This window comes from Pelodiscus sinensis, chromosome 7, assembly GCF_052426305.1.
Source record: "Pelodiscus sinensis isolate ZL-2025 chromosome 7, ASM5242630v1, whole genome shotgun sequence".
Taxonomy (NCBI): Eukaryota; Metazoa; Chordata; order Testudines; family Trionychidae; genus Pelodiscus; species Pelodiscus sinensis.
In genome coordinates this window covers 65,800,961-66,344,605 of record NC_143058.1, presented here as the reverse complement: position 1 = coordinate 66,344,605, position 543,645 = coordinate 65,800,961, and the positions used below count along the sequence as shown (strand labels likewise).

The window sequence follows — 543,645 nt, the reverse complement described above, 5'->3', positions numbered from 1 at the left end:
TATAGTACTCAGCTCTGGGCACCACCTAATGGGAAAATGTTTTTTCTTGTAACTTTCTCCATTTTGCCTGAGTGATTAGGGAGCTGGTGGAACTCACTTGTTCAGAAAGCGAGTTATTTAATTTGTTTTAATTTTTTCTAAGGTCTCTTTTTGGTGGTTACTTACATTGCACACATTTGAAGGAGCTAAACTTCACGAGGAGAGAGAAATTAGGGTAGCACTGGGACAAATGTGTGGCAACGTTGAGAGAACAAATTTGGGCTCGATTCAGAAGAAACTTCGTGCCAATATAGATAATGTGACAGTGAAGTCCTGAATTAGGGGATGGATGGATTTCAGAGTAAGGGTCGAATGGGTCTGATTTCCAGTAGCTCCGTGAGCTGGTAATTTTCGGAGGCTTCCATCATACTTGCCTTCTGTGCCGCTCCCCTCACCTGAGCCTCAAGACTTTCTAAACAACTAGCTGGTCCAAGATTTTGGTCTAAATGCCTATGAAGGGTTTATTAAAAGGAAATCACCTATGTAATTTTATTTCAGTTTCTTAAATTCTTCCAAAAGGTTAGTGTCATTTCTGTTCAAAAGCACTTGAAGAACTTTTTCAGTGGCTGCTGTTTGTTAGCATTCTGCAGCATGTCAAAAGTGCCTTATAATGTAATCGATTCTTTTTTTTCTTTCCGTTTTTGTGTATTACTACTGCTTCAGCCTGGCAGGACTTCCTAACTGACAGTGCTGTTAAGCATAGTAACAAATTGCTCTGGGTAGTTGGGAATCTCCATCACTGGAGATTGTTAAGAGCAGGCTAGGCAAACATCTGTTAGAGATGGTCTGGATCAGATTTAGTCCTGCGGGGGCCTGGACTTGATGCCCTCTCGAGGTTCTTTCCCGTCCTATGTTTCTGTGATTTTATGACTGAATTATGGTAGAATGGCTAACTCCCTACATCAGCCTGATTGGCTCTCGGTAAACTTTCAGAAGTACTGTAGATTGTGAGAATAGTGTGTGGAAAGCATCTGGCCTCTCTTGACATCCAGCGTAACCCTTTAGACCAGCTATCCAGGCTGCTCACAATGTACTTGCGTTTACAAAAGCTTTAGCTTAAGGTTCTTCAGAAGAGATTAACAGGTAAGGAAAATAAGAAACCGCAATGTAAATGGCAAAGGTCTGTTGTGAATTTGAACCATGGTGAAGTAATAGGAAGAAGAGGTATAATAAAAGAGATTCTTAAGGGACACAGCAGTAAACGAATGAGAGTTTAGATGGTAGTACCAAGATTAGGGAGACAGTACAAATTGGGGGTCTTGTAACATCATAAGCTACAACCGAGGGAGTCATCCACCATTCCCCCTCGCATAGGATGACAACCCCACCACCTCCTCCTACTGTGACCTAGTGCTAAAGGAATTAGCACAGGTTGCAAGAAACCATTCAGGGTGATGTGGGCAGTTAAAGCCTCTGATGGTTACAGATTGTTTTAATGAACCATAATGGACTAAAAACCAAGTCTTAACTGAGTTGCATATTTTTCGTGTTCAGCCAGGTGGTAAAGTTAAATTCCTTATGCTTAACAATCTTGTCTGCATTTTAGCTGTGACACTCTGAGTACATTTCCCAGAACTGGCAAAGAGTTCTGTGTAAGCTCGAAAGGTTGCCTCCTCCACCAACAGAATAAAAGATGTTCAATATCCAATAGAAGATATTCCTTTCCGCACCTTGCCTCTCAATGAGGAGAGAACAGATTCAGAGAAAGACAATAGCTGGAGGCTTGTTGTAACATGTTCCTTCACTAGATATAATAGGAACCGCTTCTCCTGATTGTACAAGCAGATTTGTTTCATCTACACTCAATAGTTTACAAAGTCCATTTAATTTGAGTCAAGAGAATAAAACAAACAAGATTTTCTATTGACATTCAATGGTGTATACGTTTGACAACACAAAGGCTGGTTATCACAGTTTTGGTCTTATTCAGAGCTACCAAACGCTGATAAGGCAGCCAGAGTTGTATGAGGGGTCAGACTAGCCTCGTCTAGTCAATAGATTGAGCAGACAAATGTTAAAAGAGAAACAATAAGTTTTTAAATGCTTGCTACAGAAATGGAACATAAATGACCAAAAGGAACAGGAAGATGTTCAATATCTAATAGAAAACTGGAAAACTGAAAGGATGATCTAAACAGGTACTTTCATATCTGGAAAACAACCCACAATGGCAACTTACACACTTTCTTGGTTTCTACCTAGAGCAAAAACAGTGGCAATAGTTTTTTTATCTTGGGGGGGAGGGGGAGGGGAGGAAAAATCAGCTTTGCTTGAAAGATTTATAGATCATAAGCTTTCATGGGCAAAGATCCACTTCGTCAGATGCATGTAGTAGAAATTCCAGAGGTGGGTATAAATAGGCACATGAAAAGAAGGGAGTACCAATCAAGAGGAAGGCCAGAGAGGTCAATTTAGTCAAGGAGGATGAGGCTCACTTCTAGCAGCTGATAAGGAGGAGAAACTGCTTTTGTAGTTGGCTAGACATTCAGTTTTTGTTCAATCCTAAATTGATAGTGTCAAATTTGCAAATGAATTGTAGTACTGCAGAAGTACAATTCATTTAGGGTCTGACCTCTCAGCGTCTGAAAGTTTGATAAAACAAATCTTCAGGCAGGAGCTGCCAAACAAATATGTTGAGTGTGTGCAGAGCCATAGTCTATGTTGTTTAAAATAATGGACTAAAAACCAAGTTCCATGCGGAATAGCAATCATAGAATCATAGGACTGGAAGGGACCTCGAGAGGTCATCGAGTCCAGCCCCCCGCCCTCAAGGCAGGACCAAGCTCCGTCTACACCCTCCCTGACAGATGTCTATCTAACCTGTTCTTAAATATCTCCAGAGAGGGAGATTCCACAACCTCCCTTGGCAATTTATTCCAATATTTGACCACCCTGACAGTTAGGAATTTTTTCCTAATGTCCAATCTAAACCTCCCTTGCTGCACTTTTAGCCCATTACTCCTTGTCCTGTCCTCAGAAACCAAGAGGAACACATTTTCTCCTTCCTCCTTGTGACACCCTTTTAGATATTTGAAAACCGTTATCATGTCCCCCCTTAATCTTCTTTTTTCCAAACTAAACAAGCCCAGTTCATGAAGCCTGGCTTCATAGGTCATGTTCTCTAGACCTTTAATCATTCTTGTCGCTCTTCCCTGTACCCTTTCCAATTTCTCCACATCTTTCTTGAAATGTGGCGCCCAGAACTGGACACAGTACTCCAGCTGAGGCCTAACTAATGCAGAGTAGAGCGGCAGAATGACTTCACGAGTTTTGCTTACAACACACCTGTTGATACAACCTAGAATCATATTTGCTTTTTTTGCAACAGCATCACACTGTTGACTCGTATTCAACTTGTGGTCCACTATGACCCCTAGATCCTTTTCCGCCGTGCTCCTTCCTAGACAGTCGTTTCCCATCTTGTATGTATGGAACTGATTGTTCCTTCCTAAGTGGAGCACTTTGCATTTCTCTTTATTAAACTTCATCCTGTTTACCTCTGACCATTTCTCTAACTTGCTAAGGTCATTTTGAATTATGTCCCTATCCTCCAAAGAAGTTGCAACCCCACCCAGTTTGGTATCATCTGCAAACTTAATAAGCGTACTCTCTATCCCAATATCTACATCATTGATGAAGATATTGAACAGTACGGGTCCCAAAACAGACCCTTGAGGAACTCCACTTGTTATCCCTTTCCAGGAGGATTTAGTACCGTTAACAACAACTCTCTGACTACGGTTATCCAGCCAATTATGCACCCACCTTATCGTGGCCCTATCTAAGTTATATTTGCCTAGTTTATCAATAAGAATATCGTGGACATCCATGTCTTCTGGGCAGTTTGACCCTTAAGGAGTAATAGTTATTTTTAAAATATTGAATATCAGCAGTTCACAAGAATGTTCCAAGAAAGTCTGTTCCCTAGCACATGCCAATTCTCTTCTAGTGCTACATTTTCTTGGAGCACTTGGCTTGGTTATGTCTCTCAATTTTGACTTGATTTTACTGTTCCTAGACATATCTATTTAGCTGTATTAAAATGCATTTGTCTGCTTAACAATCCAGATAACACTGTAGCAGTGACCTGTCCTTTTCATTATTGACCACTGCACCAATTCCACATTTTTTGCTTCCAGAAAATATCTCCTCTCTCCTTTGGAATGTTCCTGGAAACTGAATGGAAATACTTTGCTCAGCTGTGTACTCCACGGATAAGAAGTCTCTAGTCTTCATATTTCTCCCCTTTTCACAGATCCCACTGCTAACACCATGTCACAACTTCCTACCATAATGTGGTGAGATTGAATGGAGCTCCCACTCAGTGCAAGTTCTAGCCAGGGCACCTAAAATAGAGACCAAACCTCCTCTGTGTCATTAATCCAGGACACTTCCTTCAATTCCAAGTGCTTCTCTGTGGGCCCAGAGGGATGTCCACAGTCTGTGGGCTGTTTAGCCTTTGACTCTAGCTAAACCAATCCACCCTTTCTCAGCATACCAACTCGCCATCCAAATAAACAGTGAAGTTCACATTTAACAACCCGAGGACTCTCCCTCCCAGTCTCTCAGGCATCATAGATACTTCATGGAGAGCTAGTGGCAGAAGTCCAAATGAACCAGACCATTCCAAAATAAACACAGTTCCTCCCCAGCTTCTTCTTCCCACTCCTCTGGATTCCTAACAAGACTTCTTACAAAGTCCTTGACTGTAGGAAAGTGTCAACACCTCCTCTTCCCAGGCTCCTCAGTTCCCCTGAGGCAGAGTTAGTCTGGGAATCTCGTCAATTTCAGATTGTCTCAAAGGGAGAGGAAAGAGGCAAACTACTTCCTTTGAGCTCTTTGTGCTGAAGTACCTTCTATCAGGTGTCCAGAGGCAAACTTGCCTGAACTAATGTGAATTTGTGCCTCTCTCCCCCACCCCCTAATTTGTTTCTGAAGCAGTTTCTGAGAGTCCTGATCAGTTAGTCTCACTCGGCCTCTCAGCTGTCCCCCAGCACTTGGACTTGAGTTTGTCTGAGGAAATACTAATGTTTGGGGAAAGGAAAGTTGGGAGGGATACCAGTCAACCTGTAACAATTCCTGCTTTAGTGCTGGGAGCTTGGGCTGATAAAGGTGTATAGGTATATGGGCTCAGCGAGTGCTCCACAGACTTTTGAAGAGTCTACATCTGCCTGCACTAGAAGAAGCTGGGGTTTGTGTCTCCTTGTCATCTCTGGGGTGCCTGAGCAGTGAGTCAGGGCTTGGGGTCAGGGTCTGGGAAGACAGATAGCTGAGACCCAGACTTGCCCACCATGGGAAAGCTCAAGGTTTTGCCCTTCTGTCACGTGGGACTCATGCTGACCACAGAGCTCCCAGCTTGGCATGAAATCATTAGCTTAGTGGGAAGTGCAGAGAGCCCCCAAGAGACCTGCTGGAATGGGAGCCAGGCCAGCTCGGGCCTCTGGGGAGAGAGAACTTGGGGTGGCCCTCGGGCAGGGCCAGACTCAGCCCACAGGCACCATAGGTACAGCCAGGTGAGGTGTATAGCCCTGTGGGGAGATGAAGGGTGGCAGGGAGCTGCTGGGCCCAAGTGCGCCCCACAGGCATCCCTATTGCCCCATACGCAGCCCTGTGCCCCAATTGCCCCATAGGCAGCCCTATTGCCCCATAGGCAGCCCTGTGCCCCAATTGCCCCACAGGCATCCCTATTGCCCCACGGGCAGCCCTGTGCCCCAATTGCCCCACGGGCAGCCCTATTGCCCCACGGGCAGCCCTGTGCCCCAATTGCCCCACGGGCAGCCCTGTGCCCCAATTGCCCCGTGGACGCCCCTGTGCTCCAAGAGCATCCCTATTTGCCCCCGCCCCGCGCGCCAGCTCTGCCGCCCGGACGCCCCGCCAGGGAGCGCGGCAGCGCCATTGGCTCCTGCGCGGCGGGGCGGGGGCGGGGCGGGGCCGAAGCAGGCGCCTTCGGCCCGTTGCTAGGGCCGCGGTGGGCAGCGAGCGGCCGGGGCGCTGCGCCTGCGCACGGCGGGGGCGAGGTGCATGCCGGGAGGGCGCAGCCGGAGCCGGCCCGGCCGGTGCCGCCATGGACGGGGCCGTGGTGCGGCGCACGCAGGAGTCGCTGGGGCGCGTGATCCGCAAACCGCCGCTCACCGAGCGCCTGCTCAGCAAGCCGCCCTTCCGCTACCTGCACGACGTCATCGGCGAGGTGGGGGCGCCGCGCGGCCGGTTGCTAGGCGGGGCCCGGGGGTGGGGCGCTGGGGGGCGGGGCTCGAAGGGTTCTGGGGGGCTCTGGTAGGGCGGGGCTCCCTAGGGGGCGCTGGGGGGTGGGGGCGGGGCTCAGGGAGTGCTGTGGGTTCTGTGGGGCAGACCTCACGGGGTGCTGGGGGTTCTGGGGGGGGGGTGGGGCGCTGGGGGGGGGGCGGGGCCCGGGGGTGGGGCGGGGCTCTGGGGGGGGGCGGGGCTAGGGGGCGCTGGGGGGCTCTTGAGGGCGGGGCTCCCCAGGGGTGCTGGGGGTTCTGTGGGGCAGACCTCAGGGGGTGCTGGGGGGCTCTGGTAGGGCGGGGCTCCCCAGGGGTGCTGGGGGTCCTGGGGGCGGGGCTCAGGGAGTGCTGTGGGCTCTGGGGGGCAGAGCTTAGGGGGTGCTGGGGGATTCTGGTAGGGCGGGGCTCCCCGGGGGCACTGTGGGCGGGGCTCGGGGTGCTGGGGGACTCTGGAGGGCAGAGCTCCCCAGGGGGTTGGACGCAGGACCCCACTGGCCTGGGACCTTGGTGAGCCCCCCCCCCCCCCCCGTGGTGCCCTCCCATCTGCCTGGAGGAGGGCGTGCAGCAGTAGGGGGAGGGGTAGCTATTTACCTACCTACCAGCAGCTAGGGATGTGAATGGGTAACTGGTTACCTGGTAAGCATCACCCTTATGCTTCTGCTGCCACTTCCCCTTCCCCTTCACTCAGGGGTGCAGGAGCAGAAGCTGGCTCCCCTGAGCACAGAGGGGACAGAACCCTGAGTTGGAGGGTGGGCACATGCAGGAGCAGGAGCCCGTTTGTTTGGTTAAACCAGAGGTGTAACTAATTAACAGATTACCTGGGATTTTACATCCTGACCAGCAACCCTTCTATTGCTTTGGTTTCTCTCACTCTTTTGCCTTTTCCAATGTGTGAAATGGAGGCAAGAATTTTTGCTCCACTTAAATAAAAAACAACACCCACCCCCATCTCCCAAACCTTACAGCTGCAGGTGAAAGATATTACCAAAGTAGAAAACATTTGTGGTCGTTAGTACTACAGTAGGTGCTTGTTTACAGCAACACCTTATAAAAGCAACCACTGCTTATGAACATTTCTCATGGGAATGCTTTCCCCACCCACCATGACCTGGCAGCAAGCCCTAGAATTGCAATAGGTGTTTAGAAGCTAAGTAGCAAAAGGCGCCCCTGTGTGGCTACTAATGAACATCTACTATAGAATAAAAGGTGACCACTCCTACACTCTGAAAGATATTTACAAAGCTTATCCTTTTTTGCCTTCCTTTAGTCAAAGGAAGGTCGAAATGGATTATTCATTAGAAGATGTTAAATTCCCTGAACTCAAGTATGTGCATGTCTATTAAGAAATCAGCCACCACGTGTTAGGCAGTAACAGAATACATCAGGACTGTCGTTAAAGTATATGGCCTTTGGGTGTATTAACTGTAATTTTCTGCGTAAAACAAAAAGGCTTCATCTACACTGCAGGCTATTCTTGCACAAAAACTTGCAGAGCGTCTATGCTGCACGCGCGTTCTTGCGCAAGTAAATTTACAGTACAGCGTTGGAAAACAGGGCTTCTTCCAGAAGAGTTATTCCTCTTCCCATGAGGAATAAGCCCTCTTGCGCAAGAGCTCTTCCACAAGAAGGCAGTGTAGACAGGCAATAGCGGTTTCTTGTGCAAGAAAGCCCTATGGCTAAAATGGCCATCAGAGCTTTCTTGCACAAGAGAGCATCCACACTGCCATGGACACTCTTGCGCAAAAGCACATCTCTTCCACAAAAGCACATGGCAGTATGGACACACTCTTGTAGAAGACCTTTTGCACAAGAACTCTTGTGTAAAACAGTTCTTGCACAAGAAGTCTGCAGTGTAGACGTAGCCTTTAAAGTGAATCTTCTGTACTACAGAGATATAATGATTCAAAGGAAGGAGACTTTAAAAAAAAAAAAAGAGCAAGCTTCAAATGACTTATTGAAACCCATGACAGAAGAGATCATTGCAATAGAAAGGATCTTTAAAACTGCACCACCAAAATAGTTCAGCATGAAATAGCATCCCTCCAAGTGATTGCAGAAAGTTTGTAAAAGATGGGGTTTTTTGGAAGCTTTCTAGGTTTTTTTTTATTATTATTAATTTACTGTGTTTGCTTTGAAGGTAATTAGAGTGACTGGTTTTATGAACGGGCTTTACACAGACTTTGAGATGAAATCTGATAATGTGAAGGTGGGTTTGAAATTTCCTTATTTAATGTTGGAATTCTTTATAACTGGTCACTAGCTATTGCCACTTTGTTTCACTGAATTCTATTTACTATGATAAACCTACACTCATCTGAAGCTAATGCCCAGGAATATGCTTAAATGCTGCCTTTTTAAAAGTGTGGTGGTGGTGGTGTGTTGTGGTTGTGCATAGGCAAATAACTCTAACTTTTTGTGTATTGTTTACTTACATAAAAAACGTTGAGATTTTTACAGAATCTGTTGGTGTTGTTTGATATCTTGAGAACTGTTTATTAAACACCTTTTGTGCATATTCTTACCAAGTTAGGTGCTTGTACATGGAGCGGTAAAGTGAATGAGTTTTCATGTCTGGGTGTTTGAGTAATGAAGTGGAGCTCTGGGCCCTTTGGAAAGATTGTCATGTGCAGGAGCTCTGTAATGGACTGTCAATGTCATGAGCTGCATAAAAAGCTCCAACACTTGTGTTAGTAGTTAACAGGTATTTTATTGTTTGCAGAAGTGTACTCCTGAGTCGTTAATTGTACAGGGGAGACTACCTTGATCAGTGTATGTTCTGTCTTGATCTGAAAAGGGGGTGACTTTTACTCCTTTGAAGCTTGAAAAGATGCCGGAAAAATTGTAGTAACTCTTCACTTCTATTGTCCTAACCAATGCTATTTTAGCACTGAATGAGGAGGGTTATGGTTTATGTTGTAAAGGGAAGTACATCATATTAAGCTCCACTACAATTGGAATAAACAGTGGTACCCAGTGGCTTTTAAGGACATATTTGCTCCTTTCTGTTGGTAACACTGTCAGTTGGAGGAGCTCTCCAGTCTCTCAGCCTGGGTGGATGTAGGTGTGATGCAGAACCAACACTGCCACAATGCAGGTGCTTTTCTTTAATGAAATCGATTAATTCTCATAGTTACTATAACTGAACTTTTCAGCACTGTCAACTTTTTATTGAACATACTTCTGTTAAAACAACGTATACAGTTCTCACCAGGGATATTCTCTGTCATTAAAACCTGGGTTAGTGAAATAGTTTTTAGCTTTCAGACGTCACAGGAAAGGGTAGATTAATAAGATTTTTGTGCCTGTGCTGTGAAAGTTTCATGATGGCTTTAGAAGGCTGTATTAATAGACTGATCAGTGAGTTTGAAAATTTCTGAGGAATTCTGTGGGTGTAAGAATTACAAGTCATAATTTTACCCAGTGTACTGTGAATCCCACCTTTTCCCTCTTTTTGGATTGTTACTTATTCTGCATAAAGATAAAAAGAAATCAGACTACTTAGGGGAAGATGGAAAAAGTTCATTATTGATGTAATTTACAAAAGAAAAGTGTGTGCATTTGGTACTTGTGTATGTAACGTGCATTTGATTTTCCCTTTCCTACATTCTTCATATATTACTTGTTTTCTTACGGGCTCTTGCAAAGACATATACTTTACTCCGTCTTAATTCTATCAATCTATTCACAACGTGTACAGTTTGGTGTGCGTGTGTGTATCTTTGAGGGGACTCCAGGACCTCAAAAATCTTGATGCTGGGACTGTGTCGATTTTTGTTTGTTGTATAGTGCCTAGCATGAGAAGCGCCTGATCCTGACTGGAGCCTAGAAGTGTTACTCTAACATGAAAAATAGTTACTCATAGTTCTCAATGTCGTTTTATTTTTATTATTGTAGCCAATATATTTAATCACAAGCCTCTCAGATTAGCTGCATGAAAGTCAAAGCTTTATTGGCATTTGTTTAAAAGATGTTTATCTCTATGTATTAAATAATCTGTTTAATATTTAGCTCAAGAAAATAGAACTCAGTCTCTGCACATCTTATAGGGCTCGTCTACATTGGCCCCTTTTCCGGAAGGGGCATGGTAATTTTTGAGATCGTAATAGGGAAATCCGCGGGGGATTTAAATATCCCCCGCTTCATTTAAATAAAAATGTCCGCCGCTTTTTTCCGGCTTTTAAAAAAGCCGGAAAAGAGCGTCTACACTGGCCCCGATCCTCCGGAAAAAGCGCCCTCCTCCGGAATAAGATCCTCCAGAAAAGGGTGCTTTTTCCGGAGGATCTGGGCCAGTGTAGACGCTCTTTTCTGGCTTTTTTAAAAGCCGGAAAAAAGCGGCGGACATTTTTATTTAAATGCCGCGGGGGATATTTAAATCCCCCGCGGATTTCCCTATTAACGATCTCAAAAATTACCATGCCCCTTCCGGAAAAGGGGCCAATGTAGACGTAGCCATAATGTATGAGAGAAGAACAGTGATTTGCAGTGTTGTAGCCAGGTAGATCTCAGGCTGACACATAAAAGTGAGGGAGGTAGTAACTGTTATTGATCCACTTCTGATAGTGGAAGGCAGAAGCTTTTGAGCTTCCTCAGAAGGTGACCAGTGTGTCCAGGCTAACTGTCCTCTTCATTTTAAGCAGTCTCCTGCACTGTGTGAATCTTTGTTTCTTTGGTCCTCAATAATCTGTTCCACCTTCTTAGCTGTGACACCATTAGCCTTCTCCAGACCTGAGGAACAGCTCTGCAAAACTCCAATGCTTGTCCCTTCCCTTCACCAAGTAAAGATGGTCCAGTAAAGTGTATTACTTCACCAATCTTGTGTGCCTCAGAAAAAGTGATTGTAATTAAAGCACTGGAACTTCATATTTTAATTTTTTAATTTTGATTACAATAACTATCCATGATTGAAACACTTATTCTTACCCTAAAATGCTTTGTAATGATAATAGATAAGTTCACATAGGAAATTGTCTGTGCTGCACACCAGAGGTTAAATAGACTTTTAATAACATATCAAATTACTTTTTCCAGGATAAAGATGCCAAAATCAGCTTTCTCCAGAAGGCTATTGATGTGGTCATAATGGTAACAGGGGAGCCATTGGCAGTGAAGCCGGCCCGTGTGGTAGCTGGACATGAACCGGAAAGAACCAATGAGTTTCTCCAAGCAATTGGGAAGTGCTGTCTAAATAAGGTCTGGTCTTACTGTCAGTGCTTTAGACGTGAATGGTTCCCAACTTTTTCGGTTCCCTGGGTGTCTTTTTTTTAATATAACCGCTGTGACCCATAGACTTCAAGGCCAGAAGGGACCATCATAGTCATCTAGTCCAGGGGTGACCAAACTGGTTCATGAGCCTCATGCGGCTCTCTTCAGTTGAAGCCTCCCACAACCTCCGATCTTCACCTGCCAGACTGTGGCAGGGGCACTCAGGGCTTCTGCCCTGTGGTGGGGTAGTGGGGCCAGGGGCTTCTGCCTGCTGAAAGTGGGGGAGCACAATTTAAAGGCTCAACCCTCCCCAGTAGTTTGTCACACCCCCTTTCTTTGCATCTTTGGAGTGGCTCCACCTGCAGTTCCCTGCTGTTGGCTGCTGCATCTGCCCAAGGTGCAGCTCCTGGCTTGTTGGCTCCAGCAGCTGCTGTGCAGAGAGGTGGCCCAGCAGGACTGAGTGGGGCCAGAAACCCATTGCAGAAATCGGGGGATGGATATGACCCCTCCATACCTCCTCCCACATTGCCTCTGACTTCTGCTTCGTGGGGGGATGTCTCAGGGCTTCAGCCCAGGGAGGCGCCTATGGGGTCTTCAGTCCCATGAGGTGTACCTGCCAGAGCTCAGGACCTCAGAAGGTCCTGACGCTCCAGGACCTCGTTCTCTGCAGGAATGAAGCCCTAAGCCCTGGCAGACACCTCCCCTGGAGCTGGAGTGCTGAGCCCCAGAAGGCTCGCCCCAGCTTGAATGTCTGCAGATGGTTGTATGCAGGCTGAAGAGTCAGTAAGTTTGGCAACTCCTGATCTACTTTGACGTGCACAGCACAGGCCCTGGGACTCACCCACCCGGTTCTACAGATAACTTCTGGCTGAATTAGTGACATCCTCATACTATGGATTAAAGACTTCCAGATACAGAGACTCCACTCTTTACTGTAGTTCAAACCAGCCACCTACCTGTGCCCCACGCTGCAAAGGAAGGCAAAAAATCCCAAACCCGTGGTCTCTGCCAATCTGCCCTGGGAGAAAATTCATTCCCAGCCCCAGATATGACTGTACCTCGCTGGTCCAGCACCCTCAGGACCTTACCCGTGCTGGACCAGAGCAAGTCAGTGCCAGCCCCTCTGCTGTTGCTTGGGACTGCACTCCTGGCCGCGTGGATCTGCAGCTACCCTGCCTGTTCTCCCGAGCTTCCCCCCTCCAGTTTTCTCCCTCCCTCCTTGAGCTCGAGTGTTGCCAATGAGCTCTTTGTGGTGTCCTGGAAGGTTGGGGAGGAGTTACTGAGCCCAGCATTCCCTCTAAGCTCAATTCTGGTGGCAGTGCTCTTCAGAACAGGCTTCCTAGAATTTGTAAAAGGTGTATCTTGAATATGAAAGCCTGATAGTTACAATGGAGCCGCATCACCGTCTATCTAAATACGGCATTGTGGGATTGAAGATGTGTAACCACTGCAGCAGTCACAGCATGATAGATGCTTCCAAAATAATCCATGTTACCATTACAGGTAAAAGATATAGTAGGAGAAGCATTGGAAACATGCACTATAATAGAAAAAAATCAGCATTGAAGGGTAGCTTTTGTGGATACAGGCAAATTATTTAAAAAAACCCAACAACATCACCACAGAGTGGTTAATTTAAATCTTATTGTCTCCGAATGAAAGGAGTAGCATAAAACACATACAGCTTCATAAAAATCAGCATGGGAACTGCAGAGTTGGAAATGCAGATTGCATTTAATAGAGTAACACAGGTTAATTTTCATTGGATTTAATCTCTTCAGTTGTCCAGTGACGACGCTGTGAAGAGGGTCCTTGCTGGGGAGAGAGCTGATATCAAAGGAAAGCCTCCATCTACTTCTAAATCGCAAGATAAAGAAAACAGAGAGTCCAGGGCAGAAGAACAAAAAAGCCATAAGGATAAAGAGGTGGGCTTTGTCGCATGTGAATGGGGGAGGGAGAACAGACAACAATTAGAAATATTTCAGGGTGAAAAATAGTGTGTAATGGATCTGGCTTGTGCTGTAGTTTAATATTACTTGCCACTCTGTTTTTAGGGTAGAGGGGACAATGAAATAAAAGACAGAAGTTCAAGTCATGACCGAAAACCTAGAGAAGAGTTGAAAGAAGGGAAGAAGCAAAGAGAAAAGGAAAGAGACAAGCATAAAGATAATGAGGACAGGCACAAAGACCTGGATGGGGATAATCTTGGAGAAGGTGAAAAACATGCAAGAGAGAAAAGCAAGAACAGAACATCCAAACAAGGAAGAGAATTGGAAAAAAGCAGAGAGAAAGAAAAAGGTGTGGAACGAGAAAAAGATCTGGAACATGATAAAGGACGAGAGAAGGAAAGAAGAAATGAAGGAGGAAAAGAAAAGGAAAAATTGAAAGAAAGAGACAAAGAGAAGGGCAGAGACAAAGACCGAGAGAGAGGAAAAGATAGAGAGAGGGACAGACGAAGGGAACGAGGCAAAGATGAGCAACGCTCGAAAGAACAAGCAACGGATAAAGCAGAAAAAAAGGTAAAACAAACCATCTATTGGGGGAAAAGGTCCCTTAGTAATGTGTGCTCTTCACGCTGTGGTTCACTCTCTGACAAGGGGCACATTCCCAATCGTTGCTCCCTGTGTTGCTCTTCTCTTGTCTGGAACCCACAACTGCCTTCAGATCCATCTTGTTGTGTTTCACTTCATCACTCAAGCTGTGGCTGGTTTTGGATGCTGTATCCTGCTGACGTTCTCTAAATCTCTCCTAGCCTCTGTTTCTCTTCCGCTGTTTGCCAGTGGTGACTACAGAGTAAGGGACACCTGAAGTGTGAAAACAGGTTAATTTTTGTGAGAAAGATAATGTACAGATACATCTTCCCCCGTCTGGAGGCTTCCTTTCCCCAAGGGTTGCTCAGAAAAGGTGTCGTGCAAAAGTTAGTTTTGCTTATGTATTATCAGCGGAAGTATACGTGGGTGTGTGGAGCCCTCTGGGTTTATATACAGACACTGCACTCCACCAAAACCTCCATGAGAGCACTCCCTTTGGCCTAAGGGGGACCCTCATGCCAGTAAGTGCTGGCAGGTATCAGTTAAAAGAAGAAAGATAAAAAGAAACTTGCCTTATGATATTCAGAATTACCATACATGGATTTTTATCGTCAAGGCCTTTTCCTTTAAATGACGTAATGTAGGTCATTCATTGATACTAGGTAACTCTGGTTGGGTATAAAGCAACTGTCTTTTTCTTCAGTCTGCAGGGTCTGAGGAAACTTTAGCTAAGAAAACAGAGAGATCTTCTAAAGACACCAAGACTGAGCCAGATAAAGAGGTAACTATTGCAAAGTGATACAAAAGCTTTATCAAGCTGGCTATTTTAAGTGTCACATTTACAAAATATTAATTCAGACTGGGCTCTGGGAGTCTGTCACCTGAGGATTGCTGTAGTTCTTAAAATTGTTTTAAATTAAAATACAATTGTAAGATTCTAAAGCAGATGTATTAAAAGTGAGTTCAGCAACTTTAAACCAGATACTGTACACAGGTTTCTTACGTTACCCACAGCACTCATCTAGTTGTGATACTTGCTATTTGTGTACTTTTAAGAAACCTTCTCTGCACTTACACAGGAAAAATCAGTGAGATCAGTGTCACTTGGATTTTTTAGCCCTACAGTATTTGGGGTTTCAGACTCTGCAGAGGAATGTCTGTCTGTCCCACATTTTTTTATCTGAAACTTTTCTATTGGCTTTAAATTTTATAAAATCTTATTTTGCAGAGCGCAGAGGAAGACCTTGAAAAAGGTCATTGACAAAGGATTTTCATAAAGTCCCTTGCATTAAACAATCTCATGAAAGTAGAGGCTGACTAGCATTGCTCATCTGGATCAGAAGAGGGATTTAAAAGCAAACTGGCAGAGTATCTCTCCAGAGCATAGTCTCCTGTTGATTGGCTAGATCTCCAAAAATCAACATGACTTTTGTGCCTCTTATCACATAAATGCAGTTGTCAGAGGAGTGTGACTGCTGATACCAGAGGCCTGAGTAGCAGATTTAGATGTAGCACAGTTTTTTTTTTAAACAAACACAAATAAGACCTCGCAAAATGTGCAAGTATTTGTACGTACTTCTTGGGCATAATCTTAAATTAATGTTTCCAGATTAATTTGACTGTAAAGTAAAAACTGTGATAACAGTTAGCTATTATTTTGTATCTGTTACCATGGTGCATGCGTTATACAAAAATAGAAAACCATGTTTTCATTCCTTACCTGACATAAACAAATCACTAAACTAGCTCTCTTAGAAGCCTCTGCACCTATTTTCAGCTTCTTTCCCACCTGTGCTAATAAACATATCACCAAAAGTCTGGAGAGAATACTTGAGCAGACCAGATGTGCCTCAAAAGCTTTCAGCCCAGATTTTGCTGGAATGCTAGTTTTATTTTGCCTGTTGCATAATGTTTGGAATGTAAAACGATGGTAGTAAGTAAAATAAGCTACTTCATTATCACCCTCACTTTTGTTTGTAGTAGTTTTACTTTTCAGTAAATCGTAGCGCTTCTAAAGAGAATGAAACCAAAACATTTCCTATCTTGTTGCAGGTAAAATAACAGCAAAAATCTAATGAATAAATTTATCAAAACCAGTTGCTTTATTTAATATCATCTGTTGTTCATTTGTGTAGTGACTTTTCTGACCATAATGTCTGTATGTTCTTTTATTTCAAGACATCTGAAATTCTGATGGCAGAGGTATGGACCTTAGTATTTTTGGTGCATACTTTACTCCCAGTTTTTAATGGCTCAAACTAGTTCTTAAATCTGACTTGCCCATAGATTGCTTGCTTGCCTGCCTGTGGATGCTTATAGTGACAAATGGCTCCTGCAAATAGTAGAAACAATCACATAATTGCAACCACAGTTTTAAAATAGTTATTTTTCAGTTTTGTTTTAGGACAGAATCAATAAGGTCTCTCCGCTGTCTGCATTTTTAAACCCCATTATGCTTGTGAACATTACTAGCACAGTTTCCCCATTCTGTGCCTCCTAAATGCAGATTTACAGGCCCTCCACCGGCATGTGATCTTTGCCTTCTTAACGTTAACAGTGTCTCAAATTATTACCAGAAGGGTGCACTGCTTTTTGAGATTCTAGCTGTATTGCAAATAAGAAGATGATTTCCTTGCTTCCTTTTTTTCTCTTGTATATTTCATTTTTATCTCAAATGGTGTGGTGGGTGTTTTCTTAAGGCATGGGTAGAGTGGGATAGTCATGTATTTCAGATATCGCAGATGCAGGAAATACTGTGCTGTTTAGCTTGGAGCAATTTTCAGTTCTACGTTTTTTATCTATTTTTTTTAAAGGGTGAAAGTCCTGCGAGAATACCAAGGCAGTCTTCAACAAAGGGACCCCGGCAACGAATCAAAGCTGGAGGAGAAGGTAACTGGAAAGCATTTTTGTCTATTAAATAGGCTTGCAAGATGAATAGAAATCTCATATATTTATAAAGTATCTTTATTATTTCCTGTCCATATTATATACACAAAACCTTATATTTATAGCTGAGTATCTAGAATTTCCCTTTCAATGACATATTTTTGGCTAGATTGTGTGCGTAAATATATCTATTCCCAATTTAACATGCAAAACAAAAACTACTAATAAAAAAAGCCCTCCAAAACCCACAGAAAAGCTGCACATGCAAAATTGCAGACACAAACTTAGAAGCTAATGTTGAAAATTTGGTACTGTAGATTAGATGACCTTTAAAAAGTCTGAAAACTTTATTTTTTCTTTTACAAAGGATCTTGATGCTCAATAAGCTATCAGGACTAGACAAATATTTCCTTTAAAACTTTGTCTGGGTGTGGGTGGGTGCATACTGTGGCATTGCTAAAGAATTGACTGCTTATATTCATAGCTAAGTGTCTATAATTTCCTTTTCAATATGCAACTCTTGAGGGCAAAAGATTTTGGAAGATTTAAACTTGATATACCTTATTATAGGGCACTCTTTACCATGGTATCTGGGTGCCTTTGCAAAGATCTCAATAATGAGACAAAACATGATGATGTCCTGCAACTTTGAAACTGATCGCTTGACCAGGAACCCAGCATTTCATAATTTATCAGTTGGCAAGACTGTGGCATAGACGTGTATTTTAAAATTCTTTCTGCTAGCAGTCCTGGACATACATTTATTTTGAGAGAGTGTAAATTCTAGAAGTGTGGGCCTGCTCTTAAGAATGTCTTTTTTTTTTTCTCCTCCGGCTCCTACAAGTTTTCACCTCGAGAGCATGAAGTTTCAGATTTGTGCATACAAATCAGTTATGTGCTTTCTTGGCAATGGCAAGGTGGTTCATCAGGGCATAATCTCTAGTATCCAATAACTTAATTTCACCTTGCATCAGTTGGAAAAGCCAGAAAGTAAAAACCAGGTCTGATATGCTTTTATGAGCGCCACACATTCAGCAGATGGTTGGGTGAACTCCGGCCTGGACGGGAGTTTTGGGATAGCTTTTGCTTACGGTTTCTGTCCTTCTGCAATAATCCAGTTGAGAGGTCAAAGCAGGGTTGACGGTCACACATCCTGTATCTGACAGGATGGGACACAAGGGATCATTGGTGATCAGCGTAACCTGCACGTTTAGCAATAACAAGAAGTCAAGTAGGATTCCTAGATGATAGCCGTCTTGATGATTCGGGAGGATGCCCCCAGTGATGGGAACAGATCTGTTTTGGTGGGTTCTCTGTGCTTTCCTCAAGCTCTCTGCAGAGGCTCAGGCATTCCGGATTGCACTTCACCTAGCTTTTTCCATCCTGGTCTGTTTCTGCCTAGGGAGTCCGAGTTGGAGAAGGACAGGGAGCAAGGTTTTGTCAGGACATGGCTGACTTTGTAGCCCCTGTTGCTTCCCCCGGTGGCATCACTGAGATGCTGATGAATAAAAGGGCTGATGAATGGACACAAGCAGGGTCAATCTGAGGCCATTCTGCCCAGGCCCACTAGGGTTTGCAGTCCTAGCAGAAAAATTGAGCACGGCATCATGTGCCTAGCATCTGCCCCATCCTGAGAGGAGGGGGAGAGGAGAGGAGAGTCTGGCAACAATGGGACGTAGTTTGCACTTGTGGCAGGCTTACGGGAGGATGCTGTTGCCCCACTAACTGCACCGGGGCTTTCCTTGGTTTAAATAGCTCTGTGCAGAAAGCCAGGTGCGCTCTAGGGTTCTCGAGTTTCACCGGATTTGAAGTAGAGCTTCAGCACGTGCCATTATATCTTTCACATTTGTGCACTAGTTTGTCATTTGATTAAATACAAATACTGGCAGATGCCATTATTCAGACACAGATCTAGTCTGAATCAGAGAATTTTCACGTTGCAAGCATGGTAGGCCAGGCTATAGTGGCATATGTGGGAAGAAGCTAGATCTCTGTGCCACAGAAGCTTGACCTATACAAAACCAGTTTAAACCAAAGTTTCAAAAGTCTTGTGTTTCTTGTTTCTGTTCCTTTTCTCATTTTTGCTAGTTCTCTTAACCAAAGTGGCTGTAATATCGTGATGAGTGGCAACTAGCTGTGTACACCAAGGTGAAATACAGAAAAAAGAAAATTAGGTTCCCATTGGTATTAGACTCTTACTTCTGCACTACCTCCAAACTTCCCCCTCTCCCCCCTCCCCCCCAAAAAACCCGAACCCAATACCAACCCTTGAGTAAACCAAGAAGAAAATCTGTCTAAGAGACTCTCTGGGGTTTCCTGCTTTAGTGTAATGTTGGGCTCAGGTGTAGCTAAGAAAACTTTGCTGTGGTTTGGGTTCCTACCTAACTCCCCGTTAACAAGAAAACAAAAGGAGGACATGTGGAAAGTGCCCACTTTGACAGCATGCAGACCGGAGTCAGCTCTAGGACTGATACGGGTGGGACAGGCAGCACTCTGAACTTTCTCTTCCCACCCTGCCAGCGTACCACAGCTGTGTTTGAAAAGATCAGTGAGTGACCATGTAGTTGTCTCCAAGCCCATTCAGTCCTTGGCCTCTGTCCCAAGACTGTCCAAGTTATTTCCTGTGGCAATGGTTCTGGTAGGGCCACACTTGCCTTTTAGGTAGTGGGCAGAGACCACCAATCCATTCCTTTGAGCAGGCAATTTAACAGTTAGGAGATGAGAATCTATTTGAGTCCACACAGAGCACAGTAGACCCGAGCTGGATACCAACTCTCAGTCTCTGTTGCAACATACCCCTGCCAGGAATTTCTCTTTAGTGTCTTAGGCCATGGTTAAGTGAGGATTTTAGCCTCTTGTTCATTCTAGCTAACTCTCAGAACTGCTGTCCTGTACGTTGTGAAAATGTAACATATCTTATTTATCTTCCAAGGTTCTTCATTACAGCTGATTAGGTCGCCACCTGCAGTTAGTAAGTGCATTAGTTATGGTATTTGTACACCAATTGAGTCTATACAGTTTCCTTTCAAATATCCTAAATGCTTATCTCATAACTTTCATGTCAGGAAGAAAGGAATCTAAAAACAGTACAGCTAGTGCCACAACTGAGAAAAAGCTTAGCCCTTCATATATGAAAGCCAGGAAGAACATTCTAGTGAAACAGCTAGGTAAGAAGCAAACTTGTCTGTTAACCATGGCTCATATTTTTTTGGTTCTCGAGTTGGTGTTTCCATATTCCAAGCTTTTTCCTCATTGCTACATTCATTTTAACTGTTTAATGTGACGCATACTTTCCTCACCATGTCACACTATGCACATTGGTCGCACCAGCAGTAATTCTGATTCTTACATGAATTCAGATAGTGCTTTTAAATCAAGGCAAGTTTCTCCTCTATTTGGCTTTTACAAAGGTAAGAAATACCACTGAGAGACTTTGTTTGGCAAAGGAGATGTTTGGGTCTTCATGTCCCTTATTCTTGGCCTGGAACGTTCCTGCTATTCCAGCTTTTTTTCCAGATTGCTAATCATGGTGCATTATTCAAACCACTTCATGTACTAGATTCAAATCCCTGATGTCCAGGAATTGCTCCCAAGCTAGCTTGATTCCCAGGTGTCTGAGGCGAAAGGCTAACGTGTTATGTCAGACCATGGGAACAATACTGAAAAGAAGATAGGGCCCCACTTTTGAAAAGGGTCTAGAGTACCTGGTAGGATTTCCACAAGTGCCCATGTGCCTTGGAGGCATTCATTTCCTGTCTTAATGCCTACTGCAAACACTTCTGTGGCTGCTGGACGTTTGTCAGGGGGCTGTGAGCTTTGAATGTTCTTTTTAATGTTAAATCTGAAAGAAATATTGCCAGGAAGAGAAGAGGCTTGCATTACAAGACCTGCAAATGCAGTTGTTGTGTCCATAAAACTGAAATGGAAACTGCAGGGATCTTTCCAGATTAATGAATTTGCAGTAATTAGAACCAGTTAGAAACCACCCTTTTTATTAAGAATAGTTTTTCAATATTGCAATTTTATTTTTAATTATCCTCTATAGTTACATATTAAATCTATTGTCATTCAAGTTACCAGTGAGTAGCTATTTTCACTGTTGTGTGTCCTGTAGTAAAACTCATTGCATAGCAATGCAAATATTAAGTTAATCTGTAAATTTTATATTGCAATTGTCAGTGATTTTTATAACACAAAAGCTGATTTACTCCTTCCATTAAATCAGTTGTGATTTTTGGTCCGTAGTTGTGCTTGACAGAGCATGTGAGCAGCTTTCCTTTTAAAAGAATGAATATTTTTGTGGCATGATATTGTTTCACCAGAGCATTTAGACCTTATGTAAAGAAAATACCAGATTGTGCGTATGTTCGGAGTGCAGCCTCTTTAGAGGTGTCTCACACAGGCTTTTGTAAAGTAATACAGATATGCAGGTGTCATGCTGGCGGACCAGGGAAGAGGAAAGCTTGGGTTTTACATTAAAACACTCTTGACGTGCCAGTAAATCCACAGTCACAAGTACGTAGTAGTGAGGAGCTCCATTGTGCATAGGGATGTAAGTGACGAGTGGAGTGAGTGCTCGACTACTTGCTTCTCTCCACCCACCCGATGCCTCTCTACCAGAGGCAGCATGCAGGGAAGGGGAGGAAGCAGGAGCTGGTGCTGGGGAGAGCTGGCTTAAAAGCTTGTCCCAGCCCAGGAGCTAACCCTGTTGTGACTCTGCCCAGGAGCTCTTACGTCATTTAAACTGCAGCGCTGCAGTGGCAGCAGCAAGTGCCCCCCCCATCAACTAATTGAGCAGTGGATGGAAATTCCATCAACTACTCGGTTAGCTAATTAACCATTACAGAGTGCAGCAAAAGTACTTCCCCTTGTGCGGTGTGAAAATCCAAAGAGTGCATGCTTGGGTAGGCTGCTCCTAACAACGGCGATGCACCCTAGACCAGTGTTTCTCAACCTTTTTTATAACGTACCCCTTTTCAAAAATAACTGTAAGTACCCCCAGTACCTACACTTTTCAGACACGCACAGTTTTTTTTCTACCATTGCAACACATTTGCTTAAACAACTTAATCGTAGCCAGGCAGGTGATGACATTTTTGGGTGTAAAAAGTACAAAAATAATTAAGCGCTGTAAAACGTACAACAAAAATTCAGTTTTCTCCAAATTTCAGTTGTGTTGACATACCCCCCCCTCTAGACTTCTCTCGAGTACTCCTAAGGGTACTTTTACCACTGGTTGAGAAACACTGCCCTAGGCACCTTGTGCATATATTACATAATTTAGCAGCTGACTCTGAAATGTTTGGGAGTATGTCCCTGATGTGTGAGGTTCCTATCTCATTGTAAACTATTTTATGTCAGGAAGAAAGGAAGCTAGTAAAACTGCTGCTAGTGTCTTGGTTGAGAAGGCAGCTAGTATATTAAAAGAGAAAGCTGAGTCAGTCACAACAATGCAAGAACCAGGTAAGAGCAAACAATGCTTGGTATGTCATAACTGAATAGTGTTTACTTTTTATTAAACACTGGCCATAGCAGTGTCTTCATTGTTTACCTTGTTGGATAGTCCCATGTAATATAGGAATTACTACACCAGAATAGCTCAATAGTCCAGTTTGTGACTGTTGCTCCTTGCAAGTGCTTCAAAGGAAGGTGCTAGAAATCCTCTAGTGGACAATTATGAAATAACATACCAACAAGCCATCTTGATTCCTAAAATCATTAGTGGTTGGCTTATATTCTGATGTATGAGGGCTCATATCCCTTGTGCATATTAATATTCTTTTCTGATATACCTGGGTCTTTTCACCAGCTGTACAAACATCTCTTCCTACTAAGCTCTTGGCCTTGGGGCAGAGTTATAAAGCTTGATTATGTGTAGTGGTCCACATTTAACAGTTTTAAATGGGTTGACTTTCATATTCTGTGAATGTCTCTGTGCTCTTCTCTTACGAGCAAAGCTAAATAAGGGCACCTGGTTTTACCTTCTCTGTACCACGCATTACATTGTGTACTTCTATCATGTCCCCTCTTGTTTTTCCTCTTAATAGTCCTTCTCTTTCCAGACTCTCCCATGCGTGTCATCTTCTTCACCACCTCTCTCTGGGCCCATTCTAGTTCTGCTGCAGTGTTGGGGCAAAGCCAATGAGCTGAGCACATTGTTCCATACTATTGATTTCTATAATGGTCTGTTAATACGTCGGGTAGTATTTTCTGTTCCATTCTTTACACGGCCTAGTAGCGTGTTTGCTTTTTCCACCATTGATGCTCAGTGAGCTGCCACAGTGGTGTGGTGAATGTAGAGCCCAACAATGTGCATGAGTAGTTCACGTTATTCTTTCCAATATGCATTATCTTGCATGTGCCCTTGCGTTACACAGACAACAGGGAAATTAGTTTAAGGTAGTGGGCATATGAAATTCTCTCCTCATTTTAGATAGACCGTAGCAAAAATAATTGTTCTTCCAGCATTAAAAAGCTGACTAATAACCATAGATTAGGCATTTTGTGATGTGATTAAATTAAAGTTTTACAGTGCATGTTGTGGAAGTAGTTCCTTGATAACATGCCATGATCTTATTACTGAACACAAGTTATTGAAACTAAGTCAGTTATGTGCCATGTAATCCACAGGTTTCACTAGGTAAATACAGCATCAGTTACATTCTTACCCTGCTAGTAGATGATACTGGATATTTATTGATTTGTAAACTGTTCTTAAATAGAATAAACTCTGTGTTTGTAGCTCAGACAGTCAACATAGTTTTGCTGCTTGGGATGAAAAACTTGCTGTGGTGGGGTGGTTTTATTTTATTTTTTTAAGTGTGTACTTCACAATCTACGTAAAAAAAAAAAACCTATCGCACATTTGTAGCTTTCCTTATTTGCACTCAAGATTCTTCCCTAAACCAGAACAATCCATAAACAGGTAGTGAAGTGGACTAAATATGTAGCACAGCAACTTATTCTAAATTTCTATTATATCATTAATTTCTTCCTCTTGTAAATTCTGTTATGCTAGGAATAGTGGAGACTAATAGTCCTGCAGATAGCATGTCAGATGAAAAAGCAGCTAGCATATTGCATGCAAAAGCTGACCCCAAACCTGCAATAAAACACCAAGGTAAGAATGAAATCTTGTTCAGTATCCTTCTGAATTCTCTGGATTCTTCATTTGGGTCCATGCTCCTAAGGGCATGTACCAAGTTCAGATGTGTTTTCTTCTCTCCAGTTCAAATGCTGCCCTGTAACTATTAGTGAGCACCTTGCCTACTGAGGACTTGACTTCCTATTGAAGCACAAGACCTTTCAAGTAAAAGCTTGAGGCTAGTAGGTGCTACTCTGATATTTGCCAGTGAGTGGTAGTGACAAGTCACTCCACAACTGAGATCCAGTTGTTTTCATGAATAACGCTAGGGAAGATCTGAGACCCTGTTAGACACCATAAAGGTTATTTCCCAGTGCTATGGTGACCAGAAACTATTATTTTTCTCCAGCAACGAAGTATGGTTTGGGGTGTGCTGTGCGAGGGATAGAACCAGGACAGCATGTGAGCAGGGAAGGGAGAAGGAAGTGCGATAACAGACTTTGTTGTTGCACTTACACTTGAGTGCAGGCAGAACTGCCAAGCATGTGACTGTATCTCAGGGGAGAGCCAGGCCAGCTCCACCTCCTGTCAAATGATTGAATGACTTCAGGGTGTTCCCATTTGTTCAAGTGGTTGGGTTTTCCCCAGCATATCTACAGACTGTTGCTAACCGGCACAAGAGTTTAGAGCAAATTTCATCTCCTCCTCCTTATTTCACTATTTTTAAGGCCCACTTAAGGTGTTCAAAGAATTGCAATGTGAGAATATCTAATTAACAGGGTAAGTGGATATTGTCACCAAATAGAAACAAATCAAGAGCGTAGGCTGAAAGCTGAACCAGTTTATTCTCCAGATCCAGACACATGAACTTATGGGAAAGTTACCCTAGCTGTTGCCTTCCTATGGGGCTGGCCAGATCCAGCATGGAACTGCAGCTGTACACTGGTGGGTGTACTGGCTGGGGGCTTGGCAGCTTGTTGCAGCAGCACCACGTGAAAGTGAGCCCAGGCTGGTGGGACTGGGGGTAGTGGTCTCAGAGGTACCACGTTCCAGGTGGCACTCCAAGGGGAACCCATCCCAGGGAGGTGATTGGTCTGTGGAAGTTTGGCCTTGAGGAAGGAAGACATCACTATGGTAGCAGTCCAGTTGTCAAGGGTTAGAGTGTTTTCCAGGTTATCTTTGCATGGGGCATGATGCTTGTAATGAAGGGAAAACAAAGTGTTGCCTATTCTGCTCCCGGGGTGGCCTCTGTCTGGGCTCCCTCTCTGCTTTCCACTGCAACTGGCATCAGCTCTTCTCTGTGCTCTCTTCTCCCCATTCTGGTAATCCTGCAGGTCATCCTCCTGTCTATTGTCCCAGCATGGCTGAGACACTGCTGGTCCTCAGATCTCCATGCTGTCAGCTGTGCTTCCTGTATTGCTTCCCCTCTCTCCTGATCGGCTTGGCTCCCTGCACCTTAGTCATGGCTGAGGGAAGAGGAAGAGCAGTGCTCTGCAGCTGTCCAGCAAGTCCTGCTCAGTCACAGGAAGTTCTCCATTAGAACTGTCAGCTTTGTGACTTAGCTCCTAGGCTCGCTCTCCTGAGCTCCATGACAGAAATGTCTGTTGTGCTAAGGAGAGTTAAGGTTAAATGATTTCCATCCCTTTTCTGGCAATGGTCAGTTTCTTAACTTTGGTAGTTAGTGATGTAGGTTCAGCTGTACGGTCACATGGAGTATTTTGCCCCTTTTGAGTTTTAGGCGTTACCATTCAGAGAGAATCTATTGCACTCAGGTAATTAGCATGGAATCCAAGGCAGCTGTCTGCGGTATTCGCATCAGCAGCAGTGCATAAGAATTAGACCTAGCTCTCCCTATAATATATGTAGTTCTTTAAAGCGTTTATAGGGTGGCTGTGAAGACTGCTTCTAAATATTCCAATATCTGTTTTTCTGTAGACCTTTCATTTGTTAGAGTACTTGTGGATTATGCTACATTTACATGCAAGGGAAACAGCTCCTTATGGTCTGGTCAGCAGAAAGTGTCAGGAGTTTCTTGTCTGTGGTTAAAATTGTTTCAGCCCACAGTTAAGAGACTGCTTTGTGTTCTGTGACCCTGTGGCTATCGTGCAGAACAGACTGGGATTCTGTGCCAGCAGTACTCCACAAAGTGATTTGCTCTTCATGCTAACGAGTTGATCCCTTTTTCAGTTGTAGATTTCTGTAGTTCTGTTCTAGTGCTAGATATCTAGCTTGATCACTGTTTTCTTTAGCAAGATACAAAATCTCTATCTAAAGACTGATTAATGTGTTTTATTTTTTCAGGAGAATCTGCCAGTGATGCAGGTATAGTAAGGATTATGTTGAACGATAAATAGCACTCAGAAAATACCTATCAGCAGTTAAAAATAAATGTGGTGTAGTAGTAACAGTAGTAGTAAATAATGTTTATAGTTTTAGTAGTATTTTTCACACACTAGTATACCTCAAGTAATGTTTATAAACAAAAATGAAATGTAAATCATTTCTGTTTTCACACTTTTTGATACATTTTATTCAAGTAGTTCTAGGTCAGAAATAATAAAAAGCCACCTCAGGAGTTGGTCTGTACTTAGGGTTAAGTAGCGTTTCTGTAACATTTTTGTTTTAGTACAACAGTTTAATATATTAATAAGCAGACGCAGCATGAAACTTGCCTTGCAAAATATTGTAGGTAATTACTTCAGCATCTTCTTCAGTGACATTTCCATCTTCTGCTTTCCTAATGTCAGCAAAAGCATAGAACGACCTTGCTTCTCCCTCCCCCTCACCCTAATGTATGCCTTTATGGCTTCAATTTATGTTCAAGGTGAGCTGCAAAATTTACTACCCCAAATTGCATGTGGGATGGACAGTTCTGCTAGGAGGGGGCTGTAAATATGCCTTTTAGAAAAATGAAATTTGCTGACAAAGTCCGTGGCATTTTGCTGTGATGTTCTACAAGCTTTCACGGTGTGATGTTGCAGCCCTTGTTGCCCCCCATGGCACTTACAAGCCCAGAAGAGTTCACTCAAGTTTTATGTGCAGTATGGTTTTCATCTCAAGGTTAAATCATATTTTAAAGACTCTGTAACTGCTCATGTATGTGAGATACTAGATTCCTGGCTATCTTTAGGCCAGCCCTGCACTCCAGCAGAGTTTATTGGTAGCTGCTATATCAAAGAAGGATGCATTTTGAGAGATCTGGTTTCCCTCTGCAGCTGATTTGAGTACAGTTGATTCTGTTTCAAAGGATAAATTCAGTTAGCAGCCTGCACCTCCTCACTTAATTTTAAAGTCTTGCAGGGAACCTTTTAATGAGAGTTAGGTATTCTAGGAAGCGAGCACACCCTGCCCCCAGGGTTAGAAAAAACCATCCTGATGCAAAGTGCTGACTTTACAGTGTGAGTAGGAAAACTGCCATTCTCAAACCAGCTAAAACGCATGTACGAGAGAAGGGCCTGGTCTTCGCACTAATCATAACAGAGGACTTTGAGTTAAGGCTGCCAAATAATCTTATTTCATCTTAATTTCTGACGCTCCATTACTGTAGTGCGTAACTGCTTACAGAAGTAGGAGGGAGATCTTTGGAAAGCACATGATAGTATGCATCAAGGCCTAGTGTTGTCAGAAAGACTGCACACATGCCCAAGACTAAGTAATCTGTGGTAGTCTTCACCAAAGTCTGAGTGGCTCACGTCATTCTTGTGGCATATATAAAATAGGCAAAATATTTCTCCATGAGGAAACTGAGGAAAAGGAAGGCTTATATGATTTGCCAGGCCCACAAAAAGCCCATGGCAGAGTCAGCAATAAGAACCAGGTTTTCTGATTCTTAGTTCAGTGTTGTACTGTCTAGGCTCTCTGTCCTCCCTTGCCACAGGGTGATATGGCTTGTTAACTCCTAATTGTCTTACCCATTAGTCTGTGCCATCAACTTAATGTTAAAGCAGAATTTCTGTACGTTACTAGTGTTTATGCCTATTCCTTTACTCTAACAAAGTAACGTAATGCTGGGCCCACGCATTTTGAATACATAGTCTACTGACATTCTACCTAATTTAATTTTAACTTAAAATCCTTAGTCTCCATCAATTAAAAAAGAAAGGGGGTGTCCTGCTGGTTTAAAAAAATATGTTCAGGGCTCAGAATAAAAATAAATAGAAGTTAGGGAAATGGGACAGCTGAGATCAGTCAGTAAAGTATTTAGATGTGTGTGTAGCCTCATGGACCACAGTGGTGGTACATGTGCTCTAGGCTAGTGTAACAGCAGCTGTAAATATATAATGGGGAGAAGCTTGCAATTGCAATAGATTTTAAGTCATAATGTTCTTCAATATGAACCTCCTGTCCCTTCCCATACGTATCATACGTACAGCTAAGAAGAGACCGTTGCCATGCCACTTTGGGCGAATGGGGGTGAGCTTGGCTAGCACATTAAAGCTGGAGAATTTTTCCTACCAGTACCTATAGGGATAGTGTTTGCATCCTTTCCCTCCTACCCCCTTCTGGGCTACGTAAGTGCAGCATCACCATGGCCCTCCTTAGTTCCGTCTCGCTGCATGCATCAAGAATCTGAGTATTGTGACTTGCCTTCACACTTGTGTAGTGGAAGTGTTCTCCATATTCTCTCTCTCCCCCCCCCCCCCCCCACAACTTTGACTGGTTAAGGGACTGAGGAACCTCTTCTTTGCATGAAAGTCCCTACCCCAGTCTATGATCTTCATTTAGTTCTTGGAGCCCTCATGGAGCCTCCTTGTGATTTGAGGTGGCCTGCTTGCTATTCTGCTTGTCCACAAAGACCACCTGGAAGAGTTGGGGAAATCAGAGGGCCTTTTGGTGGATCCTTCCTTTACAGTATTTTTCAGTGATACAATATCCATATGTTCACGTCCCAGAGTCCTTCAGCTGAGTTTTATCTGACCTAGACTATACATTTGCTGATCTCTCTGTGGCCAGAGACATTGGCTTTCTACCTCAGTGGAAGCAAACCATTCTGGAAGTCTCTTGAGACAAATATTTCTACACTGTAGACAAATGTAAGTATTCTTCTGGTTCTACTTAGAGACCATCCAGGGTGGTTGGACTTTCTAGGAGACTGTCAGTGCCTAGCCGCCTGCTCAGATTCTGGCTCACTCTACTAAGGTGCAGTCAACATCCTGGCCTTATTAGGGACTTCCAGGACCTGAAATCTGCCGGGCTACTACATGGACTTCAACACATACTTTCTCCAAATGCTATGCCTTGGTTCGTGCCTCTAGATCTGATGTGGCAGTGGACAATGCAACTCTGTCATCTGAGCCAGACTCTTCGGAAACTCCCTCCTCTTGCGGTACTGCTCACAAGTTACCTGAAGTGGCGCACGTGTAGGGACGCTCTTTGAAGAAGAGTGAAAGGTTACTCTGTGCAGTAACTAATTCTTCGACAGGTGGCTCCTTATGGGAGATGCGATGTTCACCCTCTTTTCCCTTTGCTTCAGAATTTTCTTGGAGGGATTTTGCAGTAGACAAGGAATTGAGAACAGTTCACCTATGCTGTCTTCTATGGCTTCAGCAAGGCATAGGCATCTGTGGGGCCTGTGCACATGCCCAACAATCTGCTCAAAAGGGGACACACTTGAAGCATTACATCCCATCTGTCTTGGAGTGTCCAGCCTGGCTTGCTGCGGAGGAACTAAGAGAGGTTGGGGTGGTGCTGGCCATATGTAGCCATGGTAGAGTTTGAAAGAAAGGGCCCCACCTCCTCCCTTTTACATATTACGAGGCAAAGTTCTCGGGCTTTGGTGTCTGGGTGTGCATACACCTGAGTGGAATACACGTCTGCACCCAAAAGAATACCAATTATGAGACAGGTAAGTTACTATCTTTTTCCAGATGGCAAAGGTTGCACTATTGTGAATGAATGTAAATGGAGTAGACATTTATTTCCTAATGTCCAATTGGACTATAAGTTCAATATGTAAATAGCTTTAAATGTTTTAGGAGAAAGCTTCAATGACTTAAAAGTTCTTTTGAGTTGACTTAAAAGGCTTTGGTTTACAAAGAAATTTAAAAAATAAACTTGGTGTTTGTCATAGTGGATTTAGTTAACTGGCACACTGAGTTTTTCTGATAAACTAAAATACTGGGGTACAACAGCTTAGATTTCCACTACAAACTTGTAATAATGACTAAGATGTGATGTTTTTTTCCTTGTAATAGAAGGAGAAGCTGGAAACCAAACCTCTGAGAAGCCAGTGGTGTCTGAGAATGGAGAAGTATCTAATGATCTCCCACCTCCCATCATCCAAAGGTCAGTTCCTATCTTTCTGTTCCTTCCTAACCTAACTAGAACAGGTCTGAAGAAAGGCAAATTAACTTGAGACTAAATAAGGGCCCTTATAATAATACATTGCTGCTAATGATAATCTGCATTGATAAGATGTGTCAAATGATGCTACCTTGTAGTAGGTATGGTTGACTTCACTGACTTAATGAACAGTTATTTCCAGTTTACAATTTGTGTTGAATTTAATGTTTGTTTTGGTACCTAGTGTGCTTTGATATAAATGGTGCTATTTTAAATGACAGTGCACAGGTTGAGAATAAAATAATGAGATGTATGTTGCAATGATGCATTTCCCAAGTTTGATACTTCTGAGGTGGAGAACTCTCCTTTTCAATGGCTTGGTTTTTCCACTCGAAGGAAAAACTGGTTTACTTATCCCATAACTGTTCTTCTTCAAGATATGTTGCATATGTTCTTTCTGTGACCCAGCCTCCTATTTCTCTGCATTGGAGTTTTTTCTGTCAAGAAGGAACTGAGAAGGATCAGGGCAGCTCTGTTTTTCATGTAGAAGCAGAGGGCCTTTGAGCTGCCACTTAAGGCTAAATTTCCAATAGCTGTGCTCAGGACATGCACACACCAAGAAAGCAATGGGTGTGTGCTGCATATCTTGAAGAAAAACAGTCCTGGAATAGTTTGGTAACTCTGTTCTTGCAGTTGGAGCCAAACCCAAACTTTCCCTTTTACACTGAGATTTGTATTGGTAATGCTGAACTCAGTCCAGCTCTTTCAGTTCAATTTCAAGATAAACACAGTGAAACCGAACATAGCTGTGTTATTGAAGAGTGCACCAGGCACTCATCTGGTGCAAAACATTTTGGTTGTGCAAAGGATCACTGTGTAGAGATTTATGGAACACAGGCTCTGTTGCTTCATAGTCTGATCACAACACTTACTACTGCTGTAATATCAGGAGGTAAGTTTGATAGCCACAGTGCTTTAAGATTTGTAAAGTTCAGTTTGTGTTTTCCTGTAAATCAGTAATTTCCATGGACATGTAGTAGAAGTTTGCTTTACAGCTAAAATGAAAAATCTTGTCTTTGTTGTAGAAGACCACCACGTCCCAACAGTGCCAGGCCAGCTCCCCCCCGAATAAAAAGGCAAGAAAGTGCAGAGGTTTTACTTCCAGAGAGGTAAGAAAGGGTGTCTGAGAGAGAATAAACATTCACAGTTATCCCATTGCATCATTCTGCAATGTGCCATGTCTCCCATAAGTGACACTAAAATATATATACTGCTTGGAAAATCTACAGATTTAGTAGAGAGGAGGAAGGAAAACTGAGCTCCCAGCCAAATGAGCCTTCGTGGCACTAAAATCTAGGCCCGGAGAGGTCAAATGCAGCAAGTGATTCAAAACAGAATTCAAGCCGATATGGATTTAATTTGCTTAGATGTTGCCCAAATCAAAAATTGTTTCTGTTTAGACACATTCGTGGACCTTGTAGCTGGTTTTCTGTTACTAAACAGAGTTTCCCTTACGACTTCCAGGAATTGTTCCTTCTTCTCTAGCCATTCACAGTCTTTGTTTAATCATAGAATCAGAATACTAGGACTAGAAGGGACCTCGAAGTCATTGAATCCAGTCCCCTGCCCTCATGGCAGGACCAAGCACTGTCTAGACCATCCCTGATAGACATTTATCTAACCTACTCTGAAATATCTCCAGAGATGGAGATTCCACAACCTCCCTGGGCAATTTATTCCAGTGTTTGACTACCCTGACAGATTGGAACTTTTTCTTAATGTCCAACTTAAACCTCCCTTGCTGCAGTTTACGCCCATTGCTTCTTGCTCTATCCTCAGAGGCCAAGATGAACAAGCTTTCTCCCTCCTCCTTATGACACCCTTTTAGATACCTGAAAATTGCTATCATGTCCCCCCTCAATCTTTTCTTTTCTAAACTAAACAAACCCAGTTCTTTCAGCCTTTCTTCAGAGGTCATGTTCTCTAGACCTTTCAATCATTCTTGTTGCTCTTCTCTGGACCCTCTCCAGATGAGCTACAGTTCATCTGCAAATTTGACACCATCAGTTTAGGATTAAACAAAGACTGTGAATGGCTAGTCATCTACAAAAGCAGTTTCTCCTTCTTGGTGTTCACACCTCCAGATCAGCTGCTAGAAGTGGGCCTCACCCTCCCTGACTGAATTGACCTCATTATCTCTAGCCTTATTCTGGCCTGCATGTTTATACCTGCCTCTGGAAATTTCAACTACATGCATCTGACAAAGTGGGTCTTTGCCCATGAAAGCTTATGCTCCAGTAAATCTGTTAGTCTGTAAGGTGCCACGGGACTCCTTGTCGCTTTTGCAGATCCCGACTAACATGGCTACTCCTCTGATACTTTAAAGGTAGGGTTTCCTGTCCTGTACCTCTAGTGCCTGGCTCTGCGGGAAGGGGATTTGGTTAAGGTGGGAGCCGGGGCTGCCTAGCTCTGGAGGAGGGGCGGGTGCATTGGTATGGGGAGGCTGGGGGTGCCTGACTCTGGGGGAGGGGTGGGTGCGTGCATTTGGGATAGAGCAGTGGGTTGGGGGTGCCTGGCTCTGGGGGAGGGGTGGAGCATTGGGTTAGAGCAGTGGGCTGAGGGTGCCTGGCTCTGGGGAAAGGGTGGTGCATTGGAATGGGGGGCACTAGGGATACCTGGCTCTGGGGGAGGGGTGGGTGCATTTGGAATAGAGCAGTGGGCTGAGGGTGTCTGGCTTTAGGGGAAGGGGTGCATTGGGGGTACTTAAACATTTTTTTAAGGTACTTTATTAAAAAAAGAAATACTTAAACAACAACAAATAGTCTGGTAGTTTTTAAAGTGCTAACAAAACATTTGGATGGGATCACGAGCTTTCATGGGGACAGCCCCCTTCTGCCAATGAAAGCTCATGATACCATCTACATGTTTTGTTAGTTTTTAAAGTGCTTCTAGACTATTTTGTTGTGTGTGAAGTTTTTCCTGGTATAAACTAACTCAGCTAACCCTCTGAAGCTTATAAAAAAAGGTTGAGAAACAATGCTCGGTACCATTCCTTTTGGTGTTCCTGTTTCCTTTCTCCGTTGGCGAGTTGGGCAGGCAGGAGTTTTGGTAAAAATATATCAGAAGTGTCCACTCCTCCTCAGCTAGTGCTGGATAATCAGAGCCTCAGTTCTAAAGGAGTTGCCATTACTGAGGTGATAGATCCTTCCATGTTTTGTTGCGGATTTTCCAAAGAAAATGCCGGTGTTTTCTATAGGTCACCCCATCTCCCAGTCATAGCAGAGACTTGGGATTAACATGGTGCTCTCAACTAAAAGTCTTATAAGTGTTTGGATGTTGTGATTGTGAAACCTGGCGAGGCACTCTGCTCATGGCAAGGCTGGCCTTGAATCTTGGTATCTGTGGCTTCAGTAGAATGGCTTGTGTGAAATTTGGAAGAGCAGCTCAGAGAGACCTCTCTCCTTTACTTAAGGATAGCATCTCACGGTAACCTGAAGGAAAAAGTCCTCATGGCAGACAGACAGCCACGTTTGCAGTGTAACCTCAACCTTAGGCTACGCATTGCTTCAAGTGCCTTCAAGAAAAAGAGGGCAATGCGCTCGTGTTGTGTGTTAGTTTTATTTAAAAGTTTTTCTGAGTGTTATTTAAACAGGCAAGTTAATCTCTTACATTCATAACTAGATGTAGTTTATCACTGTGAGAGAATATGAAAAACAACTAAGTTAACTAGGTAAGTAACTTGGCAGTTAGGAAGCATTACAGATTGCTTAAAATAAATTTGATACTCTCAACATCTTTTTCCATTTAATTAAAACAATGAGTTACTCATTTGCTGTAACACTGGTTTTAAATGCTTGATTGAAATATAATGATGACATTCATATTTAGGTTGTATAAAATTTATTTCTTTTGTGTTTTATAAAGCTTACATATTTTAAGTATTTGACATTTTTTATGTAAAAGACATGAACCTAATGAAAACAGGATACGAACAAATTACAGAGAAATTATTTAACAGAATGTAAACCACAAAAATTATAATTTATATTTGTCTGTAGTTAGTAAAATAAGTAATTAATTAAACGATAAATATCCTAAGAGGTCAATTATTTACAGTGGTGTGGCATGGGGGGAAGTTGCCCCTGGGTGCCATTCTAGGGGAGTGCCAATTTAGTCCCCCTCCATTCCCCTATCATCCTTCGACACGCCTGTTCCTCCTCCGTGCCGGCTGGAGCCACCTCCTCGCCTGCCCCTGCTCCACCTCCACTGGCAGGTTAGTGTGTGCAGGGGGCCCCACCTGAAACTGGAGGGGGCGGGGGAAGACCTAGTACAAGCTCTCTCCCCCCTAAGCTCCCTTCAGGGTCAGGCTCAGCTGTGCACCGGAGGGGGGCGGGGGGAAGGGCAAATTTTGCCTTTGCCTCCGGGTGCGAAACACCCTCACTATGCCTCTAGTGTGATCAGAAGGCAGTAGGAAGGAACAGAGCGGGGGCCATGACAAAAAGAGCAGAAGTTCCTGACAGAGTTCTCTAGTTTTGATGGGCTGGGCATGCGTGCCCCGGCGAGAATGTCTCCAGCCATTTGAAGCAGAACCAGAATGCCTGGCCAGTGCCCTCTCTCCAGAGATGCTTGCGTTCCATGGCTCCGAGGAAGCGTGCTCTCTACGGTGGAAAGCTTGTCTTTCTCTCCAGTCGAAGTTGGTGCAATAAAGGCTATTACCTCACCCACCTTGTGCCTTTCTGATGTCCTGGGACCAACCTGTCTACCACAGCACTGGGTGGAATAAGTTCCCCAAACAGCTCTTAGAGCAGATCTTTTAGAAAAACACCCAGTCTTGCTTTATAATTTGTCAGTCGTGGGGAATCCCCAACGACGCTTGGTCAGTTGTTCCAATGGTTAATTGTTCTCAGTGGTAAGAACTTTTACCTTGCTTCCAGCCTGTATTTATCTAGTTTCAACATCCAGCCTTTGGATCTTTCTCTGCAAGGTTGAAGAGCCTGGTATTAACTATTTGTTTCCTGTGGAAATTACTTAGACTGCAAATTAACGTTGGGCTACATTTGACAATGGCAGTAGAACTTCACAATTACAAACGCTGGTGTTACAGATTGACTGTGCACCTCATTTGGAAGCAGAAGTATATAATCGGGCAGCAGTGGGGGTGGGGGAGCAAATAAGGTACATTACTGCGTTCAGTGTAAGCCACTAACAGAATTAAGGCAAAGCTTTTAAAAACATTGACTAGGTAAGGAAACTCTTGCTGTGTTTGTTTCATTTAAATTAAGATGGTTAAATCAGCATTTTTCTTCTACATGGTACATTTCAAAGCTCTCTATTCCTTTCAGATCTTTACAACTGAACATTGTCCTCAAACATAACATTTTATTCAGAGTTACAAACATTTCAGAATTATGAATAACCTCCATTCCCAAGGTGTTCACAACTCTGAGGTTCTACTGTATTTGAGAGAGGTGTGGTTTTTTTGGGTTTGGACATTTGGCCAAAATGTCCATGTACTTTAAATGTCCATTGTCTGTCTTTCAGGAATGGTAGTGATAAAGCCGCCACAAGTGTGATCAGAGACACGCAGAATTCTGACGATGAGGACGATCAGTTTGTGGTGGAGGCAGCACCCCAGCTCCCTGAAATGCCAGAAATGGAAGCGGTCTGTTAATATAACACACGCCCAGCATGTTTGTTCAGACGTGCTCAGAGTTCCCTCAGTGCTGCGCAGTGTTTTGTTTGCGCTGTTTGTATACGAGACACGCTTTAGATCATAGCAAGGGACGCTTCCTTGGAACTAAAAGCTTTTACTTTTTCTTTTGCAGGAGCCAGTAACGGAGCTGGATGGTGATGAGACGCATGGTAAGTTCCCTGCTCTTCTCCGTTCGTCTACGATTCAGACCCTACGTAGGATTTAAAAGAATCTTAAGTAGATAACGAGAGTAACAGTTCTTGATCCTGTCTTGATCTTGCATCCTGAGAGTACGTACTTCTGACTTATGCAACAACTTTACAAAAACAAACACACAGAAATGAGCTATTTAGCAAAAGCCATCTGTTCTTACTGTGAGAGAGTAGCAGGATCCACAGTCTGGTGGGGATACATGTATATTAATGCATCCTGTTTGCAAGAGTTTAGAACCCTGAATATATTTTACTGAGTATTACGGTAAGTGCAGCTTGTAAATTCCATGAAGAACCATCAGAACAAAGTGAAACTCTACTGTGGTTTCAGTATGTGTTTGTCAAGTTTAAAGAAGATCAAACCACTGAACTGGCAGAAGTCAGTGGCTAAACACCATGAACCAAAGTTGGTTGAAGTGCTCAACCAGCTTTTTACAGCAGTAGCCTTAGGTGAAGAAAGACTATTTTCTTCATTTCAGTTTATTCAGCTGGTTCACTTCAGTGATTAGATTAGATATATCATTCATAGCTGAGAAACTGATTGAGTTGAAAAATCAGCAAAGTTTGTTCTCCTTCCCTAATCTATGAATAAAAACTACAGATGAGAGGCTGAATGAAATCTGCTAGTCCTAAAATCTTGACAGCAGCAGCGTGGGGCAGCAGGCAGCTCCTCAGGAGCTGGTGCGCACCGGCAGCCAGCTTTTGAGCCAGCTCCCTGCGTGTTTCGGGAGCCTGCACGTAACCGTGAAGGTTAACCCATGAGCCCAGGCTCATCAGTTAACTCTTACACAGTTATGCTTGTGCATCTTTATTTAATAAAATACACTTCCACATACTTTTGTGTTGATTTAAAGAAATTTGAAAAAATTAAAACTAAAACCACCTTTTATCTTTGATATTTTTGCAGAAGAAAGGTTTCCCTTTAACTACCTACTTTGTCTAGTCCAGGTTGTGTTTAGGTCAGCAGTTCAAGTGCTAGAATGGTTATAACCTGAGGTTGTTTATTGACAGAAGGAGTTAGTTTGGGGATGGTGTCCTTTGGACTGCTCAGATTTTATCCTTCTCCTATCCGTTACCCTCTGACCAAGCAGATCTGTATGTGGCTCCTCCCATAAAGCCTTTGTCTTTGATCACCAGTCAAATGGGTTCAGTTTAGAAATGTAGGTCCTGCCTCTTCGGCTGCTCAAGTCACAGAAGCAAAAGACTGACCGAGCTTGGTAGGTGCCTCAGGAAGATGAACAAAGCCCAGTAGGCCACTATTAAGATTCTATGACTTGACTTGATTTCCTTTCTTCTCTCCCAACTCCTCTCTGGTTATACAGTGCAGTGTACTTGCCCATACGCCATCATATAAGAGGAGAGACTTGTTTACTAGAATACACTTGAAGATGGTCTAAAATCAGTTTCATTGAACAGAATCAAGTGCTCAGATTATTTACAACAGAGTTTTAGCATCAGCCACCAGCACTAAGAGAAATATTGATTTTCAACAGGTGGTCTTGTAAAAAGAATCTTGGAAACAAAGAGAGATTACGAGACATCGCATCAGTCAAAGCCTACAGAGAAGGTAATGTGATAATGGGCTCCAAAGATTTGTGACTGGCATGTGTTTCAATAGTGACCTGTCTTGGCCGTGCACTGCTTTTTTACCTTCTCAGTTTTCATTTCCTTGCTTATGTTGTTGTTACCCTTGATTTTTTTCTTTAAATTTGACTTCATGCTTCTCAAATTCTGTCTAGTTTCCGTATCGCTCTCTGCCTTCTTCCCTTTTTTCATTCTGCTTTTGTATGTTTCCATGCTCCCTTTTCATGTCCTTGATTTTCATCATTAGCTGGAAAATGCAAAAAAGACAGGGCAGAGAAGGAGAAGAATAGTGACTCTCAGAAGACAGTGAGAGATGTCACTATCAATGTACCTGACTGCTCGTGATCAGAGCCCTACAACTGACGTTCCTATTTACAAACTATAGAGGTCCTCTTGAAGCAGTAAGGCTGTTAATTCAATATCTGCTGGCAGGAATGAGCTGTCTGTATACAAATGCTTAGAGCAGTGGTGAGCGACCTGACACACGTGGGCTGCATGTGGCTCGTTGGGGTAAGCCACTGGCAGGCTGCCAGACAGGTTGTTTACCTTGTGTCCACAGGCACAGGGGCCCACGGTGCCCATTGGCCGTGGTTTGCACGGGGGCCTGGCCACCCTGTCACTGGCTGGGAATGGCAAACGGTAGTCTGGCAGCCTGCCAGTGGCTTCCACTGGCGAGCAGCGTGCGGCCCAAGGTCTGCAGGTTTGCCACCACTGAAGAGAACGGAAGGGCTGAGCAATGGGACAGGCTGCCAGCAGCACACTCTGGACTTGATTGGGTGTCTGTGCAGGTGGCCTTTCCTAGGCCTGTAACTAGATGGTGCTGTTCAGTCATCCAATCTGAGAAACTAGATGTGGGGGACTATCCCGCCATCCAGCTCATTCCTCTGCCGGGGGCGGATGGGGGAGGTTCTGCCGAGCTAAGCCACAAGGCTCTAGCCATTTCCTATGGGAAGCTGTACAACACTAATCGTAGATTGCCCCCAAAAGAAGAGTCTCCAGCCAGGGCAATCCGCCTCAATCTGCTTTTCAATCTTTTCATTCCGTTTCTCCTTCACCCTCAGAGCACTCGTGCTCCCTTCTGCCCACTGACGTTTCCCAAACACCAATGGGAGGTGTAGTTTCTGTGTCTGTCGTGGGACTGCTAAGCAGCTGCTGTGCTGGGTCTGCGGCTGCTTTTCACGTGACGGCAGAGACATCTTTGTGACCCAGCGAGAAGCGGCTGTTCTGACCGTAGGGAAGATGAAGGGTGCTTGCTAGCCATGCTAATTCAAGGGTGGGGTTCGCTCGCAGCAGTCTGAGAGGATATTGGATTGTAGGAAAGCATTTGCCTTACTTTGAGGAATGAAGACATTGTACGTGTGTGCCAAAAGCCACAGTGTGAAAGATGCCTTCGCTCAGGCACTGTCAGTAGGGAAGTTGCAGGCCGCTGTGGTGAAGGTGATGCAGCTGTGTAGCTGACACGCTGGCGGCATAGGAACCAAGGGGGGCGCTTCTCTCAGCACACAGCTGAACTCTCTAGGTAACGTGGTGATTGCAAACATTTAGCTGTGGCTGGCAATCAGAAAGTTGGGTTCCCCCCCATAAACGTCCATGTCTTCCTTAGACATATTGCTAGAGCTCCTCAAGCTGCGAGAAGAACGTTTCTTCTTTTCATCTTCAATTCTTTGAGCCTTTGAAGCCTAGAGCTGTTAGCAGAGCTCAGAACGTGTCTGTCTGTATTTGCAGAGCTGTTTCTTATGTTCATCGAGGTATGAGTAGATGTTTGATTTTAAAAATCCAGTCTGTAAAGTGGGTAAAAATGGCAAATGAATGCAGAGGGGTCAGCAGTGTTCTGTTTTGACTCGTGGATAGTACACACCGTAACTGTGACTGCTATGTAGCAGTTAGTCATAGCTTTATGTGAATTACTTTCCATGGCATTCCTCACAAGCATACCTACACTTTCTTGAAACACTGATGTTAGAAAAGGAAGGTTAAATCTACAAATGCCAAAGCTATGTAGTGAAAGTACTTAAAATAATATACCAACTTTTCAGGTCAAACAAAGAGGTCACCTTGAAAATACATAAGGGTTTTGCTGCCTTGATTAGTTGCATTCAGCCTAACAAATTCCTGAAAAGACTTCCTAAATATATTTGGTTAGAACCTGACTCCCATATTAAGCAGTTAGGCAAAGAAACAGATGGTTTGTTTTGTATTCCACTTCATTTATTTGAGGCCTGGCAAAAGTAGACAAGTTATGAAATCGTTTTTGCTAAGTAGGGTCACATACTAAAAACAGTCCCATCTTCATATATCACAAAAGTTCATTGGCTCTGAAAAAGAAGCAATTCTGCAAAGTTTTTGCTAGAAACAAATTTATCAAATAGTTACATGACTTGGATAAAGTTACCTTTTATCAGAAACGGCGTAGAAACAAAAATCTCACCACTTCAAGACCAAATCAGTCATGATGATTATTTTGCTGGAGTTCCTCAGAACAGAGCTAGTGCAGTCTGTGCTTACCATATCCAGTGGGACAGTCATGTCAGTCCCAGGATACTAGAGAGAGAAGAGGAGATAATAGTTTTTAGCTGAAGAAGTGCTCTGTGTAGTTCAAAAGCTTGTGTGTCTCACCAACAGAGATTGGTTCCATAAAGGATGTTCTCATTAGTAAAACGTATGGCTGATAAAATAGCTGTTTGTTTAAACCATCCTCAGCTCAGCTGTTATAACACAGTTTGTGCTTTGGGAATCCAAGCTTCTCTCTAGCCTACTAGTTTGTATCTCAAGGAAATCCCTACAGTAGGATTAACTCTTCATATGCAGCAACCCTAGGGCCCTAGTGGGAGCATTTGTATTATCAGTGCTTTGTCATTACGCTGCAAGAAAATACAGTGAGGAACTTTCGATACAGGCATAAGAAATATGTTTCTGCATGTAGACAACTGTACTGAAGAGCCTGGATATGGCTGAGTAACCTTTCATTTAACACCACAGCGGGGCAATTAACACAGGCTACTGGAATGCTCAAATCCAGCTTGTCTTTTATCCTAGTCCCAGGTTCAGGTCACCGTGAGCACAGTTCTCAGAAAGATGGTTGCATGTAGTGGGCACGAGAACCAGGATTTTGTGAATTTTATTTATTACTAGAAGATTGACCTGGCGCTGCTCAGGTCCTTAACTCAATTCATTTTTCTTCATTGGACAATACAATGAAAATGTCCACAGCAATGCTTTACATGGGATGGGGTTGGGGAGGAGGGGTCAATAGCAGCTTGTCCCCCGAAGAGAGGACAGCCCCCCAAACCTCTCACCACAGCAGCTCGGGGCCAGGTGAGAAGTGCCTCTCCATGGCTGCTGTAGCTCCAGCAGGCACAGCCAACGGAGGGGCGCATGTCCCCCCAGCTGGGGCAGTCCAGGTTCATCTGTCCTCTTCTCCCCAGCCAGAGAGAAATGCAGCAAACTGGGCACTTCCCCTTGCTCGCTGATGAAGGGGAACAGCCGACAATGTCCCCATATGAATCAGGAGTGTGTGTGTGTGGGAGGGGAGCTTTGTCTTCCCTGAAGGGTGCCAAGAGGGTGGGAGGCTCAGGCTGGGCAGTCCCTTTCACTTGCCTGGGGTCTCTCTTTTTTCTGATTGATTTTATGAGACGCAATCCCATCCCTGGCACAGCCCAACCCTTCCCTTGCTTTAAGTTATGATCAGAGGAATCTGTATCCCGGATGTGGTGGTCCTAGCTCTTACCATCGAGGAGGAGTTCTTGAACAGAGAAACTCTCAAATATGTAGCCGATAAAAAATCCAAACCGTTCATTGGAGTCAGACTGACAGAGAAAACAAAACTTGTCCAAAATGGCTCCTGTGCTCTAGGAAAGAGGGGAAACAAATACATTAACGTGACTGTTTTGCTCTACTTGGATAGCAGGACATACTACGTCCTACATGCCCTTTTACTGAACTGTTAACCATTTATAGTGTGCATGGTCTATAATTCAATCCATATTCTACTGCTGTTCATTTTAAAATAAGCAATATCTGTGATAATAAATAGAATGAAAACCTCTGTCAATTCATAGAAATACTGACTCCAGAAATACCCTTTCAAAATATTGCACAATTGCATCATCTTTCCTACTTTCTTTAGGACACCTGGCAATTCAAATGTATCAAACCAAGTGAATATTAGAACTGGGTGTTGTGTGATTAAGCCATTTGCAGTACTAGGTACACCCTAACCTTCCGCTAGTTGCTGAAGGCGGAATACGGAGAGGCTACGTCTACACTGCAGGCTTCTTGTGCAAGAACTGTTTTGCAGAAGAGTTCTTGTGCAAAAAATCTTCCACAAGAGCGCGTCCACGCTGCCATGACTTTTGTGCAAGAGCATCCATAGCAGTGTGGACGCCCTCTTGCGCAAGAAAGTTCTGATGGCCATTTTAACCATAGGGACTTCTTGCACAAGAAATTAGTGTTGCCTGTCTACACTGGCCTCTTGTGGAAGAGCTCTTGCGCAAGAGGGCTTATTCCTTGTGGGGAGAGAAATAACTCTTCCAGAAGAAGCCCTGTTTTCTGACGCTGTACTGTAAATTTACTTGTGCAAGAACGCGCATGCAGCATAGATAGCCAGCAAGTTTTTGCACAAGGATGGCTGTTATTGCGCAAGAAGCGTGCAATGTAGACACAGCCTGAAAGTAAATCCTGTAGGTTGGTAGTTTATTTTGGGTTCCCCTTCCCTCTGACATCAATGGTACCTTTTCCCTCATTGATTTAAAAGAGTGGGTTGTTTGAGACGTATGACCAACTTGAAATGATTCTGGCATTTGTCTGAAAATGGAATATCTCCTTTCATATTTGTGCAAAATGAGCAAAGCTGACGTAGGATTTACCACCCACACTGCTTGTTGTAATGCACCATCTGCCAGTATTCTTTGTGATTTAAAGCGAAATGATCCAAGTAAATATTAACCCATAAATGGTCAGGAACTGTTCTTTTTTTAACAACTGCCTTTCTTTCTTACTAGGCACTCTTGCAAAGTTTTCCATATTCGCTCTGTAGAAACAGTAGCGCCTCTTCAAGGAGTGTCTCTGGGTGCTCTGCTGTTCATGTGTCTGCGCCTGACTGGAGCTTTGAGAGAGCCGTGTCCGTTCCACTCAGACGTGCACTCTCCCTCCCGTGTGCTCTTCTTCGTCCTCAGTTCTTTGTCACTGCCCCAGTCGGGGCTCTTTACCTCAGCGTTTGAGTTCAATGTCTTGGCTCCTGCTAGAGGTTCCATTTGTCTTTTCTTAGCTTTATAGGAATCTCTTTATTCCCCCCATGATTTAAAAAAAAATCCTTTCCCCTGTTCTCTCTCCTACCTCTTTTTCCCTGTCTGCAGAGTGCCCTGTACAGAGTTACCTGGCTCCCCTACATTGCATAGGTTTAAACAATGCAATACCAGTTATAGATGACACCCTGGCTATGTTCAGTGCCTCATCCCTATGTACCTTGTGCCAGTAAGTGAAGGCTAAATCCCAAAAAGTCAGAGTTAAAGCTGAAACTAGTCCTCCTGGAAAGTGCTCTTAAACAGTCATCTGACCCTGGTCCCAAATCCCCTCCCTGGCAAAGACAGTCCCTGGAGCTTTCAGCCTCTAAGGGGGGAGAGCCAAGCAGGAAATCTTAAGGAGTCTCCAAGCTGAAAAGTTCCAGTCTGATTGAAGAGAAGACTAGGTAGGGTGATGGAATAGAGGTCTATAAAATCGTGATTGGCGTGGAGAAAGTAAATAAAGAAAACTTATTTTACTCCTTCACATAACTCAAGAACTAAGGGGTCACCAAATGAAATTAGTAGGTAGCAGGATTAAAACAAACAAAAGGAAGTTTTTCTTCACGTAGCGCATAGTCAACTTGTGGAACTCCTTGCCAGAGGATGTTGAGAAGGCCAGGACTTAAACAGGGTTCAAAAAAGAACTAGTTACATTCATTGAGGATGGGTCCATCAATGGCTATTAGCCAGGCTGGGCAGGGATGGTGTTCCTAGTCTGTTTGTCAGAGGCTGGGAATGGGCAACAAGGGAGGGATCATGTGATGATTCCCTGTCTGTTCACTCCTTCTGAGGCACCTGATTTTGGCAGCTGTCGGCAGATAGGACACTGGGCTAGATGGGCCTTTGGTCTGACCCAGTCTGGCCACTCTGATGTCCTCACCCAAAGAGGTGAAAGAAATATTGTACATCTCCTCCTCCGCTCAAATCGCCCACCCACTCAATTCGTTGTTTCCCGACCCTGCTAAGATCAGTTGGCAAACCCCAGCCTCTAGTGCACCAGAATGCAAAAAGGACTGATTAAAAACAAGATTGTGTGCCCTCTGAGGAAGCAGAGATTTTTTGTGTGTGCGCGTGCGTGTGCGCACGCATCCTCCACCCAGGTCTATTGTTGTGGACACTGTGAACAAAAGCAACATAGTAAGTCCATTCCTTCTGGCAGCGACTGGAAAAGACTTGATTTATTTGGTAGGGAGGCATAGTTCTCAGCTATTTTGCTGTTCAGGTTTGCACATTTCCAATCCCTAATGGCGAAGTATGACCACATGAACAATGCTAAACTTAAGGTATTTGTTGACCACTTACCAGAAGCACGATGAGAACTGTTTTGAGCAGTGAGTCATCTAGGAGGGCTGCTGAGCTGTGAGTGGCACTTTCGCCCACACGAGAGTTGGCAGGAACAGCAGCCTGCGCCATAAGCAGTGGTGGTGCGACAGGCCTCAGTTACACTCCTCCTTGGGTTCAAATGTATAAACCATCAGCCACTGACTCCTCACCCTTTTAGGGCTCTGTCTCAAAATACCGAAATACTGGAGTTGAGGTCTTGGTCGATTTGGGTGTAACTGACGTGTGATGCGATGCTGCCTGCCACTGTGAAGGAATTTAAAAAAAAAAAAGAGGATGAGCATAAGGTGCTCAGAGACTGAGCTTGTAGTCATCCAGGCCAAAGGGTGTCAGATGCAGGGAGACAGTCTGTGGCTCTCAGGAGAGAGATGATGTCTAGAGGTGAATGTATGGAGAGTAGTGTGGGATGTGGAACAAATGGACACTTATTACTGACTTAATCTGTGTTAACTTGGTTATCTCCCCAAGAGCCTGCCAAGGCGGTGAAGCATCAGAGTAGCTCTCTGTGGAACACTCCCTCTAACACTATTGGCGTTCTGTGAGTGGAAATGCTTCCTAGATCACGAATGAGAAGAGAGACACGTTTGAAGTTTGTATTACCAATGAGCACAAGTACCTGAGTAATGCCCTTGTTAATGGGTACTGCGGTACGGTATAATGAAACACCTGCCTTGGAGAAAGTAATAATGGCCAAACAGAGGAAGGAAAATGAGCATTTCTTTTGCTGGTCTAACCATCGAGCCCATAACACTCAAGACCTGACTTTGGGAGCTAAGATCACAATGTTCACCAGTGTTCACTGCCTTGCCCGATTCCTAATTAAACAAATGTGAAGTTCTAAAATCCCTGAAAACTCAGAAGGCCCATAGTTTTCATACAGAATGTGTGTGGTAAACTACAAGCATCAAAAGTAAGTAAATCTGCCTTAAAATCTTAGAAGTGTTTTTCTAAAATATATATCTGAGTTGCTCAGTAATTCAAAGGCTGCTGAAATGTGGTTGGCAGGCATCCCTGGTGCCTGCAGGTGCAGCTGAGCAAACAATCCACAGCTTGTGTAGGAAGAAAGGCCCATCAGGTAGGGGACAGTAGGGCATATTGTGGCCCAGTGAGGCACACCCACGCTACCACCTCTGGATTTATATAGGCGGCAGGACCTGCTTTTAGTAACAGATCAGTCCTGGGGCTAGGCTGCTAAATAAAGACCTTTCTAGTTTTCCTGCATCCGTTACATTGCTGCAAGGAATTTATATAATCTTCAAAGGGCACCGATTTTGCACTAAAGGAAAACTCAGGTTTGGAACCCATGCCCTCTGGCTGCTGGCTATTTTTTTTTTTTTAAATAGACAGAAAAATGAATCCAGAAAGGAGGGAGGTAGGATGGGGATGGCAATTTCTCTTGCAGCAAATGGTGCACTGAAGAAAAGTTCATTGGAATGGGTTTGTTATAGAATGTTAATGATGTATCCACTCAGACCAGATTGGTCCATACAGAAACGGCCACACCGGCTGAGACCAAAGTCCACCTAGCTCAGTGTTCCATCTTTCGATGTTCCCAGCTTCTGACAGACATACCAGGGACCCCATCCCTGCCCATCTTGGCTATTCGACCTAACCTCCAGGAATCAATCTAGCTCTTTTTTGAACCCTGTAAGTCCCGGTCTTCACAACCTCCTCTGTCAAGGAGTCCCACAGTTTGACTCTGAGCTGCGTGAAGAAGTATTTCCTTTTGTTTGTTTTAAACTGGCTGCCTATTAATTTCAAGTAGTGACCCATAGTGCTTATGTGACGGGAACAAGTCAATAACTTTTCCTTACTCGCTTTCTCCACACCTGTCATGGTTTTATAGACCTCTGATGGTTTTATAGAACAATCATTTAGTGTTTTCACAGGGAGGAACCTGCCTTTTCTCAGTTCTTATAGAACCTGTCCAAGTCAGCTGATTTTGGATTGAAGCTGGTCCAGGACCCTACAAGTACACGGTTAAGTTCCTGGGGCAGCAGCTTTTGTTCAGTGAGGGATGCATTGTTTTGGGCCCACTGGTTAAGGAGATGGAGCAGACTTCTCACGTAGCTTCCTTATCTTAAGACAGTCAAGTATATTTGTCCCAAGAGCTCAAACTAACGTCGTCCTCCTGAGGAGCCAGTGGTAAGAGGGCCCTAGCCGGAAAGAAGACTGGCCCCAGGTATGGTTCTGCAGCCCAGGATCCTGAGTTGCTTTTGCTTCTCTCCTCCTGTCCGAGTCTGACATTAGCCTTGTTCTAGATTTTCTCTTGCACACTGCTGATCGACTGATCCTTTCAAATGGGCTTTTCTTGCTGCCCAATTGCCACTCATGCAGTTGAAGGCCCAGATAGGAATGTTTGGGCAACTTATGCCCTGTAGAGGGCTGCCTGATTTGTACTCACCCTGTACATCGACCTCAGGGGTTACAGAACGCGTCTGTATGGAGGAGAGAGCTCTGCCAGTGGTGAGAGTCCTGGGGGAGATGTGGAGGCAGCAGAGCTGTTGCTGCTTGGTTTCCAGCTTCGTTCAACAGTTAGATTAATGGGAGCTTTTTTTGTTTGATCTTTGTCTTTGCTTGATGTCATGGAAGCTGTGTGCTGTCAGACTTGTTAATGTAACTTGCACTTTCTGCCTTGCCGGAGCGGGAAAGCATTCTGTTTTAATATTGCTGCGATTGTCCCAACACGCTCTCTGACGAGCACTTTTCAATAAAGTGGTGATACTCCTGACCTCTTGTAGACCAGGTTTAGAAATGTTATTAGCACTATGGTTAAATGTACATAAGGCACAGGGTTAGCAAAGTGTGTCTGTACATCTGAGTTATGTGCACATACAAAGCGTGTTTTAAGTCATAAGATACGTATAGTACATCATTAGCAATAACCCACATTTAGGCAAATAAAATTAACAATAAAGTTGAGTGAAGAGTGACCTTTAGTAATTGAGAATTTAGGGTAGATTGTCCATTATCAAATAAAAACATAGTATTTTCTAGCCTTTTTGCAGTCTGCTTTAGAAATTTCCTTTACAATGTACAACTTCCTTATTTATCTTTTTATTTCACCTCTAAACATTGTTCAGGATCTTTCTTGACTTCATGCTGTCCCCCTTTGTTGTTGTTGTAATCAATGAAATTAGGAGAAGCCGCTTTTGTCAGAAGCCACTAGAAGAAAGGAGAAGGACCTGGTTTCCAAAGAAATAGAGAAGTTTCGTGCATCTATTCAGACGCTGTGCCGGAGTGCGCTGCCTCTTGGGAAAATCATGGACTACATTCAGGAAGATATGGACTCCATGAAGAATGAACTGCAAATGTGGCAGCATGAGACCAAGCGGCATGCAGAGGCTCTGCAGAAGGAGCAGAGGTGAGGATAATGAAAGCATGTCCCGTGCTTTGCAGCCTGGGACAGGCTGGATTGCAGTTTGCTCTTTCGGCAGTTCTGCAGGCAGAGCCACGCTGCCTGTTGTTTAAGGCGGGGGAAGAGGGGGTTTACATGCGTTCTATCAAGGGTCTGCTTTAACTCAGGCTTGAAAGTCCCTTTTCAGCTCTTCTGTTCTGCGAAGAAATAATGTCAAATGAGTTACATGGCAGACAGATGGACTTCTGAAATGCTGATGATTTTCCAAAGCCTTTCCAAAAGCTTTCATTGTGCGCAGGTGCGATCGCTTGTGTGCGCGTGTGATGCAAACAAAATGATGTTTTTGGCTAATGTCTATAAAGGAGTTATTTGAACGAGTACTTCATAGTAGTGTCCGTGCTAGTTGGCAGAGCAGTTTCATCTGTAAAACCCTACCACACTACTCCTCGCTGGCCTGCTTGCACTTATACCTCAGTGGTATATTAAAACTGGAGGGGTGGGGGTTGTGCATAATAAATCCTTACTACGGGGGGGGAGGGGGGGAAGGCTTAAATTGAACGAAACTTTTAAATACACGAGATTAATTGAATAGAAAAAATGATCTGAAGAGTGTAGATTTAAAAAAGATTGGAAGGCAGGAGAGTAAAGCGATGCTTACACTTAGCTAAAGGATTAAGGAAGCTGCATGGTCCGTTGTCTGTGAGCCCCCATTAAGTGTATTGTTGTTTTAGAACAATAGAGACGTAGGGCTGGAAGGGACTCTAGAGATCTAGTGCAGCCTCCTGTGCTGATAGAGCCAAGTAACCCTAGACCATCCTGACAGATGTCTGTCCAACCTGTTGTTAATCTTCTCCTCTCTCTAACAATGTTCCCCAGTATGAGTGCGAACGCTCCCTTGTGACAGATGAAGCCCACTGCTACTTGTCCTTGGAATGGTTTAAATCAGGTAACACAGATCCATTTTCCTGGCATCCTCATAAACTTGGGTAGCTGGGGCTATGTTACACCCTGGTGCATGCACTCTCTCTCTAGAGACAGGTATGGTAATTGGCATGGCACTGTGTACGTAGCCTCAGTGGAAGGCTTGGTTTTAGGATGCTCTGGAGTGGGAGAAGCCCCATCACACTACAGTTGAGGGTTAAACCTGTGAATTTCTGACTTCTGGCACAGGAGTTGAATGGTTGAGATGGGAATAAGTTAGGGTTTTGGTTTGCATGTGAAGTATAATGATGTTAGTATCTTGCATTTACATAGCACCTTCTATCCGAGCATCTCGGCTCGCTTTTCAACGCTACACCACGTACCTGTGAAGGGAAATGGTGTTAACTATATATTCTGCATCCCGAAACTGAGGCCCAGAGGTTAGTTGACTCACCCAGACTTACCAAGAATGTGAAAGCTAACAATAGGACTCAGAGATCTGGACTCCTCAGGTCTGTGCTTATCTAGTGGAAGAACATTGTTCATGCATGCCTGTCATCTACCCTCGCTGGGGTCTCCCAGGATGTCTGTACACTACACCTGCCTCATGGGTCTCTTAGATGCCTCTTCACTTATCCAGAAAATGATCATGGGACCAGACTGCACCTTTTGCACTTTGGGAGGCCTGAGTATGTTTTGGTGGATTCGGGGGCATTAGGACATTTTCAGGATCAATAAAAATGAGTATTTTAAATTTAAATTAAATACAGGTTTGTATTCTTAAAACATGAACCCATTTAAAATATAATTTTAAAATGTCTACCTATGCTAAGGCCTAAAATTATCCATTAAAATAATTTAAATTAAAAAAATCCTAACTAGCACATATTTACTGCCAAGTTTTAAAGAAAGTTTCACTATTTTTAGTGATTTGCATTACTGCCTAAGCATCTGGAACCAGAATGTGTGTAAGTGCTAAGCCAAGAAACAGTGGTAGCCTCCTTTTGCAGGTAAAGGGTTTTTTTTTTCATTTGCTTTTATTCAGCTAACTTAGTTCAGTGACTGTTCCTAGTTACCATGTCTGTCTTTCAGAGTTTTAGAACTAACAGATTTCACCTTCTCTCACATAAATTTTATTCATAGATTGTGAGAGGAAAACAAACTTTCCTACTTTTTCAATGCCCAGTCACAGTTAAGAAACCAGTTGAACCAATCAGTTCACTTTGCTAACTGCAGATTCTTTCGGTATCAGATAATGTTTTGCCTTTATTAAACTTTTTGATGTTTTTCTTATTTAAAATAGCTCTGTGTGTGTGTGTGTGTGTGTGTGCGCGCGCACAAAATAAAATAAAGTGGAAGAAAATTCAATTAAATGCATGAAAATATGCACACATGTATGCTTTCATGCATTTTTAATTTAAATTCAAACCTAATACTGTTTGACATAAAGTAAAACATTAATCATCTAGTAAATAAGAAATGCAGCACTACCTATTCCTAGCGTACTAAAAATGTAGAAGCTAGGAATTTAAACTATATAATTGCTTAAATAGAATTATATCCTCCTGGCTAACAAAGAAGAAACCAACTTTAGTGTGATCCTTATATTTAATTGTAAATCAACATGTTTCAATGGTTACCAGCTAATGAGAATCAACTTTTTTTCTTTAGGAAAATAAAGAAAAGACTCAAATGCAAAACACAGATTAAATTGAAGATTTCAAGCCAGGTTTTCTGCTTGCGGGTTTAACTCAGATTAAAATAGGCGATTTAAATTGTTTGTTTAAAATCAACCCACCCTGCAGGCTTCAACCTTACTGATGGAGAGACTAACATCTCCTTGTAATAGCTGCTCCGTTGTCTCACACAGAAACATTAAAAAATCGAAAACTCTGCAGCCACACATTCTTTGGCAGAGTCATCGTGAAAGCTTAATAAGACCATCATCAACTCCATAGCAGTGCAGAGCTTTCAGAAAAAATGACTCGGCATCAGACATGAAGACAATGTTTCCCATATGTAGTATTACTTGAATGCACAGTGGTGTTTTCTTTCCTTCTGTGGAAGATAATTAATGGGTCCCATTGGGGAAATCCAAGTGCAATTTTCATTGATAATTTTTTGTGATTTGTGGATGGGAAGAACTGAAAGATTATGAAATGGAGACTTCTAAATGACGACTCCAGGGAGTGCATGTGTAATTCTGAACTGCTGCAGGGCACTTCCCTTAGCTGCAGGACCCTAAGTAAAACAAATATGCATCCTTCCAAAATGCTTAAAAGTAAAACATCTCAATTCACATAAGGTTCTTCCTCCATCCCCACCCCCCTTACTCATGAGTCGGTTTATGAAGATAGGAGTCTGTGTCCAGGGTGTGATCCCTGTCCTGGTTTGCAGCAGCTCTGAGGCCTGCACAGTCCCATGTATGGGATGTGTGACCTGCTGCTGCTGAACTTCATGAGCCCTCCAGGAAGCAAATCTGGAGCTGTGCAAGTGACCCTGTGCACTGGCCAGTTGAGGCTGAGGTTACAGGGAGGCCATGTGGTCCCCAACTGCCGGAGTTCCTTCCTTTCCAAGATTAGCTGCTGATGGAAAGACTGGCCTTGCCAGGAAACTTTTCTTTTCCTGCCACTAGTGGTTTGCTGCAGTTAGTCTCCCAGCGGGAGCTGGGTTAGTCTGTATCTGCAAAACCAAGGAGTCCTGTGGCACCTTAGACAAAGGTCACCAGGAGCCACTGAACTGTGCAGTGAAACTTTAGGGTCGCTCTTTGACAATCTGCTGCTGTCTGTTTTCATTTCCTTCAGCTGTCTCGCTAACCCTGCCTGTCTGCTTCAGGAAGGGCGGGTTTCTTTTCAAAATTCTTTGCAAATTCCAAGTATTTCATGTACTGTCTCAGAGGCATGAGCAATGCAACACAGTTTAATGTTTCCCTAACATGTAATGTGCTGCTTATCTTTCAGCATCACAGACAGCGCTGTGGAGCCCTTAAAAGCAGAACTGGCTGAATTGGAACAGTTGATTAGAGACCAGCAAGACAAGATTTGTGCTGTAAAGGCCAATATTTTGAAGAAGGAAGAAAAAATCCAGAAGATGGTTCTTAATATTAACTTATCTACGAGAAGGTGAAAAGAAGGATGAAGTGTGTGGGCAGACTTATATTCCTACCAAACAAAAACAAAAAGGAAAAGAATGAGAAACTGTGTACAAATAAAGAACAATGGCCTATACAATTTCATATTAGTGTAAACACACTACATTCACTATTCTTGTGAGGTTGGTATCAAATGTAAAATTACATGAGTTCAGATATCGTCTAAAGCTTTTAAATATTGAAGTGTCATTAGGTGTAAGCTGCTAGGATACAGTTGTTTGCTATTTTGAACCCATTTGCCCTCCCTGACTTTTTTTATGACTATTTACAGTACAGGGTTGCCCCTTTTTTCCATCCGTGTACCCAGTTTGGGTACTTTTGGCCAAAAATGGGCTATGCTGATGCCATGAAAAGTGGTACTAAAGACCTTTTTTGCAGTAAGTTGTGACATTGCAACAGTGCAGAATGGGCTGCAGTACCTTCCACAATTTACGGGTCCAGAAATAAAACCTAGTTTAGCATTGGCTCCTTACATTGTCACAAAGGTGATGTCACATTTCATTAGCTCTCAAGAAATTTTATGGTGGGGCCTATAAAATTCTGTACAGGCATCACCATGGATGCGACCTAAAGTATTTTATATGCACAGGTGTTAATTCCATCTTTATTGCATCCATTTGGTTGGAAGAGATTCATTCAAATTCCTGTTTCCTCCCAAATGTATGTTCATGTATGTTTTTGTACATGAACGATTCCAGCTATGTTAGTTATTGGCAGCTTGTTTCGTGCTGACTTCTCCAGCGTATTGGGTGGAAGATCCAACTGCTGAAGATCCAGCCTTACATGTTCACAAATCTGAAAAATATATTCAAATGCTTCACAAATTAGAGCCCTGAGACCTGATCAGGCCCAAGCACGTGTCAGGTGCAGGTTGGGTAGGGGACCGGTCAGGCCCTCCTGGGGTCAGGTCTGTTCGCCGGCTCCCCTGCCTGTGGGTGTAGGCCGTGTGCCCTCTTGCAGGCTGCTCTGACCGTGTGCCTGCTGGGAGTGGCAGAACCTCTTGCTGCAGGGCGCGTCCAGCAGTAGGTTCTGTGGATGGCAAGAGTGGGCCATGCCGCCACAGAGCACACAGGCAGGAGGTGGCCATGACAACTTGGGTTCGGGGAAGGGGTGGAGTGGGGCTGGGATGGAAAACAAATCAACCCTCATAGGGGTGGGTTTTGCTTCAGGCCCGATGAGAGCTGGGCTCAATCACAAGTGCAGAGAATTCTAGCCTCCTCCATAGTTCAGGCCAGTCTGTCAAGGTTTTCTACTGTCTGCACACCTCTGCTCATCTGGTTTTTTTTCATTGCATGTAAACTCGAAAACACTGGTCTGTTCATTAGCAAATCCAGCTTGTGTGGCAGCTTCACCTTGTCAGACATGTTCCTCAAAATGACAACGTGACCTTTTCACGCTGTTTATGGGGGAGAGATGACTAGCTGGCTCTCCGTTTTCCACTCTGGTATGACACTGTTGATAGGAATGTCAGCGCTGCATCGAGGACTTAGAGGTAGTTCAGTGCAGCATTTCGGTTAATTCTGGACTAGCCTGTAGCTGATCTGATCGATCTAAATTGGCTGTAGTACAAGGTTTATACCATATGTGTGCACACTTGCTGGCTTTAAGTTATTCTTCACTCATTTTTCCTAGCTAGGTTCCTCACTAATGAGAGTTTTGGGGTAACAGTCTTAGCACAGTTTAGTTTTCTGAGCAGAACGTTCATTCTTTAAGGAGTGAGCTATCGCTTCAAGTGTGTTTGTGTGTATTATAAGCAAAAGAATCCCTTTGATTTAGGAGGTCGTGTTACTTGCCTGAAAAGGTTTTATGAAAAGACTACCAAGTCTTCTGGTACAGCAGCGTTAAGGCCTTTCTGTGTAGTCGACCAAAAATGTTAAGCTAAAAGATTAGATTCAAGTTTGTGTTTATGCTAGGACTAAGCCACCTGTGTTGATTGGCACTTGGAAGTTAGTCTTAATTATACTCTCTCAACATGGCACACTGTCAGAAATCAATCTTCAGGGTCATATGTAAGCCTTGCATAAATCTGCAAATACGACGACGACTGTTTGTGTAGGAAACCTAACAAATATAGGATGTGTGAGCAAATATTTGTACAAAGTAGAATATCAAATTAACAATTATTTTTTTTATATAAAAATAATTAAAAATGATCGCCTATTTTTTTATGAAGTGGAGTGTTTGAATTGTGACCTTCCAGTTTGAAGTAGTAGTTGAATTACCTCTTTGGAAATGAGTCTACTTCCAAACATCCGTGCATACAAGCCAGAGCTCACCTGCAGCCTGAGGTGGGACCGTCCTTAGGGGCATCAGTTTAATAGTTCTGTGCACGGCCCTCTAACTCCTATGTCCAGCAGCAGCCTGGGGGAGGCAAGGGGCGGATGATTTTTATACTCTGCAGCAACATACTAATGAAATGTTTTAAACGAGATGGGAGTGTGGGCATGTTCCACTAGGCCAGAATTGCGTGGGTGACTATCTTGCTGTCCCTCACTTCCCTCAGTCATGGAAACCTGCTCTCTCTCCAGTAATGAGGCTTGTTGGAGGGTAGGGGGAATTCTGCATCCTCAGTAACGCATTTGTGAAGCTGGGTCAGTCTTTGAGCATCAGCAGGTACCTACTGCTCAGGATGCTCTAGCCCTTTCCAAGTCAGAGGGGGTCCTTGCCCGTGTTTTTTCCAGGCCTCCTGGTCCTCCGCATTAACCTTTTAACATCCAAGATCATTCCAGTGAGCTTCTCTGGGCAGCAGGAGGGAGCTGGACTCTGTTTGTGTGTTAGTACAACAGCTAGTCCAGGGGGGCTTGGCTGTTGGCTAGGAGTCTGGACACTACCACAATAGAAATTCATAACAATGCTAACAGTTTCCCAGTTTTTCCATTCTGTAAAGGGGACAGGCTCACCGCCACCAGCCGTCGGTCTGGGGAACTGGCTCTTTCGGCTGGTGGCGTCTCCCTTCTCAGCTCCCGGTCATGTGGTCCTCTTTGGGACACTGCCCACATCCATCTGTGAGCCCCCCTTCCGGGGGTGCACCCGTCCCACTGTGCGGCCCCTTTCAATAGTCCCCAAGTCTCTAGTCCCATAGTCAGGCCTTGCCCAGGACAGGTAGACGGGGTCAATAGTTCCACTTGTGGCCTTACTTCGGGGTGAAGGGCAACCAGTTCGAGTGCCCGGCCTTACTTCAGGCCTGGGTCACTAGGAAGGGATTCAGTCCTCCTAGAAAGTCCGGGCCCTGGAACAGGGCGGGGCAACTGACACAGCCTCAGTTGTAATGGCAGCCCAGCCCTAGCTCAGGTCGGGGCAGCAAAATGACGGCCAGGCCCTGGTGCAAGGCATGGCCGCAAAGTAAAACAGTAGGCGCTGGCCTGGAGCAGGGCGGAGCAGCACCCAAACAATACATACGCAGGGCGGGGTAACACACACAGTATAAGGAGTGGCCAGGCCCTTGGCTCAGGGCGTGGCGGCAACAAACAAGTGAGGGTTTGTAGAGCTCCTGGCCCAGGAGCGGGGCAAGTATCTCACCTGCACTGGTGGGGAGGGGGCAGACTGCCACTCTGCAGGTGGGTGGCAGGGGAGGGGAGGGCACAGGCCCACCCACTTCACTGCGCCCCGGCCCAGGGCCCTAGGAGCAGCAATGTAGGCTGCTATGGCGCAGCAGGGCTCCAGCCCGCAACTCGCTGGCCCAGGGCTTTTGCCAGCCCTTGCTATTCCCTGGGCCACTTCCTTTCTCCCCCTCCGCGGGTACCTGAGTCTCTAGCTGGTCCCTTGGGGAAGTCGGGGAGGGTCTCCTCCGGCTTCCAGGTCCTCTGACTCGAGCTGACAGGCAGGTCGCAGTTGGCCGGGGTGTCTGGGCTGGTCGTCTGCCGATCCTTTCTAGGCTAGAGGGAAAAGCCCATTGTCAAATATTTGTTCCCCATGTAGACACTTAGAGACTGGAATCAAGTTGCCATGTAACCTTGCCTTTAGTAAGCTAACTAGCTCTACGAGTCTACCCCATAGGACTTGTTTTCTAATCATTCCTGCAGCCCTTCTCCGAATCCTCTCCAATGGATCAACGTCCTTCCTGAGCCGTGGCACCAGAATTGGACCCAGCAGGCAGGCAGCAGGTGCACCAATGCCAAATACAGAAGTAAAACAAGCTCTTTCCTCCTGCTCGAACACCCGGTTATGCATGCGAGGTTTGCCGTAGCACTTCTGGCTGCAGCATCCAACCTGCCAGAGGCCTTGCTTTTAATGTGGTTATGCCGATCATTTCGGCCCAGTTCCTCAAAGGTAGGGGTTCTCCAGGAACTGGAGAGATGATCAGTCTGGCCCGCTGCTTTAACCCCTCAGTTGGAGGCACAAGGTGAGCCAGGCACATCCATGGGCTCTGTGACATTCCACTGTGGACTACAGACCCCATCTCTGGAAGAATCTCTAATTAGAAGTAACCAACCTCCTCTTACCCCTTCACCCAACACGGGTCCTACAATTCACAGCTACTTCTTCTGCTCTTTATAGCTGTTTCTGAAGTGGTTTCTGTTATTTCCACCTCAACTCATATGAGAAAGGAGCTTTTACCCACAAAAGCGCCCGATTTTATATATTTTGGTTAGCCTCTAAGGTGCCACAGGATTGCTTGTTGTTTTTTCCCCACCGAGTGACTAACTTGCAGCAGGAAAGGACTGCAAGAATGACGGTTGACTCCAAGTTGCCCGGACATAGAAGGAGAAAGTTCTTCCCTGCAATGACTTGGAAAGATGCACTCTACTACAATCTGTTTTGTGTTGAAACAGGTTTGGCAGTGCAGGAAACAGACGGGAAACCAGGCAGTGTGAGTTCAAGAAGCTGGATCCTGGCTGATGGAAGTCGGAGAGGAAGGTTTTGGATACACAACGCTGGAAGGCCACCTGTAGGGAGGAAACTATTTGGATAAGGCCGCTTAAGCAGGTCAAGTATCAACTTTCTAGGTTCCAAACTGGCCTGGCTCTGAGCTACATAGGTGGAGGCAGAGTCTTCATCCAACTCAAATAGTCTGAGCTGTAGGAAACGTAGCTAAAACATCAGAAAAAGATGGTGGCTTATCCTAGCTCTCTACAATAAGGTGGGGGAGGGGGACAAATGAAAGCAATGGAAGATGAGGAAAAGAACCAAGCCAGCTTTATCCACAGATCTATGCCAGAGATATGAATTACCACCCATGGAGCCTGCTTTGAAAAGGCTACAACAGACGGCTGAAAAGAGCTGGCAAAGGCCAGCCCCACAGAGCAGCCTTGGCATGGAACTCCAGCCATCAACAGACTCCCGCGCCATCGGCCTGCAGAACATATTAACGATGACTCCGTAAGCACAGTGATGTTCAACTGGCTCATTAGCCTGGGCAGGGACAGAGGGGTGAGTGGGACAAGATAAAAATGTGTGTGCTAGTGTGGCTGGAGGGGGAAGAGCAACCCTTTGGGCAAGGCCCGGCAAACCAAGGGAGGTGCAACAAGCAAGGGGGAAGACAAGCTCCAGACACCTGAGAAAGGAGAGATCCTACACGAGGCACGGATGTTCCACCTCACAACAAAAGCCTGGCCATGAAAGGGAGAGGGCACATCTTCGCTGGGGCGTTATTTCGAAACAAGCAGCGGCGCGCCCACGCTACCAAGCCCGTCCTTTCCAAACATGGGGCTGGTTATTTTGAGATAACTCCTGCTTTCCTCGGGGAATAAGCTTATTTTGAAATAGTTCTTCTGGGAGTTATTATTCCAAGTAAGTTATTTGCAACGATTTCCTAGTGTCCACATGCTCTCAGAGGGCTTTCCCCTCTCCCTCTCCCTGGGTTCTCGTCATGCAGACTGCAAGTCTGATGTGCAGGTTATTGGGGTGAGGTTCCAGCAAGCATGTAACCGATAGCTCTCACACTGCAGAGCCTTGTTCCCAGGGTCTCATCCCTGCCTCTTCAGCAGGACTAATTGTACCGGAAATTTGTCCACCCACAGTCCCACCCCTCCCAAGCTCTTTGGGGCTGAGGCCTTCGTCCCACCTCCTTCATACCCCGTGGAGGGTACGGAGCGAGGTTGTGCTGCAGTCTGGGACAGGCAGCTCTTTGGCCTTAAGTGTATTGGCGTGCTCCCCATCTCCCCCCCACAACGGGTTGCTTGGTCTTGCCGTATGGTAGGAGTGGAGGCAGTCTCCAAGTGCCCGCTGCGCGCTGTTTCTGTGGGTGATTCTTGGGTGGAGGGCTGTGTCCTTAGGCCACATTCGTGGGATATTGCCTTTGAGCCAAAGCACAGAGGGGAGGGAGAGCGGGGGGGGGGGGTGCGGAGGAGGCGAGGGCATTGACTCCTGGAGCTACATACTGTTCTATTGTGCCGCGTTTCCTAGCCGCTGTGCTGGAACGCGTATGGAATGTGCGATTCAGCGGGACTGTCACCTTCTCGGGTATCCTGGCCTCTGCTTGCACTGGGGAGTGATTTCAGGGTCGACCACCCGAGAGCCTCCAGCTGGTTCCAATGTTCGGTGCTTAGGGGAGATAGCACAGGCCACAGTGGAGCACAAGAGAAAGTCCAAAAAGCATCCGCTGTTGGCTAAGCCCGTCTGTCTGCTGCTTTGCTGCTGCCTGGGTTGGCAGTTTCTCCCCGAGGGGAGGGAGCAGGGCTGGAGGCCAGTCTATGTGCGAGCGAGGAACAGTGGCAGTGCAGGGAGAGGGGCGCTGCGTACGGCCCCAGTTTCTGGCTGAACAGGCCACATCTCAATCCTCTGCTGCTGCTTGCAGGAGGGAAGAGTTGGAGGAAGGCAGTTTCTCCCCCCCGCTAACATGCACCATCATCTCTGAGACGCCGTCTGTCCGCGAACTGCCAGTTTCAATGCGATGGGCACCAGAGATGTTAAGGCAGAGATTTTACATGGAACCTAAGGGAGTTAGGTGCCTAGTACATTTCAGTGGGGTTTGGGCACCAAACCCATGTGCTGCTCTGAAAGATCCAGACTACATGATTTCTGACAAGCTGAGCAGACCCAGGCCTAGACTGCATGCTGCTGGAGCCAGGAAAGAGGTGATAGACCAGGGATGGGCAAGATACAGCCTGTGGCCCGAACCCAGCCCCCCAAGCTGTGATCCAGCCTACAGGCCCCTCAGACCTGGGGGCGGGGGAGCGTGCCGAGTCATTTGCTATTCAAAGCAGCTATTGGCTCCCCCCCGCCGCCAAATGCACACGGCACCTAGAGGGAGTCATCAGCCTTTTTCAACCATGAATGACTTTGTGTGCGCCACCACCCTCGGCTCCGATTGGCCGGGGGAAGCGTGTGACGTCTCCTCCCCCCCAGGAGTGCAGTGCCTAATGGGAACATCCCCTTCCGCCCAAGGCCACACCCCTTCTGGGGCGGAGCCAGCCTGCGACCACGAACCTAAGTTCATAAAGTGGCTCCCCGGCAAAAATTATTGCCCACCCCGGGAACAGATCAATTTCACCCACCAGCTGCAACTAAAGGGGCCACATGGAGATAAAGGGGATAAAAGGCTGTCCCTTACTCCGTGCCCCTTATCTCCCCACCTGTGAAACAGGACCAACAGGTCAGCCTCTGCCTGCCGTGTCCTGCATTAGCCCGTCGTGGGCAGGGGCCTCGTTCTTACACTGTTTTCTACAGTAACAAACAGGCCCTTCTTTGGTGTGCTGAAGTGCAGCGGTAACACACCCGGCACTAATGTACGGGACAGGGTAATAACAACAAAAATGCTCTTTTTGCACAAGGCATTCACCTTGCAGGAGAAGAGTGTGTGGAAAGAAGAAGCCAACATGCTTTAACGGCTGTCGCTCCAGGGGGTGCTACCCCGAACCTGGGCTCCGTCCTTGCGGGCACGCGGCTGGAAAGGCTGCACTCATGCACTGACCAGCAATCTGAACCAAGACCCAACCCACAGGCAGTTCCAGACTCGAAAAGCAGCCAAACCAAACTGGAGGCTCTCCAGAAGGTCAGCCAGCGAGCCGGACAGGGCCTCAGAGTCCTTTAAAAATGACACCCCAGTGACTGCTGTGGGGCTGGGGCAAAGCCCATCCCTAGGGCCTGATCCCAAGCTGGCTCCACTCAATGGCTTCTCTTTTGACTCCAGTGGACTGCGGATAATAGCCTTCTTAATGTGGAGCCAGAGGAGAAGCAGGAGCCTTTGCTACAGAAAGGCAGAGGACAAGTCAGTACGAAGTGAGAGAAAGATTCGTGGGAACCAATTGCCCTTTGAAGGTGAAAATATTCTGTTGGAGAAAGCAGAGTGGTGCGTTGGTGCAAGCGTAAAAATGGATAGGATGAATATGTGCTGAATTCACGCGATGTTAGAGCCGTTGATTCCAAAGCCAGAGGGAATAAGTAACTTCTGTACTCCTATTCCTGGCTCCAGGCTAATGCATCCCATGAGGACACGCCCCCTTCTGGCTACAGCGTCCCACCGGGAGTGTGCGGCCCCTTCTGGCTACAGCGTCCCACCGGGAGTGCGCGGCCCCTTCTGGCTACAGCGTCCCACCGGGAGTGCGCGGCCCCTTCTGGCTACAGCGTCCCACCGGGAGTGCGCGGCCCCTTCTGGCTACAGCGTCCCACCGGGAGTGTGCGGCCCCTTCTGGCTACAGCGTCCCACCGGGAGTGTGCGGCCCCTTCTGGCTACAGCGTCCCACCGGGAGTGCGCAGCCCCTTCTAGCTACAGTGTCACACCAGGAGTGCACGGCCCCTTCTGGCTACAGCGTCACACGGGGAGCTCATGGTCAGTTGCTCATGATGCCCAAATATTTTTCAGAGACCTTGCTCCCCAGGACAGAGTCTCCCATCCTGTATGTGTGACCAACATGCTCTGTCCCTAGGTGTACTCACATTGTTTGCTTGAGCCCAGCTTACCAAGCAAGCCAGCTTGTTCTGAAGTATTGACCTGTCCTCTTGTTTACCACACCCTCAATGTCTAATTCACCTGCAGACGTTACCAGCGATTTTACATCGTCTTCCAGGTAACCCGATAAAAATGTTAACTAGCACAGAGCCAAGAACTACTCCCTGGAGGACCCCACAAGAAACACACCCAGTCTGGCAAATCACCATTCATCAGTTGCTTCCAATTGTAACCGTTCGCCCTACAAAATGTTCCCAGAAAACTATCAACCTCAGCATCACTGTGAGGTCAGTGAGAAACCCAACGGGTGGGACGAAACTTGGGTGTTCAGGTCCAAGAGAAGGAATCGAAGGTTCCACTTCAGTGCTGGACTTCACATTCCGCTGTGACTCCGGCAGGTTCCTTGGCCTCGCGCTCAGATTTTCCTTCTAGCAAGTGCGGCTGGAAAGTCTGAAGAAACCAGTTGCCTTTCTCCCTTCCCTTGTTCAGGGCGATACGTTCTGTCCTCTCTTCCTGTGAGGCGCCCTGGGGTAAATCGATGCTCTTTGGCCTTGGCCGTAACCTCCGCACCCTAGGTTGGTAAGGGAGCACAAACCGGTGCAGCGGCTTTGAGTTTACAGCTGTTTTTCTTTGACTCATGACAAGTGGCGGAGGCCTTTTATGTTTGGCTGCTCTATGGGTGCAGCTGATTCCGTGATACACTCTGCTCAGGCCTCAAATCCAGCCAGAGCCCTATAGGTCAAAGCAAGATGAGTGTTGGCTTGCGAGTGTAGGACTTTTCAAAGGCTGCGCAGCGCAGGACACAGGGCCTGGCCTGAGAGCCATGGGCGCAGGGTTCTGTTCCTACTGCTCTCACTAACGCACTAGATCATCTAACGTAAGAAACCGTGTCCCAGAGGCTGTTAGACAAGACATGGCGTGAGAGGACAGAGTGTAACATCTACAGTGCAGGGCCGGCTCTCTCACTACGTGCACCGGGCACAGCGGGGCTTCCATCTCGGCGGAGCCCTCTAGTTGCACCTGCAGTACAAAGAACCAGGCGCTCTAACCTTCCTGTTCACGGCTTCCTCATTCGGCAAAGAACTTCCCAGCTCAGCTGCCCCCTGCTTGTTCTCCAGCAGCTTCCAGAACCTTCCAAAAAGGTTGCAACCATGTTTCAAACAACCTGCCGCACTGACCCATGAAACCCCACTCAGCGTTTTCAGACGGCTGCAGACTCAGGCCACTGGGAGGAGTAGTAAAGGCAGAATAATTTGTGGTAACAGCGCTAGCTCTGTAAATAACTCGTCAGCACACAAGGCCGTGCCTTGTAAAGAGCTGCCCTTTGAAAAGAGCTGCCCTTTGAAAGAACCACCTGCCTTTCTGTTCTCCGTTCCCTTTGCTCGGGCTGGTACATCGTATCTTGTGTGCCATGAAACTTCCCCTAGCGGTGCAGGGAAAGCCTCGGAGGAACAAAGCCCTCCAGGATGTCCTTTATAGACCACGATGTGGATTGAAAACACTATTGTTAGTGCTGCTGCTTCTTTGCATCACAGCATCCCTGAGCCGCCCTAGCTGATATCAGGCAGACCCGATTGTGCTCGGTGCTGTACACGCACACAGCGAGAGGCAGCCCTGGCCCCAAAGAGCTGGTGGTCCCACCTGACAAAGGTACCAACCGCATCCGACTGCCCCCGGCAGGAGTAACTCTGGAGCTGATTGGCGATGGGTGCGCTGTCCAAATGACGTGGGAGCAGACTCACAGGCGGGAGAGGATTTTGATTTCAGACTAGAAGTTCCGGCTCTCTGAGCTGCTGAACTCCTAAGCTAAAGCAAACCTCTCCCAGGAGCAGCGCGGTTCCTGGGAACGCTCTCGCTTTGTTCGCTCGAAATCCATAAAGCTGTCCTTGTCGGAGCTGGGAAAGCTCTGCAAAGTACCCAAGGGGGGGGGGGGAGAAGCCTGCCTTACTTAAATAAATAAAATTAAACATAATGAACAAGATGGAGCTCTAGCACGCAGAGGTCGGACTGCTCCCGGCGTTGCACTGTGTGGCGAGGCCGTGGAAGATGGCTCCAGTTTTTGGTTGTGGAGGGGAGCAAAAGAAACGAACTGAGGTCCCACCACAGTCTGTCTCGCAAATCCATCAGCAATTTAATTTCGGAAGAGATACTGGGGCTTTCCACAGCCGTCAGCAGCATTCTCCAGGTTCCATAGCTGTCTAAAGGGAAGTGTTGGAATCTGGGACTTAAACTAAACAGATTTCCTAGAGGAAACACACACAAAATTACATTGCTTCTAAAGTTACTTTTATAGACATTTTCCCTGAGAAATATTTCTCCCTGGAAAAATAAATTCACAGGATGCAATTAAACCAGTTCTATGCGTGCATGGGAGTGGCCCCTGCTCTTAAGTGCTTCACCAAATGCACCACTCCATAAAGGAATGAAAGCCAGCTTTGTTTAAATCTGTTAATAACAATGTTTATTAATTATAACACCGGGCATTGTTCAGTTAGTTTATGGGTACAAAAATAGTCTTTAATAAGACTCAGGCTGGAGGTATTGAACATGGCGGTTTTTTTGCAGTATTAAATGGCTTTGAAAGTCCACAAGCAAAAGCTGTAAATAGTGGTAGGATGTTGACTTGATAAGCGTAGTGTATATCAAATTCCATGCACCATGGACTCAATTAATAGACCGGGTGCTTACGTCTGCCTTGCTTGCTCTTTTCCTTATTTCTTAAAAAAATTGTAATTAGCACTGTACTAATTTTGACGCTCCACGTCAGGAAGAAAAGCATGATAGTTTTTTCTAGGCCCTGCTGCTGTAGGTAGGGCACATTTTGGTGTGCTAAGTATGCTTCCACATCATGGGAAGAAAAGAGAGACACCATACCAAAAAAAATCAGCATAAATGCAAAAGAAATTTACTCACCATTTTCACCAGTGGCTGGCAAACTGGTTGGGATTAAAATAAGAATTTTGTGCCCATAAAACTTTTACTTGAGGTTTCCAAAATCGCAGCGAAAAATACCAACTTTTCAGCCGTGACTGTCGGGCTTTGGACGCACCGTGGCGGAGAAGCACTGAAGTAGCAAATGGGAAAGCGCTGTATTTATAGCCCTGACAAAAGATCCCTCGGAGGTTACTCTCTTTTCCTTCCCATTTCTCACCCCATGAGAACATGCAACATGACGCTTCTGGCCTATGGATGGGTTGTCACTGATCTGAAGCACAGGGGCTGTGATCTGGCTGTTTGTAAACCGGCTCTGTGCAGCACAGCACGGGATGATGTTTCGCGGCAGGGTCTGGGGCCCTGGAGGACTTGGCGTAGCTTCACTGCCGAAACGCACTTGTCAACCATGCAGGAATCTAGCTGGAACCGAGCTGGGCTCACGTTCGCATGACTGACAGTATCAGCTGTTCAGCACAGCGGGGCCCAGCTGTGACTAGTCCCACTGCCCTGCCACTCAGCCAAGCTCGCCTCCCCTCCCTGTCTATGCAGGCACCAGAGTCTAAACAACTCCAAGCGGGGATACTCCTGTGGAGAGCAATGAGATCTGGGCTGCTGACTCAGGGCCTTCTGGCAAGCCCAGGCACCAAATGTCCTTTGGCTAGACACAAGAGAGGCTCCCACTACTTAGAACCCCAGGGCAGGCAGAGGCCTCAGGAGCCATCGAGTCCAGCTCCCTGCCCAAAGCAGGACCAACCCCTACTCAATCATCCCAGCCAGGGCTTGGTCAAAGACTTCAACACCTCTAGGGATGAGATTCCCCCCCTCCCTAGGGAACCCAGCCCAGCTCTTCCCGCCGGCCTAGGGAAACAGTTTTTCCTAATGTCCCATCTAGACCTCCCCCACTGCAACTTGAGACCATTGCGCCTTGTTCTGCCCCCATTGAGACCAGCCTCTCTCCAGCCTCCTTGCGATTTTGTTAGGCGATTCCGGGAGAGGGCCCCAAGCATCCTGCCCCTGAAATGGGGGTGAATACAGAGAGCTTGTAGGGAGAGGGCTGCTGAAGGGGGGTAGAAAGAAGCCCAGGCAGAGCTCCAGCCAGCTGGGGCCACGTTAGGCACCTCGTCTTGTTCATCCTGCCCCCAGGGGCCATCTCCACAGAATGGTCCCTTCAGCTAATGCCTCAGGCTTGAGGGACCCAGGCCCGACTCCTGGCTCTGAGCATGGCCTGTCCCATCAGGCAGCGGCTGGGGACGCCGGATGCTCTAGGGCATCTCGCCGGGCTGATGGGACCTGCTGTGGCTGCGTCCATAGTGCCTGGTTCTCTCTGAGACGGCCTCTCTCGGGGATCCTGGCTGCCAGCCCTTGGAAGGGGAGGGATGGTTTGTGTGGGCAGCAGAGGGGAAACCCAGAAGTCCAAAGCCAATCGAGGGCCAGCTGAGGGCTGCCCTTGGTGCGGTGGGGTGGGGTGGGGTGGCTTCCCCATTCCCCCGTCCCCCTGCTTCTGGCAAACTTTTTCTTTACAAATTTTCTAACTTGTGTTGAAACCCCCCAAAATGTGGGTCCCCCCCCCCAAACCCAGGAAAACTTTCCAGGAACAGTGACAATTTCCCGTTTACCCTTGAAACACAAGCTTGGCTCCCCTTCATCTCTGGACAGTTTTCTAGCGTGCGCTAAGTGTGCCCTACAGTTACGGCTACAACCTGGTGCTCCCCCCATTTTTAAAGAGCTGTCTGCCTGGGAGGCTGGTGCCGAAGCAGCGACGTGCTCAGCTCTCCATAATGCAGCCTGGTTTTGCGCTGCAGTTGGGCCCGTGGGAGAGCTGGCAGGTGGTAATCTTCATGCAGCACCACTAGTCAATAGCGGCCCAGAGCAGTCAAGGAGCAAAGTGTCCAAGGGGCGCGTGGGGGACGCAGCCACCCAGAAACATGGGAGAGGCACGTTTCCAGCCTCGCCCTTCCACTGCAGGCTCCAGCCCTAAATGCACGTGCTGGCGTCCCTGCAGGACGCTAAAGCAGCGTCGGCTCCTGGTCCTTCGCGCTGGCGCCGGGGAGCCCAGCGTTAGCCCTTTGCAGCCGTTAAGCGGCTGTGTCGTGTCACCATTCTCCGGGGGGTCCGCTGGCCTCACCAGCAGCAACGTGCGAAACCGCTGCCCTCGTGCCCAGGGTTTCTCGATGCCTGGGCCAGACCCCAAACTGGGTCGCCAGAATGTTTCCACGGGGCGTACGGCAGCGGCATGGCGCCGAACCCGAATGGGGCTGCAGCCACGGACATTGCAACGCCCGCGACGGGCAGCCACGCCCAGCGGCACAGGCGCTGTGGGGTGAGTGCCAGACCGGACCCATTGCCCCAGGGGGCAGGAGCCAGCGCAGCCCACCTCCAGGCCTCCACCCCAGACCAGTTACTGGCTGCCACAGGACAGAGACAGTGACACGTGGGCTGAGAGCCCCCAAGGTTGATGCTTGTGTAACACCTGCGGGGGGCTAGCCACAGCCACGTGCGCGCTGGCCAGCCAGGGCTGTAGCATCCAGGCAGGTCCGCGGAGGCGCGTCCTCCGGCCCTACAGCCACCCCCTTGCGTAGTGGCACCGGCCACAGCCCCACGACACCCTGCTGCCACCGCGGCTGCTGGAGCAGTGTGGCTGCGGGCTGCCTCCAGCCCCCACGGGAGGGGGGGGACGCCGTGGTGAGCCGGGAGGCTGGGCTGCAGCCCTTTGGGGCAGGGCGCTCGGTGACAGACGGCGGGGGCATTGGAAGAACGTAAGAGCGGCCAGACGGGGTCAGAGCAAAGGCCCATCCCGCTCAGCCCTGCCCCGCAAAGGAGGACTTGCTCCCCCGCGCTGGCTCACCGCTGACAGCCCAAACCACCTTAACTAGAAGCAGGAAGCCGGGCGCCTCACCAATCGGATCCGGGGAGGGTGGGACAGCTCTGCAGCGTTCCCAGGCCAGGGACATGACAGGCCAGCTCCAGCCGGCCTGGGGTTCCTCTGCTCAGCCTAGGAGAGCCGGGGGCAGCCCCTGGCAGATGGCAGGGGGCAGCTGGGGGGCCGCCGTGTAGCAGAGAGGGGCAGATGGCTGAAGCAAGCTGCCCCGGCGATGCTAGCTCCCTGCAAAGAGACGCTGGGGCTGGGCTGGACACACACAGCAGCGAGAGCCGGGGTGCCACCGATGGAAACGCAGGTACTGTAAGGAAAGGCAAGCCAGCAGCCTCCCCCTGCAGCATCCCTCCCTCCCTGGGGGCGGGCGATTGCTCGGGGGGCCCTGGGGAGGCTGGGGCAGCGGGCTGCATTCTTGCTCTGTGCGCTAAGGGGCGCGGGAGCTGTGGCGGGTTTCCCAGAGCCCTGTGTGAGCAGCGCCACAAGCCGGGCTTGGCCAGCGGGGGTGCGTGTGTCTGCTCTGCTGCCAGGCAGCTGTCATGCTCTTAAGGCAGCACAAGGCCAGGGGGCGGGGGTGGGGGGGTGTGTGGGGCAGGCGGAGGAGGTGGGAGTGGGGTGGGGAGGGTGTGAGAGAGCGAGAGCAGGAGCGCAGTCCCTGGGCGTGTGCGTGGCTGGTGCATGGGGCTTTGGGCCGGGCTCCAAACCATTTTGTACATTTATAACTTACGCAGCAAAATCTAATACTGGCCCTGCTAGCGCTGGCCCCCCTTCCACGGCGACTGTCTGCTAGCGCCACCCCGCGTGGTGCCAGGGCGGGCAGAGTGTGACGGGGAGGGATCCCTGCAGGGTTCCTTGTTCTGGTCACTCTCTCCGGGCACCTGGCATCGGCCACTGAGGGCAGACGGGCCCCCGGGTGGCAGGTTGCCAGGCGCTGCTTCTTGGTCAGGTTCCTGGCGGCAATGCTTAGCGACCCGGGACCCCCGCGTGTCGCCGTGGGCCCGCCTCAGAGGAGCTAGCTGTCCGGAGCGTGCGACGCTGGGCTGCAACCCGGGGGAACAGCCTCCGGCAGCACGGCTGGGTCCGCCTGTCCGGGCCGGCGCAGGGAAGCGCGGTGCTGCTAGGGCCAGCACAGCGGCCCTGGGTGGGTGGGGCGGGTGCAAAGGCTGGATCGGGTGGGGCAATGCTTGTGGGTTCCAAACCTACCACCTTTCCTGGGCCAGGCGGGGCAGTTTGCAGCCGGGGTTGCCAGGGACCGGTGCTGCACCTGTGCCCTTCCAGCCTGGCTGGGGAGGGCTCCGTGGGCAGGCCCGTCCTGGAGCAGGGCAGGGGGGCAGGGTGTGGGGCACGGGGCTGCTGAATAAAGCAGGAATCGCTGTCTAGGAGAAAGGTCAAGAGGGAAGCGCTGGGGGGGGGGGGGGGGGGGAGGGCGATGATGAGGAGGGGCCTGGTTGGGCATCTGGGGCACGGTGACCACAGACCCATGCCAAGCAGGACTCCCTGTTCCAGGACACTTGGGTCTCCGAGCTCTGTAACACAGCTACACCGACAGCCAACTGCTGCCCCTGGTACCCCCTCCTGCCCACCTTAACTCAGCTGCAAAGGGCTCAGGGGGCGCCTCCCCCTCGTGGCAGGAAAGCTGGGGGGGGGGTAGACCTGGGGGAGGGAGCGGTGAGGGGGAGGAGGAGGCATGGTCAAACAACAACAGGAAACAACACGGCAAACCCCAGAGCTGCTTAGTCCTAGCACAACTGGGTACTGGATGCCCCAGAACATCCTGCCTTGCCCACTGGTCCCGGTCCTCAGCCTGCTCCTGTCAGCACATGGCAGCTCTTCCCTGCTTCCCCCGTGCGGCCTGGCGCGTTGGCTCCCCCAGCAGACAGCCCTCCTGGTCTGACAGCCCTCCAAGCTAGGGAGGATGTGCTGCCCCGCTGCCGTAGGGCTCCGAGGTCCTCACGCTGCCAGGGGCCATGTCTGCAGACCCCGCGGGGAGGCAGCGCCAGGTGAGCAGCCTGGCTCGGGCCGCTCGAGAGGCAGCCGGTGCCGTGCGCTGCCCATCGTGCGCGAGACAGGTCCCGACGCCGGGGCTCTGCTGGGCTGATGCCGCGCCCCTCTCTCCAGCGCAGGTCGCAATCTGAAGGAGTGGCTGCAGGAGCAGTTCTGCGACCATCCCCTTGAGCACTGCGAGGACACCAGGCTGCACGATGCGGCCTACGTCGGGGACCTGCAGACGCTGCGCCGCCTGCTGCAGGACGAAGGCTTCCACAGGTGAACCTTGTCTGCTGGCCACGGCACCCATGCCGGGGCGCTGCCTGTTAGCCATGGGGCGCAGCCCCACTCCGGGGTCACTGGGGTAGTTAATGGATTTCCCTGCTCTGCACCAAACAATGACAACGGGCCTCAAACTGCCCGTTCAGCAGGCATGAGAACGAGCCAGCCCTTCTAAGAACGAGCCGCTTTGTCCACAGCACATTTCCGGGGCATTCCTTTTGTGCCCCGGCCGAACGAGCTTTAGAAAGGTCCCACCTGCACGTGTCCATCAGCCACACTGGATTAGTTTTTCTGTTCCAGCGGGGCTTACAGGCCCAGCTGTCCAGGTTCCATGCAAACCTCTGGCGCAAAACACCGCCTGCCTCTGAAGAATGTGCAGTGCGAACAGAGCCCCTGGAATAAGGCTGGGAACTAACGTGGTGCGGGTGCTGCTGTTACCCACTGCACAGTGCAAGCACTGCCCCTGGAATGGGGAACTGCCGGGGGAGCTATGCCATCGGTACGGAGTGCCGAGTACTTTCTCGGGGCTTGCTTACACCACGTCAGTGTGTGACAGCCGTGCCTTGAGGCCTGGATCACAGCATAGCCCGCTTGCCAGTTAACACCTCGCCCCTCCAAGTTGGCGCGAGAAGGGGGAGAGGTGGGAAAACCTGCCTGACAGTGAGAGGCTCCCGGCGTTTCGTTAGCGGGCGATGTGACTAGGGCTGCCAGGGGTCTGGTTCTCGACTGGCACGCTTGGTCGAAAAGGGACCCTGGGGGCTCCGGTCAGGCCGCTCCTCCCTGCCGGTACCGCCCGAGCTGTCCTTGGCACTGTCGCGCCTGGCCAGGCAGTGGGGAGAAGCCTACCAGGGACGTGATGGCACGAGGCAAGCTGGTTTGCACAGGACAGCTTCGCTAGTGGGGCCACACGCCCATTGCACCCTGGAAAAAGAGAATCTTGCTCTATAAGCAGTGACAGTTCTCTGAAAACTACCACACAGTGTGCAGCGGCGGTCAAAAAGAAAAATAGGATGCTAGGAATTATTAAGAAAGGGATAGAAAATAAGACCCAGAATATCTTACTGCCCCTGTATAAAACTATGGTACGCCCACATCTTGAATACTGTGTGCAGATGTGGTCTCCTCACCTCAAAAAAGATATTTTGGCCTTGGAAAGGGTTCAGAAAAGGGCAACTAAAATGATTAGGGGTTTGGAACGGGTCCCATATAAGGAGAGGTTAAAGAGACTGGGACTTTTCAGTTTAGAAAAGAGGAGACTGAGGGGGGATATGATAGAGGTCTATAAAATCATGAATGGTGTGGAGAGGGTGAATAAAGAAAAGTTATTTATTAGTTCCCTAAATAGAATGTTATGTTCTTATGTTCTATGTTCTAAGAACTAGAAGACACCAAATGAAATTAATGGGTAGCAGGTTTAAAACTAATAAAAGAAAGTTCTTCACACAGCGTGTAGTCAACCTGTGGAACTCCTTGCCAGAGGAGGCTGTGAAGGCTGGGACTATAAGGGTATGTCTACACTGCCACCCTAGTTCGAACTAGGGTGGCTAATGTAGGCATTTGAAGTTGCAAATGAAGCCTGAGATTTAAATATCCCGGGCTTCATTTGCATCTTGCCGGGCGCCGCCATTTTTAAATCCCCGTTAGTGCGGACTCCGTGCCCGCGGCTATACGCGGCACGGAGTAGGTAGTTCAAATTAGGCTCTCTAACTACCGTACGAGGAGTAATGGGAGTTTGAATTACAGAGCCTAATTCGAACTACCTACTCCGTGCCGCGTGTAGCCGCGGGCACGGAGTCCGCACTAACGGGGATTTAAAAATGGCAGCGCCCGGCAAGATGCAAATGAAGCCCGGGATATTTAAATCTCAGGCTTCATTTGCAACTTCGAATGCCTACATTAGCCACCCTAGTTCGAACTAGGGTGGCAGTGTAGGCATACCCTTATAGAGTTTAAAGAGAAGCTAGATAATTTCATGGAGGTGAGGCCCATAAAAGGCTATTAGCCAGGGCAGTGGTCCCCAACCTTTCAAGGTTGTCGGGCGCCAGGGGGCGGGGCCGTTTGCGCCCCGGGGGCGGCCCCCCCCATAGCCGCATGCCCGGGGGCGGCCCCCCCCATAGCCGCATGCCCGGGGCCGGCACTCCCCCTGCCATGCGCCGCGTGCTCGGGGCCGGCGCTCCCCCTGCCCAGCGCCGCGCGCCCGGGGCCGGCGCTCCCCCCGCCATGTGCCCGGTGCCAGGCCAGCCCCGAGCACCTGGCGGGCGCATGGAAATGCCCCCGCGGGCGCCATGGCACCCGCGGGCACCGTGTTGGGGACCACGGAGCCAGGGGATAAAATGGTGTCCTTGGCCTTTGTTTGTCAGAGGCTGGAGAAGGATGGCAGGAGACAAATCGCTTGATCATTGTCTTCGGTCCACCCTCTCTGGGGCACCTGGTGCTGGCCACTGTCGGCAGACAGGAGACTGGGCTAGATGGACCTTTGGTCTGACCCAGTATGGCTGTTCGTATGTTCTTAAATACTAGGCGGGTGGGAAGCGCTGGGCTGGGTTCCCTAGGGAGGGGGTGGAGTCTCCATCCCTAGAGGTGTTTAAGTCCTGGCTTGAGCAAGCCCTGGCTGGGACGATTGAGCTAGGATTGGTCCTGCTTCGGGCAGGGGGCTGGACTCGATGGCTCCTGAGGTCTCTGCCCGCCCTAGGACTCTGGGATTCCAAGCAGACATGCAAAATCCACGTTGTTGAGGCAGATCTGTGCTCCTTGTTCCAGCGGCATGGAGCGCATGAGGGTAGAGTGTGAAGTTGTCAGATCTGTCTTCAGCTCCCAGCTCTGGTGGCCACATCTCCGCCCTGCGCCTCGCCTCCCCATCAGTACGATGAGGCTAACAGTCCTTCCTTAGTCTGCTCCAGGTGTAAGCGCCTCTGTCATTGGCTGCCCCTTGCCATGTGTGCCTACCCTGCGCGGGGGCCAGCAAGGGGGACCATAGTAAAGGTGAATCTTCCAGAGACCAGGGGATGAGCCGTCCCTCTGGCTTGCCCATGTTGTGCCTTCCAGGCCTGGGGGAGGCGGGTCTGTCTCCTGGCAGAAGCTGGGCACACTCACAGCTGACTCTGCTCTCTCCCCCCCTCGCTCAGCCGAATCAACGAGAAGTCGGTGTGGTGCTGCGGCTGGCTGCCCTGCACCCCGCTGCGCATCGCGGCCACTGCCGGCCATGGCCACTGCGTGGATTTCCTCCTCCAGAAAGGGGCGGAGATCGACCTGGTGGACGTGAAGGGGCAGACGGCCCTCTACGTGGCCGTGGTGAACGGGCACCTGGAATGCGCCCAAATCCTGCTGGAAGCCGGCGCCGACCCCAACGGGAGCCATCACCATCGCAGCACCCCGGTTTACCACACCTCCCGCGTGGGCCGGGCTGACATCCTCAGGGAGCTGATAAGGCAAGTACCGAAACTCCCCCGCACGGGGCAGTATGGGGGCTGCTGCCCCAGCCAGGGAGGAAAGAGAGTGACCTGTCTCCTAACCTCTCCTCTCTCCTTCACCGCCCCTCAACTCCCCCTGGGTCCTTCCCCTCACTATGGAAACACGGCCTCTCCCCGCACACTCCCCCTAAGTCCTCCCTGCCTGTCGCCCTCCCCCACTTATCCTCAAACTCATGGAGCACACTACACCGGTCCTCTCCCCTCATCTACCCCTTTGCTTCCCTTCTGCTGCAACTGCAGCATGATCCCCCCCACCTGTCGTCACACTACATTTGAACTTCACCTCCCGGCCTTCAAAGCGCTTCCCCTTCTTTCTTTGGCTTGCCACTGGCCTCCAGCACCCCCAAGGCTCAGCGGTTTGGTCCCCCTGGGTCAAGTCCCACCTGCGTCTGAGACGAGATTTCAACAGGCGGTTTGCACCGGGTGCTCCGAGCAGGTGCGTAGCTGAGACTCACACGTTTCCCAACACAGATGCTGGTCTGACAGCTAGTTTGCGACCAGATCGAATGCAAAGTGCCGGCACAGAACGTTGCAGAACAGCGTGTCAGCTGAGAAATTAGCTACTGACACCTATTTCCGGGGGGAGGTGGAAGTTTCTTTTGTAAGCTCAGCAAAACCAAGTTAAACTGCTGGCCCATGTGCAAAGGGTTTCAGTAAGAAAACCAGCTCACCTAAGAATGACGGATGAAGGCCTTCGATTTTGCCAGACAATTCTAGGCCCAACGCACTAGGCCCAAACTGTCCATGCCCAGGCCCCCTGGTTAGGCCCCGTAGCCTGGATTCAGACCCCTGCAGGAGCGGTCGGATTGTCCAAGGCGTCCCCAGGAGCTCCTGCTGACATGTAGGTGCTCGGTGCTTGCCAAGGACATGGGGTCTGCCTTTGCAACCCGTAAATTGAGCATAATGGGGGCGTTAGGGATGGGCTCTGGGCTCGTTGAGCCGCCCTCGGATGAGCCGTTCTGATTTTCCCGTGACTTGAGAGAGAACGTCTCTATTCCTCTGGCCAGGCGAAGGGATGCATGGGAGGGCACAGGGGGGCTATCAGCACTTACCGAACATCGCCCGCCCTTTCCCGGCAAAGCGGGTTGGGTATAACCCCAGGGAGAGCCTCCTGCGGGCTGGTTGAGCCCTGTAGCTCCAGGACAAGACCCCTAGTCTGTGCTGAAGGGGTCTGTATGTGTCAGGAAAGAGGGGTGGGAAGCCTTGGAAAAAGCATTGGCAAAAGGTCAGAAAAGGGCAACCACCATGCTGAGGGGTTTGGAACGGGTCCCATATGAGGAGAGATTAACAAGCCTGGGACTTTTCAGCTTGGAAAAGAGGAGACTAAGGGGGGGGGGATAAGATAGAGGTCTATAAAATCGTGACAGGTGTGGAAAAAGTGAATAAGGAAACATTATGTACTTGTTCCCGTCACATACAAACTAGCGGTCACCAAATGAAATTAATAGGCAGCAGGTTTAAAACAAACAAAAGGAAGGCTTTCTTTATGCAGAACAGTCAACCTGTGGAACTCCTTGCCAGAGGATGTTGAACCTTTAACAGGGTTCAAAAAAGAACTACTGGTACTTACAGTCATGGAGGATGGGTCCATCAATGGCTATTAGCCAGGATGGGTATAAATGGTGTCCCTAGCCTCTGTTTGTCAGAGGCTGGGAATGGGAGACAGGGGAGGGATCATGTGATGATTCCCTGTTCTGTTCGCTCCCTCTGGGGCACCTGGCACTGGCCGCTGTCAGAAGACAGGACACTGGCTGGATGGGCCTTTGATCTGACCCTGCCTGGCCGCTCTTAGGAGAGCAATACCTGAGTTAACTCTGCAGTGAAGGGGGTTTGGGAGCCCACTGGTGTCATTAGGGCAAAAGATCTCTGGGCTGTTCTTGTCCAATATCCTGGCTCCAGTGGTGGCCAATCCCAGCTGCTTCTGAGCAAGGTGCAGGAAACCCCAGACTAGGTTGCCGCGGAGTTCCCTCTGCTCCCCAGCGCTTAGAGGCTGGCTTAACCCCTCAAACGAGAGGGCTGAGAGCCTCTGAATGCAGTGCACTGAGGCCCTATGAACTTGGACTTTCTCCTCCACTGCACGTGGACATGTCCGTATAACCCCACTCGCCACATTCCTAGGAATCTCGCCCCCAGGTTTGCTAGCACCGTACAAAACACAGCAAATGATATTTCAGCACAGGGACTTGATGTATTGATTTATACGTCTAACCCTAAAGACGCCTTGCCAGCAATATTAAAAACCAGAGTTTGGAAAACGTTCAGGATTAGAAATTAACTGGAGTTTGTCCAATATCTTTTTATTAGGCGGTGTTTCTCCCGGGCAGCAGAGTTAATACCAAATTGTCATTTTGCCCAACATTTTCAAGTCTCTTGGAATAGAGATTTCATACACTTATTCAGAATTGCTTACTTTAAAACATAATCCCCTTATACTCAGCTCAGTGGAAGGGTAAAAATATTGCTCTAAGTTACTGCTTTCCTGGACAGCGTAAATGTAGTAAAATGACATTTTACTGAGATGTAATTATGCATTTCAATACGCTTCAGAAAACCCCAAGCCCAACCATTCCCAATTCATTATCAGTGGACAAGAATCTTCCTGAGTTTGTTGCTACTGATTCTGCTGGTTTTGGTTTTTGAAATCATAGGCTAGCACAATTACAATTTCTGAAGTCCTGTGATCTGCGACAATTGCTGAACCAGAATACCAAGGAAAAAGCAGAAGCTGATAGGACATGAGACGTCATTTTTAGCCACTAATAGTAAACACACACCTAGCTGGGGGACGGTGATCCATTTAACAGTCAGACTCCGGTGGAAATATTGACAATTATACAGCTGGCGGATAGATCATTTTCCTAACAGCCTGTTACATAATCATCCTGTGATGGGAATATAGCATCATGCTTCTAGTCTAATCGAGGGCAGAGCCAGGATATTAGGAGATGTATATTCTGCTTATTCCATTAAGAGCAGTGTAAAACTGACAAAGTCATGGGGAACTGTATCCGCACCTACAAACTTTTTGAAAAGCGAGATTCATTTTGGTTTTAAAAGCGTACCTTTGCAGAGCTGGTCAGAAAATGACACTCTCACGAAAAATTGTGCCCTTCCCTTAGCGCGGTGCATTATGGGAAACTCTGGTCCTGGTGCATCCTGGGAGATGTAACCTGGCAGGGTTTCTGGCCTATAGAAGAAAACAGGGCATGAGCAAGCTGAACTCCAGCTGCGAAGGGGCACTGTGACAGCAAATCCAAATGGAAATATTTCTGGGTTTGACCGGAAGAGTTTTGGTTTTCAGCCAGGTGGGTTTTTGGCAAAAAACAAACGCTTCTGTAGAACACAGAGATTTTTTTGCAAAAAATTTCTGTTAATTGAACCCTCAATTTTCTGCTGAGAACCCACTTCACGGGAGAATTTTTGACCCATCCTACCACCGAACCTCACTCCTGCAGCCCTTACTCATGGGATGCGTCCCACTGCCTGGCCACTTTCCGAAAAACCCGATTTAAATGTAAACTTTCTAGGCCAAAGCCATTACATGCAATTTGGTCTTCATTCAGCAGAGAGCACTGAACCCCTGTCGGAGAGAGGAACATCTAGAGAGCTGTTGCTCCCTGAGGCTTATGTCTTGGCTAAGTCAAGCTGGGCTAACGTGCTGTGATTATGGAAGAGACAGGGACCCCTTGGCAGCGTGCCTTTGGGAAAGCTATCACGGAGCGTCCTGTCCTCTCCAGTCAGGCCCGCAGCCACCCCCTGTCATCCTCTGAGAGCTCTGTGTCTGTGCCAGGTGGAGAGGAGCATGGATCACAACGCATGAAAGAGCCAAATTCAGCACTTAGTTGTGCTTGAATGCCCCTGATCTTGCAAACAGACTGTAGTGGGACTCCTCCCCTCTTTAGATTTAAAGCACATGGCTAAGCATTTACAGCAGCAGGGCCAGAAACCCACTGGCTTTAGTGAAACTTCATCAAGTTCAAGACAGAATTTGGCCCAAAACATTTTAATAACGGGAAATATCCAGGAAAGCAGAAAAGCCCCTTTTCCGAGTGCCTGGATTACAAATCCAAGAGTGATCGCTGATTGGAAGAGCATTTTATTACTCCAAAGGGACAGCATAACACTTCTACTCCATCCCTCCTTGGATGTTGCAGAGGAACAACTCAACATGACAAAAGGAGGCTGGATCAGTCTTCCCCCATATTTTAACATTTATGGCAACATTTATTTGCAAAAGCATGTGCTCCCTACAATATTGGCTGTGGACAATGCTGTATAGAGCACACATTGCTACTGTTATATGCAGTGTTAAAGTGTTTCAAATTAAATATTTGTAAAGGGAGTAAATATTCTTTGTGCTATTCTTATTCTCCAGCAGTTTTTTCTAACAGGAAACCCCCCCACCCTTCATATTTTATGTTCATTCCATATTTGATCCATAGGCTACACAAGTAAAAGAGTTCTCTACCTTGTACAATCAAATAAGTATCTAGAGCATCACAACATAGATTCTAAACACTCCGGGTTTGATTTTCAAAAGCGCTCTGTATTAGATTATCTGATCCTTTGAAACCTGCCCGTTAAATCATAATGCAGTGTACCACCATGCCTGAAGATGGATGGAAGGTTTTGGTAGAAAACCTTCCTTTGGAAAGTTGAGACGTTTTGAGAGTTAGTGTCAAATTCACCAAATTGGTTTGGTCAAACACAAACAGGAACCCCCCTCCCCCCCCCCGAAATAATAAAAACTTCGAACATTTCTAAACCAATCCGTTCGATTCTAAATGATTTTGTATTTTACTTTAAAACGGGTTTTAAAAACCCTTAAACTAAACAACATTTTGGTTTGGGTTGTTTAACCAAAAGTGACTGTACTATTACTCAGCTTGCTGAAAAATTGAAAACATTGAATCCAAATGATCACTTAAAAACTGCAGGGGCATAGCTGGTGAACCAAAAAATCAGCCATTTGCATAGCAAGCGGGTGCTCTGGGTCACACTCGCTTTCTGATCCACAGGATGCGAGTCGGGCACAGCCCTCCCGAGAAAACGTTAGCAGCTGAGCCCACGCAGTAGTAGCTTGTGTTATTCACTTGGAAGGTCCCATTGTCCAACCCTAGTGAATTGGCCAAGATGGCAGCTGTCAAACCAGAACAAAAAATCCCAGCTATGTGAATCGATGTGAAATGTAATCTCCAATTCAATAGCTCATAACATTTAAGTCTAGGTAATACAATACAGATGGTTCTCAGGGGACGGCAGCCTGACCGACATAATTATTTTATGTGTTCCCAACTCGCGAGGAGCTTGGAATGTGGTGTGCCTATTCGGCATAAACTGCTGCGTCTCGGGAAAACTCTTGCATCTGACAGGCTTACTGGATTCCCCCTCTTCAGGTTCCCACTGAATAACTGGTGACATGCCTCCGTTTTGCACAGACTGGCGTTTTCGTTTCCTTCCTTGCTTGCATGCGTCGGAGTGGCTGCTCGAAGGCATTACCTACACATCTCCTGGCAGGGATGTTGCTTTAGTGTCTCTCCGGCCCCCGTTCCCTGAGGCGCTAAGTGATTGGCACATCCCCCACTGAGCCGAGAGTGCTGGGCTTTATGCACAGGCCACGCTGGGCAAAGTATTCAGCTGCGGCAGGATGACGCTGAGCCCGGGTGTTGCAGAAGGGAGAGGAAAGTGTCTCTAAGTCACGTCTCCGCTCTCCTGACCCTAGGGAGCAACACCTCCTGGAGTGGCCGTAGCTCACTCAGGGTGAGCCGTGGAGAGAATAGCGTCACACACAGAGCTCAGCTCCGCAAGGCAGTTGGCTGCAGCATGCCAGGGCAGGGCTGGGAGGGTCAGCGGGCAATCCTGAATACCCTGACGTTCAGGGGCTGAGAGGAGACCCTGTAATTTAAACCACCATTTTGCACATGCTGCCTGGTCTCTCCCTGCAATTCATGAATCGTCCACAGGGCAGAGTCCTCTCTAGGCCCCTGCCAAATTCCCGCCTGCCCAGGCTCACCAGTGAACAGGGTGCATGGGTACACGTTCCCGTCCCTACCCTGCATGGCTAGTAAATCGTGTCCGCCTGCAGGGAGGAGGGGGCGCGCTCCTGCCTGCCCAGGGATCACCCACGTAAGCCCCAGAGCCCGGCAGCAGCTGTGCTGTTGCTTTCAAGCGTTTCCCTCCAGAGGCCCTGCACCCGCCCACCGCTGGCTGCCCACGACGGCTTTTGTGTTTTCATGCACAGGTACGGCGCAGACGTGGATGTCAACCACCACGTGCCCTCGCGGCTCGCCAGCCCCTCCTCGCGCCCGCTCACTTCCCTGGTGGTCTGCCCTCTGTACATCAGCGCCGCCTACCACAACCTCCCGTGCTTCAGGCTGCTGCTGCAGGCCGGCGCCAACCCCGACTTCAACTGCTGCGGGCCCGTCAACATCCAGGGCTTCTCCCGGGGCTCCCCGGTCTGCGTGATGGAGGCGGTCTTGAGGCACGGCTGCGAGCCGGCCTTTGTCCAGCTCTTGATTGACTTTGGAGCCAACTTGAACCTGGTGAAGGTGGAGGTCCTGGGGGCCGAGTCGGCAGGAAGGGTCAAAGTCAACCCAGAAGCCCTGCAGGTGTTCAAAGAAGCCAGGAGTAAGTGGCCAAGTCCTCGGCATTGGTCTGCTAGCACTGACAAGCACCGCAAACGGCCTCTCTCTGGCTGTCGTGCCCATAGCTGGAGTCCAGCGCCCTAGGCCCAACCCCAAGCTGTGGTTCTGTCCCGGGGAGTGGGAGCAGGGTGAGCGGAGCCAGCGCGTGGCCCTGGGGGAAGAGAAGACAGGGCCCTCTAGAAACGCAGCCGCTAACGGGTGAGGAACAAAGCCCCAGGCTGCACCTGGGCTTCAACCCAGCAGGAGCCCCAGACACTCTGCAAGCTGGCCTGGTGGGGAGGGAGTTCTCCAGGCCAGATTCAGGCTCCAGGGAAGCTTTTCTGGGCTGCACGTTCCTTCCCCAGGTTGGAGCGGAGACGCCCACAGGTGAGAGAGCGGAAGGGCAGCTCCCTGCCCTGGGTGATGCCCTGCAACCCCTGTGGGGCAGGCAGAGGGCAGGGTGCCGTGCTGAGCTCGTGTGCTAGGAGAGGCCAGGGAAGGGGGCCGGTCTGCAGGGCTTCCTTGTGGAAAGGCCAACAGCAGGGTTCCCAGCTGCACCCCGTGTTAACTGCTCTTTGCATTGGGGGATGGTTCATGCAAACAAAACATGTGGGTAGCTTAGACCCAGGCTGACTTGAGGGGTGCTAAGCATTCAGGGGAGCTGGAAATTTCCCCTTGGAAATGGGATGTAAATTGGCAAAATTTCTCCCCATAAACAGGGAGTAAATTGTCAAAATTTCCCTGTGTAAATGGGGTGTAAATTGGTGACATTTCCCCCTGTAAATAGGGTGCAAATTGTCAAAATTTCCCCGTGCAAACAGGGTGTAAACTGGCATCGCTCTGCAGACTTTGCTGGAGTCACGCCGCTTTATCACCTTGGAGGATCCATCTCTGCTGCACCTGCTGTGCAGGGGGTACTGCAAAGGGCACCCCCTGATCACTGCCAGAAGGAGCAGTGACTGTTTATTGAGGTGCAGGACAAAGGGGAGGGGAGGGAGCTGGTCCCCAGAGGCGTAAATCAGCAAAGCCCCACTGAAGCGGTTACACTACGGCAGTTTACACCAGCGGGAGATCTGGCCCCGGCAATTCACATCTGCTGGTTTATCCCTTTCTCTCTTCCCCTTTGTTGCTTTGGCTGCAGGTTGCCCCCGGAGCTTGCTGTCTCTGTGCCGCGTGGCCGTGAGGCAGATACTTGGCAAACACCATCTGGATCTGATCCAGGATCTTCCCGTCCCAGAAGCTATCAAACAATTTTTACTTCATGAACAGAGCTAGAAGGCAACCAGCTGCTTTGAGGCCAGTTTGCTGGGGCAGTCTGCTGGACGAAATGAGTGAGCAGATGAAACCAGGTGCCAATCCCCTCTCTGTGCAGATTTGAAATAGATCCCATTTGCATATTTGCATAAGGCTATTTGTTATGACACTACCTCTGTTACCACTTCTTGTAACTCGTTTGGGGTTTTAGCAACATGGCCGTAGATTGGATTTGTACATACTCAAGCCATGGGTCCTTTTCTGGCTACAACATGCAAATGACAGTCCCTCACCTCATCAGAAATAGGCATGTTACAACAGTACTGTCCTGCCATCGTCTCATGCTCTGGCTGGCCTTACTTTGACCTCACTCCCGTGAGGAGCTGACTTGCTGTGATGTATACGGCACTTTGATGTGTTTTTATGTCTCCTTCTGGTGTGAATGTGCTGGGTTCTTCTCCGGTGCCGGGTGGTCCTTGGAGGCTACAAAATTGCTCTGAAAGAGTCAGGTTAGAGCGGGGAACCAAGAGGAGAGGTCTGCAGTGAAACTGGGGATATGGCCACCAAATAAAGCTGGTTAATAGAGAAAGGCGGTTCTGCAGCACTCTCATTTGGGGACGGTGGCACTGCCCCCTTGGAGAAGGTGCGGGTATAACGCGCACACCCACTGGGATTAACTCCACCACTGGAAAAAGCCATTGTGTGGCGGGAAGAAGCATGTATGCGACAGTGATATGGCAGCAACACTATAGCTGTGCTGCAGGAGAGAAGCCATGCCCTTCCCAATGGCTCCTTGCTGAAATGTTTGCATGCTCTCTAATGAGCCTGTGACCCTCTCAAGCCGCGCTACAAAATTGTGTAGCCTTCCAAAATGCAAAGCCTACACACAATGGCTTGGACAGTTTCCCCAGGAAGGAACAAGACACTGTCCAAGCAATCGAGATTGTCGCTGGTGCGCAAGGAGAAAAGAAGGACGGGACGGATCCTAGTGCCTCTGATAGGTATTGTCACTGATGAATTGTTTCGGCAGTGGAAGCAAAGGTACCAGGGTGACGTATGACTTAGGCACGATGCTCTCCCAGAGCGTCATACCAGGCATACCAGGGTGAGGTAATGTTCAGGGCATTTGCTCCATGCGATTCTTCCCACGACAGTTTGAAAGCTTCCAGGGGAACACAGACGTTGATTTCCAGCCATGATTCGCTTGGCTGATGCTGCGCTCTCCTTCAGTTTTAATAATTGAGTGACCCCTTCATCTGTTTTTTTTAAAGCAATTGCCCAGAGAAGCTATAGAGAAGAGCTAATGAAAAGCTTTTATAAAAGGGAAATAGAAATTAAATGACAATTATTTAAATGAGTAGCATCAAGTCAGAGCGATATATGTACTACTCACAAGACTAAATCTAGGGCCAGGTCAGGGCCTGTATGAGCTACATTCCAAGGGGGTACGGAAGCCTACGGAGTCCACAGAAGTGGGGAGGGAGTTGGACACACCAGTGCAGTGAGGGACATTCGCACCATGTATGGAGCCAGGGCAAAGCTCATTGCCTTACTCCATTGGGCCTACAGAGGGGAAACTGAGTCATGACCATCTTCTGGGACAGTATCCTGAAGCCAATGCTGCTTACACAGGGCTCCTGGCAAAGCCATGATGGAGCAGCTAGTAATAGAGAGGTTTAATTCAGGTTTATTAGGGGATGGGGTTTTATGGTCCTTGTGTTGCCCCAAACCCTTCCCATATCTGCAGTCAATTGCTCCTGAGTGGCTAAAGTCTACGGAGCTATGCTGGTATCCACTGGCTGATGCTCTGGGTGCATAAAAAAAAATTAATCATGGTTAATCATGCAAATAAAAATATAATATCATTTATTTAAATATTTGAATATGTTGATTTCAATTACAACACCAAATACAAAGTGAAAAGTGCTCATTTTCTATTTATGTTTGATTACATATACTTTTATTTTAAAAATCCCAAAGAGAATTTTCAATTCACCTATTCCAATACAGTAGTGCACTTTATCACAAAAGTTGCATTTACAAATGAAGAATTATGTACAAAAATAACAGCACTCCAAAATAAAACAAACAATGTAGGACTTTATAGCCTACAAGTCCAGTCAGTCCTATTTCTTGTTCAGACAATCTCTCAGCCAGAAATGTTTGTTTGCATTTGCAGGCAATAAAGCTGCCTGCTTTTTGTTTACAGTGTCACCTAAATGGAGAACAGGCGTTCACAGAGCACTGTCGTAGCCGGCGTTACAAGGTATCAGTGCGCCGTACACGCTAAATATGTTATGTCCCTTCAGTGCTTCAACCACCATCCCAGAGGACATGCGTCCATACAGTTGATGATGGTCCCCTCCAATGCTTTATAAATCTGCATATGAATTGGCCTATGAATATAAATATGCATAACTCGAAGATACTTTGGACAAAATACTTCACATGACATCAATTTTAATGTGACAATTTGCTGAATCCTATTATGGTGCCTGTATCATTCTTATATGTAAAGTTTAGAAATATGATGTATGAGACTGTTTATAGTTTTAAATGTGCTAATGAGAGCTATTACTGATGCCCCGGAAGCCTTAACAATCGGGTGATCAACGTAACAACTTATAAACAGTCTTGTTTGTCCTGTAAGTCCAAAGGCGATTGGACTAGTAAGACAACATCTGGTACTGGGATTCCATTTTGACCAGGTAATTTTCCGTGGAAGGGGAAATGGAGAACAAAGGATTCCCATCCAAGGGGAATATTAGTTAAGCAAGGGGAAGTTATCAGGTATCAGGTCTTTGTCTTTGGCTGGTGTGACACACCCAAAAAGAGATTTGGGGACCCTGGTCAGGGTAAAAGAGTCCCTGATCTGAAGATTACGGCTAGGACAAGAACAGCTTTTTAGGGTAAGAATCTGTTTGCAGTACGTTTTAGCGAATTAGAACTAGCTATGGATTTTCTTTTCATTTTAATATTGTAACTTTGATCTCTGTTTTCACTGCAACCATTTAAATCCATTTGTACTTCATAAAATCAGTTTTGTTTACTACCAAGCCAAGTATAAATAATTATCTGGGGAGGAACAAACAGTGTGCATCTCTTTCTTTCATTGATAAAGGCGGCTTATCTGAATAAGCTTTCACTTTGTAAAGTTTTACGCAGAGGCTTTGTCTACACTACAGGGCTTTTGTGCAAGAAGCTTTTTGCGGAAGAGATCTTTCACAAAAACTTCTTGTGCAAAACTGCATCCACAACTCAAAAGCACAACACAAAAGTGATGTGCTTTTGTGCAAGAGAGCGTCCACACGGCATGGGCACTCTTGCACAAGAAAGTTCTGATTGCCATTCACAGAATGGCCATCAGAGCACTTGTGCTTTTTGTGATAGGCTCTTTTTGCGCAAGAAACACAACTTTTGGCACAAGAACTCTTGCGCAAAAAGGAGTTATGCCTTGTATGCACCGCAAAAAGCCCTCTCTTCTGTCGACTGACTGTAAATTTTCTTGCGCAAAAACGCGCTTAAGGTGTGGATGCTCTGCAAGTTTTTATGCAAAAACCCTGTAATGTAGACACAGCCAGAGAGAGAGATTTATTTGGAGGTTTTGACCCTTTTTGTGTGTTGGTTTCCTGAGTGCTGTGCCCTAGAATTGCATCCTTCCGAGCTGAAATGGTTCAGTGTCTATGGTGCTCTGCAGGGGGCAACTCTGAGCCTTGTTGAGGGAAGACCAGAGGATCTGGCCCAGCATGACAGGGTCATGGGGAGCCACAAAGAGCAAGGAGGCGGGTGTCAATGGCATAATCAGCATACAGTACTTGTAAGAGGTAAACTGAAAAAAGCTGTTTCTTTTGTTTATCATTGTTGCAGTGCAGATATTTGTAATAAAAATAATATAAAGTGAGCACTGTACACTTTGAAGTCTGTGTTGTATGGAAATCAATATATTTGAAAATGTAGAAAAGCATCCAAAATATTTAATAAATTTCATTTGGCATTCAATTGCTTAAGAGTGCAATTAATCACAATTATTTTTTTAATTGCAATAAATATTTGGAGCTAATTGCATGAGTTAACTGCAATTAGTCAACAGCCCTAATTTAAATATTTTACTAATCCCCAGTTTAAAAGGATAAACACTACATTACCACTCAGCCATTAACTACAGTAGGACTGTTTCATCTTGCACACTCGTAAAAGACTTGTGCTTCATAATAAATGTATTGCATGCATTTCTGTAGTTTAAAAAAAGTTAAAGTCATTGCATTCATCAAAGAAGTCAAGTAAAGCAAGTTATAAATATTTAGCAAAGCAGAAGTTTTCAATTATCCAAACTCCCTTCCTAACGTCAGTTTCTATAATTACCAATCTCCATTAGTTACAACTTTCTTAAAGCCAAAACATCAAAGCGAATGTTCTCTTTTACTTTAGGCCTTGTCTACACTAACCCATCCTCCACTGATCCAATCTACGCAATAGATTAGAATAGCATAGCTGAAGTCAACCTACTTATTGCAGTTTCCTCTGTGCTGTAAAGTCAGCGAGGGCTGCTCTCCTGTTCACTTCAGCTACTCTTTTGTTCCTGGTGGAGCACCCCAGTCAATGGGAGAGCACTCAGAGATTGATTTATCGTGTCTAAGCAGATGCGCTAAATCGATGGCCAATGGATTGATGATTGCAGCATCGATCCTCCGTGTAGTGAAGACAAGCCCTTAATTGGCTACCAACTTGCCTTCAGATTTAACCCATCTGTTTGTGTGGGTGTCTTAGTTTCACGGTCCCTGTTTTAAATTGCCACGTTGACCCCCAGGCTACTGCTGCTGTGATGTTTCAACACTGCACCGTGTTATCGTGCTCCTGTGTGATTCAACTGCATTCCAACGCATGAAGCTACCCATGAGAGCCATCCATTGAGCTTAGTTTCCTGGTAAGGCTCTGCCACGCAAACACAGCCACGCCCCAGTGACGATGATAAGCATCTTCCCACTGAGTTCCGTGGGCTTTGGCTCCATAATCCTCGTCATGGAAGGTCCCTCAACATTCAGGGAATCATAGAAAAATTAACCTGCCACGAGCCAGCACAGTCACTTGCGCCCACTCAGGCGGGTTTAAGAAGGGTTATTGTTCTCGTTTCTGGTGCATTCCAGTCACAGTGGCTGTGATTGTGTGGTGTGGGAGGAGCCCACAGGAAACGAGTTATAAAAGGTATCTAAATCCTGTAAGGGCACAGTTGTGACAGAAAAGTTGGTAACTTAAAACATATTGACGTCTGTAGGCTATTGAGTGATTTTCAGATGATTTCTGTTGCAGCCCCACCCCCTGCAAGCTGCCTTCTCCATTGGCTTTAGGAGAGTCAGGTTTCTTCATTAGTATCTGAGCACATTCCTGCTAGACTGACCAGGACTCAAAGTGTTATTGCAGAACCACGCTTAGCGTCCATCTCTCAACAGCGAACCTTCTGGCCAACCTGCCTATCCTGTCTAAAAGACTTCAACATGGGGTTTGGAGGGAGGGAAGGTAAACACGATTCCTTCCCTGCTCTGCCAGCCTCTGCTAGAAGTTGAGAAGACGCTGCGCTGCCAGAGAAGAAGTGAGTTAATTGGGGTTACTTTCATTGCCATGACCATATGTCTATAAAATGTAAATCAGCTTGCAAAGGCAGCCTACCGGCGTATTGGTTCTACTGCTGTTACTCCCTTTCATGTGGTATGAGGGATGAGTCAAATGGCTTTGAAGTACCAAGTCTTGTTCGCGTGGGTCAGATGTTTGAAGGTATAGAAGGATATTATACGGGCTAATGAAGGCCAGGCCTCTGGTGTGCCTGTCATTCTGCAGCTAGATTTTAAAGGGAAATAGTTTATCTGCAATGCATATTATTTGGGGGTTGGCTTATAAATCAACGAGCTCCTGTGCATGGCGAGAGCCCATCTCGCTCTGTAAAGTGACTTTTTGGCTAGCGAATGGAACCGGTTAATCAGTCCTGCCTACTGGTGGGCTCTGGTTAGCCACAGGATAGTGAGAGCCTGAATGTAAGCTGCCCCTAGAGACAGCACATTGATCGGTGGGCCTAGCGCTTCCCACTCTCGAGGAAATTGACTCACGGACAGACGGAAGGACAGACATACGCATGTTTCCCATTTGGCCTTCCTTAGGGCAGAGCAGTGCTCTCCTGACGTCCCCCCGCCTAGTATACTGCGGGTCTGAATCGGCACAGACCCAAGCTGTCCCATGGTCCGACTGCACCGTTTGGTTTTCAGATGACTAACTGGAACTCCCGGTGGCTTTGGAATGCACCAGTCTGGCCATGCAGAGGTCCAGTTGGTTATCTTTGGGAAACAGCAGCTCTCGTGGAAAAACGATGCAGCTGAAACAGCCACTTGCTGCTTTCGGCAGTCTGGAATGCTCATGTTTTTATGGGGGTATAAACTGCAAACGGGAATTGCAGGGGATGGGTAAAGCTGCCGTTTTAAGGACCCGCTGGTGATGACGACACCAAGAGAGGCACCGAAATTCCTCAGCAGCTACTGCTGTAGTGACGGGAGCATCCAGGGTGCCCCTGGAGAGTGCAGGCCCCCCCCCCCACTCACAGAGAGCACTGGCCCCATTGGCTGCAGAGCTGCCCCACCCCCGGTCTCAACCCACAGAGTATGGGGCAATGCCCACCTCTTGGCGCCTGCGGCTTTTATGCCCAAATTGATTGTTACAGCTCACTATTCCTGGCAAGACCCAGGCATGAAATTAAAGGCAAGACAATGGTCACTGTGGGGAAGGCCGCTAAATAAATTCTCACGCTGCAGACAAGGAAACAGTGAACTGAGACTCCTCTAGGAGAAACCAGGGTCCTTCCTTCTCAGCCTGGAGGACTGACACAGCCCGTATGCGCCTCCATAGGTCAGTAGTTTGCAGAGACAATTGGGGAGAGCCACTGCCTCTGGAAGGCCTGAAGCTTTTTTGATATAAACAGAGGGACTTTGAATGTGAGCGGGGCTCTTTGGCTCGTCACAGAGTTGCATAGTTAGAAGAGGAGAAAGCACGGTATTTTTCTCTCGCTCCCTCCATGCCGATAACTGAGACAGAATATGACAAAGCACAGGGAAATATAGTTTATCACTGTGGAGGATTAAAAAAGAATTGAGGTATTCCTGGCATACTTCCAAGGTTTGAAAGATCACTTACGGGGTAAAGTCCACACAGGGTGCATAGTGATAAGAAAATGGCTTTTGGGGTTTTTTTTGGGGGGGGGGTTACATCAGCTGTTGTCATTCCAGCAATTGCACTGAAACCAGAGAGAGAGAGAAATCTTCAAACACTAGCGTTGTTCCTGATGCTTTACTCACAGCTAATCAGCGGATAATCACCGATGTCTGGCTTCACTCTGGAAACAGTTTCAGGGGTTGTTTGGGTTTTTTAAACAATACCCGTGTTCCCCTTCCCCCCGGATTTTCTTAGAATGAATTTCAAGTTCTCATGGAAGTTGGCAGCACTGCCTAGCACCTGACGGAGCAGCAGCACGAACGCTACAGAACTCCTTGCTGTGCACCTCTGTCTTGACCCCGGTGATGGCCCAACTTCAGACTTTTGTGAACTGAACTGTGCTTCTTCTACACTGCTGTTAGAACTGAGTCCCCACTACATAAGTTGGTGACAATCCCAGGTCTGATTACAACACGGTTAACATCTGTAATGGAGACAGGATCCTAACCAAACCCCCAGCCTTGATTTAAGCCTTGGAAAGCCCAGGCTGTAACTTGGTTAACGGGACAAAGCTGACTCCTGTCTGTATTACTGCTTTTAACAATGCTTCAGGGGGTGGCCGAGTTAGTCTGTACAGGATAAATATAAAAAACAACAAATGGTCTGGTAGCACTTCAAAGACTAACAAAACATGTAGATGGGATCATGAGAGTTCGTGGGCACAACCCACTTCTTCAGATCACCAGAGTTTTGAGTTTAGGATGTGTAGACCCCAAATAAATAGGGGAGAAGGGAGAGGGAAAAAAATGGAAGGGGGGGCAGGAAACAAGGAGCACAGGGTACGAAAATATCAAAGGGAAAACCAAATAGGCAGAACTGGTAATCTATAAGCAAGTAAAGACTAGATAGTTAAAAGAAGCAGATAAGGATCATAGGATAGCAATTAGTACCATTCCTATCTAACTCAAGAATCTACACAAAGAGCTGTTGGCACCTTCATTGAATATTAGGCTGATAATGTCCCAGCCATCCGTTATCTTGATTGAGGAGGCCATCAGTGCGAGAACTGAATTTATGGATTAATTGCAATTCCAACACTTCTTGGTGTATTTGGCTTGTAAAATTGGTTTGTGACAAGACAGCCACCTGGAGATCTTTTAAAGAGTGATTAGGTAGATGGAAATGTTCTATAACTTGGTTCCTGACTTGATTGTACTTCTGCACAAAACTAGTATGGATACAGACTTGCGCGAAAAGATCAGTGGTTTTGATTCTGATGAGTTCAAGGAGACACATTTTTAGGTTCAGTTTGCATGGGTTTCATATGCCCTGAATCTAGCTTTACCGTCTACACTCCCAAGTCAAAGGAAAATTCAGCCAAGTTTTGCGTCGCAGAGAAAGCAACTGGGTTTCATCCCTGCAGTGATAGATCTGCACAGAGCCCCCGTCAATGCAGCTTAGCTCCAAGGAAAGTCCAGAGAACGTTTTGGTGGGTCTGCCCCACATTTCAGAAGTAAAATGGGACCCTCAACCGGTGAATTGCACCTGATTTCACACGCCATCCAAACCGAACCGTGGACTTGTCCTCATGACTGTTTGTTGCACTGACAGCCCAGGGCTGCGAACGCTACGGCGCCCATGTTCCGATCGTTAGCACAGCGATACTCATTGGCTCTTCACATGTTCGTCATCTGGCTTCTCACAGAAAAGGTGTTGCAAAGATGGGCTGCGCTATTTCACCACTGACATCTTTATTGCACTGCTCTTTCAAAAGCGGCGGGAAAAGCCGCTGAGGCTGCTTCCAAGGGAAACGTTTAAAGACCTCCATCTCAATAGCCTCCTTTTTTCCCTTCAGTCCCCTTCTCTGGCTATTCTAGCCTCTTGGGAATACCTGGCTGGATCAGCTCTTTCTCCTTTGGCAGGCATTTTGTTTCCCTGTCTCTCTTTTTCTAAAGCCTGTTTACTAACATTTCACAAGAATATCTGTAGCTAGGAGCAAAGGTAGAGATCTATATTAGCACATCCAGTGGGAGCAGGAACAAAACGGAAAGGAAGAAATAAAACCAGTGAACATGCTCCAGCAGGCAGGTATGTAGAGTACAGGAGCTTTGCAAAGCATTGCATTGCAGTTAGAAGCCAGGACTTGGGAAAGCAGGGGTCATGACCAGTCTGCCCACAGCTTTCTTGTGTGCCTGTGGGCAAGTCATTTAACTGCTCAATGCCTCAGTTTCCCCATTGTAATATAGGGAGAATACAACTGGTTGGAAACTTTTCAGTCACTTTTCGGGGGAGGGGGAGGAGAGTGGCAGGTAATGCCAATTTGCTGAAACCACAACTTTTCGCCATAACGTAGGATAACCTGAAATTGTCTCAGCCGCAGACGGGTCGGAAATGGGGTTGGGGGAGAGAGAGAGACAAGTCAACAGTGCCATGATAAAGGTACTTAGCTGGGACACGAGAGACCCAGAGGAATATTCCCTGCTCCGACGCAGGCACAGTAAGGACACGCACAGAAGCATCATTCTCCATGGTATGGAGTGCCCAGGACATCACAAATGTTGGCGGGGAGGAGTGGGGGGGTGTCTTTTAGTCTGTGGACGGGACCTGCCAACTATCAAGCTCCCTCTTTCTCCTGTTTTGACAAAACTTTTCCAGAGGTCTTGATTTCGTTCGGCACTGGAATGAACTCTATGGAGCTTTCTGGGTCTCTGGCCAGCCTCGGGGCCAGCCATCCTTCTCTCCTCCCTTTTGGCTGCAAGATCTCTGGAGCAGGGATAACAGGCTGCCTGCTTTTGCGGATGGCTCTGTTACTGAAGTGCTGCATACTCCCAATCACCTGCATAGAGGAAGGGGATGTGGATTTTGTGTGGTCCATCGGAGTTCAAATCGGCAAGACGGCAGGAGCCATTGAGCACAGGGGTAGCCTCCCGCAGTACCCGGGATAAGGTTGGCTAGCTATTTGTATTGGTTGTACTGCGGTGTTCTGAGGCACCCCATGTGCTAAGCATGGTAAATACACACAACAAGGGAGAGTCCCTTCCCCAAAAGATCTTGCCGCCTACGCAAACCTTATCCCCATTTGACTGCTGGGGCGTTGAGCCACAGGTCCCAGAGGGAGTGTGGTAGAGACACGGGTCTCCTGATTGCCTTACCACATGGCTGTTTTTAGATCGAGCAGCTGCAGGGTCCGCTCACAGGGGTAGGAGCCAAATCACCCCAAAACAGTGGCTCTCTGTGTGTGTTCCTTGTGCCACATTGTTTTGGAAAGGTTGATAGGGAGATTTGGAATCGGGAAGGTATTCCCTTTTAGACGGCAACAGTTCAGAGTTGGATGAAAAAAAGTTGACTGTAAACTACTCGATATAGAGGGGATGGCAAAGACGAGATGGGAAATACCCTTTAATTTCAACCTCTGTGTAGCCAATGTGGCCCAAAGCTGGATTTGTGCAATTTGCCGACGCTCTTACCAGTTGCTTTCCACAGTGAGGTCAGTGGCTGCAGATCCCAGTCTAAGGTCCGAGATTAGATGGGTATTCTGTTTGCAGCAGGAATATTGGGTTTTCTTTTGTGCTTGTCTTTGGCCGTCTCAAGATCAGTTGTCTGACCAGCTGCTCCCAGATGTTTACTCAGCGGGGACATGCGGCTTTCCTTTGACTCTGTGCACAACAGAATTTGCTGTCAATACACACACCAACATCGGTGCTTTCTTTCGTTTCATTTGTCTCTGAATCTGGGCTGTACTAGTGTACTTCCATCGACATTAATGGGCTTACGCCTGCAGAGAACTTGGCCCATTTCTTCATGCAAAGTAAAGAACTGAAGTTAGTATCCTCTAGCCGGTGGCGCGCCTGAGACTGGACCAATTCCTGAATTCCGCTCCGGCACCATCGGGCACCCCAGGCACATGGTTACCTGAGCTCTTTACAAGGAGTGGAAGGCTGGGCCCCTTGTCTCAGAAGACGACTGAACATTGATCGTTACAGAAAGAAGCAAGAGTTCCCTGTAGGACAACCAATAAAGTTACTGTTGTGGGATGAACTCCCACCTCTCGGCTTTAAGACGGGGGCTTCCCCAGGCTTCACCTGGGTCAAAGGACTCTACGAACCAATGTGGTTCCAGGGCCCAGTGCTCAGCTCATGGCACTGGCAGAGCTCCGTGGAAATCCATCAGCCTTCAAGTGCTCCTCCACAGAAGTGGCGCCGTCCCAGGGGACAGACCTAGAAGTCCGGCCCCTTCGGGGTAGAAACACTATTGGGGGCAGACGCAGGCTTGTGGCTGCCTGCTGAGTGCTGTCATGGCAACGAAGGTCCTTAGCTTCCAGGAAGAAGGATGCAAAAAACCCCCAAAAAATCTAGTCAGCCTTGCTGAAGTATTTCTGTAATTGCTGCTTGGTCCATAGGGGGCGGGTGCAGAAGGCATGATGGGACAGGGCAGTCTTTTAGGAAGAGCTCCACAGTTCACGTAGGAACCAGTTTGTCCCCCATGCATGTCAGTGAAACCTCTCGCCCGCAACACAGATGTATCAAGTGATCGGTGTGTTACGTAAAGGCCTCTCCTGACTCCCGGGGTGCTTGACCACTGATTTCACTATGGCCAGTGGTGCACTCAATGGACTTTGAAGAGGCTAAGGAGGGGCAGGGCTTGAGGGAAGAGGTGGATGGTGTGTGGGGCCTGGGGCAGTGGGGAATTGAGCCCCTCTCAGCTAGTAGGGAAGTTGGTACCTCTGGGGCCCAGGTTCCCAAAGGGGCCATTCCCATAGGATAAATACTGGCCACTAATAGAGACTGTCAGAGCAGAGGCGGGGCAGGTGTTGAACGGAGCGTATCCAGAGGGCTCTCAGCTCGTGTCCCTCTATGCAAGGTCTGTGTGCTGGGGCTGCCCCTCTCTGAGCGCTTGCTCTTCTCCCATTAAGTGATTTCATGCCTTCTGCCGTGCGCCAGACCAGCTGGCCGCCGGGCCCCTCTTGACCACTTGCCTGTGAACAGTCTTTTGATGGCCTGACGCTGGGCCCCAGCTGTCTCCCTGGAAAGCCACTTACTTAGAGGCCTGGATGTGGATTTAGGTGCCAACCTGCCTTAGCTTTAGTCCCCGCCCCTCCCTTCAAAGCCTGAGCCCACCCGGCTCCCGGGACGAGAGGCGTGGGCACCACAGGAGCACCACAGGAGGGGACTGGAATTGCCCCCTGCTAGTAACCCGAGTGCCACGCTAGAGGGGCCAAGGAAGCGTTCAAGGACGCCGAGAGAGGCAGAACTCCAAACGGAAGAGTGGCAGCCCAGCCCATGTCCAACCAGAGCTGCACCCCAGAAATCAATTTCTCATTCTGCTCTGGCATTTGACTAGGCCAATTATTTTGCTCGCCCTGGAGGCCCATCGAAGGCAGCCAAGGAAAAGCTCCCTTAAGTACTAAAGCAGACCAAGTGAGGAAAACCCCTGGGAGCTATATGGGGGGGGAGAGACTGGCAGGCAATTTTGTTTTCAAAATCTGCCCCAAGGCTTTTCCTTTCTGAGCCCAGCGAAGGAATGATTCCAACTCCAGACGTCCCCGCTCCACACCAATTTCACGGGAACTATTTCTCCCCCTCGGGGCGGGAAGCAGGCAGCAGGCGTGCAGATTTCAAGGAGAAAGGAAAAGGATTTTAGTCCCTGTCCTTGGCCACACGCGAGGGACAATGTCTCCTGGCTTCCAGCACAGAAGGTGAAAGAATGCAAATGCGGAAACATGGTTCAGTTTGTCCCGATTGTCTCCCTGCCGGCCATTGGTATTTTATTTGGCTAATCAATTCATTCTTGGCGCGCATTCGTTTGCCATGCAATTTAACCCCAGAGTTTGCCATTGCATGAATGTGTGTGCTGTCCTTTCCATCCAAGGGCAGCTTACAGTTAGACTCAGAGACCGGGGTGGGGGGCCGCGTTAACCCCTCAGTGCCCTTTCCCCCGCGGCCAGGGGGCCATGCACGCCCAGGCGTGGTCCGCCCAGGTGGCCCCAGGCTGTGCGCCAGCGGTGGTGGCTGGGCAGCGCATGCACCATGTGCTCGCCCTGGGGGCAGGCTCGCGCATGCGCCGTGTGCCCAGAGGCAGGCCCACGCACCCTGGGGGCGGCCCCACGCATGTACCGTGTGCCCGGGGCGGCGCCGCCCACCTGGGGCCTGGGCCACCAAAAGAGCTCAGGTCGGCCCAGCATCCAACCCAGCAGAAAATTCCTTCCTGACCATCAATATAATGATCAGTTAGACCCTGAGCACGTGGGCAAGGCCCACAAGCCAGATACCCGGAAAAGGATCCTCTCTTAATTCTGAGCCCTCCCCGTCGAGTATCCCACCACTGGCTATTTGCTGGAGATATTTGCTACTAGTAGATGCGTAGCAGTGACGTGCAATTATATGGCTTCCTGTCATGTCACATCCCCTTCTGTCAAGCTCTGTCGCAAAGCCACTTAGCTTTTTGGCTCCACTTCTCCCTGTGGGCGGCGGTTAGAAACCTTCGTCTAATTTCAAGATTACATTGACGGAGGGCCAGGCTACAGCTATGCGTTCTTGGGGTCACACTGGTGTTTAAATAGTGCCTCTCACTCACTGGTATGGATCTCTTTCAGATATTTACAGAGAGCAATCTTATCCCCTCTGCCATCGTCTGGTTAGGCTCTACGAGCCAAGTTCTCCCAGTCTCCTTTCATAAGGGAGAGGCTCCACTTCCACGAGCCCTTCTCTGCAACTGATCAAGACTGTATTCCTCATTCTTAAGCAGGGGAGACCAGAACCACACACCGGGCGTCAGAGAAGGTTTCACTACAGCCAGGAGTAATGACAACAGCACTTCTCATTCTCTCCCGGAAACACCTCCCCTATCCGAGGCTCACCTTAGCCACAGCACATTGGCAGGTTAAAATCCCCCTGTGACTGACCAACATACCCAGATCTTTTCCTGTGGCATGCCCAACTGATACCAGCTTGGAACAAAAATTCTTCTTGTTAGTCCCTAGAAGCATGATCTTGCACTATTGAATTGTGCCCCATTTCCATTACTCCAGTTTCTAAAGCCCTCCAGATCTTCTTGTATGATATTTGAGTCCTCCTTTGTACTGGCAATGCCTCCCAACTGTGTCAGCTTTTATTAGCACACTCCCACTTTTTCTGCCAAGGCCATTAATAAAAAGGTTAGCCTGATCACTGAGGAACTCCACTGCAGGTTGAACCTCTCTAGGTCGGCACTCACTGGTCTGACAACATCCATGATCCAGCAGGATTTGAGTTAGCCACCTAGCATGAGTGTGGCCAAGTTTCCTGTAGCCCCGTAAAGTTTGTTCACAGCTGCCAGTCCTGGCTCTCAGGGTTGTGCGCTGTGATTTAGTTCTAATTTACTCTCAATGTCTTCTAAGAGCCCAGTGAGCAGTGGAAGCGTTGGCAATGCTGCTAGACACTATTGACCTCCTCTGGTCCAGCAAATTCTCTGGTTCGGCACCGGCCAGGTCCTGATGGTGCCAGACTAGAAAGGTTCAACCTGTAGTAACCTCCCTCCAGTTGGACAGGCCACCTTTCAGAATGACCCATTATAGTTTCCCCTTCACCCAGTCCCATACCCACTGTTTTGTATTATTTCCCCTCTTCTGCAATTTAACTAATGATTCCCCATGTGGAACTGTGTCACGTGACTTACTGACGTCCAGGTAGATGAGCAGGAGCGGCTCAAGGCTGGCTGCGGTAGCTGGTGCCCCAGGCGGAAGGCGCGATCGGCGCCCCCGCCTGCACGGCCGTCAATGGCCGTGATGTAATCACGGGGTACCCCGTGACGTCATCATTGGGCGCCCGCGCCGGCGGTGCCCTAGGCAACCGCCTAGTTTGCCTAAGCTCATGGGCCGCTCCTGGAGATGAGCTTTACTGCAATTCCTTTGTCTAGAAATCATCTGTCTTCTCAGGTCTGGCATGATTCGCCCTTTGTAAAACCATGTTGTATTGTATCCGAGTTACCATTTACCTCTATGTCCTTAACGACTCTCTGTTTAAAAATGTGCTCTGAGAACTTGCATACAACTGAGGTCAAACTAACGGCCTGTTGTTTCCTAGACCACTTGCCTTCCCCTTTCTTAAAAATAGCTACCATGGCAACAATTCTCCAGCTAGAGGGCATGAACCTCCAGAATTTACCAATTCCTTACAAATCTGAGTTATTGGGCTTATTGCTTCATGAGCCAGTTTCTCTAATATTCTTGGATGGAGATTTCCTAGGCCTCTGGACTTGGTCCCATTAAACTGTTTGAGTGTGACTTCTGCTGCAGGTGTGGTCATTTCTGCTTCCATATCCTTGTTGCCATTAGCCACCCAGCCTTTGTCCCCAGGTTCCTCATGATGCTAATTAAAATTGAGCCTAAGTATTTGGTTAGGTGTTGGGGCAGGGTCTAGATTTTCTTTGATATCCAACCCATCCTCAGAACTTAGTAGCACCATTTCTTTCCTTGCGGTTTTTACTTTTCCTTGTTTTCTTTTCTTTTTTATATGGCTACAGAACCTTTCACTGTTGCTTTTCATTTCCTTTGCAGGACCCCACTTTACATGGCTTTTGGCAGCTCTCACATTGGTTTCCCAGAGGCAGCCTTCCTGGCAGATCCCGCCCATCTTTCATTCCTTTTAGGCACTCTGCTGTCTCTTACCTGCCGGAGATGCTGGGGACCTATTGCTGCAATGGGTATGCTGTGGGGTGACCTATTATTTCAGTCAAGAAGTCTCTCCCTGTAACAAAAGAGAAAACGGTATACAATGGGCTATTATAGGTAAGACTCATACTATTAGCTTCAGGAACTCTAAGCACAAGTGTAGTTAAGCTAAGTTCAGGGCCCTATAAGGGGGATCAGAACATCTTCCAGATGAGGAGAGGTTAAAAAACCTTGGAACTATTTAGCTTAAAAAAAAAAAAGAGAGATGTCTAAACAGGGGTGCGGGGTGTGTATGACAGGGAATATGATAGAGGTCTAAACAATAGTGAATGGTGTTGCGAAATTGAGTAAGGAAGTGTCATTTACTCCTTCCCATAACACAAGAACCAGGGGTCACACAATGAAATGAATAGGCAGCAGGTTTAAAGCAACCATAAGGAAGTACTTCTACACACAACATGCAGTCAGCATGTTGAACGCATTGCCAGAGGAGGCGGGGAAGGCCATACGTGTAACCAGGGATGTTCGTGGAGGATAGGTCCAGCAATGGCTATTTGCTAAGATGCCAGGGACACAACCCTGTTGATTACCCCGTTCTGTTCATTTCCTCGGAGGCATCTGGCACGAGCCAGTGTCAGACGACAGGCGGCTGGACCTTTAATCTGACTTGGCCTGGCCAGTTTTATGTAAACGCCCTGTCTCAATCTGCCACACTAAAGCGGAGCAAGGCAGTATTGTCCTCGCCGGCTGAGCAGAGACACTGAGATGCAAAATGCAGGACAATGTAGCATTTTAAAGACTAACAAGATGGTTTATTAGATGATGAGCTTTCGTGGGCCAGACTCACTTCCTCAGATCAAATAGTGGAAGAAAATAGTCACAACCATATATACCAAAGGATACAATTAAAAAAAATGAACACATATGAAAAGGACAAATCACATTTCAGAACAGGAGGGGGATGCAGTGGGGGGGGAAGGAAGGAAGGTAAGTGTCTCTGAATTGATGATATTAGAGGTGGGGAGAGTGGGATGTCTGTAAGCTAATGGTATTAGAGGTGATAATTGGGGAAGCTATCTTGGTAATGGGTAAGATAGTTTGAGTGTTTGTTCATTCCTTCTCGGAGAGTGTCGAATTTTAACATGAATGACAGTTCAGAGGATTCCCTTTCAAGTGCAGATGTAAAAGGTCTTTGTAGCAGAATGCAGGTGGTTAAGTCATTGAGAGAGTGTCCTTTCTGGTTAAAATGGCAAGAAACTGTTTTTTCTTTGTGATCTTGTCTGATATCTGTTTTGTGGGCATTAATCCTTTGGCGAAGTGTCTGAGATGTTTGTCCAATGTACATAGCAGACGGACACTTTTGGCACGATAGCATAAATTATATTTCTGGATGCGCAGGAATATGTGTTCTTGATCTTATAACTCACTTGGTTAGGTCCAATAATGGTATCAGCAGAATGAATATGTGGACAAAGCTGGCAACGGGGTTTGTTGCAAGGGAAGGTACCAGGGTTGGTATTAGTGTGGTATGTCCTGTGGTTGTTGGTAAGAATCATCTTGAGGTTAGGTGGTTGTCTATAGGAGACTATGGGTCTGTGTCCCAGAGCCTCTTGGAGTATGGTATCCTGTTCCAGTATAGGCTGTAGTTTCTTGATAATGTGTTGGACAGGTTTAAGTTGGGGGCTGTAGGTGATGACAAGTGGTGTTCTATTGTTGGTTTTCTTGGGTCTGTCTTGAAGTAGATGGTTTCTAGGTATTCGTCTGGCTCTTTCAATTTGCTTTTTTATTTCTCCGGGTGGGTAGTTGAGGTTTATAAATGCTTGGTAGAGATCCTTAAGCTTCTGGTCTCTGTCGGTGGGATTAGAGCAGATGCGGTTGTATCGAAGGGCTTGGCTATAGATGATGGATCGTATGGTGTGTGCTGGATGGGAGCTGGAAGCATGTAGGTAACTGTATGAGTCGGTGGGTTTTCTGTAGAGAGTGGTGTCTAATTTTCCATTGTTGATTTGTACTGTGGTGTCCAGGAAGTGGATCTCTCGTGTAGAATGGTCCAGGCTGAGGTTGATGGTGGGGTGTAGGTTGTTGAAATCTCTGTGGAATATCTCCAGTGTTTCTTGGCCATGCGTCCAGATCATAAAGATGTCATCGATGTACCGTAGGTAGAGAAGGGGTGAAAGGGGACGGGAGTTGAGGAAACGTTGTTCTAGGTCAGCCATAAAGATGTTAGCATACTGTGGGGCCATGCGTGTACCCATGGCTGTGCCGCTGCTCTGGAGGTATAAGTTGTTCTCAAACTGGAAATAATTGTGGGTGAGAACAAAGTTACATAGGTCTGCTATCAGGTTGGCAGTGGTGTCCTCTGGGATAGTGTTTCTAATTGCTTGTAATCCGTCTTCATGTGGGATGTTGGTATATAGAGCTTCTACATCCATGGTGGCAAGGATGGTGTTATTGGGGAGGTTATCGATGTTTTGTAGTTTCCTTAGGAAGTCAGTAGTGTCTCGGAGATAGCTGGGGGTGTTGGTTGCGAAGGGTTTGAGAAGAGAGTCTACATAACTGGATAGACCAGTAGTGAGCGTGCCAATAACCAGAGATGATGGGACATCCGGGGTGCCCAGGTTTATGGATCTTGGGAAGCAGATAGAACAATCCTGGTCGGGGGTCAGAAGGTGTTTCTGTGTGGATTTGTTCCCGAGTAGCTGTGGGGAGGTTTTTAAGGAGACAGTGTAGTTTCTTTTGGTATTCCAAGGTGGGATCAGAGGGGAGAGGTTTGTAAAATGTGGTATTCGAGAGTTGTCTGGTTGCCTCCTGGTTATAGTCGGCCTTATTCATAATGACCACAGCACCCCCTTTGTCAGCTGGTTTGATTATAATGTCCAGGTTGTTTTTGAGACTCTAGATGGCATGGTATTCAGCGCGGCTAAGATTGTGTGTCGCTTGTTGTCGTTTGCGAATAATGTCAGTCTGTGCGTTGTTGCGGAAGCTTTGTATATAGAAATCCAGATTGTAATTCCGACCGTCAGGGGGAGTCCATATAGAATTATTTTTCCTTTGGTGCTGATAGGGGGGATCTGGTAGGTCAGATTGATGTTCATTGGGGGTTTGGAAATATTCTCGGAGGCGGCGAAAAAAAGCCTCAAGGTCACCACAAAATTGTATCCAGTTTGTGGGGGACGTGGGGCAGAAAGAGATGCAGAGAGAGAAGGGAGACCACCCTGCACTCGGGGAAGTCTGTGGTCTAGTTGTGATGGTGACTCAGTTCTCCGGAAGCACTAACCAATCTGTCCGCCTCAGCCTTCATTTTTCAAACTGTGTGAAATGTTCCCATCAAATCTTGAAACCATCAAAACACTGCCTGCCATGGGGCTTGCACACACAATGAAACTGAACCAAATGAGGTGTTTAGATTTCAAAGATGTTGAAAACACTAAATTCTTTGAAGCCAGGCCCACACCTTCCTCTCCTGCACAGGGCAGAGTATTTTCTCCATATGTCACTAAAAGCAGACTCTGACTCCATCCCGGCTCATGACAAGTACATTCAATTCATGCGCATTTGTACAATGGTAGGCGGAAGAATGCTTGTTCGGTTTATTTTGCTTTCCCCATGAGCTGCCTGTCAGTTATTTGACAGTAAGGGTTCTAGTGAAAAATGCAGATTTGGTGACGCTGAAACATTTTGTGAGTGTTTGTCGAATTGTTTTGCTCAACCCCCCCCTTCCCTCGCAAAGAAAATATATGAAAAAAAAATCCCCAGACAATTCAGTTTGATATTTTCTAAATGAAACATTTCATTTTCCATTTCAAACGGTGAAAACTTCAACTTCGACCACAAGGTCGAAACAAAAATGTTTCATTCAGCCTGAAATTATTCCTCCTGCTCCCAACTTTTGGATTTGCCAAACACGATGAAAAGTTTCTTTTTTTGTTTGACCCTAACTAATGTGTTTGGAACAGCCAGTGAACCAAACTCATCCATTATTTGCCCACTTCTAACTGACCAGCTAAGCACGAAGGTGAAGACACTGGAGCCAGGATGTCCAGGGTCAGTCCCAGGCTAACCTTGGACAAACCACTGAATCTCTCTTAGTACTTCCTGCGTTCCAACTCTTTTTCCATCCTGTCTCTTTAAATTATGAACTCTTGGCACAAAGACGGCCTCTGACAATGTATTTGTACAGCAGTCAGGGCAGTGAGGCCTGGATCTCATTTGGGGCATGACTGATATAATTTTGCAGTGAAATCAACCAGTGCAATTAATAATATGGTGGTGAACAAGACTCTACACCAGAGTTACTCAACTTTGGAAGCTCCAGGGGCTACACTGACACTCACAGCACATGCCGAGGGCTGCAACTTAAGTGTTGTTACATATACATGCAAATATATGCAAATAGCTTTTCACACTGACCGGCAAGAATTCAAAGATTAAGGCAAGACTACACAACGCACAGGCCCCATTTAAGTCAGTCTGCTGATATTAATACAATGCAACATTTACCTGATTTCCACTCGTATGGCAGCACTTTTACTGAGCAATGACAGTCCAGGGATTTACCTACTAAACAGCCTATCAACAGGAGACCATTCTATCGACAACGTCTTTGTTTTGGCTCCCACCTGCAGGCCACAAACAAACAGGCCGGGGGCCGTATGTGGCCCGTGTGTTGAGTAGCCATGCTCTATATCCAAGGAATTTCAGCGTGAGCAGTCACAGTACAGCAGCAGAGCAGGCTAAAGCCTTTTTGCGAGTAACCGGTACGGGAGCAATAGCCCTTTTGGCACATGCATTTCCTCTCCACACGCCAAAACATGGCTACTACCGCCAGGCCACCCTGGAAAGCACAGTGTAGTAGGAACCTGGTAAACCAATAACCGTTGAGCCACAGCTCTGTTCTTCCAGCCACACCAGTCCCTTCAGAGGGCCATGCTGTTCAATGCAATAGTTGATGGCCCGTATTCATTTATCCTCTGTCAATTCCATCCCGCTTTCCTGTGTGGTGGGAGCGGATCCTATCCCAGGTGTATTCCTGCCTATGAGCGACACCTATGAATGGGCTTTGCCCAGTTCCTGTCTCCCCCAGAAACCTAGCGAGCTGGGGGATGTGTGGGCAGGGGCTCGCCTGGTTCATTGCTCCCGATTTCTCCAGCTGCACGCTGCACCTGCACAAGGCTCCTGGGGCCAGCTGGTTTGCACTGCAGCCACACGTTCCGCAGTGCTCTCCCCCTTTGCATTGGCCCGGATTCCCGGCGGCACAGCTCCCACAGAGCAGTGTTGTCCATGTGTGGGTCCTGGAAGTGGCCAGCAGCAGGGGCACGGGGCTCCCCACGCTACCCCGGCCCGGAGCGCCAGCTCCGTACTCCCATTGGCCAGAAACCAGCCGACGGGAGCTGGGGAGGGCCAGTACCTGCAGGGGAGAGCCATGTGCAGCTGCTCACATGCCTCCGCCTAGGAGCCGGACCCGTTGCCGGCCACTTCTGGGGCCCAGCGCTGTCCTATGCCAAGACAAGCAGGAGGCTGCCTTCGCACCCTGCTGGCAAGAAGCCATAGGAGGTAAGCCAATGCCGTAACTCTGCTCCCCCCAAACCCAGAGTCTCCTGCACCCTAAATCCCTCACCCACGCTCCATCTCATAGCCTACCTCTCCAGCCCCGACCAAGTCCTGCACTCCGATCCCCTGCCCCAGCCCAGAGATCCTCCCACACCATGAACCCCCCAGCCCCACCTCATGCCCTCCCCTTCGCACCCCAGCATTATAAACACAGCCTGGCAGCAGCTCCCTCCCTGCCCCGCTCGCCAGCACACGGCGCACACACCCCTTGCCTGGGCCAAGGCCGCTGGTTGCTCACACACGCAATGACCAAAGTACCACACTGGCAGCTGCTAGTCATCCCTCTGTGCTAAGAGCGCCGAGTCACCTCAGACCAGGCCAGTGCGCCCACGGGCGAAGGCAGCCGAACGCTCAGTCACTGCTCTCTCTGCGAAGGGCTGCCACTCAGCCAGGGCGCCATTCCACATCCACACTGCCCTGACCTGGGGCTGGGCTTTCCCAAGAGAGTTAGGCACCCAAGTGTGACAGTCGGGCACCTGCTTCCTCTAGACTTCACCCCCACTGTCTGCCCAGGGCGCAAGGCAGCGGCGGAACAGGCCTTCCGTTTTACCAGTGTCTCTTGCGAGCCCATGAGCGGTTATAGCAGCGTAATGCACAGGAGAATGTGATGTGATGTCAGACCAACCTCACTGGCTGGAAAGAAAGAGGGAAGAGAAATTCACCACAACAGCATCTATCCTGCAAGTGACATCGTTTTGAAGCAAATCATGTACCTTTTCCTAACATTCCCATCAGGCACCAGTGCCTCTCCAAAAATATGTAAGAGAGGCAAATTCTTGATAGTCTGGGATTGAACTTTGCCCTCTGACCCTCAACACCGAAATAAACATAGTAATATTCCTGCAGCTACTGAAAGTAGAGGTGGGGTTGCTGGGTGGTCTTCATTATACTCGCTTATTTTTGTTTTCTTTCTGCTAATTCCTGAATTGGGAATCTACAGTCCCAAAAATCCAGCTAGGGGAGACAAAGGAGTCCATTGGAAAGGAGATGCATTGCTCTCAATCTGATCTGCTTGCAGGGTGCGAGAACGCCGGGCGAGGCGAGCTCTGTGATCGTGCCTGCATGTTACTTGCATTATAGCCCTGGTTTCACAACGAGTGCCGGAGGGCACCTCTAGAAGCTTTGCCGAGGAAAACAGCCAGGAGACTCAATGCTCCCCCTGGAAGATCTGTGTGGAAATAGATAAGAAACACCTGTTCAAAGGGTGCTGAAATTGACTAGCCATGGTTTGCATTTCCCAGCAAACGATTCCATAGGCTGCAATGGATTGGAAGTGCACTCACGCGTCTAATGCCAGCAAAACTGACCTGGACAGGGTGTGGGCTGGGGAATATTTAACAGCAAGGATGCCTTTGGCTCCTGGCCAGTGCTGTAGCTCACTGCACAATGGAAGCAGTGTGTCTAGAGGGCCCCCACTATGCTTAGAAGAATAATAGCCGCGACAGCATGTTTCCACATTGCACGGCACCTGGGGATTGGATCAAGGCCATGCCAAAAGGGGTCAGGGCCATTCCCTCTGGGGGACAGGAATGGCCAAGGGGGACGAACCTGCTGAAGGCTTATTGCGCGGCTGCCAATATCATCTAAGTGGAGCCTGCCTGGCATCCCCCCCGGGGGGGGGGGGGGACACAATGTGGTGAAGGTGTCCAAGATCACGAGGGGGATGGGCCCAGTGGGAAGTAGCGGAGGGAGAACAAACAGGAAACGAAGTCGGGAAGTGAGGGAGATCCAACACTAACGCAAATGTTTTACCTCCTAAATCACCATGCCCTCACAGCGCCACTGCCCCAGGGGCTTTCGGGAGACCCAGGCGAGTCTCAGTGTCAGAGGTAACAAGGCGTAGCTAACTGCTCGGTGGCACAATGGGCCGGGTCTGCCAAAGCTGGGCTGTAACATTTGCCCCTGTCCTAGCATGGTTTTAGATCACTGCAGCACGTATCACCTCCAGGAGACCCAGGGCTGGGTGTCTCCCAGTGGAGCCGGGTACTCCCATCAGGCAGCACTGCACGCTGCGAGTGCAGAATCCAGGGGGCTAGCAGCGGGATAAGGCGCCGTTCAACATCAGTAAAGGCGTCCCTGCAGCAGAGGCCACTCCCAGAGTAAGGCACTACTCAGCACAAGTAAGGGTGTGTCTAGACTACCTAGTTTTGTCGACAAAAGTGGACTTTTGTCGACAAAACTATACCAGCGTCTACACTACCTCTGAGTTCTGTCGACATAACGTCGACAGAACTCAGCAGTTTTGTCGACGCTGGTATACCTCATTTTACGAGGCATAACACCTTCTGTCGACAGAACTCTGTCGACAGAAGGTGTTATTGCCTGTAATGTTGCGACCAGACTACGGAGTTCTGTCGACAAAGCAGCTTGCTTTGTCGACAGAACTCAATGTGTCTGGACGCTCTTTGTCGACGGAAGTTTTGTCGACAGTATCTGTCGACAAAACTTCCGTCGACAAAACGCAGTAGTCTAGACGTACCCTAAGGGGGGCAGATCTGGGCTATGGGGAGCACTTCCGCTGCACAGAGCTGTGTGGAATATCTGCCGTGTTCCTGAACGACGGGGGATGACTTCAAAGCCTCCGAAGGGAGTTATGTGGCCAAATCTGACGAATTCCATGGCAGCTGGGGCCACACCTGCAGGCACCTAAATACCTTTGGGGTCTCAACCTGAGTGCCTAGTTCTCTTAGGCTGCCTTGTAAATCCCAGACTAATGACAGACCCAAGCTTTTACGAATTGCAAGTGAAGCCCACACAACTCATGAGGGCCTTTGGAAAAGCTCATGCTTTTCAAGCCAAAATGAGATTTTCTTTATTTTTTTTTTAAATTTGCCTTGTGGGTTTTAACCACCAGAGGTCACACTTTGAAGGTTTTCTCCAGAGGCGCAAGAACGAGGAATGCTCTTTTATTTTATTTTTTTAACGGAAGCCTAGGCTGCCACTTACCAACTTTCTCCGGGGAGTAGGGCCACTGACAAACACACCAAACACTCTCAGATTAGTGGTAAGCTTGTAAGCCGTGGCAACACCATAATGATATCTGAGCTATTACAGGGACTGGCTAACATCCCTGAAATGTAGGCGTATGGCGGAGCACAATGCGTTGTATCTGAATGGTCACAGCAGGTCAGAAATCAGTGGGAAGCGAGTTGACAGAGCGCTTTACTGGACCACCAGGACAGCTACGTCTGATTTGTAGAGTAAGACGTCTGTGCAGTGGCTTTCCCCCACAGAAACTGGGTTCTCAGTGCAGAATACAGGAGGCCCCCGAGATACGACCGCCCAAGTTCCAACCCCCTGCACTTACAACCATTTTTGTACATGGGGAAGGGGCCGGAACCTCTGCCCGCATTTATGAGGCGCACGGTGGTTCGAGTTACAACGCCCCCGACTTGCGACCCTTCCTCTAGAACCAATCGCGTCATAAATTGGGGGCCTCCAGTGACAGCAGGTCAGCTCATGATGTTGGTGCCTTTTAAAGAGCTGCTTTGTGCCAGTTTAATTAATACAGCCACTAAGAGCTCCCTAGCAGTAGGAGGAGTTTCCCTTGTCATAGCACGTGCAGAACCAGGGCATCCCGGGGCCAGACGCTCACTCCCCCGGGGCTGCAGGGAAGAGTGAAAAACATGAACCCATCCTTAAGGACGTAGTTTGCCAACATTGCTCGTTGGCTGGCGGAGTGGCAGGAGAAGGAAGAGGCAAAGATTTCTCTTTGCATTCATGAACGCTGATGAGATTGCTATTGACCTTATGCAACACCAGCGGTAGATCCAGGAAATGCATTGTGATTTTTTAAAAAGTAGCCTTAAATCAGGAAGACGGGAACACTGCCACATGGTATTCTGCTTCGGCTGTTTGGAAACAGGATGGGTGAAACAGGCCAGACATCCCTGCAAGTTCATTCATCTACCTTTTCATCCATGCCCATCTTCGATCAGCCCGGCATAGCCCTGGGCTACCAGACTGACTCTACGCCCTGGAGGCTGGAGAACGTGAGGAGCGGGGGTGAGAGGGATGAGCCGTGAGGGCCTTCCAAGCCCTGTCTAATTTAAAGCATCTTTCACTGAGTGGCGCGGAGAAAAGGATGTGGGTAAAACAAATTCTAAGAAAGCCAGAGCAGGGATCAAAGTGGGTGTGCAAATTCATTCCGTGTGGAGGGAGCTAGGCGTGTTTGCGCTTTCCAAAGATGGGTGATTCTTTGGCGGCTGACACACAAGACTCAGAGCCTCCTCTGGATTTCATCTCCGTTTCAGCTCTGATTGATGGCTGGGCTGACACCGGAGACCGTATATTCCGAAAGAGATCTAAAGCACAGCCCCCGATTCCATGGGATACGCATGCCACAGTTGCCTCAAACTGCTCTATATATAAGTGGTTCAAAGATGCTACAAATGCCGGTGGATGTTGTATGGAAACACCAGGCCCCCAGGAAGTCTGTAATGATCTCAGGAACCTGCCATTTCCCAATGCTTTCTTATGCTGTGTGGACTGTTAAGACTCCCTCCAAGCAGAGCACCTACATCGCAATTAGAGGACAAGCTGACTGACCTGGGAGTTGTGTTGTGTGGAAGCCAGGTCCGAACTCAGTAAAAGGCTCTTATGAGCAGAACAATCATTTATGGCGAGCTTCCGTACCAACGCACCGCTCCGCCTTGGGACAGGAGGCGTCAGAACGAGGAATCACAAAACATTTGTTCTAGAAACATTTCTGACAAACTCCCAGGTAAAAAATTGGAGTGCAACTTGCAGGCTTCTGTAATGTCTAAAATAGCTTGTAGGAGAGTGCAAGGTCATTGGAAGAAGAGCGGGTCAGATCTTTTCCCCTTTATTCGGCTCTGGTGAGGCCACATCTGGAGCATTGTGTCCAGTTCTGGGCCCCACTACAGAAAGGATGTGGATGCATTGGGGAGGGTCCAGTGGAGGGCAACAAAAATGATGAGAGGGCTGGAGCGTATGACCTATGAGGAGAAACTGAGGGAGTTGGGTTTGTTTAGTCTGCAGAAGAGAAGAGCGAGGGGGGATTTGGTAGAAGCCTTCAACTTATGGAAGGGAGGTTCCAAAGAGGATGGAGAAAGGCTGTTCTCAGTAGGGGCAGATGGCAGAACAAGGAGCAATGGTCTCAAGTTACAGCGCGGAAGGTGTACATTGGCTATTAGGAGAAACTATTTCCTTAGGCGGGTGGGGAAGTGCTGGGCTGGGTTCCCTAGGGAGGTGGTGGAATCTCCATCCCTAGAGGTTTTTAAGTCTCAGCTTGACAAAGCCCTGGCTGGGATGATTGAGTTGGGGTTGGTCCTGCTTTGGGCAGGGGGCTGGACTCAATGACTCCTAAGGGCTCTTCCAGCTCTAGGATTCTATGGTCTGTACCAACACAGCCCACATTTTCTACTTTGGGCTGGAGCCAGGAGCAGAGGGGCAAGATATTCTGTCTTTAGAATTCTGTCCACATCTCGCATCCTAACTTTGCATTCTCTTATATATTGGTGCCATTTATTGCTGTAAGAGGGAGCGTCCCATGAGGCCAGTCAAATGACAGACTTGCCAGGGCTCTGAGGAATGTTGAAATCAAGGCTGATTGGAATACTGTGGAGGAGTGTGAGATCTTCAACTGTGAAAAAAGACTTGGACTTTTCTGTTTAGAAAAGAGGAGACTAAGGAGGCATATGAGAGAGGTCTATAAAATCATGACTGGTGTGGAGAAAATGAATAAGGATAGGTTATTTACTAGTTCTCATAGCACAAGAACTAGGGGCCACCACATGAAATAAATAGGTAGAAGGCTTAAAACAAACAAAATGAAGTATTTCTTCCTGCAACACACAGTCAACCAGTGGAACTCCTTGCCAGAGGATGTTGTGAAGACCAGGACTTTAACAGGGTTCAAAAAAGAACTAGATAAATTCCTGGAGATTAGGTCCATCAATGCCTGCTAGCCAGGATGGGCAGAGTTGGTGTCCCTGGCCTCTGTTTGAATATGGCTGAATATGGGAGACAGGAGAGGGATCACGCGATGATTTCCTGTTCTGTTCACTCCCTCTAGGGCATCTGGCATTGGCCACTGTTGGAAGACAGGATGCTGGGCTTGATGGAGCTTTGGTCTGACCATGTCTGGCCATTCTTGTGTTATGAAAAACAGAAACAGTGGCTAAACTGGGTCTTTTTCTGTCTGATTTGCAAGTCCTTACTTCAGAAAAATTCCCACTGAAGTTTGGGGAAAACAGGTATGGCCCACAGAATGGTATGGCCTACAGATTCCTTGAGTTGAATCTTATTTAGGGATCCACCACTCTATATGTGTTCAAGTAAACAATTAAAAAATACAGGTTGAACTTCTCTAGTCTGGCACCCTCGGGGCCTGATTGGTGCTGAACAGAGAATTTTCCAGATCACAGGAGGTCAGTGTTGTCTAGCAGAATCACCAGCACTTCCACTGCTCACTGGGCTCTTAGGAGACATTGAGGGGTGAATGAGAACTAACTAATAGCACAGGACACTGAGAGCCGGGACTGGTGTCTGTAAACAAACTTTATGGGACCCTGGGAATCTTGGCCATTCTAAGTAGACATCCGGCAAACTCAAATCCTGCCAGACCATGGATGTTGCCAGACCAGCGAGTGCCAGATTAGAGAGGTTCAACCTGTAGTTCATAAGTACTAAATAATTAATTACTATTATTATTTCTTTTAAAATAGCACCTAGAGACAACATCTGACATCAGGGCCCCAATGTCCTGTATAGACACGTAAAAGACAGCCCCATCCTCAAGCACTGAACAGAGGTCATCTTCTGAATCATCAGCCAGCGCTTTAAGTGTAAGAGCATCCTACACTTTTAAAGACTCTTAACTTCTTGGCAGTACTATGCAACTTCTGTGCTTTTCTCTACGTGCTCTGGGGCTTGCCTACTAGAAAAGCATCTGAGGTTTTATGGATTTTATGTGCCTTGATAAATCTAGCACCAGAAAAGAATAATTTTAGGAATGAATAAGAGCATCTTTACAAATTCCATGGCATTTACTCTGAACAAAAAATGTCCACTTGCAGTTGCTCAAAGAATAAATTAAAATCCAAACCACAAAGCCTTGTTCTTCAATTCTAGGAATTCTGTCTGTTCAAGATTGTCAAATATTGCATGCCGACACCTGAGAAAATGACAACAGCTTCTCTAAGTGCAATGAATCAAAGCAGAAGAATAAGTTTTTATGGAATGCATTGCTATTCTCAGAAGTTATCCAGAATCAAAAAATAAACAATTCACTGGGAGGAAAAAAAATAAAAGTGTTCAAACTCACAAGGAAGATTAGATCTCATTTGAACTACAGCAAAACCTCAAATGCGCCCCGGAGTTATTCCCATGTGGTTGGATAATGGAGGAGTAGTTCCAGGGGCTGGAAATTCACAGAAGTAGCTCCGTACACGTTTTTCTAAAATTGGTAGATTTTCATCCCTCTAAGTAATTTTGTTTTGCCCAAGGTCAGTGTTGTACGGTGTCGGACGGACTATGCCACATCCAATCAACAACCTCCATCCAGACTATGAAAACAAAGGTGAGTTTTTTCATCCAAGACAATGGGCTTAGATTCTGCCCAGAAAGCGAGGTCATGGATTCAGTTAGAAGTTAAAAGATGCAGCTTCAGTTAGTATGTGTGACTAAGAACACATTATAAGCTGTATCTAGACCGAGTGCTGGGTCCCCTCCTCATGTCCACTGTCCAAAAAGGATGTTGAAAAATTGGAAAGGGGTCATAAAAGAGCAACAAAAGCAATTTGAGGTCTGAAAACTCTGCCTTACTGCAAAAGATGTACGAACTTTCATCTAGTCAGGGAAATGTGCAGCCCTCAATTGATATGGACTGCAATTGAAAATATAAGGCCCAGTTTTCACAAGTGTCCACTTTCCATCTTCCTGGCAATCCTTAAAGGGACGTAATGGGACAGTGCCTACTTTAAGAGCCCTTCCACTGTCAAAGTGGCCTTCGCATAAAGAAGAATCCGGCCCAGAATTTCCCTCTTTCCACTCCCGGACAGTGACGCTCTTGCTAGAGAGAGGAAGGTCCTTGCACTAGGGATAGTCATCATCCTGCTTGAGCTTTGAATCTGTTATTCTCAGCAGTCCGCTCGCTCCTCTCCCTCTGTCTTGCTTTCCCTCCTAGTGAGCTTCGCAAGAGCTCCTGCTGCTGGAGTGGAATCTGCTCATGAGAATACTGCAAAGACAGAGCGGCTGTGATTTTTATTGTCCCCTTGCCTAAGCAACAGCTATGTCAGAAGGCTTCTCTCTCCAAGAAATGACCCTATTTAGGAGTAGAAAGCATTGCAGCTCGGCAGCCATGCATTTCATTTCACCTTTCAGGAGAGACAGGCCCATATAAATGATGATTGGCCATTCGTTGTGACAGCAATTTCCCACTTCTAGGTTTTCTTGCTGTAAATGCATGAGCCTGCCAGACAGAGCGACCACAGTGGTTTCCAGCATATAAGGTCAACCTGAGTTTATGCATGAACTTGGCAGGAGTCCATCTATATTTCTGGCTTTTCTGTGTCATGAGCCACACCTAGATCATTTTACTAGTCTACAGCCAACACGGAGAATGTAACCTGGATTCAGTCTCAGTGAATTAATCAGGCTGTGCTTATGATTACTTAAACAAAAACCCAATTTATTGTACCCTAATTAAAATGAAAATACACCCAAGGCAGCTAAGAGTAAAGGAGAGAGCCAAGGGCAGCCTTTTGATTTTTAAATCAGTTTGTCCATGTGCATCTGCACAGGGAGATGGGAAGCAGGGAAAATGTTTAAACGATGGGAAAATCCTTCCTATCCAGGTGTAGTCGGGACCCTGTTGTACTTAGTGCTGTACAAAATCCCGTTCAGCAGAGTCACAAGTGATCTGGAGGAAGGAGTAAACAGTAAGGTGGCAAAATCTGCAGCAGACACAAAACTGCTCAGGATAGTTAAGTTCAAAGCAGACTGTGAAGAGCTTCAAAAGGATCTCAGCAAAACTAGGTGACTGGGCAATAAAATGGGAAATTCAATGTTGATATATGCAAAGTCATGCACATTGGAAAACATCATCCCAAATAGACATAAAAAACGATGGGGGCTAAATTAGCTGTAACCACTCAAGAGAGAGATCTGTCCACAATGACTCCAAGTTCTCTGAAAACATCCACTCAGTGCGCAGCGGCAGTCAAAAAAGCAAACAATGTTTGGAATAATTAAAAAGGGATAGAGAATAAGACAGAGAATATCTTATTGCCTCTATATAAATCCATGGTACGCCCACAGCTTGAATACTGCGTACAGATGTGGTCACCTCATTTCTAAAAAGATAACTTGGCATTGGAAAAGGCAACAAAAATGATGAGGGGTTTGGAACAGGTCCCATATGAAGAGAGATTAAAAAGACTTGGACTTTTAAGTTTAGAAAAGAGAAGACTAAGGGGGGATAGGATAGAGGTCTATAAAATCTCACTGGTGTGGAAAAATGAATAAAGGAAAGTTATTTACTCCTTCCCAGAACACAAGAACTAGGGGTCACCAAACGAAATGAATAGACAGGTTAAAAACAAACAAAAGGAAGTTTTGCTTCATACAACACTAAATCAACTGCTGGAACTCCTTGGCAGAGGATCTTGGAAAGTCCAAGACTACAACAGGGTTCAAAATAGAGCTAGATAAATTCATGGAGGTGAGAGTCCATCAATGGCTGTGAGCCAGGATGGGTAGGGATGGTGTCCCAAGTCTCAGTCAGAAATGGGTGACAGGAGAAGGATCACTTGATCATAGAATCATAGAATCCTAGGACTGGAAGGGACCTCGAGAGGTCATCAAGTCCAGTCCCTGCCCTATGGCAGGACACAGTACTGACTAGACCAGTGGTCCCCAACATGGCGCCTGCGGGGGCATTTGTGTGCGCCCGCCAAGTGCTCGGGGCTGGCCTGGCCCCGGGCACGTGGAGCATGCATGGTGCCGGAGCCAGCCCTGGCCCTAGGCACACGGTGAGCGCCAGCCCCAGGAGCACCGTGGATTGGCCTTCCGCGCTCTGGGCGCGCGGCGCTTGGAGGGGGCGCCGGCCCCGGGCGCGTGGCACTTGCGGGGGAACTCCGGCCCCGGGCGCACGACACTTGGTGGGGGAGGGGCGCCGGCCCTGGGTGCGCAGCGTTTGGGGTGGGGTGCCGGCCCCGGGTGCGCAGTGCTGTGGGGGGCCTGCCCCCGCCCTCGGGCATACAAGTGTCCCCACCCTCTGGCGCCCGGCGGGCAAACGGCCACGCCCCCTGGTGCCCGGCAACCTCCAATGGTTGGGGACCACTGGACTAGACCATCCCTGACAGACATTTATCTAACCTACTCTTAAATATCTTCACAGACGGAGATTCCACAACCTCCCTGGGCAATTTATTCCAGTGTTTGACCACCCTGACAGTTAGGAACTTTTTCCTCATGTCCAACCTAAACCTCCCTTGCTGCAGTTTAAGCCCATTGCTTCTTGTTCTATCCTCAGAGGCCAAGATGAACAAGTTTTCTCCCTCCTCCTCATGACACCCTTTTAGATACCTGAAAACGGCTCTCATGTCCCCCCTCAGTCTTCTCTTTTCTAAACTAAACAAGCCCAGTTCTTTCAGTCTTCCTTCATAGGTCATGTTCTCTAGACCTTTAATCATTCTTGTTGCTCTTCTCTGGACCCTCTCCAATTTCTCCACATCTTTCTTGAAATGCGGTGCCCAGAACTGAACACAATACTCCAACTGAGGCCTAACCAGCGCAGAGTAGAACAGAAGAATGACTTCTCGTGTCTTGCTCACAACACACCTGTTAATGCATCCCAGAATCATGTTTGCTTTTTTTGCAACAGCATTACACTGCTGACTCATATTCAGCTTGTGATCCACTATAACCCCTAGATCCCTTTCTGCCGTATTCCTTCCTAGACAGTTGCTTCCCATTCTGTATGTGTGAAACGGATTGTTCCTTCCTATGTGGAGCACTTTACATTTGTCATCCTGTTTACCTCAGACCATTTCTCCAATTTGTCCAGGTCATTTTGAATTATTACCCTATCCTCCAGATTAGTCGCAACCCCTTCCAGCTTGGTATCATCTACAAACTTAATAAGTGCACTTTCTATGCCAATATCTAAATCGCTGATGAAGATATTGAATAGAGTTAATCCCAAAACAGACTCCTATGGACCCCCACTTGTTATACCTTTCCAGCAGGATTGAGAACCATTAATAACTCTCTCTGAGTACGGTTATCCAGCCAGTTATGCACCCACCTTATAGTAGCCCCATCTAAGTTGTATTTGCCTAGTTTATTGATAAGAATATCATGCGAGATCGTATCAAATGCCTTACTAAAGTCTAGGTATACCACATCCACCGCTTCTCCCTTATCCACAAGACCCGTTATCCTATTAAAGAAAGCTATCAGATTGGTTTGACATGCTTTGTTCTTTACAAATGCATGCTGGCTGTTCCCTGTCACCTTACCACCTTCCAAGTGTTTGAAGATGATTTCCTTAATTACTTGCTCCATTATCTTCCCTGGCACAGAAGTTAAACTAACTGGTCTGTAGTTTCCTGGGTTGTTCTTATTTCCCTTTTTATAGATAGGCTAGATAGGCACTTGATTTGCCCTTTTCCAGTCTTCTGGAATATCTCCTGTCTCCCATGATTTTTCAAAGATGATAGCTAGAGGCTCAGATACCTGATGATTCCCTCTGGGGCATCTGGTATTGGCCACTGTTGGCCGACAGGCCTTTGGTTTGACCCAGTCTGTATGTTCTTATGTACATTACAATCCAGGTTCCAGAGAACTTACAGGCTAAATACGCAAGAATAATCAAAGGATTGCTATCACTATTGTTCTGTGGGAAAATGAAACAGAGCGATTAAGGCCTTTTAGTCCAAGTCAGAGAAGGAGTCTGTGGGAGAGTTGGAAGCAAATTCTGATCTGCTGAGGTCTACTCCATGATCTGAGCTGCAAAAAACATCCTTCCTCTCTAACGGGTGTGACACCCCCCCCCCCCCCCCCCAATAAAAACATTAGCTGCCAAATTCAGAGTGAGCACTAAGAAATGAGAGGGCTGCTTTGTGATGCCTGTTCAGCAGCTCCCCCTCAGCATGCTGGACATCAAACATTCAGAGCACAGGTCCGGCTCCGACAAGTAGCCAAGAATTCAGCTGCATCTTGAGGAAGTTGGCTTGAGGAAATTGGATTTTTTTTCCAGACAACCATTTTTTTTTAATTAGGAAAACGATCCATTTTAGTTTTTATAGGAAGGGTGCCATTTTTATTTTTGTTGAAATATTTCATGGACACGTTTTGCTTTTGCAACTAGTTTTTTGTTGTGAAAATGGATTTTCTGGGGGAACGGTGTGTGTGAACATTTCTGTTTAGTCAGAAATGCCACTTTTCCCTGAAAAAAACCACATCAATGGAACATTTTTCCCACCAGACTTAATCCTCCATGTGCAGCACTGCCGGGTACCTGTTTGCAAGAACAAACTTTCCCATCATGAGATTTCCAGCACTGGCTCGACCCATGAAGTGCAGAGCCATACCAAAAGGAGAAACAACAAGTGGGGAAAAACGTCGTCAGCCTTTCTCCGTAGGCTGGAAGGGTTTGGATCCAGGTTCCATTCACACGGCAGATGGTTGATCAGAGGGGTTTCCTATTTCATGTGAACTATTTGCCCGTTCCTGATTTACACTACAGACATATGGTCTGCTTCCTTTTCAGCTTCGCAGTGGAGCACCCCTTGGCTTCCCTATTCATCACAAGCCTGGCATGGCATGCACGTGGAAGGAAAAATAAATAACTAACAAGCAATGTTAGGGATGACAGACCCTCCTGCACTGCCAGTTGCGTTTTATTTGAAGAAATGAGGAGAGTTTATTTTACTGCTAGGAAAGCTTGCCAGCCTTCATGAGGATAACACTGCGGCGTTTCCCAGGAGGTTTATTTACAGAGGGCTTGAAAGACGGGCCTGACTAGGAGACACACCACACGTGATTGTTTCTTCTTCTCTCCCTCCCAGAGCTGGTCCGCCCATAGGATGAATCGGGGAGCCACCCCAGGCCCTGTGCTTTTGGGGGCCCTGCAGGAGGGACCTGGGGGATTATGGGAGTCTGTCCCGGTGGCAGCAGGGGTCCCCCTCCGCTCACCCCTGCTGACACACACCGTGCCGCCCTCCCAGCCCCCTGCGCTTGGCTTCTTAGCGGCAGTGGGAAGCAGTGGGCGACATGGGGATGGGGATGAGGCGGGGTCAAGGCTTGCTCAGGATACAGGAAGTGCAGGGAATTTGCCCAAGCTGCCCACCGCCCAGGCGAGCCTCCGACAGGAGCCAAACTCACGGTTGCGACTCTGATCTGAAAAATGTGCCTGAGCCAGAGAGGTACTGCGCCCGATCACTGCCTCGCCTGACACTGCTCCCGGCCCTGACCCATGGAAATAAGCCCCCAACACACTGCCGGAGGAAGGCCCTTACTTCATGATACCCAGCAACACACAGGGGTTATGTCTACACTGGCGGCTTCTTGCACAAGAACATCTTGCGCAAGGGTTCATGTGTAAGAGGTCTTGCGCAAGAAAACATCCACACTGCCATGTGCGAGCTGTGCTTTTGCGCAAGAGCGCCCATGGCAGTGTGGATGCTCTCTTACGCAAGAAAGCTCTGATGGCCATTTTAGCCATAGGGCTTTCTTGCACAAGAAATCCCTGCTGAGCATCCACATGGCCCTCTTGCGCAAGAGCTCCTGCGCAAGAAGGCTTACACCTGTTAAAAAAGAGTGTAGTTCTTGTGCAAGGAGCCGTCTCTTACCGCGCCGTACTGTACATTTCCTTGCACAAGAGCGGGCGGGCAGTGTAGACACTCTGCGGAGTCTTGCGCAAGAATGGCCGTACTTGCGCAATAACCTGCCAGTGTAGACATAGCCAGGGAGGCCACATGTAGCAACCCACCACACAGCCCCAGAGACGCGGTTTCTCTCTTCCTGTTTTGCGGCTGCCAATGGAAACGGCTCCCAGGTGGCCCTGACACTGAAGACTGGCTCCAAAGCAGCCAGTGTGGGAAGCCAGCTGGGCACCAAAGCTCCTGGCTCCAACCCACCTCCAGTTACTTCTGGCTTCTGCTGAGAAAAACGGCCTGGCAGGGTGGATTCTGGGCACACCGTGCCATTAGCCACAGGAGCCATAAAACATACGAGTGCCATTAGCAGGCTGCGTATGCAACTGTGATGGTCAAGCAATGGCATCTGGAGGGAAACTATTCTATTTCCGTGGGACGAGGTTAATCGGTGCCAAAGTCCAGCCAGGAGTCACCAAAAGGCTGAGACAGGTGCAGACTGCAGGTCTCTCTCCACCGCAGCTGGAAGGTGGGATTCGCCACCCAAACGCAATCTCACCCCCTTAGCATGCATCTGGGCACTCAATCTGTGCTGTCATGACCAGAGTGTCGTGAGCAGGGCTCTAGCTCCAATGGAGGTGTGTGTGTATGTTGGCCTGCGCTGGGAATTACACCCCCTCTTCTGATAGCTAAGTGCGGTGCAGACATATCTTAAGGGAGCCCATTTTCCCGGGCACTCCCTTTGGGGGTGGGAACTGGCACGTGTCTCTAGAGCTCACGGAGCTGCGCTTCCAATGGTTCCATACAAACGCGTCTAGTAAAGAGCTAGCGGCATAGGAAAACATGGAAGGCGCGATGTTGGTTGTATCACAAGGTGAATCCCAGCCTGCTAGCACGTGTGTGAACACAGGCAGCCCTGGCCATTCAAAGTCACATGAAGTAACATTTCCGTATGTGCCACGTTTTCCTAAGAGAGACACGCCCTGTAGCTGGGAAACCCAGGCGGAGCCAGTTGACACTGCTGGTTCTCGGTACGGAGACAAGAGGCATAACGTCAAATCTCTTACCCAACATCTGCTGGTGAGAGACACACGTTTCTGAGCTGACACAGTGCTCTTCCCCCCGTCTCCTTCCAGTGAAGTATCCCATAAGCACAGATGCCTTCAAGCTGGCCAGGAAGCTGTAATCTATGTCTCTTTGAGCCATCTTCAGGGAATGTCTCTCAACAGACTTTCCTTTATTTTGGAGCTTTAGGGCGCTTTGTAGCCAAAGCCAACAAATCCCGGCACAGTTTCCTCCACCCTACTTTAGTGGCACTAACCCTCCCCCCTCCCCTTGAAATTACGCATGCAGCCTTCTGATCCCTGGAAGTGCTGGGCTGGGATGAATAGCATTTGAGAGCAGTCCTGTGCGGTGTGGTGTGGGGAGATTTATTTCCTGATCTTTTGCCCATCAAATCTTTTTCTGATCTTAATTGTCAATCACGTCTTCGGATTTCCCCAGAGAAATGAAAATAGCAGCTAGTTGTCTCGGAAATCTGTCCTTTGAAGTCAGCATTCCAGGAAATAAAACACCTTGCTAGTTATGGAATCCAGACCCATCGCACTGGGATGCACTTTCATCAAGACTCATGTGGGTTTGTGGACTCAGCGTTTAAGACGCTCTTCATCTTTTATGGCGATTCACAATGGGGTGTTCCCTGCACACCAGGCTGGTAAGACAAAAGGTATCCACAGCTGGCTATTTCATATTGCACGAGGAACTCCGGACGAGGATTCATGGGGAAGATAATTACTCCCCATAGAAAACTGTGTCTGCAAGCTGGTGGAAATATGGAGCAGAATGTTCTGGTTTTTTAGCTCAGACACGAGGGGCCAGATTTTTCAAGGGGGTGAGGCACCTCACTGCCTAGGCCCGAATTTTCCACAGACACATTTCCCACAGAGGTACCAAAATAAAGGGCCCGAATCTCCAAGAGTTCTCCTCCCATTGTCATACTGAGGCCAGATTTTCCAAAGAACTCACTTTCAGAAAGCTGGCCCCTCATGTAAGTGCCTGCATAGAAAAAGGGGGATCTAACTAGCTGCCTTAGGTTGTGGGTGCTGATCCCTTCCAAAAATCCAGGCCTCGCCCACTGGCCAACCGAAGTGTATCACTGCCGTGAGAGTCAATGTGGGGCAGAAGGTAACGGAAAGCAGAATCCACCCCGTTTACTTTCTGATGGGAGCACAAGGAAATGTTTGAAATTTCAAACTAAATACTGAGGGTCAAGCATGGCCGGTATAAGCCCACAGACATGAGGTAGGGAAATATGTCTGGCTCGCTAGAGCAAATTGTGCGCTTCCCATTCCATAATGTCTTAAATCACCTCTCAGTCCGACTTCAGGGCCGCCGTAGGAGAGGCTGAAAACTCAGACCTATCTTAAAAACGTCAGGCTCTGGGAAGGAGTGCCCCTCCTGGAACGTTAAATCTGCAGCAACAGAAATAAAAATGGCCACTGAGATGGCAGGGAAGGTAAACGGCGTTCATGAAATTCACGATTTGAAGACCCTTTGCCTCCCCTTCTGTGCACTTCAAGGTGCATTCACAGGTATTCATTGAAAGGCCCTCGCTGCTCAGCAGCTGTTCGGCATGGTGCAGCCAAACCCTACGTGTGCACACAGGGTAAAAGTATCCTTTTCACAGCCGCGATGTTCTCTAGCGTTTCATTAGCAGATCTGCTGAGCAATATTGTTGGTTGAGGAGGAGCAAGGGGGGGGGGGGACAGAAGTCAATGAGAGGCATTTTGTTACTGCAGCCCCTTTACCCCATGGGAACAAGCTCCGATAGCCTGATGCCTGTGCGCAGAGTAGTTCCATGGATTTTGCTGCTGTTCTTTGTGAAGTCCGTTACTGGCCAATGGAAGGGTGAGAGTCTGGCGCTCAGGCGTTACGGTAGATTCCCAGCACAGATCCACTGTGCAGAAGTGGGGCTTTTCATATGGAAGATACCAGACTGTTTGCCGCTCCATTTGTCCTTCCAAGTGGGGGCGACACATCTACTCCCCCAGAGGAGCCAGGGTGTGTGTCCTTCCACATGGTGTTTTCTGTATTCAGCTGGTTTTATTGTAGTTACAGAGCTGTGCTCTGCCTCTCCTGCACCCCTCAGCTTGCTGTACATCCAGGTACAGTTGACTTTACACTCAATGCAGACGTGTTAACATTGTAGGGTGCACACCCATTGGGGTACAGGTGTTTTCTAACTACATGTTAGCTAACACACCATGACTAACCTGAGGTAAAATCCCAGTAAAGTCAAAGCTGTAAGTGCAGGGGTGTCCCGAGACTAGCTGCCAGCAACTGGTGCCCTAGGCGAACCATGCAATCAGCGCCCCCACCTCCAAACCCCTCAATGATATTGGGCCACCATTTAGCGCCCCATTTAACTTGGCACCCTAGGCGACCGCCTAGTTCGCCTATATGGATGGGCCATATAGGTAAGTGTAACCCACACACCTAGTGGGGGTGGTTCACTGTTCCATGTAGTGGCACTTAGACCACGTACAGCGAGAGATAAGAAAGAGTGAGCTCTACAGCCTAAACTGAGAACCAGCTGGCTTCATAGCTCAAGTGGTAGCAGTGCCTACAGTAAAATCCAGAGGTCCCAGGTTCAGTTCTGCCTGATGCTGGTTACCTAAGCATTAAGGGAGATGGTAGGGCTTGCTCATGCATAGGCAAACTACAGCTCTCCTTTGCCACACTGGTAGTTTAAGAGGTGTTTGTTGCCCACCTGTGATCCCAACACAACTTTCTTTCCACTGAAGACACTATCTCGGTTCTCATCCCAAGGCATCAGAGCTTACTTCCCTGGGCCACAATTTCAGCCTCTGCTTTAATGGCTTGATTTGCAGGAGCTTTTTCCCAAGCAGATCTTCTGACAGGTACCCTGTTGGTCTCTTTTCTAAACAGGGCCCGGGGCTTAAACGTTTCTGCTCCTGAGGAAATACTTCCTGCCCAAAGGCAACAAAACTGCTCCCCATCATGGTTGTGGATACAATGCGGGGGTCCGAGGCCCTCCGTCTGCACCAGCGCGGTATGTCAGCCCCTCAGAGATGCTGTCCCGTCTGAGTAGCTTCACAGGCAGAGGCCTGTTGGGCTCAGTAGCTCGGCTTCCTTTTCTTTCTCTCTCCGAGCTCACTAGCTGCCCTTGACCAGTTCTAAGGGTTTGCTCTTCCCCAAGAGCACTCCTTCTGCGTTGGCTGCAGCCCAGCCCCTCTTGTCTATCTTTTCTTCTGACATCCATCTTTCCCGTCCAGCACAAACTTTCAGCCTTCATTTGATTCCTCTCTAACGCACCAGCCCTGACTGGGGTTTCTCACTCTGTTTCTTTTGGCTGTCAGCAGTGCATCTCATGCTTCTTCACCCTTCTCTTGGCCTCTGACAACTCCGGCATCTCTAGTTTTAAGAAAATATACGTACAGGTCCAATCTTCTTGACTGTGCTGTGGAATGCCTCTCACCTTCCCCTCTCCCCCTCTTTGAATCCCTCTGGTATCTTCTCACACTCTCCTCTCCTCCTTCCATTGTCACCAACCTCACCACATGGGGCCCATCCAAGAGAAGGAGCCGAAGAAGAAACCCTCCCCCTTATGCCCCTGTTCTCATGAACAGACTGTATGGCACTCAGAACCTTCCACATGCAAAGGTCTCTGGAAACCGTAACGTTCAGAAGCAAGCCATTTTGTCTTTGCTTCCTTGCAGGTTGTTGGGGGGTCGACCTCCTCATTCCCAAATAATAGTTTCCAAAGTGGAGACTTTGCAGAGCAGGAATGGGATGCACTGGCTTAGGGAAAGCCAGAAGAGTCATTAGTACTATATAACTACCTGCGCTATGCTTATTTTGGTGCATCAGCATTGGTGGCTGCTGGGGCTACATCTAGGGTACAGCTAGACCAAAAAAAAAACCTCTCCTGCATCCAGGGAACGCGTTTGCTCTTCTGCTTTTTTTGCAGAAGACCCAACGCACTCTTTCAGAAGTCCCTCTATTCCACGTTCTATGAGAAAGAAGGGGGCTTCCAAAAGAGGGTTTTTCCCCCCAACATTTGGCCTAGTCTAGACAGGCCAAATGTCGGAAAAGCCTCTTCCAACAAAAGAATCGGAAAGAGGTACGCAAAACGTGGAGCGCATTTTGCAAACCTTTTTCCAACGAAAACTTGTAGTCTAGCTGTACCCCTAGACTGCAGGCCGCTTTCAGAAGAAGCCTTTCTGGAAGAGATCTTTTTTCAAAAGAGAGCACCCACACAGCAAAAGCGCAACAAAAAAGCAATGTGCTTTTTCGAAAGATAGCATCCATATTGGTTGGACGCACTCTCGCATTTCAGTTATGATTACTGTGCATGGAGTGGCCACGAGGGCACCTGTGCTTTTTCCTGGAGGCCTCTTCTTTCAAAAAACACACTCTCTTCCACGTCCACACACGCCTTTTTCTGAAAAAGCTTTCTGTTGAAAAAACACAATAGCAGTGTAGATGTAAGTGTAGTTTTTCCAGAAAAGCTCTGCAGTGTAGACATACCATGGGAGTTGTAGTACACCTTAATACCTACTGGGTAGAGCACAGGCCAGGTAATTCCTTCTAGGGACTGCTGCACTGCGCCCAACAAGTTGTGGTTGGTTGAACACAAGCACGTCTCTGAGGAACAACGGCTAACCTTGACTGAAAGACTCCAAGTGAGGAGGGACCTACCATACCCTTTGATCCAAACTCATCATTCACTTTCCCTCACGGTTAAAAATCTGTTTTCTTTCTATGTAGAACTTTTCAGATTTCAGCCTCCATCTAGACCCCTTCTAATGCCTTTGGCCACCAGATTTGTGAGCCCTGTTCCCTCTGCACACTTAGGTCCAAATCCTGGTTCAACCCACAGATAGAAGCCGTGTACCAGAGTAACATCTTTTGTGGGCCTGCCGCAAAGCCCTCATTCCCTATGGCACAATTGTCCTGCTTAGCCTCAGCAGCAGTGTAGTGGGTTGGGACCAAGGCATGTTGGGAAGGCTGCCCAGGATACGTGCACCCTGTATGGAACTCTAGCAAACGGCGGGAGATCTTTTCCCTGTTCGACAAAGAGCTTTGAGGTTTCAACCATTTTCTTGTTTTGCACTGGGACAAAAATGGAAGTGTTTTGAAGTTTCCTCCCCACAAAGCCCCCAGAGAATGCTCCAGAATAGCCAGGGCCCCAGTGACTAGGTCATTTGGGATGCGAGCAACTCAACTTCAAGCCTTTACAGGGCCCAAGCCAGAGCAGAGTCTAGAACTTAGGTCTTTTGTACGGAAGGGGATTGCCCTGAATGCTAAAGTGACAAACTGTTGGCTGGGAAGCACGTCCCCTACTCAACCTTTGACCAGAAATTCCATCCTGGACCATGGGCACATTTTCTTGACAAATGTTTAGTTAAAACTGGTACATTATGAAGTATTTCGATTTGGATGAATCAGCATTTTCTGATGAGAAACCAGGTCATTGCCAAATCCTGCCAATGTGCACTTTCTTTTATGAGCATTAAAGTCACACGCACGTGCGCACGTGCTATAAAGGATTAAAGGCAGACAGGGCCCAGAATAAATGGAGAAGAGGAGGAGAAAAGGTAGGCCCAAACTGAAAACCTGTAATCCAGCTCTGAGCTCTACAAAAGTCCGGAGTGTGTTCAGATCCGGGGGTTGGATTCACTCCATTACCGGGAGAGATGCCAGCTGCAATGCCTGCACTGGCTCTCCTCTAAGTGAGGGGACACACAGATCCAGGGCTGGGCACACAAGCAAAAGCCAAAGCAAAGCAATGGAACAACAGGCAGGCCTTTGCCTCCTATTCTCACAATGGAAAGACTGAAGAGGTTAAATTCTATGCTTGCAGCTGCATGTCAGGACAGAGCCAGTATCTGAAACCTGGGAATAGCTGATTTGCTTTTCCAGAATCTTTTTTATTGGGGGAAAAACTGCAAAAATGTTATTAAAAAATTAAACCCACCAAGCCCGGAGCATCTGTTTAAATTGGCAGTGGAGGTCGGCCTTCCATGTGATGTCATTTATTGTGCTCTGCCATCAGCATGTCGCCAGGCAGCCGGCTACGGGCCAGGCCCAGCCAACAGCAAATGCAGGAGGAATAGATTTGCAGCCTGGGTGGGAGAGGGATGAGGGCAGGTTAGAAAGAGGCTTTCCAAAACCAAAGCAGCATTAATTAAAGGGCTTTTCAAGAGTCCACGCGAGCAGACAAAGTGCAGGCTGGGCTTTACGTCTTTGCATGCTCCTTGGCGAGAAATGCACCCACTTTATGTAAAGAGAAAGAAAAACACACTGGAAACGCAGGACTCCCGGTTTCATGACGGAGAGCTACTCTTAAAAGGGAGCACAATCACCCTGCTAGTCATCAGACATTTACCTCCCCCCTTTGCCCCCACATACCCCTTCTGTTCTGAAATTTGATTAGTCCTTTTCATGTGTGTTCATTTTTTTTTAATTGTATCCTTTGGTATATATGGTTGTGACAATTTTCTTCCACTATTTGATCTGAGGAAGTGGGTCTAGCCCACGAAAGCTCATCACCTATTAAACCATCTTGTTAGTCTTTAAAGTGCTACACAGACCTGTTTTTTGTTTCAGCTACAGCGGACTAACAGGGCTACATTTCTATCACTGGGTCACTGAGTCTTCCTGAATTGTTAAAATGGGTCCCCAACTGGAAAAGGTTGGGAACCAGCTGATGGGAAATCAACATGATTTCCTTGAAACAGGAGCAGACTCATCCAATGTGCAGTGTTTGGGGGCCCCTCCAGCCCAACTCTCCAGAGCTATGTAGGTTTCTAACGTCTACTGAAAGCTGTGGCATTTATGACACTAAATAGCTTTGTGAACTTCGGCTCCCATGCTTAAGATGCACGCGAGAGCTCTGCTTCGGTCTAGGTCTGCTTCCCATTGGCTGTGCATGACACCCAGAGCTTCACAAGGCCTCGCCTGGACGTACAGCCCCCATGTACCATGCCCTGTGACTCTTTAATGGAGCTTTTGTGATTTACACAAGCCAGGCCTGCTGCCAGAGGAGGGCGGGCGGGCGGGCGGGAGGTTCAAAGGGGCCGAGGGCTGCTGCTACTACAGCAGTGGCTGTGTGGCTCTGATGACTGGAGGGGGCTGCACCGTGGCATGGGCAGCACTAAGGACCGACTGCCCAAAGCCCCGCCCCTGCCAGGGCCGCCACCACGTAACATGACCTCACACGTGTGGTGAGTACAAGGTGGCACTGAGGAGGATGCGATTTTGCTCTTCAGAACCGTGTCCTCCACATGGGCTGGGAGCAAATGAGCTACTCAAATGGGGCCCTGCCAGAAAAATATGTGGGGCGCCCTGCTACAGGCATTTGATTTAGCCAGACTGCACAAACTACTGTGGTCACTCAGCGGTGTTCAGACACGGATTAACCCCTGACCTTGGAACGCCCTGGTGCCGTGTCTGCAGGTGAGGGACTAGCTGGATGTTTTCATGCCATTTAGATCATCTTCTTCTCAGACCGGGGCTGTTTTGGCTCCGTGCATCCCACTGAGAGACAATTTCCGCCCTATCACTGCAACATTAGCACTGCACTTGACTGCAAGCCATTTGGGCCATTAAAGGGAGTTGTGAAATGTGGAATGGTTAGCAAGTAATTAGGACCATATTTCCCTTCTTCTCCTGCCCAGAGCCCAAAAGCTTTGCCGTGGGACGTCAGTGCAAGTCTGACCGGGCCCTCGTCTTCCTGCCCCCCTCAGCTTTTAGACCCTGACGTGAGTCAGCATGCGCCGTGTGTGAAGAGCTGATCTCCCCTCGCCACCTCTCTCTGCTGAGGCTTAACCCTCCATTCAGGTTAGCCAGACTCCAAGGGGACCAAGTCAGGAGAACAAGGATGGCTTTTTACTTAAGGTCCTAGTGTAGGACTCAGGACGACTGAGTGTGTAACTCCAACGGTCGGACCTCAGAGGTCAACCACAAACAATCCCAATTTTCTTCGTGTCTGTGAACCTCCTGAGTTAGAAGCCAGTCTCCTCCTCCACACGAGTCGCACGGACTCCGCGGGTAAGGCCAGAAGTGCCCACCAGATCACTTAGTCTGACCTCCTCGAGAGCACAGAGCACCCAATACCACCCTGCCATCTCCACCCCAAAACCCCAGGGTCAGACCAAAGTGCTAGACACCAGCCTACGATGTGCTACCGCCCAAGGGCGGGAGGAACCACGGTGCACCCAGTTCTTGCAGCCCCCACAACGGCAGGGATTGATTAAGTGAGATCTACCCAGGTAATCCCAGCCAGTGACCTGTGACCTGCAGAGCAAGAGAAACCCCACCAAGAGCTAAGTCAATCTGATGTGGGCGGAATCCCTTCTTGACCCCACATGCTCCTGGGGTCTTGGCAGGGAAGAGAACCCCAAGTTCTAGGGCTCTGAAGTCCCCCCAGGCAGGGTAGTGATGGGTGTAGAGAGTATGGGGAAATACTGAATCATGGGGCAACAAAGCAGAGGTCCTGCTGCACAAACAACGCTCGGGGGAATGAATTGCCTGGGTTTTATTTCACGCAGCTGTCTCTGAAACAGGAGCATTTGATCACAGACTTTTGTCAGCAAAAACACAAAACCACCCCCTCAAAACACAACAAAATCTGGGAAAAACCATCTCTGTTCCCTGGAAATTGCCTTTTTATCATTGTAATAAGCTTCTCTTTCAACTCCTAGGTTGAAGAGCAAACCGTCATTAATACGAAATGATTCTGGGGGCTGTTGCACTCGGGCGTGTGGAAAAGGCTGGTTAGAGAGCCATGTTTTTTGGATTATAACATCTTTGATTTTTCAAAAAAATTTTTTACAATAGCCAGTAACTGCCCTGTCTTCCGCGCGGCCGGGAATCCGGGCTACAGCGTTGGATGGCTGCGGCCCAGCCTGTGCTTTGAAGATTAACAGAACAAAGCCTCTTGAAGTGGTGCTGCTCAGAGCTATTGTGCAACCGCTTGTGTGTGAACATGCAGCGCCACGTTCCCTGGGCTCGAAGAGGAGAGCCGGGCCTGGTTCGGTTCCTCCAGGAAGCTCTGGGGCTGGAGCTTCTGCGAAATAGGTCCTGGCAATGTAGGCTTCCTTGTCTGGGCCGACCCATGGGCCTCCAGACAGACCGGTGGGGGAGGAGGCCACTGCCGAGAGCCAGAGGTTTGCAGTTATTTGCCATACGAGCCTGAATCTTGTCTGGGGATGCCGAAATGGGGCCCCATTCCTGGCACTGACATCAGAATGGTTCCATCAGCCACGCTCTCTGCAAAGAGGAAACCCGAGGAAGGCGTGGCCTGGTTCTTGCGCGCTCTGAGATCTGACCAGTCAAAACAGAAGTCTCTCTGATTCTCACCTACCACCGCCATGCGCCAATGGACACCTGAGCGGTCCAACGTATGCTGGCTGACTGAGCCGGAGGGACCATCCTCCAGCTGTGAGCTGGGACAGCATCTCCCGGCTCCTTTCCTGCCCTCGTCACGCACCTCCCTTGCACCAACACGCATATGATGCGGGAGTGCACGTGGGTGGGTAGACTGCACCAGAACTGGCTATCCTGCCTCTAGGCCATGGGTGTGTGTGTGTGTGGGGAGATTCTCCAACTTGACAGCTGCAGACATATTCCATTCCTCTTGCACCAGTTTGGTGACACAAAGCCGCACGCTGGCCCATGGCGGTACAACAATGCCATGCCTAGGCTGCAAGGAACACCCCCAACAAGCAACACCGCTTTCGAGGCATCCCGTACCGGCCCCGGATGGGCCATGGTACGCTCAGTGCACTTACCTTCCATACACCTTCGTAGCAGGCACCTACACATTTAGTAACCACTTCGGGGAGCGAATTGGAGTCATTTGGGTGTGAGGGGTCTTGTGCGTATTTTGGGTGGGGGTTCTGCATTCTTGGGTCTTATATGTTCCGTTTGGGTTATGGCATGAGAGCTTATTAATAGTGGGCCAAACTCACATGGGGTGTAATTTTGGGATGTTAACGGTTAACCAACAAGCCTCACCCTTTGTGGGTGTGTGCACACACCTCTAGCTGAGTTCCATGTGACTAGGGCTTCACCATTAGCCTATGAGCCCCTGGAGGAAGAACGCTCTTCTTGCCTTCTTGAGAGGGTCTTTCAAAAAAAATACACGAATAAATAACATTCCCCTTTTCTGTCTCAACACATACGGGTGAGAGATTAATAAGAGCAGCGAAAAAAACCCTCTTAAACCTTCTGAAGCATTTTGTCGCCCTTTGTTATGGCAACAAGATCTGTTATTGCTTGATTCCTTTTGGCCTTTTGCGTGCATCATGGTTATCAAGGCTACAGTCCAAAAGCAGAGCAACATTTGAAAACCTCAGCACTTTCCAACTCCTGTGCTGAGCAATGGGTAATATAGCATTAAAAAGCAAACAAACCACCCTAAAGCCACTCCAACAGCCAGCTCAGAGACTGAAAGAGAACAAGAAGAATCCTGCTCCACGATAGAGCGGCGATAATGCAGGAACTCCAGGAAAACCCAGCCCAAGCCATAGAAGGCTGGTGGCTCTGGAGGTGAATTTGTTGAACTCTGTGTGGTTGCTGTCCAAACCTATAAAACCCTCCCTCCGGAGGCTGCTCGGCGCTTGGCCCAGGCTCACGGAAAGGTTTGCCAAGGTTCACAAACCTTTTTGGCAAACCTGGGCCAAGTGACAGGTTCACAGCAAAGGCTGAAATCAGTCATGTGCCGGCTGGATGGGGGGATGTTATGAAAGGTTCACTTAGCTCTAATGGAGGCCGTGCACCCCGAGGGGAGAGTCCCACCGGCTCAGGAGCGACACGGGAAGGACTCGTTTACAAGGCAGCGGAGACGCCTGTGCTAACGTTCTGTTTGCTGTACCTGTTAAATGACTAATTAGGGGACTCCATTTTCAAGGGCTGTCTGTGCCATGTCCTTCCCAAAGGTAACGAAGCCCTGGAGAAAGACAGACAATACGATAGCTCTTTGGGGCAGGGCGAGTCTCTCTCTTGCGTTTGTACAGCAACCTGCGCAAAGGGACTTGGTTTGTAAGCGAGGCTCCTCCAATAACGATTCCATTCTCCCATTCTTGGTCTGTCTTGGCTATTTAGGCCCTGCTCCCACAGAGACTTCCATGCATGTTTCGCTCTGGACACGGCTGTACATACACTACAAATAATGGCAGGTCATAATAATGCATGGAGTTGGGGGTTGGGCAGGAGGGGGTGGGAATTAACAAGAGGAAAAATAGAATGAAGTTTTTTCTCCTCAGTGACTGTGGTTACATTCTAAATATGTGAAATCCCGAACAGGAGGTGTGTTCATAACTCAGCATTGGAGTGTTCTCCTCTTAGGCTCATAAATACCAATACGAGAGTGTGTCATAGCACTTATAAACTAAAAATGTTTATTTTGTTCCAAACAAACTAAACAGCTGCATTTAATCTGATTCTGCCCAAGAAAGGGCTCCATAGCATCCCACAAAAACCCCTGGGCTTCTGCCTGAAGAGGAGCATTTCATGTCCCATTTTTAAGATCTCTCTGGATTCCTACATTTTCCTCCCTCCTGCTGGCTATTAGTTATTATTGGACCCAGGTAGAGCTGAGGCCCCATTGTGCTAGGGCCCGTACATACATACAATCTTCTCAGGCTCCATGTGCTTTCCTACACTGCTTTACACAAGAGTAATGCAGATTTTGCAAGTTGGGATAGTTAAAAGCTTCCCTTCAGAGCTGGGTTTTTTCCTAACTAGGAAACCAGGGATTTTGATTAACCAACATTTTCCCTAGAAAGCATCATGATTTTGCATGGAAAACTGAGATTTTGTTGAAAAAACAAAACTCCCAAGACTGACATTTTGTAGCTCAAACCCAGCACAGTTTGCTGCAGTGCCTCTTGAGAGTTATTCAATTGCCTCATGTCCCTCCCTATTCTTCTTTGTGGGCTGGGCTCCCTGGCCAGGACAAATCTCCCAAAAGGCACCACACAAAGTGTTCCCCATAATGCACTCTCTCCTCTCTCCAAGCAGGGAGACAGTGGTGCATCAAGGGAAATGCGGTCCAACCACAGAACCCGATCTATAGGAGGGAACATAAGAATGGCCAATGAAAATTAACGTGGATGAATGTAAAATAATGCACACTGGAAAAAATAACCCCAGTTACACATACAATATGATGGGGGCTAATTTAGCTACAACTAATCAGGAAAGAGATCTTGACATCTTTAGAGAACTATCCACGATGACTCTCCCACAGCGTGCAGCAGCAGTCAAAAAAGCAAACGGGATGTTAGGAATCATTAAAAAAGGGATAAAGACTAAGACAGAATATCTTATTGGCCTTATATAAATCCATGGTACGCCCACATCTTGAATACTGTGTACTGATGTGGTCTCCTCATCTCAAAAAAGATATACTGGCATTAGAAAAGGTTCAGAGAAGAGCAACTAAAAAGATTAGAGGTTTGGAACGGGTCCCATATGAAGAGAGATTCAAGAGACTAGGATTTTTCAGCTTGGAAAAGAGGAGACTAAGAGGGGATAGGATAGAGGTCTATAAAATCATGAGTGATGTGGAGAAAGCGAATAAGGAAAAGTTATTTACTTGTTCCTATAATATAAGAACTAGGGGCCACCAAATGAAACTAATGGGCAGCAGGTTTAAAACAACTCAAAGGAAGTTCTTCTTCACACAGCACATAGTCAACCTGTGGAACTCCTTGCCAGAGGAGGTTGTGAAGGCTAGGACTATACCAGGGTTTAAAAGAGAACTAGATTAATTCATGGAGGTTAAGTCCATTAATGGCTATTAGCCAGGATGGGTAAGGAATGGTGTCCCTGGCCTCTGATTGTCAGAGGGCGGAGATGGATGGCAGGAGAGAGATCGCTTGATCATTACCTGTTTGGTTCACTCCCTCTGGGGCACCTGGCATTGGCCACTGTGGGCAGACAGGATACTGGGCTGGATGGACCTTTAGTCTGACCCAGTGTGGCCGTTCTTACGCCATACTGAGTCAGAACAGAGGTCCATGAAGCCAGTCTCCTGCCTTCTGACAAGTGGCCAATGTCGAGTGTCCCAGAGGGAATGAACAGAACAGAGCATAATCTGGAATGGAATGCAGTATGCAATGCTTTCAGGGAAAAAAAACGTAAAAGAAAACGGGAGGAATTCTGTCCACTCTACTTTTGACACCCACCACTTCTCTCTCTCTAGTGCATTTAGTCTCACAGTCCCCTGCAAATAAGGGAAGAACTGTAATCCCTGTTTTACATGCGGGGAACTGACTTGCCGTACCCCAAAGGGCTTATGCTAGAACAAGGAATGCCACTTAAACCCCGTGACTAAGGACAGCTCCTCTGCTAAGTCACCTGGCTGTTCCTTCCTGTGGCCCAAAACCTTGTAAGCGTTTCCTGGTACACTAGCTAGCCGGGGAGCTGTGCAAGTAGGTTTGGCTGGGGGGAGAGCATGTGAACGGGCTGCCGGGAACTGCTGGGGCACTCTGTTTATTTCTGAACATGCAATAGCCTTAGCAAATCCAACCATGGCTGCTCTGCTCAATGAAATCAATGAAAAAAAATTGTTAGTTTCAGTTTCCTGGCAGTATTCCTTCCCTCCCATTTCACCAAAGGAGTGGCATCAAATGGTTTTAATAGGCCTCTCTCTTTTATATATCAAAGTTCAAATAAATCTTTACTGTAACAGAAGAATGCAGAGAACTGTAAAAGTTTATAGACAGGGTCACATCTGATTGGCCAATACTCAGTAAAGTTGGAGGTCTGCACTTTAAAAGGATACAAAACCAAGCTCTTGTGCTTTCTGATAGGCTGCTAATGATGCAATGATATTTAATTGCTGACAAATGGACTACAGGTGGAGAGCTCAGACACCATTTAAGTCAAGGACTCATTCAAGTAAAAAAAAAAAATCTGTCATTTTTATTTGGGTAATAGATTACAAGGCCAGAAGAGACCATAGCGATCACCTAATCTGACCTCGTGTATAACACAGGGGAGAAAAGTCCCACAAAATAATTCCTAGAGCAGATCTTTTAGAAAAAACACCCCATCCAACCTCGATCCAAAAATCGGCAGTGATGAGGACTCCACCACAAGCCGTGGTACAGTTTTCCAATGGTTAATTCCTCTCCCTGATAAAAATATACAAGCCTTCTTTCTGGTCTGAATTTGTCTAGCTTCAGTTTCCAGCCATTAGATTGCGTTAGACCGTTCGCTGCTTTTCTCGGATGTCTTTTCAATTTATCAACGTCTTTTTGAGTTGCGGGCACTGGACCTAGCCGTACTTTGCCGGCAGCGATCACACGACTGCCCCCCTTTCTATTCCTACTCAATACTGCCTGGTTTCGGCAGCCCAGAATCACACTAGCCCTTTTGGCCCCCGAGTCGCACTGGGAGCGCCTGATCAGCTGATTGTCCAGACCCACCCCAAATCTCTGTCAGAGTCGCTGCCTCCTAAGACAAAGTCCTCCCTTCTGTAAATGCGTCTGACATCTGTGTCCCTAGCTGCTTACATGTACATTGAGCCATAGTCAAAGACAGCTGGTCTTCTTGCACCAGGCCTGCTCGCTATGTACCACTTCCCCAACAGTCGTGTCCTCTGCAAATCGCATGAGGGATGATTCTGTGTTTTATTCCAGACCATCCATTTTGAGAGCTAGCAATTAACCAGGTTTTAATCTATCCAGTGTGCGCCATGTTCATTTTGTATCTTTCTAATTTTGTAATCAAAATTTCATAGTTAGTTACTTTTATTTGTTTTGTTTTTTTAAACTCCCCCAAGTGAACATGTGAAGGAACATCCTGGTCTGGCAAGCTGTGTACGTGGTAAAAAACACACCAAGTCCTTTGATGTGTCTATCATATGTCACGTGGGGAGGAAAGAGTTTCTTTCACTTGTCAAGCAGCTTTTTATTTTTTGCCACTAATTACAGAATTCCTCATTAAAATCACAAGCAGCATGGCTGGCCGGGGCCCTGGCACATGTTTTCACTTTTCAAAACCAATGGGAACCGCATGCATCTTCCCTTTCCTTCCCTAATGCAGAAATGGAAGCTTGGTGCTCAGCGCCGGTCTCCCTGCTTAGCGTGGCGCTATGGAGCAAAGACAACTTCTCCAGTGCAGGCCCAATGAACGTTGGAGGACTAGATGCGTGCGACTCTTGCAGGCTCATTTCTACCCTTTACACATCTGGTTTCCCAGGTTTCTTTGGAGAGCAGATTTTCCCCTCCACCGTGGGTGCAGGTCTCTCCTGGCACAAGTCACTCATGCCGACCTGTCGCCGTTATTTATAAACGCTCCTTGGATGCCAAAGCGCATGAACAATCACTTCCCCCCCTTTACAGGAACATTCTAAGTGCTCCGAAACATACTTTCGGCATAACTCATCCCTTTGAAGACCCATCCAAGCTTTTGTTCCTGTTTACTGACAGGAAGTTGCTTTTCATTGCTGAGATCAGGCGGGTTAAGCAGCTAAGCAGTACCCTTGAAATCCGGATCCTGCATTCTTGGCTCATGTGTTCAACTCACCCACTCACTCGCTCATTCCCAGCCTCCTTTCCTGTTGCCTGTGGGGGGCTAGAACTAACTTTCCCCCGCCTCTCCTTTAAAGTTTCTTTCAACAGAGTCAAAGAAGAGCGAGATTGTAACCTATGCAGTTGGGCGGGGAGGGAGGCAAAGACTGTCTCTCTGAACTGCCCCAACCCACGATCGATCTTCCCCAGTTCAATTTAGTGAGTCTAGTTGAGACTTCCATCAACTTCCCCGTGTGGAGCCGACACCCAGCTCAGCTTAAGGTAGGCCAACTCCAGCTATGTATTCTATGTAGCTGGAGTTGTGTACCTTACATCGACCTTCCAGGTCTAGGATAGTCCTGGCCTTAGAGTGAGAAAGATTAGATATTAGGAAAAACCTACATTTCCCTGGCTGCAGGTTAAGCCAATTACTTCTTGTGTTACCTCCAGTGAACATGTGTAACAAATGATCACCAACTTGTTTATAAAAGCCCTTGATATATTTGGAAATTGTTACCAGTCTTCTTTTCTCAAGACTAAACTTGCCCATTAGGGTTGGAGTCCCACCCACCATGGGGGCAGCCACCACCAGATTCCAGAGGGCTGGAGCTGGCACCATTGGATGGTAGGAAGGATAAGGAGGGCTGGGCAGGATGAATCTTGTATCATCTTGACTCCGGGGCACTCACCCAAATTGAACCAACTCCCAAACTCCTGAGGTTTGCCCATCTCTTGCACTAAATAGCCCTCACTTCAATACATGCCCACAAAGGATCCAGTCTGTTATCTCCCCTAGTGCCTCAATGTTCCTTCCCATCTCATGTGGATGGACAAACTAAAGAGTCCAGAGGAGGAAAGAGGGGAGAGCAGTGCCTGCGTCTGGCTAGGGCATGGCCCACCATGAAAAGAACCCAGAAGAGCAAAAGTTCAAGATCTAGAGCAACCACAAGAGAAATGGTGGAGAGAACTTGGTTCTTCGATCTTACAGAACCTCTGAAGCCTCTGAGCAACACTGGCACTCAACTCTGTGGCACACTGTTTAGCATGGGAAAGGGAGGTTTGATATAAGGCCATAGCTCCCTTTTTATATCGCAGTTGGGACTGGTTATTATGCACTTCATGCCTGAGACGGACTCCAAGAAGCCTGCAGTGCAGTACTAGGGGTAATTCTTGATCCTCCACTTACTTGCAATAATAATTACCTCTTGGCTTCTTGCTGCACTAGCTAGTGTAACATGATTGCTTGGATTGGTAGGTTAACTTCGTTTTTACTGATACCATGTGTTTCCTTCTTTTATCCCAGTAGCGTGGCCAGCAATGGTGTTCTAAGGACAGGCAAGGGAATATGGTTCTAATATTACTGGGGAGGATATAAAGTTTTATAGACAGTATTCCCCGTTTGAACCATGAGCCCAATTTTCAAACTTGGCGGCCTAATGAGACTTTTGACCCCACGTTTGAACAATGAAATTGGCCAGCTGAGTAGAAAAGGCACTTACGTGATTAAACGGGCTATGCCAATTTATCAACTGGCAGGCTTCTCACCTCTTCTTCAGTCTCTCATATTTAAAAACGGGGCACGTGGTAGACAATTTCAGGCCTCCTTGTGCTCCAGAAAACACAGTTTAAAACCCTCAGACTACACCAGTCCGTGTGCCTGACTGGCTTGTGTGTTCGCCCAGGAAACCGAGTCTATTTAGGTGTCTGCCCACATCATGGCCAACGCACAAGGGACCTCTAAAACGAAGACCACGAGCACATGCTGAGCAGCCCGGGCCCGTGTTCCCTTTTGTCTAATGCATCTGGCGCCAAGGAGAGTAGCAGGGAGAAGAGCTCCCTCTACTGACCTGAACAGCTGAACCAGGCCTGCCCTGCCCTTGTGCTGAGCAGCCCTGACAGCAAATGGGAAGGGAAGAGGCGAGGATTCAACAGGGAACCCAGATCAGTAGCCGGGGTCGCACGATGGGTGTGAGGGATGGTTAGTGGGGCTAGCCGGGTGGTGGGAACGCTCTCTGTGGGGCAGGCAGGGAGTCGCGACTCAGGGAGATGGTGCAGTTCATGTGCCATCTCTTACTCAGGGCAGCGCCTCCTGGCACTATGTCTCCATGCATAGTCCTGGCTCAGTGATTCCAGGGTAAGGGGCCTGCGCTGAAAAGGAGCCACCCTGATGCTCTCAGGAACCCACCTGCCATGCTGCTTCTCCCCAGTTCCATCATCAAAACAACTTCTGCTCCCTTGTATCGCTCCCTGTTTCATCGGCACCAGAGGAAGCCCCAGCTGTGAAAGGGGAATTTTGACCCAGATACCAAACCGTTGGCCGAGTTTCCCAACCACGCTGGACTTTACGAGCTGCTCCTATCATGGCCAGGCAAAGGCTCGGCCACCCCCGCAACGCCAGCTGGCACCTTGCCCATCATAATCTGCTTCCCATTTGAAAACAACCCTGCGCTGTTTATGACAGGTGATTACATGCACACGGGCCCAGCGTGTCTGGACATTCCAACACGGCGGCGCTAGCCGCCAGCGCATTTCCGCTCTCCGACACTGTGTTTGTTATGGTCGCTGGCAGAGGCACCGCAGCATGCTAATTTCATGGGTCACACTGCCGCACTGAAACGCTACCTACAAGGACGCTGATGGCTTTTCTATGGGGCACGAGGGGAGGCCCCTGAGCATGGCATGCCCTTGCCTGGAAGGCTCAAGAACTGGGAGGCGCTAGGAAGAGATGTTTAACTTAACATAGGGTAGAGCTGTGGAGAGCCAGTCTGTACTTACCCCCATAACTTTAGATCACAGAGACTATGCGATTGCGTAAAAGGGGGATGAGGTCTGCTGTAGCCAGGGGAGGGCAGCTCTAGTAATTGGGTAGGACATGTTCACCCTAGCGGTAACTCAGGATACAGTGGGAATAGGTCCTCCCTTTGGAGAGGGATCAATCACACAGGACCTAACCACATTAGCTTTTCTACCAGCAAGGGGACTCCCACACAGACCAAATGGGAAATGTGCCAGCCCGATGGGACCAGAAGCCTGGCTGTGTGCATCAGAATTAGATCTAGGGTGAGGAAACAGGACAAACCCATCCATGTGTGTCAGATCCTCTCCCATTCTGAAATGGGGCCAGGACAGCCAAACTCGATAAACTCCCCCGCACTGTACTGGGGTTCTAACTCCCCCTGCGACTTATGGCACCATTGTTCCCTATCGCTACAAAAGCTTCAAGCTTTGCAGCTTTCCCAACTTCTCCAATCGCACAGGTGTAAGCGCTAGAAAGCAAGCCGGGGTGAGCACAGAAGGAAAGAAAACGGGGGGGGAGGGGGGAGAGGAGGAAGCTGGGCCTGGAATTGCAAACATCTGCTTTCTGACTGATTCCGTGTTGGCACACCTGTAGGGCTCCCTTTTATTGCTAACATTCCTTATGAGTTAGCAACATTTTTTCCCCCCTCTTCCTCCAAGCTTCACATGCCCCGTAGGAACGATTAAATTCTTATGGAATCCCAAAGGAGTTTGCTGCTTCCCTTTTTAATTTACTCCAGGTCTCTCTCTTTACAGCAATGCCCAGCTTACTCATTCGTCAAGGCAGTCCCGTCACTCCCCAATCTACAGCAGCTCGGGCTCTGACCCAGAAGTCATTGTCAGCATGTTCCCCACCCCGAGGGCATCAGAGCATGGCAGAGACAATCCTCTTTATGCTGAAATCTGGGGTCACATAACTTGGGTATAAAAGTACCCGGCCTGGCACAGAGCTGCACGTTCAACCCCCGCACGAGGCTGCAGCTACGCTACGGAGTTGGCAGCAGCACAGAGGCGGTTGTCACCTTGCTAGTCCAGACGCTTTCAGCCAACAAGAGTGCGCTTTCCCATCGACTTCATTACTCCAGCCCCCGGGAGCGGCGGCCGCTCGGTCAACAGGAGACACTGGCCTCTCTCTGGCCAACCTCGTGCCGCCCATGCCTATAACTTACATCGCTCGAGGGGGAGGGGCTAGCCACACTCTGGAGAGGTGCAAGTTATCCCAACATACCCAGCCATACTGTTTTCAGGATCGAAGCCCAAACAGACAGGGGCTGAATTTACAACAACAAAACAGTGGTAAGAGAGAAAAGCAGAAAAAAAAGGAAGGAAAGAGGGAAACTCAGAATGGTCCTGTCCCTTTGATTGCTTCAAAATATGAAGACCCTGCTTAGCAAGGCATTTGGGCAGGAGAATAATTCATAATCCCTTCCCTCTTCAGCAGAGCATTTCAACACCTACTTAAAATAAAGCCTGTGTATAAGCGCAGTCCCACCTGGTGGTGCTTTTCTGAATCAGAAACCACGTCACTGGCACTACGCGTGCTTAAACAGTTAGGCTCGCCTGTAAATACCTTGTTGACTTGGGACCGAAGGGCTTTGCTAAATAAGCACAGGATTGCTCATGCTCTTGGCCTGTGGGCTGTAGTTTGCCCACCCCTGACTGTGTCCAGCCCATCAGACCTTTTAAACTGGCCTGCCAACATCTGCCGGGGAGCAGAGTTGCCTGGATGTGGGTCCCTTCTTGTCCTCCTGGAGCAACTGGGGGTGCAAGTCCTCTTGGAGGGTCCTGTCCATATACCTTTGTCCAGGACCCCTTGGGGGCAGAAGGAACTGAGGGGCTAGGCTTAGCTCCTCTCCCGCAGTATTTCCGGCAGAGGGAGTCAGGGGAGGAGGACTCCTGGCCCAGGGGAGATTGGGAGCTGATGGAGCCCCCTCTCTTCCCTTCCACTAGAACTCAGCATAATTCCCCAAACTAGGGAACTTGGTGGCTTAGCTGCGAGTGCCCATCAGTGACCCAACCATGGACATTACCCAGAGGGAAGGAAACCCAGCCAGGAAATGGGACCCAAGAGAAAAGTGAAACTGACAGACGCCAGGCACGGGGACCCTGAAGAAATGATCCACCTCCCATCTGAGACTGTCCCCCATTGGGTAATGGGAGCCCTGTTGAACCTCGCCACCTCCTCAGAGACTGACCCCAGCTGTCTGCCACCAGCAGCAGGGCCTCCCCTCCTGTGCCACTGCAGGGCAGCCCTGCTTTCCATGCTGCACAGCTAGTGTGGGGCGGCTGCTGGCAGGACACCCAGCTCAGAAGCCAATGCAGCTGCCATGCAGAAGGCAGAGGGGCATGGTATGGGAGGGCCCCCTTTCCTTCTGCACTGCCGCCTTCTGAGCAGGGTGGCCTCAGAGCAATGGCCCCTTGTGTCTGTGCCCAGCTCGGAGGGCAGCCCAGCTGCCAGCAGCAGCAGAGAAGGAAGGGGAGGCGGGTATCAAGGAATTGCCACCCCCCTTCTGAGCCGCTGCTGGCAGTGCCAATGCTCGCCAGGCAGGCCGGCTGAGAGCCGCTGCCGCTCCAGCCACCCAGCTCGCAAGGCAGGAGGAATCATGGACATTTCTTCCGGTTTCCACCTGGCCAGCAATCGGAGGATTAAGGAAGGGGTCATGCCTGGGAAAAGCCAAATGTCTGGTGACCCTACAAGCGACCCGCCTGCCCTCGCCTTACCACCCCCTTTCGGGCTGGGACTCCCAGTGAGAGAAACGCTGCCCTAGGACATTCCTCTAGACCGCCAGGAGTTCTCGGCGGCCCCTGTCCCACAACTTCCACGGAAGCTGTTGTAGAGTCTCAGGGAAGTTTCAAATATTTGTCCGGATGGAGACGGGAAAACAAAAAGGAGGTTCTGGCCTGGAAAACCCAGATGGTGCCAGTCATCAGCATCCCTTGTATTAACTGGCCCTACACTTCTTTGTACAAAGAACCCTGTTTCTTACCCAAGAACAAAAACAGTGAGTCTACATGCTACTTGTGTCAGCCAGAACGTATACAACCTTCTAACTCCGCTGTCTCCTGCGCCCCTCCTTAATTCCTTGAAACCGCCTCAGAGATGCTACATCAAGGCAAATTTCTTCATCCTGGGAGTACGGCCAACCTTAGGCAGACCAACCTCAGGAGCCAAATAAAAGAGAGTCATGAGGCTGGCTTAAAATAATGAAATTAAAGAGAAATAAATAATTCATTCTGTGCCTTTGCTTTCTGGGCCTTGAGGTCACACTTGGGTCGTGTTTTCAGCCTTTCCTCTGCAAACTTGAGGCCTTCAACCTCTTTTTCCATGAAAGGCGAGGGTGCACCAACGCTCCAGAGCCGATGCCGACATAGGTGTGCCAGCACAGCCCCCGAGCTCACATGCAGCCCTTACACACAGAAGGAGTTTTTCTGTTGGCCAACACCACCGGCTCCCCAAACAATGCCCCCTTAGACTCATAGCTGGGGCAGTCATGCCTAGCAGTCAGAGCACTGCCGGTCAGAAACCAGCCAGGGGTCAGGAGTCTGAGAGGAAGACAAAAGGCAGGCCTTAGACTCAGACTTTCAGAGCAGAAGGGACCATCATGATCATCTGGCCTGAAACTCCTGCACGTTGCAGGCCACAGAGCCTCATCCATCCACTCCTGTCATGGACCCACCATTGCCGGCTGAGTTACTGAAATCCTCAAACGGTGCTTTGAAGATGTCAAGTTATGGAGAAACCACCATTTACACCAGCAAGTGACCCCAGACGAAGGCAGCCTGTCCCACCTCTGCTCATCTAACCCTCTGAAAATTCCCACTCCCCCACAAGCATGGGGTCAGCCAGACCTTGGGCATTTTGACTTAGGAAGAAATTTTCTGGGGCGGCTCTTAGAGTGTGCTAAACACCGCCCTTCTCCTGGTAAGCCCCTCACTCAGCCGCAGGAAGCAGGGTGCGAGGAGATCAGCATTTGGGACCGCAACACCGTAGGATGGACGGTATGTCACCAGGGCGCTCCCCAAAAACTAACCAGAGGTGCTGCTCCTCACCCATAACTGTGCTGCGTCCACCCTCTGGACATGGGCAATACCGCCAATACAGAGCAGCCAGGAGGTGACCGCTCCAGCAGCTGTGACTCCGGCCGGGGGGGCCAAAAGGAACTGAAGAGACTCAGGGTGGGGTCGTTATGCAGTCTCGGGCCAGGCTGTGAGCAGACAACCGAGGTGTCATGGGAAACTCTTCGGCACCAGGCAGGTGCACACCTGGCGGGAGCAGAATCCTGCCTTCTCCTCCAGGGGCTAAGCAGGGTCACAACCCTGCGTAAAGCCCTCTGGGTCGGCACTCAGGTTCTCACTTGGGGCAGCGATGCCAGGGCAGTTCTCCGCAATGCTTTGCAGAACTGCGTACTTTCCCAAGGAACCCAGGAGAGCGCTGCAGGTTCTAGTCACACCATGAAACCCACATTCCCCCGCTCCTGCCCCAGCCTGCTTTTAAAGGAGCACTGGGTTGAGCAAGTTTAGGAGTGAATAAAAGCTCCCAAGCCTGTGCCTGGTCTCTGGAGAGTATGCCACGCCTTGTGAACGCAGCCCTTGCCCGCCCACCCACCCACCCACCCACAGTTAAGTCGATTACACAGAGAGGTCACCCCCTAGATACAAACAGGATCAGCGCAGCTTTTGATGTTCCCAGACTCCAGCTGAAGGAACGGGGCGGTGGGGGTAGCTCCAGCTGGCAGAAAGGACCCAGGGCAGCTGCACCTAGTGGGAATAGCGACTGGAGTGAATGTTCTGTTCTGAGCGCTGGCTGGGCAGCAGCTGTTTTCACAGTGGGACTCGGAAGCCCCAATCCAAGTTGAGGCCCATGCTGCAACTCCCTCTGCATGAGCACCACTTGCTCCCCAGCCGCCAGCTGCCTATTCCTCGAGTGTCGCTGTATGTAAGCTGCACAAAGGGAGCCATGTGGCCCACGGAACCCAGTGTGATGCTGTGCGCTGTTGAATGCCAGCTGGTCTGTTAGCTCAAGGGGCAGACTGGAAACCAGGCATTCCTCTTTGCCAGAAATAACGTCGCGGCTTAGAAATCTGCTTCCTTTCCCCCCCACCGTGAGGCCTCAAAGCCACATGCGAGGGAGAGGCTCGGGGACTTGGGTGCAGGGGGTGTCCTCACCCCTGGGCTGTCTGTGGCCTCCATTTTTCACTTCCTAGCCCAATCAGGATGTATTGACACAGCAGAAGAGCTCCCGTCTGTGGGGCAGGCAACGCCCAGTGATTACACCTCTCCCCTAGGACGAAAGGGGCCCCAATTCAAGCCCTGGCTCTGAGGCTAGTGACTCTCCCAACCCCTGAGCTCCGTTGCTCTGGTTCTGACCAGAAATCCCACCCTGGACCTGAAACCCCTGGCAAGTCACGGAACAAGAGGCGGGCAACTGGGACTCAGGCAGATTGTGCTACGGATGCGAACACAGCTTCTGCTGAGCTCTGCACGGGGCCCTCGTGGTCCGCAGAACACAAGCCGCATGCTACCTCAGCGCATGTCTGTGCCGCAGCTGGCAGGGGTTGCCCGGCATGGGTGGACAGCCACACCGGAGCTCTGCGTGAGCTAGTGTGCTGGGAATAGCAGTGGCGCCGGGGTAGTACGAGGAATGGCTTGGGCTAGCCACGCAGCTGCATACGGCAGGCAGACTTGTGCTCAAGTGCTGCCTAGACTGCCCTAGCCCCAGCCGATCCGAGGCGAGATGAGACTCTAACCCCATAGAAACACGGTCCCAGCAGCAGGACCTGCAACGAGCTTTTCTGGGACCGGGCAGCACAGCTTCACGGAGCATATTTTTGTCTGGTGCTTTCCAAAACAGAGGCACATTTTCATGCTACAGAATCTCAGCTCCTCTCTCAGGATCGTATTTGCTCAAGTACCAAGCTGAGAACAACAGTACCAAGCCCGACCTCCCTTCGCTCTTTGCCAGGGTCCAGAAAAAATGAGTCATTAGCCGAGGCTGTTGAAAGTCAAAGCAGCGAAAATAAACAGATGCCTTGGAGGAAAAGCAAGCTGGGATTGTTTCAATAAGGGAGGCACAGACGAAAGGCAGCAAAGGCAAAGAGATCTAAAGACAGTCAAAGACAAGCTCCAAATTAACCTCTCGGATTCCAACTTGTACCCCTTGCGACCAGGCACATTGTTGTAGGGACACGGACACAGACAAACACACACGTGGTGTTAAAGGAACATTTCGGAGGTGGCAACGTCAAGCCCTCAGAAGCTAGAAAATGTCAGAATTAGGCCGTGGCTGCAAGTCCTATTGGCTTCCCTCGGGCGCGCGTATTAGGACAGTCTTTAGTTACAGGATCGCATTCCATTTTCCCGGCAGGACCCTGCCTCATTCCATGCACAGGATGGCTGGTATCGCTTACTGAGCAGCTGTTCAGAGTTGTGTTTACCCTCATGGTCCAGCGCGTGGCCATGGGCTGTCCATACAGCACCCTGTCCAAAGCCTGCTCTGAACAGAAAGTTACTGATTTCCTCCTGCACCCTGCAGGGCTGCCAGTCCCTACGGCCTCTAAGTGCAGCATGGGCATTAACGGCTCTTCCCACAGCATCCCCGCAAGGTGCAGGAGAGGAACTATCACAGGAGAGGTCCAGTGTCATCCCCACTTGCCTAGGTGCTCAGAGGCCGGGACCCATAGCCCTAGCCTGTGGTTATGCTGTGAACAGGTTTCAGCTAGTGGGCAGAGGGAGAAAAGAAATCACTGAACAGAGATCAGCGTGAACCTGACACGGCCAGAGTATTTCCGTCACCCTTGAGATCCTCACTTGCCTGCCCGGATTGATTTCCGTGACAGCGCCAGCCACAGCTTCTGAGCCGGCTTTAGAGATGGGAACAGGAAAATGACCTCTCCTCCCGCCCACTGTCTCTATGCCACGAGCTTGCCAAGGTACGAAAACGGCTCTGTGACTGAAGTGTCTCACCATCTTCAAAGTGCTTGTCTTCAAATGGCCCCGTGAAGGAGCCAAGTGCTACTGGTCCCATCACACAGGTGGGGAGCTTGGAGGCAGTGTCTTGTCGAAGGTCACCCAGGGTGTATGTGGCAAAACAAGGCTCCCTCAGCCCCACACTAAACCCCTAGCCCCTGGTATAAAGTGACAACTTCTGGCCCCTGATGTGGGCTCTTTGCATGGACCCAGGCCTCCGTGGAGCTCATGGGACAAGTGAGTCATATGCCGGTGAGAGCGCTCTGTGCAGGGGACAACTCGGAAAAGAATTGTGCGTGCCCTTCCAGCCCACTGTAGAAAAGAGGAGAAGACAATTCCAAAAGACGCCGGACTACTTAGGAAGCACAGCACATCTTCTAGAACTTATCACAGAGAGCGAGCACAGAAGGGAATATACGCAGCATGCATCCTTCATAAGGCTGGCCAAAAATGCTCCAGTCAAAAAAAAAAAAATTTTTTTTTTTCATTGAAAAATGACTGCAAAAAGCTTTTCACTGTCAAGAACAATTTCTTCAAATTGTGTTGATTTTCATGGACTTTTTCTTATGAGGGAACAAAAATCATGTATTTTCCAACCAGTAGTACATTGTAATGTATTCAGCGAATTAGCCCAGACATTTTCCATGCCGCTGACAACTATTTCTGTGAGAATTACAGGGGTACCAGAAGACTGGAAAAAAACACAACAACAAATATAGATGGTCTCTCTCAAAAAAAGAGAAGGATGGAACAGACAATTACTGCCCCAGAAATGTAATTTCTGCCCCCTAGTAAAGTGTTGGAACAATGACAGAGAAACACCAGGGAACGTGTAGCGGGAAACGCTCCTGCTTAGGTAAATAGAAGGCATAATGACCTGATTGGTCTTTTCCACATGTAGATTCTAGAGCATCACGTGCTATCGTCCAGGAACGGGGGATGCTCCCATGGGGAGAGCGCCCCCTCTGGCTCTAAGAAGATCTAGTTCAATTGCCACCTCTGGCCAAGCCTCCTGTGTGACCTTAGTCAAGTCACATAGAAAAATCTCCACACTGCTAAGCCCAAAACCAACCAACCCATCCTGCAGCAGTGTGAATGCCAAGATGGTAGGCAGTCATTCTGGCTGGAGTGGCAGCTATTTTTAGCTCTATAATACAAACCCCACAAGCCTGAGTCAGTTGCCCCAGGCTCCAAGACTCACTCCCAGGGGGCGGGGGTATTTTGCTGTGTAGACACCCCCCCCCACCTCAATGCCTCGTCTTGAGAACATGTGGCAAGTCTTGCTATAGGACAAGGTTGGGGTTTTTTTGTTGTTTTTTTTAAGCAGGAAGAGAGAAGGCTGAGGGGGGACATGATTGCACTCTTTAAATATATTAGAGGAATAAATACCAGGGAGGGAGAGGAATTATTTAAGCTTAATACCAGTGTGGACACAAGAACAAATGGATATAAGCTGGCTAGAAGAAAGTTTAGACTTGAGATTAGACAAAGGTTTCTAACCATTAGAGGAGTGAGGTTCTGGAACGGCCTTCCAAGGGAAGTAGAGGGGGCAAAAGATCTATCTGGTTTCAAGATTAAACTAGATGGGTTTATGAAGGGGATGGTTTGATGAGATAACATGATCTTGGTAACTAATCGACCATTCATTATCAGTGGGAAATAGGTCAATGGAGGGATGATAGGAGTTTGCCCACATGCTCAGGGTTCAGTTGATCACCATATTTGGGGTCGGGAAGGAATTTTCCTCAAGGGTAGATTGGCAGAGGCCCTGGAGGTTTTTCACCTTCCTCTGTAGCATGGGGTACAGATCACAGCTGGAGGATTCTCTGTATCTTGGGGTCTTCAAAGTATTTGAAGGCTTCAATATCTGAGATATAGGTAAGAGGATTATTCTAGGAGGGGTGGGTGAGATTTTGTGGCCTGCACTGTGCAGGGGGTCAGACTAAATGATCATAATGGTCCCTTCTGACCTTAAAGTCTATGAGTCTATGAGAGAATAGTCTTTAGAACTGGCCTATCATATCTTATCCTGCCTGCAGTTAGCTCTGAGGAGCTTTTGAAGTCCTGCTTTCAACTAGAGGGCGTGACTGTTCCCACTGGCATGTCCACAGCTGTATTTCTTGCTCCCTGTGGCCCTGGGACTGATTTGGAAACGAGTCCAGCTGTCCCGACTGAGTCATCTCGGTAAGGACCAGATGTGCGGAGCGCCTGGGGCACACAACTGATTTCCAGAACCTGCGTGCCCCGGAAGTGCCCAGCTCCTTTGGAAACCTGGCCAATTCTTTTTGCGCCTCATAGGAGCGGAGTGCTTTGGAAATCTGACTCGGACAGTGGGCGCTGAGCGGTCTTGAAAATCCCAGCCCCTCACTACATCAGCAAGGCAGTCGCATGCACTCACCCGCCAACAGACGTCTCCTGTGAGCACGAAGGACAGAATGCACTGGATTTCTCAATCCAGACCACGCGTCTTCCAACTCCTCCCCGCTGAGCAACAGCTGTCTGGGAGGCATCTTTGTTTAAACAGAGTAGCCTATGACCCTGCCAGTAATAGGCCTAATTGAGTAGGTTTCACCAATTATTTAATTTTTTTCCAGGGCCAAGGACTATCGCAGCAGATGACTGAGAAATTGTGTCCCCCAGCAGAGAGATATTTAACAAACGCTTATTTCAGGATTCCAGCTTTTCAAAGACTCTGCAACACAGAGCTAGGTGCTCAGCACTAGAAATCAAGAACTCCGAACGCCAGTTCCTCTGTGCAAATGGAGCAGACCCCATTCACACACTCCAGGGTTACCACGGCAGAGTGGTTAACTTCACCACTTTGAAAGCCACATGACAGACTGCATCTAGCGTTGGGAGAAATATTTCTACCACCATCTAAAACCATGTGCCACTTCCACCGCGTAATGAAACATGAAAGCAAGTAATAGCTCAGGCTTAGTCTACCTGCACTTTTCGATGGAATCTGCTCCAACTGATGGCCTTGAAATCATGTGACTCCCCCTCTTCTTTTTTGAAATGTTTCGGTTTCTTAGCAATCAGCATGCAAAGCGCAATGGGGGGGGGGGGGGGGGGGGGGAGGGCAACGAATGGGAAACAAAGGCCATTCCAAGCCCTGTGAAGTCAGGCTGAGCTCTTTTATGGCTAAAATTTATTTGCTACTTTCCATTTCTATATGTGGTATCCATGTTGTTTCAATTTTTTTTCTGTGACAAAATGTATTATTGATAGGAACCAGACCGGGGGCTGCTTTAGTACTTAGATATCTAAATAGTTGCTTGCAAGTACAGTCTATCACTAAAGTGAAAAACCATGTCACTCAACTGCATCCTTTGGGGAGGAAAAAACCCCCCACACAATTCTTTCAAGATTTGCCAGTTACTTTACAAGTTAAGTCTGTCAGTTTAGCACTAAATCTCAGGGTTAAAATGGGTAAAAAAGAGAGCCCTTGTTTTAAAGCTGGAAAATTGAGTTTGTCTGAAATATTTCAGGCTTGTGTTTTGGACGTGTGATGATTGATTTATTGGCTTAGAAAGTGACTATGCTGACAGCTCCCAGCGTTCTGCCTAGGCTTCCCTGTGGGCTGCTGGCCAAATGTGAATTATTATTATTTTTACCAAAACAGCTTCACAGGAAGGGACTGACAAATAAATAACAATATTTTGCAGTTCTCTGGCTCCCTTCCATCAGAGGAGCACAGGGTGTATTACAGACACCCATGAATTAAATATCACACTATCCCTGGGAGGTCAGGCCAATCCTGATTTTACAGCTAGGGCAGCCGAGATCCAGAGAAATTGAGTAACTCTCCCAGGAACGTATGAACAGCCAAGCTCACAGCTAGCAACAATGGCCAAGTCCCTTTGCTGCCGAGTTTGAAAGGCTCTTAGGCGAGGCCGCACTCAGTTCAACTCCACCAGCGCCTCGCTGCCCCCGAGACCGCTCAGCGTGACTGCGAGCCGCTTGTGCTGGGGCGGGCTCGTACACTCTGCACAGTTCAGCCACTAGTGTGGGGCAGAGCCGTCCCTGCTCAGCGCAGGACAGACTCTGGGGAGAACGGCAAACCTGCTCCGACCGGCTGGGCATGGCAGTTACTTCTCAGGTGCAGCTGGGCTTTAACCCGGTGCTTTACAATGTTAGGAGGCTTGGGACAAAGCAGGCGGCTAGCCGTCCAAAGTGATTCTCAAAGCGGCGCTGCACCCCCATGGAACACAGGAACAGTAGCACAGAACGGCACAAAACTTCTTTCCTGCCCTTTCCAAAGGAGCCTGGAAGAGCAGGATGTGGGGTGTCTAAACCAACCCGTTTTCTGGCAACCAAACCTGAAGGCTCCCTCTGGCCCTCCTCTAAAAAACTGAAGAATGATTTGGATGAAACTGGAGGGAAAAAAATCATTTGTGGCAAACTTTTTCCCTAGAGGAAAAAATTATTTCCTAGCCTTTGTACCCTGTTTGTAAAAGGAAAGCTAATCAGTGGAGTGTGTGTCTCTTCGCATGATTAGAAAAAGGCTTTGGGTCTAAGTCATGCTCTGCTTTGCGAAGCAGGGCAGAAAGCAATCGATTCTGGCTGTGGGTTGCCATCATCCGCTCTTTCCTTTCATCTTAATATAAACTGGAGAGGAGAAACCCCTGCGATCCCGCTGCCATCACCACCTGACAGCTTGAATGCAGCTCCGGAGACGGAATCGGTGGGGCTGTTGGGGAGCGGATAGCCAGGGCTGTCAGAACCAGACACAGCCTTGAGAGGGAGGTGGTACAGTTCTATTTCTAGCCAGACAAAGAACTGAGACTGCTCCTGCGAAAACCGTGGGCTCTAGTGCTGGGGCAAGGACACAAACACCATCCAGCACGTTCTACAGCTGGTCCTCTTTCTACTACCAAAAAGTTTGGCAAGCAGCGTGCGTGGAGCGTAAGGGAAAAAAGATAATGCAGCAAGGGGTTTTGGCAAGGATGTATTCTTCCCCAATATGCAGATAACAATTAATAGCCACCCCAAGTGACTGCAAGAGCTCAGGTTTTAAAACCACAGTTGTGTTGAAGTAGATTCCTGATTAAGGGCAAGATTGGACTCTCAGAAGATATTTGGGGGGGGGGGGGGTGTAAATTAGAGCTACACAGAACACAGAGCCAGGATTGATGGAAGTAAACTCATTTTATGGGAATCTTGGTGCCCCCCATGCTAAGTGGACATCCAGATAATTAAAATCATGCCGGACCATGGACGTTGCTGGACCAGAGAATGCCGGACTAGAGAGGTTCAAGGGTGTCACAAGGAGGAAGGAGAAAATTTGTTCCTCTTGTTTCTGAGGACAGGACAAGGAGTAATGGGCTTAAAGTGCAGCAGGGGAGGTTTAGATTGGACATTAGAAAAAATTCCTAACTGTCAGGGTGGTCAAATATTGGAATAAATTGCCAAGGGAGGTGGTGGAATCTCCCTCTCTGGAGATATTTAAGAACAGGTTAGATAGACATCTGTCAGGGATGGTGTAGACGGAGCTTGATCCTGCCTTGAGGGCAGGGGGCTGGACTCGATGACCTCTCGAGGTCCCTTCCACCTCTATGATTCTATGAACCTGTAGCCCCCTTTCCTTCAGCCTGTGATGGAACATTGAAAAATGAATTCTAAGCAGTTCTGGGTTTAAGGGCACACTGGGTCACCCTGAAAAAAAATCTGGTTTCCCCCGAGGAATTAGGCACAACAGAGTAACCTTTCCCCCTCAAAACTGATTATTGATTTTGGATGTTCAGGACTCTTAAATAACCCCCACCAAGCCCCTCTGCCATTTCGCCATGTCCCCTGAAAGCACAGGCCAATGCTCAGGAGTGGGAGATTACCACTGTACAAAATGTCATTAACCAAAGATCTAAACAGCAGGATATTCCAGTCAGGGTTCTAGGCCTAACGCGCCGTGGCAGGCCACCAGATCTGTTTGCCTTTTCCCTTTTCGTATGTGTCACGCAGAGCGAGTCCTTGTTGGGTCTCTCTGCAGAGCAATGGCGGCAGGACCCATCCACGTTGCTCAGCAGCGAACGGGCCTGCAGTCGGTCGGCTCGAGCCCCACTAATTAACTGCTATTACGGTTAAGTGCTTTGTGGGATCACGGAGACCGTCCAGGCAGCCCGCTGACGAGGCCCGGAGCCTCCACCACAAAGGGAGCGCTAACCAAACAGCACAGCATTCCCTGGCACACAGCTGGAGGAGCTTTCTTTCTTTAACGGCATCTTTACAAAAGTTATTAGAACTAAAAACCCATCCAGAGACACAAGAGCAGAGCATTTCCAGGTGCCGGGGGGTTTTGTTAGCTCCCTAACTCACTGAGGTGCTTTTGAAAATGTGAGCGGCTGCCCAATTTTTGAAGGCAACAAAGGGAGTTAGGCACTTAGCCAATTCAATAGGAGACAGGCTGCTCTAGGATCTTTGGGAGACCCCTGCCTCAGGTGCATTTTAACGGGCGTTAGTGGTTGGCCTTGCAATCCCCTCATTGATCCACAGCACACACTCCAGATATGCCTCGGCACCGTTTGCCCTTCTCATCAGTGTCTTGTGACTACAGAGAGTGGGGCCCAAACCAAGCCGGCAGAGTCACCTCTCCCCCCGTTTTAGTCTCTGCAGAGCTGGATCAAAGCTTCCCAGTCCTGGCCTACCTATATCCAGCGCAGTGCGTGGTACCCCCAGCAGTGCAGTGCAGGGCCAAGGGTGTGTTAACATCTACAGGACTGCTCTAATAACCCCACCTCAGCCAATCCTGCAACTTAGCTTGGTTTCTTGAATACAAGGCTAACCCCACAGGAAAGCAGCCCTTTGGCCAAAGGCAGCAAAATGGGACAGGATACTTGGGATACTTCAGAGCACTTAAAAACTTCGGCTAAGACCCCCTCCTCCCCGAGATCCGGGAAACTAGCGCTATCTCCCCGGGGGCCCTTGGCAGGCAACACGTCCCCTCGTGGAAGCACGGTGTCCAGGAGCTACAACAAAAAGAACTTTATGGGAATGGGGTGGGGGAGGAGGAAAAGCGGAGAACCAAAGGCACTTGGGAAGGCAGGGCTCAGAGGGCACACAGGGCATCAGTGGCAGAGCCCTCACTACTAGCCCCACTCCCAGCTCCAAACAGGAACCTTTCTTTCTCCTCTAGCCCTCTGGCCAGGGCTTTCTTGCCCGATTGTGCCCGACTGCCGTCTAGGCCATGGTGACCCCTCGCCCCAGGAACATGGGGTGCTCTTCTCCCAGCCCTTCAGGTTCCAACAGGAGCAACAGCATTTTCTTGCCCCCAAGCCCAACACTTAGTTGCACGGTAACGCAAACGCTGCCAAACGGTAATGCAAATGAGGCGCGGCGCAGTCATTTCCCCTTGCTCCCCACAGATGGCAGCAGAGAGCTCACTCAGTACAGCCCCGGCCCATGAGGCATTCCCCAGCCCCTCGGGGCTGCTCCCAACAGGTGTTACACCCGCGAGCTGCCTGCTCTCCCGGGCTTCCGGCCACAGGGCTCCGAGGCGCGGAAGAGACCGGCCTGCCTGGGAAGCTGAGCGCTCGTTCTGTGTGCGTCCCTCGCTGCACTCACCATCCCTTTGGCCTCTTTTCCCCAGATTCTGTCCTCCTGCTCGGCACGGCCGGCTCTGCAAGCCCTCGCTGCCTGCGGGAGCCATCCAGCATGGAGTGCAGCGAGGAGGGGCTGCTCTCGTCGGCGGAGCCGCGTCTCTGCCAGATGTGTGCCAATGCTTTCACCATTTAGGTCCCATTGATTTCACTGGACTGGTAACGTGTCAGAGCCTTCCTGAACCAGGCCAAGTGTCCAGAAGGGAGCCGCTACCCCAAGATCCACCCTGCCCCCCTACTTGGGAAGATACAGGAGAACATGGGGGTGTCTCTTTGGAAGCAAATTCCAGGGAAGGAAGCGGGGTTCTGAGTCTGGAGGAGGGAACCGCTAAGACAAAAGCATTACCCCAAGTCCGTGAGCATTCGTGGACTTGGCTTGCTGTTTATAAATCACCCCTCACGCACCCCAGCTCCAGAGAAGCTCAGATTTCCACTTTCAAGCCACGTCTGCCTTCCAGGCGGGAGTTCTGGCGTCTTCAGAAGTGCACATGCCACACAAGAAGGGGAGGCTCACGTGGAAAAGGCAGACACTGATTTAGAAAGGGCAAACACTCGCTTGAAATCAGGATGGTCTTCAAGTGACCATTGCTAAAGGAGCCTCGTGCTTGTGGTCAGCCCTGTGGAAAAATGCACTGAAGAGTTTCTGCACAAAAATCAATAGGCCCAGTAAGCGCACGCTTTTAAAAGTCAGCGGGAATTCATTCTTAGTTGGTCGCTGGAAAGCCTGAGCACGAGAAAGCCACCAAAGACGGGGGCTTCTCTCCGGTTCCTACAGGCTCAAAGGTTTTCCGTCGCAGCCCATACAGAGCAACGCTGGGCTTGTGTCGAAGGCCTCAGGAAGCAGAGCCAAGCTTTGAAGAGGATACATGGAGCTTAATGCAGTAACACGTCCCTGCACCAGGCAGGGGGAGGGAAACGCAGCAATCCGTACCCACCTGCCAGTAACACTCACGCTGTGTTCAGCAGCAGGAAGCGGGTCGAGCTTGGCAAATGCGCTGAGGGTGCCGAGGATTCATAGGAAGTTTTATGCATTTGACTTTTGCTATTTGTTTCCACATGTTTTAGAAGAACCGCTCCTTTCTCGTCGTGTGGAGGCTCCCTGTGTTTCCCTGCTCGTGGCTCTGGAAGAGGCGGCCAGGCATCCAAACGACTGCAGGCCAAATGTTCCTTTTGGAGTGAAGAGAAGCAAGGCATCTGTCCCAGAGTGTGCATGTCTACCATGCACCGGCAGCTCAGCCCTCCGAGTCCGGGTTAAGTCCAAGCTCCGCTTCCATCCCCACACAAGTCAGCCTGTCCGGGAAGAGCCTGAACCTTCCCTCTGCAGCTCGGGTCTAAGCTGTGTCCTTCTGCAAGGTGGGCATGGTTCAAGCCGCAGACCTGAAGCCAAAGGCCTGCGTAGTGCAGTGTGGATGCTCCAACATGGGATGCAGCCCCTGTGCATCCACAATGCAGCCTGGTCTGCCAAGGGCAGGCTTAGCGACACCGACTCCACAACCCAGGGCTCACAGCACCGTGGAGACGTGCTCAAAGGACCTCAGCAGTAGCCTGGGTCCGATTCAGGGCTGCCGAGTGCCTAGCATCTCACGCACGACACGACACGCATCCCACCCATCAGTGGGGCTGAGAGCAACTGTAGTTCCCCCTAAGGCCAGGAGAGGGCACTGTGGTACCTGGTGTCAGCAGGACCCAGGGTCAGGCGCACGCGCAGGGCGGCAGTGGCCTAGAAAGAGCCCTCTCTGGACCTCCCATCGACTCGGGGCCAAACTCATGGCCCATAGTTCATGGGATAAGCGTGAGCACATGAGATCGTGCACGAGCCTCACACTTCGGGTGTGACACTTGACTTGAGAGTGTTTCTGGGGGGGAAGCTCTGTAAGGAACGAGTGGGTCCTAGGTGCAATGTCCAATGGCTGTGTACGGAACACGCGGGTACCACGGCCACTGTCACCCCATTCCTGTGTCTGGCTGCCAGGCCTAGATTTCCCCACCCCGGCGGGCTCCTCTGATGAAGCAACTGGGCTTATCCCTGAGCACTACTGAAGCCAATGGGACCTCTCAGAGGAGGAAGGACACGAGCAGCCCCAAGGGAACCACTGGCAGTGCACAGCCGCAAAGGAACTGGATTGCTCCTGCAAAATCTGGGCAATTCCTCTATGCCCTAGTCCCACCGCAGGCGTACCTCCCTGCAGCCCAGCCAGAACCCCCGGCCGGGTTATGGGGGTGTCTGTGCATGCTGTGAGAACACTGTCAGAGAGGCAAGTTAATGGTTTCTCTTAATTAATGGGCTTCAATTTTACCCAGCTGTAACGCTGGCCTAATTTAAAATCTTTCCACGTGGGTGCAGCGACATTTTAACAGGAACCATTGTGTCTGGCTGAGTGGGAGATCTGCAGGGCTCCCTCCCATCAGTGCTAGTGAGAGTCATGTGTTTGCAGAAGGGTTCAATTCAAGAAGTGGGACGAGAAAGAAAACAGGAGGGTTGGGCGCAGGTAAGGGCTGGAAGAGCCCCGTTAAGAGAAACAAGAAACTCTCCAGACGAGGCCATCAACCTCAGACTAGTCAAGAGGTGCCCACCACTTCAGATAACAGTGGCTCTATTGATGCTCCTTCTGCATGTCTGAACACCAGCCTATTGCACTGGGGGAGCACTTAGTGGCCGCAGTCCTAAACCTCTGTGCAAGGCGCTGTACACACAAACACTCACACAGAGAGTCCTGCCCTCAACAACCTCACAATCTAAATGTAAGGCCGGAGACAAGAGATGGATGCAACAGAAAGATGGGCAAATACAAGACGGAAATGAGGCAAACCCGGTCATGAGCAGCAGTGGTCTCAGCACACCAGCTGCCTGGCCTCTCAAGTTTTTCGTAAGCATCACAGCAAAGGAGAGTGTTAAAAGAAGGACAGTGAAGTTAGCACCTGAGGTGCAGTCTCGCACCATTTCTGACCCACATGGAAGCAGGCCAGGCCAGGTGTCTCCGATAAACGCAATACCATGTTTCCTACAGATTCCCAATGACAACATTTTAGAGCTAAAAAGTCTCAGAGGGGCTCTGTTGGGCCAGGCACTGCACCGGCACAGCAACACACAACCTATGTGACAAAGAGCTGGCGCGCTACTAGCTGCAACAGCGCAAGGGCATGCTTAGACGGGAACGACGGCTCCGAGACACGACTAGTGGGATTTTCAAAAGCACGAGCCATGTCACACCAAGGGGAGGTGCTTTGGAAAACCCCATGCAAAGTGGCTTGCCCACGATCACGTAGAAAATTTTCAGCAGAGGCAAGAGCTGATCTCAGACTTCCTGAGACCTAGTTCACGGCCTTAACTGCAAGATCACCCTTCCTCTCCATGTCCGAGTAAGGTCCAACTAGGCATTCAGGCTTAGGTCCTGCCTCCGGCACACAAAGTACAGTTCAGACAAATCCAATTGCTAGGTAAGATTTTGATCAAAAAGGGTCGCAATGCAATTCCTGACCCAGCCATGAGAGACCGTCCTTCAAGATTATCCTCCTCCTGCCTCTTCCACGAGTTTCTTTATATTCAGCCAGAGGAGCTGCACTGCCTCTGGGTTCAAGCCTGCATTGGGGAGGGATCCCCAAGTCCAAATCCTCACCATGGAAGTCAAGTTGGCCCTCTGCAGCTAACATTCAGCTAAAGGACTTGTAACCTGGGTTCCCCTGGTTCCCTCTTTTCATAGAATCCTAGAACTGGCCCTCGAGGGGTCATGAAGTCAAGTCCAGTCCCCTGCCCTCATGGCAGGACCAAACATTGTCTAGATCATCCCTAACAGGTGTCTGTCCAACCTGCTCTGAAATTTCTCTGGAGATGGAGATTCCACAACCCCCCTGGCAATTTATCCCAGTGTTTCACCACCCTGACAGCCAGGAAGTTTTTGCTCATGCTCAGCCTAAACCTCCCTTGCTGGAATTTAAGCCCATTGCTTCTTGGGCTATCCTCAGAGGTTCATTTTTCTCCCTCCTCTTTGTAATACCCTTTCAGGCATTTGAAAGTAGCTATCATGTCCCTCCTCAGTTTTCTCTTTTTTCTAAACTAAACAAGCCCCATTCTTTCTGTTTTCCCTCATGGGTCATGTTCTCTAGACCTTTTATATGGAGATATACCATCTCCCAGAACTGGAGGGGACCTTCAGAGATCATTGAGTTCAGTCCCCTACCCTCACAGCAGGACCAAAGACCATCCCTGACAGATTTGCCCAAGATCTCTAAATGGCCCCCTCAAGGACTGAACTCACAACCATGGGGTTAGCAAGCCAATGCTCAAACCACTGAGCTATCCTTCCCTGACAGGTTTGATGCTCCTCTCCAGACCTTCTCCAGTTTCTCCACATCCTTACTGAAGCACAGTGCCCAGAACTGGACACAAAACTCCAGCTGAGGCCTACTCCACTCAGAGTAGAGAGGAAGAATTATTTTTTGTGTCTTGCTCACAACACTCGTGTTAATGCAGCCCAGGGCCAGGTTTGCTTTCTTTGCAACAGCATCACACTGTTGACTTATATTTAACTTATGGCCCACTCTGACCCCTAGATCCTTTCCTAGACAGTCGATTCCCTTTCTGCGTGCGTGAAACCGTTCCTCCTGACGTGGGGCACTTTGCATTTCTCCTTACTGAATTTTGTCCTATTTATCTCAGACCATTTCTCCAGGTTTGGAAGGCATACATTACAGCAAGAGAACATGAGAAGGCCAGTAGGCCCAGAGAGAGCTATTATTTGGGTTACTGCACTCTAAGGCCTGTAAGTGTCTAGGAGAACCAGGCACATAGCCCCGTAGAAGCCTTGGCTTTCTTATCACTTTAGTTTAATCTAAGAAAGTGCCAGCTCATAGTGTATTCAAACTCACACTCAAACTGGCTCATTCCTGAAATAAAATCTAGCTAGTGCACCCCATGCCACAAACTTTTGCCTTGCAAGAGGGGCCACAAAACAAGACAAACTGGGAAATGGAGATGTCGACAGCCAAATGAATTAATCCACCCCAAGAACAAATTCCTAGCAAATGCTGTAACAAGCCAGCTAAGCATGTTGTCTACAGAGGAAGTCATTAAAAAAAGTTACAAAACAGACTGTCTTGCAAAGTCCTTGCTCAAGAGCTCTAAGACTGTGATAACTGCTGGCTTGTACAAGAAGAAACGTACCTCTGGATTTATCTTTCAACCAACACTTCCCTTGCTGCCAAGTATTTTCAAACCTCACAGCAATATCCTTCAGATGTCTCCCAGATTCCTGATTCTGCCCCCCTCCCTGCTCTACAATCAGGCAGGCAGAAACCTATGTTCCCCTCACCCTGGAGCAAGGCTCCATCTGACAGCTTCTCCATCTGTTTGCATCTATGAGTTCCCCAGTGGAGAAACCAGGTGTCCTATCTGAGAGCACACATGCAGTCAGCCACTAGGCTTTTAAACCCAAATAGAAAATAAAACCAACGCCGTGAGCGGCAATCCATCAGGTGTGGTGTACCTCATCGCCTGTGGAAAATGGATTCAGTATGTCCAACGGACAGGAAGCTGTCTGCACTCAAAGTCTATGAAAAGCACTGGCCCCCACCCGCCAAACAAGGGATGCCCCATTTTCAATTCGCTTCAACATGCCTGACCTTTCACTGCAGACGGCGTCACTTGCTCTCGTCGTCGAAAGAGACTGGCAAAGCCGGGGCTGCAGAATGAAAAAAGTAGGACTCATCGGGGAGTCAAACTGGAACCATATGGACAAAACGTGGAACAGACAGCGTACAAAAAACTCCAATTAGTTTCACTGCAGTGCAAGGGTGAACCGTAACCTCTCTTTTCATGTGTCTCAGTCTTTTTCTCTATTGCTCTATCATATTGTTCCTCCGACTGTGAGCTCTTTTCCTGCTGGACGTAATACGCCTTTGGCCAGAGATTCCTTAGAGATGCTTCAAGTTCCTAAGCCCAGTGGTACTTTGAGGTGACAAATGCCAATCTCCCCTCTGTGAGAGGTCACGGGCATTTGATTTCTTCTCCCCTCCTAATTGCTAGTTTGAGTCTTAACGTTACAAAGGGAAAGAAACATGGGAAGACCAGTTTCCTCACTCCAAATGTTCCTTTCCAGTACAGTGCAGCTACCTGGATGTTTTCTTACTTGTGTAACCCACGCACTTTCTGGGTGTGGCGTACTATCCCATCTTTATTCAAGTCCAAGCGGATACAAATTCAACACTATCAACTTGAATAAAGATATTAACTGCTTAACTCACTACAAAGGCAATTTCCCCTGCCTTTGATATTCGCATTTATACATCAAATGCTACGAATGGGCCACATCCAGCCTGACTCAATTAGCATCTTTAACATGGGTTCTACACTTGACAGCTGCGTTTGCTTTTACATATACTCTGGACTCTGTCATTTCCACTCCAACTTATCTGAAGAAGTGGGCTTTACCCACGAAAGCTCATGATCTAATATATTTGTTGTCTCTAAGGTGCCACAGGACTATGAGTTGTTTTTAAAGTTACAGGCTCACATGGCAACCTCCCACAGTCAATCCATTGAGGTTAACAAAGATGACTCAGGGAAGATTGCATTACACGTGTACCAAGACGGGAAACAAATCTTTAATAACGGGCTCTTTAGGCTTGCAGAGAAACGTAGAACGCACTCCAATGGCTAGAAGTTGAAGCTTGCAATGAAGGTGTCAATTTTTAACCATGAGCATCATTAACCATTGAAACAGCTCCCCAAGGTTCATGACAGATTTTCTCTCCATCACTGACCATTTGTAAATCAAGAGGGGCTGTTTCTTTAACAGCTCTGCTCTCAGAATGACTGTGGGCAAGTCTGAGTCCTGTGCTATATGCAAGGTCAGATTAGAGGGTCACAGTGGTTCCTTCTGGCTTTGGAATGTCTGTCAAGTCAATGGAACTATTCCCCCTTGAATCAACCATGATTCTGCTCAGCTGGACATCACTGTGTAAAACTGCTGTCGAGTTCAGAGACGTTACTCCTGATTTAAATGGATTTGAGTGAGAACAGAATTAGTTCCATAATGTGAGAGGGACCTTCGTTCTCTCCTTTCAGGTTTGCTCTTCATGCTGAGCTAAAATAGCTGCACTTAATATGAATGGCATTCATCAAAGCCCTCTTGGAGATCAGAAGGTTATTTTATTATGTGCAAACTATCAATATCGGTAACATCCACATCTACAGAAATATGCCATCTCCCCTCACATCTGCTAGCACGACTCAGAAGAAACACTGTGCTATTTAGCTCCAGATTCCAGTCGATGGCCTACAGCAGATTTCAGTTTAAACAGCTGCACAGGTATAATTGACAACACTCCGTGCAGAATATTGACATAAGAACAGCCAGACTGGGTCAGATCCAAGGTCCATCTAGCCCAGTGTCCTGTGGCCAGTGCCAGGTGCCCCAGAGGGAGGGAACAGAACAGGAAACTATCACGTGATCCATCCCGTCACCCATTCTGGGGTTCTGACAAACAGAAGCTTGGGACACCATCCCAGCTAACAGCTATTTATGGATCGATCCGCCTTGAATTTATCTAGCTCTTTTTTGAACCTTATTATAGTCTTAGACATCACAACATCCTCTGGCAAGGAGTTCCCCAGGCTGACTGTGCATTGTGTGAAGAAAAAAAACTTCCTTTTATTTGTTTTAAACCTGCTATCTACTAAGTTCATTTGGTGACCCCGTAGCAATATGGTGAAAGCTGTAAGGAATCCAGCTTGATTCTCAAATCCAAAGGTTAGTTGTAGGGCTGGCAGTTACAAAAATCACCCCTTTCCTCAGAAACTCAGCAAATATGAGGGGGCATCCTGAGAAGCCATTTTTGGAGACTTGTTGAAGCTGTTTGGGGTGGGGGAAGCATTCAGAGAGTATTGCTATCGCAAATCACCACCAGTGTCCAGAACCCTGGAAACTTAATGTTGAGGTTACACTTTAATAAAAGCGAAAGGATGGAACACACACAGTGTGGACTCATTTACTGGGCTTCGGTTCCAGCAACAGATGAGAAACTTACCAGGACTGTGTGGCTCCATTTGGGGCTCCCAGCTGACTGGGAAGGCATAACATACAGATAGTCCCAGACATCTTTCTATCGAGCTATGACAAAAAGAAGCAGGCAAACAGCCCAGGGCAGGCGCTTCTGCTTTCTTAGGTGCCAGGTGGATGGGATTACATTGGACAAATGTAACTCTGTCACAATGCTACACTTTCACGATGCGAACCCAGGCACTAAGGGGGCCTGGTTGTAGAGAGGTCTATACAATCATGACCTGTGTGGAGAAAGTAGATAAGGAAGTGCTATTTACTCCTTCCCATAACACAAGAATGAGGGGTCACCCAATGACATTAATAGACAAAGGATTTAAAACAAACAAAAGAAAGTATTTCTCCATACAACAGACAATCAAGGTGGGGACCTCCTTGCCAGAGGATGTTGTGAAATCCAAGACTATAACAGTATCCAAAAAAGAACTAGATAACTAGAACCTCTCCTCCAGGAAGTTATTAGGTTGGGCAGGGATGGCGTCCTTAGCCTCCGTTTGTCAGAGGCTGGGAACGGGCGACAGGGGTGTGATTACATGATGATTCCCTGTTCTGTTCATTCCCTCTGGAGCACCTGGCATTGGCCACTGTTGGAAGACAGGACACTGGGCTCGAAGGACCTTTTAGTCTTACCCTATATGACTGTATTTACGTTCTCATGTTCATGTGGATGAGACAGACAAGCTAGCCAGTGTGATATCCGGATTGAACAGCATACCACAGAAAGCACTTCATGATGTATATTTTCATTTTTTAATTGGGGAGGCTATTCTATCTGCTTTCCCCCACCTGCCTTTTATTTTATTTCTGGTTCTTTATGGCCTCTCCTCCCAGCTGCTGACTATTATCACCTTCCATTCTAAGCCTCTCTTTAACTGCTCACATAATCACCCCTTTATTTGGGAACCTGGAGGTGTACCCTTTGCTCCACCGATTGTCTTTGTACCTCTTGATCATGTCTTATCCTTCGATATTCAACTCCATCCTCTATTGCCAGCTTACTTTTGTCTTCTCCACATGGCGTTCCTAGAGCAGAAAGGAGCGAATAATTAGCAACAAATCGTATGCATATTGATAGCGCCTCATTCTGTCTAGACACTGTCTACGGGGCGATCACCATTGCCTTCAACTATGTGTTTCCGAGATGCGAGAGCTAACTTCTATATGGAAAAACAACGAGGAGTCCTGTGGCACTTTAAAGACTCAATTTATTTGTGCATCAGCTTTCAGTACACAGCTAGTGACATTTAACGATACTGACTGGGCCATCTTCCCCCCCCTTTCTGTGGAAGATGTCTACAAGGAGAGGCTGGATTTGGTTTCTGGCAGGGATTTATTTTTGTTTGATAAAGCGGCGATCGCCTGCAGTGGAAAGGATTCAATGAGGAGTTGAAAGAAATGATCGAGCTGCTTTGCCATAAGCTGATGGATGATCTCATGAACAAAAGGACGTTAAGGTGGTGGGTGGACAAAGCAAGGAATGGGCCTGACTCTCTTGGGGAGCTTTTCAAAGCCCTGCAGATCAGTGGCTGCCTTCTCTCAGGCGGACATAGCACGTGTATTACATAAATGGCTTAGTTAAGGGATCCGTTTTAAGTTCATTTCAAAAGGATTAAGGTTGTTAGACCATCGCTTGAGTCTTTGGAAAATCCCACTTGGAATTCAGATATTTTCAAATGCCAACGTTGTTCTAAATCCCTGGAAACTGTTATTCAGCAACCGCCCTGAGAACTTCCAAACATTTGCACATTTAAGTTTTGTAACACACAGCTGTTTTCTGTAAGTGGGGAGTAATTTAACAGCCTTTAATGTTAATAAAGCTTTTGTGAGATGAGGTCAGCAACCTGGTTATTCAACCCTCTGGCTCTAACACAAGGCCAGACCAGCTTCAGTTGATCATTAGTGCAGTTTGAGCGTAATGAGTGTTTCTTCAAGAATCAGATGGTATTTTGACCACTGTGTGAATAAGTCGTGATTCATTTGGCTGTTTCAGTCCCACGTTCCAATTCCTTAAATTGCTGAAATGTGCTTCCCCGACCAGCAAATAAAGGTCATTTCTCCTTTCAAAGGATGTGAATCAGCCCACCTTATCATGGGCATCTTCTCCTGCAAATGACTAATGAACGCCCGGCATCCGGAGCTTTCGTTCTCTTTCCATCTCAGAATAAATCCCACCTAAATGATCGCTGACGAGGCTGCAAAGGGGAATATGGATGGATAATACAACAAAAATCATCCAGTCTGTCCTGGTTCCCTGGCTACACGCTCGACTGTGCTCCTTGCTTCTGGAGATCGATGGTCTTGGATTGTGGCATTGGGAAGACATTTCTCAGCCACACGAAGGATCCTGGAATTCTGATTTGACAGCATGAGGGAATTAAAGGGGGTGGAAATGGAGCCTCCAGGCATGAGGGCTCTACACGAGCCATGCTCACAGTCTCCCTGTGCAGGGAAGGCTGGAGGGAAAGGTCATCATTGGAAAATATTGCTCAATGGCAATATTCTGCTTCACAGGGCCTTGGGAAGGCGACCCTAACCTAGGGCAACCTTGGGAAGCCTGCCACTGAGGCCTCAAACGTGGGCCTTCAGTATCCTTTCACCGAGGCCACACATGATCTCTTGGCCGCTATTTGACCCAGGATTACCGTACCCATCTTGTCCTGATGCCATCGCTGCTCATGGGCACCCTGCTGAGGTTTCCGGTGGTGGTGAGAGGAAGGTGTCCACCCCTAGGTGGCTCAGGCGCATCTGCCTTGTGTTGACTTGCAGTATAAGGGGCCAGATTCCATTCTCTCTTACCCCTGAGTAGGCAACCAATCAGGAGTACCCCATGCAACAGGAGAACCCGTCTGACCCGGGAGGAGCATTCCCCCTAGCAGTGCCTTCATTAGCAGCTGTGTTAGTCAATGGAAACAGCTTGAAACTGTTCCTTTGTAAATATAGTGGATGGTCAAATCAAGCTCCAACAGAACAAGTCAGTCTGTGGGGTGCCCGTGGGTTTCTTTGACACTGGTGTGTGCTGCAGGGTACTCACATGCTTTATGGGAAAGTGGAGGCGGGTTGGAAGTTGCAAGCTCTAACAAGGTAACTTTTGAAAAGCTCCCAGAGGAAACCGGACACCCTGGTCCCATTAATTGGGCTCCAAATCCTTTTGGATGATCTGAAAAATCCCCAGTAAGCAGTTTTGACACCTTGCAACCAACAGGTGCTTATTTCATTGCACAACTAACATTTGACAGCACTGAGAAATGTGCACCAATTAAACAAATCTGAATTTCATGCCCAATCTGTTGGGCTTGCATTTTTTTAAAGGAGTGTAAAGTAGGAGAGGAATGTTCACGAGTTAGGTTTTCATATGCACATGCCAGCTTCCCTTCGTGTGCCTTGGGAGACCCGCACGTCAAAGGCCTTGGGAAATGCAAAAATGAATTAGTTAATAGGTCTGGGACAATTTTTCTGTATATAAACAAACATTCTCCCAATGTTCCACAGGCAGATTGTTAAGCGGCTAGAAAGCACTTGAAATGGTTTGTCCCAAGGCAGGGCACTCTGCTTGCCTTCCCCGGACCTGAAGAAGAGCTCTGTGAAACTCGGAAGGCTGGCTCTCTCACCAACACTAATCACTCCAATAAGAGATATCACCTCCCCCTCCTTGTGTCTAATCTCTGGATGAGTCTACACTGCACCCATAGCTCGAAATAAGATACGCAATTTGACCTACACAAATTGCGTCGCTTATTTCGAGTGTATTTCGAAATACAGCGTGATTCCGAAACATCCCTTAATCCTCATGGAATTAAGGGACATTGGCAGAGCAGGCCCGTTACTTCAAAAGCTATTTCGAAATAATGGGCTTGTTTAAAAGATGTGGAATAGCTATTTCGGGATACCGGAAGTATCCCGAACGAGCGCCGCAGTGTTAGACTCTGGGGCCAACCTAATTACCACAACATTGCGCACAGTTTAAGAACTAAGCAGGCAAAAACTCACTCCCAGAAAAAAACAAACCCAGGGGACCTTCAAAGTAGGGGTGAGGTCCAAACCGACACAGCTGCCCCTATGGCAAATACCAGGTTTTACTCCCGCCCTCTCAGGTTGGGTTTGTAGAACTGGCCCTTCCAGGAACAGCTTGAGATTTGCAGATTGCACACAGCTGCTGTGCCAACCTCACAGCATGATGACACCTTTACGGCGCACGAGAGGAAAACGGTTCTTTTAAGAAAGATGGGGCAGGACACAGCCAGCACTCACACCCCACCCCAACAGGAGGCAGCGTGGCCTAGCAGCTACAGCATTGCCTTCGCATCAGCAGCCCTAGACAGCATGCTTGGCTGAGCCACTGACCCAATATTGACCGTAATATTCGTCATCTCTTTGTGCTGCGCACCGCTTTCCCGATCTCGCACCCTATCTTGTCCACGTTAGCCTGGACTCTCTCCTACGCTTCATTGTAAGCATTCGTGTGCTACAGCTCAGAAGGGAAGGGAGTCTTCGCTGTACATATCACTCCCTACAACACCCACCTCTGCCCACCTTCCTATTCTCGCTGTTACACGCAGCTGTTTATTTAACAATCATCTCTTCAGAGCGGCGCTCACTCCAACTGCAGCTAGATTTCCATCCATTCATATGGGACGGAGCGAGACCATGTGCTATGCACAGCTTAATGAACTAGCCAACGAGCCCTGGAAAGCCAACAAAGGATACAGGGCAGTAAACATGTGTGGCACCACGTTGGCTGTCTTTTCCAGATGACCATTTTTATGTGCTTCCAAAGCTTTTATTCTTCCGCTGCTCTTGTTCTCGGTGGTTTGGAAGCAGAGCGAGGGGGAAGAGTTTCACAGGGACTGGTTTTCATTTCCTACATGGGGCCAGCTGTAAATTGCGACTTCACAGCTCGGACTGCTCCAAGCAGTTCCAGTTAGATTTGTGTAGTGACGAGAACTGTCTTGATTTTCCCTTTTTCCTCCTGAGGAAGCAGTTAGCAGAGCTGTGAGGTGAGAAACACGGCTAGGAGGTTGGTTTGTTTTTTTAAACAGCAGGAGTGGCTGTTTGGGAATAGCCCCGCAGGGCAGTCACACCTGTTTCCTTGGGCTGATTATGCCATTGAGATGATTTTATGGAGCTCTGGAGCCCGTGCAGCACCTCGCCATAATTACAAACGGACAGTCCTTCTTGTGTTGGATTGGGATTTCACCACGCTAAGATCGAGGTGCTGTAAGGGCGCAAAACGAGAGACCCTCTCTCCCCCATGATGTCCTGGCAGGAGTGAGCATAAATAGCTATAAACTCAGCACAGGATGCTTACCTCAATCCAGAGCAGATGCCCAACTGCACCATGGGATGAATGGTGCGGACATGAGATCGTGCGAGTTTTACCACTGTCTTAGAAAGATCAGTTCAGCTGGTAGAAGTTACCACAGAGGAAAACTGGGCCAGTGGTCAGGACGTTTGAACTTTGGAGACCCAGGTTCAAAACCCTACTCTGCCACAAATTTCCTGTATGAACTTGGGTGAGTCACTTAGCCTCTGCGTGCCTCAATTCCCTGTGTGTACAATAAGGACCATAGCCCTGCCCAATTTCTCAAGGGTGCTGTGAGGTTCAATTCATTAATAACTGATGTGCTGTGAGCTCCACGGACAAAAAACTCTATTTGAAAGCTTGGTACAGGCTGAACCTCTCTCGTCCAGCAACATCCGTGGTCCCCAGGATTTTAGCGAGCTAGATGTCCGCTTATCATGGGTGTGGCCAAGTGTCCCATAAAGTCTATTTACAGCCACCAGACCTGACTCAGGGTACGTCTAGATTACATGCCTCTGTCGCCAGAGGCATGTAGATTAGGCTACCAGACGTAGTAAAATGAAGCGGCGATTTAAATAATCGCCGCTGCATTTAAATTTACATGGCTGCCGCGCTGAGCCGACAAACAGCTGATCAGCTGTTTGTCGGCTCAGCGCGGCAGCCATGTAAATTTAAATGCAGCGGCGATTATTTAAATCGCCGCTTCATTTTACTACGTCAGGTAGCCTAATCTACATGCCTCTGGCGACAGAGGCATGTAGTCTAGATGTACCCTCAGTGTTTTGTGCTGCTGTTTAACTCTAATGTTCCCCTAAGCGTCTTCTAACAGCCTAGTGAGCAGGGGCAGTGTTGGTCATGCTGCTAGACAATACTGACCTCCCATGCTCTGGCAAATCCTCTGGTTTAACACCGGTCAGGTCCCAAGGGTGTCAGACTAGAGAGGTTCAATCTGTATTATCCCAATAGGGATGGCATGGTTTTCAGGCAGTCAAGCAAAACCACTTTTAACTCTCTCTCTTATAAACAGATGTATAGAAAAGCGCATGCGCGCGCGCGCACACACACGCACACACACACACACCCACCCCTCCAAAAAACAGTTAAAAAAACAGCAAAAAAACCCTCCTCCCCACAAACAAAACACCCAAAACTCCACAAACAAAAGACCAAACCAAAACACGCAGCCTCCACGCGGAGGAACTCAGTCATGTGTATTACAGGGATCCGTACATTTTTAAGAATCAGCCCCCCAGGAGTAAATCAGTGTAGCTCCATTGACTGTGCTGGAATGACACCAGTTCACACCAACAGGGTCTGGCTCTTAGTTTGTAAAATGTCAAGGTCCGAGCCGCACGGGGGGGGGGGGGGGGGGGGGGCCATATCTGGGGATTACGAGGAGAAATTCCGGTGTCACTCTTGGTCACTATGCCCCAGTGGGAACCTGGAGGTGCTGACCATTGGCTTTAGCCTGCAGCGTCCAGTGCACACCTGCTCCCTTGCTCAAGTAACAGATAGCTGTAAGGCTGGGGTCATGACGGAGAATGAGGTACCCAAATCCTCTTGACTAACTCCGGCCCTCAAGTTCCTTTGCAGGCTGAAGCCGTGTGTTCTTACCACCTAGCAGTGCAGCTCTTCTGAACTGAGACTACAGTCCTGTGCCCTTGCTTCCTCCCGCTCGCCTCCTTCCATCCGAACACTGAGCCTGTCCCCTCCCAGGAGACAGCCCAGGCCACAGGGACTCAAGCCGGGTTATTTTTAAGCCCCAAAGGGAAGGCTCTCCAGTCACCTATGGATGTACAGCTGGCTGGTTTTAAAACTCAGGGGAGTCCATGTACGATGCGCAGTTAATAGCCACAGGCATGACTTCACAAAGCTCTCACCTCTTCATATACACCCCACGAGCCCCGCTCTTGCTGTCTGCGCGGGTGGAACAAACTGAAAGACAAAAGGAGAGCAATCAAATCAATACAGCAAAAGCAGGTGCCGCAACTGATGGTGAATGGTCATAAACATCCCCCAGAGAGGGAGGAATATCCAAGCTTTAGCGGCTCTTTGGCTGATTTCTATTTAGATTCATACACGTCTTTTGGGAGTATGTTGCTGCAAAGCTACTGCTCTGTTTTCTTGTAACTGTGCAAACTTGTAGGTCACTCTTCTCCCCGTGTTACTGCAGTAGCTGGGGATTATTATCAGGAATCAAAAATAATCTACGCCTTCCCCAGAGGAAGGAAATCGGACTCGTTGAGCACAAAGCAAGCCAAGATCCCTGTCTTGACAAAATCACAGAGGAAGAAGTGCTAATCTGCTTGCCTTTTACAGGGAAATTGTTCTCTCGAGCTACCTGCTCCTCTCCTACTGCCCCTCACCTCTGGAGAAGCTCCCTATATGCTTCTGCCAAACTAACTCACCATTCTCCTCTGAAACCCTCCTTAAAATTTCCTACGTTATTGATCTGATTCACTGCTGCCTTGTTCCAGTGTGATGCCAATGTAACCCTATCAGCATGAAAGCAGAGTAAAGGAGTAGTGAATCCAACCCTATATTTTCATGAAGCTGTATACCTAAGTGGTTATCTGAAGAAATATGCCAGAAACATCTAGGATATAACCAAACTACATGGACATTTGCAGACACAAGTACCCAAACCAAGCCACTGCACCTGGGCTAAAAGGGAGTTAAGTTTAAGAATATTTGTAAAATTTAGGAATAAAAACATTGCAGGGATACTATAACTATCCCTAACCAAGTGTTATAAAACCAAGACATTCAGGGTTGAGATTATATTTCAAAACATTCATAACGTTTTAAGAGAAGAAGTGCTCAGGTAAGATCCCTGAGTATCCTTAATTCTGCCCTGAACTGAAACAATGCAATAAACGCAAGGACTAGAGTGAAGGTAGTTTAGTGTGTTTGAAATCAGATTAGACTACTTAACTGATTTACACATTCAGTTTTTTCAGATTGTCCTCTCCTTGTGACATCACAGTGAAAACCATTGACACGTGTTTCATCTCCACACCACTAAATCATTTTAACCAAAAGAGTGTGTTGTTAAAGTAAATAATAATAACGATTAACAAGAATAAACTTGTCAATACATATTTGTTATGATGTAGCTTTACTTTTATAACTTACTTTCTTCAAATATAGCCTGTGCACAAGATTTCAATTAATTTTAACTATATGGAAAGTTCGAAAAGTTTGCATTATTCTTAAATTCACTTGAGACAAAGAAGATACTTACACTGCCCCTGCCCTCCTTGCCCCTTGTGCCCATCCCCTCACACTGCCCCAGTTCTCCTCAAGGCCCTCTGCGCCCTCACCCATGACTTGCTCCATCCCCTGCCTTCCTCAGCCCACCCTTCCTTTCAACCCCTCTTCTCCCCGCAGCCACTACTCCTCTTTCCCCTTCCCTCCCTCTTGCCCCATGACTCCTCCCCTCTCCTTTCCCAGCATCACCCTGTCCCCTCCCCCTTTTCACCCCCACCAACACCTTCCCTCCTGTCCCTTTCCTCATTGTCTCCCTTGGCTCCCTGGCATTTCGTCTCTCCTCCACTTTGCTCCTTGCTGCCAGCCCCTTTCTTCTCCTGCCCTGGACTCCCTCCCCCCTCAGCATAAGCCTCTTCCTCTCCTCACCCTTCTTCCCCTTAGTTCTCCCCTGTCCCTTCTCCAACTTTCTGCCGGACGTGGAAAGCAGTTTGCAGGGGCTGGAGCTGGGGCCACGGTGCTATTTTTAGTACCATGGTATGGCCCCAGAAGCCCCCTCAGCCCCAGCCCTAGCCCAGCCACTCCAAGGGTGGGACCACATGCCAGGACTGGAGCAGAGGCCGTGTTATTTTTAGTCCTGGTCCCCACGGGTGGCCCTGGCTCCAGCTAGAGTCAAGCAGCAGCTGCACAGGCCCGTTCCAGCTGGGGCAGCCTCACCTCACGTGCCCTGGCCTCAGGTGGAGCAGAAGGGCAGCTGCCTGATGCCAGGAACCCACCGGGCTGCTGGCATCACCACTCTCCTTCCGTTCCAGCAGAAAAGGGAGCAGTGAGTACTGTTGCGTGGCTCTGAAAATGACGTGGGAGGACCAAAATTGTTAGTGCGTGGCCGCACAGATCAGAGGAAACACTGGCCTCTGGCCCCGAAAGCTTATGTTCTAAATACACACTGGGAGGAAGGGGAAACCCATGTTAAGTGACTCATCCATGGCCACACAATAGGCTCATGGCAAAGCCAGGGTCTCTGGCCAGCCATCCCAGTATCTCAGCTACTAAATTTCATTGCCTCTGATGAAGGAAGGGCACACAGGTCTGCTGCCCCAAACCTGACCACAGAGAGTTTAAGGAGCTCATGTTTGCCCGATGACACCGCTGTGCAACGTTGTGACATTGTCTCACACTCGTGATGTTTTGCGCCGTGAACATCACGTGGCATGTTGCGGGGGAGAGGAAGGGCGCCATACTCTCCGTGGCCCTAGGAATGGCGTGTGAACTCGGGCCCATGAGGCTCAACCACAGTCCAGAGAGAGAGCCTCTAAGAGAAATACATTCAGTGTCCAGCCCAGAGATTCTGCCGGCGTAGCTCTAATGAATTTAATGGAACTACATCCGTTTGCAGCAGTTGTGGATCCGGCCCTTTGAGTACCACTAATTCCTTGGCCTTTCCACTAAAACCACAAATGATTTGCCTCTGTGATAGGAACGTTTGCCAAGCCCTAAACGGGTTAGGATCACTCATCGATTTTACAAAACAGCTTTTACTCATTAGGAGCCTGCCTGAGATGCAGAACAATGACCGGGAGATGGGAAACGTTTTAGCACATGGTCCGTCCAGTCATGGCCAGAATTAGTTCAGACATTAAAGACTGTTCTTCTGCCTCCACAAAGAACAAACGGGACAGCAGACTTAATGGTGGACTTTTCAGCTAACTAAACAGAACCCTTGGTGGTGAGCTATCAACGGCTGTAGTCCATCCCCAACCAGCTCATGATGGGTACAGAGCAACAGTTCTTAACGACGGTCCCCTAAATGACATAACCGAGAGTGGGAAGGTCAATGAGTTTCATAGCAGAAGTCCTGGAAAACCCATCCCTGTTAGGTTTTGACTCAAGTCATTGCTTTAACTTGAGTAGATTTGACTTAGACTGCGGCGCTGCTGTTTACCGAAAGGCTTCGTCATGGTAACACTATGGCTCATTGCTCTGGCTTGCCAGAGGCTGTAAACAAACACAAATACATGCGTATGAAAAAGAATTAATCGTTTCAACCTGGAGCCAACCTAGCCTGTCAGTTTCAGAGCTGAATGAAAAGGCCGGGGCATACTCCCATATCAATCCTATTAGTTAAAATATGGCCAGAGTAGCAGGACCAGCCTTTTTTTTTATAGCAATGTCCCTCTGGGTCTTTGGTTTAAGAAACAAACGCCCCATAAATCACATCATAAAAATATCCAGATTGTTGGCTGAAGAGTAAAGCTCAGCCCTAGAAGTGTATTTCTTGTGACAATCTGGTTTATGAGAGAACTGGCTGCTTTGTGTTGACATCACATTGCCACCTCCGGTATGCGATGTGGAGAGAGGCCTGTCTATCCCACATGTGTTCAAAGTAGTATTTTGGCTCCTTGTTTGGTGTTTCAACTTCTACCAACCCCCACCCATGCTAATCCTTTGTAGAACCATTGCTCTTTGTTCTCTTTGAGACCGGCAATCAGAGGGTTTTGTTGGGCACTACTAGCCACATCTTCCTCCGTAGGAGTCCAGGTACATGGCGAAACAACCTGATGAAGTAGACACTGCATGGGACAGGAAATGAAGATCTGATTTCTATGCCTGGCTCTATGTTGAAATCCCGCTGTGGCCTTGGGTCAGTAAAGAACTTTCCCTGCATCAATTTCTCCATCTTCCAAATGTGGATTAATGGTACCAATTCCCTTCTTTGTAGAGTTTCTGGTGTCAAGGAAAGTCACAGATGGGAAGGGGAGAGAAATCCAAAATTAGGTCCTAATCTCAGAGCAAATCCCTCCCTGTTGAGTACCGAGCACCCAGACACACTCAAACCAAGCCATTCTCAACCACTCCTACTCACCCTACTGTGGAACCCAAAGGCACTTCGGACGAGGCAGGCTATGCCAGGCGATAGAGGAAGGAGGAGACAAAGACATTTCAGCAGAGGCACCTGGCTGCTACGGGGCCCCGAGGAAAAGGTCAGACAACTGCCCATGGCAGGACAGGGCAGAAGTAAGCCTGGCGTCTGGCTTGCTCAGTTCCTGTGGCGGCTCTTCTGGCTGTTCAGCAATTCTGGCTGAACATTTGGAAGGGGATTGGAATGGCCTAGTCCTATGCGTTTCCTATGCATCTTCACACATCTCAGCCATACACTCCCCAACAGGGCACCCTGCAGTCTGGACTAGCAGCATCGCAGTCCCCGGCTGCTCCGTTTGCCTGTGCATGAAGGACACATTGGATACCTTCGGGAGGCAGGCAATAGCTGCAGGGAGATACTATCGTGCATGCAGCTTTTTAACCATTCCTCAGGCCTGGCTTGGAATGCATTCTCCTTATCTACATCCCGCTGGCATGCATGGCACACCAGCACCCAACAGTGATCCATGCTTAGCTAGACTACCCAACCCTCGCAGAGCTGCTCTGGCCATGTCACCAGGAGTGGCGCTCTCATGAGACTCCAGGCACATCAGCTTTCTGTCGGGCTGGAAACTCCAGAAGAAAAGCCTCTCGATGCTTTTAGGTATTTTCCAGGCTGGCCAGTCAACAGAAGTGAGCAAAACCTCCCCAAGAATCCCAGAAGCCTAATGAACAAAATGATTTCTTGTCAACGTGGTTTTAAAAACAGGCACAGACCTGTGAGAGAGGAGGAAGAGGCGTTTAATGGGCTTGTCTGCCACTACTGAGTTTACCAAGAGAAGCGTTGCATCTGTCACGTGCTTAGCATCCAGGAACCGTCTGCGGAAAGAAGAAAGCACCCAGGCTGCAGGTGGCAAGAGGCCCTCAGGAAGTTTCGTGGGGGATGCCTGAGGGGAGTCAGGGATGGATGTGGCTGCATGAGTCAGCTGACAGCGTGCAGAGGGCAAGAACAGGCTTGTGATGTCAGGAAAGCTGCATTCGAGCCCTGGTTCTGCCGTGGGTTTGCTTCGTGACTTTGGGTAAATCACTTACCCGGCCTGAGCTTCATTCATCTCATACCCCTCGCATCAGCTGGTTGGCTTGTAAACACTCCAGGGCAGGGCTGGTCTCTTATTACGGCTCATGAAGCCCGTAACAGGCTTTCCTTGCTCTCTCTCAGATTCTCACAGGTAGATGATTCGGCCAGGCTGAGGCTGCAGGATCTGCCAGGAGATTTGATGGTGCTGATCATGAGATGATGCTGTGGACACATTAGTGTGCCCAGAGGCTCCAGCAGGCCTGGATGGAACTGCCTAGATGCAACTCAGTTTCCTTTTCCACAAGATGCTTAGGGGCAGTAGAACTCTGCATGTAAGAAATGATTTGGTTGGCTGGCATAGGACAGAATACAAAACAAATCATTTAGGTCACACAAAAGACATGCAAACTTTACAGCAAATTGAAAAAAAAAAAAAAAACATTTCAGGTTGAAGAATGACCTAGACAAACTGGGAGATTGGGCCAAAAGAAATGTGATAAGGTTCAACAAAGCCACGTGCAGAGTCCTGCAGTGGGACGGAAGAATCCCAAGCATTGTTACAGGCCGACTGGCTAGGCAGCAGTTCAGCGGAAAAGGAGCTGGGGATTACAGTGGATGAGAAACTGAATCTGAGTCAACAGGGCGCCCTTGCAGCCAAGAAGGTTAACGGCATAGTGGGCTGCATAAGTAGGAATGGTGCCGGCTGATCTCAGGAAGTGATTATTCCCCTCCATTTGGCACTGGTGAGGCCACGTCTGGAACGTTGCGGCCAGTTTTAGGCACCCCCCCCCCCCCCCCATGACAGAAAGGAGGTGGACTAACTGGAAAGAGTCCTGCGGAAGACAACAAAAATGATTACAAGGCTGAGGCATGTGACTTAAGAGGAAAGGCTGAGGGAACTGGGCTTATGTAAGCTGCAGAAGAGAAGAGTGAGGGGGGATTTGATAGCAGCCTTCAGCTACCTGAAGGGGGGTTCCAAAGCGGATGGCGTTCAGCTGTTCTCATGGGTGGAATAAGGGATGTTCTGAAGATCAATTAACAGGTGATGTTTACAAAACCAGAATCCGATGACTCTCTCAATAGCCTAATGCACAGTAGGAATGAAGGAATTCGGCTCATTTTTTTACTGCCTCAGTTATTATGGTGTTGCTATTATTCATTATTGTCTATTATTGTCTATTATTCATTTTGTCAAGAAGCATTGAAGAGTTGCTTCAAATATGTGCCTCATTATTTAATCCATCTAAATAAATACTAGTCCTTCCCACCTCATGCCTCAAAAATCTTTTGCCATGATAACGTTATTTTACCTTTATACACAAAGTTAATCGGGACTTTTAACCAGTATGCTAATTGCTAAGGCAGTCCCACAGCATCCCCATGTGAACGTTCCAAACTGACACGAGGCTTTCAGCTGATCCATGGCTCTTGGGTCTAGAGAGAAAGCAATGTGTGCGCTCAGACGCTCTACGATGTGGCGGCGTTTGCTCAGCACAGACGCCAGCTCTAGGGACAAATTAAGACCCTCCTATTCCCAGATGCTCTGCCGGCCTTGTTGCGACACCTCTTACCTAGTTTCACACTGACCTTGTGCCGGGATTGAGAATGTTCATGAGTTTTTTAGTCATGGGTAAGAAGGAAAAAGAAACAAACATCTGGTTAGCAGTGCTGCCAAGCGAGCATTCTTTCATTGTTTTGCAACCTCTCAAGCCCTTTGTTTTCCGCCTGAAATTCTATTTGATAAATGTACAAAGAGCAACAGGGCCTGATTAAAAGGAATGCCCGGCGTGATTCAGTCCGGCACAGCGCTGCACTGGGAGAACTCTCCTGACAGCCACCGAGTCACTCTGGCATGCGGCCAAGCCTGGAGGAAGGCTGTCATGAATCAGGCCCACTGCATTCATACGCAGGGGCTTCATCCAATTTCCACTGAAGAAAATGGGAGTTTTGCCACCAACTTCAACGGGAATGGGATGGGGCGCTGGCTACATTCCTGCACGGCAATGGCGCTCATGTGCATCTTCTGCCAAACGCTGCACTTCCCCATTTCAATAAATCTAGTGGGTTTTAATTCAAAACAATAACTGTACTGATACTCGGTTCAGAATACTGGTGCACCCTCGGCCAGCCTGGAGGGGCTCCCTCAGCAAGAGCTAAGGAGTGTTTCTAAATGGTCAAACGCAAGCGGGACAGGAGCCCTGTACTTCCCTTTTATACGTTCTGGAGCTCTGTTCTCCCTCTCATCTGAAGTGGATGTTCTGTTCGGGTATATATAGATCTAGGCATGTCTACACTAGGACATTTTTTTAAATAACTAAATTCAAAATAACTCCCGAAATATCATCAAAATAGTGTGTCCCCACTACAGAGGAGCCTCGAAATGAGTCCGAGGCAGGCTGTAATTGTGGATGCGCTACCTTGACTTAGGGCCCCAGGAAACACTGGGGAGTAATTACTTGGAATGACTTAACAACAAATGGTCTGGTAGCATGTTAGAGACTAACAAAGCATGTTGATGGGATCATGAGCTTGTTTGGGCACAGCCCACTTCTTCAGATGACTGGAGTATAATAAGTCCACTCTGGGGAGGAGCTATTTCGAAATAGCAGCACGGTACATCCACACTACTGCTATTTCGAAATAACTATTTTGAAACAAGTGTTATTCCCTGAGGAAAGCAGGAGGACAGATTTTGAAATAACCAGCCCCTTATTGTGAAACAACAGGCTTGGTAGCATGGATGCTCCGCTTATTATTTCAAAATAACTCCCTAGTGTAGACCAGGGCTCGCTGTTTTTAAAGTTGCAGAGTAACACGCGACCCCTCTGAGATTGTCTTTGCAGTCCATTCCTGGCCCCATTCGGCCTGGCACTATTTTCTTCACACTGCAGCTATCCAGAACACTGAGTTCTAAGGGTGAAAGGTGTAGAATCACCAAATCATAGAATCCTAGGGCGGGCAGAGACCTCAGGAATCATCGAGTCAAGCCCCCTTCCCAAAGCAGGATCTACCCCAGCTCAATCGTCCCAGACAGGATGGTATCAGGTATTTTGGCAACTAACTCATGTTGATGTAAATGAGCATTGGGCACCTACTTGCTTAACACCCCGGCCTCACAGACCCATGTGAGAAGCAATTTGGATAATGGTACCAATGAGAAGCACTAGGCTTGGTGCGTGTTCAGGGAGGTTTCTCAATTGGCTTTTGCACTGGTAGCTGCTTAGAAGGCAAGACTTTGATGCTTTACAACACTTCGATCCACTTTTCCCTGTACGTGAGAGAATTTGTAGTTTGGAAAGTCAGGAGTGCTGCAGGTGGGCCTTGTGCAATGCCTGCCCATGCAGCTCTGCCACCCCCCATCCGCCCTGAGCAGTCATGCCCTGCGAGTGCATTCCCCAGTCCAGCTTGCCTGCAGCCTGCTGTTTCGGGAACCCCATCTAGAGCCACGGGGAAATCACAGCCCACCATGCATTTTATAGCTGCAGGTCCACAGGGGATATTTCAAGTCCATTGTTTGGCCAACTTGCAGATTTGCAAAACAAACAAAAAGTGTGAGGGCCACAGCTACAACAAAAGTCGTTACGGGGTTAACTAGTAACGTTGGGGGGTTGAAATTCTGCTGCTCTGCAAGCGAAGGGTTTATGTGCCAGTGAACACTTGCAGGGCAGAGGTAGGTCGCTTCCCTCAGTTAATAAAGTGCTAGAAAGGGGAAAGCAGAGGCTGGGGGGCCAAGAACACTGGGGGGAAGGAGCTAGGAAGCTGGCAGGATGAGACTGGGGGGTTGGGCCTGGGGACAGGTGCATGGGAAAGTGAGGGAGGGGAGGCCTGCTCCCATTGGGGGAGGAGAAAGGCGCACGTTGTACATGGGCAACAGGATTAGCATGAAGGGAACGTGTGCATGGGGGTGACATGGCGCTGCAGCCATGGGGAGCTAGGCCCAATGCCTGGGACAGAGGAGTCACCGCTGGAGTGCAAGGCAGGCTTGCTCTGCAGCCCAGCCCCAGGTCCTGCCCCCCAGGCTCCCTCCCCCAGGGGATGAGACACACCCCACCAGGTCTTAACTGAAAACCCATTTTTGTCCAATTTTTTTTTTTTTTTTTTTTTGCAAGACAAGTGACTGCTTGCCTTCAATTTGGTTTTTTTGTTCAAACAAGCCAAATGCCTAAAACCAGAAACATTTTGATTCAGAACGGTCCTTGTGGTGTTGGGAATGGTACTTTGGGTTGCTTCTTCATACAAGTTGGGCTCCTGGATTGGACTGCATCTACCAGGATGCATAATGCCTTGGGATTCCTATAATGCATACCCTCCTCCCCACTTCACCAAGAAGGGAGAATGTAATGCATTATGGAATCTAAATTTCAGGAACCTGCAGCAGTGGGTTGATTTCCAGCTGAAATAGGTCAGGTTATGGTGGGGTTTGCAAGGGAAAGCTACTCTGTTTTATACTACACTAGGTGGAACTGTACACAAAATACCTTATTTAAGCTCTCCTCGGCCATACCTCTCCATCCCTAGAGGTTTTATGTCCCAGCTTGACAAAGCCCTGGCTGGGATGATTGAGTTGGGGCTGGGTCCTGCCTTGGACAGGGGGCTGGACTCGATGACTCCTGAGGTCTCTGCTAGCCCTAGGATTCTGGAACTGCAAAACATGAAAATATCAGAGACAGGCTGGCTGGTTATTGGGTTAACAGATAAATTTTTTTTACTGCAGCTGAGAAGAAACTGAAAAAAATAAAACCAGAAATGAACTTAGAAATGGACACAAGTGCTAAAATTCATTATAATAAAAACTTCTGATGCCAGGAAAGAGAATTCCTAGGCTAAGGGACTAATTCCAGCCCTCATGTAGACGGTGTGAAAAGTCATATTTTAAGAGATTATGCTTGTCCAGCCGAAGTCACAAGGTGTAAATACATGCACACAATACCGACAATTTGCATGTGTGCGCCATGCCAAAAGCAGTCAGAGAGCTAGTTGATTCATATTACAATCTAGAGCCATTGCCATTTGTGCCAACGCAGAACTTGCCAAGAGAGTGAAGCTGAATCTTCACAGTAAGGCTGTTGACTTAAAATTGACTCAGAAGCTGATGTTACAGTCATCTCAGAAGGAATTTATAATCGTATCCAACCCTTCCTAGAGCTGAAGTCCCCTGATGCAGCCCTGACTAGCCTTGCAGATATTCTGAACTGCATGGGCTGGTTCATCACAGAAACTATTTAAAAAGACAAAATACCTTAAATTCAGAGTGCATGAGACCCAAGGGCCCCAGACCAATCAACTTCTCAGCTGCACTCTGGTAGCCATGATGGGCATAATTAGAAAGGTGCAAGAACTCGACTGAGGATTTGATTGATTGGATTTATGAAATGAGATCTAGTACAAATCAACTTAAAAGACAATGCTGAGCCATACAGTGTACAAACACCCTACCAGACAGACCTCGGACGAGACTAGCTTCAGATTCATGCTAATTCAGAGGATAGCGCTAAATGGTCGTAACAGACCATTTTTCCAGGTGGATATAAATAAATAATGTATGTGAAGTACATCACATAGTAGTGAGAAACAGAAGTGCACTTTTGCTCATTTTGGTATTCCAGAAGAGTGAGTGACAGAGACCACAATTCACTGCAGCAGAATTTAAGACATTCTGAACTAAATATGATTTTGATTACTCACAGCCCACATTACCCACATGTGAACGGAGAGGCTTTGAAAAGCTGTAGAGGCAGCCAAGAAAATCCTACAGCAGGAAGATCCATTCCTTATTCTTCTGAGGTGCAGAGCAAGCCCAACAGTAGTTACTGGATACTGTCCACCACAACTTCTGATGGCCTACTGTTCCAACTTTGCAAAAGAATCCTCTCCAAAGTGGTCAGGTATGCTGAGAGTAGCCAAACTGGCTATAAAGGCAAAAACAGCTTATAAACCCTTTTACAACACACGACAAAACTGCTGGATCTAGAACCTGCTGACTATGTTCATGTCAGATTGGATGGAGAATCCTGGAGGACTCCAACTGTGGTCGAGAAAAGGAATTCAGTGCCCAGATACCAGACTGACAGAAAGTGTTGGCCTCTATTGTTTTTTCCTCAGAAGGAATAACGAAAAGAGCAAACTCCATGCATCATGCAGAATAGAATAAAACTCAAGGACTCCAGACTGACCACAACCAGTTGTTTGTTAAATCATCTGCCTGATAGGAAGACACCTCTTGAAAAGACCCATGGTGTGGAGAGAGGAGTGAGTTGTGTGGGGGTCATTGCTGCGAGGCAGATCTAGCACGCCACACACTTCTGGATTTCGGGGGTGGTAGTTTTGGGTCTGCTCCAATAGATTCCTTCTGGCTTGTGTCAGACTCTATGGGGCCAGGCCGGGCAGCTGCTTTTCAAAAGGCCATGTGCCCTCTGAGTTCGGAGAAGCTGTAAATTCAGAAATGGAGAGAATATACTGGCCTTGGCAAATGCCCATTCAATGGCTTCATTACCACTTGAATGGCTCTTTCATGGGTTCAGTGTTTGCTAATAGCTCTGGCAGCCTTTTTTGATTGTAAGTGCACTAGATCCTCTCCGGAGGAAGCAGGGCCACAGAACAGAGATAGGAAGAGGCCAGTGAGTGGAGATTACGGCCCAGTGGTGCTCCAAATTTTTGGGTGCCCTACTCAACTGCATGTTCTGCGTATGGGTAAAGACAGCTCTAGATTTGGCGATCAATGACTAACAGACGCAGATGAACTCAACATAAGCTTTGGGAACTCTGAGCTCTCTTTCATGGTTTCGTTCAGGTCTGACCTCTTTAGATTTAATTTGTTCTCTATTTATGTTTATGTGTAACTGTATAGTGTAAGTGGAATACTGTAATTATTACGTCATTGTTTATCATAAGATTTTATAAAGTTGTTAATTAAATTTGTGACTTTAGTAGTTGTTTTTTTGGGGGGGAGGGGGGAGATGGAGGGGGACTGGAAAGTGAGGAGGTTGACACTGTAATTCTTGATGAAAATCCTTAGCAACTGAATTCTAGGTCTCCAGGTACTTTTCTATGGGAGTTGGGCATTTTTTAACCACTGGAAAAGGACAATGAAACAAACTCTAGGCCAGCCAAAGGCTACACTTACAACCAAGGTGTCATGCATTCAGATTGTGTACTAGAAAATGAGAAACACTTAACAGACTGATATGTACTGAACTTCCAAGAGTGGGCGTAGCACTAAAGCAGGGAGAAGTAATGGAATGTCAAACTACACTGCACTGTTCAGCCACTAGGTACCGCTGTGTGTAAAATACTATTTAATTACCTGCTTGGCAGAGCAGTAAAGAATCTCACTGCAGACATATAAGATGTGTATCTCACTCAAAAGGTAGCTTTGTGACCCACAAATATCTGGTACAGGGTTGGTTGGGCCAAAAGGTCAGAATAGTTTGTTGGACGGGGTCTTCCCAGCCAGCTATGCCCAAGTATTTTTGCTTCTGGGGTGGGGATCTGTCCCGCCTATAGTGAAAATTCACATCCTCTCCATGATGCTCTTACTATAACAATGTGGAGGAAGAGAAAGAAGTACAGCGGCCTGTGACTCCCAGGAGCAGAATTTCTGCCCCCCCTCACACACACGCTATAGTTATACACAAAGGGCATATCATTCACCGATCCTGTGCCAACATCCTAAGCATTCCCAGAGTGCCTGTTCCTGCCAGATGCCACGACTGGGACATGGTGGTTAAGGGTTACACTGCACTTTCTTCAGATCTAGTCAACAGCACATGGCAAACTTCAATTCTGAACCCCACCGCCATGCCAAATATTGCTCCATCTCCCTGGGTGACATTTTGTGCAACGTATCCAATGAGCTAATTCACATATTTTCAGCTGATTTGCATACCCTCATGTACAAACTTTAAAAAAAGGCATTGATTTAGTGCTGGAAAAGGCTAGCTAGGGAGCCAACAGCAAGCTCTCAAAATTATGTATTTGCCACCAAAGTGTGACAAGGAAGCAGACTGTGTTGCTCCCACAAACTCATAAGTTAGGATATTCATTCCGAAAGTCCGTGGGTGAAATTGAGAGACTTGGGTTGACTCTGTTAGAGGCTGGAGCTTATTTTCCAAACCCAGCCTGACATAACTTTGGGCAACTTCTCCATGATCTATAAAATCGATGAATTAGGCTTGTCTCTCCCTAGAGGAGGGTGATGAAGATTTAAGGTAAATAACAAGGCATATCCAGTGAACAGAAATGGGCAGAGTAATTGACTGAAGAGTTAGAATTAGAACTCAGGAGCTCCTTGGTTTTAACTCTGTGCACGTTTCAATGAAATACAACGTATTGTCTGTTTTATGTTCAACCAAAACCAGAAGAACAGATTGAGATAATGTCAAAGCCAGCTTGAACCTTTACCTATTCTGTCAACGTAACCCAGAGCACACCTTAGTTTTAGCCAAAATACCGACGTAAAATCTATTCCTGCTGTATTTCTGATTAAACTAAAACCAGAAAGGAGCGGCAGTCACACGAACGAGTCTGTGTTGTGCAAAACGTGTTGTGTGATTTGTGCAGGGGACACACCGTGTGCAGTGAAACAGAGGGAAGGATGCATTTAGCAGTACTGTTGTCTTAGTTTCCATCAGTGCTAGTTTAAACCTTGGAAACGGGCCGACGACACGTGTGATAAATAGATGTCAACAGATAACCAGGCCATTAGGATTAGGCAGGTGGGGTAAACACTGAACACACTTTTGCCATTGCCCATCTGTGTGACCTTGGGCAAATGTCTGTCTGTTCTCCCATTCTTTCTTTGCCTTGTTTATTTAGTCTGTGGTTGAGGCTCCCATTCCGTGGGAAATTACAACATATTGAAATTTGTTTGCATTCCAAACCAGAACAAAAAGCAACAAATTTCAAAATTTCCCACAAAATGAAATAAAAAAAATCGTTTCAAGTCAACCAAAACATTCCATTTCGATTACAATCAAGTGTTCTGGCCCAGTTTAATTTTCTATGATAATTCAGAATATAATACAATATTTTTTAAAAACAAATAAAGACATTGCCTTCTGATGTGGTGAAAAGAGAACATTTAAATGATATCAAAACATTTTTGTTCCCATTTTTTCCAAAATTCAATTTTGTGAGAATTGACATATTCCCTTAGCATCTTCTGATGGAAAAAAAAAAAACTTGATTGCAATTTTTTTTTTACCAGCTTTGTTTGTAAACTCTTCAGAGCATCTCTTACTGCATGTGTGCGGCCACCAACACAATGTGGTCTTGCTCAATGCCAGAGCCATAAACACAACCAGAATATAAATAATGTTGAAACACTCTGAATGCTTCCCAAAATAGAGAGAGGTGAGCTCTAGCAGACCCATGTTATCTGACCATGGCAGTCTGACTGAAGGAATATCAGGACTCCTAGAAACTGTCCTCAAACCACTTACTACACAAAAGTTCAGCTTCCTCAAAGCCACTACCAATGTCCTCTCCAGAAACTCCGCAACAGTAGCAACCTCGCTCAAAACTCCACCCTGGCCATCACGGATGTCACCTCCTTATAACACCAATACCCGTCACCATGATGGCATAGCTGCCGGTCTCACATACATAAGAGATTGTCCAATGTTCAGAAATCCACCGAAAACGTGTTGTCAAATGAACTCATTTCACTCTTTCCCACAATCACTTCATGTTTAGCAACACATGCGTTGGCCAAGCCTTGGGAACAGCCACGGGCACTAGACTGGCTCCCAAACACACCAGCCTTTCCCTCCTGGAGGAAGAATTTCTGGAAAAAAACACCATGAAACCAATTATATACCTGAGATCCCTGGAAAGAGATTTTCATCCTCGGGACAGAACAGCTAAACTCCCTTAGAGTTCTACCACAATGTCAAAAGTGACAACCCAGCCATACATTTACTCTAGGATGCTTCCACACCCACATCAACTTCCTGTCTACCACCAGCAGCTGGAACAATGGAACCCACAGATGATTAGATACAAGATACCCACTGATCACCATATGTCCTTTCACAGACCCAGCAACCATCCCAGAGATGCCAAAAATATCTGTTATTGACAGCCTGGCACTCATATACCGCATAGCCCAGCACAAATAGAGTTGCAGTTGTTCAGTGATTTTTTGAGGAAGGCCTCGCATCCTGGGGGGAAAAAAATCTTTCCCCAGCCCCTCAAAGAATCCCCCAATCTTACTGATGATAGACTGAGCCATCAATCGGCAGAAGCTGGGAATGGGCGACAGGGAACGGACCACGTGACTATTCCCTGTTCTGCTCACCTGGCATTGGCTGCTGTTGGCAGACAGGATACTGGGCTAGAGGGACCTTTGATCTGACCCAGTCTGGAAGCTCTTATGTCCTTATGAGTTCTTTAAGCTTCATCCTGTAAACTATGCACAAGGCATTCTTCCTACCACTCCATATTGTCAGGTTTTTTTCATTGCTAATTTTGCGTGCAGGGGTTTCTGTTCTTTTGCTTGCTTTATGGCTTTTGCTTGCATTTCCACTGAAAAGGGATTCAGTCTGAAGCTTAAAGCTGGGTATTGTTCTACAAGAACTGGGGGTTATTCCAAAATGTTGTTATACTATTAGTACAAATAAACCATGACATTTCCCATTGCAGCACATCTAGCGGGGATTTTTACATAGTTTTAAGACTCACTACTGACTCCTGCCCAGTACAAATACAGTCATCCTGGAACACCAGCTGCTCTGAACAGCAAAGCCTGCTCACAAGAATGAAGTGTTAAATTTTATTTTATTGCAGAAATGACCTTTTCTGTGTTTCATTTTACCGTATCATGAGCTCTGGTTGAATTATGATCATGAAGTTACTTTTTCTCAGTCAAATTTGAGGGGTAAATGAATTCTTGTTTTCCCACATATCTGAAGGATAGAAGACTTTGTGGAGAGGAATCACTCCCATTGGGAACTCTTATGTACTTTGCAGTAGTATTTTATTAAGAGCTGAGGCGTCCAAAGGTTCCACAGATGTAAGGTTTCAATTAAGTTTACATTGTGTCCCAGTCTTTAAATACTCAACTAAATCTTAATCCAATCACTGCATTTGACTTCAAACATATTTAATCTTGAACCCTCCTCTGTTTAATCAGGGGTTAAAAAGGAAACACATTTTAGGCCTGTCCTGACTCATGATCATGCCTGTCCATTTCGCCTCCCCCAACCCAAATGTTCAACAGCATTTGATATTTGTTCTTTGTACCTTCTCCTAGGGAGACTCGTTTAGCTTGGGCATCCAAGCTAAACGTGAGTCAACAGTGTGATGCTGTTGCAAAAAAAAGCAAACATGATTCTGGAATGCATTAACAGGAGTGTTGTGAGCAAGACATGAGAAGTCATTCCTCTGCTCTACTCTACGCTGATTAGGCCTCAGTTGGAGTATTGTGTCCAGTTCTGGGTGCCACATTTCAAGAAAGATGTGGAGAAATTGGAGAAGGTCCAGAGAAGAGTAACAAAAATGATGAAAGGTCTACAGAAGATGAGCTATGCGGGAAGACTGAAAGAACTGGGCTTGTTTAGTTTGGAAAGGAGAAGGCTGAGAGGGGGCGTGACAGCAGTTTTCAAATATCTAAAAGGGCGTCACAAGGAGGAGGGAGAAAAATTTTTCTCCTTGGCCTCTGAGGATAGGACAAGAAGCAATGGGCTTAAACCACAGAAACGGAGGGTTTCAGTTGGACATTAGGAAAAAGTTCCTGTCAGGGTGATCTAAATGGTGCATAGTACTGCCATGAGGGCAGGTGACTGGACTTGATGATCTCTCAAGATCCCTTCCAGTTCTAGTGTTCTAGGATTCTATGAGATGTGATCCTTGCAAAGACTTGGTGTTGCATTAATCCAAGTGCCTACAGTTGGTGCTACATTATTATGAAATATTAATACGAGTTGGACTGGAAATGACAGAATCCAGGGTATATATAACAGCACAAGCAGTTACCTGTCAATTGTAGGACCAGCGTTAATTACACTAATTGAGTCAGGCTGGGTGTGTCCCATTCAGAGGTTTTGATGTGAAAATATGACTGTCAAGGCAGGGGAAATTACCTTTGTTTGGCCAATATACATGGCAATGTATATTGGCCAATGCCCCTCCGTCATGTACATTGGCTGAACCAGACAGATAGTCTCCGCAAAAAAGGATAAACAGACACAAATCAGACATCAGGAATGGTAACACACAAACCTGTGGGGGAACATTTTAACCTGCCTGGATAGTCAATAGTAACTTAAAATTCCTTTGTAGAAGAATGGCTACTTTTAAACTCCCAATTGCAGAGGCAGGCATCTGAACTGGAATTCATTTACAAATTTCAACACTTGCAACTTTGCCTTGAATAAAAATGTTCACTGGTTAATGTACTACAGAGGCAATTTCCCCTATCTTTGATATATGCATTTACGCATAAAAAAACTATGAATGGGACAGTTCCCCACTGCCTTCCCCAGCACACCTTACTTACCGGAGGGTCTCCCTCCTGGTACTTCCTTCTCCCAGACTCTCCAGAACACTTTCTCTCATCAACTCCTTCCTCACACACCGAGCAAACAGAAGAGAAGACTTTTTAAAAAGCAGTCTCAACTTGGCCCTCAGGTGTTCTGATTAGTCTGGCTCCTTGGAGTCTGGAAGCTTCCTAATTGGTTCCAGGTGTTTTAATTGACCTGATAGCTTGATTCTAGCAGGTTCCTGCTGGTTCTGGATCAGCCCTTGTTAGTCTACCCCAGAAACAGAGACCTATTTAATCTGGGGCTGATATATTTCCCCTCCCCGGCTCTCCTGTAGGCCTCTGGCCTGAGCCTATCACAACAGTCAGCAACAAATCATGGCAAAGTGGATGGTAAACCCCATATTACAGCATCTGCCTTCATCACCAGATGTGCCAGTCCAGGAAAAGGTGTAACCAGCACCCACCACTTCTAGCTGCAACTCACCGTTATGTCTCGCCTCGCTGAGTGCAGCAATAGCTATACTGAACCATGCCAAAGCTCTACTGCGTCTAGCGATTCCATGCACAAGTCTGCCACCTCTGTCGCCATGGCATGGCACTTTATGGGCCTGCATCAGGTAACTCAGGAGGTCTAAGGATTAGAACGCCATCTCCTTCCCCTAACTCCTGGGGCTGGATACCTTCCCGTTAGAAGAAAAGAGAACTATTTCCAAACCTCCCCTGCCCTCACCGCCCCCCCGCCTCTCGCTCCCGCACCTCTCTCTTTCTTCCACTTCTGCTTTTCAAACCAACACAGCCTCCAACTATCGTGCTTCTGGCTTCTGCTCCTCATTTGGAAAGTAGGTGCAACTCCCTGCCTGAGGCCTTTCCGCTGATCTCCCTGGCATGTTTCTACAAGGCAAAACAATAAAGTCTCCTCATTATCACACCACATCATCGCTAACCATGTGCCAGGCCTGTGTGGCCAAAACCACTTTCACCACCACATTGTAACGAAATGCTGCAGTCTCTCCACTGCACCAGACTGTGCTAGGTACGCTAGCGGGTCTCACGCCAGAGCGGTACAGCCTTTTTTGCATACGACACACACACACACACACACAAGTTCGTCCAATAAGCAATATTACCTCACCCACCTTGTTGCTAATCTCCTGGGACCGACACAGCTACAACTATGGGAAGAGACATTTTCATGATCTCTCCAGTACTGACATGAACTCTAATAGACTCTGGATAAAACTATGGTTGTCGAGGTGATTTCTGTGGGAGCCATGCATGCTTGCTTGTTTCCAGTCACTTAGGGGCGTCACTGTTTGTGCAGATGTGATGGTCATTACCTTGGCCAATAAGGGAATTGAATGGGGCAATTGCGAGAGCTACAAAGCATGCATCTCTGTAGCCCGAGCTAAAGAATACCACTTGCTAGCGAGAGCTGCCAAGAACTCCTTCTCCTGTGGTTCAGGCACCGATGAGGCCACGCCATGGGCTCCAAAGGGCTTTGGACTGGGCTCTCAGTCTGATATGCAGCTGCACCAGATTTTCAGACCTGCTCAGATCCCACAAAGATACTTTTGGCTCAAGTTTCAAACATGCCAAATGCTTTGGAAGCTGTACCCCAGTTCAGAGCAGGTTAGATGATAGTTAAGAGCAGGTTAGACAGACATCTAGCAGGGGTGATCTAGACAGTACTGGGTCCTGCCATGAGGGCAGGGGACTGGACTCGATGGCCTCTCAAGGTCCCTTCCCATTCTAGTGTTCTAGGATTTCGCGAACACTGCTCTTTGCACCATACACCACGCATGGCCCAGGGCTACCATGAGCGCCATCCACATTCTCTTAATGCACCTCACTGCCCGGCACTTCTGACTGCTACAAAAGGGGCCATTAGAAGAACCGCCCTTTTCCTGAGGATGCTGTTTGTCTAAGCGTGGGCTAGCCATTGGCACCAGACCAACATTTTGTCTTTCATGTAGAATGACCCTTAACACTTGCTGCGGGATGCATTTTGAACACTAGTATGCACCACCCACCCACGTCTTCAATTACTCGCCATTGTTCTGAATCTCTCCCCATCCTCGCACTATTACTCTGTTAGAACACATGTACTGAGAAGCATATTCTCTTCTCCATTGATAATTGTGACAGAGCGAAAGTTAGTCCAAACGAGAGCTATACAAATAACCAATTTCTTGGTTCAGTAGCCAAGTAAGGAATGTTTGGATCTATCACAAGATTTTATTTTATTTTTTTAACATCCCATAGTAGATGTTTTAATTGTGGGTCCAATAAAACATTATTTCATTCTGGGAGACATTAACCTATTTTCCCCTCAAAAAGACCATCAAAATACAGAGCAAAGCAATATGGACTCAAAATCAAAATGCTTAGTTTCAAAACCGTTGAAACAAAGCGCTTCAATACTTTGTTTTGGTTTTTTTTTTTTTGGTAGGATGAAACAATTTGGCAAATGTGATAGAAATATTTAGCTGATTTGTATTGAGCCAAATATGCATTTCTGGCAAGATGAAGAATTTCAACTGAAATTTCCCCTTGCTGTAGTCTGAACACCATGGAGCGATGGGAAGAAACAGCTGCATTCCTGAGACAAATTTCCTTGTGCTCTGTGTAGCCATTAGAAATGGGGGATGCAGGCATATACATAGCTAATTATTAAAATGAAATCATATTTATTCTGGGAGTGGTAGGTGGGAAACAAATTCTTCCATGATTTTTGCAGTTTTTGCCCCTGGGGACTGTGCTGTATGAAGGGTGGGCTGGACATCAGTTCTCCTTGGCAGACCCTACTATTTATTTCCAGCCAGGGGGTGTCAGGCATTTGCTAAAGAGAAATGGTCCCTGCCAAGAAGTGCTCATATTGACAGATCAGGAGCTTGGAATCCAGTGTGTGCTAGGCTGGGGACCGACTGGCTAAGCAGCAGTTCTGCAGAAAAGGACCTGTGGGTTACAGTGGATGAAAAGCTGGAGATGAGCCAAAAGGGCGCCCTTGTAGCCAAAAAGGCGAAAGGCACATTGGGGTGCATTAGGAGGAGCATTGCCAGCAGACCCAGAGAAGCAATTAGTCCTCTTTATTCAGCTCTGGTGAGGCCACATCTGGAGTATCGTGTCCAGTTCTGGGCCCCCACTATCGAAAGGATGCGAACGCACTGGAGAGGGTCCAGCGGAGGGCGACGAAAATGATGAGGGGGCTGGAGCACATGACCTACGAGGAGAGGCTGATGGTTTGGGCTTGTTTAGTCTGCAGAAGAGTGAGGGGGGATCTGAGAGCAGCCTTTAACTATCTGGAGGGGGGTTCCAAAGAGGATGGGGCGAATCAATCACTGACTGCAGACTTTGGCTACCAACTATGACTTGAGCCCTCTGGCCTGATGACCAACAGCACTAGCCACTGAACTACCTGCCAAGCCCTGGCTCCAGGCAGTGACTGTCTACAGTGGAGCAATGTGTGTCCTGTGAAAGAGAGGGGCAACCGGCTGGGTGGCCTCAGTACAGCTCTGGAACATGCGCCTCACCTTGGTCCAAAAGAACCCACATTTGCAGCATGTTGGGAAGCCACCAGAAGATACTCCCGGGTCTGCTTCTCAGGAGCGAGGGGTAGAAAGGAGTTTGTACAATTGTCTGGCTGGCTGATTTCCTGCTGAACTGATTATTTCAATACCAGTGGGATTTGTGGTATGGTAGCCTTGGGTAGGCACACTGGAAACGGAAGAGGAGTGTTCCCATTGAAGGACCTTCCTACAGTATGTTTTCGTATCATGGGGCAGATTAGGGTTAGTGTCCCACTAACACATCCTTGGTCAAGAAGGGCACTTCAGCCTGTACTTAAGCCTGGATGAAATCAAAGCCTTAAAGCTAAGCAGGTGTGTAAACAGTGCTTAACCGTGGCGATCACTTACTCATGCCTGCAATCCAATGGACTTCAGTGGAATGGAGGATTCACAATCCAGCCCACAGAGAGCGCCATGAAAGACAGGAAACCACCCCTGGGTATCCCTGTTCAAGGTATTCTCTTTCTTTGTTCCAAGAGACTGGGATTATTTTAGGAGAGACTCCAAAGCTTACAAAGAGCTTGTTCCCTTTCAAACATCTACAATGCTAAAAGCAAAGGATGCTCATTAAACAATTTATACTAAACAAAAAACCAGTTCTCTCATCAGTCATTCCCTGGTGCCTTTCCCCCAAACACTGACATCTGATGTTTATAACCCTGTGAATAATAAAGGTCCTATCACCTTTCTCACTTAAAATCAACTTTCTTTATGCACTATGCAGGTTTCATTTAGCAATTACTCTGAGCTTTCCAAAATAGTTTGTTATCCCTTTGAAATGCTCTCACCATGGAAATCCTGGCTCTGTTTTGTATTACACTGTTACATTTGTTATTGTTTTACCTTAAGCACCAGCATATTCTACCCTTACAGGATAATACTTTGCACTTCTCATGTTCAAAGCACTTCCCAGACCCTGGGTCTAGTCTGATAGACAGCCCAGGCCACTGACTTCAGTGAGAGGTCCACAGATTGGCAGTCATCCAGGCCGGGAATGTGGTGCTGTGGAGTCATTGAGCAAAATTGTTCAGCCGTGTGCTCAGCTAGAGCTGAATCCAGTGCTTTGAAATTCATTCGTGCGGCTGTCGTGCAGCCGGGACCACTGCTAATCTCCTACCAGGACTCTGCAGTTCACGTCAAAAATTCCATCCTTCATCCACGGCAAAGTATCCCCCAAGCCCTGGGACACTATCGACGGCCTGTGCGCCTCCCTCTCCTTTCATTTATGAAAGAAATGTCCAGTCACCTTGCCTGCATCGCCACGAATTGCAGAGGCGCACAGCTGCTGAGCAAAATGGCTTCACGGTTACAACTCTCGGAGCATTGTAACTCACCTGCTCAGGGCACACTGGAGCTATGCAAGTCCCGCAGACTCCTGGCCACTTCTGCATCTGTAACTTGTACAAGTGCCAAGATGAACAGCTTCCTCTACCAATTAGAACAGGCTGAAATGTTTTTGGACAGACCTCCCTCCACCACCTGCTCCTCCGCCTATATAGTTTGTCCGCTAACACATTTCTGACTGCCACAGGGGTTCTTCTCCTCACGAGGAGGGTGCCTCCTTCTGGCCGTTCTGGGGATTAGCTCTGCCAGGCGAACACGCTTTCCTCACAGTCCCCCTCCATGACCCTTCCTCTCTGCAGCCTCTTGTTGCTTCCAGGACCTGCAGCCTCCTCTCCGTGACTCAGCCCTCTGGCCAGGCCACTAAGTGGGTTCCCCTTCTGGGCTGGGGATGTGCCTCAGTTTCTTCCCATTTGCTGCGGGTACCATTAGCTGGGTGGCTGGCAGGGGACACCTCTACTCTGGACTCCAGCTCTGGGAGTCTCTTGTGAGCAGCCAAGGTCAGTTCTCTCCTGAACTCTGTTACCTTTCCTGAGCCGTCTCCTCCCCCAGCTCAACTTCAGCTACCACAGGCCAATGGAGTTTGTTGCAACAGTGACAGCTCTGAGGAGAGATGACTGCTTCCTAGAGCTGCTGAAATTCTCGGTCATCACCGTGCCCAAGGGTAGCTAAAACATAGTGATTGGTCCACTGCTGTTACAGGCAGAGAGTCTCACATTTATTCCAAACTCACAGAAAGGCCTTCCAGGCAGACTTGGGTTACGCCTGGCATGGAAGGTCAAGGGGACCGAATCATTTCTGCTCCCCCAAAGACGTCTCAGAATCTGACGTGTAAAAGGTCTGAGTTTTCTGCAGGTGGGATTGAGAGGAGCTTCTGTTCTGACGTCTGAGTTCTTCCTAAGTTGATTTGGCCAGCGAGAGAATTTGCATTATCTACCCCTGTTGCTTTGTTCTGCATCTCACAAAAAGAGCCACCTTCCCTTGAATTATGCCGCTGCTGAATGCTACTTTGCTGGAACATCTGTGCCCCATGTGTGACAGCAGGCCTATCTCCAGGCCACGCTGTTAGGAGCAATGGATCTAGAAGAGCATTATAATGAACTGGAGCAGCATCTGCTGAGAATGATGTAGCAGAGAGTTTTTCCTCACTCAAGACGAAGTATTTCTGATCTGAGAGCTCCATATGGTCTGGATATTCACACGAGGCTAGCGCAGCAACAGAAGAGGCGGAAGTTGGCAAAGACACTTCTGGGCTCTTCATTATTTTCCAGATGCTGGATTTTCTATAAAACATGCCCCATGCAAAGGGAAAAATCACCCGTGACTTACAAATAGCTGTAGTGGCTCAGCGCATGGAGAATGTGCATTTCCGAGACTGCTGCTTGGTGGGAGTGTGGGCAGGAAAACAGAATTATCAGTTCACTGGCCATTCCCAAAATTAGAGGGGAACAAAGTCGGGCGGGGGGGGAGGTGACAATTTTTTTCAAACATTTTTAGCAAGCTGAAACATTCAAAAAATTCTATTTTGTTTTAAAGGATTTCTTTGGACTGAACCAAGACATCTAAACTGATGAATCCTCCAAGTTTTCCATTGCAACTGGACCTGCAGTTTTGGCTGAACTTTTCCCTCAGCACTAGTCAAGACCACCAATTGTAGTCCTAGCTCTGCCTCTGACTATCTGGGTGACCAGGAACAAGTCATGGCCCTACTGTATGCCTCAGTTTCAGTGTTCCCTCTAATCTGTTCCATCCACATGTGGAATACATTTTGTTATTTGCACCATGGCATGTGTGGATGTGCGCCAGTAGAGGAACATGCTGCTGGCTCTGCTAATCAGCTGGGTGGCATTTGAATCTCTCCTGGGTGGCTGCACAAGTGCTCAGCTTCTAGGGACCTTTGCTCAGTTTCCCTTTATATCTTGGGTCAGCCTTGTCTAATTAGACTGTAAGCACTTTGGGGCAAAGACGATCTCTCTCTCTGCACATGTAGTGCTTGGCAATATTGATTGAGGCATCTGGGTGCTTCCATAACACACAAATTAATAACCCCCCTGGCTTTCCTTTGCTCAGTTCTGTTGAGGTGCAACTAACTCCTCTAGCTCCTCATCTGAGGAAGTGGGTTTTGCCCACAAAAGCTCATGATACGGATATATATATATTTATTTATTTTCATGGCCAGTGGTTGAAAGCCCAGCTGGGGAAGGCAAGCCCCAGCCCCGCCCCTTCTGACTGAGGTCACCCCCCCCAGCATGATACTTCCTGGCCACCTGGAGAGCTGGGGCTGCTCCCTGGCGGAGGGGGAAACCCGGCTACCATGCCATGGCCCCAGCCTTCCTGGGTGTCCGGGGTGTGTTGGCTATTTTGGGCAGGCTGTGTCTTCCCTCACCTGCATTACTGGCTGCCCCTGTATATTTTTGTAAGTCTCTAAGGTGCCACAGGACTATTCATCCTTTGCATAAGACCAGCATAAAGATTGTGAACTTCTCAAGTGGGCTTTAGCTGCACAAAAGTCTCCTACTGGCCCTTCACACAGAATTAATTCCAGCCCTTGTGAATTCTAGGAGCTCGTGGGAACACCCCATTTCTTTTTACCCACCAGGGGTGAGAAATGAAACCTTGTCTGCTTTCTCCTTGGCACCTCAGTGTCCCTCTGTTCATTTGCACACGAAAAGGTGCCACCGATGGCTCACACAATGCCCGGTTCCCAGTCCCTTTGCAAGCAGTCTCCTCCCGCATGGCAGCAAGCGTGTAGGACTACAGCGTAGAGTGCTGCCAACCCCGCGCCAGTACAAAGAGTGATTAACGAGCTGTGTCCTGGGGAGAAGCAGGCTGGAACGTATTTAGACAAGAGACTAGGTCTTAACTTGTTGCTGAGAAACAGGGGACCTGATCCTGCCAGGTCCTTGCAACTCCCGCAGGGTGACATGCAAAGAGTCTATGCGTGATTTAAGTCTCCCCTAACACCTACCTTGTGATTAACCTCACAATAGCCCTGAGCCTGCTTACGAGATTTGCTGAGTAAATATAAGCACATGCCAAAGTCCCAGAGACATAACTCTCTGCCTAAAGTTACACATGCATGCAAGTGCCTTCCTGCGCTGGGGCGCTCGACAGCTAGCGTGTGAGATCTATTTAAGTTAATTCACAACACAAGGCAGCACATCAAAGTCCCTGGAAACAAACGAAGCCATCCTATCTTGTCACAAGGCCAGCACAGCTTTCATTTTGAAAATGAAGTGCCCCTCTTGATTTAGATACAGCGAGGTCAATTTGCCAATGCTGCCTAAGAGGTTCAGGGGCTTAAGCCCGATTTTCCAATGTAGGGACCGAGCCGAGTTCACTTCACAGCAGACCATTCAAATTGCTGAGGCCCCGTCTCACCCCCGCAGCACAACAGGAACCACCTTTTGCAACACAGTCCCATTACAACATTTCTGATTCATTGCTGAAACCAAGGCAGCCAAAATACTTCCCAGGACTCTAATCCACGTTACAACAGGGCAGAATGTGACCTCACGCCAGTCACTTCCCCTCGGTGCGTCCATTCACGCCCAGCTTTGAGCCGTATAAAACCAAAGCTGGCTGGGGTGAGGATGGTCTTACCATATGGGGGTAAGCGCTTCACACGAGCAGGGCCTGATCTCAGCTGGGGGAGGTAGAAGGGACAGTTTACTGCCTCCTTGTGGTGAGGCATGGTGTAGCAGCTCTTTTCCGCGGAGCAGCTACTGCCGACAGCTGCCCTAGCCCAATAGGCCTCTGCCTCGTCTTCTGACTCCGCCCCCAGCCAGATCTTCTGCCTCGTCTTCTGACCACCTTTCCCAGTAGCCAGTAGGGACACCCCAGTTTCCCCCAGCTCTAGGTTCCAGTTTAGGAACTCGGCCCCCTCAAACTTATTACTGCCTGCTGGGGCTTCCCACTGCCTTGGCCTTCCTTCAGGCCCCTTCGCACAGCTCCTCCCTGAGCGTAAGGTGCGTCTGCCTCTCTCCAGGCCTTCCTCCCCCCAAGCAACCAGAGAGACAGCAGAGCTCTTCCCGCTCTCTCTGCAGCATCCTTCTCAGCACCCAGCTCCTATGGGGCTGGCCCATCCCACAGGTGCATCCAGGTGCTTTAATTGAGCTCACCAGCTCCAGTTAACCCCTACTGTGCCAGGGCAGGGGAGGCAGCTGCTACAGGAATACGGATGACTGACAATCATAAGGACCAATCCTGAAAGGGGCTGAGCCCCTCTGCCTTGGTTGGGCCAGTCTTCAGAGGGGGACTGAGCACCTGTAAGGCCCATGGTCTCCAGAATGTGCAGGATGTGGCCCATGGACTCAGTGGGCATGGGGCGAGGTAACTCATCAGGGTGCGTGAGAGCGGTTTTCACAAAGCTGAGCCGCTTATTACAAAGCGAGTTCACGTTCCCATTTAACACTGCTGTTCTCCCAACTGCCTTTGCCCTCTTAACAAGAGAGAGGGTCCAACTGTCTCCTGTATCCACGAGGGCACCGTCGTATGTTTCTGACAGCACTATAATTGGATTGTGCTCTTCAGTCTGGAGCAGAACATGCGGCTGGTCACATTTGAGAGGGAGAAGAAAAGGCTGCATTTTCACCTCCACATCAGCCCCGGGTAATCCCTTCTGTAAATACAAGGTGGAGAGAGAGACTGAACTTGGGGAAAACTTGATAATCATTTCAATGGGGTTTCAATGAGAAACTCAATAGCAGATCCGTTCTTTTTGTTACATCCATTCACAGCCCTTCATTGCCAACAGCTAATAAAGCGAGAATCCTGTGTTCTAATTAATTAGTTTTGAATTTGGAAAAATAGGGATGTTTAGCCTGCTGAGAAGCCTAGAAGTATTTAAATCATGAGATTCACTCAGACTCACAATTGCTAGGGTCCGTTTCAGATAGGAGCCAAATGCAGTAGCCTTTGACCATGGGTTTCATTTGTTAACTAGAGACTTTCAGGATTAGACTATCTACGCCTTGTACTAACAGCACTGCGTGTAAGTTAATTTCAGTCACTGAACCTGTGACTACGTCCATTTGATTGTCTCAAATATTATTTGGGGGGGGATGATAATGATGGAGGAAGCCTCCTATGATTTCGAACAAGACTCTATGTTGGATTTTCCATTCTGGGACTTGATGGAGTCTAATATCCAGCTCCAACCTCAGCCAGAAAATGTCCTACCGGACTGTCCTCTGATAGGCCAGCTCACTCCTTGGCCCTCTTTTCCTTGCCAGCCCACGTTCCCGGAGGAGGCTCCGCTGTCGCTCCCAGATTTGGATGGACAAGTTCTGCAGCTGGAGGGAAGTCCTGAACTGGACAGCTCCTCGTTAGCTCCACCAGAGGCTAATGAGCCACATGCGCATCACAGGCTAATTCCTGCTGCCCCTTACAAGGTACAGAGGCAAGCAGCTAATATTAGGGAAAGAAAGCGGATGCTGAGCATTAACTCAGCCTTTGATGAACTCAGATGCCACGTGCCAACCTTCCCTTATGAAAAGCGCCTCTCCAAAATTGACACGCTGCGACTGGCCATCGCGTACATCGCCCTGCTGAGCGATAGCCTCGTCTCAGGCTGCCACCCCAGAGCCTACGTGGAACAATGCATGAAGAGTCACAAAGATGCCATCTGGAACACCAGCGGTAAGTGTGCAGCTCTGGGGAGTCGAGTACTTGATTCCAGACCTTTCCAAGCCAGGGTTTTGGTGCCACAGTGCGTCTCCGTAGAGCACTCAGCTGAGCTCTGCAGCCTCGTGCACAAACTGTCCCCTCTCACACAAATCATTTGTTAAAAGACCTTGACAATGTTGTATTGCAAAACCCCCTCGCTTTTTTTTTTAAATGGTGTTTGTAATTAGATCTGTTTCTTAGCAATTCCTGAGCAAGCGTACACCTCGCCATTCATCCTCATTTCCCAGGAAGGGCTACTTTTGAAACAGTTGTTCGATATTTTGGTCAGCCTTTTAACTGGCTTGGTCCTTTTCAAAATCCTGCATAGAACTGAGTTTTGAGCACAGACGATTTTCTGGATAAATCGCTTCGGAGTATTTAGTAATCTTCTTTAGTATAGCCATTTGGGACCCGATTCAGCAAGGCCAATACGCATGCACTGATCTTTAAGCATGATCAGCAGGACAACTTGAAATTAGGCACATGCTCATGTATTTCCCTGAATTGGGCCCTTTCAGAAGTCAGAGGAAATGTTCCCCACCAAGAATCAGCATTTATGACCCAAAGCATCTTCAGATACAAGAACCATGTAAAGTGTTTGTGTATCTAACGGATCATTTACATGAACTAGCTCTAGTAAAGTTTTACAGGCGAGGATTAATTTTTTTTCCTGTTGCTATTTTAATCAGTACAAATGAGGTAGGTTAGGTTGTGCTCTCCGTTCCACCACTGCAAATTTGGAGTCACTCCACTGAAATCACTGCTAGGGTCAAATTTTTCAATGTGCCTAAGTGACTGAGGCACCTAATACCATTATCAGACATTACCTAGACACGTAGGGCCTGGATTTGTAAAAGTATATAGGTGGCTAGAGATGCAGAACGTTGGGATTTTCAAAAGCGCCTATGTAGAGCCCATGGGAGTCAGGAACTGTGGTGCTGCTGAAAAGTCACACAGATGTCTACCTGCATCTTTAGGCACCCAATTACTTTTAAAAAAAAATCTGCCCCCAAGGAGCCGAAGATCCATTCTCAGTGGGATCTCAATTCCTGTGAGCCTACCTTCCTTTTCAAAATAGGGGCACTTTTTTTAAAAGGAAAAACGTGGATGTAGAAGAATCATTGCTCCCAAATATTTCTCATCCTGAACAGCAGACATGTCATAAGCACCAACACTGCAGAGAGAAACCAGTCGCTGACTTGAAAGAAAGCAGTCTTCTATGTTAATGAACTCCTTTCACCTTCTCCCTTTCATTTCACCAGTGGTAGGATAATGGCTGGAAAAATAAATCATGAGATGCCATTTAACGCTCTTCTCTCTTTTGTATGCATGACCGCACACAGGGGATCCCAGCTGCCTCTGCCTTTGACTTTTGTGAACCAACAGTTGTTAAAACAACAAGTGGATTTCACTGGCATCTTCCCTTTGTTAGGCTTTGGGTTAACTCATCTTTCTGCCTGGCTGTGCTTGCGAGGCACTGGATGGGTGAAGCTGCTTCGTGGAGAGGCTGAATGGTTAATTTGCTAAATGCTTATTGCAAAGTATTTAAAGCAGTGTATTTGGTTCTCCCCCCCCCCCCCCTTCTGCTCGATGCAGATCTGACGGCCCGCCTCTCCTGGATCAAATGGAATTAAGAGGCACTCCGAAGGCTGAATTGTGACAATTGTGAATGACCTGACTGCTGAGGTACCGGCTGTTACATTCTCACTACTGCAAGCACAACTGTTGCCTCCTGCAGCTCCTGTTACCATCACAGGCTTGTGTTCTCTTCCTTTCCCCAGTTGCCCATCTTTGTTTTATCATTTCTAACCGACTGACCCCAGGCTGTTGAAGGGCTTTTGTTTTAGAAAGTATTTCTCCACGTTTCTGGGGCCTCTCCCATGGACAAGGTACCAACATCCCAAGAACTGAGAGCACGGCGGGAAGTTTGGCGAGCTGGGCTGAATACTCAGTTCCCATTACCATGAATAGGAATTGCTGATGAAGGGGCTGGCGTGCTGGGTCTATGACCAATGGTGCCTTCTTGCTGCTTTGCTCCCCCACAGATGTGTATCCATCTGTCACCTTTTGGCTTCTAACCGGAAGCTCTTTGGGACATAGCCCACCGTTTTGTTCTTCAGGACAGAGCCCTGGGCCAGGAGGAGAGGCAGCAGGTGGAGCTCGCATACAAACAGCAGCCATCGGCATCACCCCTCAGGCAGCAATGAAAATACCCTCTATCATACTTGCTTTCTTGGTTCAAAATGTGTTTCCCTGCACCAAGGGCAAGCATTTCAAAAGGGACTTTTGGAAGCTCACTTGGCACGCTACATGGGACTTAAGATATGCAACTGCAGCGATGTTAATTATGTAGCTGGAGTAGATGCATCTTAAATTGCCTTTCGGCGCCATCCACACAGCAGGAGATCGATGGGAGCAAACGCTCTCATCGGCTTCCCTTACTCCTTGTGAGGAGCAGGAGTACAGGTGCCACCAGGAATGCCCTCTGAGTTTGATTTAGCAGGTCTTTTCTAGATCCGCTAAATCAAACTTCAGAAAAAACAACCGCGCCAGCATCAATCTTCTGCATAGCATACACGTGGCCTTAAAGAATCCTGATTCTTAGAGGGCTGGGCAAGGGAGCAAGAGAGATAATTGCCCCGGGGCCTGGCAATTCAAAAGACCTGGGGCTCCTGGCTACTGCAGCAGAGGCCGTGTCTAAAGCCCTGGGCCCTTTAAATCACAGCCAAAGTGCCAGGTGGCACCCCCTGGGCAGTGCTGAGGACTGGTGGGGGGCATGGCACAGTATGGGCAATGCTGAGGACTGGCTGTCTGCAGCATGTTGGATTAATTCCTCTCCATTTCAGCGGCAGCAGTTAGGACAATGCCGGATGCTTCTGAAATTCTTACTCTAAGAGTACGTCTACACTTGCTCCCTAGTTCGAACTAGGGATGCAAACGTAGGCGTCCGAAATCGCTAATGAAGCGGGATTTAAATATCCTGCACTTCATTAGCATGATCTTGCCGGTGTGCTATTCCAATCGCCAGCTGATCCGAACCAGGAAGTGCGCTGGGATGCATTAGTTCTAACCAAATCCCTTGGTTCGAACTAACATTACTCCTCATTTTTTGACTAACGCATCCTGGTGTGCACTTCCTTTAAATCCCCGCTTCGTTAGCAATTTTGGTCACCTACATCTGCATTCCTAGTTTGAACTAGGGAACAAGTGCAGATGTGCCCTAAGAGAATAAGGAGGAGCAGTGCTGTGTGTTTAGACTTGTTCTCGAGAAGAGTCATTCCCATACAGAAGGTGTCACATAACAGGGGTTATTCGAAGGACATTCATGTCATCATGACAAAAAAGCTTATTTGAATAAAATTTGACTGTTTTCACAACGATTTCTGGACTTTCGTGTGTGCCTGTCCCACGGAACCATGACCGAACGGCAAGTGCACCTTTTGGGAGGTGGTTTTGCTGTCAATTCCATATTGAGAGCGGTTCTGAATTGGCCGCTTGTGGCAAGAGCGGTAAACCCTTCCCACCCGCATGAGACTTCCTGCGGCTGCATTTCCAGCTGTGCCGCTGCTGTCCTTGGGTGTTCCGATGCATTACTACAGCACACCTTGATTAGTCCCATGCGAGGCCCCTTCTGACGGGAGGGTGGCATGCAGGGATGTTCCTAAAGCGCCGATTCAGTCAGGCTGATCTCTTACGCCTCTGAGGAGGAAGCGGGACCCAGTGGGTATGGGTCTGGCCTTGCCGTCTAGACATGTGGATTCTCTGCTCTGCTTGCCCTTCGTCCATGTGGCCTGTAATCGCTTCAGAGCCACAAATGGCTCTCCCACTATGTTTGTGCAGCCCCACGCATGGTGTTAACCATGGCCTGCCTGAAATGGGCAGGGGATGCTATGATTTCTGGGAGCGCACATGACAGGGCCACCTTGGTGCTATGTGCAACCTGTGACTAGTGCCCCTCTGAGTCCTCCCCACACTTTCCCTGGCACTAGGGGGCAGCTGCCCAGGTTTTCCCAGCATGCGCAGGTGGGGCCCCCAAAAAGCATTGCAGTCCCTTCCCTCGACTGACCCCCTCAGAAAGTAAAGAGCTGGGAACCTCCGCTAGCAAAATAACGACCTCTCCCTGCCAGAATTCAGCAGCAGACAGTCCCGAGGGTGTCACCAGATATTAAATCTGGTGGGAAAAGCTTGACAAGTCCCCAGCCTTTGTATTAAGCAATCTGACATGAAGGGTGGGCTTCCTGTATGCCAGAGCCATGCATGAGGCCAGCAGGACAAACAGCAGGCACTGGATGCTGGCCTACAGCCTAGAAATCGTCTACATCAGGCTGGATCGGCTGTAGAACCAAACTTCTCCAGGCACAACGATGGGGCAGCGAAACTGACATGGCAGCCATGGGCACAGTCATCCTCTTAACACACAGAAAGCCACATTTCATTCAGCATGCAAAGCCGTCCATCATAGGTGGGGAAACTGAGGCACAAGGTGGTGGCTTGCCAAGCATTACCCAGCAGGATAGGGGCATAGACGGAACCCAGCTCCCAGGAACAATCCAGCAGAAGCACCCAACCCCCTGCTAGCCCCGTCATGCTAAGGCTGGGCCTGGGATCTCTCCCACTTTGGCACCCCCAGTCGTACTCTAATCAAGGAGGTGAAGACCCCAGAGCTGCGGCTCCCTTTGATAGCACAGGACACTGGCCTTACAGGCCTGAGGGCGCCTCTATGGCCTAGATGCAGGATTTCTCCAAGTGCCCCGTTTCTAGAGCAGTGCCGCATCAGAGCGGATGGGCACCTTCGGACCACGGGATGCCACGAGGTTCAGAAGAAGAAAGCGTCACATCTCTCTGGGACCCACTTCGGTGCCTCCCGGCAGTCTCCGAACGGTCCGTGTGAAATATAACCCCCACTGCCAGCTCAACTGGCCTCTGCCCAGAGAAGTGGGAGCTGCCGCTTCGGTCTGGAAGGGCATATGTGGTGCCCAACCACTCACATCCCTTCGTAACCCAATTTGCAAGCCGGGCTCCGTGGCTGCTCCTGACAGACCAGACCACTCTGGTGAGCAAGGTGAAGCTTGGCCACTTATCCTGGGCCAGGGGCGACAGCCCTTTCTTTCAGATACAGAACTCTCACTGGGGGCCACACCCTGGTGACTCCTGGGCGGGAGCACTGTGAGGCACTCTCCAGCGGACGTGGCTCCAGAAGACCCTCAAAGCTCTGCTGGAGCAGAACAGGCGTGTGTGTGCTGAGAGGCATTTCTCATAGGGCCAACATCACACCAGTGTGCTGCCACCTGCAATGCCTGCCAGGCTATTTCTGTGCGCTAGTGCAGTTATGGGGTTCCACCTATAAAGCCAAGGGGGGCAGAGGCAAGGAACGAGAGGGGGGCTGGTGAGGAAGCTACTCACCTTGCATGACCCTACAAGAACCTTCAGCTTCAGCAAGCCCTACCGTGCAGTGCGCAAACCAACTCCCTTTTCTAAAGCCTCAGGGATGAAAGTTGAAAACGCTGAGTTCTTGAATTAGGAAATTCTTGTGGCTGGGACAAGAGCAATCCAACGGCAATGCAGTTTACATTAGTAGCTAATTAGGGCATAGCCACTTACAGCTTTCATATGTATTGTGTCTGGAAAGATTCTTACGGAATCCTTCATCTGTAATGCGACAGGACAGAACGGATGCTCCGAACATCCTCCTCCTCAAGCAGCTCCCCTCAGTAATTCCATGACTGGAAATCGTAAGGGGCTTAACGGATGTATCTTCCCAAACCACAGCCACTTCTCCTACTAGATCATTTTACATTTCAAATAATTGTGTCCAATTTAAAGATAGCCACACGTAACGCTCAATTAACTTGCTCAGTGGATGCTTAAGAGAGGAAAAACAAAGGGAGTCTTTGAAGGAAAAAAAATCCCAAACTTTTTGTTCAAGAACAGAAAATTACTGAAAGGTAAGGCTGGGGTTCTATAAACTGCAGAGTTGAGCCAAATCTAGTTGCAAGCACTGCCCTCTTGTGGTAAAAGGAGAAAGTGCTCTCGTGTCAATGAGAAAAAGAAAGCGATTGACTAAATAGGGGAAGAATTCCTCAGCTGGACAAGCGTTGTGTCTTCAAAAAACCAAGCGTATGGTGATCATTCTGCAATTAGAGGAAAAGCCTCGCTGAGTGCAGGAACGGATGGCTCATTAAATGAGTACCTGTTCAGTATTTCATTTTCTTGTTGTTGTTCAGTGCATGGCCTTGGGACTCTCTTACTGCCCCCTGCTCTGAATACAAATTATTAGTTTCCTCCTGGGCTTCTCTCTAGCATCCCTCACTTTGGCAACTGTGTACTTCACAAATACAAACAAGCTTATTTCCAAAGCCCCCCCAGGGAAACTGAGGCACATGGTAAACTGAGGCACAAAGATGGTCACAAGCATCCATTAAACATGAGTTTCCTTCAGACAGCTGTCTAATTCACAACACAACAGTGATTCGTTCTCAGAGAAGTCTATCCTATAGCAATGTACTTGTCCCCCATTTTACTCTCACAAAGAGTTTAACCACTTTGGCTGAAACTTTCCAAAAATATTTAGCCCAAAGCAGATATTCAGCATAGAAAATTTCGGCCAGAATGGTTACAATTTGGCCAAGATATAAGCAATTGAAAACAGGGTTTTATAATGGCAACCATACCAGCTCCATCTACGAGGTGTGTGTATACATGCTCATTTATCTGTAATTACATACAGATACCATAATATAAAGGGTGGGGGGAAAGAAATGGATTGCAGTTTTAGGTCCAACCTATATACTATATGAGAGTGAGATATTTATTATTATTGGACTTGAAGAATGGGTGAGGAATCCGTAAAGGTTTTCATGAGCAACTATAACCTCTCACTCTTCAAATGTTTCAATGCCACTTGCTAATTATTTTCTTTCTTGCCTGGAGCTCTAATAACCTGTATCATCAGGAGGCCAGACACAAACTTTCAGAAAAGGATCCTTTCCAGTCCCCTTGAGTGTGAAAGATTTCCGTTTTGATTCCTAATTAGGCTTTTTTTAAAAAAAAATTCTCAAAAGGCTCCTTACCATGGAATCTGACCACAATAAAATATATCTTTTTTGGCTACAGAAAAGACAGTTCTCCAAGCTAACATTTAGCCAAATCTCTGAAAAATAAAACCAAGTGAACTGGAGCAATCGTTATTAGGCATTATAGCACTTGGTTGTTAACGAATATCAAATTTCCCTTTATTTAGGCTCATTCCATTTTGACTCCATTTCCCCTTTCTAATAAGGTTTTTTGACGTGAGTCTTCTTTACATTGACCGTTCTGCACACTGACTGCTTTTGTCCAGCGTGCAGGAGATATTCGGGCGGGATTGGTAATGATCAACAACATGTGCTCCTCTTCCTCACTCCCCCACTTTCCTCTCTGCAAAACAAACCCTGACTTCTTTACCCCATGGGGGAGTCTCAGCTGGTGCAGTAGCACCTGTGCGTGAGACCGCAGTGGTAAACTATGTGAGCTCTGAGCCGGCCTTTCAGAAGGCAGCTTTCATTCACATTCCTTGCACTCGTATTTTCAAACTCACCGGTTGGCTTGCGGTGCCACAGCAGTGACGCTGCTATTTTCAATCCCATTGCGTAGCCTGCAGTATCCTTGCTGTTCAAGTGCCTCATCCGCATCCCACTGCATTCAAGGAGAACACACTCACTGATTTCCATCGAGGCCCTAAAATACCCAGGGCCTCTGATTTAGGAAAGCAATTTATTGTGTCTCATTGACTTCATTGGGACTGAAGTATATGCTTGTAGCTCAAGAATAAGAATATGCTTAAGTGCTTTCTGAGTTTCTACAGACAGCATTGTTGTCTGAAGTACAGGGATTTATTCATTATTTTAAAATCTTGTTATTTAAATGTGTTTCAGGCTTTTAATTGACCCCCTTTCCGCAAGTCAATCCCAGGTACACTGCTACTAAGCCTTTCTCTATAAGCCTTTTTTTCTGTGGTTACTGACTGATTGATGCATGGAAGCCATGGTATGAAAAGACAAGACTGAAAACATCGTACCAGTCCAGCAGAACGACAATCTGCATGGCGTTCCATAAATGATTTTTTTCCTTTCTACATTATCTGTTTTACTCATTTCATGGCCTGGAAAGGTTTGCAGATTGTGCCCAGTATGGCAAAGCAAAACATTAAGTTTGGGGGTAAATCCGTGCCACATGTATCTCCGGCCTCGTTCAGAAAACGAAAGTAACGCACACTTGGGATCTTACCCAGGAACTGATTCAACAAAGTTAACATGAAAAATCTGACAATCCTATCAAGCTGGGAAAATAACACAGTGAAAGGAGCTTGGCAACATTTTAGAAATTGTTAGTAACAGAACAACTGGAGTATGTGTTACCAGTTTGAGACGTATTTAAAGGAATGCTTACAAAAATGCTCCCTTCTTTGATAACTGCACACTACCAAAACCATTTCTAATTAAAAACTCTCTAAATCCTGTAATTTACTGATTTCAGAATACGGGCAATTTTGTAGCAAACAGATGTTGTTTTCATTCTCTTTTGATTTATATATATTTTAAATTGTAAAAATGTTTACCACTTGCAGAGGCTAACGCTCTGCTCCAGAGAACACTTAATAAAATATTTTTCAAAGAATGGGGAGGAGTTCATGACTTACATAAATATTAAGTTTTTCAAGCTAATAAAGAATTCAGTTAAAAACAGCATAGAAGACTATTCAGTGAGCTTACCTGAATCCAAAACATTCTTTGCTATCATAGCAATTTTGGGTAAGTATCTTTTAAGCCACTCTCTGTCACTGCTCGAATAAATTAAAGGCCTTGAATAAATAGGGAGAAAAGTGATTTTTGGCTTAATTTCATTTGGCAATTTCTGTTATTTTGCCACTGATTGCTAGCACACGTCTTGGCTACAGCATTTTTCCTGCTTTGTGGGCAGCGATTTGCAGTGCACAACTTTGTGGGGAACTTAATAGTTGTGAGCCGTGTGTCTCTGCCTCAGCAGATGAGAGACTACAACATCCAATGTCCTTCGATAAAAATAGTACCGGAGCAAATTCACGCATTTGAATCTTGAATGAAAAAAGCCTCTGCCAAATTCATAAGCTCATCCAGATGCTTTTGATGGGCAAAGAGCTAGTTCCTCTTAAAGGAAAAGGTATAAAATCTGGTTTTAATAAAGAGCAGAAAGAAATAGGACATCTTTTCAAGCTACTCGGTGGTGGAGAATTTATTTCTCATTGTATTTTTGGAATGTGGTGAATATTAGTCTAAATAAAACACACACTTAAGTGTATGCAGAGAGAATTCGGTACATGTTTATATTAATATATTTATCCACACAAAGGGCAAATCCGAAGCTGGCGAGGCTCTGCCTTCCTTATGTTCAGCACACATTAGTGTCTGTTGTACCTCGCCATGTTCATAAGGGAAAATTTTCCCCACAAACTTTCACGAGCAAGCAGTTCTCATCTTCACTATTTACCCTCAAAACCATGCAATACTTTATTACCGTGACTACTACATTTAATACGTTCCTAAAGATTTATTACTCTATAATAATTTTCATGAGTGGCATTCTGCAATTATTTTCCCCCGATGAAGCAGAACCCTGTTTATGGGGCAGTCTGTTATTCCTCAGCACAACTTCCCTGCCCCAAAGTCCAGTGAGGTTCCTAGAGAGAATCCCCTCGACTTAAAATGGGCTGTGGATCACAGACTATTAGCAAAACCTCACTGTGAACGCAGCCACTTTGTGTACATGTTAGTGCACTGAAATAAACTCCAGGGTAACATTCTGCTCCACCTTACTCAGTAAGGGAGAGAGAGGCTACCGCCTTCCATATGATTATGCTCTAAATCAGTGTTTCTCAAACTTTCTTTTTTATAAACTATAAACCTTTTTCAATATATATAAGTATCCACAGTACCTACAGTTTACAGAGGCGCAAATTTTTTTCTATCATTGAAACTCATTTGTTTAAACAACTTAACCGTAGCCAGGCGGGCAATGAAATTTTTGGGTGAAAAAAGTACAAAAATAATAAAGGGCTGTAAAACAAACAAAAATTCTGTTTTCTCCAAATTTCAATTGTGTTGACATACCCCTCAGACTTCTCTCAAGTACCCCTAAGGGTACTCATACCACTGGTTGAGAAACACTGGTCTATACCATACTTTTTTTTTTTTTTTTGCTAGCCACCTTGCTCTTGTGGTTGTTAGATTCTATCTGGCTAAAAACAAAAGAGAGTCAAGGGAGGAATAGCATGAAAGCTTGCCTCTTACCAGCAAAAGTTGTTCTAATAAAAGATGATCTCAGATGCCTTGCCTATGTAATATTCTACAATGCTAAAAATAAAAAGTTAGACACAGGAGAGTATTTTGTGTGTTTCCATTAACTGGCCCTAATTCTCCTCTCACTTCCAGGGATGTAAATCGGAAGCAAATCCATTGACGTCAATGGAGTTCTACCAGTGTAAAATCGGGTCCATTATATTTAGCATTGGGAGGGTATGTAAATCTGTTATACATTTATCCTCCATGTGCATCTTAAATGATGGTTGGATTTTCCAAACAGCCAAAATGATTTAGGAATAAAAGACACTAACTTTCAGACTTGTGCTCCTAAGTCACTTGGGATCTTTAGTAAAACCCACCCAAAGTCTCAAGTAGGTTGGGTATTTGCCTACTATGCCATTCGTAATGCCTGCAAAGCTGCTACTATACATGGAGGGAAAGGGAGTTTATGAACTTGTCTGGATTCATTAGTAGGGTTAAGACTGGGCTTGTTTCTAACAGAATGGCACCTTGGTCCAAGACCATGCCTGCTTGTAAAACACTGCAGGTGTGTTTACTATCATCATCTCAGCCAAAAAGAACCTGATTGAGGGGGTTTAGAGATAATTAGTATGGTTGACACTCCTGCCTTTAATCACCACCTCACTGTTTAATATGATCAAGAAGGTAAATAAGCAAAGTTTAAGTCTTGTAAATTCTCTCTCTCTCTCTCTCTCTCTCTCTCCCCCCCTCCTGGGAAACATGTACTTTTCTATTCAGAGCAAAGGAATTTCATTTCACTATGCTTCTATCTGGTATCTGTTCCCTTTTGCACTGGGAATTGTTGTTAATACAAATATATTTGTCTTGAAACCAGACTCAATCACTTATTTTTCTTATAAGTATTTACCTGCTTCAGTTGACTAGATCTAATCAGTAACCTCCTAAATATGCCCCAACCTTTAACTAGTACCTCAAAGCTCTTTAATCTACTTTTATTAAATACTGTCTTTATACAGTGCTGACATGGTTATATTACCTTCCAACTGAAGAGCGCCAAGCTCCTATACAAATTATTTCAAGTAAAAGTGTTTGCAGAATGCACCTGATATTTACTTATTCTTCCAACTGTCAACCTGTGAATTACAATATCAGGACCACGCTTCCCCCGGGTGTTTCTATGTAGCTGGATGCAGTTTCTCTAACGGGTAAAAGCAAAAATAGGAAGGCAGACACCTCTACATTTTCAGCCAGTTCAGACAGCTTAGAATCTGAATTTCGCATCCAGGTCTGATCACATCATACACTATGATCCAACCCTTAGGAATGTCTTTTTTTAATTTAAAGCTGAAGTTTAGTTCTAACATTTTTTAGAAGGGCAACCTTTCCATCAGAAGAGGCATTCTAACGTATCTACCTCACGTCTCCTCCTTTGCATTTACCCAAGCCATTGGGATCTGAGTGCTGAGTCACCTCTCTCTATCCAAATCAGGATTAGCTACATTGATTATAAGGTACACACACGCACACAGAGTTATATGTACAGTAACCTATACATACTGACATAGTTATCAGCGTAAATATCTAATTCACTCTCTACTTATCACTAAAGACAGACGCACCCCTCCCCCCCTTCTTAGTTCTATTGTACAGGAAATCTCAAGAATTTCTCATCGGGGCGTTTAAAAAACTCCATCTCTTCCCGAGAGGAGAAAGTCAGCGCTGCCCACGTGTTTATTGACACAGAATGTTAAATACATGACTGACAAGCCTTTGCTCATAATAAAGACACTTTTTGTACAAATTTCACGGAATGTGGCATGCTCGAGCTTAAAGGAAAGAGAGACATTGCCATGGTAACAGCACATGGGGGCTGTGAACTGGAGGGGTCCCTCTGGGAACTAGACTACCAACAGAATTTTAAGCATCTGCAACTTTTTTTAAAAAACTGTTTCATAGCTGTGCCAAAAACATCTAGAAAAATGTAAAATGCCATGGTATTCTTCACTGCTTTGCAAATAAACATATGTCCTTTACAATCTAAAACAGAAAGAGAGCAAAGAGTGGGGTGGAGGAAGATGTTGAAGAAAAATTAGAGACCACCAGAAACTTTGCTTTCCCTTGATAATGTTTTAGAAACAACCTTAACCTTATGACATATGTCAGCCAGGTAAAAAAAAAAAAAAAGCAGCTGGGTGTATAATGGGCAATTAACGGAGGCCATGATTCAGAAAAGTCACTCTTAGGAGAGTATTTTATCATCCAGACCCTGAACCTGCAAACACTTACGAACATGCTTAACTTAGGTAACATGCATATTTACCTGCATATGGCTCTGCAGGTTAGAAGCCACGCTCAAGTCAGAGGTCTATGCCTTAAACATAAGCTTGCAGTTCGCCCCATGCTTCAAGTGCTCTCCTGAACTAGAGTCATGAGGAGTCAATGACTAAAGTGTCTTGAAAAAACCTGGAATTTTTGTGAAAAATACTGTTAAATTTTTAAACTCAAATACAAAGCAAAAATTCCAGAAATTCTGGTTTCTAAGTAAATTATTTCCCAACCCGCCCCCCCCCAAAAAAAAATTATTTTCCTGAAAACCACAAATGTTTCCTTAAAAACTGATTTTTTACTTTTTTGTTGTTTTAGTTTGCAATTTCTGGTTTTGGGAAGACAATGGAAAATTTCAACCAAAGGCAATTGTGCAGGAAAACTTTCATTTTTCTCAAAAAATATATTTTGCCAACAATGTTTCTATTAAAAAGTTACTAACAACATAAGATTCGACTATCTAGAGAGTCTACAGGATTTACCAGGTGTTGCCAGGTCCTTCCAGGGGCTCAGAGTAGGGGTGTGGGACTCAGGGCAAAGGGGGGTGGGAATCAGGTCCGGAGGCTCAGGGTAGGGGGCTGGGAGGTTGGAGGACTTTATCAGTGCTGCCCATGGCTCCAAGGGTGACGCTGCTCCAGTAGCTGGGCTGCCCCGGTGACTCCTCCTGGGAGCAGCGGGAGGTGGGGCAGTGGCTCTGGGGAGAGCTGGGAGGGCCAGCGTTGGTTCCTGGCAGGTGGGCTCTCTGTCCCTGGCCAACATACCTAGCAGCCCTCCAACCTCTTGTCTTGGGGGGCCTGGGCCTGGGGTCAGGCTGCAGATCCCTTCCCACCCAGCCTCTTCTCTACCCAGCCCCTGGGGTGCCTGGGGGGGAGGGGGGGGGGAAGAGGGGAAACATGGTGTTTGGGCCAGTGGCTGGCAGAGCTTCCCCCTCATCCAGCACTGCAGCCAAAGGCAGGTTGGGGAGGGGGAGAGCAGGGGGCACTTACCTTTGGATGGCAACATGGAGAAGTTTGGCCCTAGCAGGCCTCGGTTCCTGGTGCAGCTGCCACACTGTGGTCACACTGCAGTATAACTGTCCCTCCTATCAGCTCCCTCCCTTTCTATGTCATTGAAAACAGTTGGATTCCAGGCACATCCCATTGTCCTGGCACAACCAAACCCTGACCTTGTGTTAAGTTAGGATAAGAGGAGGTTGCCCGAGGTCTTACCGTTTAGGAGCAGATCCTGAACAAATGGACTCACGGATGGACAGACAGATGCGCATTTCTAAAATCAATATAGATAGATAAATGCACTACCGAATACGGTTCAATTCTGCATTTCATACACAATCCAACCTCCCACTGAAGTCCAGGAATATAGGAGCATGCCCATTGTACTTAGCGTTACTCTTTCTTTACAACATCTGTCCAGAAACAGATTCCAGCAGAGGAAATGCTTTTCCACAGCCACACATTTACATGCTGCATGCCTTTTGAATGCAAAGCTCTGACCGGTCGAGACAACAATGAAACATCGGACAACTAAACTGTCACTAAGATCCACTGGGAATGCGAAATGCTTACACCCTGTTAATTAAAAGGGAAGAAAGTTTTTATATTAGAGGCTAATTCAGTCAAATCCTTTTTTTAAAAACATGGCAGCACTCAAGGGCTAGTTTCAGTTCCTGCCCTTTGAAAATTACTATGGGCCTTGTGGAGGTTTTTCATGTTCTATGTAGGTTGCTCTGGTTGGGGTGATCTGGTTACTCGTGACAGTTCACTTCATCTGAAATACAGTTTGTTTTTCTACTCAGTTATTTATTATTGTATTTCAAAGGGTTCTGCCTGGGACTGCCTTATAAGATACACGTGTCGTATTCATGAGGGGCCCAGGAGGACAGCTGACAGGCCATAAGGACTTAGCCAGTCTATTTCAGCACAGAACATTAGAACACAGTCCTCTCAGAGCCAGCTGCTCAGCTCATGCATGGAAGCATCGTGCCACTGAAGTCAATGGGAAAACCTTAATTTACACTAATTGAGGCTCTGTCTTTCATTCTCAAATGGTGTGAGACTCAGGCCACAATGGGATGTCTTGGCCATGGTGGGGCCAGCAGTAGGTTCCCATAGCTGTGGCAGGGCATAGGATAAAACGATTAACTGGTTAAGCGTCATTGTTTTACTGGTTAATCGTTTTAACCTCCCTAGTTTTTAGCAGTTCATAACCCCAAAATTCAAGAAGTTTTACTTTCCTCCCTAATAGCAATATCAAGGAACAACATAGTGAGAGCCACATCATAGCAAGACTGGGACATCTGTCTTGGCTCTTCGCTGGCTCTTAAACCATGTGAGTATGGTTGGGGAGATGGAAAAAAATATGAAACATTCACTAACAGCATGTAGCACAGAACGAAGAAAACTACTGTAGTCATGGACTCACAGATGGTCAAATGAACAAACATGTTTCTATTCCTGTATTTAATTAAAACTTAGTTATGCCACCAACAGGGTTCAAAACAGTCTTATGAAACAGCTTGCATGACTACCGCAATGTGATTGGCCAAAGAGACTTTGAACTCATGTGATTATCTTCCAAAAAGCACACCCGTTGGGTCTATAAAGTGTCTTTGCCAGCCAATCCATTATGCCGCAGCACATAATTAAAAATAAATTAATATCAAATAAAGTCAGTTGAAGAAATTGAGCAAATAAATCAAAATCTTTTTAAAAATTAATTGCGGGCCACATTCAGAGCCCACTGGAATGAGTCAGAGTTGTGCCAGAACTCCAGTGTGCTTTGAATCCGGTCTAGATGGATCTTATCCCCTGCAATGCTGGTTACTGGGGCTACGTCTAGACTGCAAGCCTCTTTCGAAAGAGGCTTTTTCGACAGTATCTTTCGAAAAAGCCTCTTTTGAAAAAGAGCGCCTAGACAAGAAAATTTTCCGAAAAAGCGGTTTGCTTTTTCAAAAGAGAGTCTGGATACTCTTTCGAAAAAGTCCTGTTTTCATGCAATAGTGCCTTTTTTCGAAAGATGACTTTCGAAAAATGGCATTATTCCTCAGAATGAGGATTACCGGTGTCGACAAAACTGTCATGTTCTTTCGATTTACTGTCGACAGAACGCAGTGGTAGTCTAGACGCAGGGGAAGTTTTTTCGAAAAAAGGCCACTTTTTTCAAAAAACCTGTAGTCTAGACACACTCTGGGTGTAATGGACTGTTAATACAATAATGCAATGTTCATGTAATTCTTCCATCAGCTGATTGGGTTGAAATTCTTGTTCCAAATTCTGTTTGCTGAAAAATGTTCTTTGATTGAAAATACATATTTGAGCTTTTTTTTGCAACCCCCCACCCCCTTTAACTTCCTTTTTTCAACTTTTTTTTTTTTCCTTTCTAATCATCTTCCCTCCCTCTCATTTTGGGGGATAAAATAAAAAGGGAGGAAGAATCAACCCCTTGAAATCAACACTGTTTGTGTTGAATCCGAAAAAGAAATAGGAGACAGACACACATTACATGGCTGGCAAAACTCCCGATTCCCATAGAAGCCCACCAAACACACGAAGAGACTATCTTTTCACACCCTTTATGTGCACATTTTGATATTCCCTCTAATTTGATTGTTGATTTATTCTAAATGAGCGTGTGAGGGGGTTCCACAACCTCATTTTCACTCACACACTCTGAAATGTGAAAAATAGCCAGCACTCTTTACTTCTCCAAGAATTTACGATCTTTTCCCAGTGAGTTACAAGCTTCCAAGAACCCAATCAGGATTCAGTATTATAACAAGCGAAGTTATTGAACACGAATATATCCTGCTGTATGTAAGCAGATTGTGCAATGTGCATTATCAGAGGGCGATTTGTTGAGGGTTGCAATCAACTCGTAGCAAATTTCCAGTTGAGAGGTAACATTCCGCAGAGCAGAACAGAGACTTTAGCAACTGTGATGCAGCCAGTGTCTGTATTTTCTTGGCATCAGCCCTGGGACTTAATATCTTAATAATAACTTAGCCTCCTATGAGTCACTGTAGCAGCAGAGCCAGAATTGCCTTTGTCACATTCAGTAAGAGAACTGAAATCTAGCCATGGCCAGCAAGTCACGGCCAATGCAGTGACTCAAAGCAAAGCTGGACGAAACATCAATACTGCTGCTAAAGCACCGTCATCTGCAAGCGACCTAGCTGGGGTAATTAAACAAATACAACTGAATCTCCAACGGCGACAGAAGAGAGCATCCACCCCAAACTTCCATTAGGAAACACAAGAGGCCCTCATGGACTGGTGTCAGGCGTTTGGACAGACGGTAATTTATAACACTGATGCTAACACAACAAGAACAGAAGCTTAGTGGAATGGTGAGACTCTGGTATGGCTAAGGGAGGCTGGAGGCCAGAATGCACTGAACGCAGGGAAACTGAGGCATGGCTAGACTATTCTGTGGCTCAGGATCTGCTAGGAGTCACTGGTAGAGCTAGGAAGTGCTCTGGCTAGGTCCAGGAGCGTGGAACGACTGCTGGATGCTGAGAGACACTGATCCAGCTAAGCACAGTTAGGGGGTAACATTTCACCAGAAGCAGGGCAGATTCCAGCTATAAAAGGGTTGGATTCCACAGGTCTGGGGTGACAGTAGCTTTTACTGGTCTGGGTGATCACGAGGGGTCTGAGGCTTGCACTAGGGAAAGCATGGACCTTAAGAAAGGTGCCACCAATGCAGTGGGATCAGGGGACGGGACAATTTCAGAGCAGTCCTGGGCTAATCAGTGTAAGGGAGTCAAGCTGGACACAGAAGCCAGCTGATGGGTCATTATTTTTTATCAACAAAACCTCTCTCTCTCTCTCTCTCATTAAGTTTGTCTTGGTTTTATCATAACCAAGTGAAGCACTGGGCTGGGTTCCCTAGGAGGGGGTGGAGTCTCCATCCCTATATGTCTAAGTCCCAGCTTGACAAAGCCCCGCCTGGGATGATTGAGTTGGGGTTGGTCCTGCTTTGGTTGGACTTGATGACTCCTGAGGTCTCTGCCAATCAGGAGGTCTCTTCCTAATTTGTCTTGGCTGGCAAACAGAATGGGTTGGCTGGGAGTTGTTGCTGGAGTAACACCAGCAAAACTCTCCCTCCCAAAGCAGGGGGTATTGTGGATGGCCTACAGTCCTGTATGGCCTGAGAAAGCACCACCCCTAGGTTTGCTCTCTCTCCAAGTAGATCCATGGTGCAAAGACCATCCCATTGGCTGCTCCGAGGACCAGTGCACATTCCCTGTGGTGGTGGGTTAGGTTGGCAGAAGGAAGAGGTGAACTTGGGTCACTCTCACAGGACCCAGCCGACTAAATAAAGATCAAGAAACAACTTGGTTCCAGTGAGAAATCACCCAGGACCAAAGGGCTTTTTCAGCCAGCTGGAAAAAGCAGACCAAGAGTGAATGGTTGGAAGCTAAGTCAGGCAAATTAAAATTGGAAACACAAAGCACGTTTTTAACAGCAAGGATGATCAATTCCTGGAAACAGCTACTAGGGGATCTGCTGGATTCTCTGTCTCTTGGTGTCTTCAGACCTAGACTGGATGCCTTTGTGGAATATGCTGTAGTCAGACACAGAGACAGGATGAAGTTCTCTGACCTGTGTAATGCCGTCAGTCAGCGGATGATCTAACGGCCCCTGCTAGATTTAACATTCTCTGGATCTGCGAATAAATCAGTGGGTAGCATTGTCAGCTCTCAAAGGAATTGACTATATTTCCCAGTTTCCCCTAAATCACAATAATTTTGCCCATCCTTGGAGCAGGGGTGTTATTGTCACAGACTGACCACGCCAACCAACGAACCCGAAAATCACAACCTGAGATGTGAAAATCAAGGTGGTTTCTTTCCTTTCCCACTTCTGAATCAGCACCAGCACTAAAGAAAGGTTCTGGAGCCCAAAATCCGGTCCCTTTGTCACTGCATAAGCACTCGGCTGTCAAGCCATTGCATGGGGTTAGCTGAATGGAGCTTATTAAGAAAGGAGGAACAGAATCCAGCTGGTAGCCAGAATGTGATTTCTCAAACAGTCCTAAGGATTTAGGCAGCGAACACAATTGAATGTCAATAATTTCTGGACTCCCAACTCTCCTAGCTCCTTCGGAAATCCCAGCACTCGTTTGGTTGACTCTGCAGTTAACAGGAATAAAGAAGAGTTAAAATGAAAGTAGCTGATACTACTGTGAATACAAGTGGAGAACAGAGCCAGATACCACCAACCGACACGCTATTCTTGCGGGAGAACTGCACTCTACCATCATTCTGCGACCAGAAGGCATCTTTGTAAAAACCCACCACCACCACAACTCCTTATCCATCAGACCAGCTCCCTCTGCTCATCCGCGGTCCTACCTGCCCACTTCAGCAGCCAAGGATGGGTTTGTACTCGTGTGGGAACCGCACAGTCACAACAGCTCAGCAAGGGAGCTACATTGACTGCTGGCTCACGTGTCATCAAAAGAATTGTTAACCAAGGGCCATCTACACTCAGTCATTAAATCAACCCAGCCGTCCTTAGGGGTGTGAAAAATCACACCACTGAGCAACGTACTCAAGCCAACCTAACTCCTGGTGAAACCAGAATTGGGGCAATGGAAGAATTCCCTGCTGACCTCTGGGATGGGGATTAACTCTGGAATTCCAATGGCTGCAGTGAGTGGCCTCAAGTGTAGACTAGCCCAGTGGTGCTCAACCATTCCGGACCACTGTGGCCCTTTCCAGTGTCTGATTTCTCAAGCATATCCCAGGTTACACCTCACTTAAAACCGACTTGCTTACAAAAACAGACATAAAAATACAACGTCATAGCACACTGCTACGGACAAAATGCAACTCTCTCTTTTTTACCCTATCATTATAAAATAAATCCACTGGCATATAAACATTGTCCTTACATTTTAGCATGAAGTGGATATAGAGCAGTATAAAGTTATTGTACAGAGTCTGAATTCATACTGATTTTGTTAGTGCTTTTTATGTCGCCTGTGGTAAAATGAGGCAAGTCTCAAAATAAGTCGAATTGTTCAGATTTCAGCTTGCCTGTAGGGGGAAAAAAAATCGAACATTTTTTCTTCATAAAAAGGTGATTTGAAACTATTAAATGATAACCGATGTTTTGAAGCAATGTTTGTTATTGTAATTTCTTTGCAAAAATATTTTTTTTAAATCGAGGTGTTTTCCCACCTCCTGCTTTGTTATTTCCCATATTTTCTCCCACTGTAAAGGGGGGAGGGGAAAAGTGAAAAAATGGAGAAAAATTGAGAGGAATATGGGGGAAAAAACATTTTCTCTGCCTTTTCTACTCCTCCCCCTCCCCCACTGCAATAGAAAGAGAGTATAGGAAGGAAGTACAATAATGTTTCCCCCTATTTTTTCCCCTACTGGAAATGTGCACATGGTGGGACCAGTTTTACGCTTTTGTTTACTTATTTTTTTAACTTTTTAAAAACTTTTGAAGTGGAAAATATATTTAAAGAAGACGTTCTTTCACCCTTTCCCTCGCAATTCCTTTCAGTTTTTCATCTTTTCTCCATTTTTCCTGTGGGGGAAAAAAAAGGAAGAGGGGAACCTGAGAGCAAGTGAGAACTGTACCAACAATTCTAAACAAAAATCAATATTTCAATATTTTTCAGTTTTTTGAAATATGAAACATTTTTATATGATTTTTTCCCAAAAAATGTTTTAAACCAAATACTATTTTTGATTAAAATGTGTCAGCCAAGTTTTGTTGAGCAGTCCTACTTCCCCACCACCACCACAAAAAAAAAAAAAAAGTTTTTTTGTGAAGTGAGAGTTTTATATGAATCAATCATGAAATGATGCATGTAGTGGACCCACCACAATGCATGTTTACATAGTTGCTTTTCAGATTAGAACTGCACTTTAAAAAATTTAAAAAGTTCTATATGGATCAGAGGCTGGGCTGAGGTTAACGCCAATTCATATCCCAGCTTCACATGCCCATCCCTAGTGACAACAGCTAGAATATCAAATATACTACAAAAATGGGCCAATTTTCATGATATTTAAAACACATGGTGTGACAATATAGTGCACATATTCTGGTGTGTGTTACTGATACATCTATGGCATTATAATGAAAATATAGTACATGTTGGATTTCCCCTTCTATAGGAGAGGATTTTACCATACATCTGTGCTGTCGTTTTCATTAATCTATGCTGGGTGCTTAGAGTTGCCAATTTCGGTTGGACATATTCCTGGAGGTTTCATCACGTGGCATAATCTTTAATTAAAGATTACTCTAACTCCTGGAGACTCTAGAACAATCTTGGAGGTTTGGCAGCCCTATGAGTGCTTGGCTGCCATAGGATGGGATTTTCAAAAGTACTTCGTCTTGAATTCAGTGGGAGTTTTACCATTGCCTATAATGGGAGCAAAGCTAGACCTATGCTTTGTTGCTTTTGAGAATTCCACCCTTATCCCATCTCCTTCCCTCTCTTGCACATAGGAACTTGATAAATGGACCTAGCTAAAGCCCGGGGGGCGTGGGAAGTCAAAGGGCATGAAGTGGGAAAAGGCTTCAGAGTATAATTCCTTATCTGCTTCCTGCTGCTCGGCAAAATAAATGCACCAGCACATGCACAGATGGAGACATTTTCTGGCCAGAAAGGACCACTCCCCCCACCTGGTCAGACCTCCTGTGCAACAAGGCCATATATCTTCAGCCAGTGATTTCTGCCTCATGCCCATGGCTGGTGTTTGAGCTAGGGCCCATCTTTAGAAAGACAGATTAAGTGGGGGTGGGAGGAGAAGAATAAAAAAAACCCAGCCTTTACTTAACATGAACCCTCTCCCATTCCTCATTGACATGAAAGGCCTGGCCAACAACCCCCAGTCAGCATGCTTGGACATCTCTTCTGTCAGCCAATGGGGCATGACAATGGAACAATCCATCCTGCCTGGATGGTGGAAATCCAACTGTCACAAAAAAGGACAACAACGTGGGTTGGGATATCTTTAACAGAGATTATCTTCTATTCAAATGCAACAGGCAATGCCCGGATAGCGTGAAGGGAAGAACCTTAGCTGGGTGCAAAAAGGAATTAGAGAGATTCATGGAGGCTAGGTCCATCAATGGCGATTAGCCAGGGGTCCCTGGCCTCTGTCAGGGGCTGGGAATGGGGGACAGGGAGGGATCACTTGATGATGCCCTGTTTCTGTTCACTCCCTCTGGGGCACCTGGCATTGGCCGCTATTGGACGACAGGACACTGGGCTGGATGGACCTTTGGTCTGGCCATTCCTATATTCTTATATGATGTTTATAAGTAAATTCTCCCTCCATCCACTTCCCACACAAGAAAAAAATCCTACATGCCACACTAAAGCACAAGAGGCATATATTTTATTGACCCAACTTTTGTTGGTAGGCGAGACAAGCTTTAGAACTTTCCTAATATCCTGGGACCAACGTCACTGCAACAACATTATGTACAACAATGACCTGAATCCACAGATCAGACTGCAGAATGGTGATGAAATGACAGCTTCCCGCTCATGTTGGGTTATAGTGTAAATGGAGATGTTTGGGAAATAATATTTCTTCCCTCCATCTCACCCCAGGAAAGAGGGGAGAGATTTTTTTTCCATTTTGTTTTAATTTTCATGTCTTTTTCCTCCCTTGGTTTTCATTAAAAACAGATCTCCCCCCCTGCCCCAAAGCAATTTTTAGTTTTTATGAAAATGGAAAAATATTTGGTTTTTGATTAAAAACCACGTTTTTCAAGAAAATGTCTGATTTCATTGTTTATTCAATGCAAAAAAAATGTTGATGGAAAACTGTTGACGGACTTGAGATGCAACAGGTCTGTGACACTAATTGTGCTACACAGACTTCCATACATTCCGTTAGAACGTTACCTTTAAAGTTGGCGTTTCAATTGTACATTATTATTTACACAACAGATTCAGAAATCACTTCCTGCCTAATGTGTTGTCTAAGCAGCTGAGGAACAATGGGGCATCTAAATTTTTTTTTTTTACATTTATTTTTCCCCCTCTATTTTGTTTAGTTTTCCTTTTCTGTGAGTTAATGTCTCAGCATAGGCAAGTTTTTATGTAGACCAGGGTTTTTCTTGAACTAGACTATAGTAAACTGATAACTCATTTGCTTTCATATGCGTAATTTGTCATTTGCAGGCTATGGTACTTACATAGATTTTCCCGTCATTTTTCTCACTTCTGTGCGCACCATTCCAGGCCAGTGACAAAGTCTGATCCCCCTTTCTCTCATGAGTAGGTCCATTAAAGGATTTAGCCCAAAATGTGTCATGATGATCTTAATATTAATAGGCTAGTTCCAATATGAAAATATTTGCCCTTCAGATACCTTCAAAAATCAATATTGGCATCAATTACATGGAAAGCAAGAGGGGTTATTGAACATTCAGCTGCTTCTTGGCTTGATCTCATCAATGTGTCCTGGTTGCCTGGATGTGTTTCTATAATCGCAGAGCTGAACAGTTGGATCTGCATGCTCTCTTCAACACGGAGAGAAAATGGAAAAAAAGAAACCCACTAAAATCTGGTGAAGTAGGGGAGCACATGGGAGGCTGGATTAACTATTTTAAAATGTATTTTTAAACAAAGTGAGAGGTTTGAAAAGAAAATCTCCAAGTAGTAGTTAAGTAAACAAAATATAAAAATTCTGATACAGGGCACAAACCCTCTGAGAATCCAGCCCCTTTCAGATGTGTCAGGCTGGGCACCCTAAAATTACAGGGCCCAAAACCATTGTTGCTTCTGAATACCTTGGCCAATGTTTGCTTCTGATGACATTCGGCTTATGAAAACACTTGTGTTTTCCAATGGAATTCTCATTTCTTCCCGCGCTTTCTCCCCCAAAATGTTTTCAGAGTGACCTTCGCAAACTTGTGAGTTGAGATTTTAATTTTAGCAACTGCTTGTGACATTTCCTACTCTCACCACCTCCCCCAGGAAAAGAGTCAAAGAAATGGGTTTATCTTTGCCTTCCCTTCAGCTGTGAAATCCCGGACACCTCCATTTTCTGTTCCCCTGTTCCTAGAATAATGACTTCTCCAGTGAGTGTAGAACTGGCGAGGGGCAAGGATACAGTCCCCCAAGGAACATATCTGACCTGAATCAATAGCAATTTCCGTGCCTATGCCCTTCTAGTGTTAATTCGTTCTAAATGGAACACTGAACGTGAAAACTCTGTTTCGTCCCTTGGATGCCAGTGCATAACTCCTACTATCTTTTATTGCTTTTTCAGATATTCTCCACTGTACCAAAATCAGCCGTCTGGTTTTGTCACAAATAAGCTCAATTTCTTGCCCATATACAAAATTCAAGCAAGTTCACACACAGCATCTCCTATTTATATTTCCTACTGTTTCTGTTCACAATAAAATGCAACTGGAAAAATTAAATTGAACAGAAGTGGGATATACTTAACTTTGGCAGAATTCCACTTATTTTAGTAACTTGAATAGAGAATGTCTATGTTTCAAAGCATTTTCCCCCAATTTTTTATCAATTTAAATGGTCATAGCTGTGAAAACGATAGGAGGGTCAGACAATTATTTAATTAGAATAGATGTCAGCATTCAAAACATTAAACCATCGACGTCACATCAAAACATACAAAGTAAAAATCCTTAAATCAAGCGCCAATGAGTTCTCAGGCAGTTAAGTAGTAATAGTAAGTTAGTTCTCAAGTGATTTCCTTTCTTTGACTATTGGTAAATTTCAGTCCACTTCGAGGGTTGTATTTTCTGTTGGTTTGTGAGAAAAATCAACATTCACCAATATTTACCAATAAAAATGCAATCTTTGAGCCAAATGGCATGCATGATTAAGTCATTAAGTAGATGCGCAAACAAATAAGTGGGATCAAAGGTCTAAAAGCAAACTGCAAAAACCAATTGGTCCTAAGCACTTAGACATGAAAAAGGCCTGTTCGAGCCTTTCTCGTGTCCTCTTCCTGGGGCAAGATTCAAGTCCTGGTCCAACGCTCGAGGAGATCAATTGAAAGACTCTGATGGGGGTTAGTAGGCTTTGGATCAGACAGGCACCTGGCAGGGGAATGCAGCAGCGTGAGCCGTTTCCCTGCTACCACAAGCAACCTGGTCGTATAATGTCCTTCATAAACTTATCAGCACAGTGAGACTAACAGTGAAGGGATAGCTCTCTTGCCCTTTTATCTAAGAAAAAATTAAGGAAATCAGACAGCAGCAGGAAAGTCTCCCCAAATAATCACGGCATTCAATCACTATCAATTGCGGGCAGCCCTTCTGTCTGAACGATTCAATAGCAGAGCTAGAAGAACTCAACGGTAAAAATACACAAAAATGGGATTGCGCCACATCTCCGCAAGCATGCAAATCCACTACAGACCAGCTCCCGCCAGCTCTCCCACGGTGAACACAACCTGTTATTCTTTTCATTGAAGTCATGGGAGCGAGTACAGAACGAGGTTACGGTTTCTAGTCAGGCATTGCGGAACACAGAGGCTAGAGCCTGGAGGATGACTTCTGTAGCCACACCCAGATCCTCAGAAAACTTCCACTGCGCATATACAAGCTTATGAGTTGACTTCAGTGGCTCGGCTCCTAGACCCAGGGTACTACTCAGCAGGAATACAGGTAGCAGAACCTAGTCCCATGTCGTTGCACACAACACTCCAGTGGAGAAGAGAAAGTGGAAGAACGAAGAACATCGATTCTAACAGGGCATATAGGTGCCACTTAAACAGAGCACCCAAGCATGTGCTTTGCAGAATCAGGGCCATCATTCTGTATAGCTATCATACACTACCATTACATGCATCTCTTTTGGCACAGCCCCCTGTTCATTCTCCAGAGCCATGCAAAGGCATGAGAAGAGGGGGCTGGGTGATCCGTGGGCCGTCACGCGAGGGTGAGACCGGGTGGGCCAGGAGTGCAAGAAACAATGTGAGGTTTCCTCTTCTAGCTCAGGCAGGTGGTGGCAGCCTGTGGGGAAGGAAGGGATGGGGGTTTGTCTTACAGTCAAGTCAGCAGATGGGGCCTCTCTGAGGCCTGGTCTCTAAGGAAAACAACAGCCCCCCTATACCAGGCTTACGTGCTCATTCCTAGGGAGGGCAGCCACAGGTGGGGGAGGACTAGCAGCAGCCGGAGTGCTGAACAGAAGCGGGCATGGCGTGCAGAGTACCCTGTGCAGAACACCCTGGCTCAGGTCGATTTTAGGGGAACCAGGGACTTCCAGGGCTGAGCCCCCTGCCCTTTCTATGGAGCCGGGCCAAACCCCACCAAACAGAAGAATTTTATATAATTTCTGTCAGGGCCAGCAGCAGAGCCCGGATCCGATGCACACACTAGCCTGTGGCGCACTGCCTCAGTTACAACACTTGCATGGGTGGAAGGCATAAGAGCCCAGCAGCTCTTAATCCATTCATGGATTTAAAAGTAGCCATTCTCCTCCAAAAGCATTTCACCAGCCAATTAGAGAGAGAAAGTGCGGGAATTGACATTCATATGCAAATTAACACTGTATCCCTGGGCTTGAACCAAGACATTAACTAGATGTCGTATTATAAAGCCAGTTCCCCTGCCTTTAACTCCTCATTGTTACATCAAAAACTAGTATGGGACAGTTCCACACAATTAGCCTCATTAGCACCGATACGACAATTGACTTCTTTTTCTGTTATAAATTCTGGGCTCCTGGTTTTTTTTTTTTTTTACACTCCAGCTCATCTGAAGAAGTGGGTTTTCCCCATGAAAGATCACAATGCTATGCATTTATTTATATTTGTTAGTCTCTAAGGTGCCACTGGGCTACTATTTACTTGTAAGGTTACAGACTAACACAGCTACCCCTCAGATTAAATTATGGGGTCGACCTATTGTTTCCTTCCAAAAATTGATGCAAACCCGCCTTTTACCTCACAGTACTCCCTCCCCATTTTAAATCAGAAAAAAAATTCCACAAAAACAAAATGTTCAGTATACTCTGCCTTTTCAGCGCATGTAACAATATTTTCACTTTTTCCAGCCAAGCTTTTAGCTACTGTGCGCTCTTTGTTGCCACCACAATTAATATTCTGCATGCCAGAAAGAGAGGGGAAAAGTGTCTTCCCCGTGGATTTTCGGAAAGGCATTCCATTTTGCACTGCAGCTTGTGGTAGGCTAAGGCACATGATCTGCAACAGAACCAGGTCGATTCATTGCTCATCTGTTCACTCTGATCTAATCTTGTTCTTTGAGGTTGGGCAAAGGAACTTTTCCTGGGAATTTAACACTGGTTTCCAAGGCATTAGTCTGTTTCTTTTTATACTTAGAAGTCATCCCAAACAGGGAGAATAAAAGATTTCCCACCCCATTACTGGCATGACGAATACATCTCTGTAATGCTGGTTTCGCATGGGGTAACTCCACTGACTTCGTAGCTTCAGCAATTTAATGACTGGAAGTGACCATCATGACCATGAGGGATTCCTCCACTGAATCCTCTCTGTCCCCTGCTCCCCAGTAACTTACGACTTTTACCAAGGCTTCACTAGAGTTACTGCCTCATCCTAGGGCCATGGGAAGCGACTATACACAAGCACAAGAATTCACTACCATCAACTGCTCAATGCACGTTCCATTGGTCCTTCCTGAAGGGCAAAATCACCTTCTTCCCCACAGCTCTGCCCAGAGAGAATCTCGTCTGCTCCGGCTACTTGTGCAGCTCCCACATGGAAGTCAGCAAGCGAGGCCAGGTTTTCAAAAGAACCCAGCCTGGTTCTGAGCCCTTAGGAAAAACTGGCCCGTGTTGCAGATGCTGAGCCAGGGCCAGAACTCTGTTGCAAACCCGGCCTTACTATTCAACCTGCAGTAGGAGGCACCCCTCACATTTGGCTCCACGGGGCTTTCAGCTGGATTAAACGTCTATTTGCAAACTGCCTTGGCTCTCAGACTTCTGTGCTGCACCTGAAAACCTTGCGCCTTTGGAAAGCAAATGCCCTGGGGAAGCTTTTCCTCTCTAACCATTACCTACCACTAGGCAGGCGAGTTCCAGGCATTCCTTCGCCCAGCTAAGAGCGCTTTCCAATCACATCAGACATCCTTTTTCCATGAATAAGTGTTGATGCTCACTGGAAAACTCTGCAAAGACATTTGCTCAGAAACAATTCTTCTGGTATCATGTTTTCCTGGGGTTTTTTCCTTTCCTTTTTTAAAAGGTTATTATTACTGAAAACATGGTCGCTGCTGCTCAGGAATTCATCTGTTCCTGTTATTTATTCTTTGTCTGAAGTCACAGGGCCCTGTTCTCCTTTTATTTGGGATTTTCTCCCGGGAACCTGATAGGGACTGTCCAGATTTATGCCACTGTAGCTGAGAACCAGTGGGGGCCCTTACGCACCCGAAGCACGAACAGCACTGTGAGAACGACTGTCCTCGTCAAGCCACACGAGGTTTCAAGGGAGGAAGGAGCTGGGGGAACGGACAAGCAGCAGGCCATAGGGCGAAACGCCAGCCTGATAACTAACCAGCACGGTCTCTCCAGGGAGTACTCCACAAGGCTTCACCGGCCCTCCCAGCGAGCCATCACCCAGGCGGTGAGCGAATGGGTTTGTCTAGGAGGGTCTGTCACATCTGGCCTGCTCCCAAGGTCTTCTCTACACCCCCTCGCCACTCAGCACCATTGGTCTCTGCTTCTTCCCTGCACTCCTGTCTACTGCTTCTCCTTCGTACCCCTCAGCCTGACTCCCCACAACCCCTCACCCTCTGGCTTGCCAGACTGCATCTCAGTCCCCACATTCCTTGCCTCCTCCTGGTCCTGAAACCATCCTCTCAGTAGCCCCCTCATCACCCAGCGTCTGCCCCCACCTCCCTCCATCCCCCCAGCCTCTGCCCCCCCAAAGCCCTCTCAGCGTCTGCCCCCCCAGGCTTCTCCTGCCATTTCCTCTTCCAGCCTCAGCCACCTCCCTCCCCCATGTTCCTTCTTGCTAGCTGTGCAGGGGAGGGGAGCTACCTCAGTACTGCTCTGGCAGTCGGGGCCTACACTGCAGCTGCCCCCTTGCCTGGTGGAGGGGAGGAGAGGAGGGGCAAGCAGTCAGCACTGGGCACATCCCTCTGCACCCCCCAGCAGCCACAAGCCAGGTGCTGTTTTCCCCAGCCTAAAGGGGAAAGCCGAGTCCCTGGGTCATGGGACGCCATTCCCCCATCACCACCTGCAGTTCATCCTCAGCTCCCTTTAATTATCACTATCCCTGCCCCCTTACCTCTTCCCACCTCCTAGAATTACCCCCATGCTGCACCCAATCATTCCCCGCCCGCTACTGCTCCTCTCCATCCCCATGACGCCCTGATTTTCAGTCCTCAGCGAACCCCAAAGATGGACTCCGCTTATGGGCTTTGCCTTTCCAGGTGGAATTTCTGGGTATGGGCCTTGCATGGGGAAAAGTGAAGGGGAAACTCCACTTGATAGAAATCCTTCTAGTTCAAGCTGTTCATTTAAAAACATAACCCCTTTCCATTATATTTCTATTACCCGGGGAGACCGCTCCTGTTGGTAAAGTGTGAGAGGCGGCAGCACAGTGAAATTTGCACTCATCCTTTTAACAAAGAATTTGCACGCTATTTTTAAAGCACCACTAGACTATGGATACACTAGGATAACACACCACACACACCTGCAACACACTCACGGCTGCTTTCAATTCTCAGTGCTTTGGTTCCACACTATGCTCTGCATGCATTACAGCTGGCAAAGGTATATTTAGCTCCTTTTGGTTCTGTAAAAACTCCTGCTACTAACACTCCTGCTCATTTTAGATCTTCCCATTGTCAATTGCAGGCACGGCGCTCATTTTGCTTTAGAACAAACAAAGCGATTCCTTCCCATCAGCCCAGCCCAAAGGTGAGAGCCATTTCCCCACGCTCCTGTGAAAGACGTGGCAGAAGGAATGACCCAAAAGCTGAAAAAAATGAGGTGGTCTGGGTATTATAAAGGGGCAGAGAAGTTGTTAAATTAAGCCAAGTGGAGTAACCCTTACTAGCAAGACTATCATCACTTTGTGCACTCAAAAAGCAGGGAAGGGTGAGGGCGGGGGAGGGGGGGGAGGGAAGGTGTCTGTCTGCTATTCCCTTGTTAAATTTTAGATCAGTGAGTTGACAGAGCCCATTTGCAAGCCCCATTCCAGGTATCAATAAAATGCATGAGAGGGTCAATCTCTTGCAGAACCTATCGCCTAGAGATGTCGCCTGAAGTTGTGTCTTTCAGGTTGAAAATAAGCAGTAATGTTGCCCAAATGCCTCTGTCAGTGAGGGCTGCCCTGGCTACTTTAATGACACAGCATCCAGAACCCAGGCAAAGCTTACAAACAAAATAATGAATTAGCACGTGAGGGCTACTCGCAGCTGCAAATACGTATCGAAGGGAGGCGGGGGGGAGAAGAGGAGCTGTGACTGCAAACTGTCTTTTATTGGAGGTGCATTCCCAAGATTTTAGTTAAGTGTAACATAAAACTGTGAAAGTTTAGCAGGAAAAAAAGCTTTCCTCCCACTGGCCTGGCTGCCCAATCAGAAAGGAGCCCTGCACCTCCCTCACTTCTGACAACTATTTAGCAACCGAGCCCAGCTAAAGTTTCCAAAAAAGTTAGAATAACTTCCTCTCTCCAAGACCTCCGTTTTTGCACAACCCCGTCCTTGAAATAAGAGCCCTTCAAGCAACCTGGAAAACGTTTGGTCAGCAAAAAACTCCTGTTTTTTTCCCCCCCAAAGGATCTGTCTTAGGAATTTAAAACACATTTAAGACACACACACACCCCACATCAGGAGGGGGGGAAAGGTCCCTTCCCCTCCCCTCCTTGCAGAAAGAATGGAAGAAAGTTCCAGGTCTCCTGTTTCCCCCGTGGATAGTTTGGGGACCAGCGAAGAGGAGCTGGAAAGGCAGCCAAAGAGATTTGGCAGGAAGAGGAGATACAGTAAGAAATCCAGCGAAGATGGCAGCCCCAACCCAGGCAAGAGGGGGAAAAAGTCCAGTCCCAGTTCTCAGTCTTATGAAGAACTCCAAAGCCAGCGGATCTTGGCCAACGTCAGAGAGAGGCAGAGAACTCAATCCCTCAATGAAGCCTTTGCAGCCCTGAGGAAAATCATCCCTACGTTGCCCTCTGACAAACTCAGTAAAATCCAGACTCTCAAACTCGCAGCCAGGTACATAGACTTCCTCTACCAGGTCCTACAGAGCGACGAGATGGACAATAAGATGACCAGCTGCAGCTACGTGGCCCATGAGCGGCTCAGTTATGCCTTTTCAGTGTGGCGGATGGAAGGTGCATGGTCGATGTCAGCCTCCCACTAGCCGGCACCTGGGCAAAAGCAAACCCAACGGCCAAAGGGGTAGGTACCTGCCCGCCGGTTCTTTCTTTTTACCTCTAAATGCACCATAGTGAATTCTGCCACAGGTCCTCTTGTTTTCGTGGTGACGCGCCAGGCCCTCTACGTGATAATGCTGGCAGTAAGCTTGCTTTAAATGAGGAGCCCAAAATGTTAGAGCTCCTTGAAAAATCCAGCAGCAGTCCAGAAATAAGGCAGAAAGAATTCACAGGATAATCCAGACAGAGCAGAAAACATTTCTCTCTCTCGCACTATGCCAGTGCGTAGGCCACAAACATCTAGATTAAAGATCAGTATTGCATTTGTTCTCCCCTCCACTCATTCGACTGCAAAGAGAAGGGTTTAGCAACTGAAATGTTTTATAAGAGTAGATTTAAAATTCATGTGAATATACAAGGTTTGCTACCAAGAGGGGAGCAGTAACACTGAATGGAGAATGGTGTAAAATTTGCAAGAGAACTTTTCTTAAAGAAGAATTTCAAGGGGGGGGGGGGGGAAGACAGATAGTAAAACAAACTGACAACAGGACCTGAAACAGCTGCTTGTTGGGTGGGTGGGTGTCTGTGCTCTAAAGAAGCCAGCACCTAGAAAATAGGCTGTAAGTGTTTTTACAATTTTGGGGAAGAGGGTCAGTTGATCCGGTGAAGAATTTCTGCTCTGATCTTAGTAACATTTTTGTATAATCAGAAGAAGTTCTGTACTTGTTTATGCTTTGCCCATTGTCAATATTTGTAAAGCAGGGAGGGGCAAACAAAGCTATAACAAACCCCTGGTCAATTTAATATTTGATTAGTTTCCCTTCCCTGGAGTGGCAGTACGCTGGTAACAAATTCTTATGAACTTGAACATAGTTTCTTATTTACACTCAGCTTGTACTCATCAGTTTCCACTACAGGAAAAACACTTCCTCTTATCGTCCCTTTTTAATTATATTGGGGGTTTACTTTTTTTTGGCAGGAGGGGGAACAGAAGGAGGAGAGGAAGTGTGCTTAGGCAAACCCCTAAATTATTCTAAATGAGGTCCTAACTTTACGTTAAGTAAGAAAGATTTCAGAGTCCTCTATAAATCATGCAGGATTTCACAGTGCACATATATTCCTATTGTTTGCATGCCTGGTAGAGAACATTCAGAGATACACTGTAGAGCAAAAGTCAGATAAGATAGTTCATACAATGACAGACATTAATTAGTAAATGAAAGTAGTGTAATATGCAACAGTGTGGATGAAATTGGTTACGTATCCAGATCCAGATCAGCTCCTTAAAAGAATAAAGAAATCTCAGGCTGGTCTCAGACAGATTTCTCTCTCGATAAATCCATATTTATCAATAAATAGGACAGACCAGAAACTTGATGCAACTGGAAAGACTGACTCTGAAATAGGCAATATTATTATAAGATGAAGGTGCAAAATGTAGATTTAAAACATTTTATGCAGCATTTCAGCAAATTCATGGTTCATTTGAGCTTAAAATACTCTGAGTTTTAATGTCTTTCAATGGAGTTTCTATCATTCCTTCATGAAGACCTAGAAAAAAGTTAGTTTCATTATTCTAAAACGTCAACCTTAAAAATGTAAATTGCCTGTTAGGGTAACTACTTTTATTAACATGGCCAGGAAATAAGTACCCTGCTGATGCATATATAGTGTTGCTGTAGCTTCAGCTACAAACAGAACAAAGTAGCTTTTTCAAACAAATTCTAAACTGTGTTTTATAAAATGCATTACCTTTCCTCCTGTTAATTATGGTTTTAAAAAGGCTAAAGCAAATAGATGACGGGGACGGGGAAAAGAGGGGGAATCCTTTATGGCAAACTTCTGTTATCTTTGTCAAAAACAGATGTAAAATGTCCCAAGCACATATTTCTTCAGGAGTTCAGATTGGCTGAATGCTAACCCTCCACAGAGGAACAATGCATTTATTCTTTTGTTTCCTAAATTATGTGCTGTCATTAGTCAATTCGTTTTCATCTGTTATCTCTGTATATCCTTCTCTATGCGTTCTACAGTACATTAGGGGCAGATAACAGTATTTCATTTTTTTTTCTTTTAAAACAGAACAAAACAATGTTTCAAGTGCAGTGTCAACAGAATTAGAGTTAAGCTTAATCTGATGAGAAAGATACTAAATGTGATTACTGGGATATAGTCCCCAGAGGGACGAATTAGACAGTGAAGTTCAGGATTCCATTAACAATGAAATACTTAAATCTAGAATTGAAAATTATTTGTGTAGTCAAATAGAGCTTTGAAGAACTCTTTTAAGCATACACAATGCGCATTCATTTGTTTCACGTGGAGCTGGAATACGGTATCTTTTCTGTAACTTGACTTCCTAGCAAATGTTGGAAGTGGTCTATTGGTTTCTCACTTACTTTTCCTTAACAATTCTTTCCTTTCATCTTAAGAAAAAAAAAAAGGCCCCCAAACTTTCCATTAAAAAAATGTTTTTTGTGGTGATACTGCAGAAACTGCTTATACCAAAGAGCAATGTGGCATGCATCTGGATTTATCATTTATTTCTGCCATCAAAAGCGACAAGCACTTCAAGAAATGTAATAAAATGTGCAAGTGTGACTTATCCTTTAAGCATGGACTCCTGTGTGCATTCGTCCATCAGAGGAAACTTGGATGCACACAAAGGAATTAGATCGATTGGTTGGAAGAAAAACAGGAAATGGCTAAACAAATTTGGGGCCAGATCGTGTATTTTGTAGGAAGTCTGCAGTTCTGAGGGTTGTCATTATGCCCCAGAGTAAAGGATCAAGCCCTTGCTGCTAATTATATTACCCACATTTCTTCGCTTTAGCCTTGGTTTTGAAAAGAAACAGGTAAGAAATTATTTCTCTTTGAAGCAGCCACAGAGCTTATTCCACAGAAAAATCAGAGGCTCTTTTTGATTAGAAAAATCAGAGCTCTGGGAACTGGGGAAATGCCACCTGGCCTTTGAGAATGCTAGTAGGTAGGTGACTGTTGCTGACATATCCAGCAATCAGAGGTTTTCCTGTTCTGTACCACGTAATTAAAGAAAACATACCTCTGTGATTTCAAGTGAAGCAGCTACAACTTTTCACTTAGCAATTAGCATATCAAGCTATAGGACGTTTAACATACAAATTCAGGCAATACGCTCCATCAATTTGCTCCTGGGTACCTGCATACCTCACCTGACCCCACTCAATTATTTTTGGGGACGCTGGAATGGCTGAGACATTCCAAACAGTAACAGTTAGGGGAAAAAAAGATTATTTTCTATTTATTGTTTTGATAAGAAGCTTGGAAATATAGTACCAAGCCAGAGATGTCAGTAGGGCAAGAATAAAACAGAACTAAAGCAGTGTAATCTTGCAAATACCAGCCAAATGTAAATGATAATTTAGTTCTACACCAGAATGTCAGTAAACTCTGTTTGTCAACATTACTTTTGATGTGTGAGTTACCAGTAAGGACTGTGGTGGGATTATGTGTTTATCAAAAGCTGTATACATGACATGAATTGATTCTTATATGATGGAAGCATTTGCCAATCATGTTCATTCTGGAAGAAGATTTTAGTAAATGGGTGTATTGCACAACATCCTTGTGATTGTTCTTTAACCTTTGACTATGACTTTAGGCGTTTCTTCAATGTAACAAATGAATCAGTTGATTAGCATTTCTGTGTTAATTTGCCCTTAGAGAAACAACATTTCTTCTGGAAACTACTCAGTGTAGACAGTTGGTTAACTGTCGTTAACTTATTGTAGCGTTATTCTATAACTAAATCTGTTTTTTTCAAAAGCACCACTAAAAATGTAAACATACTTATTTGACAGGAAAGTTTTTAAAGTTGGTATTTACATTAATAGGTTTGGTTTCTACAGGCTAGTACATTTAAAAGCCCTACAAAATGCATTCTAGATGGTCTGTTTACGTTTGTGTCTTTTCTTGGGAAAGAATAAATCTGCTACGCAATATCAACCACATGCATAGCACTCCACCAGCCAAAGCTAATGTGAGCCAAACTACCCAAATAAAGGACACAAGAAAAAATACCGAAAAAAGCATGAAATAGTGTAATTATATAAACATTCACAACCCATTTATATATTTCATGCACATATTCACGAGAGACCATTTTCTATCACCCATGTTTCATGCTCTAGAATTCCTGATGTAAATTCCCGATCCTATGAAGTTATAAGTTAAAAAAATATCAAGTCTGTGCATGACATACACATATTTTGGACAAACTGAAGGACAGTTTAGAACAATGACAAACATGTTGTTGTTCAACCTACAGAAGTCACTTCTGCTTTGAAAGCCCTGTCATGAAGGAGACACAAGGAAAGATCATTTTGGGAAAAAGGAATGTAATATATATATTCATTCCTTCTTTGAATTCCTCCCTTTAGCTTTTGTTAGACCTATTTCTGAGAGAAAGAGTGAGTGAGAGCATGTACTCAATCAATGAGCTACCAAAACATGCTTGCCGTTTGCTGCACCATCTTCAGTTGCAGTGTGGGGGGGGGGGAGGGGCAAGGATGGATTCGCGAACTGCACCTGAAATCTCTTTTGGTGACACATCGTGTCACTCTTCAGTTACGTGTATAACAGTAGTTCTGAGATGCATCTCCCGGTGGCTTTGAAATCTCCAAATCTAAAGTTTGTATATTTCAGTTCAAGCAGGAGGACTAATTTCGATGAGCAGGACGACAGGTCAGAAAACAACAGAGCTCCAGGGTACCAATAGAGCCATGCACACATTCAGGGAACCAAGGTGCTTTTTAGTCAAAGCAGAGATTCTTTTGTAGCTTTCTGACTAAGTACCAAAGCAAGGGCAGTACACAATTTAATCCTAAATGACCAACTACGCTGCTAGGAAGAAAAGCCCAGCAGAGCAGGTCAAATTCTTAGTGGGTGTAAACCGACACAACCAGTACACACACCAGCTGACAATCTAGCTGAATGTCTCAATGGATTACTCTAAGTGACTGGAAAATGCTATGTGCCACCACTTATTAATTACTTCTTAATGACATTTAGAAGGGAGGAATAATAGGATGCTCTCCAGCTGTTGAACATTAAAATAGCCATTAAGTATTATAATGCTAGATTTAAACAGCAAAAAAGTTCACCCAAAAAACCTCAAGACACCCCAAAATGAATTGGATTTACTGCTGACAGCGATGACCACTCAGCAGTGAAAACTAACATCTACAAATAATGAATTAATGCAGGCAACCAATAAATTATACTAGCAGAACAACCCTTGAGGTGCCCACACCCCTACACACCTACCCTCAACTCGCCCCCCCCCCCCAAAAAACCCCTGTCAAACCAATTGGATACAATATGTTGGATGATCATAAACTGAGCCATCAGGATCTCTGAATGGCTCCCTGATTTGTATGTTGAAGCTATCTGAGGCAGAGGCTTTTTTCCATTTTCCACGGTGAAATTCTCTCTGCTTCTCACTTCTGCAGATGGCCAAATCCTGCAATCAGGCCTCTGGCCAGTTGCAATTGCAGGATCAGAGCCTTCATTTGCAACGCATTTGCTTCACTCTCGGGCATCAGCGTGTCTGCTGCTGTGCACAGAACTCTGCCCTTTATCAGACGCCTGTGGAAGCTTGGTTTGAGTACTAACAAGGCCGAGACCCCGCCGAGCTTTTAATGGAGATGGAGAATGCATGGGTTGGATTGTGCTCTTCACTGCACACACACGGCCCAGGGAGTGTCAGTGGGTTTGTATGGATTCCCTAGGCCCAGCATCACCTTTTTCATTAGCCATGGGACTGCTCGTTTGCAGACACTAATATTCGGCCTTGTAAGTTGCGCCTGTTCCCTGATCACACCAGGTAAAGCCAGATCAGCCCTTTGAAATCAGTGGGCTTGCATCCATGTCAGTGGGCTTAGGATATTACAACACTGCTTTTAGGTGCTATGTGGCAATAGATTCAAATATGTGTACAACACCTAGCAAAATGGGGCTCTAATCCCCAATGGTGGTTTTGTGACGATACGGCAGTGCAAATAGCAAACAGCAGCACCATGAAGTGTTACGTACAGACTGGGATTTTCAAAAGAGCCTGAGTTTTTAAACCTTGGAGATATTCTTCCAAAAGCAAGGACCTTTTTGTTTCATAATTGTCAGAGAGGCCAGACTGTACATACCGTAACACTGTTGCCAATCAACTCGCAAAGGGACAGCGTATGTTTTTCAAGCCCGAAACCTCACAGCACGGTCCCTTCTTTTGCACAGCCTAGAGGAAGCGGAACAGTCAGACCTTGGTCAGGAAAGTGTTCTCTATAGAAAGCATAGGTGTTATTTGTAGAAAAGACACTAGATCTAAACAAGTCCCCATTTGCACCGACCTTGTTGTATAGGCTAATTGAGAGTCAGTGAAAAGGAAAGGGAAGCAGGTAGTTTGGAGAGCAACAGACCTGCAGTCAAAAAGAAAGTTGTGGAAATTCTTCTTTTTGGGGAGTTATTCTGTAAACAAAAATGTAGAGGCTACAATTGCGAGCTGCATTTCTGCTTGTACAGGGGGCCCTTTTGTACGGTGTATTTTAATATTAAACGTTTCAATGCCAGCAGCACCCTGATATCTAACCTGCTGAACTCAACAAGTTACGTAAAGGGAGCAGTTATGCAGATTGGGCTTGGTGGGACACGCAGAAGTGGTCAGAAAACAAAAAGAAAAATTGCCGATTTGCTGCTTCTGCATTCGTACAAATAGAAATGAGCGACAGCTCCACCTCTCTGTCCTTTTCTCCGCCTTTAAACTGCAGCGTGGAAAATAAAAGCAGGGCAGATGTCTGCTGGTTCAGTTTGATTTATATTTACTGGACTAGCTCCAGTGAGCCTGTGCAAGCTTTAATTGAATTCTTAATAAGATACTTTTGTCTTGATAACCACTCTCCTCAAGAAAAAAGCTGAGCATTTCCTTAAGAGAAACAAGAACTGCCAGAGATGTGCTCTAAAATGTGAAATTAAGTTTCTGATCCATCTGGCCACCAAAATTCTGCATGCTCTAATTTACTTTTTTGCGGGGGGCTTTATACCGTTAGGATATACTTTAAAAATAATACGTGTGTGTTTAAAATACAAGCAACCCTAACCGAATAGCCAGGACAGAGGGCTCAGGTCTTTAGGGGCACCCCTGTTACAAGTCAGCTGGCTTGTCATGGAAAATTCTGGAGAGGGAGGGAATTTCATTTAGAGCAATGGGAATAAGGAGAAATTTCACACACGGATTGGGGACTCCCCGGGCACTGCTCATCCGGATATGCATCCCACCATCTCCCTGCTAACAGAGAGAGGTGGCGGATTGAAAGTTCTGGCAAGCTTCTTTTTACACATCCCAAAATCCAAGCCTGGCAAACTAATCCCTGGGGGTGGATTACTGTTTCCCATGCACAGTCATACTGACTTCAGCCTTAGCTGGCAGGATGAGGACCCAAATGTACTCAATCACTCCCAAATTGTGCTGGATAGTGGGCTAGTCATTCAGCACATCCACGTGCACGGACACTGTTCCCAAGTCCGGCCTGAGAGCACTCCAATCACGGATACACCGTGGCTCCAACAGCCGACTGTCTAAAAACCTCAGCACAGTGCAACATTCTGGAAAGCCATCTTTTCTCCCTTTCACACTCATTCCCATCTCTCCCAAGAGTGACCTTTACTCAAGGTGTAAATGGAGGCTAGTGACTATATCGCTGCCTTACCGACCACAAAACAAATTCCTACCCCGAAGGAGGTAGGAACCAATTAAGAATGGTCTTAGCAGCCTCATGAGATAGACTTAAGAAAAAAATTATTCCACTATGCAGCTGAATAGATAGTACTACAAAGACAAGCTTTCCTAGGGGCATGCAGGTGTCAACACCCCATCCTTCCCACCAACCTTTAGCAATTGTGTACTAAGTCAATAATGTCTCTGCTCCCAATACGTCTGCTGTTTGAGTGCTTATGCAAAAAGGAACAGTACTGAATTTGGAATCTATGGAACAACTTGGATGATAAACCGTTTTGCAGCATGCACAGTGCAGGACCAGTTTAGATCTTTGAGTACTCTATGTTGTAGAAAACCTTCCACAAGATATGCTAGAGAGTATCTGTGACTTGCCCCTTGAAACAAAAACAGTTGCTTCTTTTTTTTTTTTAAATATCCTCCCTGTTGGATACATTTTTCTGCCTCTCATTTGTAATACTAGTGATATAACACATCTTTGTCACTCAATGACTCAATTCCTGTTGCCTTCTTCTTTCCTGTTTGTCTCTCACTTTGGTTTGTGACATCATAACCTTATCAACAGCAACTGTGATGTCACATATGGTGTTTTAGGGACAGAATGAGCTCTAAAAATAAAAATCCTCTTCTGATGCATATGGCCGTGTGTGTGTGTGTGCGCGCGCGCGTGTGCAAAACACTAAGTGAAAACAAGGAGCAGTCCTGTGGCAATTTAGCAACTACCAAAAAAATAGGAAGAGCATTATGAGCATTTGTGGGCAAAACCCACTTCATCAGATGAACTGGAGCAGAAATAAAACCAAGATTTTACATACAACCACATACCTGTCAATTGTAGGACCCGTGTTAATGAGGCTAATTAAGTTGTCCTCCTCCTTTCCCTCCCAAACACACAGCAAGGCCAAAATTCTTCCAGTACAGCATTAATCCAATAATTTCTCGGCACACCACATACGCAGGAGGCTATGCAAGCAAACCACCAAGAAAGAACAGACCAATGAAATAATATTTCCACCGAACTGAAATTTTGGCCATATCCTCTGGCAGCAGCCATGGTATTTTTGATGCCAACATATACCACCATGAAAAAAAAAATCTCAAAAAGATCCCAGTAGATAAAACAAAAAATATAATATAATAAAACCAGATGCAAGTCTCAACACCCCATTAAACACCATTACTGTAGATTTGCGTCATGAGCTTTTAAGATGCCCATTTATATTCTTTTGTCTGATTAGGTAAGGAAACATCTCTCACAGCCAGATCATCTTAAACGCTCTACTTCTTAGAGTAACATATTAGGTTCAACGCTGCAGTCTGTCTGCACTCAGCGCTCCCGACTTTCACAGAAGGGTTTCATGAATATTTTGTAGTTTTCACATCCTTTGCAATGAAAAGGGCTAATAAACCTAAGATTCTATTATTGCTACTGCCTCTAAATAATACAGACTTCTATCATGTATTGAATTGTTACATGTCCAAAGTACTTCCTTTTTCGAAGGAACTGGAGTACCAGTATGAGGGTACAGCTAGACTGCGGGGGGGGGGGGGGTGGGGTGTTCCGGGATACCGTATCCCAAAAAAACTCCACCGCTCCAGGGAACACGTTTGCTCTTCCACTTTTTTTTTTTGCGGAAGAGCAAATGTGCTCTTCTGGAAGTCCCTGTATACCTCATCCTATGAGAAAGAAGGGGGCTTCCGAAAGAGGAGATTTTTCCGACATTTGTTCCAGTCTAGACAGGCCAAATGTCTGAAAAGCCTCTTTCGACATTTTGCGTATCTTTTTCCGACAAACTTGTAGTCTAGCCGTTCCCCGAGTCTGTGCTTTCTGACTGCATTTCAAGGAGAGGAGAAATCAAATTACGCTTATGCTTTGACGTATGGAGGGATAGCCGGTGCCACAGTTCAAAATACTGGTCTTTGAAATGTAGCAATCTAGGTTCAAGCTCCAGGTTAGGACCCAAGTGAAAGCGAGTTCAAGGAAAGTCTTCCTTGTGATCAGTCATCCTCATTAGAAAATTCCTCACACAAAGCAGTATTTTGAAAAGGACCCACATTTCTTCTGAGTGCTTGCGGTGGCACCACCAGGATGCAAACATCATGACAGAGTGACACAAAATCATCATGTCCAATGGGCTAAATGCAAACAGATGCCCACTCTGTTAGGGTTAAGCATTTAACTGGTGCACAGAGGAGAAATGACATTGGGAAGAATTTTTCAAAAGTGGTTTAGGTACTCTAGCACCTAAGACTTAGTGACTTTGAACTGGAAAAAAGTTTTAAGAGGGCCTAAATACCATAGGGGTGTTCCAAATGCAACTCCCAGCCCCTTAAATTCCTTTTGGCCATGGCACTAAGGCATTTGTGAAAATGTTGCCATTTACATTTCACTATAAACTATGTAAGAACTGAAAGAGTGCCTGAATTTTTTTTTTTAAATACAGTGTTTTCATTTATTTTTCAATTGTTTTAAACTATAATAAATAGTGATATTTGAAAACTTCATGAAACAGTTCTCCATGTTTTAAGCTAAGACTAACAGATGGTATATTTACAAAGTAATTGCCAAGTCCCTGGCCCCCGCCCATGCTGTGTGCCTATTTCCTAATAATTTAAACTCACCCACAGCAGAACTTAGCTGTCATAGTTGCATTTACACGGATTCTAGAGCTGTAAAAATTCTTCCATTTTAACTTCCACCACACAGAAAACTGTTTTATGGGAGGTAGTTGTAATTAAATCTGATTAAAACCTCCTTTTTTAGATAAGAGGTCTAGCTCCTCGCCACCCTCCCCCCAGTAAAACTCCTTTCACTACCACTGGACTGATCAGTTTACTTTTTTAAGTTTCCCTTTTACCTCTGATTTCAGGCATGCCGATCAAGGGCATACACCCCTGACAGATTTCAGAGCCAGGGGCTCTGCAGTTATTTCAGATGTGTCTTTCCAACACATTCTGTTTGACAGCCACCAGACATGAGCTTGTAAGGTCTTCATAGCAGAGACCCCTGGTTCTTAAAGCATGGGTCCAGGGCTTGCCCCCTCCTCCCCGGAGCAGGCAGCCTGCACTGACACTCCTGCCCCATGGCCCTCCTCCCATGAGGTTGAAATGCCAGCATTCCACTGTGGGGAGAGGGGAGGGGCGAGCCTCGTGGGCAGAATCCAGCTTATGGGGGAAATGAAGCGTCTCTGTGCACTGCCGCTCGCCCTCTCCCTGCCCACTGGGGGAACGGCAGTGCAGGAAACCGCTCGCCTGGAGATGTTCCCAGCTGCACCCATTGGCTGGAATCCTGGCCAATGGGAGCAGTGGGAGGCACAAAGCCAGGTAAGTGCCACCCATCCTCCTCATGATTAGACTCTGCATCCCCATCCCCCTCCTGCAGCCTCCCTCCACCTTGTCCTGCACCCATTTTGTCATCATGATGGTCCATGGCAAGATCAGCGTTGAGCAGGGAGGGCCACAGGCCAAAACCTTTGAGAACCGCTGCTTTGTATGTTTGTGTGGTGCCTAGCACCGCAGTCTCTTACATTCTATCCCATGTCCCCGAACCTAGCATGTCTTGCCCTCCATCTTATTCGCATGCCCTCAGAAAAGCCGTTTTTCTCTGCCTGCGGCACTACGCAGACCATCTATCCTGGCACTAATAGCAACTTGCCACTTGTAAGCCCTTACCTCAGATGTGCTTTTAGAATGAAGTATTGTTTTCTAACTGAATTTTCCAGCCTGGCTTATCGAGATCTATGAAGCCCAATGTTAGCTGGCAGCAAAAGGAAATCACAGCAGACGGTCCTGTTGCTTGGATTTTTCACTCTCCTGATTAAATTTCATGGTGGCCTTATGGGGGAAAAGGAGGGAGAATGTAAAGATCATTCTTATTCTCCCTTCCCCTCTCAAACCCACACAGCTTAGTTTGTTGGTTGTAATTCATAGATTCCATGGCCAGAAGGAATCTGTCCCTCACCCCGCCCCCACAGAATAGGACAGAGGCTTGTTCATCACAATACCTAGAGCAGATATTTTAGAAAAACATGGAATCTTGATTTAGAAATGGTCAGTGATGGAGAATCCACCGTGACCCATGGTAAATGGTTCCAATGGTTACTTACCCGATTCATGCCCAATTTAGGCTTGACAGAGGAGATTTTTATTAATCAATTTCAAACATCCTCCCTGTACATTCACAAAAACATTTCCATCAATACTATTCAAAATTCACACAGACAGACAAATGCTGCTTTAAGAACGTAAGAGTTTGCTTTAAATGGATATTTACTTGGTATATTTTGCCGTATTGACAATTTATGTTTTAATGGGGATAGAAAGCATTGATCTTTTAAATCTCAATATCCACTCCCATTACATAAATTAGTGAGATCCCTAATTTGCCACAAATGCAAAACCACAATCAGTAAATAGCAGAATATACGCCTCAAAAGAATCATCGATAGGATCTGTCAATATTATAATTAAAAAAAACCCGAGTTCTGCCAAGCACAGTTGTAGTGAAGTGAGACATGTGAGTGTGTGTAATGGGGAACAGCAGTCAAAACCGCTAGGTTCTAGTCTCAGGTTTGCTACTCATGGCCTTCAGACAAGTCACTTACACAGGCTCTGCTGCACAATTCCAATCAGAGAGTCTCAAAACACTGTACAGAGAATTGTATTGCACTGTAGCATCCTGGCATCAGCTGCTGGTATCTGCCACTGCGCAGCCTGCGGATGCCTTAGTACATCAGTGAGTTAATTCAGTCAATGTGCTGGCCAGCTAAGGTGTGTGATGCAATGAGAGGGTGACCCAAAGGGCACATTCCTCTCCCAGCTAGCTTACCTCTTTCATAGGTTGCACTACTCACCTGTTTCTACAGGATACCACAGAGGGAACCCAGCAAAGAAATGGAAAACAAGAATGCCCCTGTCACTCTTAGGGTCCTAAATTATTTACACCTTAAATGGTACCTACAGGATTTCCACACCCGGTCTCCATTGGTATGGGAATCAAGCACCGAAAACCCGAGGCAGCCTTTAAACTGTGTCTTAATATGAAAATAAAAACTCCATCCAATCTCAACCATGCTTGTGCTGGCTTAGAAAGAGAGGCAGGATAGTGACTAGAATTCACTCATAGGCACTTTTCCCAGTCCAGGCTCAAGCGTCCACCTTACAACATGAACTTACTTGTCTGGCCCGCAATAGAAGCTGAATCAGATGAGAAAGGGGGGACATCCTGACCCGCAAACAGAAAAGGCTTACATTGAAGAAAGGAAGGAGAAGGAGGAACTCAGTTGCCAGCAAGAAAAGTTGTCAGAATAGGCCTGGAACAGCTGTTCTGTCTTCATCAACTAGTCCGTTGATGCATGTTAAAAGCAAGCAGAAGGTGCTGTAGCTGTCACATTGCTTGTACTAGTCCTCCCTCTGGGAGCTACCTGAAGTAATAGCCACACCCTAACAGCTGTGTAAGCATTAAATATTTTTATACAATGCGCTCAGAAGAAAGTTATGGGTGACCTTTAGACATTTCCCCCCTCCCTACAATCTCGACATTTTAGATCTGGTTTCTAATCTGCTGGAGGGAGGGGAAAGTAATTTACCCTGTGCTACATTGTGGTGCCTTTTTTAGCATCCAGCCACTGAAACAACAGTAGCCTTGTTTGTTCTTGTAAAAAGGTCTCCCAATTGTTATAATATGCCCTACCTGGAGTTCTGCCCTCTTACAACCACCCCCAGGCAAAAAGTTTACTGCATACCAAACTGGGTGGGGTTGCGACTTCTTTGGAGGAGAGGGACATAATTCAAAATGACCTTAGCAAGTTAGAGAAATGGTCAGAGGTAAACAGGATGAGGTTTAATAAAGAGAAATGCAAAGTGCTCCACTTAGGAAGGAACAATCAGTTCCATACATACAAGATGGGAAGCGACTGTCTAGGAAGGAGCATGGCAGAAAGGGATCTAGGGGTCATAGTGGACCACAAGTTGAATATGAGTCAACAGTGTGATGCTGTTGCAAAAAAAGCAAATATGATTCTAGGTTGTATCAACAGGTGTGTTGTAAGCAAAACTCGTGAAGTCATTCTGCCGCTCTACTCTGCACTAGTTAGGCCTCAGCTGGAGTACTGTGTCCAGTTCTGGGCGCCACATTTCAAGAAAGATGTGGAGAAATTGGAAAGGGTACAGAGAAGAGCGACAAGAATGATTAAAGGTCTAGAGAACATGACCTATGAAGCCAGGCTTCATGAACTGGGCTTGTTTAGTTTGGAAAAAAGAAGATTAAGAGGGGACATGATAGCGGTTTTCAAATATCTAAAAGGGTGTCACAAGGAGGAAGGAGAAAATTTGTTCCTCTTGGTTTCTGAGGACAGGACAAGGAGTAATGGGCTTAAAGTGCAGCAGGGGAGGTTTAGATTGGACATTAGGAAAAAATTCCTAACTGTCAGAGTGGTCAAATATTGGAATAAATTGCCAAGGGAGGTGGTGGAATCTCTCTCTCTGGAGATATTTAAGAACAGGTTAGATAGACATCTGTCAGGGATGGTGTAGGTGGAGCTTGGTCCTGCCTTGAAGGCAGGGGGCTGGACTCGATGACCTCTTGAGGTCCCTTCCAGTCCTATGATTCTATGATTCTATACCTTCTGGGCCCAAATTCCCTGTTGACATAAAAGAACGCAGGCCCATAAAAATGTAAAAATGGCCAACACTGGGTCAGACCAAAGGTCCATCTAGCACAGTGTCCTGTCTGCCCATAGTGGCCAATGCCAGATGCCCCAGAGGGAGCGAATAGAACATGGAATCAAGTGATCCCTCTCTTGTTATCCATTTCCAGGCTCTGATTAACAAAGGCTAGGGACACCAACCCTGCCCATCTTGACTAATAGCCATTGATGGACCTAACCTCCATAGATTTATCTAGCTCTTTTTTGAGTCCTGTTATAGTCCTGGCCTTCACAGCATCCTCTGGCAAAGAGTTTATGCAGAAGTCAACCTGTGGAAGAAATACTTGCTTTTGTTTTAAATCTGCTGCCTATTAATTTCATTTGATAGCCCCTAGTTCTTACTGATTTCAGTAATGCTTCCTCAATTTGTACCAGAAGAGATTTTGTCCCTTCATTTCACTGCATCTACTGAACCATTTTTGCTGGCTTATAAAAATGTTAAAGCTATTAGGGAAGAAATAAAAACTCAAAATGCATAGCTAAGGGGAAAAGGTGGAAGACTTATGGAGCAGCAGGAAGCCTAGAGGAATTCAGCCGATTGTGTTCAATTGAAGGAGTTCAGCAAGAGAACTCTAGAAAGGCTGGCTGAGAGTAGGTGGATGAGGTCATATATTTTATTGAACCAACTTCTGTGGGTGAAATAGATGAGCTCTCAAGCCTTCATGTCCGAAAAGCTCCGGAGAGATAAAAATCTTGACACTTTCACCAACAGAAGTTGGTCCTATAAAAGATAGGACCTCATCTACCTGGCCTCTCCTGGTTGGAAAAACACTACATATTTTCTGCAAATAATTTTGAACAAAAGGAAACTTTTTTTGTTTTATTCAAGTTCTCATTTTTAGACAAAACAAAAACTGAAAATTAAAACATTTTAAGGGGGGAAAGGGGAGAGGAAATCAGCCATTTTCACTGTTCCTCGCTCTTTCCTTCCATTGGAAACTTTTCCAGGTTAGTGTTTCATTGAAATGTAAAAAAAAATAAAAAATAAAAAAAATAAATAAATCAACCTATTCTTGAAAAAAAAAAAAATCCTCAAAATGAACCTATCAATGTGAGCTTGCTGGCCAACTCTGGCTAGCATGAGGTTTAATCTTCAGAATGCCAGTGGGAGCAGGACGTCTGTTTATGGGATAAGTGGTAACAATCTCCTCTCTAAAAGCAGTTCTCTCAACTATCCTCCTGCTGATCGAATTGAACAATATTCCTTCATTTTCCAGCTGGTTAATATTCCATTGCCTCGCATGCTCACCATTTAAAGGTGGCCAAATAGCCTAACAGTACCACATCCTTAACAGAATACAGCAGACAACAACAGAGTACATACAGAGAGTCTTTGCGTCTCCACACTTCATGCTGTCTCAGCTCTCACTGCCTACTTCATGCCGCTCCAAGCACTAGAGGGCAGAGCGCACTGCCTTAATGCATGGCACAGATTTAGTTATTGCCTACGGAAAGGGCACATCTGTTGCAGGTATATCAAGAAAGCATTCATTACCCTACCAGAAATACATTTCTGAGTTCTGTGATCGAGCGAGGCATGAAGTCTATTGCCAATGCCACAACCACAAAATCATAGAAGGCATGGGGCTCTACCTGTAAAGGACAATATTCTCCTCCACTGCACTTGGATAGCGAATAGAAGTCAACCTCCCCAACAATTTACTCAGAACACAAACAGCACAGGTGCTTAACTGAGACAAATTCTTACAGACTGCCTTCCTGGTCTAATTTACACCAGTGTCTCTCAGAAGCAATCTCACTAAATAGACCTGTAAGCCTGCCAGAAGCAGTGTTGCTGAGAGCTATGCACTTGTGCGGCAGCTCAAGAGAAATTCCAATGCTGCTTATTAGCAGAGCTCCCACAGCTAGGTTTTGTGTTTCTACTGGTGGTGCACAGTAGCACATGACTCAGTGCACATACAAATATTCCGCACATGGATGGGAAAAAAATCTGTGCACAGATAGAACAGATTCAAGGGAATATCGGTCAGAAATTAGATGAGAACTGGGTGCTAAGGCCTTGTCTACATTGGAAAGAAAGACTGCCGCTGCAATGATCAATTTTCTGGAGTTTGATTTAGTGAGTCTACTTAAGACTTGCTAAATCGAACTCAGAGAGCATCCTTGCCGGCATCCAGTACTGCTCCTTTTGTGAGAAGTACGATGGGAGCTGGAGTTGCATGCCTTACGTCGAGCTGCTGGGTCTAGTGGAGACCTGGCCTAAGAAGATACCAAGAATCGGATAAGAAAAGCGTTCCTTAGTTTTGAAGCATGCCAGTGCATTAACATAATTTTACAAAAATGGTTTCAAGCCATGTAACATGACTACAGTACAAGCAGCTAAAGGGCCAGGTATTAAAAAATGATCTACAAGTTAAAAATAAAAGCAAAGTTGCAGGTTACACATAAGCAACAGATCTTGGTTATGGACATTTGCAACTGAGCAGATCCAATGGCCACAAGAAATAGTCTATGACCTCACAGTGAGCATTTCACAAGAGCCTACACGTCTCTGTCTTTTACAGCATAGCTTGATACTGTTTGTCCACTAATAACCTGGAGTCCGGGGAGAGAATTTCAGCTCTGCAGTTTGTTCCTGAGATTAAATCACACTTTCTTCTACCCTGCACGACAGAGCCTCATTCCTTCTAAGCAAAAAGAAGGAAAACTCTCCTTTCTGCACCCCTTAGATGTAATGTTTTAATGGTGGAGAGCACAAAGCGCAGTGCACTCTCTCACGCCATCCACTCCTACCACAGTCCTGAGACCTGTGCATGTGAATGAGACACGCTGAAATATGCTTCTGCTCTAGAAATACAACCCCCCTTGGTCTGTCTTAACTAGTGCTGTTTATGTGTAACTTGTGTGTCATCAATTTTCTAGGGGTTCCTTCTAAAGACTCCACCACCGCTGGCTGGAGTCCCCATCCAGAAACTGGTATACATTTATCATGGGGCACTGATAGGCAATGCTTCCCCACTCCAGCAGTGAGCTCAAGGATTTGAAACAGATTTTGATTTGGGGGGAGGGAGCAACTGAATAAACTTGGGAAAGCCAGCAATTAACAATGCTAGATGACTATCCTTCCCCACCCCAGTGGTCCCAGTTGACCTTTGGCAGTTGCAAGTGGTTGACAGATTGCAGCACCTTTGCTCCTCCTCTCACAGAGTTTTTTGCCCAGGGTTTGTAGGGGTCAAAGGATGCTGGCTGGTCCCAGATTTCCACCACAAGATGCAGCTGAGGCAATTTCAGCTTTAATTCCAGAGTACAAAGGCTAGTACCTTCTCCACAGCGGAAGCCCTGATGCTACCACAGCTCTGCACCACTCACTCTTTGGCAGCTGTCTCTGCTCAACAGAGAGGTCAGTGATATTTAGGATTGTCAAAGAGCCAGGCTCTCTGACCCAACTGAGCCAGGAAGCAATCACAGTCAGGGTGACCCAAGCTGTGTTTTTATAGATCTCTCATCCCTTCCTTTCCCAACAGGGTCAACTGCCTATTAATGTCTCCAGACACAAAACTTCAACAAATCATCAGCAAACAGCCCCAAACTGTCTCGTAACTGAAATGCAAATAAGGCCTGGCCCGTTCAGTCATTTACACTGGCTCACCAACAGATGGCAGCAAAGAGCTCCCTGCCTACTAAATCCCCTGCCCATCTAGCACACAAGCAGCTTTGGGCTGCTCTTCTCTGTTGACCAACTTATGTTAATAGCGAACTGCCAGCGCTCTAAGGGCTTCACGCCTCCTCGGGTACCCACAACCCATCAGCAGGACCATCAAAATGTGCTGTATGTAAACAGGAAACTGGAGGGGTTGACTACAGCCACATCGCCCCCATGATGCCGGGGGGCGCTCGCTCGCCAAGAGGAGACTTTGTGGTGCATCACTGGAGATGTAGTCTGACCAGACAGCCCTGTCCACCGAAAAGAATGGGGCCATGAGGCACCTGAAACTACAACTCCCATAAGGCACTGCAGCAATATTTTAGAATCCCAGGGTCAGAACTTCCCAGCAGAAAAATCAGATCTAGAATTGCTTGCCAAAATTGATTTTCATTTTGTTATAATTTTTTCCACAGTCTCTCACACACACACACACACTTTGTCCAACCAGTGCTGTCAGCCCAGCAAAATCAATCTGGGTCAAGGGTCAAGCTGGGCTCTTCTCCTCTGACCTCTCACCAGCCGTTGTAACAATCCAAAAGCCAAGCGCTCCTCTAGGTAAATCTCTGCCGCCCTTCTTGACTTCAGATTATGCCCCCACTTCTCTCTGGACGAGAATGTCTGTGGAATCTAAGCTGAGCATTTCAGAGCACGTCAGGTCCTAAGAGACCACTAGCTTGTCTTACCTGACTTTCTGTATAGGACAACAGGCCACCCAGCACCTGTCCTTGAACCCAAGAACCGTAATAAAGCCAACGTATTACACCTCTGAGGAGATTAGACTATGATGTACCACAGATGAAGGGCAAGAGGGACCAATGCCTGAGGTCCCACAACGGCAAAGAAACGATTAAATGAGATATACCCAGATAATGCTAGCAAGATGAAGGTGAAAAATCTCCAAGGTCACTGCCAATGCAGCCTGGGAAAACTCCTTCTCAACCTCACACATGGTGATCAGGTATACCCCCGTGCATATGAGCACCAACCAGCCAGCCAGCCTACCATTTAAGAGGGAAAATGCTCAGTGCTACCTCGGCGTCTCAGCCGTCTATATCCAATGTCATATCTCCGGCCACACCCATATCCACATTTTAAAATACTGTCACCATCCAAGCACAATTCCACAGGCACTGCTGGAAGCAGACCTGCACTGCAATAGGCAGTTTTTCTAAACAGACCGCTGGAATGGAAAAGCGAGGCAATGCGACAGGCATAAATTGCCAAGTGTGGAACCAGCTCTAATCGACGAATGCGGCTCGCTGGCCCAACTAACAGGGAAAGCAATTCGCTCACGTCTGCTCGGCACAGGCCACTAGACCCGGAGCAGGACGTTGCTTGTAAAACACAGGAGCACCTTGGGAGATGGCAGCCTGAAAAATAGGAATGACACTCTGTCCCGTTGTGGCAGTGATGCTTCAAGCTACTCAGCCGGGCTGTGTCTGGTGAGTGCTGGGTGTGTGTTTGATTCCTCGGCAGGGCACTTAGTTACTTCCTGTGTAGCGCTGCATGCTCTGTACCCCTGCTTTCTGGTCCGAACCAGCTTGCAACTAGCCTCTGCAGTAGGTTCAATTATCCACGTGCAGAACCCCTGTGCAGGGCTGAACCCAGCTCGCCCAGGTCTGATCCAGAAAACCATCCTTCCACCCTACTAGCGGTACTTTTTGGATGTCAAACTGAAATTTCCCCAAAGTTTGAAGTTGCTTTTTGAAGCTACTCAGGATTTGACCCTCTGTCTCCACATACACAATTGCCCTCTGCATGTATTTCAGGCTCCAGCTAATAAAGCTGCATCTGTTTAGATGCACTGAACAGCTTTTTGTTTCATTAATCTAAATTACAGGCGTGCATTTCAAGTTTGGAGAGGGACAAAAGCAAACAAGGAGGTTAAACAGCTGAATGTGAGTCACTCTGATCAGAGTTATTGTTGGTTAAGAAACCTAGTTGGGCAGCAAATGCTGAATGAAGGTTTCAAAGCCATTTACTTTTAGTATTCTAGCTTTGAAAACCAATCCAAAAAGCACAAACCTGAAAATACAGCAGAGCAGCTAGTACACACACACAAAAACACACACACACGCACACCCCAAACCCAAAAGGGATAACCTAGAGAGGAGAACCACCACATGAAAGGCAAAAGACAGAGACAGAATTAGCAAAGCAGATAGCAAGAAAGAGACTTGTAGGCTGTGTTGAACTCTGGGAACCGATCCAAGGAGCTCAATACAACAAACAGCATGAGCAACGGCTTTCCAAACAAACAGGAAGATGGATTGCATGGGGCAAAGTGTGTGTCATTTGCAGGCTAATGACAAAAGTAAATATGGGCTAGGGCCTGCTCCCCTTGGAGTCCATAGTAAAAGTCTCTCTGGCAAGGGGGCCAGCTCTGGAGCTGTGATTTCCGTTTAACAAACCCTGGGTAACATTACAGAGTTGCACCCGGAGAGGGGAATTCCTTGATGTGCTGATAGTGTCTGTTTCACTATCCACGGTATCAGACACAAAGCAGATCTCAGTCCCCAACCAGTGCGGACCCAGCTGCTGTGTGCTGTGCTAGAGCGCAGGTCCAGTCCTGGCAGAAACAGTTACACCCAGCACTCGGCATCTCCAAAGCAGCAAACATTAGCCAAGTGGCCCTTCTGGGTGTGCACAAGGATGTAGCATAAGGCGACGATGGAAGAGCCAGGCATGATTGCAGCCCCTGTGCATGGCAGAGCACAGAGAACCCTTTGACCATGTGAGTGCATGGGGTAGGTTGAACCCCTCTAGTCTGGCACTCGCTGGTCCGGCAACATCTGTGGTCTGGCATGATTTCAGTTAGCCGGATTGTCAATTTATGGGTATGGCCAAGTTTCCCGCAGTCCCATAAAGTTTGACGACGGCCACCAGGCCTGGATCTCAGTGATCTGTGCTGTTATATAGATCCAATGCAGCCCAGGAAGCAGGGGCAGTGTTGGTGATGCTGCTAGACAATACTGACCTCCTGTGGTTCAGCAAATTCCCTGACTCGGCACCAGTCCGGTCCCAAAGGTACTGGACTAGGGAGGAGCGACCTCCGGTGCTGCATTTATAATACACACACAGAGCCATGGTATTTTTGCACATTTTCATTCCAACTCTTCACACGGCGCGCAAGGTACATCAGCGTACGCAGCTATAGACAGACAGGCCAGCATATGGCGTGACGCACAAGTGACGCTACAGCCTGGCTGCACGGCTACGGGCATAGCGCTAGCCATACTGCCAGGGGAGAGCCGGGTTCCGATCCCGGTGTCGCCCACCCTTAGGAGGGTGCTTGTGTCGCTTCACAGCGAATGCGCTGGCTTTGACAGTCTCAGCTGGAAGCCAGGGGGCTGGAACAGTTTGTCAGGGGGGTGCTGAGAGACACTGAACCAAACTGTGAACCCTGCAGAAGATGGAAACCCTCCACAGCAAGGGTGAGGCCGCAGCCTCTGCACCCCTAGTGCCTACACTGATGGGTGGAAATGCTGCAGTGTAAAGCTTCAAAGATAGAGTGGGCCCCAAAGGGAGTTCTTGGAAAGCCTATCAGGCAGACACCGAACCAGGCAGCTTTCCCTGTCCCCGCCAGATGGAGTTCTAGAAAAAACGTTGTGTCACATGTGGGCCGACAAATTGGAAATGTCATTGAGTGTTCTGGGCAGCCTTAAAGCAGGCCATGGAGAAGGAAGCCAGGCTTTCAAGAGAGCGGCCCAGCCATCTAATGCAACAGAGACTGAGTCCAGAAATCACACTACGCGAGCCCTGAAGTACAACTGGGAATGGGAGATGTCCAAAAGCCAACATGCACGTGCAACAGGAAATACGCACATGGAGAGCGAGAGAGAAGTCGAGGGGGATATACAGACTGTGTTCCAAAAAAAAAAAAAAAAAATTAATGCAGACTAGGAGCCAACTTCAGGACACAAAGTCCTTCACACTCAAAGCAAGGCTTAGCTGAAGCCAAGTTTCACCTGCTTTTTTCCCCCCCCGAGTCCACGTATCAGCGAGCCAGCTCAGTCCAGCCTCACTCACACTGGGGACCACAGCTAAGTTAGCCCTTGTTTTCAGTTTACCACCAAATCTGGCCACAAGGCAATTTGGGGAAGGTTCATATTGCACTATGAATGCTTCACCCAGCGCTGCATCCTTTGAACAGGCATCGCTGTGGAGTGCGGGCCTCACACAGGGCCGGCTTTAGGAAGCGCGGGGCCCAATTCAAACCCTTTCGACGGGGCCCCAGCAGCCAGGATTTTTTGTTGAGAGAAAAAAAAACAGCACAAAAAAAAAAAACCCAGCTACAGGGCAGAGTGCCACCTTCCCTGCGCTCGACTCACCCCTCCCGCAGCGTGCCCGGCATACCAGCACACTTCCAGCTTTAGGGCGCGGGGCCCGATTCAGGGGAATCGGGCGAATCGGCCTAAAGCCGGCCCTGATCTCACACATCCAGAGGACCAAAAAGCTGCTTATGAGAATGGATGAAAGGAAAAGTCTACAGGGGAGAACAACCCCAGTCTGTGCCTAGAACCAAGATAAAACTATTTTCATTTAGTATACAGTGTATCTCATCCATCTCACAACAATGCCACTGGCTTCCCAATGAAATCATTCCACCAATGCTCACTGGAACTAAAGACTCGCTTGTATTTTGAGGCTCTTTGAAATGAGGGTTCCCAAAAGGGTCTATGTAATTTGTAACCACGGAGAGCTGTTGGGTGGAACAACAATCCTGAGACGCACAGCCTGTCTACATGGCACACTTGGCAAAGCTAACTTTTAAAGTGGATTCATTGAACCCCAATAAATCCCCATGTGGATGTTCTTATTCAGAATTAAGGGGGCCTCAATTCAGTTTACTTTAATTCATTTTAAAAGTAATTTAAACCAAACAAAAATTAAGGCTATTTTAATTATGAATCAGAGTTCACACCAACATACATTGCAGTTTAACTAATCCACACCTTTAGTTAATGTGGAATAATTCTCCCCCCCCCCCCGTGTAGACAAGTGCTTACTGGGCCTTTTCATGTGTGGCAGTGATGAATGCAGCTAACCACATGCACAAATAACTGACATATGCCCACATGCACATTCACAGAGGGGCAACTGGAAAGTTCTCTTATCTGTTTTATTGGTATGTAAGATATTGGAAGTTCCCACAGCTAGAACTGGAACACCTGTTCAGACCTGCTACTGGGTTCTTATTTACTGGTGAAAATGTAAAAAGATAAAGAAAAGAATTTTAATTACATCCACTAGGTATATTTTATATGCTACACATGGCTAAGCCTATGTCTATACCTGGAGACATACATATGTCATGCGTACACAGAACAGATGTAGCTATTCCCTGTCACCCATTCCCAACTTCTGACAGAGAGGCTAGTGACACCATCCCCGTCCATTCTGGCTAATAGCTATTGATGAACCTGTCCGTCATGAATTTATCTAGCTCATTTCTGAACCCTTTTAGAGTTTTGGCCTCACAACATCCTCTGGCAAGGAGTTCCACAGGTTGACTGTGTGCTGTGTGAATAAATTCTTCTGTTTGTTTTAAATGTGCTATCTATTATGTCATTTGGTGACCCTTAGTTCATGTGTTATGAGGAAGAGTAAGTAGCAGTTCTTTATCTACCATCTCCACTCAAGACATGATTTTATAGGCCTCAATCACAGTCCCCCCCCTTAGGCATCTCTTTTCTAAACTGAAAAGTCCCAGTCTTTTTAATCTCTCCTCATATGGAAGCCATTCCATACTCCTAATAGTTTTTGTTGCTCTTTTCTGAACCTATTCTAATATCTCTTTTTGAGCACCACACAAGCATCTATGTAATGCATACGTCCAAACATGTTCATGTTGTGACTGTGAAACAGGGGAACGGCAGCGTGTATGTAAGTGGATTATATTTCTAATTCACGTGTGTAAATTCCATGCAAAATGAGCAGCCTTTGTCCAGACTAGAGGCTGTTCAGCGTCTCTCTCAAAGGCAGCAAGTCAGCCAAGACAGGCAGTCACATACGCAGTAACCCAAGTGGAGCCCCTGATCAGCAAGGCCACAAGTATAGTAAGATGTTAACCACGAATATAATCTGAGAACACTAGAAAGGACTTGCAAGTCAGCTGAGTAACTGCATGGCTCAGAATGGAGACTCGGACAGAAGTAGCAAAAGAGAAAGGTAGACAAGGTATGGGATACTGTAGAGAGGACAGCCATACAGACAAATAGCTTGGCTGGTGTGTAGCAGGGTTCAGACTCAAAGGTTCACACATGTCTAGCTTGCAGACGGCAACCCCAGACAAGACAAACCAGCTGGTGCTGAATTTAGTTCTTCCAACAATTATTTGGTTCAAAATACACATTTAACTCATTCAATACAAAATAATCTAAAGACCAGAGGCAAGAAAACCCATGTCTGGCTTTTATAGTAGAACATCCTGGAAAAGACCATGGAAATCAATTTTCCAGGGAGTCATAAACTTATGGACATATGTTACATCAAGCTGGAGTTCTAAGCTCCCATTCAGCCGTCTCTCCTTATTCAGCAAAGCATATTAACCATATGCGTATGTGCTTATCTGGATAGGCAAGAGTCAAGCACGTGGTTAAATTCTTTTCTGGCCCAGGATCCTGTTTACTAAAGAAGTTTTCATTTGAGTTTTGCTTTCGCCAACTGACTGAACGCTTCACGTGGAATTTACCTCAGTCCATACATGTCCCTTCATTTCTTGATTTGAAGGGAATATATCTCCTTAGCATTTAACTTCTCCCAATGTCCCACAGACCAGGGAGGTAGTGCAAACAAACACAAAGAAATCCAGAAGTCATCAACTGAGTTTATTCTTCAAAAAACAAACCCACAACATGAGCCTTTTAACACCCGGCATTCACAGAGGGCCACTAGACAGCAATGAGGGTATAGCATAGTGACTCTCTGGTGCTCTCATGAAATTCAGTGTCCCTGTCTAGGGCAAAGTAAATGCCTTAGGATTGTCATGAGAATAGGATGGGTTTGGCACAGAAATGTAGAAATGTGAGTGACCTTGATAGGTCATATAGTACAGCAGCCTCCACTCAAATAATTATTATGTATTCCTACACATCTTTGACAGCTGTTTGTCCAACCTGTTCTTTAAAACCTTCAGTGACAGTGATTTCTTCAGGAACCTATTCCAGTACTTAGCTTGCTGCAAGGGAGATTTAAGAAAAACTTATCAATAGAAGGGAAGCTAAGTTCACTATTTTTCATCCTATTTTTAGTGTCCAAGAAATCACTGGTTTTGGCAATTTTTTTTGTCAAACTCTACATGCTATCTTTGATTTTTTTTTTAAAATACAAAGATCTCAGGGGTGGCACATGCAGGAAAGGGCTGTCATGAGAATCTGAAGTTAGATGTTTATTTTTCAAAATATTATCAGGCGATATGGTTAGTCTTCCTGCTTTCTTTCCAATTGCCCATTCTAGCCCTCTCTGTTTACAGCTCAACAGGAGGAAAAAAAAAACTGTAGGAAAGCCAGCCAATCACAACACACAACTTAACAAAAAAAAAAAAAAAAACCTTAAAATAATTGCTTATGAACCCTTGGAAAATTCTCTTTCCAAGTTCTCCAGCATGTGGATGGTGGTTACTGTTATTTATATAACTTTATAAAGGTGGAATAGTGACACCAGAAGCCACAAGAATAAAGATCAAATGTTTCATAAGTAGCAGGATCCCCAGGATGAGTTTACTTCCTGGTTATACAATGTAATCGGTCTATTGCCTTATTACAGCTATAGACCATGCTGTTGCACACATTTAAAAACATTTCTTACAAGCGATGGTTCCAATCACACAAGCATGGTCAGAAGATTAGGTCACATGCATGCATTTTAATACAATATGCAAATAAAAGTAGGGATGGCACGAGTGTAATTGCATGTGTGGTGATGTGGACTCCGTCCTAAAGGGTATATTGGGCCTCCACTGCCAGGCAGCAGCAGTCAAAAAAAGCTACCCGAATATTAGGAAGCCTTAGGAAAAGGGTATTTAAGACAGAAATGCCACTATATAAATCCATGGCACACCCACAGCTTGAATACTGGGTGCAGATCTGGTTGCCCCATCTCAAAAAAAGAAAAATTGGAAATAGTTCAAAGGAGAGCAACAAAAATTAGAGCCATGTAACAGCTTCTGTAGGAAGAGAGATTAAAAAGACCGGGCGCGTTCATCTCAGAAAACAGACGAGTAAAGGGGGATACAATAGAGGCCTATAGAATTATGGTGTGAAGAAAGTGAATAAGGAAGTATTTACCCCTTCACTCAACACAAGATCCAAGGGTCACCCAATGAACTTAATAAGCAGCAAGTTTAACCCAAATAACAGGAAGTAATTCACACAGCCGACCTGTGCCAGAGGATTTGTTTAACTGGGTTAAAAAAAATATTAGATCAATTGATGGAGTGCCAGTGCCATGAATGACTATTAATTCTCATGGTTTTAAGTCCACAAAATGCCATGGGCACAATTCAGGAAGAAATAAGGCAGGTGCCAGTCCCCAGATTGACTTTGGTCTACTGCCCTGATCCTACATTGAAGCAGGAGTCATGGGGAAATAAAAGCAGATAACGGAAAGGACAGGGAGGGAGGGAGGGAGGGAGGGATGCAACATATAAGCAAAATGACTGAGCTCATGTTTGGCACACGTCTTGTTAATGTCAGTGTCATTCCTTAACTATGCACGAACATGAGTGTGTGTATGTATTCCATCCTCGCTCTCTCCCGCTCCGTCTTATTGCTCTCATTTACACACTTTACTGAAGCTACTCAAAATTGCAATCTAGTTGTCTACCTCTTTCACCCCCACACACCACCAATATTACAAAGCCTTATTCACCCATCTGTGGACAATGTCACAAAGCCAGGGCCAAGTTGCTGTTAGTTGGGTTGGGGGGGGGGGGGGGGGAGGGAGAGAATGGAAGAAAAAAGGAAAAAAGGGACAAAAAGGAAGAGCTGCAGAGAAGCTTCTTATTCCAACCTTGTGCACCTCAGGGAGTGGCTGACGCTCTCTATCTGTGGCCTGTCGCCTTGCCAGCAGTTTCTGTAGCCAGCAGATTTGGTGCTGAGGAATGCTGCTCAAGACCAAGGTGGGTGGGTACAGCTGGAGAGCAAATTCCAGACCCTAGAAGACCATCTGAACAGCCCTGCTGCTTTTTCCTGCTCTAGCTTCCCATGAGCAGTTTCTGGCTTTCGGCAATTTCTAGCCCTGTTTTCAGTGATGTGTTGCCAATATTTTAACAAGAGGATCCCACTAAAATGTTTTCTCTTTGTCCTCAGCACCCTCCTCCCCCCCCTCCATCCTATGTGAGCAGAGATGGGGGGAGGGGCTGAAGAATCCTCTGTTCATTTCTCTTTCCATTTAAAGCAAAAGGCTCTCACTCCCTATACCCATTAGGCCAGGCAGTGCCTTGGAGTAAACATATCAAGGGTCCGTCTCTGGGGATGGCTGAAAAACAGACACAGCTAGTGTAGGACACTATTCAGTGTGCTTGATTCGAAGTAGAGCGGGGCAGGGGATAGAGGGGAGGGAGGGAGGCCTGGTGGCTTTTGCCCTGGGTGACTGTTGACATTTGGCTCAGTGTGGCATGACAAAGCTCCGGCCATGCCCTGGGGATCCTGCGCTTTTACGTGGTTTTTGTTTGCCCCAGAGGCTTGCTGGGACCCTCCATCCTGCCTCTTGTCTTTTCTAGAGGCCAGGGTCCAGGCTTACAGAGCCGCTTACAACACTGGCGAAGTCTGAGTGAAACCTGGCCGCCCGTTCCAGGCTCAGACTTTTTAGTGGTGTGGAGAGGGTTGAGGGGAATCCATGCCCACTCCCTCCTCTGGGTTCCAGCCCAGGGACCCTAGGTACCAGCAACAGACAAGGTTTTACCTTCAGCCCAATGCAGCAGCTACTTCCCCAAATGCTCCCCTTTACCTTCTTCCTGGTACCTGAGCGAATCTTTCCTGCTTCAGCACAAACACTCCTTTTCCAGCAATATCCCCCCCCCCCGCGCACGACTTGAGGGGAAGCCTTTCAAAGTAACCCAGCAGGCCTTAACTGGCTGCAGGTGTCTGATTAGCCTGCTGCTTCAGGCAAACTCTAAATGAGCCTCAGGTGCCCACCTGCCTTGATTACATGGCCACTCTGGCAGTTTGCTCAGGAAACAGAAAAGCATTCACCCAGCTCCTGGCATGTCTGCCCTCCACCAGACTATTGTAGCCAGCTGCCCTGGGTCTGTCACAGTCTCTAATAGGATTCACAGGCTCCCGTAAAGGAACATCAAAGCCAGTCTCAGAGTCATTTCTGCCCTCTTTACATGGCAAGAGGGGTGCAAAGGCCAATCAGACTTACACAACTTGAAAAGACTGGGGAGAGGCAGAAAAAGCACAGCAAGAAGGGCCGCAAGAGAGCCTGGAGAAGGGGGCATGGGAATGCTCATTGCTGAAAGACCCAGCAAAACCAAAATTGGCTCAAGGTGCCCTTTCTGGCTAAGGTTGACTCTCCTAAGTGTGGCTGTCTCCCCGAAGTGCGGCCACAAGTCCTTGCCCAGAGACGTGTGGTGGGCTGAGGGAGAAAGGGAAGCATAATTTTTCCACAGGCAGAGGCGTTGGGGTTTTAAAAGGGCTATTTGTCACTACTGTTTATCCAGGGCAGTGAGGTATGAGCAAGCCCTGCAGGGGAGCTGAGGAGCTGTTCCGTTGCCCCTCAAATCCTCCAAGATGGGAAAGCCTGAGGTAAATTACGGTTGTAGGATTTACTCTGGTCTGCAAAGAAAGTTTGGAGAAGACAAGGGAGCAGGGGGCAACTTGGTGGGCACGAAGGGGTCGCTATTCAGGACTAAGAGGCCGGAAGGGATATGCTGTTTAATGGGTTCCCAGATGCAAGAGGCACGTAATTGTGGCTTGCTCCTTCTATCTGCCAGACTTCAGTAGCGGACAGTTGATAAGAGTTCGTACCGGGGGAGGCAAAAAACATGAGCAAGGAGTGTCTGTTTTCAGTCTATCCTTGCTCACAGCATTGGATCTGATGTGGCCTCTTTTCTCCCCATTTTTGTGATTACCTGAATTCCTTTCCACACTCCCTCGCAGGCAAACCCAGGGCATTTACGCAGATGCAGAGCAAATGGCTCAGTTTCAGGACTTGCCACCGAGCTACTTTCTATCCTGCGAGGGCCATGTTTTGCAATACACGTGTCCAGATTGCCCCTGCAACATAATTCACAGGTGGGCAAATGAGTAAGGGACAAAGGGCATAAAAATTGGATAACTGTGCCTCAATGAACAGGGAGGCAGCACAGCCTAGTAGGAAGAGCACCGAGCCATCATTCAGGAGATCTGGGGTCTATGCCCTCCTCTGTCATGAGTTTGCGAGGAGACCATGGGCTAGTCTCCACCTCCCAGTCACACTTCCCTCATCTGTAAAATGGGCATCACGGTACTGACTTCTTTCATAAAGTGCTTTGCGTTCTACTGATGACAATGCTATATAGGTGTTAGGGACTTCCATTATCTCTTCTTGGCCAAGTGAACTACTTTACTGAACTGAAGCCACAAATTATTTTCCTGGCTCCGCTGTGTGATCCCTTTGTGCCTCAATTTCCCCTTCCACCTTTGTCTAGGCTAAGCTTTCGGGTATAGGGGAGTGTCTCCCTAGAGCGATGGGCCTATGGGACAACTGGATATAACTGTAATATAAACAACACAGTCAGGTTGCCTATACACGAAATTATCGTTTGCCTGCAAAGTATACATGTGCAAGGACACAAGTCAGACATGTGATTTTTGCTCCTTTTCATTCCCCCTCATGCTGCATGTAACCCAGAGTGCTACCAAGCAGCAGGCATTCTCTCGTTGAAACGCTCCAGGTGTTAGGACCCTAAAGGTAGTGACCCTGAATTTGGTCCTCATTGGTTTTCTCCTAAGGTAACCTACTGCCTTTTCTGGGTGCAGTCTGCTATTGCGCTCCAGGGACCGGCTTGCAGTGGGGCTAAAAGGCTGTGAGATACGGGAGTTTTCCTTTGACGTCTGTGGTGTGGGAGCAGGAGGACAAATGGTTCTAGACCTCAGATGCGTGTTATTTGCATAGCAAGCGTGTCTGTTGCCTTGCGTGTGTGGATTTGTTATATGCTACCTACTTTGACTCTCATGAGAATTAGGAAACTCTGCTCTTCCAGGCCAACCTGAACACAGCCCCAGCACGACTGTTTAAACTCTGAAAGCATGCTGCAGGCAGGCTGCCATCAAACGCTGAGCCGTCCCGTGAAGGGGGTGTGTGTACGTCCCCCAGGGCGCCCACACCTATCTGGTGTGTTTGTCTCAGGAGCTATCTAAACGTTTTACACAGAGCTGGGTGAGAAAGGCTTCCCCCATCCCGCGAGGAAACGGAACATGCCAAACACAAAAAAACAAAAAGGAAAATGTGTTTCCCGTACAGCTCCATTTGCCGTAGCGTTACTCGCACGCCCTTTTCAAGGGTGGAAGGAGGGAGTCCCCGGAGGCAGACTGACATCTGGACTCAGACAGGCACCCAAGCAATGGCCTAACTTTAGATGCCTCAGTGAGACTATGGGCTTACGGAGCTCCCCTTATCTGGCGCCCTGTGACCAAGGAAGGCGGGACGGGCTTGTAGGGAAGGCAGCAGGGAATGAGCCTCCAAGCCCCAGGAGACAGACTCACGCTAGCATGCAAACAGCCGCCCTTCCTCAGTCCCCCAGGGCTGCTAGAAGCCCATTCCCCTAGCCCCAGATGGCCCTTCTAATTCACAGGAGCAGTAGCATTTGACTGGCTCCGGCAGCATCACCCCAGGTACAGCACGAGCCAAAAGGGTGCCACACATTCCCTCTGCTGGAGGACAGAGGGCGCTTTCCACGCCCCTCGCACTCAGGCACAGCTGGACTGGTTTGGCTCCGACTCCCAAAACAAAAAGCAATCACCTTCGGGCATGGAACATTTAGCCACAGAGAGCGCGTCTCACGGGACGGTGATAGGCAGATGGAAGCACCATGTTGGGATGGAAACGGTTACGCAACCCTGCTGTGGCTGTTGTTACAGCTCTGTGCGACAGGCCCAGCGACAGCAACCAGCACCACCGCAGGATGGCTGGTTGCCACGGCAACGCCCCCCCCCCAGGACGGACCCTGGGGTTTCCTGAGGTAAAAGCATGAGCGGCAGCAGCCGAGCGGCTAGGAGTTTTGACAAACAGCCTCTGGGTTAAATATTTCCTCTCCCCGGTGAGGGGCGCGTGGGCCGCACGAGGGGTGCTCCTCCAGCCCAAGACTGCCGCAGCCGAGACGCTCTCCCGGGGCCGGGTAGTGTGGCTCACGGCGCCAGCGTGCCTGCAATTTGTGGGTGGTGCCGATGGAACCGCAGCAGCGCTGTGATTGGCTGCAGAGGGAGCGCCCGGCTGTCACAGTCAACGCAGTGTGCAGTCAGCATGCACCTCACTTCGTGTAGCCTGGCTTTTACGTGCATGTCACTTGAGTGACACCAGCAGGAAAAAAACACCGCAGACCAGAGCCAGGGGAACTTGGCAGCCCTGCGCATGAGCGCTGGTAACCAAACAGGCGACACGCAGGGCCCCAATAGGCCATGGGTGGCCCACCGCTGCCTTAGCCTCAGAAAGCCCCTCCTGGGGTACATCACTCCACTTATGTGCTGTCCAGCCACAGGTAAGGCACTGGCAACCTCCAGAGACCAAGCTGGTGTCACTCTGGGCTCCAGGCCAGAGGAGGTGGCTGCAACACACCGATACCTGCCGGGCACGAAAACACAAGGCACACAGGCTATGCACGCACGGTGACCGCGGAGACCGGTTCACAGAAACTGAGCTTAAAGCCTAAAGGGGGATTTTGCCCTTATCCCTTAGATCTCCATCCTGCCTAAGCCCTGGGCAGCCCCAGCCTCCACAGCGCCGCACAGTTACCAGCTGCATGCCCCGTACCCGTGCAGGCAGGCAGGAGGGGGCAGAGTCCAGCTGCGGCGTGGGCTGCATGCCCGTTGGGACGTGGGCCAATGCAGAACAGGACGGCAGCGAGGGATGCCCTGTGAGGCTGGAGAGCCTCCCCCAGTCACACATCATCTCAGTCTGCGTCCTGCCCGGTCACGACCGGGGCTTACTCTGTTGGTCTCGTATTCCTATAGGCTCCTGGACCTGATGCTCTCTTGTGCCATGAACTGCCCCGTTCCTCTGAAAGATGCTGGTGCAGCCCACTCCCTTTGCAATTAGACCCCCAGGAAAGTTTCACAGCCGGCATTAACAGGAAGCTAATGCCGACCCGGTGTTCCCTGTGGAGAACATCTCCGTCCCCGCAACAAAAAGGGGGTTGGGGGAAACCTCATTTTTTAAACCTTTTCCATGGGGGAAGAAGGTATCGTATCAATTTAAAAGGCAAGTCCAAGGTGGAAGCAGCCACAGTTCTTTAGTGTGACTTGCACGTGGTTTTGAATTCCGTTCAACGCCTCTATGTTCATGAATCCAGCCTTTGCACTTAGAGATCGCTCGAGCCGCAGTAGCAACTTCGGTATTTACTCACACAGATGAATTGCCTCATTCTACGTATCTTCCCACTGTGGCTTGCGGTCAAGGAGGAATGGAGATTTATCCTATGCACTGCAAGAATTCACTGGGGCGCAGGTCCATCTTGCTGGCCACCTCGCACCTGCATAACAGGCCTGAGAGCTGAGGCTGGCCCATAAGAACGGCCACACTGGGTCGGACCAAAGGTCCATCTAGCCCAGTGTCCTGTCTGCCAACAGTGGCTAATACCAGATGTCCCAGAGGGTGGGATCACAACAGGTAATCCTTATGTGATCCTCCCTTGTCACCCACTTCCAGACAAACAGAGACTAGGGACACCATTCCTACCCATCCTGGCTAATAGCCATTGATGGACCTAACCTCCATGAATCTATCTAGCTCTTTTTTGAACCCTGTTAAAGTTCTAGCCTTCACCACATCCTCTAGCAAGGAGTTCCATAGGTTGACTTGCGCTGAGTGAAGAAAAACTTCCTTTTGTTTGTTTTAAACCTGCTGCCTGTTAATTTCATTTGGTGACCCCTAGTTCTTATATTGTGGGAATAAGTAAATAACTTTTCCTTATTCACTTTTGCCACACCTGTCATGATTTTATAGACCTCTCTCATATCACCCCCTTAGTCTCCTCTTCCCTAAACTGAAAAGTCCAAGTCTTTTTAATCTTTCTTCATATGGGACCTGTTCCAAACCCCTCATCATTTTTGTTGCCCTTTTCCCAACCTTTCCCAATGCCAATATATTTTTTTGAGATGAGGCGACCACATCTGTATGCAGTATTCAAGCTGTGGGTGCCCCATGGTTTTATACAGAGGCAATAAGATATTCTCTGTCTTATTCTCGAACCCTTTTTTAATGACTCCTAATGGCTCATTGCATCTTGGCCATCCCAGTCCTGGGCAGTATTGAGAATTTAAAAAAAAAAAAAAAAAAAAAGAGTCAGCCAAGCACAAGCTGAACCTCTCTCGGCTGGCATCCTTGGGACCTGACCGGTGCCGACCCAGAGAATGTATCAGACCATGGGAGGTCAATATTGTTTAGTAGCATGACCAACACTTCCACTGCTCACTGGGCTGTTAGGAGACATTTAGGGGAACATTAGAGCTAAACAGCAGCACAGAACACAGAGCCAGGACTGGTGGCTGCAAACAAACGTTATGGGACAACGGGAAACTTGGCCACACCCATGAGAAGTGGACATCCGGCTCATTAAGATCATGCCGGCCCCAGGTGTTTCTGGACCAGAGAGCTCTGGACTAGAGAGGTTCAACCTGTACCTAAAAAGCCTTCAACCTCATTTGTGTGTGGTTGGAGCTGCAGTGAGAGGTTCATAAGTCAAAAGGGCAGGATTCCCCCCTATCATCAGCCTGAACAACTTTCATCTTTACCCCCAGTATATAGCTGACGGTGGGCTCCCCTGCCACCTTCCCCTCCCCGGGCCTCCGTCTCCCCATCTGTAAAATGAAGCGAATGGTAAGTTTCCTTTGGAAAGCACTTTGAGACCTTACTGATGCTACATAACAGCTACAGCATCCCCCCTGGGCACATGACACACATTTAAGGAAGGGCAGCATTTAACATTTGCAAGGGGCTGTCCCATGGTATCTTTCTCCTTCCCCTGCTTCGCTATTCCCTCGTCCCCCAACCCACGAGGCTGCAGCTATGCAAGAGTAAAGGAAAGCCTTGCCTGTCATCCACCCCCCCAAGCCACTTCTCTCAGTGCTCACCCAACGTGTAAGCTGCTCTAAGTGGCCCTGGGCAGTCAGTCAAGGCCTGGACTCCACTGCAGAATGTGGCTGTAATTAGATAATTAATAACTTTAAAAACAAGGCTAAATGGAAGCTTTCCTCAGACAGAGGAAATAATTATATATCATTTTTGATATGTGAGCTGAGTCAGCCCTTGGAGGGGAGATACTGTACCGTCCATGGGAAGCCAAAAAATTACATGGGCCGTCCCTTGGGCAGCTGTGGGTTACAGGGCTTGCCTTGTTAGTCTGAGAAGCCAGGGCTGGGCAAACGAACAGCAGCATGTTCGTTATTCTGCCTGCGCAGGAAGCAGCCTGCGCTCAGAGAGGGGCTCCCCCCCCCCGTCTTGCGGCATGACCCAGTCGTGCCTACACGAGAGGAACTCAGGACCCCTTGGGGAGCTCTAACCGGTGTCGTGCCAGAGCCTCGGTGGTGTTTAGGAGATGCCGGGCACCGTGTGTGTTGGATGGCGCTGGGGAGTGAGGCTGAGGTGCTACAGCTGGACCGAAACAACGAGCTTAGCGATACGATGTAAAAGGCTGCACAGTTCCGGCACTTTGGATTCTCCCAGGAAATTCCTGCTGACATTTGCTGCCTGCAGGGGTGCGCAGGCTGCATGATCCCACCTCTGGGATTTAACCCTTGCACTGCCTCATAACAATAGACTATGGAGAAGCTGTAGAATAACAGGTTAAGATGGGCAGCCTGCTGTGGTGCAGAAAGTCAGTGGACTGCTTTTTTAAAAGCATGAAAGCTTGACGCGTGCACCCAAACGGCTGTCCCCCCAAGGTGGGGAGTAAACGTGTGTGTTTGCCACAAGGCCAGCCGTTTGCTAGCTGAAAGAGCCGTTCTTTCATGTCGCTGGGTGGCTCTGGGCGGGGTGTCGGAGTGACATTCACTACGCCATTCATTACTGCCTCGATTTCTGCCGCGTCAGGTCTTGGGTGGGTCCTCACGAAGGTGAGCAATTCTCAACTAACCCTAATGTTCTTCTCCCTGGACTCTGGAAGCCTCTGTCGTGGAGACTGCTTCCCAAGGCGTGTGTGCAGGTTGACAGGAGCTGCTCTGCTCAGAACTTAACCGTAAGCCTCCATAGAAATCAGTGGACTTGTTCTTAAGATGCACGGAGGCCCAAAAGACTGTGGATGGGTGGAGAGGGGAGTAAATACCGCCTGGGCATCAGCTCTGCGTTAAGCAAGTGCTTTCCTGAATCTTTGCCTTGATTTGTCGGAGAAAAGGGCTCATCAGAGAACATGCTTAGGAAGATGTCCAGGCTGACATGTTTCCCCCCCCTTCTTCTATTCTAGATTGTCCAGTGTCTGAGACTGAAGTGGACTTGAGAAGTTTGTAGCTTCTGAAACCTCAACAACCTCAAGTAAACTGGTCGAAAAGACCCCTCTAGCCTTCCCTAGCTCTGGGCTCTTGCAGAGCACTTTGAGGGGCAACACAGCGCCAAAGCAAAGGGGCTGACATCTCTCCCCAAGAGACTGACCCAAAAGGCAAGAAGAGAGAAACAAGCGACACTGACTGTTTAGTGCCCTTGGGGCTCTGTTTGTAGGTGTGGTTTTTTTTTTCTGAACATCTTAATTCAGGAATACATTTATGAGAAATCTTTGGGTTGGACTTCTCTCTTCCCTTTGCTGGATTTTTTTTTAATGTAGATTTTTAACTCAAAATGATTTTCTTGTACAGTAACAACAGAACTAGACCAAGGTGCTCAGAAAAAACAACACGATGGTCTCCCCAAATCCTGCATGAGTTGTGTCAAGTACAGTCTGGATTACACATTCTGTTCTCCAGACACCCCTCCATTTGCTCCATGATTTGCTACAGCTAAAGCTCTTCCCCATTTTCTGTTCCAGTGTATATGTTGCTTATTTGTTTTATTTATTGAGATATTTTTAATGAGCTAAGAGACTGCAATGTCGCTCTGTATACTGCTTCTCTTGCCACTAAAAATAAAGATGTCCCACAGCTTTTGGAGGGATTTGATTTGCTTGTGATTTCAAAGTTCAACACTTAAGCAAAAAGGACATGCCATTCTTGATCTGTTTACTTTCACCCTCTCTGCATTTAAACTGCCACACCAGTTTCACAAATTATAGGACTTACTACAGCAGTAGTAGGGTGAAATTCTGTGTCTTGTTTCATGCATGTCAGATTAGATTATCTCAGTGGTGCCTTCCCATCTTGGAATCAATTAAAGCAGCGCAACCTTCTATGTTTAATTGATTTCAATCTGCCTTACACTTGGTTATTCACTGACTGAAGCTGAATAGATACAAGCCAAATTTAAATCAGTTTTAGAGTGTCCTCTTCAGGGTTTACACTAGTAAATCACATCTTTGGCGCAACTTTAATAAAAGTTAAAGACTTTATTAAATAAAATATTAAGCCACTGAATTGTGAATTACTTTCTCTGCGAATTCTCAGAGGGGCAGCTGTGTTAGTCTGTATCTTTAAAAACAATGAGTTGAACAACATTGGAAGAAGTGGGTTTTACCCATGAAAGCTCACAATATCATATTTGTTAGTCTCTAAGGTGCCACAGGACTATTTGTGTTTCTCTAAGAATGAGCACGTTTAGTACTATGAATGACATATAGGATGGTAGTACCAAGAGGTTCCCATTAGATCAAATCTCCTTTGTGCTAGGGGCTGCACATAGCGGGAGGAAGTCCCTGACCCAAAGAGATTACAACAGAACACACCACAGAGAAGTGAATTGCCCAGGGTCACAAAACAAATCAGTAGGTAAACTTGGTCTGATAACTGCCAGAGCAATGGACTACCTAGCTGACCTCTGAAATCTTCACGAAATATGCACGCTTCAGATAGAGGGCTGCTCCCAAAACTAAGCTGTTCTGATAGCGGCGTGGGTCAGCAAATCTGTCGCAAAGTATCCAAATCGGTATCAGCTCACAGTAGCTAATGGCCTTTGCAAAAGTCATATTGAGACCCTAAATTACTATATGCGCACCCAGCACACAGAAAAAGAAAACAGGCAGCTCCAAAAATTCCAAAGTAACTATTAGCCTCTATTATCAGGTGTCATGTTGGTCCTCATTATTACACTTCAAGCTGGTATAAAAAAAGTTTATTTCACAAAAAATAAAACAAATTTAATTACTTTTTGCCAGAGTTGTCCCTTTAAAAAAATTTTTTTTTTCAGAATTCTCTGTCAAGTTGGGTTTCAATTCAATTGGGTGGACAAAAAACCCCCACTCTCTTTCTCTTAGACTTTTTTCTCTACATGAAATGATAAAAAGGGGCAAAAAACCCCTATTTTTTCCCCTCTATCAGGCTGAATTTCATTTAAAAAAATAAAAATAATCATTCCAAACTGTTAAAAATTGAAAAATGCTGCAAAATTTTCTCAAAAATTTTGTTGCGTTGCTAAATAAAAGATTTTTCATCAAATTTCAGCCAGCTCTACTGAACACCTAGCTATAAAATAAAAAGGTACGTAGGGAAATTACAGCCAAGTCACCGAGTTTGGCTTCGGAATGATCATCCCTCCATCCATATATCCTATCCCAACACTAGCGCCTTTCTAGCCCAATTTGTGTTATCTACTCAGGGGGCCTGCATCATGATAGTCTCTTGGCATTTACAATCTTTAAATGCAAACCCCTGCAAGGTAGCAAAGTAATTATCCCATTTTACAGAAACTGAGGCATGTGCAGGCTAAATGACTTGCCCAAGGTTCCACAGGAAGTCAGGGATAGAGCAGTGACTTGAATCCAGCTCCTAGATCAGTGCCCTAACCACTGGGCCATTCTCCTTCTCAGGGCTCCTGTTTAGCTCAAGACTACTAAGCTAGAACCTTGAGGAACCAAAGAGGTGTGACTTGGAAAGGGGGGAGAGGGGTTGCTAGCATTGCTTACCCACTCAGTCTTCCCACTCACTTCAACACCAACATAAACAACAGACCTTAGATAGAGCTACCTGACCAGGGACAGGCTGCCTTGTCAACATCACTCAAAGACTGTCCGCAAAACATGTTGGTGCTAGAGACTCTGAAGCAAAGGATCCAAATTCCAGGCCATAAATAATGTGCTTAAGAACAAACAGTCCCTAATTGGAATGCCATTAAGAAATGCTCACCTTCAATTGAAAACCAGGAGTATTCATCAGAAGTGACTGGTTTTATGCCCTCTCTGTGCTAAATTAACCATGTCCCCCATTGACTGTGCCTATTTGAGAGCATCTGGATCGAAGCATCTGGAAACAACACAGGTGCTTGAGGGAATTTTAGATTGGAGGGTCTCTAATAAAGGCAAAGTATCAATTCATCTTTGCAAAGAGCAAACAGACTGTGTTGGAAACAGAATACAGAGTGCCCCTGAAAAGTCAGAAAGGGATATTCTACTATAATTCTGTGATATTGAAAAGTATTTAAAGCAGAAACAAAATGAGTCCACTTAAACTTGCTTCACAGGGAAGTGTTTCAGCACACTGGGTGGAAAACACACACGTGCATCAAATGCATTATTTTCTTGGTAGGTTTTAAAAGTGTCATCCTAAATGTTTCCAGGCGCATGGAATAAAACAAATTAAAACTATTAAAAAGTCTTTCTTGCCCTAAAAGTAAACCACATCTCCAGCTGAGTGTCTGGTACAATTCACTAAGATGTATTTAAGAAAGATCATGCAACAGTGAAGTGGGCAGATTTTCAGTGGGTGTGTTTGGTCTTAATGTCCTTGTAACCCACACAATTCACATCTCCATGGGTGCCCTTCCTTTCACAACTGCTCTGCTAATGATGCGCAAAGATAAGTTGAGCCCAAATCTTAATGAAGCAAAACGTCAGCCTGAGCTTTGATGAGCCGGGCATGGCTAGATAAACTGTGAGCCTTCTCTGAGGAAAACACAGCAGGGCACAGCTAAGCAGCCAGGTTTTCCTAAATGCATGAACCCTGACCTTCGGGGAACACATCTTGGTAATTCATTCTCTGTGCACATCCAGGCCACGAGTCAGCCAAACAACCAAGCTTATGCTTGACTTCAGTTAGAAGTAAGCACATATTGTAGCGATTAACCATGTGCTTAAATGCTTCACTGATGCATGGCTTCAAACGTGTCCTCTCTGCTAAGACTGTCATCCAATGTTACTTTATCTAGTTACGCATGGACACAGTGCCCAATCCAGGGCTCCCAGAAGCTGAATGGACGATTCTGTATTCTGCAGTGGGAAAAGATTTTAAAAATCAAATGATCAGCAACAGGCTTTGCTATTTTTTTCCTGATGTTCTGGGCTCCTTGTTTTTGCTCAAGTACACAGAATAATGAAGTCAAGCTCATTTGTAGGACATAGCAGTTTAAAAAAATCGATTGTAACGATCTGGGCAAATGGTGAGAATAAATACTCAAACATCCATCGGTGTGGACTTTTCATGAATGTTTATTCACGTTACTATTCATGGAAAGCAAATGTGGGGCCTGTAGCCAATATTTATTTCATCATGAAACTAAATAAATATAATGATGAAACAAAATTACAAAAAACTTGGTTTTTGCCTGGGTCATCCCATGAGAAAACAGAAGAATGCCATGTGATTTAAGTCACCAATCACATACCTCCAATATTGAGTCATGAATATCAAGCGTTCCAAGAAATTCTCTTGCTTTGTGAACTGAAATTTGTTCACGCAAAACAGTTCTGAATAGCAAACGCATTTGAAAGTTACCCTTCAAAAGGCAGCTAGTTTGACTATCAGAAAGGCTACATTTGTCTTTAAAGATTATCTTTGTGAATCATTCAGCCACTGCCAACTATCAAATGCAAGCAAGAAGCAGCAAGAGTCAAGGTGAAATACTGAACCAACAAAAGAGTTGCGTCATAATGCACTAGAACCAACCACTCACCTGTTGTGTGTTCATTTTTAATTCCCATTTGTTTTTGATGCCCACTGCCACCGTGCCTGTTTCATCACAAAGGAGTCACATTTATCATCACAGATGCCCCTGTGAGATGGAAACAAAAGTAGGAGATTGAGATCCAGATCCTTGAAAGTATTTCAGTGCAAATTAGATGCCAGAATACCTTTGAGAATCTCAGCCTAAATGATTTGCTCAAGACAAAATCTATATCACAACATGGAGTCAACTCCATTTCCCATAATGCACATTACAGCTAAGCCACAACACAATCATTTGTTTCAATTGTGATAGAGATGCAGCCGTGTTAGTCTGGTCTAGCTGAAACAAAAAACAAGACTATGTAGCACTTTAAAGACTAACAAGATGGTTTATTAGGTGATGAGCTTTCGTGGGCCAGACCCACTTCCTCAGATCAATATGTGGAAGAAAATCAGCACAACCATATATACCAAAGTGATACAATAAAAAAAATGAACGCATGTGAAATTGACAAATCAAATTTTAGAACAGAGTGGGGGTGATGGGGAAAGGTAAGTTTGTGAGGTAATGACAATAGGAGTGATACTTGGGGAGGCTATCTTTGTAATAGACGAAAAGCTCATCACCTAATAAACCATCTTGTTAGTCTTTAAAGTGCTACATAGTCCTGTCATTTGTTTCAATAGTGAGTCTTTCAAGCCACCACACACATATAGATCTCTCTCTCTCTCTCTCTCCAGCGACTGTCTACATATTATAGCCACACGGGTTGCTCACAAGTGCAACACCACAGAAAACATTCAACTCGCACTGTCACGAGCTCTGTGCCTAAAAACCAGTGAAGTAACCTTGAATCAAATGCTGCATTTACGCAAAGATGTACTGAGTTTTTACACAAATCTTGCTCTGGCAAAGGCCAACCAAAGCCTGATTTCAAAAGGAAAAAGTTTTCAGATTCAAGTTCTCAGCACTAAACCAAAGAAAACATGCCCCTCCCCCCCCACATACTTTCTCTTCCAACCACCTTCCAGCCTGAGTTTTGACAGAGGGGAGGGAGTGCACAATAAGACACTTATAAATGTCAACCCTTGCTCTGCTGAGACCACCCTAGTTGCCCAGAGCCAAAGTTGCCCTAGCCATGCGGGAGCCAAAGTTCTCTAGGAACGGGATGTGGACAAGCCCCCAGAGGGATCACAGTGTCATACACCTTGCCAGTGGCTTACACAGAAACCGGTGAGCCAGCGGGAGGGAGGGGAAGGAGTGTCACAGAACTCAGCCAAGCACATGTCGTGGCCCACACCTTCTTCAGAGCCACGTGACACAGCAAGGCCCAGACCTGACTGTCTTGTTAGAGTCAGGTTCTAGTCCCAGTGCTGCTGAACACAACCTGTGGCTTCTCCGTAGCTATAGCAGCAGGGGAAGGAACGCCGACTCTTCCGTCGGGGTGAAGGCCTTACTTAGGAAGCCTTGCGGACAGATGCAATCATCATAGGAGCTGGGACTAATGTGCTTCGCCTCCTGGCTGGAGGCTCACTGAATATCCCCTGGGCTACAGGTCAGAGTGTAATGCAGTCCTCCCCCATGGTCAAATGTACCTTCCCTTTTCCCAGAGAAGCAGGCTACTACAACAGACCTGCCAACCGCAGGAGTGTCAAGAGAGATGTGTGATGCTTAACAAGTCATCCTTGGGGGGGGGGAGGGGGGAGGAAGAGGCGGGAGCCACAGTTTACCTCCCCCCCACTCCCTTCCCTGAAATGCAATGCACCAGGCTGTAGAGGTAAACGGCCGCCCAGTAGCAAGTAATCTGTGACAGAGGTTTTTCTGCTCACCAGGGCCTATTTACATTTTCACCAGCTCAGTATTTCACCCCTTGGATACCCCAAATCAGGGCCCCCAGTCTCCAGTTTTGAAAATTTGGGCCCAAGTTCCTTGAACTTTGGCGGTGGCTCTTCCAAGTGTCAAACAAGAGCAGTCATTTTGAGTTTTGACCGAGAATCATACAGAGCAGCCCGTGCCAGTGAAAGGTTGTCATTGCTTTCAGCGACCCATGGGACTGGCCAACATAAGCAGCGAGTCACACCCATGCGTCTCAGCGGAGAATCGGCCGACGCGAACTGACCTCTGGCTGCACAATGCTCAGAGACGACTACTGTAAAACAAGTCATTTTGAGTCAGTCAGCCACTCCCTGAAAGAAAAATCCTACCAGCGGGTACGGAAAGCCTGAGGAGAAGTGAAGTATGCTGAGCTGTGAAACTATCACAAGCCCCTACTCTGGACCAGAACACGCTTTATGGTTTACGCTTGCAGTCCTCACAAGGTGGGAAGAGCTGCCATGTAATCGCACATCCGCAACCCTTTCTCCTACCTTATAGCACAGCAGGAGACAGCTGTCCTGCCAGCCGAGTGAAAGGAGAAAACTGCATATTGCACCAACTGCTTGTTCAGAATTGTAATGCAAACACTCCACCTCAGGCCGGTTTTCAGCCATGTCTTTCCACTGTTTGTGGTTTCCATGCCCTTTCCGCCTCCACCTCGTAGTCCCAGAATTTGTTTTGAATATAGTAAAGTGCACTAAGCCCTTTTATGATTTCCTGTAGTATTTCAGAGCCTTGGAGTGAAAGCGACGTCTAAATCTTTTTCCAGGACTCTCCTGTCACTTTAAATATTTGCAAAGTACGCTGTCAGTTTCAAGGGAAACTTTGCAAGAAATAATTCAGCTAAAAAGTAAGATTAGTGCTCCATTCATATTTAAATGAAGTTCTATCAGCTCAGCTTTGGTAGCAGTGTTACAAGACTGAGAGCAGACATGAGCTTTTTAAAGGTCTTACTCTGGGTGCCACCAGATTTGAACAGATCAGCACCCACATTTGTCAGTCAGACTCTTAAAAAACCCTCAAAAAGACAATTCATGCCTTCAAGACAAGTCTTTTTGATGGCCAACATTTAAAAAACGTTACAATTATAAATCAGTCTTTGGGCCCTGACAACCAGACAACTCACGAAATATGTGAGGTACTAAATCTGGGTGTTTCAAGGGGCTGAAGGTTTGCTTTCGCTCTCCCAGTAACAGAAACAATGAGCTCATCGGTTACCTGCAGTTTGCAATCACTCCGATTTGTTTGCTTAATTATCTGAAGAACCGGTCCAGTTTAAGATGCAACTAATGGCATGTTGGGCTGCATTAGGAAGAGCACTGCCAGCAGATCGAGGAAAGTGATTATTCCCTTTTATTGGGCATTGGTGAGGCCACATCTGGAGTATTGTGTCCAGTTCTGCCCTCCCCCCAAGTATAGAAAGGGTGTGGACGCACTGGAGAGGGTCCAGCGGAGGGCAACCAAACTGATGAGGGACTGGAGCACACGACCTACGAGGAGAGGCTGAGGGATTTGAGCGTATTTAGTCTGCAGAAGAGAAGCGCAAGGGGGGATGTGATAGCAACCTTCAACTCAGGGATGTGTCCTGCCAGGCCTCTCTCGAATGCACTCTGGGAAGGCCTTTTCCCCCTTCTTTATATCTGTGGCTCAAACAGGTTTTCTGGAACCTTGGGTGCCTGACTTGAGTTTTGATCATCTCTGCCGCAAAGGAAAATCCATCTCATTCCGATCTGTTTGTTTTGTATAGGGGGTGATAAATTAAGTTGGAGGAAGTGCTTGGGGAACAATTTTTCATGAACTATCAGCGAGTGATTCCATCTGTCTGTCCAGGTTTGGCCAAACAGGGCTCACCTTCCCATCCTCCACCATGAGAAGAGCGAAGAACTGCCTTTTGAGAGGGCCAGGCTATGACCTCATTCTGTGAGGAGCTCTTGTTGAGATTGACCATAAGCCCAAGTCCCTCGGGCCCGGCCCAGCCAGACTCAGAAATCGAGCCTCAGATTCTATTTCCTGTGAACTCTGGCCAGTTGCCTAGACTGGGATCTTCCACAGGCACCTCAGAGACGGCGTTTCCAAGTCCCGTTGACTTTCAGTCTCAATTTCCCTGCCCCAAATCCGCAAAAAGTATTTCACAGCCAAACTAGCTCTGAAGCCTAGGTCTCGCCTGCCCATGCGCCCAATAGGATAACACTCCCTCTCAGGTTGCTATGAGGTAAGTTGTTCCCATGCTACCCTGGCAGAGACAAGAAACAATCAATAGATACCACGCCTGAGCTCTTTGCTGTTACTGCATCTGGAGAAGAAATATTGCACAAGTAGGCCCAGAATAATGGAGTCCACAATATTGCCCTTCAGGTGAGGGGGGAAGCCAGCTTACATAAGGTCCTCCTCAGAGTTATACTCTTGTCACCTAACTGGAGATGGGAGGATTGTCCTTTCGGAGAAATAGGCCACAGGCCGTGCCTCAAAATCCTGTCAGAGAGTGGGGGTGGGGAGGCAAGGGGGGGCACAAAGCTAGCTCAGTGGAGGCCTTCACAGCTGCTCTCATTCCTGGCAGGTTCCCCCTCCAGACACCTTGCAGCACAGGTCTGCTGGATTGTCTCACCTCCAGAATCCCTGGGCAGAAAAGCAAACACCCCCCAGCATTACTCCCTGACCCACTCGGTATCTACTCTCTCAGGGCTTCTAACAAGGTGGGCCCCATGCCTCCTGCACTGACTGCCAGGCTAGAGGAATGGTGCCATAGAGGAGCCTTTTGGAAAACTGAGCAATCAACCTACCCATTAACAGGACAACTAGGTGGAAAAAGCTGACAGCCATTCACCCCAATTACAGAGTTCTTGGTGCAGGCTTGTAGCAGAGGTGGGAAAGGCAGCTATCTTGTAAGCCTCTATTAGCTTGGGTCATCCGTCCTTCCAGGCTCAATTCATAGCAAAGATGCTCCCGAAGTGATGAGCTGGAGTGAAGATAAGGATGGAGGAACCTGCAGGGCCTTTATCATCCCCTTGTTTTCCTTGTGTGAAAGCCCACTGGGGTGGTCACATGAGCCAGTCACCTGTCCATGCAGGTCTCAGAACTTTTCAGGCAGAAGCCCTGGCTTGCATACTGTTCTGAACATTCACAGCAAAGTTCCTCACATGCGGATTGGCACCACTTGAGGTGCATGGTCCGTGAAGTACTGCTAGTCACTTGACTAGCCGCCTTTCACAACAGGAGGGCAAATCCTGCCGATAATTTCCCAGAAGCAAACATGTGAAATACACGTACAGAGTCAACACTCAACCTCAAATACAAAAATGGTACCTGCACATCAGCAGTATCAACAATCAGCAAAAGCATAAGCTTTGGATAGACCTCATTTGCCCCACTTCATGCAAGATTTGGTGCAAACATCAAACAGTGGTTGATGCTGACTATCGATCCTTATCTGCTTAGACACAATAAATTCATCTCCATGCATTCTCCCATCAATGCCACGGCCCCTCCCCCCCCGGGATGAGAAGAGTGGCCGGCACTGGTGGGAGAGCAGCCCCCATGACCTCACCACACAGAAGACACCATAGTAAGTATGTCGACTCTAGCTACACTGTTTGAGAACATTCGCAGGGGATTAGTACAGACACAGCCGTACTGAGCTCCGAAAGAACCTTGCTAAGCAGGGGCTCGACTTTCTGCTACCCGTGAGCCCTTTCCTTTGGAACAATTTAGTACAGTCTGACTTTTTTCTGCCACAAAATTACCAACATTGGCAACTGCATTGCAGCTATCCCTGCCCAACATGGCTGGTGTTGAGTCACAAATTAAGTTGATTACAATGAGCAAAACCCCTCTCCCTCTGCTGAATATCTAACACACCTAAGCTAAGCAGGAGCAAGCTGTATTTACACAGACACCCAGAGACTCTGCCCACTTCCACGTAGCTGTAAGCAGAACATTCTTTCAGGTCCTGCTTACATCCAGAGCCCTTAAGAGAGCCTTTGCCACCAGAAAGGCACTGCCGACAAAGCGTGAGCCTCCCTCATTCCCTCCCTTTTTTGGGAATGCCCAGGCTCCCTTGTCTAGTTGTACTGGACTTTCTCTCAGGTCAGGGCGACCATCTCAGCTTGGACACCTTTGATGTCCATCTCTTACCCCTTTGGTTCCCAGCAGCATTTTATTGCCACCAAATTCAAAATGTATCTGTGTGTTAATGAAAATGCCCCAAACGGCCTCATAACTGAAATGTAAATGAGGCCTGGCCCAAACAGTAATTTCCCCTTGCTCCCCAACATATGGCTCTTCGATACTTAAAAAAAACCAGTCGGTTTCATAAACATGAGGCCAGGCTTTCAGACATGCTCTGGTTTCAACATGGAATTTTGCCATGGATTTCAGCGGGGCTGGGATGTCACGCTAACCCTCAGGCGGCTCAGATTTTGGAAGTGTTGCAAGCGTCCATGTGTGGCAGGTTTGCACTGCATGCAAGGTATTGGCACAGGGGCTCTGCGTTGGAAGCAGGGTTGCCCCATCATTGCCTGGGGGTGCTGTACGTTCTACGCGTTTCTCTTTGGTATGCAGAGGACGGCTGTAGGAATAGGTAAACCCTGTGACCTGTAGCCCGAGAACGTTGGGTGCTCATTGTCAACCCCTGCTGGCGACTAGAGAGAACAATGCCTCGGAGCTGCTGGAGAATGCAAGATGGGCTGGGGCTTTGTTGGTGGAGGGCGCTTGCTGCTGCCGCCATCTGTTGGAAAACGTGGGAAACGATTGCATAAGAGCGGCCAGACTGGCTCAGAGCAAAGGTCCATTTAGCTCAATATCTTGTCTGCCGACAGTGGCCAATGACAAGCCAAGGGAGGGAACAGAGCAGGCAATCAAGTAATCCCTGCCCTGTCACCCATTCCCAGCCTTTGACAAACACAGGCTAGGGACACCTCTCCTACCCATCCTGGCTAATAAGTATTCATGGGGACCTAACTTCCATGAATGTATCTAGCTGTTGTTTGAACCCTGTTAAATGTCCTGGTCTTCATAACATCCTTTGGGAAGGAGTTCCAAAGGCTGACTGGGTGCTGCGTGAAGAAAAGCTTCCTTTTGTTTGTTTAAAACCTGCTACCTGTTCATTTCATTGGGCGACCTTTAGGTCCCCAAATCAATTTGCATTTCAACTTTATGACAACAATTTGGGGCATTTTGCACCCACCTGTCACACCTGCATCTTCAGGCAGGTAGAGAAAGCTGGGCATACTCTCAGACTTTGAAAAAAACAAACAAAAAAACCTCTCCATCAGCTGAGGCTGCCATGACAGAGGAGAAATCAGGCTGCTGGTTGCATGCCCTCTCCAGGGCTCCTCAGGGACAAAACCTGCCAGAAACAAGGTAGGGAAGGACTCTCGTCCCCAAACAGCCTTTCACCCCGCACTGGGAGCTGTTCCCAGCTCTGCCCTGGTATTCCGCGGTGGTGCTGAAAGCAGCTCTCACCTTACCCAGCCTCGTGCTGTGGCATGTTTACCCGACGGGCCCTATCCCCTTCATTAGTGCCAAAGTGGGGAGAGGTCAGGGCACGCAGGCTGATTTCACTGTTAAACCAACCCCACACCTCCCCCCGGCCTTCCCCTCATAGAGGCAGTCCCATAAATTTCCATGCAGCGCTGCTCGTTTTCCCTTTGCAGTAACAAAAGGGATATTTCATCCAGTAAAACCATCAGGTCATTCCTTCTTTATTAATCCTGGAGTATTTGTGTAGCTCTTGTCAGTGCCCAGCTCCTGCACTTAAATTTACAAAGTGTCAATGAGGAACTCTGTAAAAACAACAGTGGCAAAGGTTTTACACACAAATCCAATGTGCTCTCCCACCCACCCGGGAGGCGTGGCTTTAAAACGGAACCAGCTGGCAGCTCAGCAAGCCGGAGATTCCCGACTGTCCCGTTTTATTCTCTCTAGCACAGAATTGCAGAGAGCAGGGAAACCGGTGCTTAGAATTGGTGTGTTTTGGGGAGAAAGAAGGTAAAATGGAACAGATTTAGTGGAGTTTCAGGTTTTGCTATTTTCACTCATCTGAACCCAAGAGTTTGAGCTAAAACTCAGCAGGTAGAAATCCCTGAAAATCACTCCCACTCCAGTTTTGTGCTGTGTCTGACTATCTGGTTCATAGAATTATAGAATCCCCGGGGGGGCAGAGACCTCAGGAGTCATCAAGTCCAGCCCCCTGCCCAAAGCAGGACCAGCCCCAACTCAATCATCCCAGCCAGGGCTGTGTCAAGCCGGGCTAAGTTGGCCCTAGGATGGGGTAATTCCTGGAGAGAAAAGAAACTTCCTGCTAAACAATCTCTCTGGGAAGCAGGACACATGGTATCTCTGCTTTCCACAGCATTAGCCGTTGCCTGGAATCTCGCATTCCACCTTTCCAAACTTTCATGGCCGTCCCAAGACTTCATCCTTCCTCCCGTCAACGTAATTAATCAGGAGCGACAGAAATGCCAGAAGCTATCAGGGCCTTGTCTACACCAGTTCACCTCCCACTGTCTCACTACCCTCGGGATACACTAGGCTTATGCAGTGACAGACACAGACTTGGATCTCGGTGTCAGTGGAAACGGTTAAGGATACAACTGGGCCCTGTTAGAAGCTTGCAAATCAAAGGCCCTCATTCAGGAAAACAATTCACCAAATGCCTAACTCTGTCCCTGCTCAGGGTAACATTTAAGTGCATGCGGGTCTCTAAGCAGATGCTTACCAGTAAGGATAGGGTTGTATAACTACCCAAGGTTTTTTTTTTTTTTTTTTGGCCTGGGAACCTCAGAGGAACCATCCTGCCTCTCCCAGGACTGTCTGTATTTCCTGGTTTCTGGGCAAGAAAATATTCTTTGAAAAGTTAAGCAGCTTATTTTTAATCTTAGGCTACGTTCACTTATAAATTGTAGTCAATGGTTCAGGCCAGGGCTCTGTTCCCTCTGCTGGAAGCACATACAAACGCCACCCTCCCATGCTGTTTCAAACCCAAAGAACAGCTACAATTTACAGCCCATCGTTCTAAAAATAAATAGCCTGCTGGGTCCAGTCACTCCAGGGTCAGCTGGCGTGGAGGACGTGGGGTGCGCCCCTTCAGATATTTACTATGAAATATCACATGCCGCCCCCTCGCCTGTTACGGACCAAACCTGAAACTCAGCCAGACGATGACCAGGGGAATAGTCAGAAACGAAGCTGTGAGTTTCCTTTGTGCATTCAAAATCCCCACCCAAGCCCAACTCAGTGGGAATCAGGTGCTTCACGCTGACTGGGCAATTTGGCACCCACTTCTTTGGCTCAACCAGCCCCGAAGAGGAGAACTCGCTGATTCATCATTTCTCTTTGAAGCCGGTGATTACTTTGGTTCTCAGAAGAGTGGAGGGATGACTAAAACCAGGCACTGTTCAAGCTCACCACGTCCAGCTCAGGCAGCTCTGCCTTCGTGCTGACTTCCGGCACTTCCCACGCACACCACCTGCCCACCCCCCTGCTTTTATTTTCCTTTTTTCCTTCTCCCAAGCTATTTTGCCAAGGCTTTTGGTTCTGGCTTTGTAGCAGCGCCCACAGGATATGAAGCCAGTGACTTCCAGCAGAGAGGAGATTAACACAGCCCCGGCTGTGCCAGGAGGCAGCTTCTTAGCTCCAGAAGAGCAGGCCCTGGGGGCCCTGGTTTGAATTAGCCGAGATAAGGTCCGGAGGGAAGACACGGCAGCCCCACAGCCTGATCCTGTACAGGAGCTGAGGGGAGAGTCAACCAACAAGGTGTCAGTCAGTTCAAGGTGTCTGGCACGACACGGGCAAACATCCAGTAGGACGGAGGGTACTCCAGTGCTGGACTGGCGTGGAGTCTCCCGGAAACAGCCTCAATTTCCCGCTGACTACTGAAAGCCGTCCTGGAGAGTTCATCGACATTCTCTCGCCTTGAGGGGGGAGGATCTCCCGAAATAGCTCCTGCCAGAGTTGGCAGCCAATGGAAGAAGAGAGGGAATGCTGCTGACATGAGGCCTGAAGATTGATCGAGTCAGGGAGTTTCAGAGGGGTCGCCCTGTTAGTCTGTTTCAGCCACATACAACCAGGAGTCCCGAGGCACCTTAACGACTTGCCAATTCATTCGGGCCTTTAAGGTGCCCCAAAGCTCCGCCTCAATTCGGGAAGGAGCTTGTTAACCCAGGGTGACGTCACTGCACCTCCCGCCATCAGAAAGGGGCGACCCAGCTGGGCGCGGGAGCGGCGTACAAACCGGTTTTCACACTCGTTTCAGACCATTGCGCCAGAGCGCGATCCAGCCTCAAGAGCCCGTCTTTGCCATTTCCAAGTGAAGGTTCCCCCGTGCTATCCATGGAGCGCGCGCTCTGCATTTCCCCACACGCCTCCGGCCTACCAAAGAACAGCCCGCACAATGGAAAGGGGGTTGCCACTGCTCCGTTTCTTGCTTCACTGCTCACTGGCACCCCTTGCTGCAGGGAATCAGGCGAGCAGTGGGGAGCTAAGGCAACTCCCTGCCTGTCCTGCACCCCAGAAACGGTGGCAGCAGGCCCGGCTCCTAGGTGCGGGGGAAGCACACAGGGGTCCGTGCACTGCCCCTGCCCCCAGCACTAGCTCCGCACTCCCACTGGCTGGAAACCTGCTGCTGGCGGCAGCCTGGTCTGTGGTGCCGGGAGAGGCAGGAAGCTGCCTTAGCCCCCCTCTCCCCCCACTGCACTGCTGACAGGAGCTGCTCGAGATCAGCCCCCTCCCATCGCAGCCCTGCCCCCCCAAAGCCAGCCTGTCTGACCTTCCATGTAAGCACAGGAGCAAGGCTCCATTTCTGCTGTGCCCGGCCCAGGGGCGAATTGCCGAAGTTCGAGACCGCCAGGCAAGGGAAACGCTATTTCCTCCCACAGGTGTTTTGTGACGGCTGGGCCCCCCAGGAAGGAATCCACCGCCCGGATCCATTCCTGGCCCACGCTGTCCTGGGGGCGTGAGCCTGCCGGCGACTGTGTCATTGTGAAACAGACCTCAGCACGCCGTGGGGACCTCCGCCCATCCCCAGGCCTCCGAGCCGGATACACATGGGATCCCTCCGTGTTCCCTTCCACTGTCCTTCTGGCGCTGAGAGCAGTGGCACCGCATGGCACCCGCGCAGAGATGAGATGGCCCAGCTCGGGAAAGAGGCAGAGGAGAGGGGCCACAGTGGTGATTCGTTAGCACCCCCTGCCATGGAAATCCTGCCTCTGCGCCTGCTGCCTCCCCTGGAAACGAGTTTCCCTCGCTCCCCCGTTCAGAGAAAGCACTTCTGCCTCCTGCCCAAACAGCACAGAAAACGGGGGCCCAAACTGCTTCTAGCGCAACCACCGCTGCGGCCACCCTGCCAGGCCAGAGCACCCACCCGGGCCCAACCTGCTGCCCCCCATGCCCTCAAGAGAAGCCTATTGCTCCCTCGAGGCCGAGTCTAAATTAATCTCCCCCGCGCATCACAAGGGCTTCCACTCAATGCACAACAGGCCTCTCTTGCTTGGCCACGGCAGGGCTCTGCTTCCAGCTGGGTGCTGGATTCCAGAGACCAGCTGCAGCCGCTGCCGAGCTCGTCCCCCGGGCTGCGGGTTGCTGACTACCCTGGGGCCACCGACTTTGCATGAGGTCTCCACACCCATTGTGGGCTGTCCGAAGAGGAGGGCGAGGGGTGTGCTCTGGTTTTCCACGTAGAGCCAAGACACCCTGCCTTGACGCAGGATCGGTTTAGTCTAAACCAGGGGCTCTCAAACTATGGGTCAGGACCCCAAAGTGGGTCCTGATCCCCATTTTAATGGGGCCACCCGGACTTGTAGACATGCTGCGGCCCAGCCTGACGGCAAAGCCCAATGGGGGGAGGCTGAACCCTGGGGGCTTTGGCCAACCTGCCCAGGGCAGAAGGGCTGGGGGGGCTCAGGCTACGCCCTCCCCCACAGTGTAGCTTTTGGTATCAGCAGGGGGTCGTGGTGCAATGACGTTTCAGATCTGCTGGTCTCAGCCATCCGAGACAAGTGTCTCTTCAGCCTCCTTCTGAAAACCTTCTGTGACGGGGCTTCCACCCTGTGCCGTCCGTTCCACTGGCATGCCCTCCTTGCACTTAGATTTCTGAGTGATTTACCCTAGATCAGCCTTGCTGCCCGAGCTGGCCAGAGAGCAACTTTTCTGTCTTTTTATGGCAGCCTTTCAAGCATGTGAAGACTGCTATTGTGTCCCCCTTAAGCGCCTCTTTCCCAACCCCCCTCCCCAGCTCCTTCAGCCTTTGCCCGTATGGCTGCGTTCCATCCCTCTGACCCTCTCGCGCTCCTCTCTGGACCCTTTCCAGTTTCCCGGCATCCTCTCTCTACAGCAGTGACAAAAACTGGACAGGACTCCAGCTGAGGCCTAACCAGCACTGAGCCGAGCACGTCTCCTGCTGGCACTTGCATGCCATGCCTCTGTTACTACATCCTAAAACTTCAGTGGTTTTTTTCACAACAGCGTTGTGCTGCTGACTCGTGGTGCGGCTGTGATGCACCACAACTCCCAGATCCTTCTCGGCAGCACTGCCAAAGCCAGGTCTCCCCCGGCGGTATTTGTGCATGTGCGTTTTCTTCCCTAAGTGTCTTGGCTGAATTGCATTTGGTCGTCAATCAACCAGTTGTTCAATTTCTTAAGATCCCTTTGAATTTTAGTTCTGTCCTTCAAAGTTTTGGCAACTCACCCCATCCCTGCTTTGTGTCATCTGCAAGTTTGATCAGTATGCTCTCTATTCCTGCATCATAGAGGCCTAGGCCTGGAAGGTGCCTTAGGAAGTCTTTGAATCTAACCCCCTGTTCAAAGCAGGACCAACCCCAACTCAATCATCCCAACCAGGGCTTTGCAAACATTAATAAACTTTACCAGACCTAGACCAGATCCCTGGGGAACCTCACTTGAGATCTCCAGCATCATTTCATTAATAGCTACTCTTTGTGATTGGTTAACCAATATGCGCCCAATTGGTTAACCAATTAGGTTAACCAATTAATGGCAGTTCCACCAAGCCTACATTTCTCCACGTTATCAGAAGGACACACGGTCCCGTGTCAAAAGCTGTGATGAAGGCCAGTTGTGTTATGCCCCTCATAGCCACCAAACCCATTACCCTATCAAAGAAGGCCATCAAGCTGGCTTGGCATGATTTGTTCTTAGTATGAGTCTTCACAGGAGCTCAGGAGGCAGAAAGCTAACACTTGATTGTCCCTGATCAGTGCAACTTTCCCAGCTACATCTCTTCCCAGCACCAGTTTACTAACTCAGTATCAAGGCCTGACAAAAATGTAGGGCAGCTTGAGGCACAGGTGACTGGCTGAAAATGCTGCTCTCTCAAACTGTTATGCAAAAATACATCTCATTTTGACAAAAGTTCATTTTGAGAGAAAAATTGGGGAAAAACCATGACAACAAATTTGTATTTTGTTTTGGAGGAAATTTAAATTTTTGCTTTGTTCATTTTGGAATGGAAAGGTTTCCAGGTCACCGATTCTCCTACACACTGAAAAATGCATTTCCTGCACAGCCATACTGAGCAGTTAATGTGTAAGTTACTGTAGCCCGCGTACGCGCACACCACGCTAAAGAAGAAGCTGCCAGACTCCAAGGGAAAGAAGTTATTAACATATGTGGGAAATAGAGCTGAAGGGGGATAAAAGAGCAGGGGGAGGGGCGGAGAGAGGACAGAGTAGAATTGTCCTTGTGCCAGTGGAGAGTGACTTGGCCAGAAGATAGTTTTTACTGCATTTAAAGGGATAAGATATATTTTGATTAATTCTCGTAGACCCCACCAGCCATCCTTACAACTCCCAGCGCACTAATTAAGGAGAAGAGGCGGACAGTGACTCATGCTGGAAGGAGCCCAGCAATAAAAAGAGGAATCTCAGTACTCATACAAGCGAGAACATCTCCAGATCAGTGCAGTGGGGAGAAAGGTCAGACTGATAATGGAGGCTCTTTGATAAAGCAATGTTCTCAAGGATGGCTGGCACAGGAACTTGCATGACCCGCACAGGGGCAAGCCAGGGCACAGGGCTGAATTCTGATTCACCCAGCTGGGTTTTCGTATTCTTTGTAGGTGTCTCTCTCCTATGCACAATGCAGCAAGAGGGCCAGAAACATAAGCCCATGTTTGACAGGCCTGAGGCCTTGGTACAAGTAGTCACGGCTTTGTAACCAAAAGCGATGTTGAGCTTGGAGCAAGAGGCCGGGCGGGCGCTGCAGAAACACTCACACCAAAGAGATAGGAGGCACGAGTCGCAAGCACATTCCAGGGCAGTGCCAGAACAGCCCAACACCAGCCCGCAGAGAACAAGCACGTACTGATCCATCCCTGGGTAAGATCAGGACGACAGCCGGGTGTTTTTGATCAAACCCACAGGTACAAGGGAACAGATGATGTCCAAACACCTCAGAGGGCGGCACCCAGCTGCATGAGGAGTAACACGTAACCTGTTTGTGTCTGTGTAAAGATACGTCTCAGAGGGGCTGCCGGTGTCCAGCCTAGGGGGCGGCGGGAAGTCCCACCCAACTGAGCTGGGCCACTGCAAAAGGCACACACGGGTTATGCTCTGGTAGGGTCTGCGGGACACTAGGAATGTGCTTTGTTGACAATAATGTTGTGGCCCTTGGGGCCTCAGGGTCTGCTCTGGAGTCTGCACACAGCCAGGCCAGCACACAGGGGGCACACACGCACCTAGACAAACGCAAAGACGGGGGGGGGGGGGAACGCCGCCTTGCTACAGCCAGCCGCACCTGCCTTGGAGATGCGCCGGCGACTGGCCTCGTCCACCTCCTCTCTGCCCAGGAGAATCATGTTCTTCTTTTGCTCCGCCCCCTCGGAACCTGACGGGAGATTGACACCTCTGACTTCGGGAGCACAGTCGAGCCCCTTGGGGGAGGAGGGGTGAGGAGCTGAGAGAACTGGGAGCGACAAACTGATCTCCTGCAGCAAAGGGGATGTCTAGCAGCTCCTGGAGCAGGGAGGCAAACGCACACCAGCTCTCCTCAAGCTACTGAGTTAACACAACCATCGGTAGCCTCAGCAGCAGCTCAGAGGAACGTACGTTCTCTGGTGACTAGCCCAGCCGCCCCCAGCACGTCTGTCTCCCTGGGCTGAGACGCACGCTCCCAGTGGCTGTAGAGATCCTGGGCACAGGAAACTCCTCCGTGCTGAGGGTTCAAGCCTGGCTCAGTTGACATGGGCTCATGGGATTCAGGCGCCGGAACCAGCCATAGCGGGTATCCCAGAGCTCAATGACCAGCCTGTGCAAGAATGTCTACGCTGCTGTTTTCACCTCCGCAGCACGAACCCTGTGAGCCCAAGTCAGGGGCTCGGTTAATTGACCGAGACTTGATGCTGCAGGTTTGTGTTTGCTGTTTAGATATACCCTTAGAGGAAGGCACTCTTACGTAGGCCACGGAAGCCCATTCCTGCTTTGTAAGGCAAGGGGATAATGGATCAATGGAAAACGAACGCATCCTGCAACGGAAACTAGATTCTAGCTGCCCCACAAGAGAATGAGCCTTAGTTTTAAATTTCAAAAACTCTGCTAACAACCTTCACCAGCGGATCTGGGCAACGTTTTTGCGCCAAACTTTTTTTTGGGGGGGGGCAAAGGGAAACGCAGCTTTGGAAGACAACGTTTTTGCAAGTTTATGTTGGTTTAGCCAAATCAGTTTATTTAAAATGAAACTAAAAACTTGGAGGGGGAGAACAATAATTGTGTTTTCATATTTTGTAGCAAACGTTTTGTTTTTTAAAAGTGACTTTTCCTTTCAAAATGTCATTAAAAAACGTTTTTAAATAATCAAAATCAACATGAAGCATTTTGGTTTAGGGGAAACTAACTGAATGCAGCCAAAATGAATTTTTGTCCACTGTTTTGAAAAGTTTCCTTTTCGGTTTAACCCAAAATGATACTTTTTCCTCTCTTTTTTTGGCATTGCCAGAGAACTGAAAAAAATTTTTTTCCTTATTCCCACAGCTCTGACTCATCGGTGCAGAATTCTCTGGAGCAGTGCTTCTCAACCGCTCTGCACTAGATTAATGGTTTGTTCATACCAGTGCCCTATCAATTGGACAGGGTCTGTTCAGCTTTAGAAGCCAATACGAGCTGAAGTGTCGCAGCCCTTAGGAGTGGTGGTGGTGGTGGGGGGTGTCTCTGAACAAGCTGAAAAAGACTCGCCTGAAAGCCAGGGAGATTCGAACAGCTCTGAAGTGTTGTCACTGTCAATTGCTTGCCTCAGACCTACTGTTAAACAGACTCAGGGCATAAAGGAAAAAAGACCTGGGCTTTGAAAGTCTGTGCCTGAGTCTGGAATGCGCCCACATCTGTACTGCATACAAATGGCGCGGCTTAGATTTGATCCTACAGCTCCCTGATGCAGCACAGCAAAGCCGCAAGGAAGGCACGCCGTTCCCAGCAACAAGGAGGTGCTCACTGGGTGGGTGGGTGAGGAAGAACTAGGAGTATTTTCAGTCCCATTTCTCACCTCCCTCCTGCCAATTCAAAAGCGAAAGGAGCGTGGTAGGTCCTATCCTAAGCCCGAGTGGGAGTTTAAACATGAGACCACAGGAGAGGTTGCTCCAGGACTCTTGCATCAGCCTGGACTAGTACATGGAGGTCCCACCAGAACTGGTCTGGCAACGTTGTCTATGGACACTCAGACCCTGAATTCACAGTTCCTTCTCCATATCAGGAGCCTCAGAAAAGTTCCCTAAGGAGAACACCCACAAAAAGTGTCAATTTGTTAGTGAAACACAGACCACAGCCTCCTCGGAAACGTCTCTTAGGGCTACAGGAAGAAAACCCAGGAACCTGTCTGCATGACACTTCTTATTCAGTGAGCTGTATTCTCTCAATCATTTTTAACTCTCTGGGCAACGGAGAGGGTTAGAAACCAGAGCCACAATATCAGATTAACAATCATTCTCCTCCGTTCTTTTTTCCACGTCAGAACTATTGAACAACTCTCAGAATAACAAACATTCAGATTCGGCTAATGTGCAGGGGGGGGACCTTAGCCAACTCCTATTTAATTTCCGTGGGCTCCCTCTTTAAACAAATCTAATTCTTGGCACTTTTGCTTCACCAAGAAAGAAAGGAAGCTGCAGGGTGTGACTTCCCTTCTCCCCCACACCATGTCACAGGTCACATTCAAACTTGGCAGCAGGCGAAACGCTCTGTGTGTGTCCATCTCAAAGCTAAATAGACTCCAAACGTGCAGCATTATACAACAGGGTATTATTTTCACTCCATCCTCGGTGGTCAGCAACACAAGTATCAGCTGCCGCTTCATACCCACTAGGGGGAAGTAGAGGGTAACTTCTTGCCAAATCGATCAGTGTTGTTAATATAGGCATGGAAGGATTAATTTTTCATGGTGTACACACAAACCAACAACATTTCCATTGATAAAAATCATACTTTTCAGATACGCAAAGAAAAATACTGCTGGAGAACTTAAGAGTTTGATTCAAGGATACTCATTTTACATAGTTTGACATGATGTTGACAATTAGGCTGTGTCTACATTTCGGAGCAATTTCAGGATATCGGAAGTATCCCAAAATAGCTATTCTGTGTCTTTTAAAGCAGTCCGTTACTTGGAAACAGATTTCGAGATAACGGGTACACTATTCCGGCATCCCTGTAACCCTTGTTCCATGAGGGTTAAGGGATGTTTCAGAATAGTACTTTATTTTGAAATTTGGCGCTGTGTAGACAGCGCCAAATTTTGAAATAAGATTTCAAAATTACCTCAAAATAAGCTACGCAATTTGTGTAGCAGATATTAGTAAATCGGTAGTATCGTGCGGGAAAAGGGGTTTTTGCGCAAAAAGAAAAACATCCACATTGCTTGTTTTTGCACAAAAACCCTAGTGAAAAAAGAGATCAGCAGAAAATATGCAAATGAGATCACGACTCATGCAAATGAATCCCTCATTAGCATATTTTTTGCTGAGAAAACTTGTAGTGTAGACATAGCCTTAGTGGGTTGTAAGGCTTAAGCTTCTAGAATCTGATTGTCTACAGTCATTAAAGCATGATCGTCTGACCCCTCCATTATGTCCCTCCATGATTTCCCACAGCTCTGAACATGCACATGCATAAATAGAAATAGAAATGCTTAAACCCTATAACTTTATGCAACTGGGTTTCATACATTCCTGGAGATGCCAACCTCCCACTGGTGTTTGCAATGTCAAGGCAACTTGCACTTGCCTTCCCCTTGATGCCCTTATAGATGCACTTATGCTGGGCCTCGAGGCCCTATCACTCTTGTAAAAATAAAATTCAGATTATTGCAGCTGGTGATTTTTCAGTCTTGTTTAGTTGCATAATGTGCTTGAACTTGAGGTGCACATGAAAAATCTAGTAGCTGCCCATTAGGGGTGAACTGCTTGCTTCTGCAGTACGTGAGTTTCGGAGTAGTCCAATCCCTTATGACATGTGGCGAAAACTCCCAGAATACAGCCAACCAGAGCTGGCAATGCTGTCGAGACAGAGTACATATCCCACGATGCACTGCTGTCTCTCCCCCTGGGGTTGAGCTGTTGCCTTGCCTGATGGGAGATGTAGTCTGACTGGAGAGAAGGGGCATAGGGAAGAATGGAGTATGAACGATTCTGAACTTCAGCTCCCACGAGGTACAAGGGTGGTAGGCAGATGCAGAAATTAATATCAACCTGGCCCCAAAATGAAACATTTCCGCATTAGTTGGCATTTGGTATCTAACCAATAGGCTTGTATCCCGTCAGTCATTACACTGTTTTAAAAAGAACAAGCAAAAGGCGGTCTGTAAAATCCCAACCTTATAACGGCAAGACGGCTCAGTCTCAGGAGCTACGCTCTCTCGTTTCTGCAAGAATTGTCTTGTGCACCCCATGGCTCTGAACAGCTTGTTACACTCAGCCGTCCCGTGCGAGGAACTCGGGCTGGGAACATGGAAATGCACAGTGTAGAATGGCCAGCAGGGACTAGATAAGGCAGGAGATGAAAATTCTTTGGTTAATATCCATCCCTGCGCATGTTGTTCACTAAGTGGGAAATCCTGGCCCCAGTGAAATGGCTGGAATTTACGCCTTTACCCTCACAGCTGTTCTCAAACCTCCCTGAACCGTGATCCCCTTTTAACAACCAAAATGGTTACACGACCTGGGCCAGCAGGGGCCCAAGCCACTGCACCACCACAAATGGAGGGGGGCTGTAACTTGTGTCCTGCTGCACAGGGCTGACATGCTCTGTTGTCAGCCTCACCCTTGGGGGTCTCAGCATACACACGAATTGCGCCCTGTGACGTCAGCCCTCCTGCTCACCGTTGGGTTGTACATCGATAAGGGCACGGAACATCCTGCAATGTGACACACCTTTCACACTTGCAGGTGCAACAACACTGCTAAGGCCACCGGCACTAACCTTCCAGGCTTCTCAAAACTTTAAAAATCTCTGAGAATACATTCTACCCATTGTAAAATGGGACGCAAGCCATGCTTGATCACACTGCCCCAGGGATGTTATAGTACAGTCTCACTTCTGTCAATAGGCAAGTTTTTTGTGGTCTCTCACTAGATGTAGTGTGAAAGCAGTAAGTCCCTATTGGTGGATGGATAAACACTTTTCTGCTTGGGGGAATCTAACAGGCATCAAAATAGCTTCTCCCCCCCCCCCGCACTGCAGCTTGGAATTTGGGATCGCAGTCTGAGTCTCTGTGAGTGAGACAGAAAGAGAGAGACACACACAACGCCACTGACTTCAGAGTTGTTACTCCAAATTTACCCCACAAGGAAGACGCAGGGCCATTTTGTCTAAGCTGAGCTGGAAAAAAGAAAAGCGGTGATGTCAACATGTAGTTACAAAAAAGATTTCCTAGTTTCTTCCGTTTTCCCTTTGCCCCTATTTTCCAGTCACACAAAAGATTCCTCCTCCTATTTCCATCATCACCATTGCAAAATGTCTTAACACAAACCAGAAGTGCCTGATCAGAGCAACTTCCAAACCATACAACTGAAATCCGCATGTAAATGGGGGAGAAGCCTTCACTGTTGGCCTTGTTGTTGTTGGAATCTCCCACCTCTTTTACAGTTGAGCATTCAGCTGATGTTGACTTAAGTTACGGGCTTGTTTTTATGGCTTCTCACGTGGGAAGTGAGTCTGAGCCTGGATTTGCAATTGTGGTTGCGGAACGCCGACGGGCGAAATCGAACCTGGGACCTCTGAAGCTTAGTGCATGAGCCTCTGCTGCTTAAAGCCAGCTGGATGTTAGCGAAGTCTGTAGAGTCACTGTCGTCTCCGCAAACGGTCTCGGTACCGGTAGATGGGACCATGCACCACACCCAGCAGGTGAGTGGGTTACAGTCACACGTGAGGCTGTTACTAAGGCAAGGGTTTGAGTCAATACCCATATAACGTGGTCTTCTCCTGCAGAGACCTCACACACCGACCCTCGCGCGCAGACGTGGCCTCATAGCGCAGACCTCTCCAGATACGGCTGTCCAATGCAACAAGTCCCCAAGTTTCAAAGTCCATCTTGCATGCTTTGAGGTTGGCCTTCCAAGTGTCTTTCTGTCTAAGGATGGGATGACACCTAGAGCAGGTCCCCCTGGAGCCCTGCACCAAGGGGGTCCATGCGTCAAACTGTGTCCTTTCCCCTCTCTCCTGGAGGGAGGGGAACAGTCAACATGATTGTCTTTTCTCTAGGATTTTGAGAAGCATTCCACCCAGGCACATTCAAGCCCTTCCCTTGCTTCAAGGTATGAGAAGAGGAAGCTTCCTGCCGGATTTGGTGGCCCTAGCTTGTACCGTTTAGGAGGAGTTCTGAACAGACAGACTCTCTCCAATAGCGTCAGCCTCACAGTCGCTATAACACAGAATGCATCCTAGCCCGAGCCCACTTGAGGAGGTGGCATAGGCAGTATCAATCTCAGTACAGAACATGGAGCAGAGCTGCTACTTCACTGGTGGTGCCAGGGACGGGTTGTGTGTTCCAGAGGAATGGCGTTTGTATCAGTCACTAGTGATGCCCCAAAACGGGTCCAAGGCTCAGGCTGGTCAAGCTGCCAAAAGTTCTCATTAGACCTGGTGGAATTTTTAACATGGAAAATCCTTTTGCTTCATAATAATGGCCTTTCACCAACATTGAAAGGTCTCAAAAGTGTGTCTCAGGTGATCCAGGCTGTGTGTGTTTGTTCTTAATTCCTTTGCTGCTTTGTCACTTTCCATTTCCAAGGTAAGGCATGTTTAAAAATGGGGCTTGAAATGTTTTAATGGGCCTAAGCTGCCCCCAAAGGTTTCCTGTGTTGAAAAAAATTGTAAAACCAACACAGAAATGGCTTTAAAATGACTGAAAAAGGCACAATTGTAACAGCTCCAGTTTTTGCATGTAATGGAGACGTCTGTTGTCACACACAAGGGGAAGTGACGCTCATTTACCACGACAGGACTCAGGCAGCTTGACATTGCCCTCCGAACAATCCCGCAAGCAGCCAACCATTGGCAAGGGGAACAGGATGGTTCCCTCCCCCCAGCATGTTAGCAAAAACAAAGCAGGGCAGGTGAGTGAAAGAGGAGCATCCCTCGGCGGGTAGGGATGCTATCCAGACCCAGAGCTTCAGAGCCGCCGGGGGTAAATTAACAGAAACAGCGAGTGCCCTGCACTTTCGGCTTCAGTAGGCTGAATTTCTACCAATAAGCAAGATCCTGCATTGGGCCTGGATTGCCGGGTATCTCCTATTAGGGGAAGGCCTCACCCAAGACATGCTCTCTGCCACATCGCAGGACGGAGAAAGAGACAGAGGTGCCTATGCTTTCCCCGAGGACCTATCCCTCTGGTGAAAATTTAAACCAAGAAGAATGAATCAGTCAACATCTCCCACGGAAATACAGGTGCCTTCCATCTGTCCCCAAAGGTCACGGTGTAAAAGGAACGTTATGTCAGCAGGAGCGGCCGGATTCCCCTTCGCTAGAAGAGATGCCTACGGCATGTGTTTTGACAGCATCTGTAGGCAGATTTCTAAGCCCACAGCGACGACAGTATTTTGCACACACATCCCCACCATATTTAATCCCTTTGGCTTCTCAACTCTCAAGGCCCCACCTCACCTATGAACTGGAGGTAATGAATTTGACTCTCACAGCTGAGACCGTCTTTGTTAGAGCAAACCAGGGCATGAAAGAATTCCAGCTCTGAAGCCGGCAGCTTTCCTTTAAAAATCGTCTGCTGCACCAAGAGAGCTCCATTTCCTCTCACACCAGCCCCTAAATCAATTTCAAATGCTGCACTCTCCAAACTGAAGTGACCGGTGTACACAGACTTTGGGATCCTGCTGGTTGCTTTGGACGACGTGCAATCATCTGGAAGAAGGAAAATTAAATCCATCACAGTAAACATGAGGGGCTTTTCTGTTTTTACAGGCTTCGGTTGTGAATGAGGAAATGAGACTTGCTGCTATAGTAGACAGAGATGAAGCAGCCCAGTTGACACAGCGATCTAGCTCACCGTTTCCTTTCCAAATGCATCTGTGGGTGCCATTCTGTAGGATCACACGCAATTGCGTTTCTTGATGCGTCTGCTCCCCTTACACACACAGGTCGTTCCATGGACTTCAACCGGACTCTCGTCACACAGCTGGGTAGTAGGTTTTTGTAGGACTGGGGTCTATGGAGGTGTGGGCACCCTCTGCTACCAGGGCAGGCACAATTCCTCCAGCAATTGAAAGACACGCTGGGAGCCACGGGAGAGATGCCACAAACGGAAGGGTGCTGCACAGTAAGGACCCCCTGGGTCAGGGCTGGAGAGTGCATGCCAGTGGACAATGGGGATCACATCCTAAACTGTGGGGTTCGGCCCTGGCACATCTCTTCCCCCCCCCTTTGTGTAGCCTGTCCCGTCTTGCTGAACGACTCACAACAAGCACAACTGTGCACTGCTAGCGACACATGCACCAATATGGCACGCCCATGCAGGAATACACCCTTGCTGCTTTCATGGCCTGTCCCAACTTCACCCGGTTTTGGCCTGCCCACTCCACTGCCTGCACCTCTTGCTACAGGTCAAACCTCTCTAGTCCGGCACACTCTGACCCGGCAACACCCATGGTCCGGTGTGATGCGAGTTCACCGGATGTCCACTTATCACGGGTGTGGCCAAGTTTCCTGTGGTCCCATAAAGTTTGTTTTCGGTCACCAGACCTGGCTCTCAGTGTTCTGTGCTACTAGTTAACTCTAATTTACCCCTCAATGTCCTCTAACAGCCCAGTGAAGCTGCTAGACAATATTGACCTCCCATGGTTCAGCAAATTCTCTGGTTCGGCACCGGTCAGATCCCAAAGGTGCTGGACTAAAGAGTTTCAACCCGTAGCGAAGGAGTCTGGGAATCGCTGGCTAAATCCCAAGTTACAGCTACCCTGAGAACAACAATCCACAAGCCAGAAGCACATCACGGACTCGCTCGCGCCAACAGAGCCTTTTCCTGCCCCTCCCCCCCCATTTCATTCCTATCCCCTCGAAGGAGGGAAACTGGCTCTCTCCCCTTGACTCTGGCTTTTCAGCCGCTACACCAGAAGCCAGCCAGGGACTGCTGCAGGTCCCACTGTGGGATGCGAGTATTTGGATTTCTGCAGCTAGACGGTTACCATTTGTGCGTGAGTCTGCAATACTCCACCCAGATCATTGTCATTTCTGGCCATTGCTGGATTTTTAGCAGGGCTGTAACGAGTTGCTGGCCCATCTGCTTATTGACTGTTTGAAGCTGCATCTTTCCAGGCTGGAGTATGTGTTACCTCCCCAAAAGTGCCTTAAGTCTTCCTCAGGCAATCAGTGCGGATTCCAGCCTGATCACGCAATTGCCCTTTTATCTGCACGATCTCGCTAGGCAGCTCTGGAGTCCGCTCGCCCTCTGATGTCATCTCCTGGCCCACAGCTTGCAGGGTTGATTTTTGCCAGTATTAATCCTGTAAACATTTGCAAGAGATCACGGAGGCTCCTGGGGGAAACACTTTCTTTCCTCCGCTCCAGTGGAATCTGCCCGGGCGTCGCAGCTCACACGGCACAGACCTGCCAGAAAAGGAAAGGAGGAAAAGAAGGGGATGAAAGGAAGCGGACGCAGGCAGGAGGGGAAGGGCGCAGCACTGTCTGACGACGAAAGGGGAAGCCAGTAAGGGATGGAGGGACTAAAGAGGACAGCTCCAAGACTATGGAAAATAAACCCAAGAAGAAGGAAGCCAGCTAGTCTCTGGACCAGTCCGTTGATATCAAGGGCATTTTATCGGTACATTTTATTTTTTGGAATGCGCTCTGCACCCTGCTGTTTCAGAAGTCTTACAAAGCACAAGGCAGACACTGCAGTGTGATTTGTGTACAGTAATGCGTAGCCGCCCCACTGAGATCTGGGCTCCATTGGGCTAGGGTGCCTCAGGAGGCTGTCCCGTCCATGCTACGCAAATCCTTTAGCACCAATACGCTTTCCAGATCCAGCCCCCGAAGACAGCGCAGGCAGGGGAGTTGAGATGGCGAGTGATTGTCTACATGGGGACTTCTGCGCCATGCTGGGTGGAAGTGCCACCCGTCACCATCAGGGGGAATCGATGGCCCTGCTGCAGGGGGCCACACATGAATGGACCAAGGTCTCATCTCCGAGAGGCGAGGCTCAGGTGTTTGCAACCTGTAGACAACCCCAACCTGAGGCACAGCTAGCAGGGGTGGGGAGGAAGCGGGGCAGAAGAAGAGTACATGGGACTGAACCTCACCCGGATCAGCCAAAAAGGTGGTGTTAGCATTTGCATTTACAGAAGGAGAAACTGAGGCACAGATGAAGTCTGTGGGACTTGAATCCCGGCCTCCCATCTCCCCATCTGCCACCTTTCCCGCAAGACCATCCTTTGCCAAGGTAAGTGACTGGAGCAAGCCCCCCAAACACATGACTCTCTGCACCCTCCCCCCGGCCTGCACGTCGAGCTGGAAGGGATTGCCCTGGGAGGGAAGGAGAGCGAAATGCTCTCCGCGTTGTCCATTGTGTTATAAACAAACCCACGGCAGCACACTGGAATTTGTGGTGATTAAAATTCTTTGAGGGGGGCTGGGGGGGGGAACACCCCCCTGTGGCCGATCCCACCTTCTTGTCTAATCCCTGGGGTTGCCATCTGGCTGATTTACAGGGCCCAGTAACGTCGCTCCCACTAATAGAATGAGAAATCGCAGGCTGTGCCGCATTTCCTCATGCATTTCACATCCCTGCCAGAGAAGTTCAGGGCTGGGTCAGACACTCCTCCCCCCAGCCGATTTCCCACCCCCTCTCTCGTAGCTGGGTTCTGCCACATCCCGACTGTTTGGCTTCCTGGGCATCCCGGCGAGACTCCTGGGAGCTGTATGCACGAGGACCCCACGACTGCCAGCCGGAGGAGGCATCTCCCTTGGGGGCCTTTCCTCGGTCTCCGGGGCAGGCTAGCGACTCGCTGCTTTGTGTGTGCACGCACAGTCCTGCAGGCACAGCCCGAGAGCACAGCGAGTCTGCACAGCCAGGCTGCGTGCTGGCCGAGGGTCACTCCCAGGTGCTCTCCAGCCCACGCTCATCCCCCTTTCGAGCAGGGCATGCGCCTCCCATCCAGGAGAGTGCCTGCTTTGTGACTTCAAAAGAAGAGCCAGCAGCCTTGGACTTCAAAGGCTGCCCCCCCCCCCCCCGCTGGCTTTCATGGGTCAGGATCAGAAAGGGGTTTTGCCCTGGATAGGGGCAGAGGCTTAAATCACTGCTGATTTATCTAATCCTAAACTCTACCCTGGGCTGCTAACAGGAGGCGGCTGAAAGCCACGCCCGGGAGATCTACAGGCCTGGCCTCTCAGAGAAGATTCTGTGGTAATAGGGAGGGGGGCACAAAACCAAGCTCTGACGTTTCTTTTCAGGGACACATGCTTTGCCCAGTACAGGGACTCCCAGGGGAAGAGAAATGATACAAAAACGAGAGTCAGCAGGGTTATGATTGTTGGCGTTACTGTAGCACCAGTCAGAATCGGGGCGCACTGGGGTAGGCACCGTGCAAAGGTACAGCCAGAGCCGGCCCCTGCTTTGAAGGACACAGACTCGAAACAGACAAGACAGAGAAATGGCATAATTAGCCTCTTACCAATAGGGAATTGAAGCACAAAGGGACTGTAGAGAGGCAGCTTGACCCCCCCTCCCCTCTCACCTGGAAGGGGAAGGATTACTTAAGATCCCCGGGTGGGTGGGGCCTGACCAACCTAGCCCCACCCCCAGGAAACCCAAGGGCAGGGCTGGAAGTATAAAAGCAGGAGCGCAGAGCTCAGTTGGGCCCCAGCCCCAGAGGAAGCCAGACGCTCTACCAAGCTCCTGGAGAGGTGGGGAGGCGGCTCAGCCACACGGCCTTAGAGAGGAGAACTGGCCTGGGCTGCTGCCAGGCCCCGCCCTGGAGCCAAGGGACACCCGGCCAGTGCCGCTGCCGCCTCTTGCGGGCCCAGGGGAATGAGCCAGATAGGCGTCCCCTGGGGGAGCAGCTCGGGGCAGCCGACCCAGCGCCAGCTGAGGAGGGGGAAGTGAACTGGGCAGCCCGAACCCTTCAACTGCTTGTCCTGGAGCTGCCCTGCCCCGCGCCAGGCCGGGGCTGTGACCTGCCGCTCGCCCTGCAGCTGGGCCCCAGGCCTGGACTCCGCACTGCCCGCCCCGAGCCAGCCAGGGCAGCCGGCGACTGTTTGGCCCGAGCCCCCTCGGCCGTGGCCGGCCAGCCCTGAAGCTGGGCTCTATGGGCCTGCTGCCTGGTCGGTACGCCATGGCGTGAGCCAGCTCGGCCTCCCTCAAGACCGAGACCAGGGACTAAGGCCCCAATCCTCACAGAAATGTAGGTGCCCAACTCCCATTGGAGGTGAGGAGCCTAAAATCGGGGTGTAGGTGACTTGCCCAAAGCCCCACTGCAAGTCAGTGGCAGAGGCAGGACTGGCGTTTGAATTTCCTTCATTGCTTCACAGTACTCACACCACCCTTCCAACGCAGCCGCCTTAGTCCCGGCGTGCTCCCTCCACCATTGCTGCAGCTGTGGGGCTGAGCCCAAGGGCCTGCCGCCTCCTGGTCTATCCTGAGGGGCTGAGGCACCCAGCAGGGTCTCTCATTGCAGGCAGCTGCCTGCTCTGGTGCCCAGCACTGCGACGCCCCTGAAGGCAAGGCAGGTTAAGCCCTATGCCAGTGTCACGGGGTGGACATGCCCATCCCCCTAGGGGGCAGGGCGTTGTGCCTCTGAGGCATCTCAAAGAGCAACCCCCTCCCCCCGCGTATGTATCAGCTCCAATGGCCTAGGACCAACAACCACACTTGTCTCTGAGGCAGCCAGGACTAACGGCCACAGTCAATAAAACACTCCACTTCCCTCAGGATGGCGAGGCCTAGCGGGCCAAAGACAGTAACAGTGCTCCTTGCCTTCAGGGCAGCGTGGCCTAGCAGCTGGAGTCAGTAACAACCCTCCCTTCGCTCAGGACATGAGGCCTAGTGGCCAGAGCCAGTAACAAAACTCCCCGCCTTCAGGGCAGAGTGACCTAGCAGCCAGTCAATAGTAACAGTCGTAGCACCCCCCTCTCAGGGTCAATGAGGTTGGAGGAGGACGACCCGGGACCACCCTCTCCACTGGATCCCAGCCCAGGGCCCTGCCAGCAGCAGAGCATCCCACCACTAACGTGGTGAAAACACACCGAGCTCTTGGGGACATAACGCCCCACCCTGGGCTACTTCCTACCGGCTCCCCAGCTGCAGGCTTCTTTGCAATGTTCCTCCGGCCTGGCGGCTTCTCTGGACGCTCCCCGCTGACTGCCACTTCCTCCGGCGCCGACACCACCTCCTCCCCCGGCAGCCCCCATGTGCTGCTCCACAGGCCTTTCTAGCCAACCTCCAGCTGGAAAATGCCCAGCTGGGCCGCAGGGCCGGGACTTCTCAAGGTTAACTCTTACATGTCCAGTGCAGGGCCAATGCACCCCTCCACACACACATACACGGACCAACATTTGCCTCACAACCTGGGGCAATTTCCCCAGAAGGGGAAAACACAACGGCTGTGAGAGGTTGCACAGACTGGGGCTGTTGTGTCATGACAAGATGACAGGCTAGACCCCAGGGCAGAAGTCTCTTCCCGTCTGGCGTGCTACCAGGGCACCGCATCCTGCGGCATCCGGCAGGACTCATCGATTGCCGTGGTTACAAAGCATGTGGGGCAGTCTCACCCGTCTCTTGACGGGGTCCCGTCCTAGCCTGTAGGTGGCCAGTCAAGGGACTGTTACAGGAGATTTTCACCTTTGGAATATTAGTTACGGCCAGGGGCTGGGCACTGATTGCACAGCCAGACTGCATGTGGGCCCAGGGCCACTCCTAGCGACACCATGCCGCTTACTGCAGCACACTGAGCTGTTGCAGATCAGGTGACCGTATGTCTGCAATCAAAGTCAGGCACCTCGCTTAGGGTCACGGCTCACTCACCTGGAGATCCGAGTACAGTTTTATTTCAAAAAGGCAGGAGGCAGCGTGGAGGGTCACAGTGAGCCTCTGAGGCAGAACAACTGCCTAGACACGCAGGACTCCTGGGAACCAGCTGGAGCTTTGCCACAGGACTCTTTTCAGCTACAGGAATGGGCCATAGCCAGGCAGATATGTCCCAACAGCCCTCAGCCACGCCAAGGAGCTTACTTGTGCACCAGATGCGTATAGACTGGAGCTCTTGGTTCTCCCCTAGAGGTTAATCCACATCTAGGTGGCTGGCTGTGTGCCTGCAGTAGCTTCTCAGCTGCACAGCCTGGGCACAGAGAAAGAACAGAGCATACAGAGGTCACCTATCAAACAAAGCAGAGCTGGGATTGGAAGCCAGGTTCCTGGTACCCACCTGTAATTGCAATAGCTTCTATTCACAGGGACAATCTGGATTTGAAGGTGGAAAAGCCAAGCTGCCATTAAACTGGAAACCAGGATCGACTCATTTAGAAAGGAGAAAACTTCTGTTGTCTTCAAGAAATTCCAGCTCCGTCACCTAACCGAGAGAGAGAATCTTTCGTGAAGGATAAAGCTCTATTTCTGAACGTGTTGCTGGCTGGGAGCTTGGATTTGACTGTGCTCCCCTGGGCTAACAAGTGTAAACAGGACTCAAACCACCCAGCCAGGGCTGCTTGTCGTCTTCTACCACAACTTCCGAGAGGGTTTATTTTCAACCTACTTAGTTTTCCATGCCATTAATCCCCACACGCTCTGGTTCCAAGCGAACTGTAGCTAGACCTTAACCAGGCAGCTGCCAAGCGAATCCAAAAATTTCTTGGCCGGAAGTCTTCAGCAAAGATTATGGAAGCATGGGAACTCAGAGCTGGTCCTAAAAAACCTCCAAGTGGGGGCAACAGCAAGAAACTGGCTGAAATATTTTCATTTGGAACTTTCTGTAGCTGGAAAGTGACTTTTCAAGTGTTTTTGGCACAAGCGTTTCATTTTGGCTTAAATTCCTGCTCTCCGTTAGAGAACAAACAAAAACTGAACACTTTGGTGGGGAAAAGTCTCACTTTTCAGTGAAGTTTTTCTTGTTACCAAACCCAACCTGAAAATGGTAACCAAAAAAAAATCCCCCTGCCCACCCCGAGGAACAGAAAATTCCCTTGGGAAATTAAAAATTATTTTATTTTCCTACCCCCCCCCAAATTGGCCTTTTTGAGCAGCTCTACCATGACACCCCATTGAGCAAAGACCCCAGGGCAGATGTTTGAAGTGGCTGATGTGGAGTAGATTCGTATCAACGTTGCCGTCTCCGTCAGTCTCAAGGTATCAGACACACAGGGCGGGTGAGGTAATATCTTTTATTGCACCAGCTTCTGTTTGACAGAGGGTCAAACTACCCAAGGTCATGTGGAGCTCAGTACGAACTCAAAAGCTTGTGTGTCTCACCCACAGAAGTCAGTCGCAATAAAAAAAAATGACCTCACTTGCCTTGTAAACAACGTTTCCCTTGGAAAGATGGCTGGTGAAAACCTCTGGGGAGGGAAGGTGAGCAGCTGGATTTTTCTTGTGGGAGACTGGGAACACTGGTTCTTTTCTCTTCATCCTGAGAGGTTGCACACTTCCTCTAACAGTGTAATTCTGGCATGGTCTGAAACTTCTGTAGTCTCCCCTTGGCTAGAGCTGGTTCACCTTGGCTAGCCAGCGTTGTGTTCTGTGCTGGAGAAGCAAACTAGTCTCTAGCGCTCTCTCCTTCCAGTTAATCCCTGCTCCGTGGGTGTGTGTCCCCCCAATCAGTGCAAATCAGAGGTTTTGTATGTGTGGCCATTTATCATCATGAGATCATTCATTTGCTCTCAGCTAATTCTTTACAGGCATCTCCACCCCCGATTTTCTACCCCTCCCTTGGCTGGCTAAGCACATGTCGACATCCCTTTGAGCGCCATAATTTCAGCTGGTAGGGCAAACACCTAGTTAGGGAGGGCCGAGCCAGCTACCTGCTGGCTGCCCTGTTTGTGAACTCAGCAAACTAGCTCCTCCAGACTCTGAGATAGGAGTCAAGACTCCATATTTTTAGACTAGTGGGAGACTGGGAGCCGTGAGGCTGCATGGCTCGCTCCGGAACCCAATGCCAGCAAAGTTTAACTGGAGGAGTCTAATGGCGCAACGCAAGGAATAAATTTCTGAACAGCATCAGGACTTTACAGGGGGATTCTAACAAACGAGGGCTCGGACAGGACCACAATCCAGCTTCCTTTAAGAGACAGAGAGATGACATTTTAATGAAATTTGCAGATATTTTACTGCTCCCTCCCCTTTCAAGGCAGATCTTGGAAGCAGCCTGAACTACTTAAATACTTAAGTCCTGCCTTTCTCAACTCATAAAAGGGAACCAAAATAAATTGTTTTGAAATAACAGTTCAAATCAAATTACCCATTCCAGATAAGAGGGCCAAAAGTCAAATATGAAAAGGCTTTAAGATGAAAGAAGAATTAACCTGCAGCCCACGAGAACTAATTCAATTCAAGTCTTGGTTTTCAGCACTCCTAGGATCTGGCGCAACGAAGGTCCCTAATGGAGCCAAAAAATAAAAACTTGGCCCACAGCATGTGTTATACTGTGGACACAGAACCATTTCACCTACCACATGCTAGGCATCGACAAGCCCATAAAATGGCAAAAGTGTATTAAGAGGTTAGAATCTCTCAACAGGCATCACAGAAGAAATCAGAATATACTGAGTAGGCTCCTACTGGAGCTATTGTAACTCCAGGGTTAGGACTGGCAGAGCCCTCAATGACCTTTGTTTTTCCATAGCCCCGCCCTCATCTGCAATTCCTGACTTTGGCTTTGAGTTTGGGGTATGAGCAAACAACATTCCAAATGAAGTTGGGCAAGACAGTCTAGTTCTGCAAGGCTTCCACCTGGGACCAAATAATCCTTGTCTCCTTCTTGAGTCATTCAAAAATGTGCCCAATGACACTGTTTTACCAAAATCTTAGTGATCTGTTTGTCAGCATGCTGGTTCTCTAGAAAATCAACAAAGATCAATTGCTGAACTAAGATATCCTGGGATATCAAATCTGGACAACAGTTAATAGATTTGAAGGCCAAACTGAGCCACTGTACGGTTAGGTCTACACTAGACCTGGAAGGTCGTCTTAAGGTACGCTGCTCCAGCGACGTAGAATATGTAGCTGGAGTGGGCTTACCTTCAGCTGACCGTGGCCTCGTCCACGTAGCAGGAGGCCGCTGGGAGGAAATGCTCTCATCAGCTTCCCTTACTCCTCTCAACTGCAAGGAGTACAGGCAAGGGCTGGATCGAACCCGCTAAATCAAACGTCACATCATCAGTCTGGCACAGCGAGTGTAGACATGCCCAAGCATCTAACCTGACCCCCGGCCTCAGGCTGGTCCTACAGCTCTACCCAGTGATTCCTACCCTGCTGAGAATTCTTCTTCCTTAACATGTAAGCGAATTCCATTGAGCCCTGTAACGCGTGTGAAAGTCTGAGCTGGCTTGTCTAGTATGCATGGGGGTTGGGATGGATTTCAAAAATTGTTATATACAGCGATGAGGGGATTTTAAAAACACGAATTGATATAATTTAAGGGTCAGATTTCCAAAGCTACTTGGAGGATTTGGATGCTTAATTCTCATTAACATTACTGGGAATTGTATCCGGTGCCCATTAAAATGAAGGGGACTGAGAAGGGTAACTCCCACGTGTCTCTTTGAAAAGCTCATCCTTGTTCAGTTAGCCTATATATTAATGATAAAGCTTCAGCACAAATACAGCTGCGACTTGGATGGTAAGATATTCCAAGAGCTGTGCCACAAAAATGTGTCCAAAGTTTGCAAGCACCAAATCCTTCCTCCTATTCTCCAGTGGCTTAAAAAAATATCCCTGCCCAAGATCTTGAGAATAAAAGTTCTCCTCACATATCCAAGTGGCAGATGCTAAGAGAGATTTTAACTCTGCCTATGCATCCAGAACTCCTGCTGGGAGAAGAATGTTCCCTTCAGCATCGTTATTTTTAAAAATCCATACGCTCTGTTAAAGTCCTGGGCAGTTGTGTTAGGCAGCAAGGCAGCAGTGACAAATTGCAATATGGCAGACTCCCACACACCCAGAGATCTGATTAGCATCTCTGCTTGGATGAGATGGTCAGAAGATGAAATTTTTCCCCATAGGGGAAAAATATTCGTTTTCACTGCATTTATTTTAAAAGGCAACTATCCCCCTCCCCCCCTCCATCAAAAAATAACTGTTCAATTTCCTGAAACCGCAAACCAGCGTAGTAGGTTGGGTGTGTTGGCTGAGGGGTTGGGGAGTGTTGGTATTTGACAAAAACCTGAACAGTGTTAACAAAAATTGAACATTTCTCTCAGAAATACCCATTTTTTAAAGAAAGGCAATTTATAAATCAAACTTTTTCCTGCGCTCGCTCCAGTTATTACTTCTTTCTGTTGTAACAGAATCCCAAGTCGCCAATCCGGTTCAGGCCCTCACTAGCGGCGTAGCTAGTGCGCCATGCTGTAGGGGGAGACATCCTCACCTCCTAACCGTTTCCTGTGAACTATTTACTTCCTGGGCTTCTGCTCACATTGCATTTAAACAAGAAGCCAGATCCTTAGCTGGTGTAAAAAATGCAGCTCCATTGGCTTCGCCCTGATTGACTCTCATTGCTGGTCTGGCCCAGGATGGGGGGGGGGGAAGGATGATACATTAAAACAACATGAAGGCTAGATCCAAAGCAGCAGACAAGGCAGTTGTGGTTTTGAGCCCCTGGCTGTTGGGGGGGTCCCAGACAGTCCTTTTGTGTGTTTTATTAGTGGGGCTCGGGAGCAGTCAGTGTCTCATGATGGCTTCCATCAGCAGGTGGCTCTTAGTGCAGGCTGAGACTGATGAAGAGGGCAGATGCTTGCCCAATGACCTGACCCCATGGAAGGGACGAGAAGAAGCTGTTTCACTGCATACGCACCACATAGTGAGTTAAGGGTCGCACAGCTCCCACTGAGCTGACCTGCCAGAGCCATCCGCCAACCGAGGCACAGAGGTGCCGACAGGACAGCTGCTGAGAATCCTGAGAACTCCCACAGACCCAAGCGCACCCGAGGGGAGAGGAGGAAACGGCTCACGGACAGCAGATGCTAGCCTGGCTGGGATGCTGCCAGAACACGGTGCGCTTGTTGCGTCTGGATTCCCCACTCACCCAGCGGGAGAACAGAGCACCCTGGTTAGAGCCCTGGGCTAAGGCCTGTGGAGTCAGGTGGGTTCCAGTTCCTCTACCTTCTGTCACCCACCCCTGCGGTGACAACTGCCCCACCTTCGGCCACAAGGCCTGAGCTTGTCTGTCATCCCGAGTCGAGGTGTAAGGCCACAGACTGTCCACAGCTCTGCCCCTCCTCGCCGACGTCTCCTTTGCTCTGCTCCGCCACTTGTTGCCCCCCAAGCCTCGAGGTGGTTTGGTGCTGGGCCCGGCCAGAGGCCTTTACAGCTCCCTTGTGACCACTGACGACTCTGCTAACTCCGTCTAATGGCGATGCCCTCCAATGCAGTGGAGCAGAGCGGCTGCCCACTGAGCCAGAGGGGAAGAGCCACTACTGACCCACTCCACAGAGGAGCCAGGCCCAGCTGGGATAACACACAGGATGCACATGCAGGAGGAGTCTGGCTGCAGCATGGGGCTGATTGCTTGTCTGTTCACCAAGCGCGGCGCTAAATCAGAGCCTGGTAGCCAGGACCAGATTTCTAAATGCCCATAGGCACCTAAATCTGGACGCCTAATGGGATTTTCAATGGCAGTGGTAGGCTTCTAACTGCCTGCTAAAATCGTATTACTGCCCACTTGTTTGCTCTCACCCGTGCTCCCGGACACGCGATGGGTTTGCTCCTTCAGCCCACAGGGGAGAGGAGGTTTCACAGAGCAGCCGTTCATTGCGAGTCCGATTTTGCTAGGCTCCCCTCGTTCTTCCCGTGGTCAACACTGACCAGCCCCTGCGCCTCTCGCTTCGCACTGAGCAGGAGGAGGATCGTCACAGCAGGAGATTTCTTCCTGTGCCCTGGTGTCCCCCGCACCCATCTCAGCGCCAGTCGCCATCTGGTTTCCTTGCGCAGATAAAATCTATTGTGAGCTGAAAGTATGTGCTCCGCACCGCCCACCACCCACTCCTCCAGGAGCGGGGAGAGATGTGAGGCTGTGGGTGGCTGCAGCTGCATTTGCTCTGCTCTGTCTGTGTCGGGGGAGAGGGGGGAGGAGGAGCTGGTAGAAGCACTTGGGGGAGGGAGGGCTCTGCTCCCCTTGACGGGACTGGCAGCAGCGACAAGGAACAGACGCCGCTCCCTCCCCGCTCTTGGGTCTCCCTCCCTCTTGCTGTGCAGTGCGTCCCACCCGAGCGTCATGCCCACCCCAAGGGATGGGGCAGTGTTTGACATGAGTCAGCCAGCCAAGCCTGACTTCCTGGAAGTTCCACCAGGGTCTCGCCTCCCCTCCCCTCCCCCAGACCTTCATGGCCTGGTGCGGGTACAGCTGGACCTCTACTATTACTGCTCCTCCAAAGAGCAGATGGGCCCACTAGTGCACATGAAACACTTCCCCCTCCACCAGCCTGGACGGGAAGTCTCAGGTTCACAACACACGATACAAACACTCTTGCTGGAAGGTGGCACCATAATTGTGTTATACTCAGTGTTTAATTTGGCCAGAGCTTTGTATTTCACTGCCCTGGTGCCTCTTGGGCCCAGCTACCTTGGAGGCCCAGCGCCTCTCGGGTTTGCTGCTTTTATGAATATAAAAAACCTGTTTGAGCCTCATCACCTCTTATTACAAACTAAGCACCAGTTGTGCAGTAGCCGTGTAAGGGGGCCCGATTCCCAGTGCTCTGCGTATCCACTGGCGTGGGTTGGTACTTAAACCCGTAGAGCCCTTAGCAGGGCAGCCAAAGGCCACGGTCCATGGGAGCAGGTGGAAGTTCTGTCACCTCCCTTTGTTTCTGTCCATAATGGTGGGTTTTTCTTGACCCTGGGCTCACTGATCGGCAGGACTCCGCAGCAGAAGGCACTGCGTGTCAGAAGGCTCAGTGAGAGCCCAGGCCGTGCCTGCTGCAAAGCATGCGTAACTGAGTAACGCCCCCGCCGCCATGCAGGGGAAGCGCTGAACATGCCTGGGAACGGCTCCTAGAACCACTGAGTTATATGTAAACAAGGCATCCTAGAAGTCTTGGGTGGTAGGGGCTTGGGGGAGGTGGGAACCGTCTTGCTCCTTTCCAAACTAACTGCCATGGAGATGACCGAGTTGAGGGAGAATAAGATGCATACAGAGGATCTAGCTCAGTGGAGCCGAGCTAGGAGCAGCCACAGTACAAAGCAAGACCACCGCTTGACACACTGCACTGCACAGCACTGCGTTTAAAGGACAGGTCACATGGAATGAAGGGGCTTGCTGATCTGCTGCATACTCCCATTCGCCCACTGGCTGATCCTACCCTGGAAAGACGACACTCCACTTTTCCCTCACACGTCCAGTGCTTCCCTCCCCTTGGCTCTGCCTCACCTCCCGCCACTGTTCCTCAGCAGTGAGTTGCCATCACAGCTTGGAACAGGCCAAGGCTCTTCCTCCGCCTCCCCTCCGCCTTCTTCTGCACTGTACTTCCTGCCAGACAAGGGGAACAGCCTCATTTTCTCTCACCTCCTCGCCAAGCCTTGTGCCTCTCCCGGCATCCTTGGGGCTCTCCACGTTTCCGTTCCGTGCTGACAAGAAGGCAGAGCAGGACACGGGGGCTGTCTAAGCTCTTTTCAGACTGGAGGTCCCATCCACCACACTCCTTACCCCTTGTCCTGGTGGATGCATCTCTGAGGAGATTACCACAGATGCTGGACCTGGGCGCTGGGCCACACCCCCAGTCACAGGAGGTGTGTGGTTGCACTTGCACAACTTAAAGGAAATATGGTTATAAAACCGCCACAATCAAATTTGTCCCAGCCACCCCCTAACCATTTAGGGGCCCTCTCAAAGAGGGAACACGGGGCAAAAGGCCCTTTTTGCCTTCCCCACTTCTGGGCAGCCCTGTATGAGGCAGCCTTGGGGGCAAATCAACTAGATATGAGCAAGAGATTGCTCGGCTGGCCGGCACAGACTTCCCAGAGGAGGGCAGTGCTTGCCACGCAGAGGGGAGAAAGAGGAATGCGCCACAGCAATAATGAAAATGTTGGAGGATCATTGTGTCCTCAGGAAACAATGTTATTTGCCAAAGTTGCATGTCACAATGACATACAATGAGCGCACAGAAAAGGGGAAAAAATACAGGAATTTGGTACCGACTTCACCTAAAAAAGCTACTCCTGTGCACATGGACTATTAAAAACCCCTCTCATTAAAGACAGAGTCTGAGTGGGTACAGCACTAGCCTGCACCAGTCAGAGAGATCCTTTTAAAACATACTGGGAGACGCAATGGCTTCCATGCAGAAGTCTGACTAATGAAAGCACTTCTAATAAATCCTTAAGTGAAGAGGACAAGCAGCATTTGTTAAGCTAGCTGAGAAAGTTCAGACCTGATTCTTACCAATCTGCTACAGTGACTTCCGGGTTCTACTCAACCTGCGTATGGCTTTTGCAGATGCCGATTTTATAAAACACTGACCGTTGAGCAGAGTGAGGCACCGTCAACACAGAACTGAAAGTTTGAACGAAGAGTGGAATGTCATACGACGAATGAATGAAGTCTTCAGCTTGATTTTTTTTTTTAAATCATCCCTAGTCTCTCAACCAGATCTTAGGTCTATGTTACTTGGGATGAAAGAGGTAGGAATTAATTTCTTGTTACTCCTGTCACTACAGATACGGTTGAGTGCTCTTTTTCAGCACTAAATAGAATTTTGTATTCTTGAAGTTGCCTTCTGCCTGATTACGTGAATAAACTTACGAGAATATCAGTTGAAGGGCTGGAAGCATCAGATGCATGAGGAACACCCAAGATGAACACAACACACTTAAAGTTCATTAACAGAACTGTACAAAATTGGAAGAAACCAAATGGACGCAGATGCTGTGCTTGATGGAAGGGTTGAGTCACCAGCTTTAAATTTGTGTGTTCATTTAAAAAATGTGAATTAAATCTAATAAAATGGCTATGAAACATTTCTTCAGTTTTACTATGGTATCATACAGCCCACCTTCACTCTCACAGTCTCACTTCTTAGCCCACAGCCCTGTCAATTCAAAACATCCCTTCTAATGTCCATTTGTAGGGGACACTAGCAGGTAGCAACATAATGTAGGGTGAGCAGAAAGGAGTGGTTGTGGGGGATGGTTATGTGGGCTGCCCCACCAAGGGGTCCCTTTAAGTTCTCTGGTCCTGCCATTTACAATAGCTCCACTATTAAACAGTCTTTGAAGTTCTCTGCCTGTTAAGTGTTTCTAAATTGTACTAGTTTTCTAAAGCATAATGATTTGGTCACCTGGTACTCCATTATTTGCAATGGTTAGTTGTATTCAGTCCAGAATCCTGAATCACTGTCATCTTGTTTTTATCTGCCACGTTCCGAGTTTGCCGTATTGATTGTTCTGAGTAACAAGCTGTAGGTGTCAATAGTTTCCACTAAAGTGTCTGTTGCTGGTCTTGATAGCATATGATCTGAGCATCAAATTATTTCCCTTCAGGACAGCTAAAGTCGTCCATCTTTTTCCTCTCACCAATTTGATACAAACATGGTCACTAGGTTCTAGACTCAGCAGCTCTCTCATTGAGCAACCTCTGCTGTAAAAACCCCCTCTCAAACTTGGCTACTTTTTTATGTCTGGCCACTTTGGAGATGAATTCTTTTCCAAAGTTGGAATAGTAATTCTGAGTGGTCTTCAGATCAAGAGTTGTGCTGGACGATAGCCAGTGGCTGCTCTGTGTGTTGATCTGTAATTCAGAAAAGCAAGGAATGGGTCTTGATGCTGTAGGATTTTCTTGGCTCTCTGTACAACTCTCAGTCGCTCCATTCACTTGTGGGTAAGGTGGATTGCTAGTAATCAAAATCGTAATTTGTTCAGAATGACATGCTGCTGCAGTGAACTGTGGTCCACTGACCATCATTAATTGTTCTGAAATACTGAAGTGAGCATCAGTGCACTTTGGTTTCTCAACAACATTATGTTTTGCATGTATACTCTATTCTTGGAAAAATCAGTCCACAACCACCCTCTGAATTTACATACATCTGCAGCTAGTCTCTTCCTAGGTCTGTCTGATAGACATGCTGCTATAAAAGGATCTTCATGTTGTGTTGGTCTATTAGTTCTACAATGTTTGCATGCAGATACTTTATTCATGTCCTTGCTGATGCCCATTCACTACACTGACTGGATGGCCCATTCACAGCATGTAATCAATCCTTGATGTCCTTCAAGGCTTAGGATTTCTCCCCTCATTGTTTGATATTAAGATGTCATTGTCTTTAATCATGACTTCACTGGATTAGCTTAATTACCCACACAGCACTGAATGTCACTTCCTTAAGGTATGTCTACACAGTAGATTATTTTGGAATAACTGACGTGTCTACATGACAAGCCATTATTTTGAAATGTCGAGCTGGAGGACTTCTTACTCCAACTCATGGTAACCCGCATTTCACAAGGAGTAGGGGACTTCCTGCTGTGTAGAAAATGCCAAAAGCCGAATTAAGCTATTTCGGCTTAAACTACACAGTTGGTGTAGCTGAGGTTGCGTAGTTTAATCAACTGTAGCCCTGCAGTGTAGACGTGCCCTCGGTGTCCTATAGATACTTGAGCCAGCATCTCTAAAACATCAAACTTGAAGTTATACATTAGTTGAACTTGCCTTTCGTAACTGGTGTAGTCTCTTTTCTCCTATTGGTCTGTATGCATCCCAGCATCTATATATGCCTTGACGTCATCTTTGAGCTCCCAGGTAGTTGAGCATGATGCTAGACTTCATGACAGAAGGTCTGCTGCTACCACATTTTCCCCAAGAATGTATTTTCAGAATTGGGTTAAATCTCATTAAACTTACCAGTTAGACGTTGGCCCCTCAGCAGTGTTTGATCCAGCGCTTTTCTGTTGATCATGAGTACGAGGGGTTTATGGCCTGATATCAGTGTGTGTAAATGAGTCTAATCCACACAGATATCTGTACACATTCCTACATGCCAATCGCTTTCCAGGCACCTCCACTCAACCTCTGCATATCATTTTTCTGCTTTGGTGAGTGTGCAAAAGCAAAACGCAACCGACTTCCACTCAGAACCACATTGTTACAATACACCACCTACACTAGCGCTGCTGGCACCTACACAGACCATTGCAGCTTTGTGCACATTGTAGGACTTGAGAGCGGGAGTTGAGATAGTTTGTTTTACCTTTCTGAAGGCAATGTCTTCATTTGGCCCATAAAGCCAAGATACGCTCGATTTGAACAGTTCATTCAGTCATTTGGTTACTTGTAGGTATTACATCCTCAAAACGTTAGTTGGTGCATTCTGTTCTTGAATCACTATGAATCACTAAGACGGATTCCCATCTTTTTCCACCTTCCTTATCATATGGTACTATAGGAAAAAAAAAAGACACTCACCTTTGTAATTGTTGATCTTTGAGATGTGTTGCTCATATCTATTCCAATTAGGTGTGCTCCCAGAGAAGCACGCAGGCAGGTACAGGATCCCGCTTTGCTGTCCTGAACAAAAGTGTCAGATTCATCCCACAAGTCCTTGAATTTAAGGAGGGAGGCCAAAGAGTTACAATGGTAGTGACTCAGGATTGCTAAATGGTTTGCTATCTTAAGTAGCAAGCCCCCTGGTGAGTAGATCTTGCGGCCAAATAAGTCAAGGGAATTAGCGTCATTAGACTTGGGTCCTGGGCTTGGTCCCTTTTCATCACTGCCTCCACTACTAGGGAGCACAGCAAGGGGATTCAAATCCTGTGACAGAGAAAGTACGTTCCACTTTGGCTGATGCTAATATAGTCTTGTTGATAGGGACCCTCGAGGGCCAGGATGTCGACCATAGCATTGTCCTATTTAACCGCCTCCTCTCTCATGAAATTGAGGCTAAGGGCCACCTTGCAGAGGAGATCCTGCAAGGCCCTGCAGTCCCTGGCGGGAGGGCGTGATGTCCTCTTGTGGGCCTTCTCCAGTGGAGTCTATCCCCACACAGGCCTTGCTTAGCCCCTCCCTGAGGGTAAGGAAGGTGTGTATGGAGTTAATTGGCCCCCTGTGAAGCCTCATTAACCCTTTCAAGGTTGGTGTGTGGGGGGCAGTGAAGACCCCACCACAATTCCTCAGCCATTCTCTGAGTCGGCTTTAAGAGCAGCTCACAAGGACATCAGACAGGCAGAGCTGATGACAGGAAGCTTCTACCAGGCCTGCTGCCAGAGGGAGGGGGCAAAGTGAGTAATTGCTCTGGCCTCTAGAGTTTCAAGGGGGCTCAGGGCTTTCAGCTGCCGCTACCCTGACAGCAGCAGTGGCTGGAGCTCTGGTCCCTGTGGAATTGCCATCAGAGCATGGCTCCACACAGCTCTGAGGGCAGAGGAATATGCTACGGTCTGGGTAGCGCTAAGGGCTGACTGCCCTTGGCCCCGCCCCTTTCCAGGGCACACAGCTCCCCCCTAACCTTGCCCCAGGGCCTGCACTGGCTGGCAACCCCACTGGCTTCCAGAGACTCACATGCCAGCCGGAAAAGAGATCATTCTGTACACTTAGTGCTGGACCTGCCTATTGTTCTCTCATTCTAGTGTTGCTACAACAACTGTCCTTGAACCCTCCCCCCCCATAAAAACTGCTTGGGAAGAGGACATAGCTCTTCCTCCCTGCAGGACTAAAGTAATAGTTTTCCAGGCCAGACGAGACCATTGTGAGCATCCCATCTGACCTACCCCAAACTCATCTCCAGAGCAGATCTTTGAGAAATGTCCAATCTTGGATTTAAAAAACTGTCCAGCTCAAGACTTCACCAGAACCCTTTGTAAAAACTGCTCCAATGGCTAATTATTCTCACTGTGAAAGGTTTACACCTAGTTTCCAAGCTGCATTTGTCTAGCATCAGTTTCCCACCACTACTACCATTTCCCATTCTCTACTAGATTGACAAGCCCATTATTAAATATTCGTTCCCGGAGAGCTATTTTTAGACCATAATCAAGTCATCCCTTAACCTTTTTTCCCATTCAGCTGAACAGATGGGGCTGCTAGAGTCTATCACTCTAAGGCAGGTTTCTAACCCTTTAATCATTCTCATGAGTCTTTTCTGAACCCTCTCCAATTTATCAATAGCCTTCTTGAATTGCAGACACCAGAATTGGACACTGGGGGTCCAGCAGCGGTTAGATCTCTGCCAGACAGAAAGTAACAAGGAATCCTGTGGTACCTTAGAGACTAACAGACTTATTAGATCATGAACTTTTGTGGGTAAAACCCACTTCAAAAAATACTCTTTACTCCTACTCAAGAGTCCTCTGTTTATTCAGCCACCCATTGTGTTAACCCTTTTGGCCACAATATTGCACTGGGAACTAACATTCTGTTGTTTATCTATGACCGCCCTCAAAGCTTTTTCAGAGCATTTCTTCATTTGCAAGTGTCAGCATGCTAAAACAGCCAGGACTTTATGTCAATCGAAATAAAGTCCCTTAACTCAGTTTTGCTGAAACAAGCCAGTGGAGATCAACAGTTGTGCTGGGAATTACGGTAAATACTTTGTGGTATATTCATTAATTCACAGCACTGCATTCTTTGGGATGAACAGATTTCTGGCTATAAAAGTTCTCTGGCTGAACAAGTCATTATTGAATGAGTTTATTTCAAGATAAAAATCCCAGCTCTGGTGCCAGTGCTGATGGGTTCAATCCCTCTGGAAGCAGGAGTCAAAAGGACAGATAAGCTAGTTCCACTTCCATGCAATATCCAGTACAGCGTCTTTTAGTCAGTTTTGCACCCATGGATTGAAGATACATTTGTGTGGCACTCAATTCATACATGATAGAATCCGTGCAGTCCCTAGCCAGGTGAATGCACTGGAGTTTACAAACATATTGCAAAAGAACTCCCCTTTTACTCCTCAGTTTTGTATTAGTAAACATGTTGCTACCATTCCGTAGACTCCAAGATGGTAATTCTCGCTAGTGGTCCCTAACAAAGGCACAACTTGTCACATCAAGCTACTTTAAACAGCATCTGTGCCCGCAACTTTTTAGCAGCGTCTCTTGCTGTACTTGGCAGGTGTTAACTCTTGACGTGAGTGACTCAAGATCTAGTAGGTTGTTCCTGGTAGGAGGCGAAATTGGAGATTACATTTTTTGTAAATAAAAAAATACCAAATATCAGGAAATGGCTTTTGTTGCTCACTGCCCCAGCACCACACTTTTCAGACTGCACCCCAACCAAACAACTTCTACCTAGGGCTCTTCCAGCATAGGCCACTGTTTTCAGATGCTTCATCAGCCCCTCTCTCTCACCCAGTCCTTTTCATCCGCTATGCCTTCCTTTTTCCATCTATCCATAACAAGACTCAGCAAAAGTCTTTGGGCAGGTCCATATAGGCCATGTCTTAAATGGAGCATATGTGTACTGTTATATTCATTGAAAGGTGAGTTCACATCTATCCATCTCAATGGGAGTTCATCAGAACCCTTACCAAGGTTTTAACCTGGCTCTCAGTGTTTCTCATCCCTCCAGATGGACCATTAATCTTCACCCATCACGTTGCAATTAGAAGATAGATGACTGAGGGATAAATCATGTTTGACAACTATGGGGAAATAAGATTACATATGAAAAATGCTTTAGTGACTTTTACCACTGGTTCAGTTTACATGTTATGAGACCTTGAGAGCATGCTGGCTTTTCCTGCTCCTTTCTTGGAGCAGGCCGAGTCATGGTGGCCTTTTCTCCTATGACAAATCTCATAGTCCCAGAGTCTGATGCTTGCATACATTTGCTAAAATACAGCTAAATAAACATGCATTTGCACGTCTTTGGAGGGTCCCTTTCTGTGAAGGGAGGATGCAAACAGCTGCCCAAAAGGAAGCCACCTGTGCAGCACAAGCCTTTCTGATGCCGAAAGCTGATGCTACCTTTTCTTGAGCACCATCTACTAACAACTCCCATTAACTATTTTGACTTATATGCAGATAGAGCACGCTCCTATAACACTTTACATTTTCAGTACATTAATTAGCCAAACAACGCCAGGCCCCGCGTGCAACTCAATGATATCACAATGAAAGAGTAGTAAGACTGACTATTCATTGTGGATAAGAAATGACTAAGGGGAGGAGGCATGACAGAGGTCTATAAAATCATGAGAAAGTAGATAAGGACAAGTTATTTCCTGCTCATAACACAAGAGCTATGAGTCACCCAATTAATTTAATAGGTGGCAGGTTTAAAACAAGAGGAAGTATTTTTCCCCCCCCCCCCACACACACACAATTCACACTCAATCCGTGGAACTCTTTGCCAGATGATGTTGTGAAGGCCAGGACTGCAACAAGGTTCAACAAAATTAACTTGATAAATTAATGGAAGATAGGTCCATCAATGCTAGACAGGATGGGCAGGGCTGCAAAGCCATGCTCTGAAGTATCCCTGGCCTCTGTTTGCAGATGGTCGATAAGGTTTGTATCATTTGATGAGGACCTTTTTTGCTCAATCCCTCTGAAGCAACGGGCACTAGCCACTGTCAGTACATAGGCTACTGGGTTAGATGAACCAGAGGTCTGACTGACTCAGTATGGCCTCATGTTTATTAGCCTCCTCTCCCACCAACCATGACTGGAGGAAAGCATTGGAGAGGGAGTCCTTGTCCAGATGTTGCTGAGAGCAAAAGCAATGGCACTTCCTGTTTTGCCTGGTGGCAAACCTTTACTTGGGGAATTCCCCATCCTTGGAAGATCACGCAGGCCACCTCTGGATGGAGCGACCGCTTGTGGCGAGAGAAGTCCCTGCTGAGATGATCATTTTGGGTATTCCAGGTGCGAGGGAGGTGACAGGTTTCCAGATGGGTATTGTGGCAGATGCAGAACTCCGAGAAATGGAGAGCCTTTTACCAGAGACCTAATGAGCACGCTCCCTCTTGCCTGTTGATTTGGAACATGGGGCTGTGTTGTCCAACAGGACTCACCCTTTTGCCCTGCGGGTGAGGCCGGAAGACCCCGCAGGGTGGTAAGGTTCCAAAGCAGGATTTCCCCGAGGCACTGCCCAGGTTGGTGTGGTTGGCTCTGGAAGCATCAGTATCTCCTGAGCAACCTGGAGAGCTTCAGACATGGATGGTACCTGGAGCTGATGGAAGCCTGCATCTGTGTCAGGGCTTCCAGATAAGGAACAGGTTGCAGCTCACTGAGAGCTGAGGCCCGACTTCCTGAAGGGGGAGATGAGCTGCCCAATGCGAGTCTTGGCTCACCCCCAGCCATGTCCTTCTCTTTGTGGGGAGGAGGAGACTGTCTTCCATCAACCTTCTTCGGCTTTTCAGCTAGGGCCATAGAAGGGGGTTGGTGGGATTCATTGACAGAACTGGTGGGACCCTGTGCATCGATGCCATGGTTCTTTGTGCCGAGTTGGACCTCTGCGCTGGGGCTGGAGTCGGTGTTCACTCCTTCAGGAGCACTTGAAGCTGAATATCGCATTCTTAGTCACTGGTTTGAAGGACTTGCAAATGTAACATTTGTCACTTATGTGCCCTTCACCTAGGCACCCCAGACTATTACTATGGGGACCACTCATGGGCACAGGTCAGGGCTTCAAGCCTGGGGCATGTTCCAATACTATGTACACATCTACAGGATTTACTAGTTCACACAAACGTTGCCTAAGAAACCCAAGTCAGAGCAGCAAGTGTTCCAAGCAGCATCACCGGCAGCAAGAAGGTACTGAGGGTGGAGGGTGCTGGTTGGACCCCTTGTACCGTGCCACGTGGGCACCACTGCAGAGGGTACCAAAGCTACTTCTCTGGAGATACTGCTGTGGGAAAAACTTCTAGCACTGGTGCATGTGGTGAGCACACATGGAACAGACATGAACAAGCACTCAAAGCAGCAGCAAAGTTTATTGGTGATGGAATTCAGGAATCTTATCTACCATAGTGGGGGAAGATCCTCCTGTTTATGGTTATGAACAGAAGAGGAACTAATTGGGTTAATTATCTTCCTGGTTAGGAAAGTATGTTAGGAGGTTAAAGTTGTAGCATGGCCCTTAGGATATAAGGTTACAAATTATGGACAGGATTTTCAGAAGCACCCAGAACTGGCCTGTGTCCCCATTGGAGCTGATGAGGGAGGTGAAATTGACTGCAATGGAAACAATGTGTTCAGCATGCTGATGAGCTGACTCTGAACAGACGAGTAACCTCATTGGCTGTGTGGTAAAAAATGAAGTCTTCTCACATGCTAAGTGCTCACTTGTACGTTGAATAGGTCGTTAGGTCATAAGCATTGAGAAAACTAATGGACCTCCTCCTGTAACTGCACGTGCACACTCAATATTTACTCCCCGATCCTCCCTTCAACGAAGCTCTCAATCTCCTAGAAGAACATTGTCTTAGAAAAAGATCACCTTTAATGATGCATGTACTGCGTTTGGCCATTATACTCAAGGAAAGAAACATGTGTGCCTCTTTGCCTATTAATTTCTGGTAAGACTTTTTTGATTTTCAGAGCACATCCAACCTTATTGGCAGTTAATGTTTTTTGAGCGTTTTAACACTGCAGCTGGCTTAAAAATATTTTTTAAATCACTATAAACCTATACAAGTTGTATACAAAATGTGTATGTTTGCATACCGTGTACGCATGATTTGTTTAAACAAGGGTCTGTTAGTTTTCTGAGTAGCTTGTATGCTGGTTGTATTCATTTTCTTCCTTTACATTTGCACAAGAGATCGGGAAAGACTGAGACTTTCCATCTGAAAGGTTTTGCAAGAAAATTAAGGCCCTGACACTGCAAACTCCCCAGGCACTGTGAATTCAACAGAGCTACTCGTGTGTGGATAGTTAAGCATGTGTATGACTGTCTGCAGGATCAGGGCCCACATTTTGAGATTAACTTAGCAAGTACCGGTTTGTGGCCTCCACTGTTCTGAAGCCCTTACACATTATAAATGAGCAATTTATTACCTCAGTGATCTAGTCTCCTATTGATGCATATCCAGACAGCTTCATTACTACCTTTTGGGAAAATATACATCTTAAGCTATAGAGCAGATACACATGTGGATTCAACCTCAGAAATTTTACATTCACTTCACTAGTAGGTGAAAGAAGAAATGTGCTTAAATGTTTAGACTGAAATCGTCAATATATTGCTCTGTGCAGAATGTCAGAACTCTTTGGTTAGACCAAGGAATATTTGGAAAACATTTAACAGGGTGAACAGGCCTCTGATGGTGAGGCAACAAAATTGATCCAAACAATTAAACAGGAGACATCAGATATGAAGATCACTAGCAGAAACAAAGATGATACTATAATTAACTTTTTCTTTTTATTTACACCACAAGAACAACAAGTTGTCATAATGTGGTACAAAATACTGGACTCCTAATAAAGTTGAAATTGAAGTTGGTACTGTCAGAGAAAGACACCATTGGCCAGTAAAAAACAAACAAACAAAAAAACAAATAAAACAAAAACAAGAATGAGAAAAAAAATCCAACTCCACCAAGTAAAAGAAAGGACCATCAGAAAATCTGAGCACAAAGAATGCTACCATCACTTAAAATAGGGTCCATACAATAAAAGTGAAATTGTGTCTAAATTACAGAGTAAACCGGTATCTGCTACCAATGGTGACATCATACTGAGCATGTATAGGTATAAAGTAGAATATAATATAGTTACAACTTTGATACTACATATCTGTAATAAGCTCTTGGGTGAATAATGTTCAAACCCACCCCCCCTTTTTAATATATATATTTTTATATATATATATATATTATATATATACGTTTGTCATCCTCATAAATTGGAAAATAGAGCCTCCACTATGGAGCACAGAAAAGTGTTAATTTATTTTCTTTCAATAGGATACTTTTCATCAATATCAAAGAACATGAAGCAGAGCTGAGAACTAGCCCAGCTTCGTCACAATGAAGAAACATTTTTTGTATTCCTTTTGATGTAAAGTCTTGTTTTAAACCACAGTGCTTGCACAGTACACGACTGTTTAAAGTGAAAACGTTAAGTAAAGAGACGTTTCAAAGTAATTAAGAAAGTGAACAAGGCTGTGCTAAAGACTTAACTCTATAAAGTCCTTTTTTCTCAGAATGAATGACTAGATGCGTTAACAAGGAGATACACCCCTCTCCCTGCCCTCCCAAAGAGAAAACAAAATAAAAACCAAAAAAAAAAAACCTAAATTTTTGTTTTAAAATGACACAGGCAGTCTATTTTTTGTGTTCTGTATAGTTTCCCTAAAACACTGTTTTCCACATAAATACAATAAACTCTATTATTGGTAAGTCACAAGTGTTAGATAAAGTTTTTCTTCTTAAAATGTGAAATGTTTAAGTAGTCCTTTTTATTTTTCTTTGTACAATAAAAAGCACAATTTCTTAAGTTCTGTAAGATGCAATTTCCCCTCCCCCCTTCCTTTTTGTGTGTGTTTGACAGAAAATTGCCTCAACCTTTATCTCTGCAAATCCCATAAGGGGGGGATTTTTTTTTTTCAAAGCTGCCAAGTTTGGCGTGCAAAATCTGTATACAATATAAAGACATGCCAACCTTACAGACCATGCAACCTCAAGGTGTAGGAAACTTAAAAAAATATATTCATATATATTTCTATATATATTTATATATATATCAATGCCCATAAAACGTGTGGGCCCAAAAAGTGTACAAAAAGGAAGAATGGAATGAATACATGACTGCGGCTAATAAAAAAGGAATGTTTCATATTGAAAGTAAAAAACAAAGCAATCAGTTGTGTACTGCAAACTGGGACTGCCTTCTCAACGAGAACACTTGAAGATGTTGCTTTGTCTCCAAACAGGCAAACTAAAATAGTATCATTGGGCTGGGTGCAACATGATGCATCCTGCTACAGGAGCAACTTCTGGTCTCTTGCTGGTGAAGCTGAAGCGCACCATGTGTAGGTTTAGGAGGGGAAATCGTAAGGAGAGGGAGCGAGTGCTCAATGACTCTACAGGAAATGCCCCTCTTTGGTGGCCACTCCAGAGGGTCTGCTAGCATTCCCCTCGGGACTGGATGTTCGCTGACCCAGGCTGAGCAACACTTCAGTAGGCATCTAAGAAAATGAAGAGGCCAAAACCTCAAGAGGAGAAAAAACGGTGGTCCCAAAAATGAGGACCTTCTTTCCCTTCTATTTGCACCAGTCAAGGGCAGACAGGCCCCAGAACACCCAGCACTTGGCCTGTCAAGCACGGTTTTAGCCAATCCAAGTGACCTAGACTTTGGAATAGACAGCTGAGGTGTACAGTCTTGGTACCCCTTTCCATTGGTGGCAATAACTCAGTGAAATGATTTAAAATACACGAGCAATGTATTTCAGAAGTGACAAGATGGATGGAAAGATAGTACTGAATATTTCAGGTTATTGCCAATCACCCAATTTAAAAGAAACTAACTCAATCTATCAGCAATGGTTCGCAAGGAAAGAGGAACACAAGGGATATTTTCTATAAGGGATACCAAAATTATTAATAAAAAAAGCTTAGGGAGGTCTGGAGATAAAAGTGATCGTGCCCACATTTATGAATGGGTAAATGATTTAAAACATGAAATCACAGGATTCCACAGCCAAATTGCATTTTAGATCACAGCAGCAAAGTGGTCATTTTAAAAGCCAATGCAGACACACATTCTGCATTTTTATATTTGAATCTTACCATCAGACTATGCTGAAGACAGTTCTAATAACTACAGCATTTCATAATTTTAAATGTACTTGGGTTAGCAGAAACTCAAATACAGTAGTGTCTGGTTTTTAAATTGCATTACAAAAATTTAAAACAAAACCCTCTTGCCCTTGCTCACTTGTATGGCATGTTTCAAATTCTTTCCACGAGCCTGAATTCAGTCTGTTCTGAATGGAATGGAAACCAGCTACTTCAAGAACTGGAAAATAAGTTAATATAAAATGACCCTGTCAGTTGCCAGAACAATAAAACAAATGAAAAATACCCTTGGTTGTTCAGATAAGGAATTTGTGCTGTCCTTACCCTGCTGTGAAAAAGTACACATGTCCATTTGGTCTCCTTTAGTCACCTAGCTCCACAACTCAAGGATTTCCTGCTTAAACCGAGGGTCAGCTCCAAAAGGCAATAGGGAAAAATCAATGGAGCTGAAGATTAAAACTCTCTCACCCAACAATGATTTCATCTGAAAAATAAATGTTAAAAAAGTTCTTTGGAGGCCTAAAATTACAATTCTAACAACAATGGTGGTTCAGAAAGATGTTTAGTGTGTGAGAGTTAATGCTAGTTGTCTTAATAGTGTCTGGCAAGCCTTCAACATGGTAGCTACTAATGCCATATATAGTCCTCACCACAATCCACACGGAGGATATGATACATCACCCATTGTAATACTACTATGCTTAAGGTAAAACTCCTTATTTTCTTTACACAGCTTTTATCAGAGAACTGAGGAAATATACAATTGTTGGTATCATACAAAAGAGATCACTGGATTCCCCTCTTAGTTAAATGCACACTTTCTGAAAATAAACTCTGGCACTCTGCAACAGTTCCTTACATCTGTGGAAAGCTGCTCAATGTACAAAAGACATAAAAAAACCCACAGAAAATACACACATGAGAGTAGGGAAGAAAAATGTTGGCATTGCTACCTTTCAGTAAAATAATTGCCAAATGGAAAATAAATGCAAGATTCACACAAACAAGGCTTCTTTACGGTTTTTGTGAAATATCAATATAAAAATTAACAGCAAATTCATAATCTTTGCTTAAAAAACTCATTTTTGTTAGAAAAATCTTAAATTAAAATACAATGTTTAGGGTAGTTGCCCAGTGGCTAATGCGTTGGTGTTCTGAAAACTTTCCAAACTGTGGTTTGAAAATGCTCAAGTTTCAAACTAGATCCCTTTCCAAAAGCACCTTTACATTCCAATTCACAAATAAATCTTTCACTAGGGACCTTTCAATGGCTACTGTTATAGTCTGCATTTATTTTTATATATATTTATATTTATATAAACGCATTATAAATATTTATCAATAATTCAAAAGAATCAGAATTCTAAGTTTGGAATACATTTGTAATATACATTATACATACATACTTATATGTATATATATTTATACCTAACAATTTAAAGCAATTCTCATGCTAGTTGCTTTTAATGAAAAGCATTCCAACCTTAAATCTGCAGTTGTGTCTATTGCATGCTTCAACCACCAAATGGATAAGTTCAATTTCTAGATAATTTCTGAGAGGAAATGTTTGAAAATTTGTTTTTAAAACTGACTGAATTTCAAAGACCCAACAGTATTTGCTACTTCCTTGGCAACTACCTTATTCTCCCCCCTCCACCCTCCCAGCAGTAAACAAAAACGAAAAAAAAATCCAAACTTTCAACAGTTCTGGAGATGCTCTATCCAGCGGATGCCTGCTTCCAGGAATCGTGCCAGTGCGAACCAGTCTTCCTTCCCAATGGTCGTTCTTGGCTTTCCTAGAGGAAATATCGACAAACTGCTGCCGTTCTTTTTCTTAAGGCATTGTTCCTCAAACTTCAGAAAATCCAGCTGCACCAAATCCATCAGCTCAATTAAAAAAAAAAGGCACAAACTCATCTTCAGATGGCTTTGGAGTTTACTAAAGCCGACTCCTTCTGAGCTCCATTTCCTCTTTTTATATAATGTATAAGACTCTATATATATATATATATATATATATATATATATATATATATATATATATATACTTAGTCCTCTTTCCCCTGCCCTTCCCATTAAAAATACACCATCTCACATTGTTCTGGTTTTGATGAGAATGTCTGACTCACAAGTAGGCAAGAGCCATTTAAAAAAAAAATCCAAGGAACGAAACTACAAGATGGGTTGAGTGGTTCAAACGGAGATTGCTGAATTTTGGATAATCAAACTTTAAGCACCAGTTTTCAATGAAGTTTATTTTTCATGTTGTTGAATCTTATTTATTTTTAAAAAAAAACCTGACAACTTTGCCGGAGACATTCATGGGCTTCGTTCCCCATATGGCTTCCATTGAGGACCAGAGGAAGAGTGCCCGGCATTTGTGTGTGTCTTCAACGCCGCTGCTCTTCACCGGCATTTTTCCATTTCTGTCTATACTGTATTCGTGGATATCCACGGAGAGATTTTTTTCGGTTGCTGTGTTTTACGCCTGGCTGCCCCTTCTGTATTCTGTAAGAAGACCACAACAGGACGCAGGAGTAACAAGAGAAAGCTTCTTGGTAGAGCTTCAAGACAAAGACGAACAAACAGGAGAACTCCAGCTCCAAGGTCAACGCTACAGGGGAGGCTCCTCTTCCATGGGCTCATCATCTGATCTGTAAACAATTTCACCCAGGGGGATGACAGAGGAGGGGCAGAGAAAAAGAAGAAAGGGTGGGGGCACGACAAGGATGAGAAACTCGCAGGGTGCTGGGTACCAACGTGTTACACTTTCTCTTCTGCACTAATGTGTGTTTCCCCCCCCGCCATACTCACCAATGCCCACTTTGCACACCCTCCCCTACAAACCCAGGTGAGTTCCACTCACCCCCCCTGTTCTGAATGACATTGTATTTTAAGCTTTTTGGAGTTGCCACATGTGGAAAGGGCAGTGTTTCGGCATGTTTTCTAACGCTCAAGATCGTTACACTCAAGAACCGACACCCTTCTCGTCTTGAGGAACGACTGTGCTTGCCTGCTTTGGACTGGTGGAGCCGGTGTGTCTAATATATTAAGATTCAAGACGTAGCTGAGAGGGTATAATAAAACAGAGGAGCAGGAGCCACTTACTGCAGAAATAATTACCCTGTCGACACTGGGCATGTGTCCAATTAATAGGAAATGACAAAGAGTAAGTCAGACTAGGCACTGCATCAACCAGATGGTTCCACACGCTGCTACCGGCTCCCATCTCTGAGGGGAGCAAGAGAGTTGCGAGTGACGGGGACTCACCTCTTATCAGCTGGCTTCACCCCCACTGACAGCGACGCCATGGCTGTGACCGTTTCTGCTTCTTCCGTCTCACACTTCTGGGCCTCGACCAAGGAGTAGCCCACGGTGGAGGCATAGCGTTGGAGTGAATGCCAGTACTTGCCTACGCGAGACATGAACATAGATTTAGGCCAAGGCTGCCAATGGTGGAGGGCAAAGGGGGCAGTTGCCCAGGGCACCGGGCCACCGCCATTATTGTGGGAGCTGCAGTGACTGGAGCCATGGCCTTTTAAATCACCACCAGAGCCTTGGGCGGTGCGGCGAGCTGGATGGAAGAGGTGCAGCATGGTCCAGGTGGGGCCGAGGGCAGGTTGCCTCTAGCTCTGCCCCTGCTACCTGAGGCCCCTGGTTAGCCAGCCCCACAAAGCATCCCTCCCTCGGCGTTACGATGACAAGCGAACATCCTCAGGGCTCGGTGCTTTTAGCGTCACCATGACCTTTAATGTGATTGAGCCGGATACGTAAACATCACGGGAGAGATTTTCAAAGCACTCGGCAGTGGCCTGAGCTCCCGCTGAAGCCTCTGCTAAAACGCACACTGGTTTTTCAAAGCCAACCCTGAGCACTGCTGAAATGCTCTCTCGCATCCCCCACCAATTCCACACAACCCCACCTGTGCAATCCCCTCTCTGGGGCCGATGGAGAGCTGGGATTTAGCTGGCACAGACATCCACTATGCATCTTGCAGGGCACAGGAAATACAGCTGGATAAAGTATTTGTATGGATGCTGCAGCTGGGAGCCAGGGTTACCATATGCCCAGACATTGCCCCTCTTTTCAGCCTCTGTCTGGCGGATTTTTCTAATGGGCAAAGTCTGGGTTTCTTTGAGCGGATGCTGCAGCTCAAAAAAAGTTCTGATTGGTTACTTCCCAATTGGTCCCTCCTCTGTGCTAATGGCTAACCAGACCATTCTCCTATATCCACCGCAGCTAGATCCCGCCCACCTAGGCCCCCAGGGCTGGGGAAGGGGGTCACAGGGAGGCACTGACTGACAGCTGTGGCTGCACCCTGTGGCCCGCACCAGAGAAACCTCTGTCCAGGTGGAAGAGGTGGGGCAAAGCATCCTCTGACTCATGGAATTGGCCTGCAGAGAGATGCAGCCCCAGTGTCTCAGAGGGAGAGGTGCTGGTTCAAAGAGGAACGGTTCATCAGCGCTTGTAGCGCATTCCTTCATTTGCCAGTGCCACGGCATTTACTTCCATGGCTCAACGCAGTGAGGGGGGGAAATGCCCGAGTACTTCTGCAGCTCTGGGTACATGCAGGCATCGCTTCAAAATCGGCACTGGGACCAGTTCAGGGTCGAGAGCAGTGGAAAGGAAGCTGGTACATGACAATGCTGGCCAAGCAGTGGGAGCCACGGCCTCCCAGGGCGAGAAGCAGATCAGCGCTCCATGCAGAAAAGCCAGTTTACACACGACATGGCGATGGTGATTGATTCACCATGATAAGCAAGCAGCCTGGCTCCTTAGACTGCAGCAGCAGCTACCCGCTGAGTATCTGGCCCGAGTGTCACGCTGCTGCGCTCACATATGTTACCACAGCGGTGCTGTCATAATACAGATCTGCTTCGAAATCGGTGTTTGCCTTCCCTATGTAAACCAGCAGCTAATTAGCACAAGTTTGTTTGCGAAGACATTTCAAGTGTTTAGAGCCAACAGTTTTTCCAGTATGTCTGGACTTTACATCTGGGCCCTGCACAATGCAACGTCCTTTGAAGGAGGCTGTTTGGAAATGAGAGGAGTCAAAACTTGGTGCCACTGGAATCAGTGGGGATTCTGGCAGGGGCGAGGGGTCAGGATTTCCCCCCAGCTTGTCTCCTTCAGACACTCAGGTGCATTTCCAATGAAAGTGGCCTGGGGAGGCTGACAGGCCAGCAGAGGCTGGAGTCAGAGCTGCTGTCTGCCAACGACTCTCGATCCTAGGACCAGTCAGTGCTAGAAGCAAGGTGGGAAAACAAACTTCTGCGCAGCACTGCTGGAGACTGTTGACCAGGCATGGCCAGCTCCCTTCCAAGCGCACTCTGGATCCAGCCCAGCACTGAATCTCCGATGGCGAATAGAGCTGCTCTTCCGCTCTGAATGGCTAGAGACCGATGGAAGACCCTATATGGAGAGACCACCTGCTTCTGCTGCTTATCCTCACCTGAGGCCTCAGAGCTGTTTGGGAATCTTATAATTCCTGGCCGTGGACAAGTCTGCAACATCTACTGACACCTGACCTAGATTTAGGTAAGGAAGCAGCAGCAGGTACAATGGGACTCAACAATCCTCAGACCCTTAGAGTTAAGGACACATATGGGAAAAGGAAGGCTCGTTCTGCGGTTTAGACACTGAACTGGAGAAAGGAGTTCAACTGCTGACTCTGCCACTGACTGCCTGTGGGACCTTGGGCAAGACTCATTTTCAAAATCACCCAAATGATTTAGGTGCCTAACTTCCATTTTCAGAAGTGACTTGGGTACTTGGGAGCCAAAGTCTAATTAACTTCCAATGAGACATAAGCTCCTAAGTCACTTATTCACTTCTGAAAATGTTGCCCTTAATTTCTCAGGTCCTTGGTGCGCTCCCTGTAAAATGGGGACAACGCTTTGTGTTTCCGATGTGTTTTGTCTATTTAGAGCATACGTTCTGTGGGACATGGACAGATGCTTCTGTGGGTGTTTGGCATACTGGGGGCCCAGTCTTGCTTGAAGCTACAAGCAGCCAACCACCTTACGAGAAAAGCTCCAAGTGCTCCATGCTGCCATGGCAGCATTTGAGTTTTAGAAGCACAGGCAAGCCTACCACGCCAGCACTTGTACCCAACACTGCGCTCACCTCCTTCCACAAGTGGACAGGAATGGACTTTGCGGAGACAAGTCCTGGCATCAAATCGTCAGGGATGGAGACAACTGGCTAACCACTCGTCAGATATGCTGCCCCAATGGCTGATGTGGTGATGGGAGTGATGATCAATGTTCTTAGAGCTGCAGCAATTCCCAACGCAGCTCCTTTATTAGCCACCAGGCTGCACAGAAGCACTGCTGATGCATCCCATCACACAGCATAAGGAAGTCTGATTTTTAACCTGCGCGTCATCCCTTTAACAAATGACCTCGACCTCAGCCCTTCACCAACAGCAGCTACTTGCCAGTGTGTGTACGAGCGCTAAGAGAAATGCATCGGGGGTTTACAGTTGGTGTAAAAAGGAGAGAGAGAAAGGAAACCCAACAAGAAACACGCCTGACCTTGCGGCTGAGCACTCGGATACATCTACACAGCCTGGGCCAGCAAGGGCTAGCCTGCTAAAACGTTGTGAAGACAGCGCCTTTGTGGGGCATCTCAAGCATCCCGTGGGATGGACATTTCAGAGCCTGCATCACAATGGCTACACAGCTCTTTTCAAAGCACTAGCATGGGTCCGCGTCTACAGGCCTGTGCTGGGGCTGTGCAGACGTACTTTTACGCTAGGAGACACTTCTGCCCCTCTAGCATCTTGCGGCTGCACAGGGCAGGTTTACTGTACAGTGCCCACCAGCAGGAGTAACTCTAGCAAACCTCGGCAGAATTTTTAATTTAGCTTTAATTGTTAGGATGGAGGTGTCAAAACAGAATTGCCTGAGGATGGCTCAGAGGAGAATAATCCGAGCCCAGCTTGCATATACTCACTGTGTATCTCAATTACTTTTTCCATGGAATGCACTGCATTAGCATTTGCTCGCTGCTGCAAAACTTTTTCCGGAAGAGGATCAAGCTGAAAAAAAAAATGAAACCAAAAAGAATTTGTAAATGGCTACTCCTGCATATATTCTGTAGCCAAGAGTTCTTCAATACTGCAATCTGTCCTGAGCACCCCACCCCCTCCTTGGATTCCCATGACTGGATCCTACTTCAAATTCTGAGTATGAAAACTTACTAAAAAGTCTTCTCGTCGTATATTTCAGTTTTGCCAGCGTGTGCACAGAAGTACGACATAAACGACTGGAAGTTGAACAGGAAACTCAGGGATTTCAATTGTTCAGAGTCAAGAACTTTTAGTCATACTTTTTGGAAAGTTGAGACTCTGGAGAAGGGTTTACAAAGACACGATCCTGCTATAAGCTCCCACAGAAGACTATGTGCAGAATATATACAAATGTTACCAGCTCCAATCCAAACCTGAGTGCCTCCTACCTCCCAGCCAATTTTCTAACCTTCTCACAGACACAGCTCTTTCTACTTCTTCCAAAATACTGCCCCAATACTTCCCCATCACCATGCGCCTCTCTGTGGCCGAGGGATGCTGCCGGTCATGGAACGTGAATAGCCACATGCCTTAAAGTCCACAGGACAAGAGCCCCACTAGAGTGCAGTTCAGAACTAGGGCAGGACAGGAGCCCTGTTTTGAAGGATCTTAGAACAGGTGCAGCTGGAAAGGGTGCCTGACCTTTGACAGTCACAAGCACTTTTATAATAGCTACACTGCTCTGGTGGAGCGAGGCAGGACCGAGTCCTGCTGCCTTCCCCAGCTTTCATTTGTCAACAAACATTTCATTGGTCAGTCATTGTGGTGCAGAGAAATATTAAGGCAGAAAGCAGATAACCGCTACTTTTTCTGAACACACAATATGTAAGATACTATGTAGATCTATTTCCATGTAAAGTGTGAAGTGTTTAAAAAAAAGCTGTGGCTAAGTTAAAAGGTGCTGAAAAAAAAAAAAAGTTATGGTACCACCCAAAAGAGTTACTTTTAAATGCCTTTGAACACCTAGCCCAATGGAGGTATTTACTTGTAACTTTCCCAAAAGTTAAGTGTGCCCTATGAATACATGCCATGATTTGTGTTAGGACAAACACATCTTTTCATCCATTACAAAGGAACTGAAACCCTGCTCTAAGGTTTTGTTGAGTTGAGAGTTAAGTACAAAGCCAAAGTTCTTTGTAGCTCTTACCATCTGCTAGGTCAATCTTACCAGGGCAGAGAGGCATTAAATCCATATGTTAATCTTTACGAAATTTGTGCTGAAGTTACTGTGTGGAGAGAACTGTGCTATGAACCTTATTCCCTGTGATGCTGGTTTCTTTCCCCGCCTTCCTCCACTAATGAGGATAATGTGACGGAACTGAAACTGCAAGTAGAAATGGGATCTAGACACTTTTAAAACGTTCCTAGATTTAAATGTAGATGATGTGCACAAAAGCATTTCTTTCGAGGCTCAAGTTCTCTTGCATTCTAAATGCAGACAGGACATGAAGTGCTTGTCTCTGCTCTGATCCGTACCCACACCACCCAACCCTAGTGATAAAACAAGTCATTAGTAGGTATCAAACAGGGAGCATGGGAAAAATGCCCTCAACTCCTCCTTGATTACATTTCCTTCTAGAATGATAGAATCCCAGGGCGGGCAGAGACCTCAGGAGTCATCGAGTCCAGCCCCCTTCCCAAAGCAGGACCAACCCCTACTCAATCATTCCAGCCAGGGCTTTGTCAAGCCAAGACTTACACACCTCTAGGGAAGGAGATTCCACCCCCTCTCTAGGGAACCCGGCCCAGTGCTTCCCCACCCCCCTAGGGAAACAGTTTTTCCTAATCTCCAACCTAGACCTCCCCCACTGCAACTTGAGTCCATTGCTCCTTGTTAGGCTGTTCACACTAGTGACAGATGGCAGTTCTCCATCCTCTTTGGAACCTCCCTTCAGGAAGTTGAAGGCTGCTATCAAATTCCCCCTCACTCTTCTCCTCTGAAGACTAAACAAGCCCAAATCCCTTGGCCTCTCCTCGTAAGTCATGTGCTTCAGCCCCTGAATCATTTTGGTCACTCTCCCCTGGACCCTCTCTAACGCGTCCACATCCTTTCTACAGTGGGGGGCCCAGAACTGGACACAACACTCCAGGGGTGGCCTCACTGGAGCCGATTACAGAAGAAGAATCACTTCTCTAGATCTGCTGGCAATGCTCCTTTTAATGCAACTTAATATTCCATTGGACTTCTTGGCTACAGGAGCACCCTGTTGACTCATCTCCAGCTTCCCAATCCCTGTAATCCCCAGGTCCTTTTCTGCAGAACTGCTACTTAGCCAGTCAGCCCCCAGCCTGTAACAATGCTTGGGATTCTTCCGTCCCAAGGGCAGGACCGTGCACTTGTCCTTGTTGAACCTCCTCAGATTTGGCCCAGTCCTGGTTTTCTGGAAGAGATTTTCCCTGTCAGATAGAAAGGAGGCCCAAACTGCTCACTGTAAAGGAATTCCAGGCTTTCCAATGAGAAGCATGCCATGAATCTGTGGACACAGGAAAGCCACGCTATTTCACTCCAACGCTGGGCAGGAGGAGCGGTGTGGGAAGGGAGCCGGCAGAGTGAAGACAGCAATACATCTTTAGGCGCTGCATCTCAATGTGACGGGGTCCTAGACAACTCCACAACACACTGCATTCTACAGCAAAGGGCGCCATCATCCCATTGGGTCCTGATAAATAGCACAATTAAAAATTCTTTCCAAATCCCCTTCTCATCCTGCAGCAATCAATCAGCAATTTTAACGAGAGAACCGGGTGAAGCAGTCGTCTCTTCCCTGATGTTTTCGCAGGATCAGGCTGGGCGTTGGAAGACGTAGAGAACTAGGCCGTGGCTATTTGAGCCACAGAATGTAAAACCCCCTCCTCCTCCATGCGCACAAGTCAAGAACAAATGGCCTTCTGTCCAAGTGCTGGTTTAGCCAGAGAGTCTGAGCGAGAGGCAGCACCAACACAAATCTCATTTGGGGTCAACGGCCCCAGACATTGACAAGGGCAAAACGTTTTGCTGAGCCTTTACACTGGATTAGTCTGTTCAGGATCAGAGAAATACTGGCATCCGTTCCCTTTTAACCAAGGCATTTCAGCTACTACTGTCACACAGCCTGTTTGTTGGCAGCTGGAAGTGGGCAATGGGGGAGGGACCACATAATGGTTCCCTGTTTCTGTTCACTCCCTTTGGGGCACCTGGAATCAGCCACAGTCAGCAGACAGGGCATGGGCTACATCGGGGTGGCCAACTCATTTAACAAAGAGCCAAAACAGCGTCGGAAAAAATGTAAAGAGTTGCACCAGAATTGTCAAGCAAAAAACAAACAAAAAAATTAAATAAAAATGTTTTAAAAAGGAGGCTGCCCCTTTAAGATGGCCACCATCTTGGGCACCATTTTTAAAATCTGACCCAGATCTGACCCAGTAAGCACAGGGAAGCCATGGGGGGACCATTTGGGGAGGGCACAGGAGCGGCTTCGCGAGCTACACTTTTGGAGGGCAAGGGTTGGCCATGGCTGGGCTATGTTCCTAGAAGATTGACCCCGGCGCTGCTCGCTCCTCAACTCGATTCACGTTTGTTGTTTGGCCAATACAATGAAAATGTCCCTGCTCCAGGTAAATCATTGCTGTGGGGTGGGGCCGGGAGGAGGGTTCAGTAGCAGGCTGTCCCAGAGAGAGAGGACAGCCCCAACCGTCTCTCACCGCAGCAGCCTGAGGTCAGGTGAGAAGCACCTCTCCATGGCTGCGGTGCTCCAACGGACACAGCTGGGGGGAGGGGGCGCGTGTCCCTAGGCTGGGGCAGATCCAGGTTCATCTGCCCCTTGTTTGTTCTTGAACAGCCCTCCCCCCTCCTGCCCAAGCTCTCTCAAATATACAGCAGATTAGCCTTTCATTCACATAAGTGCTAAATGGCCTGACAAGCGGCTCAGCTCCCAGGCCAAGGTTTGCCACCAATGACTGTTTCAGGGGCTCAACCCAGAACCCCAAGGAATGTCAAGTTACTTGTAGCAGCTTTGAACAAAGTCACTCAAAAGGTAACTAAAATGTAGTAAAAAGTCTTGAGCCTGCTACATCATTTTCCATCAAGGCACTGAGGTGGACGTTGCGTGCGATGGCAGCTCTATTTTAACCTCAGTGCGCCACACTTTGCAACCTCATACACGGCTCCCGAAAATTTAAATTTCAGCTGGTGACTACAATTTCAGCTTGTGGGGCCTGCACTTCCCTCCTTCATTTCCTTCGGTTTCGCCATTTAATTTAATCATATCTTAAGTTAGCAAATTTCCCCTGCAGCCTGTTGCTCTCCACAGCTGGCTATCCACGTGCATGCATGCAAAATTGTCTAACACACTGTAGATCAAACTTCATCAAAGGGCCCGCAGGATACAGCAACGGTGGCTCACTCCAACTTCCTTGCATTAAAAAGATTTTATAAAAGACCTTGATAAAACCAGGGCTTCCTGCTTTTTGATGTGTGTAAGTAAAAGAACATTGCCCTGGTATCTGCACAGTCTGTAACCCACTTATCAAAACCATGAACAGGTCTGTTCTTAAAAGCTTCTAACTCCTTATTTTTACGCTGATGTAATTACAAAACCCCCCAAAACAAATTGAACATTCTTCTTTCAGCGGTCTGAACACACGAAGCCTTTTGATTTAGCCAACTGATCATTGGTAAGACATAGTAGAGGTCAGTGACATCTTGGTACTCAAAAGAGAGGTTTGTTCTGAAAGATGCCAACCCAATTTACCACTGAGAATAAGGCCTTCGCAGAGCTTTAAGTGGTTCTGCAAAGGTGGGAGGCTGCAGAATAGCAGTTTTGATCCAAGGTTTGGATGAAGCCAAGGAAATCCCCTCTGATGAGGCGGGGTTTGCGAGTCGGTAGGACAAGCGCATGGGGGGCTCTGACAAGCATCACCCCTCATTTGGGTGGGATGCCCATGTGGCTGGCTCTCAATTACGAGGGACACAAAGGACAGACGGTTGGGTCAGTCACCCCCACTGAGGTGTGACAATCTGTCAGGTCAAAGCTCGACGAACCAGTGGCCTTTGAAGGGGAAATAGAGAATCAGAACAGGCATTACTGATGGCCTGACTATTCCCACCAAGGCCCACTGCATTTTATTAGTGAGATTTTCTCCAGAATCACCATCCTCCCTGCAGAAATGCCTTCAGCGGTTTGGAATCCACAAGTACAGAGCAGGCGTGAACAGTTGTTTCTCAGATGGGGTGGCCCTCACATCTATGCGAGATCCAACCCCAGAGCACAGACTGCTAAGAGCAGAGCAACGCCGCTTCTTTGTCATTCTACTGCAGCGCCACACCAAGGTTTACCATCTGTTTATGGTTCAATGCCAGTTGCACAGGCATGGCTCAACCTACATGGCTCTAAATTCAGAAAGTACCCAGGTGTTCCTGCATCAGGCTCTTCCGGGGGCTTTTGGTCTTCCACCTCCTGCCTCCGTAGCTTCCTCAGCAAGAAAGGGTGACAAAAGAAAATGCTCTCTTCCTCCAAGGAAGGCAAAGGCCCCTGAGGGACCAACCCCTCTTCCTCCTTCCCCTGGTGAGCAGAGTCCTTCTCTGGGGAAGGCGAGGAAGTGGTCTTTAGATGGGCTCCTCTCCATATTATCCCACAAGAGGCAGCCTTGGTTGCTTCCTTCTCTCCCCCATGGAGCATCCAGATCTATCAAAGTTTGCTTGAATTCGGGATGTCTGTCTGGATAGCTCAGGACTCACTGATCTAGAGGCCTTCAGGTCATCAGTCTGCAACTGTAAGATGCTCCGTGCAATTCTAAGGCCTAAAAGCTCATTCTGGGAAGATGGTGGCTGTCCCCCAGGAATGCTGCTATTGAGTACAGGTGAGTAGGTCTGCCAAGCCCTGGCACGGGAGTTAGCAATGCATCTCCCCTACAGAACGACACACAGACCTTTGTGTTTCAATGCACTGCAGAGTAAGCCTAGTGATCCTTTCATTGAAAAGGCAGCCCAAAATAATTCACACAGCACGCTGCTTTGATCTGTGATCATATCCCACTTTACAGCACAACTCCAGTTTGAATCCCTATCTAATCACTTTCACATGCTGCTGCAGAGCTCAGCTGTGTGGGACCAGGCAATGGAGAGAAGGGATCTTGCTTTTCTTCACATGTATGTTTTGAAAGGCTCTTTGGAGCCTTTGCAATGACGACATCCGAGCCAACAGTCGATACTTCCCAGGGCTCCAGTCTGGCCTGACTCGTGTCTTGCTGCAATTAAGCCCAATTTTTCTAAATGGAAAAAGGTGTAGTCCTCTCCAGTGCGTCCACGCAGGGCAGCTACCATTGTGCTAGCTGGAGGCTGGCCATGTATTCAGTACACCAGGAGGCGCATGGCGGTTCAAAAGGGGACGAACGCACCAGAAAAAGTGGCTAAGGTCTGTCCAAAGAAATAAGCAAGTTGTTCATAAAGACTTTAACTAATTCCAAAAGTACAACTTACAACCGCCCCGGACAGTGTAGAAATACACCCCAGGTACACACCGGGCAGGGAACAGCGCTCACTGCCTTGTGGCTGCACAAGGATTTTACTGCTTAGAGTTGTGCAACAATTGTGCATTTGAAGCTATGCTCTATCGAGTGTTGACTAGAAAGCTTAACGACAATTCTAATGTTGACACAACCTGCTCACTGCTGAGAGTTTTGGTAGAGACAGCCCACTAGGGATGTAAAGGGGGCTGCTCCACCTCAGCTGGGCCCCCACCTGCAGCAGCCCGGTTAACAGATTAAACTTCACGTTGAACCAGTTAACTTTCCAAATGGGATTTTACATCCCTACAGCCAACTGACATACTTAGTTCTTGTTGCTGGATGCAGGGGCAGGGAGCAATCGGGTTGTCATCGCTGGGTACTGGGGTGAGAACAGGGCATTCGATTCCTTCCCTTCACCTACCACCCTGGCCCAAAAGAGAAAGGAAAGTGGTTTCCCTATCTCATGGGTGCCAACAGCCTGCACGGGCCTCTAGGCAGCATGGAGGGAGGGCGGCTGAGTGCTCCCAGAAGGGGCAGGAGTGAGGGCAGCCGAGGCACCTGCTCCTTTTGCCCCCCACCCACGGGCCTGCCTATACCAAAACTTGCAACTCTCTTCCTGGATGTCAAATATTAGCTCTGCTTTCCACGCTTCCACAGGACCCAAGAGTGCAAATGGCCCCCAATTGAGCTGGCAAACCCTCCAGCCTTCCGCAGACAACTTCCACAATATGGCCAGGCACTTTAGCAGAGCAGCTGCAGTGTGCTGGCAAAACGTGGGCAGCCAAAAGTGAAACGGAATGAAATAACACAACCACCACAACGGCTGCAATGCAGGCCTCCCGGGCGGGTCAGCAAGGAGAGAGATGGGGCCGGAGGACAACCAGACACACATTCATTCCGATGACTCATCTGTTGTCCTTGTCCAAGACAAGGAAAATTCAAAATGCAAACAAGCCTCCAAAACCAATTTTTCTTGAAAAATTAATTCAATTCTTATTGTCCAATGTGTTGATAATGGGGCAAGATTTTTTTTTTATTATTTAAAAAAAAACGTATCTTTTCTCTAACCTGGGCTTGTTCCTTTAAAGGAGGGACTAAAAACAAAGATCCAAGTTTCAGAAGTTTAGGAACCCACTAATCAATGCTAGCAAAATGCACTTTTATAATCGTCAACTTTGCAAGAAAGCTGCTAAACTTGTAGCATCTTACATGTATCCACACAGAGCCATTCACAGTGCCTTTGGTTTTCTTTATACCTCGTTTCCCAGCAAAGCAGAAACACATGCCTCAGACGCATCACAAATGGCTGTCAGGTCATGACCTCCTTCGAGGGCCAGAACAATTCGACCTCCGGCCAATCCCATCAGCTGCTTCGTCAGGTACCCAAAGCCTGTAATAGGGAAACAGGAAATGCAAGAAAAGGGCAAAGGTTGCTAGAGGAATCAGACTCTTGGCAAAGGATCAAAGAATTATAAAAGGAATTACATCATATTAAAAAAACCCACAAGGGATCTGGGAGGACTAAACACATAATATAAGCCAGGTTTTATTTTAATACATTTGTTTCAGAATTTCAGCTATGGCTCTCCGTTGGATCTGGTTACATGTCTGCATTATGGGACGGATTTTGATCTCACCCTGGTGAGAATCTGGACTACCGCCATACACTTTGCTGGAGTAAACTCAGATTTACACCTGCCTATTGGAGGTCAGAATCTGCTCCAGTGCTCTAATGCTTTGAATTATTATAGTAGCAACTCATCACTTTGGGCAGGAAGGAAGAGCAAAGAAGTAGGTGACTTTCATCCTATCTGATCCCTGTGTTACATCACACACTGTAGACTCCCCAGAAGGACAAAACCCAGCCACCTGTGGCTTTTGCTTTCATTTGAGAAAAAACGGGAGTACAACTTCCCCCGGGTATCTGACAGCCAACGCTCAACACAGACACAACTGGCTGTAAAAGCCTCTGGGGCACTGGGGCTTTGCTCTTGTGGCACACATTGTAGTTAATTCTATTTTAGAAAACCCCAATCAAGCCTCAAGGATTAAATGACAGTTTCAGAATCTAAAAAAAAATCTTCAGGCTTCTCTATTTTCTGTTTTGTACTAAGTCTCAAACACCTTGATAACTTCACTAGCCGTACTAATGAACGGCCTTGGGATAAAACACACGGACTGAACAAATTATGCACCAATCCCACTTTGTGCATTTTTACTATAACAAGGGCACTATAAAATCATAGAGATTCAACAAAACGACAAACAAGTTATCCCCATTTACAAAGTGTTTGTGGAGACTTTTAAATAACTTGACTCTCAGCTCTATGTCACTTACATCTTTTTATTCAAACCATGATTTCTACTCCCTGAACAGTTTTAAAGGAGTCTTAAGAACATATCTTAATCACCTTTCTAATAGACATCAAAACCCGCAAAACACCTTCAGATTTTTAGACTTTGTAGGTCAAGTTTTGTTTTTCGCTGAATTACATTGGAGAGAGAACATTTACATGAGTAACCGGGGAAAGCATTTGGCGCTGCACTTCTGTGCAAAGCACACTGTCAATAAACAGGAAAAAGAATGAGATCTGACTTGGATAAATCCTTTCACAAGCTCAAGAGTAAAATCAGACTGAAGTGTTGTAGAGAGTTAGAGGAAAGAATGGACAAACACTCTGTTTACTTTAAACATTGTTTTATTCATTTCTGCATGAGCAAAACCTCACACTTTTGAATTGAGTATGAATGGTGTTTTACAGGTTGAACCTCTCTAGTCCAGCATTCTCTGGTCCAGCCGGATTTTAGTTAGCTGGATGTCCACTTAACATGGGTGTGGCCAAGTTACCCGCGGTCCCATAAAGTTTGCTTACAGCCCCCAGTCCTGGCTGTCAGGGTTCTTTGCTGTTAGTTTCCTCTAATTTACCCCTCAATGTCTTCTAAGAATCCAGCGAGCAGTGGCAGTGCTGGTAACGCTGCCAAACAATATTGACCTCCCATGGGCCAGTAAATTCTCTGGCTCAGCAGCGGTCAGGTCCCTCGGGTGCCAGACTAGAGAGGGTCAACCTGTATAAGAATAAGATGCTCCAACAGACCAACAGCAATGATTTCTTGTGTGGCCTGAAATAACTACTATACCATATAAAGGTACAAAGATTTCTGAAAAAATGTACCTATAAAGAGCAAGGGGTAGAACCCCACTGTAAATGGGAACAGCTCCACTGAAGCTAATGAGTTTATCTGCTCCCTGTTGTGGGGCCACTACTTACATTTTGCTGACAGATTATATCCTCCAAGGGGCGTAGGATGGCCTTCCACTGCATCAAAACCAGATGAGACCAGCACCACATCTGGGGCAAACTCATTGGCAATTGGCATTACTACCGTTCTGCAACAAAACATGCGACAAGGGCAGATGGATTACTTGGCTGGCTCTTGCATGACCCAAGAAACATTAACGTCACCCTGAGCAAATGATTATCAATGGCACTGATCAGAAGGTAGCAAAGCCCGCTTCACCTTGTCTCTTGGCACACAATGAAAACCATAGGAACTGGTTACCAGGCGCACTTGTATGTTACACCAGGCAGTTCTGTTTGCAAGTCAGTGCCAGTGGGTAGCGTTGCTTATTCAGCGGGTCTGGTTATTACAGCCACCAGCAGTACAACGGCAGGGTAAGGAAACAGCCCACCATGCAATACACGTCAGATTCCCAGGTATACTGACTGATCATCTCAGACATATTTTGCCCTTTGTGTACTGGAGTCAAGCGAGAGGTGTGAAGCGGGCCAAAAGGGGAAAGGATACGGTGAGCTGGCGGAGACTACCAGGAAAAGCCCTCATTTAATCACCTCATTGCATGGCACTGGTCTCCCTGATGCAGCAAGGATGCTTTTCCAGCATTTACAAGCTTTCCCGCACTTCCCAGCCTTCATTAACCACAATAAAAGACTGGCATGCCACAAATAATATCTGACACAGAAGCGTGGCCACGCCTTTGAGAGGACGAGGGAAACTACATTGGTCTTACCCTGTACATTACCCGCCACTCAACTAGCACTGTAGCAAGTGATCGAAAGTTGGCAATAATATTTGTGACCATAAACAAGTGGTCTAGAAATACATCAAGAAACCAGAGGAAGCTTTAATAATGCTAAGATTAAAAAAACCTACATCTCATTTACCTAATTTTATATAGACAAAGGAACTCAATCCATTTTACTGTGCGCAATGTTAGAGGTACAAAAAATAAACAATTAAAATGGAATATAGAAGATATTTATCTGCAAATGCCAGAAGACTCATTTCAGTGTTGTCTTCTGCATAAAGGTGCTATCATAATGGTTTATCTTTTTCCTGCCCCCTCAAAATCTACCCAACCAAGTAACAGCAGTCACAGTGAGAGTGAGTGCGAAGTGATGTGATGGCAGAAAAGGAAGCGCACACACACCTCCCATGCCCTATGAAGTAGGATTTTCCAGCGCCTGCTCCTTCTTTCTGACAAGCTATAATGATTATGATAATTAGGGAATTCAGGACACACCTGGTATGACAAGGGGCCTTCTGAAGCCTCATGTCAATCTGACTGGAGATGGCAGTATGCTACACTTCCACTTTCTAACGCTCTCCCTGAACTAGGAAAACCCATATAGCCAAGCAGGTGATCCTGCACTGTGTGTCAAACTAACATTAAGCCTCTCTTCAAACTCTGCTCCTGAGGAGTGGCGATCACACCCGTTCTCTACCAAAGCACTTCTATTAGTGTCTTTAACATTTTTGGGTAGCACCAAAAACTTTGAAAGCGTTATTGTGTTAGCAGGATATAGGGCAAGCTAGCACAATGAATGCACATCAAGCAGTGTTTAATTTTCTCAGGTTTTCAAATAGTGTCGCCCGTGTCAAAGAGAATCTCAATGTGCACCAGCTAGAGCTGGGATTAGGTCTCTAAAGCCAAGCACATGGCCTTCTTGCACCGGGAAAGATGAAGTCTGAGAACTGAGAAGGACTAAAACTGAGTAGTGTGGGGGCTGACAAGTCCTTTGGATCTATTTTTTCCACATATGATTGCCCTGGTAATCCAAGGATCCATCAACATGGTCTTAAAGACCTACAGAAGGAGCTACTTCACTTTCCTTAGTCTGTTAGAAAAAATACAACCGCGTTTTGTAGTGGTTGTTGGTCAGTGGCCTAATTTGAGCAATAGTGCTGTTTGCTGTATTGCAGAGGTTTTTAACGGGTGGTGGTGTAACTCCAGAAAGACCAAATTTAAGTTTTTTTTCTGATGAATTTATAGCCATACCAACTTTTCCTCCAGACACGTCATTATTTAATAAAGACAAAGGACTTTTTGCTTATGACTTTAAAGCCAACAAAATCATTTTACTGAAACCCACAGACATTCTAAGTAAAAACCACCTCCTTCACAAAGAACTTAAGCAGCAGTTTCGAAGCAAGTGCACGTGGCAAACTTTTTTTCTATGCTTTGAAGTACTGCTGAGCTATTTCGTTTCTAGCCAGAGGAAAACTGCTAAACTCATCAGATTTTTTCAGAACTAGGTTAGGATATTGTGAGCCTTGGTAGTATCTGTTCCTGCCATGTGGTATCACCCCATCTGCAATCAAAGTGAAAAGCAAAATCAGCTCTGAGTTGTGTAATATTACAGGTTTGAACATGCCAACACAAACAGTTGTCAATCACTGGACAGATCGACAATTCTTTCATTACTCCACTCTGGTGATTTCCAAATGTTAGCCTACTGGAGTAATATGAGAGGCCAGCCAATTTCAGGTGAGCAACGCACACATTTCTCTCACATCAGCAGTGGCATTTAGCAATCGCATGCAGGCCTGACTGAAGTTAAGATACCCTCTAGTGGCATGAGAAATACATCCTCCCATATGGAGTACCAAGTTTTTGCTGAAAATTAAGAACATGGAACTTACTTGGGCACATCGAAATGAGGCAGCACCATGGTTACCATTAACCAGTCAACATTTGTCAATAGCGGTCACGCACAGGTATCTGGGATCCCCCGTTCCCCCCTGGATTTAGAAAAGGAGTTACCTCTGCTCCTTGTTGTTTTCATATTATTGTGGGTGTCAAACAGTTTTAATGGCACCCATGGCATACACGTAACAGTTTCAAAATGTAATTAGTGAAGCTCAATATTTGGAATTCCATTCCAGATGATGACTAGTCCTCAAAGCCTGAGAAATCTGAGCTGCAGACCTGGTCAGGGCAGCCATTGTACTTAGAATTGGGCCAGAAACACAACAATGGGTCTGAATGACTTGTCAAATTGGAGGGCAAAGTTGGGAGGCAAATCCTCCCTCCTCATCCTTCAGTTTTGGTTCTAGGCTAATCCAAAATTCAGAGGGGACAGATGTGCCACTCAGATGCAACTGAATTCTCATGGAAAAAGCCCCAAACCATGGTCAAAATTCCACTGAACACAGTGCATGAGATTGCAGTGCATGGGAATCCAGAGCCCAATCCTTTCCTTGATTCATGCCTCAGGCACAGAACTCTAGCACAAGTCCTAGGTCAGCTGCTGCTTTTACACTTCTTCCTCCCTTCACTGCAGCAGTGCCCAAGGCCTGGGTCCCACTGTGCTACCTGCTGGAGACACATATTAGGGTGACAATCTCTGACCCAAACATTTGGCATGACAAACATACTGCCCGGATGCGTACGCTGGTTGTGAGCAGGTGTACACTGGCGCCTAGGCAGAGTCCCGCTGTCTCAGCAAGGACACAGGCAGCCATCCACATGGGTCTGGCTGCAGGACTGGGGCCTATGGCTCCAGGCCCAGGAGTCGGGATTGTAAGCAGTGTACTCTATGGGTCTGTGAACATGACAGCTAGGAGAGCGTCCTGTTAACGGGACCTGAGCTGGAGAGCTAAAGAACAGCAGTGTGGCTGGGGATGTAAAATCTAGTTTAAAAAGTTAACCGGTTAGATGGTAAGCGTAACCGGTTAACCAGGATTCCGTGAGCAGGGGGCTGCTCCAGCCTGGTCAGGCCTGCTGTGCCATGGGCAGAGGTTGCTTGGGCCCACCGTGGACAGCTGCTCTGGCTGGGCCCCCCATTCTGCACCATGGGCAGGGAACTGCACCATGGGAAGGGAACTGCTCCAGCACAGCCTAGTCACTAGTTCAATGCTTACCAGGTAACCAGTTAACCCTTTACACCCCCAACATGGATGCTGCAGCTTTTGTGGCACAGAGCCCAAGGCGCAGCATCTACTCTGCTGTTTTTCAGAAACAGTCAGTCCATTTACCCCTCCGGCGAGGCTCACCCCCAGCACCTCCATTGCTCACTAAGCTCCTCTTCTTACAATGCTCCTGAAGAAGTATCCTGTAACACCAGAGTTCCTCGTGTGAACCTTCTTAAAGTTGGACCAAAAGCCACAGAGCCACTGAGCTGCATTTTCAATGCTTTCATTGTGGGCGACAGTGCCGGACGCACCTACCACACCTGCTCTTTCTGGAATATTAAATCCACGGGAGAAGATTCCCTTTTAACTAAGACAAGCATGTGGCTCCAAAGGAAAATGCTGGAGCAAAGACGGGCGCATTTGGCAAAGGCTGCAGGACCATACACCGAAAGATAAGGAATAAAACCAGCAGTCTGATGTGGAGCTGGGGCTTTCAGCCCATGGGCATGATGGTCACTGGGATGGACAGAAGAACCAAAGGGTTTACAACACAGAATGCTTAGGACCCGGTTTTTCCCACATGTTATGATTTTACCTAATTTCCAAGCACTAATTAAACTTTTAAGCAACAGTTTTCTCAAACCTCTTCAATTAACCTTAAACCAATCACAAATAAGATGCAGTTATGCTGTTAATCATCATCTACACCTGCTGGTAATCTCTCCTTGAAAATCCAGCCTCCCATTGTAGCAGTAATCATCTCTGCAGTAATTGATTGTGCCAAACAGATTTAGGAATTTAGGTAAGAAAAAAGTAGGCAGAGCACACAAGCCCTAAAATGAGACATTTCCATGGGAGGGGAAGGGAGCTTAATGCAAAACCAAACCAAACCCTCAAAGCACAGCTGTGCATATATCTAATATAGATGTTATGCACAAACAGAGGATAAAAAAGGTTTTCTATAGTATGTAGATGGGTCTTCACAAAATCAAGAACAAGGTGAATCTTCCAACCAACAATGCTCATTTGACTTACAATTTCAATGAAAAGGTGAACAACATTAAACTAAAATGATGCATAGTTTATTGAGTCACATCGCCGAAGTAAACCAAAGACAAGACAACTGCTAGCACTCCACTGTGGATACGTTCTGACAGTGAATTACAACAATAGTATGTGCTAGAAAATAGTAATTGTTCTACAGCTGTGAAAAGGACATGAACAGTCTGCACATTTTGACTAAGATTTTCCTAGCCAGCTTTGTGTACTGTAATTAAACGTAACCTTTTAAAATGTTATGAGAATTTAAGGAATAGGAACACTATTTCCTCTTATAAAACAACTTAGGAAACAAACACTAGTAAAACTACAGAATGAATTTTACTAAAGTTTGTTTCTATAACTTATATAACAACTGTAGCACCCAATAACATTTTAATATTTTCAGGAATTCTTTTCATGACATGCCACATATTTTATATGTTAGCATTTTAATACACTTCCTCATAACTGGTGAAATCTGTATTGGACAAATACTTTGGCGGTGATTTCAACCGTGGAAAGTTAGTGCAGTAAATAGTGAGCTAAATTACAATGTTCTGCTGTTGAAAGTAAGTATGGCCATTGTTACACTATCATGTAACATTGCCAAACACTCTGAAATACCAAATCTGTTTTGTCCCATGAACTGTCCATTGGTGGGTGACGTGATCTCTTTCAACGTTTCCAAGCAACGTGTAATCTACTCATTGTGAGCAGTTTATGATTTCAGCCTCCACTTATGGATAGTACAAATGGCAGAGCTCAGGACACAACTCAAACAATTCCTAACCATCTCTACTTCCCAAGGTATTCAAATATCTTGGCTCTTCTGTCTAAGACAAACAAACATGTTTTAGCTAAAAGTTTATTTTAAGGTTATTAGAATGATTAACAGAAAAATCCTAACCCTAAATTATTCATTTCCCCGTGGAACTAGGGAAACAGTACTATTTGAAATGGATTTTGAACCTGAAGAAAACTAGGAATGTAATTGTCATCATTTGTTTCATCACAAGGAGATTACTTTATGATGCCAACTATCCCAATTACTAACTTCATTCAAACGCTTGTTTTTAATCAAACTCGCACATCAGTCATAACCTTTAAAATCCCATTCAGCGCTGCACATTTTTCTTCCTCATATTTTTACACAGAAAGGTACCTTCCTATTCCAAATACCATGTAGGCAAGAATATTAGGAGTTAATGTAAGAAAATTAACTCGGTATCTCTGCTCAGCTCAAAGGATTTCCACTCATTCCTCTACAGACTTCAAAGCCTCACCGTTTGGCATTTGGACTGGTTTGAATTAAAATTCAGTTCTCTGCCGTGAGTTTCCAAGTTCATGGTGAAAGTGCCTGCTGCTTCTGGATTTCATTAGGGCCAATTTTCTTATCTTTTTTTTCATCTTAGGTTTGATCCCCTGCAAATGCAACGTGGCATTCGATGGGTCGGAATAACAAGGTGCTGCCTTCAAGGCATGTATTGTCTCACGGGGCTCACAAAAAAAAGGATATATGACCCATTCCCTTCTCTTTTCTAACTCTCGAGGGACTATACATTTTAAACTTCAAAGCCTTATTTTACATTAAAATAAATAAAAAAAATCAGGAAAATGTTTTTCAAAGAAAGCTGGCTAAGATTTAAAAAGGTCATTTGATAATGTATCATCATGAACAAACTTGGCGTGAGATTAAAAAGGCTTCCGACGTAATGGATATGCTGAAGGTGTGTGCATGTGTCTATGTGGCGGGCGTTACTATAGATAAGACTGGTCAGGCAAGGAATTTTCCTTGCAACAGCACTCTCCAAAAGATGGCCGAGACCACATTTGGTGAGCGTATGCTGAATAACTGCTCTCTGCTCATTAAGTGCCAGCATCAATCGCTGGTTCCACTAGACTGAAAAGATGCCATGGGACCCACGGATTTGATATTCCACCTGTGTGTTCAAAAACCTACAGACATTTTGCATCCACCACTTGGCATATTTACATCCCCCTAAATTATGCAAAGCATTTGCCAGAAGTCCACTCAGCCCAACTCGAAGTCAGAAAACCACGTCATCTGCTAACTGTTGAAAAAGATGCAAATTGGGGACGAGAGCATGATCTCTGGGAAAGATGAAGCCTACAAATACATCAGATGACTAACTAATACATACTTTCACATGGAAAGAAACTTGTACGAATACAGAGAAAGGAACAAGTCTCACACACGCATCTCTATGCACCAGTATGTGTGACACTTTAGTCAAAGTTGGTTGTAAGGGCAAAATGAGGAAATTTACGTTTTCCTTCTCTGCTGCCCACATTCACAAGGGTAAAGGGCACTATGACAGACTTCCATTAAGCTCTAAAGCATCAGCGAGACAGTGGCGCCCTATCCTAGCTTCCCTCTTGCAGTTCCACAAAGCTCTGTTGTAAATCTTCAGTAGAGTCCCAGAAAGGTGATACTGGACAACTCCTTTCAAGTGAAAAGCACCAGCATTCTGTGCATCCCCTCCCACAATATGAGAAAGTCAAGACTCTGACAAGTCATTCTGTACCATGCAACACAGCCTGGCTCTGTCTTAATCCTTTTATAGGCTGCCAGAGTGGAGCAAAATGAATGATCCAGACAATCACCCGTGTTCAAGAGGGATCGTGAACGGAAGAGGATGTTTCTACATAAGAACTGCTTCTCAAAGTTACACGGAAACCCAAGACACTGGAGAGAAACTTATTTGTAAAATCTCACACCCTGAGCTAGGGACAATATTCTGCAACCACAATCTGCCTGCCTGTCTGATGCTACTGTTAACGAGCATCAGCAAGACCGACCACAGTATAGCATGCAGAGCGCTACAAAAGACATTTCCACGGGCGGCCCAGGCTTTGACCCACAAATACAGAGACGTCTCTGGTTTCGCGCTCTGCTGTCACGGGTGAAGATGGGACTGATGGGAACGGAAAAGAAGAGTCTGCTCTAGAATTCCCATGCAATTGTCCCAGGGAAGAGCCTGGACTTCAGAAGCATCAGGCAAAGCAAAATATCAGTAAGAGAGCAGCTGGCTAATTCTCAGTGCTCTGCAACAGGATACTCCTCCTAAAATGGCGACCCCTGGGATGTGCTTCTGTTCCCCCACTCCCGTGCTGCCTGGCTTATTCCTCGCTGCACCCTGCGCACTCCGGCTCTGGGGGAGGTAAGGGTGGGAGTGTTGCAGAGTCAGTTGGATTTGCATGATCAGTTCCCCTGTGCCCAGAGAAAGGGCTGCGACAGAACAGACTGTGCAGCAATAACCCCGCAAAACGTGACTGTCTCAGCAATGGGAACTCACGCCTTGGGAAACTGCAACACAACTTCCACCTGGAGCGACTGGCCAACATGTCCTTGTGGGTCCACCTCCCCCCGCAGCGCCATGCTCACAAGAGGGGAGAGCGCGAGTGCGTGCACAGAAGAGCGTGCTTGTTAACAGGCACTGTCGTTTTGTACCAACCCAGCAGAGCTTTGGCTGGGCAGCACACATGGGAGCGTCATTTGGCAGCCTGCCCACGCAGCTCTATTGCTGTGCCCGGGCACTCCCCTCTGCTTTCCTGGCACTGGCTTCAGTCACAGAGCGCTCAGGCAAACGCAATGCTACTTCCAGCTTCCTCACAACAGCAGCAGGAGAGCGATTTCAGCCAGGTGGCCTGTGCATTACCTGAAAGCAGTCAGATATTCGGCATCTCCCATCGGCGGGTCGAGGCCACCAGTAAAGGCCATGTTGACATTGAAACCAACGCCTGCGCCGGTGCCGACCTGAGACAGGGAGGAAGCAGCGGACAAACAGAGCGCGTTACATTCAGGCAATTCTCTCTTTGAAAGTGGTGCCCACGCAAACACCTGACCAGTGATGGCCCAGGGCCCAACAACTGTGTTAGCGATACATGGAGTCCCAGCATTAATATCCCAGGGTCTTCTCCATTCTCAAATGGCTCGATGGCCCTATCCACAGAACAGCTTTCTACAATTCATCTTCGGCTTCCTCACTAGATTCAGAGCAGTGCTTTCCAACCCTGCTTTAGTGTGTGAATTCTCCTCAAGGAGCCACAAGGGCTGTTTGCTCAGAGTGAGAGCCCCCTCTACTGGTGAAAATAGGACTTGCAACACACAACCGACCCGAACCACAGTGAGTAGGTACTTTGGTGAAAGGTGACAGTGGAAAAGCAAACATTTACGGTAATTTGAAGAAAAATGTGGCCCCTCCTTTCTACATCACATCTACAGTCAAGTGCTGGTATACTGTTGCTACCTAAATACAGCTAGCCTAGAGAGTCAATTTAGATGTACAGGCAGTCCCCGAGTTACGCGGATCTGACTTACGTCGGATCCGCAGTTACGAACGGGGCTTTTCTCACCCCGGAGGAATGGAGCGGCGGGACGCCCAGATGCGCTGCAGTCCCGCCGCCCCTGTCCTCCGGGGCGAGAAATGCTGCTCCTCGTCTCCCTGGTCTGCTGGGGGGGTGGGTGGGGAGCCCCCCCCCCAGCAGACCACGGAGACGCGGAGCAAAGCGTTGGAGCACACCCGCAGCGGGACAGCCCAGGCGCGCTCCAAGGCTTTGCTCCGCGTCTCCGTGATCTGCTGGGGGGGTTACCCCCCCCCCCGCCAGCAGACCAGGGAGACGTGGAGCAGCTTTTCTCGCCCGGAGGACAGGGGCGGCGGGACTGCAGCGCATCTGGGCGTCCCGCCGCTCCAGTCCTCTGGGGTGAGAAAAGCCCCGTTCGTAACTGCGGATCCGACATAAGTCGGGGACTGCCTGTACATCTAAATTGACTCTCTAGGCTAGCTGTATTTAGGTAGCAACAGTATACCAGCACTTGACTGTAGATGTGATGTAGAAAGGAGGGGCCACATTTTTCTTCAAATTACTGTCAAAGTTTGGTTCATTCTGATTTTTCATTTTCTTTTCCTTCCATTTACAGCTGCCTAAACCGAACACATTTACAGTTCTGTGTAAAATGTATTCGGCAGTAGAGATAAATAAGCTACAAGCAAATTGAAGTAACTGTCTGAGTTAATAACAGAAAATGTTTGCTAGTCCCCCATGGTAGGTCAAACATCCAGTCTTATGTAACGAAGTCAGCTAACAGTGAGGTTGTGGGGTGGATCTTTCAAAAAAGAGTTTTATTTTCGCTCAATCCCCATCTAAACAGCCGTTTTTCTTTTGAAAAGCCCTGGTTCGAAAAAACCCGCGGCTGCAATTATGCAAATGAAGTGCGAGAAATTTAAATCCTGGCTTCATTTGCAATTTTGAAGTGTCTAATTTACATCCCTTTTTTGAGAAAAGGGACGTAGTTTAGACACAGTGTGTGTGTGCGTGTGCGCGTGCGCGCGCGTCCGTCCGGTGGAAGTCCTAATAGAAAAATCCCAACCTTGAAGGGATCTGTATTGGATCACTTAGAGCATATTGCTATCTCTGCTTCCAGAGACAGGGCCCATTTCCACATTTTTAAGATGATGTTTTTAAAAGTTTCTGTACAGATTTTTACACTTCCTGTCCATTCTAATTCATCTATCTGGTCTATAACAGATTTATGGGATTCTAAGAATGTGTGTTGGACACTGTCCAACAACTCTAATGAATCTGTTGCTAAAAATCCAATCTCCAAGCTTCTGAATGCTGGAAAAACAAGGTGTAAATGCAGCACTCGCTCCTCTGAGCAAAGACAGGGCACGGTCAGGAGAGCAAGATGGAAGCCATGCAGTAATGCTAACATGAGGAACCCCCTCTTAGTCAGTTGGAAAACAGACTGTTAGAAGGTAGGAAATGCCCCTAAAGTTGTTATCCAATGAAGAGATACGCAGTCTGGGACAGCTGACCATCGTCTGTTAAGCAAAGGGCTCTATTTGAACAACCGCCCCATAATGACTCATCAGAGACTCATCACGTTGATCTTGTTTCTTTCACTAAGCTAGTCTAACCAAGGCACCTCTTTTCCTAAGTTTCATGGCACTAAGACCTTGGGAAGGCACAGACATGGGCACTGGGTTCTAAGAGAAGCATTAACAGGGATACACATGGGCAGGGGCAGTAATAGCCCTGTCACTTCCCCTCCCTCCAGTTCTATTAATGCATCTCACTCCTGACCAGCAGCAGATTGCCAATAAAATTCCTGGATGACTGTCACCGGAGTTACAGAGAGGGCCGACCCCATCGGTTCATGTCCTCACCTCATCAGGAGCACCACTGCCTGGAAAGAAGTTTCCATCATCATAGCGATGTAGAGAAATGTACAGAACGTTTGGGTCACTGTAGAAAGCCTGCTGAGTTCCATTCCCATGGTGCACGTCCTTTGGGGACAGAGATCATAGCAGAGAAGAGGGATTAGTGTGCTAGTAACAGTCCAGATGAAAATCATCAGGCTGGGGGTTTTAACCGGAGCGTAGCAGTTTTCAAACACTAGAATGATCCGCACCATAGGCAATTAGCTCGCTGCTATACAGTAGAACCCTTACTTCGCTGGGGATGGAGGAGTTTGTGAAATTGAGGAGTTCATACAATCAATATGGCAAAGCCACAGCTTATCCCCAACGTATGGGCAGTATCGCAATGGGAAAGGATGTCAAATTAGTTTTCATCCACACTGCTTTGGTTACGAGAGGTTTCCTCACCCCCCAACAAGACATGGGGTTTGACTAGAACAGGTGGTTTGTAAAACCAAGATTCCAGTGTCCTTTCAATTCTATAGAACTGGGGAAGACAGAGATTTTCCAAAAATTAACCTCAATTATACCCCTGAAAGAAAACAGGATATTTTCTTGGACAGTCCCGGGAGGAGCTATGTGAATCACCCTAAGTCTGACCAGGCAGTCTGTCTGCAGGCCAAGCACCTGCTTAAGCTCTGTGCAGGAATGAGGCCTAGGAGTACAATCTAACAGCAGTGGAAAGAAAACAAAACATGATGATCGCACCCAAACATGCCAATTCCTCTATCACTCTGGAACCAAGGGGCTAATACAACTTACGAGGGGGGACATTCTTCCAAACGGCCCTTTAATTTCTGCTACAAAAAGTAGTCACTGAGCAGAGGAGTAAAAGGGACTCTGGGGAAAAGTGATGGACCTGAAGTAGAAAACTATCCTCAGCTTTTTTTTTAAAATAAGTGTATATTCTTCCAGCTCCCAAGAACAAAGTGAGATGGACATAATGCTCCTGCCCAGTAATCTTAACCAGTACTTGACACAGCCACCCCTCTTGAAATTTGGATCTGATCTCTGTTACTGGCTTCGTTTTGGCGGACTGTCTTTGGGATCACAGTGGGGAGAATGGAAAAACTATGGTAGTTTAGTGCTGTGACATGAAATCCTGATGTGGCCCCTAAAGAAATGTTTATTGAATGTAAGCAGTTTTAATGTGAATTTCCGTTTTGAGCTTCTGTGGCCTGAGCTGGCTCACTGGGCGATATACAAGGGCTCCGGCAGAGCCTCCATTGTTACTTTGGTGAGGATCAACGTTCACTCACCCAGTCCACTATAAGGATTTTGCTAACGCTGAGTCTCTGCTGGAGAAGCTTGGCTGCAATTGCCACGGAATTAAAATAGCAGAAGCCCCTGGAGGGAATGAGGGAGGAAAAAGAGCAGTTGTTACAGCTTTGCCTTGGTCCTAATACAAGATCGTTTGAAACAGAACACCGCCAGCAGGAAGAAATGCCTATTGCTTTCACCGTCTCTTCTCCCTTAGCAGATACATGTGTACTCAGTGACAACACACAAGCCACCCACCAGCAGGTGGGTCAGAACACTTCTACAGGCTGCAACTCTGCACTGAGAGCCTGCTGAAGTGCACAACCTGCCAGCAGGGATGTTTGAACGGTTTCCGGACTCCCACTCGAGTTAAGGGAATGTGGGTGCCGTCAGAGAGAGAGAGGGGGGATTTTAGTGACACAGATGAAATCTGAAACACAGGAGACGAGTTCAGAGAAGCTTCAAAGCACTCTGCTTCTTCAAATCTGGTGGTAAATACTTTCTGATCTCACCCCAACCACGTATCCAGGGACCAACGTATCTGAGCATTACTCATGAAGCCAGGAAGGTACTAGTTCAAAAAACAAGTTATATACAGCATTGAGGGGGATGAACTCATTAATATGGTTTATTACCCTCTTACCTTTGGGGAACCAGAGTTGAAATCAGCCCAACCCAATGTGGCCAAAACACTTCCAACTCTAAGGGAATAAAATCCCACCAAGGCTAAATGAGTGAAAGATTTGATTTCATTTTCTCTGTCTCAAAATTAAAAATAACCTTTTTATATGGTCTTGTATATTGTATGACATTGTCTTGTATTGTATATTGAATGACATTGTATACTGTTTCAGAGGGGTAGCCGAGTTAGTCTGTAACAGGAAAAACTTAAAAAAACAACAGTCTAGTACAGTGGTCCCCAACCTTTAGAGGCTGCCGGGCGCTAGGGGGCGTGGCCATTCGCCTGCCAGGCGCCAAGGGGCGTGCGGCCCCCCCCCCCATAGCCGTGTCCCCGGGGCCGGCCCCCCCCCCCGCAAGCGCCTCGCTCCTGGGCACCCCCCCCCCGCAAGCGCCGCGCTCCCAGGGGGAGGAGGGGGCACCGGCCCCAAGTGCTGCATGCCCAGGCAGGCGCTCCCCCCCTCGCCATCCAAGCGCCGCGCGCTCGGGGCCGGTGCTCCCCCCCTCGCCCTCCAAGCGCCGCGCACTCGGGGCCGGCGCCGCGCGCCCGGGGCACGAGCGGCCAATTCGCGGTGCTCCCGGGGCCGGCGCTTACCACGCGCCAGGGCTGGCTCCGGCACAGCACATGCACCACGTGCCCAGGGCCAGGCCAGCCCCGAGCACTTGGCGGGCGCACAAAAATGGCCCTGCAGGCACCATGGCGCCCGCAGGCACCGTGTTGGGGACCACTGGTCTAGTAACACCTTAAAGATGTGTAGATAGTATCATGAGCTCTGAAGAAGTGGGTTGTATCCATGAAAGCGCATGATACCATCTATGTGTTTTGGTAGTCTTTAAGATTGTATACTGTATCAGGTATAACTTCTGTAAATGGCATATCACTATTTCTGCGTATTAAAAAAATCTCACAACATAACTTAGAAACTGCTCTTTAACTATATCAATGTAGGTGTTGGAACTAACAGAACTGATGTAGCTTTATAAATACACAATCTAAGCATGAGTCTAACACACACTGTATTAAAGACAGGAGTGTAAACATTCCTGCTTCTAAAATACTACAAATAGCTTTGAACCTGAAGCGTCGGCGTATGTCACTCAGCAAGAAAGCCTACAATAAATCAAACAATTAATTTTCTAGCTTCCTGTACCATCTCACATAGAGACTAGTTTTCTTAACTATTGGCTCTACACCCTGAAGCAGACCAATGAAAGCACAGACATACTTACATGGGCGTACTCTCTTCAGCATGATGACCTGGGGGTCGAACAACAGCAAATCCATTCTACACCAAACAAACAAGAAGAGAGAGGGGAGATCAGACACACAAGAACACTGGAATCCCATAAGACGTGCTCATAAGCCAGAGTCAGAATGGAATTACTCATTGTTTTTTGATCACTGAGGAGTCATGGATTTCACTCAAGCCCTTCGCAATGTGTTAACTTTTATTTTTAAGAGACACTGGCACCCTGCTTTTTTTTTTTTTGCAGGGGGGGGCAAGTAAAGGGGGAGCTGATTAATTTTCTTCTCTGTGTCTCTGGTAGAGCATACTTTGAACAGCAGTGAAATACGACTCTGTTGAAGTTAATAGCACAAGACTCAGGTGGCAGCCAGATCCTATCTGGGGCTCTGATCATTTAAAACCCACCCTTAAGGGTTGGTAAATTGTTTGTTCACTTGCTGACAGAGGGATCACTACATTCCTAGTCTGGACTAACACGGGCCATAAATCTTACCCATGCTCTCTGCCCAGAACAAGTGGGTTATTACTAGACCAACCTTCAGCTCTCCTGTGGCCACTTTAAAAACAAGTTCGATGACACAGCCAACGGCCAGGCGAGCAGCACCAGACGAATGAACTTCATTCCAAATTGTGTCGCTGTCAACCTGATGACAACAGATGAACCGATTCAGCTTTTGGAAGCAAGGGGAAGAGCCTGGATGTACAAGCTACCGAAACATCCAATTCCTGGCTCAATAGGGATCACCTCAAGAGCAATGCTAAGAGCTGGGGCACTCTGGCCTTTCATCCCCATGCATAACAGCCACAGCCCGGGTGTCTAGCATCCCCAGGCTCAGGCAGTGGCACACCGATTTCCCCCGGTGAAGACAGAAATGAGGACCCCGCCAGTGGAGCTTAAGGAGCACACATTGATCCAAGATCAAATGAAAAGCTTCAGGACAATGTAAAACAAACAAACAAACTGAAAAACCGATTAACGAGAGATTAAATCAATGAAGAATGTTTAAGAACAGACAGTTCTCTAAATCCTCAGCTGCTCTATTTTGGCTATATGTGCATGGAAATTACTCCATTAGAGAACGAGGGAAAAAAACCACTTTAGCTAGTGTAGACTCAGAAGGGCCCATCAACATCTAGGTGTTAATGGTGGACATTGAGTTTAAAAGCTAAACATTTGACAGGACCAGGACCAATGTCTGAAGGGACCCAGATCCATGTAGGCGACAGACGAGGCGAGAAAAGGAAAAACATTGTTTGGAAATTCTGCATTGCTTGGTTTTCATCCACTTTCACCGACAGATTTAAGCCACGTGAGATGACAATCGCAGGTCGAGAGGGCTGTAACCCATCTCGGGGAGATAGCTCATATCTCTACACTAAGATGGGGCTATCCCTAGCCTAGATGGTCCATGATGGTGCTTGTCTAACATGTTATTTAAAACCTCTGATGATGGGATCCTTTTCTTTCATGACTAACTAAAACCAATGGATCCATAATCAACAAGGACTGTTAATGGCTCCTGTCATGAGGGCAGGTTGCCAGCCACACTGCCACAGGCAGTGATTATGACCCGAGAGCTTAGCTAATGTAGTCTCTTTTGGATATAGATTAAAAAAAAAAAAAACACCCTCCACAACAAACCACACTCAGCTCCAGCGACTGAGACTTCATTGATAGCACAGCTCCTTTTAGCCATGCGCAGCAGTATCAGAAGTTGTTGATGTTGCTCAACAACTGTGGAGGCTGTGAAGACTAGGACTTTAACAGAGTTTTAAGAGGCGCTAGATAATTTCATGGAGGTTAGGTCCATAAAAGGCTATTAGCCAGGGGATAGATATGGTGTCCCTGGCCTCTGTTTGTCAGAGGCTGGAGAAGGATGGCACAAGACAAATCGTTTGATCATTGTCTTCGGTCCACCCTCTCTGGGGCACCTGGTGCTGGCCACAGTTGGCAGACAGGATACTGGGCTAGATGGACCTTCAGTCTGACCCAGTACAGCCGTTTGTATGTTCATGCTCATCTCAGGCCTATCAGCAGCTATTAATACATCACCAACCACAAGAGACGGTGAACTTGCCCTTTCGTCTCCCAGAGGGTAATGAGCAAACCGGTTGTCCTCCCTCTCAGCCTGTATGTACTGGGCCCTGCAGTTCCAGGCTTCTGCTTTTCCTTCTCAGCGTGAAGCCAAGCGAGGCTGAAACTCTCTAGCCTGGCCCCCCTGGGATCTGACTGGTGCCAAACTGGAGAATTTGCCAGACCATGAGAGGTCAGTATTGTCTAGCAGAATTATCCACACTGCCCCTGCTAACTGGGCTAAGAGTCATGTAGGGGTAAATTAAAGCTAAACAGCACAGAACACTGATAGCCAGGACTTTGGGGGCTGTAAACAAACTTTATGGGACCACAGGAAACTTGGCCACGCCCATATTAAGTGGACATCCAGCGAACTCACATCCTGCCGGACCATGCATGTTGCCGGACCAGAGAGTGCCAGACTAGAGAGGTTTGACCTGTATAGAGAACCAAGTTGTTCTGGGGCTGCAGCGTTGCCACCTTGCTGATGCTTAGTGCTATTGTGCCTTTCATAGAACCCGTGTCTTTACAGTCGCATTCTCCCACTCTAAGGGGAGCAAGGGTGATGTGAAATAAATATTGATGGCAACATGGGAGGTGGTGGCTCCCCACCTATGGAGAATGTCTACCAGCCCTTCTGCTAAGATGCCAAGGCAGCTTGAAACAAAGTGTTGAAGAAGAACCAGAGGGGGAGGACAGAGATTTTGGAAGCTTTTACTCCTGCAGGGAGAAATTCAATACTTAAAAAAAAATTGTGCAATTTGGAAGCCAATTTCTAGGCTGTTGCCCCAAGGGAAGGATTTAAGCACAGAGAGTCTGCTACCTTCTGCATCTCTGGGTGCCTGCAGGGTGGCTGGCCGTGTGGCCAAGCGTTTAAGAGCCTACCTTTGAATGTGTGAGTAAGTCCACTAATTGGCTATCAAGAGCTTAGACTCTCCTGTGATGGCAAACGTTAGGATAGGGGCTGTGATCTGGGCACTTCTCGTATTCTGAACATGCTGCTATTGGTGCATGGGCTGATGTTGACCCATTCATCCTTCTGGATTTCTGAAATTCATTTCTGAGCAGATAAGATTTGTTCTCCCTCCCCATGAAGTCTCCGGTGTCGTGGCCATGACAGGAGTTGTTGCTGGGACTGCAAATCACCCCTCATCTGGCAGGGCTTGGAGAAGAGAAGTGTATTTCTTGCTTGTTAGTGATGCATGACTGGGTCTCTCTTTCGGTTCAGATGAGGTTACTGTACAAGGCTTCTAAAATTTTCTTACCAAAAATCCAAGTCTAACTCTCTGCTAAATAACATTCTGATCATTACTTAATTAATATACTTTACTTGAATGTAAGACAAGACTTACGAACCTAGAGTCTGAAGAACAAAAGGTAACAAGTCCTCTCTAAGTACAGTAAACTGCCAATAATCCGGCACTTTTAGGACCCAGGGGATGCCGGATTATTGGAAGGGGGGGCTATGAGGAGTCTGGGGTGGAGTGGGGGGATGCGCCCCTTGATGCTGTGGGACCAACCCGGCAGCACCCCAGCTGCTCTGCCCCAGGCATACCCAGGTTAGCCGCTGCTGAAACTGACAAGCGGCTGACTCGGGGAAGCCCGGGGCAGAGCAGTTGGGGTTTCAGCTGGTCAGTTTCAACAGCAGCTGAATCAGGGAAGCCGGGGGCAAAGCAGCTCCAATTGTCCGGCTGCCCGGAGCACTTCTGGGTTCCAGGTGGTGCCGGACCATCAGGAGTGCCGGGCCATTGGAGTTTTACTGCATCAGTATTCTATACCCCGCCCACCGATGTTGCTACAGCAACTCAAACCAGCAGGAATAAATGATTGTTTAAATCAGCCCTCACATCTGTTCATGTAAGTTCTGTGTTTTTTCCTACTATGATCAGACTTTGCAGATTGGGAGAAGTTAGTTTGTCAATTATGATGTAACAGCTTTTCCTTACAATTGAATAACGAGAGAAGTTAATAATGGTTTTCATGGTTTGGAGAGAGCATGACTGTAGCTGGCCCTCTATGGCTTTGGAATGCTGAGGTTGTGTTTTTCTGGAAGTCATCCAAAGATTTTAAGAGGACCAGTTGTATTTGTACGGTCTCCTCTCGGATTTCCTACACATTCTTACCCTTCTGTCACTTCCATTAATAAGAGGTTTATGGGAATATGAACATTATACAAACGTATTCAAAATAGCATGAAGAAATACAATTGATGTAAGTCAGGTTTCTCCACTAGCACGACTGAAACCACTGGTCCCACCTGGTGGGCTTGTGACCCATAGCACATGGCTGGGACACAAGAATGTGAGCAGAAACTGCATGTACATGAGGATAAGGAAAGAGCGGGTTCCTCTGGAAGCAAAAAGGGATGATCTGACCCACGACCACAATCACAGCTGATTTTATGCAAGACCTAAGCTTCAAGTGTCAAGGCTTCTTCTCTCTGATTTTGGCACCCTGAGCTGGAGTGTGACTGCATGACTTCTTACAGCAACATTCCTCAGGCAGCCACAGCTAAGAACCAGAGACACAAGGGGAGGGAGGCAAGATCTTTTATTGGAGCCATTTCTGGTGGTGAGACACACATGCTTTCGAGCCACACAGGTCTAGGAAAGGTGCCCCCAGCTTCACTGCAAAAGTCAGAATGCAACAGACCCATTTTGTGTCTCCAACATCCTGGGACTGACAGAGCTATAACCACATCAGACAATCGATACCACCACCACGCTCTCCAGAGCAAATGGAAGCATAGTACGCCCTGCCAGGATGCCTTGCGGAGACGTGAACCTTCTTTCCATGGACCTCTAAAAGTCTCTTACTTACAAGTGCAGAACAAACTCTCTTTTTGACCTGCAGCTGCTACGAGTTCATTCCGCACCTTTCTGCTATTAACACCAAAGGGATCACTGCCATGTTTGGAATAGACATCAGCTTGACGCCGAGAGAGAAATAATAAGGCAAATGTGTATTGCGAGCAATCGCTCCTCACATCAGTATGGTGTATGAAACAATCAACCGACATGTAAAGATATGCTGAGAAAACTGGCAACTACATGAGTAGATACTCTACACAGCATCCACGGAACCGTTTCAGCAGTACTAACACGATGGGCTTTTGGTTTTGTTTTGTTTCGGAACTGAATTCCTTCTGTATCGAGCCCTGTTGTTGCCTCTGCTCATTACCATTCATCTTCCATTTGCAAATGATCATTTTTTGCTTTGAATGGCACGCCTGGCTGCAGGGCAGAGCAAATCTAAACCTTTTTAAGTGTAGCCAAAAATTTGCCATGAATTAGGAGACTGCAGCATATTTACAATACAAAATAAAATAGCTTAGGAGTGCTTGATGGTAAGTGGTGATGGTATGAATAAATGCCGATTTTTTTGACAGGATAATTTTCAAAGGAGCAATTTTGCAGACTCAGGAAGAAAACAATTTTGTTTCATTTCCATAACAGAATCCAGACCTCCAGATTCAACCTCATGAGCTGTAATTATGTATAAGAACTACCAATGTGAAGTTTCAAACAATGCCTTCAACTGCATTTTCTCTTTTCCATCTTTTCCTCCCGATTTTCTATACTGTCGCTGTGCAAAATCTTATTAGGAAAAAATATTGGCTTAAAGGAATGCTAGACTTTAGCATTTCAATTTGCTGTATCTGTTAACACTTTGGGAGCATGAAAAAAAATCCTGTTATTAATATGAAATTTTTTACTGCCAAAAACTGATGATCAGCTGTCACCAGATGGGTGGACATTTTAGTTACCTCTTTCAGAATTCAGACACAATTATGCTAAACTCCATGCTGAAGGACTCCCGACACTGGAAACTACAATTCTTGCCTGAAGTGCAACTTGCAAGACATTTCAGTCTCGAGCCCTGATTTAAATACAACAAACTGCTGCTTATAGATATTGTCCTTCAACCACCAGTATTTTAATACACTATTTTCCACCTGTAGCACCACGTAGGCAGTCCTGAGGCACAAACAAGACGGAGAAAGACACCTACACAGTCTGAGTGACAATGAAAGTACCCCTTTCCTTCGCTGTATCTGTAGCACAATGTTGATAATCATTTTAAAACGCAGTAATCTAAGCCATTAAACATCCCCGCTCGGGAGATGAGATTTCTGCTTCGCTGCCAGTGACAAAGCATGTGTAATAGGTTTCAGTGCTCAAAATAGCTAAAAATCTCACACTGCTTTTGAAGGCACACACGTGAGGCTGTCGCTGTGACCCCACAGCCCTGAAGGACCCTGTTTATGGCGAACATCTGGTGGTAATTAGCCGCTCGGCAGAAAACAAGGCAACAATTTTTGTTACCCTTGGGACTCAGAGAACAAACAGGGCATTATTTACTCATTAAAGAAAATACTTACTCCAACACCACCACAAGGGAGCCTGACAAACATGGATGTGATGGAACCTGTGGAAAAAGTGAGAGAAGTACGTTATCAGGAAGGCAGAGTTCACCGGTTTAGTGGATGATTTTTATGAGAATGCTGAAACCTTTTCTAACACATGCTTCAGTTTTAATCACTCTGTAGTGGCACAAATAAAATAATATTTCAACGTGTGTATGTATAAAATATACAATTGTACATGCTGTAGACACATATGTTCGGTTCTTTGATTTGAACCACGGTGAATATAAATAATAGCTTTGCTGAAGCCTTCACAGAAATCAAATTGATAACAAGAGTAGTAACTGCCAATACAGCTTGACCCTGTCTAGTCCGGCACCTTTGGGACCTGGCTGGTGCCAAACCAGAGAATTTGCCGAACCACAGAAGGTCAATATTGTCCAGCAGCATGACCTACACTTCCATTGCTTGCTGGGCTGTTAGAGGACATGTAGGGGTAAATTAGAGCTGAGAGCCAGGACTGGGGATGTAAACAAACTTTATGGGACTGCAGGGAATGTGGCCACCCCATGAAGTGGACATCCGGCTCACTCAGCTCTTGCTGGATGACTGATGTTTCCGAACCAGAGAGTTTCAACCCGTAGTGACTCCTGAGCATGTCTGCTAAGACTAATGCTCTAATGGGGTCCTACTACTTTAAACTAAAGGGGATGAGAAAGCAAACATGATGCTGGGCTGCATTCACACGAGTGTGGTGAGCCAGACAGGAGCAGTCATTCTTCCACTCTGCTCTGTGCGGACCAGGCCTCAGCTGGAGGATTGTGTCCAGTTCTGGGCACCACAATTCAGGGAAGATGTGGAGAAATTGGAGAGGGTCCAGAGAAAAGCAACAAAAATGATGCAAGGTCTAGAGAACATGACCTATGAGGGAAGACTGAAGGAATTCGGCTTGGTTAGTTTGGAAAGGAGAAGACAGAGGGGACAGGATAGCAGTTTTCAGGTATCTAAAAGGGTATCATAAGGAGAAGGGAGAAAACTTGTTCATCTTGGCCTCTCAGGATAGAACAAGAAGCAATGGGCTTAAACTGCAGCAAGGCAGGTTTAGGTTGGACATTAGGAAAAACATCCTAACTGTCAGGGTGGTTAAACACTGGAATAAAATTGCCCAGGAGGTTGTGGAATCTCCATCTCTGGAGATATTTAAGAGCAGGTTGGACAGACATGTCAGGAATGATCTAGACGGTGCTTGTTCCTGCCGTGAGGGCAGGGACTGGACTTGATGACCTCTCGAGGTCCCTTCCAGTTCTAGTGGTCTAGGATTCTATGAAATTAAATCATGAAAAAAAACCCAAATTATTAGCTGACTGCACTTGTTTATTCAGGACTCCATAAGAGGAAAATCAATCGTAATACTGAAGATTTTTGGACTCTACTAGACACTTTCATACAATGCTTTTACAAGAGACACAGAATAAACACCCATTTGCCAGCAGAGAAGAGGAGCTGCTTAAGAGCGACAGAGGAAAACCACCTTAAGAGGTTCCAGAAAAACAGAAAAAAGATGCCAGGAAGACATTGTGAACTGATGAGAATGCCACTGTTATTTTCTCTACCCATACATCAGCGATAATATTCTTTGTGCCTCGGAAAACACCACTCAGATGGAATGTAATCTCAGAAGTTATAATATGCACCAATCCTGGACAAAAAAATTCTGAACAGAGAACATCTGTCATTACAATTCATGTAAATTATATAGACAGTGTGCATATCTACATATACACTCTCATACAACACATGGCAGGAAGAAAACAAGCGTATATAAATCAATACCCTTTCTCACATGCGCATTAAATGCCTTGGGGCCAATTGCCCCATATTAGCTATTTCTGACCATACTAGATACATCTCGGCCAACAGCAAAGTCAATTTGATGACAATATTTTCTCCAGATTAGGTTCTTGTTATCCTAGTTGGTTTATATTGAAACAATAAAATGGAGGAAGTTTCCTTAAAATGCAAACGAATCTCCTCTGTAGATCATGAAATGACAGTGATAGAAAGCACACGGTGACTGAGAACCATACACGAGTGAAATGTGTCTCAGACACAGCTCAGTAAGTTTTCCCCTTCAGCCGAAAGTGAGGTTAATACATCTGCAAAATTCATTGTTTGATGAGATCCATATGGAAGTATTTTACTGCCTGAGTTCCAGCCACATCTTCGACTAGTAACCCACCTATTACTTAATAATCTGACAAGATTTTGTTTCCAGTGTGTAGATTTAAAATAGCCTTATTTGCCTATATTTAACAGCTGGTTCTGAAGCTCTACCCCATCAGATAGTAGAGGTGCCTCTATATTTCATCCAAAACTTTCAAGGGGAGGCAGAAACACATACACAAGTTTTCATAGCCTGCCGGAAAGTCACCAACTTTTGTCAGCTAACCATTCACTTCAGACACCATATGATAAATTGTATTTCTAACACAAATAAAATGGACCTATTTAGAGCTACTCAAGTTTTACCAGGGCAGACAATTCAAACATCAGTGATAGATTTAAACTGATTCCTTCCCTGGTCACTGGGATACGCAGTCTTAAAACGTATTTGAAAGACTCAAAGCTGAACCAAGTTTAAAAGTACAATTAATTAGCACTGGATTTCTACATTTGAAAGAACTGCTTACAATGTGGAGAAGTTTGAGATGCAGACTTCCTGGTTTCTCTGAAAAAGCTGCTAGAATAAATGACATCTCAGCCATCAAGAACATAAATGAGAAGTCATTCCACCCAAAAACCTTTGCTTTCCTTCTCTCAGCTTTCTAAGTGGCTCCTTTAGGAATGAAATTTTCAACTCTCAGACCTATTTTGGGAGGAGAGCTGAAACAAAACCAGTTGACCCGTTTTAAGTGTGTGACTGGTAGAATACGCATCTCTATTAACAAAAGTTACAATTCTCTGCGTGCAAGTAATTCAAACACAGGTTTGTTTTTAAGCTACAAACTTGCTGTGGGTTTAGACCTTTGACATTTAAAAAAACCCTGGGTCATAAATTAAGAAAGCACAATAAGCAGGAACGGGCTTGATTTCAGGAATAGTCATCTGCTTTGAACTTTTTCAAACACATCAAAGACAGCTGTTCTCACAGGGGACTAGCTCCATTGCTAAAGTAAACTCCAAACCAATGCTGGGTTGTTAAACCCTCACCTCATCCCTGGCCAGCTACATTGGAATGGGGACATTTCCAGAAGGCCCAAGTCACATCCCAGCCAAGCTTATGAAACTTGGAGTCTTCTCCTACTTTTACCAGGCTCCTCCTCTCCCCCTAGAACCCAACTCACTGCAGCCCTAGCTTGCGGATCCTCCATTTCATTTCCCTCCAAGATGCACCCTTCACCGTTGCCTCTCTGGTTACTGCTACGCAGAATAAATGCAGGCAGCCACATGTGCAGTGCACAACAGCATGGGCTGCATACTAGGAAAGGCCAAGCAGGTAGTGTGGGTGAGTGGTGATGTCATGGCATTAAAGTCAAGGCCCGCCCATGGCTTGGGATTGAGCTGCACATCCATGACACCCCAAAGCCCGGGGCTAAGCGAGCAGGGAAAATCCGTTATCGGGCATCGGGGTGGGATTGAGGGGAGGGAGGGGAGAGGAGGGGAGGAGAGGAAAGAGAGAGAGAGATTCTCTTGTAATCTCAGTTAAGCCTCTGAACTACTGGCAAGTCCCTCCCAATGGAGATCCCTGGAGCTCTCATGGGAGCAGTATGCTCCCAAATGGGCCCCTAGCAAGCTGTAACACATAGCAGGAGCACACGAAGTGGCACCAGGCCGGCTCCAACACATAACCAGGAGATATTGGTCCTACAATCCATTTCTCTCTGCCAGACGTTACCCCATCCAGCCCAGTGCACTGGCTCACCAGAACAGGACAGGTTGGCTTTAGCCAAGGTTTGAGTTGTATTTTTCTTGCTGTTAGCCCAGAGATGCCTAATGTCTTTGCAGCCAAAGATGGTCCCATGGGCAGAAACCCCACTTCCCTGCGCTTTTCGGCTGGAGGGACCAAGTGATGAAAACTAAGGAAACCGATATCCTGATAGAGAATTGTATATCAATTTTGGTTGGCTGGTTTGGACTATAAAACCTACCACTTCCATAACAATCTCAACAAAGGACCTGCATTAAGCCAGGACTATACATGAAAGAAACATTGTGTGTTCTGCCTGAGGCAATTAGGAAAAAAACAGTTTTCTAATTTCCTCAGCATTTGTTCAAAAGTCTCAGAGGAAGAGCCGTGTTAGTCTATATCTGCAGAAACAAGGGGAAGTCCTGTGGCACTGTAGCGACTAAGACTTATTAGGGCATAAGCTTTTATGGGTAAAACTCACTTCATCAGATGAACTGGAGTGGAGTTTATAGTGTGTGCGCGCATGTGTGTATGTATATTTTACACGTGTATATGGACAACAAAAGAAAGAGGTGAACAAGCCACTTCCACCCTGACTTGAATAGCCTCATTTACACAAGTACCTTCTTCGTTGTCCTTATATATACACTCATGCCTCTAATTTCCACTCCAGATCATCTGATGAAGTGAGCTTTACCTATGAAAGCATATGCCTTAATAAATCTTAGTCGTCATGGTGCCACAGGACTCCTTGTTTCAGCATTGGTGGTTGGCCCTCCCAGATACAAATGAAGCAAACAACATTCTTAATCATTTGTAACCTAACAGCCGCAATCAGAGATCAGGGCCTTGAGGTAGGCACTATACAAACGCAGAACAAAAATGGTCCCTGTCTCAAATGTATATTCTCCTGGAGGTATATTAAGACAATGAAAGAATGAAACAGAGAGGAAGTCAATATTTTCAGGCTACCCCCCAAAGAGGGTACAATTTTGAGAGGTATTCTGTGACATGTTTTGGGTTTAGGAATATGTGGTGCTGAATTGAAAACACAAAGAACTTCTGGAAACAAGTTTTCCCTTATTTTGATTAATTTATACTTAGTCAAAGAGAGGCTGTTTGTTTCAATGTCCTGTCTAACTAGTGTTTGCTTTTAATTTATATGTGTGTATTTTTTTTTCTTTGTCTGAAAAATACTGTGAAGTCAGATTCAGGAGGTTTCTTCTGAAAGTTCACTGAAAACACAGAATATTACATGTTTGGTTTTATAGGCCTAATTATTTTTGAGATCTGATGGCAGGATATTTCATTAGCTTTACCATACCAGGGCCACTTTTTCCTCTCTCTCTCTCATGATGTGGAAATCCTGTTGCCACAATCAGGATTTCTGTATAAAGTTAAATGGCAGCATGCGATCCTGTGGGAGCATCAGGTGACAGGTTTTCAGAAGTAAGTACTACTGCAGCAAGTCACTATGGGGTGGTCTCCTTGGAACAGTGGCCAGGCGGAAAGAGTTAATATTCCTGATCACTGTGCCTTTCTGTGAATTACAGCTGGCAGAGGACAGCTATAACCAACCCTAAGTGCAGGTACATGACTACGTGCAAGTATCAAATACACACTGAAGAACAGAAATACTAAGAGATTTCTGGAAGGCAACTCTAACTACTAAATGTTAATAGAACATTTCTAATTGCCTGTTTTGGGGGCTCTCTTTTATTGGTGTTGAAGACAAATGATTTAAATAAAAAAAATTATATCAATTGTAATCGGGATTTGAAATCAGCAAGCAGACAACTTCGATTTAAATAATCGATATTAATTCTTGTTCAATGTCTGTACCTGTTACTTTCCTAATGGAAGATAGAGTCTCACTAGTTGGTATAATTTGGTACTAATTTGCTAACCATGCAACTACTACTTCTATTTAATATTATTTAAACAATTATATAACTTAATATACATTTATTCAGGCTTTTGACTTTTTACACTTTCTATTAGAAAATGGTCAGCGACTTATTAGACAACCATTATCCAGTTGAAAAAAAACCATTTTTTTTAATGACTTGTTTTTATCTATTCTGATTACTGTTTACAAAATATTTTATATTTATCAGGCATCATATTTCTGAACAGTCAAAATTTGTAAGTAAGCACACCACCCATCAAGGAAACAAATATTTAAGTAAAACGATTAAACTATTCCTTTTCAGAACAAACTACGAGAAAAAGCAAACAGCAACTCTAGATGGCTTTTACACGGAGCAACTCCCAAGACAATTCTCCATCAGGAAAATGCTGAGAGGATATGATAAAAGTACAGAAAATAGAGAACAGCAGGTTGGGAGCTTCTGTTCTCCCTGGCTTGCACTAGAAGAACAAGAGGAAATGTAATGAAACAAAGGTACCGAAAGCAAACCTGTTCAAAGGAGATACTTTCTCAGATGGTGCATAATTTGACCACGGAACTTGTTGCTAAAGGAAACCATTGAGGCCAAGAATTTAGCAAGATTCAAATATGGAATTTTATAATAGTAATATACTGATATTTATAATATAATAAGGAGGATTTGGTGTTTATATGCATAACAAGAATATCCAGTTATAACCACCCGCACGGAAAAAAAAATAGATGGGAAAAGATGTTAAACCTCATGCCTCAAAATTTAAGAATCTCTAATCAGCAGGGATTAGGATGAGACCTTTATAGTACCAGATTAGCTCATTTCTACCTACTCAGCAAGTTTCCTCTTCCTTCCTCTGAAAGCGCCGGTGCTGGTCACTGTCAAGAGCTGGCTACTGGAGTAGATGTACCGTTCTGTCAATTCTTACACTCCCATCAATCAGAAGTGCTTGGAAAACGGTTGGATTTCATGACATGGAATCCAGGCCTCAAGGTATGGGTGAGGTCTAGTAAAATAGTCCTTCCCCTCTGTACTGCTCCATGTATCAGATGCCCCTTGTGAATATTGCTAATCCAACTAATTAAGAGCACCCACAACTGCAGCGCAAGTTTCGGGATGGCAACATTGGTTTCATTTAAAAAAACGTGACAGTCACGATCAGGTGGGGGGAGAAACGTAAATGTGTTTGGACTGGTAAACATACATTGTGTTGAACACAGAGCAGGAGCTTCATACCATCCAACACACGATGTTTGACTTACTCTACATGGTGCAGGTTAATAGTGATGCCACTCCCACAGCAGACGACATCTCTGATTTTGAAGAGGTGGTAACTGTCTCAAACTGTCTCTTATTCCTATCAGAAGGGCTGTCGTGTTAGTTTGTATCCACAAGAACTAGGAGTCCTGGGACACTTGAAAGGCTAAAGATATCTTTGGACATAAGCTTTCATGGGCAAAAAACCACTGTCGGATGCATCTAATGAAGTGGGTTCCCCCCCCCCACAAAAGCTCATGCTCAAATAAACCGATTAGTCTTCAAGGTGCTGGAGGACTCCGCATTCTCTTACTCCTCACGCCCATATGAGACCGTCCAGAACTATTTAGACCTCTGAGCTGATTCCAGTAACAGGCACTTGAAAACTACAAAAGATGAGGAACATACTTATGCGGTTCTCTGGTACAGTCGTTTTCTGAGCAGCAGTCCCCCGAGTTTGTACAATAGGAAAGAGGGACAGTCTAGGGCCTATGAGTAACGGATACTCCCCTACTCAGGAAGGCTTCACTCTTCAAAGAGAAAGAGAACCACTGAGGATCCACCATACAACTACAATGAATGCTCTGCCCCTGCCCCCAGCCACAGGACTTGGGAAACACTCTAGCAACAAGCAGTTATTCTGCCCGGCACTAGCTCAGTGCAAGGAGCAACCTCAGAGGGCGGCGTAGTCCGCGTACGATACTCATTAAATAGCACACACACACTTTGTCCACTTGACAACAACGAAGCATGGGGTCACCAGAAAAAGATGAACCTGGGACTGGATGAGTAAGGAGGACCGGTAGGAAGATACGGAGCTTCTCAACCTGGGCTATGCAGGTCTTTTTGGGGGGGCGGGGGGCTATCAACTCATCTGGATATCTGTCCAGTTTTACAACAGGCCAGAGGAAAATCACTAGTGAATTCAATACAAAATAACACTTCAGACAATGACTCGTTTATAGTGCTCTACAGACGATACGCTGAGACATAAGTACAATGTTATAATCCAATTGGTTTATCATTATATAGGAAAAATAAGGAAGCAAGCAAGCATTTTTTCAGTAACAGCGTGCTGTGTCACTTCAGTATTTTGATGTTTGATTTTTTAAAGCAAGTGCTTTCTAGGTAAAGTGACACGTGGGGTAGGCAAGGCAAATCCGACTCCTGAAAGAGGACAGTCGTCTGGAAAGGCTGAGAACCGCTGTTTTAGAACACCATTTTGAGCCCGGCTGAGCTAGGTAGTGGCAGGAAGAGGTCCCCATCCTATAGCTGTTTGATTATATGAATCCAGATCTTAGGGGACAGAACCAGCATCACAAACAGGGACAGCCTCTGCGGTCCCTGGGCAAGGTGCGGGGCTCCTGCTTCCACAGTCCCAGAAGGGGTGGGGCCTAAGGTGGAAGGGACGGGGCCCCGATAGCCTGCCCTGAGCATCCCCGCCCCCCTCACCCCTCAGAAGCTCCAGCAGTGATTTAAAGGACCCAGGGTTCCATGTGCCTCCCTACCCCCCTACCGTCCACCGGTTGGAGGACCAGATCACAAACCCCACACATGGGTTGGTACCATGTGACAAGAACAACCGAGTCCCAAGGTAAAATGGGTTTGGAGCCTGGACTACCTGCTCCTCCGCAGGGCCTCCCTCTAGGTCTTTGGCACTTTTAAGAGAGGAAATGAAGGACATTTCTACACTGCAGAAATCACCACAAGCCATGGCAGAGAGTTAGAGGAGCTTGGGTCGGCTGACTCGGGCATGTGCTACAGGTCTAGAAGGAGCAGTGTGGGCATCCCCAGGCAAGCCTCTGAACCCCGACAGGAGAAGGGGTAAGAACATCTACGTGGCTCCTTGTGGCCCTGAAGCACTGGCTGAAGGCAGCTGGCCCAGGCGCAGACTCGCGGCTCTCGTAGATGTGGCCTGGCAGGGCGAGGAAGCCCAGCCTGTTGTTGGCTGTCCCACTGCAGTGCAGTGGAGAGGACTGTGGCACTCAGAACGGGCTGCCCCCAGAACTGCGATGGCAAAGGCAGTCACTGTATGAATGCAGGGCCACGCAGGTAGGGAACCGTGACCCCCCTTGCTGTACCTAGCAGTTTCTTGCTGTCCAGTTTCTGTCTGTTCAAAGGGTTTGTGCCGTACAGCAGGGCATGTGCCTCCGAGTGAACAGTCTGTAGCTCTTCCAGAGTTGCTTTTCTGCCACGAATACACTGTAGGGAAAGAAAACAAAGTGATGAAACTGTGTTTACAACAATTAACTCATCTGCCTTTTCCCTTGGCGAAAAAGGAAATATCATTGGAATTTTAATTGCACTAAGGGGTGGTTTTACTTAAATTACAGGTTAAAAAAATGTATTTGGGGGAATGCAGAATAGCGAATTCTGGGGGAGGCTACATGTGCTACAAAAGTTGCTTTCTTTATTAAATGGCTATGGAAACAGGTGTTTGCAATGGTTCAGAATGTATCTGAATGTGCTTGGGGCATTTTGGTCACGGTGTATCTAAAACGAGGAGTTTGGTTTTCATGACAATAGACTGAACTTCGGTACTTCCCTGGGTGCAGGATTTCTATTCTGGATACACTCCAATGACAATTCCCACATCAACATGCACCGTCGGCAGCTTGTGGCCATCCTAGGAACACCAGAAACGATGGAAGACATGGCCAAAGGATTGGCACCCTGGAGATCGTCACAAGGCCATTGTGTTCCTTTAGAGAGCTCGCAGCAGGCTACGCACCCCCTGCACAGACCCACTACAGCCTAGCTCAAGGAGGGACAACTTACTAAAACTCTCTTCCTGCATTTTAGCAATATGTACAAAACATACAGTTGAAGAACCTCTTAAAACAGAAAGGCACAACTGTGGTGGCTCAAGGCAGTCCAAGCTGTTCCTAGCAGTCCTCCAGAGGAGCATTGGGGAGCACAAGAGAGTACCCCTACCATTGAAAGACCCCTACCCTTGAAAGAGGTTCTAATACCTCTTTCATGTTACGTGTGGCGAGTTAGCACGACTGTAGAAACCAGGTGCATGTGGTTCACACATCCTTCAGAGCCCCGCACTACTTCTGCACTAGAGCAGGTGCTGAACTGTGCGATGTCTCACCACTGGCTCTAGGCTTAAAGCCCTGGGCAATTCTAACCTACTGTGGCACAGAGAGGCATGCACCAACCAGTGGGCCGAGACACCTGCGACACTGCACACGGAGCATTTTCTTTCAGACAGAATCATAGGGCACAATGGCAGGCGCACAATCCAAGCTAGTTAGAGGGGATTTTGTCTCAAACCTTTGGTGCAAGCCGTGTGCACACATTTTAAAATGTATCTGCACAGGAAGTAGTTTTATAAAGTCCTTAAGCTTTAAACCAAGAGAACAAAGCACGATAGGAAGTGGTTTCCTCTCTCAGGATTCAGTTCACCTGTCCAGTCAAATTCCTCTTTTGTTTGTTTTTTCTTTAAACTCTCAAGCTGAGATTCCCTGAGCATAAATGCTGCATGCAAAATACACAGTCAAGAGACAGACCCAGCAGCTGCAAAACACTAGCCCCAACGAGTGTGAAAATCACCTCCAAGAAAAAATTCTTTCCCCTCTTGCGTCTTTCAGTTACACCTTTATCTTTTCTCTCCTTTGTGGTTTCCCCTTGCTGCGATGGCATCCATGTTCTCTAGACAGATCCACTGTCTCGCACTCAACTGCTGAGTTTAAGGCTTTCTGGAATACCGCATTGTCTGTCTTAGATTATCTGACTGTGCACAACGAGTAGAATGGGAGATCTCCAAATCCCCACCAGGAAAACAGCTGCGTTGCTGCTGATTTCAAAGGAGAACTCCCCAAGAGTGTACCCACTGGGTGGCTAGAAACTCCATTCTCTCTTCCACGCAATACGCTGCTCTCTAGATTGCAGGTTATTCAAACTTTTTTCCTGTATTTCTAGTAAGAAGCCTTGTATTCTTCTCAGGAAACACCCAATTTACGTAACCTTTGGGAAAACAAGCACCCCTCAGAACTTCCCTTTACAAACCTAACACCTGCTTACTGTCGAGTTTTTGCATTTAATATGTACATAAAGTGCCTAGGTGGAGCTTTCCACGGATGGAAAATTAAGCCAAATTCTAGGACACTTCTACAAGTCTTCTGGACCCTCAAGTTCCTTGACACACAAGCGATAGATGAAGCCTGACAGCAGCAAGAGTTTGTAGTGTACCCCGGCCTCGTGGGGAAGAGGAAAAGGTTATGTGGAGTCTGTGCAAACCAGGGACAGGCCGACTCCAACATGCCGCTGCAAGTCACTCAGACCTGAAGATTCCTCCTGCCCAGTCACCGCTGCATCCTGCATTGCCTAAATACCAATGACATATGGCATGCACCCCAATGGGCAACCGGTGAGAGTTTTCAGAAGAGACGAAGAGGGAGGATGTGACACGGAGCTTGGAAGCGAGGAGAGTTCTGGAGAGATGACTTAGCGTGTCAGGACAATTAACGAGCGACCCCAATTCGAGTGTCTCAGAGGAGGAGGAGGAGAGGAACGGCCAAGATTAGGAGTGAAGTGAGTGTATGGCAAAGAGACAGATGAGTGCCTGGGGGAAGAGGGAGGTGGAGCAGCAAGTCCAGGCACCATTTTAAAGGGAAGGAAGGAGGCTGAGAGCAGGCTTGGAGATCCCTAGGAAAACTCTGGACAAAGAGTAGGAAGATAATTAGATTCTGGAAGCCGGCGGTGCCACGCCATTACAGACTGGGGACTGAGGAAGAGTGTAAGAAAGGACACTGTAAGAGGAAAGGCAGGGTGGGACTGACACATGGTTAAGGCTTTCAGAAGAGGCAGGGTCATGGTAAGGTTGAAGTCTACCAATATTCAGGAAATCATGACAGACCAGGGCAACGCAGGAGGAAAAAAGTTGAGTGTCAAACAACTCCCATAGCTCCGCCCTTGGGAGCAGTGCGAAGGGCAGCATTCAAGCTGGTAACAGTTGTTCAAACCTTACAGAACAAAGTTTCTATTGTCACGTGCAGAATGGCTGTGGCATGAGGCAGGTGACAAGGCTGTTATAATACTGAAGGTGTAAGCAATGCTCATTAGAAACCGGCCTATATACTTATAGGTGCTTTGTCTGGTGTATTTATTTTAAATACCAGAGAGAATAATCCCAAAGTTCAATTCGACTTTTCAGACACAAACTGGTCAACTCTTGTTGGCCAAGCTGCAAACACTAGAAATCTAGCTCATGGCAATGCTGCCCCCAAGTGGCTAACCTTTCGTAGGGCTCAGAAATGATTTCGAACCAGACTGGCTTCGGGAGAGGAAGCTGTGTCATGCGCAGTTTCCCCAGGACAAGCCAGCACTATAGGAATTTAGTCACATCTGTGGGCCTTTCTCCAGCTCCTCCTAGTCTCTACAGCACAGATGGGTCAGTGCAGCAACACAAGCCATACGGATTCTCTGATCTGAGGAACCATAAACCCCTCCTTTTGAAGGGCCTCAACCTTAGCTAACCCATCGACTTCACGACAATATTAAAAGGGAAAAATGCTACAGCAGCACTGGAAACACCACATTGAAGATAGAGTTTAACCAGGGGTTAAATAGAAAACTTGATTTCCAAAAGTAAAGGTTATTAAACTCGGGCAAGAGTCAATGCTAAGGAGGTACTTCATTTTAGAAAGAGGAATACCAGACCATTACATGACTAACCCCTACTGCAAATGCTGGCCAGACATGCAATAAGGAGTCCTATGAATTTTGTGACTAACAGTCACAGTGATAGAGTGAAATTGGACGGCTATATTCATTCAGGATACAGACACGCCTGATCTAAACATAAGACATTTGACATAACCCAGCCTACAGCCAGATCCATGAAAACCTAAGGACAGAATCTACTACAAGTTTGTGTGTCTATGTTGCAATAAGAGATCCAAGTTGCAAATTCATTAGGTTTGTCTTTGAAAGGAGATTGCTAGAGTCCCTTACAATGCACACATGAAATCCTGCAGCACAATTAAAATGTCAAATCTTCCCCCGCCCTTAACACGCAACTGAAACTACCGATCTGCCCGCTCCTCAATATTACCTCACACTTGCTACGGAGGCCTGTCTCCTGGAGCCGGGACCAGATGCTCTGGATTCTCCCTGCGTGCTCTGGATGGCTGTTTGTGTTCCCACAGGTACACTGGTGTTTCAGCATCAAGGTATCATAGACCAGGCCTGCAGCAAAAGTTAAAAGAAATGGTCTCGTGAGACATGAAAATAACCTGTTATGGAGAGCCTCCGAAGCAGCGCACGCTGTACTGAACTGAAACCCTATGGACAACAGAAACCTGCAGTCCACAGGCAGATGAAGAACATTAGGAAAACATAACCACAGACTAGTAAATGTGCCGGACAGCTTGACTGTATGACCGGACTGTACACAAACATGGGGACTTGAGTCAGTGACCCAAAAGCACCCTCCAAGTCCTGTGAGCTTAACTTCTCAGGTGGCATCGCAATGACCTCGCCCTGTTGGAAGTTTCCCTGTTGGAAAGACCTCGCCCTGAAATGCATCATTAATGCCACAAGAGGACGCAGCAGTAGGTTTGTAAGAGGAGAAAAGAGGTGACAGCAGAGATTTAGGCAAACATGTCAAGAGAAAAAAGTTCTAAAAGGACACTATAATTCTCTGAGTCTCACTAAGTACTATTGCACCTGCTACTGAAATGCTTCCAGGTTTTTGGATAAAACAACAAGTGGAAACGTCCCTGGAAGGATCTTTCTTCCATAAAATAGCTTGCTTTAAAGTATTCCCCTCAAGGCTATGGGAGGACACAAGAATCCAGGTACATGGAAAGGAGTTTATAAGCGCACACTTTGGAATAACTATCCAGTGTGTTCCGTGGGCATTTAGCAGGGTTTGCCTCAAGAAGCCGACTCCCTCTGCATCACTGAGTATGCATCTACGCTCAGCAGTGTAGATGACTCCGATACATGTTCTGCTTCTACCCGGCTCTACTTTTGGACCAGGATTGTGGATTCAACTCAAATATACCACTGCACAAAAGCACCAGGATTCCCAGAGTTGTGTTTTCAGGAGAAGACACGTTTTGTTACAACAAAGCAGATATGGTGAAAAGGTTAGTTCTCCCAGAGTGAGTCTATCGGGGAGCACCCAAACTCTGGGGAATATCTGGGGGTGCAGAGGATGCAGAACCGATTTGCAACTTGTATTGCTCCTTTGAAAGCCAACTAGTTCCCCAAAGTGTCTTGCCACTGCACGCTGGGGCCGCCACTTTCAGCCACGAGGGGGAAGTGGTCTGGCAATTACTTACTCTGCTTCATGCTTTGGGGCCTCGGAGTGCAGTAAAACACTCCAGTGCTGGAGGACAGAGGGGAGCAGTCGTGAACCAAAGGTCAATTAATCAGGGCTTTGCCATCAATACTGATAATATGCCCACCTGCTTGCTTTCTTTCGGATATGACTCAACTGCATTCGGCGCTGTTTGGGCAATACCGAGCAACGCCCACTGAAGTCACAGGTAGGATGTGGGCAGTAGAATGGATAGCTACTCTGAAGTTCAACCCTGGGAAAGAACACTGGATTTTGCTGCTTCTGGCTCAAAAATATACCTGTTATACATAAGGGGCATGCACGTACATACCATAGGCGCGTGCGTGCGTGTGCAGATAAACACACGCAACAGTATTTTATATAGGTACATTCATGCATTTGCAGAAAACGTGTGGGGGGTGGGGGCAAGCTAAGTATTCTCTGTTGGGAAGTGACGAGAGGAGCCATGCTTCAGGAGAAGTTCAACCTATTTACATTCTAACCCTCTGTCTCTGGTGAAGCAGCGATAAGAGCAGCATTTCCACGACGTTTCTCCGGTGCAGCATTTATGCACTGTTCCAGGTTTTTAACCTCAACAGCTACTGTACAGAGGACAACTGCTCTTCCTGTAGCTGAGGTCACACTGTGGCGCACAGAGAAAGGAAATGCTTGGCCATTTTAATTTAAAATACAAAACTACTTTGGACACTATAGCACCATTGCTGGAAAATAATATTCCCTCCAATGTGGGAACAATCAGTTTTAAAGGTCAGAACTAAAGCATAGCCGACTGGCATTTCTTGGAAGGGTAAACAGGCAATTCGAGGCTCAGGTAATTCTACTGCTCTGGCAGTGAGGGAGAGAATAAATGACCTTCATCAGAAATAAAAAATGCTGTAACAAAACATTATAACGACGCATGGAATTCATTGTCATGGCAGATCAAAGACTGGACCATTGCAAACCAATGGCCCAATCTGGGAATCCTTGAGTAAAATTGTACATGCACCAACATTCCCAATAAGGCCAATGCATCTACTCACATTAGCAAGGGTACAGGAGTTACATTAGAGGCTAACCAACCTTATGCAGGTTGCCCCCCTGCCCTTGTGCAAGTGAAAAATGCCGCCCTTCTGATTTTGCTGGGTTTATGTCTATTGTCCTCTCACGACGCACAAGCGCAATGTCATGCTTCAGGACATAAAACTAACCGCCTGCCAGTGGCAGAAAGGGGTGAGGTTGAAGGCACGTACTCCTCAGTGTGTAGTATGTCTATCTCCCTGTATTGCCCCCGCCAGATGCCCTTTAAGTATTAAGAACCTGTTACTGCTTGAGGAAGGGTAATGAAATAAGAGACCCAGGGGTTTGATTCTGTTCAACAGATCGACGTTCCTCACTCTTCCCAGAGAGCATGCTAGAAGAATTTACCATACACACTATTTTTAAAGTGACAAAAATGAGAAGCAATTTTTAATTCTTTGCCTATTTTACACTAGGCTGACTTTTTAAGATGCACTATCCGAGTTTGTGGACTTCATTTCTTTGAATTCTAATTCCTTGAAAATGAGTATTCCATTGGCAAAGTGTAACTGTTAACCAGAATATTCAATTAAGCAGCACGCCTCCTCCCCGCATGTCCCCAACATGCTGGATAACAAAGCTTTTACTGTAAGATGATATGTACCAAAATATTTGTCTATAAAGACTTCCCCTCCCTGCGAGGAAGGTGGCTGGGTTGGTAGAAAGAAAGTCATGACTTGAACAAGGGCAAAGGAGGATTTAAATGAACTTTTATAACAGTGTGAGGAAAACAACATTAAAATATTTCTTTTCTCAACCTTTTCTGTGGTCCAATTTCCACGATACATACAACTGGGCTATGGCTCTTCAGTGACTAGCGCCTGCTACTGGCTGTCACCTGCACTTGTGCGAGTGTAAACTCCTGCCATTCCCATTGTGAATGATTTTACCCCCCACTTGCCACTCTGAGTGGGTATACGTGACTGCAGTGTGTTCAAGGAAGTGGGCCCCTAGAGTCTTAAAACATTTCAGAAATTAAATGTTATAAAACAGCGATTAGCCCGATGAAACACACTAAGTACTTTGCAAATTACCATCTTGTCACAGTACTGCACGCCTCATACCATAGAAAGGCAACGTGGATTTATTTTCATTTTAAGCAATCGTTTAATCCTACCTCAACACTCATTTCCTTGAATCTGACACCTAAAATTGTAGAACTTGGAACAGACTTATTTACAGTTTTCAAAATCACGACGTTTGTGGCTCCACTCTAATAGATAATTAGAAGTGGAATTAGGAGGCAAAATGTAAATCCCATGACAGCAGGTATTACTGCACAGTGACATTTGGTAAAGATTCACATGACTGATATTGCATGTAAACGATGGAGGAGCTGGAACCAGATACAGGCAAACAGTGACTCTACTTCTACAACACACACAGAATCTGTCATTTTTAAACCAGCAGGTTCAGATTTTCAAAATGGCTTAAGAGAACTCGGGGCTCGATGTCCACTGACCCTCTGTAGTACGTGGGTGCCTAATTCCCTTGGGACCCTTTGAAAATGCCAGCCCCTGCTACTGCATGCTGGATCTTTCTGGTGCCACGACGGACTGCTTATTGGTGCTTTCATTAGAAAGTGAGACATGCAAACCTTGTGAAAACTCGACACCCCACAGCCTGAGTTTCAGCAATCAGGCTGCTGCTCGGGCCAGGGCCCTGCTAGACGAGCACACTCCAGTTCCCAAACCCTTTCAGTGCAGGAGGGTCGGCCACCATGTAACCTGACTGCTATCCTGACTGAAGGCAATGGGCTACCCGGTGCCCTTTGAGAAGGGGTCTGCGCCCTGCTGACTGGTATGGGAGCTAGCTCTGCCAATGACGCATCAGCTGTGAGTTTCCCCCTCCCTGGGGGGTTCACAGCCAGCCAGACCACACCCTCTGGAGGCACAAAAGGCTGGAAGTGGAGCAAAATCTGCCTGGCAGTAAGTTCAGCGCTCAGGCTGCCCGTGTTGCTGGGTCCACTGTCCTTTGTCCGCCATGCTGCACGGCCTTCTTCCTTGCACCCATGTCCACCTCCCAGTCTAGTCAGAACTCGCCGTGTCCCAGGCCGTGTGCAGCCAGCGCTCGGCATCGCTACACACGCTGTCCAGCACCTTTCACCACACAGCTGGGATTCCCCTCCATAGGGTTGCTCCCTTCGGTGGTGGGAGTTGGGGAAGAGGGGAAATATGGGGTGTAGTGACTGACCCAGATTGTCCAATCCTCAACTCAGCTGCAGAACATGGGGTTAACAACATCCTGACTGCCAACCGACAGGTGGGAATTAGGGAGGTTTGAGCATAAGGGCAACTCTTGCCTCCTCCAACAAGGCGCTGGCATCACCCACTCCACGGCATCGCAGCAGAGCACTCTAAGAATAAACGACCTTTTCCCTATGGGGCACTCAGCCCCATCCAAGTCCCTCCCACCCCCAGACGTACCTGTGGTGAACCTTGGCTTAGTGGGGGGCTCCTGTACAGACATGGGGAAGGTGGCAGACGCAGGTGAGGACTGGGCGCGGGACAGAGGCCGATGTCCGCCAAAAGACACCGGGATGCCAGCTGCCTCCATGGAGGCCTGGTAGTTTCTCAGCTGGTGAATGCGTTGCTGCTCCAGCAGGAGGGCTTGCTGTTGGGGAGGACACAAGGAACGTAAGGGGCTGGTTCACGCAAACATCACAATGCAAACGCGTGGCCTGGAATGTTAGCATGTTATCTGGCTGTTTGGGTCCCAGATACAGCGAGTGCACACAGGTAGGGCTGTGAAGGATCCGAATTCGGAAGGCAACAAGGGCATCGGTTTCCTCTTTGAAACCCAACGGCACAGGGAGGAGGTCAGAAACACACAGAGCCGCCTGGCAAGTCAGCGCCTCTCCCAAAGCAGAGATGACAGGCCAGAGCCTCGGCCGGTGGGAAGCAGCACAGAACCAGTGACTTCTGTGGAGCTACCCCACGCCTCACCACATGAACGGCTGGCCAGCTATGAGCAAGGGCACAAGGAAACGGTTCTGACAACCGAGCACTGACTGGGGTGTCCAGGTCTCGCTGGCTGGCTGATGTTACACGTGCACTGCACATCCAAGGCCCAACAACATACCACAGATAAACACATGAGGCTGAACGGTCCCACTCGGAACGCAGGTATTCCCGCGCAGCGCCCGTGCTTTCTCCACCTGTACTACTGACAGCTCCCCTTTCACAAAGGCATTTCAGGGCTTTTTCTAACTTTATTAAGTATTTTTCTTTTTCCTGGTCTTTCTAGGTACAGATTAGGGACAAGCAGGCACCTGTTTCCTTGCCCTTTAACCCCGAGGCCTAGCTGAGCGGCTATCCAGATCCCAGGGCAAAGGTCTCTGGTTTAGGCACCCTAATGGCAATGCGCGCACTGAGCACCCGGCGGGCTGACGTCTGCTTCCCTGCGTGCTCAGGGCCGCTCCAGCAGCTGGGGACTGGTTAACCAAAGGAAGGCACCTGCGATGCTGCCTGTGCTCGCTGCCCGGAGGAGAGGGAGCATGGGAGCAGCTTTGGCACAAAGAGGGAAACATTTGGGAGAAGTCCTCTGGCAGCCAGACCCCCTAGTCTGAAGGCGGCTTGGTGCCGTCAGTCCCAGTGCACCGGTAGCTTGAGACGCAAGCGCCCACGGGGAGAAAGCAGGAATGCTGCTTGCATGTCTGGGGAAACGGGGTTTGTCTCCTAGGGATGACACATTGCTCTTCAGTGCGCGGTGGAGGTGGCTGCCCTACGGTGTCTGTAGCTAGCAAAAGCTGGGGCACGCACACTAGAAATAATCCCTGCTTTCCTTCTGCCCAAATGCAGGACCCATGCTTCCAACCAAGCCAGCAGCTCTGCAATGTATTGTGTCCCTGCGGGTAAGCCAGCGCAAGAAATACAGCTGTGCCCTGTTGCTTCATCCCTCCTGGAGCAAGCCAACCACACGTGCCGTAGGCAGCGGCTGCAGACTGGCCGTGCTGCCCAGCACACGCCTTGTGGTGAAGAGAGCTGGGTTCCTGCTGCAGCCCCAAGGAGGTGGAACGTTTCCAAAGGTTGCGTCACGCTGCAATTACAGCGGATGCGATTTCCCCTGGGCCGTGGGGAGTCACCAGCCGGTAACACACCGCTCAGGCGCATTAGGGAAAGCCCCCGGAGGTCAGTGAAAACACACTTATTGACTTGGAGTCAGATCTTATTGGCAGTGTCTTGGGGCAGTGCCTCCGCCTCACCCCCCACGTGGGCCAATGAAGAACGCTAGAGCCAGAAAACCCAAGGGCTGGCCTCTGTGCACTACGTGCTTGGGCTCATTTTAGCAGTGCCGCCACGCAGTCGAAGAGCGGGATGTCCTGTGTGGCTGTCCATTGCCAAGGGAACCGGGAGGACGGCAGGTTAGCAGCCTTGCCTGGTGACTCCCTGCGGAGCCACGCCAGCACACGCTGCCTTTCCTGCCCATCCACTGTGACCCGTCTCAATCCCATCTGAAACCCAGCCCGGGAGAGGCTGAGAGCGATGGCCAAGGCTCAACGAGGGCCCAGCTGCGGGCTGCAAACAAGGGCGCCCGGGGAGGAAGGGAGAGATACTTGCTCTGTCTGGGGAGCAGGAGGGACCTGGCCTGATCTCACTCCCAGGCTGCAGGGCTGGAGACAATAGAGGCAGCAAGCCCACCCCCTCGCCAATGCTGAGTGGCTATGACAGGCTACAGTTTGCCCCCGGGAGAGGGGTAGATGCCGGCGGGCAGTGGGTCGCAGAGGCAAGGAGAGAGGCCACGGGGAGACAGCAGCCCGAGAGGGGCGCCCTGCGGGCTAACGACCTAATTCCCAGGGTAAGTCAACCCCGTGACACAAACACTTCACCTTTCTGCAGCCACAAAACAGGCTCTCAGCAGACGGTCCCAACGGCCCAATGCCTGTCGGCGCCCATTGGGCACCAGGAGGCCCCTTCGCCATGCTCCCCTCACCTGCCGGAAGAGCAGCTCCTGCTCAGCTTGCCTCTGCCCTGGCTCCAGCTCCAGTGGCAGCTCCGTCTCCTCTTCATCACTCTCAATGGGCTCTTGCTTCACCGTCACCATGTTGGCCAGCCCTTGCACCTCCTTTTGGCTCGCGACTCGGTCGCCATACGGCTCCTCCAAAAGTGCGTGGTGCTCTCGCAACTCCTCTTCCGTCTCCTCAGGGTGGCTTTCAGGCTGGCGGGCTGGCTCGGGCGGCTTGGGGATCATCTGAAAAGACCCCAGAGTTTAAGGGATACAACACGTGCAACACACCAGAGCTAACGCTGGCTGCGCTCTCAACTACAGAATTATCTTAGTGAAAGCAAAATAAAAAGTAACTTCATATTTCTGACAAATTAGCTCCAAGAGAGAAGGATAATGACAGTAAGGACAAAGAGCCAGGTCAGCCCATTCATCTAGCATCGTGGAAACATGTCCTAAGGAACAATATTTTTTGTTTTTAGTTTGACTTCTGCCTTACGAAAGCGGACTGCTCTAAACCCGTATGCTTTGCAGGGCTACTCCCCTCCGTTCAACGTCTGCAAGGAAACAACCACTTGGCAGCAAAACCCCAGCAGAAAACGAGTGACAGATTTGTTCTTGTCTGGTTTCCTGTCTCCACGTTTGCCAAGCTTCTTTCAGACAGCGCCATAAATTGCATCTCACAAAACCAGAGCCTGCCTCCCGGTTCCCAATGCAGCTGAAGTCGAGTATTTTAGTAGCTTTGGGAGAGAAGAGCTATGCTGGGTTATCTGTACCACAACTACAAAAATAAAACCCCACGACGTTTCAGAGTCAGGCTGCCCTACACTCAGTCAAGTGCTGCTGGGAAGCTTGTGTCCTCCAGCTGTCACACGCACTTCGCAATCTTAGTGCTCAAGTGTTTGGGAGTCCAAGCGCCTGTGACCCTCACAGGCCCTCCATGGCAAGCGGTGAAGGGTTCCCTGTTCTCTCAGCAGCTCCTGCCGTGCCAAACAAACTCACTACACCCAGCACTGCCATCCCAGAATCCAGCCAACAGAATCGCAGTGAGGTATCGAAGGGACGCTGGCATCACACGGCTCTGGCACGAGGCGAAGGGTGAGTACTACCACCACATGCGGCTTTCAAGTGTCACCGAACAAGGGAGAAACATTCTCCAGTCCAGGGGCAAAAGTTGTTTTCGCTCTACGGGAGGCAGAGGATGCCTTGTGAGCCCAAAAGGCCTGGAGCTATGCTGGACTCTAACGGGGTGCAAGGAGAAAACCATCTCACTGAGAATACTGGGGGGAAGAGGTGTGATTTGTGATGGACCGAACCCTGCATTGACTGAAAACCAGCAAGCTCTGTGGCAACACTGCAAAGGTGAAAAACTGCTTCAGACAAGAGCTGTAGCCCATTAAATCAAGCCTTAGCGCTGGCTGGTCTGCACAGGAAGCTTACACGGACACAGCTACGCCCCTCAGGAATGTAAGCACCCCCCGCCCCAGCGGCGCACTTAAGCCAACCCAAGGCCACGGCTGGGCTACAGCTCATGCTGACAAAATGTGAGTGCCCCTGAGGCGAGTTACGCCGGCGTAGGCATTCATGCGCAGCCGCGGGAGGGCTTCTCCCCCCTGAGGTGAGTGGAGGGAGGGTGGGCAGTATCCCAACCACGCAGGCAGGAGCGGAGAGAGAGAGAGATTAAGTGCCCACTAATTCTGGGTGCCCAGTATGCTAGGTGGAGGACCTGTGTTTGCAGAGTTCCAACCACTGCAAAGTACTTGTGCCTTCAAAGCCCCCCCACAGCGCCTGGCAAGACTTCTGCAAAGCAGACTCCACCGTACCGAGCAGGGCACCCAGTGAACGGGCAGCAGAGGAGTCTGAAGTGCCGTGCCCAGCACCACACAGAGCCGTGTGGCAGAGGTCGGGACGGAATCCGGGCCAGGCGTCATCAGCCTTCCCCAAGAGACCATTCTTTCTCTTTCTACAAGGCCCGTTCAGCAGGCACCTCCCAACCCCGGAGTCCTACCAGTAACAAGTTTCTTTCACTACACCATGCGCACCCAAGGAGGCAGAGGGCTTGTGGAAAGGGTAGCAGGTCATGATGTAATCAGAGCCCATCCCATACTGCTCATTATTCCTGGCCGGGGGGATTCAGGGCCACTGTGGGGCAGCAGGGAAACAGCCCTGCTTGCAGAGTCTCCCCTGTCCACAGAAAAGTGGCTGCACCAGTGCCACTCACCTACCCTGGCAGCTCAGGCATGTTTGTTCAGGTAGCCAGGGCAGAGATACTTCCCTGGGAGGAGAGGGGCTCCAGGGATGCTTCCAGCCCTCCAGGACGTTAGCCCTGGCTCCCCATTGGCCAGGCGTGACTTGTCCTTGGGGAATCTATGCTGGCTGTTTCCGGTCACCTTCCTCTCCTCCCCACCTCTCACCAATCTGCTCAGCGGCTCTGTGGGGATGACAGGTGAGCAGCTGGCGGCAGAACGGCGCTGCCAGGGAGCACTCACGCAGGAGCCAATGAATCTCTGGCAGTTTTAGTATAAACTCTGAGATGTCTCCACTGAGCAGCACAAAATGTGTCTTCTGAAAGTCTGACTGGGACACGTTCTGGTGGATTTTCATGGGGATGACAAAAGGACGAGGGACCAAGAGGACACCCGCTATTCCAATTTCTCATCTCTGCTCCAAGGGATGGGGGGGAAGGGACTACCAGTTTTAAAATAACGTGTTGCCAGACTGTTTTAACATTAGCCACACATGCTTACACACCCCCAGCCTTGTTCTCAGAAATGTTTGAACTATATTGGTGGAAATTTTCCATCTAATTCAGCCTGAGGCAGCCATCTGACCTGGAAAATTTAAAACCAAATGGTTCAAGTTTGGCAAAGTCATAAACTGAAGCGAGCATGCTTTGAGCCTGGCCTATAATTAAAAGACAAATCAGCCTTTACTTGATTTTTAGTTCCTCTGCTACTCTACACAAATGGGCCCTGACATAGCTGAGTGTTCGGAGAAACAATGTTTCCATGTCAGCATTTGGATGCTATCCAATGTGATACATCTGCGCGCGCAGAATGCTAAAGGATTTTAACTCAGTACTTTAACAAGGGACACAAATGGAAATGGTCTTTGTTCAAAGAGGGGTTGTTCCCTCTTTTTGCGTGGACCTGACACATCACACTTAAGTAGGTCTCTTTCAGGCTACTGAAAGAAGCAGTAGTCTGTACAGTCTCACACATACGCTTCCAACTCCTGGGAGGTCTAAACGAAACCCTCAATGAGTGCAGTAGGTACGTCACAGCGCAAGCGTCCAAAGACTTCAAGTGTTGGCAATCGACATCTTTACAGACTAAAACAAGCCACTGAAGTGCAATTCACTTACTAACAAAGAAACAGAGCCTACTGCCAGCTTTGAGCAAGCCTGATTTTGAACTTCACGACTCCAAGCATGTTTAGAGTGTGCGAAGGGAAATCTCCATGGGAACAGCAACGCCACACCACATCAGTATGCTGGCCTGAATGAAGTCCAGGGCTGGCACATGCATGGCGTAGTGGCAAATATCCAGAAGTACAAGATTGACGTCAGTAGCTTGTGTAATCATCCCAACTTAGCTTTATTCTATAAACAAAGTGTCTGGGGGGTTTTCTGTTTTTATGCTGTGACTCTCTCTTACTGGAAAGATTTTATATGGGCCACCACTCAAGTAGGCTAATCCAGCTTCTGGTGGTTAGGTTTTCTCGGGAACAGTGGAAGTATTTGGAGAAGTGTCCACCTGAAATGGACCCGCAGCACCCTGGCAATCTGAGTTTTCTTTTGGAATCTGTCTCTTTGAATTTAGCTGTACCAGGGGAGATCTTCCCCAAAGTGTCTGAAGGACAAGTTTTAAATTCAGATTCCATTTTGTCTGAAGAAACATACCTGCATAGCCAGCTGAAACAACCCCTTCTTTGCTACAGATAACCTAGCTGTGCAGCAGCATCTCTCTGGCCTGCGAAGCGAATGCAGTGTTTGTGTACGGATGCACAGCTCCATGCAACACACACACGCACACACTTCTCTGCTGTTGGCCAGACATGGGACAATGCTTAAACATGGACAGCACGGTCCAGCTTCAAAGCACTTGATAAATATTAGCTAATACACTCACAAAACCCCTTGGGCTAGATTGAGCCCCCATTTTCAGAAGGGGAGGTGGAGAAGACTGACAATGTGCCCCATGCCATAGGCGGGGGGCTGGGAGTTCCTGGGTCCTAGGCAAGGGCTTGGGCCTGCCTCTTGGAAGACTATCCTGGTGAACAAACTAAACACCCTCGAGTCCAAACCCTCCGCTCCAATTGTGTTTAGCTTGTTACCAATGGAATCTTCTATTTGTCCTTGGTTTTATTACACCCCTTGATACTACACTCTCCCTTCCTTCTTCCAGGGAAAATAGGTGTACAATACATCCACCTCCCCCTATGTACCCTGACGTTCCTGCATGCCTTCCTCTCGAACTGGGCCCGCTGCTGATGGGGATCAACGGCAGCAAAGAAAGCTTTGAAAATACGATTGGAGAACCAGTAGCTTAAACTGTACCTCCCCTCCCAGCACGTGCAGCAGCAGGTCCACTCCTTACCCTAGCTGATGCTGTGAACGATCACTGAAGCTACTAGGCAGAGATGCCAAGAGGAAGGCCAAATGATTGCATTGCTAGAGGCCGTGCACGTTGCCGTGAGAAAAACCCTTAAACAGGACCATTGGCGAAAGGCTGCACTGAACTTGCACGTGCAGGAAAGCACTTACCATCAGCATGCCTACCTTGTTCAGGTGAAGCTGCTGCTGCTGGAACTGTTGTTTGTGTTTCTCCAGGAACTGCTGGTGCTGTTGCTGGATCACTAACTGCTGGAGGGCCTGAGCGTTCTGGGGAAGGGGAGCCGACTGCGTGCGCCCCAGGGGGCGGTGTTGCCGGAGTTTGTGTATGGAAGGGGAGACCCGTTCTGCACCAACCAGAGACTGTGCATGGAGGGGGAGTGCCCCCAAGCCTGAAAGATACCAGTCTGAAGATAATATGGAGGAAAAAACAGCAGAGAAGAAAAAAAAAAAAGGAAGAAGAAAGGAAGGGAGAAAATGGCTATTGAGTAACACAGACGGTGACAATAATGTACATATTGTTAAAACCACCTTGACATTTGTAGCTGAAGTGTCATCCCTTAGAAAGTAAACCAGAACAGAAAGCGATCAGTTACCAGTAGAGCAACAAATGTTTTAAACACTCCTGTGAAATATGTACAGAGTTTAGCACCTCCAGGGCATTTACACCCGCTCTGAGAATTAAGAGCAGCCTCTGCGTCTCTAGATCGCTGTTTGAGTTAAGAGCCTGTGGCTAGAATCTACACGGAATTAAAATCAGACAGCTAAGCTGTGTGAACTGACCGGGTTTTCAGCCAAGTTTGAGTGAAAAAGCGTCGTCACAATACATCACAACTAGCATCCACTCAGCGTTTGGGGTGCTCTCAGCAGAAACACTAGGGATAAAAAGCAGACACAGAACTACCTTCTCACCCTAGCTCAGGGTGTGCACCTGCAAACCCTCTGCTGTGCCAAACCTACTCTAGAGCATGATGTGCCAAGGAGAAAACTTCCAATATGGTAGACCCAGCACTGTCCATGCACATTCAATACGGTGGTTGCCTAAATACGACCAGTGTTTTGTCAACCTGAAACGTGGAATGCAGTGAATACGGAGTTAACATTAGATCGCTACTTAAGGCAATTGGCAAATTTTTAAAGCTGACCACTGTCTATTGTAGTAGGTTGGGATCACATTTCAAATATGGGTACCTCTAGACAATGGCACTACTTCCAACATCCCGAAATAGTGCTTTCCACATCTCGACAGCGTGCCCGTTATTTCAAACTATCTTTTGAAAAAACAGGCGCGCTAGAGCATGCTTCCGACATCCCTGTAAACCTTGTAGCACACGGATTAGGAGACATTGCAGAATAGCTCTCTTTCGAAATGTGGCACTGTCTAGACAGTGCCAAATATCAAAATAAGCTATTTCAAAATGAATTTGAAATAAGCTATGCAATTCGTGTAGCTTATTTCGAGCTAATGGTGCAGTGTAGACGCACCCCATGTTTATAGTTTTTCGTTTAAACCAATATTTAGAAGTAATAGAATTGAGGTAAAATTTAAGGCCAGGATTTCCTAGCCAATATTAAAGTTACATACACATCTTTGGATTCATCAGCATTTTGGACAGCTTCATGCTGTCCTGCATTACTTAAGGACTTACAGTCGCTAAATCATTCCCTGGATACATTTCAAGAATATCAGAATGATAAAAACCTGGTATCGTTTCTGTGTGTGGGAGGGGTGAATTATTAGGGGCAGTCTGGCATGCTACCTGGAAGGGACGGCAGGGAACACAGAGCCATGGGCAGATACAGCAGTCCTAAAGAGGCTTTGGAATCATTTACACCCTCAGTTTTGGCTTCCTGGATCTTGCGGTGCTGTCCCAGACAATGGCTTCGAAGAAATGCTGTGACCTTTGGCAACCTCCTAGCTGCTTGGGTGTGGAAGATCTAGCTGCTGCAGACGCCCCGGGAGTTATGGGGATTATACAACACTATGCAGAAGAGGCCAAATCCTGACATTTCAGTGTGAGATTTTGATGATCAGCATATCCCTAAGGGTTTTTCCTTCTTAATTTTAACCATCACCTAAGAGATAAAATCCTAAAGTTTCTCAGCAATTTAACTACCCTGGATGCTTCCGTGCATCTGCCACCTTAGCCCGATACTGGAAAGCATAGACCAGACATGACTCAGAAGTGGATGCTGCTTTCTATTTACTCAGAGCAAACGGGTCTCCAGCCAACCACCCACTGCGGGATCATTTGAGAGTACAACACCTCCAGCATGAATCAGAGATGGACACTGCTTTCTATTTACTCTTCTTCGTGCAAATATGTCTCCAGCCAACCACCCACTGCGGGATCATTTGAGAGTAGAGAAGGCCCAGACTCAAAGGGATCACAAACAGATTTAGAAATCTTTCTAGGACTATGAAACACCAGTCATTTCTCTTTTGAAATGGAACAGATTTCGTTACAATGGAAACACTTACTATTAGATTTTAAAATGAAAGCACGTGCATTTTTTTTTAAAAGGGCAGCAGCTATGCAGTAATTGTAAATACTAAAAACAGTTGTAATTTCCCCTAAGAAAATACCTTCTCACTGTTCCTTTGATCAAAATCATCCGGGTTCTTCTACTGCAATATTAACAGACTTCTAGCTACAATTATATTTACTAGGGGGCTGCACCTCTGCGCGCTACGCTAGCCACCCCCCACCGTCTGCCACGGGCAGATCGCAGCCTCTCTTCCTACCCATGCCACAGCAGGATGGGGGCCACCACCAGCCCTTTCTGCGGCCAGATGGCGGCTGGATCGCGGGGCCTGCCCCAGGATTGGGGCTAGGGTGCTATGGCCAGATGGGAGCTAGGCCCTGACTGAGGCCTTGCTGGCCAGGCTTCATTTTAAATCAAGTAAAATATTATGTCCCAGACAACCAGGTTTCAACATGGTCTTTCTTAATGGTGGGGTGGGGAATCTGTGTTGGGTCAGAGGCCACTGGCCCACAGGAAAAAAAAAAAAAAATCAGTCGGGAGCCACACAAGTGAGAAGGAAAAAAGCCCCCAACCCTCACTGATGTGGCCCCCAACTGAAACTCCTCAGCGCCCTGGTGCTCCAGCCCCACGGAGGGGGGAAGGGAGAGGACTGAGGTTCAAGGCCTCAGGCCAGATTAACTCTTCTGGAGTTCCAAGGTTAGTGTTTTTTGTGAGCCCCCGTGGGCTCTGGGGTGGGACCAAAAATGAGGGATTCACCATGTGGGACGGGTACAGGAGAGGCTGGAGGTCCGGCTGGGAGGTCGAGTGCAGGAGCAGACAGAAGTGCACTGTGGTGGCGAGGTCTGGGCATGAGAGGGTGGGGGCACTTACTTGTCTTCCGGCCTAACACTGGTACCAGGTTTGGGCTCCCACTGCTGCAATTAGCTGGATTCTGGCCAAAGGGAGCGCAGGGAAAGGCTCTGGACAGCGTACTGCTGCTCCCGCAGCCCGGGAGGAGGAGTGCTTCTCCCCCTCCCCCCACGCAGCAGGAAACCAGCACTAGTGCTCCAACCACACAGGGGAGGAGGGAGGGCACCTTGGCCTCCAGCTTCGCTGCATGGGGTTCTGCCTGCCCCCGCAGCGGGATGAGCCCAGCCACCGGCTTCTGCCCCGACTCTAATGCCCCAGGCAGCGGCTCCGGCTCGGGGCTCTGTGGCAGCCACTCCTGAAGTGGATGCCCAGGCTACAGGCTGGGGGAGGTAGGCCCACACCGCCTCGGGCTCAGTGCTGTATTTCGACAGGGTGAAGAGGGTCTCGAGCAAGCGAGCCAGTCCCCATCCGCCCAGCCCAGCCCTGGAACTGCCACCTACTGAAGGAGCACTTCTCCTTGGGCTGCTGGGACTGGGCAGCCCGGGGCCACTCACCCTGGATGTGAGGAGGATCCACCGGTTTCTCTGGTCTCTCCCCTCCCCTGCCGACCACTGGGGAGGAGAGAGGGAGGAAGCCACGCGGCTGAGAGTGGAGGGGCAGGACAAAAACTTTCCTGTGCGACAGTGTGTCGTGCTGATGTTACTCTGTCGTCCCACAGGAAAGGTATTTTTATAGAGAGAGAGATAAACTAGGACACCGTAACCCTGCAAAATGATAATGCTACCCTCCTCCTACCGCTCAAAGATGCAGAACGTGGTCAATCACAGATCTCATCCCATGCTGTGGGTGCCCACGACACCACACGGGATCATCATAGGAGATGAGGCTCTCTAGACCCACCCCCTGCTCAAAACAGGACCAACCCCAACTACATGCTACATGTCAAACCCATCCGATGCCAGAGATAGCTGGTATTCCCTTTTTCCTTTCGGGACAATGATGTCTGTGATCAATTGAAGCAGCTTGTTCCACTCCGTTAGGAGCTGCCCATCTTCGCCTCTGCACGCAAGCTGCGCTATGCTCACCTGTGACTAAGGGCGTCTGTGCAGTTGGCTGTTCCAGTAAGACCATGTGTTGCAGAAGAGAGTTGTGTGACGTTCCCCCATCTCTTTCCAACGCTGTAGTGCTCAAATACGGAGTGAGGTGGGTGCCAGGAAACAAGGAAAGCCGCTGTTGTAGGGTGGGAATAGCAAGTCTTTCGGCATCCTGCTGTCCTGACCCCCCCTGGAAATACACCCCTGGTAAAGCATTCAGCTTACAAGCCAATGCAAGCACAAGCCCAAAGGCAAGAGTACGCGTTACTTACACTGGCAGGCCCAGTGGCAGGCAGCCCTAACGTTATGTTGGGCAGGGAAGGAGACGTGTAGAGAGGAAGCTGGGTTACTGAGCCTTCACGATTCGCTAGGCGGTGAGCCAGGCTGGTCTGGAAATTGAATCAAGAAAACTGTGATGAGCAGATAACAGAGAGAAGAGACAGGAGTCACATTTAAAGCCTGCCTAATTCAGGGCTCACCTTGCGCTGAAAGCACATCAGAAAAGGAAGTCAGAAAGAAAAATAGAAGGCAGGTAACTCCACCTCAGATTCCAAATGTTGGAGCTAATCTGTGCCCCATATCCTTCCGAGTCGATGGGCTCGGCCCTGGCAGGATTCACTGGTGTCTAATGCTCCCACAAAAGGTGGCAGAACTGCTCTCAAAGGGCTAATCCACATGAATGGTCCCAGAATCCTCTGACCCATTTATATCCCCCACATGGGCCAAGAACAGTTCACTCAGCAACCGATTCCTCCCACAGCCCTGGAGCACATCCCCCCCCCCACCCCAGCCCCACCGCACCCTGAAAAGGGAGAGGAAAACCCTGTCAGAATCCTGTTTTCTTTAACCCTGTAGACAGGAAAAAGTCATTTCTGCTATCCCGACAGCCTCCATGATTCAAGTGTCTCTTAAAGTGGGAGGCTAAAAAGTGCTGCATTTTCTGTTATACCAGATGGAGGCCCCATCACCAGACCAAGGACAGCATTAAATATGTAAAACTTGAGTCAAGAGCCTGGATGTTCCTCTTAGGCAGGTGTTTCTTCCTTTTCAGGGAGGAGAGTGAAATTAGCTAGGAGGATTATGTTGCAGCCAGCTAAATGTTAGTCACTTTTAATTTCGCAGCAAATACTAACCGTAGCTACTGAAAGGTTGTCTGAAAGCCCGAGTACAGAACAGTGATTCTGATGGCACTGAATGATGGAAGGGATATTGTTTTCCAACACAGGAGCCGACACTTTTTTTTTTTTTTTTAAATTCCAATACTGTTTCTTCTGCAGGGGTAATTTTTTACTCTGATGCTTGGGAAAATGGGTCTACAATGGGTGGAACGGGGTTTCATCCTTCACAGATCGATACAGGTCAGCACGGCCACGAAGAGATTTGCGTCGTAGGGAGTTTGAGCTATTAGGTTTGAACCTGTTGCACTGAACTCAACGGGAACATGCAGTTGATGTTAATGGGTGCTGAATTAGGCCAGTTTTGGATGATGAAAAGAGAACAGTCTCTCTTGGTAGTCCATTGAAGCAACTTGCACAGAATGTGCAAGATCAAGCAATGCTGCTGTGAAGAGCACACGCTTAACATTTACTATTGAAAAATCAATACAAGTGTCCTCTACAGGAAAAATCTGATGTATTGAAAAGCGCAAGTGGAACTGCTGAATGTGGCAACATTCAAGCGATTCCTCTGAGATGGGATCCTCAGACAAGTATACCGACGATACCTTTTTATAAGAGTGCATTTGCCCTCTTTGCAGCCAAAGAGACTGCATTTCTAATAAAGGTTCTATTTGGTATTAGTCGTTCCCTTGCCTTCCCTACCATTCTGGGACATGATACGGTAGTCAAGTAATCGAGTTCTCACATCTGCGCAAGCAAAGTTCCATTTGCCAAGGGAGGGTCTTTCTATTCCTGAAGTCTCGTTTGCAATCTTGTCAATCACAATGATTAAAACCAGTCGAAGATCAGTTCAGTCACAAAGGTCGCCTGATTGCTAATTTCTCTGTAGTTGTGGAATATTGCTACCACCCCACCCCCCCAAGACAAAATTCTAAAGAGCTTGTGGGGGGGGGGGGGCTGTTTCCACCAACTTATTTGTCAGGATGATTTTGAACATTTCTGAGCTATTTAGCTTTAAAGCGTAAACATAATGTTACTGCACCACATGCTGAAAATAAGGTATGCACTGTAAGTGAGGTACTGACATCATTTCCTGACTATTACAGGGGACAGATCTTAGAAGAATAACAAAACTACATCAATTTACACTTTAAACAGTCAAATCCCCATTTAGTTGTGCCTCAAATAGTCTCGGGGGTTTATTTGTATTAAGCACAACGGAATGAAAAACAACAGCTTGAAGCTAATTGCATACACAAAATTACAATTCCATTACCATCATCTTAAATATACTGAATCTCTCTCTCAATTGTACATAAATGCTCTGAAAATACAGAGAAGAGCACAGAGTCAGTGCCTATAATTTTTGTCCAATCAGGCAACACTTTTTGTAGCTAAATATGAAATAAAATGCCAGTAAATGTCAAATAGCCTTGCACAGGGGGAACAACAGTGCTAAATTTAACACTATTTAACAAATAAACGCTATTTACTCACGGTGTATAGAATGGAGTTGTTTGCTTTCTACACTTGAGGCAATTATTTTAATTTAAATAATATAAAAATGCTCCGTTTTCCCATTTGATACGGGTCAAAAGGTGAATCTTCCACCAACCAATGTGCAAACAGACACATTTCTCATTTAAAAACACACACTCGGGTAAATGTGAAACTATCACAATGGGTCAAGTATCAGAGGGGTAGCCGTGTTAGTCTGAATCTGCTAGTTAGTCTATAAGGTGCCACAGGACTCCTCGTCGCTATCACAATGGGGAAGACTAATCGCTCAGAAATTGTTGATTATTTACTATACACAAAGTGAAAACAGGTCTGATTTATCAGAGATAGTCTGTCATTGCTGTGAGCATATATTAGCCTTTTATAAGACACATGGAAGCAAGCAGTAATCTGGTAATGTTATTTCCTGATGTATACAGCAAGCTTCATTTGAATGGAAATATCTGCATCTAAAATGCTATTTTAATTAACTGCATCTGGACAGACCCCGGACAAATGCATGCAGAAATGTTTGGAGGAATGGTTCAGCTGTCATCGTGAAATATAAAATGCTTGTAGAAAAGAATGAGTAATGAAGGGCATAACCAATTTTTGGTAGATGTGAATGTTGAGGATAGGGAAGATTTAACTAATAGAATAAATTCTTTAAGATCTGTTGACTGCAACAATTAATGCACTAGGTTATGAGAAATTATTTACCATCCATTAGTGGGTTGTGAGCTTTCATGTGGACCATGGCCTCAAAAATCTAGTAGGCTGAATGTCCACATGTTATCTACATCTAACACCAGTACAGCAGCAGAGCATTCAGACTATGTTCTTGGTGTCTTCCATAAAATCATGGATCAGGTGAGAAAATGATGGGTGCAATTTTCAGAGCAACAGAAGAAAAATGTTAACTGTTCATGTTTAACGTATGAATTATGCATAAGCAAGGTCATACTGGGTGAGACCAAAGGTCCATCCAGCCCAGTGTCCTGTCCGCCAACAGTGGCCAATACCAGATGTCCCAGAGTGAGGGATCACAACAGGTAATCCTCACATGATCCCACCCCTGTCACCCACCTCCAGAGAAACAGAAGCTGGGGACGCCATTCCTACCCAGCCTGGCTAATAGCCATTGATGGACCTAACCTCCATGAATCTATCGAGCTCTTTTTTGAACCTTGTTAAACTTCTAGCCTTCACCACATCCTCTGGCAAGGAGTTCCACAGGTTGACTGTGCATTGGGTGAAGAAAAACTTCCTTTTGTTTTAAACCTGCTGCCCCTTTCATTTCATTTGGTGACCCTTAGTTCTTATATTGTGGGAATAGGTAAACAATTTTTCCTTATTGACTTTTTCCACACCCGTCATGATTTTATAGACCTCTATCCTATCCCCCATTAGTCTCCTCTTTTCTAAGCTGAAAAGTCCAAGTCTTTTTAATCTCTCTTCATATGGGACCCTTTCCAAACCCCTCATCATTTTTGTTGCCCTTGTATCTTTTGTTGCTAATGTATCTTTTTGAGATGAGGCAATCACATCTGTATGCACTATTCAAGCTGTGGGCGTACCATGGTTTTATATAGAGGCAATAAGAGATTCTCAGTCTTATTCTCTATCCTGTTTTTAATGGCTCCTAACATTCTCTTTGCTTTTTTAACACAGTATTGGAAATGCGAGCAAAGCCAAAATCCGTACACACCTAGAAAGTTCAAATAGCCTGGGTTTATGCTTCAGAATGCACCTTTGCACGCTCCAAAATTACAAGGTGGAGGACAGCATGATTAAACCAACATTCTGCTTTGACAGCAAAGTTTAAAAACATAAACGCATGCATAATAGCCAATGGAAACAGCCAACGTGAAGCAATGCAGTACAAGCGCCAGCGGCAAGGTCTGGGTGATTACACATGTGGAAGTTGTAGATGACGGAGCCATACTGATAGATTCAATAATATTCACGCAGGAATTGCCAGACTAGATCAGACCCTGCTCTAGTCTAGTAGCCTGTCCCTGACAAGGGCCTACATCAAATGTCCGAGAGGATGGCGTAAGCACCCTGCAGTTTGTGGGGTTCTCTGGTAACTACAATCCGTTATGGGACGATGCAATTTGGAAGCAATGGTTAACAAAAACAAAGATGAGAGGAAGCTAAAATTTGGTGGCAAATGTCAACATGCAACAGTCTGCCTGTTAGTTCTGAGCAGGGGAGAAGAAACTTAAACCAGGTTGTATTTATTCCCTGAATCAAGTGACATTATTGCACATTATAAAGCATGAATATAAATATCCAGCATTTCAAAATACTTCAGAGGGTTGGCAGCCTTTAGTTGAGCAAGGAAACCTCTTCGAGATTTCCCCCGCCCCCCACCTTCTCTTTCCTTCTTTTATCTATCAATCCATATTATAGCTACAGGGGGATATTAATGAGCAAGCTCAGACTACGCAAAATGTTTCATCTGAAGTGGGTTGTATCCACAAAAGCTCATGGTGCCATCTACATGTTTTGTTAGTCTCTAAGGTGCTGCACTGTTTTTTTAAGTTTTTCCAGTTACAGACTAACTCAGCTACCCCGGTGAAACTTTCAGACTACACAAGTTATGTACACAGCACATTCAAATCTTCACTGGTTAAGGAGCGGCCATCCAAATGCAGGGTTAGCTGAAAACTTTCCACAAGTTCATTGGGAGCACAAATATTAAAAAGGTAAAAAGCAGCTCTCTACCTCTGCCTGAATGCTCGTGACTGATCCTGTAATTCCATTCTCAGCACTTATGTTGTTAGAGCTGTTGTTTGGTGAGCTGGGACCAGATCCAGGAGCACTGTTGCAGGCAGAGTCTAAAATACATTCAAAAACAACCATTAGACAATACAAAACACTCTCTGCAATGCTATTTGGAGAGACCTATTGGGGAAAACAGAAGCCTCGCAGATATAAAAAACATTTCTGTGTTGGTATCAACAAAGATGTACCTGCAAACAGCCCAGCTGCATACTTACATTGCTAACTTTTTGTACAGGGGTCAGTAACTTTCGATTTGATATCTCACACACACACGAGCAAGCCAAGTCAGTCTGTGTCAAACTGTTACACTACAGTTCTATTGTAGTCTCCTCCAATCCATTTCAGCCTTTAATCTGAATCATGCTCTTGGTCTTGCACAATTCAGTAACTTTCTGAGCTCAGACGTTTTCCCACGCCCTCTTCTTGGGTACCTGAATTCATTCGCGTTTTAACTTTCATTACTCACCTTTGACAGTTACTTCACACCGCATCTCCCCCCCCCCCCACCTTTTACAAATCGTGCCCCAATGAACGCTTCCTTGAGTTTTTGTATTTGTTCAGTGCCAACATTGTGCTCTGGTCTGAAAGACTCTCTTCCCTGGAGGGACGCCATCTACCAAGTGGTAGTTTCAGCAGCACACAGGGGGCACACCTCTGGGCTTCCGAGCGAGGCACAGAGGGTGAAGTCTGGCTTCCAAGCTATCAGAACGAAGTACCCTGAGAAGCAGGTTTTGCTTCAGGACTTTTCCATTTCATTAGAGTTCTGTGTGCACTCAGTGGTATTTACAGTAGCCTCTATCTAAGCTTACAGCTTATCAGACCCTGTTAACAGTCTCACTCCAGGGTTCAGCAGAGTTCTGACAGTGATGTAATTAGATCCCACATTATGAACATGTCACCATTTTTACAAAAGATGCAGCATGTAGAACTACAACAGTCCCGATAATTGAAGCATGTTTAAGACAGGAATGCAATGATCTTCCCTTTTTAAAGTTTTCTCTTGCTAACTTGCAAATTAGAAATGTTTCTTTGGCATGAATGCTCTACGCATGGTACCAGCTAGCAATGTAAAGGGGTTACATTGCGCACAAGGGTTTTTCTTGCACAAGAAGGGGCAGTATAGGCGCAAGAGCCTCTTCTGCAAAAATGGCTGCTCATTAGGTATGCAAATGAGGCTCAACAATATTCCACACTTAGCCTCATTTGCATATTTCTGGCGCAACAACCCGCCAGTGTAGACATAGCCTAGGGGTGACAAATTGAGTATTGACTAGCCTAAGCTGGGCTAAAAGGCAAGACGTGGTCGAGAGGGGGCAAGCAAGTCATTTATTCAAATAAATAAGCCAAACTATTGCCCAAGATGGGTATCATCCAGGAGTCCATTTTTGGGGAATGGAAGGGGCAGACGGAAGAACTCACAGCCAGTCCATATCAAGGCTTTTCCTTCCCACATGAAGGGAGGGAGGGAGGCACCCTCCATGGAGATAATGGTCCAAAGTCTCTCTGGGCCACTCACGGGGAATTCTAGCCTGCTGTGGCCACTCGCTAAGTATTGATTGAACTCTTCTCCCCTCTCTTGCCAGCAGGGCTCGGGCCAGGCCTGCACACCTCACATTCTCATATTCTAGGGTGGGTCTTCCCTCAGTCAGGGCAAATGCCTGAGGCCGTCCTCAGCCGCTTGACAGGAGTATTCCTTCCTAGCAACCTGTGGCTGCTTTCTTTGACAAGGGATGACAGGACAGGACAGCGTTAAAACCCTGTCTCCAGGATAGCCCATTAACCCTTCCTGCGCTGGTCCAGCGTGGTGTGTGCACCAACCCAAACACCACAGCCATGAGGATTTTGTACTAAAAATAAAGCGCCCTAATTCCATTGCTGCAAGCCCTCAGTGTATGAAACTTCACAGACGTTCTCAGCGTGTTCTTAACACCCCTACTTGCAGGGAAGTGAGACATCCAACCCCGAGTCCCTACACGGCTACAGTCCCAGCTCCAGAGCAGCACTGAACACGAGGGGATTTCACTGCCACCACAAAACGCCTCTGGGGTACAGAGGTGGCCCATAGGAGCCTCTCTGCTTTTGCCCATAAAAAGAGAAACACCCGAAAACGGAGTGATCTCAGAAGTATGTTAGGCAGAATTCCGTTTATTAATTTTACCACTCCAACAAACAACATAGATGTTCATTTTGAGGGTTTTTTAATCCATGTATGTTTGCATAGTGGAAGGGAATTATTTTTTTTTGGGGGGGGGGGGGGAGACGAAATCAACTATAATTGACAGACTGATTCAAAAAGCTAAAATTTTATACCTGTTAAAAAACACAAATTGTCAGCATCACACATCAGAAAATGCAAAGTAATCACCCTTCAAATCAAAACACTAGTAAGTTCTCCAGCAGCATTTTTCATACTTGGGCTAAATGTAAATCTTCACTGTCATCACTAGAAGTATTTTTTGTCAGTTTGTGGCTGCCCAGGGAAATCCATGTTTACCAACATTTACCAATAGCTATCTAAGCTTTCCAAGGCTACATCGCAGGCAGAAATCACTGCAGCCTTGTGTCAGCCATTCCAAATCTGGGAACACAGGGTTTGGCTGATCCCAGTATGGTTTTCTACTGCCTAGGACATAATGACCTGATGCAATCTAGAACATTGCACTGGGTTGCCTAGTGAAAATGCAGCCAGGTGTTATAACTTTGAGGGCATGAAACTATTTTTGTCTTAGTTATTTAACCTGGTTAGTGGAGTAACTCAGCACATATTAGGGTGGGAGTAGAGTTAATAAATAGACTTGACTGTCCTCTGAAAGCAAGAGAATGTGAGGATTAAGTAATCTAAAACTGAGAAAACTGCCTGCCTAATAATGAACAGACTTCACCTATTCAAAAGGATGTTCTTTCTATAAATCAGATGCTAATCTGATTGTTCCAAGCCCCGTGCATTTCATCTATGTGACTGTAGGCTCCAGTGAATTGACATCAGCTGCTACCACGTCCCAGCCATGGAAACTATGGAACAGTGTCTCAAAATCAGCAACCAGCTTCTCCACACCCTCCTAACACCACAGGTTGACCCTTTCTTGTCCAGCACTCTCTGGTCCAGCAGGATTTTAGTTGGCTAGATGGCCACTTATAGGTGTGGCCAAATCTCCTGCAGTCTCAAAGTTTGTTTACCGCCACCAGTCCTGGCTCTCAGTGTTCTGGGCTGAGAGTTAGAGGACATGTAGGGGTAAGTTACAGCTAACAGCACAGTGAGCAGGGGCAGTGTTGGTAATGCTGCTAGACAATACTGACTTCTTGTGGGGTCCAGCAAATTCTGATTTGGAACTGGTCAGATCCCAAGGGTGCTGGACTAGAAAGGCTCAGCTTGTACTAGGAATTCTCAAATCATGCTTCCCAAGACAGTAGTAAAGAGCATGAAGCCAACTACAGGACTACTTGAGATTGCATACATCTGTGAGTATGAGCAATGAATACACTGTGCAAATGGGAGAAGCTATTTCCCCTGCCCAAATTCTTGTTCTGGAATTGTAACTAGCCACTGGTACTCAGCACTCTTCCTTCCTATATGGAGTTAACCTCTAAGCAACATGGAATTCATTTCCTCACTGGACTTGCCCAGAATAGCCGTGTATTTTCTATTCCACTGCAAAGAGATGAGAATGATGCCATGACCGAGCTGCATGCTCATTTAGTTCCCGGGTCACACTGGCAGCTGAGAAAAGCGCTTTCACAGCGATTGCAGAAGAGTTAGAGAAGAAATTGAAAGACTTTTTAAAATTCTGCTCAAGGATGTGGATCTTCCTTAATTAGAACCCCCATGCCCCACCTCACCCCCAGCTGACAGGCATGCCAGCAAGTAGCACACTGAAGCAGAAAACCTCTTCCTTTTCGACCAACTGCACACTGTGCTTTGAAATACAATTCCTCTCGGAGGCTGAGGCGCCTCTGTAGCACCGCAGACCATGCTGCTTTATTCATGAATGCAAAGCAGCCTTCATACCTGCAGAACATGATTTTGGAAATGACAGGCGATTCTGCATAACAGCAGCCTCGTGACTTCCTTGTGCCTTGCCTCCTGCTGCCAGGGTTGGTTTCTTTCCCTGTCCGATTAAGCAGCATTTTGAGCTAAGATGACCCAATTAACCTGAAGTCTCACTACCACCTTTCAACATTGTCCACAGTGGGCACCCAGGGATTCTCGTGAGAACCTAGCCATTTTAGAAAGAAGATTTTGGTTGGATAGAACACACATGCATTTTTGTAAGTAACATGCCAGTAGCTACGATTTATTGGATTCCACAAGCATTACCCAACAAAAGAAAAACACATGGCACTCAGTTTATCTTTGCAATAACATTCAAACTTTGATTTCATTTAGGGACATTTCCAATGGATTAAAATTACAATTCTTCCCTGGCTAGGGAAAATGTCATTTTCATCTTAATATGGGCAGTCCACATGTATCCAGAGTCTGAACTGCTAACTGTAATGACCAAAAGAAAATGTTCATTCTTTTCATTTGAATTAGTCCAGTAACAGCCCACGCAACAGAGCGGAAGCAGAAATCTAGTCTTTCCTGTGGATCAACAGCCTTTTTTTAAACTTAGTTGCAGACATAACATCTGTAGACACCCAGCAAAGACAGGTGTGCGCAGGTATTACCAAAGGCACCATTTGAAAACACTGAGGTTGAACAAGAACATAAGAATGGCCACACTGGGTCAGACCAAAGACCCATCTAGCTCAATGTCCTGTCGGCCGACAGTGGCCAATGCCAGGTGCCCCAGAGAGTGAACAGAACAGGGAATCCTCACGTGATCCCTTCCATCATCCATCCACAAGTGTTAAAAGACCTGTAATTTAGTCAGTAGAACCTTTTCACAGGCCGTAGCATGAGGAGGAAAGCGATAAGCTTGCCTCTCGGCTCTGTGGTGGAGTTTGTACAGCAGCTGATTAGAAAAAGCATCTCCTGACTTGTAAACCAAGAGCATCTGGTGAGGAGAATGCACGTGTGAAACCCATGACACCATTTCTACTGAGTCACTTCTGAGACCAGAGCTGAATTTTAAGCTGCATGAACTACAACACTAGGGAGGCTGAGAAAAGCAAACACACTGGTTGTCTACATGTACTTACACATGGCACTCTAAGTTGAATATTAAATATTATATGAATATTAAATTTCATGGTAATCTAAAGATTTACCTAGTTTACCTCCTAACGTGAAATTTATCCAAAAAAAGAAATGGAAATTACTTTTCACAGAAGATTGGAAACAGGTAGCTTGAGTACAAATTGCGTATGGTAAAACCCACATGTTCTGACATTGTTTGGGGAAAAATGGAGATCTATACCCAGAAAGAACATGGCATCAAGGGCATTTTGTGTTGGAGTGGTGCCATTACGCATTATGCTTAGCAACTAGATCCATGAGCATTAGCAGAGATGCCTTTGAAAGGTTTCATGTGCTATTTCCCAACCACCTGTAATTTCTACCATCTTGAAATACTACACTGGCACCATCTGTATCTCCTTAACACCAGCTTAAAAACTAGAGCTTGAAACCAAGCCTGTGACATTGGAAATGAGCCCTTCACTGATGAACGTCCAAGGACAAGAAGGGGAAGGTGCCAAAGGGAATCCAGAGATGGCAAAACAGATTTTAAAGATGGAAGCCTTATACTGAATGCTGCAAGAGGCACGGCTTTCCACTGTTTACCCACCGTACCTGTGACATCCAGGGGACGCTTCTTAAGAGCAGTAACCACAGGGCCATCTTTCCTGCGTAACAGGGGGCTGCTCCGCCTTTCAGCAACTTTCTGCTTTAATCTGGATCGTAACTTCAGATTAGGTTCAGACGCTGTACAAAGAAAGGAAAGTCATCACTGCGTGTAGAGTGCTATTTAATATCTTACTCATTTTCTGCTACATTTATTGGCTAATTTACAATGAAGTAAATCACAGCCATGCAAAGACAATTAGTCATAGGATGTTAACTTCTGGAATAAAGAATTAGCAGTATAATGCAATATTCCAACAGGTGCCACCTCAACAGTTCTGTTAGAACACTGAGGATCAGGATTAATAACGCTTTGGATAAAAACAAATCTTACAATGTTTAACCTATGGCCTCAAGACAGGGGTTTGCAGGATGACTTCTTGACAAGTCCATGAGGTTTAATCCGAAGCAAGACAGTCACCTGACACCCCTTCACTGCTCACCACACAAGTAGGCAAGTTAATAAAAGAATCAGTGGGCCTCTATAGCAGATAACAAAAGAACACTGGTCTTCATTTCCCAAGCCTAGTTTGAGGACTGTTGTACAACTAAAAACAACAAGGAGTCCTGTGGCACCTTAGACACTAAGGCCTTGTTTACACTGGCATGTTTTGTCACCAAAAACTGCCAGCGTGCCCAAGCGTCAACAATGTAAAACTTCCTCAACTGACTTCAAGTTAGATTTACAAACTGATTTTGATCAACGCCTGGCTAAGAATTATTTTCCTCAGATTTGTCTTTGACCACTAGAAAGAGTGTAGAAGACAAACACAATGTTTTACTTGTGGCAAGTACACAAAGCAGAAGTTCACAGCTTCATGACCAAATGCTTAGAAAGTTCTCATCCAAATTGTTCTCTGATGAAATGTTAGAAAAGGGGCTTTTCATGAATATACCATGGACAGAGAAAAACTTGTCTACCTAAATTTGCTTTAAAAAAATATAAAGGAGGTACTTTAAAAGCATCAGATGTTTAAAATTCCATTTTAAATTTATTAGTGAAGGGCAAAATCATGTGATATTCTATTTACATAAAGCAAGTGGAATGAATATAAATCTGCTGCTTGCCAGAAGGACAACATTAAAGAAGCAGCTATTTAAATTTAAGTTGCATTTTCTTCAGTGTCACTGCAGAAAAAAAACCCCAGCTCTGCTTTAAAGGGAAGGACCTGATATTAGTTTAAGAGTACAGACAGACACGAGAATGTTCAGCCTTATGAGAAAGTATTTCTTCTTTAAGGTAGATAATTTACTCTTCCAGCAAATTTACATTTTAAATACATTAATTGATTAGACGCATGGGTCAGTACTTTATAGGAAAGCCATGTTTCATATAGATGTCGTTCTATACATGGTGGATATATGTGGAGTACCGACATACGCATGCAATGTAGGCACATTTGACAGCTGGTTAAAGCATCTGTCTTCTGAAAGACATACGACAACAAAAATTCTATTAAAAGGAGGACAGCATTCATACTGGAGTTATTTCCTGCATGGTACTTATCTGAATTCTGTTTTGTATTGGGAATATATTAATTACTACATGCTAAAGGTATGTAATGAAGAAATAGTCCAACTAAGAAACTTCTTTAAAATGGAAAAAAGATCAGGGTCTCTCAACTTAGCTAATATTACAAATGTTGCTGCGACAGGTCTTAATTGCAACAGGAAACCTTCCCTCTAATAAGAATTTCCATGTGAATGAGCATGAGGACCACAAGCTTTAACATATATCTCAAGGAGGATCGGAGCCACCCAAAGGAAACACACTGGAAGTTCAGACAAATGGATTGTGTGTCCCCTTTGTGGCATGGCTACAGGTCTGGGACCTGTGGAGGATGCAAGGGGTGACAGTTGGGAAGGAGAGGTTGTCGCGCCTCTCTCCTGAGGAGCAAGCTGCTCCGGGAGGGAGAAGGTGGCTTCTGCCACTCCAAAGGCTTCTGGAATGGACAGCACCACGAGGTGCTGTGTGCTTCTATCACGCAGTGGAGGAGGCGGCAGATGGAGGGAGTGGACTAGCTGCCAGTTGGCCATGCTCTTGTCAAAGCGAGATGGTTGCAACTGCTCTTGACTCAACTTCTCCCTTATGCTTGTCGTATGGATGCCTGAGCGTACCCCATCCCGTGTGCTCTCTGGCGGCCTCTTTGCTGGTGCAGGTGACGTGGACTGATGCCAGAGAGGTATTTCCTGTCGATGCTGAGTACTCAGTACCAAGTACAAATGCTCCAGCTGCGAGGCTGGTGCAAGTACTGACACCATGAGGAGCGTGTAGAGTCTAATGTCTCTCAGTCTGGGTCTTGAGAGTAGGAGGAGGAGGAGTTCTTGAGCAAGGGTACTCAGATGGGCAGACAGATGCACATTTCTAAAATATATAGTTCGGAAATATATGCGCTAAGGATGTAAGCAACTAGTCAACTACCGGATAAGCCTTGGGTTATAGGGTAGTCAAGTCACTATTCCACTAGTTGTTCCCTGCCCTCCTCTATATCTGAGGCAGCAGGGGGGGGAGGGGAAGGAGTTGGTGCTGGGGGGAGCCGGCTTAAAAGCCAGATCCCCAAGCACCATCTCCGAGGGGGAAGGAGGGGAGCGAACAGGGAAAGCAGAGACGGAAACAGCTCAAGCAGGGACTGGAGCAGTCCCTGCTTGCATGGGGTCCCTAGTGCTGCACCTCTGCCTTTGAAATGTACAAGAGCTGCCCGTGGCTCTTGTACATTTCAAAGGCAGAGGCGCAGTGGGATAGCGAACTAATCGAGTAGTCGATGGAAATTCCATCAACTACTCAATTAGCTGATTAATTGAAATTGAACATCCCGAATATGCAAAAAGCTATTCTCTCCCCACTATAGGCAATGCTCAGGATAATAGGTCAACGACTACCTTTCCTTGAAAGAGTATACCTGAGAAGTCACGTGTGGATATGTGGTACAAAGCAAGCAATGCAGCAGAACCAAAACTTGGACTGCATCAGCAGGCAATACAACGTGGGTGGGAAAACAAAGATTCTCTCCAACGTGAGTGACACTACGTCGTACCAAACTCAAAGACTCCTGCTAAATTGTACTCCTACACAGCGTTGAGCTTTCAGCCTACTCTATTTTCCTGTAAACAATCTTTGTCATAAAACAAGCCACTGCACGCATCCAAAGGATCAGAATCAGTTCAAAAAGTGATTGTGTTTCTTGCACATGCAATGTTTTAATGCACAACAGAATGGAACATCCCTAATGCATGGTTTGCAAACCGATTCTACCAGCTAAGCAGTAGAATACCATCCTACCTAGGGATTTGCAACATCACAGGAAAATGTTTTTTGACTCTGTAGCCTTCTGAGCATGTTCTCCTCCTGATCACCCTCTCAGGCTCCTGCCTGATGTGTGGAGGCACAAAAGGAGGAGGAGGTAGCTGCTCTACCACAATTATGCCTTTTCTTGTCTGGTGAGATGCTAAACGTTCTCAGCTCCTATAGAAGGCAATGGAAGTTCAGGACAAAATACCTGACAGCAGGTGGTCAGTACCTAGCAGGCTAGACGATCCAAAAAGGGGAGGGGGGGGGCTTTTCAGGTATACTGAGCAGTGCCACTGTTTATCTTCCTCAGTCTCTCAAAGAAAAGACTGTGTGTCCATTTCAGAATTAAAGCAGGGCATTTCGAAGTATTCACACTTCTTAAAAGTCAAGGGACAACAAGAAAAGCAAAAGCAAAACATCTGGATATAGGAAAAATAATAAGTGGCAAAACAGACCCCTAATCTGGTAAATAAAATTTACATATTAAAAATTCAACAAATACATGAGTGTTCCGGACAAGCCCCAACAGGTGTTGGAGAGCTTATAAAAGATCAAACATCAGGTGTAGCAAAAACCAATAAGAGATTAGCTGCCTGTGGCCACTGTGAGACATCACTACAATAGACAACTATTGTTTTAGCTCAGTGCATGGCACCTTAGCAGCTATAGTACATTTAAAAGTGTCACTCGTTTTAGGAAAACATCACCCCTATTTTCTCAATGGCCATAAATGGGATATGCACACTCATACCCTCCTAAAGGAATCTAAGAGACTGGGAAAAAAGCGCTGCTATTAGAAGAACAGGACATAAGTACTTATAAACTGCATCTCTAAGGAGTCAGAGTAAAACAATTTCAAGCAGAAAGCAATGGCCAAGAAAGAGCAACAGATCAATCCAGCCCTACAAATTACATTAGAGCAGGACTGTGTGAGAGAGGCTATACTAATGATATGCTAATGGCATGATGTTGGCATTTACTGTTTCACAAACAATTTTGCGGGAAGTCTTCTTTATATATTGCCCAAGAGGTCATGATGCAGTTGAAGTCATTGAAAAGGGAGAAAAGTGACACTAAAAATAATCTACTGTGGTTAACTATTTAATCACTGAAGGACTTCATATCAAACTCTCTCAGCATTCAAGTCAAATTGCCAGCACTGAATATTGAACTTGGAATAAAAATCAAGCTGTGTTCTCTTAGCCTCTTCTGTCACTCAATCCATATCAAAGATAATGTTTGCATTCCAGCTCTTGTAATCCAAACCGCACTGTGGTCGATTTTGTATTTCAACTAGCCTGATTTCAACAAATTTCATAAAAGCTGAAAGGCATGATAGAGCAGTTCTAAGTTACAAATACAATTCAAAGCAGTGTTTTTATTGGTCCCCAAAGTCTGAAAGCACACCTGCTGAGCTTTAGATACTAATGAAGGTCTTTATTTAGGATGAACTCCAACTTTCCCTTCCCTTTGTTGATGTTGCACTTCCCCAAGAAACATAACATTCTGAGCATGTATGTTTTGTATCTCAGTACATCAGGGAGTTAAAGAAAAAAATCCAAATGTACTTACTGTTCTGGATTTCCAAAAAGAACCAATATCTGTGCTTTGAACGACAATGTGCTAGTGTAGTATCAATTACACCTCTAAAATAACTCACCGCAAATCAAATGATGCTGTTGCAGATTTAGTTTGTTAGGTTTTTATTTTGTTTTTTAACTAGAACTAGCCCTACAAGAGTATTAGAGCAGAGAGGTCAGGTGGCAGATGGAAGTCTTAAAGCAGACAGTTGGCAGAAAAAGAAGGTAGTGAGATGGGATAGCATTCTTACGGCAGATGGCGATAAAGTGAAAGACTTTTTTAGGACTAGAGGTAAGCTTACTTGAAGGCTGTGGAAAGGAACAAGCATCCATGGGACAGAAGTTGGAAGAACTGCCAAGTGAAGGGAAATGGCACAACAAATGGTGCCAGACCATGGGCAGCCAAGGAGACTAAGAAACAGAATTAGAGTTAACTGAACAACATGAGCTTTCCGGAGGCACTTCGCCACTGAGACCAGTAATGTGACATGATGGCAAGAGAGCAGTGCATATGATTGCTCCTTGACAGCAAACACCCCTCTTGCATTTGGATGAGCTAACATCAAGGATACTGTCCCACTTAACCTCTTGGGGAACCTAAGAACCCACAACAGGTCCTCGTCTTTATAATACCCCTGATTGGGGATGGTTTATTACAAAAATAGATCAAATCTGTAAAAAACTGATGGCCTATACTCTAGTCACCGATATAATGGTCACAGTGGAGTCTCCATCAATGAGAAATTTAAAATAAAGAGTGGATGGTTTTTTTAAAAAAAGATGTGCTACAGGACTTATTTTTGAGAAGTTTCTTGTTATACAGAAGGTCAAGCTAGATGATCACAATGGTATTTCTGCCCTGGGGATCTACGAATCTTATTCTAAATTGCTCTCATACTGACTAGCATGACTGATGCAAAAAATGATCAATCATGAAGTTCTCACATAGCTGACCATATAAGTCAAAGATTAAATATTTTCCACCAAGCCTAGTTGAAGTTGGACCCTATAGTGGGCACCTTTAAACTGCATGCCATTTTGAAATATTCTACCTGAAAGTCCATTAGAGAGATGAAGAATACTACTAGAAAAGTTAAAAATGTTTCTTCAATTATGAGAGATTCTAAGTACCCTCATTCAATGCAGATAAGGCATTTGACTGGGTGGCAGGGTCCAGTTTATACTCAAACGTGTTCTGAGTACGGACAAAGTGGAAAGTAGCTTTTTAAACAGATTTTGGGCATTATTCAGAAGATACAAGTATTTCATTGCTTACAAAAGCCTCCAAATTTGTCTTTTTTCAGCTCAAAAAGGGTAATAGCAAGTTGAGCTTTTTCCTCCCATTTGAAGTCTAATTCTCCCACTTGTGGTTGGGTTTAAGGTTGTTTCTCATGACTCCTCATGCTGATTGCTAATACTTATCTCTGTAAATTCGTATGCTTGTCAATACGGCATCATTTTTAACACAAAACTAGTAATATTAAAACAGATATCCGTTATAGCATTTTCTTTGGCCTTTCCCTCTTTCCATTTCATTTGTGACCAAACTTATTTGAAACTACGAAGTGAGAAACTTCTCAGCTGCACAAGATGACAACAGTTTATTTATGTTAGAGTAATATGCAAAAAATATAATGTAACTAGCTGGCAAAAACATGTTTCCTAAGTTCTGTGGTGCACAGAACAATAAGTGCCAAATAGAGTGACAGCTGTCATACTGATTATACATGATTTGCATTAAAATTCGATGCTCTAGTGCTTTACAAACGCAATTTAAATAGTTGAAAAAAGTGACTAAGAACACTGAGGGCAGAGACTATGTTAGATCCAGTAAGGTGTTAGAATATAATTGGACACGTCATCAATAAACTGTCTTTTTGTAGGCAACATTTCTGCAAGAAAAACAGTCTATAAGTTACAAGTCTCAATTTTTTTTGTAACCTTCCATATGTCATGAAAATGTTGCATTGAAAATACGAAGGATGAACGCCCATTTATCTTCACAGACACAATCTTTAAAGAAAGCCAAACTAAAGAAAAAACAGGACACAGACAGAATTTCCCAAAATTCACTATCAATGTTAGAGAAGCAGGAGAATCTGAGTTAAAGTCTTTCATAGCTGTAAAACAGGTACAGATTTATTGTACGATTGCCTTGGCTAGTTTTTACCTGTATCATTTAAATGTCAAGGTAGGTAGGTCTGCTCCTATTTTAAAATTTCATCCTATGGGCAAATACTAAAAGAAACTACATCCAATGAAGTGTGGTTCTGCTCTAAGAAATGACTGAAAAAATGGCAGCAGATATTTTAAAAAACAACACACTGTTGTGTGTGCTCAGCCTTTCCCAGCACAGCTGTTAGTGAGATTGAGGGGAACCCATTGGATGTATTTATTCAGAGAGTTATAGGCTGTTGTTAGAAGCCAAGGTTCCATGTTGGCTATAGGCATATTATGTGGCGTTGATGAGAGTAGCCAACCAAAACAGATATCTGCATAACATAGAGCTGAGAAATAACTGGCCCTTCAATCAAAGGGAACAGCATTGTTGAGAAACAACTGTACACAGGTATGAGCCAGTAACTTTACTGTAAATCCTCATGCATCGACTGGCAAAGATTATTACTGTTGGTAAAATATTCTACATGCAACAAAAGGGCCCTTAAATGAGTATTAAGAAGTATACATTTTTCTCATTCAGTGAAACATTTGTTGACTGAAAACAATTCAGTTTTAATTTCACTCTTGTGATGAGGACAACAAACCTTCAAAAGTCATGTAAATTAGGCTTCCCATGCTGGTTTTATATGGCTTAAATTTCAGCCTCGCCAAACTAAACACTACTCAAATTCTAACACTTTTCATTCATTCTACTATACCACAGAGGTGGGTTTTAAAAAGAAGGGGGAATACACATTTAAAAAACCACCCATATTTAGTACACAAGACAGAAAATACATCTTGGATGTACCTGTTTTTCTGAGTGGAAAGTCATCTTTGGAATCATACATCCCCAGGACAGGATGATTGTAGGTGCCAGATACTCCACTTTGAGGGGGAGAACTCTGGTCAAGAGAACTGTGCTGCGTTTTCCTGGAGTGGAAAGAATAGAAAAAGGAAACTTTATGTAAGTGGACTTAAATAAATAAATAGTCCCGGCTTATTTTAAAGGATCCTGTATGAACATTCACAGCAGAGACTGCACATGCATGACAATGAGAGTTAACCCTAGACTGTGTGGTCAGACAGAAAGAAGAGGTCACTCACCTCATGCAGGAACTGAAGTTCTTTGTGATGTGTCACTCTTTGGGTGCTCAATGTCAGGTGGACAGAGTGACTTTGCTCAAAATATTTTTGACAGCAGTGCACATTTGGCTTGGAAGTGTGTTCTACATATCCTCAGGCCCCGCAACCAGGCTATATGGTGCTGTGTGGGGAAACCGCCCTCAGTTTCTTCCCATACAAGAAACTCTGAAGCAGTGGTGGAAGGAGGGTAGCTAATGGAGCACCAACAGGGCACACATCTGGAAGAACTCCAGTAACTGTACAAGGTGAGTAATCTCTCCTCCTTCGAACAGAGTCCCTGGTGGTGCTCCATTTCAGGTGACTTCTGACATACCATTTTAAGAAGGTGGGAGTTTCAGAACAGAGTCCAGCACTGAGGAGAGAACTGTTATCAGACTACAGCATCCAACTTAGCAGAGTGAACCAAAGCATACTGGCTGGAAAAAGCATGCACCACAGACTACATTGTAGCTTTCAGTAGCTGGAACATCCTTGAGTAGGGCTATGGGTGTTGACTGTAATCTACCTGGAGCAGACTGTGCAGTCATTCATAGGGGAGGTTGAGCATTAGCCAAGCCATACCACGTAATAATACATCCACATCTACTTACACATTCTCTGCATGGAGACGGGGACCTAGAGCCTAGATCTATCTGCCATAGAAATAAAGTCCAAGGAACTTCCCAAATGCTCTGGTTCTATCCAAGTAAGGTACTAATGCCCTTTTAAACATCTAACGTATGGAAGATGGCCTCCTGTGTGGTTGTAGACTTCCTGTGCCGCTTAAAGAAAACTGGATGGTGAACAGATGGCAAGTAAACCTTGATGGAACTCCTACAGGCCTGACAACTTCAATTCCAACAACTCATCCATGACTGCAGAAAGACAACTGCATAATTGAAAGGTGACGGCTGTTACACCAATGAGGATTATGGACTCCACTTCCGAAGGCAAGTATGCCCTGTAGATTCCTTGCTGCTATTTAATAGCTCTTGTTCTATCTCTGATTAACAGGATGCTTCTACTCCCAAGAACCATTCAGGAATCATGTGAGAGTTGTGGAATTTTCAGACTGAGGAGACATGTTCTACCTGCATTCTGACACAGCAGTCAAGAATTGATCAGGGGCCTCTATCAAAGACAAGAGCAGAGTCTGAAGAGGTAAGGAAATCTAACTCATCTTGGCCAGGTTGCTGCAATCAAAGTGACCCTGGCCTGGTCTGTCTTGATCTTGCTGAGACCCTTTAAAAAACAATGGACACACGGACACACACACACCCTTGTAACAAGAAAGGTGTCTGGACTGAATCCTCCCTTGGAACAGAATATTCTGAACTTTGTGCTGGCTACAGAGGGCTATAGCCCAATTCCCATTTGCAATTTAGGGCAAACAGTCTGCTGAGGTAGTATGACACTGTTTTGTCTACCTGGGATGCAAGAAACTGCAATGGCTCTCTGGCTATGCCCCAGTTTCAAAGCATTATCACTTCAGTGCAGAGCAATGGGGAATGCACTCCTTCCTGACTACTTATACATACGCACAAGCAAGGTTGTCTGTCATGATCTTGAGTGACTTGTTTGTGTTTAGGAGAAGAAAGTGGCAATAAGACTTTTGTGACTGCCCTTAACTCCAGTCTTGCTCTTGCTTTTAACAAACACGTTAACCATCTCATGACTGTAGGAGAGTTCTGGGTTAATTGGATTCATGCACAAGCCTTGCAGGGATCCAGCCATCAAGTGACTGTTCTTGATCCCTTGACTGAGACACTGAGGGTGGCATCGAGAGTACTGCCATTCCTCAGAGACCAGTCTTATGATCATGGGCCTTGATGGTAGCCGTCGCTGGTACTAGGCTCGTTATCACCACAAATGGGCTTTCACTAGAGTCCTGTAATGCTTCACTATGTCCAAAATGCTCAGAGCCTCATCAGCAATCCTGGGGTGTGAGGTCTCTGGTGACTGAATCCTCTGAGGAGAAGTCTCCATTCCACTTTTCTAACCTACTTCCATAGTCTGAGTGGGACGTGCTCAGCACCATGGTAACGGTTACTGGGGCCTCGCTCATGCAGAATGTTGGGAGGCTGCAGTTTCCACACGGTCTTTGCCTCAGAAGCTTTTGGTGAGCATGATCTTGACACAGACAAGGCACTAACAGGGACTCTACTTCTGCACAGGAGGATTCTCTGTAGCTAGGTCCAAAGCTGGTTGTAAGGCTTGCTCTATCATGAACAATCTATACTTAATTCCCCTCTTTTTAAAGTATCTTCCCTTAAAAGAAGTGGAAATCTTGCATTCATTGGGGATATGGGAGCCTTCAAAGCAGTAAATACACGGAGTATGCCCATCACTGATGCAAACTGCTTGTTTATAGGGGGGAAACCCTTTTAAACTGGCATTCCAGTTTAAAGAAGTTGGACCTCCCCCCCCCCCCCATGAGAAAAACAACAAAAATATTTGAATGGGAGGGAGAGGGAAGAGGTGGGAGAAGAACAATAGTCCCAACAGCTATGAGTACTAAGTAGCCTACAAAACCACTGAAGAATTAACACTAACTCAAGAGAGAACAGACACCCTAATCAGGCTGGCTTTGGCCAGTCAGCAGACAGGACATTGGGTTGGATGGATCGCTGGTCTGACCCAGTGTGGCTGTTCTTATCCTATCATGTCACTATGGGTTAGAATTAAGATTTTTTTGAAAATGCCTTAATCGTGCATTTCCACACTTTAGTATGTTTGGATTTGTTTTCAGTTGAACCCGTAACTGACATGAACTCAACTTTCTTTCAAGCGTAATGGTTTTTTTAATTGGCAAATATTGGGTTTTTAAAGTTTCTGATATTGATACAAATATTGAAAAGAACGCATGAGTCTGCATGCCCCTCTGGAGCAGCACAAACCAGCCAGAGCGTATTTGGTCAGTTTTTCCCAGCTCCAGCGCTCTGCATTCACCTGCACACATACTGGTGCCTGCCCACCCGCCGCACACAAGCCTCCCCTTCAACCCTGCGCCCAACATTCTCCCTGTACGAGAACGAACGAACGAACGAACGTGCACACACACACACACACACACACACACACATTTTGAGAGAGAGCTCATGGTAAGTTGGTGGCATGCAACCTGTCAGGTGGCAAGAATGGTATTTTTAGGATTCTCACCTCCTACACAGTGTTGTCTACAAAGTCTCAAGTCAGCAAAAGTGTTCCAGGAGCAGGAACACTGATGTTTGGCTAGCATCCGCCCAAACCAGTGTCAAACTCGGCACAGTAAGAAGTATTAATCATCTTTGTTTTGGATAAGAATGATCAGACTGGAATAGCCGAATCCAGAGGGACACATCTGTGTCCAGAGAGAAAAAGCCAGCTCAGAGTTTTACCTAGTTTCAATCACAGACACACCTCTGGAAATAGGGGCAGATTGCAGGTATCTTTTGAAAAACTGGTGGTTAGGCCATTGCTTAAAAAGCCTTGTGCTGATCTGTATCATGTCACTGTTGCCCTTTCCCTCTATGTTTCCCCATCAAGAGTTCTCTTGCAGCAACGGCTAATATGCAGGTGTCCAGGTAATTCTGTAGATAGGCCACCAGCCTTTGGTACTGCTGGCTGCAAAGTACTTCTCTGATTTCTTTTTCACATTCTACTGTCTGCTCAGATGGCTGGGAAGCACCTGAAAGTAGTTCCTCTTCTTCCTTTCAGAGCAAAGATGCTGAGGTTCTGTTGGAAGCACCACGTTCAGGTGTGAGTGCCAGTCTAACATGTGGGCAACGTTCCATCAGAGGGTATCCAAGCAGCCCACCACAAAAAAAAAGCCATTTTATTTGTATCTTCTCTCCTTAACAGTGTATTCTCGAGAACACATTCATATGTAACCAAACTGCATACTTATGGCATGGAAGGGAGATAAAGAATGAGCTATTGGGGGAAAAACAGCCATACCAATACAAAGTTATAAGTCATTTACCATTTCGTACTTTTCATTGTCTACTTCTTTATGAAATAATAAAATATCAAACTTTCCTAATTTGGGATGTAAATGAAGTACATTTGGTATTTTAATAGCTTAATTTTAAGAGCTAGCACCTTTAATTTTTTATTGATACTGCACATATGTACCCAGAGCGTAACGTGAGGGGTAAACTTAAAATGTTTTTATTTTAAAAAAACTCCAGTGACAATCCAATGAAATGCAACAACAATTTTCCTATTATTCTAGAGTCCCAATTTTCTAGCATCGTTTGCTGAATTCAAGACTTCTAGATGCCTAGTAGAGATTGATCTGTAAGTGTAACTACAAAGAACAATCTATTTAAGTGATCATAAATTAAGGAAAGGAACAAGTCCTCTGCTAGTAGAAACATCATGATAGACCTTACATTAGAGCCCTCATCCTTGTATTACAAAACATAACAGTGTTTGAATTTAACGTTCTAGGGATGGAATCTTCATCCATACGCAAACTAAAAAAGATATGATAGGGTGTCCGACTGTTCCTTTCACACGCGTGACAAACTTCGATCTAGTTATGTTACAATTTAACTAATTAATTTTGCAACTCCTTTCTTTTAAACATACTGTTTGCTAAGGATGTTAAATATTGACTAATTGACAAATGGAGTAGTCAATGCATTTTGCATTGACTATTCCATTAGCTAACAGTTTGCCCATCAAACGCATCAGCCCTTTTCCCCAGCCCAAGGTATTGCAAATAAAGGTGGCACCGGCTTAATGGTGCTAAGTCCAGTACCACTTACCCATACCAGAAGCGGGGATCACTAGAAATGCAATGGTTGAGATTCCGGTGTGCCAAAGCTTTCTTCTTACTTAAAACAAACTCCTGTAATTTCATTTTTACCTCTGTGCTTGCCACAGCACCTGAAATGTCCAAGAATAAAGAGGTTATTTAGCCGACTTCATCTGATGAAAGCAGCTGTGAATTAAGACTTAAAACTTCCATTCACAAAGTAACAAAAAAGAATATTTAAAGATTGAGAGCAAAATCTTTGGCTCTCCCGTCAACATAAAGACTTATTTAAAAGAAAAGACAAAGAGGCTCCGATGAAGAACTCTTCTTTATTATCTAGATTTGTACGTCATTGCAATTTATGTCTGAAAAAGGAGATAATCAGATTCCTCATTTCCTAAAAAAGGTTTCTGAAGAGGATTTTTGTACTTGCATAAAAGTACATGTAGAATAAAATGTTTGTACGAGGTATCCCAGCTTTCTTTTAATAAAAGGTATTTAAGATAAGGGGTCTCATGCATACTCAAGTTTTTAAAATGTCACATCTGCAAGCAAGAGGGGAATGAGATGAATATCTCATATGTAGACTTTGTATTGAGAAATCTTGCAAATAAGGGTCTCTTTGTTCAACGTATCTGTGGACAATAAGACCGACACAATATTCTAATTCATTTACAAGTCTGCCATCCATTTCTTCAAATGGAAAATCTAGCATTTAAAAAAAAAATCTGAAATTTCAAAGCGTAGAGTTAAAATGTCAACTGTGTAATTTCTAATCATTATCTACTGCACAAGAGACCAGTCTATTTTATCATCATGATGGATTAAAATTATCCTTCACTTGACAGAACAGATTCTCCGAGAGCATCACAGAGACATTTTAGTCATCATAGCAAGTAGTGTATGGGGGCTCTTCTAAACCACAGTGTAAGCCAATCTTCCAAAGGGATAACATCCAGAATGCAAGAAAGTCATCTGGCCAGAATTACACACTGCCAAGCGGTGGATAGAAAACCCATCCAAAACGAGCACCAGCTTTGGCATATTATACTTAACATTTTGATAACACCAGATAGGTTGAAGAACACTTTTCATTTGACAATGAAGAAGGTCCTCAAAATTATTTGCTCAGCACTGTCTGAAGGTGCAACACTGCTCATTGTATAGAGAGTCATAAATCTTAGAAATTCCATCTTTTGGAAAATGTCGTTTCTTACTGCTTCTAGATAAAGTAGATTGGGCAGGTATCCAAGAACGTGGTTAAAACGAGGAAGTTTTGTAGGCAGTAATATGTACAATGGAGAAACCAAGAAAGACCAGAATATGACTAATAAGACCACACATCCACACATTGTCGTCTTAAACTATTCTCATGTTTAATCAAAGTAATGTCTTCAAAATAATGCAACGTGGCTATGTTCTGGTGGTTTTGGTTAATGATGATGGTACCTGGGAGCATCAAGCCACATATTTGCAGTTCAGGGTTTACAAAAACCTCCACTGACAATTATTCTTTTTATTGGAGAGCCGAAAGGGGCTATGTACGAACAAAAGGAGCAGGTGAGAAGCAAGTGAGTGCTTTTCCCTTCATATAAGGTGAGAAGCAGAAGTCACCTAGTAACGTGAAGAAGCTGCACGTTGAAAACAACAACAGGAAGGACTTCACACAATCCTCAGTCAACCTGTGGAACTCTGCCAGGAGACACTGAGAAAGCCTAAAGTCTAAGTAGGTTAAAAAAAGAATCAGGTAAGTTCACGGCGAATAAGTTGGCTATCAGCCAACCTGGCCAGAGATGCGACCCCATGCTATGTAAGTACCGACACACCTGACTGCCAGAGGCTGGGACTGGATGACAAGGAATGGATCGCTTAATTTTCATGTTCTTTTCATTCTCTCTGAAGCATGTGCTACTGGCCACTAAGACAGGATACTGGGCTGGATGGCTCACTGATCTGACCCCAGCACAGCCAGACTTGTGTTCTTACGGGATCATTTTACTGTCTGGTTGCACTTTTCCCTGGGCGCTATCACAAGCCACATGCTGTAAGCTATAAAGAAAACTCATCCAGAATTAACATACTGCATTTACAGATCTAAACACAAAAAAGAGGGCTCCGAATTCCTTTTCTTTCTCTCTCCTCAATCCTGTCTCAGTTTCCACGAGATTTTCATGCAACAAGTCCCTCTATGCAGCGCCCCATGGCAATTTCGGAAGCATTGCGACCCACCTTGTACAATCACACAGAAACCCATCTCTAGTGTCCCTGGTTCCTATCCAGCTACTGAAACACACTACCTTGCTGCTACTTACTTTCTTTGCCTTTCTCTTTGTTTTTGAGCTGCTGTAGTTTCTGTTCTCTATGCTGCTTCTCCAGCTCTTGTTCCTGGCGATGCTGCTCCAACTTTCGCTGGTGCTCCAAGAGCTCCTGCTGGTGTTTCATTGCTAGCATTTCCTGCTGCTGCTGTAGAGAGGGGGAAGGAGAAAGGAAAGTGAACACATGCGGCCTGGCCACCCAAAGCGTTCATACCACGCTGCACCAAACAGGAGCCACCAGAACTTGGCACTGATGCATTTTCATACATTTAACCCACTGCAAGAACATGTTCCTGCCAAATGGAAGACCATGCATGTGCTAAGCTACCCCTAAGCTCTTGGTGGGGAGCCTCTGGCTTACCCTGGGTGGCCCTGTGCAAGGGCTGGCTACAATCAAGGGCCCTGTAGTTAGCGAGTACATGGACCTGTGGGTTAAGTAGCACTAGCTTCTCCAAAAGGGGTGGGCCTATGCTCCTAAATGGCACAGCTGGTCCCACACAGAAGTCCAAACATGGGTGACAGTCCCCAGACAAAATGCCTTCCTGGAGCTCTAAGCAACCTCAATGGCTCCTGGATCTCCCCGTGGTGCAGTGCACATCTCACCACCATCCTTGCCAGACAGTGGCAGGAGAGCCCTAACAGCTGGCTCAGGGCCAGCAATCGGTTATCATGAGCATTCTTACATTATTCCCTTTGGAATCATGCCCGAAGGAGTCACGGATAAACACCTCTGAGGCCCCATGGGGCTGTAGCAGCAACCTACCCATGGTGTGCGGGAAGCAGCTCCAACCTCCACCAGTGAAGCTTTCACATTCCTAGTGCGGTGTCTGGGAACGAGGGATGGAGGATGGATGGGTGCATGAGCGGGACGGGGGTGGGGCCTGGCAGGGAGGGTGCATGGAGGGCTAGGATGGGGTGGAGGGTCTGGGCTTGAGGTGCTTTCTTGGTATCCCACTCCTGGGGGCACCCGTGGCTCGGCGTCCCCGCTGCTCCCAAGCGCTGCCCCCTGCCGCTCGCACTGGCCAGGTTCCATGGTGGGGGAAAGCATCCAGACAAGTGCTTCACTGTGCTCCCACCTCCCTCTGCCAGGCAGAGCCCAAGGACTGGATCCAGCTTGCGAGGCTCAGGGAGCCGGCACTGGTGCTCCAGCCACATGGGGGTCCAAATCACAGGTGTTCCCGTATTGCAGACTCCCAGCTCACGAAGGTTCGTGTGTATTTGCATGCTGCAGGTGACTCGGAGTACAGGAACACATTGGCTCTCTGGCTTGAGTGACTGCGCACATTACGCCCGCCCTGAATTCTTTACATTGGCAGGTTATAAACTAGCAGATTGATTTTCAACTGGCACTGTTGACTTTTGAAAGCCTTAACAGACCCTGGCCATAGCTGAGACTGCTTCCGTCAGCCTGGACTTAGTGTGCTTGCATACCGCCCACTGCCAAACGTTCCTACCACCCTGTCTGAACGTGGGAGGGAAATGGGAGCTGCTAAGGTCTGGATTTCTAGCTTGCCTCCCCCCTCAAAAAAAAAATCTTTCAGTTTCTCTTCCAGTATCTTCACTTTTTTACATCAAAAGATGTTTTGCTTATTTATAAAATATGTTTTTGCTACTGTAGGCCCGTTATTTAATGCTTTTCCCTTTTTATTGCCATCTGTTTTATTTTATGTGTTACACTTTTTAATAACTGTCTTGTTTAAGTGGTGCCATTAAGATTTTTAGCACAGTGTGTTTCAGTAGGAGGCATGTTATAAATAAAGTTATAAAATTCCATACAGCATGTGAAAAGAAAGGAGTAATGCCTGTATATGCTGCAATACGACTGGCAAACTACTCAGTTTTAAATGTTCCTCTGTCATTTTCTGCTAAAATTTTAAGCATATTAACTCTCTAAAAAGCAGAATTTCTCACAATGACATTCACTGCAAATACTGTAGTCTATTCCTAATGTTCTAGTTCAACAAACTTAACAACTGAGAACAATTCAGGATTTAATTGTATAAAAAATAAAAAATTTAAAACCCCCTCCAGAAACCTTTATTTTTGTTCTTGTTTTTTAATTAAATAGCGCATCCACTAACATTTCCCTTTTGGGAGAAAAAAAAATGTCATTACAGACTTACAAGTCCACCACTTGGTGGCTATTATCATCTAACCCAGAAAAAATGCAAATGAAAAATAATTTTTCCACAATGTGCTAGAAAAGGTGTTGGCTTGGAGATTCTTCAAATAAAATCAGGAGCATTGTTTCTGGATCTGCAGCCTATTGGCCTTATGTTATGCTTCCTGGAATGTCTTAACACACACAGAGATGTTTTTGAAGGAATTGTTTTTTCATTAACATCAGTAGTGAAATGTAAATGAAGGAAAAAAGTGAAGACAAATTTGTACCGGATTCCTTATGAAAGTGTCATTAAAGATGCATCATTTCTGCTAGAGTTCCAACCCACTCACAAAGGAGAATACACTCGCTCTAGACTATGAATCTTTTCCGAGAAAAAGAAATGAAAAAAGCCTGCCTTACTGAAGAACGGATAGCATTCCAGATCATGTTAGGACAAAGTCAAGTGAGTTCTCCCAAAGACTCTGGAAGTAATGACAAATGTAGAACCCACTTTTCAGCTGTTTATACTGGGATTGCAAATAGAGACTTAGTTCTATTCCTCCTGTCTGTGTGACAGCAAATAAAGCAGGCATATTGTGCCCATTGGAACTAGTCTCAGGTGTCTCTTGAACTATAATTCCGAATAGGCAAAGAAAATGTAAGGTGTGTTTGTTAAAGCTTATTAGGTATCCAATAAGAACTTTCTGTCATACCTTTATAGAAATAGGAGACATTACCTACCACCAAACTGTTGTAATGCTTGAATGTTAATTGCACATAGTGGTTTTAAAAGTACATTTTCTTACACTGCTAGAAAAACAAAGTATTTGCAAAAAATAAAATTACACAGCACAGGCAAGCCCCTGCATTAGGCCTAATTCCAGAACACATTGTAATTTGAAGAGTGTACTGTGAAAAATATGGATACTGCATTAGTACTAGTACAGCAAGGAACATCTGAGTAAGGTGCTGTTGCCAAACTAAATATTTGTAAATATTTGTAACTATAGGGATTCCTGCATATGCTTAACTTCACTGCTTCTACTACACAAACGCTTAACTGTACCTGTAGCTAAAGCTTGTGAGGCTTCACTCGCATATATTAATGCTAATAAATATACACTGGAAAATGTAGTGGATTTAATGGCACTGATAGTTTTACAACTAAATGTGAACACAACTACAAATACCACATTGACTAACATGACTTTTTTCCATTCTGTTCAATTAATCAGGTTTATTTAAAAAAAAAACAAGGGAAGCAAAGCACAGCATTTTAAATACATTTACTTTCTTTCTTTCCAACCACCAAATAATACAGCTACAACAGAGTTCCTCAGTAATTACAACAAAACTGGAAACAGATACTGCTAATTAAAGCTCACATTCATATTATCCCCACCACCACCCCAAAAAAATACAATGCATCATGGAGACCAAACTGTTGATATCACTAATCAAATGATTAAGTCTCCATTTATCATAACAAGTGCCACTACATTTCCTAATAAGATGCATCTAACCATAGACACAATCGAGCCATCATCATGGTAGGGATTAAGCATGTCCATCGGTGATTCCTTGGAAGTTAGGGATGATTGCCCTCCATAAAATAACCAGTTGTAGGTGGACCTACAAGTGACTAATAAGAACCATCCATAATCCACAGACCTTGCCACAAGTGGTGAAGATCTTTCCCAATGGAATGGGTGGATCCAGGTTGCTGAGTCAGGCTGCAGTGTGTACTTTCTTCCTCTCTCATTGTCTTTGTTGGATCTCAAAACCATCATCAGTGCATACTCTCCAACCCTGGACACTGATGTGTGTTGTATGCCAATTCCTGCATGGAGAGCCATGATGCTGATAATTTATGACTTGGTTGAGTATTTCTTAATGAAACAAGCACTGCGGATTTGTCGTTCACCATCAACTGAACTTTTCCACAATTAAGTGTAACTAACACTTTGGTCCAGAACTTTCCTTCTCCTGCACATCAGGTCTCACTCAATATCGTGTTTCTTGAATTCTCTGGTTACAATTGCCATTCTTTGCTATGGCCTGTTATTTTTTGGGTCATCCACCAGGATGCAATTTCACGGTTCAGTTTTGATCACAGTATGGTGATCCCTCTGGATGTGGTCATCGGGATATTGATATCCTTTTCCCTTTGACAACTTTCCGAAAGGTACTTCTGTTTTCTAAAATTTGGTCAAACCAGATAAAATTTTCAAAAGCCCCTCAGACATTTAGTAACCTAATTCCCAACTTATATTCGCCAAGGTACTTTTGGAAAAAAAAATTACTGCTATTAGGGGAAGGATGCGCCAAATTAGCTGCAGCCAGAGAGCACAGTACTGTATATGTATCTGAGGAGGATCACATGCATGAATTACATTAGCAGAGATTTGCAGTAAATTATACATTTGTTTCAGATTGTTTACTGTACTCTGAGATGAGTTTAACTTCCGTGAAGACATAAAACCCCCTTAATTTGTGTCCAAAGCACTTCCTGTGGCTACCCTACATAGTTCACCTGCTGAACAAGGGGTTCAGAACGAGTGGAATGTGCTCTGATCCAGACCAGACAAGGCACTCATGCTGCTCTGTGCCCATCCTGGATACAATTCCTAATGAGCACATAACTGGAGTAACTAGGAAGAATCAGGTGAAGACACTAATGGAACTACAATCCTGCCAAGTATAAATGTAGTTCTCGAGTTTTATCAGCAAATAGCGGTAAGTGTTCACTTCACCATACACTCAAAAAATGAATGAAACACGTATTTCATTGACTACATCAAAGAAAGAAAAATGCCTTTTGAAAGCTTACCACACTTTGATTTAAGGCTATTTATTTTAACATGTGATGTTTGGAGTTTGTGTTTTAACAGTTGTAAGGCCTTAATATTTTGATTCTTAATGTGCATTGTCATTAAATAATGGTGACACACCCCTCAGCCTGTAATTTTGCTCAACTGTGAAGACAAAAAAGTTCAAAAACAGACATCAAGATTCTCAATCCAAACTATAAAATAAAATTAAAAAAAAACTGACAAACCTAACTAAACTTTTAAAAAAGACACTCAGGGAAGAATTTTCCTAAGTGCCCTATGTTGACCTAAGGACCCCCAATGCAGTCAATGGGAGTTTTACTAGAGCTCTTCCAGTTCTAAAGATTTGAAATAGGAAAGGCTTGAAAATGAGCATGTCTTTGGAGGGGCTGAAGAGAAGGGGGTCTGCCAATATTTAGAAAACTGGTCAGGTCTCACGTTGTGGGACTCCCAGCAGGGAAGGAAGTGGGAGTTCAGAAGGAAATAACTCCCCATGATCCCTCCCACTGATCACAAGCAGGTTCTAAGTACTGTGGTTTGTACTCTTAGAAAGCTGGGAGCTATAGCAAACCAATCTCACAAAAATCGAAGAGTTGGAAATGTGGCCATTCTTGGTGAGCTCCCCCTGGCACAGCATCATGCCATGACCACTGCCCTGTAATACCTGTTCTGATCTCCAGTGCTTTTAGGGAAGCTGTGTCAAACCACAAAAGACTTAGGGTGCTTGAGTAGGAATCAAACACTGGACCCTAGTGCAAAAAGCCAAGGAACTCAGGTTCATCCAGATACTTTGACAGTTCAATAAGACTAAGTTTTGGGCAGCTGTGGGGGTCCTTAAACACCAACGATGTGCCTGGATCTGAACAAGATAATAATAGAGTCCCTTTCCCCAAGGAACTTTTAAAATAAAGCTAAGCATCAGCAGGGATGTGCACATAGCTGCTTTTGGAAGTTATATAAGGTTTATTTTTGTTTTTTTGGCAATCACTCCTTAACAGGATATTTATTTGCTTGTGTTATCTGCATGCAAAATGTTCTGTGAAAATTCTACAGCTTTTTGGCACAATATATGTATTCTAAACCTTTAAGCTCAGAAGCTAAATAAATTAACAAAATTGTTAAGATGAAACTTTGCAAGCCAACAAAGTATAGTGATTGAAGGGGAACTATTTGTACACAGGGTGATTTGTCTAAGTGGAGGCTTTTTGTTTTGTTTTTTTAAAAAGGTCTTCAGCATGAATATTAGCTGCTTTGACTTATTTCAAGTTTCCAGTTCCTTGTTTACTGAATTGTCAGGCTATCAGCTCTGATTTCAGGAGCCTTTTTGGAGGCTCTTCGATCTCCTGTTTTAGTTTTATGGTGGATTTCTTTCAGGAGTGCAGGTTGCTAGGATGAGGTAACTGGCTGAACTGGCAAAAAGAGAAAGTGTTGCGAATCTGTGAGGTTCACAGAGTCAAGCAGCGAGTCCAGCCAAAAACTGAAAATACAGCGCAAAACACCACAGTCCTCAGTTCCCGTGATGTGGCAATCCCAGAATGCACATTCATTCTGCCCCTCATCTCGAGGGCAACAGGCAGCCAGACCAGGTCACTGCACCCAGCTCTTCGTCTCTCCAGCAGGAAATCGCTTCATCCTAGCTGAGAGCTTCCAGAGCTGGAGAGTAAATTTCTTCAGATGACCCCACATTGTCTAGCTAGAAACCCAGTGGAGAATCCTTCAGTCAGGATACAAGCTGGTGTTACTAGATCACCAAGGCCAATTAGCAAGTAAGAAACTGCTCTCTCCAGTGTGGCAATCAGGGCGTAGAATGGGTCTGGCCAGCAGAGATAATACTCAGGAGGAAAAGGAGAAATAGAGGTAAAAGCTCAGAGGCTCTGCATAGGTAAAGGAGGAACCAAGGAATATGAAGATCGAATTCTAGGGCTGGCTATGTACCATGGCTCGAGAACCTCTTACCAAAAGCCACACTGACTGGCAGACTGCAATTTCCTTTATGCAGTTAAGAAAGCAGGTAACAGATTTTAGATGAAAATTCGTGAGAACTGCAAAGTACTCTTTTTCTAATGCTCTTTACTCTAGAATTCTAATACACCGAAAGCGATATCAAATCCTCAGCTCTATGGATTCACATAGTAAACAACGAGTAAACACTCTGATTTGGATGGGAGATGCTGCACGCTGCCAAAAGGCTGCTGGTGTGAGCCCTAGCAGATAGCTGCGGGGCAGAGGGAGCGGATAATATGACCCTGCATGCTTCTACGCACAGAGGCTTGAAAAGATGCAGTGCCAGGTAGCAGGAGAGGCAGGTCCATGCCGGAAGCCCAGCTAGGCATGGGGAGTGGAGTACAATAGGCAGGGGAGGTTGGGTCAGGTGGTTAGTCCCCCTGTGAGGGGTTAGAAAGGGGATAGAAAGAGAGAGCTCTCCTCTTCCCATAACTTAAAAGCAACGTAAGGGTTTGGCTGTGCCAGGAAAATGGGGTGTGCCAGGAATAGGACTGCTTCTCAGCAAGCCATACAGGAAAGAAACAATCACCAGAAAGGTGAAAGGGGCTGGCTTGGGGAGGAGGCACCCTATCTGGGACTGCCCCAAGCCAAAGCCTCCTGCCCCCAGGTGTCCGGGGAGGGAAGGGGGGGGGAGGATGCCCCAGGGAAAGCATCTAATTCAAATATATCTAAAAGACTCCCTACCAGTGTTTTCCTTTAGTCGCAAAACATTGAACAGTCAGATTTTCATTCTATGTTCTCAAACACCTGGGTTTTGGATTTAGAACACCAATAAAAATTTCAGCCTAGAACAGTGGTTCTTAACTAGGGGTGCATGCACCCTCTGGGGTTGAGAGATTCCCTTTCTGGGGGTGCAAGACATGCCAGATTTTTATGATATATCTTAAGTAAAGAACTGGCCTACTTCAACTAAGAAGGGGTGCAAGAACATGTTTTGAGAACCAAAGGAGTGCAGGCTGCAGTAAGGTTAAGAACCACTGGCCTAGAAGATAGCTTGAGAAACACTAATAGAAATGGAGATTGAGAACGAAAGCCATCCTCTTTCTTAACCACAGCACTGATAATGTAAACAATAGTTGAAAGGACTGTGTAAATGATAATACTAGTTTTAAAAGGAGGATGTTTCCTTCACTTACTCTGATTTCCTTTTGTTTTGTGTTTCTTTTTTGGGGGGAGGGAAGGGATATAATGTCATCATATTACATATGGCACTGGTAATTTAGAAAATAAACAGCTGAAAAGAAAGGAATTTGCTTTGGAATCACGATTCTGAGTTACACATTGTAGCAGATCAACACTTAGAATTTTAATCAAAGTCGTCATCAAAGTCTTTGTGATCACTGCAACTGCTTGTCTCACTGACTGGGAACCTTGTATATAAATTAACGTTGTGAACACTCGTATACACAACATAGTACACGCTGGTAGAAAAAGCACCCATCGGTATGTGAGATCGTTGAGGGGAAGTACAGCTTTATTTGAGAAACAGTATGAGATCATACAATTGAAACGTGAATCGAATGCACACACACAAGGCCGCACAGTTACAGGTGTTTACCTGTGTGTGTGTCTCAATATCTTCTGTCCCACCATTAGAAGAGAAGCTCTGTGCATATCATTTAGTATCAATGGAAATGCCAGCCTAACAGGACTGAAAGCGAAGTCCTCTGCCTAGCCAAAAACCAGAGACAGTACATCATGGGCAGTGGCTGTGCAAGCTACCTGAGACTGCCTTGCCAAAGTAGCTGAATGCTGACCTGGAGAGCCAGCTGTATGGGAGAAGGGAAAGGGGAGACCATGTGCATGGAGTTCTCGGTAACCCTCCCCATAGATCCATCACTTAGCGCTCGCTGTGGTAGATTTGGGAGTATAAATCCCTGTGTCCAACAACTAGGCAGACTCCTCAATCCTGTCACTTAAATCACTGACCAGAATGCCGATGGCAAGAGTCCTGGGTCTGGATCGGAACTGGAGACTGAAAAGCGAGACATTCAGCACCAAGCTCTTCACAGACAAAATCTCAACAGAACTGCCAGTGAAGTTACTGGAAAGACTGATTGCACGGCAAGCTGCTCTGGCCTCCGAGGCCCCATTCACATGCCTGCTATTCCTTTGCTTTAGTGGTTTGCATTTAGTGAGGTAGATTAGCGGGGATTACAAATGTTACACTGCTTGCCAAGCATGTTTATATGGATACGCCATCTCCTTAATTCCTTTCTTTCCCATCATTCCTACAGATACAAACATTTCCCTCTGTGCTGTAGCAAGTCCTCAGGAGCCATCAGTAGAGAACAGCCTTCAACTTATTTCTTGAACTTTTTCCAGATGTCAACTTTCAGCAATTTGTGAAGCGTTGCTGTCGTTGTGAAAGACAGTTTTCTGTATTTCCATATGGCGTGAAGACAAATCTTTAATTTGGTACACTGTCTGCAATGACTCTGACTACAGTTAATATTTTTAAAATATTTCAATTACATCATCCTGCAGAGAAATTGACATCAGTCGTCCTAATAAACCTGTGTCAGGACTTCTCAGAAATCGTAACTTTGATATTCCAACAGACTCATGATCCCATTCTAGCTCAGAAGCACAAGTATGTTTTCACTGAACTTGGGCATGTATGGCGCTCAGCGGAGAGAGATCCCTTATGTGCATAATAATGCAGATTGAACCTCTAGTTCAACACCCTCGGGACCTGACTGGTGCAGAGCCGGAGAATATGTAGAACCATAGGCGGTCAATACTGTCTAGCAGCATGACCAACTCTGCTTACTGGGCTGCTAGTGACATTTAGAAGTAAATTAGAGCTAAACAACAACACAGGACACTCAGAACCAAGACTGGTGGCTGTAAACAAACTTTATGGGATCACAGGAAACACTCATAAGTGGACATCCAGCTAACTAAAATCCTGCCGGACCATGGATGCTGCCGGACCAGAGAGTGCTGGAATAGAGAGGGTCAGCCTGTATATATTTTAGCACCATTAACACTCAATAGCTTGAAAGACTAGATAAGAGCCCTGCTGGCTTAATTCGTGGCGTGATACTAACCGCTACCGAAAATTGTTCCTGCCATTGTTCCATTCACAGTCCCTGCCTAAAAGCTTACAAGCCATAGGAAAATAAACTGCAATGACTATCCCTAAAAATAGACACTAATGTCCCAATCATACTCAAACCCCATCTTTCCTTTAACTTTCCTACAAAATGTTACAAATATTGGCTACATAAAGCACCTATCAGGAGAGATAGGGTTTGGAATCATATCACATAAAAAACATTTTCCCTTAACATTTCTGGCAGCTAACTGACATGTTTTGATATTAGACAAGTAACATTTGTCTCCTACAAGTTCTAGTCTCAATAGCCTATAGCCAATAAGAGGGTTTCTGTGTCAAAAACCAAATCCTTAATGTAGGCTCCCATATCCATACTTAGGCCTCTAAATATGTAAACGGAAGGGAGTTGTGCACTTTTCAAAGGCAGGACACTTAGGGTGTGTCTAGACTACATGCCTCCTTCGACGGAGGCATGTAGATTAGCCAGATCGGAAGAGGGAAATGAAGCCGCGATTAAAATAATCGCGGCTTCATTTAAATTTAAATGGCTGCCCCGATCTGCCGATCAGCTGTTTGTCGGCAGATCGGGGGAGTCTGGACGCGATGCCCCGACAAAGAAGCCTTTCTTCATCGACACAGGTAAGCCTGGTTTCACGAGGCTTACCTGTGCCGATGAAGAAAGGCTTCTTTGTCGGCGCATCGCGTCCAGACTCCCCCGATCTGCCGACAAACAGCTGATCGGCAGATCGGGGCAGCCATTTAAATTTAAATGAAGCCGCGATTATTTTAATCGCGGCTTCATTTCCCTCTTCCGATCTGGCTAATCTACATGCCTCCGTCGAAGGAGGCATGTAGTCTAGACACACCCTTATTTGGGTACCCAAATACATTTAAAATCTCATTAAAAATTCGTGCTTGGTTCTCCTGTGCCAAACCTACAGACATGTTACCCCCCGTGTAGAAAACCCAGTCCCACCACTCCTCCTTTCAAACAAGTCCATCTACATTTAGAACATCTGGGTTTTTTTAACCTGGTATTTCTACCCACTGCTCAATCACTTACTTTGATATGCTCATGTAGCTGGGCCTCATGCTGACGGGAGAGTTGCTCATGCTGCCTCTGAAACTCGGCTATAAGGATTTGTCTCTGAATTTGTTGTTTTTGCTTGAGAGCCAAGAGTTCCTGCTGGAGCTGCTGTTCTCGGAGTGTAGGTTCTGTCACTGGCATGGAAAACTGGTGGTCCAAGCGGAGATCCATGGGGACTGAAGCTGGTGCAACTTGCAAAGGCAGTGCTGTGTTCACATCCACTGCAAAATTAAAAGCAAACCCAGAACATGATCAACTTATTCCCATTCAATAGGAAATGTAGCTTTGGCTTTAAAAACGATATTCCAGAAACCACAAAGCCTGAATGAAGAACCCCATGTCTCAGATTTCATATTGTAAAAGGCCTCAATCTTGGTTTGTCAATGCAGCTTCATTTAAAAGCAAAACGTGCCCCCTCTTTTTGGAAACACCTCCCCTCCCACCACCGTTTCCCAAAAACTAAACATGACAAGGAACATGATAAAAACAACTAGCAGTCCTGTGGCACCCTAGAGACTAAACAATATATAAGATCATGAGTTTTCAAGGGCAAAACCCAGTTCTTCGGATGAACTGGAATGGAGATAACAGAATTCAAGATATATACAAACAGCAAAAGCAGTTACCAGTCAATTGTGGGACCTGTGTTAATGAAACTAATTCCGTGGGCTGGATGTGCCCCGTTCATAGCTTTTGATGTGGAAATGTGAATCTCAAAAGCAGTGGAACTTGGTTTGATAGTACGTAAACCACTTAATGTCTTTATTCAAGCTCAGGCTGACAGTGTCATATCTGTAGATGAATTTGAATTCCAGTTCAGCAGCCTCTTTCTGTAACTGGATAGCAAAATTCCTTTACAGGAGAATGGCTGCTTTTAAATCTGTGATTAAGTGTCCTTGCAAATTAAAATGTTCCTTTACTGGTTTCTGTGTGTTCCTATTCCTGATGTCTGATTAGTGTCCAATTATCCTTTGGCGCAGAGACTGTCCAATTCGGCCAATGTCCATGGCAGAGGGGCATGGCTAACACTTGATGGTATGTATTACATTAGAGGATTGGCACCTGTATGAGCCCTTGATGTAGTGGCTGATGTGGGTAGGTCATGGGATGGTGTCGCTTGTATGGATGTGAGGATAGAGTTGGCAATGGGGTTGCTGCAGGAGTAGGCTCCTGGGTGAGTATCTGAGGGGTGATGTAGGAGTGGTTGTCTGTCTGCCAAAGCCTGTGAGAGTGAGGGATCGTTTTCCAGGATAGGTCTATGATGCGTAATATTTTCAACCAATTACACATGAGTTCTCAATCTCATTTTAAGTCTGCACTAGGAAAGTCTTTCAAACTGGGTTAATGTTTTTAGCCAAAAGCAAGCAAGCAGAGAAAGTCTTAACTGCAAGAACTGCCCAGGAGCTCTCGTTGGCTGGTTTCTGGCCAATGGGAGCTACAAGATTACGTTGAGGGTGGGGGCAATAGATGGAGACTGAGCAGGGCGTGATGCAGACACACACAGGGTCCCACAGCCAGCTGCTTTGTGCTGTGTGCAAGGGCATGACAGGAAGGGAGCCTTCCCGAGGATCCAGCTGGGCTGAAGGATGGTGGCAGGCAGGATCCAGCCCATGAGATCTGGCCCACTCCTGCACTCAGCATAGCTCAACATACTAGCATGTAACCCTAGCCATAGATAGGTAGCTAGCAATACCGCATCATGCCCTTTTTGCACAGTGTAGCATCTGTTCGGAAGTAAGCCTTTGAATCCAAAGGAATAAAGAGGGCATAAAAATGTACTTCAATTCTTAGCGTACTAAGGAGCTAGCCTCTGGCTATACAAAGAAGTTCACTGAGAAATGGGAACTTGTCATAAAGAAGCAAAGTGGGCAGATGCTTCGTGAAAATCCTGCAGCAACATTGATCAAGATATTTCCATTGTGAAGGGGAAAACAACCACTCCACTCTCCTCTAAATATTCAAAATTGCAACCAAAATTCTAATTTAGTATTAAATATTACAGATGCTGTATTTTTAATCTCATGCTCCATAAGAAATCCTGGCAATTCCTCAGATATGCTTATATTTCTAGAAGAGCCCATCTTTGTTTGAAAAACAATGAAAAAGTTTGTAAATTTAAGTTTACATAAAATTCTTAATCCTCTTCAGAGCTATTTACTACAGTTATCTCCATTTCAAACATGTAACACCTTGGAAAACACTAATGCTAACAAAATGCTTGTCAAATTATCCAAGTATAAAATAAGTGGTCTGAGTAAATTTTCAATAATGTTTCTGCTTAGAACAAGAAATGATTTAGGCCAATCATTTCTCATCACGCATACAGTGGGCTCCTATACGTCAATTTCACCTATTTAAACATTTTGAATGGTTCATTAGAAAATTTCCTATACTTGTGATGGGGAAAAAAAAAACACAGCAGGGGGCACCCAGAGCTTTCCACTACTGTGAGACATAGGCATGCAACCCTGGTAGAGCCCAAGCTAAGCTTAATAAATGTTCAATAAAGGAGAAAGACGGTTATAGTAGATCATTTTGTAAAACTCTTTAGATGAAAATATTTTCTCTGCCAAAGCAGTAGTCACAACTCTGACTGAACGAGCTCAAGACGGGATAGGAGAAATCTATTGAAATGACTCAGCTTCTTTTATAGCAAATTTTACTCATGTGGACTGCAAATCTACACTGCTTATGTGTCATCCATAGAAAATAAACAGGGCTCTGTTTCTGCCCACATGACTGAGTTCAAGTCAAACTATTTGACAAGAGCGGATGGGAAGCGAGACATGAAGTTGGATCTCCCCCAAGCAAGCAGTTTTAGGGCAAATTAAAGGAGGGACAAAAATCATGATTTACACAGAAGAGCAGATTGTTCTTACAAACAAGTTGGACGGGGGGGGGGGGGAGAGGAAGGAGGAGGGGGACAGCACTTTGTCCAGAGAAATAAACTATAGCAATTGTTCCATCAGAGGTAAAACATCCAGCTGGTTAGCCGTTCTAAGTGAGATGCTGACTACAGGCAGAACCTCTCTAGTGTGACATCCTTGGGACCTGACCAGTGTCAAAATACAGAATTTGCCAAACCACGAAACATTTAGGGGTGAATTAGAGAAAAACAACAGCACAGAACACAGAGCCAGGACTTGTGGCTGTAACAAACTTTACGGGACAGCGGGAAACGTAGCCATCCCCATGCTAAGTGGGCATCCGGCTAATTCACATCATGCCAAACCAGAGATGTTGCAGACCAGAGAGTGCTGGACCAGAGAGATTCAACCTGTATAAGGAAACATCAAATGAAAGCGTCCATTTTATGCAAGATTAAATTGATATTCTAGTTTAAGACTGGTGGCTGAACTATGGATTTTCCATCAGTCACTTCCCTGTGGAATTCAAACATGACTAGTGAACACGTTTATTTGATATATCCTCAAACATCCCCTGCAACTATCTACAATAAAGGCTTGGTTGAGGATGCCCTACCAAGCAATGGTAAGGGGAATGTTCTGTATACAAATGATTTTTTTAGATGCACACTTTTCTCTCTCCCGACACTGGTCTTGTGACATCTGACCCGACGGACTACCGGCTCTCACTCCAAAACTGTATAAGGCTAGTCACATAAGAAATATCCTGGAAATGCCTTACCGGGTGATGCTTACCGGATAACCATTTAACAGTACCTAGGGAGCGGCCCACTGCAGGCAGGCAGCTGCTCTAGCACTGCCAAGTCCCCGCACAGGGCTGCCACTTCCGGCTTTTTGTGGGCTGGCAGCCAGCAGGGTTGAAGCAGTCTCTCCTTCCCATCCCCCGTATAATCAATTAACCAGTTAAATGTTAAGGTTAACCAGTTAACTAAATAAATGGGATTTTACATCCCTACCTCCAAAGTTATCAAACATCTCATTGTAAATACTAACCTAGATAACACATTAACATGCGCAATACAATTCAACAGGCACACAATTATTTTCCTAAATATGGGATCTCCCCCGCCTCCACGATTACTTGAAAGTTTTTCCCCTCCCAAGGCTCTCACAGTAAGATTCCTAGACTGTGTGTCTGAGAGCCTGCCAAGAGTCTCAGGATCCTAAAGCAGATTAATGACAGTATCCATAGAGAAAGACAAGCAGTAGAAAACAAAAAATATAACCGCTAGATCATGCACCGCTCACCTTCAGAAACACGTGCTGTGGTTATGAAAGCCAATTTACTACGGCCAGCAAAACAGCATTTCAGTTGTACTAGACAAAACCTCTCCTCCAAGAGGACTATAGGCATGATTCATTAACTGTAAGCAGTATAAAATCTGTGTAACTATACTGTACCTTAAAGGGGTGACAATGCATTTTTTCCAAAGTTTAGCTCAGTGGTCCCCAATGCGGTGCCTGCGGGCGCCATGGCGCCCGCCGGGGCATTTGTGCGCGCCCGCCGACAACCTGGGCCAGCCTGGCCCCGCCCCGGCGCACAGGAGGCGCTGGCCCCAGGTGCGCGGCGCTCGGGCGGCCCCAGCCCCGGGACACGTGCGGGCGCTCGAGCGGAGCCGGTGCCGGCCCCAGGCGGCAGCGCCAGCCCCGGGCCCATGGCACAAGGCGCTCAGGCGGCCCCAGCCCCGGGGCACATGCCGGCACCGGGTGCTAGGGCATCCCCGTCCTCTGGCCCCGCCCCCGGCGCATGAGTGGCCCCACCCCCAGGAGCCTCTAAAGGTTGGGGACCACTGGTTTAGCTTGTCATGTTATGTAATTCTGAATCTACTGAAGATAATTCACGGAGAGCCAAGTCTGATCTCCATTATATTGGGGTAAATTTGGAGAGACTCTATTGATGTCATACCAGTGAGTCAAAATTTAGTTTCATTTGAGGACTGTTTAATTAAATCTAACTTCAGTCCATTATGAGACAGTAATTTTATCTCAAATACAGTGTTTGATCATAAAACAATCCAAACCTCAAAGAAATAGTTAATACTAGAGTAGTCAGCTGTCTATGGGTTCTCCACTCAGAAAGCTATGGGGGAAATGATGAAAAACAACAATCCTATGCACAATTTTGCTCGTTTTCAATTTTGAGAGTTTTGCCATGTTTGATGTTTTTCTTGAAGCTGCAGCTTAGAATTCTTAGAGAAACCCACTGATCTTTCTTTTATATCATGTTTCTAGCCCTTACAGTTGCAGAGAAGAACTTGAAAACGTAAATGCTAAAGGAAACCAGAGGACAAACCAAAAGAATTCCCATGTTTGTTTACTTTAATTTCATTCTTTTTAAGTCCAGTGGTCTGACTTTTGTAAGCCTGACTCAAGATACCTGAACACACAGGGTTAACAGTACTACATACATCTTTATGGAAGCACTAAATATAGATGAGAGTTTCTAAAATACAGGTGGAGACTCTTTAGCTCTGAAAATTAGCCAGCTTGAGTCATCTTCATATTCCACTTAGGAATGGTGACATCAAAATGATTCACATTAAGTGAAATTTCAGTTCTAAATATGCACCTAAAATTTCTTCACACACTAATTCATGACCCAAGTACCACTTACTAAGTTTTTAAAATAAATGCTATTAAACACAAAAGAAATGAATACTTAAGCTGTTTCCCATTAGATTAAATGGAGCAGCTAAAAGCTTTGCATTACTCAACCAGTAGAGTATTTAGAAGAGAATGGTGAGCAATTCAGAGATCTTTTCAGCTCTAAATTACTATTAATTTGCTCTGTAAAAACAGCCTAAGTTCTAATATTCCTGAGAAAATTCAACAAATGTCACATTTTTAATATTGAGTGGGGATACAATGGAGCAACAAATCCACAAAAAATCTCAAGTCCTCACAGTGAGCCAGCTGGAGAAATCATAACCACACTTCTCATTCATTGCATTCAATGCATAGTGCGTCAAACATGACTCGTACTATTTCCGTCTCAAAAACTACTTGAAATGCCACGAGCTCCCAATAGAAACACTGAATGCATCTGACCTACGGAGCCCTCCTGAAAACAATAAAACCTTTTCTACTTAATGAACACATCATCAAAACAAAAGCAGCCTGTATTCATGAATATTTTATGGGAGACTAGAAAATTGCTTTTATAGGTTCTGCCTTCAGAACGTATTAATACAATCAGATTAATGACGTTAGCAAAAGCACAAAGGCTATATTCAGCATTTTAATGAGAAATACCAAGCCCATGAATTAAAAGACAAGATCTCAATTATGAATAATCTACTATCCTATGTTCTCCACATCTTTTCCTTCACTGTAGGAAAATAACCACTAGATATGCTGGGATTCTTTTCAGACTCTCCACTTACTATTACTTTCATAACATGCTAAAACACACTGTGCTTATTCTTCTCCACAAAAATAATGAACACATTTATAGGTTCCCAAGAAAATACATGCCGTAACTTAGCTAAGATGTAAAGCATCCCACCCCGTACCAGCTGAAGCTATTCTGAGTTTGGAACTTTGTTAAAATGTTACATTTGTTAAACTTGGAAATTCAGAGTTTGCCCAAAATAGGATTAATGGGAGTCATTTGTTGAATAAGAATTGCTGCAATGAACTGTCTACTCTAAACATTTCACGTTTTCACATGGTATGTTTCCCATGTATTTTCCTGGAAGATCCTCTTATATTATTTCATATTAAGTCTCTATATAGTACCCCATTGCCAAATATTCATGCACTAGTATTTTTTGCTTCTTGCCCCAGCAGCCTGACAAATAGACTTCTGCCAATACTGCATCTCTGTCTACAAGTGAACAGATTTTTTATTTATTTATTTATTTTATTTTTTGGAAAGGGAATGTGGGAAGTATCACAGTTATACACAAAAAAATTAAATTACATTTCCTCAAAAGAATGTACATTTTTCTCTTTTCTGATTTAGTGTTCAGTCTTTTGAAGACTAACTGGAACATAACAGTAAAACATAAAATGCTAGGAAGACAAGCATGCATTAAAAAGTTTTTAAACAAAACATACCTTGAGTATATAAAAATTTAAGAGCTCAATTCAAATCTTCTCATTTTCAGTGTAACGTTTTGTTAGGATACACTTCAAAGGAAATGTATGTCCCAGAATTAATTTTAAATCTATAGAGTTCTCACAAAGTAGTTTTATGTAAGGTAAAATAAAAGACAATACCTTTGTTACATTTTGGGTGTAATACCAACTTCAAATGCAGATGTATTAACCCAGACTTTTGCTTTTGTCCATCTCTTGCTCTCACACACACACACACACACTCACTCAAATTCCACAGAATCTACATAACACTATCTAGTCACCCAATCTGGTTTACTCCTCACTTTTCTCGGTACAAGAGCATTTCAACACATCCAGTGACTCCATAATCCCTAGTGTATTCAAAGACACTACACATCAGGGAGGCACTGGCTCCTTCTCAATGCATTTGAACTTCGAGTCCCGGGCTATCCTGAAACCACTGATTCAACGGCTTTCTCCCCCATCCTCTCCTGACTTTCTCTAGCCTTGTTTCAAAGGAATGAGCTCGCCTTCCCACTCCCTACTTACTGCATGCCGTGATGCCCCCAGACAAATTCTGCCAATAACAGCCGGTCAGTCTTTCAGTATAAAATTTTTAAAAATTTTAAAAGTTCACACCCGCAGTCTTTCTATTATTGCCATCAAACAGCACGATAACACTCCCCTTCTGAAAAGCCAAGGTATTTACAGTGTGGGGTGCACCCAGTAAAGGATGACAGCTATTTCCGATGCAGCTGTGAGAGTAAACATGTGTACCAACGTCCCTCACTGAAAATAATTCTTAGGTTTTCATTGCTAGACTAAACTAGAAATTCCCTGCCACATACAGTACTGTTTAATGCCACATGTTTTATTTCCTCAAGGCTGACTTGCTGCACTATTCAAAGCCTACAGAAGCAGGCTACTATTGTCAATGATTCCCACATGTCAGAAGCATGTCACACACAAAAATCAAGCATACAAAAATCACAATTGGAAGGCATCAAAGGCATGAATCAAGTTTCCAAAAGCCACAGCAGTAATGTGGTACAAATCATCTGCTAAGAGAAATAAGGACAGGTAAATACAAATTTCCATCCAGAAGAAACTATCCTTATGTATACCATTGGTCTCTTAAAAAAAAAATTAAGGACGCCACATCATTTTCAAGTATCTGTACCCTTTTCCTGCTTCCATGCAATGTTTGTCAGCACTGAGGAGAACAATGCCTATTAAACACAATTACAAAAATACACACACACCTGGTGCTGTTTAGATGGGTTCATTGTGTATGCAAAGCACTCTTTCCACTGTCTACACTTCACTAAATATCAGCACTTGCCACAACACTAAGAGACAGTGAGATCAGGGCTATTTATAGAAACAAGCGTCTGCAGTATCTGACTGCAGGGCCCAGATAAATGAATGATGTTTTCCTGTAAACCACGATGGGAAAAATGCAAATTTGGAATTGCATCAGAAGCATATCTGAAACATTTTCACGTTTGAGGTGTATTTAGTCCACAATATGCTAGCTTCCACCTACCACTGAGTTTGCTATTAAAATATGCCAATGAAATTAGCTCACGTTAAACTGGAGTTAAGAAATTCCAATGCAAAACTAGAAATATTTATAAAATAAATTGAGATTATGTTAGCATATCACATCACCCATAACCAATGTTTCAGGTAGTGGGTTTTGCACTGGCACATTAAACAGAAAACCTCTCCCTACTCTTTCTGCATAGTGTTTTCTCGGAAAAGGCACTGAAATGCTGCAAAATCTACAACTAGAAGTCTTTATTCTGAGCAATGATGTCTTGGTAATGAGCTTACCTGGTCTTGTATGTTACATAAAAAAAAAAAAAATCAAATATTTACAGTATTACTAGCCACCTTCCAAGTCAGTGTTTGTTAGGGAACAGATGATCACAGCAAAGGTTAACTTAGATACAATGCTGAGTGCGACCAAACCAATGCATGTGTTTATTTGAAAAAGAGTGAATACTTCCTGCAACCATTCTGTGACCCACAGCCAATTGGGCTAAAGAGATTGGCCTCCTGAAGCATTTCTGATGATTTGGCCACCGTTGCAAAGCAGAGCTCAGTTCACCACAGTAGCTGTTTATCTGCACAGCTCAACACTGGCAACCTTCCTTCCTCCCCCTTCCCACCCCCCCGCATCCTCCTTCTGTTCTGCAATGTGATTTGTCCTTTTCATATTTGTTCATTTTTTTAAATTGTATCCTTTGGTATATATGGTTGTGACTACTTTCTTCCACTATTTGATCTGAGGAAGTGGGTCTGGCCCACGAAAGCTCATCATCTAATAAACCATCTTGTTAGTCTTTAAAGTGCTACATTGTCCTGCATTTTGCTTCAACTACCCCAGACTAACACGGCTACATTTCTATCACAACACTGGCATGCTCTGTGTGTGGGGGGGTGATTTCAAATACAGCTGTGGTAAGAATTCACTCGGAAGGTGTGAGACTTCCAGCTCTATTACTGATTAAGACAATGTCAGTGCTAATGCAGCTAATGGTCACCTACTGGTAAATCTTGGAACCTTTGACAGGTGATCCTGACAGGTTTAGCCAGGAGGCTGTCAATTGCCAGCACTTCATCTGCCCCTCAGCACTGCCATGCTGCTCCTGCCCTCTGCCCTGGATATTGCCCCCCCCCAACCCCGAGGAGTCTCTTGCTTGCTGTGCAGGACACAGGAAGTAGAAGAGGGGGTGCTGATGTCAGGGTGCCCCCTCCCTTGGCCCTATACCCACCTCCACAGAGTAGGAGAGGCAGGGATGGAGAAAGTTGTCTGGATGCTTTTGGGAGTGGTGCGGGCCTGCCTTAGCCCCACCGTACCACCACCAAGAAGCCACCTGTGGTAAGCGGTACCCAACTGGGGCCTGCACTCTGAACCCCAGCCCCAAACTCCTCCTGTACCCCAAACCCCAGCCCTAGCCCTGAGTCCCCCTGCCCCCAAACTCCCTCCCAGAGCCTGCACCCTAACTGCCCTCCTGCACCTCAACTTCCTGCCCCAGGCTCAGCTCAGAGCCCCTCCCACACTCCAAATCCTTTAGCTCAAGATCAGTATCTGCATTCCCCTTCCCCACACACTAGCCCTCTGCTCCCGCCTGATAAAAAGGAGGGAGGATGGAGTGAGTAGGGGCAGGGCCTCAGAGAAAGGACGGGAAGGAGGTGGGGCCAGGGTGTTTGCATCTGCAGTAGATCCTGGATTGCCCTTCAATTCAAAAAGTGGTCTCCTGCTTAAGAAGGTTTCAGACCTCTGTACTAGGTGAGCAGATGGCAAGGAAACAGGTAACGCAAAAGGAGCAATTCAGGTCTCTTAACCAAGAATATGAGACTGAGTCTACTATTTGACTGCAGCTCAATATGGACCCAAACCTGAGGCACTATGTAGTGGCACGTTGTTTTGCTTGAAGGCCTGTTGCATATGAGAACTGATGACATTTAAAAATCAGCCACAGATCTGATGTTTATTAAAGAAAACAAAAATAATAGACCTTGATTTAATTTAATTCGCTTTCCTCTACCAGAAATCTGAATCCATGTTGATCCGAGGATTCGGGTACCAAATGATGCCTAGCACAGAGTTACAACTATCTGGTCACTCTTTCGAGGGCTCAAATTCCCAACTAATTTAATTTGTATGAGCAATGGCAGCTGTATTCCATCTCACATTTGCAGCAGGATTTAAGCCATGTTTTTTCCTCTAACTACTACTCAGAAGGTTCCCTCTGTACGAGATGACTGACTTGGCTGAGACGCATCGGAGGGATGCCTTGTCAGAGCGGTGGGCAGCAACTAAGAGTCAGTGGATTCCAAATTGTGTGACAACTTGACAGATGAGTTGCTTATATGAGCTATGTAAATAGATGCATGAATAGATCACTAAAACCCACCAACCTGCACTCACCCAACCATCTATAGCTGGGGCACATCCAACTCATGAACCATCAATAGCGAGGGGCTCCAGACAAATCTACCCCAGCTCCCCAGCCTCGCGTCACAGAACTGCACCCTCCTGCCCCAGCTAGAAGCCTGGCCAGCAACAGTTGATGAAGTAGCTCGCCAATCCTTCAATGTGCAATAGGTACACATTATCAGCTGAGCTGAGATTCATTTCACCAAACCACCCGGGTTTAGACAATATATAAACCTGGTTAACTACAAACAGATCAATTTTGAGCAACTGTAAGTCACAGGCACAGAGACCAGAGTTGGTGACAATCAAATTTGCAGTCTGAGAGCTACAATTGAACAGGGTCTGAATCAAGCCGTCTCTCACGCTGACAGATGGAACAGGCAGGTTACAGATCCTAAATACACACACTGGACTCCTTTTCCAGCCCGGCATCGCCTTCTCCAAGTTCAAGGTCTTTTGCCTTCCAGCTCTTAGAGGTGGTGGTGGTAGGGTGCCTTGTGGAAGCCAAGTGATTATGTCATTTTCCCTTTTATATTTTCTTCCAGCTTGCTGGAAAGATCTTTGTGGTGATGGGGGGGGGGGGGAAATCAGTGGTTCATCGGCATGTATGCCTGGCCCGACTGGCTGTGGGATTCGGTGGGAGAAGAAAGCCTTTTGGGATACCTCCACTCCCAGAGAACAGCTGGGCAGAGAAGTTATGGGCATGCCCTTGGCCACAAAGGTCATATTCACCAGAGCGTGGGCCCCTTCACAGCATCTCTCACAGAATTTCAGTAACACATGGCAGTGATTCGTAACATCGCACACAGCAACAGCACATACAATCCAACAGGACAACTTTCAAAGTGACACTTCACAAGGCATATTTTGTACAAAACACATGATCATTATAACAGTGGGGAATACAGGAGTCCCAGTACCCATTTCTGCCTATGTCAAGTGAACGATGCAGCTGCCTGCTGAAAACAAAATTCCACACCCTAAGGCTAAGCATTCAGTTATGCTTGTTTTTCTCCTAAACATTTCCCCCATTTCTTTGTAAAATGGAAACTGCTGTAATTTACATGCTGAACAGCCACTGACATCACCACATTCTGAGGTGCAGGCACGTTCTGAGATGCCTGGTTTTGCAGAACAAGGTGGGCTGCACATAAACCTCAGTTAAGGATCCACCCCATTTTTCCCATTAAATCCTGGCTTCAAGGCCGAGAAGGGGATTCTTAATGTGCATACTGAATTAAGACTTAAATGTTTTTTGCCTTGGAAATACTAGAAACATTTCCCCAGTTGCTTTAACAGCATTTTCCCAACATTGTACTGGATAGCTTTGGAATGCACAGAATTGATGCTTTTCTGGCTTTTTCTTCCTCTCTCCAAATTTCATTCAAAATACATTTTGCACTTTTTTTCCTGTAACAAAAATACAGGTATGCTTAAATTATGGAACAGCCATTCTGTACCCACACCGCACTGGTCAGCATGTATGGTTCTCAGTGTTTGCTCACTTGATAGTGATTTGAGTATTAATGGTCTAAGTAGTATAAAAGGTAAGCACAGCTGTCTACTAGTAAGAAATAAAACCTCTCTAATCAATGCATCATTAGAGAGTTTGAACGGTGCCATTTCAAAATGTTTATTTTTGCACAATTTCAGAGAATAATGCATAACTATTTATAATTTTAAGGAAATACTGTATATTTTAGTGTTGCTTACAAGACAAGTTGCCAAGTAACGGTATTCTCAGCTTTTATTCTTGGCTCAGCACTGCAGCAAGCCTGTTCAAATTAAGCACCCAGTGTGAGAGGCTTAAAATCCCACATGCCCTGCAGAATGGGAATATCATTTTTACAGGACCCCAGTGTCACACAATGGAATTTACCCTCCAGCACAAAAACAACATTCAGATGGCTTGAACATAGAAGGGGCAGATTAAAAATGATCACATTGTTGTCTTTAGGATGTAGGTTAAACCGGAAACAGTTTCCAAGAGGAAAACACACCACTTTGATGAATGGTTAAATCACACAGATGGTTCAACTGCCTGAAACAGTTGTGATGACTACAGTTAAATTATTTAATTTATAGAAACCGTTCCTTTGACAGACAGTGGGCTGCCCTGAAACTCAAATCTTGAGCTGAAAGTTAGTTCTCAGCTTTATCTGCTGTGTTCAGGCAACAGTGCCTAAAGCAAATCCAATCTTTACCTGCTGTTCTGAGGCTGCCTGACAGAGGGTGGACCCAAGTACAGTATCTACACCCCATCAACTGAGTACTCTACACTTTCATGCAGTGTGACCTTTACCCAGACACTTCAAGAGTTCACTTGGGCGAAATCCTTCAGAGAAGTCAGAACTGAAATTGATTTGAAATGCTCTTATGGGAAAGGTGTCATTTAAATTTACCAACACAACAGCAAGGAGCAGGTTGCATAAGCACGTCTACAGTACAGCTGGGCTCCCGCTCAGTGACTCATGCTCGCAGAACACAAGCGAGCACATGAAAAAGAACAGTGTGGACAGGGCCAGTTCGGGATGGGCTTGGGAACCCAGCCTCTGACATCCTCCGTGCTATTTGAATGCACCAGCTCAAACCCACTAGCATGAGCCTGTTGACCCAGGCATGGAGGTTCCCTCCCAGCTGCTGCCTAGACATGCCCCATTCGACCCATTTCTCTCCAGGCCCACCGTAATGCTGCTTTTATGAAGGAAAAATGTCACTTGAGAAAGCAAGAACACTGAGAAGCTAAGACCACCTTTTGGTCTCCATTTGCCCACTCAGAGCCTCTGGCCAGTGGCTCTCAAACTGGAGTGGAAGGAAAGGAGGAGCAAGCTGGCCTACGGGGCACAGGACTGTTTCCAGAGCTGCAGAGGCTGCATAGTGGCACTATCGGGTACCTGTGATCACCACGTCGCCCTGAGCGCCAATGGGGTGGGGAAAGGGAGATGGACCTTGAAGGTCTGGGTCCTTTGTTCAAGTAACACAAGAGAAGAGGCTCGGAGAGCACCAGAAACTACAGCTGATTAGGGATGTTAAATATCAGTTAATTGAATAGTCGATTGACCTTGTGAATTCTTATTGGTTGCTCGACTATTCTATAGTAGAAGGAATGCAGCCAGCAACCAGTGAACTCCAGCCCTTCTCCTGGGGAGCACCCTGCCACCCCATGTTGCTGCTGCTCTATCAGAGACAGCAGCATGTGGTTCCAGGAGGAAGCTGGTCTGTGAGGGGAGCCAGTTTAAAAATCAGCTCCCCTTGTGGACTGGCTGCCTGCCACCCCGCACTGCTGCCTCTGCTCTGCTCTACAGAGGCAGCAGTGTGGGTTGGCGGTAGCCCCTGTCTGGGGAAAGGGGGTCTGAGCTCCTAGACCCAGTAAGAGCCAGAACTGAGCCGGGCTGCCTGCCAACCTGGCTCCTGGATACACTTTAAATGCAGAGCTGCAGCAGGGGTAGATCCTGGACCTGGCACAAGCTGGGACTGAGCGGGGCTGCTGGTCAGCCTGCTAAAAAGTTTACTGGCAGGCTAGGGGGATGAGTGTAGTCTGTAGCATTAGCGTCTCGGTTAATCGCCTGTACTATTCCATTCCTACAGCTGATGTGAACAGGGGGCAAGAGAAGCCGGCAGTTCCCTTTGAACTATCCCACCCATCTGAATTCTCAAAAGAATGGCGGCTGTGACAACATCTCTGGCAGCAGCACACCTCAGGGAGACTCTCTAGTTCCTGGCCAAGAGCTTTTGCTGTGCTCAAGAACAGTAAACAGCCCAGGCCACCACCACCACTTCCAGCACAGACCCTAGGAAAGAGGAGAAAGACTACAGATAAGGAAGCCATCAGAGGCATCAGAAAAGGGGAAGTTAGCAGAAAGCCAAACCGCACACACTTGACATATTAAGGTGCTTGTCACAGCTCCATTGCGAAGACAGAGGTGAGCTGTTGAGTTTTGCACTGAAAGCAGGTAGCCAACTTCAGCTATATCTCAGGAACAGAGCAACCACCTCAAAAGTATCAAATACATTTCCCAAGTCCAAAAATACTCAGACGTTGTCAGACAATCCTTGCAGTGGACATATACAGTAACCTCAATGCTTTTAAAGCGAAAGTCTGGTTTGGGATTACAGCGATATGTTGGTTTAGCCTTTCATACCAGTTAAACATTTTATTTTCCATATATGCCAGTGCAACACCCACTCCTCCAACTGGCAAAACAACTTCATGCTATTTCCTTTTCAGTCTTGTTTTTAACACTAATTAGCAAGTATTGTACAAGCAGCACCCAGGTTCCCTCCAGAAGCTATGTGAACACATCACCCTTCATCTACACCACTCTTATCCTCACCCAGATGCCACTAAGAATAAAATAGCTACTTGCGTGGGGATTGTGAGGTGAGCAAATGTAAAAGAATGGCCTCAGTTTAGCCTCTCATTTTATTTGCTTCCATTCTAGAGCTGCACAATTTTAAGAAATACGGCACTAAACTACTGTATTTGCTATGCACCTCCCAAATTAATACTTTAATATTTACTTTATTAGAAATAAAAAGCTCAGGAAAAGTTACTACATTTATCCTCCCATATCCAACATGGTGCACGTTTTCTGGGATATTCTATAACTGCATGCTTACTATATTAATCCCAAAGCAGCCTTTTAGTTATATGCAACGAGCCACAATTGTGTACCTTTAAACTGAAAGTCTGCTAGAGCTAATCCACCTCACTTGTGTGTGGAAATCCTACAACAAAAAGGAAAAATGTTCATTTGCAAGTAGAACAATGCTCTTTCAAGTTGGTTATGAGAGCAGAGTGCCTTCATACTACTAGGAGCAGAATTTATTCTACACACAGGAGTAGAATTTATTGTATGAATCAAGTAAGAGGTTCTGTCAGTAAGGAGGGGAAGTATGTTACTTAGGGATGTTAAACATTGGTTAATTGAATATTCGATTAACCTCGTGAATTATCAGTTACTCAACTATTCTATAGCCCCCAGGTATGGGGCTGGCAGCCAATGTAATCCAGCCCCAAACTCAAGGACCCTTTGCTACTCCGCGCTGCTACCTCTAATACAGAGGCAGAAGTGCAGAGTGGCAGCAGCCCATCTGGGTTGGAGGTCTGAGCTCCCAGAGCTGGAACTGAGCTGGACTGCCTACCCACCTGTCTCATAATGCACTTTAAATGCAGAGCCACAGCAAGGGTAGGTTCCAGACCAAGTGCAAGCCAGGACTGAGCCGGGCTGCTGTCCAGCCTGCTAAAAGCTTTACTAGCAAGGGGGGCGGGAGGGAAAATGTGTGTAATATGTAGCATTAGCCTATAAGCTTTTGCTTATTGGTTAATCTGTTAATTGACCATACTATTACATCCCTGATGTTACTTGCCTTGTACAGTAACCAATTCTCTGGGATGGGTGTATCTTGGGTGCTCAGTTTCAGGTGTACATGACTTCATGCACCTTTCATCAGAGAATTTTGGCATCTGCTTAAAGGCCTGGATTAAAGCAGGGGTGGCCAAACTGTGGCTCGTGAGCCAGGTGCAGCTCTTTTACGGTTAAAGTGCTACTCACAAGCCAGCCCCTCCCCATTCTGCATTTACTAGACTTGGGGGCAAGGAGGGCGCAAGAACTCTGCCCTGAAGTGGGGTAGGGCCTGCTCTCCAATGGGAAGGGGGCCTTGGGACTTCAGCCCTGTGGGGTACACCTGCCACAGCTCCAGGAGTCCATGTGCGGGTCACACCAGCGCCGCTACCCCAAGAAATCTCTCCAAGGGGTGCATATCACCTGACATGCAGCACCCACAATGAGACATTCCTTTATGTAGTTTGGTTTCAGGTGCCTTTATTCCTCAGTGTTGTTTGGGTCACAACATCCTTGATATTCATAAAAAGGAGATAAGGGAGCAAATGAACTAAAACAAGACTACCATTCCCCACAATTCATCAGATCTACACTTCTCACTGCCACACAGTATTTTAAAAGATACAGATGCTTTAGGACAAACAACCCAGGTACATTTACTACTTCATTAACTCAAGTCAATGTGAATAATTCAACTAGTGTACAGGTCTTGTTTCTACCATTTTGGTATTTACAAAATAAACGTTAAACTAGAAACTTCTGCCAACCTTAACTAGGGAGACATGACTATTCCCACTAACGAGCAGTCTTCATCTAGGTCCTGGTTCCAGCTGACAAGTGCCTATACAGCAAGACACCCCCCTAAAAACTAACACCTTGGCTGGAAGTCCCAGCAGAGCACCCCAGTGATGGAAGAGTCAGGGAAAGGAGGCTACTTTCACACTGCTCTCCTCCCCTAGTCCAGGGAGCTGCACTCGTTGTTCGAAGCCCTCTCCTAATTACTGGAGTCATTCTTGGTTCAGATAAGGTTACAGCTAGATGTTTAAAAAGAACTGCTGAAGCGTTTCAGCAACAGGGGTGATGACTCACTTTGTGAAGTCTGCTGCTATAGCTCTTGTATGCCACCCGAGGATTCAGATACACAGAGGAAAGCTAGCAGGCTAAAGTACTACTCACAAGCCAGCTTGATCCACTGCCTTTGGAGCAGCTCTTTGCCAGGAGACCACGATTAGAACTGCTTGTTTGCCATGCTCTGCATTTAAATTGCAATATTCGGCTCTAGGCCTCTATAGCTCAGTGCAGCTTACGTGTATCCGAGGATTGCATCTCACCTGCCCTCCAACATCAGGGTTTAGGGACACCACCGTTTTCATCAGGATCCCCCAAAAAGCATCGTTCTAGTCCCAGTTTTCTGCAGACTCGCCCAGAGAAGATACAAAATAATCATGGGGCAGCATAGTCCAAGTGTGAACATAGCAAAGCTTCCCTTTGTATTAACAGGACACTGTGCTGTGGGTGCAAGAGTGTTAACACCCCAATCTCTTTCTCTGGGCCTGGTTGGAGAGCCTCGTGGATAAGGAGAACACGAGATAAATGTATCTACCCCCCACATCCCCACCCTTTCTGGAAGCCACTCCTCTTCCTAGAGATTGACAGGTTAGGACATACAAATGTTGTCACCGCCTCCCAGCAGGCTTACTACCACAGCTATCATCCTCTGCCTTCACCTCTGACTATTCCCAAGGGCCAGATTTCCCCTATCCATCTGGCAGGAAGTTTAACCCACTCCAGATTGAGTGTACTGCATACCTTCACGCTAGGGCTACCTACACAATAAGTAGCAATGGTTGTATAGTGACCAAACTGTGACTGTCTAGAAATTGCTCCATTTGTCCTCTGTCCATGCTGCCAGCAGAGCGTGGCTGCTCTGACTTCCCAGACTAGTAAGGCAGGGCGGGCTACGGTAAAAACACAACCACTCTGCAGAATGCTGTAACTGCTTCTAGAATCCCCATCCTAAGTAGTGAGGTTAAGCCCCCCACTTCAAACGGAGTGGGGATCTGACTTGCACAATCTGCTTAAGTTTCAGTGACAGGGGCCTAGCATTCCATGCTGAGCTCCATTCCTTCCTTTCCCATTTGGGAATGCACTGCGGTTACCACGGAGCAAACGGCATGGCTCATTCTGTGCCACTTTTATAAGGGTGCCTTTCAACTAAGAATACAGCAATAATCTCTTTAGAAAATCCACCACCACATTTTAAGCAGGGGTGGTCCCTGGAACAGTTTTTTTCTTTGTGCCGAGCTATATGACTTCGAATTTCAGGCCATTGAGGAGCAAAGGTCAGATCACAGAAAGAAGCCTCAGTGCTGGGCTGTGCGTCTCATGCTGCTCCAGCCAGTCCATGTACACAAATCAGAACTCAATTAAAGGGGAGATTTTACTACTCTTCCCGTCCTACTGGGCTTTTCCGTTTCATTCCCATTGCCATGAAAAAGAGCAGAAAAACAACAACTCCGGTCCATTACCTCCAGTTTCCTCAAGGGATCGCCAAGAGTTGGGATTGAGATTAGAGATTTGGCAATACATCTGAAAGTTTACTCCAGCACACTTCATTCCGTCTGCAGTGAAAAGTGAATAGTGAAGTACTTGTGTGCGGTCACCTCAGTGGTGAGCATGACAATGCTGCTGGGGTAACTGGAAAGTGAAATGCCTCATGATCTGCACTGTGCTGAACCACACAGGACAGCTTCACAAATGTTTCAGAAACTACAGGATTTGGTAAAAAGGCATGTTGTTCAGTGCTTACCTTGGCCTATTGCAATAAGCATGAGCACTGGATTATGGGAGGTCCAGCTCCCTGCCGCCTCTGCTCCTCCTAACTAGCCATATCACATTGATTTCACAAATCCTAGTGACACACACCCCAAGTCAACCCAGGTAATATCACTTCCATTTCACATGTGAAAAGGCAAAGAAAAGGTGAGTTTTATACATCGGAAAGTCAGTCCATAGAGGATTCAGGAACAGAGTTCAGTTTACTGGTTTGTTAGACCTATCTTTTATTCACGAGGGCAAATGGCCACAACTACAACTAATCTATTCCAGCTGTGAATCAAGGGAGTTTCTTCAATTTTATTAGGTACATTGAGGTACACAAATGATGATTGATCCACAAATACAAAATATTATTATTATTCCCTCATTTTACAGAGCACTTCTGTTCTGAAAAGGGACAAAACATCATGGAGTTCCAAGATTTTCCCCCTAAAAGCCAGTCCTGCAAATTCACCCTGGGCTCTGGAAGGCAAGTTCAATTTTTTTCCCCTCATCTCATTAAACACTAATAATAAAGGTTCTGCAGCCAAATCCAGCTGTCAGTCACACCTCTGCAATCCACTTGCCTGTAAGCACATCAAATTTCAAATTCAAATGTTTAATTTTTTACTTTCCCCATGGGGAAAGTATCGCAATTATTAAAATGGGTTTGTACACACAAAACTGATTAGCAGGTTAATGATGATGAACAGGGAATAGATGCCAGTTCACAGTGCTTCAGCAGGGTTGGCCCAGCAGAGGAGCGAAATCCAGAAAATAACCCAAACATCTGTCACTAAATTCAGCTGTCTTGACTGAAGACATGAAAAAAGCCAACCTACAGAGGTCTAATAAGATGATACTGGTGTGCGAAAAGTGAATAAGGAAAAGTCATTTACTTGTTCCCGCAATATAAGAACTAGGGAGGTACCAAATGAAATGAATAGGCAGCAGGTTTATCTTCACTCAATGCACAGTCAACCTGTGGAACTCCTTGCCAGATGATGTGGTGAAGAGGAGGACTTTAACAGATCAAAAAGAGCTAGATAGATTAATGGAGGTTAGGTCCATCAATGGCTATTAGCCAGGATGGGTAGGAATGATGTCCCTAGTCTGTTTGTCTGGAAAGAGGTAACAGGGGAGAAGATCACATGATGATTACCTGTTGTGTTCCCTCCCTCTGGGGCATCTGGTATTGGCCACTACAGATCAAGGCAAAGTTTCTTTAGACAATTTTCAACAAATTGAGTTCCACCTAATTTACCATGTGGCAGGCCCCTCCCTTACCCCCTTTCCCCCCAAGACTATCATCCACGTGTGGCTAATTTTTTTTTAAGCATTTGTGATGCATTAGACCAGTACCTGATGGTTTTCTGAAGTCGGCTGCTGCCTCCAGCCCCCAGATGACAGCACCTTCCAAGACTCAGTGGCTACGTCTAGACTGGCATGATTTTCCACAAATGCTTGTAACGGCGGCTCTGCTGGGGGGGGGTCCAGCGGCTTTGCTGGACCCCCCTCCCCCCCCCCAGAAGACCAGGGAGACAGGAGCAAAGCCACACGGGCGGCGGGGTCCCTCCGCCTGTGCGGCTTTGCTCGGGTCTCCCTGGTCTGCTGGAGGGGGGGGGAGGGAGCGCAGCTAGTGCGCCCCCTCCTCCCCCAGGAGACCAGGCTTTTGTTGCGGGACGCCTCGGGTAGAGCAGCTGGGGTGCTCCCAGGTTGGTCCTGTGGGAACCTACCAGGCAGTGCCCCAGCTGTTCTGTCCCAGGCTCCAGACTCAGCAGCTGTTGAAACTGATCAGGCTGATTCCAGGAAGCTGGGGGCAGAGCAACTCTGCCTCCGGCTTCCTGTAGTCAGCCTCTGGTCAATTTCAGTGGCAGCAGCTGAATCTGGAGCCAGTTCCGACTTACATACAAATTCAACTTAAGAACAAACCTATAGTCCGTATCTTGTACATAACCCGGGGACTGCCTGTATGTGCCATATAACTGAATGATGATTAACCAGTTGTGAATTGAACACACATCTTTTATTAAACAAGTTGCCCAAATAAAGAGTAAAGCCTTCTTCAGGTCTTTGAAGGCCTCAGCCAATGGCAGCCGCACCCTCAATTAAGGCTAGCAGCTACTAGAGTGCAGGCAAATGTTCCGTTTAAAACTAACTGCAATGAAAATGCAAGGTGAGCAATATACAACAGCACAGCTCAGCAGCTCAGGAGACTGACCCTGCTGGTCTAAAGTGCTTTTCTTTTAGCAGCATGCCCCTCTTATTAAAAACCTTAAGTCAGGTATAATGGTGTGACTATTATCAATTGTCTGTCTAGAGCCTTAGAGCCCTCATTACTGTGGGTTCGTTTTGAAAGGTTCCTTGAAAGTTTTATTCTCTCATATTTCCAACATATTGCAAATCTAGAGCGTATCTTGTGGTTTAGATCATTTTTTTAAAAATGAGTAGTCGGATAAGCAATATCTGGTTGCAAATCCAGACACTCCAAAGTTAGGAAACACCAGAATTAGGATCACTGTGCAGCTTCAATTCTGTCCTTTTGGGTGTATGTAGTACACTACCTTTTTTACACGATCATGTACTCTTTTTCAACAAGCCTCCGGCCACAGTGCAGAGGATGGAAGATTCTCAGGAAATGAAGCAGCTGTTCATTCTCTCCCCACCCCACAAGCATCCATGCACAGCCCCTTCATTTCAGGATAGGGCTGGTGTGCTCTAAATAATGTAATATGGTTTCATTACTTTCGTCACCAGCTTCCCTAAGATACTCATCTCACAGTGGTACCGGAGTAGCTCAAACAAGGAATTCATCTTGCCTTCACACAGATAGGGAGATTAATCTAGAATTTGCTAACCTCTCCATTCGTCTTGCATTCCAGATCTCTTTCAGATTGGGCACTCAGGATTTAGGAACATAACTATTAGCCACCTGTGAACATTGCGGTTTAAGTGACATGTCCAGTATCACAGGGAGTCCTTACCACATCAGCATGTAAAACTCAGTCCCCCTCCACAACACCCAGTGATCTTAACCTGCTCTTCCTGCAGGCCCCCTGCCTTGCATGTTCTACACCTTCTGACTTCAGGAGTCCTACAGATAGCAACATAATTCAGCAGACAGCTACAGTTCGTTCCCTGAATTCTGAAAACAGCACCAATACATCTTTTGGACATTCAAACGTTAAACAGAAATACTGAATGTCACATGTTTGTGTGCAGTATCTCTGATAGCCTACAGATTGTATCAACTTTCATTTAGGATCATCTGTGTAAATCACTTTGTGGCTTCATTACCTGCAACAGAACAATTCTAGGGCTTGCCTACAATGGAGCGTGTGGGTGGTAAAACTGGATTCCTTGGGAGGCAGATAAACAGTTCCTTTCCCTGGCAGTCACCCCGTCCAGGGACTACCATAGAGAAATCTCTCGTCCATTCTGAGCCCTGGACCTGGGAAGAGCAGTGACAGCAGAAGAGCTCTTCACGTTACTGCAACAGTTGGAGCACTACATTGAGGAAGATTTTAATTCACCTTCTGCTCAGCCCGAAGAATCTCTGAACACACAGAGGAGAATTCGTGCTGCACTATTTCACTCTATATAGTCCCAGTGTCAGCTGAGACTGGGAATTATCACTGAAGCTCCCAAGTCCCAAAGACATCTGCTGCTCTAGCAGCAAGCGCGTGAGCTGCGTCCTGCTCCCCTCCCATCTATCCTGGACATATGCTGGCAACTCGGGATCTTGGTAAAGGTCCATTAACAGTACCACCCCAAAATGGGTTTTGTTTGAAAGCCAGCACCTCCCAGTTGCCATGAAAACTGCAGCAAGCAGCTGCTACAATTGCTGCAGAACACTCTGGGATTACAGATGAAGTGGAGACTTCTGTGCAAAACTGGCTTATGCCATTTACTGAATCGTCAGAGTCCTCTCTATCAAAGCGTGTCTCAGTTGCAAGCTTATTCCGTGTGACATGACAGCACCAAGTCAAGGAGTCCAGACATGTAAATTAGATCATTAAGAACACCTGGGACCATTCTCTAAGGAAGTGTTTCTAATCAGATGCTCATCTAATAAGAAATAGTTGACAAATGGCAAATAGAGAAACCAGTAACAAAAGAGAAGTTTGGGTCAAAAGGTATCAAGGTTAAGCACAAGGAAAGGGGGTTTGTTTCATGACAGAGTGTTGCAACAGAGGAACCTTTGGTTTAAGGCTGACCCCAAATTACCATGCCTGGGGTCAGCACCAGCCACAAGCTTCTTTCAGAAGTTGGTTGTGGCATGAACCTACTCAAATACAACCTCCTCCTCCCTTTCCCAATAGCACAGAAAACAAGAGGGGAAGACAGAGGCGGGGAACTCAGTTACTCCATGATGAAGAACCAGTAGGTCTGAGACAAGTATTTTAGAGCCCCCATGCAGTCCTACTTCTTGTTTGGCCAATCATTAAGACAAACAAGTTTGTTTACATTTACGGGAGGTAATGCTGCCCACTTCCTACTGGGCATCACCAGAAAACAAGGCATTTACATGCCAGATATGCCAAACATTCAGCTATCCCTTCATGCTTTGCCACCATTACAGAAGACTTGCTTCCACACTGATAAATCTGAGGAGGAGCCATGTTAGCCTGCAACTTCAAAAATGAGTAGTTCTGTAGCACCTTGGAGAATAACAAATTTTTATGAAGAGAGAAAGAAGGAGAAAAAAAATCTAGTAAATATCTTTAAAACATAAGGACCAAAAAGAATCCTGGCAATGGTATTCGTTCTTTAGTAGATGGAAATAGTAGAATTATCAGTATGACGGTAGAAAAGGCAGAAGTGTTCAAGAAATATTTCTGTTCTGGATATGGGGGAAAACATCAAATGCTACAAACTCAGCTGATAACACTCTTTCCATTCCACTAGTATCTCTGGAAGATGTGAAACAGAAGCTAACATTTGACATTTTAAAAATCAGCAGGTCCAGGCAACTTCTGTCCAAGTTTTCAAAGAGCATGTGGACCATTAATTCTGATTTCTAAGTAAGTGTTGGAACACTTCTAGTTTTTCTGGAAGAAGAAAGCTCGTATGCCAATTTTTAAAAAGGGGTAAACAGAATGACCCAGATAATTACAGGCTTCTGAGTCTGATACTGCTCCCACGCAAGATAAGGGAACAGCTGATAAGTGATTTGGCTAATAAGGGAGGATAATACAATTAATTCAAATCAGTATGGGTTTATGGACAATAAAATCTGTCTAACTTGATTTTTTTTCAGATGAGATTACAGGTTTGGTTGATAAAGGTACTAATGTTGATGCAAGAGACCTCTAAGGCATTTGACTGGATCCCCAACAACATTCTGATTAAGAAGTTAGAACAAAATCAAATTAGCATGGCACAGATTAAAAAAATTAAAATCTGGCTGTACAATAGGTCTCAAAATGCAATTATGAGCAGACCGTCATGAAGGAGAGGTTTCTCTGATGAGTCCCACAAGGATCCGTTCTTGGCCTTACACTATTCCCCCCGCCACCATTTTGCGGGAAGGGGAAAAAATTCACCAAAAGTTTGCACGTGACAAATATTAGCTCTCGCCATTTATTCCTATCCTTTGGCTTCCTTTCTTTTAAGTGGAGTCCCTGGCAATGTTTTCAGGATCATCTCATGATCCTACAGTTATTTGAATGACAAGCCTTTTGTTACCTTGATGACCCAAACTCCCTGCTCCATAGACAAAGCTGGGAGCAGCACAAGCTCTGTTGCAGTTCAGTGCTGCCTCTGGGACTAGGGCATGCACTTTAAGCAAACGAAGTCTGAAACTCCGGGGTTCATATTTCACGGGACTATGTTCCCTCCAACTCTCCCCACCCCCATGGCACCCGAGTCCAAACCCTAACACTTTGGGGGAATTACTCTGCATCTTGGCCAGGACAGGTATCGTTTAGCCTATTGAGACAATGCTGAAATCTTACATCCTGGTCTGCTACAGCCATTGCACCCACCAAAATTCTCCATCCCACAATTGAGGAGTGGTGGTGAAGCTTGCTATTGCTGATGAAATCTTGATAGAGTTTTTCCACTGTGACATCTACAGTAGAGTAAATAGCACTTGTGAGCTACTCTTAAACACCGCTCTAAATACTTGCTTTACAACAGCACATCATCTGTCTCATTAACCTTGTCTTTTACAATGGCTGATATGGCACAAAGGAACTGTTTTGATCCTTGAACTCCACCTATCTACAAAAAAACTACAGCCAAAATATTGTGAAGGAATGTATTAATATTTTTTGGAACAACTCCAACTCGGTCAAAATCCTTTCAAGACTATCGGTCTGTTGTGCCTCGCGCAGTATCAGCCATGGGGCACCTATTGCCAATTTACTCCATGTAAAAATTTCTTCCTTTAAAAAGAACATGCTCCCATGCTGCACGCTAGCATTTCCTTGGCAAATTATACCTACCAAGTTGTTTTCACACTTCCAATAGTAGAGAAATTGCTTGAGATTACTTTCAATTGTAGCCAAATGAGCAACAATAAAGTTTACCCTGACAAGAAAACTACTTCACATAAGTGTTCCCAACTTAAGTAGCAAACACTTTTTTTTAAATGAACTCATACTCAACCTAGAGCTAAAATAAAAGTACACTTAATCCAGGTATTATTGTATCCAACATGCAACAAGAGATTTCTACAAAACATTGTAATATTTATTTCTTGAAAAGGTTTAGCTATATATGTCACATAATGCATCCAGTCTGATTAAAATGTTGGAGATTGTGGTTGCACAATGAAAGACCCTAAGCAGCTTTCATTCACGTAGCACAGCCAGACATCACACACACATTATATAATCTAAACTCCTGAGAGCAGAACCTCACTTCCTCACCATTCAGCCACGTTCACTGAATAAGCAGACTGACATCTAGTGAACCCCAATGAGCTAACACACAGACACGTGAAAAGCTATTTTTCCAACTACGTGCACAGGGCATCCCTCTATAAGTCGCCCCAGGATACATCTGTTCCGCACTAAAGTCGTTGATGCTTGGAGGAACTGATGTGTTATACGTCCTCCCATTCCCTGCTCTTTGGAACGTATCTTGGCCTGATAGCGAGGAAGGCCTGTATTAGATTTTTAAGCAGCATGAACCAAATCAGTTTGGTTAAAAACTTACAGCTGCCTATTAACTTTTCTGTATCCAGCAAATAAAAACAAAGGGAAAAGCCCATTACATGAAAAAATTCCCCCATTACAACTACAGTAGCTTTTGCCTCTTCCAAGGTTGTACTGACTTAAGATGCCTTTTAGGTCATCTGAACACTACTGCACCATTAATGAGTTCCATCAGTTTGAAGACAAACAGGAAGTTTCAGCTAAACTTATTTATATATCTTGAGGGGGAAAAAAAAAGTCAGCAACATCAATTACAAATAATGCAATTTCAAAGAGAAAATGCTTCCTTTCTTCATCATTACACATTTAGTCTTCCATTAGCCAGGAAGAAAAAGGTTTAAGAAATAATTACCCACAAATTCGATTTGACCATGTACATACAAAATATTTGCATTTTCCTTTACCAGTAACTGAGCAATATGTTTACTTATTCTGTCTGTAAAAACACAAAGAAAACGTGAGAGATATTTATGTTATATATTTGAAGCAGGATACTTTCATGCATTATTGTTAAAAATAATCTCTTTTCTCCATTATTTATAATGCTCTTCAATACTTGAAAATCATCTGTGCCTGACATTTCAGCCTCTTCCAAAACTTTTTCTTCTCTTCTCCTAATGAAGCAGAAGTCGCCATTGTTTCATTTATCTCTCTTTCTTGTAATGCAACATCAAGTATCGCATCAGAAAGGGTAAAAGCAACTATGGAAATTCTGTTTATTTAATGAACTCCTATTTCACCACTGACACACTGAGTTTACATACGGTGTTATTTTGGCGCTGCAAAATGGTAGCTTTAAACAACCCTATTGTAAAAAGAAAATGTAATTGTCATCACTAGGAATGTTAAAATGCGGTTAATGGATTAGTCAAGTATAATCAATGGAATTTCCATCGACTAGTTGACAGGCACTTGTACATTTCAAAGGAGGAATGCAGAACTTCACATACAGCCTGGGGCCAGTGGGAAATCCCCCTGACTCCAGGCTGCAAGTGGTGCCTGTTTTGAAATGTACAAGAGTTCCTGTGCATTTCAAAACTGTGGAGTCTGGGGTCAGCTGGGGAGTCCCCAACTGACCCCAGTTCTGCACTGGCATTTCCCCAGAACCCGGGGTCAGCTGGAGAGTCCCCAGCTGACCCTGGGCTCAGCATTTTAAAGGGGCAGCACCTCTTAGCTGTGCAGAGCAGCTGGTTTGAAGTACCCTTCCCCTCCTCCCCCCTTTGCAGCCTCTATCTCAGAGGCAGCAAGGGGGGAAGGAGAGGAATGCTTATCCGATAGTGGACTAGTCTTTAACATCCTTAGTCATCAGCTACAACATACATAAGGTAAATGGAATTATATTCCTAAACTGTTCTTCAAAGCCACTAACGGACCAGGATCCAGCTATATTAGAGACTGCAGGCAACAAAAGCTGATAGACACAAATACCACTCTATACAGAAACCTACTGACTGCTATACTTACACACCTCCAGCTGTCACCCAGAACACATCACATAACCCACTGTCCACAGCAAAGCCCTAAGATACAACTGCATTTGCCCCAATCCCTCTAACAGGCACAAACAGCTCCAAGATCACTAGCAAGCACTGTTAAAACTACACTACCCGCCTGGAGAAGTGAGGAGACAGCCAGGCCGATACCCAGAAATCACCTACGACAAGACCGGCACAACAAAAAGCAACAGAAAGCCACCAGCCACTTCCGACAGCCCCCAGCTGGGATGAAGATCCCTCGCTCCCACAGACCTTGGGAAGCAGGCCAGCCCTCGCTTGTAGACAGCCCCCGACCTCAGAAATACTCACCACCAACTTCACCCCCCAAACACACTCTCAACAAGGAAGCAATCCCTGCAACAACCTCAACACATCTACCCTAGTGACACTGTCACAGGACCTAACCAAATCAGCTAGAGCAGGGGTCGGCAACCTTTCTGATGTGGCGTGCCAAGATTTCACCTTCCTGTCCTGGGCCAAGCCGCTCTTTTGGGAGTGGCTCTCTCCACCGCACGCACCGATTGGACTCCTGCCCTGGGCTCCACTCTGGCTCTTCCTGTGGGAGGGGAGGAGCAAGGCACACCCGCTTCCCGGCAAGCCAGATTTGGCGTGGAGCCTTGGGGCTTCCCCCCCACTGCAGGAAGCTGGCGCTGTCTCCAAGCTTGCAGGAAGTGCAATGCTAGATCACCAGCACGGGTTCCCCATTGTTGGGCGGGGGGAGCAAGTTCATTGCACATGCCATGGAAAATCATCTTGAGTGTCACTTTTGGCATGCATGCCGTAGGTTGCCAACCCAAGTAGTAGCATCAAAGACTCATTCACGTGCACATCTACTAATGTCATATGTGCCAGCAACATCTCTCTGCCGGGACATCGGACAAACCGGACTGTCTCTATGCAAAAGAATAAATGGACATGCATCAGACATGGAGAACGGCCACATACTCAAACCAGTGGGGGAGCACTTCAATCTCCCTGGGCACACAGTTTCATGTTGCTATTCTCAGGCAAACACACTTCAAGAACAGACAGCAATGGGAAACTGATGAGCTGGAATTCATATGCAACATTGACAAATAAAACCTCATTTTTACAGGGTCTTTTTATAGGATCTTTCGAAAAAGCTCCCCGTTTTCAAAAGAACCGCATCTAGATCGCGGTTTCAATTTCAAAATAATGCTTTTTTGAAAGAGCGCCATTACGTGATTATGCAAATGAAGCACAGGATATTTAAATCCCAGCTTCATTTACATCCCTCTGACATCTAGACTACATCCCTCTGTCGGGTCTCAACATGGCTACCTCTCTGAAACACTTTCGAAAGTACCTACATCACTTAGGCACCTCAATTCCACTGAAAATCTATAGGAATGAAAGAAGTTCCTAAATCATACTATATAGTCCTAGGCACGTCCAGCCCTGGTTATCAGGGAGACAAGGATAATATTTCATTGGGCCACTTTCTGTTGGTGAATAAGACAAGCTTCCAAGCACACACAGATATAGGAAAGGAGGTACTCCCAGCATCACAGCAAACTGCAGACTGGAACTACTTACTGCAAGTAGGCAGTTAGCGCATATTCTAGGGGACCATTAACCCTTCCTGTATGTGACCACTAGGGGAATCTTTGGACAGCGGCACACGGTGTATGCACACATAAGGATCCACATGAGCACTCACTGAAAGAAGAGCTTTCTATCACCAATGTAACTGGAATGAAAGGCATGCAAGGGTATGGTGATGGTGACCGTACACAAACCTAAAAGTAGATACAGCCAGACAGTATCATTGACACCCAATGACCTCTACATCCTGAACCACGTAATACTTCACTTACAATTGCTTGCCTTAAAAACGCACTAACCCTGATTCTTATGCCCTCCTTGCTGAAACATGTCAGCCTAGCCCTCTGGTCTTTTTGACTCTGGAAAGTACAGAACGGCTCTCCCTTCTCTTTCAGATGGTGCCACATGTTTCACTAGGAAGGGTTCATCTTCCTGCAGAATATTAAGAAACCCAAGAGCATCCTTGGGTGCCAGGCTTTTGGGGGGGGGCGGGGGGGGGGGAATGAACATGTAACCTCAGACAATGATCAGGACCCATGCATCTCAGGTCACTGGGAGTCAGCAGTAGAGCCCTCCAAATCCGCAGGTATTTGCTTTATATCCAGGGACTCTCTTTGCGGATAGCAGCTCAGATGAGGATACAAATTTTGCATGCTGTGGGAATTCTGCACTTTGGAAAGACCAGAACCAAAATCTCACATTAGAAAATCAAGAGCCAAGGTTGAGAATTCTTCCAGGTGGTATCTTTAGAAAGAATTCTGCCACGTCTCAACCAATCATGCCAGTCTGTCTGTCAGTCCTCCTGGCTAAACCCTGGCATAGGACAACACTCGCTTCCTACATTGGTGATCTCCTAACCCTTTTACCACAGAAAATAAGACAGTAGTGTGCATGCTTCCCCCAGCCTCCCCCAGGAATAACATTAGAAAGAAATGTCTTTTTCTTCTTACCAGAACTGGGCATATGGTTCACTCTAGGTGGATTTAGCAGCTCTACTGGCTGATCTCGGCCAGAAAGTCCATCTGGAAAACACAAAAAGGATTTGACATCATCACCTGCTTGTGGACTGTCTGGTAGCTCAATTAACCCAAGTCACTAGCAGAGCCCTTGCTGGGCAGATGCAGACCAAGCAATTGCTTTGGGCCCCAAGCAGCTTAAGGGGGCTCCTGGCTAAGTATTAGTCTGTGTTTGGGAGGGAGAAAATAATATTGCTGCATAGCGCACCCAAGAGGCTAGCACCACCTCTGGTCATAAACTAACCCTCAGTGCAAAGGAAAAAAACCACACCAACATCACAAATCATTTTAAAGAAGGATGCAGTAAGTCAGCATCATCGTCGCTATAGACCAAGCCAGAAAATAAGAACCCTTCTCTAACCTGTTCTGCTCTGGTTTGCATTTAGTGCTTAATGTACCTGTCAGGACTCCGGGAGATCTTATCAAGCTTACTACTAACAAGGTACCTATCACTGAATAACTAAATGGCTATTCCTTTTTCTATTTCGTAAGAGTGCGGTGAAGCTCCTAGCAGAAAGAGAGCCTTCAGATACATTCTATAAGCAGCTGTAATATCTGGAAGAGATGGTAAAGAAAACAGAGTACACTGCAGAAGACTAACACAGATATGAATCCTGTGCCATTTTGCAGTGGGTTGGATTTTATACACAAGTCCAAGCATTGTCAAAACATTTCTCTGTTTTAAAGATCACACCTTGCACACAAAACAAGTTGAGGCAGAAACAGAAGTCGTTACAAGTTACTACTGCACAATGAATGGTGCACCAAACTTCTTGATTTTTTCCCCAAAATGAAGCAATGAAATTATTTATTGACCTTGCAACATGGTTCCACACACCCACTTTCCCACCTTTTTTGTTCATTCTTCTCCAGCATCTTGCTGTCTACCACCTTCTAATATCAATACAGGTGAATCAAGCTATATAACATCAAAGCAGGTACCGGATCGCTCCACAGTCAAATAAAAAAACAGCACTGAGTTTACCATTTACATGTTAATTTTTTCATTACATAAATAACGCTGGCTCATTTTTTCTGCATATTCTCTCTAGTCCAAACAGTTTGAAGAGAAAATGGAATTAAGTGCCCTATTTGTTGTGTGCATCAATTGTCTTTTAGTACCACTCAGTTTGGTAAAACCTCAGGTAAAATATGTGCATGAACTGAGCTGAGCTTTTCTTTTAGCACATTCCAGTTAAGCCATTTGGGCTTGGTTTGTTTGTTTTTTAAAGGAAATATAGCAGCCAGTAAAATGATGGAGGATTCCGCAGCAACAGTGCAATGGATTAGAGATTGGCATTTGGATGAGAACTAATTTCTGCAGAGAGTTAATTTGGACAAGACGCAGCTACTATTAAATTGGAGAAGGGCAATACAGGAACTGTCTAATCATCTACATCAGCAATACTAACGAGTCATGTACAATTGTTTGTTTTTCAGGTTCACAAATTCGTGGCTTTAATAAAACAAAGTTTACCTAATAAAGAGCCCACTGTCCCATCTATTGTTAATAAGGGGAGTGCAACTTTGTTTGGGACGCAGCGCTTGGTACATTTATCTATGCATTTATCAACTTACCATTAGACCGCTGCAATACTATTTAGGGATACACCTCCCGTTATTCAGAAGCAGAAGCTCCTCCAGAATGCAGGAACTCACATATTACGTGGATCTTTGCACTAGAATACACGCATTCTGAAAGCTTTCTGTCGGCCTCCAGGTCAAATTCAGGGAACTGGTCTTAGGAAAAAGAGTCAGGTGTCACCTCCCGAAATAAGTAAATTCTCTTAGAGGGACTTAGGAGTTTCCGAAAAGCATAATAGGAAAAAATATCTAACAAGCAGTACAAAAGCTACTCTGATCAAGTGGTTAGAGTTTCCACAATTTTTGTGGAAAATATTAAAATTCCACCCAATATTATTAAGCATGCATATTCATTGCTATTAAAAATAGAAGGCCATTTTAAAAAACAAAAGTTAACATGTAGGCTTAAAAGAAGAGATTTTTAAAGCATGACAACTGCCAAATTAAGCCAGATTTTCACCAGATAAAAAAACAAAACATCTATCCAGTTTAAGACCTCTTTTCCCAGCAAAATGTCAACATTATTCGGGAGTGTATGGCTATAAACAACAAGATCAGAAAATCTGTGTGGGTTGCCTTTACTCTCAAAAAAGATTTTATCATGTCTAGGCAAACTTTCAACCTTTTTTAAAAAAGGAGGTGGGGAGGGGAAGAGTGTGGAAGAAATCCTCATTCTGTCAACAGCAAATCTAGTGAAAGTTTGAGAAAGCTCTGAGCAACTCAAAACCAGCTGTTGCAAGAGTACTGATCAGGCAGCCTTACACATGTGACTACTCACTCTAGGTATATCAGAGAAAAAACTGTAAAATATTTTAAAAGAAAAAACGTGCAACAACAGCCAATACAACATATGTTGTGCTACCACACTGAAAATGTGCTGGCAGTCTTGAGGAAATTTTCCTTCGGGTCCTGAATAAAAAAAACCAAGCTTTTTCTCTGCTCCTGCAGAGCTATGTTCCCTTCTTACCATGGTTACTCGAGATGTTCAGTTCATAGTTCTCAGAACGTGCAACTGACCTTTCCAAGAGAAATGCTTTTACAGGGGCTTATGCCAACACTCATGAATAAGCAAAGAGATGGGAGACATTCTGGATTGACAAATGACAAAGTGAATAAAATTAGTTTCCTTTACTAAAATTCCATAGGACTTTTAACCCTTTCTTCCTAGCCACCGAACACACACAGTCCAATTAATCAAGGCAAATGTAATTGAAGGGAAAAAATATTTCTCCTATCTGTTTTACCAAGTCACCTATACTACCTCCCCGTTTCTCTGTCCCCGCTTCCTCTTTGTGCTCTCTGGGATGGGGAGTGATAGCTCATGGCAAAGTTACATATCCTAGAAAAATGTGGAGAAGGGATACAAGAAGGGATACGTGATGCCATGTACTCAACCCACTGTGGTTAAGATAGTTAACACCTGTCTATAGGAGGGCCTAGTATCAATAGCCTTCAGCTAATAAGTCATGAGCTCAATGAGGCTATTGATCATGCCAATTACTGCCTTTATTTCATAAGAACGTAAGAACAGCCGTACTGGGTCAGACCAAAGGTCCTTCTAGCCCAGTATCCTGTCTGCCAACAGGGGCCAGCACCAGATGCCCCTGAGAGGGTGGACCGAAGACAATGATCAAGCGATTTGTCTCCTGCCATCTCTCTCCAGCCTGACAAACAGAGGTCAAGGACACCATTTTATCCCCTAGCTAATAGCCTTTTATGGACCTAACCTCCATGAAATTATCTAGCTTCTCTTTAAACTCTATTATAGTCCTAGCCTTCACAGCCTCCTCTGGCAAGGAGTTCCACAGGTTGACTACACACTGTGTAAAGAACTTTCTTTTATTAGTTTTAAACCTGCTACCCCTGTATACAGATTCTCTGTATCTTTTTTTATTCAAGTTATTCAGTAAGGATCAGTGAGTCAGCGGGGGTCATCTCAATTCCACATAATGTGATCCTTTTCATTCTAGCTTTAGGACAGGGCATCACTCAAAGAGAACACTGCTCTTGATAATCCGCCTGCAGCCTTCCATACAACGGCATCAGCTCAGAACGGTTTACTTGTCTAAACTGGATGACTCTTCAACACCTCTGTTGTCAAGGGGCTCCTAGCAACTACTCTCAGTAGCTCAACAGATACTCACATGGAGTTCTATGCTGATCTATTCCATCACCCAGGCACTGGGGCAATTTGGGTGGACAGGTGTTTGGGGCCTTTTGCCAAGAGGCATGCAGATCATACAAAAATTATCACCTTCCGCAAGCCCAAATGGGGAAGAAGTTCTGCTCTCTCAGTATCCAACCAAGAAAAGCACTAGCTGACAAGTAAGCTAAAGCTCAGCCCAGGCAAAACAGACACTGTTCAGTGCTGGAGGGTAGCAGACCAGGCTAACTAAACTTTTAAAAGTTTGCAGGGTAGAAATACTTCCAGGCCTGATAACTCCCAAACCCTCACTTGGCACTAGTGACCAGAAATATCTTCCCCTCTCCCAGTTATTCCTGGCTTTCTGATCCTAGGATTGGGTACAACGGTGCTGGTCTCTGCACGGGCCCAATTTAAAAGGCTGCACAGAGCATACTGTTAATGGTAAATGCCGGTGCTCACCAGGGACCAGGAGCAAGGCTACATCTAAGCACATCATACTCATTTAATAAAAGCAGCTGCATTCCACTAGCTCTGTGGTATGGGTCAGAGCATACATTTAGGCTCAGTCTAGATTGCATCCCTTTTTCGGAAAAGGGATGCAAATTAGACGTATCGCAATCGCTAATGAAGCGGGGATTTAAATCTCCCCCACTTCATTAGCATAAAAATGGCTGCCGCTTTTTTCAGCACGGAGCTTTGCCGGAAAAAAGCGCCAGTCTAGACTCGGATCTTTCGGAAAATAAAACCTTTTCCGAAAGATCCCTTATCCCAGTGGTCCCCAACCTTTTCAGGTTGGCGGGCGCCAGGGGGTGTGGCCTTCCCCCATAGCCACGCGCCCGGTGGCCCCCGGCAAGCGCCGCGCGCCCGGGACCGGCACTCCCTCCCCCCCCCATAAGCGCCATGGGGCCAAGGCCGGGGCCAGGGCACACGCGGTGCCCCCGGGGGCGGGGCCAAGGCTGGAGCCGGCAAGGGCACACGCGGCGCCACCGGGGCCGGGACCGGCCATGCGCCCGGGGCTGGCACCTGCCAGCCCAGATTGCTCCGCGGGCGCATGTAAAGAGCCCGGCGGGCGCCATGGCGCCCGCGGGCACCGGGTTGGGGACCACGGCCTTATCCCTTATTTTAAGAGGGATAAGGGATCTTTTGGAAAAGGCTTTATTTTCCAAAAGATCCGCGTCTAGACTGGCACTTTTTTCCGGCAAAGCTCCGTGCCGAAAAAAAGCGGCAGCCATTTTTATGCTAATGAAGCCGGGGAGATTTAAATCCCCGCTTCATTAGCGATTGCGATAAGTCTAATTTGCATCCCTTTTTCGAAAAAGGGATGCAATCTAGACATAGCCTTAGTGCTCCACACCCCCACTCCCTATGCTCAACAAGACATCCACTCATGTCAATGAGGAGTTCGCACAAAAGCCACAAAACAAAATCTAGCCTTTGTAGAATGACTGTACTTTCCGTTGCTGCTCCTTAATAAGCACTCGGAGGGAACATGTCCCCCCCTCCACCTTAGGACATCGCTATATTTCTGTCCTCTCTTGCTTCTGAACCCTACTTTGTTTCTCATCCCCATGTTTTTATATCTTCCCTTCTGCCCTCTGCATGTCATTGCCTACAGCAATTTCCACTGCCAGGCCTTCTTTCCCACCTCCATCCTCATTCCAGCTGCTAAAACGATCAATAATGCAATTGTTAATGTGACATTCAAGTGTCATTCCAGGAATTCGTGCCTCTCCATTTTACTATTTCAGACTCTCTCCAGGAACAGGAAGGCGAGGCTATCCATTTACCTTGCGTTTAACATTTGGAAGATTTTCTTCCCAGCCACCTGGCCTAGAAGTTTCAGCTTTCTTAACCAAAGCGATTGTGGGAAAACCAGATGCACTGTGAGGGCCACAGAAGTAAGTCAGATAAAATTTGGAGTCTTCCAAGCTGCTTCAAAGTGTCATTAAAAGGTGTTTACATCCAGCTCTAGCTATAAAATATGTAACTGGAAAAGTAACGTAGCTTTTTCTATCTTGGCGTAAGCCATCACAGTAAATGATATCGTATGGCATGGTCTTGATCGGTTCTTAGATTTGAAAGCTTGGGGACCGAAAGCAGGGTATGCTCCAAGGGGTTCTCTAATGTTGGAATTGTTTCTACCATCTGTCCAAAGTGGCCTGAAACCTGTCAGCTTACCAGACATGGCAAAGTTCACCCATTTTATCAGGATGTTTACAGTGTGTTCTGCATAAGACTGGTGTGCCTGGATTACCTAGGGGTTGTGATGGACATATTCCAAATCTAAACCAGCACCTAGACATTTGTTTCTGTTATAGGTATATAGGAACTGAGATACTTGCAACATGCAACTTCTCTAAGAATATATAAAAGGAGCATAAAGGGGAGGGGGTGTTCTTGAATAAACATACCCCTGATATTATTCCATATCTTTTATTGGAGGAAACCAGTTCAGGTACTGGACGATTTGAGTTTTTTTGTCTTTCTAAAACGTTGTGAGAAACAGTGCCCTGCAGTGGTACAACTGGAATGAAAACCTGCAGGACTGGGACATGTGGGAGGAACAAAGAGCAGCAGGTACCTGAAGTTTGTGCCTGCCAAGTAAACACGGTCCACTGCTATTTCCAGAATTAAAAACGATGCCAAAAGGTAACTGAGAAACATACTTCTAAGGTAGACTATTAGGAATGAGAAGAGAAGCTTTTGTGAATGTATTTATCTGCCTATTCACTTGACGTTTACGATATGGAAAAACACTGTACATTTACAAGTGAGAAAGCAATTAAAGGCAGCAAATGCATTATGTTTCCTTAACCCCATGAAAAATGCTCTTTGCATGTTTCGTTCTAATCTGTCTGCACTCAAGAATCTATTTTTGGAACTCTCCCTGGACTGGACTGTAGTATATGTACTGTAATGGCATTTTAATTAGCCCAGAGATCTGGAAGATGCACTGTGCATCCAAAAGGGAAGAAGTCGAACTGAATGAACGCATTCTTTACTTCCTTCTCACAATGTGATTTATAGCAGTTATCAAGAAGAAACACCAATACCACATTCAATTGAGTTGACTGCTTAGTTTATTAAGATCCAGCGCATCCCAAAGCATGCAGAACTCAGCAGAAACCATCTTAAATATTTGCCGTAAGCAACTATTGCTAGACAAGCTCTATTTACTATAGGTTAAAACCTCTCTAGTCTGGCACCCTCGGGACCAGACCAGTGCCGAGCCAGAGATTTTACCTAACCACAGGAAGTCAGTATTGTCTAGCAGCAAACACTGCCACTGCTTATGGAGCTCTATGACGACATTTTAGGGGTTAATTAGAGCTAAATCACAGCACAGAACACTGAGGTCCAGCACCGGTGGCTGCAAACAAACTACAGGATTGATTGCAGGAAACAGCCACAACCATGGTAAGTGGACATCAAATAAAATCATGCTGCACCATGGACGTTGCTGGACAAGCGAGTGCTGGACTAGAGAGGTTCAACCTGTATTACTACAGTAATTGTAGGGTAAGATAACTGGCAGCTTCAGGGGATAGCCAAATTAGTCTGTACAGGTAAACTGAAAAACCAACAAATAGTCTCATAGCACTTTATAGGCTAACAAAACATGGAGATGGTTTGGCAATATTTCATAATAAGAACCGGGGATGGAAATAAGGGAAGGGTAAAAAGAGGAAGAGGAAAACAGTTAATTTAGTATTGCTCTCAATTTTAAATATAACATCTAGCCTTAGAGACTTTCCACTGCCAATGACAGACATGGTGCTTCAATTATCAGTACTATTTCTTAGCAAAGCCCCAAGCATTTTCACAAATATCCGGTGTTCCCTGTAACCTGTGTGCTTGTGCGGCCATTGAGAAGATTCTAATGCCACCCAGCTGATTAGTAGACTATCCATAGCTAATTTGTTTCTACTGGTGGTGTACAGTCACACATGTCTCTGCATATAAAAAATTATTCTGCACATGAATGGAACATTGACAAATACTCATGTTTTCTTCCAAATAACTTTTATGATACAACAGCAACTGAGTAACAATGCTGTCTTCTACCTCTACTATAGAACAGGTTTACAAAGATTTCTGTTTTGAATCTTCCTGATTACAGAAGAGTAACTAATGTCTAAACGTCACATGGAAGATAACATGTATCCCACTGAGGTTAGTGACAGCCCAGCAGCGCCTTACATGATTTTCTGTAGCTCTATTATGCCACACAAACCATGAACGCTCGGCAAACCGGCTCTGATGATGCTTGGGCAAAATACCTGCAATGGCTACAAAATTTGCATTTCTGCATGAAATAAGTGGCATGAAATCTGATCTCATTTCAGCTAAAATTGAGACACTGAAGTGCAGAGTCCCACAAATAAAGTCATCTTCACTATATTACTAGGCAATTTTTGATTGTCTCCTTCCTTAAATTATAGTCTATTTGTCAACCAGTCACGAAAGGAGGAAGAGCTCAAGTTGCTGAGAGACCACAAGACATGCAAAAATTAATAGCCAAATGACAGTAATTTTAAAATGCCAGATGTAAGTGTTGTCTTCAGCAGCCTATGCAGTGACTTGTGTTGGAAGAATAAAGCCTCATCTTGAGCAGGACAAGAAGTCAATTCAACAGATTCCACACACAACTAAACAAATACAAATTTCAAAACTCTGCAAAGAATGAGGGGAAATGTACTTTTAAAAGTATTTGCTTTGTAAAAGCTTTGACATTCCATTTAAAAACAGTCCAGGATAAGTGTGATAAAAGGAAATGTAGCAATTGTAATGCGTGGGTGACTTAGGGGAACAAGAGCCATTAGGACTGTTTCACACAGATCAGCTGGTTTTCAAAAAGGTGATTTAAGTAACTCAAGGCAAGTGAAAAGAGGGAGAAATGGAAAAGGAAATACAAATAAACACAAAGATATCAATGCTCTTCATGATACTGTTGTAAAATACCATTCTGGGTTTATTCTGCCACATATTTGTTTTCTTTTAACACAGTATTTCCACAACTATTTTCTCATTTCTTTTTGTTATCCTCTAGATCAGTAACAAACTGCAAACCTGGTTTATTTGATTTGCAGTGATGGAGATGCTTGAAAATCAGATAAAGTTAAAATCTTCACGCAACTTAAGTTCATTCAGATATGGAATCAACACAAATGCACACAAACAGGACTGTTCTACGGTTTGGAGATTTGTCACACATTTCAATGGACTGTCAAAATATGTGCTTGCAGATATGGAGTTTGAGATGCATGACAAAGGACCAATATCACTGCCAGAAATATTACTATTCTGCCTACATCTAAAAATCTATCTAATGAATATGTGATGGGATATTCTCATGCTTACCCTTCCTATAACTGATCCAGAGATAGAGGGTTTTTTAAAGTCTACAAGGAGCAAAGGAGAGCCCTCTTAGCATCCACTCAATAGCTTTGATGTCTTAGATTAGATCCAGGGGCATATTCACAGACATCCAGCTGCTCCCAGGGAACAATGTGAATACAGGTTCTGCTTTTAATTCTTCAGTTGTCCATTGAGATGATCACCAGTAAGCAATGATCTTGAAGTTTCTCACATGATTCTGCCGTTCTATTGCTAGCCATAGCATTTGGCCAGCAGGGACAGTAACCAGGGGGAGGGAGGAAGTTGCATTAATCTTATATAGTAACATGGAGGCAGTGAAGCTCTTGGTTGAACCCGAATAGCAACCTGCATGCCCATTGTAATGTGGAGTCAAGCAAAGGACTGAGGTGCTGCCAGTAAATCCTAAGGCCTTTGTATCTGGTGAAGTGTAGTGAAGTGTTTTCTCTTTCCTTCCTAACATTTCTTTCTGGGGTGTTTTTAATCAGCTGCCCTGGTGTTAAAGCATCTTCATGATGCAGTTTTATTTCATCTGCATATTCCTAGATTGAGTGCCTGGAGCCAAGCCTCGGGACCATCCCATGCAGTCTCTTGTAGAAGTCAAAGAGAAGAGGAGAGAAAAACTGAGCCTTGAGGAACTTCACAAAACCGGGGCTGGCATTGAAAAGCATGTGGTCATCCCTACCTGGAGCATCTCATCTGAATCAACAGCTCCAGTGCCTCCACTTACTCAAGTAGAATTCTACCACCACCACAGGAGAAGCTTTGTTCAAGGCTGTGGAGCGATCTAGCAGCAAGAGCTTGATTTCTGTCCTGAGGACCAGCAGGGGTTTTTCAGTACCATGGCCTGACCTGAAGCCCAATTCTGTGGGATGAAGAAGGGCTGCAATTCTGAAGCTTAAATGTCACTGCCTTCTCCATAACCTTGCCAATAACTCACCTATACAACCATTAGACATTCATAACTATCATTAGTAAACTGTAATTTCAAAACATGTTTTTGTTTAATGTTAAAAATTGCTATGTCTGCAATCCATAGCATGTCCAGTGTGTCTTAAAACTCACCTGGGAGCTCCCCGACATGCTTCTTTTAAACAGAAGTTTATTTACAAACAGGAGTGTTAAGCGGTGGCTTAAGGTGACTACTTTTAAAGGCTGTGTTTTGTAAGGACAACTTGTATCTGAAGTGTTGCTAAATTGAGCAAGCTTTTCTCCAGTAGATGTCGCTCTTTCCAATAGATCCTGAGGCACTGCAAATTCTCTCTCATTTAACCACACACGGACCAGGGTGTAGTTAGTCCACAGAAGAGCCTGCCTCCTAGACATCCTGATTTGAGGTCAAAGACTGCTCAGTTCTCCCACATCTTTTCCCCCAAACCCGTACACAAATTGGTTTTCTGTACTGACAGAAAACATGATTCTTGTGTTGTGCTTCTGTAAATAAGTCTAGATGAAACACCACAAGAAATCAATGCAAAGCAGATGGACTGATGCTTTAACACATTACTGAGCTCAGCTCCAAAAACCTTTGGGGCAGAAAATGTGTGTTTTTGTAGAGCCCTGTATAAATGTACGAACATGAATCCATAAACAACCTAGAGATTGTTGTGGTGTTTTGTTTGTTTGGGTGCAGATAAAAGACCTCCACGAACATATAAACAAGACGTGCAGTTTGCTATTCCAAACACGTTGGCGGAGGAAATAATCTACATTAGGCTGCAGAGCATTTCGGCAGAAGGGTCTAAAATTTGCATCAACAATAATTTTGGACCAATCAAACTATAAAGGAATTTAGCAAGTTATTGCTCTGTCCAGAAATCTTTCGAATACAGATAACCAGGGCTCGACAAATCTGCTTATCTACTCGCCTGTGGTGAGTAGATTTCATCCGGTTGCCCCGTTCACCAGCAGTTCGCGCATGCGCAGTGTGGGGCTGGCAAGTGGTTTCTGCCATGATTGTCGAGCCCTGCTGATAACAGTTGTGTTGTCTGATCACTTTGTTTAGCTGCCCATTACTTTCAAGACAGAAAATTAGCATTTTACATTTAGTGTGAAGCTCTGGCCTAATCAGGCCTAAAGCAGTCAGTGGGGAAGGAGGGATGAGAAATGCCAACCACTCCACCAGCTCTGTTTACAGGAACTCTTTAGCCACCTGGATATACCCACTGCAGGATACCTATCCAGAGACCCAACTTAGTCATCCTGGCGGCAATAGTAAGTCTCAGTAGGTTTTTACAATCTAGGTGAGGTCTGAAGTCCTTAAGGATTTCTGTTTGTGTCTGACTTTTAAACTAGCATCAGATGACTGCATGATGAAATATTTTTCACGAGTTACAAAAAAGAAAACCGTTTACAAGATTTAATGCTCATCACCAAGTCTGACAGCAAGAAATTAAGGAAATAGCTTGTGTTTTGAACTATCCACTCTTTCTTTTCTCTGCAGACAGTCCGTTAACTTTATGAATCTGCTCAGTTTCTTTTCAAAACCATGGTTGCCAGGTATCTGATTATGATAATGATTCGGGTGCAGAAGTGAGTTCGGGGCAGGAGACTGGGATCAGAGTGAAGGAGGAGGTTGTGTCGTGGGGCAGAAGATTGGGGGGGCACGGCCCAGGACGGAGTACAGGTGCAGGAGAGGAGAAGGTGCTCTGTCCCCTGCAGCTTTCTGTGGTGCAGGGGGAGCCCCCACTTCCCAGCAAAATCTCTCCACTCCTACTGGCCAGAAACCATCTAATGGGAGTTGAAAAATTGTCCTGCATTGCTCCCCCACCAAAATTTCAGCCCATGGGAGCTGAAAGATTTTGCTTGGTGCAGGGGCAGCCTGCAAAACCTCTCTCCTCTCCCCACGGCACAGAGAGCCACAAAGAGCAGCCAGCCACCTTGAGCCCTGCTGCTCCCTACCACAGGACAGATTAAAAGGCGTGGCACAACGGATCCAACCCATGGGCCATCAATATAAAGGGAACATGAAGACATTACCAAGTTTACTTTCTCCTGACCCCATTACCAAAAGTAACAGACCCGTATGCCAAAAAACAGTTTGAAAAATTAAATGAACCAAAAATTCAACACGTTAAAAGAGGGAATTATCAATGATGTTACTTTTCTCATTTTAAGGCTTTGGCAAACATGACACTGATTTATGGCCACTGAAAACATAACTTTTAAAATCAACAAGTCCGCACACAAAAGCCGCTGCAGGCTATATTTATGACAATAACCACATACTTTACATTTGTGTAGTGAAGTGTTTGGTAAGTCAAATGGTAGTAACCTGATAACTGCTACCGGAAAGGCAATCCACAGGACTATAGCTATAGTGTTTTAAAGAACAAGTAACCCACCACAAGCAGGAAATTAAAAGCCACAGCTTCAAAAAAGCCCACAAAGAATGAGAGAGTCATAACTAGTGCAATAAACCAACTTTAAAACGCTAAGAAAGGCACTGCCATCATTCTTAGCTATCAAAGATTATGCAAAAAAACGAACAGTACTTTTTCCAAGTATTTATTTTTAATCAATGAAAATAGCTGAAAATTGTGGATTAAGATGTTGCCTTAGTTTCTAAGCCACATTCCTATATTTTCCAAAGAAAGGCACTTGTAGCTTTTTTAATGTATTTAACTTTCCTTGTAGTTTTAGGTGGTCTATTTAATTTTTGAATATTATAATGAGACTTTGCAGCATTTTCCTCTCTCAAGCTAATCTCAAGTGGCAGTGGAAAACAGATAAACCAGCCACAGTTCACTCTAGGGCAGGGCTACTCGACACATGGCCCTTGGGCCACTTGTTTATGGCCCATGGCCCATTTGTTTGCAGCCCGTGGTGCAATTTGGGTTTACGCGGGGTTCAACAAGTGGCCTGTGGGTGGGATCCTTTGAACATGGTCCCCACTGAAAACACACTCCACAATGGCGAGGCATCTCCCAGGTGGGGTGAGCACTGAAAGACAGGCTGGCTGGAAGTGACAGGTACAGGGTGTCAGTGTTTCTAGCCCCACGGGAGGAGGTGCCGGGAGTGCCAAGGGCATTGTGTGAAAGAAGCCATCTGCATATATATTTGCATGTATATGCAACCACACTGAAGTTGCAGCTCTTATATCACTGTGGCCCCCAGGGCTTCCAAAGTTGTGCTCTAGGGCTTAAAAAAATATATTAAAAACATTCATTCAAGAGAAAAAAAAAGAATGAGAGAAGTTATCCATGTCAAGCAATGGGATCTAAGCTACCAATTTCTTGAGAATCCCAAACTGATTCATGTTTCTAGCCTGTCATTGAAAAGCTATACATTACACAGGTACAAATTAAATGAAGACACTAAACTTCTTGAGTCTGCAGACAGATTGAGTCAATGCCCCTGCTGCTGAATAAACTGTAAACTCTGCTAAGACACAACAAAGTCAATTTCATATTAAACCCTGTAGGCAGCAGTGAGAGTACCAAGAATCACATCAATTGCACACCCAGACTCGAATGCTATAAGAAGAAAGGCAGCCACTGGAGATACTGATGGGGAGAAGTAGGACACCAGTAACATACTAGTTAGAAACAATGTCCAGAAACAGCATCCTGGTAGGAATCCCAGCACCAGAGAACAGAAGTGGAAGTTGGCTTAAGTTGTTCCTGTGTTGTGCTGATGGAACCCCACCTCTCATGAAATCTTCCTCATTACAGAATTCTTCTGCAACTGTAGGTAATCTCTGGATGACTCACCCTGTGGTCTTTGCTAACTAGCCACTCAGACGAAAGGGCTCATTGAACTTTTAAATCTGCTTACAAAGAAAGCTTTTTGATAAAAAATTATACTTTTCTACGTTAAAGCGAAATGACCTTTAAGTGAAATTCTTTATTAAGAATAAACTTTGGCTGAAGATTGTTCAGGATTTTTCAGGAGTGCTTCAGTGTTTTGTAAAGTCCGCCTCCATGGGAAATCATCTCTTTTCCAAAGAAAGTGCCAATAAATCCAAGAAAAATGTAGGAGTATTTGTCTAACTTCAGTTTTCATTTTGGACTATAGAAACTAACCTATAGGATACATCTTCAATATTCAAATGGTGTGTTTCTTTGGTATTAAAATGAGCCAGCCAAAACCTAAAATTAATAAGCTGCTATTGTCCATTAATTAACATTTATTTTATAAATGTACCATTCTCCAAATCTGTTTTCATGTGTAGCTTGAAAAACAAGAAATGAGACTTACTGCTAGCATATAAATTGAAACATACAAAACAAACCAGATGCCACTGTCCACATAAAACGAGAGACTATCCTACTAATCTGCACAAGGAGTAAACAGCACAACTCAAAATACCTACAACAAGCAAAGAAAACAGAGCCAAAGGAAGGTGCCTTCAGCATTTTGCAGCAGGTTGCCTTATTTCTTGGTAGGATTGCTTATGGAATGTCCCGAGAAGTAAGAGCTTTCATGAGGTCAATAAAGATGCTCCAAATAAATGACTGATTATTCTCAACCAGCAGTCCCCAAACTGTTATATACATTAAAACCCCAGCACCACTTCAAGATTAATAGCTTCCTCCATAGGAAGTTTACCAGGAAAGAACAAAAATCCCCTCTTCACCAAGCCAGTCTACAACCTATGCCTAGCAGCAGCCCATGCAAGCCTGGTGAGACAGACGAACACAATGAGTGTTTTGGACAGCTGCTCCTGCAATACAGCAAGAGCCTCGAACAACCAAATCACTCCCCCTTTCCCTTGGCTTTTCAGTCCACCAGAACTACTTTCTTCATCAACACTGTCCCCATAGAGGCAGCCATTTATTATCGACAACGTCTAAAGCACACCACACACTGAATCTTTAGCACCAGCGTTCACAGGGTATGAAGCCTAGCCAACAGCTCACACTTCCCACATGTGCATAATTGAACAACAGCATGAAAAATGTCTACACTTTCCAAAGGACACACTGAAGTGACCCGATTGAGGGAGAAGGAAGCATGTAGCCACTAGCACAATGCCAAGCCTAAAAGGTCAGCATACCTTAATATTTTCTCCTATTGAAGAATACAAGAGGAAGTTTCAATTTTGCATAAATTGTTGCCTTCAACATATGCCTGTAATTGAAATTAATACACGTTTAATACATTGTATCCTCTTATGATATAGGACAGGATGAATAAATGCCCTGATTGGCTTTCACTACACTGTTCAGTTTTGCATATCCTCATCAATTAGATCTTCTTTAAGAGCAGATTAGACATCTATCAGGGATGATCATTCCGGTGCTTGGTCCTGCCGTGAGGGCAGGGGACTTAACCTCTCGAGGGCCCTTCCAGTTCTAGTGTTGTAGGATTCTATGATTCTTTTGAGGATCAAAAATTCTAGACCATTTTAAAACCATTATTCCAGGGATGGAAAGACGCTCATTTCATTCTTCACTGGAAACAGCAGGTACTGTGTTCTGATTTTAAAGCATCGGTGTACTGACCTTGTGTCTGAACAAACAGCAACACTCAAAAAGCATGCCACAACAGTACTCTAACACAGGTACACTATCAAACTGCCAACTGAAGCCTGGGGCTCCCACAAAATCCAGGGGCCCTTTTACCACTCTGGACATACCCTTTACACCAATACTGTAGTCTGATCTCTAGGACCGACAACAAGCAGCTACGAACATACACGCAGCTAAAAAATACAATTTTCGTGTGTACGTGTACGTGTACGTAAAAAAAACCACACAAGCTGGGCTGCTTGTCCAGCTACTGCTGGCTCCCTGGGCAATATGACTCCGGCTCCTGCCGTAGGGCTCTGTTCCTGTACAGCTGGGAACAGCCATGGGGCTGGGGCTTCGACCCCATTCCCATGCAGCCCCAGCCCGGGCCCATGCAGCCGACTGATGTCCCACCCAGCTGGCCCTCCTGTCCTTAGGCTCCTGGACTCTGACGGACCACAGAGTCCCGCACTTCGAAAGTACAACCTGTACTGTATATGTTGTCCATTCTTTGTACACTACTTCCTTTTCTGAATGACGGGCCAAATGCCATATCTGTCTTTTTGTGCAGTCCTAGTACAAGGTGGCCCCATTAAGAACTGAAGCCTTTTGAGTAATGCCTTAAATACATAAATCATAGCCCTTGAAGCTGAAGCGTAGGAGCAGTTTTTCCTTATGTAGAGAAACCCTGTGAATTCCAAGCTGCATATAAATTGATATCAAAACATTAAGTATGTATGTTCTGCAGTCCAAATATAGCCATCTGCTACTTACAATTTTGCTAGCCTTCTCTAGGCAGATGTTCTGACATGTTCTCTATTAGAGCAGGTGACCAGAAGCAAATAGTACAAAACAGGAGGATAGCCCATTAGTTTAAGAAATAGTATAGGAATTTACAAGATATCATCTCTCCTAACCAGAACATTTTTTTCCCTTCTTTGAAACAGAGGTCTTCACTGAGTATTCCCACATGAAGTCTAGATCCTTTTCTTGAAGAGTTCCAACTCCTCAAGAGTTTTAGTTTCTTGCCAAATGTGCATTGTCTTGATTATAGAATAGTTACAGGTGCCCTTCCAATTCATTATGTAGTCTATCTTCCAGCTCACACAAGGTTTGTCCTTTTCAGATACGTAGCTGAGCTCTCCTATGCACTGTTACACATAAGGATGAACTGGAAGCAATCTCTTGAATGATGACCAAGCTACTGTAATTTCATAAAGCAAACAAAAGCCACGTTGCATCAGAGGGTACGTCTAGACTACATGCCTCTGTCGCCAGAGGCATGTAGATTAGGCTACCAGACATAGGAAAATGAAGCGGCGATTTAAATAATCGTCACTTCATTTAAATTTACATGGCTGCTGCGCTGAGCCGACAAACAGCTGATCAGCTGTTTGTCGGCTCAGCACGATAGTCTGGATGCGCAGGTGTCGACATCAAAGGCATTTGTCAACCACCCAGGTATACCTCATCCCAGGAGGCATACCTGGGTGGTCGACAAATGCCTTTGATGTCGACACTGTCAGCTCAGCGCAGCAGCCATGTAAATTTAAATGAAGCGACGATTATTTAAATCGCCGCTTCATTTTCCTATGTCTGGTAGCCTAATCTACATGCCTCTGGCGACAGAGGCATGTAGTCTAGATGTACCCAGAGTCTAATACTCTAGTAAAAGTGAGACTGAAAAAATAGATTGCTTCTGGCATTCAATCCATTTTTAATCTTGAAAAAACTGATTCAGTTTAGATTTTCCTGCGTGTCAAAGGATGTAAGGGAAAACTTCAACAGTTAAACTATCGAAGAAGATATAAATAGAATAGTATTTTTCTTAGTGTGGAGGAATGCAACAAATCCAGACATTTTCATGACAAAACGTTAAGTGCTTCATATGGAAAATGTTTTGCCACATCAAGCCTCAGTATTTTACTCTGGAATAACCTAGTCTACTTTGCACTATGGATGAAATGTATTATTTGCTGTTTACGAAGCATAAAACTAGGTACAATACTGAAACAAATGAATGAAAAAAATGTATTGCAAAAAGCATTTCCTCAAATACTGTATGTCCCAAATTACACAGAACAGGTACAGTCCTACCTGCACTTTTTTCTCCCTACCAAAAAACTGCCTAGACTTTTTCTTTCTTTATTACTTTAGTATAAGCATCTCATGTACATTAATGGATTTATCCTCTCAACAACCCTGCTGAGATAGTAAGTGGTTTCCCATGATTTTACAGATATATGTCAGGTCACACAGGAAATATAGAACCCATATAGCCCAAGTTCTGATTCAGCGACTCTAATAAATGCCCTTTTCTTTCTGCTTGTACATGCTCAATCCACTGCATTTTTAGGGGGTTAATCCACTCAGCACAGATGATTGAGGAAGCCTATGATATGGATACACACACAACCTCTCCAACACACCCATATGCAGAATACTTGCAAACTGATGTAACCCAACTCCTTCTGGATGTGGTACCATCTCACCTAGCAGCACCAGGACCACAGACAGAATGAGGAGTCTTATTAACAGCTGAGAGCCAGCTGTCTTTTAGCACAAGGTGTAGAACTCGTGTTCTAAACTCCAGAGGTCCCAGGTCCGGTTCCATCTGTTGGCATTACATATACACCACACACACCCACACCTTTATTTACTATTTATTATTATTATTATTAATGCTAAATATAGTAGGAATATATTTTTTTTTTCAGGAAAGTTATGGATTGTTGGCAAATTTTTACCCAGGAAATCATCAACTCACAGGAATGGGTAGTTCCAACAGTCAAGATGTTTAAGGAAGTGCGGAAGGGCTTGTCTTCACCATCTGCTGGATTGACAGGCAGCGATTCATCCAGCGGGGAAGGGGGGAATTGATAGAACATGTCTATTATAAATGCAGCAAATCATCTGCTGAGTACTCTATCAACTCCATGTCCCTTTGCAGAAAAGCCTTTTTAATTACTAGCAAAAAAGTGCATGTTACCAAAAATATCACCACATTGTTACAAGTGCACTATTACATTACACTATTTCCATTTTTGAAAACATCTCCATGAATAAATACTGCAGACTTAAACTGACACTACTAGGGATATCACTGGTTAACCAATAAGCATCAGCCCGTAACCATTACTTGGTAAGGGTACCGGGTAGCCCAGCTGGGCCATGCCCACGGGATCCCATTGAATTGGTTACCCAGTTAAACATAACATTTAAACAGCTGTTTAAATGGGATTTTACATCCCTAGATGCTACCCCTTAATAAACAATTAAGGAACAGGGGTGTGGGTCAGTTTCTCGGGTAGCATACAAATTTAACCTAGCAGTAAGGTACACAGTACAACTAGAAACTGTGGCTCAGTTAACATGGGGTTGTTCGCTTGTCACTCCCTTTTTAAGAGCACACATGTAAGAAAGCAATGTTAAACATTACAAGCAAAAAAAAAACCACATTTCTATCTTAGTCCCATCAGACCAGTTGTCAGAGAATACTACTGCGAAGTTACACAAACCGTGCAGCATACTGTTTATTTTGGAGTGACAGCATGCCAGACTGAAACAGTAGATGGAAACTAAAGCAAGGGACTCTACAACTGGAAGAGAAAGGGAGCGGACCACATAGGTCTCAGCAGAACAATGTTACATAGAGCACTGGCGTACTCAACTCAGCATTCCAAAACCAGGTCCAAAAGTAGCTGTCACAGTCCAGTTCTTGCTCTAGACATTTACATTTCTCTCCCCTGCTGAGTAGTCCTCGTTGGGCCCCCTCACCCTTTGACATGCTTCCCAGGTTTTGGCTAACTTTCAGTTGGTGTTCACTAAAACAAGAGTGACGAATTATCAAGATTCATCTCAATTCCAAAACAGCCCATGGTGTTTATGGGAATTAGATTTTTCACCCCCATCTTGATTTGCTGTAAGTTTAACTTGCTCTGAGATGAGTTTGTTGGCAATTTAGGTAGCTTAGCAACCATCTGCTAGAAGGAGAAGCAGTAAATCTGTCATTGCTTCATGACAGCATATCCTGCAGGGCTCCCTAAGCATACAGCATATGAATGAAACAATGTTAAAAAAAAAAATCTAATTTTCAATATGGTGGAAACTGGCAGAAACCACCACCACCACAATGTGGATATTTAGAAGGCTACGTCTACACTGAAAGATACCAGAGTATCCCAAAATAGCTATTCTGCGTCTTCACAGCAAGCCCATTATATTTCAAGCTTGCTTTTCCAACATCCCTGTAAGCCTCGTTCTACAAGGAGAAAGGGACGTTTCGGAATAGAGTTTTATTTCAAAATTTGGTGCTGTATAGATCGCATCAAATGATGAAATAAGCTATTTTGAAATAGCATTGAAATAAGATACACAATTTGTGTACCTCAAATTGCGTATCTTATTTCGAGTGTAGACACACCCAAGTAGCATATGGCCATCATCAACTTTTGAAAGAACAGGTAGAATATACAAAAACCATTAAAGGAGGGCTTCACAGACTGCATGTTCAAAACACACTGATCAGTGGGTTTTTAGTTTATGTATAGTTGGGCAGTCTTCCCTTTTAAAAGACAGGCCAACAATAAGTTCATATAACTACACAGTTTAGATTTTATGAGCACTGCTAGAGATTTTCAAATAGTGGTATATACTGTGGGGAACTAAAAGTATTTACATGTATTAATTCATTCAAAAAGGAACGAGAAACATTGATGGAGGATGGGTCCATCAATGGCTAATAGCCAGGACGGGTAGGGATGGTGCTCCTAGCCTCCATCTGCCAGAAGCTGGGAACGGGCCACTTGCTGGTTACCCATTCTGTTTGCTCCTTCTGGGGCACCTGATATCAGCCATTGTCAAAGGACAGGATACTGGACTAGATGGACCTTTGGTCTGACCCCATGTGGCAGTTCTTATGCTCGTAAATTGCATAACACACAGCAAAACAGGGTAACAGTCATGCGTGTGTACATGTGTTTATAGAAAATAGAATTACAGGTAGTCCCTGAGTTACGCGGATCCGACTTATGTAGGATCCGCAGTTACGAACGGGGATTTTCTCGCCCCGGAGGACTCGAGCGGCGGGACGCCTGGTCCCGCCGCCCGCCTCCTCCGGGGCGAGAAAAGCTGCTCCCCATCTCCCTGGTCTGCTGCGGGAGCCAGCAGACCAGGGAGACGGGGAGCAAAGCGGCGCAGGACCCGGGGCCGGACCCGCGGACACTTCCAGATCAGCTGGAAGCGCCGCGGTCCGGTCCGGGTCCTCCGCAGCTTTGCTCCGCGTCTCCCTGGTCTGCTGGGGGGGGGGGGGGACACGCAGCTAGTGCCCCCCCCCCCCCAGCAGACCAGGGAGATGTGGAGCAAAGCCCGGGGCCTGTGGTAGAGCAGGTGGGGCGCTGCCGGTTGGTCCCGCAGCACCGCTCCTTGGCGCTACTGGACCAACCCGGCAGCACCCCAGCTGCTCAGCCCCAGGAGTCCTGATTCAGCCGCTGCTGATCAGTTTCAGCAGTGGCTGAATCAGGACGCCTGGGGCAGAGCAGCTAGGGTGCTGCTGGGTTGGTCCAGTAGTGCCGAGGAGCGGCCTCGCTACTGGACCAACCCAGCAGCACCCGAACTGCTCTACCCCAGGCGTCCCCAAGTCAGCCGCTGCTGAAACTGACCAGGGGCTGACTACAGGAAGCCGGAGGCAGAGTTGCTCTGCCCCAGGCTTCCTGGAGTCAGCTACTGATCAATTTCAGCAGCAGCTGACTTGGGGACGCCTGGGGTTCTTAAGTTGAATCTGTATGTAAGTCAGAACTGGTGTCCAGATTCAGCGGCTGAATCTGGATGCCAGTTCCGACTTGCATACAGATTCAACTTAAGAACAAACCTACAGTCCCTATCTTGTAAGTAACCTGGGGACTGCCAGTATTCTACTGGGACAATTAACTATTTCCAGTACATCTGAAAAAAAAAATCACTGCATAGCTTTTGCATTTCAGCAAAATGTAATTCAGTTCAAAAGTGTTTTTGCATTTACAGAAAAAAAGGTTTGAACTGTTTTTGTATTGAGTTAGACTGTGCCTGCCTTCTATAGGAGGCCAGCAAAAACATGCCCAATAAGTTAAAGTGGGTAACAGACAAAAAGGGATTGTCCCAATGGAAACACTGATATAGGGCTTCAGTTTCACAGGGGAAATCGGACCCTACTCTGCCTTACTATCCCAAAAAACTTGTAAAGATGACAACAGATCTAGTGGGTAAGATCTCTCTCTCAGACACTAATGTAACCAGTAGTAAATGAGAACCTGAATGCCAGATAGGCTCATAGGAGGTGTGTAACAGGTCTAGTCCAATGCCCGACAAGCCCAATTCAGGAGCAACACAGCTGGTTACGAATTTCACAAATCCATGCATTGTCTGAGGTGAGGCAGACTACAGAACCCTCCTTCGCTTCCATCCTCCAGATCCAGATCGCTTCCTGCTAAGCTGCGCCTAGTGCCAGATATTCCCTCCAGATTGGACAGGATTCTGCATGCTCCTTCCAGCAACTCATGCTGAATGATTTCATTTCATTTCTGTCCATCTCCTGGTAACGCCACAAAGAGCAACTCCGCTTATTAGAGTGGATATGGTTTCCTCCCAATCTTCCGATAGGACCGAGCCATCACTACCTTCTTCACAGTAGTTTTAAGCATGTCAGTTAAAAAGCACCAGACTCAAGCGAAAGGTTTTCTGGGTAGGTGAGACTTCAATTCAGAACAACGCCGGAGTTAAACTGAGTTAACTCTGCTGCAAAGACAAGCCATCTTCTGCCAACAAGGCTTCTGAACAATTTAATCACCAGTACACTCACAACGACACTCAATGAGAAGCATTTTTAGTGGAAATGCACAAGTAGCTGTGTTTCAATGCTCCAATTTGGCAAAAATCACCATTCGTCCTTAAGACACTCTCTCATAGCCTTAATCAGAGTAACCAGTTATAGTGCAATATCTGTCCCTAAAGAGCATGAAGTAGATACACAACCAACTAGGGTCTATAACTGAAACATGGATCATTTCAGTTATGGGAAGGCTAGAGGATAGGAACTACAAGCAAAAGCTTCTAAAACCACCAGATACAGGGAATCATTTAAACACGAGAGAAATCATACCACCACACTACACTTAGGGTGGCAATATCAGATCATATGGCAATACCTAGGTTAAATATTAGGGAAAGCTATTGCCCTAGGAGGGTGGGGAAGCACTGGGATGGGTTCCTTAGGGACGGGGTGGAATCTCCATCCCTAGGGGGTTTTAAGGCCTGTGCTGGACAAAGCCCTGGCTGAGATGATTTAGTTGAGGTTGGTCCGGCTTTGGGCAGGAGGATGGACTAGCTGACCTCCTGAGGTCTCTTCCAACCCTGATCTTACAGAATTCCATAAAGCTGAGAGCACAGGTTGTCCTCCACCACCTTTCCAAGTGTAGTGTGGGATTGGTCATGCTAGTCCAGCCTTCCTTTTACTCTTCTTAGAAGACTCCTGATGCAGTCTGATGCACTTTGCTTGAGCTTATAGACTCTGCTAGGAATCTCTTCAAATTACAAAAGCTGCTCAATGCATGAGTCAGTGAAGAACCTACTTCAGCCCCAGAAGGTCAATGTGGGGTGGCTAACTTGTCCCCTGTGCCTAACTTGTCCCAGTTTCTGTTTAGCTGACATGTAAACGCCATCCCTCAAGTGTCTGCTGCATTTTCCCCCCACCTTTATTTTTTATTGCTTTCCCAACAAAGTTTTAATCTTGCCTTCGCCACTTACCCAAGAATTACATCTGAAGTGGGCTGTGCCCATGAAAGCTCATACCACCATCTACATATTTTGTTAGACTTTAAAGTGCTACCAGACTATTTGAATGAAATAGATAGGATCCTTTCCAGTTTTACCCAGAAGTGCTTCTCCCCTTGAAGGATTAACCCACAGTGCACAAGAGGAAAGAGAAGGGGGCTGAACAGTGCATAGCCCTATACCAAATTCAACACCCCATTTCACTTATGCATGTTTGTTTCCCATCGACGAGAGCTCAGCATGCAGTCCTATCTGCTCCTTTCAGGTACACAGTCGCATCTGCTGGTTTTAGTGAGGAAAAAAATCTTCTCTGTGGTGGTTTTACTGTACAGCCTAAACATCTAACAGGGCATGAGCGGGACTCTATGCCTTCTTCTGAATCAAACAGAATTGTTTACCAAGTTTCATTCAGTTACCCCGCACAAACCCACTGGTACTAATGAGAGCACACAGATGTCACTGAGGGCCTAATTTGGCCTGCAGAACCTTTGTTACTGATGATCATGTGCAAGGGGGAAAATTCTCATCATGACTCGCATCCCAATTGGAGTCTGCAGCACTGGCAATTCGCCTCAACACTTGCATGATAAGCACATTTTGATAGCCATTCAAAAACCCCTCAATCTCTTCTCCCCAATCACTCCCAGAAATCAGCCAGACTAAAGCCTGTGTGAAAATATACTGAACAGTGTAACATTTTTTAAAAGCAGTAACGAAAAATCTTTATAATTTCACCACATGCATTTTCTCTAGAGTATCAGTCAGATCGTCAAAACCAGTTGCAAGAGAACCTGCTTGAAACTTTCATTAGCACACTTCACAGGGCCCTGCCTTCCAGATTGAGCAAAGCCTCTCTTGCAGTCCGTCTGGCTGACGCAAATCAAGAGCTGAGCAAATGAGTCAGAGTTGCCAGACCGTAACCTGTATAAAGTAGCATGAGGCCAAACTTCCTGACATTTCAACATGCCACATGTACCCATAGGTATCTGATCTGAACAATCTCTTTTAGGATGAGCCTTTTGTTTCCTGCAAGAAGGGAGCTCTGATTTTCCCCACTTACAGGCCAGACTGAATCAGACCACCAGAAGGATTACAACAGAAACATGTAGCATAAGATTTTGGGGAAAGTATTTCTTTACCACTTGGGCAGGCCAGATTAGTGCATCTAACGGTGTTAAGTGGAGCTGCTTGAGCCTTAATACCTTTGGTAAAAGTAACCGATTTTACTGTCTACCAAGTCAAACTAGAAAAATCCCATTGCTCAGCCACTATCTTTTTATCATGGGGCTCCAATTTACCTAGATTGGCCCTACTAACTATTTAGGAAAGATTCTCTCCAATAGCGTGTGTGAACTTCAGTATCACAATTCATTAAAAACACAAATCCTCAGAGACACCTGGCCTGCAGTTCTAAAAGCAAAAACCATCCATGGGATGTACTGCAAACATGAGGCCATGACATGTCAGAGGTTGCATCCTGAAAATGACACCCCTGTTTTAAATTGTGTTTTACACTGGAGCACACCTTCCCTTCAAAGGATAGAGTCTCACAGTAACTGAGTCTCAGTAACCAAGCTACAGTGCCTTTCGTGCGGTCACTTTTTAACATTACGAACGGCTGTCAAGGGATAATGAAAACTCGCACTATCAAGAGGCAGCATATCAATGTTACTTAGCTAATAAAGAACGTCAAATTCGGAACCTAAAATGAAAAGCCTGGCAAAACGATGCACAGCGACAGTGGTTTAAGTTGCTCTAGCTAGATTAGCAATCAGAAACTTGCTAAAATGTGCTGAGAAGATACACGTGACTGCTTCTCCATCTACAATGCCTCTGCATTACTCTGTAAGCCCAGGAGTAAAACCTGATGGTGAACGGCTCATTCAGTTTGGTACAGATAGGTTTAAGCCATTACATTTTCAAGTAAGCTACTCAGACCTTCCTTGTGTGTGTCATGAAAACTGCACTTACCTATTATACTGGCACAGGTATCATGATACTGGTAAGGAAGTGACATCTTAACCCACAGTGGTTTCAGAACTACACCTATAAGGCAGTCAGATGGGATAGATTATTCAGTCAGTCGGGTATTGTCTACATTAGGGCCATGTCTATACTAGCGAGCTTACAGGAGTGCTGTAAGATCGCTCCTGTAAGAACTCCATGAAGACAGGAGAGAGCACTCCCATCAATGGCACATGTTCCCATTTACACCAGTAAAGCCTACCTTGCTCAGGAATGTGGCTCCAGCCCCCCAACACCTCCTGAGCAGCATATGTTTTGCCAACCTAAGTGTAGTGTCAACATGACCTTAAAGCACTACAGTGGCACAGCCGAAGCTTCATCACTGTAGCTCTACATCTACAGGAGAAGTTTCCCCCTTGCCATACATAGTCCACCTCCAAGAGGCGGTGGCTAGGTTCTACGTGGGGAGGCACAGGTGAATAGCTGTCTCTCTCAGGGCGTGCATTTTTTAAACTCGTGAGAGACATAACTATGCTGATAAAAGCTTCCAGTATACATCAGCCATTAGACAATAGAGAGGGGAGAGATCTGTTTGAGGGGCACTAAAGTAAGTTTTAAATGACATAATTGGAACAGAGACATCTCCACTTCTTGGTTAGTCATCTTAAAACCTCAGATACAGGACACAACAGTATGAAGTCATCCGATGAAGCCTATGTGCAGGAAGAGAGACCAAGAACCCAATAGCACAGAAGATGAGGTCTCTTCCAACCCTAAGATGGTCATCTAGTTCACTCCCTCCCTCTGCTCAAAGCAGGACCAATCCCAACATGCAGACTGACTGCATGTTGAGAAATGGCAACAAATATTCAAACATTCTAAACAATAATAGTGTGTACAAAAAGGATTCGCCTTTCAAGCCACTGACATACCCGGGAAGTTCAGCAAGACCTGCGTTCAACAATTCATATGTCAGGAGAGCAGCTACAAATGAGAGCAACAGGACAGCTAGGGCCTACAAAAAGAACTGAAACACTAGAACAAGGTCCTTCACTAAACAGTCCTAGAAACGAACATTGCTTGTCATGTGGTAGCCAGGTTGGCCATAGAAAAACACAAGGTGGGTGAAGCAATATCTTTTTCCACCAACAAAAGTTGATCCAGTAGGAGACAGAAACAAGGCTTTTCAACAAGCTGACACGAAAGACCTCTGTGAGAGGTCCTAAATTTAAGAAGCTTTTCAACTTAAAATCTTTAGCTATATTTTGTGAATTGCTTTGAGTTACAGGTTTGCTCGCACAAGTCAGTGTCCCATGTAGTACTGGGGGGGAGGAGACATCTCCAACCGTTACACTGCTGCCCAAAAATCTGGCAGAATGAAACTTCAGCTGTGCTCTCCAAACAACAGATCACTTCTTATTTATTGGCCATGTGACGACAGGAAGGGATTTTCAGATAGGACACCAAGGCAACTGTCTTCATGTTTAAACAGCTGGAAACCTAAACATGTTCTTAAATTTAAAAAAAGGGTAGGAAATAGAAGGCTATCATTTGAAGATCAAGTGGCAAGACTATTTCCAAGAGCAAATAAATATAAAAAATGTTATCAATACAGCCAGTGTCCTTAGCTCTCAAGATTGTGGCTTTAAATGAAACAATGCCACTGGTCCAGTTACGTCTAAAATATGCTGGGTTCAGTTTGATTCAGAACAGCTTTGATGACAACCTGCCGTTATCTCCGTAGTCGTTATCCTTTCACCTCCCTGATAGTTACTAATACTATTAGCACTGCTAAAATTCAAAACAACACGTTTTTGAACACACTGTAAATTGGTTGCATGATTATTCAATAGCCCCTGGTAGCAGGGCCAACAGCTAGAACAGCAGCCCCGTCTGCACCTCACTATCAGTCTTTTTAATCACTTCATCCCATCTTTTTTCAACCTGATAACAGCATGCATCAGACATAGCTGCCTATACTACTTACAGTGCCTCAATGCGGCTATCCCTTGTATATTTAATAAAGCAACTAATTTTCTTCTATCTTTAATAAACTAACAGCAAATCAATTCACTGGAGTACATGGAGTAACTGGAATTTCTATAATGATTGTTTAGAGCAAATCCTCAAGTAATTTGAAGTGAACTAGCAATGGGAGAAAACACACTGGTGCTGAATGTCTACAGAAATAAATTGATTGAAGTATCTCAACATTTTGGAAAGGAACATCAGGCATTTTGGATGAAAGCTTACTTGAAGTGAACTGCAGCATGGGGAAGGATGTAGTGATCGTGCTTTTATTGGGGCATTGCTATTTGTGTATGTTAGTCTGAAAAAAAAAGTTAAAAAAAATATGGCCCCCCCCCCCTCTCTCTCTCTCTCTCATTGGATCAACTTCTGTTGGTGAAAGAGAAGCTTTTGAACGACACAGAGCACAGCAGGTCCAGGAACAGTACTCAGAGTGTTCTCCGAAGTAACAGAAGCGTGTGGCTATCCTTTCATGCCATTTACTCTCAGAATACCATGGGAAGTGGTTCTTCTTCACAGAATGGTTTAATATTTTCCTCCTTATGCTGATAGTACAGGACGTTTAGCGAGCACTTGTGGGAAGACAATATCGTACAATGTTAGTGCTATTTATAGTGTGAAACAGTTCAAGGTGCATGCCTGCTGCAAACAACTGAGCAACTTGTTTTCCTGGTAATAGATCTATCCAGCATGGATTACAAACAGTTGTTTCAGATTCATTCTCACTCTGCTAGCATCTCCCAGGATAAAAATGGGTTTGCCAATATAACAGCTGCTGTTGAACAGGAAAAATGCTAGCAGCTGCAAAACCTTCAACTTGAAACTAGGTAAGTTTTATGAAGACGTTCAGCAAATACAGCTGTTCCAAGGTTTTGCATACAGATGTACTCCATGCAAGAAGAACATAGTATCTAATCAGTTTCCACACATTTCTTCTGTAGTGAATGAGGAGGAATGGCTGTACTGATTGGGCTAGAGCCAGGATTTAAAATTACCCTTAAGTCTTTTTTTAACGTTAGGGTAAAACCTCCTCTTCAGCTTGCATTACAAAGCTATGCTATCACATTAAATATACTAGAGATGCATTTTACTTCTGCCTTTAACTTAGATTATTAAAATTATTAATTTAAATCTAATTTACTTTGCGAAACGTATCTTTCTCCCCTTCTGTGTCACCATGATTTCTGGAAGTAAATGCTGAAAATCTCCCTCTTTCCAGTGTTGTAAAATACCAACTGAGAATTAGCTGTGCAGGATTGCAATAATACCTTAAACCAGTCACTACTGTAAGATCAAATCCTCAAGGCTATTTGTGTGTGGGAGGGGAGGAGGGGGGGAGAGAATCACATTTGGGATAAAATGCAAGGATTTGGGGGACAGAGTTGAAGGGGTTGTTTTGTTTTTTAATAGTAGCTTTTGCTACACCAAGATTTGGAATAAGAAGATAATCAATCTATCAGGCATGTGAGGCAGTCAAAAGTGCATAAGTACAACTGATTGTACAATGATCAACACTAATTGTGAGCTACATAATCTCTCTCCATTGCATGCCTATGTAATAATTAGAGTGTTATATATGAAGACAAAACTGAATCAAACCCTCAATCCAGCAGAGGAATTAAAACCGGAGTTTAAAGTATGTGAGCTGTCCCTCCATGTGTTTTCAAGTTAACCATGTTTTAAAATTTAATGCTTTGCTAGGTCAGGATTCAAGAGCACCAGGATATCCCGACAAAGGCAGAGTAGTGGCAGGTTGCTTAACACTTTCCATCATAAAAATTCTCGCATTCATTTTGTTCAGGAGAATACCTTTGAAGTTTGCAGCAGGACTCTGAAGTTTGGCAAGGGATAAGCCCTAGAATTCAAAGGCAAAAAATGACACTGAGATTTGTAGTTGAGCTATTCAGTCAAAATTTCCCATCCGTGATTTGCATAAAGCATCTTGATTTCATCCTGCTGTGTGAATCGGAAAAACTATCAGAAAGGCAACTTTCAGGTAAGAGCCACACCTCCGCAGCACAGTGCAGCAGGTTTGGCCCAGCCCACCACTTAACTGGTTAAGCATTGTTTAACTGTTTAGCCAGAATTTTACATCCCTAACTGGATGTATTTAACATTTGCACTGATCTCAAACTCCCTTTTCTTGGGCTTGTTGAGAATACAGTACCTCAAACTGGCCCTTTACATGGACACTTCTAACCCCTCAAGAAAGCCTTCTTTGGAGGAATGCAAGGCTACGGTTTTCTGGTTTAACACTGTGATTAATACTATGAACTTTGCACTAATCAGCAGAATAGATTCTAAATATTTGAGGCACATGAGAGAAATAAACCACTTTATCCAAGTATGTGTTTTAAATTGGTATGGTCCTGGATGGAGGGCTGGCCTAGTCATAGTCGACACTCTCTGACATGTCATTCAAAGATCCAAGGCTATGTTAATCAAGCCGAGAGCCATAGGCTCTTCACACAGAAAGCCAGACACATGATCCTTGCTGCTCTCTTGTTCTTCTCCTTCCCCTGCTCCCAGAAGAAGAGAGGGGCATTGCAGGGACCTCGTCACCTTGCTCAATTTCAGAAGAAGTCATTCCCCACTTAACGTCCAACAAGTTTGATTGCCAGCCCAACAAATGGAGTTATGATGAGTTACAGTTCTCAGTGTGAGATCCACTCTGCTAATCAGACTTCTGCCGCAGTAAGTTGTAAGAGGCAAAAGCAATCTCCGAATGGAAGCTTGCTTGATCTGCCTCTCCTCTCAATCAAGAGGAAGACTAGAGAACGAGACAGGCTGATATAGCTACCTGGAAGAGAACTCTGAAAATAGACCCTTTTGACTGGCTACATGTATCCAAGTTTGCAAAGAGGAACAATGATCTTTACTGGTGGCAAATGACTAGATGAGGTCAGGGCAGACTGGAAAGAGACAGGGTGAAAATGTACCATGGGAAACATACATGGCTTTATGGGGGAGCTGGTATAGGATATTTTTCATCTCAGTTCAGCACTCCTGGTCTGGTACAATGTTGGAGGGAGCTGTTCCCAAACATGTTACATGTAATCTCAAACTAGGACCAATAAAACCTTTATCGCATTGATAGAAGACTATCAGATAAGACAATCAGATAAGACAGCATTTAAAATCATTTTCACAAAAGGACAAGAAAAAATCCACCATGGCAGAGGCTTCGTGGAATCTCTGAAATCCACTAGTAAGTCAGCACTTCACAGGAGATATTTAGTACTTACTTTGCAACTTCATGAAATAGAAACACCTTTCATCTCGACAACAAATCCACATAGGCAGCACCCTTTCCTACTGAGGAGGAAAGGGTTAGGTGTTAAACCCACATTTCAGTTAGAAACCAACTACAGTGACACCTTAATAGTATTATGATAAAGCGTCAAAGCCGACAAGCCAATTTCACTTGTATCAATCTTTAACCAAGACAGTTTCTAATGCTTTTAGGTTTATTACAGTTTCAAAGTCAAGGACAACTCAAAATTGGCTGCAAACAAACATGCATCTTGACGACCAAGAAGAAATGTTCTACCATTCAATGCATCTGCAAAACAAAATCTGTTTGAGAAGTAGGCTTATAAATATTCCCAAAAAAGCTTGCAAAGTTTTGCAACAGGCAGAAACAAAACCAAAAACCTATTTCAAAATCTTTAAGTTATGGACATGGGGAACTTCTTTCTTACTCTCATACTCAAATACCGTTAACTGTCCATTCACCAAAGGCTGTCTTCTGTTATCCACAGAAGGCCAACAGCCCTCACCTGACCAAGAGCTTCCTACACATTACAACTCTGCTTTGTGGCTAGTTTGGCAGGAGACACCCCGAGTTCCCCTTGAATGGAACTGTGCTATGTAAAAAGCAGACAATTGCCTTCTCAGTATTCTACAGATGCCTGATTGCTTCAGAGACAAAAAGAAATCCCCATCCCCCCAAAAAGTTTCCCATGACTTTCTATTCCTGACAGGATACAGAGGCACATCTCTCCAGAGCTAAACCCCAACTGCTTCGTTTCATTTCCTTAACATTTAATTTTAATTTTACATTCCTTTTCAGTATTGGATCACCTGCCTCAAATGCATACAAGCTGAAAAACTCAGCTGTGGGTTCACTGCATACATCTTCATCTCGATTTCACATTCTAAATGGCTGGTTAAGCATAAAAGGAGAGAATTGTATAGACACTCGCTCAGTTATTCTGCCATCTGCCCCTTACACTAGATTTTGTGAACAATTCAGAATTTGGTACATGCCTCCATTGGCTGTCTCATGTTCTAAACTGCAAGAACAAGGGGAAATTTTCAAAAGCACAAATGGCAGTGAGCCACTTAACTACAATAGACTTCCAGGGAGTTAGGCACTTAACAGCCAGCCATCTGTGTCTTTGAAAATCTCCCCCAGTTTAACGTTCCTGCTTAGTTAGTTTATGATTACATTCAAGTAGCACTGATTTCAGACTGGCAATTTAATTCTTTGGCTTTAGCTGTATTTTTACAGATATCAGGTGTTCCAGTACCACTGGCAATTCCTAAGTCAATGTATTCCAACTTAAAGTTGCCAGGTGCACATAAGCAATGTGATATCCATAACCATTTGAATTGAGCATTAGTGTTTCGCCCCTAAGGATCAAGAGCCAGCCCTCCCGCACATTGGGAAGTGGGAGAGGGGAGGCTTGGGGGGGGGGGGAGGAAACCCCTGCATGCTTGGGGCTGCTGGGGCCAGCAGCAACAACAGCCGTAAGCATGGGGGGGAGCCCCCAAGAGAGGCGAGACCAGCAGCGCCCCGAGTGTGAAGGAGATGGCAGCTGAAACTGGCCCTCATGCTTGGGGCTGCCAGCTCCTGCTGCTCCCCCCATACGGGATCCCACTTGGGTTTAACCAGTTAACTGATTAAGCAGGATTTTACAGCCATAGTATTATTAAGTAGAATTCAACAGGTTGCAAGTGGTAACAGACAGATCAAAGAAAGTTGCTAAGCTAAAACAAAACAAGCCAGTTAAGCCTAATACACTAAGAGAAGCTGTTACAAACCATAATTTCTAACCCCAGGTCTCATTTCAAGAGAAGTGTTTTCAAGCCAGAGCTGTTTTCTCTGACCTAGGTCTGGCAGCTCATCTCTACCCCTGCCATTAGAGTACTTGTGTTTCCAGGTGCATCATGTATCCTCTCAGGATGGGGAGCAGTCTGTGAAGCCATCTTGTTTTCCACTCCTTCCCTGGGGAAATTCTGTTTAAGAAAGTCTGTGTCCCAATCCCCACACTGCTGTGGAAAACTACCACACTCACAAAGGATCCCAGCATCAGGCGGCATGGTCGCTTGTCTCTGTAGGACCAGTCACAGTTTAGGCTTACTGGAAAAACAAAGGCTATTCACAGATCCTTGTCTTGAGCACCAAACCACAAAGTTCCTTAAGTATCACTAATAGCTTTCCAGGTTTAACCTTTATATTTCTAACTTCCATGCAAGAAAGATCCATGCACACAAATATACACATTTAGCAGATTAGAAGCTCTTAAATGATATGTTACTTCTGGTTTCGCATAAAGCATATTTGAGTTATACATATTCATATTTAAAAACATCTCCATAAACAACATGGGGGTGTGGTGTCAACTGTAATTCAACTTCCAATTATGTTTTAGGAAGTAGGATAGAATCTTGAATATTTGTCAAAACCTGAGAGTGGCATCTGCCTTTACAGTGGGATTTCGCAGCCTCAATACTTCCTTACTCAAGTGGGTGTATACATTCACACAAAAATAGACTAAAGGAAGACCTACTTTAAATAGTCATTTTCTCCTGTTTTGATGAGCTTACACCAGACTAGAGATTCCCACAGTCTCTTTAAAGACTTGCATGGCAATTTAAATTCAGTTGTTTGCCTAAGACTCTGCATGGTCATATTAAGTACACTTAAAACATGAATTTTTTTCTTAGTGGAGATTTCATTTTCTATTTCATGCAATATACCCTACTAATGTTTAGAAGTTACTTTTCATTTAAATTCTGGTATAAAGGGGGAAATCTATGCATGGTGTCATTAAAAGTGTTTTGGGGGCCACCTAAACATGAAAAATTTAGTGAGCTTCCTAATAGGAATAGCTATGTTTAAGTATATATTTGGGTTTAAGTTTCCCTCTTTCCATACTAGTCTGCACTCCCTGCCCCCTAACTTCAAAAATTGAATGTATCAAAAAGATCATGAAGTATAGAACCACTTCCTAAGAGGAAAATAATTAAAGAAGTTGAGGGAAAACAGTTGGGAAAAGTATGCAAAAAACAGTTGCAACATAATTTTGTCTGTTAAGTGCATTTGTCTTATCTGCTCGATTAATATACTGAATACTACGCATTACTCATTTGAGCTTTGTTTCTACATATGTAGTGTATTGCTGAACCACAGTATTACAGCTGGCCATATTTTCCACTGAAAACTTGACATTCTGGGCATTGAGATTAAGCTTTGCTGCAGCTTTACACAGTAAGCTAAGTAACAGTACAGAAAAGAAGCAGGATTCTAAATGTATCTTAACAGACAAGCAAAGTTAGAAGGACATCAGACTCTGTTGCAACAGCACAAATCCCAGAGCAACTCTTCTGGTGCTTTTCCCTTGTTCTTCAAGGCAACCAACCCAAAAATAAGAGCATCCAAATCTGAATTCTAAGATCAACTGAACACCACGGGACTAGGTTGTGGATAAAGTGGCTATGGAATGTGCATAGTATTTCAGCTAGTGGCATAGCACAAAAAGAGCAGAGGGTTGGCAAAATAAGCAATGTTGCTATGTCATGAACAAGATTATCTGAAAAGTTGCAGCTGCTGAACATCTGGAAAGGGCACACTTGCCAGATCAACTGCTGTAGACTGAACTTTATATTAGAAAGAGCAAGTCACAGTTCCAACAACTCTGGACAAATGTTGTGAATTACTATAAAAAAAGGAGGCAGATACATGTGGGAAAAGACAATGAAACCAACAATTGTTTATTTACATTTCATGTCAAGCTTTCAGTGGAAGATTACTACCATTGCCTGTAATTTTACTAGTGCTGGAAACTTTATAGTAAACTTGATATTATAAATATAAGTTATATTAAACACCTCTATTACAAAGATTCCAGTGACAGGAAACTGATCCATCTCCAGAATATCTCACCATATTAACACCATGCCTCACCACTGAAATGTTCCAGTTACATGACCTTCGTGATAATGACGTCAAAACATGAATTAAGGAAATCTTTTTTATATTAAAACCAATATGTCTGCCATTCAGACATAATACTAAGGAGAATGTTTAAACGAGAGCACCAGGACCAAAAAGCATTTCAAACAAACATTCTTCAAGAGCACAAAAGCAAGGCACTGGATTGGCATGTCAGAAAGTCTTCATTCCTCTCTCAATGGACAGAAATCTCCCTATTGTGTAAATACAGCTTTAGTCAATAGCATGACAAATCTGTACCCAGATAATATCACATGCTGACGCAAATGTCACAGCGAACTAGTCAAAGTACAGGTTTTCCAGCCTTCCTCTATTTTTAAACCTGGTTAGAATAGGCGTATTCCGGTCAGGGTTTTATTATTTTGTTTTTAAATACACAGAAGCAATTTTTGCAGTAGATCCTTAAGCAAAATAAAATGAACCCTGACCTTTATTTTTAAACAGCAATTAGAGAAAAATTTAGCCACACTGTACGCTAGTGAGTCTTGAAAGAGGCAGTGTCAGCTTAAAGCAGACACTGGAAAGCAGAATGGAAGGATGGAGGAAACTACACAAAACACTGGCACTGACAACGCTACTGGAAAATGACACAGATGGCTTACAAACAAGGGGGAGAATGCACATGGCCATACAGAAGGTCACTTGCAATAGGACTATTTTGTTGTTTGTTTAAACAGTAAAAGCCGAGTGCAAGCAAGCATGGGCACCCACATGCACACCATACAAGCAAGCCAAACGATCCCATTCCCTTTGCTGACCGTTCAGGTCACAGGATCTTTCAACAGCCAAGAGCAGTACTCCAGCAGGCAGACATGAATTAAGTAAAACAGCTACTCAACTGATTAAAAAAAAAAAAAACCTGTCCCTCACTGACCATCTTTTAATCGCTTTTCTTTTTTTAAAAAAAATTGCACTACTTAGTGTTGTTGCTTTCTCCCTTGGCTCCTGTTGCCTTTGGCATTGTTCACACTAGCTTTCCTCACACAGGTTCAACTCTGCCCCCACTGTTGCAGCTGCTAAAGAAAGAGATGAGTGCTAATGTACCCAAGAAACCAGCAGCAGCTACTGTTTTTGTCAGGATATCAATGAGATGTACCCAAAGCAGGATTAGGCAAGACTAAAGGCAGAGCCACAAAGTTCAACAACAATTCATACAGTCTTCATATACTCCCTTGGCCTCCAATACATTTCCTTTAGTAGAATAAAGGTCCTAAACAATGTTACTGAGGCCATGTCTTCACTAAATGGAAGATCAACGCTGCTGCGATCATTCTTCCGGAGTTCCATTTAGCAAGTATAGTTAAGACTCGCTACATTCAAGTCCAAGGGCACCCCCATTGGCGTCCAGTACTCCTGCTTTTGCATTTGCTCCTGTCGGCCTCCCACTGCGGTGAATCCAGACCCTCCATTCAAATGCCCAAGCCAAGAGCTGTAAATTGGTTACACAACTAAATGCTTTAGAAGTCCTCTTATAAACATCAATATGTTTATCAAAATAAAGATAGGCTGCTTTCACAAAGCTGCTGTCTCATCACTCTTCAAGAGAAATGTAGGAAATCAAGACCTATTTAGCAGCTGAGCAAAAACTAAGCAGCAGCCCCACAAGAACAAGCTGTCAGTGCAGAATAAAAAGATTTTTATTCAGTAGATTATGCAAGCTTCCTCCATGACAAACTCCACAGCTGTCAGTGAAACAGAGCACCAAGAGGAACTGGAAATCAGTGATGTCAAACACCCAGCCTACAGAATGCATCTGGGTTCCTTAACATATTTGCGGCTTATGAAAAAGTCTGATTCCACAAAACTCCAGCTTTCGTTAAAAACAAGTTTTTTCTGGCTGGAGAGGGAAAAAATTTTTTTATATATATTTCAAACCTGAACAGAATGTAAACAGTGCACAGTTGTGTAGCTAAGCCTGCAACTAGAAAGAATGGCACCAAATGAGGCAAGTTGCAATTTGCTGCAGAAAGGGCAATATTGGAGGTGGTTAGGAAATGAGAAGACAAATGGGGCAGGAAACAGAATGGTAAAATACAAGCTGCACCTCAGTGTTCTGTTCTGATGGCTGGTAATCTCACACAAGTTCTTCCCCATTCAGCCATACAAGTAGAAGGCACAAATACGTATTCCTATATAGAGGGTTAATCCCAGATTTAAGTGTGATCCTCAACATAGCTTTAACTATGGAGCAGCCACAACTCAGTATCGTAAATAAGGAAACAACAAAAGCTTTACTAGATGGCATCCAATACTATACTACGGTTACTATACCTTCATTGCTAAAACACCCTCATGAGAATCTAATCCAGTTGTAGTTCCTATTCCTTTTTTCCAAAGGAATTAGAACTTGGAGCAGGATTTCACCTCAAACATCTCAGGATTTTCTTACAATGTTGTCCCCCCGAAAAAGTGAAAAAAAATATAAAGAAAGCTTCTCTTCAGATGGGTATGCTTCTTGAAAGCCTGCTGGCTTGAGCTTGACTTTGTGGTTATAAAGTAAGAACATAACACTATCTGACTTTTAAACGATTCTAGCTAACTCATCTAACAAACTTCAGTGAAATTGACTAAATGGAGCAACATGCAGAACCTCCGTACAAGAAAAAGAAAGGAAGGGTTTGGAGGATCAAAAGGATGGCATTTTTATGATCTAAAAAATGCCATCTTCAGCAAAGAATCATGTATAGAGGGGATTTCTGGGTTCTATATATTTCCTGCCCAAAAAAAACAAACACACACAAAACTTCATATAGACTATAAAGAGAGGCCATTTACTCATGGATGAAAAATTATAATTGCTTCACCCTGACATCTGGTTTCTATTTCTCGTCTGTTAGATCAGATTACATAAGAAGTAGATGATGCACAAGATCAACAGAGTTCCTCGGTAAGTCTTGTGCCGCTCGAATGTTTACATTCTTGCACATAAAAAAAATGTAAGCTATGTTCTACACAGGCATGTTTCAAACCGCCAAAGGCACCCAGAGCAAGCGATCAATTCCAGAAGAAAAAAAAAAAAAAAAGTTGTTTTTACAAACCTCTTTCTTTAATCCTCATGGCTTCTGCATCCCATCCCTCTAACCTGGTATCCCATTAATAGTCCTTGTTTGCAGCTGTTCAACCAGTTAGCTAGCCCACTTAACAATAGCTCCATTTCTCCAAGTCTGTGTCTCTCCAGATCCCTTATCCAAATGTGATGTGGGGCTGCTTCAAAAGCCTGGCTGAAATCCGGGTATATTATGCCCACCATATTCCTCACCATCCACCAACCCCGATACCCAGTCAAAGAAGGAAATCAAGCTGGTTTGGCGTGATTTGTTCTTAAAATAAATCCATACTGGCTGCTAGTGATTACCCTTTCATCTTCCAGGTATCAAGGTCAAATTATAGACCAGTCACAGCCTCTCAGCTCCTCTTCTCCCCCTTTTTAAAAGATGGGCACATTAGCCTTTCTCCAGTCTTTCAGGACCTCCCTGTCATCCATGAGTTTGCTAATATTATTGCCAATGGCTGAGATTTCTTCAGCACCCTGGAGTGAACAGCATCAAGGCCTTGCTGACCTGAATTTGTTCAAGCTAAAGCAAATATCTCCGATATGTTGACCAGTCTTGATCGGCACCCCCTCCCCTTTGCAGTCCTGGCTCGCACCGCCCGAGAGCTAATCCTGCTGCAGCATTGTACTTTAAATGTAGTAAAAGCCCAGCAGCTCTTACTACATTTAAAATGCAGAGCTGCAGCAGCGGTAGCAAGCACCCCCTGCCTTATCAACTAATCAAGTGGTTGATGGAAATTCCACTGGCTGCTCGATTAGCTATTTGCCCGTTACTTAACATCACTAGCTTAAATACAACTTTCTGAACTTGACTGTGCTTGTTTTGCTGTTTGCACGTTCTCCTTTCATGAGGGTCTTGAAGCCTATCAGATCACATTATCCCAAGTTCCCCAACACCTTCCCATTCACAACTAATTCAGCCTGTTGCTCAAGATCAGATCCAGAAAGGATGACCTTTTCTTCCCCAGCTGATTCCTCACCTTTGACTCAGAAAGCAGTCCTCTGTACATGCCAAGAATCTGCAGGACACATGCTTGCAGTAATAGTCTTCCAACAGGTAACCAGAGAAGTTCAAATCCACCATTAATACTAGCTCACCATAGGGATGTAAATGGTTTACTGGTCCCAGTTAAGCAGTAGGGGCTGGAGCAGCTCCATACCTGCCCTGGGCAGCGGGCTGCTTCAGCCCTGGCCTGCCGCCTCCCCCCCCCCCGGCCACAGGTTACATGCTGGCTCCTGGGGAGCCATATGCAGAACCTGCAGCAAAGCCTTTTCCCTGGGAGCGGCGCTAGCAGCGGCCCTTGCCAGACCCGCTCCCGGGTAGGCTCTGCTGTGAGCTATGCTGTGCAAAGCTTATTAAGCTCCAAGCTGCATGTAACCACTGTGATTTTTAGTGGCTACATGGTTACGTTCTGTAGTGAGGTTTTACACCCCTCGCTCACACATTAGTAATCTTGTTACTGCTTTGTAGAATGTCTCACTTCTCTTCTTTGATCTGACTGTCTAGAACAGTGGTCCCCCAACGTTTTGGGGCTGCTCATGCTCTGTGCATATGGGGGCGGGGCCACTCACAAGCCACGTGACTTGGGGGGGGGGGGGGCAAGCATGCGCCGCACGCCCGAGGTCGGCACCAGCATGTGCTGCGATCCTGGGCAGGGCTGCCCAGGTTCCGCGCAGCGCCCATGGGAGGGGGGGGGGGGGTCAGCACCGGCACGCACGGCGCAGCCGGGGCCAGCCATGCGCCTGGGGCTGGCACCTGCCACGCGCCCGGGGGCGGGGCCAGCCCAGATTGCTCTGCAGACGCATGTAAAGGGCCCAGCGGGCACCATGGTGCCCATGGGCACCGGGTTGGGGACCAGGGGTCTAGAACAAGCCCTCACCGTCCTCACCCAGAGACGCTAGGCGGCCTGCCGCTCACTACTTCTTGGACCTCTGAGCAAGTGTATGCATTCTTGATGTACAGCACAACACCTACTTCTTCCCCCCCTCACCTGCCCATTTAGTACAAGCTATCGCCCCCATTTCTGGTACTCTAACCACGGGAAATATCCTACCAAGTCCAATGCCAAATAAGTAATATTTTTCATATACCAGGACTTCATCTTTTGTTCCCCATAACCCTGCTTTCCTGTTTTTTCTTCTTGACTCTAATGTACTTGTGGGCTCCTGGTTCCCTTCTTCAGAATTTGGACCCTTGCCCTTATCTTCATTACTTTACCCTAGATACTTACTAGCTGGAATTTTTTCCTACCTTACCCCACAGGTCCTTGATTAGAGCTCTCCTTATCAGGTTAGCCAGAGATGTCCAAAGATGTTTGTTTGACAGATGGAGCTTCTGCCAGCACAGTAATCCCCTCTCCCAGAACATCATCTTATTGTCCAATAAGCCAAAGCACTCGTACCATGCCACCTGCAGCACCATGCTTTAATTCCACAAGTTGCCAATCTGACTGAACCTCTTCCTTCAACAAGGACAGATGGGACCACCACTTGCACCCCAAACTTTGCTCCTACTTTTCAGAGCTATGCTGTCTGCAGTGATCTGGGCAAGGGAAGTCTTGGCTGCACTTTTAGCACCCATGTGGGTAAACAGCAAGAGGTAGTAGCCGTAGGGTTTGAGTCTCAGCAGACTGCTATATCTGGAGTTCTAACTCTAGGCGAGCAGCACACTTCTGAATTTCTGATCTGCACAGCAGACTGTACTGCCCCCCTTCTGAGGGAGTCCCTACCACCAAAGCCCTAATAGGAGGAGGAGTGGTGGTCATGGAATCCCCATGTCCAGGACAATGCGTCCCAGGCCTTCCATTCAACAGGGTCTCCTGATCCCTTTTCAGCATTCAGTAGTAGTACCTGTGCCAACAAGCCGGGAAGCGGCAGATTATCTCTCTGCTGTGGGTATATTGATTCTCCTTTTGGAGGTCACAAACTGCCAATTTTCTTCCCTGTTCTTCAGTATCTCCTGCAGGGTCTTGGAGTCATTGGCGACTGTGCCCACAGTATCAAATCCTGGCTTCTATCCAGGAAGTCTTCCTTTTCTTTGATGCAACCCAGGATGAATCCTTGGACAGCCAAGCCTTTTTCTTCCAGTATGGAGACCAGTTTCCACTTCACACGGATGAAGTTGCTCCTGTCCTCCAGGAGAAAGGCAAGATGGCACACCCTGTGTGACTCACAACAGCTGACCCTTCACTAGCTACATTTCCCTCCTTGTTATGTATCAAGACCCTTTTCTGATGTGTATACTGCTCCCAGAAGCCTGAAAGGCAAAAACTCTATAGGCTCACCCCCAACAACATTTCACAGATTTCTTCCATTGGCTCAGACTCTTTGTGATATTGCTCTAATTATGCCATACTTACACCCATCATATGGTAATAATTGCCCACTGTGTTTTTGTAAATCCTCTTCAAGAGCAAGTATGTTAATGGTGTCATCCCTAACCACATCAAAATACATTTTCTTCCACTCCCCAGCACAGTTTTCATTTGGTACCATTCATGGGATGAGGAAATTAACTATAAAGCTAGCTCAAGTGAAAAGGTTGGTGGCCTAAAATTACACACACACACACACACACACTCTTTTTATTATTTATTTATATTTATACGTGTGTGTTTATTTTAACACACAACCTAGTAAGTTTGTTACTTTTCTAGGTTTAATCTGGACATGTTGGGTGGGAACAGATCACTATTTTTCAGCATGAACTTGCACAAATACACAATTCTGGAAAATGTAGAAAGACATGCATTATATAATGTAATTCAAAAATACCATAAAATTATTTAATTAACGACTACATAATCCATATTTATAAGGGGCAGAGTTAAGCTTGTGTGCAACCTTAATTCTCACATGTACCTAACTATCTCATTATGAGTGTAAGTTTTAAATGAGATTTCCTAAATACCATTGGACTATCATCTCACTCCCACCACTCCTGAGAGACAGACCCCTCCTTAGGAGAACCATAAGTTAACTCCCTTCCCTCCTAAGCAACTCAGGAGCTATAACAGTTGTGTGTTGCAAGAGTTCTTACACATTTATGGCTCTGTGCACTTTATTGAATGAGCAGAAGTTTCTGTGAAGGAGTTCTGGCACCCTGCTCACAAAACCTCTGCTTCAGGGAAAGCTATGTCCACATAAGATTTTCCATAGAATTGGTGCAGCAAACGACCTCATAAGATGCACTCCACTGAGTTTTTCATTACACATGTAAGGTCATAGCTTGTGCTTCTATAGCTGCACAATTTACAAACAGAAAAGTAGTTGTACAAAATGTGTTGAGCATATACAAAGTTTCATTATCAAACTCATAACTTAGCCTTCAGTGAGTACAGCATTTGAGTTATCCACTGAAAATGAGTTTCCAGTTGACTATCTACTTTAATTATGTTAGTTCTAGAATTTTAAAGAACAAAACAAAACCAACCATGTAGTATTTTACTGTTGGGGAAAGTTTTCCACTACTGAAAGACAGATGGATTTTTTTTGCTCACTTTTTTTTAAAAATTTTAGCCCACAAAATTGAACGAAGACCAGATTATTTTAAGTTTCAACTATGCAGGTGAAGATTTTGTTAGTTTGAGTGACTGCAACAAGAGGGTAAGAATGAAAATTGTTATGAAAACTTAATTACAGAAAGAACCATAACAATTACTATGACTCCACTATAAGTAAATGGCGAGATAATAAAAAGCATCTCTTATACACATAATGAATATAATACACACAATCAAATGCACACATCCTGCACACATCACTTAAGGGTATTTTTAAATGGCCACTAATAGTCTGACGTATAAAATATGCTTTTGATATTCATGAAGCTTTATGGATCGAATAAAACTAAGTTGCTGGCAACTCTGTTCTCTTGTATGTCGGATAAGATCCTGGTGCAATGACCGACTCCTCTAAGCTTTTCTCCTCCATATTGATCAAATTCACATGCATCTGATATCGCTCTCTTTTGACGGATTAATTTCTGATGTAGCGAATGGAACAAGATACCAACAAATCAAGTTTTAGACCAACAAAACTGAGAAAAGGAACTTATTTTGGACCAATCATTTTGTTTGGAGTACGTCAGCATCAGGCCTTGATTAGTAAGAAATTCTGTCCCAATAGTTCAAATAATATAAACAAGCCAAATAGAGCCAATACCAGACACACACCCATTAGCCTTCCTTGTTGAGCAAAAAACAAGTTCCTGAATCTATCCTTACTTATGAAGCAGATTTCTAATTCTTTATTCATTGTGGGGGCTTTTCTCTGAACCCTCTCCAATTGATCAACCTTTTTCTTGAATGACAGGAACCAAAACTGGACGAAGTGTTCCAGAACCAGTTTTACTGGTACCCAATACAGAAATGAAGTACCACCTAACCCCTACTTGAGATTCCCATCAATGCATGCAAGATTGTTTGCATCCTCTGCATCCTCTGGCCAAGCAGTTCATCCAGTCTGGCTGCCATGCTGTGGGCTAGCACTCTGCAAACGGTATGTATGGACCTTCAAGACCACATTTAAACCACTCAAGGACTACATGTGGGCCCCAACTGCACAGCTGCTGAAACTGGTATCCAGTGAGATACACATAGCACTTCCAGAATTAATGCCACCTTTAAACACCAAGGAACAATCTGCCACAACTATTCATTGTCAAACTATGCAGGACAGACACTTTCAGAATTCCCTCCCCACTCCCTCATCTATTTCCACCAGCAATCATTTTTCACTTCTGCTTAAATGCCAGACAAAACATCTTTAAGCTGCCAACATGCTCTCTACTGGCATTGCTAAGAGCTTTCTGGAAAGGTCAGGGGCTTGAAAAATCTGTGCAACATACCAGAGAATGCCCTATTAATACATGAAGCCTGGAATGAAAAATGAATCCCTCATTAGATGCTTTATGTGTTATTGTGGAAAGAGCACCATTGCGGTATTTGATAAGCCCACGCAAATGTAATAAGCATACTTCAAGAAAATGTTGGTCTAATAAGATGTTTAGAAGTGAGGGACTGACAGCAATATACATTGCACAAACTTGTACTAACAGGTGTTGTACTACCTGTTCTGCCAGTGGGCCTCAAACTGCAACCTAATCACTTTTTAAAATCCTATATACCTTGTAGAAAACATCTAACTCGCATACTAATCTCTGGAGTTCCAGATCCTTCCAGATTAAGAGGATGTTGACACAGAGATAGAAAATGAGAGAGGAGAACTCCAGCAGCACTCCTCCTGCTCCATTTTAATAGCAAGGCAACAGTCTAACAGATTGCTCCTGGCCTTCCAACACTCCAGTAAAAAGGTTGTACTTCCTCCACAGAGGCTGATCAATGTAATCGGGGAGGGGAAAAGAGTTAGTAAAGGCGATTATTTCTGGACCTGAAATGTATCAAGCAGTAGAATGCTGTGAAAAGAAAGCAAATATTCAAGTCATTTATAAACTCTTTATAGACATGGTAAAAAATAATCATGACAGTAAATACAAGGTTAGTCACATGTAAAACAGGAAAATATTAAGAACCTAATGAATGTGCAACAAAAGTTAGAGCCCTTCAACTCCTTTATTTCTATTTCAAATACAAATGATAACCTGACCAGATAGACAATATTTTCTGAACACTTCCTGTTCATCCAATTACACTGCAGGCGATGATTTCAGTTTACAGGTATTACTTTTTTCCTAAACAAACATGTGCACCAACATTCAATGCCAGGAAGGAAAGCAACAGAAAGCCTTATGTTGTGACTCAAGATTTTTTAAAGAAAGCAAATAAGATCAGGTTAAACAGATTAGGTATGTTTTCACTGCAGTCAAGTCTATATAGGTGCTAGTGTTCTCAATACCATTGCACCTGAGGTCTGAGAAAAGAATCAAAATGAAGTCGGTGAATTAAGGTTCCCAAAAAAGGAGGAGTATTTATTAGGAGCTCACTTTTCTTTGGAGTGATACCCAACATGTTTTGTGTTCCTCAGACGCCTCAGTACCTTCCATGTAGGGTACATCTACACTGCAGTGTTATTTCAGAATAACTGACATTATTTCAAAACAACAAAATGCACATCTACACAGCAAGCCATTGTTTCAAAATGATGTCGAGCTGGAGGACTTACTCCAACTCCTGTAACCCTCATTTTGGGAGGAGTTAAGGAAGTCTAAAGAAGAGACCTCCCTGAGATCTGCTTTCTATTATCGCTCAGCAGCAGTTTGCCTGACTTTTCAAATCAGAAGCATCAGAGTCCAGCACGCCAACCAGGAGTGCAGAGACAAGCTTTGGCCACTACACACTCCAGCAGAGCATGAATGCATCCAGATCTAGGAAGAGCTGATGGTTGCTGAAATCTGAGCTTGCTCCAGATCTGTGGAACCACATCGTACTTGATGTTTAGAACACATTTCTCTCCAGGAACCTATGTGCATGAAGGTAGCTTTTAAAGAAAACAGAATTGTAGGTAACTAAAGCATATATATTTTTGGCAACAAACCCAAAAACACTCAAGACAAGGAACAAAGATCCCCATATCTGCAGCTAAGTGTAGGAAGAACAGGCACCCAATTATAATCCGATTAGTCCCCATCTCTATTTGGAACGTCCCAAGACGTCAGGGGCCACCAATGCAGTCCCAAACAATGGTTTTCAAGAAGAGTTCTCAAACTCAGTAGCACTACGAGGCACAAGCCCACAAGTGGGAATATGCAGATGACAGCAAAACAAGTGTGGTTTTATGTAAAGAAGGTACCTCAAATACGTCAACAAATGCAGCAGTCTGAATGTTTCTCCATGCACCACATGCTAGTATTCAAAAAAAAAGTCTGTATTCATGTCTTCTTAGAAATCACATACAAAGACAAAGTCATCTGTATTTTAATACCAACATCTCAGAGAAGCTGAAACATCCTCTATTCAAAAACATGAATTGTTCTAAAATGCTACATTTTCAGTTGAGAAGTATAACCACAGCAACCCAATTTTGCCATACCAGAAATGGGGGGAGGCAGGGAATTTTTTCAACCAAGAATAATGGATATGAGCCAAGATGCTGTTGAGCCAGAAAGTGCCGAACTCGAGTGTACTGTGACTATTTTACCCTGCCTTGAAAATGATTTCTGAGATATCTAGAGCATAAGCAATACACTTTTTGGGGGTGGCCAGGATCAACACACTGCACAGAACCGCTTCAAAAGTCTTAGGGCAACTTAAACAACTAGCTTTCCCAAGACAAGCCTGAATGCAAGTTTAAAGCTTACAGTTTGTGCTCCATGTTGACTTTACTGCCCACTTACAGCAGGTGCTCAATTCTCAACATAAGCCTTACTGAATATTCACTGTGGAAATCAGAATGAATACCACCGTGCTATTGTGTGACTGAATTGAGCCTTGCGACTCAGCCAGCCTATCAACAGATGTCCAGGTATTAATGCAATGGTATGGACTCAGTGCGCTGTTATCCAGCCAACCAATACAAACTGCTAGGGGGTTTCCTTACATATTTCAAGTTAAGAGTTTTAATTGATTCTGTGGTAGATATGGATACTATTTTCCTGGAGGGGATAAAACGCAATTATTTCTTTGAAAGCTTGTAACTAGTTTAAGCTACCTGATAAATTTCCTGCCTTCCATTTCCTGCAGCAAGCAGTGTGTCTAGAGCGTATGATTATGATTGTTATAGGAAATGGTCAAGTAGATAATTTCAAAAGGGTTGCTATGAAGACAAATTATAACAAATGTACCTAGGTTTTTGTATAGCCTTCAGCACAAGACCATCGGAACATCTCACAGGAATAAGTGAGCTTTTACAGCACAGCAACCACAACCAAGTAGTACTATTGCCATGTTAAAGAAGGCAAATGGGAAGCACAGGGTAATTCAAAGTGACTTGCCCAGGGTGTCACAGGCAGGTTTGTTTGAGCTAGAAATGAATCCAGGACGTCAGAGGCTCAGTCCAGAGCTCTAACTAAAGCTGCAGAAGATAAACATGAACTGCAGTAAGGAAATACCAAGTCAGACAGGAGCTCAGATCTCTTCTGAATCACAAGGGAAATGATTTTGCCAATCTCTACGTAATTCTGCAACAGAAAATCCTCCTTAGCCTTTAACACAGGGAGCTGCTCACGAGCACTGGAACAGCAAGAGTTCAGGCATTTGGTATGGTGATATATGCTAAAGAATTATAAAATTTACTCTATTAACTATAACACATTTCTATTTTTAAATGCCCATTCTCATTTTGGAAATAAATTTGCAACAATATCTCATCTGAAAGAACAAATCCACAAATGCCTATTACTGAATCACCACTGCAGTAACTTGCAACCTGAAAAAAAGACAGCTTTAGAAAACAATCCACTTACTCCAGCATTCTTTCAGAGTTAGCTATTCTACAGCTGTACAGCTAGCAACCTCTGGCCTACTTTCAGGCATGGGGAAGTCTGGCTCTGTGTTCACGTTTGCTATCGACAAGCAAAGATTTATGACAATATATTGACACTAGCTATTTCACAGCACATGCCAGAAAGAGGAGGAAGAATTCTCGTCAGGCAGGCACTTGGCAGCTCTTGAATTGTTTAAGTGCTAGGGAATGTAAGAGGAGTTCTTATGTGATGAAAGCCCATGCGGAAGAAGGAGCTACACAACTCTAACAGTAGCAGCAAGTACAACACACACAGATGAACATAATGTTGAGAGTCAAGGAGGCCAGTCGAAAATGGTTCTGAATTCATTAGTAAGTTGTATCCAATCAGCAGCTAGAATTGATAATACCTACTGGCTAGTAGGTATATATTTTCTCATGAAAAGAAATAAAATGCTAGGGTGTATTAACAGTCATTAGAAAATACTCAGTATAGTACTGTCAAGAGAAATCCATGTTATACTCCATAAGGAATACTGTGCTCAATTCTCGCTGCCCTGTCTCATGGAAACCACACATTGGTGCTTCAAGGGGAGCCTATAAGTTGGTCACTTTTTGCCTGAGGATTTTCAGCCAGAGCTTGTAACAGCTGCACTGTCCAAAGAGGCAGAAACAACTGAGGAACTAGGTGAACGATGACCACTTAAGGAAACTAATGAGAACAATCCTTTCCTTCCGATTGGTTGAAGCTGCTTAGGAGACAGGGCAACTATAAACCACATACCTTTGACTGTGTTTTACCAACACTACCTGCTGTGGCACCACCACAATAAACCCTGCCAAAAAACAGACCCATCCAACCGACCTTCCAACTCTGGAGAGAATAAAAATTGAATGCCAACCAGCTTGCCTCCTTAGAGCTTTTAGGCTTTTGTTTCCATCTGCAACATAAGACCCCTTTATCTGAGAAGATGTAAGGAAGTGCTCGCTTGCTTTCAGATGCTACAGCAACAGGGAGGTTGGCATATGTTCTTGGAGGAGTGGAAATCCCTTGATTAGGGAGATTCACCAGAGTGGATCAGAAGTGCTGAAACCAGTGTTACAGGAGCAAGAATTACCCCTTTGGTCTTCCATAAAAAGAAAGGAAATTTCTGCTCTCTTCTGATTAAAAATCACCCCCTTACTAGCTTCTTGTCCAAAAAACCCACCCTGTGTGTAGAAGCGGATGCTTTTCTCCTGCCTTATTGACTAAAAGTTGGAACTGGCATCAAAGCCTTTGATGTGACGATCTCACGTAGAATCAAGGTAAACAACTCAACAAAGTACTGTACATGGCCAAAGCCAGCCGGGGCATACAAAAATAGCTACTCTGCTCTGAAGGTTGCAACGGTTGGAACAGCCTCAGATTTTTATCCGATAGGAAAAAATAAAGTTTATCTGAAGCCAAGGCTGACAGTTCAAGCTCACCAACTGACCTTCATGCCTGTTACCAGCCCCATGTGAAGCTACTTGTGTGGTTTGGCAGCGCAGTACCTGGAAACAAAGTGAGTAAGCAGATTCTTGGAGAGAGGAAGGGGGTTCTGGACTGATTATTAGTTCTGTAGTTTCTTTGGCTGCCCAAACTCCACCAGGCCCACAGGAGCAGACCTTGTCCTTGGCAGACATGACCAGCCTCCAGCATCACTGGTTACACAGTGACTCCCCAGGAGTGGGCCGGTAGGGGCTGCAGAGCCTGCAGCTAAACCTTCTTAGGAGTGAGGCCAGCAGCTCCCGCCCTCTGTCCCCGCTCCAGACCACTCAGCTGCCACCACGAAGCCTCCTCCCCAGGAGCACGGCCAGCAGCAGCCCTGGCTGCATGGGCTGTGGGTGAACACACAGCTGGGGAAGGCAAGCCCTAGTCCCATCCCTTCTATTGAGGTCCCAACAAAAATACTCCATTCATTTATTCAGTTTGCAGAACAGTCCGTTCCTTGCCCACTCTCTCCACTTAACACTCAATGTTCTCCCTCCACCCCGAACATTCTGGGACCCCTTAGTCTCTCCGTCCCAGATGGCACCATGGCCCCAATCCTCCCCACCGGCTGCAGCAGCACACCGGAGGCCAGGGTGCTCCAGCAGGGCTAACCCTAACCTTAATCCTGCCTACGCAGTTAACTGATTAAGATGGGATTGGACAGCCCTACTCAGGACCCATTTGTAAATGCTTATGTACTGTTGTAACCCAGTGCTTGGTATAAGGGTGGAGGCCCTGGGATGGGTTTGGTTGGATCCTGCCCATGGAGGGAAGAGGGTCTAACACCCCACACTTGTCAGATAACGTGCCATAAGAACGTACTATATTCATCTAGCATATCACAGCGTATGGCTAACTGGTTTTGCCAGAGCTCTGAAATTATGACCCTCACTAATTTTAAATCTTCTTTCTGCAGAAAGTTCACCAATGTTCTCTTGGACCAAGTATTTGCAAATTTGCCACCAAACCTATTCTCACAACAGCATGTTACAACAAGTACTACTGAAACTAGAAGCCCTAAGGAAGGGCCATGTCACAGCCCCTTTCCAAAGCTTCTAATTGAATACGTGAACACTAAATACGCACCATTCCACTTCCATTCATTAAAAAAATGAGTAGCTTTTAAAAATCAGAGTTAGGAAAGCAGAGAGTATAAAGTCCAGTCTGCTATGAGAGAGGAAACTCCCTGACTCACTAGACACAGCTCAAACAGCTCAGGGATTATGTTTCAATGTCTTGGATAGCATATGACAACAGTGCCTGAAACCAAATATATACCGCTGAACAGAACACAGAGCGGTAAATACATGATAATGAAGAACAGTCTAACCGGTTTGCTAAACTAACTGGTCAAATACCCACAGGAAAAGAAGGGAGATTTAAATAGCTTTTTCCACTAATGTATCAACATGTTACAAAATGACTTGCTCCAGAAAATAATCACTAAAATTGGTGTCTAAAAAAACCGATTACATGAAGACAAGCTTAAACTATATGGCATGTCACAAGATGTGAAGTTATACATGCCTTTGCTCATTTTAAGCTTCATCATGACCCTAAATAATATCTTAATTGGCCAAATTTTCTTCATTCCACTCTGCAGTAATCTCAGTATTATCTGTTTCAGCTTTATATAACCCTTCCTACTCCAACTATTTTTTCTGAGAACACAGTGTATCATATTTTCCTCCAACAAAATTGCACAGTAGAGGAATTAGTCACAATATCTATGAGCCTCAAAAAAACATTAGCTAATTACCATACTCTAGCAAGGAAGTTGTATAATCCAGCGATTAAAGGAGTAGTTATTCCAATTCTTTTGCATCAAGCCAATGCACTAAATCTGATGTTCTGAGAGCATGTGTTGCGATTTGGGCATGTCACCGTAAGATACCTGGTGCGATGCCATCCACCATAATCACTCTGCATGGTCCCACAGTCCTTAGCATGCACCTTTAATTAATACTCTTCAACATATGCCAAGTGTCCAATGTACATCACCTTTTCAAACCAAATTTTTGATTCATCTGTAACAACCTTTTTATAGCTATTTCTGCACATCCCAGTTGTGGCAAGTTTGGGAATGGAGGACGAAGAGAGCCTTCTGTCACTTCAGTTACTAAAAGAAGTCTGCAGCATCCAATCAAGTTGAGCCAGGGCCTTTCTTTAGGCTGTGCACGTGATTAGCAATAATTATTTGGAGGAACATAACCAGAACAGCTTTCAGAGGAGAGATCTAGAAGCTGGCTTCAACAGGTTGAGAATGGTGCCAGAAGTACAGATTTCTACCTACCATTACAGAGCATGTTTTAAAAGAAATAGGCAAGAAGAATACCCCAGTGTAAACCACGGGAAAGTAAGTCATGATGCACCACTGAAGTCAGGCTCAACACTTGGAAAGATAGTTTGCCTCACTTTTAAAACTAACCTTTTATTTTGACTAACACTGACTGAAGTCAGAATTTCAGACTTGACAGGAATAAAGATAAGATAGGAAGCACAGTTCAAGATTAAATGGTCCCTTCTGAGAGCTGTATAAAGCATGTATTGATCTTCATTCTACACACAAGGGCAAGCTCTCTCACTCCAGATTTTCTTTATTTCCCTAAATAATTAGGGGGGAAAAAAAACCCAAGGAGTCAGCTGAAACAATATTCATGCTAGCAGAGATGACTGCTTCGAATTGTATTCTAGGGCCCTGTGTTTCCTAAGGAGCCCTTATTCACATCAATAATTACACTCTACCTACAACTCCTCCTACATACTGAATACTTAATTTGCAATATAGTCCATGTTTGGTCTTCGCTCTGAACATTCATTTAATTCTGCTGTGCTGATTTTTTTTTAATAAAATAACTTTAATCAATATTTTAACATCGAAGAGTTCCCAGATGGCAAGTGCCAAATCAGTCTTAACTAATATACAACCAGGTGAATGGGAACATGATGTATTACTCATTTAGGGAGCTAAGACTCATTTCAGAATAAGCTAGGCTGCAGCATAGCTAAAATTGTTTGGGGACTGTGAAAGAGTGATGGTCATAACAAAACACACAAAACCAACACTGGTTTGCACCTCTTTTAGAATTTCCAAATGCCCCTTTGCCTGTGCCATCAGCAAGGGCAGGGCCAGGCCTAGCAACTAAATATACAAACTGATGAAGACAAGGTTCTAGATGCTCATCTCTCTAATATCATAATTCTAAGAGCAGCAGAATTCAGATGAGTTGTGGCAACAGAAGGAAAAGTCAGAAGCAAAAAAACACCTGTTCTGCTACCCCTCCCTCACCAAGGCATCTGGTAGCAGCCTGCCATAACATTGCTTGGAAGGTGTTCATGGGGAATAAGGACCAACGCTTTAGCCAATGCCTTCTTACAGAAGTTCTGAGAAACATTCCCCAGGGTCCCTCTGATGTGGGAAAGCCCAGTAGCCACAGAGATTCTTGTTCTTGCTGTGCTCGCGTAAGGGAATGTGTAAGTACCCATTCGTTTGGAATTCAGTTCATCACGCAGTAATTGTACAAACAAGTCATTTGTACAATTTTACTTTTTCCATGCAAATATTCCAACACTCAAATTTTGACTTTAAGAACTAAATCAAAGAAACTTCTTCTTCTAGTTACTTGCTTGTCTCATTCAGTTCTGGGCCACGAGTTCCAAAAACAGGAACCTAATGTTAGGACTTCTATCCTAATGTAGGCTCCTAAATCCATGGAAAGGATTCTCTGTATTGCAGAGGAAACCAGCTAGCATCTCCCACTGTCTTCCTTGGCTCTACTCTATGCCCAGCATCAGAAACATTGAAGAGAATACCATGTCAAGTAACTTAAGCCTAAAGTAAAGGTTTTGCAAAAAAAGGAAAGTTATAAAATCAGCATTAACTGAAACGCCATATTGGGGGGGGGGGGGTTCCTTTCTTGGGACTCCTTTCTATTCTTAAATAGAATAATTTAAGATTAACAAGACATTGTTCTAGTGCAAGACAACTTGAACTCAGAACTCACCCGACCAGTTTCTCTACCCAAACTGAATGAACTGTGAAGAGGCATTCTTTTTCCTTAGCTGAACCATATCCCTACAGAATACCAAGACTCCCTTATTTATTGTAAACCTACTATAGACTACATACACACAAAGCTGGAAAAAAGTGTGTGTTTCTCCTATGACTGATGATCAGAGGACAGAGATTCAGAGATATACTTGAGCCGCTAACCAGTTTAAACTGTATTAAAAGCACCCGTTTCCTAAATGCAAAGTTAATGTGGATTTGCCAAACAGTGAAAGTCAACAGTGAAGCTTCAGCTATAAATTCTTGGGTAGGATCTGGATATCAACAAAGTTTTCCTGCACAAAACAGAAGTTTTATACAAAAAGTCTTTCAATTATGATGCTCTTGACAAAAATACAGTGTTACAAAGTTTAAAGATATTTTGGCAGTCGACCTTAAGTTAAGATGAACCAAGTAACTCTAACAAGTATTTTTGCTCATTAAAGGGGAAAGAGGGTGTTAAGTCATCTAGTTTACTCGTTAAATAATTGATATGAAAAGCACCAACAGAACCACAATCCTTCAATCACATGGAGACTACAAACCATTAACAGAGTACAGTATAATTCTAAAAGGAATTAAATATCTGAGCAAAAGGGAGTTCTTCAGAGAAACTGCTAAAAGGTTTAATGATACATAATTTAACAGATAGAAACATAAAAGGGAAAAATAATTCCCCACACTCTGGAGTGAGATTTAATATGGATGCAATCAATCTCCAATTTTATTGTAAGTTTCATTTTTAGATTAAGTATGTTCATGCAGAGAAGCTGGGTTTATTTTCTATTGTAACTCCAAAAAAATTGTTCATTCTGCATACAAAGTGCAAGTACTTCCAAGACAATTAAAAATCCACTTGCAATAAACAAGACATAGCTTATAATAGGTTGTCTTTTGCCAGCTCTTCTGATGATTTTTCTCTATATGGAAGGAAATTTTCCCCTTACCTGGATGGCTTTGGGAGCTCATCGCTAGTAATGTCTAGTCCTTTGGAAGGGATTCAAATGGGATCAATTTCCACACAACAGCAGCCCCGAAGAGCGCCAATGCTTCACCAACACACAGACACACAAAGGGGGATTAAATCATGAACACCAAATTAAATCCAGGGCACAATGACATTCTGTGCTGTAAACAAAGTAATCCAATAGGAAGGCAGAATATCTTCAAAAGGTTTTCAGAATGTGAACCTGTAATTAGAAGAAAAAGATTATATATTACACAATTAGGTTTCTTACAACTGCAAAAGCTATACAATGAGCACCACACAGTTTCTTGAGGCGTATTTTTAAATTAAGGTACCATTTAGAGGTAAAGAGAGACATCAAAATGTGTCGATGTGATTTTTTTTAGAACTTTTATAATTACAAGAAAAATGCACATAAATGAGCACCATATTTTTAAAAAAGCCATATATATCTTTAAATGTTTATTTTTTAATTAATTTGATACTTGAAGAGTACTGCAGGAAACCACTTCATTACCAAATTTTGCATCTTTCAACAGCCACATTCAGCCATATGTATGAATAACTGTTCTTCACCCATCTGTTCTCATTTGCCTCAACAGAAATCCAAAGAAAGATTTCTAAATGGCAGGTTACCATATGCCTCTAACAAATTATGTGGGGAAAAAATCTTTAGACTTTAAAAATAGGAATAATCTAATATTTCTATAAATGGAAAAAGTAAAATAGACTCAAAAATAATCAGCTGTTTTCAGTCTTCTGGTTGGTCATACATTTGATGAAGACCTGTTAATCTGGTATACCCCTCAATCAGGGATGTTAAAATGTGTGTAATTAAGTAACCATGTAACTGATGAACATTTCAGCAGTTACACAGAGGGTAGCAGTCAACTCGCCAGGCCTAACGCACTGACCTGCCACAGCCATGAGATCCTGCTGTTGTTTCGGGGTCCTGCTAGCCCCTCCTCAGCCAGGGCTGCTTCAGCAGCTCACAAGGAGGGCCAGTTAACAGGTAAGCCACAGAATTACGAATTAACATCCCTAGAGTTACACCTTTCAACTCTAGGTGGAAGGACATGTCCTTCCACAACACCAGAACATATATACACAGTAAACAAGAGAAAGCGAGCTATGTCATCAGTAGTGTGCTGCAGCACTTTTGTATGTTTATGTTCGATTTTGTATGCAAGTTGTTATTAAGAAATGGCAAACTTGGGGAAGGCAAGATAAACCAACAAGATAAAGATGTGGGGAGGAGGGCATGGAAAAGGTGAGAACTACTGCTCTGAATCTCTCCAGCTGTCCATGACTGCTAGATTTCAAGACCCCTTTCTGCTCAGAAAAAAAAAAATCAATCTGCAATTAAAGAAATCTGTCAGATCAATTGAGAACCAACATTTAAGGTTTCATAAGCACAAGATTTTTCAAAAAAAATGTCGTGTGTCTTAATTAAGATGACGACAGTTTTAAATGCTGTGTGTTTGAAACCTACACACTGTATCATTAGGCTAGTCCGAAAGAGACAGAAAATGGAACTAGCAGATTATGTTTCCACTGTCCAACTGCCAATGAAATGCAGAATATAAACAAGACAGTTAAAAAAAAAAAAAGATTTTATTTTATCTTAAATGAACTAAGGTTTAGCTTGGTAAGGATGGTCACACACTCTTCCAGAGAAACTGACACACAGAAAAGACTAGACCAGAACAGGTCTATTTCAGCGTACCAGTAGATATTTCCCAGTAACTCCATCCCCTCAATTCACCACTCTTTGCCTTTATTTTAAATCAATTTTCTACCACATTTCTATTCTCTCCCCGCCCCCAGTTGTTCCAGACACCTCTACAGCAGCCCTCATATGCCAGTCCACATTTTGAGAGTGTCTCACAAAAATTGTTACGTGGTATTTTGTCCTTGAAAAGATTTACTGAATTAACTTCACTCTTCAGTATTCATCTGGCTGCTTTCTATTTATATCCTGCTGCCTGTGCCACCAAATTTTCAGTGGGCTAAGGCAGCACGATCTTATTGAACTGGCTCATGGTTCACAGTGCTATCAGATGGGTCTGGAAAAAAATAACTGCCACCGGAATGGCTTTAGTAAAAAAATAAGTTGTAGTAGCCAAAGATTTTAAGGCTGTGGTACCTGATCTTTTCAACCTGCAGGACACGCATAGTGATCAAAACCCCTGTGTGCCACAAAGAGCAGAAAGAAATCCTCCAACATGAGCAGCCCCTGATGTGCACAGAGAAGGTCTACTCTGCTTCTGTGTCCCCCCTTGTCCCTTGCCTCAAGAGGCATACCAAGAAGGCAGGGAGGGAGAATGTCTGAGGATGGTCAATACCAGGCAAATCACCAGCTGAGCTTTGGTGGTCCCTAGGGGCTCATCTTGACTACATACCTTTTCTGAAAAAATGAGTACAGGATCTTTCAAAAAAAAAAAAAAGGGGGGGGGGGAATTTTTTTTTTTTTTTTTTTTTAAAGAACCACATCTAGACTGTGGTTTCTCTTTCGAAATACCCTTTTTGAAAGGCCGCTGGACACGAAAATGCAAATGAAGCACAGGATATTTAAATCCCCGCTTCATTTGCGTTTTGAAAGTGCTTTATTTACATCCTTCTTTTAAAAGAGATGTAGTTTAGACACAGCCTTTAGGAAAAAGGAAGGAAGTGCTTATGTTTCCAGGAGCATGATGATAAACAGTCCTCCTTCCACTACCCACAAGAAGCCTACTGTTTCACCTCATCCCTCTTCTCTCCTCTATCACTGAATTTCCACCACACTTTTGATTAGTTCTAGAGCACTTGCCCCAGACCACTGTTTTCCCTGGTCAGCCAACACTGGGTAGAGGTTCACATATGAATAGGAGAACAACGTATGCGGTAAGAGAGTTTTCCAGATATGTTTGTACACATATGTTGCATGCAGGCAAAGCTTTCTATTCTGAAGCGAGTTAATTCATTAGTATCCAAGAATCCTATGCTGTTTTAACATGAGTGCATATGTTTTGACAATCTGCATAGCTCTTCCTTCCCTCTACCCACACTCCAGCTGCGTCAATGCATTAGTTACAGCTACATATTTGAACCAGCCAGTCGGTAAGATTATGACAGCCCCTCTCTTTACAAACCTCTGGGGTTGTGGGTTTTGGTTTGGTTTTAAGTTTAAACAGCTACTGAACTTCAATCAAGACCAAAACTTACTTACGGGTGAAACTCATAACATAAGAACATAAGAATGGCCGTACTGGGTCAGACCAAAGGTCCATCTAGCCCAGTATCCTATCTACCGACAGTAGCCAGCAACTCCAAGACAGGACTGAAAGAAAACTGGGCTGCTCAAGGCTGTCCATATAGCTGTAGTGATCTCATTTCAGACTGGAACCTTCTCTGAGATTCAGGCCTTTGATGCTACAAGATGGAGCACAGGGCACACTGTAATCATCCCAAATTAGACAAGAGACTTCCAACCGCTGCATTCTGTACTGACTACTCAGGGTAGTAGGCATGGTGCATATTACCCTGTCTGCTACAGACTGCAATGGCTTTACATTTACTTCTGTGCCCAACAGAAGGCCTCGTGACACAAGGCTTATACTATGTAAGAGTTAAGGACAACTTGTGTCATAGCCTTGTACAACCCCCAAGCTTTGTGAAAGACGCTCACTAACAGGAAGGAAAACGACTCGCTATCACCAACAAGTCTTACTAGGACATGCAATCCCTCACTGCTAGGCCACCAGCGGCCAAGTCATTTCCACATGACAATTGCACAGTGTCCTACAAACGTTACAGGAACATTTAAGACTTGTTTCAGGATGGAGCGCTTAGGATACCACATCACTATCTTGATTAACCAGGCCGTTTCTGCACTTCACTAACCTCATCTCAGCCTACTGAAAGGCTGACATGGCATTCTGTCCCCATCTTTCAACTTTTGAGTTCAAAACATGTGCTGTGCAGAGCTTTGCTCCAGTTGGTTCATTCACAATGAAGTTAAGTTTGTATTTTTCCCCAGAAACCTATGCTATAATACCACCAAAGGTATCCCAGCTGTTAAAACTAAATCTGTCAATCTTAACAAGGGTATGCGTATCTTAAGTTTATCCTTAAGATCTACTTTATATTAACTATATATAACTGCAATTGCTACAGATAATTACAATACATGGTTTTAAAAAAACCATAAGCAGTAGGTGCTTTTGCTACAGTTTGTATACCATGGAATAACATCCATAGCCACATAAAATCAGAACATTAATATTACACGTGCACTGAACACCATCTGAAACAGCCAAGAGTGACTGAAGATTATGAACTACTAATTAGAACTGATGTGACAGGCACTTCCCTTAAACAAAAGGAGTGGGCTTATCCAAGAACAGCTTTGAGAGCTAACCAAAGGAACCCTCTCTTCGGAGATACTGACGGCCATCTGGTGTCAGAGGATCATGGTTAGGGCCACAAGTTTCCAAAGCTGTGACCTCAGCCCATTCGGTAGGGACATGAGTAAGGGGAAGACTTGCTGTTCACTTGTCTGCATGGTAAATTAGCACATCCTTTAAAGCAAGGGTGGGCTGTTGCAAAAAAAGCAAATATGATTCTAGCTTGTATCAACAGGAGTGTTGTAAGCAAAACTCGTGAAGTCATTCTGCCGCTCTACTCTGCACTAGTTAGGCCTCAGCTGGAGTACTGTGTCCAGTTCTGGGCGCCACATTTCAAGAAAGATGTGGAGAAATTGGAAAGGGTACAGAGAGAAGAGCGACAAGAATGATTAAAGGTCTAGAGAACATGACCTATGAAGCCAGGCTTCATGAACTGGGCTTGTTTAGTTTGGAAAAAAGAAGATTAAGGGGGGACATGATAGCGGTTTTCAAATATCTAAAAGGGTGTCACAAGGAGGAAGGAGAAAATTTGTTCCTCTTGGTTTCTGAGGACAGGACAAGGAGTAATGGGCTTAAAGTGCAGCAGGGGAAGTTTAGATTGGACATTAGGAAAAAATTCCTAACTGTCAGGGTGGTCAAATATTGAAATAAATTGCCAAGGGAGGTGGTGGAATCTCCCTCTCTGGGGATATTTAAGAACAGGTTAGACAGACATCTGTCAGGGATGGTGTAGACAGAGCTTGGTCCTGCCTTGAGGGCGGGGGGCTGGACTCGATGACCTCTTGAGGTCCCTTCCAGTCCTATGATTCTATGAATCATTTTTGGTCGGGGGGGCCCCATGCCAAGATTCTGGAAAGCCGTCAAGGGCTGCACTGTTCTATGGAGGTGGTGTGGGGTCTAGGATGGAGGGTGGGTGCAGAAGGGTGCATGGGGTAAGGGACTGGGGAGCAGGAGACCGTGTGATGTCTGAGGGGGAGTTTGGGTAAAGAAGGGGATTGTGACCTGGGTCAGGGTATTGGGGTGCAGGGTCGGGGAGGGAGGTGCAGGAAAGGATTTTGGCCTTGGAGAAGAGTGTAGGAACGGTGCAGGTTAGGGGAGGGAGTCGTGACCTGGACGAGGGAGTTGGGGTGCCAGAGGCAGGCTCTGGGAGGGAGGGGCTTACTTAAGCATCTCCCAGCCAGCAGCACAAGACGGGCTCAGATCCTTGCCTGCTACAAACCCAGAGCATTGAAAATGCAGCCTGCTCCCTCCATGTGGCTCAAACCCATGAAGGGCGAGAGGTTTGCTTTGCCCCCATCTCCCAGGCCAAGTTCTCAGCTCCTGTTGGCTGGCTGTTTCTGGCCTATAGGAGCTGAGAGACTGGTTGGGGTCAGCTCCTATTGCCCAGTTGTTTCCAACCAATAGGACATAAGGATTGGGCTGGGGGAAAGGGAGATCACCTGAAGCCTTCCCTGCCCTCCAGAATAGTGTGTCACACAGATCAGCCCTGCATTTAAAACAGAGGCTGCTGCACACCTCTGTACCAGAGGCAGCAGCAGGGGGTGGCAGCAGCTGGTCAGGGGCGCTGAGCTCCCGGACCCAGCACAAGCCGGGGGGGAGAAGATGCATGTCGTCTGTAGCATGAACCAATAATGAACTAAACTATCACATCCCTGACTCAGCCTGCGGGTTTAACAACTTCAAACGGATGGTGGCCAGCAGCCTGGGAATTTGAGAAGTCAAGTGTTCCAAGCAGGTGTTTCATTGATGAACTACAGCGTAGGACATTCTCCATGCCCTACCTCTAACAGTCTTTCTACAGGCTCAGAGGATTTGCTTACAAGCAAGAGTCAGGCAAGGGGACCAAAGAAGCAGGGAGCTGAAAAGCTGGATTGAATTCAGAACCAAGAAAAGCAGGAACAAGAAGCCTCGCAGAAGAAACTGCGTGGGAGGGAGCAAGGATGCAAGTCTGACTAAGCACTCCATTTTCCTGCTACCGAAGCCTCAGAGACACTGGAAGGGCAGCAGACGTGTCCAGGTAGCCCATGGTGCTGTCGGGAGTGAGCTCTTCAGGCCAGCGCTACAGTAACTACAGCAGCACAGAGTTAGACTCTGGAATGCAGGTTGCTCGTCACTGAACAGTTCTGTAACGCTGAACAAGCGGTTACGGACTTGAGCCACGAGGGGGTGGTTGTGGGGCTGCAGCCATGGAGTGAGGGTTATTAGGTTCCAGAGGGAGGGAGTGGAGTTGGCTCGTCTGACCCTTGAGGTACCATCAGGGCTCCAGATGGGAGGCTCAGGGATTCTGGCCCCCAGGAGCGCCAAGGCTTGGGGCTTCAGCCCTGCAGTTCTGCTACTTGTTTCAGCACTGTGGAGGTGTCTGGGCTTCTTACTGCTCAGCTTCCAATTTCAGCAGGGGAAGGGGAAAGCATGCCAGAACTCAGGGCTTTAGCTATGGAGTGGGAGCGCACGCTGGGGCCCGAGCCCTGGAGCCCCCACCAGCTAAAGCCCAGAACATACCATGGGGCTTAAACCCCAAGACTTCCCCCGCCCACACACAGAGCCTGACCCACCCAACTTCCCCCCCTTGGCTGAAGTCCTGAGCCCTACTACTCAAGTCCTGAGCCAGAGTAGCCTGAAGTAAACAGAATAAAATTCTGAAGGACAAGTACTCCACTTAGGGAGGAAGAGTCAGTTACATACAGAATGGGAAGGGACCGTCTATGAAGGAGTCATGTAAAAGGGACTGGGGACCTTAGGGGACTGACTGTTGCAAAAATCATCATCATTCCGGGATTTGACGACACGAAAAGTAATTTGTCCACCCTATATGGCATTAATTACATCTCAGATCAGCTCTTACTACATTTAAAAAGGGAGAGCCACAGCACCGCTGCACCTCTGACTCCCTGCTCTCCAGCCCCACACCACGCAGATGGTGCTGGGAGGAAAGCGAAGTTACTCACCTCCCGTTCAGTAACTGTCGTTCTTGGAGGTGATGTCCCCACGGGTGCTCCACTATGGGTGCTGGGCTTGCCCCGGCACCGCGGACAGAAGCTTGTGATGAGCAGTGCTCGGCCAGACTGCGCATGTGCCGCGGGCTCGCGGCTTCCATGCTCTTTTGTCTCGCGCAGTCTGGCCCCCCCGCCAGTTCCTCAAAACCGCCTTGGAGTCTGTAGGAGACAAGAGCAGAGAGAGGGGACTCTGAAGCGGGGAGGAGGGCGGGTAGTGGAGCACCCACGGGGACACCACCTCGAAGAACGACAGTTACTTCACCAGAGGTAACTTCGCTTTCTTCTTCGGGGTTGTCCCCGCGGGTGCTCCACTATGGGTGACTGCGTAGCAGTAGTCGCCAGAATGGAAGGAAGGCAAGGAGTCCCTATTTATCCACTGTGGAGACCACCACAGTTGCCACTGCCCCATCTGAATGAGTGCCTAGAGAAATAGAATAGTGTTTGGCGAAGGTCTCATGTGAGGACCAGGTCGCAGTCCTGCAGATGTCCTTCAGAGATAACCCTCTATGAAACGCTGTAGATGTGGCCATGGCTCTAGTGGAGTGGGCGCAGGGTTGGGATGGAAGGGGTAAGCTTTTCACTGCGTACGATTGCGTTATGCATGAGGTTACGAGATTGGAAATCCTCTGGGAAGACAGGCGTTGACTCTTTGACCTCTGTGTCAAGGAGACGAATAAGTGGTCCGTACGCCTGAAAGGTCTAGTGCGATCTATGTAGAATGCTAAGGCCCTTCGGGTGTCCAAGGAGTGTAGGGCCGCTTCTCATGGTGGGGCATGGGGCTTCAGAAAAAAGGTTGGCAGGATCACTGGTTCGTTGACATGGAAATGGGAGATGATTTTGGGTATGAATCTTGGGTGTAGTCTCAAGACCACTCCATCCTTATGGAAAATTGTATATGGTAGCGTGGCCATCATGGCGGAAAGCTCACTCACTCTGCATGCCGATGTTATGGCAAGCAGGAAAACAGTTTTCAGAGTGAGGAAACGCAAGGATATAGTCGCCAGAGGCTCGAATGGCCACCTCATTAGGGCGACGAGGAATACGTCCAGGCTCCACACCGGTGGGACTGGGTCATGCAGTGGGGCCATGTTGGTAAGGCCCTCGAGAAATCTTTTAGTAGTAGGATGGGCGAAGACAGAAATGCCATCTATCGGTGATGTGAATGCTGATATTGCTGCGAGGTGCACCCTGATGGAGGCTAACGCGAGGCCTTTGTTCTTTAGGTGCAACGCGTAGTCCAGTACGGAGGGGATCGATGGACGTGTCAGATCACGATGGGTCGAGGTACACAGGAGGAGAATCTGCGCCACTTGTGAAGGTAAGTTTTTCTCGTGGTTTGTCGTCTACTGTGTACTAGGACGTATTTGACTGGAACGGAGCAGAGGGATTCAAATGGAGTTAGCCAGTTAGGAACCATGCTGTTAGGTTCAGCATTTGTATCTGGAGGTCCTCGGTCTTGTGTGAGGAGATTGTGGAGAGACGGAAGGCAGATCGGTGTCCGCGCAGAGTCGGTGGAGGAAGGGAAACCAGTGCTGGTGAGGCCAGTCCAGGGCTATGAGGATTAGCACTGCCCTGTCCGTCTTCAGCTTCTGAAGGACTTTGGGGATCAGAGGTAATGGGGGGGGATGCATAGAGGAGGGGTCCACACCAAGTCGTAAGGAAGGCGTCCCTCAAGGATGTGCGGCATAGGCCTGCCCTGGTACAGTACTTGCAGCATTTTGTATTGACGGGAGTTGCAAAGAGGTCCACTGGGGAGTACCCCAACGTTGGAAGATCTCGCATAGGACACCATCATGCATTTCCCATTCATGCTTCACATGGAAGGGTCTGCTCAGGAAATCTGCCGTCACGTTTGTGGTGCCAGGTAAGTAGGATGCCATAGGTGTTACTCCATGGTGAATGCACCAGTTCCAAAAGCGGATGGCTTCCATGCATAGGGAACGGGAGCGAGTGCTGCCTTGGCGATTCACGTAATACATGGCTGTGATGTTGTCCGTGAGTATCCTCACCGCGGTATTTCGAATGTAGGCGAGGAAGGATTTGCATGCGTTGAAAATGGCACGTAGCTCTAGAAGGTTTATGTGTAGCCATGCTTCTTGTGGGGACCACTGGCCTTGGACTGAGAGGGAGCCTATGTGAGCCCCCCAGCCTAGTAGGGAGGCATCCGTTGTGATTTGGAGGAGTGACTCCTGCCGATGGAAAGGTATACCCGACAGCAGGTGTGTGTGGCTGGTCCACCAAAGGAGTGACTGGAGAACGCCAGGTGGCGGCATTCCCGGCCTGTGGAGATCGTATCTGGTGTGGTCATATACAAGAGTCAGCCAGTACTGAAGGACGCGCAGATGTAATCTGGTGTATTTCACCACATATGTTGTGGCGGCCATATGGCCCATCAGTCTGAGGCATGCGATGAGTGCAACAGTAGGGCTAATGGTGGTGGTGTGAATGAGGTCTTGGATGGCTTGAAACCTCTGTAAGGGTAGGAACTGCCAGCAAGTGAGTCCAGGCGGGCCCCAATGAACTTGATGTTCTGAGTGGGGTGCAAAACGGACTTCTGCTCGTTGAGGAGGAGTCCAAGCGATTGAAAGACTTGCCTCGTGAGCTGAACCATCTGGAAGACCTCGTGTGCAGAAGGGCTCGAGTAGGCAATCATCCAGGTAAGGGAAGATGAGTACCCCTTGGCGTCGGAGGAAGGCCGTGACCACGGATAGAACCTTTGAAAACACCTTGGGGGCTGACGATAGCCCAAAGGGGAGGACCTTGTATTGGAAGTGGTCCTTTGCCACGATGAAGCACAAGAACCTCCTTTAAGTTGGATGGATAGGGACATGGAAATAGGCGTCCTGGAGGTTGAGGGCGGCAAACCAGTCCTGTGAATCTAACGCAGGGATTATGGCAGCTAAAGTCGTCATTTTGAATCGTCGTTTCTTGAGATATTTGTTCAAACGGCAGAGATCTAGGATGGGGCACCAACCTCCAGACCTCTTCTGGGCGAGGAAATAATGTGAGTAAAAGCCCCTGGTTCCTGAAATCCTTTGGGACTGGCTCTATGGCACCTAGAGAGAGAAGGCGGTCGGCTTCTAGTCGGAGGAGGGTCTCGTGAGAGGGGTCCCTGAAGAGGGACAGGGTGGAAGGGGTGATTAGTGGGATGGCTAAGAAAGGGATAGGGTAGCCAGATTGAACAATCTCGAGGACCCATCTATCCGTAGCGATTTTTGCCCATTGACGTAGAAAGGGCCTCATCCGGTGGTGAAAGAGCTGGGTCGTACGATTTGTGATGCTGCCTGTGACTGTCTGCTTGCCCTCGACCAAGGCATCAAACCTGTTGCTTGTTGTTGGGAGGCATGTTCGTCCTGCCGTTTGGGTTTCGGCGTCGCTGAGGCCTCTGGCGAGAGCGTTGGTTGTCAAAGGGCCTCTGTTGCTGGTGTTGTCGCTGCCACTGATGTCTGATGTAGGAGTAGTCATATCTGCACTGGTATGGTGAGTACCGGCTTCTCTTAAAGGGGGGAGTGTACATTCCCAGAGTTCGCAAGGTTGTTCAGGAGTCTTTAGAGGAGTGTAAGATTGAGTCCATGGTCTCTGCAAAGAGCTTATCCTTGTCGAAGGGTAAGTCCTCGACTTTGGCCTGTAGTTCCTTTGGAACTCCTGGTGCTTGAAGAAAAGAATCTCTGCGCATAACGATGGCAGTAGCAGTGGAGTGAGCAGCTGTGTCAGCAACATCTATGGCTATTTGGAGGGACGTTCTCGCTGATGTGTAACCCTCTTGGATTACTGACCTCAGGATCGATTTCTTAGAATCAGAGAGATGATCCATGAGGGGGGTGAGGCGTGCAAACATATCAAAGGTGTGATTGGAGAGATGCACCAAGTAATTGGCGATTCTGAGGAGTAGAGTTGCTGAAGTGTAGACCTTCCTGCCCAGGAAGTCAAGTCTCTTTACGTCCTTATCAGAGCCCTGTTGTTTGAAGTGTGGGGCTCTAGCCCTCTGTTGAGCTGTGTCGACTACTAGGGAGTTAGGCTGTGGATGGGCAAAGAGGAATTCCATGCGCCCTTTGGTGATACAAGAAATATTTCTTGTCGGCCCGTTTGTTGGTCGGGAGAGCCGACACTGGAGCATGCCGCACTTCGTCAGCCAGTTCCAGGATGCTCTCGTCAAGAGAAGTGGCCAGGCGTGAGCTATGCTGTGGATGGAGATTCCTAAAAAGCTTGTGCCACTTGTCCTTGAGTTCCTGCAGTGGAATCTCTTGTGTGATAGTTCCAAGAGTTGTTTAAGCGAGTAGCTGACGGAGGTCATCGGGTGGAGAGCTGTCGCCCGGTGTGACTGCCTCCTCTGGCAGGGACGAGTCTGGGATGGAAGTCCCGGGCAGGTGGTCCCCAAAGGCGGTGTGATCCGTCTAATGGAGGATGAGGTGGTGATGCTGAATGGTGCAGAGGAGTAAGGGGGGCCAGAGTTGGAGAGCACCTGCGTGATAGATAATTGTAGTCAGAACGTGATCGATAACAGTAGCCGCTGCGGGAGTCTCAAGATAGTCGTGATAGTTGGAACGGGCATAATATTGGTAACGGTACGGAGAGCAGGGCAAACAGGAGCGGATGTCTGATGCCCTAGAAGAAGCAGGAGACACAGAGAGCTGCCTGTAGTGATGTCTGCGATGGGAAGGTACAGCAGCTAGAAATGGTGAAGGCAGCTTGGAGGAGATCCATGCCAGTGGGTATAGCGCAGTGGAGAACGAGACACCGGGAGAGGTGAGGATGGTGCCGGCGAGAGAAGGCGGGAGCGAGAGCATCTCTGGCGCGGGGAGATCAAAGGAGCAGGACTCAGCGCTCCTGTTCTGGCAGCATGCGCTGAAGAGCTAGTGGGTGCTCTTATTGATAGGCGCCGGCGGATCAGGGGCAGCAACAGCCGGCGCCGTGCCAGTAGCGAGGCGGATCGGCACTGTGTAGTCCAGCACCGCACGGTGGCTTAGGAGCGGGGCGAGTGCTGGTGCCATGATGGTCAGTTCCAGGTCAGTTCTCGGAGCTGGCTCAGCGCTCTGCAATGAAGGCAGAGGAAGGGGCTGAGGCAATGCTGCCTGGGGAGCCAGAGTATGAGAAGGCTCCCGCGGGCACTTCGGCTTTGGAGCTGCTGAGGCTGGGGGACGTGGCTTCATAGTGCCAGAGGTCCCAGGTCTGTCAGGCTGACTTTCCATGCCATTTAAGATAGCTGGTAAGGATCTCGGAGAGACCCTAGGCTTCTTCTGAAGCCCTGTAGTCGGGGAGGAAGCCCGGAGCTTGTGCGGCTGCTGGTCAGAATCAGTTTGTTGCGGCTGCAGGACTTTGTCGAAGAGAAGCATTTGCAGACGCCTCTCTCTCTTTCCTAGCCCTGGAGGTGAGTCTGGTGCAATGGGTACACTTCTGGGGGACATGAGATTCCCCCAGACAACGGATGCATTGAGTGGCCATCGGAGGTTGGCATTGCCTCCAGGCAAGAGCCGCATTCTTTAAAGACATTTTGCTGGTTGCCCTGAGGCAGTTGTTGTTTGCAGCCGAGTTTTATCTCTGCGTAAATGGTAATGTGGTGATAATGTCTCTGTTCTGTTGTCTTTATCTGTTGTTTTTGTCTTTCTTTCTATTTCCCCCAGGGAACGCAACTATGTATAAGGGGCGAAAGGGAGAACAGCTGAGAGGCAGGAGGTAAGAACAGTAAGGGGTTTCTATTCTTACTCTTTTTTTTTTTTAAGAAATAAGGAGAAAAACAAGGGAAATGAAGTAAGGGCGTATGTACAAGGAGGAAACTAGAAATAATCTAGTTCAGTGAGCTAAATGAAGAGTGCAGTTCCAAGCGTCTGCAGCCTGAGGTGGTAAAGAGGAACTGGCGGGGGGGGGCTGCACCGCATGAGACAGAAAAGAGCGCGAAAGCCGCGAGCCCGCGGCACATACGCAGTCCGGCTGAACACTGCTCATCACAAGCTTCCATCTGCGGCACCGGGGCAAGTCCAGCACCCATAGTGGAGCACCCGTGGGGACATCCCCGAAGAAGAACCGGCTTTTAAGCCAGCTTTCCCCGTTCCCCCAGCTACCTCTGAAGCAGAAGCAGCAAGGGAGGGGAGAAAATGCGAGTAGTCTACTATTCAACTACTCTAGGGGTGGCCAACCCATTTAACGGAAACCCGAACAGCGTCGGAAAAAGTGTCAAGAGCCACACCAGAATTGTCGAGCCCCTTTAAGAAACAAGCTTAGGCTTTTTGGACACATCAGCCACCCGTTGGCGGCCATCATCTTGGGCGCCATTTTGAATAGTCACCCCGGTGAGCACAGGGGAGCCGGGAGCCATTGGGGGGCACAGGAGCAGCTTTGCAAGCTGCACTTTTGGGGGAGAAGAGCCGCATGTGGCTCACGCGCCGCAGGCTGGCCACCTCAAACTACTCTTTTACATCCCTACTATTACCATAACAATTATCCCCTTTTTGATTGAGTTTTTATTCTGACAGGCTCTAGAATGGAGAGACAAAAATATAATTAGGTTTGGACTGCCTCTTGTAAAAGGCAAGTTTTACAGTATGGGAGCCGCTAAGACAAAACACAAAATCTAGATTGTTTAAAAATTGTCAACTTGAAGTCAGTCATGAACTTACAGAATGCAACTTTCCTTGAGTGGCAAAAATCAATATACACTGCAACTCTCACCATCAGTGCATGAAAAAAGTCTGAGGCAGCTGCACACCAACAGCAAAATAGAAAAACTCAAGTCATATGGGTAAAGAATGCCAGTGATATGGGAATTTAAAAAGCCAGTTCACACTGACTAACCCTGAGGTGTTAACAGCAGTTAGACTGATTTTCTATAACATGTGTAGTGTTATTACAGCTTTTTTCCTCACATAAACCTACTTCCTTTCCAGCTGATGTTTTGCAAGGATCATATGAAGCACTGTCTTTGCAAAGCCCAAGACAAGGCAAGCTTCCCATACCACAGTGCTAATGTGCCTCCAGCAGTGGTGGGTAACCTACCGCCCATGTCTGTCTACATGTGGCCCATGAAACAATGTTCGTTGCCCATGTTCTTGCCAGATTCTGCTGGCTCCCGTTTGCATAGTTTTTTCCTGCCAGTATTACTGAAGCGACATGCACGTGAAGCAAGATGGTGGTGAGAGCCCTGCACTCCATCTGCAAACAATCCCCCGCCCAAAATTCTAGGTACGCAAGCAGAGTTAGCATGACCCAGGGCAATGAAGGAGAGCCCCTCATGCTGTCCACTTGCTAACCTACACTGCCTACCGCTGATCTACAGAGATCAACTCTAGGGATGAAGGATAATGCTGTCCCTTGCCTCCCTGCCACGGCTGCTAACTGAAGTAGAGTACACGCCTCAGCATAGGAGAAAATTCAGTAAGTGGACAGATCCCTATGTCCACTAAAAACAGAACCAAGAATACTAAACGATGACCTGCAAGGGGAGGCGGATGTCAGCTTGTGTCTTCTGCTTCCGTAGGAGGGACAGTTTGAATTTCTTCAGTACTGTAGCACACCACCCTTAAGTGTGTGCTGCTGAGGGGCCAGGGGCCAGTTCCAAAGATAGCAGCACAGAAGCGAGGGCGCCAATATCATAACATGCCATTCTTACTTCTGCACTTACAGGCTGGGGGCGGCTCTGTGTTAAGCTGCTGCTCTCTGGCCACTGAGCCCTGAAGGCAGCACAGAAGCAAGGATGCAATACCACAACCCTGCATAATAACTTTAGGGGACCACAGGACCCCTACAGGTACAACATCGACATTTCAGATTTAAGCAATGAAATTTACTGTTTTCAAAATCCTAGGACCACGAAATTGACCAATATGGACCATGAATTTGGTAGAGCCCTACTCATGACATCTCAGCCACAGTGTGAAAGCCAAGCAATAGGAAGACCAGGGATTTTAGGTCAATGTCTAATTTAACATTTTGGAAGAAGGATGACTGTTTCACATTCAACACCGTCACTCCTGCTAAGGCAGTGGTGTTCAACCTTTTTTAATTCGCAACCCCCAGGGCCGGGAAAATTTTTGTTGAGCAGGGAAAAAAAAAAAAAAGCACCAGGGACATTGTGTTGTGGCCCCTTTTATTTAAAGCACCAATCTGCTCCCCTGCCACTCCCCTTGCCGCTGCCATGTGTACATCGGGCTCTGAGCCAGGAAAACAAAATGGTGGCCAACCCGGATCGAAGCGCTGCAACCCCCCAGGAAGACAGCTGCAACCCCCATAGGCGTCGAGACCCACAGGTTGCGCACTGCTGCATTAGGGTAGAAGAGCTCACCATGCAAACTGAAGAAATAGTCCGAGAAGAGCAAAGTTATCATTGCTGGTAATTCTAAAAGCAGTACACCTCAAACACCCACACAGGCCCAGTTTAAGTATCAAACAAGAAGTGCAGAAGTTTTTGAATGTGCATGTCACTTTTAAAGAGACCATCAAAGACTCTGAGGTTTATGTAGGCAGTATTATTAGTAGCACCAAGATCATTATTTAACTCAGTCTAGAAAAATATTTGTTTACTCTTTTGTGCTTTTGACTGCACTTTGTCTAGTCAGTTTTCCCTATTTGTATGGGTCTTTCAAACAGGAAATTTTAAGAAAATTGGATTGTAAACCCATAAAACCTGGGAGCGAAATTCAAGAAAAGGTATATCATCTGAAGCTATTTTTACCTTTTCTTAAATGACTAGATTTTAAGGTACTACTTACCTTTAACTCACTTATCTTCCAACAGCTGACATACTTCAATCACCTCTTACAAGGAGGAATAAAGCTCTTGCTTAGACATGTGAGTTAAATAAGTTTCCATTATCTACCTTGCCACACCAAAGGTTGTATACAGCTACATTTATAGCTCTTCCTACTACCTGTGTACACACTGACACACCACTTCAACTAAACATTCCTTCCTGGAGGCTAGATGTAGATAGTCACAACCATTTAAATTACATGTTCCTTTTCACTTATGCCTGTTGCAGAGTATAAAAATACCTGTGTAGCCACACATTTAGTGTTCTCCTCATAGTGTCTTTGACTGCATTTTTTGCAGACACTTTAGTATGTTCCAGATTACTAGGAAGCCCAAAAGTGGTTATTTCAGGCGGTAATCCAGAAGCAACTGCTTGAATTTCATGTTCCACAGCCATTAGCTACTAAATCTAATGTGAGAGTTTCCAGGAAGCAGCAAAAAACAGGAATAAAATCCACCTCTGCTTTATGAGCCAATTTCTGGTTTACTCTGGGAAAAAAAGGGGGTGGATAGGGATACAGTGTACTTTCAAAATTTGTCTACAATAATCTGGAGACATATTCCTGTCACCATGAACACAATATGATTAATATGTAACATTATGATGAAGGGAACATCGCCTAGAAATGGAGATTAACAAGTATTGCTTACACTAGGGTTCCTTTCTGTAACACCACAATGAAAACATATAGCTAGTTATGCTACAATACAGAAGACAAATGACTCCTTGGGACTTGATTTCTGTATTTTTTTACAATGGAATTTACATTTCAGCAGTATGCTTATTATGCAGTAATCACAACAAAAATACGCTTCTTTATTATGCTAAACATATCTGCATGCAAAGCACACTCAGGCTAGAAAGATGCAGATTCTAGGAAAATGACAACTTTTCAGTTATGAAATGGAGATGAGAGAAGTGAAAAAGGGCAGAGGTAGTACGGTAGTTAATCTCTGCATGCATAAGAGCGAAAACATAGATCACCCCTGTGAATTCTACAATAAGACAGTAATGTAATGTATAGACCCAGTGTATTTTAGTGCTTTGAAAATTACTATGGCATGTAAGCAAGTTATCAAACTGTCGTATGGAACTAAATCCATCCTGGTCAAAGTGAAGAATCATACTTCACACTCAAAGAAACATTGAGCAAACAGTTTTCTACTCGCAAAAGATTGCCTCAATTCAAAGTACAGTCAAGTATTTATGAATCACACTTTGAAACAGTATGAAGTTTATTGCTCCAATTTACCAGTAGTATATAATATTACATCAGTAAAACAGATGAGCACCTTATAATAAAACCATCTGTGTTCAAATATACGAGTTTAAGGTGATAAGTATGAAAATACACCTAACAGAACTGGAGCATTATTAAGCGCTCAGTACTTATCTCATGAGCTCACCTACCTCAGTATTGATCACAGCACCCAAGTGCATAAACAGTATTTGAGTTCACAAGGTATAATATGCACTCAGGTAATTAAGATTATGTCCCCTTAAATACTAGTCTTTCAACATTAAAATGAAAATATTTTCTACTACACAGGGAATGTGTATGCACATTTCCAATTCTGATGTAAGCAAAAGTCCAAAACAAAACTACTGGGATCCTACAGAAGAAGAACTGGAAGATATTAGCATGTTATCCATTTTTCATCATCTTATTAGTGTAGTTCCTGTAACATTAGCAGTTACATATTTTTAATAAGGCAATATTGTATAGCAGTGCAGAAGTAAAAGATTACATTCGTTTATCACCAGAACCACATTCTTAACTATATACAGAGAAATAGCATCACCTCTGCAAAGTAGTAGCAGATGTCTGGGCCTTACAAGTTGGCTGCCCACTAGATGAGAAGTCCACAAACTGGAGCCTGGGTATTTTTTTTAGTGTAACTTCATTTTATTCAGGGGCTCATGTACATGGTGAAAATATAGTCATTCAGTACATAGACAAATCCTTTTTGCCAAAATCTCAGTCCAGAACACCAGTGCCTGATTAGAGCAGTCATGGCAAAAAGCTTCTCTCAAGTAACCTACATCACAGAACAATAAGACCATACCAACACCGCTGCATCTCTATTACAAAACAATAAGACACTTCCCCTCCCCCCCAACTCTATCCACTGCTTGCATATTGAGAGAGAACTTGTAAAATTATATGTAATAGCACCATCTGGTGACTCCCACTGTAACAAATTCCACACGGGGTAGGAACCGCTCATTTTTGTGTGTGAAACATTTTTAAAAAGCTGTCTCAGACTTTTCCTTTCTTTCTGCAGTTAAATAGGACTGCAATGCTATGGAGGTGTCTCACCACAACATAAATGCTCCCAAGAAATGTTGACTGGGAAAAAAAAGTCCACTGAATAATTCCTTGCAGTCAGGTACAAAGCAGAGAAGTAGCAACCAACTAAAGTTCAGTCTAGGTAATTTCTTGTTATTCCTTGAAAACTCTTCAGCCATTAAGAAGTGATGAGATCAGACAGAGGTTTCCTCCACCCTCCCTCCCGAGATCATCCTCTGGTTTCAAAATGGCCAAATAGCCCAAGCATTTACTTAATTTAATTATTCTGCAGATATTATAAAGAGATCAGTACAGGCTTGAAGTAAGCAATGACCTTGCCAAATGTTTTAAAAAAACAAAAAAAAAAAGATATTTCCACAAGGACTGAGGAAAATGCTTTTTGCTGAAGAACACTGATACTATGGAAACAAATGCTGCATTCCACAAGTGGAAGAAGCCTATAAGGTTAGAATTACAGTTTAAATGGCTCGTTTTAGTATTTAAAGTTAGTCTTTCAGGGAAGGCATCAATACACAAGATGTGCACCTCCTGCAAAAAGGATTTGTCATAGGGCTTTTTCTTGGGGGGGGGGGGGGGGGGGGGCGCCACGGAAGGAGGGTGATCATCCAATCGCTGAACAGAACTAGAAAGAACCTTGAGAGATCATCAAATCCAGCTGATACATCCCAGAACAACGCAGGAGGGGGTTGGGGGGCCAATAGAATCACACTGACTCATTTAGCTTGTGGTTCACTATGACGCCTAGATCCCTTTCCACAGTACTCCCTCCTAGACAGTCACTTCCCATTTTGTATGTTTGCAACTGACTGTTCCTCCCTAAGGGGCATACTTAGCATTTCTCCTTATTGAATTTCACCCTATTTACCTCAGACCATTTCTCCAGATCACTTTGAATTATAATCCTGTCCTCCAAAGTAGGAATGTAGAGTATAGCCATTTAAACAAGTAACCAATAAACCATGTTCATCAGTTACGCAAATGGCTATACACGGCTCTCAGTCTCTCTCCTTGGGATCCACCTGGCATCCCCGTGCTGCTAACTCTGCATCAGAGGCAGTGACACAGGACAGCAGCTGGCTCCCTGAGAGCAGAGTGGGAGCCACTGGGTGCCAGCTCTGGCTGCCGCCCCGCATGTAACCTCTAAAAATTTCAGGTTACACAGTTATCAAATTACACCCATTTTAACATCGCTACTCCAAAGCACTTGTAACCCCGCCCAGGTTGATATTATCTGCAACTATGCAATGGTGTTCTCCATTTCATTATCTAAGCGGTCCAATATATTGAACAGAACCAGACCCGTAACTTATCCTGGAGGAATCCCTACTTGTTATGCCCTTCCAGCACACCCTTCCAGCATGATTGAGAACCATTAGTAACTACTCTATGGTAACTGTTATCCAAACAGTTTTGCACCCAACTTCTAATAGCTCCCTCCAGGTTATATTCCCCTACTTAAATCCTCCTGAGTCAGCTATTGTGGGGGATGGAGGGGAGGAAGAGAGGGTTAGCGTTTTGGGATAGTCCATTGTTATAGCAGCCCTCCTTTCAGAGCTTAGTGCTGTTTAACTGTCCAAGTAATTGAAAAAAATCAGTTATTAAAACTGCTTTTGTCGTGTTAGAGTCTATGGATTCAACTGTTAATGAGAAGGGCGTGTGAATGAAGAATGACAGATGCTGTACAAGGATACTGAAGAGCCAGGGAAATTGAGGATACTGTACTTCGCTACACTCCTATAATGCCATTGAACCAAAGGGCTGGACCAATTTTAAGAGTGCTAGAATTCCTTTTGAAGTCAAGATGTGAGCCACTTTGTGCTGACACGTACAGGACAGCTCTCAATACTTACGCCAGTGGCTTAAATAGAAACTAGATCACATACGACCTGAAGTACTTATTACCTAATTTCTATTCACTCAACTAGCTGGATTTGTCAATTTCCTTGTGCACACATGTTTGGCCACATCACTAAAACCACCATCCCAACTGGCTCACATGGGATGGGCAAAGAAGCCAAGGCTTGACATGCATGGAAAATTCAGTCAGGAGAGATCTCAACAGGTAAGAGCTCAGGCCCAACAGAAGGAGAATGTGTCAGAGCTTGCCGCACTACTGACTATTCTGTGCTTGCTTCCTGTCTCAGGGACTATAGTTGGCATGCTTCATAACCAATAACCATCACACACAAATTGTGAAGACAAATGCTGTAGTCAGCCTGAAGTCTCACATTTCCCAGACAAGATTTGTGTGATGCCCTTCATGTCTCTAAAAAAAAAAAATGAACTTCTATGGAGATTAAACGAAAAGTGTGTCCGCAGAAATGAGCTTTACCTGAAGTGAGGATTCGAAAAGTCTTATGTAGAGAAAAATGTTTCCAGATCGCCACAGACTCAACTAATATGACAAAAACTAATTTTAATGACTTTTTCCAATAACTGGATGAGTTAAATAGCACAGATAAGCTCTGAAAGGAGGATTGTTGTAACAATGGGCTAGTCTGAAATGCTGCCCTACTCCCCCCAATTCTCTGCAATGAGGGACCTCAGGCAAAAAAGAGGAATAGGAAAGTAATAGGTACACACTAGTTGATTCAGGGGGGATTTAAATTGTTCCTATATGACCTTACAATCTCTACCACTTCGGGTTTGCCCTGCAATAACTGCTGGAGAGGACCCCAGCTGACATGGCCCACAATCATCGCTTCTCCATCAATGGTCCTCTTGCATCCACATTAACACAGCAGTATCATTTCCTAGATTTGCTGGAATTCCACACCCACACACTGGTCACAGCACATGCTCAGAAAGTTACAGTTTTCTGTATTTAGAGACTGTTTCAGAATCTGGGTTTTCTTTGCCAGGATTAAAAACAAGCCTCAGAGCTCTACAGGAATTTAAATATATGATAACACTGTAAATAAAAGGAAACAAATTCCTTAAGGAAAACCTCTAAGTATGCCAGATCAGTTCTCAATAGTAGCTGCTCTACTTTGCACAGAGATAAATATTTACATTCTGGAACAGAGAAATTACACCTTATGTTGCAATAAGAGGAATGCAAACCCCATCAGTCTTTAATATACTTTAAAATCCTAAACTCTTGTCAGAGTTTGACTGCTTGCAAGTGCCACATTAAATATTTCCTATTATTCAGCATTTTTCCCCCATTAATCTACAACTTTTCTACTTACAGTACCAGAAAGAAAAACTGTACAATTCAGGAGGGAGTTTATCAAACCTACATTAAAAATTTAGAACCGATCTTCATGAGGGGACACCTCATCACTAAAGGATGTAAAAAATAAATCACTTGTGACGAGCATGTGTGTGTGTATACACACACGTATGCACACTACTGAGAGTTAGTCTTATCTGTTTAAAGCATCAATTCATTCCTCTTTAGAATGCCCCCTTAATGTTACAATCACTCACTGCTTTAAAGTGTGCAGGCACTAGATTTTTCTGTTCCAAAGCTATGCTGAATTAGCTCTTTGAGGTTGTCCTTCCTGACTAGGGTCATCGCATCCAAACACGTCTGATTGTGTATCATTCTTGGCAATCATTTCCCTAGAATGAAAACAGGGATGTGGAGAGCATTGGTCTAAGAACTGAAAGTAGCATCCAAGCGTACTACTACACTATTTCTCACTAGGATGCTATGACAGTTCCTATGCAGTCAAAACACTCTTACACAAAAGCTCTCAAGTACTGCATCCTACACAGAAGAATTACATATCAAATTTTTGTCTTGACAAATCAAGAGGAACTGATCTCAGAAATAAAAGTTAATGCTAGTTTATGTACAAATGATTGCGACTTGATCACACTTGCATACAAGCAGAATGAAGTCCTGTGCAGTGATAATATGTTACTTGATGCCCTAAAAGGGCCAATTTCACAAAGCTGAAATCAATCATCAGCCAGACCATCTGGGAGGAAGAATTTAATCAGAAAAACATCAATGCTGGAAGTAGGGATGTAAGCAACTAGTTGCTTGTATGCTTATTGGGTAGTTGAGTAGTAATTCAACTAGTCACCCCCTCCCTCCCCAGCTCCATCTGTCAGAGAGGCACTTGGGGGGGGGGGGGGGAGGGAAGAGCAGGAAATTCCATCAACTACTTGATTAACCAACTAATCGAAATTTAACATCCATAGTCAGGAGTTGTACAAGAATACTATACTAAATGCCCTCTCCTCTTCCCCCACCCTTGCTGCCTCTTTTGGATAGAGGCATCAAGTGGAGGAGCGACTAATCTGTTTACTATAGGATAAGCTTTTGCTTGATGTTTTGCTTATTGGATAGTCAACTAGTTCATTAATCGCTTACATCCCTATTGCTTTAACACTTGTCTGATTTTGAGAGCAAAGTATTACTGAAAAGTTGCTGAATCTCTACCAATCACAATAGAAATATTGTACATTCTATATGATACACTGAAATGTGAGCCCTATAAACAAGTCCTCGTATGAAATTTTAGTACGTAATGACTTTGCTAGTGCTTTTTATGTAGTCTGCTGTAGACTAGGCAAATATCTAGAGGAGCTGATGTATTCTCTAGAAAACCAATGCATACCCCAGGGTATACGTACCCCTGGTTGAGAACCACTGATTTAGTGGATATGCCAGGGAATTTGATGTCAGGAGTATCGTATTCTATCCCTGACTGCCAGCAGCTCAATTTCTTGCCTTCCTGCTTCCTTGTTCATGTAAGGATATGCAGGGCCTCATCTTTTATAGCATGTGTATTAAAAGTCTCCATTGCTAATGTAAGGATATTAGTTTCCTTTCTTTTATAGCAGAAAACAAAGGAATCTTCCTGCGTATTTTGCACTTTCCGTATGTATTCAATTCATGGAGATTCAACTATACTGAGCTCTGAGGCAACTTCTGAGTTTTCTGTTTTGGTCTACTGTGCCAAGGCTTTTCCATTTTGGTTTTCTTGAGTTTAGTTCAACCTCATCTTATGTGTTTAGTTTTATCCTTACCATAACCTAGTATGCCACTGCCAGTCTAAAACTCAGTAAGAAATGAGACTGTCAATCTCCAATTCAATATTCCAACAACATTATTGACGGCTGCCATTTAGAATGAAATCTAGACCCAGCAACAACCCAATATGCCACTATTTCTGCCTGCTTGCAAGTGTTCATTGTTAGTGTCCCTGATATCCCCTCTCACCCCAAGCTCACCTTCATGCCCATACAGAATAGCTTGATGTGGCTGGAAACATCTACTTGGAACATTCACTGACATTTGCGTCGAAGCTAGTTGTGGGACAAAACAAAGTTCATAAACTTGAACCTACCAATGAATTTCAGATTCACCGTCTACACCAAACTATCATTTACATATTGAAAAATTGTAACTGCACATAATAATTGGATAAAATTAAAATTGGCCATTATGACAAACACACAAGCGGACAAATGATTTTACACAGGTCTTAAGTGAGGAGGCAAAGATCCCAAATATCAATGTGGCCCTACAACTACATATTAAAAAAAAGTCCTGCCCCATCTCAAGTGACACTACGCATGCATGTTTCAGAAAGCCTTCGACCACCATGCCATACATGAGTTACAAAGCTGGTATGTGCTTCTGAGGAATACCTGAGTCTCTGACTGACACGGAGCCCTTAGAAAAATCAATCAGGCCAAACTACAGATGAGGATTTCCCCAGTGACCCCAAGAGCAGAGGCATAGGATCCCCATGAGATCAGCCATCCAAGGATGCTCAATGTCACTACGTCACTCAAAGTATCTCCTACAGCTTAGTGGCTCTGAAACACTATTCCCGCTCCAGCCTGTGTCTGCTCCCGTTCTTGAGTTCCTGCTCTGATCTCAGGCTGCAGTCCCTGCCTGATCGCTGTTGCTTCAACTACATGGCCTGAGCATTCATGACTCACTTTCTCCATCTCAGCTGTTGGACACCTCTGCAATGACCATCATGGAGAGGACAGAGTTGATCCAGAGCCTTAGGGGTCAAGTTGCTCAGCTGCATCTGAATAATGCTGCCCTCCACTCTTTGGTCCTGTACACTTCAAAAGAGAGAGGCAGTGGGAACCCACGCCAGGAGCAAAGCAGTACCTGCTGGCATGGGTTCCCCTCCAGGCTTCTTCAGGAGCGGCTCTCCTACATTTCAAAGGGAGAGCAGCAGCAGTGGGACTGGTACAAGCAGGACTGTTTCAGTCCCTGCTTGGGCCATTTTCCCGCTGCCTCCTGCCCCCTGCCGAGACGGTGCTGGGGGGGGGGGGGGGGGGAGGGAGAACGACTAGTCGAGTTCCTACTCAGAGGGAATGAACAGAGCAGAGCAATCAATTGAGTGATCCATCTGAAGTCATCCACTCCCCGCTCTTCTGGAATCAGAGACTAGGAACCTCCAGAGCATGGGATTGCATCCCTGACCATATTAGCTAATAGTCAAAGAACCTGCTCTCCATGAACTTATCAGCTATGTCTACACTCACAGCTTCTTGCCCGAGTAATATACAAATGAGGCTAAGCATGGAATATCACTGAGCCTCATTTGCATACCTAAGGAGCCACCATTTTTTCAGAAGAGGCTCTTGCGCAAGGAGCATCTACACTGCCCCTTCTTGCGCTAGAAAAACCCTCTTGCGCAATGCCGTTATACCTATTACTTGACAGGAAGAACGGCATTGCGCAAGAGGGCTTTTCTTGCGCAAGAGGGGGCATTGTAGACGCTCCTTCTTGCGCAAAAGCCTCATGAAAAAAAGGTGGCTCATTAAATATGCAAATGAGGCTCAGCGATATTCCACACAGCCTCATTTGCATATTACTCGCGCAAGAAGCCGTGAGTGTAGACATAGCCATCCAGTTTAACCCAGTGATGCTTTTGGCATTCACAACATCCCTTGGCAACAAGCTATATAGGCTGTGCATTCTGCGAAGTACTGTCTTCTGTGTTTTACATCTGCTATTCATTGCACTGGGTGACCCCTGGTTTTTGTGCCACGTGAAGGAGTAAACACTTCCTTATTCCCTTTCTCCACACCATTCATGACATTAGACTTCATTCATAGCCCCCTTTATTCTCTTTTCTAAACGAAAAAATCCCAGTCTTTTTAAACCTCTTATGGAAGCTATTCTATACCCTTAATCACTGTTATTTCCCTTCCAAAAAGATACATCAAGATGGGGAAAGGTACTGGGAGATACAATGACCAGAACCGCATGCAGTGTTCAAGGCATGAAAAACCACAGATGTATATAGTGGAATTCTGACATTCTCTCTTTTCTATCCCTTTCCTAACATGGTTAGCTTTTTTAACTGCTGTGTCATACTGAACACGTTTTCAGAGATTCAGATACCACTCAAGAAAGCTAACAGCCAATTTAGATCTCATTTTGTATATATAACTGGGATTGTTTTTCCACTTTGTATTACTGAGCACTGAACACCACTGCAGTTCATATGGCATTGTATTGCCCAGTCACACAGTTTTGTGAGGTCCCTTTGTAATTATTTGGCCTGTTTCAGGCTTAACTATCTTGAGTAATTTTGTATCATCTGCACACTTTGCCACTGTTTGCCCCCTCTTTCAGACCACGTATGAATACGATGAACACAGGCCACAATAAAAATCCCTGGGGACACCACTATTTACCTCTCTCCACTGAATAAGTGATTCCTGCCTTTTGTTTCTGCTTTTTAATCAATTATGAATCCATGAGGGGACTCGCCCGCACATTGCCAGATGCTGGCCTATGTTCGTGTGTGTTGTGTGCTGTCCCAGCTCTGCGCAGCTCATTGGCACAGCAGACCGATGTCAAACTGCCCAATAATCACCAGCTTGTTAGCAGTGAAGTGACTCTGCCTGGTTTATTGTTAATGAAGCACAGTCCTGGGATCCCATAGACTCAGGGCCATTAACACACCCATCACAATAGATCAGCTCAGTCGGGGCAGAACTTTGCACTGCACGGCCAGGCTAGCCAAAGACACTCCCTTTAAGGCTCCATTTTACACACTGATACAAGCAAGTTATGTATTGCCCCACTGGCAGGGTTAGCTACCACCATCTACCCTGTACATGCTGGTTCCATCAAAGTGTTTCTATCCATGACACTGTTATCCTGACCTTATCTCTGAGGCCAATGTGCTCCTGTTATGCCTGAGGCCTGTTTCTCACTTGGTATTGGGCTATCCTGGTATCACCTCTCAGAAGAGGTGTGTGTTTTTGTAATACCAGTCTCACTCTTGCCAAATTCTGTGAGCCTGCTCACAGTCTGACTTGACAGTTTTGCTTCAGAGCCATGGCTTGACCACTACTTGACTCCAGGCCTCTGATCCAAGGACTAACGTCGCAGACTCTCTCCACTAGGTACGCTCACTGTGCTCAAGAGCCCTGGTGAAGGACGTTATCAAAGGCTTCGGAGAGTCTAAGTATACTATATCTACTGGGTCACCCTTGCTCACCGGCTTGCTGATCGCCCCCTCCCACAGAATGTGAAGACACTTGTGAGGCATGATTTCCCTTTACAAAAGCCATGTTAACTCTGCTCTCACCAATCATGTTCACCAATGTTTCTGATAATTCTCTTCTTTACTACAGTTCCAACCAATTTTTTTTGATACTCAAGCTAGGCTTGCTGGCCAGGATCATCTCTGGTGCCTTTTAAAAAACTGGCATCACATTCTCTATCCTCCAGTCAGCCAGGGTACAGAAATACAACCAGCCATGATACCTTCAGAACTTGGCCCGAAGAACTTTCCACTACCAGAAAGAGTTGATGAGGACCACCATTAAAGCTGTGGTTTGCTTCCAGTGCCATGGCTTGTTCCCGAGTCCTGAAATGCATCTTGATGACAGGATCGAGACTGGGTTTAATAGCAATCTATTGACCGGTGAAGCCCTGGACTGGTATTACTCCTCCTGGAACAAGCCAGCCCAATTCTCAGCAGCACGGATGAGATCATCCACACCTTCTTGGTAATACTTGTTCCAAATCACATCCCTACCACTCAATCTGCCATTCAGTTTCTCCCACAAGGCTGTCAAGCCCATCTAAAGCTTAGGCTCTTGAATGCTGAAGACGGACAATCTCTCTCTCCTCCTGAACGTGCTTGTGGCTTTGTGACATTAAGCTAGCTCTGGTGAGATGCACTGTTGGTTCAAACTGCTCCGTTATTGTCTTTAGGTGATCCTGAAGAGATAAGGAGCAGCTGAGCACCTCCGACTGTGGGTAAGAGCTGGACCAAAACGGTGCCAAATAAATCTTCCACAAGCTTTGCTTTCCATTTCAAAGGCAGGTACGGAAAGCAGAAGCTAGATTCCCAGAGGAAGGAATCCACTGCAAAAAAGCTCGCTTCAGACAAGAAAACAGAGGTAGAGGCACCGAGACAATGTCTGCTCAGTAAACCACCATCAGGAGGCACAGTCCCTACCATAAAGCTCTGCTTCCAAATCTACTGGATTTGGAAAGTCATCGAACTCAGAGGGTTTCCTGGCCATGTACTATACCCTACACTGGAGACAGCACTTCTAAACACTTGACAATAGCTGAAAAGCAGAGACCCACTCTTTCCTGTTTCCACAGTCACCACAGACCGCTGATTAAACAGAAGATTGAATATTGGGCCTACTCTGCAGGATCCTAAGCCAATAACTGAGTGGCTGAGGCTTGCTGATCAGTGCCAGCAGCAACAAATTGAAGTTTCCAACATTTCAGGTCCATTTTACTGCTGCTGATTGCAGGTTCACAGCAGAAGTGAAATCAAGGGTTACAAATATCCCTTCTCTGTTGCTGTTCAGGAACAGAAGACAGAATCAAGACAGACTCAAGCCATTTGCGCCTCTGAGCACACAAAGAAAAAAAAAAAGACAACCTGTGTTCACTTACCACAGACAACAATCTTCAGAAGCCAAACTGACATGAACAAGAACAGAGAGGTTACTCACTCTGGGCAGTAACTGGAGGATGCACATGGCCCCTGCCTCCAGTGGCTTTGAGCAGCATGCAAGGGCGCAGAAGGCAGGGAGCCTGCCCGAGACTCCCGCTGGACTGCTGGCCAGGAACTGCTTTGGGAAAACACTTCCTAGCCAAAGCCTGAACTAGGGAAGTGAAGGTTTAACTCTGTGGTATCCAACACATTAGCCATTAGCCACATGTGGCTATTTGGCCAGTTGAGTATGGCTAGTTTGCTGAAGCAGCAGCCACTATATTGGCTATTGCTTCAGTACTGGTTGGATACCACGGCCCATGACCAAGTTCTTGGACTGCCCACCCTGACCTAGAAAGAGCCTGTAGATGGAGACACTGTGGACCCTATAGATCCATCAATAATTGACATGAACAGACCAGGAGACCTCCTACAGGACTTGGTTCTGTCCAGATAAAAGGATAATGCTCTCCTGACATCCAGTTTGTGTAAACAGGATCCTCCCTGGGCTGGCAGGGTTTAAGGGGGAAAACAAACAGATGAATGAACACCAAGCAGCTGAATTCATTCTTAGAAATTGCATGCTCTGCTTTCCCAGGACCACCATGAGGCACGGCTCAATGCCCTACCCAACCCCTGTGGGATGAGAGAGTATGAGTGCGCTATTCTACGCCCTTTTCCAGCAAGGCTGCTAGGAAAGACATGAGTCAACCAACACAGTCCAGCTGGTGCCTCCCCTTTCCCAGCAGCTTAACAGGCTCACATGCTGGACTCCCCAATTAGGGGCTTATCTGAAATCTGCTGGGTTTTTATATGGGCCTGCTTGTAAGATTCTGGCTCATTTTTCAAGTTGATCTATATACCATCTAATGCATAAGAACCCATTTGATGCATTTACAAAATTCTCAACTAGCTTATCTGTCAGATACAATAGAAACTGTTTCAATAAACAGTATTGTGAGATACAAGCTTTCAAGCCACGCCGCTGTTCTTCTATTTGACAATTGGTCCTATAAAAGATACTCCCTCACCCATCTTGTGTGTCTAACATCCTGGGACCTACAATGCTACAATTACACTGCAGCTGACAGGTTAATAGGACAGATTTCCATCCAGTCTCTTGGAGAACAGACACTTAGTTCATTACATAAGAGATGGTTTTCAATATACCTCAAGAGAGTTAAACATAATACCATGTGGGGAAATTAGGGACTTTACAGCTAAGAAGATTTTTGGACCTTCCATATCTGAATCTGAACTGTGAGGAGTTGCCTTCTCCCTCATTCTTGAGAGTTAGATAAACTGAACACCCAAACAGGTAATGCTCAAAGTTAAGGCTGATCTTCCAAATTATCAAACTGAGTTAGACATACTGGTGTGAGTGAAAGGTGGAAGAGGCATTCACCAGGGCTACGTCTACACGAGTTCTCGGCAAAAATATGCTAATGAGGGACTCATTTGCAAGAGTCGCAATCTCATTTGCATATTTTCTGCTGATCCATTTTTGCTAGGGGTTTTTACGCAAAAACAAGCAGTGTGCATGTTTTCTTTGTGCAAAAAACCCCTTTCCCACCAGATCGGTAAACCTACTTTTTGGGGCATAATGATCTGGTGGGAAAGGGGGTTTTTGTACAAAAAGAAAATGTCCATACTACTTTTTTCCGCAAAAACGGCTTGTATAAATTATGCAAATGACACAGATATGCCAATACATGCCTCATTTGCATACTCACTGCCAGCAAAACCGGCAGTGTAGACATAGCCCAGGAGCAGAACAAAACCAGCCTTACTTTCTTGGATTAACCCCTCCTTAAGTCAAGCTGTCTCAATCTTGCAGTTTAGTCTGGTTTTTAAAATTCATACAGGCCCAATAATGCTTAAAATGTACACATGTTGGAGCTCCCTGGTCCAGCACCCTCAGGACCTGACAGGACCTGGATGAGGGATTTTGCTGAACTGGGGAGGTCATTTCTGAACCCCCTGCTGCCGCCCCCATGGCCTGCCTGCTGGCCTCCAGAATAGCTCCTCACCTCCTGCTGGCCTCGCTGCTCTGCTGACCCTGCTGGGCAACCATCACAGCCTTGGCTCCAGGTCCCACAGAGCAGCTGCGCGTGCCACGCTGGGGCTCCGGGTCCTGCGGGGCAGCTGCACGTGCCACGCTGGGGCTCCGGGTCCTGCGGGGCAGCCACATGCCACAGATCCCTGCCCTACTAAGCTACCGCAGCTCCCAGCCCCATGGGGTAGCCATGCGCATCTCTCCCAGCCCCCTAGACAGACCTGCTGCCACACACTGCCGGAGCCCACTGTCCTGCCGGCCCCGCAGGGATCCTTGCCACTGGCCCTCAACCGGGACTCTCTGGTCCTGCAACATTCATGCCGGACCATGGATATTGGCAGACCAGAGAATCCTAGTTAGAGAGTTTCAACCTGTACTATTACAATGGTATACAATTAACATCTCCTTTTCATTAGGCTATGCTGTACTATTTAGACTCAATGCCAAAATTGAGAATTACATATTTTAGAGGAAATTTTGCCAAGAGAGTCAGGCCTGTTTCTTGACTGTCATAGGAAGAACCTATATCCCAAATTTCAACACAATCTAGCACAAATACCAATACAAAACCAGATGACTGAGCAGTTCCCCAGGGAAAATGTAATTCCATGATAGTTTGAACAACACTCCCACTTTGAATGCTGGTTCAGGCTGTCATACAATAGAACTAATTTATTGTTTCAGGCTTAAACATCAATCCAACAAAAGCATCTGAACTGCATAAAACTAAATGCTTTATAAACAAAGCTAAACCAGAAAACCCTAACATGCACATATTTTATACAGAGCAGACAAAGTGTTTCTATAAACTCTATTAGTGTATTTAGAAAACGTATCACACTAAAACAATGTTAACAGAATACAAAGTTTGTAAAAGCTACAAGATTAACCCTATGGTAAAATGAAGTGAAAAAATCATCCTTCAAGATGACTGTCTCCCTAAAGAAAAAAAAAAAACAGAAAATTAGAAATGAAAAAAGTTTCCTTGGCCAGTGTTCCTGTTTTTCCCCCCCTTTCGCTATTTAAGGCTCATGGTTTTAAAAGGGTGCTCTCTGGTATATTAGAGTCTCCTTCATGAGGCACTGTGATATTGGAAGTTATTAACAGGGATGGAATCCCAGTGCTACAAATTTGGAATCCATTTTTCCCCACAGGATTGCAGAGAAGATGGCAGAGACAGCTTTGCAGATTAGGAAAATGAACAAATATGGGGGAATCTAACTTGTACTAATGATAGATCTATAATGAATTACTTGCTGTTTGTCTCAGGATTCAGTTAGTGCAAACTGAATAAGGAAACCAAAAGCTATTTTGCTCATTTGACAAGTGTAATTTAGTTTTATTTATAATAAACTCAAAGTATCTTTAATAAATGTTAAGATACTTTGTAAAGGTAGTTAAAACATAAGAGATCTCACTATAGCACTATTAAATCTTTCCAGAAAGTAAGGAATATATTAATTCAAGGATCTACTGTATGGCTGTGTCTACATTGGCACCCTTTTCCGGAAAAGGGATACTAATGAGACACTTCGGAATTGCAAATGCCGCAGGGGATTTTAAGAGGAATAAGGGATCTTCCGGAAAAGGCTTTATTTTCCGAAAGATCCCGTCTAGACTGGCGCTTTTCTCCGGCAAAGCCCCGAGCCGGAAAAAAGCGGCAGCCATGTTCATGCAAATGCCGCGGGGGATATTTAAACCCCCCACAGCATTTGCAATTCCGAAGTGTCTCATTAGCATCCCTTTTCCAGAAAAGGGTGCCAATGTAGACACAACCTATATGTAAAAGGTAAATGTATACAAATTTAATCCAATAATAATGCTTTCCTCAGAATCAACATGCGTCTTTAAGAGGTCACCTAGACCACATGGTTCTGCCATTGTTCTGTTCACTGTGCAGGTCCCCACATTTTATGTTCTAATCCTGGATTTTTGCCTCCTTACTCTCTCAGGCCACTAATTTACAGTTCTGTTATGAAATCCCATCTTTCTTAAGCAGATAAATACATACAGGACAGGTCTTTAAGAGGTTAGACTTCACACCAGCATGCCAGCCAGATTGCACTTGAGAGACTACCTTGGGTCATCAGTTTCAGTAATACAGAGAGAAGAGGAGAAGTAACCCACTATCCATGGTCCCCTGAAGATCACATTCTGTTAAAGGATGATATCGGTTTCCAATTCCTTAAGATAAGATGGTACTGAATGTGTTGACCCGGATTTAAATTAATGGAGATTACCTATCTCCTAGGACTGGAAGGGACCTTGAAGGTCATCGAGTCCAGTCCCCTGCCTTCCCAGCAGGACCAAGTACCATCTCTAACATTTTTTGCCACAAATGGCCTCCGCAAGGTTTGAACTCACAACCCTGGGTTTAGCAAGCCAATGCTCAAACCATGGAGCTATCCCTACTCACATGATGGAATCCTCCTAAGGTGGGCTTTTCGGTTGAGGATTGCAGGGGCGGGCGGGGAGGGGAAGCGACACTACCACCATGTTGCTCTTATGCTAAGCTTCACTAGCAGAAGTTATGAGCCTGCCAATGCTCACTTGAAGTCTTCAGGCCATCCGAACTGGCTTCCAGCTCTATGCCCGTCACACTAGGGAACAAAAATCCTGGGGGTTGATTGCCAAGGACAACCGAAAAGTTGGTCAGAGAAGAGAGTCTCTCTCTGATGACATTTAAAAATATTTCTGAATTTGAAACTATGGTTCAATCATCAAAATAGAGGATGATTATCATAGGTCTGTCCCCCAGATCCCCATACATTCCTCTGTGCTACTGATACAATGCCCTCTGAAACAGTTTGTCACCAAAACAACTCTGATTTATCCATCATGGAAACAGAAGGGGGGAAATGAACTAGATCAAGATGTGTACCACAATAACTACCATGACAGAGATGTAAATATAAAATTTCAATAATAGACCAAGCAAAAAATCTTTGCACAACACTATAAAAGCTTTCTAAAGGATTTTACAATCTGTTCTTGTTTCATTTTTTCTGCCTTTCTACAGTCGTGTATGCTCCCCTTCTCTAACCTTTTCTATGATTGTAATGGTTATACAAGAGCCCCATCTAGGAAATGCAAGGAGTATTTGTTCTCTCCCGAGTTTAACTGCAAATCCTTTCCAGGTAAAAAGGCATTACCCAAGATACCCAACTTATTACACAGCACTGGTGAGGCCAAGAATCCCTCCACGTCATCATACATAGCCTGACCAATGTCACCATACATAGCCCCCACCCCCCGCACTTCAGTTTCCAAGTTCACACCATCACACAGTAAGAGAAATTGCTTATCCAAGGCACTTAAATACCACCGCAGCTGGAAGCATATAAAAGAATCTAAACAGAGCATGGCAAGCAGGATTCCCACCACTGTCTGGAGACAGGACATTAATTTAAAAAAAAAATTACCTGGCCCTTATGGGTGAGAAGAAAGCTTGCAAAACGTGAACTGCATAAAGTGATGTACTGCTGTCCTCCTGGTTCTACAGGCTGTCAGCGCCAATACCCCTGCCGTTCTTTAGCATCCAAGATCGGATACAGGGTGAGAATGCTCACCAGTTTTCACTACTTTGAGACTTCTAGGCAAAAATGAAACTGACAAAAATCAGGTCACTTGCATTATGCCAAGATTTGAGAAAGTTGGGAGCAAGAGTAAAACCAAGACACCAGAGCTATTTTTGGGGAAACAGGCTTAATACATCACTAAGAGAAGAATCAAGTATAAGAAACGGACACTCCGCAGCAACAAAGCAGAGGGATGAATTCAGGAAAGCTCCATTTTCATATCAATGTAAGAGGACAAATTTAGTGCTACAACCACAAAAAGTCTAGGTAAAACGTTAACTACAATGTCTAACTCTATAGGTCGGGGTGAAGCAGGAAAGAGACAATACATAGGAGTTGGCAGAGAACACAAAGCAAGAAAAAGAACACAAATATGAGGGGGAATTAACCATCCTCCCCATGAGGGGGAAGGGGGAAAAGCCGAGTAAAGATAGGAAGGAAAAGAAAATGTAGCAAGGAGTACCGATTGAACAATACTTGACAAATATTTAATGAATGTTACCACTGTTCATCAAATACTGTACTCCATTAATACCTCTGTGTGGTTTTCTACAAGCACAATAGCTAGGCAAATACTACTCTGCGCACACACTACTTCTGATGGTATTACCAAATATATTCAATCTATATTTCTTTTGCTATTTTTCAGCTGTAGTAGTAACTCACATATTAAAATATCTTAAATCAAAGGTTGTTAAATACTGTATTTAACTATTTGAAACATCTGAAAGTGGCCTAGAGCCATGAGAGTTGCAGGGGTTATAATACATTTTCACCCAAGCACAGCAGTTTAAGGCCTTGGGCTACAAGTATCAATTATTTCTGAAGCCCTGATTTTCTTCTCCGTTTTATAAATTATTTCTTCCTACAGTGCCAACAGCACACCATACTGAACTTCAGAAAGGGCACAGGTGGCTAATTACAGCTGACACTTTCCCAAATGTTAGAGACATACTATTTGCAATTTTGGGGGGAATCTTAGAAAGGCATGTTTTCATCTTTGGCCTTATGCTGCATAGACCCAATCATTCTCCACACCAAGGAATTAAGAGTATACAACATCAAATCAGTCAATGATTGATAAGAGCAAACAATATGAATGCATTACAAAAAAGTACTCAACTTAAAGACACATTTAGGAAAAATGCGTTATCTGGACATCTCTCAGGCAACCAGATTTGAGATTCAGACTCTCTTTGAAGTTACCTTAAAAAAAAAAATCCTTGACTACTCCCTACTTGTCAGAACTCTGAAGGGCATTGTCAATATGACAATGCTAAGCAAAAAAAAGAGTTGCACCTATTGAGTCTAGAATTTGTACCTACTAGTTTCTTTGATATAGGTTTTGTACATCTTCAAACAAAAAACTTCCTGTAACTTCCTAGAGCTACCAACTTGGGCTCCAATCCTGAGGCAGACTGCTGAGTCCTGGTAGAACCATGTACTATCTATGCTCTTGGTGTTCAACATGCTAGTCGCTAGCCACATGTGGCTATTTGGCTGCTTGAGTGTGGCTAGTTCGCTATAATAGCAGCTACTATAGGGGCTACTGCTTCAGAAATGGTAGGACACCACGGGAACCAAATTGGAGATTTTATACCTTCTACATCTTCAAATCAAGGACCCCACTGGATACTGCTTTAAAAGTCTACCCCAAAGGTGCAAGTGGAAAGATGTTTCTAGCAGTTGCCTGAGGCAGGTGAGCTTAAAGTCATTAAAAATACACTTGGATTTTAATGGAAATGTGCAAGTTCTTATTTCTCACTCTTACTATTGCAAAGCTAGCTCTGATGCTAAAAGAATGAGAATTGATTCCCTGTTTTCATGAATCTGGACAGGACACTCCTAGATCTCTGCCAAAGTTTACAGTCATATTAATTAGAGTATATAATGCCATGTGAGCAGAAAAACTCATGAATCAGGTCAATTGAAGCTGCTGCTGCTTCAGAAAGCTACCAGCACTGGCAACTGCAGTCACAGAAGAGTAATTCATGGTAGCGAAGAATCTTGCAGATGGCATAGAGTTTGCTCCCAATCTCAAACCTCACAGTAAAAAGAAGGTTCTAAAAGATGGGTAAAGTAGTAGAAACCCTCTCCCCGTACAATGAAGCTCTAAAGAAAAGGGGAGAAAAGAAACAGCCTCTTCCCTTTCAGCAGCCAGAGGGGAACAGGGCATTAAGTTTCAGATATCTTTTAACAGAAGCTCCTTGATAGCAAGGCCAGCAACCTAACAGTTCAAAAGCAGAGTGACAATTCATGCTCCTGGATATAATATGGTAAGTCCCCACCTCATCTTTCATATCTACCTCAGGCTAGCAATCAGCTGGTTTTTTCAAGAGTGTCTATTAAGTGGGGTAGTAATACCACCACCAGCATGGAAAAGACATTCATTTCTCCTTTGTGCCATCTTCACAAAACCTGAATTTGAAGCCATTCTGGAATCTTTAAAGCATCATAACCCAAGTGAAATTTGAATGTTGAATACATAATTTTGTTCCCAGAAATTTAAACATAACACATAATCTGTAAATAACTAGATTACTTAAAAATTGTAATATCCATCACTACACCTTGTTAAACAGATGATTAATTTCAATGGACAAGAGATCTAATTTATGTTATCAACACTACATCAGGAATTTTATGCGCAGATACTACTTCTTCCTAATTTTTTTTGGTTCCTAGCTACTACTTAGAACAAGACATAAGATTCTAATGCCACTGGTTTCTTACCACTGACCCTATCGCCTGTTCAGACTTGTCTGATTACATTTGCTGTATGTGAACTTATCAGCATGTTGAAACTCTTGGCCCATGAAAGCAAAATTTTCCAAGTGTGTTCCACCAGATGGGACAACGGCTTTTAGTATGAATTTGTTTTTACATTACCTCCTCTATTAAATAACTGACAAGCTTGCCATCTAATCTCATGTTATTTTCAGAATGTTTGTGTTGGTTTTATCCAATTTGATTTCTAAACCAAAATCCTGAAGCAAAATTAAATACTGAAGTCCAAAGACGGCATTCTAAAAGTCCAAAATATAAGTGAACAATTTTTTATTAATGAAGAATATCTGGTAAAATGTTCATGCCTAAGATGTGCAAATATACAACAAAACATTCATGAAGTTTTTCCCCTTACATATTTTGGTTTATACAAAAAACTGTGTTCTCTTCTAACTGGGTGGTATTTTACATTTCCAACTATAATTGAGTGAACAAGTTGTCATGGTTACAATGGAATTGTGCAATAATTTTGTTGGCTTGTAATTGCTGGATATTTGTATACAAGCAGCTGAGCTTTCTTAATTCAACATCTCCTAAAATCTTTCAGGCAGATTCTGGAGCTTCAATAGCATCTTAATGTGAAAACTAACCATTTCTGACCCTTCCACCATTACTAGAATTCAAAGCAGTGACAGATCACATTATATAAAAAAAAATCCTGTTTGGAATCAGGCTACATAAACTTGTATGCTCCTTAGCTCTTTGTAAATATTGCCCTTTGTAAGACAGCTCATTTAAATAGATAACCTCATGTAACTTTTGACTACAACCAAAAGCATTGACAGCAGCAAAGAACTCACACGTCACTTTTATTGATGCTATGTTAGAGAATTAAATCCAGATGTACTCCCACACCTTTCGTCACTAAGTGTGAAACTCACCTTAGGTGCACAGTGCAAATAAAAAAAACTCTAGGTGACTTACTTGATTTAACAAAGACATTTCTATGTTAGCCCGGAGAGACAGATGTCTATTGGGGCTGTTCCATCCACAACTACTACTGTCTGCAGGCCCTGATTCCTGGCTGATGGGTGACTGTCACCTGCCCAGTCCACCCACACTTCTCATTCAGACAACTACTTGGGGAATTTGAGCTTTATTTTACCCTAAAATATTATGCAAATCTATAATTATGGACACTGTTAGATCCAGAAAGTCAACATTTTAAAAATGACAAGTCTAACATATGCAAAGCTTTATATGAAAGCTGTCACAGCACATCTAATGACAAACTGAAAAACCCTTCAGTCTCATGCAAATACATACATAAGCCACTTAATATCATTACATGTATTTTGAGGAAACAGAATGGATCAGTTTTATCTCCCTCCAAAGGGTAGGAGGTGTTTTGGTATAAAGTCAAATAATCATCGTTGTAATAAAAGTGATGTTGCTTAAGATGTCATGCTACACTTGCAATGCCACAAAAAAATTAAAGACATTCAAAGATTGCACAGAGCATCGTCTGATTAATTCATGCATCACCCCCCTCTTCCCACACACACACACACCCCACACAAACACCCCAGCTCAGCAATATCTCCCTTCCCATTGCACTAAGAACATTATAATGATTTTTTTTAAACTATGACATGACAATTGTTGCACAAACCAACATTTTATACAGTAAAACTCCATTTTAAACACACAGCAAATCAGAAGGAAAAGGGAACAAGGCACAGTGTATGGGCCAGAATGTTACCTGTAAGTTTCCTTTGATACAGTCATTTTGTGTTGTATGTTAACAGTATAGAAACAGCCTTGAAGTCATCATGAAAATTTGTTACACAAAACTATCTACGCTTACCAAACAAAATAATTCTGTCTTATGGTTTGCCAATTGATAAGTGTCTATTTGGCTCACGTATGTGGACAAGCATAATTTTGTAATGCTAATTTACTAATATCTCAAACAAGATAATACAACATAAGATATAAAAACTATCATAAGCATGAAATGCATAAGATTCTTTTACAAGTCCACACTTTAACCACGATGAATTTTGGTTACCATAAAAAAAAAATCAAAAGAGCTCCTTTTAATGGGTGTTGCATTCGATAGACTCACTTTTTAGCGAAGCATGTACACTGTGGGCCATCATCATGTTAGCACAGGCACATGTGCAGAAGGTGCCAGAAAAGATTCTGAGAAGTTTTATAAGAACACAGGCCACCACAACTCAGTTGTGTGCCATCTCCCTATTATAACTACGCAGTCAAAGCAGTAATTAATTACAGTTTAAAGAGCTGTCTTCGCTTCTTTATCCAGCAATCGCTTTTATATTTTAGTTCTGGGTTATGAATAACTGAACCATCCAAAGTCCTATCTTATCCAATGGAATACAGCCGGTCCCCAAGTTGCAAATGGTCGACTTACGACTGTTCGCAGTTACAACCAAAACTGTCGTAAATGGCAGACCCTGAGTTAGGAACGCAATCCGCGCTTACGAACAGCGCAGTCACATGTAACTCAATGGGGTCCGACTTACGAACAAACCGAGTTACGACCCACTTGCTTGGTCAGTAACTGGTTCGTAAGTCAGAAAGAGGATATATTTGCATATTTTCTAAACGTAATAGGTATTATCCTACCTATCTATTTTATTATATAATACACACACACACACACACACACACACACACACACACACAAAATATATATCTCCCTCCCTCCCTCGCTGGGGGGGGGGGGTAAAACTAAAGGACAAATTTGACTTTTGTTTTAAATTGGCTTAAAATGAAGAATTCTAAACAGCTTCATCAATTCACAAGTGAGCTCAACCTTTCTTATGCCAGAACCCCCCGCCCACACCCTTGCCACTCCAGAGAGCATGTCTTCTCTAGTAAATGGCTGAAAGGGACAGACTGTTGCACTGGCTAGGGAGGGAGCTCTCTAGGCAGGGCAGTAGGAGGGACATGAGTACACCCACACCCTCACTACTTCCATCTGCAAGGATCACCTTGCCGCAGGAACACTCTCCCCCCCACAGACACCCCCAGTGCCCGTGACAGCCTACCAATTCCCCCACACACATACACCAGTGACTGCTGAACAGAGACAGGCACTCAGCCCTCCAAACCCCTGCACACAAACACAGCAACGGGTGGGCCGCACAGACAGCAAGTATCGGACAGACTGACCCACACAGCTTCCCCCGTACACAACAGAGCCAAAGCCTGACAGACAAATGCTACCCAACATGTACAAGTGACTGTGGACAAACACACAATTCCATCCCCCCCAATCGCATACACACATACATCCCATGTGTGGCTGTCCGATAAACATACAGTCCCCTCCGCACACACGCCACAGACAACCCGCCCCCACACACACACCCCCATGTGCCAGCCTGACACACAAAAAACCCCACCCACACATGCATATGCATGCACACACACAGCCTGGGTGCCTGACACCCTCCTCCCCCCCACACACAGCGCCCCGGTGCCAGACCCTCCCCCCCACAGACAAACCCAGGGTGTCGGACTGCCCCTCCCACACACACACACTAGGTGCCGGACTGCCCCCCTCTCTCCCCACACACACCCCAGATGCTGCCCCCCCCCACACACACACACACACAAACACAGACCAGGTACTGGCCCCCCACACACACCCCTTATGTCGGCCCCACACACACACGTGGACATGGACACCCCCCCTCCGGGTTCCAGCCCCCACACACATGGACACAGCCCGAGTGCCGGCCCCCCTCCACACACATACACCCAGACACAGCCCAGGAGCCCCACACACACGGACAAACAGACACAGCCTGAGTGCCGGCCCAACACACACACAGTGACGCCCACCACCGCCTCACACACACACACCACACCCCCCCCCCCCCCACACATCCCTTGTGTTGGCCCCACACACACCCACCCCCCGGACGCGCAGCCCCCGGACCGACCGGCGGCCCCGCCCCGCGACACGCGCTGGCGCGGCCGCTCCCCGCGCACTCACCGGCCGCAGCGCCCCACCGAGCCCCGCGCGCAGCGAGGCGGCACCGCGGCTCCAGAGAGGGCGGAGCCGCCGGGAGCCGGCGAGGGCGGGACACACCACAGCCCCGGCCCCGCCCGCCCCATTCACAAAAACCCCCGGCCCCGCCGCGCCCCGCGCTGACTGGCCGCGCCGGGGGTCAGTCACCTCGCCACCCGCCCCCGGCACCCCTTCGTCCGCCCTTATTGGCGAGCACTCGCGGGCCCGCCCTCCCCGCGCTGCCGCCCAATCGCAGCAGAGCGTGACCCTTCAAGCGGCTCAAATGCACCCGCCACTGCGGAAAGTACGCCCCCCATTGGTGCTCCGACCTGCCCATCAAACCCTGGTCCGGAACCCTCCGCGGTTCTTCGCTCCGGCCAGGGAGAAAAATAGCCGTGCGCGGCCCATCCCTTTAAGGGTCCGGCGGCCGCGAGCCGCCTCCGCAGAGCGAAAAAGCAGGCGGACAAAAATACCCGCAGCCTTAAAGGGGCCGCGCCGCGCCTGCCGCCTCCCCACGGGCGCGGCCCCCGGCGGAGCGGCGCGCGGAGCCGGTACTGACCTGTGCGGCGGCGGCGGGCGCCCGGGGCGGTGGCGGCGGCGAGCCACGGGGAGGGCCCGGCGCGGGGCGGACACAGCGGCGCGCGCGCCACCAACGGACTCAGCCCGTGATGGGATCCGCCATTTTGGAATTTTTAGATGGAAAGTCACGTGGTGCGACCATGTTTTCCCTGCACCAATCAGGAAGCGGCGGCTATTTATAGCACCTTCCCCCCCCCCCCGCTTCCCCCTCCCATGAGGCACGAGGGGGGATGGGCCGCGGAGCCGGGCGGCGCGCGCGATGCGGGGGCGGGGCCGTAGAGAAACCGCCTTGTCCCCCCCGGCTCCCCACATCGCCCCCCCTCCCAAAACCCCTCCCGACATCAGCCCCTCCCAACCCCCTCCCCACATCGCCCCCTCCCAAAACCCCTCCCCACATCAGCCCCCCAACCTCCTCCCCACATCGCCCCCCTCCCAAAACCCCTCCCGACATCAGCCCCTCCCAACCCCCCTCCCAAAACCCCTCCCGACATCAGCCCCCCAACCCCCTCCCCACATCGCCCCCCTCCCAAAACCCCTCCCGACATCAGCCCCTCCCAACCCCCTCCCAAAACCCCTCCCGACATCAGCCCCCCAACCCCCTCCCCACATCGCCCCCCCTCCCAAAACCCCTCCCGACATCAGCCCCCCCAACCTCCTCCCCACATCGCCCCCCCTCCCAAAAC

The 543,645-nt window shown here is 46.2% G+C and overlaps 4 protein-coding genes, 1 long non-coding RNA gene and 1 pseudogene across 28 annotated transcripts; 3 read left to right on the top strand and 3 right to left on the bottom strand.

Annotated features, from left to right (window-relative positions):
* Positions 1-6,015: 6,015 nt before the first annotated feature.
* On the top strand, positions 6,016-53,979 carry IFT54 (intraflagellar transport 54). 10 transcript variants are annotated; one of them, XM_075934083.2, is made up of 20 exons: positions 6,016-6,226; positions 8,419-8,487; positions 11,310-11,471; positions 13,265-13,408; positions 13,538-14,002; positions 14,718-14,795; positions 16,193-16,216; positions 16,828-16,903; positions 19,833-19,871; positions 19,966-20,067; positions 22,262-22,363; positions 23,919-24,020; positions 26,286-26,306; positions 30,179-30,269; positions 31,352-31,435; positions 35,808-35,928; positions 36,092-36,128; positions 37,664-37,737; positions 47,518-47,741; positions 51,617-53,979. In XM_075934083.2, exons 1-20 carry the CDS (start codon positions 6,104-6,106, stop codon positions 51,780-51,782), a joined length of 2,304 nt encoding a protein of 767 aa, XP_075790198.1. In that variant the 5' UTR covers positions 6,016-6,103; the 3' UTR covers positions 51,783-53,979. The 10 variants fall into 10 exon arrangements, with proteins under 10 accessions (XP_075790198.1, XP_075790199.1, XP_075790200.1 ...); XM_075934084.2 differs by lacking the exon at positions 16,193-16,216 and having other exon boundaries at positions 6,018-6,226; XM_075934085.2 differs by lacking the exons at positions 19,833-19,871; positions 19,966-20,067; positions 22,262-22,363 and having other exon boundaries at positions 6,019-6,226.
* On the bottom strand, positions 13,998-164,698 carry LOC112545888 (uncharacterized). 8 transcript variants are annotated; one of them, XR_012905349.2, is made up of 10 exons: positions 164,494-164,508; positions 158,258-158,337; positions 154,877-154,935; positions 95,894-95,972; positions 75,244-75,368; positions 55,550-55,682; positions 44,339-44,623; positions 41,482-41,602; positions 40,147-40,295; positions 13,998-14,287 (listed from the first exon to the last, which is right to left on the bottom strand). It is a non-coding gene; the product is annotated as an uncharacterized LOC112545888 (long non-coding RNA). The 8 variants fall into 8 exon arrangements; XR_012905339.2 differs by lacking the exon at positions 13,998-14,287 and adding an exon at positions 54,084-54,168 and having other exon boundaries at positions 34,482-40,295; positions 164,494-164,698; XR_016350120.1 differs by lacking the exon at positions 13,998-14,287 and adding an exon at positions 34,482-35,243 and having other exon boundaries at positions 164,494-164,691.
* Positions 66,306-84,057, top strand: ASB1 (ankyrin repeat and SOCS box containing 1). 2 transcript variants are annotated; one of them, XR_012905337.2, is made up of 6 exons: positions 66,306-66,747; positions 68,567-68,708; positions 71,837-72,139; positions 78,423-78,808; positions 79,946-80,153; positions 82,268-84,057. XR_012905337.2 is itself a non-coding variant. In XM_075934093.2 (5 exons), exons 1-5 carry the CDS (start codon positions 66,639-66,641, stop codon positions 80,077-80,079), a joined length of 1,074 nt encoding a protein of 357 aa, XP_075790208.2. In that variant the 5' UTR covers positions 66,307-66,638; the 3' UTR covers positions 80,080-84,057. The 2 variants fall into 2 exon arrangements, 1 of the variants encoding a protein (XP_075790208.2); XM_075934093.2 differs by having other exon boundaries at positions 66,307-66,747; positions 79,946-84,057.
* Positions 164,699-223,027: 58,329 nt separating the features above from the next.
* Positions 223,028-260,181, top strand: TWIST2 (twist family bHLH transcription factor 2). Its single transcript, XM_006123667.5, has 2 exons — positions 223,028-223,788; positions 259,502-260,181. The coding sequence occupies exon 1, from the start codon at positions 223,268-223,270 to the stop codon at positions 223,748-223,750; it is 483 nt and encodes a 160-aa protein (XP_006123729.1). The 5' UTR covers positions 223,028-223,267; the 3' UTR covers positions 223,751-223,788; positions 259,502-260,181.
* Positions 260,182-310,743: 50,562 nt separating this feature from the next.
* Positions 310,744-315,660, bottom strand: LOC142830269 (uncharacterized; annotated as a pseudogene).
* HDAC4 (histone deacetylase 4) lies at positions 314,253-543,095 on the bottom strand. Of its 7 annotated transcripts, none has more exons than XM_075934078.2 (27): positions 542,943-543,095; positions 501,621-501,863; positions 448,038-448,109; positions 417,739-417,983; positions 406,673-406,823; positions 404,371-404,491; positions 399,306-399,427; positions 391,415-391,546; positions 385,621-385,733; positions 380,548-380,664; positions 380,267-380,465; positions 376,014-376,252; positions 371,222-371,479; positions 368,716-368,902; positions 363,977-364,110; positions 359,997-360,117; positions 350,863-350,909; positions 344,944-345,051; positions 344,391-344,446; positions 342,482-342,569; positions 341,190-341,309; positions 338,679-338,776; positions 330,072-330,190; positions 328,059-328,192; positions 320,202-320,286; positions 316,515-316,656; positions 314,253-315,898 (listed from the first exon to the last, which is right to left on the bottom strand). In XM_075934078.2, the coding sequence occupies exons 2-27, from the start codon at positions 501,640-501,642 to the stop codon at positions 315,859-315,861; spliced, it is 3,270 nt and encodes a 1,089-aa protein (XP_075790193.1). In that variant the 5' UTR covers positions 501,643-501,863; positions 542,943-543,095; the 3' UTR covers positions 314,253-315,858. The 7 variants fall into 7 exon arrangements, with proteins under 7 accessions (XP_075790193.1, XP_075790196.1, XP_089636099.1 ...); XM_075934081.2 differs by having other exon boundaries at positions 376,014-376,237; XM_089779973.1 differs by lacking the exon at positions 542,943-543,095 and adding an exon at positions 542,369-542,519.
* Positions 543,096-543,645: the final 550 nt, after the last annotated feature.

Bases quoted from the DNA above. Each gene is read 5' to 3' on its own strand.
- HDAC4 (XM_075934078.2), bottom strand. From the start codon at position 501,642: ATGAGCTCCCAAAGCCATCCAG. The intron at 338,777-341,189 runs GTGAGGACATGA...TCCCTGTCTCAG, and splicing joins GCAGTGGTGCTCCTGATGAG to GTCGGCACCGGCGCAGGCGT. The intron at 316,657-320,201 runs GTGAGTATATGC...TGTCTCGCGTAG, and splicing joins AAAAGTAATTGAGATACACA to GCAAGTACTGGCATTCACTC.
- ASB1 (XM_075934093.2), top strand. From the start codon at position 66,639: ATGGCTGAAGCAAGCTGCCCCGGCGATGCTAGCTCCCTGCAAAGAGAC. The intron at 66,748-68,566 runs GTACTGTAAGGA...TCTCCAGCGCAG, and splicing joins TGCCACCGATGGAAACGCAG to GTCGCAATCTGAAGGAGTGG. The intron at 68,709-71,836 runs GTGAACCTTGTC...CCCCTCGCTCAG, and splicing joins CAGGACGAAGGCTTCCACAG to CCGAATCAACGAGAAGTCGG.
- TWIST2 (XM_006123667.5), top strand. From the start codon at position 223,268: ATGGAAGAAAGTTCCAGGTCTCCTGTTTCCCCCGTGGATAGTTTGGGG.
- IFT54 (XM_075934083.2), top strand. From the start codon at position 6,104: ATGGACGGGGCCGTGGTGCGGCGCACGCAGGAGTCGCTGGGGCGCGTG. The intron at 37,738-47,517 runs GTAATGTGATAA...CAATGAAATTAG, and splicing joins AGTCAAAGCCTACAGAGAAG to GAGAAGCCGCTTTTGTCAGA. The intron at 47,742-51,616 runs GTGAGGATAATG...CTTATCTTTCAG, and splicing joins GCTCTGCAGAAGGAGCAGAG to CATCACAGACAGCGCTGTGG.